We start from the raw sequence: 557468 nt of genomic DNA on the forward strand, positions 1-557468 counted from the left end.
AAAATAAGTATGTTTCAAATTACATGTAGAAAAATTCAACTTTAAGACATGTTTATATTATAGCGTTTTGCAGGGTTATAGTACGTTTATATATAACCAGATTTAACAAACCCACTGGGTTTCAAATGTCAACTCCATTGCTTATATTTCAAATAAATCCTTATAAAGAAGGTTAACGCCGCAAAAGGCTATAATATAAACATGGACTTAACATTCCCTATGAAGATTTATTTGAAATACATATAAGCAATGGAATTGACATTTGAAACCCAGTGGGTTTATTAAATATTAAAAATCGTACTTAAAACTTCGTTTACATACATATAACTACATATATTTATTTAATTTTTTCATCCGGTGGATTTTAATTATCAAATTCATTGGATATACGTATAAATTCTCATAACCCGGCAAGTTCTAATGTAAACATGGTGTAATATTCGAAAAATTGGTTGAATTGTTTGAAACGGAAGATTTAAAATCCTAACATTTAATATGTATATTTTGAACAGGAATATTTAAATTGTGTATATTGATCTGTTATATCAGAATTACGTATTATCAGGGAATATGACGACCATGGCGATATTCTTCTTTCTTTTAATGTTGGTGCTAATCGAAACCACCAATACATTTTAATATGGGTAGCAACTGTTACGGAATATATCTTTCAAAATATTTTGTTCGTACTGAAAATAGTTATTATTTTCTCAGAGATTTCTCCCGCAATTCTGGAGGTTTCCAAATGACCCCCAATTTCATCCATGATTTTATAAAATGTATCCATTTCCAATTTGTCATAAGCTTCCTATTATTTAGATTGAAAGGATCCTCCGTATGTCGTAGAATTATCTTTTTTATGCGTAAAGAAATGTATCTCAGCTTATCTTTTTATTTGCCATGAAATATATTCCAAAATTCTTTTCTTAAAAAAATTGATTTTCATTGATATTTTTGTTTAAAATATGAAAATTCTATTATATCGGTAGATGATTTTCGATAATTACCGACATAAAAATCGGTAGAATTTGTATACAGAATAGCACTTACCGACAAATATCGTTAACTATCGACATTTGTCGTTAATTCCATCGGTAGAGAGTTACAGAATCGCACTACTGATTTGGCAAACAAGAAGTTTGGCGGATAAGATTTAATTTAACAATCGAAGATGGTTTACGAAAATTGTTTGATTATCCACATTGTTACAAAAATAATTCTCTTTCCATATCATAAATTAACGGCTGGCCGTCCACATAGTGTTCCTCCTACTCAATGGATGCGCCGCTTTTTGCGGGGATTTGATACCTTAGAAATAAAACAATCATCACAAACTACAAAATAAATTATTTTACAAAATAAGTCGTTTTCCATAATTTATTTATGGGTCTATCTTGTATTGCCACTAAACTTGAGTTGCGTTGTCAGTTGTCTGCGCGACTGAGACGAAATGTTGTACCATTAATGTCAACTCAACTGGGTGGTCGATAAACATGTTATCGATCAGTGTTTTTTCAAACTTGTGACCTCTATTCTCCAAAAAAAAAAAAACATTTTTAAAATAATTGCGCTTTGGATAACTCTTTTGTGTATTCTGGACAATATTTTAATATTTTGGCTGAGTTTTCGAGCAAATTTGGAAAACAACCCAAGATTGGAATATAACCTGCCCATTGAATCTTCGGATCGTCAAGTTTTATTTGCTGTCCCAAAAAATGATAAGTTCGGTGGAATTATTTTTTGATGATGAAGAAAATGTACAGGTCATTGCATCTATTAGAAGAAATTTGAGGGACAAGTCGAATCCATTGGAATTGCCATCTGCACTGTAAGCTGATGATCATGTGGAAAGATCTGTATAATCAGTAAATTATTTCAAAATAAGCCTTAAATATTTTCGATTGCCAAAGGATGCCGCAGTTTACGTTGTGGAAACGTTAAAGGATGACTTCAAAGTAAGTTACAGATCAACAGCAATACCCCCACTTTTAAAAGTGTGCGCAGCGTTGCGATTCTTGGAGGAGGGAAGTTTCCAAAAGTCCCATGGCAATGATTTCAACAATTGCATGGCTCAATCTACATTGTCGAAAGTATGGAAGGAAGTTTCGAAGTTGATAGAGGAGGAAAAAAGGCAAAATAAAAACCATTTTTATTCAAAAACGAAAATCCCTGGTGTAGTTGGCTATATAGATGGAGGATGTTCGTCATTTGTACTTAAACTGAACCTACTGTATTTGTCACCAAATTCATTTGCAAATGATTTGCTGCTGTCCGCTCCAAAGGCGATAAATTCTCTTATTGTGATGGACCACCACCAGTGTCGATGAAGTTTATTTTATTTTGAGGCATTTTCTTTTTCAACTTTGCTTTAAAGTGAATCCAGACTCTGCCACTCTTCATACGTTCGTGTTGGAGGTTCATGGCTGTTTAAACTGTCCGAAATGGACCTCCACGCTTCATCCGCTGTGGCTTTGGTTTCACCAAAACTCCCGAACTCCTCGGGCTAAGATTGGATTTTCACTCAGTTTATCAATTAATATTTTTTTAATATTAATAATAAAACTGCTGCTTTGTCGTTATTTTCACCATATTGATACACAAAATTAATTAATGATGCAAAGAATCAATAATTGTTAATAAAATGTTTATATTTCCTTCTATTTTACTTCTTGTTTCTTCGAAAATGTTCACTGCAACTGAAAACTTGCGGTTGCTAAAAAACAGCCGCTTCGTCAACTGAGATTCGCAACTTCAGTTGAGAGTTGCCATACGTGGATCAATTTTGACAACTGGAAACGCCACTCAACGATAATTGTTATCGAAGATCGACCCCTTAGTTATCTCTTCTCTTTTTTATCTTGTAATTATTTTAAAAACCAAATATTTGTTTATGTTTTTGCCAAGAATTTCATAGTCCGCCACAAAACATTCGAATTTAAATCAGCTGATCAAACTTGCAAATTCTTACAAAGAAAATTTTGCTTGCAAAACCTTGTAAGTTCTCAGTAACAAAAGTCTCCAAAACTCTCCAAATTCGGTCTCTTTTAATTTACAAGTTTGTTATCGAACAGCATTTTGTAAAAGTTTGTGAAATTTTCTTGGTCAAAAACGTAAACATTTTTGGTTTGTTCCAGAACTGCAAGAATCTACTAACTTTTACTTTTTTTCCGATAACATAAAGGAAAAAATGCTATCGTAGTAAAAAATATTAGCTTCTTGCAGGTTCTGGAACAGAGCATTTGATTTGTTTACATCATGGCAGAATTACCAAGGTAGATGCATCAGCCAACAACTACAACAAAACAACCAATTCAGTACTGTGAAATATCAAAAATCTTTTCTTAGTCTTATGCCAGACTATGAAAATTTTCATGTATGTACGTGGAAATGAGTTTATAGGCATGAGGTGTGAAGGGGGTGAAACTCTGTACACAAGGTTCTGTAATCTGAAATTATTCTTTGTGTTTAAATTCGTAACTCTCTAACCAATGCAAACCCAGCAAGAAGTTTGCCTCCAAAGAGGCAGTTAAATCATATGTACAAGTGATTTGGAAGTGCATCAAATTATGCATTTTCACTCATGATTTTTACAAGAGCGTGACTACTGAAAGATGCACTCCATTGCACTGTATTTTAACTGACCCTTTGGCACTGCATTTTAACTGAGTCCTGGCATTGCATTTTAACTGACCCTTTGGCAATGCATTGTAACTAACCCTTTGGCGGTAGAATAGGATGCAGTCCAAAGCACGTGTTTTGATAGATTCTGCGGAATGTGTGCAAGCCATTACAAAATATCCCCCAGAACAAATAAAATGCATTTATTATTTGTGTAAAACAAAAATATTAAGAACTTTATTACATTAACACATATTATGAAAATTCTCCATTGAATTCAATCGCAACCGTGCGTCTTTACTCCGCTCTCCATTTAATCCAAGCTGAACTGTTCTTACTTCATCTGCTAAATGGGTTTGATATTGTCTTCCCATCACCAGTAAAGATTTCGGCATGTACTCCAACAGCACTCCATTGGAAAATTTTCTTACCGAAAAAGTGTTCGCAAATTAAATATTTTTTATTTTATATTAAAAAATTTTTAACACGCATATCTCTTTTTGGAAAAATGTATGCCGCTGCCTGTAGAGATGTACAAACTGATTTATGTCCTTGTAGGGATCTCTAACAACTGCTAATAAAATGTAGCGAAAGGAGTGCCTTTTTCACGACGCCGTTTGGACTGCATCCGGATGCTGTTAAATTGTGAGGAATTGGAGTGCCTTTTTCACGACTCCGTTTGGACTGCATCCGGATGTTGTTAAAATGTGACAAGTGAATGTGATTCTTTGGATTGCATCCAAATGCAGTTAAAATGTGAGGAATGGAGTGCCTTTTTCATGACTCCGTTTGAACTGCATCAAAACATGCCGTAAAAGAACTAGTCCACATTGCACTACTTCCAATTTATTTTGCTGGGAAGCAATAAAAATCTCAACATTTTCATATGATTTCATATATGTGTGTGGATGCCAATGAAAATTTAAAGAAGAATAACAATGTTCTAACAATGTTCTAATGAACATATTCATAGTCTGGCATAAGACAAAAATAAAGCGATTCACATCATTTTTTCAAAATGAAAAATTCATTAGGCTGGTATTAAAAAAAGCATTATTACAAAATCCAAGGCACATTTATATAAGGTAGAAGTGACAATCAGCTGTATTTTTACTTTTTTTTTTTTTGTAAATTTGAATCAATCATTTATCATCATTTTAGATGATTTTCAAAATGTATTTATGTTTTTCCTGAGAAAATTTTTAGAACGACCCCAGTATTCAATATTTTCTTTGACACTAAATTTTCAATAACAACAATGTTGTTTTTGTACATTTGTTAGCTGTTGTAATTCATGCATTTAATTTATATAATTTTTCATTTAAAGTTTTTTTTATTTTTGTGTTTTCAATTGGTGTGTCTTTTTACTTAATAAATGTTGCTGAAACAGTTTTTTCAGCAACTTTTCCTTTATACAATTGTCAAAATTTGAAACATTTGTAATAATTATTACAAATTATTGAGTACACGGACAGGCATAATTACAACAAATTTTTTGACATCTCGCAGTACATCAGCTGGGCTGATGCGGGTACCTTGTATGAATAATAGGTGTGTCTTTTTACTTAACCGGCTTTTACACAAGCCATCAATGTCAAATGACATGTCACTTCTTTTTTTCCGTTCGACATTCTATATTACTATGTTTACATTTAGGAAATCCACTCGATTTCATCTGTCAATTCCTTTGTGTATACGTCAAATGAAAACTCATCTGAAATCGATTGGATTTCATTTGACATTTGAGCAATGGAATTGACAGTTGAAATCGAGTGGACTTCGTAAATGTAAACATAGTGTATGTTTGTCAAAATTGACGTCTTCCATACAACTTTACATTTTTGTGTTCACACCTGCGAATGTTATTTTCATATGACATAACCTACAAATATAAATAACAGCAGTTTTGTTGTTGTTTGCATTTATTGTTGAGTTGCAAATTTGGGTAAATTTAAATTTTGGCGGAAGAAAAATGAGTTTATCAATCGCTGATAAACGAATACATAGATGTATCCACTATAGAAAATAAATTGAAAAGGTACGAATCTTTGTGGAGTCATTTCCAAGACTGCTTCTTTCGACCAATCCATCTTAAAATAACATCATATAACTATTTATTTACTTTATTGAATATTGAAGAAGTTCTTCGTGGAAGGTGGGTACCTTTTACCAATGAAACGAAGATGCTTCGAGTTTTTAAAATAAACTTTATTTACTTTGACTTCACTTGTTCTACAAATGGAAACCAATTTAGCTGCCACAGATGTTTATAACAAATATGCACGAGACTAGATGTTGGTTCAAGTGTAGATTGCAAAGTGATTTCTCCTCTGCAATCGTCTGTTCTTTTATAGGCAAATTGTTCATTAGAATTTACATGATTGTATAAAATAGTAGTTTTTCATAATACTTAAACTTAGTTGTAACATAAGAGTAGGATAATTTCACATACTTATTCTACAGGGTGATACTTAAATATTTACAAGACATTTAGTCGTTAAGTTCAAAATATAATATGTACAGGGTAGTATGAGAATTCAAAAACTTACAACTAACATGAAATTTGAATGAAATGAAATAAAAAGGTGATAATTCATAAAATAAAAATGTTGTGTTGCTTCAGTCTCCCCCTCTGATGCTGAAATCGTCCCGATAAGGCATCAGAAATATTGGGTTTTGGAATTTGCTAAAGACTCCCCCTAGAGTAAAACTGCATCAATGAATAGCAATGGCATGAAGATGGCATCTAAGTAGTCGTCTTGCTCCTTTTTGCTAATCTTTACAGGCGGTCCAAACAATCGTGATGTGTTTCCTGGCGTTGTTTCATCAGGCGGAATCGCTCCTCGGAAAATGCTCTGTATAGAATGCGGAGAGTAGTCGTTGGTTTTATCTGCCAATGGTCTTCGTACTGCTTTTGTGGGTACTGCCTCATTACAAATTATCGGTAGTGGTGGTGGATTAAAATCAGGTAGAAACTGTGGTGTAGCCGGTAATGGTGATACCTTGTGTTTACTTTCCACATATTCGATGAAACTATTCATGCTCTTCATGACCTTGTTGGTTGGTGACTTTTCATGACCTACCATATCCAATGAGAATATGCTCATCTCCAAAGGATTGGTAAAGTCAAACTTCTTATTGGGGTAATCGGCGAAATACCAGAGACGCTGTGCCATGTTCAGAACGATACCGGTTTGCTCCATGAAATCTGTACCAATTAATGTTCGGTTTCTAGTTGCGTTAGGTAAACAAACAAACCGTATCTTCTTGTTGCGGCCTCCGATGATTATGTTACAGATGGTGGATTTCACAACACATGCTGTAACTGTGCCATCCGCTAAACACACATTTGCACACACATCTTCAAATACACAGCCGTTCTCTTCCAGAATATTTTTCAAATTTAGGCTAGCAACGCTTACTTTCGCTCCACTATCAAACACTGCTTCACCCAACAAACCAAAAATCTCTACATGTGTTGTTGGTAGAGTGCGGCCAATGATCGTTGTCGAGATCGAATTGAATGCCAGGTACTGTGGGCTGTTTGTGTTGTTGTTGCTACATGTAGAGCAGTTCGACCTGTAAACACCAGGCGCGCCACAACCATAGCAAGCAATTGTTGGTTTTTGTATGTGTGGTTGTTGTTGCTGTGCGTTGTGTTGACTTTCCTCGTTTTGTTGCTTCAGTTTTCTGCATTCTTCCACAGTGTGATTTGTGTACTTACAGAAACTGCAACGCTTTGAGTTTGATTTGATCTTCTGCCTGTCTTCTTGTGTGTGTGTGTCTGGTTCTATTTGGTTTTCATCCCTCGTTCTCTTTTTCTTCGAACAAACATCAGCGCTATGTCCATGTGCGCGACAAAATGAACAACGCACATTGGACTTTGTTTGTGTTGTTGTTGTTGTTGCGCCGTCAATCTCAGCTAGTGCGTGTTCTGCTTCTCGGCATGCGGAGAGTAATTCTTCAAACGTTGTAACGTTCTCTCGTCGCACACGCTCTCTTATTTTCGTCTGCAGAAGGCCAAATATTATGTTCAGCTGAATTTCTTCGGTAACTGTTGACTTTAGCTGGGAGAACAGCAAACGTTTCTTGCAAACAAAGCTGTCGGTTGGTTCTTGCCTTTGTTGTTTTTGCTCGTAGATTTTTGCGAATATGCGCCAGTCCGGCATGGGAGGGGAAAATGTTGTTTTTATTAAGGCTTTTGCGTTGTCGAAGGTGCTGACAGTACTTTTAACGCCAATCCACCAATTCGCTGCGTAGCCTTCTAGCAATAGCTGCAAGCCTGTTAATGCGTCAGCATCGGAGATGTGTTCGATGTCTTTGTACACACTGATTGCGGTTAGGAACTCCTCAACTGCAGCTGGGTCTCTTTGTCCATGGAAGCGCGCAGTGCAATGAGAAAACGAGCTTTTCTGGACGTTGTTACTCATTACCTGGAGGAGCTTCTGGAATTGAGCCTCCGTAAATTGTGCCATATCGTCTTCTCTCTCAACGATGCTCGTCGCTGTTGAATGATGTGTTGTTATTGGGTTCTTCTGTGTGGTCGTGTTTCGGCCACGAGTTGGGCGTCAATGAAGAAGTTCTTCGTGGAAGGTGGGTACCTTTTACCAATGAAACGAAGATGCTTCGAGTTTTTAAAATAAACTTTATTTACTTTGACTTCACTTGTTCTACAAATGGAAACCAATTTAGCTGCCACAGATGTTTATAACAAATATGCACGAGACTAGATGTTGGTTCAAGTGTAGATTGCAAAGTGATTTCTCCTCTGCAATCGTCTGTTCTTTTATAGGCAAATTGTTCATTAGAATTTACATGATTGTATAAAATAGTAGTTTTTCATAATACTTAAACTTAGTTGTAACATAAGAGTAGGATAATTTCACATACTTATTCTACAGGGTGATACTTAAATATTTACAAGACATTTAGTCGTTAAGTTCAAAATATAATATGTACAGGGTAGTATGAGAATTCAAAAACTTACAACTAACATGAAATTTGAATGAAATGAAATAAAAAGGTGATAATTCATAAAATAAAAATGTTGTGTTGCTTCAATATCTAAATATGCATATTCATATTCTTTATCCATTTTAGCTCTGTTCCAGAACTAAAAAGTTTTTACAATTTTTACTACTTTTACACATTTTGCGTTCCCGTACACAAAATTTATATGAAAATCGTTTACAAATTGTACAACTTATACGACTTTATAAAGTACGGGAACAGGCCATTTATTTTTTAATTGATTTTGTTTCTCAATTATTTATTTGCGTCTGCCAACGGCTGCCAACAAAAACAGCTGATAAATTTATGTTTACATACAAAAATGACAAATCAAATAGAGCGCTCCCTAAATTAAAAAATTTACATATGAGTTGCCAAATGATTTTGATAGATGAAATTTTCATCGTAGTCACACTGTGTGCACAACATTCGCAGGTAGCAAATTTGCATGTCATTCGACATTGATGGCTTGTGTAAATGCCGCTTTACTAAATGTTGCTGAAACATTTTTTCAGCAACTTTTCCTTTATACAACTGTCAAAATCTGCAACATTAGTAATAATTGACCTGTTCCCGTACTTTATAAAGTGGTAAAAGTTGTAAAAGTCGTAAACGATTTTCATATAAATTTTGTGTACGGGAACGCAAAATGTGTAAAAGTGGTAAAAATTGTAAAAACTTTTTAGTTCTGGAAAAGAGCTAATTATTACTAATTGGTACTTTACACGGTATGTTTTTTACATATGAGTTGTCACTTCTGACATACAAAATGTATATGCAAAGTGACAACTCATATGTAAAAAACATATCGTGTAAAGTACCCATAATTATCACGTAAAAAGACACTGCTATTGTGCCATGGTTTATAGCTTATTTAGACTAGCCATAAATCCTAAACTGGATTTAATAATTCCAGTACAAATATCTTTGCATTTAGATATACCTTTGGAGGATTTAAATTGCAGTCAGCTGATTTTTATTCATAGCACAATTACCAAGGTAGATACATCAGCCCATCTGATCGAATATGAAACGGCAAAAAAAGTTGTTGTAAATTGAATTCGTCTCATAGTAAATTACAAATTTATTTTTTAATATTGAAAATGTTAGCACATTATGCTACTTATGCTAACTAATGAGCAAATAATGAATTATTTTATCGTTTAGACATCGTAAATATTAGTCTTGGTTGATTAAAATCAACTTTCTATATCACAGCAAATTTAATTTTTTTTCGCTTTGTTTAAACATTTTTATATTTTAAATTTTTTTTTGTTGTAGCAATTCACCCATGCATCTACCTTGTTTCTTTTGCAGCTTGCATCTTTTTGTATTTTCTAGCAACATGTTGCAAAAAACAGAGTTGTATACGAGAATTTATGCCGGATTTAAAACAAATCCACTCAATACGAGAGTTTATTTTTGTATGGGAAATCTGGTAGATTATCGCCGGATTTAGCAAATAAATCCTGATAATGCTCTAAATCCAGCTAATGAGGTCATATCTAAATGGCCTATTACATCGAACAGCTGATAAAAAGTCAGCTGGCCGCACTTGCAAATTTTTACGGGACAAATTTTCCCAGCAAAAATTTTTAAGTTCTCAGTCACAAAATCTCTCTCTCTCAACACGCTCTCTTTTATTGAACAATTTTGTTATCGAATAACATCCAGTAAACAAATTGTACGAATTTATACAAATTTTTGGGTTATCGTACATATCTATTATGATGCAATTAATAAGGTAAACCTGTAACTACAACAACAAGACTATTTTGATTGAAAATCTTTCAGGCAGTCAAAATTTTTGTCTACTTCTGTATACGATTAATCCACAACAAAGATGTCAATATTATAAGATAGGAAAAGTCAATTGTGAAAAATTAACTGTAGAGTGAGTTAACCTCTGTTGCTACGATATCATAGCAACATTCTGTTAAACGAAAACTGTTATTCATTGGAATATTGACAAGAAAAACATTAAAACTCAAGTTTGGCGGCATTCACTTCTGATTTTTTTATTAAATAAACAATAAAAAAAGTAAAGAAATAAATTTCAGCCACAAAACACAACGTTAATGTTTTCTGCCGCGAGAAATGGGAATCAAAAACGATTGGCATTGCTGTTATCAATTCCAGTGAGTTGTGTAGCCATCTGTAACCAAAATGTGGAACTATTAGCATATGTTTTTGGAAAATGCATTTGTTCGAGTCTTTATTGCTATACGTCTTTGATCCACAATAAGAATTGGATGAAATAAGCTGCACTTAAGGTAGAAACAAAATCGGCTTGCTTTCCAAGTGTTAAATTATAAAGGAATGCCAGAGCCCCTTTGCAATTCCGCCGGCGTTCCCCATATAATTTGACATTTGGAAAGCAAGCAAAGCAAGGAACGAGCTGATCCTGTTTCTACCTTTACTGTTCTATCTTATGTACTGCACAATGGTCTAGACTTTTGACCTCCAATACATTTCATTTCATTAATTTTTTAAATTCACTTCAGCTGTTTTAATATTAAATTTCAGAACTAGCTGCAGTAATACGATTTCTCCCAAGGTCTATATAAGGTTGGCCAATAAGCCCAACTCAATGTCTGTTCTAGTACCTGCAAAAATCTACACATTTTTACTACGATAACAATTTTTTCTTTATGTTATCGAAAAAATAGTAAAAATTTGTATATTTTTGCAGTACTGGAAAATACCAATTATTTTGTGATGAAATACAAAGAAACTGAAATCACAATAATTTAAAAATCTTTTATGTTTATTGTCAAAAGTCGTCTAACTGACCGACCTTGTGTTGGCCTTGATTTCACCCAAAAATGAAAACGTTCACTTGTGGTTGATTGACCACTTTCACTATCTCGCCCTATTATACGTGAACAGGGAGGAGCAAAAAAAAAGTTTATTACGTTTGATTTTGAAAATTAAAATATTAAATAATACATGTACCTACATGTTTTATTGTGCCATATTTTAATTTAAAAAAGACAAAGTTTTCGCCTTTAATTTTTGCATTTCCCTGTTTATTTACAATGGGGCGAGAGAGCGAATGTGAGAAATCTCCCGTTAGTGAATATTTATAATTTGGATGAATAAAAGAAACACATTGACATATCATATTTATATTCACCGATACCACAAAGAAGTTTCGCATTCATTTCGAATAAGTACACAAATACAGTTTTTTTAATATAAAATATGTATATAAAAATAATTGTGAAAATTGTTATAGCCTGTTTCACTAAGACGATTCAATTTTAAATTCGTTCGAATTTCTATCAAACCCTTGTTGTTGTAGGAAATATTTGTTGGATTAAAAATAAAACAATTCAAATATTTTTCAAAAAAAAAAAAAAAAAAAAACAACAGAACAGTAGTTCGAACGAATGTGAATGTGTATGTGTATTCGAATCGTCATTGTGAAAGGCCTGGGTACATAAACTGCGTTGCCTGCTTGCCCTGCTTTGGCCCGGTCCACACTAAAGCCGTTTCATTAAAAATTTTCATAAAACTAGTCGTTCTTAGATCGAGTTCCTCACTACAACAATTTCATGATATTACTCTACTATAGAACTCGATCTAGGGACGCATACTTTCATCAATTTTTTTCAATGAAATCGCTCTAGTGTGGACCGGGACTTTCCAGCTTCATTTCAAAAATAAAAGAATAAAGAAGCCCAAGCCAATTTCGAACTACGTTACCCTTTTCTTTATTCTTTTATTTTTGTTATGTCAGAAATGAAGCCGGAAAGCAAAGAAAACAGGCGTGGCAGCTTATGTACAAATCAAACGAAGCGTAAAGTATAGTACACATTGACAAGCAAATCTGACAGTCATCGAGGTGTATTTGGTGAATATCAAACCCTAACTGAAAAATGTCTTTTGTAATCTCTAAATAATACCGTATATATTGTATTTCAAACGTTTTTAGCTAAATAAAAGTTTTTATTTGTCGGAAAATCGTCCAAAAAGTACGTTGACTGTCAGTTTTGAATGATAGTGTGTACTCCCCTTAATGTAATTCGAACAGAAAATTCCAAAAACAAAGCTATTAAAAAAAAGACTATTCGACATTGTATTGCCTTAAAATTTTGCCAATTCCTTATTATTATATTTATTATTTATGATTTTTTTTGGTAATTCTATATTCATTCATATTTCCAAAGATAAATCTGGTCGAAATTGTAAATTTCTATGAACTATAAATGTTTTTAATTATTGTTAAATTATTTTATTATTGAAGCATTACTACATTAGTGAACAAAATTTTAGACATTTATTTTATTTTTTATTGTATATTGTTCTAGCTAAGTTTTTTTAATGACAAAATATTATTTTTTTTATACTAAAATAAATAAAATCTTATGAATTTGAAATTAATTTTGATCATCAAAACTTTTTAATAATGAAAATTGCCTACAAAATGGATGTAAGGCTACGTTTACATTAGAATTTATTATTATTGTTATCATAATTTATGTATTTTGCTTTATTTGATGTAATGTGGGGCTAGTGTAAATGTACTCTAAGCAGAGATTAAAGCGGGGTACACACGATCAGTTTTGACTGTCGATTTTTCGAAAATATCGATAAATGTCAAACTGTCCAGCAACCACAAAATATTTTGTGGTTGCCTGAAGACTGACAAAAATTAGCGGCCACACTGGCAAGCAACCGATTATTTGAGCAAAACTGATCGTGTGTACCCCACTTAACATTTGCTCTGTTATCGAAAAAAATGGTACAAATTAGTAGATTCTTGCAGTTCTGGAACAGACCAATTAAATAGCATTCATTATACTATGTTTACATTTACGAAATCCACTCGATTTCAACTGTCAATTCCATTGCTCGAATGTCAAATGAAATCCAATCTTTTTTAGATAATTTTTCATTTGACGTATACACAAAGGAATTGACAGATAAAATCGAGTGGATTTCGTAAATGTAAACATAATATTAGATTACGTTTATACTAATGGTTGATAGGTATTAAGGGGTGTTTACACTAGCCATCAATGTCATATGACATGCAATTTTCCATCGTTATACAGTCGCCAATGTGTGCAATATTGGGGATTTCCTTTACGCCATTTACTTTTTCCGTCCACACCAGCAAAAATGCAGTGAAATTACGTCTCCACATTGTCTGTGTGGGCAGATATGGAATGTTTTTATTTCGGGTCATATGACATTGATGGCTAGTGTAAACACCCCTTTAGCTTTGTTCCTTTACATTAAAGTTTCTTAAAGTTTAACATTTTTAACTCGGAAAGCGTTCCTTAGACCCAAAGAAATAGTAAAACTTGAAACAAAATTTAAGAGAGAGCATGCCAAAATGGCTTTCTCTTTTACTACTTTCTGCTCCTGCTCGACAAATTTTGTGGTGTAAAAAGTGGAAAATCTGTCAAACTGCTGATTTGACATTTATTTGACAATTAAGGCAAAAGAAAATAAAGCGCACTGTCAAATACTAGGTTTACATTTACGAAATCCACTCGATTTCAACTGTCGATTCCATTGGTTAAACGTCAAATGAAATCATATGGATTTCCGGTGAGTTTTCATTTGACGTATGCCCAAAGAAATTGACAGTTGAAATCGAGTGGATTTCGTAAATGTAAACGTAGTAAAAGCAAAATAAAAAGAAATAAAATAATCATAAATAATAAAAAAATTAAACCAGTGAAATAAAAAATAAAAAACAGTGAATTTTATTTTCTTTGTAGTTATTTTTTAAGCAGCCAAGTACGTTTTTTTTACATTGCTGCCAGATCTACTATTTTTCCGTTCCTTTACATCTGTGCAAAACTTGTTACGTGAGAGCAATTTTGACAGTTCTCTCATTTGCCACTTTTACTATTAAAAAGTAATGGAACAAAGCTACTTTCATACATTTTTCATCGAAACAAATCTAGATAGTCCCTTATTATGATAATAGTACATTTACATGTACGAAATCGAGTCGATTTCAACTGTCAATTCCTTTGTGTATACGTCAAATGAAATCTCATCTGAAATTAATTTAATTTCATTTGACGTTTAAGCAATGGAATTGACAGTTGAAATAGAGTGGATTTCGTAAATGTAAACCAAGCATAATAGTCCCATTATCTAACTCTAAAGCTACACGCTGAAACTTTCCCATTATTTTGGCGTTTATAGATCGAGTTCCATACTAAAGTGATTTTATGAAATTTCTGTATTGGGAAACTCCACCTAAGAACGCCAAAATAATGGGAAAGTTTCGTATGAAAGTTTCAGCGTTTGGCTTTAGAGTAATCAATACCAGAAAAACGGAAAAGTTTCCATCTATTTGACAGCTCTTCACATCACATGGAAATTGAAAGTTTTAAACTTTATTTATGTAAATTTATATTTCCCTTTTTGTTCCTTGATTGTAGTGATCGGTATAAATGATAATGACATACACACACATACAAGACTGTGAAACATGAAAATGTATTTTTACTTTTTGATTATATTTTTGTATCAAAATTATATTTATAAATAAGTACATGTTTTAAACATACAAACATATGACTAATAACAATAACACCACAAAATAATAAAAAAAAACTTAAACTTAGGGGTCGATTATGGATAGCAACTCAACTCCATTTGCGTTGCCGACAATTAATGTAATAATAGAAATTTCCATTTCTGCATTGAAATTCATACTTTTTACAATTAAAGTATTAGCTTGAGGTTTAAAGAAGTAGTAGTAACTTTATTGTTATATTTGGAACCGTGTTTTGTTTTATAAAATAAATTAAATTATTTTAATTGTATGATTTTCTCTTCTGGCAACGCAAGTCTTATGTCACACGGTGAAACTTGCACAAAAAACTTTCCCATTTTATAGGCGTTCTTAGAAATTTCATAACGCATAATTACATGCAATTTATTTCATCGTATGGCAGGGGGCCAACTACATTTGAGTTGCTATCCATAAAACAAATCTTGTAAACTTCTACAATGAATGTGTAATAATAACAATAATAAAAAATTCGTATATAGGAATATGTAAATTATTAAAAAGTTAACACAATGTTAAATTACCTAACTATTGTTTAGGTGTATACATGAATATTTCTAAACCTATGCAATCATAAACATATTATATACTTACATATGTAAACTTAATAATATTTTATGCATAACTTTTCATTATTATTATATACATAAAAAAACTATTAATTTAACCATTTTCATTCATAATATATAACATTAAGAAAATGGTAAATACGAATTTTTTTAATAGAAAATATTATTACTAGATTAATAATACTTTAACAACGTACATACATATATACAATATACGAAATATGAAAACGATTAATAAAGACAATATTTATTATTTACAATGGTTTACAAAAATGTGTTTTGATTTAAACTTGGTTTAGACTATGCACTTATGATGATTAAGTGCACTATCTCGATTTATTTGACATATATTGTATGAAAATGACAACTTAAATCGACTGGATTTGCTAAACCAGGGTCCTAATTACGTGATTCGATTCGATCGAGAATTTGCTCGCGAATAAGTTTTCGACACGATAAAAAAACGGCATGACAAAAAACTTGAACGAAAACGTTCAAGCAATGTTATCGATTTGTTCGATAGTAACCGTTAATCTATCAGGTAATCTTCAGGGAATATTATGAAGGTAGGCGCCAAAAATGTGTTTATTTTAAAACAAAAACTAAAAACCAAAATTATGAATGAAAAAATGTAAATATTTGTGGAATTTGTTGAATAATACATTGAATAATAATTTCGGAATGAAGTAGTGCTAAGAAAATTATCTATATTTACAAAACCTTTTTGACATTGTTGTAACAGATTGCTAATACATCCACCTTAATAGTTCTCTCTCAAAATAAATGAGAGAGAATTTGGTTTTTTTTTGCTTAGTTCCGGTTCATGAAATTAGGCGTTCTTGAATAGAATTCCCCACTACAGCAATTTTATGATTAGGCGTTCTTGAATAGAATTCCCCACTACAGCAATTTTATGATTTTACTTTACAATGGAAGTCGATCTAGAGACGCATAATTTCATGCAATTTTTTCAATGAAATCACTCTAGTGTGGACCGTGACTTAGCCTCTCTGAGAGAGTCTTTCCTTTGACGGTGTTTAGACATTCAAACTGGAAAGAAAATTTTTCTTCTCAATTTCTTTTAAAATTTTCTTGTTGTTTAGACACGGAAATCATGTTTGTGTCAATTTTATAATCTTTCTTATTCTTCTTCACACTCATTTTCTCATTGCGCCGTTCAAAAACAAAGCCAAGGCAAAATTGTAATGAAAAGTAAAAATGGACGTGAGTGATAAAGAATTAATTATTAAAGGAACCCTTGAATTGCATTTTAATTTTGATATTTCCACTTATTTCGAATTGTTTTTGCTTAAAAAATAGTTTTTTCTCCAAAAGGTTTATTTCAATTGTCATCGCTGTTGTTTGTTTCTCGACAGAGAAAATAAAATGAAAGAAAATGCAAAAACAAATCTGCAGCCAACTTCAGGTTGTATACGAAGAAAAACGAAACAAAACAGAATTTGCCAGTACAGAAGTGTGTGTACCACCTCTTATTCCTCTCTACTCCCTCGCCCATAAACTCAATTTTCTTTCCCATCAACTTTCCCTGTATAAACAGGGACTTCAAATAGGTTGTAATTGAAGTCACCCATGACAACAAAATTAGAGTAACGATCAAATATGTCCATATGTAGATCTTCGAAAACATCAATTGAACCAGTTGGTAGATACACAACACCTACAATGAACGAAGTATTATTTCCAAATATCTCAATAAAGTCCGTGTTTAGACACACAAATTTCTCGGGAAAGTAAATTCAGTTTTTAGGCAATAGGGCATGGTACAATAATTCATAGGTAGGCCAGGTATGAGAATCGCCAAAAAATACAACCCTGTCGCTATGGCTTAAAACGTCAAAATTGTTTTGATGAATGATAACGAAAGAGTATACAAAGAAGAAGAAGAACGAAATGTTGCAATGAAAACAAAACAGAGTTGAATTTTTTGATCAATAATAAATATCAACTCTACATGTCAACACGGTTTTGACAGATTAAGCCATAACAAAAAAAAAATTGTAATCAGCTGTTAGCTGTGGCCTACCTAAGAATTATTGTACCATGCAATAGGGGGTAGGAAAGAGTATTGAGGAGCTCTTTCCTCTCCGCTGTCTCCCAAAAAACTCAATTTACTTTCCCGAGAAATTTGTGTGTCTAAACACAGACAAATAACGACTCGCAAGTTCCATACTGAGTTCCCCTGAAAACCACCTTATACTTTAAATGCTTTGCAATGTATAAACAGACACCGCCACCTCTACGAGAAGGACACCGCCACCTCTACGAGATTATAATTGGGAATTGATAGAGAACTAGAGAACATCTGTGGTTTAAACCATGTTTCAGTAGGCCTATTCTGTAACTTTTATCGATTAAAAAGTTGTTAAAATTTCTTTTGTTTTTGTAACAAGTACAAAACAAACAAATGAAATTGTTGTAAAATAAACAATGAGTAAAGTTGTTAAAAATTTACTGAATATGGGGGCAGAAATTCCAATTATAGTCGTGTTCCTTTACGTGCCAGAGGATACCAGTTTTTACCCGCAAAGTGTTTCCTTACTTAAAAAAGCATACAATTTATATGATCGCAGCTCACCACTTTTACCATTTTTTGCCACTGTTACCATTTTTCAAAGTAAAGGAACAGACCATCCCCCCTATTCAGTAACTTTTTAACAACTTTACTCATTGTTTATTTTACAACAATTTCATTTGTTTGTTTTGTAGTTGTTACAAAAACAAAAGAAATTTTAACAACTTTTTAATCGATAAAAATTACAGAATAGGCCTACATATGTCTAGGCCGGAATCATTAAAAGTCTTTTAAAATTCTTCCAATTTCATGTTAGAGTTAGACGGACATAGACTTTGGTCATTTATATGGCCAATATTCAGATTTCTGGAAAAAGTCGATGTTAATCTTTTTATTATTTGATTATCAGTGCCTACAGGACCAAGATTTAGGTTATGAGTCATCATTTTCACAAACATAAATCACCGAACAATTGAAAACAGGAAGAAGAAGAGTTTGCAAGTGCTTGCAATTACTTTTTACTTGCGAAGTTGTCGAACAGGCCTTTTATGTTAGTAAATCAGAGTTGTATTTGCAGACAGGGTGTAAAGGCGAGAACAGAATCAATCGTCGCTTGCTTCCCCAAATGTCAAATTATAAAGGAATGCCAGAGCCTCTTAAAGGCGAACGTAGGCGGATTTGCAAAGAGGCTCTGGCATTCCTTTATAATTTGACATTTGGGAAGCAAGTAAAGCAAGCGACGATTGATTCTGTTCTGGTCTTAAGACTCTTTCTGTTAAAGCCTGGGTACATAAGCTGCCTCGCCTGGTTGCCTTGCTTGCTTCTGATAAAAGAATAAAAAAGAAAAGGGCAACCTAGTTCGAAATTATCTCGGCCTTCTTTATTCTTTTATATTTCTTATGTCAAAAATGAAGCAGGAAAGCAAGGCAGACCTTAAGAAAGTTAACATTTCAAAAATGGTTAAAATTGTAAAAACTTTTTAGAGGTAGTTTACACTATCTATCAATGTCATATGACACGAAATAAAAGCATTCCATATCTACCCACGGAGGCAATGTGGAGACGTAATTTTATTATATTTTTGTTGGGGTGGACGCACATAATAAATGGCGTAAGGAAAATCTCCAATATTCTACATATTAGTGAATATTTAACGATGGAAAATTTCATGTCATATGACATTTACATATAGTGTAAACTACCCCTTAGTTCTGGAACATAGCCCAAATGATTATCGTGAATGATACAATTTCATGCACAATTAGTGAATGACGTATGTAACGCAGAGAGCCGAATATCATATGTTTATTTTGTAAGTGCAACCTTAATAAATGACGTGCCTTTCTTCAATCGGTCATTGTTTTTTTGCGAATTGAAAAGAAAAACAAAACAAAAATTAAATTTAATTAAATTTAAAAAATTAAAATTAAAAAAAGTCGCGAAAGTGCGAACATCAAAGAGGAATCTTAACCTTCTTACTTCCCATCCAAACAAATTCAAGCAACAGAGAAAATGAATGATGTAAAAAATTTACTACTACTACTATTTGAATTACTGCGGAAAAACAAGTAAAGTAAATTAAAAGAGGTGTAAAATATAACAAAAAAGAAGTACCACCGAGAACAAACTTATCAACAATAAAGAAGACCGCAACCGAAAGAGGTCTCATTATTGCAATCAATTTGCAACGTCAAATAGTTGGTTGATAAGCAAGACAAAAAGAATAATCAGAAGACACACAATTAAATTTCATGTCGGATGTCTGCATAAGTCCAAGTAGGTGGTGGTTACAATTGATTTGATAACTTTTAATTGCATTCTACTGTTGTTCTTTTACAGCAAATCAGAGAGACAACATGAAAAACTCCAACAGTTTTGATTATCAAAGCTCAAATATTGCTCACCTGCTAAATGATCGTATGCTATCTGCTGCTTTTGGGAGTCAAGTGCGAAGACGTTTACATGCCTCACCACCTTTTATACAACGCCTTGAGCAAGAGGGTATTCTAAAGGGTCATGAAGGTTGCGTCAACTGTTTAGAATGGAGTAGTGATGGTCGCATATTGGCCTCTGGTTCAGATGATTTTCAATTGATTCTATGGAATCCTTTTAAACAGATGAAACTACGTAGCATCCACACCAAACATTTTGGCAATATGTTTTCGGTTAAATTTCTACCCAAATCAAATGATAGTTTAATAGCAACAGCAGCAGCAGATAAAACAATAAAATTATTTGATATTAATTCACTGTTACCGGAGGAGTCTTTGTATAAATGTCATTGTCACGGTTCAAGAGTTAAACGATTGGCCACCGCACCAGATTCTCCTTATATATTTTGGTAAGTGGTAGAAAAAAAGAAATGGAGTGAGGCGCACAACATATATTAATTTTTGATTTCTGTTTTTAGGTCTGCTGGTGAAGATGGTTGTGTTTTACAATTGGATCATCGTGAAAAACATGTTTGCCGCTCGGCTAGCAATAGTGTTAGCCTGATAAATCTAACCGCCTACATTGATCCAAATGCTGAGGCAAAATGTATAGCAGTCAATCCCATACGTACGGAGTACATTGCTGTGGGAGCGAATGATCCATATGCTCGCATATATGATAGACGTATGCTGAAGACTTTTTCATCGGCTTTAAATGGTAATTTGAGGATAACATTTAAATTTTCCATAGGAAAATGTTCATCGGATGGACTTTTCTATAGGAAAATTTTCAAAGGATGAACTTTTCCACAGGAAAGTTTTCATCGGGTGATCTTTTCTATGGGAAAATGTTCATCGGATGAACTTTTCTATAATAAATATGTTCATCGGATGAACTTTTCTATAGGAACATGTTCATCCGATGAACTTTTCTATAGGAACATGTTCATCCGATGAACTTTTCTATAGGAACATGTTCATCCGATGAACTTTTCTATAGGAAAATGTTCATCGGATGAATTTTTCTATGGGAAAATGCTCATCGGATGAATTTTTCTATCGGAAAATGTTTATCGGATGAACTTTTCTATAGGAAAATGTTCATCGGATGAACTTTTCGTTGGAAAATGTTCATCGGATGAACTTTTCTGTATTAAAATGTTCATCGGATGAATTGTTTTATAGAAAATGTTCATCGGATGATATTTTCTATGAGAAAATGTTCATCGGTGGAAAATGTTCATAGGATGAACTTTTCCATAGGAAAATGTTCATCGGATGAACTTTTCCATAGGAAAATGTTCATCGGATGAACTTTTCCATAGGAAAATGTTCATCGGATGAACTTTTCCATAGGAAAATGTTCATCGGATGAACTTCTCCATATGAAAATGTTCATCGAATGAACTTTTCTGTAGGAAAATGTTCATCGGATGAACTTTTCTATAGGAAAATGTTCATCGGATGAGCTTTTCTATAGGAAAATTTTCATCGGTTGAACTTTTCTATAGGAAAATTTTCATCGGATGAACTTTTCTATGAGAAAATGTTCTTCTAATGAACTTTTCTATGGGAAAATGTTCATCGGATGAGCTTTTCTCTAAGAAAATATTCATCGGATGAACTTTTCTATAGGAAAATTTTCATCGGATGAACTTTTCTATGAGAAAATGTTCTTCTAATGAACTTTTCTATGGGAAAATGTTCATCGGATGGACTTTTCTATAGAAAAATGTTCATCGGATGAACTTTTCTATAGGAAAATGTTCATCGGATGAACTTTTCTTTGGGAAAATGTTCATCGGATGAACTTTTCTTTGGGAAAATGTTCATCGGATGAACTTTTCTATAGGAAAATGTTCATCGGATGAACTTTTCTTTGGGAAAATGTTCATCGGATGAGCTTTTCTATAGGAAAATATTCATCGGATGAGCTTTTCTATAGGAAAATATTCATCGGATGAACCTTTCTATGAGAAAATGTTCTTCTAATGAACTTTTCTATGGGTAAAAGATTATCGGATGAGCTTTTCTATAGGAAAATATTCATCGGATGAACTTTTCTATTGGAAAATTTTCATCGGATGAACTTTTCTATGAGAAAATTTTCATCGGATGAACTTTTCTATGAGAAAATGTTCTTCTAATGAACTTTTCTATGGGAAAATGTTCATCGGATGGACTTTTCTATAGAAAAATGTTCATCGGATGAACTTTTCTATAGGAAAATGTTCATCGGATGAGCTTTTCTATAGGAAAATATTCATCGGATGAACTTTTCTATAGGAAAATTTTCATCGGATGAACTTTTCTATGAGAAAATGTTCTTCTAATGAACTTTTCTATGGGAAAATGTTCATCGGATGAACTTTTCTATAGGAAAATGTTCATCGGATGAACTTTTCTTTGGGAAAATGTTCATCGGATGAGCTTTTCTATAGGAAAATATTCATCGGATGAGCTTTTCTATAGGAAAATATTCATCGGATGAACCTTTCTATGAGAAAATGTTCTTCTAATGAACTTGTCTATGGGTAAAAGATCATCGGATGAGCTTTTCTATAGGAAAATATTCATCGGATGAACTTTTCTATTGGAAAATTTTCATCGGATGAACTTTTCTATGAGAAAATGTTCTTCTAATGAACTTTTCTATGGGAAAATGTTCATCGGATGGACTTTTCTATAGAAAAATGTTCATCGGATGAACTTTTCTATAGGAAAATGTTCATCGGATGAGCTTTTCTATAGGAAAATATTCATCGGATGAACTTTTCTATAGGAAAATTTTCATCGGATGAACTTTTCTATGAGAAAATGTTCTTCTAATGAACTTTTCTATGGGTAAAATTTCATCGGATCAACCTTGTGGCTTCTAATTCATTGTATTTTTTCTTCTTTTTATTTCCTTTCTAGATGCCCTTGAAACTGGTGACATTCCCAAAGAATGCGTCACCTATTATTGTCCCGGTCACATAAGTAAAAATAATAGCAAACGCATTGAACACGAATCCCGGGCCATAACATATCTGACATTTAATGCCACCGGTACTGAGCTGCTAGTCAATATGGGAGCTGAACACATTTATATTTATGATCTGTATAATGCTGAACAACCAGTATTTTTAAATCTACCCGATTTTAAAACCCCCAATCCAACAGGAACGGAAACAGATGCCACAGATCCTAAGAGCGGAGGGGAAAAGGACCAATCAGCGACAAGTCATCACAGTCGCCGCAAATTGCCCGAACAAATTGAGGAATATAAAAAGATGGGCAATGAATTTTTGGAAAATGAAAAATATTATTTGGCCATACGCACCTATTCGGATGCCATACGTTTGTCTTCATTCGCCTCGCCGGTTTTGTATTTGAATCGAGCCACGGCGTATATGCGACGTCAATGGTTTGGTGATATCTATGCGGCTTTGAGAGATTGCCACACAGCCTTGCGTTTAGATCCGTACTATGTCAAGGCCCATTTTCGTTTAGCCCGATCATTGTTGGAATTGGGACGTCCGCAAGATGCCGATGAGTGCCTAAAGGAATTGATACGACGCTTCCCCAGCTATGCCAATAATCATGGGGTATTAATGTTGAATAAGGACATTAAGGAAAATCGTCAAACCACTCCCTCACATCAACAGCAGCAACAACAGTCGCCGGTAGCTGATCTCTTGGCACGAGGAGAAATGTCTGATGAGGAATACTATTGGCGTTGCAAAGCCAAAGACTATAAGGAACGTTTTGTGGGCCATTGCAATACCACCACCGATATCAAGGAGGCCAACTATTTTGGTTATGATGGCCAATACATTGTGGCAGGGTCTGATGATGGAAACTTTTTCATATGGGAAAGGAAATCGGGTAATATCCACAGTATCTATAAAGCGGACAGTGCCATTGTCAATTGTGTTTTACCTCACCCCGAACTGTGTCTTATGGCCACCTCAGGAATTGATCATGACATCAAGATATGGACACCCATGAAGGATGATGAGAAACCGAATTATGTTGATCCCCAGGGGCGTTGTGTGGAGGAGAATCAAATGAAAATGAAAACCGATCCATTTGCAATTAATAATCGTACAGCATTTTGTTGGAATGGATAATGTTGGAATATTTGTTCCATTTAGTTTTGGAATTCGGTTTTTGTTCATTTTTCTTCGAGGGTAGCTGTTGATTTGTTAATTTCTTCTTTTGTTTTGTTTTAATTTTGAATTTACGTGAAATGAATTTCATCTGCGTTAGTGCAATCACATGGCGTTACAGTCAACAGCGGCAGCACCAGCTCATATTCCACATTGTCCTTACCCAGTACAGATTCTGTTTTTGTTTTCATTTTGGAAATGACATCCCTCGTGCGTTTGTGCAATCACCTGGCGTAGCAACCAACAACCAGCACCAACACCTCCTTCTCCTCCTCCGCCTTTACCTACCAGTGATGTGAAGTCTTAGCATTTCTTTATGAGAATTTAAATACAAAATCTGACACTCTATATGAGATATTAATTTAATAAGAAGTGGTATTAGAGTAACTACTATATCTGTATGTTAAACATAAACGAAATATTCGAATATTTTATTATGATTATAATTTTTTTTGAAATAAATGTTATATTCTGTTATAAAATGTCGAGCAAGAATTATTTTTATGAACAAAGGTGGTCTTTACTGTATTAACATCGTACACGAGGGCGTATACATATTGCCCCAATATGTATACGCCCATACTTGACGAAGACAATAAAGTTTATCTTTTCGTTTTGAATATATAATCAAATTGTACAACAATAACACCATGCATTATAACAGTTGCCAAAATTACAAAAGCCAACTTTTTCGTCAAATCAAACATACCATAAATGTTGAACGAAAACCTATGGACCGATAATTTGAGTAGAAATCGTAGGATCTGAAAGAAAAAACAAGACAAAAAATTTCTTATAGAAAAGTTCCTCCAATATAAAAAATTATAATCATATAGGAAAGTTCATCCAGATGAATTTTTCTATAAGAAAGGTCATGTCCGACGGATGTTTCTATGCTGACAGTCGTTTCCGGTGAACTTTTCTATAGGAAAAGTCATCTCCGATGAACTTTTTCTATAGGAAAAGTCATCTGCGATGAACTTTTCTTTGGGAAAAGTCATCTTCGATGAACTTTTCTATAGGAAAAGTCATCTTCGATGAACTTTTGTATAGGAAAAGTCATCTCCGATGAACTTTTCTATAGTAAAATTCTTCTCCGATGAACTCTTCTATGGGAAAAGTCATCTCCGATGAACTTTTCTATAAAAAAAGTCATCTCCGATGAACTTTTCTATGGGAAAAGTCATCTCCGATGAACTTTTCTATGGGAAAAGTCATCTCCGATGAACTTTTCTATGGGAAAAGTCATCTCCGATGAACTTTTCTATGGGAAAAGTCATCTCCGATGAACTTTTCTATGGGAAAAGTCATCTCCGATGAACTTTTCTATGGGAAAAGTCATCTCCGATGAACTTTTCTATGGGAAAAGTCATCTCCGATGAACTTTTCTATGGGAAAAATCATCTCCGATGAACTTTTCTATAGGAAAAGTCATCTCCGATGAACTGTTCTATAGGAAAAGTCATTTTCGATGAACTGTTCTATAGGAAAAGTCATCTTCGATGAACTGTTCTATAGGAAAAGTCATCTTCTATGAACTTTTCTATAGGAAAAGTCATCTTCGATGAACTTTTCTATAGGAAAAGTCATCTTCGATTAACTTTTCTATAGGAAAAGTCATCTTCGATGAACTTTTCTATAGGAAAAGTCATCTTCGATGAACTTTTCTATAGGAAAAGTCATCTTCGATGAACTTTTCTATAGGAAAAGTCATCTTCGATGAACTTTTCTATAGGAAAAGTCATCTTCGATGAACTTTTCTATAGGAAAAGTCATCTTCGATGAACTTTTCTATAGGAAAAGTCATCTTCGATGAACTTTTCTATAGGAAAAGTCATCTCCGATGAACTTTTCTATAGGAAAAGTCATCTCCGATGAACTTTTCTATAGGAAAAGTCATCTCCGATGAACTTTTCTATAGGAAAAGTCATCTCCGATGAACTTTTCTATAGGAAAAGTCATCTCCGATGAACTTTTCTATAGGAAAAGTCATCCCCGATGAACTTTTCTATAGGAAAAGTCATCTCCGACGAACTTTTCTATGGGAAAAGTCATCTCCGATGAACTTTTCTATAGGAAAAGTCAACTCCGATGAACTTTTCTATAGGAAAAGTCATCTCCGATGAACTTTTCTATAGGAAAAGTCATCTCCGATGAACTTTTCTATAGGAAAAGTCATCTCCGATGAACTTTTCTATAGGAAAAGTCATCCCCGATGAACTTTTCTATAGGAAAAGTCATCTCCGACGAACTTTTCTATGGGAAAAGTCATCTTCGATGAACTTTTCTATAGGAAAAGTCATCTCCGATGAACTTTTCTATAGGAAAAGTCATCTCCGATGAACTTTTCTATAGGAAAAGTCAACTCCGATGAACTTTTCTATAGGAAAAGTCATCTCCGATGAACTTTTCTATAGGAAAAGTCATCTCCGATGAACTTTTCTATAGGAAAAGTCATCTCCGATGAACTTTTCTATAGGAAAAGTCATCTCCGATGAACTTTTCTATAGGAAAAGTCATCCCCGATGAACTTTTCTATAGGAAAAGTCATCCCCGATGAACTTTTCTATAGGAAAAGTCATCTCCGACGAACTTTTCTATGGGAAAAGTCATCTCCGATGACTTTTCTATGGGAAAAGTCATCTCCGATGACTTTTCTATAGGAAAAGTCATCTCCGATGAACTTTTCTATAGGAAAAGTCATCTCCGACGAACTTTTCTATGGGAAAAGTCATCTCCGATGAACTTTTCTATAGGAAAAGTCATCTCCGATGAACTTTTCTATAGGAAAAGTCATCTCCGATGAACTTTTCTATAGGAAAAGTCATCTCCGATGAACTTTTCTATAGGAAAAGTCATCTCCGATGAACTTTTCTATAGGAAAAGTCATCTCCGATGAACTTTTCTATAGGAAAAGTCATCTCCGATGAACTTTTCTATAGGAAAAGTCATCTCCGATGAACTTTTCTATAGGAAAAGTCATCTCCGATGAACTTTTCTATAGGAAAAGTCATCTCCGATGAACTTTTCTATAGGAAAAGTCATCTCCGATGAACTTTTCTATAGGAAAAGTCATCTCCGATGAACTTTTCTATAGGAAAAGTCATCCCCGATGAACTTTTCTATAGGAAAAGTCATCTCCGATGAACTTTTCTATAGGAAAAGTCATCCCCGATGAACTTTTCTATAGGAAAAGTCATCTCCGATGAACTTTTCTATGGGAAAAGTCATCTCCGATGAACTTTTCTATAGGAAAAGTCATCCCCGATGAACTTTTCTATAGGAAAAGTCATCTCCGACGAACTTTTCTATGGGAAAAGTCATCTCCGATGAACTTTTCTATAGGAAAAGTCATCTCCGATGAACTTTTCTATAGGAAAAGTCATCTCCGATGAACTTTTCTATAGGAAAAGTCATCTCCGATGAACTTTTCTATAGTCATCTCCGATGAATTTTCTATAGGAAAATTCATCTTCGATTAACTTTTCTATAGGAAAAGTTATCCTCGATGAACATTTCTATAGGAAAAGTCACCTCCGATGAACTTTTCTATAGGTAAAGTCATCTTCGATGAACTTTTCTATAGGAAAAGTCATCTTCGATGAACTTTTCTACAGGAAAAGTCATCTTCGATGAACTTTTCTACAGGAAAAGTCATCTTCGATGAACTTTTCTATAAGAAAAGTCACCTCCGATGAACTTTTCTATAGGAAAAGTCTTCTTCGATGAACTTTTCTATAGGCAAAGTCATCTTCGATGAACTTTTCTATAGGAAAAGTCATCTTCGATGAACTTTTCTATAAGAAAAGTCATCTACGATGAACATTTCTATAAAAAAAGTCATCTACGATGAACTTTTCTATAAGAAAAGACATCTACGATGAACTTTTCTATAAGAAAAGTCATCTCCGATGCACTTTTTGATAGGAAAAGTCTTCTCCGATGAACTTTTCTATAAGAAAAGTCATCTCCGATGAACTTTTCTACAGGAAAAGTCATCTCCGACGAACTTTTCTATGGGAAAAGTCATCTCCGATGAACTTTTCTATAGGAAAAGTCATCTCCGATGAACTTTTCTATAGGAAAAGTCATCTCCGATGAACTTTTCTACAGGAAAAGTCATCTTCGATGAACTTTTCTACAGGAAAAGTCATCTTCGATGAACTTTTCTATAAGAAAAGTCACCTCCGATGAACTTTTCTATAGGAAAAGTCTTCTTCGATGAACTTTTCTATAGGAAAAGTCATCTTCGATGAACTTTTCTATAAGAAAAGTCATCTACGATGAACATTTCTATAAAAAAAGTCATCTACGATGAACTTTTCTATAAGAAAAGACATCTACGATGAACTTTTCTATAAGAAAAGTCATCTCCGATGCACTTTTTGATAGGAAAAGTCTTCTCCGATGAACTTTTCTATAAGAAAAGTCATCTCCGATGAACTTTTCTACAGGAAAAGTCATCTCCGATGAACTTTTCTACAGGAAAAGTCATCTCCGATGAACTTTTCTACAGGAAAAGTCATCTCCGATGAACTTTTCTATAAAAAAGTCATCTTCGATGAAGTTTTCTATAGGAAAAGTCATCTTCGATGAACTTTTCTATAGGAAAAGTCATCTTCGATGAACTTTTCTATAGGAAAAGTCATCTTCGATGAACTTTTCTATAGGAAAAGTCATCTTCGATGAACTTTTCTATAGGAAAAGTCATCTTCGATGAACTTTTCTATAGGAAAAGTCATCTTCGATGAACTTTTCTATAGGAAAAGTCATCTTCGATGAACTTTTCTATAGGAAAAGTCATCTTCGATGAACTTTTCTATAGGAAAAGTCATCTCCGATGAACTTTTCTATAGGAAAAGTCATCTGCGATGAACGTTTCTATAGGAAAAGTCATCTCCGATGAACTTTTCTATAGGAAAAGTCATCACCGATGAATTTTTCTATAGGAAGAGTCATCTCCGATGAATTTTTCTATAGGAAAAGTCATCACCGATGAACTTTTCTATAGGAAAAGTCATCACCGATGAATTTTTCTATAGGAAAAGTCATCTCCGATGAACTTTTCTATAGGAAAAGTCATCTTCGATGAACTTTTCTATAGGAAAAGTCATCTTCGATTAACTTTTCTATAGGAAAAGTCATCTTCGATTAACTTTTCTATAGGAAAAGTCATCTTCGATTAACTTTTCTATAGGAAAAGTCATCTTCGATGAACTTTTCTATAGGAAAAGTCATCTTCGATTAACTTTTCTATAGGAAAAGTCATCTTCGATGAACTTTTCTATAGTAAAAGTCATCTTCGATGAACTTTTCTATAGGAAAAGTCATATTCGATTAACTTTTCTATAGGAAAAGTCATATTCGATTAACTTTTCTATAGAAAAAGTCATCTTCGATGAACTTTTCTATAGGAAAAGTCATCACCGATGATCTTTTCTATAGGAAAAGTCATCACCGATGATCTTTTCTATAGGAAAAGTCATCACCGATGAACTTTTCTATAGCAAAAATCATCTCCGATGAACTTTTCTATAGGAAAAGTCATCTCCGATGAACTTTTCTATAGGAAAAGTCATCTCCGAGGAACTTTTCTGTAGGAAAAGTCATCTCCGAGGAACTTTTCTGTAGGAAAAGTCATCTCCGATGAACTTTTCTGTAGGAAAAGTCATCTCCATGAACTTTTCTATAGGAAAAGTCATCTCCGATGAACTTTTCTATAGGAAAAGTAATCTCCGATGAACTTTTCTGTAGGAAAAGTCATCTGCGATGAACTTTTCTATAGGAAAAGTCATCTGCGATGAACTTTTCTATAGGAAAAGTCATCACCGATGAACTTTTCTATAGGAAAAGTCATCTTCGATGAACTTTTCTATAGGAAAAGTCATCTTCGATGAACTTTTCTATAGGAAAAGTCATCTCCAATGAACGTTTCTATAGGAAAAGTCATCTTCGATGAACTTTTCTATAGGAAAAGTCATCTCCGATGAACTTTTCTATGGGAAAAGTCATCTCCGATGAACTTTTCTATGGGAAAAGTCATCTCCGATGAACTTTTCTATGGGAAAAGTCATCTCCGATGAACTTTTCTATGGGAAAAGTCATCTCCGATGAACTTTTCTATGGGAAAAGTCATCTCCGATGAACTTTTCTATGGGAAAAGTCATCTCCGATGAACTTTTCTATGGGAAAAGTCATCTCCGATGAACTTTTCTATGGGAAAAGTCATCTCCGATGAACTTTTCTATGGGAAAAGTCATCTCCATGAACTTTTCTATAGGAAAAGTCATCTCCGATGAACTTTTCTATAGGAAAAGTAATCTCCGATGAACTTTTCTATAGGAAAAGTCATCTGCGATGAACTTTTCTATAGGAAAAGTCATCTGCGATGAACTTTTCTATAGGAAAAGTCATCACCGATGAACTTTTCTATAGGAAAAGTCATCACCGATGAACTTTTCTATAGGAAAAGTCATCTTCGATGAACTTTTCTATAGGAAAAGTCATCTTCGATGAACTTTTCTATAGGAAAAGTCATCTCCAATGAACGTTTCTATAGGAAAAGTCATCTTCGATGAACTTTTCTATAGGAAAAGTCATCTCCGATGAACTTTTCTATGGGAAAAGTCATCTCCGATGAACTTTTCTATGGGAAAAGTCATCTCCGATGAACTTTTCTATGGGAAAAGTCATCTCCGATGAACTTTTCTATGGGAAATGTCATCTCCGATGAACTTTTCTATAGGAAAAGTCAACTCCGATGAACCTTTCTACAGGAAAAGTCATGTCCGATGAACTTTTCTATAGGAAAAGTCATCACCGGTGAACTTTTCTATAGGAAAATTCATCTTCGATGAACTTTTCTATAGGAAAATTCATCTTCGATGAACTTTTCTGTAGGAAAAGTCATCTCCGATGAACTTTTCTATAAGAAAAGTCATCTCCGATGCATTTTTGATAGGAAAAGTAATCTCCGCTGAACTTTTCTATAAGAAAAGTCTTCTCCGATGAACTTTTCTATAAGAAAAGTCATCTCCGATGAACTTTTCTACAGGAAAAGTCATCTCCGATGAAATTTTCTATAGGAAAAGTCATCTCCGATGAACTTTTCTATAGGAAAAGTAATCTCCGCTGAACTTTTCTACAGGAAAAGTAATCTCCGATGAACTTTTCTAACGGAAAAGTCATCTCCGATGAACTTTTCTATAGGAAAAGTCATCTCCGATGAACTTTTCTATAGGAAAAGTCATCTCCGATGAACTTTTCTATAGGAAAAGTCAATTCCGATGAACTTTTCTATAGGAAAAGTCATCTCCGAGGAACTTTTCTGTAGGAAAAGTCATCTGCGATGAACTTTTCTATAGGAAAAGTCATTTTCGATGAAATTTTCTATTGGAAAAGTCATTTTCGATGAACTTTTCTGTAGGAAAAGTCATCTTCGATGAACTTTTCTATAGGAAAAGTCATCTTCGATGAACTTTTCTATAGGAAAAGTCATCTTCGATGAACTTTTCTATAGGAAAAGTCATCTTCGACGAACTTTTCTATAGGAAAAGTCATCTTCGATGAACTTTTCTATAGGAAAAGTCATCTGTGATGAACTTTTCTATAGGAAAAGTCATCTCCGATGAACTTTTCTATAGGAAAAGTCATCTCCGATGAACTTTTCTATAGGAAAAGTCATCTCCGATGAACTTTTCTATAGGAAAAGTCATCTCCGATGAACTTTTCTATAGGAAAAGTCAATTCCGATGAACTTTTCTATAGGAAAAGTCATCTCCGAGGAACTTTTCTGTAGGAAAAGTCATCTGCGATGAACTTTTCTATAGGAAAAGTCATCTGCGATGAACTTTTCTATAGGAAAAGTCATCTCCGATGAACTTTTCTATAGCATGTTATGTGTCCCTTAGATGCGGCCTAATGATGCCTTGATAGCGCCGGCCAACTCCGTCGACTCCCTTGGGGTGAGTCCCATCCCGACATCTGGCCCAGGAACATCAACAATAAACAACTGGAGAACAACATTGAACAATCTACTATCACCTACTGGACACCACCACAATCCATACTAACCACTGGCCCATGGACCAGCTTAGCCGCCCTCCCTACCTTGATCACCTTTGCCCTTCTTTCCCAGATGACCCCTAATCCCGCACACAGCCACACCACTTACCTCACCTTCATGTCCCCCTTCCAATCAATTTAGCACATCATGATTTCTAATTCCAAAAAATACATCAAGTCATTTTTATTCTAATTGATTCTAAAGCTAACGATTATGTCGGACTTAATAATTAAATATTTTGTTGATTATAATTTTGTATAAAATAAAATAATTTATGAATAAAAAAAAATAAAATTAGAAAAAAGTTTTCATTAACTAAAGTTTCTCTTTTGAAGATAGAAAAAACCAATATAGTGATTGTTTAACAAAAGGGGTATTTAAAACGAACGGTCTTTTGACCAAACAAAATGATCAGTTTAATGTTTCCTTTTTGTCCTTGGGACTAATACAAAACAAACATCCAATAAGGATAATCAAAATCAATCATTTCGATATCACGAGATCTAGGTTTCTGACATCTACCCACCCTAATGTCACTAAAAAAAAGAGCTCTTTTCTAATATCGGACATGTAATGGGCCTAATTATCAGGATTAATAATCTCGCTCACGAGAATGTTGACAACAGACATTTAAACTGGACTTAACAAGCAAACATTACTTGATAACCTAATTAAAACATCAATAATATCAATAAACAATAAATATGCTGAATAAAAAATATAATATACTAAACAAGCAGAATAAATAATTAAAGATATGTTATGTTAGATAAAAGTTTGAATAATAAATAAAAAAGTAAATGGTTTAATATTTTCTTTTAAGATTTTAACTGGGCAACGATTCATCCTTGGGGTCATATAATGACCACAATACGCTCATACGTCTCACAAAGTGGTATCCTCATTACTTCTCGACAACTACCTGTTTCGAGAACAAATTTCCACCATCAATTAGCTTAGTATATTTTTACGTCGTTTTATGACGATTTCAGACCACGGTGTTGGCAAGAAATGAATTGGAGACTTCAGGGTATAACAATTAATTTGGGTGTCTCGAATAAATTGATTAGGGTGCTGGGCTAGGATTCCACGAGCGGAGATTTAATTCTTAGTTTTGGGTTTTGCCCACAGATGGTATTAGGTAACACTTATTTTCAATGATGATTGGCAATACTGTGTTCCTACCTTATGTTCCAGAGTTAGTGACACTATCGACCACAAGATAACGTTATGTGCTCCAACCTGACACCGACCTGCCGAACCCACAAAAAAGGAAAAAATTAACTAATTTTAATTATCATATTTTTTTATATTTTTAGCACTTAACGCTCGTACCTTTTTTTTGTTTGTCGGTTTAGGTAAATTCACACGGCTCGAACACCACGTCACCACTCTATTCTATTAAATTTCTCCTCGTCACCTAATTATTTAAACATAATGTTAACACCTTTTCCTTTGATTTTCACGTACTGTCATTAAATTTTTACCTTTGATATATTAAAAATGTTCTAGATATCTTATTAAAAAACGTTCACTTTTATTGTTTAAAACGCTCTTAATTACACGGATAGGTTAATTTGCTCAACACCACTAAACAACTGAACCTTTTTCTGAAAATGCTCTCTTTTATAGGTTCGGTCGTAAAAATGGCTCCTTTCCATTACTCGACATCTTGCAAACCCACTAGATTTGTCCCTTTTCCTACCACCAGTCGTCCCCCTCTCAATTAATTAGCAAAAAAAACCTTTGCAACATTTGAGCCCTAATTTTCGCCGGACTTGTTTTAAGAGAGTGCCACCTTAGTTTGTGCACATTTTAGGCCGATAAAACCGTTTCCTAAAATTCTCAGTCATATTTGTTTTGGCAACACGGGTTCAACTAGCATTCAGAACACTGCCTAAAATTGGAGATTGTAAATTCTCCACTTGATCAAAATGTCAAAACCAGAGATAAACAACAAAAAGAAAAACACTGGCGGTATCGTTCCAATTTTTTTATTTTTTCTTCTATTATTAATTAATATTTGTTTTTTCTTTTCAGCCTTTGTTTTTTAGGTGCAGCCCCCAATGATGGACTACAGGAAACAATCAAGATCTCCCTCTGGGATGGCTAATATTTCCTTGGCTTATTTTGGCCATACCAGTGGTTCGATACTTGTGTTTTCTGTATTTCACATGTGGCGGCTTCGGCTTTTGTTTAATTTGGGCAACGGATTGAAGGCATGACAATCCAGTTGCCCTTAATTTTACTCCAAAGGGTGTATAACAAAAAAAATGGACACCCCAACGATAAAAACCAAAAACCCTCAACACACAAAATTTTTGGGAAAAAAAATTAACTCCCCCCAATACAAAAAAATAAAAAAAACAACAAAAATGTGAACACGGCAGGTCATGAAAGGCATTACAGTGGCCTGCCATCCCGGGAGTGTTCACTTTAGTTACCACTGGCTCCCCCAACTCTACCGAATAATGGGAGCTGGTGGAATCTCATGGTTCGTAGCCGCCATGCAGGCGAAAAAGGCTACACCCTAAGGCCCCTCCACGCAAAATTTTTTTCGCCCTCGGATTTGGGACTTTGTTCTGTGAGGCACCGCAACAAGCAAAAGTCATCTGCGATGAACTTTTCTATAGGAAAAGTCATCTGTGATGAACTTTTCTATAGGAAAAGTCATCTCCGATGAACTTTTCTATAGGAAAAGTCATCTCCGATGAACTTTTCTATAGGAAAAGTCATCTCCGATGAACTTTTCTATAGGAAAAGTCATCTCCGATGAACTTTTCTATAGGAAAAGTCAATTCCGATGAACTTTTCTATAGGAAAAGTCATCTCCGAGGAACTTTTCTGTAGGAAAAGTCATCTGCGATGAACTTTTCTATAGGAAAAGTCACCTGCGATGAACTTTTCTATAGGAAAAGTCATCTCCGATGAACTTTTCTACAGGAAAAGTCATCTCCGATGAACTTTTCTATAGGAAAAGTCATCTCCGATGAACTTTTCTATAGGAAAAGTCATCTCCGATGAACTTTTCTATAGGAAAAGTCATCTCCGATGAACTTTTCTATAGAAAAAGTCATCTCCGATGAACTTTTCTATAGGAAAAGTCATCTCCGATGAACTTTTCTATAGGAAAAGTCAATTCCGATGAACTTTTCTATAGGAAAAGTCATCTCCGAGGAACTTTTCTGTAGGAAAAGTCATCTGCGATGAACTTTTCTATAGGAAAAGTCATCTCCGATGAACTTTTCTATAGGAAAAGTCATCTCCGATGAACTTTTCTATAGGAAAAGTCATCTCCGATGAACTTTTCTATAGGAAAAGTCATCTCCGATGAACTTTTCTACAGGAAAAGTCATCTCCGATGAACTTTTCTACAGGAAAAGTCATCTCCGATGAACTTTTCTACAGGAAAAGTCATCTCCGATGAACTTTTCTACAGGAAAAGTCATCTCCGATGAACTTTTCTACAGGAAAAGTCATCTCCGATGAACTTTTCTATAGGAAAAGTCATCTCCGATGAAATTTTCTATGGGAAAAGTCATCTCCGATGAACTTTTCTATAGGAAATTCATATCCGAGAAACTTTTCTATAGGAATAGTCATCTCCGATGAACTTTTCTATAGGAAAAGACATCTCCGATGAAATTTTCTATGGGAAAAGTCATCTCCGATGAACTTTTCTATAGGAAAAGTCATCTCCGATGAACTTTTCTATAGGAAAAGTCATCTCCGATGAACTTTTCTATAGGAAAAGTCATCTGCGATAAACTTTTCTATAGGAAAAGTCATCTCCGATGAACTTTTCTATAGGAAAAGTCATCTCCGATGAACTTTTCTATAGGAAAAGTCATCTCCGAGGAACTTTTCTGTAGGAAAAGTCATCTGCGATGAACTTTTCTATAGGAAAAGTCATCTGCGATGAACTTTTCTATAGGAAAAGTCATCTCCGATGAACTTTTCTACAGGAAAAGTCATCTCCGATGAAATTTTCTACAGGAAAAGTCATCTCCGATGAACTTTTCTACAGGAAAAGTCATCTCCGATGAACTTTTCTACAGGAAAAGTCATCTCCGATGAACTTTTCTATAGGAAAAGACATCTCCTATGAAATTTTCTATGGGAAAAGTCATCTCCGATGAACTTTTCTATAGGAAAAGTCATATCCGAGAAACTTTTCTATAGGAATAGTCATCTCCGATTAATTTTTCTATAGGAAAAGTCATCACCGATGAATTTTTCTATAGGAAGAGTCATCTCCGATGAATTTTTCTATAGGAAAAGTCATCACCGATGAACTCTCTATAGGAAAAGTCATCTCCGATGAACTTTTCTATAGGAAAAGTCATCTTCGATGAACTTTTCTATAGAAAAAGTCATCTTCGATGAACTTTTCTATAGGAAAAGTCATATTCGATTAACTTTTCTATAGGAAAAGTCATCTTCGATTAACTTTTCTATAGAAAAAGTCATCTTCGATGAACTTTTCTATAGGAAAAGTCATCTTCGATGAACTTTTCTAGGAAAAGTCATCACCGATGAACTTTTCTATAGGAAAAGTCATCACCGATGAACTTTTCTATAGGAAAAGTCATCACCAATGAACTTTTCTATAGGAAAAGTCATCACCGATGATCTTTTCTATAGGAAAAGTCATCACCGATGATCTTTTCTATAGGAAAAGTCATCACCGATGAACTTTTCTATAGCAAAAATCATCTCCGATGAACTTTTCTATAGGAAAAGTCATCTCCGATGAACTTTTCTATAGGAAAAGTCATCTCCGAGGAACTTTTCTGTAGGAAAAGTCATCTCCGAGGAACTTTTCTGTAGGAAAAGTCATCTCCGATGAACTTTTCTGTAGGAAAAGTCATCTCCATGAACTTTTCTATAGGAAAAGTCATCTCCGATGAACTTTTCTATAGGAAAAGTAATCTCCGATGAACTTTTCTATAGGAAAAGTCATCTGCGATGAACTTTTCTATAGGAAAAGTCATCTGCGATGAACTTTTCTATAGGAAAAGTCATCACCGATGAACTTTTCTATAGGAAAAGTCATCTTCGATGAACTTTTCTATAGGAAAAGTCATCTTCGATGAACTTTTCTATAGGAAAAGTCATCTCCAATGAACGTTTCTATAGGAAAAGTCATCTTCGATGAACTTTTCTATAGGAAAAGTCATCTCCGATGAACTTTTCTATGGGAAAAGTCATCTCCGATGAACTTTTCTATGGGAAAAGTCATCTCCGATGAACTTTTCTATGGGAAAAGTCATCTCAGATGAACTTTTCTATGGGAAAAGTCATCTCCGATGAACTTTTCTATGGGAAATGTCATCTCCGATGAACTTTTCTATGGGAAATGTCATCTCCGATGAACTTTTCTATAGGAAAAGTCAACTCCGATGAACCTTTCTACAGGAAAAGTCATCTCCGATGAACTTTTCTATAGGAAAAGTCATCACCGGTGAACTTTTCTATACGAAAAGTCATCTTCGATGAATTTTTCTATAGGAAATTCATCTTCGATGAACTTTTCTATAGGAAAAGTCATCTCCGATGAACTTTTCTATAAGAAAAGTCATCTCCGATGAACTTTTCTATGGGAAAAGTCATCTCAGATGAACTTTTCTATGGGAAAAGTCATCTCCGATGAACTTTTCTATGGGAAATGTCATCTCCGATGAACTTTTCTATGGGAAATGTCATCTCCGATGAACTTTTCTATAGGAAAAGTCAACTCCGATGAACCTTTCTACAGGAAAAGTCATCTCCGATGAACTTTTCTATAGGAAAAGTCATCACCGGTGAACTTTTCTATACGAAAAGTCATCTTCGATGAATTTTTCTATAGGAAATTCATCTTCGATGAACTTTTCTACAGGAAAAGTCATCTCCGATGAAATTTTCTATAGGAAAAGTCATCTCCGATGAACTTTTCTATAGGAAAAGTAATCTCCGCTGAACTTTTCTACAGGAAAAGTCATCTCCGATGAACTTTTCTAAAGGAAAAGTCATCTCCGATGAACTTTTCTATAGGAAAAGTCATCTCCGATGAACTTTTCTATAGGAAAAGTCATCTTCGATGAACTTTTTTATAGGAAAAGTTATCTATCTCCGATGAACTTTTCTATAGGAAAAGTCATATCCGATGAACTTTTCTAAAGGAAAAGTCATCTCCGATGAACTTTTCTATAGCAAAAGTCATCTTCGATGAACTTTTCTATAGGAAAAGTCATCCCCGATGAACTTTTCTATAGGAAAAGTCATCTCCAATGAACTTTTCTATAGGAAAAGTCATCTCCGATGAACTTTTCTATACGAAAAGTCATCTCCGATGAACTTTTCTATAGGAAAAGTCATCTTCGATGAACTTTTCTATGGGAAAAGTCATCTCCGATGAACTTTTCTATGGGAAAAGTCATCTCCGATGAACTTTTCTATGGGAAAAGTCATCTCCGATGAACTTTTCTATGGGAAAAGTCATCTCCGATGAACTTTTCTATGGGAAAAGTCATCTCCGATGAACTTTTCTATGGGAAAAGTCATCTCCAAAGAACTTTTCTATAGGAAAAGTCATCTCCGATGAACTTTTCTATAGGAAAAGTCATCTCCGATGAACTTTTTTATAGGAAAAGTCATCTCCGATGAACTTTTCTATAGGAAAAGTCATCTCCGATGAACTTTTCTATAGGAAAAGTAATCTCCGATGAACTTTTCTATAGGAAAAGTCATCTCCGATGAACTTTTCTATAGGAAAAGTCATCTCCGATGAACTTTTCTATAGGAAAAGTCATCTCCGATGAACTTTTCTATAGGAAAAGTCATCTCCGATGAACTTTTCTATAGGAAAAGTCATCTCCGATGAACTTTTCTATAGGAAAAGTCATCTCCGATGAACTTTTCTATAGGAAAAGTCATCTCCGATGAACTTTTCTATAGGAAAAGTCATCTCCGATGAACTTTTCTATAGGAAAAGTCATCTCCGATGAACTTTTCTATAGGAAAAGTCATCTCCGATGAACTTTTCTATAGGAAAAGTCATCTCCGATGAACTTTTCTATAGGAAAAGTCATCTCCGATGAACTTTTCTATAGGAAAAGTCATCTCCGATGAACTTTTCTATAGGAAAAGTCATCTCCGATGAACTTTTCTATAGGAAAAGTCATCTCCGATGAACTTTTCTATAGGAAAAGTCATCTCCGATGAACTTTTCTATAGGAAAAGTCATCTCCGATGAACTTTTCTATAGGAAAAGTCATCTCCGATGAACTTTTCTATAGGAAAAGTCATCTCCGATGAACTTTTCTATAGGAAAAGTCATCTCCGATGAACTTTTCTATAGGAAAAGTCATCTCCGATGAACTTTTCTATAGGAAAAGTCATCTCCGATGAACTTTTCTATAGGAAAAGTCATCTCCGATGAACTTTTCTATAGGAAAAGTCATCTCCGATGAACTTTTCTATAGGAAAAGTCATCTCCGATGAACTTTTCTATAGGAAAAGTCATCTCCGATGAACTTTTCTATAGGAAAAGTCATCTCCGATGAACTTTTCTATAGGAAAAGTCATCTCCGATGAACTTTTCTATAGGAAAAGTCATCTCCGATGAACTTTTCTATAGGAAAAGTCATCTCCGATGAACTTTTCTATTTCGAAAAGTCATCTCCGATGAAATTTTCTATAGGAAAATGTTCATCGGATGAACTTTTCTATAAGATAATGTTCATCGAATGAACTTTTCTATAAGAAAATGTTCATCGGATGAACTTTTCTATAAGATAATGTTCATCGGATGAATTTTTCTATAGGAAAATGTTCATCGGTTGAACTTTTCTATATGAAAATGTTCATCAGATGAACTTTTCTATAGGAAAATGTTCATCGGATGAACTTTTTTTATAGGAAAATGTTCATCGGATGAACTTTTCTATAGGAAAATGTTCATCGGATGAAATTTTCTATAGGAAAGTGTTCATCGGATGAAATTTTCTATAGGAAAGTGTTCATCGGATGAACTATTCTATAAGAAAATGTTCAACGGATGAACTATTCTATAAGAAAATGTTCATCGGATGAACTTTTCTATAGGAAAATGTCCATCGGATGAACTTTTCTATAGGAAAATGTTCATCGGATGAAATTTTCTATAAGAAAATGTTCATCGGATGAACAATTCTATAAGAAAATGTTCATCGCATGAACTTTTCTATAGAAAAATGTTCATCGGATGAACTTTTCTATATGAAAAAGTTCATCGGATGAACTTTTCTATAGGAACATGTTCATCGGATGAACTTTTCTATAGGAAAATGTTCATCGGATGAACTGCACCATAGGAAAATGTTCTTCGGATGACTTTTTCCATAGGAAAAATGTTCATCGGCTGAACTTTTTTATAGTTCATCGGATGAACTTTTCAAAATAGTTTTTTTTTTGATTCGATTCTTCACTTACCTCTTTTGAATCCTTTTGGCAATCCCTTAAACTCTGAATTAATTCCGAACGTTTTGCACCAATCGCTTCACAGCAAATAATTGGCAAATAGATGTCAAAATAACGCAAAAAGGCCATGCAAATTGTAAAAATGGTTACAAAATTCTGAGAGGATAATTGTTGGGCCTCCAGGAAAATCATATAAAACAAAAACGTATTGGATATAAAGAAGTTCAACAGCAAAGCCATAAAATAAAACTGATAAAAATACATTACAGCTGGACAAATCTCATCTAGGGTGGATAGATTTCTAAAGATCTGAAACAATGCCCCTTGCTTCAGATGGCTATTGGTCAACAGCTTCTCCAACCTCCGCTTGAATTCATCCATTTTGTCAAGGATCTTCAACAACAGATAGAAGAATCCAAATAACTTTAATTGAAGCAAATATTGGACAATGATGTAATAGCTTAGCACGAATATATTCACAGGTGAGGTGTTTCGTCTCTTCACGTTATATTTGACGCTTAGCGCAATGATGAGAAAATGTGAAATGGAACAAATCGATTTTCCATAAAGCAAGGGTCGATGTCTCACGTTGTTTTTTGGGGATATTTCTAATTGTCTCAATTTATGGCATAGTTCGGAATGTTTGTCCTGAGAAAATTTCAGTTTATCAAATACGGTCATCATCACCAATAGACTTTGTATTTGAACATTTAGCCTATTTAGCAGTGGCAGCAATGGTTTCTCCACATACGCATCCATATATGTGTAGCCATAAATATTATAGATGGGTATACCACCAATCACCAGGATAGCCAGGACGAATTTGTAGATCTTATAAAGCACATGCTTTGTTATCCGGTGATTTTCGGAGGCTACAAAAAAATTCACATTGATACCAATGCACAAGTTCCAATATTCAAAATATTTTATTAAATTCATTGTTCTTAATTTGTTTTGGACGACTTCCATTCGGCGTTCGGTAATAGACTAATGGAATAGTTGCAAAATTACATTCATATTTTATTGAATGCATTCCATTGATAAATTGTGATAGTGATCTATAAGAGTTCATTGTCATATGGGTCATTAAATGGAAGAATTTAATCAGAGAGGGAAAATTCAAGGGAGATGATTATTGTTCCTATAAAAAATTTGACCAAAGATGAGCTTTACTACCGAAAAATCAGAACCTTTCCTAATGAAAGGTTCATTGAAGAAGAGTTTTTTCTCTTAGAAAAGTTATTTGGAGATGACTTTTCCAATAGAAAAGGTCATCGGTCGAAATTTTTTCCTATAGAAAAGTTCATCGAAGATGACTTTTTCTATAGAAAAGTTCATCGAATATGACTTTTTCTATAGAAAACGTCATCGGAGACGACTTTTCAAATAGAATAGGGCTTCGGAGATGACTTTTTCCATTGAAAATTTTTTCGGAGATGACTTTTCCATAGAAAAATTCTTCGGAGATGACTTTTCCTATAGAAAACGTCATCGGAGACGACTTTTCAAAAAGAATAGGGCTTCGGAGATGACTTTTTCAATTGAAAATTTTTTCGGAGATGACTTTTCAATAGAAAAATTCTTCGGAGATGACTTTTCCTATAGAAAAGTTCATCGGAGATGACTTTTCCTATAGAAAGGTTCATCGGAGATGACTTTTCCCATTGAAAACGTCATCGGATATGACTTTTCAAATAGAATAGGGCTTCGGAGATGACTTTTTCCATAGAAAATTTTTTCGGAGATGACTTTTCCATAGAAAACGTCATCGGAGACGACTTTTCAAATAGAATAGGGCTTCGGAGATGACTTTTTCCATTGAAAATTTTTTCGGAGATGACTTTTCCATAGAAAAATTCTTCGGAGATGACTTTTCCTATAAAAAAGTTTATCGGAGATGACTTTTCCCATAGAAAACGTCATCGGTTATGACTTTTCAAATAGAATAGGGCTTCGGAGATGACTTTTTCCATAGAAAATTTTTTCGGAGATGACTTTTCCATAGAAAAATTCTTCGGAGATGAATTTTCCCATAGAAATGTTCATATGAGATGACTTTTCCTATAGAAAAAGTTCATCGGAGATGACATTTCCTATAGAGAAAGTTCATCGGAGATGACTTTCCTATAGAAAAAGTTCATGACTATTTCCTATAGAAATGTTCATCGGTGAAGACTTTCCAATAGAAAAGTTCACCGGTGATCACTTTTCCTATAGAAAACTTCATCAGTGATCACTTTTCCTATAGAAAACTTCATCGGTGATGACTTTTTCTTTAGAACATTTTTTCGGAGATGACTTTTCCCGTAGAAAAGGAGATGACTTTTCCTATAGGAAGAGATGACTTTTCCTATAGAAAAGTTCATCGGAGATGACTTTTCCCGTAGAAAAGTTCATTGGAGATGACTTTTCCCGTAGAAAAGTTCATCGGAGATGACTTTTCCCATAGAAAAGTTCATCGGAGAAGGCTTTTCTCATAGAAAACGTCGTCGGAGGTGACTTTTCCTATAGAAAAAGTTCATCTAAGATGACTTTTCGCATAGAAAAGTTCATCTGAGATGACTTTTCCCATAGAAAACGTCATCGGAGAATGCTTTTCTCATGGGACCATCTCAGGGTCATCAAAGATGACATTTCCCAAAAAAAGGTCTTCCGTGATGACTTTTGCCATAAAAAAGGTCATCGGAGATAACTTTTCCCATAGAAAAGGTCATCCCAGATTACTTTTCCAATAGAAAAGGTCATCGGAGATGACTTTTCTTATAGAAAAATTTTTCGGAGTTGACTTTTCCTATAGAAAAAATTTTCGGATATCACTTTTTCTACAGAAAAAGTCATCGGAGATGACCTCTCCCATAAAAAAGTTCATCGGAGATGAATTTTCCCATACAAAAGGTCATCGGAGATGAATTTTCCCATAGACAAGGTCATCGGAGATGACGTTTCCCATAGAAAAGGTCATTTGAAATGACTTTTCCCATAGAAAAGGTCATCGGAGAAGACTTTTCCCATAGAAAAGGTCATCGGACATGACTTTTCCCATAGAAAAGGTCATCGGAGATGACTTTTCCCATAGAAAAGTTCAACGGAGATGACTTTCCTTTAGAAAAAGTTCATCTGAGATGACGTTTCCCATAGAAAAGGTCATTTGGAATGATTTTCCCATAGAAAAGGTCATCGGAGAAGACTTTTCCCATAGAAAAGTTCATCTGAGATGACTTTTCCCATAGAAAAAGTTCATCGGAGGTGACTTTTACCATAGAAAAGGTTTTCCGAGATGACTTTTCCCGTAGAACAGGTAAACGGAGAAAATTTTCATATAGAAAAGTTTATCGGAGATGACTTTTCATATAGAAAAGTTCATCGGAGATGACTTTTCCTATAGAAAAGTTCATCGGAGATGACTTTTCCTATGGAAAAGTTCATCGGAGATGACTTCCTATAGAAAAGTTCATCGGAGATGACTTTTCCTATAGAAAAGTTCATCGGAGATGACTTTTCGTATAGAAAAGTTCATCAGAAGGAGATGGCTTTTCCTGTAGAAAAGTTCATCGGAGATGACTTTTCGTATAGAAAAGTTCATCGGAGATGACTTTTCGTATAGAAAAGTTCATCGGAGATGACTTTTCGTATAGAAAAGTTCATCGGAGATGACTTTTCCTATAGAAAAGTACATCGGAGATAACTTTTCCCATAGAAAAGTTCATCGGAGATAACTTTTCCCATAGAAAAGTTCATCGGAGATGACTTTTCCCATAGAAAAGTTCATCGGAAATGACTTTCCCATAGAAAAGTTCATCGGAGAAGGCTTTTCAAATAGAAAAGGTTTTCCGAGATGACTTTTCCGTAGAACAGGTAATCGGAGATGACTTGTCGTATAGAAAAGTTCATCGGAGATGACTTTTCCCATAGAAAAGTTCATCGGAGATGACTTTTCCTATAGAAAAAGTTCATCGGAGATGACTTTTCCTATAGAAAAGTTCATCGGAGATGACTTTTCGTATAGAAAAGTTCATCGGAGATGACTTTTCGTATAGAAAAGTTCATCGGAGATGACTTTTCGTATAGAAAAGTTCATCGGAGATGACTTTTCGTATAGAAAAGTTCATCGGAGATGACTTTTCGTATAGAAAAGTTCATCGGAGATGACTTTTTGTATAGAAAAGTTCATCGGAGATGACTTTTCGTATAGAAAATTTCATCGGAGATGACTTTTCGTATAGAAAAGTTCATCGGAGATGACTTTTCCTATAGAAAATTTCATCGGAGATGACTTTTCCTATAGAAAAGTACATCGGAGATAACTTTTCCCATAGAAAAGTTCATCGGAGATGACTTTTCCCATAGAAAAGTTCATCGGAAATGACTTTCCCATAGAAAAGTTCATCGGAGAAGGCTTTTCAAATAGAAAAGGTTTTCCGAGATGACTTTTCCGTAGAACAGGTAATCGGAGATGACTTGTCGTATAGAAAAGTTCATCGGAGATGACTTGTCCCATAGAAAAGTTCATCGGAGATGACTTTTCCTATAGAAGAATTTCATCGGAGATGAATTTTCCTATAGAAAAAGTTCATCGGAGATGACTTTTCGTACAGAAAAGTTCATCGGAGATGACTTTTCCTATAGAAAAAGTACATCGGAGATGACTTTTCCTATAGAAAAAGTTCATCGGAGATGACTTTTCCTATAGAAAAAGTTCATCGGAGATGACTTTTCCTATAGAAAAAGTTCATCGGAGATGACTTTTCGTATAGAAAAGTTCATCGGAGATGACTTTTCGTATAGAAAAGTTCATCGGAGATGACTTTTCGTATAGAAAAGTTCATCGGAGATGACTTTTCGTATAGAAAAGTTCATCGGAGATGACTTTTCGTATAGAAAAGTTCATCGGAGATGACTTTTCGTATAGAAAATTTCATCGGAGATGACTTTTCGTATGGAAAAGTTCATGGGAGATGACTTTTCCTATAGAAAATTTCATCGGAGATGACTTTTCCTATAGAAAAGTACATCGGAGATAACTTTTCCCATAGAAAAGTTCATCGGAGATGACTTTTCCCATAGAAAAGTTCATCGGAAATGACTTTCCCATAGAAAAGTTCATCGGAGAAGGCTTTTCAAATAGAAAAGGTTTTCCGAGATGACTTTTCCGTAGAACAGGTAATCGGAGATGACTTGTCGTATAGAAAAGTTCATCGGAGATGACTTGTCCCATAGAAAAGTTCATCGGAGATGACTTTTCATATAGAAAAGTTCATCGGAGATGACTTTTCCTATAGAAGAATTTCATCGGAGATGAATTTTCCTACAGAAAAAGTTCATCGGAGATGACTTTTCGTACAGAAAAGTTCATCGGAGATGACTTTTCCTATAGAAAAAGTACATCGGAGATGACTTTTCCTATAGAAAAAGTTCATCGGAGATGACTTTTCGTATAGAAAAGTTTATCGGAGATGACTTTTCTTACAGAAAAAATGTTCGGAGATGTCTTTTCCTCTAGAAAAGTTCATCGGAGATAAGTTTTCCTATAGAAAAGTTCATCGGAGATGACTTTTCGTATAGAAAAGTTCATCGGAGATGACTTTTCGTATAGAAAAGTTCATCGGAGATGACTTTTCGTATAGAAAAGTTCATCGGAGATGACTTTTCGTATAGAAAAGTTCATCGGAGATGACTTTTCGTATAGAAAAGTTCATCGGAGATGAACTCATGGGAGTTGACTTTTCCTATAGAAAAGTTCATCGCAGATGACATTTCCTGTAGAAAAGTTCATCGGAGACGACTTTTCGTTTAGAAAAGTTCATCGGAGATGACTTTTCCTATAGAAAAGTTCATCGGAGATGACTTTTCCTATAGAAAAGTTCATCGGAGATGGCTTTTCCTATAGAAAAGTTCATCGGAGATGGCTTTTCCTATAGAAAAGTTCATCGGAGATGGCTTTTCCTATAGAAAAGTTCATCGGAGATGGCTTTTCCTATAGAAAAGTTCATCGGAGATGACTTTTCCTATAGAAAAGGCCATCGGAGATGACCTTTCCCATAGAAAAGGTTCATCGGAGATGACTTTTCCTATAGAAAAGTTCATTGGAGATGACTTTTCCTATAGAAAAAGTTCATCGGAGATGACTTTTCCTATAGAAAAGTTCTCGGAGATGAATTTTACCATAGAAAAAATTCATCGGAGATGACCTTTCCTATAGAAAAGTTCATCGGAGATGACTTTTCGTATAGAAAAGTTCATCGGGGATGAATTTTCGTATAGAATAGAATATTTTGTAGAAAAGTCCGTTGGAAATGTCTTTCCCTTTAGAAAAGTTCATCGGAGTTGATATTTCCGTTAGGGTATCTTCGTTTCACCTAATAAATATCTCAGACACTGTACGTTCCAGGTGTGTAAATGCTTCCACATGTCAATGTCAGTGCATTCCTTATCCGTTAATCTGTGAATAAACATTTATGGGAAAGGTTATTATAAAATACTCAGGAACAACAGTCAACCATAAGTTTATCATCGCTATAACTGCGCGGAAGTGAAAATGCTCTTTAAATTTGTGGTTTTCATAAATTTTCCAGTGATATGAAAAAGTTCCCAGTAAAAGTTATTTATGGAAAATTTCAAAACTATTTTCAATATTTTTACATAATACAAGGTCTCACAGCCCATTGGTATGACGAGTGCCAAGAAAGATTTCAACGTTCTACCCTCACCCGTGCAACAGTTTTTGTGGTTCACACTGTGGGATTGGGGGTTTTAATTCATATTTTAATTGAGTCTTTGATATTATTGGAAGTAATTGGAGATATCAACCCGTTGATGGGTGTTATTTTATCCTATAAATATGTCCAAGGTATTATGGTTGTGTGTACCGTTATACATATCTGGAGATATGATGGAATCTATACGAAATTGAAACAGTCTCTTTTGGAGTTGGAGAAGCAACCTTTAAATAACCTGCAGGGTTTTATGGAAATGGAAAGAAAATTCCGTCGTATTTATTATTTGAAATATGCAATACTCACATATCAGTATGCGCTCAATTTGTTGACGAGCTATGGCTACCTGCATAGTGATTATTTACTTTGGAATATTGCTTTTATGATAAGCTGTGCCAATGTTGTTATGCTGCCATATTTGGTGTTATATCAATATTTTCAAATGATATGGAAAATATGCCGCCTGTTTTATTTAATTGAGTCAGCAATAGCCTCCATGGCTCAGGAAGCTTTTGATGAAATACCACCAACACCAAAGCAGGGGAAAGTTTCCAATTTAATGAGACATCACAACAACTTGTGTCACTGTTTAATTCAATTACAAACAATTTTCAAATGGCAAATTCTAATTAGCCGTTCAAATATAATGTTGACAAATATTATGTTAGGCTATACTGTTTTCATCTATCTGGAATATATTCAACAATCTCTGTATATGATAAGTCTGCTCGGTGTGGTGTATGTTTTCAATACTTTGGATTTATTCGTAAATGATTATATTTGCGACATGACTTCGTATAGTTTTGATGATTTAACGTTGAGATTCAGAGACTTTATTTGTGTGGAACAGCTGAATAGGAATATCGGAAAAGAGGTAAGTGTTTCTCTATTTAATGACAATCGAAGCTCACTTTAGAAAATGTTATCTCGGTTAAAACTTTCTATGCAAAAATTCATATCCGATCAACTTTCCCTAATTAATAGAAAAAATCTCTAAAAAAGTAGTCTCAGACCAGATTTTCTCTTGAAAAGTCATCTCCGAGGAACTTTTCTACGAAAAAGAGACCTTCGATAACTTTACTTTGCGGAAAGTCGACACTGATGAACTTGTCTTTACGAAACATCATATTCAATGAACTTTTTAATAGGAAAAGTCATCTGCGAAAGGTAGGATGCCTCTAAGAAAAATCAATTACGACGAGCTTTTTACCGATTACCTTTTCTATGAGAAAAGTCACCACCAATAACCTTTATATGGGAAAAGTTATCCCGTTTAACTTACTATAGGAAAAGACATATTTGATTTTTTTTCTCCCATGAACTTTTCTATAGGAAAAGACATATCCGATGAACTTTTCTATTGGAAAAGTCTAAAGTAACTTTTCTATTGGAAAGCTCATCTCCGATGAACTTTTCTATTGGAAAAGTCATCTCCGATGAAATTTTCTATAAAAAAGTCATCTCCCATGAACTTTTCTATAAGAAAAGTCATCTCCGATGAACTTTTCTATAAGAAAAGTCAGATCCGATGAACTTTTCTATAAGAAAAGTCATCTCCGATGAACTTTTCTATAAGAAAATCATCTCCGATGAACTTTTCTATAAGAAAAGTCATCGTCCGATGAACTTTTCTACAAGAAAAGTCATCTCCGATGAACTTTTCTATAAGAAAAGTCATCTCCGATGAACTTTTCTATAAGAAAAGTCATCTCCGATGAACTTTTCTATAAGAAAAGTCATCTCCGATGAACTTTTCTATAAGAAAAGTCATCTCCGATGAACTTTTCTATAAGAAAAGTCATCTCCGATGAACTTTTCTATAAGAAAAGTCATCTCCGATGAACTTTTCTATAAGAAAAGTCATCTCCGATGAACTTTTCTATAGGAAAAGTCATCTCCGACGAACTTTTCTATAGGAAAAGTCATCTCCGACGAACTTTTCTATAGGAAAAGTCATCTCCGACGAACTTTTCTATAGGAAAAGTCATCTCCGACGAACTTTGCTATAGGAAAAGTCATCTCCGATGAACTTTTCTATAGGAAAAGTCATCTCCGATGAACTTTTCTATAGGAAAAGTCATCTCCGATGAACTTTTCTATAAGAAAAATCATCTCCGATGAACTTTTCTATACGAAAAGTCATCTCCGATGAACTCTTCTATAAGAATAGTCATCTCCGATGAACTTTTCTATAAGAAAAATCATCTCCGATGAACTCTTCTATAAGAATAGTCATCTCCGATGAACTTTTCTATAAAAAAAGTCATCTCCGATGAACATTTCTATAAGAAAAGTCATCTCCGATGAACATTTCTATAAGAAAAGTCATCTCCGATGAACTTTTTTATAGGAAAAATCATCTCCGATGAACTTTTCTATAAGAAAACTCATCTCCGATGAACTTTTCTATAAGAAAACTCATCTCTGATGAACTTTTCTATAGGAAAAGTCATCGTCCGATGAACTTTTCTATAGGAAAAAGTCATTTTCGATGAAATTTTCTATAAGAAAAGTCATCTACAATGAACATTTCTGTAAGAAAAGTCATCTCCGATGAACTTTTCTATAAGAAAAGTCATCTCCGATGAACTTTTCTATAAGAAAAGTCATCTCCGATGAACTGTTCTATAAGAAAAGTCATCTCCGATGAACTGTTCTATAAGAAAAGTCATTTCCGATGAACTTTTCTATAAGAAAAGTCATCTCCGATGAACACTTCTGTAAGAAAAGTCATCTCCGATGAAATTTTCTATAGAAATTTTCTTATAGAAAAGAAAAGTCATCTCCGATGAACTTTTCTATAAGAAAAGTCATCTCCTATGAACTGTTCTATAAGAAAAGTCATCTCCGATGAACTGTTCTATAAGAAAAGTCATCTCCGATGAACTGTTCTATAAGAAAAGTCATTTCCGATGAACTTTTCTATAAGAAAAGTCATCTCCGATGAACACTTCTGTAAGAAAAGTCATCTCCGATGAAATTTTCTATAGAAATTTTCTTATAGAAAAGAAAAGTCATCTCCGATGAACTTTTCTATAAGAAAAGTCATCTCCTATGAACTGTTCTATAAGAAAAGTCATCTCCGATGAACTGTTCTATAAGAAAAGTCATCTCCGATGAACTGTTCTATAAGAAAAGTCATCTCCGATGAACTGTTCTATAAGAAAAGTCATCTCCGATGAGCTTTTCTATAAGAAAAGTCATCTCCGATGTGCTTTTCTATAAGAAAAGTCATCTCCGATGAGCTTTTCTATAAGAAAAGTCATCGTCCGATGAACTTTTCTAAAAGAAAAGTCATCTCCGATGAACTTTTCTATAAGAAAAGTCATCTTCGATCAACTTTTCTATAAGAAAAGTCATCTCCGATGAACTTTTCTATAAGAAAAGTCATCGTCTGATGAACTTTTCTATAAGAAAAGTCATGAATTTTCTATAAGAAAAGTCATGTCCGATGAACTTTTCTATAAGAAAAGTCATCTCCGATAAACTTTTTTATAAGAAAAGTCATCTCCGATGAATTTTTCTATAAGAAAAGTCATCTCCGATGAACTTTTCTATAAGAAAAGTCATCTCCGATGAACTTTTCTATAAGAAAAGTCATCTCCGATGAACTTTTCTATAAGAAAAGTCATCTCCGATGAACTTTTCTATAAGAAAAGTCATCTCCGATGAACTTTTCTATAAGAAAAGTCATCTCCGATGAACTTTTCTATAAGAAAAGTCATCTCCGATGAACATTTCTATAAGAAAAGTCATCTCCGATGAAGAAAATTCTTCTCTGATGAACTTTTCTATAATAAAAGTCATCTACGATGAACTTTTCTATAAGAAGAGTTATCAACGATGAACTTTTCTATAAGAAAAGTCATCTCCGATGAACTTCTCTGATGAACTTTTCTATAAGAAAAGTCATCTCCGATGAACTTTTCTATAAGAAAAGTCATCTCCGATGAACTTTTCTATAAGAAAAGTCATATTCGATGAACTTTTCTATAAGAAAAGTCATCTCCGATGAACTTTTCTATAAGAAAAGTAATCTCCGATGAACTTTTCTATAAGAAAAGTCATCTCCGATGAACTTTTCTATAAGAAAAGTCATCTCCGATGAACTTTTCTATAAGAAAAGTCATCTCCGATGAACTTTTCTATAAGAAAAGTCATCTCCGATGAACTTTTCTATAAGAAAAGTCATCAACGAAAAACTTTTCTATAAGAAAAGTCATCTCCGATGAACTTTTCTGTGAGAAAAGTCATCTCCGATGAACTTTTCTATAGGAAAAGTCATCTCCGATGAACTCTTTTATAGGAAATGTCATCTCCGATGAACTTTTCTATGGGAGAAGTCATATCCGATGAACTTTTCTATAAGAAAAGTCATCTCCGATGAACTTTTCTATAAGAAAAGTCATCTCCGATGAACTTTTCTATAAGAAAAGTCATCTCCGATGAACTGTTCTATAAGAAAAGTCATCTCCGATGAACTGTTCTATAAGAAAAGTCATCTCCGATGAACTTTTCTATAAGAAAAGTCATCTCCGATGAACTTTTCTATAAGAAAAGTCATCTCCGATGAACTTTTCTATAAGAAAAGTCATCTCCGATGAACTTTTCTATAAGAAAAGTCATCTCCGATGATCTTTTCTATAAGAAAAGTCATCTCCGATGATCTTTTCTATAAGAAAAGTCATCTCCGATGAACTTTTCTATAAGAAAAGTCATCTCCGATGAACTGTTCTATAAGAAAAGTCATTTCCGATGAACTTTTCTATAAGAAAAGTCATCTCCGATGATCTTTTCTATAAGAAAAGTCATCTCCGATGAACTGTTCTATAAGAAAAGTCATCTCCGATGAACTTTTCTATAAGAAAAGTCATCTCCGATGAACTTTTCTATAAGAAAAGTCATCTCCGATGATCTTTTCTATAAGAAAAGTCATCTCCGATGAACTTTTCTATAAGAAAAGTCATCTCCGATGAACTGTTCTATAAGAAAAGTCATCTCCGATGAACTGTTCTATAAGAAAAGTCATTTCCGATGAACTTTTCTATAAGAAAAGTCATCTCCGATGAACTTTTCTATAAGAAAAGTCATCTCCGATGAACTGTTCTATAAGAAAAGTCATCTCCGATGAACTGTTCTATAAGAAAAGTCATCTCCGATGAACTTTTCTATAAGAAAAGTCATCTCCGATGAACTTTTCTATACGAGAAGTCATTTCCGATGAACTTTTCTATACGAGAAGTCATTTCCGATGAACTTTTCTATACGAAAAGTCATCTCCGATGAACTTTTCTATACGAGAAGTCATTTCCGATGAACTTTTCTATACGAAAAGTCATCTCCGATGAACTTTTCTATACGAAAAGTCATCTCCGATGAACTTTTCTATACGAAAAGTCATCTCCGATGAACTTTTTTATACGAAAAGTCATCTCCGATGAACTTTTTCATACGAAAAGTCATCTCCGATGAACTTTTCTATACGAGAAGTCATTTCCGATGAACCTTTCTATACGAAAAGTCATCTCCGATGAACTTTTTCATACGAAAAGTCATCTCCGATGAACTTTTTCATACGAAAAGTCATCTCCGATTAACTTTTCTATACGAAAAGTCATCTCCGATGAACTTTTCTATACGAGAAGTCATTTCCGATGAACTTTTCTATACGAGAAATCATTTCCGATGAACTTTTCTGTACGAAAAGTCATCTCCGATGAACTTTTCTATACGAGAAATCATTTCCGATGAACTTTTCTGTACGAGAAGTCATCTCCGATGAACTTTTCTATACGAAAAGTCATCTCCGATGAACTTTTCTATACGAAAAGTCATCTCCGATGAACTTTTTTATAAGAAAAGTCATCTCCGATGAACTTTTCTATAAGAAAAGTCATTTCCGATGAATTATTCTAAAAGGAAAGTCATCTGCGATGAACTTTTCTATAAGAAATGTCATCTCCGATCAACTTTTCTATAAGAAAAGTCATCTCCGATGAACTTTTCTATACGAGAAGTCATTTCCGATGAACTTTTCTATACGAGAAGTCATTTCCGATGAACTTTTCTATACGAAAAGTCATCTCCGATGAACTTTTCTATAAGAAAAGTCATCTCCGATGAACTTTTCTATAAGAAAAGTCATCTCCGATGAACTTTTCTATAAGAAAAGTCATCTACGAAAAACTTTTCTATAAGAAAAGTCATCTCCGATGAACTTTTCTGTGAGAAAAGTCATCTCCGATGACCTTTTCTATAGGAAAAGTCATCTCCGATGAACTCTTCTATAGGAAATGTCATCTCCGATGATCTTTTCTATGGGAGAAGTCATATCCGATGAACTTTTCTATAAGAAAAGTCATCTCCGATGAACTTTTCTATAAGAAAAGTCATCTCCGATGAACTTTTCTATAAGAAAAGTCATCTCCGATGAACTGTTCTATAAGAAAAGTCATCTCCGATGAACTTTTCTATAAGAAAAGTCATCTCCGATGATCTTTTCTATAAGAAAAGTCATCTCCGATGAACTTTTCTATAAGAAAAGTCATCTCCGATGAACTGTTCTATAAGAAAAGCCATCTCCGATGAACTGTTCTATAAGAAAAGTCATCTCCGATGAACTGTTCTATAAGAAAAGTCATTTCCGATGAACTTTTCTATAAGAAAAGTCATCTCCGATGAACACTTCTGTAAGAAAAGTCATCTCCGATGAAATTTTCTATAGAAATTTTCTTATAGAAAAGAAAAGTCATCTCCGATGAACTTTTCTATAAGAAAAGTCATCTCCGATGAACTTTTCTATAAGAAAAGTCATCTCCGATGAACTTTTCTATAAGAAAAGTCATCTCCGATGAACTTTTCTATACGAGAAGTCATTTCCGATGAACTTTTCTATACGAGAAGTCATTTCCGATGAACTTTTCTATACGAAAAGTCATCTCCGATGAACTTTTCTATACGAGAAGTCATTTCCGATGAACTTTTCTATACGAAAAGTCATCTCCGATGAACTTTTCTATACGAAAAGTCATCTCCGATGAACTTTTCTATACGAAAAGTCATCTCCGATGAACTTTTCTATACGAAAAGTCATCTCCGATGAACTTTTTTATACGAAAAGTCATCTCCGATGAACTTTTTCATACGAAAAGTCATCTCCGATGAACTTTTCTATACGAGAAGTGATTTCCGATGAACCTTTCTATACGAAAAGTCATCTCCGATGAACTTTTTCATACGAAAAGTCATCTCCGATGAACTTTTTCATACGAAAAGTCATCTCCGATTAACTTTTCTATAAGAAATGTCATCTCCGATCAACTTTTCTATAAGAAAAGCCATATCCGATGAACTTTTCTATACGAGAAATCATTTCCGATGAACTTTTCTGTACGAAAAGTCATCTCCGATGAACTTTTCTATACGAGAAGTCATTTCCGATGAACTTTTCTATAAGAAAAGTCATCTCCGATGAACTTTTCTATAAGAAAAGTCATCTCCGATGAACTTTTCTATAAGAAAAGTCATCTCCGATGAACTTTTCTAGAAGAAAAGTCATCTACGAAAAACTTTTCTAGAAGAAAAGTCATCTACGAAAAACTTTTCTATAAGAAAAGTCATCTCCGATGAACTTTTCTGTGAGAAAAGTCATCTCCGATGAACTTTTCTATAGGAAAAGTCATCTCCGATGAACTCTTCTATAGGAAATGTCATCTCCGATGAACTTTTCTATGGGAGAATTAATCTCTGAGAAAAGGTCATAGGATATGACTTCTCCCATAGAAAAGTTCATCGGAGATGACTTTTTGTATAGAAAAAGTAATCGGAGATGACTTTTCTATGGAAAAAATCATCTCCGAAGGTCTTTTTATTGGGAAAAGTCATCTCCAATGCCCTTTTCTTTAGGATAGGTCATCTCCAATTAACATCCCTGTTGAAAAGGTTATCTCTTATGACATTTTCTATCGGAAAAGTCATTTCCGATTAGCTATTCTATAGGAAAAGTCATCTCCTATGGTCTTCTCTATGGATAAACGTCATTTCCGATGACCTCTTCCATGGGAAAAATTTATCTTCGATGACCTTTTCTATGGGAAAAATCATCTCCGAAGACCTTTTTTATGGGTAAAGTCGTCTCCGCAGACCTTTTTATGGGAAAAATCATCTCCGAAGACCTTTTTTATGGGTAAAGTCGTCTCCGCAGACCTTTTTATGGGAAAAATCATCTCCGATGACCTTTTCTATGTGAGAAGTCATCTCCGATGACCTTTTCTATGGGAGAAGTCATCTCCTATGACCTTTTTATGGGACAAGTCATCTCCGATGACCTTTTCTGTGGGAAAGGTCATCTCCGATGACCTTTGGAAAAAGTAGTATTCGATGAAAATAAAGAAAGAAAAATAAAACTCCTATGACCTTTTCTATGAGAAAAGTCATCTTCAATGAACTTCCTTATGGAAAATGTTATCTCTGATGACCTTTTCTATAGAAAAAATTAATTTCCGATTACCTCTTCTATGGGAAAAATCATCTCTATAAAAAAAGTTATCTTCGAAGAACTTTTTTATTGGGAAAAGTTATATCCGATGAACTTTTCTGTGCAGAAAACTCATCTTCGATGAACTTTTCTATGGGGAAAAATCATATGCCATGAACTTTTCTATACCAAAAGTCATCTTCGGTGACTTTTTCTACGGGAAAAGTCATCTCCTATGAACTTTCCATAGGAAAAGTCAGTTTCGATGAACTTTTCTATAGAAATGGTCATATACGATGACCATTTCTATGTCAAAAGTCATCTCCGATTATCTTTTCTATAAGGAACGTCAACGTCGATGAGCTCTTAATTTCCGCTGAACTTTTCTACATGTATGTGTACACATACATACAATGTGTACTTATGCATTAATGTATGACATACATACATATGTTAGTCAATAGATTTCCATAAAGATACCGATTAGTTCATGTGCGAGTGTCACGTCCAAAAATATTTAGTTATAATTGAATGGTTAAAGAAGTCAATTCCGTTAACGGAAAGCCTATTAACGAATAAATGAGAAGACGTTTAATAAAAATTCTTAAAAATTATAGACAGTATCCGCAGTATCTCTTAATAGTTATGGGTGCAACATCGTATTGGTGGGACAAGGAAAAGAGCATATACCGGAGAAATATCATGTCCTGCACTGTGACTCTTGCCGTTAACATAATCGGTTTCTTTTGTTTGCTGCAATTTCTTATCGACTACTCGCATGTCTATGTGAATGCAGAAAAGCGTCATCGGTTAATTGTGGTCATGTCATCCTTTAAATACGTTCAGGGAGTTCTAGTTGTGAATACGGCTATCCACATATGGCGTATGGATAAAACCTATACTGGGCTTAAATGGCGAATGCAACAATTGGAAGAGGAAGGGCGAAAACATTTCTCAAAGTGTCAAGAAATTGAAAGAAAATATCAAAAATTGTTGTATTTGAAATATTTCATTATGACCTGCCTCTATGTGTCGCTGCTAATTACCAGCTATACCCAATTTCCCCAGGGACTAGATGTGTGGATAGCGTCGAAGATAGTGTTGCTCACAAATGTTCAATACCTGACATACATTATACTGTTTCAACATTTTCAAATTCTGCGGAAGGCATGTCGTCTATTCCATTACATCGATCGCCACACTTCGTTCACTGCCAAGGAAGTCATCACATTGTCAACGCCCTTTGCGGAAACATTGTTATGTTCCAAATTGTCTTGGCTTCGGGATTTCCATTCGAGAACAGCCTCTTGTTTGAGGAAATTACAAATTCTTCTAAAGTTCCAAGTTTGTATGTGTCGCTACAATGTCAATATCTACAACATTATTGCGGTCTATTACGCCTTTCTATTTTCGGAGTATATAAAAGATACCGTGGCTTTTCTCGGCTTAGTTATAACCACATTTTTCTTCAATCATTTGGATTTATATTTGAACAATAATATGACCGATATGACTTCGCAACACTTTGGAAGATTGAATATGAGCCTAAGACTATTCGATGGGCAGAGGATAACCATAGCACAACTTGACAGAGAGGTAAGTGAACAGCAAATCATTTTAATTTTTCATAGAAAAGGCCATCGGAGATGACTTTTTCCCATAGAAAAAGTCATCGAGAAGACCTCTCTGAAGCAAAGGTAATCGGAGATGACTTTTCCCTTAGAAATGGCCATCGGAGATAACGTTTCAAATAAAAAAGGTCGTCGGAATTACACGGAGGTAATAATTCCTATAGAGAAGGTAATCAGAGATTACTTTTCACAAAGAAAAGGTCGTCGGAGATAACTTTTCCCAAGAAAAGGCCAACAGAGATGACACTTCACATAGAAAAGGTCAACGGAGCTGATTTTCCCGTAGCAAAGGTCAATGGAGATAACTTTTGCCAAGAAAAGGTCAACGGAGATGACTTTTCCCATAGAAAAGGTCATCGGATATGACTTTTCCCACAGAAAAGGTCAACGGAGATGACTCTTCCCCATAAAAAAGGTCTTCGGAAATGATTTTTCCCATAGAAAAGGTCATCGGAGATGACTTTTCGTATAGAAAAGGTCATCGGAGATGACTTTTCGTATAGAAAAGGTCATCGGAGATGACTTTTCGTATAGAAAAGGTCATCGGAGATGACTTTTCGTATAGAAAAGGTCATCGGAGATGACTTTTCGTATAGAAAAGGTCATCGGAGATGACTTTTCGTATAGAAAAGGTCATCGGAGATGACTTTTCTTATAGAAAAGGTCAACGGAGAAGACATTTCTCATAGGAAAGGTCATCTCGGATATGACTTTTCCCAAGCATCGGACGATGACTTTTCCTATAGAAAAGTTCATCGGACGATGACTTTTCCTATAGAAAAGTTCATCGGACGATGACTTTTCCTATAGAAAAGTTCATCGGACGATGACTTTTCCTATAGAAAAGTTCATCGGACGATGACTTTTCCTATAGAAAAGTTCATCGGACGATGACTTTTCCTATAGAAAAGTTCTTCGGACGATGACTTTTCCTATAGAAAAGTTCATCGGACGATGACTTTTCCTATAGAAAAGTTCTTCGGACGATGACTTTTCCTATAGAAAAGTTCATCGGACGATGACTTTTCCTATAGAAAAGTTCATCGGACGATGACTTTTCCTATAGAAAAGTTCATCGGACGATGACTTTTCCTATAGAAAAGTTCATCGGACGATGACTTTTCCTATAGAAAAGTTCATCGGACGATGACTTTTCCTATAGAAAAGTTCATCGGACGATGACTTTTCCTATAGAAAAGTTCATCGGACGATGACTTTTCCTATAGAAAAGTTCATCGGACGATGACTTTTCCTATAGAAAAGTTCATCGGACGATGACTTTTCCTATAGAAAAGTTCATCGGACGATGACTTTTCCTATAGAAAAGTTCATCGGACGATGACTTTTCCTATAGAAAAGTTCATCGGACGATGACTTTTCCTATAGAAAAGTTCATCGGACGATGACTTTTCCTATAGAAAAGTTCATCGGACGATGACTTTTCCTATAGAAAAGTTCATCGGACGATGACTTTTCCTATAGAAAAGTTCATCGGACGATGACTTTTCCTATAGAAAAGTTCATCGGACGATGACTTTTCCTATAGAAAAGTTCATCGGACGATGACTTTTCCTATAGAAAAGTTCATCGGACGATGACTTTTCCTATAGAAAAAAATTCATCAGAGATTACTTTTCCTATAGAAATGTTCATCGGAGGTTAATTTTCCTATAGAAAAAAATTCATCAGAGATTACTTTTCCTATAGAAATGTTCATCGGAGGTTAATTTTCCTATATAAAAGTGCACCGGAGATGATTTTTCCTATAGAAATTTCACCGGAGATGACTTTTCTTATAGAAAAGTTCATCGGAGATGACTTTTCCTACAGAAAAGTTCATCGGAGATTACTTTTCCTATAGAAATTTCATCGGAGGTTAATTTTCCTATCTAAAAGTTCACCGGAGATGACTTTTCCTATAGAAAAGTTCATCGGAGATGACTTTTCCTGTAGAAAAGTTCATCGGAGATGACTTTTCCTATAAAAAAGTTCATCGGACGATGACTTTTCCTATAGAAAAGTTCATCAGAGATTAGTTTTCCTATAGAAGTGTTCATCGGAGGTTAATTTTTCTATATAAAAGTTCACCGGAGATGATTTTTCCTATAGAAATTTCACCGGAGATGACTTTTCCTATAGAAAAGTTAGTCGGACGATGACTTTTCCTAAGAAAAGTTCATCGGACGATGACTTTTCCTATAGAAAAAAATTCATCAGAGATTACTTTTCCTATAGAAGTGTTCATGGGAGGTTAATTTTCCTATATAAAAAAAAATCATCTCCGGTGATGATTTTTCCTATAGAAATTTCACCGGAGATTACTTTTCCTATAGAAAAGTTAATCGGACGATGACTTTTCCTAAGAAAAGTTCATCGGACCATGACTTTTCCTATAGAAAAGTTCATCGGACGATGAAATTTTTTAAATTTTCCTATAGAAAAGCTCAACGGACGATGACTTTTCTATAGGAAAAGTCATCTCCGATGAACTTTCTATAGGAAAAGTCATCTCCGATAAACTTTTCTATAGAAAAATTCATCGGACGATGGCTTTTCCTATAGAAAAATTCATTGGACGATGACTTTTCCTATAGAAAAGTTTATCGGAGATGACTTTTCCTATAGAAAGTTCATCGGAGATGACTTTTCCTATAGAAAAGTCATCGTGCGTTGAGCTTTTCTATAGGAAAATTTAAAAAATTTCATCGGACGATAATGTTTTTGGATATCTGTTATGAAACATCCCTTTCCTTAGTTAGACTATGTAGGGTGTTTTTGAACGCTTTTATATTTACACATGTCAAAGCTATTTGTCATCTATTGATGTGTAAACACGTATTGAAGATAAAGGCCATTCCTAGTTATTTTAGTGAATTGTCCTGAATCAAATTAGAAGTTATTGTTTGGAGTGAGAAGAAGGGAAATGTTGTGCGATAAGATAAAAAATTCCGTAAAAAATGCGAGTGGAAAATTTCAATATTTTTTACAATATTGGTTCATTGTGCAAGGTCTAACGGCATTTTGGTATGACCAGATCCATGAAAGATTTCAACGAAATACCTTATCGCGAGTAACCGTGTTCGGGGCTCACAGTATGGGACTGGTGATGTTGCTTTATGTTTTATACGATTATTTGGAATTATTTGAAAACATCAGAAATTTGAATCCTCTGCTGGTGATTATGTCCGGTTATAGATATATCCAAGGTATTATGGTCATGTACACCATAGGGCATATCTGGAGATATGATGGAGAGTTTTGTAAATTAATGCAAAGAATAATCCATTTGGAAAAAGAGTGCTGGAACTGGAAATTTGATGGTTTTAAAAGTACGGAAGTAAAGTGCAAACTCCATTGGCTTGTTTATTTGAAATTTTCCATACTCACTTACCTGTATGCGGCCACTATGGTCATGAGCTATGGCTCCTTTTCGTGTCAATGTAGTTTGTTGTGGTTCATTCCCTTTATGGTGTGCTTGGCCAATGTTCAAATCCTACCATATTTGGTATTGTATCAATATTTCCATGTGATGTGGAAAATATGCCGTTGTTTTTATCACATTGACGTGACCATCGTGTGTATGGCCCATAAATCCGGCCGGCCTAGTGAGACGATGCCGGGATTACATATCAAACTTTACGAGTTACTTCAAATGCACTCAAAGCTATGCCGGTTGCTAATAGAGGTACACCGAATCTTTAAATGGGAAATGATCGTCTGCCGTTCCAATATAATGATCAACAATGTAATATCGGTATATACGGCCTTTCTTTACCATGAGTATATAAAGCTGGGTACAACAGCTCTATTGGCTACTGTTGCAGTTACATATCTTTTCAATACTTTGGATTTATTTATCAACGATTATTTATGTGATATGACGACTTCGTATAGTTTTGAGGATTTAACCCTCAGTTTAATGGAGTTTAATTTTGCTGGAAGTATTAACGGGAATTTAGAAAAAGTGGTGAGTTTCTGTATATTGAATTTAATGAAGTGAAATAAACTTGAAATATGTCGTAGGAGATGATTTTTCCTATAGACAAGTTCATCGGAGATGAACTTTCCTTTATAAAAGATCATCGGAGATGAGCTATCCTATAGAAAAGTATACCCTAAACTTTTCCTATAAAAAAGTTGATCGGTGATGATTTTTCCAATAGAAAAGTTATTCCGAGATGATTTTTCCCATAGAATAGTTCAACGGAGATGACTTTTCCTATAGATAATATCATCGGAGACGAGTTTTTCCATAGAAAAAGTCATCGGAGATGAGTTTTTCCATAGAAAAGGTCATCGGAGATGAGTTTTTCCATAGTAAAGGTCATCGGAGATGAGTTTTTCAATAGAAAAAGTCATCGGAGATGAGTTTTTCCATAGAAAAAGTCATCAGAGATGAGTTTTTCCATAGAAAAAGTCATCGGAGATGAGTTTTTCCATAGAAAAAGTCATCGGAGATGAGTTTTTCCATAGAAAAAGTCATCGGAGATGAGTTTTTCCATAGAAAAAGTCATCGGAGATGAGTTTTTCCATAGAAAAAGTCATCGGAGATGAGTTTTTCCATAGAAAAAGTCATCGGAGATGAGTTTTTCCATAGAAAAAGTCATCGGAGATGACTTTTCCTATAGAAAAGTTCATCGGAGATGACTTTTCCTATAGAAAAGTTCATCGGAGATGACTTTTCCTATAGAAAAGTTCATCGGAGATGACTTTTCCTATAGAAAAGTTCATCGGAGATGATTTTCCTATAGAAAAGTTCATCGGAGATGACTTTTCCTATAGAAAAGTTCATCGGAGATGACTTTTCCTATAGAAAAGTTCATCGGAGATGACTTTTCCTATAGAAAAGTTCATCGGAGATGACTTTTCCTATAGAAAAGTTCATCGGAGATGACTTTTCCTATAGAAAAGTTCATCGGAGATGACTTTTCCTATAGAAAAGTTCATCGGAGATGACTTTTCCTATAGAAAAGTTCATCGGAGATGACTTTTCCTATAGAAAAGTTCATCGGAGATGACTTTTCCTATAGAAAAGTTCATCGGAGATGACTTTTCCTATAGAAAAGTTCATCGGAGATGACTTTTCCTATAGAAAAGTTCATCGGAGATGACTTTTCCTATAGAAAAGTTCATCGGAGATGACTTTTCCTATAGAAAAGATCATCGGAGATGACTTTTCCTATAGAAAAGATCATCGGAGATGACTTTTCCTATAGAAAAGTTCATCGGAGATGACTTTTCCTATAGAAAAGTTCATCGGAAATGACTTTTTCCATAGAAACGGCGATCGGAGATGACTTTTTCCAAAGAAAAGGTCATCGGAGTTGACTTTTTCCATAGAAAAGGTCATCGGAGAAGACGTTTCCCAAAGAAAAGGTCATCGGAGAAGACGTTTCCCATAGAAAAGTCCGATGACTTTTCCTATAGAAAAGTTCATCGGAGATGACTTTTGCTATAGAAAAGTTAATCGGAGATGACTTTTGCTATAGAAAAGTTAATCGGAGATGACTTTTGCTATAGAAAAGTTCATCGGAGATGACTTTTCCTATAGAAAAGTTCATCGGAGATGACTTTTCCTATAGAAAAGTTCATCGGAGATGACTTTTCCTATAGAAAAGTTCATCGGAGATGACTTTTCCTATAGAAAAGTTCATCGGAGATGACTTTTCCTATAGAAAAGTTCATCGGAGATGACTTTTCCTATAGAAAAGTTCATCGGAGATGACTTTTCCTATAGAAAAGTTCATCGGAGATGACTTTTCCTATAGAAAAGTTCATCGGAGATGACTTTTCCTATAGAAAAGTTCATCGGAGATGACTTTTCCTATAGAAAAGTTCATCGGAGATGACTTTTCCTATAGAAAAGTTCATCGGAGATGACTTTTTCCATAGAAAAGGTGATCGGAGATGACTTTTTCCATAGAAAAGGTGATCGGAGATGACTTTTTCCATAGAAAAGGTGATCGGAGTTGACTTTTTCCATAGAAAAGGTGATCGGAGATGACTTTTTCCATAGAAAAGGTGATCGGTGATGACTTTTTCCATAGAAAAGGTGATCGGTGATGACTTATTCCATAGAAAAGGTGCTCGGAGTTGACTTTTTCCATAGAAAAGGTCATCGGAGATGACTTTTTCCATAGAAAAGGTGATCGGAGATGACTTTTTCCATAGAAAAGGTCATCGGAGATGACTTTTTCCATAGAAAAGGTGATCGGAGATGACTTTTTCCATAGAAAAGGTAATCGGAGATGACTTTTTCCATAGAAAAGGTCATCGGAAAAAGTCATCTCCGATGACCTTTTCTATGGAAAAAGTCATCTCCGATCACCTTTTCTATGGAGATGACTGTTCCTATAAAAAAAATCATGGGAGACAACTTTTCCTAAAGAAAAGTTCAACGGAGCTGACTTTTTCCATAGAAAACTTTTCTTATACAGAAAAGTTCGTTGGACGATGACTTTTCTTATATATAGAAAAGTTCATCGGACGATGACTTTTCTTATATAGAGAAGTTCATGGGATATGATTTTTCCTTAAGAAAAGTTCACCTTTGATATCTTCTCTTACAGAAAATTTCATCGGAGATCACTTTTCCTAGAAAAAAGTTTATCGGTGATAAGTTTTCCTATTTAAACGTTCACCGGATATGACTTTTTCATCGAAAATTATTTTTGCTATTTGCTGTATAGAAAATATTCTGAACATCACGTATTTTTCAAAAGATGTCGTATATGTAATCGACTCTGCAGTACATGTACTCCAGTGTTGTTGACTTCACTCAAGACACCTTGAAGCTCACCTAGTCTACTCTAGATGTCATTGGTGGTAATATACTGTACGGTAGATGGCTCTGGAAGTCATATGATGTACCTTCTGTAAAGTTGATGTACTCTGTTGGTATTGATTTCTCAAGAGATGCCTTGAAGCTCCCCTAGTCTACTCTAAATGTCCTCTAATGGTAATCTACTGGATGGTAAATGGCTCCAGAAGTCATATGCTGTACAGAAGATCTTCTGAACATCATTTACTTTTCAGAAGAAGTCCTAGATGTAGTTTGTCTGCAATAGATGTACTCTGCTGTTATTGACTTCACTCAAGATGGCCTGAGGCTCACCTAGTCTACTCGAGATGATTCTGGTGGTAATATACTGTACGGTAGATGCCTCTGGAAGCCATTTGCTGTACAGAAAATCTTCTGAACATCATTAATTTTTCAGAAGATGTCGTATATGCAATCGACTCTGCAGTAGATGTACTCTGGTGTTGTTGACTTCACTCAAGACACCGTGAAGCTCACCTAGTCTACTCAATATGTCATTGGTGGTAATCTATTGTACGGTAGATGGCTCTAGAAGTCATATGCTGTATCTTCTGTACAGTTGATGTACTCTGGTGGTATTGACTTCTCACGAGATGCCCTGGAGCGCACCTAGCCAACTCTAGATGCCTCTAATGGTAATCTACTGGCCGGTAAATGGCTCCAGAAGTCATATCCTGTACAGAAGATCTTCTGAACATCATTTATCTTTCAGAAGAAGTTCTAGATATGGTTTGCCCTGCAATAGATATACTCTGATGTATATTTTTGCTATAGAAAAGTTAATCGGAGATGAATTTTCTTTCAGAAGAGTTTATCGGAGATGACAAAAGTTCAAACAATTTCTGTAAAATGGCGTGAACGATAACTCTCGAAGGGATCAATCGATTTGGTCCAATATTTGCACTTCTTATTATTCTTTCGAGATATAAGGACTATATTGGTCCACTCCTTCGGGTACCTCCCGAACAAAATTCCGATAAAGTGAAGTTTAAGAGATCCTCTCGGATCGTTTTGTTTTTTTTTCAGCAGGTTGTCCTAGCGGCTCCCATTACTCGCGCAGGGAGATTCTGATTGGTCCAATCTTTGCACATCGTATGATTTCATCTAGTCGTGCATCAGGTTAGAATATGGACTGTATTGGTCTCCACCTTCGGGTACCTACAACACAAAATTTGAGAAAAGTGTACTCCAACTTAATTGGGTAGTACGTAAGATAACCCTCGAAGGGAGAAACCGATATCGTTCAAACGAATTATGTCCGACTATTGGCTACATAGCACCCTTCTTTCGGGTACCTCCCACACAAAGTTTGGAAAGAGTGCAGTCTAAGGACTCGTCTGGTTGTTTTTAAATTTTTGGTAATATCATCTGTATGCGGCCCTAGTTAAGAACGTAATTTTTTTGGGTAAATCCATAATTCTTAAGAAATTAGTCCAAAAACTCAAAAACCCCTATTGATGTCAGAAGTTTTGTGTTTAATTCTTTTTTTTAGGTCCGAGGTTGAGGGTATATCTCAGTGTGCCCAGCTGACTGGTACTTTCATACCTGTTTTTCCATTAGAAAAGTTCATCGGAGATGAGTTACATGATGTTCCGTTTACAAAACGATTTTAGTGGTGGCACTTGAGTGGTACTGCAATGAACACTACTTGTGGACCAAGGTTCATTTTAGTGAATACAATGCATGAACCATCACTCTGCTCCCCGTATAAACCTATTTTTACAGTTTTAATGGAAATCCTTAAGACTTGTTTGTATTACGGATCGTTATTGCAGTTTTATGAAAAATTTAAATGAAAAATATTCAATTAAAAAAAAAAGTATTTCAAATTTTCATAGAACCAGAATTGAACTTTCATTCATTATTTTCATTATTTCAAAACGACCAAAACTATACATTTTTTTCATAAATTTATAAAATTATTATTTTGTTTTTCTTTTCATTTCAGTGCGAGGAATTTGCCATTTATATTTGTAATCGTAAGCTAAATTTACAACTTGCTGGCGCCTTGAATATGGATCGGAAATCTTGGTTTTCTATGATGTCCCGATTGGTTATGTATTCGTTAATTTTGATACAAAGTCACATGAATTTAGATCGATTGAAATAAAGTTATTGTTGTATATGATCATTCTTTCTTATAGAATAGGATATAGGTTCCATTTGCGAAACAGAGTGGGAGAAAATGCACGGAATCATAAGCTTATTTACACCCACCCACCAACCTAGAACTCTCCGTTATAAGACGACATCCACCCAACCTCATCTATCCGTCCATGTCACGTAATTGGACAACAAACAATTATTGCAAATTATTTGAAAAGAAAAAAACCAACAAAGTTTGGCAAAAGTTTTTCCGTAATTTTATATAATCGCTTAATAACATAACCTTAACTGTAATAGCCCACGGATAGACAATTATAAAATTGAGGAGCAAGTCAAAATGGGCGACTATAAAAGCCTAAACATTTCATTATTAGTCATTCGAGTTTTTTTAATCAAACTTACGGTTTAACTCTTTTTCGGAAAATGTTGTTGCGTTTCTTATCCCGTACAAACCCGCTGGAAGACTACTACTTTTATGTGCCGAAAATATGCCTGCAATTGATGGGATTTTGGCCGGGAGCATCAAGAACTCCGCGCATACGTTTTTGGGCCACATTTAATTTTGTCCTTCTGCTGGTGGGTGTTGTAACGGAATTACATGCTGGCTTTTCCTGCTTAAGTTATGATTTGGAAAAGGCATTGGATACCCTTTGTCCAGCCGGCACATCGGCGGTAACTGTATTGAAAATGATTTTGATTTCATATTATCATGCCGATTTACAATTGGTCTTGAAGAAAATGCATGAAATGCTTTACGCTTACGATGAGAAAGAAGCGAATCATAAGTTGGTGCATCATCGTATTATACGCAATTCTTCGGTAATGGCAGCACGAGTAAATTTTGCCCCTTTCCTAGCGGGATTTATAACGTGTACGGCATATAATTTAAAACCTTTGGTATTGGCATGGATATTTTGGTCGAAGGGCAAGGAGTTGGTGTGGTTGACACCGTTCAATATGACGTAAGTGGGGGGAACTTTTTTTCATTTACTTTTCAAAAACCCCGGGAGATTATCTGCCTACCCTAGATATCCTTGGTGGTAATCTATTGTACGGTAGATGGCTTAGGAAATCATATGCTATACAGAAAATTTTCTGAGCATCAATTACTTTTCAGAAGAAGTCCCAAATGTAGTTTGCTCTCCAATAGATATACTCTGGTGTTATTGATTTCACTCGAGATGGCCTGAAGCTCACCTAGTCTACTCTAGATGATTCTGGGGGTAATATACAGTACAATAGATGGCTTCGGAAGCCATGTGCTATACAGAAAATCTTCTGAATATCACTTATTTTTCAGAAGATGTATATGCTATCGACTCTGCAGTAAATGTTCTCTGGTGTTATTGAATTCACTCAAGACACCTTGAAGCTCATCTAGTCTACTCTAGATGCCTCTAATGGTAATCCAATGCGCGGTAGATGGCTCTGGAAGTCGTATGCTGTCCAGAAGATATTCTGAACATCATTTAATTTTGAGAATATTTCCTAGATGTAGATTACTCAGCAGTGTTATTGACTTCACTCAAGACACCTTGAAGCTCACCTTGTCTGCTCTAGTTTCCTTGGTGGTAATCTATTGAACGGTAGATGGCTCTGGAAGTCATATGCTGTCCAGAAGATCTTCTGAACATCATTTAATTTTGAGAATATTTCCTAGATGTAGATTACTCAGCAATAGATGTACTTAGGTGTTATTGACTTCACTAAAGACACCTTGAAGCTAACCTAGTCTTCTCTAGATGTCCTTGGTGGTAATCTATTGGACGGTAGATGGTTCTGGAAGTCGTATGTTGTACGGAAGATCATCTGAACATCAATTACTTTTCAGAAGATTTCCTAGATGTAGTATACTCAGCAATAGATTTACTCTGGTGTTATTGACTTCACTCAAGACACCTTAAAGCTAACCTAGTCTACTCTAGATGTCCTTGGTGGTAATCTACTATACGGTAGATGGCTCTGATAGTCATATGCTGTACAGAAGATCTATTGAACATCACTTACTTTTCAGAAGATGTCCTAGATGTAGTTTGTTCATCAATAGATGTACTCCGGTGTTATTGACTACACTCAAGACACCTTGAAGCTCACCTAGTCTACTATAAATGTCCTTTAATGGTAATCTACTGGATGGTAAATGGCTCCAGAAGTCACTTGCTGTACAGAAGATCATCTGAACATCATTTACTTTTCAGAAGATGTCCTAAATGTAGTTTACTCAGCAATAGATTTACTCTGGTGTTATTGATTTCAATCAAGACATCTTGAAGCTTACCTAGTCTACTCTAGATGTCATTGGTGGTAATATAATTTACGGTAGATGGCTCTGGATGTCATATGCTGTACAGAAAATCTTCTGAACATCATTTACTTTTCGGAAAGTGTCCTAGATGTAGTTTGTTAAGCAATAGACTCTGGTGTTTTTGACTGCACTCAGGCCACCTTGAAACTCATCTAGCCTACTCTAGATGTCCTTGGTGGTAATCTATTGGACGGTAAGTTGTTCCAGAAGTCATATCCTGTACAGAAGATCTTTTGAACATAAAGTCATCTGCTGTCCAGAAGATCTTCTGAACATCATTTACGTTTCGGAAGGTGTCCTAGGTGTAGTTTGTTAAGCAATAGATTTACTCTGGTGTTATTGACTGCACTCAAGACACCTTGAAGCTCACCTCGTCTACTCTAGATGTCCTTGGTGGTAATCTACTGGACGGTAGATGGTTCTGGAAGTCGTATGCTGTACAGAAGATCATCTGAACATCAATTACTTTTCAGAAGATGTCCTAGATGTAGTTTACTCAGCAATAGATTTACTCTGGTGTTATTAACTTCACTCAAGATGGTCTGAAGCTCACTTAGTCTACTCTAGATAATTCTAGTGGTAATATAATGTACGGTAGATGGCTCCGGAAGCCATTTGCTGTACATAAAACCTTTCAAAAGATGTCGTATATGTAATCGACTCTGCAGTACATGTACTCCGGTCTTGTTCACTTCACTCAAGACATCTTCAAGATCACCTAGTCTACTATAGATGTCATTGGTGGTAATCTACTGTACGGTAGATGGCTCTGGAAGTCATATGCTGTACCTTCTGTACATTTGATGTCTCTGGTGGTGCTAACTTCTCACGAGGTGCCCTGGAGCTCACCTAGCCAACTCTAGATGCCTCTAATGGTAATCTACTGGATGATAAATGGCTCCAGAAGTCATATGCTGTACAGAATATCTTCTGAACATCATTTACTTTCCAGAAGAAGTCCTAGATGTAGTATGCTCTACAATAGATATACTGTGATGTTATTGACTTCACTCAAGATGGCCTGAAGCTCACCTAGTCTACTCTAGATGATTCTGATGGTAATCTACTGTACGGTAGATGGCTCACCTAGTCTACTCTAGATGTCATTGGTGGTAATCTACTGTACGGTAGATGGCTCTGGAAGTCATATGCTGTATCTTCTGTACAGTTGATGTACTCTGGTGGTATTGATTTCTCACGAGATGCCCTGGAGCGCACCTAGCCAACTCTAGATGCCTCTAATGGTAATCTACTGGCCGGTAAATGGCTCCAGAAGTCATATGCTGTACAAAAGATCTTCTGAATATCATTTACTTTTCAGAAGAAGTTCTAGATGTAGTTTGCTCTGCAATAGATTTACTCTAATGTTCTTGACTTCACTCAAGATGGCCTGAAGCTCACTTAGTCTACTCTAGATAATTCTAGTGGTAATATACTGTACGGTACATGGCTCCGGAAGCCATTTGCTGTACAGAAAATCTTCTGAACATAACTTATTTTCCAGAAGATGTCGTATATGCAATCGACTCTGCAGTAGATGTACTCTGGTGCTTTTGACTTCACTCAAGACACCTTGAAGCTCACCTAGTCTACTCTAGATGTCATTGGTGGTAATCTACTGTACGGTAGATGACTCTGGAAGTCATATGCTGTTCCTTCTGTACAGATGATGTACTCTGGTGGTATTGATTTCTCACGAGATGCCCTGGAGTTCACCTAGCCTACTCTAGATGCCTCTAATGGTAATCTACTGGATGGTAAATGGCTCCAGAAGTCATATGCTGTACAGAATATCTTCTGAACATCATTTACTTTCCAGAAGAAGTCCTAGATATAGTTTGCTCTGCAATAGATATACTCTGATGTTATTGACTTCACTCAAGATGGTCTGAAGCTCACCTAGTCTACTCTAGATAATTCTGGTGGTAATATACTGTACGGTAGATGGCTCCGGAAGCAATTTGCTGTACAGAAAATCTTCTGAACTTCACTTATTTTTCAGAAGATGTCGTATATGTAATCGACTCTGCAGTAGATGTACTCTGGTGTTGTTGACTTCACTCAAGACACCTTGAAGCTCACCTAGTCTAGTCTAGATGCCAATGGTGGTATTCTACTGTACGGTAGATGGCTCTGGAAGTCATATGCTGTACCTTCTGTACAGTTGATGTACTCTGGTGGTACTGACTTCTCACGAGATGCCCTGAAGCTCACCTAGCCTACTCTAGATGCCTCTAATGGTAATCTACTGGACGGTAAATGGCTCCAGAAGTCATATGCTGTCCAGAAGATCTTCTGAACATAATTTACTTTCCAGAAGAAGTCCTAGATGTAGTATGCTCTACAATAGATATACTCTGATGTTATTGAGTTCACTCAAGATGGCCTGAAGCTCGCCTAGTCTACTCTAGATGATTCAGGTGATAATAAACCGTACGGTAGATGGCTCCAAAAGCTATTTGTTGTATAGAAAATCTTCTGAACATCATTAATTTTTCAGAAGGTGTCGTATATGTAATCGACTCTGCAATAGATGTACTCTGGTGTTGTTGACTTCTCACAAAGTGCTCTGAAGCTTACCTGGTCAACTGTAGATACCTCTAATGGTAGATGGCTCTGGAAGTCGTATGATGTACAGAAGATCTTCTGAACATCAATTATTTTTCAGAAGATGTCCTAGAAGTAGTCTTTTCAGCAATATATGTACTCTGATGTTATTGACTTGACTCACGAGATGCCCTGAAGCTTACCTGCTTAGTCTTCTCCAGATGTCTCTTGTGGTAATCTACTGTACGGTAGATGGCTCTGGATGACATAAGCTGTAGAGGAGAATTTCTGAACATGATTTACTTTTCAGAAAATGTTCTAGATTTAATGTAATCTGTAGTAGATGTAGGCTGATGTTATATAATTCACCCTAGATTCCTTGAAGCTAAGATCATGGACTCTACATGTACTTTGGAGTTATTGACTTCTCAAATTATGCCTGAAGCTAGCCTAAGCTACTCTAGATGTCTCCGATGGTAATCTATTGTACAGTATATGCCTCTGGAATTCGTTTAATGTGCAGAAGATCTTCTGAACATCATTTACTTTTTAGAAAATGTCCTAGCTGTAATTTATTCTACAGTAGATGAACTCCGGAGTTATTGACTTTTCACAAGATATCCTAAAGCTCACCTAGTCTACACCAGATGTCTCTATGGTAACATACAGTAAAGTATATGCCTCTGGAAGGCATTTGTTTTATAGAAAATTTTGTAAAAATATTTACATAATTTACACAAGATCCTCTGCGGGCCATCTATTTTACAAAAGAAGTCTTACATTTAAAATTAATTAAAATTAATTATATATTCTGTACCGAATAGCCTCTAGATGATTTGGTGAAGGTTTTAATAAATTATGTTGCCAAAAACTATCTTCTTTCACATTTCCATACAATACTTAATGGCAAATAATTTCTTCCCTTCTTTTATTCTCCCCTGTATAGCATGCCCAAATTTCTGCTCGAGGGTCCCCTATATCCATTGGCCTATATTTTTACCGCCTATACTGGTTATGTAACAATCTTTACTTTTGGCGGCTCGGATGCCTTATATTTTGAGTATTGCGCGCACATTGCAACTTTGCTGAAAATGTTACAAGCCGATGTCAAATTATTGTTTCGAAAATTTGAAGACAAATTAACTTTGAATACCGCAGAAGCCGCCTATGTTGAAGAGCAATTGATTTTAATTATAAAACGTCATAATATCATTATTGAAATGACTGATTTCTTTTGTAAGCGCTACAGTATCATCACATTGGCTCATTTTGTATCGGCCAGTATGGTAATTGGAGCAAGTATTTTTGAAATGTTAACGGTAAGTGTTGGAAAATTTCGAAGAGAATGAGAAAAATTGAGTTCTTTGATTATTTTTTAGTATAACGGTTTTGGTCGTTTCATTTATTTGGGTTATACTGTGGCAGCCCTCTCACAATTGGCTGTCTATTGCTATGGTGGAACCTTGGTGGCTGAGAATGTAAGAGAGACAGAAGTTTTCTTTTTGTTTTCATCATTATTCTTCTCACATTTTCCCTGTTCTTTTCTCAGAGTATTTATTTAGCCACGGTGATCTTCAAATGCAATTGGTACATTTGTAATCCGAGATTGCGTCGTATTGTTCTCATGATTATTATCCGATCTCAGAAATCCTTGAGTATGTCGGTACCGTTCTTTTCACCCTCAATGAGCACTTTTGCCTCGGTAAGTATTGATTTAAACTGTGTTCATCTTTGTTCATACAAAGGGAAAACAAACTAGCACGAAGCATTTTTCTCCCTTTTTTTCTACTCTCTTTTCAGATTTTACAAACTTCGGGATCGATAATAGCCTTGGCATCATCATTTCGTTGAAATGTTAGGGAGAATTTTCCTCAAAATAAATAATATAGTTTTGACCAATAACTTCACCATAACGGCACGAAAGTAGTTCGGAAAAGTAGTATTGTTATTTTAACACAGAAAAATTCTATGCACCTTGTTTACGTAGCAATCACGGTATTGTTGTAATAAATGTACCACCAAGTGTCTTGAGGTGAGCATTTTTATTTGTAGAGAAGAGAGAAATTAGATAAACAGGGATCTTTTTTCACTTACATAAATAAGAATAAAGGGAGAATTTTTCTCATAGCTCAGGAAAAATAATTGAAAAATTTACATATTTCTAAGGTCATATAGACCTATGTGGTAATCTACTCTACAGCAGATGTCTCTGGATGTCATTTTCGGTACTGAGACCCCCAGAAGAGGAGGAATTTCTAGAGACCTCAAAAGGCCACAAGGCGTGGATTTTCTAAAGAAATTTCTAGAGACATCAAAAGGCCACAAGGCGTGGATTTTCTAAAGAAATTTCTAGAGACATCAAAAGGCCACAAGGCGTGGATTTTCTAAAGAAATTTCTAGAGACATCAAAAGGCCACAAGGCGTGGATTTTCTAAAGAAATTTCTAGAGACATCAAAAGGCCACAAGGCGTGGATTTTCTAAAGAAATTTCTAGAGACATCAAAAGGCCACAAGGCGTGGATTTTCTAAAGAAATTTCTAGAGACATCAAAAGGCCACAAGGCGTGGATTTTCTAAAGAAATTTCTAGAGACATCAAAAGGCCACAAGGCGTGGATTTTCTAAAGAAATTTCTAGAGACATCAAAAGGCCACAAGGCGTGGATTTTCTAAAGAAATTTCTAGAGACATCAAAAGGCCACAAGGCGTGGATTTTCTAAAGAAATTTCTAGAGACCTCAAAAGGCCACAAGGCGTGGATTTTCTAATGAAATTTCTAGAGACCTCAAAAGGCCACAAGGCGTGGATTTTCTAATGAAATTTCTAGAGACCTCAAAAGGCCACAAGGCGTGGATTTTCTAATGAAATTTCTAGAGACCTCAAAAGGCCACAAGGCGTGGATTTTCTAGTGAAATTTCTAAAGACCTCAAAAGGCCACAAGGCGTGGATTTTCTAATGAAATTTGTAGAGACCTTAAAAGGCCACAAGGTGTGGATTTTCTAAAGAAATTTTTAGAGATCTTAAAAGGCCACAAGGTGTGGATTTTCTAAAGAAATTTCTAGAGACATCAAAAGGCCACAAGGCGTGGATTTTCTAAAGAAATTTCTAGAGACATCAAAAGGCCACAAGGCGTGGATTTTCTAAAGAAATTTCTAGAGACATCAAAAGGCCACAAGGCGTGGATTTTCTAAAGAAATTTCTAGAGACATCAAAAGGCCACAAGGCGTGGATTTTCTAAAGAAATTTTTAGAGACATCAAAAGGCCACAAGGCGTGGATTTTCTAAAGAAATTTTTAGAGACATCAAAAGGCCACAAGGCGTGGATTTTCTAAAGAAATTTTTAGAGACATCAAAAGGCCACAAGGCGTGGATTTTCTAAAGAAATTTTTAGAGACATCAAAAGGCCACAAGGCGTGGATTTTCTAAAGAAATTTTTAGAGACATCAAAAGGCCACAAGGCGTGGATTTTCTAAAGAAATTTCCAGATATCTCTAGAAAAGGAAATCTCCGCAGGGTATATATTGTTTAGTCACTGTCCCTGGAGATCATTTACTCGTACTTTATAGCAGATATTTCTGGAAGCCATTTGCTGTACCGAAGAGTTCACTTAAGTAGAATAGATTAAATTATTGGCGATATATATTTTTTTATTTCTGTCGATCTAGAATAATGTGACTTTGTATCAAAATTATGGAATACATGAACAAACTGGACACCATTGAAAACCAAGATTTTCGATTCATATTTAGGACACCAGCAAACTTCAGATTCAGTTTACAATTACAAATATAAATGGCAAATTCTTCGCACTGAAAAGAAAACAAAAAGAAGAATAAAATATTTTCAAAGTAGAGTAGATTAGATTCCTGAGAAAAAGAGAATCTTACCTTCTTTCCCAAATTCCAATTCAAATTTCGCACAGTATTGAATTCCCTCAGACTCGAACTCAAATCTTCAAAACTATTCGCAGTCATTTCACACAAACAGTCATTGATATACAAATCCAAAGTATTGAAAAAATATGTTAGAACAATGACAGCTAAGAGGATGACAGCTTCATGCACATATTTGCTGACGAGGAATATGGAATAGACTGCCATTATATTTAATATTATTATATTGGAACGACAGAAAAGCATTTGCCATTTGAAGATTTGTTGTAATTCAATTAAAAATCCACATAAGTTTGAGTGGAGGTTCAACAACTCGCCTAGATTTGTGGATAGTTTATGCATTTCGAGAGGATATTTTACAGCTTCCATGGCAATAGAGCGTACTGTGGCTTCAGTGTAATAAAAATATTGACATATCATCCAAATTGTTTGAAAATATTGATACATTACCAAATCTGGGGTAGCATTTTCAGATTGGCATAGCACAGTATTAGGAGAAGTTTCAAAAAGTAGAGGTAGTGGTCAGGTGATGAATGTTCGGCATCGGTTGCCAACAGGAGAGCCACATATAAGCAGGACAATATTGCAATCTTCACTAAATGCAAATGACGTAATTTACCCGGTATTCTATAGTTGCCAAATAATCTCTGACATCTTTCGTTTTCCAATTTCAAAATATTTGCTTTCAACCTGTTATACCTCTCATCACTTCTCCAAACGTGCATTACGGTAAACACGACAATAATGCCTTGAACATATTTCGAACATGACATAATAATTATTAAAGGATTCAATAATTCCATATATTCAAATAATTCCAAAGAATCGATTAAAACTCGAAACAACAGAACCAATCCTCCAGCGTGAACCAACAAAACTGTCAAACGGCTTAGGGCATTCCGTTGAAAAGTACAGAGGTTATCGTCACACCAATATGCCGTAAGTCCTTGTATTATGTACAAATATTGAAAATAATTTTGGAATTTTCGTTGAAAAAGTTTCACTGAATATTTCATATCAAGAGAATTTATAGTCAAACGTAAATGTGAATAACATTTTCACTTCTAAGGACTTGAAATTCCACCCACCACAATAATTAAATTAAGTGTCAACTAGAATGTCCCTTGTCAGATTAAATGATAAAAATAGAATTGAACGGTGAATCGATACTCGTAAACACTACATAAGGCATAAGCCTACAGCTTCAGGTTCATCGGATGAACTTTTCTGTAGGAAAAGGTTCATCGGATGAACTTTTCTGTAGGAAAAGGTTCATCGGATGAACTTTTCTATAGGAAAAGGTTCATCGGATGAACTTTTCTATAGGAAAAGGTTCATATGATGAACACTTCTACAAGAAAAGGTTTATCGGATGAATTTTTCTATAGGAAAAAGTTCATCGGATGAATTTTTCTGTAGGAAAAGGTTCATCGGATGAATTTTTCTGTAGGAAAAGGTTCATCGGATGAATTTTTCTGTAGGAAAAGGTTCATCGGATGAATTTTTCTGTAGGAAAAGGTTCATCGGATGAATTTTTCTGTTGGAAAAGGTTCATCGGATGAATTTTTCTGTAGGAAATGGTTCATCGGATTAACTTTTCTATAGGAAAAGTTTCATCGGATGAACTTTTCTATAGGACAAGGTTCATCGGATGAATTTTCTATAGGAAAAGGTTAATTGGATGAACTTTTCTATAGGAAAATGTTCATAGGATGAATTCTTTTATAGGAAAAGATTAATCGGATCAAATTTTCTATAGGAAAAGGTTTATCGGATGAACTTTTCTATAGAACAAGGTTCATCGGATAAACTTTTCTACAGGAAAAGGTTCCTCGGATGAACTTTTCTATAGGAAAAGGTTCATCGGATGATTTTTTCTATAGGAAAAGGTTCATCGGATGAAATTTTCTATAGGAAAAGGTTCATCGGATGAACTTTTCTATAGGAACATGTTCCTCGGATGAACTTTTATATAGGAAAATGTGCATGGGATGAACTCATCTATAGGAAAAAGTTCATCGGAAGAACTTTTCTATAGGAAAAGGTTAATCGGATTAACTTTTCTATAGGAAAAGGTTCATGGGATGAATTCTTTTATAGGAAAAGATTACTCGGATGTACTTTTCTATAGGAAAAGGTTCATCTGATGAACTTTTCTATAGGAAACGCTTCATTGGATGAACTTTTATATAGGAAAAGGTTCATCGGATTAAATTTTCTACTGGAAAAGGTTCATCGGATGAACTTTTCTATAGGAAAAAGTTCACCGGATGAATTTTTCTATAGAAAAATGTTCATTGGATGAATTTTCCTATAGGAAACGCTTCATTGGATGAACTTTTCTATAGGAAAAGGTTCATCGGATGAACATTTCAATAGGAACAATAGGACAAGGTTCATCGGATGAACTTTTCTATGGGAAACGGTTCATTGAATGAACTTTTTTATAGGAAAAGGTTCATATGATTAACTCTTCTATAGGAAAAGGTTCTTCGGATGAACTTTTCTATAGGAAAATGTTCATCGGATGAACTTTTCTATTGGAAAAGGTTCATATGATGAACACTTCTATGAGAAAAGGTTCATCGGATGAATTTTTCCATAGGAAAATGTTCATCGGATGAACTTTTCTATAGGAAAATGTTCATCGAATGAACTTTTCTATAGGAAAATGTTCATCGGATGAACTTTTCTTTAGGAAAATGTTCATCGGATAAACTTTTCTATAGGAAAATGTTCATCGGATGAACGTTTCTATAGGAAAAGTTACATCGGATGAACTTTTCCATAGGGAAAGGTTCATCGGATTAACTTTTCTATAGGAAAAGGTTCATCGGATGAAATTTTGTATAGGAAAAGGTTCATCGGATGAACTTTTCTATAGGAAAAGGTTCCTATGATGAACACTTCAATGAGAAAAGGTCCATCGGCTGAATTTCTCTATAGGAAAAGGTTCATCGGATGAACTTTTCCATACGAGAAGGTTTATCGGATGAACTTTTCCATAGGAAAATTTTTATCGGATGAATTTTTCTATAGAAAAAGGTTCATCGGATGAACTTTTCTATTGGAAAAGGTTCATATGATGAACACTTCTATGAGAAAAGGTTCATCGGATGAATTTTTCCATAGGGAAAGGTTCATCGGATTAACTTTTCTATAGGAAAAGGTTCATCGGATGAAATTTTGTATAGGAAAAGGTTCATCGAATGAACTTTTCTAAAGGAAAATGTTCATCGGATGAACTTTTCTATAGGAAAATGTTCATCGGATAAACTTTTCTATAGGAAAATGTTCATCGGATGAACTTTTCTTTAGGAAAAGTTACATCGGATGAACTTTTCCATAGGGAAAGGTTCATCGGATTAACTTTTCTATAGGAAAAGGTTCATCGGATGAAATTTTGTATAGGAAAAGGTTCATCGGAAGAACTTTTCTATAGGAAAAGGTTCCTATGATGAACACTTCAATGAGAAAAGGTCCATCGGCTGAATTTCTCTATAGGAAAAGGTTCACCGGATTAAGCTTTTTATAGGAAAATGTTCATCGGATGAACTTTTCTATAGGAGAAAATTCTTGGGATGAATTTTTGTGTGGGACAAAAATTATCGGATAAACTTTTCTACGGGAAAAGGTTCATCAGATAGAAAATTGATTATCGGGTGAACCTTTTTATAGAAAATTTGTCATCGGATGAACTTTTCTGTATGAAAAGGTTCATGGGATGAATTTTTCTATCGGAAAAAAATTCATCGGATGAACTTTTCTACGGGAAAAGGTTCATCAGATAGGAACATGTTCATCGGATTAACTTTTCTATAGAAAAATTTTCATCGGATGAACTTTCTGTAGGAACAAATGAATGAATGAATGAATGAACTTTTTTTACGTGAAATGGTTCATCAGATAGGAAAATGTTCATCGGATGATTTTTTTTATGGGAAAAGGTTCTTGGATGAAGTTTTCTATAGGAAAATATTCATCGGATGAACTTTTTTAATAGGAAAAGGTTATTGGTTCAATTTTTCTATAGAAAAAGGGCACGGTGCTCTTGAAGCAAATTTAAATGGAAGTTGCTTGCACCTGGGAAGTTTTTGCAGAATCTGAAACTACAATGTTCATAGATGAGAAAAATCAAAAAAACAAAAAATCGCCGGAGCGCTTTTTAAATAAATAGCGAGATAAGTTGACATTTTTAGGGGTTGTTCAGGTTTTTGCGATTTTGCTTGGAAACCGCAAGTCCTATCAAAATGGGAATAAATAAAATGTTGTAGCTATCAAAATTCTCTGAGAGAGTGACCTTCATGATATTTTCGTAGGTTTTACCGTTTTTATACCCTCAGCATTTATGCCAACGAGGGTATATACACTTTCATACGGGCAAAATGTGCCTCATCGAAATAATGGTTTTAGACCCCAAGTATGTTTGGACGATATCCGTTTCAGACAATTTGGAGTCGATTGAGCAATGTCCGTCTGTCCGTCTGTCTGCCTGGCTGGCTGGCTGGTGCGCACGATAACTCTCGAACGGATGAACCGATTCGGTTCAAATTTTGGCTTTCGTAATTTTTTGCCCAAACTTAGTTTAAGTTCGAAGATGGGCTATATCGGTCCACTCCTTCCGGTACCTCCCACACAAAATTTCGGAAAAGTTCTGTTTAGGGCCATCTCTCGAATCGCTCTGATTTTTGTTTTAGCAACTTGTATTCACTGTCCTCCATACGACGGTACAAGTTTCATTAGGGGCAAGCCCATACTTCCTGAGAAAATAGCATGAAAGTTGCAAAAAAACCCCTATGACACCGTGTGAGGTGGTTGGAGCGCAAGATAACTCTAGAACGGATCTGCCGATTCGGTCCAAAATTTGGCCTTAGTAATATTTTGTCCAAACATAGTTTAGGTTTGAAGATAAGCCATATCGGTCCACTCCTTCAGGTACCTCCCCCACTAAAGTTCAAAAATATTCGGAAAATTTGTTCATACGGTAACCCTTGAAGAGAGTGGCCGAATTGGTCCATACTTTACACATCCTAATATATCAACTAAATATAGATCAGGTTCAAATATGGACTATATATGTCCACTCCATCCGGTACCTCCCACACAAAATTTCGGATAAGTTCACTTTAAGACCTGATATCCTATCACTTTGATTTTTGTTGAAACAACTTGCATTCGCTGCCTCAATTACGATGGTAAACGTTTTTTCAGGGGCAAGTCCATACTTCTTGAGCAAACATCCCGATGGGTGTAAAAACCCCCTATGGCGCCATATGTAGTGGCTGGAGATCCACTTAGTGGTCAATGTAAATCTATTCCTTTTAGTATCTCCTCCGCAAAACTTTTCATCTCTAATCCTAATGAACATTTTTGTCGGTTCAAATTTCCAAATTTTTTAAAACCCCTAAGTACATACATACGTGTTTTGGGAAAAGATTGTTTCAACATATACAGGCTGAGGGTATATCTCTGTCGGCAAAGCCGACTGATACTTTTTTACTTGTTGATGAACTTTTCTATACGAAAAGTCATCTCCGATGAACTTTTCTATACGAGAAATCATCTCCGATGAACTTTTCTATAGGAAAAGTCATCTCCGATAAAAATTTCTATCCGAAAAGTCATCTCCGATGAACCTTTCTATACGAAAAGTCATCTCCGATGATTTTTTCTATACGAAAAGTCTTCTCCGATGAACTTTTCTATACGAAAAGTCATCTCCTATGAACTCTTCTATAGGGGAAGTCATCTTCGTATAGAAAGTCATCTCCTATGAACTCTTCTATAGGAGAAGTCATCTACGATGAAATTTTAAATAGGGGAAGTCATTACCGGTGTACTCTTCTATTGGAAAAGTCATCTCTGATGAACTTTCCTAGAAGAAAAGTCATTTCCGATGAACTTTTCTATAGGATGAACTTTTCTATCCGATGAATTTACCAATGGAAAACATTTTTTAAATTTATTTCTTAATTTAAGTTTGCCTTTATTTTGACACTTCCATATTCCGCTTGTATTAATATGGTGGTATATAAAACTGTTTGGGTGATTATAGAAAAAAGCGTGGCTATGTTAATTGGAACCATGCCGAAAATATTGATAGCTCTTCCATTTAAGCCACAACACAAAGCCACCTTTTCAATCTGCAAACAAGAGAAGATTTTTTATATTTTGCTCATAATACCCTTAAAAGTTAGCTTACCTCTTGCTCCTCCTCCTTCCTAAACTGAGTAGTGTTGTATTTATAAAGAATTGCCTGAGATTCCTTCATGGTGGCCATTACCCATTCACAAATCATGAAATACAAATACATGTGGATGATGATGCAGATATAGAAACTATCGCCAAACAGATAATCATAACTGTGAGATGTTCGTCCAGGTACCAGAATTAGCATTAACACCACATAACCCACCATTGAGTTGGAGATAATCAGGCACAGGAGTATGCACAGCATTGTGGGACTGTAGATCTCGTTTAACTGCAGCAGCTTGTAATGTAGCTGAGAGTAAATCAAACTCATCTTTGGATCCCGGTAATTCGCCAGCAGCTGGTGATTGATTTGGGATAGACATTCGCGCAGGTAACACAACAGAATGGCATGTTGCAGCATGAACAAATGCTGGACGCCAATCATACCCAGCAGAGGATACAACTCTATGGCCTTGAGGTATTGTCTGCTAAATACCTGCCTGTAAATATCCACAATAACGCTGCCAATGTGAACAAATGCCACTGCACCACTCAAATACAACCACTTACGATGCTCGGTGTTTTTGGGTAAATCTCGCAGACGATCAAAATAGGAACATTGTATATCCATTATGGCCTCAAGCCAGCGGCTCAGTTTCTTATCCCTTTGGACTCGCTCCAGGGTATATACAAAAATAATTATTATTCTCATGACCAGATTTAAGAAATTGGCATATTTGGTTACTGGATTTTTCACAAACAACTGGGACTGTTGACTGGTATAGAACACTGTGTATGGCATCCACAGGACAAAGAATATATTGCCGACAACAACATAGAGTTTAACCATGAAATGTACAGGAATCAGTTGCCTACTTTCGAAATCGATTCTCAACAATGTTGATGTCACATAAATACTCAAATAAATTAAAAATTTCATTAGCAAGCGATTCCAGTTCATTCTAACTGCACTCTTTGCGTTACTATCACTAACGACGGCATTGTTATGTTATGGACGGACACATTAAGGGTGAACTGAGTTGTAATTAAATATTGATACAAAGGATTAGTGATAAAAATCAGGTGAATCAATCAACAGAAGAAATTACTTAGCAGAGACACAGTGAGGGATGTTGAACCAGGAAGTAAAACAGAAAGGGCATTTCCGATCATTTTTTCTATGAGAAAAGAACATTTTTCGATAAATTCGCAATATACTTTTTTCGATGATCGATAAATTTCTGATAGGAAACTGTTTGATTATCGATAAATTTCTGATAGGAAATTTTTCAATTATCGATATAATTTCTGATAGGAAATTTTTCGATTATCGATAAATTACTGAACGGACATATTTCGATTATCGATAAATTTCTGATAGGACATTTTTCGATAGTCGATCAATTTCTGATAGGAGATTTTTCGATTATCGATAAATTTCTGATAGGAAATTTTTCGACTATCAATAAATTTCTGATAGGAAATTTTTCGATTATCGATAAATTTCTGATAGGAAATTTTTCGATTATCGATAAATTTCTGATAGGACATTTTTTGATTATCGATAAATTTGTGATAGGAAATTTTCAATAAATTTTTTACAGGACATTTTTCGTTTGTCGATAAATTTCTGAGTGGAAATTTTTCGATTGTCGATAAATTTCTGAGTGGAAATTTTTCGATTATCGATAAATTTCTGATAGGAAATTTTTCGATTATCGATAAATTTCTGATAGGAAATTTTTCGATTATCGATAAATTTCTGATAGGAAATTTTTCGATTATCGATAAATTTCTGATAGGAAATTTTTCGATTATCGATAAATTTCTAATAGGAAATTTTTCGATTATCGATAAATTTCTGATAGGAAATTTTTCGATTATCGATAAATTTCTGATAGGAAATTTTTCGACTATCGATAAATTTCTGATAAGAAATTTATCGATTATCGATAAATTTCTGATAGGAATTTTTCGATTATAGATAAATTTCTAATAGGAAATTTTTCGATTATCGATAAATTTCTGATAGGAAATTTTTCGATAATCGATAAATTTCTGATAGGAAATTTTTCGATTATCGATAAATTTCTGATAGGACATTTTTCGATAGTCGATCAATTTCTGATAGGAGATTTTTCGATTATCGATAAATTTCTGATAGGAAATTTTTCGACTATCAATAAATTTCTGATAGGAAATTTTTCGATTATCGATAAATTTCTGATAGGACATTTTTCGATTATCGATAAATTTCTAATAGGACATTTTTCGATTATCGATAAATTTGTGATAGGAAATTTTCAATAAATTTTTTACAGGACATTTTTCGTTTTTCGATAAATTTCTGAGTGGAAATTTTTCGATTATCGATAAATTTCTGATAGGAAATTTTTCGATTATCGATAAATTTCTAAATTTTTCGATTATCGATAAATTTCTGATAGGAAATTTTTCGACTATCGATAAATTTCTGATAGGAAATTTTTCGATTATCGATAAATTTCTGATAAGAAATTTTTCGATTATCGATAAATTTCTGATAGGAATTTTTCGATTATCGATAAATTTCTGATAGGAAATTTTCCGATTATCGATAAATTTCTGATAGGAAATTTTTCGATTATCGATAAATTTCTGATAGGAAATTTTTCGATTATCGATAAATTTCTGATAGGAAATTCGATAAATTTCTGATAGGAAATTTTTCGATTATCGATAAATTTCTGATTGGAAATTTTTCGATTATCGATAAATTTCTGATAGGAAATTCGATAAATTTCTGATTGGAAATTTTTCGATTATCGATAAATTTCTGAAAAGTTCATCGGAGATGACTTTTCCTATAGTAAAGTTCATCGGAGATGACTTTTCCTGTAGAAAAGTTCACCGGGGATGACTTTTCCTATAGAATAGTTTATCGGAGATGACTTTTCCTATAGAAAAGTTCATCGGAGATGACTTTTCCTATAGAAAAGTTCATCGGAGATGACTTTTCCTATAGAAAAGTTCATCGGAGATGACTTTTCCTATAGAAAAGTTCATCGGAGATGACTTTTCCTATAGAAAAGTTCATCGGAGATGAGTTTTCCTATAGAAAAGTTCATCGGAGATGAGTTTTCCTATAGAAAAGTTCATCGGAGATAGGTTTTCCTATAGAAAAGTTCATCGGAGATGAGTTTTCCTTTAGAAAATTTCATCGGAGGTGAATTTTCCTATAGAAAAGTTCATCAGAGGTGACTTTTTCTATGGAAAAGTTCATCACAGATGATTTTTCCTATGGAAAAGTTCAGCACAGATGACTTTTCCTATGGAAAAGTTCAACACAGATGACTTTTCCTATGGAAAAGTTCATCACAGATGATTTTTCCTATGGAAAAGTTCAGCACAGATGACTTTTCCTATGGAAAAGTTCATCACAGATGACTTTTCCTATGGAAAAGTTCATCACAGATGACTTTTCCTATGGAAAAGTTCATCACAGATGACTTTTCCTATGGAAAAGTTCATCACAGATGACTTTTCCTATGGAAAAGTTCATCACAGATGACTTTTCCTATAGAAAAGTTCATAGGAGATGACTCTTCCTATAGAAAAGTTCATCGGAGATGACTTTTCCTATAGAAAAGTTCATCGGAGATGACTTTTCCTATAGAAAAGTTCATCGGAGATGACTCTTCCTATAGAAAAGTTCATCGGAGATGACTTTTCCTATAGAAAAGTTCATCGGAGATGAGTTTTCCTATAGAAAAGTTCATCGGAGATGAGTTTTCCTACAGAAAAGTTCATCGGAGTTGACTTTTCCTATAGAAAAGTTCATCGGAGATGACTCTTCCTATAGAAAAGTTCATCGGAGATGACTTTTCCTATAGAAAAGTTCATCGGAGATGACTTTTCCTATAGAAAAGTTCATCGGAGATGACATTCCTATAGAAAAGTTCATCGGAGATGACTTTTCCTATAGAAAAGTTCATCGGAGATGACTTTTCCTATAGAAAAGTTCATCGGAGATGACTTTTCCTATAGAAAAGTTCATCGGAGATGACTTTTCCTATAGAAAAGTTCATCGGAGATGACTTTTCCTATAGAAAAGTTCATCGGAGATGACTTTTCCTATAGAAAAGTTTATCGGAGATGACTTTTCCTATAGAAAAGTTTATCGGAGATGACTTTTCCTATAGAAAAGTTTATCGGAGATGACTTTTCCTATAGAAAAGTTCATCGGAGATGACTTTTCCTATAGAACAGTTTATCGGAGATGATTTTTCCTATAGAACAGTTTATCGGAGATGACTTTTCCTATAGAACAGTTTATCGGAGATGACTTTTCCTATAGAACAGTTCATCGGAGAAGACTTTTCCTATAGAAAAGTTCATCGGAGATGACTTTTCCTATAGAAAAGTTCATCGGAGATGACTTTTCCTATAGAAAAGTTCATCGGAGATGACTTTTCCTATAGAAAAGTTCATCGGAGATGACTTTTCCTATAGAAAAGTTCATCGGAGATGACTTTTCCTATAGAAAAGTTCATCGGAGATGACTTTTCCTATAGAAAAGTTCATCGGAGATGACTTTTCCTATAGAAAAGTTCATCGGAGATGACTTTTCCTATAGAAAAGTTCATCGGAGATGACTTTTCCTATAGAAAATTTCATCGGAGATGACTTTTCCTATAAAAAAGTTCATCGGAGACGACTTTTCCTATAGAAAAGTTTTCTGTAGGAAAATATCGGATGAACTTTTCTATGGGAAAGAAATAAACTTTTTTTAATATATTTATTGAATGAACTTTTCTATAGGAAAAGGCTCATCAGATGAACTTTACTATAGGAAAATGTTCATCGGATGAACTTTTCTATTTCGTATTTCATATTCGATGACCTTTTCTTTAGAAATAATCAACTGCGATGACCTATTCTGTAGGATAGGTTACCTTCGATAACTTATTCTATGGGAAAAGTGATCTCCGATAAGCTTTTCTTTGGTTAAAGACTTCTTCAATGAACTGTTTTATAGGAGAAGTGATCTACGATGAAATTCTGTGTGGGAAAAATAACATATTCGAAAACATTTTCTTTGGGAAATTTCTTCTCCAATAACCTTTACTTTGGCAAAAGTCATATCCGATAACCGTTTGTCTAAGAAAAGTCATCTCCGATGTCCTATTGTATGGCAAAAGTCATCTTCAATGAAATTTTCTATTGAAATGTAATTTTCGATGAAAAATTTTAAATTTATTTCTTAATTTAAGTTTGCCTTTATTTTGAAACTTCCATATTCCGCTTGTATTAATATGATGGCATATAGGACTGTTTGGGCGATTATGGAAAATAGTGTGGCTAAATTAATTGGAACCATGCCTAAAATGTTGATATCTCGTCCAGTTAAACAACAACTCAAAGTCAACTTTTCTAACTGCAAAGGAGAGAAAAAAAATTATTTTATTTAGAATTCCGTTAGAAGATTGCTTACCTCTTGCTCCTCCTCCTTCCTAAGCTGAGTAGTGTTGTATTTATAAAGAATCGCCTGAGATTCCTTCATGGTGGCCATTACCCATTCACAAATCATGAAATAAAAATACATGTGGACGAGGATGCAGAGATAGAAACTATCACCAAACAGATAATCATAATTGTGCAGTTTTGGTCCTGATAACAGGATCCGCATTAACACCACAAAGCCCACGATTGAGTTGGAGATAATCAGGCACAAAAGTATACACAGCACTGTGGGACCATAGATTTCATTTAGCTGCAGTAATTTGCTGCGTAGCTGAGAGTAAATTAAACTCATCTTTGGATCCTGATAATTCGCCAGCAGCTGATAATTGATTTGGGATAGGCATTCACGCAGATAACACAGCAGAATGGCATGTTGCAGCATAAACAAATGCTGGAACGCAATCATGCCCAGCAGAGGATACAACTCAATTGCCTTAAGGAATTGGTTGATAAATGCCAGTTTGTAAATATCCACAGCAACGCTGCCAATGTGAACAAATGCCACTGCACCACTCAAATACAACCATTTCCGATGTCCGGTGTTCTTGGGTAAATCACGCAGACGATCAAAATAGGAACATTGTATATCCATTATGGCCTCAAGCCAGCGGCTCAGTTTCTTATCCCTTTGAATCCGCTCCAGGGTATGAACAAAAATTATTACTAAGCGCATGACGAGATTTAAGAAGTTGGCATATCTGGCCACTGGATTTTTCACAAACAACTGGGACTGTTGACTGGTATAGAACACCGTATATGGCATCCATGTCCCAAAGGATAAATTGCCGACAACAACATAGAATTTAAGAAATAAATTTGCAGGAATAAGTTGCCTTCTTTCGAAATCGATTCTCAATAATGTTGAACCCAAATAAATGCTCAAATAAATTACAAATTTCATTAGCAAGCGATTCCAGTTCATTCTAACTGCACTCTTTGCGTTACTATCACTAACGACGGCATTGTTATGTTATGGACGGACACATTAAGGGTGAACTGAGTTGTAATTAAATATTCATAAAAAGGATTAGTGATAACAATCAGGTGAATCAATCAACAGAAGAAATTACTTAGCAGAGACACAGTGGGGGATGTTGAACCAAGAAGTAAAACAGGAAGGGCATTTCCGATCATTTTTTCTATGAGAAAAAAGACATTTTTCAATATCGATAAATTTCTGATAGGAAATTTTTCGATTATCGATAAATTTCTGATAGGAAATTTTTCGATTATCGATAAATTTCTGATGGGAAATTTTTCGATTATCGATAAATTTTTCATCGGAAATTTTTCGATTATCGATAAATTTCTGATAGGAAATTTTTCGATTATCCATCAATTTCGTTAAATTTGTGATAGGAAATTTTTCGATTATCGTTAAATTTCTGATATGAAATTTTTTGATTATCGATAAATTTCTGATAGGACATTTTTCGATTATAGATAAATTTCTGATAGGATCTTTTTCGATTACCGATAAATTTCTGATAGGAAAGTTTTCGGTAAATTTCTGATAGGAAATTTTTTTATTATCGATACATTTCTGATAGGAAATTTTTCGATTATCGATAAATTTCTGATATGGAATTTTTCTATAATCGATACATTTCTTGATTTTCGATAAACTTCTGATAGGAAATATTTTGATTATCGATAAATTTCTGATAGGAAATATTTCGATTATTGGTAAATTTTCGATAGGAAATTTTGCGATTATCGATAAATTTCTGATAGGAAATTTTTCGATTATCGATAAATTTCTGATAGGAAATTTTTCGATTATCGATAAATTTCTGATAGGAAATTTTTCGATTATCGGTAAATTTCTGATAGGAAAATTTTCGATTATCGATAAATTTCTGATAGGAAATTTTTCGATTATCGATAAATTTCTGACAGGAAATTTTTCGATTATCGATAAATTTCTGATAGGAAATTTTCCGACTATCGATAAATTTCTGATAGGAAATTTTTCGATTATTGATAAATTTCTGATAGGAAATATTGCGATTATCGATAAATTTCTGATAGGAAATTTTTCGACTATCGATAAATTTCTGATAGGAAAATGTTTGATTATCGATAAATTTCTGATAGGAAATTTTTCAATTATCGATAAATTTCTGATATGAAATTTTTCGATTATCGATAAATTTGTGATATGAAAATTTTCGAATATCGATAAATTTCTGATAGGTAATTTTTCGATCATCGATACATTTCTGATAGGAATTTTTTCGATTATCGATAAATTTCTGATAGGAAATTTTTCGATTATCGATAAATTTCTGATAGGAAATTTTTCGATTATCAATAAATTTCTGATAGGAAATTTTTCGATTATCGATAAATTTCTGATAGGAAATTTTTCGATTATCTATAAATTTCTGATTGGAAATTTTTCGATTATCGATAAATTTCTGATAGGAAATTTTTCGATTATCGATAAATTTCTGATAGGAAATTTTTCGATTATCGATAAATTTCAGATATGATATTTTTCGATTATCGATAAATTTCTGATCGGAAATTTTTTGATTATCGATAAATTTCTGATAGGAAATTTTTCGATTATCGATAAATTTCTGATAGCAAATTTTTCGATTATCGATAAATTTCTGATAGCAAATTTTTCGATTATGGATAAATTTCTGATAGGAAATTTTTCGATTATCGATAAATTTCTAATAGGAAATTTTTCGATTATCGATAAATTTCTGATGGGAAATTTTTCGATTATCGATAAATTTCTGATAGGAAATTTTCCGATTATCGATAAATTTCTGATAGGAAATTTTTCGATTATCGATAAATTTCTGATGGGAAATTTTTCGATTATCGATAAATTTCTGATAGGAAATTTTTCTTTTATCGATAAATTTCTGATAGGACATTTTTCGATTATCGATAAGTTTCTGATAGGAAAATTTTCGATTATCGTTTAATTTCTGATAGGAAATTTTTCGAGTATCGATTAATTTCTGATAGGAAGTTTTTCGATTATCGATAAATTTCTGATAGGAAATTTTTCGATTATCGATAAAATTCTACACTCGCGTCTAGTGTCATCTTCTACCCCAACAGGAATAAATTAAAAAAAAAAATCTTTCCGTTAATGACCATGAGTTTTGATTGACCATCACAAAAATCACAGTTTGCCCATTAATATCTATTCGGTCTTTTCGAAGTTTAGTTTCACACAATGCTTCGTGCGGCACGTTGCCTAACGGTCTTGGTTTACTTGTATTCTCTGCTTTTAGGTGTTGTAGCCTTTACCTATGACGTTGATACGGGATATGTGTGCAAGAAAACGACCTTAACCATCTATTGCCTGTTCATAAATCTTCTAACGCTGGCAGGAGTTGTCGCCTTTGCCCGAAACATGGAAATAAAAATACAGAAGTCAGGACAACCAGATTTACACTACAAATTATTAGTGACCATGACCATAATACGTATCACTGGAGTCTTAATGGTCTTGGCTGTCAATTGGTTGCTCCGTAATGATTTCGTAAATAATCTCAATTTGCTGCGCGAATTTCGTGAACGTTATTTGCGAACGACTCGGAATCATGAGAAACATTTGGATTTTTTTAATCAACAAATCGTTTTGAAATTTTTAATTGGTGGTTTATCGGAAACGGTGATGTTTTTTGGTACAATGCAAATTATGCATCAAATTTTTGAGGTCAACAATCCGGTGATTTTGACAATTTTGGGTCTAATGTCGACTGTCTTGAATTTAATGTCCTCCCACTATTTCTTCATTGCGCTTAATGTGCAAATTCTGTTTCGAATTATGATTGATGAATTGAAGGGTCTGCTGAGGACAATGGAAGAACTCTTTCGCCGGCACTACCGCAACGATATTGGCCAAGGGCTCTTCAGTATTCTGTGCTGTCAATTATCCGATGATTTGGACAATTTGGCCCGCAACCATTCGGAGTTGCAGTTACTGGGCGACAAAATCAATCGTATGTTCTACATCCAGGGTTGCTGTGTCTTTTTGGTTTTGTATTTGAACAACATTTGTATTTTCTACATTGCCTATATGCTGGCCCAGCACGTTGAACTGGGTCCACATTTCAATCAAACGGTTTTATATGTTCTACCATTGGCTGTTTTGCTTTACTATGCCGATTCGTTTATGCTGATCTATTTGATCTTGCGTTATTTCGATACCATCACAAAACCCAGTGAATTGTTGAAAGATTGCCAAGCATGGCTGCCAATATTGGACAAAAGGTTGGAGGAGAGTGTAAGCAGATGTGTGATGCATACTTTTAGGCAGTGTTGTAGCATTCATAGGTTTGTTCTTTTTTACAGGTTCAACTATTCTCGATCAAAATGGCTGCATTCCCAATAAGTCGTCAAATGTTGCATCTCTTCGATGTTACCCGGCCCATGGTTTTCGCAACAATTACTTCCACCCTAACAAATGCCATTGTCCTAATGCAATATGATTATAAATATAGTAAAATAAAAATAAAAAATTAGTAATTTTTCCTTACAGGAAGAATATTCTCCTTAAATTTCCTTAGCAGCGGATGGGTATTTTCCATAGGAAGAGGTTCGTTGGATGAATTTTCCATAGAAAAATATTCATCGATTGAACTTTTTTATCGGCAAATGTTTACCGAATAAATTTTTCTATAGGAAAATGATCATTGGATGAACTATAGGAAAAGGTTCATCGGATGAACTTTTCTATAGGATGAACTTATTTATAAGAAAAGGTTCATCGGATGAATTTTTCAGTAGGAAAAGCTTCGTCGGATGAACTTTTCTATAGGAAAATGGTCATCGGATGAACTTTTATATAGGAAAATGTTCATAGGATGAACTTTTCTATGGGAAAATGTTCATCGGATGAACTTTTCTATAGGAAAAGGTTCATCGGATGAAATGTTCTATCGGAAAGGTTTCATCGGATGAACTTTTTTTATAGGATAATGTTCATCGGATGGACTTTTTTATGGGAAAAGCTTTATCGAATGAACTTTTCTATAGAAAAAGTTTCATCGGGTGAACTTTTCTTTTGGAAAAGGTTCATCGGATGAACTTTTCTAGAGAAAACGTTCATCGGATGAGCTTTTCTATAGGAAAATATTCATCGGATGAGCTCTTCTATAGGAAAAGGTTTATCGAATGAAATTTTCTATAGAAAAAGTTTCATCGGATGAACTCTTCTATAGAAAAAGGTTTATCGGATGAACTTTTCTATAGGAAAATGTTCATCGGATGAGCTTTTCTATAGGAAAAGGTTCATCGGATGAACTTTTTCTATAGGAAAAGGTTCATCGGATGAACTTTTTTATGGAAAAGGTTCATCGGATGAACTTTTCTATAGAAAAGGTTCATCGGATGAACTTTTCTATAGGAAAATGGTCATCGGATGAACTTTTCTATAGGAAAATGGTCATCGGATGAAATTTTCTATAGGAAAATGGTCATCGGATGAAATTTTCTATAGGAAAATGGTCATCGGATGAACTTTGCTATAGGAAAAGGTTCATCGGATGAACTTTTCTATAGAAAAATGTTCATCGGAAAACTTTTCTATAGGAAAAGGTTCATCGGATGAACTTTTCTATAGGAAAAGGTTCATCGGATGAACTTTTCAATAGGAAAAGGTTCATCGGATGAACTTTTCAATAGGAAAAGGTTCATCGGATGAACTTTTCAATAGGAAAAGGTTCATAGATGAAATGTTTTATAGGAAAGGGTTCATCGGATGAACTTTTTATAGGATAAGGTTCACCCGGACTTTGCTATAGGAAAAGGTTCATCGGATGAACGTTTCTATAGGAAAAGGTTCATCGGATCAAATTCTATAAGAAAAGGTTCATCGGATAAACTTTTTCTTTAGGAAAAGGTTCATCAGATGAAATGTTTTATAGGAAAGGGTTCATCGGATGAACTATTTTATAGGATAAGGTTCATCGGATGATTTTTTTATAGGAAAATGTTAATAGGATGAACTGTTCTATAGGAAAGAAGTCACCGAATGAAAATGTTCATCGGATGAATTTTCTATACGAAAATGAACATTTCTTTAGAAAAAGGGTCATCAGATGAATTTTGCTTTAGGAAAATGTTGAAGGGATGAAACCTTCTATAAGAATAGGGTCATCAAATGAACTTTTTAGTAGTAAAAGTTTCATCGCATGAACTTTTCTGTTGGCAAATTTTCGTTGGATGAATTTTTCTATAGGAAACATTCAGTGGATTAACTTTTCTAAAGGATTGTTCTCGTCGGATAGACTTTTCTGTAGGAAAGGGTTCGTCGGATGAAATTTTCTATAGGAGAATGTTCATCGGATGAACCTTTCTATGGAAAAATGTTTATCGGGTGAATTTTCTATAGGAAAATGTTCATCGGATGAACTTTTTTGTAGGAAAAGGTTCATCGGATGAACCGTTCTATGGCAAAATGTTCATCGGATGAACTTTTCTATAGGAGAATGTTCACCGAATGAATCTTTCTAAAGCAAAATATTCATCAAATGAAGTTCTCTATAGGAAAATATTCATCGGATTAACTTGTCTATAGGAAGCGGTTCGTTGGATGAATTTTCCATAGAAAAATATTCATCGATTGTACTTTTTTCATCGGATGAAATTTTCTATAGGAAAAAGTTCATCGAGTGAACTTTTCTATAGGAAAAGGGTCATCGGCTGAACTTTTTTACAGGAAAAGGTTCATCTGTTGAACTTTTCTATAGGAAAAGGTTCATCGAATGAACTTTTCTGTAGGAAAAGGTTCATCGGATGAACTCTGCTATAGAAATAGGTTCATCGGATGAACTTTTCTATAGGCAAATTTTCATCGGATGAACTTTTCTCTAGGAAAAGGTTCATCGGATGATCTCTTCTATAGGGAAAGGTTCATCTGATGATCTTTTCTATAGGGAAAGGTTCATCGGATAAACGTTTCTATAGGAAACGGTTCATCGGATGAACTTTTCTATAGGAAAAGGTTCATCGGATGAACTTTTCTGTAGGAAAAGGTTCATCGGATGAAATTTTCTATAGGAAAAGGTTCATCGGATGAACTTTTCTATATGAAAAAATTCATCGGATGAACTTTTCTATAGGAAAAGGTTCATCGGATGAACTCTTCTATAGAAAAAGGTTTATCGGATGAACTTTTCTATAGGAAACTGTTCATCGGAAGAAATTTTCTATAGGGAAAGGTTCATCGGATGAACTTTTGTATAGGAAAAGGTTCATCGGATGAACTTTTCTAAAGGAAAATGTTCATCGGATGAACTTTTCTATAGGAAAGGGTTCATCGGATGAACTTTTCTATAGGAAAATGTTCATCGGATGAACTTTCCTATAGGAAAATGTTCATCGGATCAACTTGTCTATAGGAAGAGGTTCGTTGGATGAATTTTCCATAGAAAAATATTTATCGATTGAACTTTTTTATCGGCAAATGTTTACCGAATAAATTTTTCTATAGGAAAATGATCATCCGATAAACTTTTCTTTACGAAAATATTCATCGGATGAACCTTTCTATAGCAAAATGCTTATCGGATGAACTTTTCTATAGAAAAAGTTTCATCGGATGAATTTTTCTGTAAGAAAAGGTTCATCGGCTGAACTTTGCTATTGGAAAAGGTTCATCGGATGAACTTTTCTATAGGAAAAGGTTCAGCGGATGAACTTTTCTATAGACAAATTTTCATCGGGTGAACTTTTCTATAGGAAAAGATTCATCGGATGAACCTTTCTATGGCAAAATGTTTATCGGATGAACTTTTCTGTAGGAAAAGGTTCATCGGATGAACTTTTCTATAGGAAAATGTTCATCGGATGAACTTTTCTATAGGAAAATGTTCATCGGTTGAACTTTTTCTATAGGATAAGGTTCATCGGATGAACTTTTCTATAGCAAAATGTTCATCGGGTGAACTTTTCTATAGCAAAAGGTTCATCGGATGAAGTTTTCTATAGCAAAAGGTTCATCGGATGAACTTTTCGTTAGGAAAAGTTTCATCGGATGCAATTTTCTATAGGAAAAGGTTCATCGGATGAACTTTTCTTTAGGAAAAGGTTCATCGGATGAACTTTTCCATAGGAAAAGGGTCAGCGGATGAAAATTTCTATTGGAAAAGGGTCAGCGGATGAAATTTTCTACTGGAAAAGTTTCATCGGATGCAATTTTCTATAGGAAAAGGTTCATCGGATGAACTTTTCTATAGCAAAAGGTTCATCGGATGAACTTTTCTTTAGGAAAAGGTTTATCGGATGAACTTTTCTATAGGAAAATTGTCATCGGTTGAACTTTTCTATTGGAAAAGCTTCATCGGATGAACTTTTCTTTAGGAATAGGTTCATCAGATTAACTTTTTTGTAGGAAATGGTTCATAAGATGAACTTCTCTAAAAAAATGGTTCATCATCCGATGAACTTTTGGCAAATTTTCATCGGATGAATTTTTCTGTCGGAAAATTGTCATCGGTTGAACTTTTCTATTGGAAAATGTTCATCGATTGAACTTTCCTTAGGAAAATGTTGAACGGATGAACTTTTCTATAGGAAAATATTTATCAGACCTTTCTATAGAAAAAGTCTATCGGAATAACTTTTTTGTTTTTCAAAATAGTCTGGCTTAATCCCATTGTTGTTGTTTTATTATTTTAAAACAACTAATTTTTTAGTGGAAAAAGGTTGGCATTGTTCGCCAATTTGACGACACATAGCAGTGGGAAAAGGTTTGGTGTGTTTCGCAAACACTTTCGTCGGAGTTGTGTTAGGCTGCCAAAGAAAAACTTCTCATTGAAGTTTTTTCTTTGTTCACCTTTATACTTCGAGCTGACGATTGATGTTTGGGTATAAAAAGTTTCTCGTTGAAGAAGTTATTGAAAAATAACTTCGGTGGAGAATATCCACAAACAAGAAACAAGGGAACTGATGAGATCCAGTGGCGTGGATCGAAACTAGACTTCCTTGTCTTACCCCTTGGCGAACAATGCCAACCTTTTTCCACTAATAAATTAGTTGTTTTAAAATAATAAAACAACAACAATGGGATTAAGCCAGACTATTTTGAAAAACAAAATTGTATTAGCTATCCCAATAAAAAACGACGCCATCAATGTTCGGAATAACTTTTTCATAGGTATAAGTCTGTCGAATGGACTTTGTCATAGGAAAAAGTCTATTGAATGAACTTTTAATAAGAAAAAATAATCGGAGATGACTTTTCCGATAGAACATTTCAATAGACATAGCTTGTTTTATAGAAAAGTTAATCGGAAATGGCATTTCCAACAATAAAATGTCATCGGATATGATTTTTCCCATAGAAGTGTTCGTCGGAGATGACTCTTCATATGGAAAATTTCGACTGAGATTTTTTCTTGTGCAATTTTCAAATTTTTTATAGAGAAGTTCATTGGATTTGACTTTTCCCGTAGAAGGTTAATCGAAGACTAATTTTTTTACAGAATCTAAAGGTTATTATTTCGATATTAGTGAAATAACCATGACGTCATGGTGTCGACGCATTCCATGAGCATGCAGTTTGTCTAAAGACAGATAACCACTGCCATGTGATATCGGTTTGAATATCAGAAATTACTGTCATTAGGCTGGAGGTTAATTGAAAAGATTATTTTCCACTACTGCCATCGGAGTTTGAAATCTGTTGGAAAGACATATGAGCCATTCATTAAGAGATGTTGGGGTGATTTCTTCTTTAAACGAACTTTGGCCTATATTGAATAAAAAATCGGATGATCTGTTGTCTCTAAGAAAAATCATCTTATGGGCCTTTTCTTAAGAAAAATCATCGAATGGACAATTGCCCTTTGGAAAATTAATTTCATGTTCCAATTTGCTCTGCAATGGCCCATATTTTTTTGTTATAATTAAAACAAAAAATCCCAACAACGGATTTCAAGGCTGTCTGTCGCTATAGTCTCCAAATTAAAGAAGTAAACAATCAAGTTAAACTCCGCAAAACCATGAGACGCTCCACCCGTTGGATGTTGGCCTTCTTCTATTGGAGTTCGCAAATATTTGCCATCGTGCCATTCGGTTATGATTCCGAAAAGAGGGAAATCTATACTTCACTCTCACTGACCTTGTATTGCATTGTCGCTAATGTCGGAATGTTTGCCCTGATACCGTTCCTGTGGGATGTCCAAATGAATCCGCAAAACATGTATGAGAAGGACTTGCATGTAATTATCACAGCCATAACATCACTGGTGGAGATTTTGGCTGTTCTGATCACAGTGATACTCATATGGCTGCAGCGCCAGGAGTTTATGGAGGTAGTAAGGAAATTTCTGAACCTACGTAGATTCATCTTGGAGAAGTGGATTCTTAATGAAAAACAAAAAACCAAGTATGAAAATGCCATTCGATTGAAATTCTACTGGAGTTTATTGGCCCACGTTTGCATTATTTTCGGCTACACCGATTTCTTTCAACAACAATTCCACATGAATGGATTCTTGGTGGTGCTGCTCGCAATCGTTTTTAACCTCTACTTGGGAATCCTGCTAACCAATAGTTATGTTTTCCTTGCAACTGTTAATATGTCGCTGGAACTTCTTAACGGGGAACTGAAGAAGGTTCTGGAATGTTCGGATTTGTTGTCACGTTTTGAGTATTTGAAGCAGATTCATGCTGTCGACTTTGAACGTCAGTGCACTAAACTAGCCAATGAACTGGACAACTTAGCCGCAGTCCAATATCAAATGATTCAGATTTTGAATCGCATTATTCGCATCTTTGGCGTACAAACTGTCAGCGATATCCTAGTGGTATATCTTAGCAACATAGGAGTCTTTTATATATCCTATATGATCCTGCAGCATTCCTATATGAGGGAAATGTATGGCACAGCTGTCATATACACATCGATTTCCCTATTTGTCTACTACATGGATTTGAAATTGTTTATATTTCAAATATTCCGAGTGGAAGAGCTCTTTGCGGAAACGGAAGAGATGTTGAGGCTTCGTGATATGTTCGAGTCGAATTTGAGTGAACGTTTGGAGAATAGTGTGAGTATACTTTGTAAATATTTAAGAAAATAAACATAGCCATAAATGAACATGTTATCAACTGATCAGAAAATTTATCGATAATCGAAAAAATTACTATAAATTTTCTAACGATAATCGAAAAATTTACCTATAGAAATTTTATCGGTAATCGAAAAATTCCCTATAGAAATCTTATCAATAATCGAAAAATTTACCTATAGAAATTTTATCGATAATCGAAAGAATTTACTACAGAAATTTTATCGATAAGCGAAAAAATTTACTATAGAACTTGTATCGATAATCGAAAAAATTTACTATAGAAATTTTATCGATAATCGAAAAAATTTACTATAGAAATTTTATCGATAATCGAAAAAATTTACTATAGAAATTTTATCGATAATCGAAAAAATTTACTCTAGAAATTTTATCGATAATCGAAAAAATGTACTATAGAAATTTTATCGATAATCGAAAAAATGTACTATAGAAATTTTATCGATAATCGAAAAAATGTACTATAGAAATTTTATCGATAATCGAAAAAATGTACTATAGAAATTTTATCGATAATCGAAAAAATTTACTATAGAAATTTTATCGATAATCGAAAAAATTTACTATAGAAATTTTATCGATAATCGAAAAAATTTACTATAGAAATTTTATAGATAATCGAAAAAATTTACTATAGAAATTTTATCGATAATCGAAAAAATGTACTCTAGAAATTTTATCGATAATCGAAAAAATTTACTATAGAAATTTTATCGATAATCGAAAAAATGTACTATAGAAATTTTATCGATAATCGAAAAAATTTACTATAGAAATTTTATCGATAATCGAAAAAAATTACTATAGAAATTTTATAGATAATCGAAAAAATTTACTATAGAAATTTTATCGATAATCGACAAAATTTACTATAGAAATTTTATCGATAATCGAAAAAATGTACTATAGAAATTTTATCGATAATCGAAAAAATTTACTATAGAAATTTTATCGATAATCGAAAAAAATTACTATAGAAATTTTATAGATAATCGAAAAAATTTACTATAGAAATTTTATCGATAATCGACAAAATTTACTATAGAAATTTTATCGATAATCGACAAAATTTACTATAGAAATTTTATCGATAATCGACAAAATTTACTATAGAAATTTTATCGATAATAGAAAAAATTTACTTTAGAAATTTTATCGATAATCGAAAAATTTACTATAGAAATTTTTAACGATAATCGAAAAAATTTACTATAGAAATTTTATCGATAATCGAAAAAATTTTCTATAGAAATTTAGTCGATAATCGAAAAATTTTCTATAGAAATTTGGTCGATAATTGAAAAAAATTGCTATAGAAATTTGGTGGATAATCGAAAAATTCCCCTAGAAATTTGGTCGATAATCGAAAAATTTCCTATGGAAAGTTGATCGATAATCGTAAAATTTGCTGTAGAAATTTGGTCCATAATCGAAAAAATTTTGTCGATAATCGAAAAATTTCCCATAGAAATTTTTGTCCATAATCGAAAAAATTGCTATAGAAATTTGATCGATAATCGATAAAATTTAGTATAAATATTTTATCGATAATCGGAAAAATTTACTATAGAAATTTGATCGATAATCAAAAATTTGGTATAATAATTTGGTCGATAATCGAAAAATTTCCCATAGAAATTTGGCCGATAATCGGAAAATTTTATATGGAAATTTGATCGATAATCAAAAAAATTGCCATAGAAATTTGGTCGATAATCGAAATTTTGTCGATAATCAAAAAAATTGCTATAGAAATTTGATCGATAATCGAAAAATTTGCTATAGAAATTTGGTCGATAATCTAAAAATTTCCAATAGAAATTTGGTCGATAATCGAAAAATTTCCCCTAGAAATTTGGTCGATAATCGCAAAATTTCCTATGGAAAATTGATCGATAATCGAAAAAATTGCTATAGAAATTTGGTCGATAATCGAAAATTTTCCCATAGAAATTTTGTCTATAATCGTACAATTTCCCATAGAAATTTGGTCGATAATCGAAATATTTCCTATTGAAATTTTGTCGATAATCAAAAAATTGTTATTGAAATTTGACTTCATTTTAATTTGATTATGATTTAATCGAAAAATTTGCTATAGAAATCTGGTCGATAATTGAAAAAATTTCCTATTGAAATTTGGTCGATAATCCAAAAATTTGCTATAGAAATTTGGTCGATAATCGAAAAATTTCCTATTGAAATTTGGTCGATAATCGAAAAAATTGCTATAGAAATTTGATCGATAATCGAAAAATTTGCTATAGAAATTTGGTCGATAATCGAAAAATTTCCCATAGAAATTTGGTCGATAATCGAAAAATTTCCTATTGAAATTTGGTCGATAATCGAAAAAATTGCTATAGAAATTTGATCGATAATCGAAAAATTTGCTATAGAAATTTGGTCGATAATCGAAAAATTTCCCATAGAAATTTGGTCGATAATCGAAAAAATTGCTATAGAAATTTGGTCGATAATCGAAAAATTTCCTATAGAAATTTTGTCGATAATCGAAAAAATTGCTATAGAAATTTTATCGATAATCGAAAAATTTCCCATAGAAATTTGGTCGATAATCGAAAATTTTTTTATAGAAATTTTGTCGATAATCGAAAAATTTCCCACAGAAATTTGGTCGATAATCGAAAAGAAATTGCTATTCCTATAGAAAGTTGATAATCGTAAAATTTGCTATAGAAATTTGGTCGATAATTGAAAAATTTCCCATAGAAATTTGGTCGATAATCGAAAAAATTGCTATAGAAATTTGGTCGATAATCGAAAAATTTCCTATAGAAATTTTGTCGATAATCGAAAAAATTGCTATAGAAATTTGATCGATAATCGAAAAATTTGCTATAGAAATTTGGTCGATAATCGAAAAATTTCCCATAGAAATTTGGTCGATAATCGAAAAATTTCCTATTGAAATTTGGTCGATAATCGAAAAAATTGCTATAGAAATTTGATCGATAATCGAAAAATTTGCTATAGAAATTTGGTCGATAATCGAAAAATTTCCCATAGAAATTTGGTCGATAATCGAAAAAATTGCTATAGAAATTTGGTCGATAATCGAAAAATTTCCTATAGAAATTTTGTCGATAATCGAAAAAATTGCTATAGAAATTTTATCGATAATCGAAAAATTTCCCATAGAAATTTGGTCGATAATCGAAAATTTTTTTATAGAAATTTTGTCGATAATCGAAAAATTTCCCACAGAAATTTGGTCGATAATCGAAAAGAAATTGCTATTCCTATAGAAAGTTGATAATCGTAAAATTTGCTATAGAAATTTGGTCGATAATTGAAAAATTTCCCATAGAAATTTGGTCGATAATCGAAAAAATTGCTATAGAAATTTGGTCGATAATCGAAAAATTTCCTATAGAAATTTTGTCGATAATCGAAAAAATTGCTATAGAAATTTTATCGATAATCGAAAAATTTCCCATAGAAATTTGGTCGATAATCGAAAATTTTTTTATAGAAATTTTGTCGATAATCGAAAAATTTCCCACAGAAATTTGGTCGATAATCGAAAAGAAATTGCTATTCCTATAGAAAGTTGATAATCGTAAAATTTGCTATAGAAATTTGGTCGATAATTGAAAAATTTCCCATAGAAATTTGGTCAATAATCGAAAATTTTTCCATAGAAATTGTTTCGATAATCGAAAAATTTCCTATAGAAAGTTGATCGATAATCGTAAAATTTGCTATAGAAATTTGGTCGATAATCGAAAAAATTCCCATAGAAATTTGGTCGAAAACCGAAAAATTTCCTCTAGAAATTTGGTCGATAATCGAAAAAAATTTTATAGAAATTTTATCGATTGTAGAAAAAATTTACTGTAGAAATTTTATCGATTATCGAAAAAATTTACATATTATTGATAATCGAAAAAAATCTCATAAAATGTTGCTTATGAAAATTATCGATTAAGATTAAAAATATTTACTTATCCTGCGCATTGGTAATTAGGAGACGATTGTAAAGTGTGTGATAAAACCACCCCATTCCCCATAAGAAAAACAACTCAATTCTATTTCCATGTTATTTTTCACTATGTCTTGAATTAGTTCCGTTCAGTCAATAGAAGTCGTCATGCGACGGTCTACGGATTACATGGTTATTGTGGCATTGTTTGTCGCACAAATGTTGGGTGTTATATCTTTCTGCTACAATCATCGTACGGGGGAAGTGTACACATCAACTTGGCTAACTGTATACAGTGTCATCATAAGTATGGTTATGTTTGGAGCATTACCAATACTGCGGCATATCAACGTCAACGTAAAATATTTATCTGCCAAAATCCATTTCTTAATATTTCTAATACAAATAGTGGCCGTCTTGGTCACGATCTTCTTCAATTGGACAAAACGCTGTGAATTTATGCGGACGCTAAGAGAAGTGACAAGAGTGGAAATGGAATTTAAGAAAAGATGGCCTCTTAGCGAGAAAGTGGAAAGAAGATTTGAAAAAACGATACGTTCGAAATTCACCTGGGGATGTGCTTCTAGCTTGGCCATAATGATGGGATCGTTGGAATTCTTTAAGCATCAATTTAATTTGGAAAACATCTGGGTAATATTGGCTTTGGGTGTCATCACTAATGTCATCAATTTGGTCATGACATCATATTTCTTTTATATTCTCCACATAAATACTTTCCTGGCGGCCCTTAATGAGGAGTTGTTGTTGATACTGAGGAAATCTGAGAACTTGGCCTATCTTCAGAGATTGGGACAAGCTCATGCAGGATTTTTCATAACTCAATGCTGTCAAATTGCCGATGATGTGGATGAATTGGCTAAATTTCAGTTGGTGTTTCGCCAATTAGCCAAACGCATCAACACCATGTATGACGTCCAGGGGGCCTTTGTCCTACTGACCATATATTTGAATAACATATCGGTGATTTACGCTTTTTATACCTGGTCAAGTATTGAAGAGGAAGTTTACAGTAAATGGATAATGGTCTGGATGCCATTTGCCTTGTTCTTGTATTTTGTGGATGTGAGGATATTTTTATTTTCAATGTTGGCCTATGAAGATTTAGTCGGTGATACCTCAAGAATGCTGAAGGAATATCAAACGTGTTTCAATAATCTGGATATTCGATTGGAAGAAAGTGTAAGTAGAAGAAAAGAGATAATATTACAATTATAAAAAAGTGAATTTGTGGATGAATAATATATGAAGTTTTCGAACAAAGTTAAGCGGGTGAAACTTTTCCGACAGCAAAGATAATCGGATAAACTACATTTTTCGAAATTTTTCGATTATCGATAAATTTCTTATAAAAATTTTTCGATTATTAATAAAATTTCTATAGGAAATTTTTCTTTTATCGATAAAATTTCTAAAGGAAATTTTTCGATTATCGATAAAATTTCTATAGGAAATTTTTCGATAAAATTTCTATAGGAAAATTTTCGATTATCGATAAAATTTCTGTAGGAAAATTTTGGATTATCGATAAAATTTCTATAGGAAATTTTTCGATTATCGATAAAATTTCTATAGGAAATTTTTCGATTATCGATAAAATTTCTATAGGAAATTTTTCGATTATCGATAAAATTTCTATAGGAAATTTTTCGATTATCGATAAAATTTCTATAGGAAATTTTTCGATTATCGATAAAATTTCTATAGGAAATTTTTCGATTATCGATAAAATTTCTATAGGAAATTTTTCGATTATCGATAAAATTTCTATAGGAAATTTTTCGATTATCGATAAAATTTCTATAGGAAATTTTTCGATTATCGACAAATTTCTTATAGGAAATTTTTCGATTATCGATACATTTCTTATAGGAAATTTTTCGATTATCGATACATTTCTGTTAGGAAATTTTTCGATTATCGACAAATTTCTTATAGGAAATTTTTCGATTATCGACAAATGTCTTATAGGAAATTTTTCGATTATCGACAAATGTCTTATAGGAAATTTTTCGATTATCGAATACATTTCTGTTAGGAAATTTTTCGATTATCGACAAATTTCTTCTAGGAAATTTTTCGATTATCGACAAATTTCTTATAGGAAATTTTTCGATTATCGATACATTTCTGTTAGGAAGTTTTTCGATTATCGACAAATTTCTTATAGGAAATTTTTCGATTATCGGCAAATGTCTTATAGGAAATTTTTCGATTATCGATACATTTCTGTTAGGAAATTTTTCGATTATCGATACATTTCTGTTAGGAAATTTTTCCACTATCGACAAATTTCTTATAGGAAATTTTTCGATTATCGACAAATTTCTTATAGGAAATTTTTCGATTATCGACAAATTTCTTATAGGAAATTTTTCGATTATCGACAAATTTCTTATAGGAAATTTTTCGATTATCGACAAATTTCTTATAGGAAATTTTTCGATTATCGACAAATTTCTTATAGGAAATTTTTCGATTATCGACAAATTTCTTATAGGAAATTTTTCGATTATCGATACATTTCTGTTAGGAAATTTTTCGATTATCGACAAATTTCTTATAGGAAATTTTTCGATTATCGGCAAATGTCTTATAGGAAATTTTTCGATTATCGATACATTTCTGTTAGGAAATTTTTCGATTATCGACAAATGTCTTATAGGAAATTTTTCGATTATCGATACATTTCTGTTAGGAAATTTTTCGATTATCGACAAATTTCTTATAGGAAATTTTTCGATTATCGGCAAATGTCTTATAGGAAATTTTTCGATTATCGACAAATTTCTTACAGGAAATTTTTCGATTATCGATACATTTCTGTTAGGAAATTTTTCGATTATCGATACATTTCTGTTAGGAAATTTTTCGATTATCGACAAATTTCTTACAGGAAATTTTTCGATTATCGATACATTTCTGTTAGGAAATTTTTCGATTATCGATACATTTCTGTTAGGAAATTTTTCGATTATCGACAAATTTCTTATAGGAAATTTTTCGATTATCGGCAAATGTCTTATAGGAAATTTTTCGATTATCGATACATTTCTGTTAGGAAATTTTTCGATTATCGACAAATGTCTTATAGGAAATTTTTCGATTATCGACAAATTTCTTATAGGAAATTTTTCGATTATCGACAAATTTCTTATAGGAAATTTTTCGATTATCGCTAAAAATTTCAATAGAAAATTTTTGCGCTTATCGCTAAAATTTCAATAGAAAATTTTTGCGATTATCGCTAAAATTTCAATAGAAAAGTTTTGCGATTATCGCTAAAATTTCAATAAAAAACTTTTGCGTTTATCGTTAAAAATTTTAATAGAAAATTTTTGCGCTTATCGCTAAAAATGTCAATAGAAAATTTTTGTGATTATCGCTAAAATTTCAATAGAAAATTTTTGCGATTATCGCTAAACTTTCAATAGAAAATGTTTGCGATTATCGCTACAATTTCAATAGAAAATTTTTGCGATTATCGCTAAAATTTCAATAGAAAATGTTTGCGATTATCGCTAAAATTTCAATAGAAACATTTTTAAAGGATTTTTTTTCTTGATTTCTTTTGGGAAATTTAAATCAAACAATTTCTAATAGATAAATAACCGAAAAAGTTTTTTTTCTTTCTGTCGGGGTTAATTAAGGAAAATATGATTTCTATCCTGACGAAGTGCATAAACAAAATTACTACTTCGATGGCCCATAATAAGTTGATGAAATCTTCATTTGCCTTTTTGGGTAATTAAGTATTGATTGCGTAATCGAACCTAATTACCTCACCAGAAAAAAAATTCAAACCAATGACCGTTTTATTCAGTCCATAAGTAACTTCTATAGGAAACGTCATGCGTCGGTCTACGCATTGGATGATTACGGTCGTATTGGTAACCGCTCAACTCTTGGGTACCTTATCTTTCTGCTACAATCATCGCACGGGTGAAATTTACATTGCACCCTGGCTCACCTACTACACGGCCCTGATAAGTGTGGCTATGTTTGGAGTTTTGCCGATGCTGCAGCACATCACCGTCAACACCAAATATTTCCATGCCAAAATTAATTTTTTAATATTTTTAATACGCCTGACGGCAGTCCTGGTCTCCGTGATCTTCAATTGGACCAAGCGTGGAGAATATATTAAATCGCTGAGAGATTTATATCGATTAAAAATTGAATTTTTGAAGAGATGGCCCTTGAGCACGAGATTGGAGGAGAAATTTGAAAATGCAATACGTTCAAAATTTTGTTGGGGCATTACTTCCAGCATGGCCGCAATACTGGGATCTTTTGAATTTTTCAAACAACAGCTGAATGTGAATAATGTCGGGATCATCGTGACGTTGGGTCTAATGGCAAATGTCATCAATTTGGTGTTGACAAGTTATTTCTGTTGCATTCTACGTATCAATACTTTGTTGGCTGCCATTAATGAGGAGCTAGCCGGAATACTTGAGAAATCTAAACAGCTGGCAAATCTCCGGAAATTGGGCTTTATCCATGCTGGCTTTTTCATAACACAATGCTGTCAATTTTCCGATGATGTTGAGGAGCTGGCCAGATTTCAGTTGCGATTTTGTAAATTAGCCATGCATATCAATGACATGTACGATGTCCAGGGTGCTTGTGTCCTGCTTACCGTGTACTTGAACAGTACATCGGTGTTTTATGCCATTTATGTTTCCTCGAATAGCCATTTTCGATTATAAAGTCCTGTTTACCATTTTCGATTATAAAGATGTTCTGGCAGAGTGTGGCAGACTTTTAAAGGAACAACAAACTTGCCTAACCAATTTGGATGAGCGCTTGGACGAGAGTGTAAGTAGTCGATTAAAAAAGAAATTTCACAAGAGGTTAAGGGGGGATGATTTACATTAAGTGGACGACACACCATCAAGATAAAATGAAAGCTTTGTTCGACGGTCAGTGTGACCATTATTAATTTTTGTTAGCCAAGAACTGTTTCCATAAAGTAGCTGTCAATTGACTTGAAAGTGTGCATCCACCCCATTTTTATATTAACTTTAAAGAAATACCAACATTAGTCACCGATAAAAATCACACACCGAACTGCAGCCAACTTCGCGTTGTTTCTAAAATAACAACAAACGACTACTCAGTTGCTAATCGCCGCGAACCACGAAGCCTTCCAGTATTTGCATTCTTAGATTTTGTTTTTATATTTCCCAGTTGTTGGGAGTATTGCCATTCAATTATGATTTCGAAGCGGGTGAAATGTATACTTCTCTCCCCCTAACCATCTACTCTGCTCTAATAAACACTCTTAAGTTTGCCGTTATACCGCTACTCCTGCGTTTGAATTTCGATTTTCGAACAGTGAGTAAAATCGATTTACATTTACGAATAACCTCAGTTCTATTTCTTCTACGCCCCGTGGCCATATTCGCGACAGTAATTTTTAATTGGATTAAACGGCAGACATTTTTGCAGACCCTAAGGGAGGCGGAAGAGTTACGCAGCAAGTTTTACTCCACCTGGCCTCTAAGTGCAGCAGTGAAAGAGAAATTCGAAAGCGACTTGAGAAGGAAATTTTTATGGAGTTCATTGATAAATTTGTTTATTGATAAATTTGTTAGAAAAATTTTCGATAATCGATAAATTTCTTTAGAATATTTTTTGATGATCGATAAATTTCTTTAGAATATTTTTGATAATCGATAAATGTTATTTAAGAAAGTTTGTGGATAATCGATAAATGTTATTTAAGAAAATTTGTGGATAATCTTTAATTTTTATGGAAAATTATTATATAAAAATTGTTATATAAAATTCCTTTTTTTGAAAACTTATTGATTAGCGATTTTTTTCTTTTAGACAATTTTTCGATATTTTAATATATTTTTTAGATAAACGATAATTTTTTTAGAAAACTTTTCGTTAAGCAATACATTTTTGTAGAAAACTTTTCGATAATTCGATTAAATTCTTTAGTCAATTTTTCTATATTCGATAAATTTCCTTTGAGAATTTTTCGATAATCGATACAATTTTGTTTAGAAAATTTTTTAATAATAATTAAATTTTTTCAATAATCAATACATATTTTTAGAAAATTAGTCGATAATCCATAAAGTTTTTTTTTAAAAAATTGTTCGATAATCGATCAACTTTTTTAGAAAAATTTCCACTAGTACTACGATAGTCGATATATTTTTTAGAAAATGATCCGCTAATCTATCAATGTTTATTAGAAAAAGTGATACATTTTTTAAAACATTTTTTGATAAACTGATTTTTACAATTTTTTATAATATTTTTCTATTATTGACAAATTTTTTTAAATAAATTTTTAATAATCGATTTTTTTTCAAAAATTTTCGATAAACAACAACTTTCTTTAGAATATTTTGTGATAATCGATAATTTTGTTTTAAAATATTTTTTGATAATTGATATTTTCGATAACCTAAATTTTTTTAAGAATATATTTTACTAGCAAAATGTCCGCTACTTCGTATGCGGAAAATGAATAATATACAAATAAACAATATTTAATATATTGAACATTGAAAATTTTGATGTACTAATACCTATTTGGAGTGAGATTTAATTTCATTTAAGTACTTTTCGTACACGTTTTGTTCGAATTTAAAAACGACCTCTACATTTCAACAGCGGCCTACATTTTAAATCCCACTCAATGTTTTATTAGAAAGGTATGCCTATTTTGAAAATTGTATCCACATTTTCCAACCGAATTTTGAAACTTGTGATATCAAAATGTAGAAAACCTTTATTTAAAAGATGTTATCCTATATAACAGTTAATTTTTGAGACATTTTATTTTAGGCCTTTTATTCTCAGGATGAAAAAAAGCTTCTTGTAAAACGTTAGCCGCATAGATCTACCTCTTCAAATGAACTTACTATAACGTTCAGAATAGACAACAAAAATAAAAACAATTTTCATGAAAAGATACGTTTGACTTTTTGATTTCTGTACATTATTTAGAACCAATTCGGTTAACATAAAATAACAGCACACCGTTCAGTACAATTTTTAAAATCCAGGACCTTAGCTCAAATGTTACAGTTTTAGCTCTACTTTTTCACCCAATGCAAATGGTATTACCTGTAGAAACCATTCATACATTTAAAGGCGGATTTTAATAAACATTCTAATTCAATCTCAACAGTGATCCTCATAACAAATTTCATTTATCGATTCACTCAATACCAGTGCTCCAATATTTAGTATTATTTAATACTTCTAGTACACTTATTGTACGATCAACTCTAACAACTTGAACAAATAAAACGGAATTCCACTTCAATTCCTTAGCCCAATACCAAATGTATTGCAACTTTGTACTTTTCACACACTAATTATAAATTTCCAGCTTCATTGCTACACCCAACGTCAAATGTAATACCATTTATTACATTTAGTATTTCTCAATAAATCAGCCAGCCTCAGCCTAACTTCAGAATTTGTATGCATTTAAAAAAAAATCTTATCTAAACACCAACACAAACCCTCATACAACAATTCGAAATTCCACCTATATCCCTTATATCCAAAACTATATTCCAACCGTGATTTTGTTTTTTTGTTATACATAAGTACGAAAATTTCCAAAACTCCCTCTCCATCTCCACTGTAAACGCCAACTGCTATACTAATACCGAATTTCACAATTTCAGCACCGAATTACACAATAACAATTTGAATTATATTCTGTGTAATTTTCGTACACTGATTGTACGTGTATCCACAACCACATCCACATCTCGACCCTACACACCAACAGCGGCTATAATACCAAATTTCCGAATTCCACCTCTATTCACAATACCATTAATACTTTTCGTAAGAAATAATAATAATCAATAACTATCTCCAACAGTAATTTATTCAGGATTCCACCTCCATCCGTTCACCAAAATCTAAATTGTACCAAATTTAGTACCATTTTGTACTATTCGTAACCATAAGTACGAACATTCAAAACTATCTCAGTCCTACACTTTAACAGTAATCTTAATTTCAAATTCCAGTAATTTCGAATTTCAGGATTCCAGATCACTCCGTTCACCCAAATCCATATTGTACCAAATTTTGTATTTTTCGTAACCATAAGTACGCTAATCTAAATTACAAATTTCAGGTTTTCAGCTCTATCCGTTCACCCAAATCAAAATTGTACCAATTTAGTTCCATATAGTACTTCTCGTACACATAAGTACGAACTTCCAAAACCATTTCCTTATAATAACACCACTTTCCAAACTTGATGCCCATACTAAATTTCAAGATTGTAGCTATAACCGTTCAAAATATACAATTGGTAAAAAATTTAGTAATTTTTAGTTTTTATAGGTCGAGTTTTCAAAATTACATAAGTACATCTTTCTAACCCTCTATCAGTGACCTTTGTTCCAAATTTCAGAATTCTAGCTCTTCCCGTTTGCCTAATACAAAGGGTATCATATTTAGTACCTTTTAGTAGTTTTCGTACCCTTCTAGGTCGTATTTCCAAAAACCCAGCCTTATCTCACTCCTACACAACAACATCAACCCATACCCAAAACTTCAAGATTCTAGCTTCAGCCGTTTCGTCTAGGCTATGATATGTCTGTCACTCACTCACAAAGCTATTTTATACATATAGATATTTTATTTTTTAGGTACCAAATTTAGTACCACTTAGAACTGTCCGTACCCAAAATTACGAACATCCAAAACATCAATCCTACACTCCAACAGTAATCTTAATTCGAAATTTCAGGAATCCAGCTCTATCCATTCACCCAAATCCAAATTGTACCAAATTTAGTACCATTTAGTACTTTCCGTACCCATAAGTACGAATTTCGAAAACTAACCCCATATCGCAATCCTATACTCCGTCAGTAATCTTAATTTTAAATTTCAGGTTTCTAGCTCTATCCGTTCACCCAAATCCAAGTTGTACTAAATTTAGTACCATCTAGTACTTTTCGTACACATATGAATTTCCAAAACAACCCCCATATCTCAATCATATACTCCGTCAGTAATCTTAATTCCAAATTTCAGGTTTAAAGCTCTATACTTTCACTCACATCCAAATTGTACTAAATTTAGTACCATTTAGTACTTTTCGTACACATGAGTACGAATTTCACAAACCATTTCCTTTTATAAACACCACTTCCCAACCTTCATTTCCATACCAAATTCCAAGTTTCTAGCTAAATCCGTTTAAAATATACAATTGGTACTAAATTTAGTACTTTTAGTACACTTAGAGGAAGAATTTCCAAAAACTCTTTGGTACATCTTTCTAACTCTCCATCAGTTACCCTCATTCCAAATTTCAGAATTCTAGCTCTTCCCGTTTGCCTAATACAAAGGGTACCATATTTAGTACCTTTTAGTAATTTTCGTACCATTCTAGGTCGAATTTCAAAAAACCCAGCCTTATCTCACCCCTACACACCAACAGCAACCCACAGTCAAAATTGCAGCTTTCTAGCTTCAGCAGTTTTGTCTGGTCGATGATATGTCAGTCACTCACTCACTCACTCACTCACTAAGCTCTTTTATATATATAGAAGATATATATTTCTATATATATTTTTTTGTAGTCGATACATTTTTATACCCTACACCGCACAGTGGTAAGGGGTATTATGTCTTTGTGCATTTTTATGTAACATACAAAAGGAAACGAAATAGACCCATAGTTCCTTTTGGGGATATACATAGAATCACTTTCTGAGTCGATTTATGCATGTCCGTCCGTCTTTCCGTCTGTCCATGTATTTTTGTTCGCAACGTACAGGTCGCATTTTTTGTCCGATTCAGCTGAAAATTGGGGACTAGAACTTTTTTAGCCATAGGAAGAACGCTATTGCTTTTGGTGAAAATCGGTTCAGATTTGGATATAGCTCCCATATACATATATTTTCGACCGATTTGACGTATTTGCTGCACCAAACACGCTATATACGCCCAATTTTGGTGAAGTTTGGAATGTGTGACTGAATTCGGTCTAAAAATAAATGTGGCAAATTACATCGAAATCGGTTCAGATTTTGATATAGCTCCCATATATATGGTCGCCCGATTTCACGTATTTGCTGCACCAAACACGCTATATACGTCCAATTTAGATGAAATTTTGAATGCGTGACTGAATTCGGTCTACAAATAAGTGTGCCAAATTATATAGAAATCGGTTCAGATTTGGATATAGCTCCCATATATATTTCCGGTCGATTTCACGTATTTTCTGTACCAAACACGCTATATATTTCCGATTTCGATGAAATTTGGAATGTGTGACTGAATTCAGTCTAGAAATAAATGTGCCAAATTATATCGAAATATGTTCAGATTTGGATATAGCACCCATATATATTTTCGGCCGATTTCGCGTATTTGCTGCTCCAAACACGTTATATAAGTCCGACTGAATTCGGTCTGGAAATAAATGTGCCAAATTATATCACAATCGGTTTAGATCTGGATATAGCTCCGATTTATATTTTATATATTCACAGTGGTGTAGGGTATCATATAGTCGGCCCCGCCCGACTTTGATCCTTTCCTTACTGGTTTTAGAATAGTTTTTGATAGCCGATAAATGGTTTTAAGAATAATTTTGGACACATGATGCATTTTTCCATAATCTAAAATTTTTCAGAATATTTTTTATACCCTCAGCCGTTAGGCTAGAAAGGGTATCGAAATAATGGTTTTAGACCCCAAGTATGTTTGGACGAAATGTGTTTCAGACAATTTGGAGTTGATTAAGCAAAGTCCGTCCATCTGTCTGTCTGTCTAGCTGGTGCGCACGATAACTCTCGAACGGCTGAAACGATTCGGTTCAAATTTTGGCTTTCGTACTTCTCCTGTACTTCTCCCCAATATTTAAAAAATGTCACTAAAATTTTAGGACGATATCATTTGAATGGGGCGACCAATTTGGTCCAAACTTTGGATCTCCTAATATTTTATCAAAATTTAGTTTAACTTCTAAAATGGCCCATATCGGTCCTCCTTAAGGGTACCTGCCCTACAAAAGTTCAACATTTGTGTCTTAGTGCAGTTAATTCCTATTCCACATTTTTGTCGGCAAGTTCAAATGTCCAAAAAGGGCCACAAAATTCTGAAGACACCTTAAATACATTCGATCTGTCCGGAGGTGAAAGTTTCGCTTCACATTGGCTGAGGGTATGTATCTGTCGGCAAAGCCGACTGACACTTTTTTACTTGTTAGAATATTTTTCGATAATATTTCTGATAAAACAATTTTTCAGAACAATATTCAAAATCCACAAATATTTTGGAAATGCTTTCGAGAATAGATAATTTATTTTTGTTTGAAAGTTGTTCGATTACACTGTGCAACAAAATGGAGGTAAAAGTCTGGGGCACGGAAAATTCCTATTGGGGTAGAAAGCCGTACATAGAGCGACATTTTTGCAGAACATTTCGAAGCTGAAAAACGTCATCCTGTGGTACTTTTATAGCGGCTCTTAAAATAAAGAACGAAAATGACATTGAAGGAAGCGACTTAGAAGGTCGAAGTGCTCTGCGAAAATAATCCTCATTTGATTTGACTGAAGACATGTCATCTCAAAAATAAGCTAAAGCAAGAGTGAACAAAGATATAACGCTAATTCCTGATGGCTTACAGGGTCTCTAGCAAAAACTTCATCACGCCATAACGCGGAAGTTCGACTCAAGGCGGATCTGTCCTTCGGGGTTCTTAATATACTCATCCAGGGCTTTCATCTCCAAAAGGAATTATCGATCAATCATTGCAGGAATTTGTTTGATAATCGAAAAAAAATTTTATTAGAAAATTATTCGATAATCGATAAATTTCTATAAAATATTTTTTGATAAATAAATTTTTGCAAATTTGTTTAAAAAAATTTTTTTTAATAATTTACGATTTTTTTAGAAAATTTTTCGATAATCGACAATTTTTTTCGTAATAATATATCAATTTTTATTAGACAATTTTTCGATAACCGATAAAAATTTGTTTTTTTTTTTAATATTTCTCTGATTGATAATTGTTTTTTTTTCGAAAATATTTCGGTAATGGACTATTTTGTTTAGAAACCTTTTCGATAATTCCTTAGAATTCGTTGCGATAATCTGTAAAGGTTTTTACAATTTTTTCCAATAATCTACAATTTTTTTTAGAATATTTTTTTATATATATTTCCATAATTTTGTTAGAAAACATTCCTTTCTATGGCCAATGATTTTTTAGATAATTTTTCGATAACCGATTATATATTTTTTTGGCTTACATGTCGGATCGGTCTGAAATGGTCACAGTAGATAGCCCATGGCAGCCTCGAGGTTCATATCTCGGGAGGTATGAAATTCCCCCCGGAATGCTATGTATCGTTGTATTCAGGGTGCGCATAAACAACCTAAAGGTTTAAAGTACGCAATTTTGGAAATGTGAAGACCCATATCTCGGGAAGTATGGACTTCCCCCCGGAAAACTATATATTGTTGGGATCAGGGTCCCAAGGGCTATCTATGCCAAAATTTTAAGACCGTTCCGAGATGTGTCCCTAAACCTAACCTGTTCCTATTTTTTTGATTAATAAAAAATGTTTGCAATTTTTTTTGATAATTATAGATAATCTTTATTATTCAGAAAATTTTTTGATATATTATTCGATATATTTTTTTAGAATCATTGTTGAAAATGGTTTGGTAATCAAAGAAGTTTTTTTTAATAAATTTGTCGATAATATATCAACTTAAAAAAAATCCACTAGTAGTTCGATAATCGATTCATTTGTTAGAAAATGTTTCGATAATCTATCAATAGAAAATATTTCGATAATCAATAAATTTCTTTAAAATATTTTTTGATGAATAAATTTTTTTCAAATTTGTTTTATAACATTTTTTAATAATTTACAGAAAATTTTTTAGAACTGTTTTCGACGTTCGAAAAATTTTTTAGAACATTTTTCCATACACGAACATTTTTTTAGACAATTTCCCACTAGTAGTCCTATAATTAATTATTTATTTAGAAAAATTTCCGATAGTCTATTAATTTTTGGGTGACGTAGGGGATGAATGATACCAAGCAACGGTCTTGACCGGCTTTAACATGGCAAAGCCCAGGATTTATCTTGGTCCCTCTTTCATCTCAAGTGGACACTGACCTCCCCGTGGTGTCACCTGGGGAACTGCCTTTAACACCCGTTAAAGGTTGGGTTTGGGTTAAAAACTTGGGTTTGGGCGTCGGGTTAGTAACCCTCCCCTAGAAAAAACATCCTACTATGAAAAAACGAAAGAAAAGAAAAACAAACCCCTCTAAAGTTGACGAACCCCGCAAACGTTTTAAGGACCATGATCTGCGAATCTGCACCTGGAATGTTCGCACTCTCTATAGAGAAGGTGCAGTCTTCGCATTGGCAGACGTACTTGAAGAGTACAAGGCCGATATTACTGCCATACAGGAAATACGATGGATTGGGAAAGGCGTCACAACAACACTGTATTATAGCTGCCATGGCGAAAAGCATGAGTTTGGTTGCGGATTTGTAGTTGGTCGGAGGTTAAAACATCTGGTCTCTAGCTCCACCCCAGTGAATGAAAGACTTGCTGCAATTCGAATAAAAGCTAAATTCTTCAACATCAGCTTTATTTGCGCTCATGCTCCCACTGAAGAAAAGGACGAACAGACCAAAGATATATTTTACGAGCGCTTAGAAGAAACATATGACCGTTGCCCTGCCCATGACATTAAAATCATTCTAGGCGATTTTAATGCCAAAATTGGAAAGGAGAATATCTTTGGTCCAACAGTCGGGAAATTCAGCCTCCACAGTGAAACATCTGACAATGGTATGAGGCTGATAGACTTTGCAGCTGCAAAAAACATGGTAGTTAGCAGTACCAGATTTAATCATCTCGATATTCATAAGGGCACCTGGCTGTCTCCAGATCAAAGAACAAGTAATCAAATTGATCATGTTGTAATAGATGGAAGACATTCATCCAGCGTGTTGGATGTACGATCGTTCCGAGGCGCAAACATTGATTCGGACCACTACCTTGTTGCAGCAAAGGTACGTACCCGTCTAAACGTTGCAAATAAAGCACGAACAGACTCAACGCGGAAGTTGGACATCGATAGGCTGCAAACACAACAGATAGCCACAGCATATTCCACTCAACTAGCCCAATTGCTTAACGCGAGCACTCCTTGTCCCGATAACATAACAACACAATGGCAAAATATTGACCACTCCATGCAAACAGCCGCAAAATCCATACTTGGATTCCTGAGACCTCCACAAAGGAATTCATGGTATGACCAGGAGTGTCGTGCTGCTACCGAAGAGAAAAATGCGGCATATAGAGCTACTTTGCAATCAGTAGCAACGCGTAGCGCGCGAGAGAGATATCGGGAGAAAAGGAGAGAAGAGAAACGGCTTTTCCGCAAGAAAAAGAGAGAAATGGAAAAGCGGGAGTGTGAAAAAATCGAGATGTACAGGAGACAGAATGAAGTCCGAAAATTCTACCAAAGAGTGATACATCAAACAGATGGCTTTGGTACAGGCACATCCTCCTGTAGAGACCAGCAAGGTAATCTGGTAACAGATACAGATAGCGTGCTCAGCATATGGAAGGAACATTTCTCCAATCTGCTGGTATCCAATAGTAGTGAAGACGATGATACCACAGATCCAATCCCAGAAGATGGTATAGAATGTATACCGCCCGGCCAAGATGAGGTAAAAACAGCAATCAACCGGCTGAAGAATAATAAAGCAGCAGGAGCCGATGGCTTACCAGCCGAGCTGTTTAAAACCGGAGGCGACGCGCTGATAAGGTGTATGCATCAGCTAGTTAGCACCATCTGGCAGGAAGAACGCGTACCCGACGATTGGAACCTGAGCATCCTATGTCCCGTCCACTATAGGGGCATAAGTCTTCTCCCTATTGCCTATAAGATAGAGTCAGGGATATTGTGCGCACGACTAAAGCCTATGGTCAACGAGATAATTGGACCATACCAATGCGGCTTTAGACCTGGCAAGTCCACCATTGACCAGATATTTACCTTGCGGCAAATCCTAGAGAAGACCCAAGAGATGCAGATCGACATATTTCACCTTTTTGTCGATTATAAAGCAGCATTCGACAGTCCCCTCCGATCAAAGGTATTCCACGCAATGTCTGAATTTGGTATCCCCGCAAAGCTCATCCGGCTTTGTAAGATGACTTTAACTGATACTAGGTCCTCAGTTAAAATTGGAAAGAACCTCACCGAAGAATTTTGTACCAAAAGAGGTTTCAGACAAGGAGACAGCCTTTCGTGTGACCTATTCAACATTTTGCTGGAAAAGGTAATACGAGATGCAAATGTCAAAAGAAATGGCACAATTTACACCAATAGCCACATGTTACTTGCCTATGCTGATGACATAGACATCATGGGACGATCAGTAAAGGAAGTAACTGATACCTTTAGGAAGGTCGAAGCAGAATCTGCGAAAGTGGGTCTGGCGGTAAACGGCGAAAAGACCAAATTGATGGTGTCGACGCGCAAAGCGTCCATAGAGCTCGGACCAACTGTGGAAGTTGGTACCTACAATTTTGAGGTAGTTAAAGACTTCGTCTACCTCGGCACTGCCATAAACACAACAAACAACATCAGTTGTGAAATAAGAAGAAGAATTGTATTGGCCAACAGATGCTACTATGGTCTAAATAAGCAATTTAAAAACAAAGCCACATCTCGTCAAACAAAAATAACACTATACAAAACGCTGATACTACCCGTGCTAATGCATGGCTCCGAAGCATGGGTACTTGCGCAAGCAGATAAGGCAGTGCTTGGTGTGTTTGAGAGGAAAATTCTTCGAAAGATCTACGGGCCGATTTGCGTTGCGGTGAATATCGACGTCGTATGAACCACGAGCTATATAAGCTATACAAAGACATGAATATAGTTAAACGTATCGAGATGCAACGATTGCGTTGGCTAGGCCATATCATGAGAATGAGCGATGATGAACCCGCTAAAAAGGCGTATGAATACATGCCACATGGCGGTGCACGCAGAATCGGCAGGCCTAAGCTTCGATGGAGCAAACAAGTGGATGAAGAAATGGAAAGGCGCGGTATTCCAAAAAGTCAAGCGAAAAACAGAGAGGAATGGAGATCTTTTCTTAGTTCGGTCTATGGAACAAATGTTCTGTAATGGGCCAACTAAGTAAGTAAGTAGGTATTAATTTTTACAAGAAAATTTTTCTATAATCGATAAATTTTTTAGAAAAATTTTCCATAGTCGAAAATTTTTTGGAAAATTTCCCACTAGTAGTCCGATTATTACTTATTTCTTTAGAAAAATTTCCGATAGTCTATCAGTTTTTAAGTACAGTACACATTGTCAGTTTTGAATATCGATATTTCGCAATTATCGATAACTGTCAAACCGTCCAGCAACCACAAAACATTTTGCGGTTGCATGATGAATGACAAAAATGAACGGTCACACTAGCAAGCAACAACAAAGCTGTCATTCAAAACTGACAATGTGTACCCAGCTTAAAACCCTTCCGATAAAACAAGTTTCTATTTGAAAACGAAAAAAATTTTCTATTGCAAATTCTACCGACATTTGAAAAAATTTTTCTTTAGAAATTTTATCGATATTCGACAAAATTTTCAATTGAAATTTTATCGATAACGAAAAACCCTTTCTATTAAAAATGAATGCTACTGTAAGGAACCACAGAATTGTTCTTGCGCATGTCCTTGTGATTTGAGTATCCGTTGAACACCCTCATGTATTAAATTGCTATATTGTTTTAAATTGCCAAATTAATCATTGATGATAGTCATCGCACGGGTAGCCAAATGCAATGACTTACTAATAAAAGCTATCTTAGTTGTATTTCGCAAGCCATGAAGCATTCAACATTGTGGATTCTCAAATTCTGTTATTATGCTTCGCAAGCACTGGGAGTTTTGTCATTCAATTACGATTATCGTACAGGTGAAATTTACACCTCTCCGTGCCTAACCGGCTACTGTGCTCTTATAAATATTCTCAAGATTGCCGTTATACCACTCGTACTACGTTTGGATTTCAATCTTCATACCGTAAATGTAACCGATTTGCATTTTCGTATATCGTCAATACTTGCTTTTCTCCGGCCATTAACAATATTCCTAACATTGGTCTTTAACTGGATAAAGCGTCACAGTTTCATGCAAACGTTAAGGGATTTTGAACAGCTACGAAGGAATTTTTACATTAAATGGCCTCTACGTCCTGGTGCGAAACAAAAATTCGAAAGTGATTTCAAATCGAAATTCGTATGGAGTACATTGACTTCAATTTTCATGACAATGGGAGCTTATGAGTATTTCAAAATTCTATTTAAAGAGGATTGTCTTTGGGTGTACCTACCGTTTGGCCTCTTCGTTCAGATATTCAATGTATCCCTGTTCCATTATTATTTCTTACTGTTGGTCATCAATACAATGCAGTTGTCCGTCAAAGAGGAGGTGAAGACGATTTTACAAGAAACCTGTCAAAATTTTGTCGATCCACGTTTGAAGCTTTTAATACCCGAGAAATGTAATGATGTCGACCAATTGGCCAGAGTCCATTACGCTCTACAGCATTTAGTAAAGCGTATCAATGGTATATACGATATGTTGGTGGCATGCATTTTGTTATCCTTCTATTTGAACAATGTGGGCATGATCTATATGGCCTATATGTCGTGGTATCATCGCTATATACAGGATGCCTATAGTGACTGGTGTAAGGCCTTCATGAACATTGGATTAATTTGCTATCATATCGATTTAAAGAATTTGTTGAACTGCATGTTCGGTGTCCAGGATAATTTTGCAGAGATTGGAACATTAATAAGGGCTTGGGAATATAATTCGCAGAATTCGGATCAGAAATTAGAGGAGACTGTAAGTACAATAAATATTTAAACAACATTTATTATCGATAAAATTTTCTATATAAATTTTAGCGATAATCGCAAAAATTTTCTATTGAAATTTAGCGATAATCGCAAAAATTTTCTATTGAAATTTTAGTGATAATCGCAAAAATTTTCTATTGAAATTTTAGCGATAATCGCAAAAATTTTCTATTGAAATTTTAGCGATAATCGCAAAAATTTTCTATTGAAATTTTAGCGATAATCGCAAAAATTTTCTATTGAAATTTTAGCGATAATCGCAAAAATTTTCTATTGAAATTTTAGCGATAATCGCAAAAATTTTCTATTGAAATTTTAGCGATAATCGCAAAAATTTTCTATTGAAATTTTAGCGATAATCGCAAAAATTTTCTATTGAAATTTTAGCGATAATCGCAAAAATTTTCTATTGAAATTTTAGCGATAATCGCAAAAATTTTCTATTGAAATTTTAGCGATAATCGCAAAAATTTTCTATTGAAATTTTAGCGATAATCGCAAAAATTTTCTATTGAAATTTTAGCGATAATCGCAAAAATTTTCTATTGAAATTTTAGCGATAATCGCAAAAATTTTCTATTGAAATTTTAGCGATAATCGCAAAAATTTTCTATTGAAATTTTAGCGATAATCGCAAAAATTTTCTATTGAAATTTTAGCGATAATCGCAAAAATTTTCTATTGAAATTTTAGCGATAATCGCAAAAATTTTCTATTGAAATTTTAGCGATAATCGCAAAAATTTTCTATTGAAATTTTAGCGATAATCGCAAAAATTTTCTATTGAAATTTTAGCGATAATCGCAAAAATTTTCTATTGAAATTTTAGCGATAATCGCAAAAATTTTCTATTGAAATTTTAGCGATAATCGCAAAAATTTTCTATTGAAATTTTAGCGATAATCGCAAAAATTTTCTATTGAAATTTTAGCGATAATCGCAAAAATTTTCTATTGAAATTTTAGCGATAATCGCAAAAATTTTCTATTGAAATTTTAGCGATAATCGCAAAAATTTTCTATTGAAATTTTAGCGATAATCGCAAAAATTTTCTATTGAAATTTTAGCGATAATCGCAAAAATTTTCTATTGAAATTTTAGCGATATTCGCAAAAATTTTCTATTGAAATTTTAGCAATAATCGCAAAAATTTTCTATTGAAATTTTAGCGATAATCGCAAAAATTTTCTATTGAAATTTTAGCGATAATCGCAAAAATTTTCTATTGAAATTTTAGCGATAATCGCAAAAATTTTCTATTGAAATTTTAGCGATAATCGCAAAAATTTTCTATTGAAATTTTAGCGATATTCGCAAAAATTTTCTATTGAAATTTTAGCAATAATCGCAAAAATTTTCTATTGAAATTTTAGCGATAATCGCAAAAATTTTCTATTGAAATTTTAGCATGAATCGCAAGAATTTTCTATTGAAATTTTAGCGATAATCGGGAAAATTTCTTATTGAAATTTTAGCGATAATCGCAAAAATTTCCTATTGAAATTTTAGCGATAATCGCAAAAATGTTCTACTGAAATTTTAGCGATAATCGCAAAAATGTTCTACTGAAATTTTAGCGATAATCGGAAAAATTTTCTATTGAAATTTTAGCGATAATCGAAAAATTTTTCTATTGAAATTTTAGCGATAATCGGAAAATTTTTCTATTGAAATTTTAGCGATAATCGCAAAAATTTTCTATTGAAATTTTAGCGGTAATCGCAAAAAATTTTCTATTGAAATTTTAGCGTTAATCGCAAAAATTTTCGATTGAAATTTTAGCGATAATCGCAAAAATTTTCGATTGAAATTTTAGCGATAATCGCAAAAATTTTCTATTGAAATTTTAGCATGAATCGCAAGAATTTTCTATTGAAATTTTAGCGATAATCGGAAAAATTTCCTATTGAAATTTTAGCGATAATCGGAAAAATTTCCTATTGAAATTTTAGCGATAATCGCAAAAATTTTCTATTGAAATTTTAGCGATAATCGCAAAAATTTTCTATTGAAATTTTAGCGATAATCGCAAAAATTTTCTATTGAAATTTTTTGCGATTATCGTTATAAAATATCAATAGAAAATTTTTGCGATTATCGTTATAAAATTTCAACAGCAAATTTTTGCGATTATGCTTAAAATTTCAATAGAAAGTTTTTGCGATTATCGCTAAAATTTCAATAGAAGATTTTTGCGATTATCGCTAATATTTCAATAGAAGATTTTTGCGATTTAAATTTTCTTGGGAAATTCTATCGACCATTTATGAAAACCAGCTTGGTGTAAATGCGACATTAGTCAGCTGATCTACTTAACAGATGATCAATATAAGGGTAGTTCACACTCAAGGAATCTTTGTTAACTAATAACCATGGTACAATAATACAGGTAGCATTATCAAGCCAGCTGATGGTAACATAATGTGTCAATTGCATTGAATTGATGTCAAATTTTGACATCTTATGTTACCAACAATTGCTGATGCGGCTACCTGTGTATTTGTACCATGCTAATAACATTCCCAAAGTACATCAATAAGGTTGAGTTTTCCATACTTCCCATAACCAAAAGTTGGATGTAGTTTTTTTTCAAGTGACTCAATAATTATTTCCCATAAAAAATATGAATTACAATTCGCACACTATTCAATTAATTGATTATTTTCGAAATATATTACTTCACATTTATTACAAAGACATACCGCGTTAGCTTTGCATTCTAAAATTTATAGCTGATATTTATCTCAGAAATTGATGTACCTTTAAGGGATGATGCTCCACGAAGGGGTATCAGTTTAACTTTGCAACCGCCATGAAACGTTCAACAATTTGGGCTCTCAATTTCTGTTATTTTGCCTCCCAAATATATGGAATTCTACCATTCCACTACAATTATTGGACAGGAGAAGTTTATACCAGCAAGCTGCTTACCATCTACAGTGCCGTAATAGATATTGGCATGTTGGCTGTAATACCTCTGGTGCTACGCCTAGACTTTGATTTTGAAACTGTAAATGCATCCGAACTGCACATACGAGTTCTATCGCTGATGTATGTCCTTAATATTTCCATTATTGGGATAACAATTATATTAAATTGGTGGAAGCGACAAGAATTTATTCAGACCCTAAGAGATTTTGAGTGTATGCGGCAGAACTTCCTGGGCAAATTGCCTCTAAGCTCTGGTGTGCAGGAGAAGTTTGAAAACGATTTAAGGGCGAAAATGTTATGGGGTTTTATATCGAGTATTTTTCTATTGCTAGGTTGCGAGGAATATTTCACAACCTTACTTAAATGGAAAAATATTTGGGCCTACCTGGGAATGGGTCTATTCCTGCACATAACTAACATTTCCCTCTTTCACTATTATTTTTTACTCTTGAACATTAACGCCATCCAAATGGCCATCAATGAGGAATTGGAAACCATTCTACAACAATCAACTGGTTGCATCTCCTTGGCCGGGAATCGTAAGCAAATGTCCGATAAGTGTGCCAATGATTTGGATTTTTTAGCTGGCATCCAGTATACACTGCAGCAAATCGTGAAGCGTATCAATTGCATGTATGATCTGCATGCGGCCTGTGTTATATTGACAGTCTATACGGATAATATCGTTGTATTTTATATGTCCTATATGAATTGGTATCATCCCTATGTCCAGGAGGAATTCAGCTATTGCACACAAATAATTGTATTCTTGGGATACATATTCTACTATGCTGAGTTGAAGAGCTGTACAATTTGTATGTTGCACGTCGTGGAATATGCGGAGAATACGAGATTTTTATTAAAACAGTCAGAAGACGGTACAACAGGATGGTTCAATCGGAGACTAGAAGAAAGTGTAAGTAAGAAGCGAACTAAAATTTGGAGAAATCATTGTGTGTGAAATACCCTAATAGTGATAACCTGTCAAATAAGCGGAGTTGATCAGCTGAACATCAGTTGTATTTTAAGGATTTTTAATTTTATCGATATCGAAAAAATTTCCTATTGAAATTTTATCGAAAATCGAAAAAAAATTCTATAGAAATGTTATCGATAATCGAAAAAAATTACTACAGAAATTTTATCGATAATCGAAAAAATTTACTATAGAAATTTTATCGATAAGCGAAAAAATTTACTATAGAAATTTTATCGATAATCGAAAAAATTTACTACAGAAATTTTATCGATAATCGAAAAAATTTACTATAGAAATTTTATCGATAATCGAAAAAATTTACTATAGAAATTTTATCGATAATCGAAAAACTTTACTATAGAAATTTGATCGATAATCGAAAAAATTTACTATAGAAATTTGATCGATAATCGAAAAAATTTACTATTCTAATTTTATCGATAATCGAAAAAATTCCTATCGATAATGGAAAAAATTTCCTATTGAAATTTTATCGATAATCGAAAAAATTTCCTATTGAAATTTTATCGATAGTCCAAAATATCCTATAGGAATTTTATCTATAATCGCAAAAAATTTCTATTGAAATTTTAACGATAATCGAAAAAAATTTCCTATTGAAATTTTATCGATAATCGAATAAATTTCCTATAGAAATTATAGCGATAATCGACGAAATTTGTACTGAAATTTTATCGATATCGAAAAAGTTTCGTATTGAAATTTTATTGATAATCGAAAAAATTTCATAGTGAAATTTTATCAATAATAGAAAAAATTATCTATTGAAATTTTATTGATAATCAAAAATTTTCTGTTTTCATATTTAAAATTTTGTACTGAAATCTTATCGATATCAAAAAAGTTTCCTATTGAAATTTTATCGATAATCGAAAAAATTTCCTACTAAAATTATATCGATATTCGAAAAAATTTCCTATTAAAATTTTATCGATAATCGAAAAAATTTCCTATCGAAATTTTATCGATAATCGAAAAAATTTCCAATTGAAATGTTATCTATAGTCGAAAAAATTTCCTACTGAAGTTTTAGCGATAATCAAAAAAATTTCGTATTGAAATTTTACCGTATTGAAATTTTATCGATATCGAAAAAATTTTCTATTGAAATTTTATCGATAATGGAAACATTTTCCTAATGAAATTTCATCGATAATCGAAAAAATTTATTATTGAAATTTTATAGATAATCGAAAAAATTTCCTATTGAAATTTTATCGATAATCGAAAAAATTTTCTATTGAAATTTCCTATTTAAATTTTATTGATATTGAAAAAAATTGTCTACTGAAATTTTATCGATATCGAAAAAATTTTCTATTGAAATTTTATCGATATCGAAACAATTTTCTATTGAAATTTTATCGAAGATCGAAAAAAATTCCTATTGAAATTTTATCTATAATCGAAAAAATTTCCTATTGAAATTTTAAAAAATTTCTATAGGAAATTTTATCGATAATCGAAAAAATTTCCTATAGAAATTTTATCGATAATCGAAAAAATTTCCTATAGAAATTTTATCGATAATCGAAAAAATTTCCTATAGAAATTTTATCGATAATCGAAAAAATTTCCTATAGAAATTTTATCGATAATCGAAAAAATTTCCTATAGAAATTTTATCGATAATCGAAAAAATTTCCTATAGAAATTTTATCGATAATCGAAAAAATTTCCTATAGAAATTTTATCGATAATCGAAAAAATTTCCTATAGAAATTTTATCGATAATCGAAAAAATTTCCTATAGAAATTTTATCGATAATCGAAAAAATTTCCTATAGAAATTTTATCGATAATCGAAAAAATTTCCTATAGAAATTTTATCGATAATCGAAAAAATTTCCTATAGAAATTTTATCGATAATCGAAAAAATTTCCTATAGAAATTTTATCGATAATCGAAAAAATTTCCTATAGAAATTTTATCGATAATCGAAAAAATTTCCTATAGAAATTTTATCGATAATCGAAAAAATTTCCTATAGAAATTTTATCGATAATCGAAAAAATTTCCTATAGAAATTTTATCGATAATCGAAAAAATTTCCTATAGAAATTTTATCGATAATCGAAAAAATTTCCTACTGAAGTTTTAGCGATAATCAAAAAATATTCGTATTGAAATTTTACCGATAATCGAAAAAATTTCCTATTGAAATTTTATCGATATCGAACAAATTTTCTATTGAAATTTTATCGATAATCGAAAAATTTTTAATTGAAATTTTATCGATAATCGAAAAAATTTTCTATTGAAATTTTATGGATAATCGAAAAAATTTCCTATTGAAATTTTATCGATAACCGAAAAAAATTCCTATGCAAATTTTATCGAAAATGGAAAAAATTCCTATTAAATTTTATCGACATCGAAAAAATTTTCTATTGAAATTTTGTCGATATCGAAAAAATGTGCTATTGAAATTTTATCGATAATCGAAAAAATTACCTATTGAACTTTTATCGATAATAGAAAAAATTCCTATTAAAATTTTATCGATAATCGAAAAAACTTCATATTGAAATTTTATCGATATCGAAAAAATTTTCTATAGAAATTTTATCGATATCGAAAAAATTTTCTATGGAAATTTTATCAATATCGATAAAATTTTATATTGAAACTTTAAGGATAAGTTTTCTCTTGAATTTTTTATAAACAAAATAATTTTCTTTGAAAATTTTGCCTATTAGGCGAAGGTCATTTTTTATTAATTTTTTAATTAATTTCTCGTTAGAGACGAGCTTACTGACCAAGATGCTTTTTGAAAAAGGAAAGCCGACGATACGAACCCACACAATCACCACTGTGTGACATGCATGTTTCGCCTTTGGTTTAGGAAGGCTCCTCAGACACATCGACTGTGGGGCGGCTTCGCTATCCTCTGACTTATTTCCTCTTTCAAATGCAAGTTGTTTTTTTTACAAAGTTGAATTTTTTGTTCAAATCTTTGTATGGCTTTCATGACAAACGCTTAGCGTAGCCTTTGAAAGTTATGAGTTTGGTTCTGAACACTAACACGCCGTGACAACACTTTTTTCCATGTGTTTTTCAAGGACGTGGGTTCGAACCCCAGCCTGGCTCAAGCTGATTTTTATTTTTATTTGAAAATTTTGCCTATTAGGCGAAGGTCATTTTTTATTATTTTTTTAATTAATTTCTCGTTAGAGACTCATAACTTACATAGTCGATACGTCCGAAGATTTGCTTTACCACCAATGAAACCAGGTAACGTAATTTGGTGACTATGTGGGTTCGAGTCCTTGGCTTTCCTTTTTCACTTGCAAATAATTTCAGATCATCAATCTTAACTCTAAACGAGAAAATTAACAAAAAAAAAATTATTTTCTGTCGAAATTTTATTTTTTATTTATTTACGACAAAAAATTTCTATTGAAATTTTTCTATAAAAAATTAAATAGAAATGTTTTCTATAATCGATTAAATTTCATTAGAAAAATTTTCGATAATCGATGATATTCAATAGCAAATTTTGCGATGATAAATAAATTTAGAAATTTTTTCGATTATCAATAAATTTATCATGTCATCTCCTGTACACTTTAGGTCATGTAAATATACATACATACATACATACATACATATGAATGAATGTGTGTGTATTCAATCTAGATCTGTTCTATCGCGGGTACATCAATATTACCCCCAAATGAAATTAATAATTAAATAATGAGAGAAATATTTGAACTTCCAACGAATTCGAATTGTGAAAACTTGTTCAGTTGTCTACTTCGGGTCACAGTGTTAAGGTAATGCAACGCTCAACACGTTGGGCTATTGCAATTAGTTATTACACCTCCCTGGCGTTGGGGGTGGTAACATTTTGTACCAATCATAAGACTGGTGAATTTTACACAGCCCCATGGATGACGGTGTATAGCGCGGTGCTGAGTGCCAGCATGTTCTACGTATTACCAATCATTCAAGGCATGAATTTTAATCCGACCATATCAACGGGTCATGACTTACATATTCGAATCGGTGGGCTCATATATCTATCACGAATTGCTGTTATACTCCTCTCGGTGGTTATAAATTGGAGCAAACGACGTCAATATGTTGCCATATTGAGGGAATTTCAACAGTTCCACAAATCCTGCTGCCAGCGATGGTCGTCCTATGAAAAGCTTAAACAAAAAACAGAAAATGCCATTAAATGGAAATTTCTTTGGGGATTTTTGGCAAATGTGGGACTTTTTGCGGCGTCCTGGAATTTCATAGAGGTCCATTTTAAATTGAAAAATCCGTTTGAAATTTGTTTGGTGGATTTGCTGTGTTTGATACTGAATCTGATAATGTTCCACTACTACTGCTGTATGGTCAATATAAATTTCCTTCTAGCTTCCGTGCAGGAAGAATTGAAAAGAATTTTGGAGTTGACCAACAATTTAAGTAATCTACACAAAATGGGTTACATTGCTGAGGAACAATATTCCAGACAATGCTGCCATCTTGCCGATCAATTAGATGAGCTGATGCTGGCCCAACTGAAGATACAACAATTTGGAAATCGCATAAACGATATGTATCAACTCCAGGGTGCCTGTTGCCTGACCAATATGTACATGAACAACGTCACCATGTTATATATGATTTACATGCTGGCACAGCATGAATATGTTGTTCGAAGTTATGGCCGCTGGTCAGTCATAGTAATTTGGATCACTTTGGTTTTCTATCACATCGATTTGAAGCTGTTCCTTCAAAGTATGTGGGATTTTGTGGATTTTTATAAATCTTTTGGAGAGCTGCTTAAGGAACGTCAGACTTGTTATGTCTTGCCGAATCAACGATTAGAGGAGAGTGTGAGTACAAAAACAAATATCATTAGGAAAGAAAGGAATATTTCTATTTCTATATTTTCTCTAAGAAAAATCATATCCGATGAACTATTCTGTAGGTCAAAAAGTCATCTACGATGAACTACGATAAGACAAATGAACGGTCAATCCGATGAGACAAATGAACGGTCAATCTGTCGAGATTCATTTTCGAAGATTATTTCTATGGAAAAATCAATCTCCAATTAAATTTTCTAAAGGAAAAGTCATCTTCGTTGTTTGTGGTATTCTGAGGAAGGTACCGGAAGAAGTTATCCGATATAGTCCATATTCCAACTTTATATTTGTTTGGGAGAAATATTATCATGTGCAAAGTTTGGACCAAATAGCTTACTCCTTTTGACATTTTAGCGAAAAATTTAGAACTTTTGCTGGAGAGGTACCCAAAAGAGTGAGGTGGAAAGATTGCATAAATAGAAGACCGCCTAAAAGGGATTTCCATATGTAGAATACCTTCTAATGGTGTCGAAGGCCTACTAAAGGGGTCTTCTATAAGTAGAAGACCTTATCACGCGGTCTTCTTAAGTAGAAGACCTTCTAACGGAGTCTTCTGTATGCAGAAGACCCCCCTGAAAGGATTTCTATAATAACAAGTCCTTCTAGAATATCCTTCTATATGTAGAAAACCTTCTAAAGGCGTAAAAGACCTTCCAAATGGAACTTCCACAAGTAAAAAACATTCCAAAAAGTTGCTCTATAAGTACAAGACCTCTGGAAGAGTTCTTCTATATGTAAAATATCTCCTAAAGGGGTCTTCTGTAAAGAGAAGTCCCATAAAGGTGTAGAAGATTTCCTAAAGGAGTCTTTTATAAACAGAAGACCTCCTGAAGGGGTCTTCTATAAGTATAAGACCTCATAAAAAAGCTATTATAAGTAGAAGATATCCTGAAGAGGGTTTCTATAAGTAGAAGGCCTCCTAAAGGGGTCTTCTATATGTATTGTTCGTTAGTTTAATTGTTGGCAACTAAATTTATTTTTATATTTTCAATATTGAATATACACATAAAATGCAAAGGTGACTTGTTACAAATAGATATTGAATACAGTGTTTAAGTAAGTATCTAATCCAGTATACAACATCTTCCCCTTCAAGTATGTTATAAATCAATAAATAATGAATTGAAAATTATAAATGAAATAAGTATTAATAATGTATTAAAATAATGAAATAATGTTATTAGGTTCTCTTCCGAATCCATCTGGAGTTTCGCCGTGAAGTTGTACCATCGTCAGTTTGAATAATATATGATCTTGGAGATGAAAGGACTTCAATGATAACAGCTTCTACCCAACCGTTCTTCTCATGATACCACACCTTCTCTCCCTCAGTAAAATTGGATTTATATCTTGCATGTCTGTTATAGTATCTTCGGGATGTAGCTTGCTTCCTTTCAAATTTTTCTGACACGTTGGGTATAATTTTAGGATGGAAAAGCTCAGTTTTCGCGGCACTAACGATCGCGTTTTTCTGCTCATGAGCAACTCAGTTGGTGAAGCATTCACATCTTTCAAAGGAGTATTTCTATACTCTAACAGTGCTAACCAACCATCCTCATTACAGCTAGATGTTTTCTTTAGTAGGTTTTTTGCTATTCCTTGCTTGAGGGTAATGTGGACTTGTTGTGGTAAGCTTAATTCCAATATTTGAACAGAATTCACGAAATTCGTATGAGTTAAAAGGCATGTTATCTGAAACAATTTCTAAAGGTATTCCATGAAGTGAAAAACACGTTTTCAGATGCTTTATACATTCTGCAGCTCGTTTTGATTTTATTGGAATAATGTCTAAAAATCTTGAATAATAATCCGATACCACCAAATAATAATAATCTTGCTAAAAGCTAAGAGAGGAACTTTATGACATATCATTGGTTCTTTTACTTCCGAGCCATGATTTGTTTGACATGCCTTACACAGTTTTATCATATTTTCAATATCTTTATTCAGTTGTGGCCAATATATAATTGTTCTCGCCCCCTTTTTTCGTTTTTTCAATGCCTAAATGAGATGAATGTAACTGAGCAAGTATGTTTTTCCATTCTTCTTGAGGTATTATTAATCTGTCGTTGAAAAATAGTATTTCGTCATTCAGAAAAATTTCATCTTTAATTTTGCTATAACATCTTAAGTCATCTGATAAATTTTCATTACTTTTGGGCCATTCGTTAATCACATAGTTTTTAAGCTCAATCAGATGCGAATCTTCTGCCGTTGCTCGACGAATTTTTTCAAGGCGATCATCCGTTACATTTACTGTATGAACAAATTCGTTAAGATCTTCAATTTCAGGTGTTTTATCATCTACATCAAAATATCGTGAAAGTAAATTCGCTACATAAAGATATTTCCCAGGAACATGTGTGAATTGCAAATTATACTTTAATAACGCCAATTTCATTCTTTGAAGTCGGGGCGATGGTATTTTACAAAATTCTTTCTTCATAATTTCAATTAGAGGTTTGTGATCTGTTCTAATCGTAACAGAATGCCCATATATGTAATAATGAAATTTGCGACATGCAAAGACAACTGCCAAGAATTCCTTTTCTATTTCCGCGTAATTGCATTCCGTCTCTGTAAGACTTCGAGAGGCAAACGAAACTGGTTTTCCATTTTGCATCAAGCAACATCCAATTCCAAATTTAGAAGCATCTGTTTCTATAGTAATTTCCTTTGTTTCAACAAAAATTTGTAATGTTGGAGCATTAGCAATTAACAATTTTATTTTTTGCAAACAATCATCGTGAGGTTTTTGCCACTCGAATATTACATCCATCTTCAGTAAATCACGCAATGGTTTTGAAATATCACCTAGCTGTGGAACATAGTCACATATATAATTAATCATACCCAATAATTTTTGTAAATCTTTTTTAGTCTTCGGTCATGTTATTTTCAAAATGGCCTGTATTCTCCCAGGATCACATCGGAGGCCATCACCAGATATAATTTTTCCCAAATATTTTACCTCTGATACTTTATATTGAATTTTATTAACATTAAATTTTATGTTCGCCTCTCGTGCGCGCTGCAACACTTGCTCCAAAATTTTGTCATGTTCCTCAGGTGTATCTGCAGCTATTAAAATGTCATCTATGAAAACCACCACATTTGGAATGTCTTCAAAAATTCGTTCATTATATTGCTGAAAAACTTCTGGACCAATTTTTATACCATATGGCATACGCTTAAACCTGTAACATCCAAAAGGTGTATTGATCGTGCACAACTCACTGGCCGTGGGACTCAGAGCAATTTGCCAAAACCCTTCTTTAAGATTCAAAACAGTGAAATATTTCTTGTTTGCAATTCTAGCCGCTATTGATTCAAAAGATTTTCAAGCAAAATATCTCTGTTTAAATACTGAGGATCGTAAAAAGTTGTGGGTATGGGACGTATGATTCGAGATAATATTGTGATCGGAACAAATTGTAATAAACTCAGAAAGAAGTTGCTTGAAACGAATGACCTGACGCTTGAGAAAACCATAGAAATAGCCCGAGCTTCCGAAATTGTGAATAAACATGCAAGTGACATGGAGAAGAAGAATCCGTACCCGAATGTGGAAATAGTTAAGAAACAGCATACTGATGAAAGCGGACGCACAAAAAGGGAATCTCAAGGAAGATTCAATGAAGCAGGCAAGATAGGATGTAAATTTTGTAAAAGATTTCATGAATACAGGAAATGTCCTGCTTTTGGTAAAAAGTGTAACAATTGTGGCCGTTTAAATCATTTTAGCACAGCTTGCTATTCTCAGAAAGTGCGAGAAATCAAGGAAAATTACATGGTAAGAGAAAATGATGAATTGTTTCTTCATAACGTGGACAATGGTATTAAGAGAGTAAGATGGTACGAAATGCTTATAAATTTCAAGTTAGACACTGGTGCGGATGTTAACGTTCTCCCACTACGATATTTGAAGTATATTAAAAATATCAAGATGGAATGTAGTGGATTTGGTGCAGATTTGGATTTTAAAGGAATCTGTACATGCGTTGTCACGTGTCGGAATGATATCACAGTTCTTAGATTTCATGTTATTGATACTCCATTTGAGCCTTTATTGGGTTTAGAAGCTTGTGAAAAATTCAATCTAATCCAAAAAGTTCATTGTTTAAAGGATAACCATAAGGAACATTTTATAAAAAACAATGCAGATGTTTTTGAAGGGCTAGGATGCTTTGTTGAAGATCTAGAGATAAAAGTGAAACCAGATTCCATTCCAGTTGTTAAGCCTGCTCGAAAAATTCCATTATCGTTGATGAATCGTGTTAAAGAGAAATTCAATAACATGGTTCAAAGGGGAGTGATTGAACGAGTGGATGGTCCGACTTTGAGAGCTTCAAATTTAGTTATCGTAGAAAAGAAGAATGCCCAACTTCGTTTGTGCATTGATCCTCAGGATTTATATATATATATATATATCTATATATATAAAAGAGCTTAGTGAGTGAGTGACTGAGTTACTGAGTGACTGACATATCATCGCCCAGAAGAAACCGCTGAAGCAAGAAAGCTGAAATTTTGACTGTGGGTTGCTGTCGGTGTGTAGGGGTGAGATAAGGCTGGGTTTTTAGAAATTCGACCTAGAAGGGTACGAAAAGTACTAAAAGGTACTAAATATGGTACCCTTTGTATTATGCAAACGGGAAGAGCTAGAATTCTGAAATTTGGAATAAGGGTAACTGATGAAGATTTAGAAAGATGTACCAAAGGGTTTTTGGAAATTCGACTTATAAGTGTACTAAAAGTTACTAAATTTGGTACCAATTGTATATTTTGAGCGGATATAGCTACAATGTTCATATTTGGTATGGACATCAAGGTTGGGAAGTGGTATTGATATAAGGAAATTATTTTTGAAGTTCGTACTTTTGTGTACGAGTAGTACTAAATGGTTCTAAATTTGGTACAATTTGGATTTGGGTGAACGGATAGAGCTGAAAACCTGAAATTTGGAATTTAGATTACCGTTGAAGCGTACGATTGAGATATGGGTGTACTTTTGGAAATTCATACTTATGTGTACGAAAAGTACTAAATGGTACCAAATTTGGTACAATTTGGATTTAGATAGACATGGAAACCTGAAATTTGGAATTAAGATTACTGATGGAGTGAAGGATTGAGGTAGTTTTGGAAATTCTTACTTATGGGTACGAAAAGTAGTAAACGGTACTAAATTTGGTACAAATTGGATTTGGGTGAACGGATAGAGCTGGAATCCTGAAATTTGGAATTTAATTACTTTTGGAGTGTAGGATTGAGGTAGTTTTGGAAATTCATACTTATGGGAACGGAAAGTACTAAATGTACTAAATTTGGTACAATTTATATTTGGGTGAACGGATAGAGTTGGAATCCTGAAATTTGGAAATAAGATTACTTACGGAGTGTAGGATTGAGGTAGTTTTGGAAATTCATACTTATGTGAACGAAAAGTACTAAATGGTACCAAATTTGGTACAATTTGGATTTAGATAGACATGGAAACCTGAAATTTCGAATTAAGGTTACTGATGGAGTGTAGGATTGAGGTAGTTTAGGAAATTCATACTTATGGGAACGGAAAGTACTAAATGTACTAAATTTGGTACAATTTATATTTGGGAGAACGGATAGAGTTGGAATCCTGAAATTTGGAGTTATGTTTACTGTTGTAGTATAGCAATGAGGTAGTTTTGGAAATTCTTACTTATGGGTACGAAAAGTAGTAAACGGTACTAAATTTGGTACAAATTGGATTTGGGTGAACGGATAGAGCTGGAATCCTGAAATTTGGAATTTAATTACTTTTGGAGTGTAGGATTGAGGTAGTTTTGGAAATTCATACTTATGGGAACGGAAAGTACTAAATGTACTAAATTTGGTACAATTTATATTTGGGTGAACGGATAGAGTTGGAATCCTGAAATTTGGAAATAAGATTACTTACGGAGTGTAGGATTGAGGTAGTTTTGGAAATTCATACTTATGTGAACGAAAAGTACTAAATGGTACCAAATTTGGTACAATTTGGATTTAGATAGACATGGAAACCTGAAATTTCGAATTAAGGTTACTGATGGAGTGTAGGATTGAGGTAGTTTAGGAAATTCATACTTATGGGAACGGAAAGTACTAAATGTACTAAATTTGGTACAATTTATATTTGGGAGAACGGATAGAGTTGGAATCCTGAAATTTGGAGTTATGTTTACTGTTGTAGTATAGCAATGAGGTAGTTTTGGAAATTCTTACTTATGGGTACGAAAAGTAGTAAACGGTACTAAATTTGGTACAAATTGGATTTGGGTGAACGGATAGAGCTGGAATCCTGAAATTTGGAATTTAATTACTTTTGGAGTGTAGGATTGAGGTAGTTTTGGAAATTCATACTTATGGGAACGGAAAGTACTAAATGTACTAAATTTGGTACAATTTATATTTGGGAGAACGGATAGAGTTGGAATCCTGAAATTTGGAGTTATGTTTACTGTTGTAGTATAGCAATGAGGTAGTTTTGGAAATTCGTACTTATGTGTACGAAAAGTACCAAATTTGGTACAATTTGGATTTGGTTACAGAGATAGTGATACAATGATAAAATTTGGAATTAAAATTTCTGTTGCAGTATAGGATTGAGGTAGTTTAGTCAATTCGTACTTATTTGTACGAAAAGTACTAAAAGGTACTAAATTTGATACAATTTGGATTTGTGAGAACTGATAGAACAGGAAACCTGAAATTTGGAACAATGATTACTGTTGGAGTATAAGAATGAGGTTTAGGAAAATCGTACCTATGTGTATTAAAGCTACTAAATGGGACCAAATGTGGTACAATTTGGATTTGGGTGAACGAACAGAGTTGGAGTTCTAAAATTTGGAATTAAGATCACTGTTGGAGTGTCATATTGAAATATGGAGGAAGTTTTGGAAATTCATATTGGGGTGTAGGAAATGGTACTAAATTTGGTACAATTTGGATGTGGGTGAACGGATAGAGCTAGAATCCTGAAATTGGGAATTAAGATTACTGTTGGAGCGAAGGATTGAGATATGAAAAAAGTTTTGGAATCGTACCTTTCTGAACTAGATGGTACATGGTACTAAATTTGGTACATTTTGGAGTTGGGTGAACGAATAGCGCTGGAATCATGAAATTAAGACCTAAAATTACACTTGAAGTGTAGGATAGAGATATGGATGTAGTTTTGGAAACTAATCTTTTGTGTACGAAAAATAATAAATGGTAGTAAATGTGGGTACAATTTCAATTTGGATGAAAGAATAGAGCTCGGATCCCGAAATTTGGAATTAAGATTACTTTTGCGGTGTAGGATAGAGATATGGAGGAGGTTTTGGAAATTCGTACTTATGTTTACTAAATTTGGTACATTTTGGATGTAGAGCTGGAATCCTGAAATTTGGAATTAAGTGTGGGATTAATATATGGAGGTAGTTTCGGAAATTCGTACTTATGTGTATGAAAAGCTATATGTGGAACCAAATTTGGAACCGTTTGGTATTTGCTAAACTAAGGAACTGGAATTTTGAATTTTAGTATTAGTGTTGGTGTGTAGAATGGAGATAAGAAAGAAATTTCGGAAATTAGTGCTTATGTAAGCATACTAAATGTTGCTAACTTTGATGTTGTGTTAAGGAATAGAATTGGGATTCGAAAATTTGGTATTAAAGTCGCTGTTGGTGCGTAGGGATGTGGTTGTGGAATTAAGTTCCATAAGTATACGAAAAGTACTAAATCGTAATCAATTTGTTATTGGATGTACGGATAGAGCTGGAGTGTAGCGTTGGTATATGGAGGTGGTTTGGGAAATATGTATGTACCATAAATATACGAGCACTACTAAATCGTTCTAAATTTGGTATTTGGTGTACGGATAGCGCTGGAATTTTAAAATTTGGTATTAGAGTCCCTTTTCGTATGTGGGGTTTTAATATCGAGAAGGTAGAGGTGTATGGTTGAGGTTTTGGAAATACAATAAGTACCAAAGGAGTTGAGCTGGAACTTTGGGATAGCAGTTGGTGTATAGAGTGGAGATAAGGAGGAGGTTTTGTAAATTCGTACTTATGAGTACTAAATGGTACCAAATTTGGTACAGTTTGGATTTGTGAGAAAGAGCTGGAATCCTGAAATTTGGACTTAAGTAAATTACTGAATGGTACAGAATTTGGTATAGTTTGTTATTGTGTAATGAGGATGAAATGGAATTTTGAAATCTTAGGAGGAGATTTTGGAAATTCGTACGTATGTATATGAAAATTGTATCTGGGGAAACAGATAGAGCTGGAAGTGAGAATCCCGGTTGGTATATAGCGTTGATACCATTTTGGTATTGCGTGTGAGAATAAAACTGAAATTATGTAATTTGGAATTATAATATTAGTGTACTAAAAGTTCCAAAGGTTTTTATCCCTTAATTGAAATACCTTAATTGAATTGACAGCTGTTGATGTTTTGTGGTGAGGTATACCTTTTTTTTGGAAATTCAGACTAAAGGGGTACGAATAGTACTTAAATGAAATCAAGTATCAACTAACAACAAAATTTTCATACCTCACCATTTCCATATGAAATATTGTTTATTCCTTTCCGCATACGAAGTAGCGGGCATTTTGCTAGTATATATATATATATATATATAATTGTTCCACAAACATCCCAGACGGGACAGGGGAGACTTCTCTCATATCAATGAGTGCACCCCGATTCATATTAGCTCAATGATATGGGACCTACTGTTTATAGCCGAGTCCGAACGGCGTGTCTTACGACACCACTTTATAGAGAAGTTTTACATGGCTGAAATACTCACGAAATGTCGCCTACATTACTGATTTAAACGGCCACAATTGTTACACTTTTTACCAAAAGCAGGACATTTCCTGTATTCATGAAATCTTTTACAAAATTTACATCCTATCTTGCCTGCTTTTATTGAATCTTCCTTGAAATTTCCTTTTTGTGCGTCCGCTTTCATCAGTATGCTGTTTCTTAACTATTTCCACATTCGGGTACGGATTCTTCTTCTCCATGTCACTTGCATGTTTATTCACCATTTTGGAAGCTCGGGCTATTTCTATGGTTTTCTCAAGCGTCAGGTCATTCGTTTCAAGCAACTTCTTTCTGAGTTTATTACAATTTGTTCCGATCACAATATTATCTCCAATCATACGTCCACTATCCAAATACCCACGACTTTTTACGAGCCTTCGAAGGTCCATTAAGTAAGAGTCAAAGGGTTCGCCATCATTTTGCTTTCTTGAATTGAACTTAAATGCTTCATAAACTTAATTTGTTTTTGGTGTGCAATAATCCTGAATGGCTGCTACGACATTTGTATATGTTTTTCGTTGTTCTTCCGTCAGCGTTAAAGTATTGTATACCTCAATTGCATTTGAACCACATGTACTCAAAAATACACCAATTTTTTGCGATTCGCTTCTTGCATCAAGATCAATTGCAATTGCATAAATATCATAATTTTGCTTGAATATTCGCCAATTTTCCGAAATATTTCCTTCAAATGGTAATGCTTCTGGTCTGCGAATATCTAACGCATTACATTTGTTTCCTGCAGTTGCCATTTCAAATTTTTCGCTGCTTTCGCTATCTTCAGATTCAATGCAATTTTTAGTTTTAGAAGTGCTCCTTGTTAAAACCATTTATCCGGCTGCGCCATGTATTGTTCGTTAGTTTAATTGTTGACAACTAAATTTATTTTTATATTTTCAATATTGAATGTACACATAAAATGCAAAGGTGACTTGTTACAAATAGATATTGAATACAGTGTTTAAGTAGGTATCAAATCCAGTATACAACACTATACATAGAAGACCTTCTAAAAGGGTATTCTATAAGTAGAAGCCTTCTTAAAGGTTTCTTTCGTAAGGAGGTCTTCTATGAGTAGAAGTCTTTCTGAAGGTGTTTTCTATGAATATAAGACCTCATAACAAGTCTTTTATAAGAAGGACATCTCCTAAGGGCCCTCTATATTTAGAAGACCTCCAGAATGGTTCCCCTATAAGTAGAAGATCTACTAGAATGTATTCTACAAGTAGAAGACCTTCTCACGCGGTCTTCTTAAGTAGAATGTCTTCTAGCGGGGTCCTCTATATACTGTAGACCGTCCTAAAAAATCTTCTGTATTTGAAAGTCCTCCTAGAAGAATCTTTTATAAGTAGAATACCTTCTAAAGGCGTAAAAGGCCTTCCAAATGGAACATCTACAAATAAAAGACCTTCTAAAAAGTTGTTCTATAAGTAGAGGACCCCCTGAAGTATCCTTCTATAAGTAAAACAAGTCTTAATGGGGTCGTCTGTAAGGAGAAGTCCCGTAAAGATGTAGAAGATTTCCTAAACTTCTTAAAGGTATGTTTTGTAAAGAGGTATTCTGTAAGTAGAAGCCCTTCTGAAGGGGTTTTCTATGAATATAAGACCTCATAACAAGGCTTTTATAAGCAGGATATCACCTAAGAGCCCTCTATAATTAGAAGACCTCCAGAAGGGTTCCTCTATAAGCAGAAGAACTACTAGAATGTATTATACAAGTAGAAGACCTTCAAAAAGGATCTTCTTTATGTAGAATATCTTCTAAAGGTGTATAAGTCCTCCTAAAATGGTTTTGTAAGCATATCTTATATAGGTAGAAGACCTCCCGAAAGAGTCTTCTTTAATCAGAAAACCTTATATAGAGGACGTTTATAAGTTGAAGATCTCCTAAAGGGGTCTTCTATAAGTAGGAAACTTAATAAAGAGGTCTTGTATAGGTAGAAGACCTCCTAAAGGGGTCTTCGATGAGTAGAACGCCTCTTAAAAGAGTTCTGTAAGGAAACGATCTCCTAAAGGTATAGTAGACTGCCTAGGTTATTTTAGGTTAGATTTAAGGATGTGCGGCCATAATTCATCATAGCCGCCTCACTCGGTGACCATAGATCCATTGGGTTCATCCTGAAATTAGAAAGAAATAAAGAAATAAAGAAATAAAGACGAAGATAGCCTGAAAAATACAGATTGAAATGAAAGAAAAAATTTAAGTTTGTAGAAAACCCATTAAAAACGATACTCTCAATTTTGTATGGGTATGGCACAGTTTTCCCAAAGCCATTTGCACGACTTTGAGAAACGGACAAGGGTTGCAGGATCTGCTGATGAGACTTCGGTGAGAGTAGAGAATTCGTAGTCACCCAATAGTCTCAGTCTAGTGTATCTAAGCACTGGACAGCGACATAGCAGATGCTCAATCGTCCCTAACTCTCCCTCATCCTCACAAAGCCTACAGTAGTCAATGCCGGTACCGTCTCACTTGCAAGTTCTTGACCTGTCGCGACTGTGTCCAGTAATTACCCCTATCACGATTCTGATCTCGGACTTACTAAGCAAAAGTAGTGATGACGTTCTGCGTGTCGATATAACTGGCCATATAAGTTTAGCCACCCGACACATCGGTTCCTCATGCCAAGCTCGACCGGATATATACGAGTAGAACTTTACGAGCTCACCAATGAAATGACACATCGGCGGCCTCACACACCATTCAGCCTGAGTACTTTCAGATTTAGAGCCTGTGCGGGCCAATTCATCAGCGATTTCATTACCCACAATATTGCAGTGTCCGGGTACCCAGCAAAAGACAACTGAGTTTTGAATGTTGCCAAGTATACGTCTACACTTGTGAACAATTTCTGATTTTATTGTGCAGGATTTAAGAGCTTTTAGCGCAGCCTGGCTGTCAACAAACAGGACTACTCGCCTATCCGCACCAACTAAACCATCACGGATCAGTTCAAGGGCCTTCACTATTGCAAAAATTTCCGCTTGAAAAACGCTACAATTGTTATTCAATTTATATGAAAGTCGAATACCAGGTTCCTCACAATATATACCTGATCCGGTGCCCTATTCCATTTTTTAGCCGTCAGTGTATATGGCCAATCTATCCGAAAAGGGTACACCATGCGTCCATTCATCTCTCTCTGGTAGGTAGATTTACGCCGTATTAAAGTTTAAAACTGGCGTGATGTAGTCGCTAACTTTAGAGCCGATCTGTAGACCCGTCGCTTGTAAGATGCTTGAGTGTCCTACTTGTGAAGCTCGCCATGCCAGAATTTCGTTTAGTCTTATGGCACTCCGAGAGGCCTGCAATTTAACCACCACATCCAGAGGATGAAGGTTTAGGATCGCGTTAAGGGCCGCTTGTGGCGTACTTCTTACAGCTCCGGTGATTAGCAGAGAAGCCGTCCGCTGCACACTTCCCACCTTAGTTAGGTATGTCGTCTTTTCGAGTGCTTTCCACCAGACCAGACATCCATATGTTAAAATGGGACAAACCACCGTAGCGTACAGCCAGTATATAATATGTGGTTTGAGTCCCCAGCTTTTGCCGATCGAGTTCTTGCATGAGTACAACGCAATTAGTCCGTTTTTAGCTCGTTCCTCAGTATTTCTTTTCCATCGCAATTTTTGGTCCAGAACAACACCTAGGTACTTGGCTTCCAGAGAGAGACTCAACTGCACCCCATCCAAGACAGGTAGAGAGAAATTGTCTATTTTCCTTTTCCTGGTGAAGAGGACAAGTTCCGTTTTTGTCGGATTTACGCCTAAACCGTTGCGATGCGCCCACTTTGAGAGCTTGAGTAAGGCCCCTTGCAGTAATTCAGACAGCGTTGATGGAAACTTTCCACTGATGACAATAACAACGTCATCAGCGTAGGCGACAATTTTCGTCCTGACCATTTCAAATTCTCTGAGAATCTCGTTTATCACCAGAAGCCATATCAGTGGTGACAGCACGCCTCCTTGGGGTGTGCCCCTGTTGACAGACTTTCTGATCACACTCCCTCCTAATTGTGAATTTATGATCCTGCTCTCCAGCATCCTGTCAATCCATTGAATTAGGATGGAGGAGTAGACTGCCTAACTGGGCCTTCTATAATAAGAAGACCTCTTAAAGATACCTTCTATAGGTAGAACAATTCGTAAGTAGAAGACCTCCAGAAGTTCTATAAAAGTAGACGACCTATTAAGGAAGTCTTCGTAAGTTAAAGACTTCTTAAATGATACTTCTATAACGAAGAGTCTTCATAAAGATATCCTCTTTAAGAAGAATACCTCCTAAAGGGGTCTTCTATAAGTAGGAGACTTCATAAAGTAGTCTGGTATAAGTAGGAGGCTTCATAAAGAGGTCTTGTATAAGTAGAAGACCCAATGAAGGCGTATTCTACATATAAGCTGAACACCTCCTAAAGGGGTCTTCTGTAATGAGAAGACCTTACAAAAAATCTTTTATAAGTAGAAGAACTCCTGATGGGGTCTACTATAAGTAGAAGACCTCCTGAAGGGGTCTTCTATAAGTAGGAGACTTTATAATGAGGATTTGTATAAGTAGAAGACCTAATGAAGGGATCTTCTATAAGTAGAAGGTCTCCTAAAGGCTTCTGTACGCAGAAGACTTCCTAAAGGGGTCTTCTTAATAGAGATTTCTATAAGTAGAAGACCTCCCGAAGGAATTTCCAAAAAGAAGAGAATCTCATAAAGAGGTATTTTATAAGTAGAAGACCTCCTAAATGATACATCTATAAGGAGAAGACTTTATATGAGGGTATTCTTTAAGTAGAAGACCTCTTAAAGGGGTTTCCTGTAAAGAGATTACTTCCTAAAGGGATATAAGATTTCTGAAAAGGGGTATTCTGTAATTAGAAAACCTCTTCTGTAAGGGGAATACTTCCTAAAGTTGTAGGAGATTTCCGAAGAAAATCGAACAAATTTCCTATTGAAATTTATCGAAAATCGAAAAAATTTCCTACTGAAATTTTATCGATAATCGAAAAAATTTCCTATTGAAATTTTATCGATAATCAAAAAAATTTCCTACTGAAATTTTATCGATAATCGAAAAAATTTCCTATTGAAATTTTATCGATAATCGAAAAAATTTCCTATTGAAATTTTATCGATAATCGAAAAAAATTCCTATTGAAATTTTATCGATAATTGAAAAAATTTCCTATTGAAATTTTATCGATAATCGAAAAAAATTCCTATTGAAATTTTATCGATAATCGAAAAAATTTCCTATTGAAATTTTATCGATAATCGAAAAAATTTCCTATTGAAATTTTATCGATAATCGAAAAAATTTCCTATTGAAATTTTAATCGAAAAAATGTCCTATTGAAATTTTATCGATAATCGAAAAAATGTACTATTGAAATTTTATCGATAATCGAAAAAATGTCCTATTGAAATTTTATCGATAATCGAAAAAATGTCCTATTGAAATTTTATCGATAATCGAAAAAATTTCCTATTGAAATTTTACCGATAATCGAAAAAATTTCCTATTGAAATTTTATCGATAATCAAAAAAGTTTCCCACAGAAATCGTATCGGTAATCGACAAACTTTCCTATTGAAATTTTATCGATAATCGAAAAAATTTCCTATTGAAATTTTATCGATAATCAAAAAAATTTCCTATTGAAATTTTATCGACAATCGAAAAATTTCCTATTTAAATTTTATCGATAATCGAAAAAATTTTATATTGAAATTTTATCGATATATCAAAAAAATTTTCTATTGAAATTTGATCGATATATCAAAAAATTTTTCTATTGAAATTTTATCGATATCGAAAAAATTTTCTACTGAAATTTTACAGATATCGAAAAAATTTCCTATTGAAATTTTATCCATATTAAAAAAATTTTCTAATGAAATTTAATCGATAATCCGAAAATTGGCTACAGAAATTTTATCGATAATCGAAACAGAAATTTTATCGATAATCGAAAAAATTTTTTATTGAAATTTTATCGATAATCGAAAAAATTTCTTATTGAAATTTTATCGATAATCGAAAAAATTTCGTATTGAAATTTTATCGATAATCAAAAAAAATTCCTATTGAAATTTTATCGATAATCGAAAAAATTTCCTATTGAAATGTTATCGATAGTCGAAAAAATTTCCTATTGAAATTTTTATCGATAATAGAAAAAATTTCCTATTGAAATTTGATCGATAATCAAAAAAAAATCCTATTGAAATTTTATCGATAATCGAAAAATTTCCTATTTAAATTTTATCGATAATCGAAAAAAATTTATATTGAAATTTTATCGATAATCGAAAAAATTTCCTATTTAAATTTATCGATAATCGAAAAAAATTTATATTGAAATTTTATCGATAATCGAAAAAATTTCCTTTGAAATTTTATCGATAATCGAAAAAAATCCTATTTAAATTTCATCGATAATCGAAAAATGTCCTATTGAAATTTTATCGATAATCGAAAAAATGTCCTATTGAAATTTTATCGATAATAGAAAAAATGTCCTATTGAAATTTTATCGATAATAGAAAAAAATTTCCTATTGACATTTTTCTATAAAAAATTAAATAGAATTTTCGAAAAAATTTCAATCGAAAATTTAGAAAATTTTTCGATTATCAATAAATGTATCATGTCATCTCCTGTACACGTTAGGTCATGTAAATGTACATACATACAAACATACATACATATATATGAATGTGTGTATTCAATCTAGATCTGTTCTATCGCGGGTACATCAATATTACCCTCAAATGAAATTAATAATTAAACAATGATAGAAATATTTGAACTTCCAACGAATTCGAATTGTGAACACTTGGTCAGTTGTCTACTTCGGGTCACAGTGTTAAGGTAATGCAACGCTCAACACGTTGGGCTATGGCAATTAGCTATTACACCTCCCTGGCGTTGGGGGTGGTAACATTTTGTACCAATCATAAGACTGGTGAATTTTACACAGCCCCATGGATGACGGTGTATAGTGCGGTGCTGAGTGCCAGCATGTTCTACGTACTACCAATCATTCTACGCATGGATTTCAATCCGACCATATCAACGGGTCATGATTTACATATTCGAATCGTTGGACTTATATATCTATCACGAATTGCTGTTATACTCCTCTCGGTGGTTATAAATTGGAGCAAACGACATCAATATGTTGCCATGTTGAGGGAATTTCAACAGTTCCACAAATCCTGCTGCCAGCGATGGTCGTCCAATGAAAAGCTTAAACAAAAAACAGAAAATACCATTAAACGGAAATTTTTTTGGGGATTTTTGGCAAATTTTGGACTTTTTACGGCTTCCTGGCATTTCATAGAGGTCCATTTTAAATTGAAAAATCCGTTTGAAACTTGTTTGGTGGATTTGCTGTGTTTGATACTGAATCTGATAATGTTCCACTACTACTGCTGTATGGTCAATATCAATTTCCTCCTAGCTTTCGTGCAGGAAGAATTGAAACGAATTTTGGAGTTGACCAACAATTTAAGTAATCTACACAAATTGGGTTACATTGCTGAGGAACAATATTCCAGACAATGCTGCCGTCTTGAGGATCAATTAGACGAGCTGATGCTGGCCCAACTGAAGATACAACAATTGGGAAATCGCATAAACGATATGTATCAACTCCAGGGTGCCTGTTGCCTGGCCAATATGTACATGAACAACGTCACCATGTTATATATGATTTACATGCTGGCACAGCATGAATTTATTGTTCAAAGTTATGGCCGCTGGACAGTCATAGGAATTTGGATCACTTTGGTTTTCTATCACATAGATTTAAAGCTGTTCCTTCAAAGTATGTGGGATTTTGTGGATTTTTATAAATCTTTTGGAGAGCTGCTTAAGGAACGTCAGACTTGTTATGTCTTGCCGAATCAACGATTAGAGGAGAGTGTGAGTACAAAAACAAATATCATTAGGAAAGAAAGGAATATTTCTATTTCTATATTTTCTCTAAGAAAAATCATATGCGATGAACTTTTCTGTAGGAAAAGTCATCCACGATGAACTACGATAAGATAAATGAACGGTCAATCTGTCGAGATTAATTTTTGAAGAAAATTTCTATGGCAAAATTAATCTTCAATTAACTTTTCTAAAGGAAAAGTCATCTTCGTTGTTTGTGGTATTCTGAGGAAGGTACCGGAAGAAGTCATCCGATATAGTCCACATTCGAACTTCATTTTTGTTTGGGAGAAATATTGTGCAAAGTTTGGACCAAATAGCATACTCCTTTCGCCATTTTAGCAAAAAATGTAGAACTTTTGCTGGAGAGGTATCCAAAAGAGTGGGGTGGAAAGATTGCATCAAATTCATTGTTTCGTTTGAGCGTTATCATGCCCATCAGTCATTCAGCCAGATAAAACTAAATCGAGGGCCAAAAACCGTTATTTCGCTGAGTTACATTTTTCATCGCACAGGCTGAGGGGTATGAAAATACCTTAAGAGTAGGCCTTCGAATATATCCTATATAACAAACCTCCCGAAGAAGTCTTTTGTAAGAAGACCTCCTGAAGGAGTCTTCTATAAGAAGAAGAACTCCCAAAATGGGGATTCGTCTATATCTGCTGTTAATGTGCAAAACACTAACCTTCTACGGCACACTAATATACCAACCAAAGCGCCTGGTACTGCTGTTACAGCGGCCACTCAATTCAATAACACCACCGGCCAAACCTTTTACTGAGACTCCCAACAGGAACAAAAAACAACACACTATGCGGCTCCCAACAGGAACAACAACAACGCGCTCTTTGGCAAATTCTCACAATTTATTTCCCAGCTGGGATAAAAAACACTTTTGATTTTAAGTTGGAGTTTATGTTTATCTTGTTTTTATTTCAATTCTCCACAATTTCTTTTAGTTATTCAATAACAATTATAGGTTCACAAAGTTTTGTTTATATTTATTTTCATTTTAGCTAGCCCTTTGCCTATGATTTCACTTTAGCAATTTTAGTTTTACAATAACAGATTTTCTGTTTCTAATGCTGGCCCTTTGCCTTTGCTTATTGTTTCACTTCACTTGTTACTTCTACTTTGTCTCTGAATACTTAGAATGCAAAAAGTAAACAAAAAACCGCTGTCCCTTTGGACGATCAAAAGTCTCCACTAGTGGAGAGTTTGTTTTGATTTGAGAGCGAGAGAAAGATAATAACAACTTGTGCTAGTGATGGCACAATTAAACGTTCACGTACGCAGTGATGACGGTGATGGGTAATTAGCGTAGGTTTACACAATGGATTATTTAATGTGATAACATTAATACTGTTTAGATTAATATTTTATCAATTGATATTAAAATGTATTTCAAACTAAAACTGCGTACGTGAACATCTGCAAAACCTCCTAAAAGCGTAGAAGACCTCCTAAAGGGGTTTTCTATAAATAGAAGACCGCCTATAAGTTTCTGCTATAACTAGAAGGGACTTCCATATGTAGAATACCTTCCAATGGTGTCGAAGGCCGGGGTTCTTCATATGTAGAAGACCCCCCTGAAAGGACTTCTATAATAAGAAGTCCTTCTTGAAGATCCTTCTATATGTAGAAAAGAAGTCTTCTATGAGTAGAAGACTTCCAAAAAGAGCCTTCTATGAGTAGAAGACCTATTGGAGGGATTTTCTATAAACAGAAGACCTCATAACGAGGTCTTCTACTTAACGAAGATAGGAGATTTCTGAAAGGAAACGTCTTCTAAAGTGGTCTCTTCTGTAAGGAGAATACTTTCTAACGGTGTAGGAGTTTTCCGAATGAGGTAAACCTCCATGGATTTTTTAAATAATATTTTTTGACCTCGTGGATTTTTTAAATAATGTTTTAGGATCCTGTGGATTTTTTAAATAATATTTTTTGACCCCTTGGATTTTTTAAATAATATTTTTTGACCCCGTGGATTTTTTAAATAATATTTTTGACCCCGTGGATTTTTTAAATAATAGTTTTTGACCTCGTGGATTTTTTAAATAACATTTTTACCCCGTGGATTTTTTAAATAACATTTTACCCCGTGGATTTTTCAAATAATATTTTTTGACCCCGTGGATTTTTTAAATAATATTTTTTGACCTCGTGGATTTTTTAAATAACATTTTTACCCCGTGGATTTTTTAAATAACATTTTACCCCTTGGATTTTTCAAATAATATTTTTTGACCCCGTGGATTTTTTAAATAATATTTTTTGACCCTGTGGATTTTTTTAAATAATATTTTTTGATCCCGTGGATTTTTTAAATAATACTTTTTGACCCCGTGGATTTTTTAAATAATATTTTTTGACCCTGTGGATTTTTTTAAATAATATCTTTTGACTCCGTGCATTTTTTAAATAATATTTTTTGACTTCGTGGATTTTTTAAATAATATTTTTTGACCCTGTGGATTTTTTAAATAATTTTTTTTGACCCCGTGGATTTTTTAAATAATATTTTTTGACCCCGTGGATTTTTTAAATAATATTTTTTGACCCCGTGAATTTTTTAAATAATATTTTTTTGACCCCGTGAGTTTTTAAATAACATTTTTACCCCGTGGATTTTTTAAATAATATTTTTTGACCCTGTGGATTTTTTAAATAATATTTTTTAACCCCGTGGATTTTTTAAATAAAATTTTTTGACCCCGTGGATTTTTTAAATAATACTTTTGACCCCGTGGATTTTTTAAATAATATTTTTTGACCCCGTGGATTTTTTAAAAAATATTTTTTGACCTCGTAGATTTTTTAAATAATATTTTTTGACCCCGTGGATTTTTTAAATAATATTTTTTGACCCCGTGGATTTTTTAAATAATATTTTTTGACCCCGTGGATTTTTTAAATAATATTTTAGGACCCCGTGGATTTTTTAAATAAAATTTTTTGACCCCTTGGATTTTTTAAATAATTATTTTTTTTTGTCTCGTGGATTTTTTAAATAATATTTTTTGACTCCGTGCATTTTTTAAATAATATTTTTGACTCCGTGGATTTTTTTAAATAATATTTTTTGACCCCGTGGATTTTTTAAATAATATTTTTTGACCCCGTGGATTTTTTAAATAATATTTTAGGACCCGTGGATTTTTTAAATAATATTTTTTGACTCCGTGCATTTTTTAAATAATATTTTTGACTCCGTGGATTTTTTAAATAATATTTTTTGACCCCGTGGATTTTTTAAATAATATTTTTTGACCCCGTGGATTTTTTAAATAATATTTTTTGACCCCGTGGATTTTTTAAATAATATTTTAGGACCCCGTGGATTTTTTAAATAAAATTTTTTGACCCCTTGGATTTTTTAAATAATTATTTTTTTTTGTCTCGTGGATTTTTTAAATAATATTTTTTGACTCCGTGCATTTTTTAAATAATATTTTTGACTCCGTGGATTTTTTAAATAATATTTTTTGACCCCGTGGATTTTTTAAATAATATTTTTTGACCCCGTGGATTTTTTAAATAATATTTTAGGACCCGTGGATTTTTTAAATAATATTTTTTGACTCCGTGCATTTTTTAAATAATATTTTTGACTCCGTGGATTTTTTAAATAACACTTTTTGACCCCGTGGATTTTTGAAATTATATTTTTTGACCCCGTGGATTTTTTAAATAATATTTTTGACTCCGTGGATTTTTTAAATAATATTTTTTGACCCCGTGGATTTTTAAATAATATTTTTGACCCCGTGGATTTTTTAAATAATATTTTTTGACTCCGTGCATTTTTTAAATAATATTTTTGACTCCGTGGATTTTTTAAATAACACTTTTTGACCCCGTGGATTTTTTAAATACTACTTTTTGACCTCGTGGATTTTTTAAATAATATTTTTTGATCCCGTGCATTTTTTAAATAATATTTGTTGACCCCGTGGATTTTTTAAATATTAGTTTTCGACCCCGTGGATTTTTTAAATAATATTTTTTGACCCCGTGGATTTTTTATATAATATTTTCTGACCCCGTGGATTTTTTAAATAATATTTTTTGACCCCGTGGATTTTTTAAATAATATTCTAGGACCCGTGGATTTTTTAAATAATATTTTTTGTCCCCGTGGACTTTTTAAATAATATTTTTTTAACCTGTGAATTTTTTAAATAATATTTCTTGACCCCGTGGATTTTTTAAATAAAATTGTTTGACCTCGTGGATTTTTTAAATAACATTTTTTGACCCCGTGGATTTTTTAAATACAATTTTTTGACCCCTTTTTTGACCTGCCCCAAACCCCCATTTTCGTCACTATTTCCGCCACCATTTCCTCCCATTACTTTTGCTTCGATAGAGACTCGCCCCCTCGTCCCAGGAGATTAACATGTATAAATTTTACAATTTCTACACTTTGCATTCAATTAAAATGTAATTATATTAATTTTCTATAGCTGCATGCTGATTGAGGTTATGGTGAATGCAGAACATAACCTCAAATGTGTGTTTAGTCGTTGTCGGCGTGTATTAGCTATAATGACGGATACTATTACGCGTAGCCTAATATGGCTTTGTTATTATAGCTCAAAGTGTTTGGGCATCTTGGCATTTTCTTATGATGCTTCTACAGCCCGCTTCTATACCTCTACGTTTGTAACGGGGTATTGTGCCCTAATGGGTTTACTGGTGATTGGATTTCTACCCCTTATTGTGTACAGTGATATGCATCGGCGCGATATTTCCATCGAAAATTTACACGAACAAATTTGGTATGCAATATATTTTATACGCATCACTGTTATTTGCATAACCGTGACCTTTAATTGGTCTCAGCGTGAAAAGTTCGTGGCAACCTTTAATGAGTTCCTCGAATTGCGAGAATATTTCCTCCGCAAATGGCCAACATTAAATCTAAGGCTTCAGCATAACTATGAACGAACCATACAGTGGAAATTTTTCTGGGGTTTTTTGTCGAATTTATGTTTTGCCCTGGAACACTATGCCGTTTGGCAAGCTCGGCCTTTCACGGCTCTAATTGTTATGTCAGTCTTGAATTTGGTTGTGGAAATAATTATGACCCATTACTATATTGCCCTGGCGAATATCAATATTTTGCTGATGGCCATTAACAAGGAGCTGGCGAGAATCACAAAGTCCAGCGAGTACTTGGCACAGATGTATAGTACGAATGAAATTGGTAGCGGATTTCTGATGATACAATGCTGCCAGCTATCCGATGAGGTAGATGAATTGTCATGGTTTCAACACAAACTGCAGAAATTGGTGAGGCGCATAAACAAATTGTTCGACATACAAGTTATTTCGATCCTACTCACGTTTTATTTGAACAACATTGCCGTCTATTATTTTATATATGTGTGGTTCGAAGAGGACGAGGTTTGGAGGGTCTATAGTAGCTGGTCCATGTATTTGGTACCTATGGTTTTATTCTGTTATTACATGAATGTTCAAATAAGTAGAACCAATATCCTACAAGTGGAGGAACATTTCATGGAAACTGGCAGGATTTTGTTGGAAAGAGAACCATGTTGGCCCCTGCTGGATTACAGGTTGGAGGAGAGTGTGAGTATTATATAGAATATTTATTTATTTGTGAAATATCTTCGTGGATGATAGGGTTATTATACCCTAAGGCTTTATGCTACACGTGTACCTAGTCGAAATAATGATTTAAGACCCCTAGGATCTGGTGTGACTTTAGCCCAGTTCAAGTAACTCTGAAAGGGAGTAACCGATTTGGTCCATACTTTATACATCGTACAATTTCTTCCAGACAGATATAAGGTTCGACGGGGGGTGTTCTTTAAGCAAAAGACCTCTTAAAAGGGTCTTCTGTAAATGGAATACCTGCTAAAGTGTTCCTAAATAGGTCTTCTTTAAGTAGGAAACCTTCTAAAGAGCACTTCCTTAGGTAGAAGACCTTCAAAAAGGGGAGTTATATAAGTACAATACCTCCTAAGAGGGTCTTCAATATCTAAAGGTTATTCTATAAGTATCAGGCTTTCCAAAGAACTCTCCTACAAGTAAAAGACCTCCTAAGAAACCCGTTATATGTTGAAGACCTTCTAAAGGTGTTTGCTACAAGTAGTAAATCTCCTAAGAGGGTCTTACGTATGTAGAAGATTTCCTTAAGCGATCTTCTAAAAGGGTATTCTGTTCTCTATACATAAAAGACCCCTTAAAGAGGTCTTTTATAAGTTCCATCTCCTCCTGAACAGGTCTTCTTTAAGTATAAAACCTCCTGAAGGTGTCTTCTTTAAGAAGCATACCTGCTAAAAGGGTCTTCTATAAGTAGTAGACCTCCTAAAGGGGTAGGAGGCCTTCTAAATACCACTTCCTTAAGTAGAAGATCTCCTAAAGGAGTCATCTTCAAGTAAGAAACGTAAACCTATATGGAGAACACCTCCTAAAGAGTTCTTTCCGTATGTAGTAAGGATTTTGGTTTTTTTAAAACACATAGATTTTTTAAAGCATATTTTTCGAGCAGATGGATTTTTTAAAGAAATTTTTCTAGCACAAGGACTTTTTAAACAATATTTTTCATTTTTCAAACCCGTGGATTTTTTAAAGAATATTTTTTACCCCGTGGACTTTTAAAATTATATTTTTTGACCCCGTGGATTTTTAAATAATATTTTTTGATCCCGTGGATTTTTTAAATAATATTTTTTTAACCCGTGGATTTTTTTAAATAATATTTTTTGACCCCGTGGATTTTTAATTAAAATTTTTTGACCCCGTTAATTTTTAAATAATATTTCTGGACACAGTGAATTTTTTAAACAATATTTTCCAAACCCGTGGATTTTTTAAATAATATTTTTTGAGCCCGTCGATGTTTTAAATAATATTTTTCAAACCCGTGGATTTTTTAAACAATATTTTTCAAACCCGTGGATTGTTTAAATAATATTTTCTGACCCCGTGGACTTTTTAAATAATATTTTTTGACTCCGTGGATTTTTTAAATAATATTTTTTTGAACCCGTGGATTTTTTAAATAATATTTTTCAAACCCGTGGATTTTTTAAATAATATTTTTTGACCCCGTGGATTTTTTAAATAATATTTTTTGACCCCGTAGATTTTTTTAATAATATTTTTTGACCCCGTGGATTTTTTAAATAACATTTGTTGACCCCGTGGATTTTTTAAATAATATTTTTTGACCCCGTGGATTTTTTAAATAATATTTTTTGACCCCGTGGATTTTTTAAATAATATTTTTTGACCCCGTGGACTATTTAAATAATATTTTTGTGACCTGGTGGGTTTTTTAAATAATATTTTTTGACCCCGTGGATTTTTTAAATAATATTTTTTGACCACGTGGATTTTTTGAATAATATTTTTTGATCCCGTGGATTTTTTAAATAATATTTTTTGATCCCGTGGATTTTTTAAATAATGTTTTTTGACCCCGTCGATTTTTTAAATAATATTTTTTGACCCGTGGATTTTTTAAACAATATTTTATGACCCCGTAGATTTTTTAAATAATATTTTATGACCCCGTGGATTTTGTAAATAATATTTTTTGACCACGACGAATTTTAAATAATATTTTTCTGACCCAGTGGATTTTCTAAATAATATATTTTTAACTTGTGGATTTTTTAAATAATTTTTTTGACCCCTTGGATTTTTTAAATAATAGTTTTTGACCCCTTTTTTAAATAATATTTTTTTGACTCCGTGGATTTTTTAAATAATATTTTTTGATCCCGTGGATTTTTTAAATTATATTTTTTGACCCCGTGGATTTTTTAAATAATATTTTTCAAACCCGTGGATTTTTTAAATAATATTTGTTGACCCTGTGGTTTTTTAAATAATATTTTTTGACCCCGTGGATTTTTTAAATAATATTTTTTGACTCCGTGGATTTTTTAAATAATATTTTTTGATCCCGTGGATTTTTTAAATTATATTTCTTGACCCCGTGGATTTTTTAAATAATATTTTTTGAGCCCGTCGATGTTTTAAATAATATTTTTCAAACCCGTGGATTTTTTAAACAATATTTTTCAAACCCGTGGATTTTTTAAATAATATTTGTTGACCCTGTGGTTTTTTAAATAATATTTTTTGACCCCGTGGATTTTTTAAATAATATTTTTTGACCCTGTGGATTTTTTTAAATAACATTTTTCGACGCCGTGGATTTTTTAAATAATATTTTTTGACCCCGTGGATTTTTTAAAATAATATTTTTTGACCCCGTTGATTTTTTAAATAATATTTTTTGTGAACCGGTAGATTTTTTAAATAATATTTTTTGACCACATGGATTTTGTAAATAATATTTTTTGACCCTGTGGATTTTTTAAATAATATTTTTTTGACCCCGTAGATTTTTTAAATAATATTTTTTGACCCCTGTGGATTTTTTAAATAATATTTTTTGACCCCGTGGATTTTTTAAATAATATTTTTTGACCCCGTCGAATTTTAAATATTTTTTGACCCCGTCGAATTTTAAATATTTTTTGACCCCGTCGAATTTTAAATATTTTTTGACCCCATGGATTTTTTAAATAATATTTTTCAAACCCGTGGATTTTTTAAATAATATTTTTCAAACCCGTGGATTTTTGAAATAATATTTTTTGACCCCGTGGATTAAAAAAAAAAAACATTTTTAAAGAGGTCTTCTATAAGTAGATAAGGCTCGGTTCTTTCCTTCTTTCAGGCTGTCCTCGCCACCACTTTGATGGAAAAGTCAATATTTCCTAAGATAGTGGCCCAAAGGCTCTAACCAATCTTGTTGGCATCAACTAAAATAACTGATGAGTGTGAGGTGGCATCTGCTGGCCGGATGTTGTATCGTTGTGGGTCAATCCGGTGTGGTAGAACACGCTGCAGTGATTGTATTTGTATCGCTTTTCTGTGTTGGAAGCAGCACAGCCTGGAATGCCTGCTCCGGATTGTTTTTGCTCCGTGTTGAGACGGAGGAAAACCTAGGACCAATATGGATGTGCTCGGTTTGTCACATTCGCATACACTACACAGCAACAAATACAACAGATGCCGAAAGTGGTTGGATCTCAGGCGTTGCTATGGACTCGTCCATGTGAGGAGGCACTATTTTATTGGTCCAACATTAGAATGTTAGTGATCTTAGCAGCCGCTGTGCAGTTATGCAGATTGGTTTGCATAAGGCGAAGTGGTTATTGCCTTTAACCCCTTGGTGGTGCGAGACGGAAGATCAGACCAACACATATCCTTAAGTATTCTTGTCCTCTAAAGGCAAGATCACTGTTCTCCAATGTGTGACTGACCAATTTCCACGTGTTGGTCTGGTGGTTGGTGGTTTGTTTCCGTTTGTTTGGCTGGGTGGGTGGTATACATGATGTCAGCATACCCTTCTGCAGGATATCTGCTTCATAGGTACAGTCGCCAGCTGACACCTTTCCCAAGGTTGCCTATATTCGTAGCGTGGAAGTCCAAGGGTAAAGATACATGGCTCTAATTCCCTGTAAAGAGCGACTCTACCCCATTGAGTATGCTTGGGAGGCGCTCCTTCGCCAAAAGAACACAATGTCTGGCTGGCGATCTGCGATTAGCAATAATCGCTAATTTTCCATGCTATGCTCTGCTTTATTCTTTTGTTAACAGTGGAATGATATCTTGAGGTTACCATGTGGTTTTGTTTAACTTGTTGAGTTGCATTGAAGACCCCTTTAGGAGGTATTTTATTTATAAGACACCACTTAGGGAGTCTTTTACTTATAAAAGACCTCTTTAGATGTTCTTCTATTTATAGGCAACACCTTTAGAAGGTCTTCTATTTACAGAAACCCCATTTAGGAGGACTTCTACTTATAGAAGACCCTTTTCGGAGGCCTTCTATTTATAGGATACCTTTTTCAGATATCTTCTACTTACAGAAATTCCCTTTAGAAGGTTTTCTACTTAAAGGGGACACTTTTAGGAAGTCTTACATTTATAGGAGAACCCTTTAGAAAGTCTTCCATTTTTAGGAGACCCCTTTCGGAGGTCTTCTATTTATGGAAGACCGTTTTAGAAAGCCTTCCAATTACACTGTGCAACATTTTTAAGGTGATCTTGTGCAAACAATTCGAACTGAGGATTTTTTGGAAGTACAGACCCAAACGACAAGAAACCCTAGTTGGGTTTTGTTGTGTCAGATCCAGCTCGGATTTTATGGCCCCATCTAAACATGGTTAAATATTGAGTTTTTAAAGAAATTCGGGGCTATATCTCTGAAACCAATGCGAATCTTCTTCTGACCTCTGAAGCAAATTTCTAGATAAGGACAAGAATAATATATTTGGAGAAATAATGAACTCGAAAAACTACATTTATTGCCTCAAATTTCAAAATATATGCAAAAATTCCACAATTTTTATACATTTCGCACTGTATCTCCAAAACCGTTATTTTTTTCTGAATATTTTCTTTTGGAAAAATATTCCCTGGAATATAATACACAACTCTTCAGAACATGTCATTGTTGTAAAATGCCTCTGTGCCGTTGTTTTCAGCACATTTTTCAACAACGATTTAATAAAAATGTCAATGATGTAGAGAAATTCGAAATGCGGTGAAAAACTGTTGGTGTGAACTGTGTTTGAAATACGTGTTGTAAAAGATATGATGCAACATACCGCTGAAACAACATGAAGTAAGCATTTTAGAGTTTCAGATAGTTCTAAAGAATTGTTGAGAACTTTATTTTGAAGATTTTTGCAAAAGGTTACTTTGTTCAACTCCCAATAGTTTAGCCGATACTGACCAGATTTTCAGCAATTATGTAAAATTGTCTATATTTTATAGATTTTGATGACCTAGGTGGAGTTTTTCTTATATGGTCTGAGATAAGTTCTACTAGTTTAGGGCTACAATATTGCCGAAGACAGCAAGGCCAAATTCCTATTCGTTTCTGAGATAAATGCCTGATTAATGCAAAAAAGTGTAGATTTAGCCCGGTTTAGATGAGGCCATAAAATCCGAACTGGATCTGACAGGACAAAACCCTACTAGGGTTTTTGTAGTCTAAATATGTACTTTCAAAAAATGCATACTAGAAGTTGTTTGCATTTTCAGTGTTGCATAATGTTATATTAGACCGTTTTAGGAGGTCTTCTGTTTATAAGGAAGTCTTTTACTTACAGAAGACCCCTTTGGAAGGATTTCCGCTTATAAGAGACCTTTTGAGGAAGTCTTCTATTTACAGAAAACCAAGGAGGTATTCTATTTAAAGGAAACATTTTTATTTGTAGCAGAAACTTTCTATTTATGGAAGACCCCTTTAGAGAGCTTTCTATTTAAAGAAGAACATTTTAGAAGGTCTTCTGTTTATAACAGACCGCTTGAGAAAATGTTCTACTTACAGAAGACCCCTTTGGAAGGTTTACAATTTAAAGCAGAACCCTTTAAGGTTTTTTTATTGAAAGAATCACTTTTTAGGAGATCCTCTTTTTTAGGAGATCCTTTTTTGAAGGTCTTCTATCGATGGGATATCCTTTTAGGAAGTCTTCTAATTATATGACACCACTTAAGAAGGTCTTCTACACATAGAAGACCCCTTTAGGAAGCTTTTTACTTATAGAATATGCCTTTAGGAGGTCTTCTACTTATAGAAGACCACTTTTGGAGGTTGTTTACTTATAAAAGACCTGTCTAGGAGGTCTTCTTCTTCTTCGGGAAATCTTCTATTTATAGGAGAACCTTTTATGAGGTTATGAGATCTTCTGCTTATAGAAGACCCCTTTTGGAGGTTTTTTACTTATAAAAGACCTGTCTAGGAGGTCTTCTTCTTCTTCTTCCGGAAATCTTCTATTTATATGAGACCCCTTTATGAGGTCTTCTTTTTATAGAAGTCCCCCACAGGAGTTTTCTTCTTACAAAAGGCCACTTTAGGAGGTCTTCCACTTATAGAGGATCCCTACTTATAGAAAATTCTTTCAAAAAGCTTTCTGCTTATAGAAGATCTCCTTAGGAGTAAACCTTTAGGAGGTCTTCTACTTATAGATGTCTTCTGCTTATAGAAGTCAGCTTTACGAGGTTTCTACATATAGAAGACCTCTTAAGGAAGTCTTTTACTTAAAAAATACAACTTCGGAATATCTTTTATTTATAGAAGACCGATTTAGGAGGTCTTCTACATACAGAAGACCCCTTCAGAAGATGTTCTACTTATGGAAGATCCTTTTGGGAGGTCTTCGTCTTATAGAAGACACCGTTAGGATTTCTTCTACTTTAGAAGACCCTTCTAGGAGGTCTTCTTCTTATAGGTGACTGCTTTAAGAGGCCTTCTACCGTTTTAGAAGATCTTCTTCTTATAGAATACCCCTGTACGAGGTCTTTTACTTATAGAAGACCTTTTTAGGAGGTGTTCTACTTATTGAAGACCCCATTAGAAGGTCTTCTACTTAGAGATGACTCTTCTGGGAGGACTGTTTTTTATAGAAGACACCGTTTTTTTACTTATAGAACACACGGATTTTTTCTACTTATAGAAAACCATTTTATGGTGTGTTCTACTTATAGAAGACACCTTTAGGATGCCTTCTACTTATAGAAATGACCCTTACGGCGCTTTCTACCTATAGAAGACCAATTTAGAAGGTCATTTTATAGAGAACCCCTTTACGAGTTCTCTATAAAGAGTCCTTAAGAAGTGAAGAGTCCTACTTAAAGAAGTGACCTTTAGGTTTTCTTCTACTTATAGAAGACCTATGTAGGAGGTATTCTTATAGAAGATCCCTTTAGGAGATTTTCTACTTATAGAAGGCCGATTTAGGAGGTCTTTACTTATAGAAGTCCCCTTTAGGAATTATTCTACTTATTGGAGACCCCATTACGAGGTCTTCTACTTATAGAATACATTTTCAGGAAGTCTTCTACTTATTGAAGACCCCTTTGGGATGTCTATAGAAAATCTCTTTAGGATGTCTTCTACTTATAGAAGACCGATTTATTAGGTCTTCTACTTACAGAGGACCCCTTTATTAGGTCTTTTACTTATGAAATACCTTTTTAGAAGTTCTTGTTTTTATATAAGACCACTTTATGAGGTTTTTTACTTATAGAAGACCCTTCTGGGAGGTGTTCTTCTTAAAGAAGACACCGTTACGATTTCTTCTACTTAAAAATACCTTCTATGAGGTCTTCGTTTTATAGAAGACCCCTTTAAGAGGCCCTCTACTTATAGAATACCCCTTTAAGAGGGCTTCTGCTTATACAGGACCTTTTTAAGAGGCCTTCTACTTATAGAATACATTTTCAGGAAGTCTTCTACTTACTGAAGACCCCTTTGGGATGTCTATAGAAAGTCTCTTTAAGACGTCTTCTACTTATAGAAGACCGATTTATTAGGCCTTCTACTTACAGAGGACCCCTTTATTAGGTCTTCTACTTATAGAATACCTCTTTAGAAGTTCTTGTTTTTATAGAAGACCCCTTTATGAAGTTTTTTACTTATAGAAGATCTTTCTGTTAGGTGTTCTTCTTAAAGAAGACACCGTTAGGATTTCTTCTACTTAAAAATATCTTCTATGAGGTCTTCGTCTTATAGAAGACCCCTTCAAGAGGCCTTCTACTTATAAAATACATTTTCAGGAAGTCTTCTACTTATTGAAGACCCCTTTGGGATGTTTATAGAAAATCTCTTTAGGACGTCTTCTACTTATAGAAGACCGATTTATTAGGTCTTCTACATACAGAGGACCCCTTTTATTAGGTCTTCTACTTATAGGATACCTCTTTAGAAGTTTTTGTTTTTATAGAAGACCCTGTAATATGCCCTCGAATGTGACTGGGTAACCAAATACTAGATGGAAAGTGTATCATTTTCATTTTCTTTTATCGCCTGGCTTAGTCGTGGGTACATTCGAGCATATACAAAAAAATAACATCGAATCACACAAAGCATCATTGTTGCTGCTGAGTAACAACCGTAGTATTCGCTGTGGATGGTAGGGTACCTATAGATGGAGCAGGATACCCTTATGCCCTCCCATGGACTCCTAACGAGTCCCCATTATGGGCCTCAGAAATTTGAGAACCCCCAAAGATAATGTTGACTGAATGCCCTAACCTTTTTACAACCCTCCCTTAAATAACTTCTCAGTACATGTTTTTATATTCAATTACAATTCAAAAATCCATTTAGGTTTATTGATATAGACTCAACGGCTATATAAACATAGAAAACTTATGGTCTAATTTAATTTAGATTTATATTCAATACAGCCCCTTTGGGGATTAGTGTAAAAAAAATAAGATATAAATGTACAAGATTGAACAATTAGGAACCTAATGTTCATTCCAATTTTGCGTGCCACTCTGCACCTTAATTTCGCTATGTATGAATCTGGACCTAATGACCTAATGAGCTCAGTAGATAATTGGTTATGCCGCAGTTTCGGCGGTTTATATTTTCTTAAAGAAAATAAAACTGGGATCAACACTAACAAATCGAATAAAAATTAATAACTTGTGGTAAATTAGATGATTTATAGAAAAAAATGTTCGTATAGCTATGAGTATGCACCTAAACATTCGAAGTTCACTCAAAGCAATACACCTACCGATATATGGCGACCCATATATAAGTATATGGATGCATGGAGTGGTAGATCAAACGCTAAGTTCATAAGTGAGTAACACTTAAGGTGATATATACGGATACTGCTTAAATTCAAATATGGAATGCAATAAAAATTTATATAAAATAAGAAAGTAAAAAAAAGTATATAAATATCTTATATAGGTTCGCTCACGTGCGACCCTGAGGTCATAGGAAAATAAACGCAATTGCAAATAAACAGGGTTCAAAGAATTGCTATCTTTTATTCAATTCGGAAATTCATCGGTTAAACGAGAGACAAGTCAGAACCCAGAATTTTTCCAATACGGAGCCAATACAGAATCTGAAGTTAGGATTTCGAACCGACTAGCTGACCATAATTACCGCTGACGTCAGAATCCCAAATTGTATCATCGTACCGAATTGTTAAAATAGATTTCGAATATTTTCTGTTCTTGTTAAATCGTTAATTTATTTGTTAATGTGGGATTAAGTTAAAAAAATAAATCTAAGGATAGGAAGTTTCATCCGATCGAATGACTAACTGGATTTAGACTTAAGGATCTAAACATGAATGTGTTCAAGATTCGGTTCTTTGATTTTGACGTAACATATGGTCAGGTTTCGATTCGAAACTACAGTATTACTCACGATAACGATCGGTCTGAAATCGGTACCAGATTTGACGCAAAATTTGGACTTGATACCAATTAAAAGAAAAAGGATCAATGAAATCCATTGAACTACTCGGTTTGAATTCAAATCTGAATTGAAATCTGTCCAGTATTTGTTTTCGAGCCTCCAAAAAAAAAGTCGTTATAAAGTTCGTTTGAATTTGAATTCAGTATGAAATGAAAATCCAATAAAATTTATTATGATGTTCGATTCATATCGAATTAAACACGCCACAAATAGCGAGATCTCAGTAAAATCCAATTTGAATTCGATACGAAGTATGAATTGGTGTTGTATTGAATTCAATTTGAATATCTTAATGAAATTCAAATTGAACTCGATACAAAATATGAATTGAAATTAATGTTGAATTTAATTGAGTATCTCAATGGAATTAAAATGAAATGATAATGAAAATGGAAATTTAATTCGATACGAAATATGAATTTGAGTTGTATTGAATTCAATTTGAATATCTTAAAGAAATTCAAATTGAACTCGATACAAGATATGAATTGAAATTAATGTTGAATTCAATTTGAGTATCTCAATGAAATTCAATTTGAATTCGATACAAAATATGAATTGGAAATAGTTTCGAATTCATATCAAAATCCAATAAAATGTTCCATTCATATCGCATTCAAACTTGGCACAAAAAGCGAATTCCAATCGGTTACAAATCGAATTTTAAATTCCAATAAAAATCCAATTCCAATTCGATATAAAATTTGGTACGGAATATGGATTGAAATTGGTATTGAATTCATTTAGAAATAACGATTATATTTCAATACCGAAATTTGTTTGAGTTCCATATCAAGTCTGGTTCCAAAATCCCAATCCAATTTTGTTATCGCGAAATTCTATTTATGTTTTTCTCTTTTTTTTTTTTGCAAAAGGGAAGAGCACATGGGTATGAAGCTTGAACCCGAATCTAACCGAATGAAAAAAAGGTTATATTGACACGTGCATATTGAATCCCGTTATGGAAAGCACTGGAAACTGAACTCAGGGCTCGCACGTGATAGAAAATAATATAAATTATACGAAATTTAGTTTTGAAGTCTATAATAGGTTTCAGGAATCTTTTCCGGGTACTTGCGGCTATATTCGGCTGACCGTCGAATGATGTATTAAAAAAACTGGTCCCATTTCTATCCCTGTCTGTAACGGGGAAGAAATGGGCACCCTCGAATTGAAAATATTCACGGTGTGAATGTCACGACTGTACCGGCTGGTATATACGTACTTACATCAGAATCCTGCGCAAGGCAACTTTAATGTTTAATCTTGTTCCACCAGATTATACTTGCAGTTTATGGGATTTGACTGAGACTGTAGTGTGACTGGAGTGTTGGTGACGATGACAGGAATCCGGTAAGGTATGTTGGTTTGAGACAGCACGGGATGGTTGGTACTGTTGAAGCGTTGACGGATTGACTCTTTGAAGGCAGCCTCTGTTGTTGCCGACGTAAATCTTCTCAGAATATTTTATGTTAAGTTGGCCAGTTGTTCGCTGGTTTATGATGACGAGCTTTCTGACAAACACAAAATTGCAGAATGGGGAAGTATTTATATGAAACTTCGGGCTCCAAAAGCACAAAATTGCAAACGGTGGTGCCTTTGTTAACGACAGTTCGGCATTTGGGTGCAGTGTAAGTTAGTTTTCCGGAATAAAAGAAGTGGGCATTAATGGCTGACAAGTCGGTGTGGAAAAATTTTGTGGTTTTGGTTCTTCTCTAACGCTGTTAACCTCGTGGTGGTACAGCCCCTCGGGTAACGGTACTTCGGCTTTGTGCCGTGAGTTTCTTTTTGCAAATGCTGAAAATTTGCAAAATGTTTCTTAAAAATGTGTTTGTCACAAACAACACGCAATAAATTTACTCACATTATTAATAATGGCTTTCCCACTCCAATTGGAATATCCAATTGTAATATTTCCCTGCACTGCTATGTGAATTTGCCGTTTGTTGGAATGTTCTGGCATTCCATGTACCACACAATTAATCTTTTCCTGTTTCGTCTTAGCACTTCAACCGTCGTTTAAAAATGATTTGCAACAAATTATGTCGTATATTGGCAAACCTGTCTTTGCCTCTTTTCTTTCGAACTCAGGCCTGCCAACCGGCAGAATACATATTACACGAAAGAACAGCTGATCGCAAACAACTCTGTAATTAGGGTGTTGCTCGATACGTGCCGCAAAAACTTTCATCATTTGTTATGAAAGTTTCATTGAGTGAAAAAAAAATATTATCGGCTGACATAACAAACCCGAACATGTTGTCGGAGGCCTGCCGAAGTCAACTGATTCGGGAAGTCAACCGATATTATGCTCGTGGGGAAGAACTACGACCCTGAGATTTAAGCAAAAGAAATCACAAAACCCACATAACACGAATGTAAAAGCCGGGCGTCTATTTTGTAGGTACCATATGTTGCAAGTCTTTGGAATGATAGACCCCTATTTTCCTACCCTGTAGGTCTTCGATTTCGTAAAGTGAGGTCCCTACCTTCTGAACAACTCTGCACTTGACAAATTTCTGACATAATTTGGAATTAAGATGGCGCGAAGCGTCACTCAAGACGAAATTCCTCCTAAGTATTTCCTGTCCGGGTTTGAAGCTAACTTCACGTGCTCGAGTGTTGTACCGTGCCGCGGATTTTTCATAAGAATCGTGAATTTTCTGTTTAATCGTGTCTCGGACTATATTTAAAACGTCGTGTTTCGGAAGTATATCAACAGTGCCGTCCTCTAAAACCCCTAGTTTCTGTGCCAAATCGTATTCACTCGCGTGTTTTATCATATGTGTGCCGAAAAGAGAAAAATATGGTGTAAATCCGGTTGTGGTGTGTAATGTGGATCTTAGTGAACATTCGATTGCGGATAAACATCGATCCCAATCCTTCTGATCCTCCGAAACATACGATCGAATCGCCGCGATAATAGTCCGATTGACCCTCTCGGACGCATTCGCTTGTGGCGCGTGGACCGCGTTTCGAATCTGTTTACAACCATATTTATCTAAAACTGAAGTGAATTCTGCGGATATAAATTGCTTTCCGTTATCGGAATGGACTACCTGGGGCACGCCAAACTTGTGAAAAACCTCGGACTGTAAAAATTTCACAACATTTTTCGAATTGGCTTTGGCCATCGGTTTTAAAAGGACAAATTTAGTCAAATGATCTAAAACAATCAAAATAAAAGCGTTGCCTAAACGGGATCTCGGAAACGGTCCGATAAAATCAATAAAAATTTTCTGCCATGGTCGGTCAGTGATGGTTTCCTTGCCCATTTTCGATCGCAATATTATATTTGGGGCCTTCGTCTGCTTACAAACAGTGCAATGGTTGATAAAATCCCGGATTTGTTTTGCCATATTTGGCCAAAAGAAATATTGTCGAAGTGCCGCGATTGTACGACCCATACCACAATGACTTGAAGACGTGTGTGTGTTCGCAATGAGTGTCTCGGTTAATCCGATTGGAACCCATAGTTTCCAGATAAAATTTTCGTGAATTGGTGTGCCGTCAGAAGGAAGTGTCTTTTTGTAAACGAAATTGTCAGAGACTTTTAAATCGGGAAGACTATCTTGATTTTCAAGAACCGTCGCGATCAATTGTAGATACTCTTCGCTTTTAAAATCGGATGAATTCAAGTCAATCAAAGGCTCTGTGTCATTAAACATATTGATCTCGTCCAAATGAACACGGGATAAAGTATCGGCGACTACATTTTGTGACCCTTTTCGGTGCTGGATGTCAAAGTTGAAAGCTTGCAACTTCAAGCTCCATCTTGCCAACCGTCCGCTGAGATCCTTCTGTCCCATCAGCCATTTCAACGCGCTGTGATCCGTCACGACAGTGAATGGCATCATTTCAATAAACGGGCGAAATTTCTTGATCGCGCTAATGACTGCCAAACACTCCCGCTCCGTCACACTATAATTCTGTTCAGCTTTGGAAAGCTGCGCAGAATGAAAGGCGATGGGACGTTCCAGACCTGCAGCATCCAGTTGGTACAAGACTGCACCTAATCCCAAATTTGAGGCGTCACATTGGACATAAAAGCGTTTGTCGAAAACAGGATGATGTAGCACTGGGCTAGTAGTCAAAGCTACTTTCAGTTTATTAAAAGCCTCGATTGCATGAACATCAAACGAAAATGATTTACCCTTCTTCAAGGTTTTGGTTAGCGGTGCTGTTATCTCAGCGTAGTTTTGAATAAATCTACGGAACCATGAGGCCATACCTAGAAACCGACGGACTTCCCGAGTTGTCTTTGGAATGGGTATATCAGTGATGGAATTGATCTTGGATGGATCCGGCTTAAGCTTCCCCTCGCCAACTATGTAGCCTAAGTACCTCAGCTCCTTACGGCAGAATTTCGACTTCTTCAGATTGATAGTTAAATTTGCCCGAGACAGCATCTCGCCTACCTTCCGCAGCAACTCAATGTGCGATTCAAAGTCTGGGGAAACAACTAATAAGTCGTCCAGGTATACGAAGACTTTGTTCCGCAGGTCCGGTGAGATCACACTATCCATCAACCGACATAACCGTTGGGCTGCATTGCACAACCCGAACGGCATGACGGTAAATTGATAGTGTGGTCTCCCCGGCACTGTAAACGCAGTCTTCGGACGGCTGTCGACTGCAAGGGGCACCTGCCAAAAAGCGTCTTTGAGGTCTATACTGGATATGAAATAGGTGTCTTGAAGACGACCAAGTAAGGCATCAATAAAAGGAAGAGGATACGCATCTTTAACCGTGACTTCGTTCAACTTACGTGCGTCTAAGCACAACCTGTTCTTTTCACCACGACGTACCAAGGTAACTGGAGAATTCCATGGAGAATTACTGGGCTCGATAACCCCCAAGCTCAACATACGATCTAATTCCTGATAGATTAATGACTCTACAGCTGGAGACACCGGATAGTGGCGCTGTTTAATTGGGACTGCATTCCCCGTATCTATAACATGCTCTTCTAAATGTGTTTTTCCGAGACCATATTTCTCGAAGTCCTTAAAAGTTTCTTTAGCCTTTTCAAGCAAGGCTATTTGATCATCAGATAGAGAGTGCATGTCAGAATCATTAACCACAGAAGTAATCTCAATGCTGCTTATGAGTTTGGGTGCTACGTTGAATTCCTTCCAAAAATCAACGCCACAGTACATGGAATTCTCCAGACCCGGAATGAGATAGATATCCATTGTCTTCGTCTGGTTATCAAAAGTAAGTTGAACGGTTACTTTACCTGCGCAGGGAACACGCTGACCACTGGCAGTACCAACACTGCACTTATAAACCGGAATAATTTTCAATTTCAATTTATCAATCAGAGATATACAATCTTTGCCTAAGCAGGTGACGGTAGCTCCGCTATCGAATAAGGCTAACACTGATACACCATTCACCAAAACTTCTCGAAAAGGACGAGGGTCTTTTGATTTAAAGTCAGAAAAGGTGCAAGAAGAAACTGAATTTCTCTTAAGGCGTCTCAATTTATAACGTTCACGAGCTTTAAGGATTCGTTTGGAAACAAAAACATCAGATTTACAAGAAATTTCAGAGTTGAAAATACGCTCCCTAGTCTTCAGATAATTCGCCATGCGAATATGAAAAGGCAAAGTAAAATCAGGTTTGGTTTTGACTAAGTCATTGGAAAGTCTGGGTATTACTCTACATGGATCAGAAAGAAATGGATCTGTAGAAGTGGAAACATCAGTAGAGGCTAGTCAATCCACAGTCTGAGTAGCTATGGATTCTGATTTAGAAGGATTAGAAGGACGACTAACTTGTTTGCATTGGTTGCATTGTGGAGTAGTAACCCCTGGTGATCCACAGCGGAAACAAAATACTGACCGATGAGAACTAGTACAATTCTTAAAAACGTGGCCATTGCTACCGCAATTCCAACAGCGTGAATTCTCATTTTTGGAAACACTATTTGCCTTTGGCCGAAGCCTCAGCTCTTCAACATCATGTGTTAAATCATCAAAATCAGAATCATTAATTTCATTTATCATTCGAGGGGGTTGTCCTGTCCTAAATCTCAGTGATGATTCCCTTTCCAGAAATTCCTCAGCTTTCCTAACTTCATTTCGGAATTGTTCCACCGAATAAAAAGTGCCACTAAATGTTAAATGGGCAAGTTTGGGTTTCAATCCAGCTTTGAGGATGTCTATAACTTCAAAATCTTTCAAAGGTTCCCTTAATTGAGTACGCAGATTATTTATAGCGTCTATATATTGTGTAGCAGACTCATCCCTACCCTGCTTCCTGTCCATAATCTGCCTCATTACATCAAGATTTGATTGAAAACGCTGGAATTCCCTAACTATACACAGCTTTAACATCTCCCAGTTCAAATTTGGATATTGACGGATCAGACCCCAGTACCACTGACAAGGACGGCCTTCCAGTAAATGATGAAATTCATCAACCAATTCTTGTTCTGGGCAGCCATAACTATTTCGAAGCCTTTCTACTCGAAAGATGAAATCTTCGACATTTGGTGTCTTTGGGGTGGCATCAAACTTAATGCCCCACTTACTGAGATATGGATACCTGGGCCTGCTAAAATCTTCCCTATTTCGATTTGGAACTTCCTGGTTTCTACTACCCGATCCTGCATGTCTGGTATCGGTTTGTAGTGGTGGCAAATCATGAGGCCAATCAATGCTTTGAGAATGTGGTTCTTGTCTGTTAATAGGATTAACTGGAGGAACAGAAGATTGAGAAAAAGCAGCTTGAACTGCAGCAGCAACCGCTTTTTGCATTTCCTTTTTCATGGTTTCAACCATTGATGATTGGGTGGCCTCTAAGGCGGACTGAACTACCTCAAGGACTCCTGTGCTACTAAGCCTATCAACCTGATCTTCATTATTGCCACGAATAGTCAAAGGGCTAAAAGAAGGTCTAGGAATTGTGCTTGGTTGCTCATTTACTTGCGAAAGAGTAGGTGGGCTTGCAAATTCGTTTGGTGTAGGCGGATCATTGCCATCAGCGCTAGCTGGGATACCTGATCCGGTACCTGGTTCTGTTCCAGCAGCTTCTCCTACTGCTTGGCTTGTCGACCTGGTAATAACGCCGTAAGTTTTTGGCTTAGCACCTGTAGCAGGCTGCATGATGTCAAAATCGAAAAGAAATCTTCCAAAAAAAAAACAATAAAATTTCCGAAAAAATGTTATTGTACTAACCAGTCCGACAAGAAATCCCAATAAAAAGTTCAAAATCCAAAAATGTCTTCTCTAATGATCAACAGGTTATCCAAAAATGTAGGTATGATACCATAAATTCAACAAAATTCCAAAAATATATTAATAGCCGAGATAGCAAAATCCAATATTGAAATTCTCATACGCAACAAAACGCAACCAGAATGCTGAATGGTTACAACAGGTCAGGTATTCCGAAAAGAATAGAATCAAGAATCGATAAGTCTTGCAAAGTTTCTCAAAACCAGAACAAATGCTCAGAAATTCTGTAAAACAGAATAAATCGAGGCAATGAATTATTTTTCTCTAGGCTGTGATAGATCAGTATAAATGTTTGTAAGTCCGGGTAAAATTAAGTCGAATAATATTCGAAAAGAAAGGTCTTGGCTGGTAAATGGAAAATAGAATATAGAACTTCGATAGGCTCTTCAGTTCTCTTCGTCTACTCCTATTGTTCTATGGAGTAGACTGTTCAAACGTAGGAGTGGTTGTTGTCGGTTAGAATTTCCTCAAAGAGTTTCTCGAGGTCTCTTCAGTGTATCTTTAGTTAAGCATAGAACGGCTTTCTAAAGATACACAGAGAAATCGACAACCAGACAACAATCAGTCCTACGGAAAATGCTCCAACTCAAGGTTGAGCGCTGCCGTCCGAAGGCTCTCCAGACTAACCGCCCCTATAACCTTAAGGTACTTCAGTTGACCTCGAGTCGCGATGAAGACCAGTCTTTCAGGTACAGTTAGTCCAGTTCTGTGTACACCCTGTGTGTACGTGAAAACAAACAAAAATATATTACTACTTAAAGCTTATATATTTTAAAATTAAGAACTAACGATCGGTAGTCTGAGCCTATCAGACCCCTCCTGCTGTCTTAGAAAAAAACACAAAAAAAAACAAATGTCTTATGGGCGACGACCCTTAAACGATGGTAATTTAGTAGTAGGAAATTTGAACTAAATCTCGAACGCCTAATGCCTAAACGTGCCAACAATCACAACCACTACCGATAATTTTAATCTCAATAATTTCCAGGAAAATTTCCAAATAAATGTATGTCAAAATTTGTCTACCAAGTGCAAAGATGTCCAGTAGAAGGTATTCCCCATACGAAAATAAAATCCGATCAACAATAATCAAAAGATTGTATACAGTTCAAATTGTATTGACTATGATATCCATACATAAAGCGAGGGTGTTAAGAAAAGGTTAGGTTCAGTCAACAGGAAAAAAAACCACAACGAGATAAAACTGTGCAGCTCAGCACAAAAAAATATTCCAGGAAGTTCTGTTTAAAGTGAAACGAGACAGAAAACATTTGTAATACCACAAATTCATAGATCGACCATACATACGTCAATATGAATGACTATGCATTACTTATGCTTCTAGTAGCAACTATAGATACTAACTTTCCACTATTTTGTTGCAAATATTGAATATTGTAATCGAACAATCATTCAAGACAAACAAAATAGTTCACTTGAAGATGGCATTAAGTGACTATGTCCTTATAAAGCACGAACCGCAGCTAACTAACGTTGAATTAGATCAACATCTAATGTCTCGAATACGATACCATATATCTTCAGTTCTAACAGATTGCCCCACGTTGGGCGCCATTGTAATATGCCCTCGAATGTGACTGGGTAACCAAATACTAGATGGAAAGTGTATCATTTTCATTTTCTTTTATCGCCTGGCTTAGTCGTGGGTACATTCGAGCATATACAAAAAAATAACATCGAATCACACAAAGCATCATTGTTGCTGCTGAGTAACAACCGTAGTATTCGCTGTGGATGGTAGGGTACCTATAGATGGAGCAGGATACCCTTATGCCCTCCCATGGACTCCTAACGAGTCCCCATTATGGGCCTCAGAAATTTGAGAACCCCCAAAGATAATGTTGACTGAATGCCCTAACCTTTTTACAACCCTCCCTTAAATAACTTCTCAGTACATGTTTTTATATTCAATTACAATTCAAAAATCCATTTAGGTTTATTGATATAGACTCAACGGCTATATAAACATAGAAAACTTATGGTCTAATTTAATTTAGATTTATATTCAATACAGCCCCTTTGGGGATTAGTGTAAAAAAAATAAGATATAAATGTACAAGATTGAACAATTAGGAACCTAATGTTCATTCCAATTTTGCGTGCCACTCTGCACCTTAATTTCGCTATGTATGAATCTGGACCTAATGACCTAATGAGCTCAGTAGATAATTGGTTATGCCGCAGTTTCGGCGGTTTATATTTTCTTAAAGAAAATAAAACTGGGATCAACACTAACAAATCGAATAAAAATTAATAACTTGTGGTAAATTAGATGATTTATAGAAAAAAATGTTCGTATAGCTATGAGTATGCACCTAAACATTCGAAGTTCACTCAAAGCAATACACCTACCGATATATGGCGACCCATATATAAGTATATGGATGCATGGAGTGGTAGATCAAACGCTAAGTTCATAAGTGAGTAACACTTAAGGTGATATATACGGATACTGCTTAAATTCAAATATGGAATGCAATAAAAATTTATATAAAATAAGAAAGTAAAAAAAAGTATATAAATATCTTATATAGGTTCGCTCACGTGCGACCCTGAGGTCATAGGAAAATAAACGCAATTGCAAATAAACAGGGTTCAAAGAATTGCTATCTTTTATTCAATTCGGAAATTCATCGGTTAAACGAGAGACAAGTCAGAACCCAGAATTTTTCCAATACGGAGCCAATACAGAATCTGAAGTTAGGATTTCGAACCGACTAGCTGACCATAATTACCGCTGACGTCAGAATCCCAAATTGTATCATCGTACCGAATTGTTAAAATAGATTTCGAATATTTTCTGTTCTTGTTAAATCGTTAATTTATTTGTTAATGTGGGATTAAGTTAAAAAAATAAATCTAAGGATAGGAAGTTTCATCCGATCGAATGACTAACTGGATTTAGACTTAAGGATCTAAACATGAATGTGTTCAAGATTCGGTTCTTTGATTTTGACGTAACATATGGTCAGGTTTCGATTCGAAACTACAGTATTACTCACGATAACGATCGGTCTGAAATCGGTACCAGATTTGACGCAAAATTTGGACTTGATACCAATTAAAAGAAAAAGGATCAATGAAATCCATTGAACTACTCGGTTTGAATTCAAATCTGAATTGAAATCTGTCCAGTATTTGTTTTCGAGCCTCCAAAAAAAAAGTCGTTATAAAGTTCGTTTGAATTTGAATTCAGTATGAAATGAAAATCCAATAAAATTTATTATGATGTTCGATTCATATCGAATTAAACACGCCACAAATAGCGAGATCTCAGTAAAATCCAATTTGAATTCGATACGAAGTATGAATTGGTGTTGTATTGAATTCAATTTGAATATCTTAATGAAATTCAAATTGAACTCGATACAAAATATGAATTGAAATTAATGTTGAATTTAATTGAGTATCTCAATGGAATTAAAATGAAATGATAATGAAAATGGAAATTTAATTCGATACGAAATATGAATTTGAGTTGTATTGAATTCAATTTGAATATCTTAAAGAAATTCAAATTGAACTCGATACAAGATATGAATTGAAATTAATGTTGAATTCAATTTGAGTATCTCAATGAAATTCAATTTGAATTCGATACAAAATATGAATTGGAAATAGTTTCGAATTCATATCAAAATCCAATAAAATGTTCCATTCATATCGCATTCAAACTTGGCACAAAAAGCGAATTCCAATCGGTTACAAATCGAATTTTAAATTCCAATAAAAATCCAATTCCAATTCGATATAAAATTTGGTACGGAATATGGATTGAAATTGGTATTGAATTCATTTAGAAATAACGATTATATTTCAATACCGAAATTTGTTTGAGTTCCATATCAAGTCTGGTTCCAAAATCCCAATCCAATTTTGTTATCGCGAAATTCTATTTATGTTTTTCTCTTTTTTTTTTTTGCAAAAGGGAAGAGCACATGGGTATGAAGCTTGAACCCGAATCTAACCGAATGAAAAAAAGGTTATATTGACACGTGCATATTGAATCCCGTTATGGAAAGCACTGGAAACTGAACTCAGGGCTCGCACGTGATAGAAAATAATATAAATTATACGAAATTTAGTTTTGAAGTCTATAATAGGTTTCAGGAATCTTTTCCGGGTACTTGCGGCTATATTCGGCTGACCGTCGAATGATGTATTAAAAAAACTGGTCCCATTTCTATCCCTATCTGTAACGGGGAAGAAATGGGCACCCTCGAATTGAAAATATTCACGGTGTGAATGTCACGACTGTACCGGCTGGTATATACGTACTTACATCAGAATCCTGCGCAAGGCAACTTTAATGTTTAATCTTGTTCCACCAGATTATACTTGCAGTTTATGGGATTTGACTGAGACTGTAGTGTGACTGGAGTGTTGGTGACGATGACAGGAATCCGGTAAGGTATGTTGGTTTGAGACAGCACGGGATGGTTGGTACTGTTGAAGCGTTGACGGATTGACTCTTTGAAGGCAGCCTCTGTTGTTGCCGACGTAAATCTTCTCAGAATATTTTATGTTAAGTTGGCCAGTTGTTCGCTGGTTTATGATGACGAGCTTTCTGACAAACACAAAATTGCAGAATGGGGAAGTATTTATATGAAACTTCGGGCTCCAAAAGCACAAAATTGCAAACGGTGGTGCCTTTGTTAACGACAGTTCGGCATTTGGGTGCAGTGTAAGTTAGTTTTCCGGAATAAAAGAAGTGGGCATTAATGGCTGACAAGTCGGTGTGGAAAAATTTTGTGGTTTTGGTTCTTCTCTAACGCTGTTAACCTCGTGGTGGTACAGCCCCTCGGGTAACGGTACTTCGGCTTTGTGCCGTGAGTTTCTTTTTGCAAATGCTGAAAATTTGCAAAATGTTTCTTAAAAATGTGTTTGTCACAAACAACACGCAATAAATTTACTCACATTATTAATAATGGCTTTCCCACTCCAATTGGAATATCCAATTGTAATATTTCCCTGCACTGCTATGTGAATTTGCCGTTTGTTGGAATGTTCTGGCATTCCATGTACCACACAATTAATCTTTTCCTGTTTCGTCTTAGCACTTCAACCGTCGTTTAAAAATGATTTGCAACAAATTATGTCGTATATTGGCAAACCTGTCTTTGCCTCTTTTCTTTCGAACTCAGGCCTGCCAACCGGCAGAATACATATTACACGAAAGAACAGCTGATCGCAAACAACTCTGTAATTAGGGTGTTGCTCGATACGTGCCGCAAAAACTTTCATCATTTGTTATGAAAGTTTCATTGAGTGAAAAAAAAAATATTATCGGCTGACATAACAACCCCTTTATGAGGTTTTTTACTTATAGAAGATTTCATTAGGACATCTTCTACTTTAGGAGGTCTTCTACTCGTACTTATAAAATACCCTTTTAAGAGGTCTTCTTTTTATAGAAGACACTCTTAGGATGTCTTTTACTTTTTGGGAGGTCTTCTATTTATATTACTTCACTTAGGGAGTCTTCTACTTATAGAAGACTCTTTTAGGAAATCTCATAGGTATGTTTTCTATAGAATACCCCTTATAGAAGACACCTTAAAAGTTATTTTATTTATAGGATACCCCTTCCGGAGTTATTTTTATAGAAACCCCTTTAGGACGGCTTCTACTTATAGAATAACCCTTTTTATGGTCTTACCGTGGTGCAATGGTATGCACACCCGCCTTGCACACATAAGGTCGTGGGTTCGATTCCCCGGCCAGGCAACATCAAAACACTTTTCAACGGTGGCAAAATACCCCTCAGTAATGTTGGCGACATTTCCTGAGTATTTCAGCCATGTAAAACTTCTCTACAAAAGTGGTGTCTTAGACACGCCGTTCGGACTCGGCGATAAACTGTAGGTCCCATATCATTGAGCTAATATGAATCGGGGTGCACTCACTGATATGAGAGAAGTCTCCCTTGTCCATTATGGGATGTTTGTGGAACAATTATATTATATATATGGTCTTCTATTTATGGGGAAAGATGTCCCCCAGGCCTTTTATTTATAGGAACGTCCCTTTAGATGTCTACTATTTATAGGTTACCTTTTTAAGAAGTCTTCTACTTGCAGAAGAGCCTTTTAGGAGGTTTTTTTACTTACAAAATACCCCATAGGTGACCTATACCTTATAAATGATCCCTTTAGGATGTTTTTTTTAAACATATGGTCACTTTACGAATTCTTATACTAACTGAATGCCACTATAGGAGATCTTCTGCTTATAGAAGACTCCTGGGGAAGGTGTTCTGCTTATGAAAGCCGACTATAGGATCTTCTTCTTCTTCTGGTCGTCTGGTTTTAGGAAAACAAATTAAGAAGAGATTAATCCGTATTCATTTGCTTTCTCTCACCGTTATTCATGAGTTTTCCATACCGAGGAACAATCTGAAGAAGTGCATCGATCGGTGTTGTAGGTCTTTCTTTTATCTCACGCTTTTGGATGGTGACGACTTTATCTTCTGAATAAAATTTCCGAATTTTTCTGCCTCAAAAGGTCGACGAACAGTAGTATTTCATTTACAGAGGACTCCTAAGGATATATTTTACTTATAGGAGAAACCTTTCGGAGGTCTGCTACATACAAAAGGGTCTTATATGTATATGTATGTGGAAGACGTCCTAAAGGGGTATTTTATGAAAAAGACTTCCGAAAAAAGGTCTTCTATACGTAGAAGGTCCTCCATAGTGGTATTCTAAAGGTAGAAGGATTCGTAAGGGGGTCTTCCTAGGGTTCTATTATAAGTATAAGACCCTTCAAAAGGGTTTTCTATATACAAAAGACTTCTATAAAGGTTTTCTACAAGTAGAAGGTACTCTATGGTGGTATTGTGTAAGTAGAAGGATTCGTAAAGGGGTCTTCCATATGTAGAAGACCTTTAAAGGGGTCTTCTTTAAGTATCACGGTGCTCTTGAATCAACTTTAAATGAAAGAAGCTTTAAAAGAAGAAGTTTTTGCGGATTCTGAAACTACAATGTTTTTGGTGAGAAAAATCAAAAAAAAAAAATCGCCGGAGGGCTTTTTAAATAAATCGCGGTCAATGTTCACATTTTTAGGCTTTCTTAGGTTTTCATGATTTTGCTGGGAAGCCGCAAGCTCTATCAAAATTGAACTAAAGAAAATTTTGTAGCAGCGAAAATTTTCCACAAGATTGTCCTGTATCGCAGACTTACTGAATTCCACTATAGGAGATCTTCTACTTATAGAAGATTCTTGTGGAAGGTGTTCTGATTATGAAAGCCGACTATAGGATGTCTTTTATTTATAGAGAACCCCTATTAGAAGTCTTTTGGTTTTAGGAAATCAAATTAAGAAGAAATTAATGCGTATTCATTTGCTTTCTCGCACCGTTATGGATGAGTTTTCCATACCGAGGAACAATCAGAAGAATTTCATCAATCAGTGTTGTAGGTCTTTCTTTCTTTTATCACACGCTTTTGGATGGTGGCGACTTTATCTTCTAAATAAAATTTCCGAATTTTCCTGCCTCAAAAGGTTGATAAACAGTCCTCCCGGATCCACAATGGTCGGTGCGTCATCAGTTTGGTATTTTCCGCTGAAGTCGGGGTCAATTTACCAACGTCAGCAGTCGTGGTTATTCTAGACACCACTTCACAATTAGATAAACTTTCGTCTCCCTCTCCTCCCTGAACTATAGTCATTTCGAAGGTATACTGGATCATTATGAAATGAATTTCAGTGTATTCAAATCAGTGTTCGATAAAAAACTCTATGGTATCGTACCGTATCGTTATGTACTGTACCAAGGTGGATAGGTACACAACGATAATGTACCGCTCCGGTACAGTATCATTAAAAAATATTTTAGTGATACTGTACCGAAGCACAACGAAATTCTTACTGTACCGACTGGGGTACACTACGATTTTTATTGTACCGACCGCAGTCTACGATTTTCCTTGTGCTCCGGTACGGTACGCTAAAAAAGTTTTTAGTGGTTGTGCACCGGTACGTTACACAAAAATATTTTTTAGCGATACCGTACCTGGAGCGGTACGTTATTTTAGTGTACTGTTTCTTGTCGAACACTGATTAACATTGCTGCCATTAAAGGTATTTTGTTGTGTTGCATTTTTCGTAGTGTGTTTGAGGGTGTTCCATCGGGACTAACTTGACAACTAAGGTGGTCCCCTGGCACCCCATCATTAAGGGATTTCTGATAAGAAGGAGATCGCTACATAAATAACCTCTGGTTCGGTCACAATTACCTCCATTTAGTGTTGTTAGGATATTGACGTAACTGTTATCCGTGGCTGGTATATTCGCTTTATGCAGCTCAGCCTTCAGTATAATTCTGCGTCATTCTGTCTTGTGATGCATGGTGCAATTTTTTATGTGTTCGCTTTAAAATTCCAATTAAAAATATGACATCAAAATCAATTAATCGTTGCAAAAACGAAGTGTCATTAATTAATTACTCTGCCTGACATGCAGGAAGGCTACCAGCAGCAGCGACCTTCCACAATTTATTTACCCGTCAGTATCTTTGCAAAAGTCCTAATGAGACATTTAACCCGCTGGATATTGGCGTTTACCTATTACGTTTCACAGCTCCTGGGCATATTGGCATTCGGTTATGACGCAAAAACCGGAAGGGTCTATACCTCACGCCTTTTGAGTGTCTACTGTGCCATTATGAATGCCGTTGTGTGTGGAATTTTACCTCTACTCTTTGTGAAACTCAATTTGAGCCCCTGGAATTTTCTGCAATTAGATTTCACCTTTAAAATTCGAATTCTCGTTTCCTGTATACGAATGATGGCGATTTTGCTAACAATTATTTTAAATTGGACCAAACGAGAGCAGTTTATGAGGACCCTCAATCAATTGCAAGATATGCGCGAAGAATTCCACAGGCAGTGGCCGCTAAGTAGCAAAATGGAATATCGTTTTGAGAGGGCAATTGTGGCGAAATTCGCCATTGGTCTCTTTGCAAATGTGTCCATTGGCATGGAGAGTTCCGTCGTCAGCCACCTCAACTATGAATGGGCCAACAAATGGATTACTTTGATGGATTTCTTGGCCATCATACTGAGTGTTGTAATGACCCATTACTATAACACCATAAGTAATGCCAGTGTCATGCAATTGGTAATCAATGTAGAGCTAAAGGAGATTTTACTTAAAACAGAAATGCTAAGCTATTGCAGAGGACGTGGCATAATAAAGCCACAACTTTTCAAGCTGCAAAGTTATAAACTGGCAAAATTATTGGATGAGTTGAGTGTGGCCCAATATGAAGTCGGGAAGATGGTAGCCAGGATTAATGCCATGTACGACATCCAAGGAGTTTGTGTACTGGCAACAATTTTCTTGAATAACATTGTATGTTTGTACATTGCTTATTTAATAACCGGTCGGATGAGTGGCGTGACGGTCCAGGGTGCATGGACGAATTTGTTTGTAATTTCCACCTTTGTTAGTATTTATGTGGATCTGCTAATATTTCGTATTGGTCTCTTTAAGCCAATGGATTATGTCATGGAAACGAACGATCTTTTGAGAGATGATAAACGAATGTATTTGTCGGTGGACGAGAGGCTGGAGGAGAGTGTAAGTAGACATAAAGTATTTCATTTACAGAGGACTCCTAAGGATATATTTTACTTATAGGAGAAGCCTTTCGGAGGCCTGCTACATACAAAAGGGTCTTATATATGTATGTGGAAAATGTCCTAAAGGGGTATTTTATGAAAAAGACTTCCGAAAAAAGGTCTTCTATACGTAGAAGGCACTCTATAGTGGTATTCTCAAAGTAGAAGGATTCGTTAGGGGGTCTTCCTAGGTTTCTATTATAAGTATAAGATCCTTAAAAAGGGTCTTCTATATTCAAAAGACTTCCTATAAAGCTTTTCTATAAGTAGAAGGTACTCTTTGGTGGTATTCTGTAAGTAGAAGGAGTAGCAGTCAATCCTCTAGAGAATTTTCCCAGCTACAAAATTTTCTTTAGCCCCATTTCGATTTCGCGAAAACCTAAAATAAACCTAAAAATGTGAACATTGACCGTGATTTATTTAAAAATCCCTCCATCGATTTTTTCTTGTTTTTGGTATTTTCTCATCTATTCCCAGGTGTATAAGGTTTTTACTTAAAGTTAGTTAAGGCGCACCGTACATGGCATTGTTTTATAAGGAGGCGATACAGTCAGTTCATTGTGCCAGTTTGAGCACCATGTATAAGTCTTTCTAGAGGGGTCTTCTACATGCAGAAGGCCCCCTAAAATGACTTAAATAAGTAGAAGGCCCTCTAAACGAATATTGTACACACAGTAGTTTTTCTAAAGGGGTCTTTCATGTGCAGAAGATCTTCATAACGGGCCTTCTTTCCGAAAAGGTCTATAGAAGCATCCTTTCTTTTCGAAAAGGTCTATAGAAGCACCCTTTCTTTCCGAAAGGGTTTATAGAAGCACCCTTTTCTTTCGGAAAAGGTTTATAGAAGCACCCTTTTCTTTCGGAAAAGGTTTATAGAAGCACCCTTTTCTTTCGGAAAAGGTTTATAGAAGCACCCTTTTCTTTCGGAAAGGGTCTATAGTAGCACCCTTTCTTTCAGAAAGGGTCCATAGAAGCACCGTTTTTTTTCGGAAAAAGTCTATAGAAGCACCCTTTCATTCAGAAATGGTGTATATAAGCACCCTTTCATTCAGAAATGGTGTATATAAGCACCCTTTCATTCAGAAATGGTGTATAGGAGCACCCTTTTTTTCGGAAAGGGTCTATAGAAGTACCCTTTCTTTCGGAAAGGGTCTATAGAAGCACCCTTTCTTTCGGAAAGGGTCTATAGAAGCACCCTTTCTTTCGGAAAGGGTCTATAGAAGCACCCTTTCTTTCGGAAAGGGTCTATAGAAGCACCCTTTCTTTCGGAAAGGGTCTATAGAAACACCCATTCTTTCGGAAAGGGTCTATAGAAGCACCCTTTCTTTCGGAAAGGTTCTATAGAAGCTCACTTTCTATCCGAAAGGGTCTATAGAAGGACCCTTTCTTTCCGAAAGGGTCTATAGAAGCACCCTTTCTTTCGGAACGGGTCTATAGAAGCAACGTTTCTTTCAGAAAGGATCTATAGAAGCACCCTTTCCTTCGGAAAAGGTCTATAGAATCACCCTTCCTTTCATAAAGGGTTTATAGAAGTACCCTTTCATTCGGAAAGGGTGTATAGAAGCACCCTTTCATTCGGAAAGGGTCTATAGAGGCACTCTTTCTTTCGGAAAGGGTCTATAGAAGAACCCTTTCTTTCGCAAAGGGTCTATAGAAGCACCCTTTCTTTCGGAAAGGGTCTATAGAAGCACCCTTTCTTTCGGAAAGGGTCTATAGAAGCACCCTTTCTTTCGGAAAGGGTCTATAGAAGCACCCTTTCTTTCGGAAAGGGTCTATAGAAGCACCCTTTCTTTCGGAAAGGGTCTATAGAAGCACCCTTTCTTTCGGAAAGGGTCTATAGAAGCACCCTTTCTTTCGGAAAGGGTCTATAGAAGCACCCTCTCTTTCCTAAAGGGTTTATAGAAGCACCCTTTCTTTCGGAAAGGGTCTATAGAAGCACCCTTTCTTTCGGAAAGGGTCTATAGAAGCACCCTTTCTTTCGGAAAGGGTCTATAGAAGCACCCTTTCTTTCCGAAAGGGTCTATAGAAGCACCCTTTCTTTCGGAAAGGGTCTATAGAAGCACCCTCTCTTTCCTAAAGGGTCTATAGAAACATCCTTTCTTTCCGAAAGGGTCTATAGAAGCATCCTTTCTTTTCGAAAGGGTCTATAGAAGCACCCTTTCTTTCAGAAAGGGTCTATAGAAGCACCCATTCTTTTCGAAAGGGTCTATAGAAGCACCCATTCTTTTCGAAAGGGTCTATAGAAGCACCCATTCTTTTCGAAAGGGTCTATAGAAGCACCCATTCTTTTCGAAAGGGTCTATAGGAGCACCCTTTCTCTACGAAAGGGTCTATAGAAGCACCCTTTCTTTACGAAAGGGTCTATAGAAGCACCCTTTCTTTACGAAAGGGTCTATAGAAACACCCTTTCTTTACGAAAGGGTCTATAGAAGCACCCTTTCTATACGAAAGGGTCTATAGAAGCACCCTTTCTTTACGAAAGGGTCTATAGAAGCACCCTTTCTTTCGGAAAGGGTCTATAGAGGCACCGTTTCTTTCGGAAAGGGTCTATAGAAGCACCTTTTCTTTCCGAAAGGGTCTATAGAAGCACCATACTTTCAGAAAGGATCTATAGAAGCCCCCGTTCTTTCCGAAAGGGTCTATAGAAGCGCCCTTTCTTTCCGAAAGGGTCTATAGAAGCCCCCGTTCTTTCCGAAAGGGTCTATAGAAGCACCCTTTCTTTCGCAAAGGATCTTTAGAAGAACCCTTTCTTTCCGAAAGGGTCTATAGAAGCACTCTTTCTTTCCAAAAGTGTCTATAGAAGCACCATTTCTTTCGCAAAGGATCTTTAGAAGCACCCTTTCTTTCTGAAAGGGTCTATAGTAGCACCGTTTCTTTCCGAAAGGGTCTATAGAAGCACCCTTTCTTTCCGAAAGAGTCTGTAGAAGCACCCTTTTTTCCGAAAGGGTCTATAGAAGCACCCGTTTTTCCGAAAGGGTCTATAGAAGCACCGTTTCTTTCCGAAAGGGTCTATAGAAGCACCCTTTCTTTCCGAAAGAGTCTATAGAAGCACCCTTTTTTCCGAAAGGGTCTATAGAAGCACCCGTTTTTCCGAAAGGGTCTATAGAAGCACCCTTTCTTTCCGAAAAGGTCTATAGAAGCACCCTTTCTTTCCGAAAGGGTCTATAGAAGCAGCCTTTCTTTCCGAAAGGGTCTATAGAAGCAGCCTTTCTTTCCGAAAGGGTCTATAGAAGCACCCTTTCTTTCCGAAAGGGTCTATAGAAGCACCCTTTCTTTCCGAAAGGGTCTATAGAAGCACCCTTTCTTTCCGAAAGGGTCTATAGAAGCACCCTTTCTTTCCGAAAGGGTCTATAGAAGCACCCTTTCTTTCCGAAAGGGTCTATAGAAGCACCCTTTCTTTCCGAAAGGGTCTATAGAAGCACCCTTTCTTTCCGAAAGGGTCTATAGAAGCACCCTTTCTTTCCGAAAGGGTCTATAGAAGCACCCTTTCTTTCCGAAAGGGTCTATAGAAGCACCCTTTCTTTCCGAAAGGGTCTATAGAAGCACCCTTTCTTTCCGAAAGGGTCTATAGAAGCACCCTTTCTTTCCGAAAGGGTCTATAGAAGCACCCTTTCTTTCCGAAAGGGTCTATAGAAGCACCCTTTCTTTCCGAAAGGGTCTATAGAAGCACCCTTTCTTTCCGAAAGGGTCTATAGAAGCACCCTTTCTTTCCGAAAGGGTCTATAGAAGCACCCTTTCTTTCCGAAAGGGTCTATAGAAGCACCCTTTCTTTCCGAAAGGGTCTATAGAAGCACCCTTTCTTTCCGAAAGGGTCTATAGAAGCACCCTTTCTTTCTGAAAGGTCTATAGAAGCACCCTTTCTTTCCGAAAGGGTCTGTAGAAGCACCCTTTCTTTCCGAAAGGGTCTATAGAAGCACCCCATCCTTCCGAAAAAGTCTATAGAAGCACCCTTTCTTTCTGAAAGTGTCTAAAGAAGCACCGTTTCTTTCTGAAAGTGTCTAAAGAAGCACCGTTTCTTTCTGAAAGTGTCTATAGAAGCACACCTTTCTTCCGAAAAGGTCTATAGAAGCACCCTTTCTTTCCGAAAGGGTCTATAGAAGCACCCTTTCTTACCGAAAGGGTCTATAGAATCACCCTTTCTTTCCGAAAGGGTCTATAGAATCACCCTTTCTTTCCGAAAGGGTCTATAGAAGCACCCTTTCTTTCCGAAAGGGTCTATGGAAGCACACTTTCTTTCCGAAAGTGTCCGAAATTGTCTATAGAAACACCATTTCTTTCCGAAAGGGCCTATAGAAGCACCCTTTCTTTCCGAAAGGGCCTATAGAAGCCCCCTTTCTTTCCGAAAGGGTCTATAGAAGCACCCTTTCTTTCCGAAAGGGTCTATTGAAGCAGCCTTTCTTTCGGAAAAGGTCTATAGAAGCATCCTTTCTTTCGGAAAGGGTCTATAGAAGCAGCCTTTCTTTCGGAAATGGTCTATAGAAGCACCCTTTCATTCAGAAAGGGTCTATAGAAGCAGCCTTTCTTTCGGAAATGGTCTATAGAAGCACCCTTTCATTCAGAAAGGGTCTATAGAAGCACAGTTTCTTTCCGAAAGGGTCTATAGAAGCACCCTATCTTTCCGAAAGGGTCTATAGAAGCACCCTTTCTTTCCGAAAGGGTCTATAGAAGCACCCTTTCTTTCTGAAAGGTCTATAGAAGCACCCTTCCTTTCCGAAAGGGTCTGTAGAAGCACCCTTTCTTTCCGAAAGGGTCTATAGAAGCACCCCATCCTTCCGAAAAAGTCTATAGAAGCACCCTTTCTTTCTGAAAGTGTCTAAAGAAGCACCGTTTCTTTCTGAAAGTGTCTATAGAAGCACACCTTTCTTCCGAAAAGGTCTATAGAAGCACCCTTTCTTTCCGAAAGCGTCTATAGAAGCACCCTTTCTTACCGAAAGGGTCTATAGAATCACCCTTTCTTTCCGAAAGGGTCTATAGAATCACCCTTTCTTTTCGAAAGGGTCTATAGAAGCACCCTTTCTTTCGGAAAGGGTCTATAGAAGCACCCTTTCATTCAGAAAGGGTCTATAGAAGCACCCTTACTTTCAGAAAGGGTCTATAGAAGCACACTTTCTTTCCGGAACGGTCTGTAGAAGCACCCTTTCTTTCGGAAAGGGTCTATAGAAGCACTCTTTCTTTCTGAAAGGGTTTATAGAAGCACCCTTTCTTTTGGAAAAGGTCTATAGAAGCACCCTTTCTTTCGGAAAGGGTCTATAGAAGCACCCTTTCTTTCGGAAAGGTCTATAGAAGCACCCTTTCTTTCTGAAAGTGTCTATAGAAGCACCCTTTCTTTCTGAAAGGGTCTATAGAAGCACCCTTTCTTTCGGAAAGGGTCTATAGAAGCACCCTTTCTTTCGGAAATTGTCTATAGAAGCACCCTTTCATTCAGAAAGGGACTATAGATACTCCATTTCTTTTCGAAATGGTCTATAGAAACACCCTTTCTTTCCGGAAGGGTCAGTAGAAGCAACCTTTCTTTCCGAAAGGGTTTGTGAAAGCATCCTTTCTTTCCGAAAGGTTCTATAGAAGCACCCTTTCTTTCTTCTGTAAATAGAAGACCACCTAAAGACGTATTGTATAAATAGACGACCTCCTAAAATAAGTAGAAGACCTCCGAATGGGGTCTGCTATAGGTAGAATACCTCATAAAGGGATCTTCTGTAATTAGAAGACATCCTAGAGGGGTCTTTTATAAGAAGAAGACCTGCTTAAATTTTCATCGAAGATAGGACCTTGTGATTCTTTTAGCAACGAAATAATTTTGCGCCTGGGTAAGTCCATGCTTCCTGACATAATGGTCCAAATGCTCTAAAAAATCCTACGGTGACAGCTAAAATAACTATCGAACGAAATGGCTTCCAAAATTACATCCATTTCCACGAGGGACTATGCCGGCCATTTCTCCAGAATCTCCGTAATCGTTTAACACTTTAGAGCTTTCGAGCCAGCTTAAGACCGCTCCTCGGATCGTGTTAAAATTTTAATTTTGGGTAGTCATTGTGGTCATGTTTTTGGTGGTGTAGACTGTGTTGATTTAGACCGTCAGTGGAATAAGTAAGGTCTACTATTTATGAAGCCTAACCTTAATTTAACTTAACCTTATAAATAGGCCTTGGTGCAGCATCTTGCAAATGAATGTTGAATTTGCTTAACTTATGGTTCTGACAATCCTTTTAAAATATTGCACTTAAATTAACCTCTCCCCCTCTTCTTTTATTTTTCTTTGCAGTTCAAAAATTTCTCCCTACAGTTGGCCAAATTTCCCATTGAAATGAAACTGGTGGGTCTGTTTAAATTTAATCGGGCCATGGTTTTCTCCATATTTGGGTCAACAATATCGAATGCCATAGTTTTAATCCAATATGACTACAAAAATAATTATAATGAATGAAATGTGTTTTTTCACTTTTACTAATAAAGAAATTTTAAAAATTGAAAAAGTGGTTCCTCCATACGAACGCTCCTTTAAAAGGAAGCAGGAAGTTGCACTCCTTTGATTGCCTTAAAAGCTTAGCCAAGGAGATTAGAATGTACACAGATTGCCAAACAACATTGCCTTTAGCATAGCCAAATTTAAATTGCTATCATTAGCCGTGGATGGAAAAAAAGAACATGTCAGGTAAGGGCTTGGTTCTAATTGGCCATTGGAGGTAAATTCCGCTACTGTGTTGGCACGCATTCCATATTTTTGCATTTTAAATTTTATTTCTGTTGTACCTTTGCATGTCATCTTTTTGCTATTTTATACATTCGTTCATCCATCCATAATAATACGAAATTATTTTCAATTTATTTGCCATCTCACCTTAAACGAAGCTGATTGATAATGTAGAGAAGAAAAAGAAAAAAGGGCACACCTAAGATTTCGAAAAAATAGTTCACAAAGAAATTAAAAAGAAAGTAGGTCAAGGATTGAACATGGATTTCACTTAGTGGAAAAAATGGCTGAGTGATGGTAGGCAGAACCGAACCTTAAGGTGGTCTTCTACCCTTTTAACAGCTCTTCTACATATACATATAAGACCCAGTTAGAAGGTTTGCTATATATGGAAGACCAAGTAGGAGATCTTGTACTTACAGAACAGAAGGTCCTTTAAAAAGTCTTCTACTTATCGTTTTAATAGGTTCTTCTACTTTTAAAAGATCCCTTTTATGGGTATTTTAGTTATAGAAGACCCCTTAAGACGTCTTCAGTTGATGAAATCCCTTGAGAAGACCGCTTCAGGAGATTTTCTACAGACAGGAGACCTCCTCCGGAGGTCTTCTACTAACAGAAGACCTCTTTGAGATATCTTCTACTCATAGAAAGCTCCTTTAGCATTTCTTCTTTAGAAGGATTTCTAATCGCAGAAGATCTCTTTAGTAGGTCTTCTACTGACAGAAGACCTCTTAAGAAAATCTTCTGCTGTATAAGATATGATAACTCCTACTGACAGAAGATCTCTTTAGGAGATGTTCTACCGACAAAATACCTCTTTAGGAGGTCTTCTACTGACAGGAGACCTCTAAACGATGTCTCCTGTGAACAGAAGACCTTTTTAAGAAATCTTCTACTGACAGAAGACCTCTTTAAGAGATCTTCTACTGGTATAAAATCTCTTTAGGAGTCTTCAACTGACAGGAAATCCTTTTCGAAGGTCTTCAACTGACAGGAGATGTCTAGAAGGTTTTCTTCTAACAGAAGAGCTCCTTAGGACGTCTTCTACTAATATAGAACCTCTTTGGGAGGTCTTCTTCTACTGACAGTAGGCCACTTTATGAGTTCTTCTGCTGTAAGAAGATTTCTTTGGGAGATCCTCTACTGACAGAAAATCCTTTTGCGGGGTCTTCAACTGACAGGAGACCTCTTTGGAATATTTTCTTCTGACAGAAGACCTTTTTAGGAGATCTTTTACTGACAGAAGACTTCTTTGATATACGTTGTAGTGGTACGTATTATTTAACGATACATGATTTAATGTGAACTACCTTAATACCGATCACCTGTAGTATTTTAAGAAGATCAGCTGATTAACAGCTGTAGTTTTAAGGATTGTTTTTGTTATGATTAAGAATATATTAAGTAAACGCAATCTAGGATTAAGTACCGTTATGTTTAGTATATAAGGACGATGATTTTGAAAATAAAGTCAGAAGTTACACAGAGCCTAAACTGGCTTTAACACTTCTAGTAAAATCAAATGGAGCTCTTTTATTTGAGCTGAAAAGCAAATTGCACTGGCAACCAGTTGTGCCTGCAAAACCTTAAAAACCTATAGAGCCAAGTGGCGTTTTTAAGCGCCGGCACCCAATTAGGCAGGTCTTTTTCATAATTGGAAAGTACATATTTTAATGCCTACCCAACAACAACAGGTTGCTGGTTAACCCTACACATATCTTTTACTAAGTGGAGACGTCTTTAGGATGTCTTCAACTAAGAGAATACCATTTAGGCGATTCTCTGCTTACAGAGAACACTTAGGAAGGTCTCCTACTAAACGAAGACCTCTTTAGGAGGCCTCCTACTAACAGAAGGTTTTCTACTGACATAGACCTCTTTAGGAAGACTTCTGCTGATGGAAAACCTTTTTATGATATCTTCTACTGACAGCAGACCTCTTTAGGAGATCTTCTTCTCCTTCTTCTTCCACTGACAGAAGACCTCTGTAGAAGATTTTCTTCGGATAGGAGACCTGATAGGAGGCCTTCCACTGACAGAAGACCTCTTTAGAATGTCTTCTACTGACAAAAGTCTTTTTAGAAGGTCTTCTACTGACAGAAGACCTCTTCAAGATGTCTTCTACTGGCAGAAGACCTCTTGAGAAGGTCTTCTACTGACAAAATACCTCTTTAGAAGATTTTCTTCTGATATAAGACCACTTAGGAAGTCTTCCACTGAAAGAAGACTTTTTAGAAGGTCTTCTACTGACGGAATATTTGTTTAGGAGGTCTTCTCTTGACACAAGACCTCTTTAAGAGGTCTCCTACTGGCAAAAGACCTCTTTGGAAGGTCTTCTACTGACAGAATACCTCTTTAAAAGATTTTCTTCTGATATGAGACCTCTTAGGAGGTCTTCCACTGACAGAAGACCTCTTTAGAAGGTATTCTACTGACAGAAGACTTTTTAGAAGGTCTTCTGCTGACAGAAGATTTGTTTAGGAGGTCTTCCCTTGACATAAGACATCTTTAAGAGGTCTACTGGCAGAAGACTTCTTTAGAAGGTCTTCTACAGACAGGATACCTTTTTAGAGGATTTTCTTCTGATAGGAGACCTTTTAGGAGGTCTCCCTCTGACAGAAGACCTCTTTAGAAGGTCTTCTACTGAAAGAAGACTTTCTAGGATGTATTCTTGACAGAAGACCTCTTTAAGAGGTCTTCTACTGACAGGATACCTCTTTAGAAGATTTTCATCTGATAGGAGACCTCTTAGGAGGTCTTGCACTGACAGAAGACCTCTTTAGAAGATCTTCTACTGATAGAAGTCCTCTATTAGAGGTCTTCTTCTAACGGAAGACCCCCTTTTAGTAGGTCTTCTACCAAAAGGAGACCTCTTTAAGAGGTCTTCTACTGACAGAAAATCTTTTTGGAAGGTCTTCAACTGACTGGAGATCTCTTTAGAAGATTTTCTTCTGACAGGCGACCACTTTGAGATATCTTCTACTAACAGAAGAACTCTGTAGTATGCCTTCATCTTCATCTAACGGAATACCTCTTAAGGAGGTCTTCTACTGACAGAAGACCTCTTTAGAAGGGTTTCTACTCTTAGAACACCTTTTTAGAAGGTCTTCTACTGACAGAAGATTTGTTTAGGAGGTCTTCTCTTGACAGAAGACCTCTTTAAGAGGTCTTCTACTGACAGGATACCTCTTTAGAAGATTTTCTTCTGATATGAGACCTCTTAGGAGGTCTTCCACTGACAGAAGACCTCTTTAGAAGGTCTTCTACTGATAGAAGACTTTTTAGAAGGTCTTCTACTAACAGAAGATTTGTTTATGAGGTCTTCTCTTGACAGAAGACTTCTTTAAGATGTCTCCACTGGCAAAAGACCTCTTTAGAAGTTCTTCTACTGACAGAATATCTCTTTAGAAGATTTTCTTCTGATATGAGACCTCTTAGGAGGTCTTCCACTGACAGAAGACCTCTTTAGAGGGTCTTCTACTGACAGAAGAATTTCTAGAAGGTCTTCTACTGACAGAAGAATTGTTTAGGAGGTCTTCTCTTGACAGAAGACCTCTTTATGAGGTCTCCTACTGGAGAAAGACCTCTTTAGAAGGTCTTCTACTGACAGAATAGCTCTTTAGAAGATTTTCTTCTGATATGAGACCTCTTAGGAGGTCTTCCCTGACAAAAGACCTCTTTGGAAGGTCTTCTACTGACAGAAGACTTTTTAGAAGGTCGTGTACTGACAAAAGATTTGTTTAGGAGGTCTTCTCTTGACGGAAGACCTATTTAAGAGGTCTTCTACTGTCAGAAGACCTCTTTAGGAGGTCTGATACAGACAGGATACCACTTTAGAAGATTTTCTTCTGATAGGAGACCTCTTTAGAAGGTCTTCTAATGACAGAAGACTTTTTAGAAGGTCTTCTACAGAAGACCTCTGTAGTATGTCTTCATCTTCATCTAACGGAAAACCTCTTAAGGAGGTCTTCTACTGACAGAATACCTCTTTAGAAGGGTTTCTGCTCACAGAGCACGTTTTTAGAAGGTCTTCTGCTGACAGAAGATTTGTTTAGGGGGTCTTCTCTTGACAGAAGACCTCTTTACAAGATTTTCTTCTTTAAGAGGCCTTCTACTGGCAGAAGATCTCTTTAGAAGGTCTGATACAGACAGGATACCACTTTAGAAGATTTTCTTCTGATAGGAGACCTCTTAGGAGGTCTTCAAATGACAGAAGACCTCGTTAGAAGGTCTTCTACTGACAGAAGACTTTTTAGAAGGTTTCTACAGAAGACCTCTGTAGTATGTCTTCATCTTCATCTAACGGAAAACCTCTTAAGGAGGTCTTCTACTGACAGAAGACCTCTTTAGAAGGGCTTCTGCTCACAGAACACCTTTTTAGAAGGTCTTCTGCTGGCAGAAGATTTGTTTACAAGATTTTCTTCTGATAGGTAACCTCTTAGGAGGTCTTCCACTGACAGAAGACCTCTTTAAAGGGTCTTCTACTGACATAAGACTTTTTAGAAGGTCTTCTGCTAACAGAAGATTTGTTTAGGAGGTCTTCTCTTGACAGAAGACCTCTTTACAAGAGTTTCTTCTGATAGGTAACCTCTTACTAGGTCTTCCACTGACAGAAGACCTCTTTAGAAGGTCTTCTACTGACAGAAGTCTTTTTAGAAGGTCTTCTACTGACAGAAGATTTGTTTAGGAGGTCTTCTCTTGACAGAAGACCTCTTTAAAAGGTCTCCTACTGACAAAAGACCTCTTTAGAAGGTCTTCTACTGACAGAATACCTCTTTAGAAGATTTTCTTCTGATATGAGACCTCTTAGGAGGTCTTCCACTGACAGAAGACCTCTTTAGAAGGTCTTCTGCTGACAGAAGACTTTTTAGAAGGTCTTCTACTGACAGAAGATTTGTTTATGAGGTCTTCTCTTGACAGAAGACCTCTTTAAGAGGTCTCCTACTGGTAAAAGACCTCTTTAGAAGATTTTCATCTGATAGGAGACCTCTTAGGAGGTCTGCCACTGACAGAAGACCTCTTTAGAAGGTCTTCTACTGACACAAGACTTTTTAGAAGGTCTTCTACTGGCAAAATATTTGTTTAGGAGGTCTTCTCTTGACGGAAGACCTCTTTAAGAGGTTTCCTACCGGCAAAAGACCTCTTTGGAAGGTCTTCTACTGACAGAATACCTCTTTAAAAGATTTTGTTCTGATATGAGACCTATTAGGAGGTCTTCCACTGACAGAAGACCTCTTTAGAAGGTCTTCTACTGACAGAAGACTTTTTAGAAGGTCTTGTACTGACAGAAGATTTGTTTAGGAGGTCTTCTTTTGACAGAAGACCTCTTTAAGAGGTCTTCTACTGACAGAATACCTCTCTAAAAGATTTTCTTCTGATATGAGACCTCTTAGGAGGTCTGCCACTGACAGAAGACCTCTTTAGAAGGTCTTCTACTGACACAAGACTTTTTAGAAGATCTTCTACTGGCAAAATATTTGTTTAGGAGGTCTTCTCTTGACGGAAGACCTCTTTAAGAGGTTTCCTACTGGCAAAAGATCTCTTTGGAAGGTCTTCTACTGACAGAATACCTCTTTAAAAGATTTTCTTCTGATATGAGACCTATTAGGAGGTCTTCCACTGAAAGAAGACCTCTTTAGAAGGTCTTCTACTGACAGTATACCTCTCTAGAAGATTTTCATCTGATAGGAGACCTCTTAGGAGGTCTTCCACTGACAGAAGACCTCTTTAGAAGGTCTTCTACTGACAGAAGACTTTTTAGAAGTTCTTCTACTGACAGAAGATTTGTTTAGGAGGTCTTCCCTTGACAGAAGACCTCTTCAAGAGGTCTTCTACTGGCAGAATACCTCTTTTGGAAGGTCTTCTACAGACAGGATACCCTTTTTGGAGGATTTTCTTCTGATAGGAGGCCTCTTAGGAAGTCTTCCACTGACAGAAGACCTCTTTAGAAGGTCTTCTACTGACAGAAGACTTTTTAGGATGTATTCTTGACAGAAGACCTTTTTAAGAGGTCTTCTACTGACAGGATACCTCTTTAGAAGATTTTCATCTGATAGGAGACCTCTTAGGAGGTCCTCTACTGACAGAAGACTTTTAAGAAGGTCTTCTACTGACAGACGACTTTTTGGAAGGTCTTCTACTGACAGAAGATTTGTTTAGGAGGTCTTCTCTTGACAGAAGACCTCTTTGAGGTATCTTCTACTAACATAAGACCTCTTTAGGAGATCTTCTACTGATAGAAGTCCTCTATTAGAGGTCTTCTTCTAACGGAAGACCCCTTTTAGTAGGTCTTCTACCGACAGGAGGCCTCTTTAGAAGGTCTTCTACTGACAGAAGACTTTTTAGGATGTATTCTTGACAGAAGACCTCTTTAAAAGGTCTTCTACTGACAGGATACCTCTATAGAAGATTTTCTTCTGATAGGAGACCTTTTAGGAGGTCTTCCACTGACAGAAGACCTCTTTAGAAGGTCTTCTACTGACATAAGAATTTTTAGGATGTATTCTGCTGCAAAAGACCTCTTTAGGAGGTCTTCTAGTGACAGTTTTCTACTAACTGAATATATCTTTCTGGCAGAAGACTTTTTAGGAGGTCTTCTACTAACGAAAGACCTCTTCCGCTAACAAAAGGCACCTGTGTGAGATTTACTACTAATAGAAGACATCTTTAGGAGGTGTTCTAGCGACAGAATACTTTTTTTGAGGTTAACTACTAACAGAAGACCCTTGTAACAGGTATTGCAATAACAGAAGACATTTTTAGGAGTTGTTCTACTAACAAAAGACGCCTTTAAAAGGCCTTTCGCTAACTTAATTCCTCTATAGGAAGTTTCGGCTAACATGATACGTCGTTTGGAGGCCTTTCACTAACAGAATACAAATTTAGGAGGTATTCTGCTAAGGGGAGACCTCTTTAAGAGGGCTTCAATTGACCAAAGATCTCTTTAGGAGGCGTTTAACAACAGTATGAAGGCCTGGGTACATAACCTGCCTCGCCTGCCTGCCTTGCTTGCTTCTGATAAGAGAATAAAAAAACGCTGTAAAAACAAAAGGGCAGCCCAGTTCGAAATTTGCTCGGCCTCCTTTATTCTTTTATTTTTGTTATGTCAGAAATGAAGCAGGAAAGCAAGGCAAGCAGGCGAGGCAGCTTATGTACCCAGGCCTTAAGGTCTTACTCTCTTTAGGCAGAAGACCTCTCCAGAGGTCTTTCACTAACAAAAGCCTTTTTAGGAAGCTTTCTTCCAACATAAGACCTCTTTAAGAGGTATTATACTGACAAAAGGCCCTTTTCTTAACAGAAGACCCCTTTAGGAGGCCTTCTATTGACAGAAGACACTATGTGAAGTTCTTTCAGTTATATAAGACTCCTTTAAGAGGTTATTTTCCAGGAACCTTTTACTTAAAGAAGATCCCTTTAGGGAACTTATACTTTTATGGAAGACTCTTTTAAATGAATTTTTATTTATAGAAAATCCCCTTTAGAAAGCCTTCTAAGAAACCATTTTAGAAGCTCCTCCTTAGGCGGACTTCTACTTATATTAGACCCTATTAGGGGTGTTTCCGCTAATAGAAACCCCCCTTTAAGAGGGTCTTATATTTATAAAACACATTTTTAAAAGATCTCATGTTAATAAATCACCCCTTTAGAAGGTTTTCTACCCTTTTCGGAAATATTCTACTGACAAGATATTCTTTAAAAAGTTTCTTTTTCCTAACAGGATTCCCTTTTTATTAGCTCTTGTACTTATAGAAGACTCTTTAGAATGTCTTCTACCAATAAAATACCCCTTTACTTACATATAGAAGACCCAGTTAGGAGGCCTTCTCCCTATAAAAGTCTGACTTTTCACTTACTAAAAATTTTCTCTAATTTGACTTTTTGATTTTTTATAGAAGAGATGATCGAAGAGAAGTGAAATGAAATTTCTCTTAATTTTGACTCAAACGTTTTTTAAATATTTTCAATGTTATGATCTTCAATGTCCCCAATACGTGAAGAAGTTTCATCGTAACGCGCCAGTTAACATCTTTGTCACAGCTGTAGGCACGTCGTTATGCTTGAATAATTCTACAAAGAAATGCATCAATGTTCCACTGAAGACAATTCAAAAAACAGTTGCTGTTGAGAAGTTGCTGCATTCGGTTCATATTAAAGAAAAAAATGTCTTACGACAGCCTCATGTATCCCGCATATACACCTGGTCTTGGTTCTAGGCCACGTTTACAGTCAATACATCCATTTCGCCAATTAATATCGGCGGGATCACATCACAATGGAGCATGGACGGGTGGAGGAGGGGGTTCAGGACATTCGGGTTATGGGTAAGTTAAAGATAAACTAAATTTAAAATGTAAAAAGCAATCATTTCCGTTTTTTTCCATAGCCCCGAACCTCCGGAATATGATTATCATTCTGGGCCTCCGGCTCCCAGTGGCGGTAGTTACTCATATCACTCCACAGCTGGTACGGGTTATGGTATGCCACCACCCGCACCACATCCCCCCCATCCACATCCTCACCCTCATCCCCCCGTACATCCACCCACGGGTGACACAGGTTATGACTATGGTGGTGGTGGCGGCAAAAAGAAGGTCGCCGGTGGTGGTGGTAAAAAATCGAAAAGTGGTTCCTCCACCATAACAGCCTTGACATTGTTGTCGTTTTTCTTCTTTGTAAATCTTTTGCAAGGTTGCATCAAGGAACACATGGACTCAATGAGTCCCACGGTCATGGTTATGACCCCAGATATTCGGCGCAGTAGCCTAAATAAAATGGGAGATATGAATTCAAGGGAACAACACTCCGGTTCGCCGGGTGTTGTGGCGTCGGTTGGTGCTAATTTGGTAATGCAACCGGCCGACATGTTGGCATCGGCAGCCTTGAATTCGGCCACCGTTATGGAAGCAATGAAACCCTATGTAAACTTACAATCACCCTACAGTGGTGGTGTTAAACCCTCAGATATATTAACTTCGCAACCACATCAACAGCTACCACCAGCAGCACCAATTGTAAATCAATATCAGGCGCAAAATATAGAGCCTCCACCACCAGTGAGCTATGCCAGACCTCCTTTTTATGATCAACATCAACCGGATGTCTATGAACCAAGGCCTAGTTATGGTCCGGCGCCCCAAGCTCCTCAATATGGATCACAGCCACAAGCAAGTTTTCCTTCCAGGCCTACAAATAATGAACCACCACCCTATCAGCAACAGCAACCACCCATTTATATGGGTACTCCCATGGATCAGCCACATCAAGGCTATAAAAATGGCAACACAGATTATCATTCTCCATCGGTCTCATCTGCACCGCCACCATTATATTCCACACCCCGCAATCCTTTCTATGATCAACCAAATCCTTCTCATCTAAATTCCTACAAAGGTGTCTATGTGGCCTCACAACAACAACATCCCTCCGATAATGGTTATCACAAATATCCCGGTCCGAATTCATCTCCAAAATATCCACAAAAATATCAAGAGGAAGAGGCATTGCCCGCATCACCAGGTGATTCATATTATCACCATCCAGGTGCCGTTCCATGGTCTTCATCACAATCTTCGCCATCGGTTGTATCCGGTCCCATACGTCGTGCAACAATTGTCTCAATCTCTCCAACCATCAAATGGGTTTCAGTTCCCTCCAATGTCGATGATCACACAGATTTTGAACAGAAGCCGGAAGAGGAGGCAGCGGAAATAAGGCACAGCAGCCGTTACGATGAACTTTCTTTTAACGATAAACCTTGAAAATGTAGCGGAATTATTTTGAAATAGAAAATAAAAATTGGTTTGTGGAAAATGGGAAATGTTTCGTTTTTAAGAAGACCTCCTGAAGGTGTTTCACTCACTACAAGACCTACAAAAAGGCTCTTCTATCAGTAGAAGACCTCCTGACGGGGGGTTTTTTTTATCAGTAGAAGACATCCTAATGTGGTCTCATAAAATTAGAAAAACTTCTAAAGGTGTCTACTATCAGTAGAAGACCTTCTAAAGACCTTCTAAACTACACCTTCGAATATCAGTAGAAGACCTCTTAAAGGACTCAGTAGAAGACCTTCTGAAGGGTCTACTGTCAGTAGAAAACTTTTAAAGGGGTCTTCTATCAGTAGAAGATATTCAAAAGGGGTCCAGTATCAAAAGAAGACCTCCTGAAGGTGTTTTCTATCACTACAAGACCTAAAAAAAGGGTCTTCTATCAGTAGAAAACCTCCTGACGGGGTTTTTTTTATCAGTATAAGACATCCTAAAGTGGTTTCCTATCATTAGAAAACCTCATAAAGGGATCTTCTACAGTACAAGGCTATTCTCCGGAAAGTGGTTTCTATAAGTAGAAGACTTTCCAAAGGGGTCTCCTATCATCCTCCTATCAGAACAAGACCTTCTAAAGGCATCTCCTATCAGTGGAAGTAGAAGACCTCCTGAAAGGGTTTTCTATCAGTAGGATACCTCTTAAAAGGTCTCCTGTCATTATAGCCCTCTCGAAGGGCTCTTCTTTCAATACAAGACCTCCTAAAGGGGTCTTATATCAGTAGAAGACCTCCTGACGGTTTTTTTTTATCAGTAGAAGACATCCTAAAGTGGTCTCCTATCATTAGAAAACCTCCTGAAGGGTTCTTCAACAGTAGAGGACTATGCTATCAGTAGAAGGCCTCCGGAATGTGTTTTCTTTAAGTAGAAGACTTTCCAAAGGGTTCTCCTATCAGAACAAGACCTTCTAAAGGCACCTTCTATCAGTGGAAGACCTTCTAAAAGGGTTTCTTATCAGTAGAAGACCTCCTGAAAGAGTTTTCTATCATTAGGAGACCTCTTAAAAGGTCTCCTGTCATTATACGTCATCTCAAAGGTATCTTCTATCAGTAAAAGACCACCTGACGGGGTATTTTTTATACCCCTTTACTTACATATAGAAGACTTCTCCTTATCACCTACTAAAAATTGTCTCTAATCTGACAGTGGAAGACCATAGGGTTCTCCTATCATCCTCCTATCAGAACTAGACCTTCTAAAGGCATCTTCTATCAGTGGTAGACCTTCTAAAAGGGTTTCTTATCAGTAGAAGACCTCCTGAAAAGGTTTTCTTTAGGTAGAAGACCTCTTAAAAGTTCTCCTGTCATTATACGACCTCTCGAAAGGATCTTCTATCAGTAGAAGACCTCCTGGCGGGTTTTTTATCAGTAGAAGACATCCTAAAGTGGTGTCCTATCATTAGAAAACCTCCTGAAGGAATCTTCTACAGCACAGGACTATCCTATCAGTAGAAGGTCTCCGTAAATAAGCAGAAGACCTTCTAAAGGGGTCTCCTATCATTCGAAAAGCTCTTGAAGGCATCTTTTATCAGAACAAGACCTGCTAAAGGGATCTTGTATCAGTGGGAGACCTTCTAAAAGGGCATCTTATCAGTAGAATACCTCTTGTAAGGGTTTTCTCTAAGTAGAAGATCTCCTAAAAGGTCTCCTGTCTTTAGCAGACCTCCCGAATGGATCTTCTGTCAGTGCAAGACCTCCTAACTGGGTCACCTATCAGTAGAATACCTTCTTTAGTGGGTTTCTTACAATAAAAGACCTGTTAATCGGGTCTGCTATCATATCAGTGGAAGACCAAATGGGTCTGCTATCATCCTCCTATCAGAACAAGACCTTCTAATAGCACCTTCTTTTAGTGGAAGACTTTCTAAAAGGGTCCTGAAAGGATTTTCTATCAGTAGAAGACCTCTTTAAAGGTCTCCTGTCATTATACGTCCTCTCGAAGGGATCTTCTGTCAGTACAAGACCTCCTAAAGGGGTCTCCTATCAGTAGAAGTCCTCCTAACGGGGTTTTTTATCAGTAGAAGACATCCTAAATTGGTCTCCTATCATTAGAAAACCTCCTGAAGGGATATTCTACAGTAGAAGACTATGCTATCAGTAGAAGGCCTCCGCAAATAAGCAGAAGACCTTCTAAAGGGGTCTCCCATCATTCGAAAAGCTCTTGGAGGCATCTTTTATCAGAACAGGACCTGCTAAAGGGATCTTGTATCAGTGGGAGACCTTCTAAAAGGTTATCTTATCAGTATAAACCTCTTGTAAGGGTTTTCTGTCAGTAGAAGATCTCCTAAAAGGGCTCCAACTTTAGCAGACCTACCGAAGGGATCTTCTGCCAGTACAAGACCTCCTAAAGGGGTCACCTATCAGTAGAATACCTTCTTTAGTGGGTTTCTTTCAATAAAAGACCTGTTAATCGGGTCTCCTATCATAAGAAGATCTTCTAAAGGGGTATCCCATCAGTGGAAAATCAAAGGGGTCTCCTATCATCCTCCTATCAGAACAAGACCTTCTAAAGGCATCTTCTATCAGTGGAAGACCTTCTAAATGGGTTTCTTATCAGTAGAAGTCTCCCTGAAAGGATTTTCTATCAGTAGAAGACCTCTTAAATGGTCTCCTGTCATTATACGACCTATCGAAGGATTCTAAAAGGGTATCTTATCAGTAGAAGACGTCTTGTAAGGGTTTCTGGGTTCTGGTTTCTCCTAAAAGGTCTCCTATCTTTAGCAGACCTCCTGAAGGGGTCTTCTGTCAGTACAAGACCTCCTAAAGGGGTCTCCTATTAGTAGAAGACCTCCTGACGGGTTTTTTTTTTATCAGTAGAAGACATCCTTAAGTGGTCTCCTATCATTAGAAAAGCTCCTGAAGGATCTTCTACAGTAGAGGACTATGCTATCAGTAGAAGGCCTCCGCAAATAAGCAGAAGACCTTCCAAAGGGGTCTCCCATCATTCGAAAAGCTCTTGAAGGCATCTTTTATCAGAACAAGACCTGCTAAAGGAATCTTGTATCAGTGGGAGACCTTCTAAAAGGGTATCTTATCAGTAGAAGACCTCTTGTATGGGTTTTCTGTAAGTAGAAGATCTCCTAAAAGGTCTGGTATCTTTAGCAGACATCCCAAAGGGATCTTCTGCCACTACAAGACCTCCTAATTTAGGAGGTCACCTATCAGTGGGTTTAGTGGGTTTCTTTCAATAAAAGACCTGTTATTCGGGTCTCCTTTCATAAGAAGATCTTCTAAAGGGGTCTCCTATCAGTGGAAGACCTCCTGAAGGGGTGTTTTATCAGTAGCAGACCACTTAAAGGGATCTTCTTTCAATAGAAAACCTCCTAAAATGGTCTTCTATCAGTAGAAAACTTCCAAAAGGGGTACTCTCAAAGGATACCTCTTAAAGGGGTCTTTTTTTAGTAGAGAACATCCTACATCAGTAAAACAAAACCTCCTGAAGTGGTATTTTATGAGAAAAGATCACCAGTATGGGTTCTCTAAAGAGTTTTCTATCATTAAAGTTTTTTTCAAATGCGTTCTTTCTGAAAGAAGACCTCCTTAAAGCTCTTCTTTTGGTAAAAAGCCTCCTAAGGGGGTCTTCTATCAGTTGAAGACTTTATGAAGATGTTTCCTATTGGTAGAAGTCATCCTGAAGAGACCTTCTCTTTCTTCCAGAAGTGGTCTTATATCAGAAGGAGACTTCTTTAAGGGACCTCTTATCAGAAGAAGACCTTTTGAAATCCACTTATATCCCCAGAAGACCTCCTAGAAGAGTCTTCTATCATCAGAAGACCTCCTATAGATGTCTTAAATCAGTAGAAGACCTACAAAACATGTATTTTAGTAGAGGACCCGTTAAGGAGTAGTAGTAGAGGACCCCCTAAGTCATCAATAAAAAGGAGGCTTCCCTAGGTTTAGGTATTAGGACGCGCGACTGCAATTAATGCAGTCGCTCTACTCGGAGACCAAAGGTTCATTGTGTTCATCCTGTAAGTGGAAAAGAAAAGATAGAAATAAAAAGGTCTGTTAAAAGTAGATTTTTTCATAAGCTTAGAGACGCTGGCAGTTCCTTCTCCATAGCCATTTGAGGCTACTTGAGAAAAGAACAATCACTGATGGGTCCACGGTAGATAGGTCTGAGGCAGAAGAGAACTCATAGTAGCCGAAGAGTCTGTGTCTAGTGTTGTTTAACATTGGGCAATGACATAGTAGGTGCGCAATCGTTTCAGCCTCCTCCTCAATTCTGATCTCAGCCTTGTTAAGGAATAGCAGGGAAGAAGTTCTACGACTCGATATAACCGGCCAGATAAGCCTCGAGATCCTACATCCGGGCTCGTTCTGCCATTTGCGAGCAGATAGATCTCTGTAGAAGTTGTCCAGTTTATTGGTGCAGTGACACAGAGGTGGATGCACAGTTTCCTCAATTTCAATATTTGGAGACTGCGATCCTGCACGTGCCAGCTCATCGGCAATTTTATTTCCAATTATGTCACAGTGTCCCGGTACCCAGCAGAAAGTGATTTTATTCCTCAACCTTCCTAACAATCATCTACACGTGTTCACAATCTTGGACTTGATAGAGCAGGATTTGAGTGGCTGGAGTGCCGCCTGGCTATCCACAAAAACCACTATCGGTCTCTCATAACCACGCAAGTTGATCTGTATCAGTTCTAGGGCCTTTACAATGACTAATACCTCCGCTTGGAAGACGCTACAGAACTGGTTTAACATATAAGACCGGCTTACATCGAGCTCCTCGCAGAAGAGTGCGGCTCCTGTGCCCTCTTCCATTTTGGATCCATCTGTATAGATGGCCAAGCTTTGTGGAAGTGGTCTTCCATGAGTCCGGTCACTCCTAGTTGGAATCAAGATCCTAGCCGTTTTGAAATTCATTTATTGGTGAGAGGTAATCACTTATCTCCATGGAGTCTAGGCAGCCTCCTTTATGAGGTATAGAAGCGTGTCCAGAACGCGACTCACTCCAGCACTTCATCTCTTTGAGCCTAAAAGCGCTTTTGGCTGCGATGTTTTCAGCTAGAATATTTAGTGGCTTAATATCCAGCATTGCGTTTAGCGCAGCTAGCGGTGTGCTTTTGACGGCGCCGGTGATGAGGATTGATGCTGCGTGTTGTACTTTACCCATCTTTGACTGGTTTGACTTCGTACAAAACGCATGCCACCATGCAAGACATCCATATGTTAAGACGGGACAGACCACAGTTTTATGCATCCAATGTATAACCTGAGGTCTTAACCCCCCAACTCTTACATATTGAATTCTTACAGGAGTAAAGTGTGATCAAACCTTTCTTTGCGCGCTCCTCAATGTTCCTAGTCCATCGTAGTTGATGGTCAAGGACTACACCAAGATATTTTGCTTCCGTTGAAAGACATAATTCTATACCATCCAAAACCGGTAGTGGGAATCTTTCGATTTTCGTCCTTCTTATAGAATGTACGAGGTCAGTTTTTGTAGGATTAATGCTAAGTCCATTGAGCTTGGCCCATCTGTATAGTCTACAGAGAGCGCCCTGCATAAGCTTTGACAATGTTGGGACAAATTTCCCGCTTATAAGGATGTGTACATCGTCGGCATAGGCCACGATCTTAGTTCCCAAGTTTTCGAAATCCTTCAGTATCTCATTTATTACTAAGAGCCAAAGTAGCGGTGAAAGTACTCCCCCCTGAGGTGTGCCCCTAGTAACCGATATCCTAATGGAACTCTCTTCCAATCTTGAGTTAATGATCCTGCTTTAAAGCATCTCATCGATCCACCCAATCAGGGTAGAGGAGACACCCAAGTTTTCCAAGACATTGTGAATTTATTCGAGCTTTACGTTGTTAAACGCTCCTTCAATATCGAGGAAGGCAGCTAGTGTGAAGTTCGATGCCTCCATATTCTTGTCGATGTACGCCACATCACAGTCACCTCCCTCCATAAAACCGGAATATACGACAGTAATAGACACGCACTGAAAATTTCCTTCAGGATAGGTATCACCATCGGTGAGTTTTTGCAGCAGCACCGGATATACACCATCTGGTCCCGGAGATTTGAAGGGCTGAAAAGTACTTATCGCCCATGATATGCTGGCAGCCTTCCTACATATTTATGTTTCCAACTTAATGATAGGTTTAAGGATGCGCAGCCCTCTATTAGAATAGGTGACTGCTTCACTCGGAGACCGTTGGTCCCTTGTGTTCATCCTGTGTAGGCTATTTAAAGATGATGTTTTAATAATGATGGAGGTGTATTGTTGAGATGATTAAAGATGAAAGAGATGATAGAGTGTTGATGCAGCTTGATGAGATGAGGATGATAGAAGAGAGATGATGGTGAGTGTGGGAGATGTAGAGATTGACGACAAGGAGTTATCTGGAAAAGAGTCTGATTATTAAGGTTTGTTAAAGAACTTTGCCAAGCCATGCTAGATGTCTGGCAAACTTAAGTAGGACGATGGGATCTATGTTAGACAGGAAGGTTAGAGTGTCTATCTCATATCTGCCTAGTGTACGGTATCTCCTTGTTTGCAACATGGGACACCTACAAAGCAGATGTTCGACATTCTCTATCTCCACCGCATCTTCACATAGTCTGCAGTAGTCAATGCCACTGTAGTCCCATTTTGAAGTTAGGGACCTCACTCTGCAGCAGAATGAGGCAGAGACATTTTTTGGAGCTCCCTTGTACTCTCAATGAGCGTAAATTTGTTGTTGCTCGCAACGTGTTAGCATCTACGCAGTTTGTGAGCGATAACCAATTTAAGCTCACATAGAGCACATTGGCTCTCTTGTGAGTCACAATGCCTTCCACTGCTCTGCAGTGACCTGTTATAAGTCCCACCGCGATTTCCATCCCTAACTTATCAAGTGAGAGTAGGGAAACCGTTCTTCGACGAGAAACCACAGGCCAGATTGCCTTGGATACCCTACAACCAGGTTCCAATAGCCATCTTTGATGTGCTTTCTCATTGAAGATCTCCCGAAGTTTGCCGATGTAGTGGCACATCGGTGGCCGGACGGTTTCATCAACTGATAAGTCGATAGACCTAGAGCCACCTCGAGCCAGTTCATCTGCTACCTCGTTTCCCATGATGTTGCTGTGACCCGGAACCCAACATAGCTTTACGATATCGTGTATATCCTGCAGAGCTCTCCTACAATCAAGAATAGCTCTTGAATTTATGGTCCATGACATGAGAGCCTTGAGGGCCGCTTGACTATCGACATATATAGTCACCGGTCCTGTAAGACTGCATTCAAGCCCTTTCACCAATTCTGCTGCTTTCCTGATAGCAAGAATCTCCGCCTGAAAAACACTACAATTATCGTCAGGCTTATATGAGTTTTTAATTGGTGGAATCTCGCAGTAGACGCCAGCGCCAGTACCTTCTTCCATCTTGGACCCGTCTGTGTAAATTGCCAGACCGTCCAGAAAAGATACGCACTCAGCCCATGCGTCTCTACTTGGGAAAATAACAGTTAAGGAGTCAAACTTTAATGAGGTAGGCATATAATCGCTTACGCAACCATTGTCACCTAACTCAAGTCGACTATCAATTAGTTTTAGGACATTCGAGTGTCCAAAGTGTGAACCACGCCAACACCCTGACTCCCGGGGTCTAAAAGAAGTTCTCGCCGCCTGAAACTGGATTAGGATGTCCAGAGATTGGAGATCCAGGATGACGTTTCAAGCAGCTTGAGGAGTGCTTTTAATCGATCCGGTAATCAGCAGTGACGCGGTTCTTTGTACACTTGATAATTTGGAAAGTAACGCTTTGTTCCCAAGAGCTTGCCACCAGACCAGTCCACCATAGGTAAGTATGGGCAGGACCACGGTTACATACAGCCAGTGTATGATCTGTGGTCTCAATCCCCAGCTTTTCCCAATGGAGTTTTTACAGGAATAGAGTGCCATGAGTCCTTTCTTCGTTCGCTCCTCTTCATTTCTTTTCCATGACAAGCGATGGTCCAGAATAGTGCCGAGGTATTTAGCTTCCGTAGAAAGTTCCAGGGCCACCCCGTCCAGGACTGGAGGCTCGAAATTGGGAATTTTGCGTTTCTTAGTGCATAGTACAAGCTCTGTTTTTCCGGGTTTACTCCCAGACCGTTGTTCTGGGCCCAGTTTGCAAGTTGTACTAAGGCTCTTTGTATGAGCTCAGACAGGGTTGGCAGGAATTTGCCACTTATCAGCACAACCACATCATCAGCATAAGCAACCACCTTGATCTTCAGCCGGTCGTAGCACACAAGTATTTCATTTATTACCAGAAGCCATAGCAGGGGTGAGGCCACTCCTCCCTGCGGAGTGGCTCTGTTAACAGATTTCCTCACGGAACTCTCTCCTTTGCATGGGTTGATGATTCGGCTCTTCAGCATCTCATCAATCCATTATACAAGGATGGAGGAAATGCCTGTGTTGCTGAGAGCATTGTGGATTGATTCAAGCTTCACGTTATTGAAAGCCCCTCTATATCGAGGAAGGCCGCCAGCGTGAAGCCTAATGTTTTTAAGAGAAAGACTAATTGGTCTGTAGTCTGTTGGTAGAGTATGACTTGGCTTCCCCGCTTTGGGAATGTAGGTCACCTTAACCTCCTGCCACAGACCAGGTATGTACGATAACAATAAACAAGCCTTGAACATTTCTACCAGGATTGATAGCGCCGACTCAGCCACATTCTGTACCATTGTCGGTATTATACCATCCGGTCCCGGTGATTTATAAGGCTGGAAACTGTTGATCGCCCACCGAATTCTTGTGTGATTAGTTATTCTGTCAATCAGCTGTTCATCCTCGACAGTTCGGACTCGACTGAGACTTGCTGTTGGCAAGGCTCCGTCGAAGTCAACACAACCGGGAAAATGAACCCCTGATAGCAGATGAAATGTTAAAAAATCCCTCGTACTTAAAAAGTTTCCCGAATAAGCGTCTAATATTTTCTCTAGAAACAAATTTAGACCTCATGTCGGAGGTATTAAAAGTTTATGTTTTCTATGGAGGAATACAACCCTCAAGGTCTTATATCGCTGATATTGCTTATAGAAAAATTTCAGACCATAAGCTCTGAAAAATTTGTATCTAAAACAAGTTAAAAAGCGTTAAGTTCGGCCGGGCCGAACTTTCTATAGCCTCCACCATGAAATACTCTGGAATAATTAGTTTTCTTTCTGTTGCGAATGTACCTATGCCACAATTTAAGGTGGAGAAGTTACTTGACCACAAGAAACCCTCAATGCCAATTTTTAGCTTATTCGGCCAGAAAATGTAGCTAAAACCGTTAAAATACCTGAAATCAAGCGGTATAAGAAAACGTGGACCTCTATCCATCCATCAAATATGTCAGTTTTTGTCTGATAATAAGTCTGATCATTTTGTCTATAGAAAAAAATCCGACCACAGTTTTGAAAATAAAAAATCAGATGTCTTATAATTGTTTCTGTAGGAAAATTTAGAACGAAAACCATTGGAATAATGTCAGATATGTATGTATGTGGGTACGGGAACTTTTTTAGAAAAAAAAAAAACATACCTAAAATTGTAAACTTATTTCTTTAGGTCTGGGGTTAATTTTTTTTTCAATTTTTTCATCACCTATAAAATTTTGTGACAAGGTCAGTACCAACTGTCATGTGTGTTTTGTTTTTCAAACATGTGTAGTTTGTATGTGCGTATACACTTATGGATATAATAACTTATTTTTATATAAGTTTCTGCCTGGTCACATATTGAATCTGATTAACCTTCTTTCTAAACAAGTCATCATAAATTTGTCAACAAACGTATGTAAGTACCTGCGAATATAATTAACTTTTATATATTAATATGTAAGTCAAGGTCACTTCCAAGAAGAAGAAAAACACATCCCCAACAACAAGAAGAACAACAACCCTTTAGATAACCATCTGCCAAAAGAAAAACGAGGTGACAAAGTTAACCTCTGTATTTTTTCAGTGTTTTATTGGTCTCCTATTTAAGTGTGTAAACGCATGAAAACCTATACTCCCCCAAAAATTACTACAATTACTTTATTTGTAGTTTGCCAAAATTTCAATTCATTACAAAGCAATTGTTGTTGTTTTATTTTGTTGTGTTTGGTGTTTTTTCATGAAGGTACTGACCGCATTTATGGCGAATTGTAAATTAATTCATTTGCTCAATAATAAAAATAAAATGTGTGATAAGAGAGGTTTAGGGGTCTAGGGATTGGCAGGGGAGAGCAAATTGTTATTGTTGACTGGCAAAGAAACAAAACAAAGAAAGTAAATTTGGCACAATTTCTTTCATAGCATCTCATACCTGTGTCTAACACCTCGATTCACCTACTTCTGACCGCAAGCCATACCCTAAAATAGAACCAAAATAGAGGAAAATTGTTTGTTTTGTTTCGTTCATGTTGTGACGACGTGTTTTCACTTTGTGTAGGTTCAGTAGGCTTCCAGGGACGTCACAAGAATTTATTTTGTTGTTTAACATAAGTGAGAGGGATGAAACGGTCCAACGTTGGTTCTAAGCAGAAGACTGCTTGAAAGGGTTTCTATTAGTAGAAGACCTCAGGGAACATCTTAAGTGGGTGGATGACCTACTTAAGAAATCTTCTATTAGTAAGAAATTACCTTCTAAAGAGTACTCTATATGTAGAAAGCCTTCTAAATAGCTGTTATATAAGCATAATACCTTCTAGAGGGGTATACCATGCGAGGAATCTTCTATATATCTCCTAAAGGGGTCCTCTATACCTATAATACCTCCTTAAGTGATGTTCTATTAGTTACAGATTTCATCATGGGGTCTTTTAGAAGTAGAAGACCTCCTAAACGTTACCAACTCAAAGGTGTATTTTATAAGTAGAAGACTTCCTTCCTTAAGAAGAAGATCTTCTAAAGTGGTCTTTTATAAGAAAAATGTCTTTTAAACGGGTTTTCTGTAAGTATAAGACCTCCTTTTCTATAAGTAAAAGATGCTCTAAAATTGCGTTTTATAAGTAAACAGCCCCCTAAAAGGCTATTTTATAAGAAGGAGACCTCATGAAAAGGTTCTCCTAAAGGAAACTTATACCGGTAAATTACCTTCTAAAAACGAGTAATACAGGTAGAAAACTTCCTAAAGGAGACATATTCAGGTAGAAAGTCTCCTTGTGTTGTCTTATTCAGGCAAAAGAATTGTTCTAAAAGTCGAAGACCTTTTAAAGGGGGTCCTCTTTTGTAGAAGACATCATGAACGAGTCTTCTATATGTGCAGCACCTCCTAAAGCATTCTCCAGTAAGTAGAATAACACTTAATGGGATCTTCTATTGGTAGGTGATTTCCAAGAGAGGTTTATATAAACAAAAATACCTCCGAATAATGGCTTCGAAAAGTAGAAGGCCTTTTAAAAGAATCATTGTAAGTAGAATACTTCCTAAAGGGATGTTCTACAGGTAAAATGCCTCCAAGCTAGAAGTCCTCTACAGCTAGAAATCCTCCATAAGGGCTCTTCTATAAGTAGAAGATTTCATAAAGGAGTCTTCTATTAGTACATTTTTTCATAAATGGGTCTTCTAGAAGTAGAAGATTTCCAAAAGGGATCATCTTTAAAGTAAAAGTCCTCCCAAGGGGTCTTCTACAAGTCGAGAACTTTCCAAATATGATCTTCTATAGTAGAAGACTTTCAAAGCAAAACGTTTATAGTAGAAAACAGCCTAAAAAGATATTCTATAAGTAGAAACCCCATTAAGAATGTCCTGTATAAGGATATAAATTTGTCTATGGTGCCTATCTGAGTACAATATCTACTAAAGGGTTTTTCTGTAAGTAAAAATACCATATAAAAAGGACTTCGATAAGTAGAAGGCCTCGTTAAAGCTTCTCCTATATAAAACACCTCCTAAAGTTGCCTTTTACAGGTAGAATACTTCCTAAAAGAGACTTATACAGGTAGAAAGCCTCCTAAAGGATACACATACAGGTAGGAAACCTCATTAAGTTGGGTAAAAGAATTGTTCTATAAGCCGAAGACCTCCTAACGAGTTCGCTATGGTAGAAGACTTTCTAAAGGGGTTCTCTTTGGTATAAGTAAAAATACCTCCGAAAAATGGCATCGATAAACTTCTTTAAAAGTAGAAGACTTCCTAAAACACCTCCTAAAGATGCCTTCTACAGGTAGAATACTTTCTAAAGAAGACTTATACAGGTAGAAAGCCTCCTAAAGGATACACATACAGGTAGAAAACCTCATTAAGGTGGGTAAAAGAATTGTTCTATAAGTCGAAGACCTCATAACGAGTTCGCTATGGTAGAAGACCTCCTAAAGGGATCCTCTTTGGTATAAGTAAAAATACCTCCGAAAATGGCACCGATAAGCTTCTTTAAAAGTAGAAGACTTCCTAAAGGTGTGTTCTATAGGTAAAAGGCCTCTAAATGGGGGTCTTCTATAGCCGAAACTACTCATATAGGATTCTTCTATAAGAAGAAGATCTCCAAAGGGGATATTCCATAAGACGAGACCCTCTTAAGGGGCCTGTTAAAGTAAAAGTCCTCCTAAAGAGGTCTTCTATTAGTCGAAGACTTTCTAAATAGGGTATTCTATAGTAGAAGACTTTCTATACAATACTTCTATAGTAGAAGACCGCCTAAAAGGATCTTCTCTAAGTTCAAACCCTTTAAAAAGCCCGGTATAAATATAAAGCTGCATATGGTAAAAATAATATCTAAAAAGACTTCGGAAAGTAGAAGGCCTCGTTAAAGCTTCTTCTTTATAAAACACCTCCTAAAGTTACCTTCTACAGGTAGAATACTTCCTAAAGGAGACTTATACAGGTAAAATACTTCCTAAAAAGACTAATACAGATAGAACGCCTCCTAAAGGATACACATACAGGTAGAAAACCACATTAAGGTGGGTAAAAGAATTGTTCTATAAGTCGAAGACCTCCGAACGACTTCGCTATGACAGAAGACCTCCTAAAGGGATCCTTTTTGGTATACGTAAAAATACCTCCGAAAAATGGCATCGATAAGCTTCTTTAAAAGTAAAAGACTTCCTAAAGGGGCGTTCTACAGGTAAAGGGCATCCAAAGGGAGTCTTTCACGGCTAGAAGTCTTCCTAAAGCGTTCTTCTATAAGTACAAGATCAAGATCTCCGAAAGGGATCTTCTATAAGACGAGAACCTCTTAAAGGGCCTTTTAAAGAAGAAGTCTTGCCAAAGGGATCTTCTATTAAACGAAGACCTCATTAAAGGGTCTTCTACAGTATGGGGCTTCTCCTAAAAGGTTCTCTATAAGTTTAAGGCTCCTAATTGTACTTCTCTAAGTAAAAGGCCTCCTAAAGTAAGTATAATACCTCCTTTTCTACAAGTAAAAGATCCTCTAAAGTTGTGTTCTATAAGCAAACAGCCCCCTAAAAGATTATTTTATAAGAAGAAGACCTCATGAAGAGGTCGTTTAAATAAGAAATCCTCCCAAAGGGGACTTACATATATAAGGAGATGGCCTCATAAAGGGGACTTCCGTATGTAGAACACTTTCTAAAGACGATCTTTTATAGTATAATACTTTCTAAAAGAGTCTCTTATACGTACACAAATCCTTAAAAAAACCTGTATAAAGCCGCCTAAAGGTGCATACCTAAGTGCAATATTTGTATAAAGTTAAAGAAAAAACTACCTCCTAAAAAGAAAGGCCTCGTTAAAGCTTCTCCTATTAATAAGACCTTGCCTTCCACAGGTAGAAGATCTCCTAAAGGAAACTTATACAGGTAGATTACCATACAAACTAGAATAATACAGTTAGAAAACTTTCTAAAGAAAACATGTTCAGGTAGAAAATCTTCTTATGGTGTCTTATTCCGAAAAAAGAACTGTTCTAAAAGTCGAAGGCCATCTGAAGGGGGCCCTCTATTGTAAAAGAAATTGTGAACGAGTCTCCTATATGTGCAGTACCTCCTTAAGCGTTCTTCTATAAGTAGAATACCACGTAATGGGACCTTCTGTTGGTAGATGATTTCCAAGTAAAAATACCTTCGATAAGTAGAAGCTTCTTTAAAAGTAGAAGACTTCCTAAAGGAAGTTCTACCGGTAAAAAGCCTCCAAATGGGGGTCTTCTACAGCTGGAACTACTCCTAAAGGATTCTTCTATAAGTAGATCTCCAAAGGGGATATTCTATAATACGAGACCCTCTTAAGTGGCCTTTTAAAGTAAAAGTCCTACCAAAGGGGTCTTCTATTAGTCGAAGACTTTCTAGTCGAAGGATCTTCTATAGTAGAAGACTTTATAAACAATACTTCTATAATAGAAGACCGCCTAAAAGGATCTTCTATAAGTAGAAGCCCCATTAAAAGGCCCGGTTTAAGTATAAAGCTGACTAAGGAGCATATCTGAGTACAATATGTACTTAAGGGTTCTTCTAGAAGTAAAAATACCACCTAGAAAGGACTTCGATAAGTAGAAGGCCTCGTTAAAGCTTCTCCTATATAAAACACCTCCTAAAGTTGCCTTCTACATGTAGAATACTTCCTAAAGGAGACTTATACAGGTATAAAGCCTCTTAAACGATACATATACAGGTAGAAAACACAATTAAGGTGTGTAAAAGAATTGTTCTATAAGTCGAAGACTACCTTCTAAACTAGAATAATACAGTTAGAAAACTTTCTAAAGGAAACATGTTCAGGTAGAAAATCTTTTTATGGTGTCTTATTCAGGCAAAAGAATTGTTTAAAAGTCGAAGGCCATCTAAAGAAATTGTGAACGATATGTGCAGCACCTCCTTAAGCGTTCTTCTGTAAGTAGAATACCACTTAATGGGACCTTCTATTGGTAGATGATTTCCAAGAGAGGTTTATATAAGTAAAAATACCTTCGATAAGTAGAAGTTTCTTTAAAAGTAGAAGACTTCCTAAAGAGAGTTCTACAGGTAAAAGGCCTCCAAGTGGGGGTCTTCTACAGCTGGAACTACTTCTATAAGTAGAAGATCTCCAAAGGGGATATTCTATAAGACGAAACCCTCTTGAGGGGCCTTTTTAAGTAAAAGTGTACCAAAGGGGTCTTTCTAAAGATGATCTTCTATATTAGCGGAATTTCTAAACAATACTTCTATAGTAGAAGACCGCCTAAAAGGATCTTCTATAAGTAGAAACCCCATTAAAAAAGTCCGGTATAAGTATAAAGCTGCCTAAGGAGCATATCTGAGTACAATATTTACTAAGGGGTTCTTCTATAAGTAAAAATGCCATCTAAAAAGGAATTCGATAAGCAGAAGGCCTCGTTAAAGCTTCTCCTATATAAAAAACCACCTAAAGTTGTCTTCTACAGGTAGAATACTTCCTAAAGGAGACTTATACAGGTAAAATACTTCTTAAAAAAGACTAATACAGGTAGAAAGCCTCCTAAAGGAGACATATACAGGTAGAAAACCTTGTTAAGGTGGTTAAAAGAATTGTTCTATAAGTCGAAGACCTCCTAACGAATTGGCTATGGTAGGAGACCTCCTAAAGTGGACCTCTTTGGTATAAATAAAAAAGGTATCGATAAGCTTTTTTAAAAGTAGAAGACTTCCTAAAGGGGTGTTCTACAGGTAAAAGTCATCCAAAGGGAGTCTTCAAAAGCTAGAAATCTTCCTAAAGGGTTCTTCTATAAGTGCAAGGTCAAGATCTCCAAAGGGGATCTTCTATAAGACGAAATCCTTTTAAGGGGCCTTTTAAAGAAAAAGTCTTTCCAAAGGGGTCTTTTACAGGAGAAGCCCCCCCCTAAAAAGGTTCTCTATAAGTTTAAGGCTCCTTAGTGTACTTCACTAAGTAAAAGACCTCCTAAAGGGTTCTACTATAAGCATACTAAATTTTTTATAAGTAAAGATACTTTCAAAAATGGACTTAGATAAGTAGAAGGCAAAAACTTTCACTTATAAGAATTTTATGATCTCCTAAAGGGATCTTCTACAAGTCGAAGACCTCGCAAAGTGGTCTTATATAATTACATGACCTCTAAAACGTGTTTCTACAGGTACAAGGACTACTTATACAGGAGCCTGCTTTAAGTACAAAGACCTCATAAAGGGATCGTTTAAAGAAGAAGTCTTCCCAAAGGTGCCTTTTATAAGAAGAAAACCTCATAAAGAGGTCTTCTATAAGTACAAGGCTTTCTAAAGGGGATCGTTTAATGGTGGAAGTCCACCTTAAAGGATCTTCTATAAGCATAGGACTCTCTATATAGGATATTCTATAGTAGAAGACTTCCTAAACGAGTCTTCTATAAGAAGATCGCCTAAAAGGACTCCTAAAAAACCTGCTATAAGTAAAATATCTCATAAACGGGTACTCTCTAAGTAGAAAATCTCTTAAGCGGATCATATATAAGACGAAGACCCCCAAAAGAAGTCTTCTATATAGAAAACTTACAAAATTGGTCTTACATAAGTAGAGGACCTCATAAAGTGTTCTTAAAGGATATTCTAAAAGGATATTCTGCAACTCGAAGACCTCCTATAGGCGCCTTTTACAAGTAGAAGAATTCTAAAGCTAGAAGGTCTACTAAAGGAGCATGCTATAAGTTACAAATGGGTCTTCTACAGGTAGAAAGCCTACTTAAGGAGCCTGCTATAAGTACAATGTCTCACAAAAGGGTCTTCTACAAGTAGAAGATATCCTAAAGGGACCTTCTCTAAGTCGAAGGCCTCCCGAATGGCTCTCCTATTAGTAGAAGGTCTCCAAAATGAATCATCTATAAGTCGAAGAACTCCTAGAAGACATTCTAAAGGGAAATTCTTTAATTAGAATACCTCCTAAAGTGGTCTAAGTACAAGACTTCACACAGGGGTCTAACAGGAGTAAAATATTTTCTACAGGGATCTTCTGTAAGTAGACGGTCTATTAAGCAATCTTCTATATGTAGGACTTTTATTAGTAGAAGACCCTATGAGGGTTTTTCTATATACGTAGAAAATCTTCTAGAGAGATCTTTTTACCCTCATCCTTTAGGCTAACTAGAGTATAATCACTTTAATACTACCAAAAATGTGCCTCATCGAAATAATGGTTTTAGACCCAAAGTATGTTTGGACGAAATTCGTTTCAGACAATTTGAAGTCAATTTAGCCCAGTCCGTCCATCCGCCTGTCTGGCTGGCTGACAGGCAGGTGCGCACGATAACTCTCAAACGGATCAACCGATTCGAACCGATTTGGTCCAAACTTTAGATCCCTTAATATTTTGTCTAAACTTAGTTTAAGTTCGAAAATTAGCCATATCGAGCCACTTCTTAGGCTACCTCCCTAACAAAAGTTATTTTTTTTTGTTTAAGTGCAGTTTAAGGTCTGTTCGTGGATCCTTAGGAAATTTTAAACGATGGTACTCTTTGTGGTCCTGTTTAAAACGATATTATGTTAGGTTTCGTGATCAAGTCCATGCTTCCTGACATTGTAGCTGAAAAGCTCTAAATTATACGGTGACCAACTGAAATGGCTGGTGGGCGCGATATGAAAAAAAAGAAATTACTGTCAAAATAAGATTTACTGCAGAAATAGACTATGTCGACCCTTTGCTCCGTGTACCTTCTACGCGACACTTTTGAGTCTTAGTCTAAATATATACAATACAATCCAAGTCTTATAAAAGTAGAACTCCTCTTAAAGGGGTCTTATATAAATAGAAGTCCTCCTAAATGGGTCTTCTATAAGTAGAAGGCCTTGTAAACGGGTCTTCTGTAAGCAGAATACCTCCTAAATAATTCATATATAAATGGAACGCGCTCTAAAGGGGTCTTATAGCAGTAGAATATCTCATAAAGCGGTCTTCTATATGTTGAAGACCTTTTTTGAAGGGTCTTCTATAAGTAGAAGACCTCCTATAGTGGTCTCCGATCAGTAGAAAATCTTCTTAAGGTGTCTTCTCTAGGAAGAAGACTTCTTAAAGGGACCTTATATAAGTAGAATATATCCTAACGACATATCCTATAAGTACACGGCCTCCTGTAGTGCGATTCTCAAACTATTTTTTTGAGTTACCGACAAAAATCGGTAAATTTTAAATGCTTATAATTTAAGTAATTAACGATATTTTTCGGTAAGTTAGCGACCAATAAAAAGTAGTCGTAAAATTATACCGATATCAAGAGTTCTTTTAACTTTTACTTTATTTTTTAGTCATAATTTTGCGTTTTAATTGTACCGATTTGTGTCGGTAACTCAAAAAATGGGTTAGAGAATTGCACTACTGAAGTGATCTGTTGTAGAAAGTAGGTTTCTATAAGTAAAAGACCTCCTAAAGGAGTCTTCTATGAGTAGAAACCTTCGTAAAGCGATATTTTATAAGTAGAAGTCCTTCTATAAGAAGGATGCCTTGTAATATGGTCTTGGTGGTCTTATAAAGGTAGAAGTCCTCCTAAACGGGTCTTCCATATGTCGATCCATATGTCGATCTTTTAAAGAAGAATACCTCCTAAATAATTCTTATATAAATGGAACCCCCTCATAAAGGGGTCTTCTATATATCGAAGACCTTATTTGAAGGGTCTTCTATAAGTAGAAGGCCTTCTAAAGGGGTATTCTATAGGGAGAATATCTCATAAAGAATTCTTGTGCAAATAGAAGGGGTCTTGTAGAAGTAGAATATCTCACAAAGTGGTCTTCTATAAGTAGATGACCTCCTAAAAGGGATATTCTACAAGTAGAATAATTTTCTAAGGGGTCTTATGTAGGTAGAAGTCCTTTTAAAGAGGTTTCTATAAGTCAAATAACGTTTTTAAAGTGTCGAGATCAAGCGATTGTGATCCGGCTGTCTTAGGTGTGGATGCCTTGGCACCTACAGCTGTAACTGCTACAAGTGCAGAAAATTCAATCCGAAATATAGTTGACGAACCGGCAATTCCAAAGGACAACGCTTTAGCCATAACTGGTGTAAATCAGTCCATGGCTGACAGGACCGTAGTTTTGGGCGGGGACGACCTACACGGAAATCTCAAAGTTATCGCAGACAGTCTTGAGAGACAGAGTAGGGAACTTCTTGACCAACTGGAGAGACTTGTTCCGACCCTCACTGACGACGAACTGGACGTTACGGTGACCCCAGCTGAGTCAACTAGGAGGTCTGATGATGACATGTCCACTGACGGTGATGTGGTCGAAGAGGTTGTGGACCTAGGTTCGCAATCCCTAACAAATCTGATCTCACCCGCCGATACTAAGCTTCGGAGGCAGATTGCCACTGAGTCAATGGATGTTGATGGAGAATCTAAAGAGGATCCATCAACAGCCACTGACTCTAAGTCGATGCCTAACGATGAGGAATCAACGGAAACTCCAAAAATAGCCACTGACCCTAAGTCCCCGGCCTGCGTTGGGGAATCCAAGGAGACTTCATCGACGGACACCAACTTAAACGCAATATCCGCCAAAGAGGCTGCAGGTACGAGACACTATAAACGTGTGATCTCGTATCTGCGCAAGTTCGTGGGAAGGGACGCAAACTCGCATTCAAGGAGGGAGATTACTTTCATCAAGAGTAATCTAAAGTACGTTAGGAAGTTCGAAAGAACTTATCCTAACGCACCCAGGTGTGAACTCTTGGTGGACAAAATCTTCCTCCCAGACCCTGTCGCTGCTTCAGCCAAAGACTCAAAAGATACTGCGGTGACAAGCAAAACAGTGGAGGTGAAGCCTGCTGATTCTGGCAGTAAGGTGGAACCTAAAGCTGTGCCGAAGCCGAACCCGGATCAGAAAGTACTGGAAAAGGATAAGGGGCATAAGCCGGCACCAAAAGACCTCTCACAAACGCTGTTCCACTCTGCTGGGTACCAGGACACTGTGACATTATGGAAAACGAGAAGGCAGATGAACTGGCAAGACATGGATCCCAATCAAAAAGTCTAGCAATCACTGATTCAATCCAGCCACCCATATGTCACCTTTTTCGGAGAGTGTAGACGTTCTTTGAAGAACGAGCCAAGGAACTATGGCATAATGAATCAAGGTGCAACGTGTCAAGGGCCATTTGGCCGACTCTATCAAAAAACAGAACAACTTCACTCTTAAATTTGAGCAAATCAGAAATCAGGGTATTGACGGGAGTCATTACCGGTCATTGCAACATCCGAGCTTTTATAGGCAAATGGCAGGATGATGGCGTGGATTATTAACAGGCTCTGTGAAGATGAGGAGGAAACGGAGACTATTGAGCATATTTTATGTCGCTGCCCGATGTTAACTCGAAAGCGATATAGATTAACAGGAGTATGCTTTTCTCCAAGTTTAACCTTCTATTCAAACATAGAACCAACAATCATCAATAACATCATCAAAAATTTGAATTGGCTGAGACGCCGCAACCCATAAGCGGAACTAGTTCTCTGACAGTTTTCTAACCATCACCAAATAAAACCATCCTCCTTTCTTTAGTACATTTTCATCTTTAATAAACCATTTATTATTACTTTCCCAACCCCACCCTCTTTTTTTCTTTATTTTTTCTCTAGTTTCTCTTCTTTTGTCTTTTCAGGTACTTCTGAACTTCTTTTTCTGATTTATGTATGATGACAATGGATCGAAAGGTCTCCGAGTGGCGTAGTCAATATATAATGGTTACACATCCCCAAACCTAACCTAACCTAAAGGGGTATTATGTAGAAGAGCTCCTTGGTGGTTTTATTTGGATTGATTTTCTTCTCCTTATTCTTTTGTTATTTTTTTTTGACACTAACTTGTCGTCGCGTCACACACTTATTTCGCTGCTATGTGGGAAATTGTTTTTTGACAACTTGACTTGAGTATTTAAGCACTTGATTGAATGTTAGGCTTCTCTACGAATTATCCTTGACCTGATTTTAGAAGTTATGTTTGCTTTTTTACCAGAGTTTCATTATTGGCACAACTACGCAGTGTAATGCGTGGGGAATGATGATGGTTTTTGCTGTTGGTGAAGGAAACAATGGTAGTTATGTAGGTGTTTGTATGATTGCAGGGTATTCTTCTTGTGGCTGCTTAGAGGAAGCCACGTGAAAGCTGTCATTAACATTTAATGGTCATTTAAATAGTTTGGGTTTTTGTTTCTTTACGGGTAAAATATTGTCTAGAGTCTGAATGAAGATGGACTCACTTAAAAATTTCTTAAAGATTGTGAGACTATAGTTTCATCTTCAAAACATTCTAATGACGTCCTCATATTCAAGAAGTAAGTGGCGAGGGTCTTTGCTAAATTTAGTCTTGCCATGAACCTTAGTATGTGATATTTATTCATGAAAATATGGTCCTTCAAGTATACTGTCAACCCTTTCTAAAAAGGGTTGACCTAAGGAAGCAATTTTTTGATTTTTTGATTGATCACAATTCCCATTTTGTTGACATGAGATATTTTTTCTTTCATAAAAAGATACCTCAGTAAATTCCATTAAAATCGTTGACCACAATCCAACCCTTCATATTTTCATTTCTTTAAAATTTTCCAAAAGTAATAACCGCTGCCATGCCACAACTTCTTACAATCAACACTCACTCAGTGGACTCAAGACCACGCACTTTATTCATGCACAATACAACATTCCATTTTTGGCGCTGACCACTCGCACACACACACTCCGACACACACACGTGTGCAAACATGCTCCTTTATAAGGGAAAAAAATCCCAGTTGCTAACAACGGGATATAGAGGTGGAATAAAATGATGGCGGCGGCGACAACAACGACAATGCTAACGAAAAAGAACACCTAACAAACTTTTCATGTCCAAGGCGAATTTATGTCAACCGGAAGTAGGTTTACTGACCCACGATACCAATGAAAACACACACGCACACATATACAAAGCAACGTGAATACGAGTGCACACCAATACAAGCAAATAAAATACGCAGATGAAACGACAAGAATAAGCGCTACAGACAGTCAAGCTATAGGAAAACTTCTTTTATTTAGCCAGGCTGAATTGAAGTTTTCCTAACGAAAAACTCTATTCAGCCAGGCTGAATAGAAGTTTTCCTAACGAAAAACTTTACTCAGTCAGGCTGAATTGAAGTTTTCCTAACGAAAAACTCTATTCAGCCAGGCTGAATTGAAGTTTTCCTAACGAAAAACTCTATTCAGCCAGGCTGAATTGAAGTTTTCCTAACGAAAAACTCTATTCAGCCAGGCTGAATTGAAGTTTTCCTAACGAAAAACTCTATTCAGCCAGGCTGAATTGAAGTTTTCCTAACGAAAAACTCTATTCAGCCAGGCTGAATTGAAGTTTTCCTAACGAAAAACTCTATTCAGCCAGGCTGAATTGAAGTTTTCCTAACGAAAAACTCTATTCAGCCAGGCTGAATTGAAGTTTTCCTAACGAAAAACTCTATTCAGCCAGGCTGAATTGAAGTTTTCCTAACGAAAAACTCTATTCAGCCAGGCTGAATTGAAGTTTTCCTAACGAAAAACTCTATTCAGCCAGGCTGAATTGAAGTTTTCCTAACGAAAAACTCTATTCAGCCAGGCTGAATTGAAGTTTTCCTAACGAAAAACTCTATTCAGCCAGGCTGAATTGAAATTTTCCTAACGAAAAACTCTATTCAGCCAGGCTGAATTGAAGTTTTCCTAACGAAAAACTCTGTTCAGCCAGGCTGAATAGAAGTTTTCCTAACGAAAAACTTTACTCAGCCAGGCTGAATTGAAGTTTTCCTAACGAAAAACTCTATTCAGCCAGGCTGAATTGAAGTTTTCCTAACGAAAAACTCTGAAGTTTTCCTAACGAAAAACTCTATTCAGCCAGGCTGAATTGAAGTTTTCCTAACGAAAAACTCTATTCAGCCAGGCTGAATTGAAGTTTTCCTAACGAAAAACTCTATTCAGCCAGGCTGAATTGAAGTTTTCCTAACGAAAAACTCTATTCAGCCAGGCTGAATTGAAGTTTTCCTAACGAAAAACTCTATTCAGCCAGGCTGAATAGAAGTTTTCCTAACGAAAAACTCTATTCAGCCAGGCTGAATAGAAGTTTTCCTAACGAAAAACTCTATTCAGCCAGGCTGAATAGAAGTTTTCCTAACGAAAAACTCTATTCAGCCAGGCTGAATAGAAGTTTTCCTAACGAAAAACTCTATTCAGCCAGGCTGAATTGAAGTTTTCCTAACGAAAAACTCTATTCAGCCAGGCTGAATTGAAGTTTTCCTAACGAAAAACTCTATTCAGCCAGGCTGAATTGAAGTTTTCCTAACGAAAAACTCTATTCAGCCAGGCTGAATTGAAGTTTTCCTAACGAAAAACTCTATTCAGCCAGGCTGAATTGAAGTTTTCCTAACGAAAAACTCTATTCAGCCAGGCTGAATTGAAGTTTTCCTAACGAAAAACTCTATTCAGCCAGGCTGAATTGAAGTTTTCCTAACGAAAAACTCTATTCAGCCAGGCTGAATTGAAGTTTTCCTAACGAAAAACTCTATTCAGCCAGGCTGAATTGAAGTTTTCCTAACGAAAAACTCTATTCAGCCAGGCTGAATTGAAGTTTTCCTAGCGAAAAACTCTATTCAGCCAGGCTGAATTGAAGTTTTCCTAACGAAAAACTCTATTCAGCCAGGCTGAATTGAAGTTTTCCTAACGAAAAACTCTATTCAGCCAGGCTGAATTGAAGTTTTCCTAACGAAAAACTCTATTCAGCCAGGCTGAATTGAAGTTTTCCTAACGAAAAACTCTATTCAGCCAGGCTGAATTGAAGTTTTCCTAACGAATAGCCAGGCTGAATAGAAGTTTTCCTAACGAAAAACTCTATTCAGCCAGGCTGAATAGAAGTTTTCCTAACGAAAAACTCTATTCAGCCAGGCTGAATAGAAGTTTTCCTAAAGAAAAACTCTATTCAGCCAGGCTGAATAGAAGTTTTCCTAACGAAAAACTCTATTCAGCCAGGCTGAATAGAAGTTTTCCTAACGAAAAACTCTATTCAGCCAGGCTGAATAGAAGTTTTCCTAACGAAAAACTCTATTCAGCCAGGCTGAATAGAAGTTTTCCTAACGAAAAACTCTATTCAGCCAGGCTGAATAGAAGTTTTCCTAACGAAAAACTCTATTCAGCCAGGCTGAATAGAAGTTTTCCTAACGAAAAACTCTATTCAGCCAGGCTGAATTGAGTTTTACCTATCGGAAACTCTATTCAGCCAGGCTGAATTGAGTTTTACCTATCGGAAACTCTATTCAGCCAGGCTGAATTGAAGTTTTACCTATCGGAAACTCTATTCAGCCAGGCTGAATTGAGTTTTACCTATCGGAAAATCTATTCAGCCAGGCTGAATTGAGTTTTACCTATCGGAAACTCTATTCAGCCAGGCTGAATTGAGTTTTACCTATCGGAAACTCTATTCAGCCAGGCTGAATTGAGTTTTACCTATCGAAAACTCTATTCAGCCAGGCTGAATTGAGTTTTACCTATCGAAAACTCTATTCAGCCAGGCTGAATTGAAGTTTTACCTATCGAAAACTCTATTCAGCCAGGCTGAATTGAACTTTTTCTTATCGACTTTATAGACATATTCTTGGCAAAGAGTTTTTCAGTTCTCTTCAGTCGTGCTACCAAATGTCACCATTGAACTAAAACTACCGCTACCAACGTTTCACCTCCAAACAGGAGCATGTTCTGCGAGAATATGCAAAATAGTAGAATGCCTATATGTGTGTATGTAGGGCTATGTGTATATGTGTGTAGAAGAAGTATATTAAAGCGACAACCGTTAACTGAAGTTTCATCGAAGTGTTTTTCATGCATTAGTATTGGTATTGGTGTGACCAATTGTGGCCACTTTTGGCTTGGTTGCTTAAAATTTGTGTTAGCAGTGTAGTCAATTTCTATTTCTTACCTTTTGGTCGCTGTGATTTGATTTCTTTTGTTTTGTTTTTCCAACTTCTTTTTGGGCTTTTCCATTTTGTTTCGTTGATTTTGACCACCACTTTAAGAATACAAAGAAAATTCAAATTTTCCAGTTTCTTAATGGACGGCATATGCAGCGGTTGAGTGCTTGGATACGGGTTTTGTGCAAAAAAAAAGCTTTTGCGGAGAGAGTTCTTTTTTTTTGGTGTGAAGAAAAAATATGTAAAATAATTTAGTCAATGAAATAAAATGAAATATTTAATAAAAATTTAAAAATCAAAGTGTTAAAATATCGAATATAATTGGAAAATATTGAAATAAATGTTGTTAAATTTTTTTTTTAATAATAAAATATGATTTTCAATGAAGTGAAAATGAAAATATTCAAATAAATTGTGCAATTAAAAAAAAATTCAAAATAATAGAAATACAAAAAAGTTTCCTAATTTATGGGAAATTTAAGAAATTTTGTAAATTGTAATTTTTAAAGAGTGTTTGCGAATATGCATTGCAACGGTCAATACACCCTCGGTTAGATTCATTTACATTCGTATGCATGTAAGTGTCTTCATTTGCATTTCCTACTGCAAGTTATACACTCAAAGAAATAACGCCTGCTAATGGATATATTATAAGGTTCGTCATATAATTTATTGGAAAAAAGTGATATTTTAAATATAAAATTTAATAAAAATTACGCTAATGACAAACTTTAATGTTACCAAAGATGCTCAACAAAGGATTTAAAGTTTTTTAGAAATCAGAAACTCTCAGTAGTCAGATTTAATGGACAGTAACATTTTGAAGTGATTAATTGAAACTGAATAAAAGGTATTCAATAATAGGTGTGTACGATAACTTCGCAAGTGAAAAGTACTTGCAAGCACTCAGCAAGTTCTCAGTAACCTCTCTCCACCAATTTTACTCTCTCGAAGCAAAAAAATTGCAGATTGTTATCGAACAGCAATTTGCAAAAAACTTGCAAGAAGTCAGCTGATTTGACAAACAAGAAGAAGTTGGCGGAAAAAAATTAAATTTAACAATTAAAGGTGTCTACCATTTTTTTTTATTTTCCATTTTTATACCCTCAGCCTTTAGGCTAAGGAGGGTATTTACACTGCCTCGTCGAAATAATGGTTTTAGACCCCAAGTATGTTTGTATGATATCCGTTTCAGACAATTTTGAGTCGATCTAGCAATGTCCGTCCATCGGTCTGGCTGGCTGGTGCGCACGATAACTCTCAAACGGATCAATCGATTCGGTTCAAATTTTGGGTATCGAAATATTTTGTCCAGATTTGATTTAAGTTCGAAGATGGGCCATATCGGTCCACTCCTTCAGGTACCTCCCCCACAAAAGTTCAAAAATGTTCGGAAAAATTGTCCGCACGATAACTCGTGAAGGGAGTAACCGAATTAGTCCATACTTTGCACATCGTGACATTTCTACCAGACATAGATGAGGTTCCAATATGGACCCTATTGGTCCACTCTTTCGGATACCTCCCACACAAAAATTTGCTTAAGTGCTGTTAAAGGCCTGCTCTCGAATCGCTTTGATTTTTGTTGCAGCCACTTGTATTCACTACCCCCATTACGACGATATAATTTTTTTCAGGAGCAAGTCCATACTTCCTCAGAAATCAACCATATAATACCATGTGTCGTAGTTGGAGCGCACGATAACTCTCGAACGGATCAACATATTTGGTTCAAATTTTGGGTCTTTCAATATTTTGTACAAACTTAGTTTAAGTTCGAAGATAGACCATATCGGTCCACCGCTTCCGGTACCTCCTCCACAAAGGTTCAAAATGTTTCGTCAAGATTGTGGGCATGATAACTCTAGGAGGGAGTAACCGAATTGAGTCAAACTTTGCTATTGGTAATATTACTTTCAGGCATATATCGGGTTCTAATATGGACTATATCGGTCCACTCATTTGGGTACCTCCTACACAAAATTTGAAAAAAAGTATAGTTTAACAACTTCTCTCTGATCTTATTAATTTGTGCTGCAGCAGGTTGGACTTGCGACCCCTGTTACGACGTTGTATTTTTTTTCGTGGGCAAGTCCATCTTCCTGAGATAATGACCCAAAAAGGTCCAGAAAATCCTACCGGCACCACCTAAACTGGCTAATGTGTAAAATAACCCTTTAAGAGATAAATCGATTTAGCTCAAACTTTGTAAATTGAAAAGTAAAATTGTAATATATTTAAATTCAGAAAATTAAGTACAACATTTTTAATTATATATGGTCTGTTCCAGAACTGCAATAATCTACTAATTTTTAATATTTTTTCCGATAACATAAAGAAAAAAACGTTATCGTAGTAAAAAATAGTAGCTTCTTGCAGGTTCTGGAACAGAGCAAAAGTCTGTAAGGAAAATATCCATAGACTAATAAAGAAAAAAATTATTTCCTACAGATTTGTATTAGGTCCGAATATATACTACATCGGATCACTCCTACGGGTACACCCTACCCAAAGTTTGGAAAAAATGCACTCGTCTTGGATCATTCTGAATTTCCATCCTGGAAAATTTTCCCAACAGCTAAAAAACTTACAGAAGTATTGTGTTAGCTTTTTTTCTTCGGGTACGTGGCTGAGGGTATGTATATCTCTGTCGGCTCTGCTGACTGATACTTTCTTACTTGTTTATTTTCCATTTCCTTCAGGTACCTTCCCCACAAAAGTTCAGAAATGTTCGAAAAAATTGTGCGCACGATAACTCTTGATTTGGTCCTAATATATCCACCAGATATAGATCAGGTTCAAATATGGACTATATTTGTCTACTCCTTCTGGTACCTCCCACACAAAATTTCGGATAAGTTCACTTTAAAACCTGCTCTCGAATCACTTTGATTTTTGTTGAAGCAACTTGCATTCACTGCCTCAATTACGACGGCAAAAGTTTTTTCAGGGGCAAGTCCATATTTCTTGAGAAAACAGCCCGAAAGGTGTAAAAAAAAACCCCTATGGCACCATTTGTAGTGGCTGGAGGGCACGATAACACTCAAACTGATCAACCGATTTGGTCCAAAATTTAGCCTTCGTCATATTTTGTCATAGTTTCAGTTCGAAGATAGGCAATACCGGTTCACAACTTCCGATACTTTCCCCGAATATTTAAAAAAATGCCACTTAAATGATATCCACGATATCTCTTGAACAAATTTGGTCAGAACTTTGGATCTCCTAATATTTTGTCCAAATTTAGTTAACTTCTAAATTTGTGCCTAAGTGCAGTTTAAGGTCTGTTCGAAGATCCTGTGGAAATGTATACCGATGCTGTTCGTTGTGGTCCTGTTTACAGCAATATTATGTTTCCAGTGGACAAATCCATGCTTCCTGGCATACTGGTATATGATGACCCACTGAAATTACTATTGGTGCAATATCCAACGAAAAGATATGACTCCCAAAATAAGATCCACTTCCATAATGGACCAAGTCGATCCATTCCTTTAAGTACCTCCTCTGCAACACTTTTGAACTTTAGTCCCAATCCACATTTTCCTCGGCAAGTTCAAATGTCCAAAAAATGCCACAAAATACTAAAAATACCCAAATACATTCGATCTGACCGTAGATGAATGTTTCAATTCACATAGGCTGAGGATATATCTGTATCGGCAAAGCCGACTGATACTTTTTTACTTGTTAAATAGTTATACCTTCTTCAGATGTAATTCGAATTATTTTAATTGTAATTCGAGAATTCTATTTTTAATACGTAACATTACATTTGCAATTCGAGAATTCTATTTGTAATTGGAATTATTGCACTTGTAATTCGAATTATTCCATTTGTTATTCGAATTATTCCATTTGTTATTTTTCTCTTTCGAGGCGAGCTGATTCATCAGAAGGTTTTTGTAAATGAAAAAGAATGTCAGAGAAATTGTCATCACAAACCTAGTGGATTACAAATGGAATAATTCGAATTACAAATGGAATAATTCGGATTTCAAATGGAATAATTCGATTTAAAAGTGGAATAATTCGAATTACAAATGGAATTCCCGAATTACAAATTAAATGTTACGAATTACAAGTAAAATGTTTCGAATTACATCTGAAAAAGTTGTAGAACATATGGAAAACTCAAATTCACTCATATTTAATGCAAAATATGAAAAAAACTCAAATTTTTAATTTGGCCTTGAATTCCTCTGCAACTGCTAGACCGAATGTTTTTAATATATCGGAAAGCTGATTATGATATCTGTCGAACAAATTATGAATATATCTTTATCAGTTCAAAATTTACAGAGTTTTGATCAGGAAAACCAGTAAGCAAAGGATCAAAGTCGGGCGGTGCCGGCTATATAATACCCTACACCACTGGAAATATGCAAAATATATATGGTAGCTAAATCCAAATCGGAACAGATTTCGATATAATTTTTCACATTTGTTTGTAGACCAAACTCCGTTACATAGTCCAAATTTCATGAAAATTGGACATATATAGCGTGTTTTGTGCATCAAATACCTCAAATCTACCTAATATATATATGGGAGCTATATCCAAATCTGAACCGATTTCTATATAATTTGGCACACTTATTTCTAGACTAAATACCGTCGCACATTCCAAATTTCATTGAAATCAGACATACATATGTATATAGCGTGTTTCGTGCACGAAGGTATATATGGGGGCTATATCCAAATCTGAACCGATTTTTACCAAAATAAATAGCGTTCGTCCTTTGGCCAAAAAAACTATCTTCCCCAATTTTCATGCGAATCGGACAATAAATGCGACCTGTACTTTGTTTACAAAAATACATGGACAGACGGACAGACAGACGGACATGCGTAAATCGACTCAGAAAGTGATTCCATGTATATCCCTAAAAGGAACTATGGGTCTATCTCGTTTCCTTTTGCATGTTACAAACTAATGCACAAAGACATAATACCCCTTACCACAAGGTGATGTAGGGTATAACTAGGGTAAACTATCCACCTAGCCCACTACCATACATACATGCATTAGTATGTATGTCTGTATAACATCGGAACCTCAAGATATCTTCTGCTGTCATTTGAAATCTTTAATATGTGTTCTGTAGTCCATAGAAGACCTCAAGACGTCTTCTGTGGTCAATAAACCATTTCAAGAGATTTTCTGTAGTCCATAGAAGACCTCAAGAGATTTTCTGCTGTCTATAGACGACTTCAAGAGGCCGTCTGTTGTCCATAGAAGACTCCAAGAGGTCTTCTGCTGTCTATAGAAGACTTTAAGAGGCGACAAGAATTCTTCTATAGTACGTGAAAGACTTCAAGAGGTCTTCTGTGGTCCATACGAGACCTAAAGAGGTCTTCTGCGGTCCATACTAGAACTCAAGATGACTTTTTTGCCTAAAAGGACTTCAGGAGACCTTCATCTGCCTATATAAGACAACAAGAGATTTCTGTCTATAGAAGATTTCAGGAGGTTTTCTGTACTCCATAGAAGACTTCAAGGGGTCTTCTGCACACGATAGAAGACTTCAAGAAATTTTATGTTGTCTATAGAAGAGGACAAAAACTCTTCTGTACTAGATGGAAGACTTCAATAGTTCCTCTGTGGACCATAGAACACCTAAAAAAGGTCTTCTATGATCCACACTGGCAAGAGACATTTTTGTCTAAAATGTCTTTAGAAGGCCTTCTTCTGTCACAAAATACCTAAAGAGGACTTCTGTTTTATTTAGAATATTTCAAGAAGTCTTCTGTAGTTCTGTTGTCTATAGAAGACGTAAAGTAGTTTTCTGTAGTACATGGGTGACTTCATGAGGACTTTCTGTGGTCCATATAAAACCTAAAGAGGTCTTCTGTAGTACGTGGAAGACTTTAAGAAGTCTTATGTGGTTCCGAGAAGGCCTAAAGGGGTCTTCTGTGGTCCATACAAGAACACAAGAGGCCCTTTTTGCCTAAAAGACTTCAGGAGGCCTTCTTCTGCCTACAGAAGACTTTAAGAGATATTCTACTTTATTTAAAAGAAGACAAGAAGTCTTATGTAGTCCAAAGAAGACCTGAGGAGGTCTTCTGTAGTCCATACAAGACCTCTAAAGAGGTCTTTTTCAAGGGGTCTTCTGTAGTCCATAGAAGTTTTCAAAAGATTTTCTATTGTGTATAGAAGACGTCTTTTGTTGTCCATAGAAGACCTCAAGAGGCCCTTTTTACCTAAAAAGACCTCAAGAGATCCTCTGCTGTCTACAGAAGACTTCAATAGATCTTCTGCTGTCTGTAGAAGACTTCAAGAGGTCTTCTGCAGCCCATAGAAGAAGTAAAGAAGTCCTCTGTAGTACGTGGGAGACTTCAAGAGGTCTTCTGTGGTCCATACTAGAACTCAAAAGGCATTTTTTTGCCAAAAAAGACTTCAGGAGGCCTTCTTATGCCTACATAAGACCTCAAGAGGTCTTCAGCTGTCTACAGAAGACTTCAAGAGTTCTTCTGCAGTCCATAGAAGACGTTACGAAGACCTCTGTAGTACATGGAAGACATCAAGAGGACTTCTGTGGTCCGATCTGCCTACAGAAGAAGAAGTCTTTTCTAGTATATGGAAGACTTCAGGAGGTCTTCTGTGGTCCATAGACGATCTAAAGAGGCCTTTTAGCTTAAAACGACTTCAGGATGCCTGTAGTACATGGAAGACTTCAAGACGTCTTTTGTTGTCCATAGAAGACCTCAAGAGACCTCTGCTGTCTACAGAAGACTTCAATAGATCTTCTGCTGTCTATAGAACACTTCAAGAGGTCTTGTGCACCCCATAGAAGACGTAAAGAAGTCCTCTGTAGTACATGGAAGACCTAAAGAGGTCTTATGTGGTCCATAATAGACCTGAAGAGGCCTTTTCGCCTTCAAAGTCTACTGGAGGACTTATTCTACCTACCGAAGACCTAAGGAGAACTTCTGCTTTATTTTGAAGATTTCAAGAGGTCGTCTGTAGTCCATAGAAGAACTGAAGAGATTTTCTGTTGTCAATAGAAGACTTAAAGAGATCCTTCGTAGTCCTTAGAAGATTTACAGAGGTCTTTTGTTGTTCATAGTACCCTCAAGAGGCATTCGTTTGCGTAAAGAAGACTTCACGAAGCGTTCATCTTCTTACAGAAGACCTAAAAAGATCTTCTGCTGTCTATAGAAGATTTCAAGATGTCTTCCGTAGTCTATAGAAGACCTCAAGAGATTTTCTGTTATCTATTGAAGTCTTTAAAAGGTCTTCTGTAGTCCATAGTAGATCTTAGGGGGTCTCCTTTTGTCTATAGAAGACTTAAAGCTTTCTTATTTTGCCAACACAAGATTATAGAGAACCTTGTTCTGCCTACAGAAGACCCCATGACATTTTATTTTGTCTATAGAAGACCTCAAGAGATTTTGTGTAGTCCACTGGATACTTGAGGAGATCTTCTGCAGTCCATAGAAGACCGTAAATTGTTCTTCTGTGGTCAATAGTACAGCTCAAGAGGTCATCTGTTGTCTATAGACGACTCCAAATTGTCTTCTGTAGTCCGTAGAAGACCTGAAGAGATCTTAGAAGCCTGCAAGAGGTCTTTTGTAGTCCACAGAAGACCTCAAGTGATCCTCTGTGGTCCATAGATGATTCCGAAATATTTTCTGTGGTCTATAGTGGACAACTACGAATTCCTTGGGAAATTTCCTAAAAGTGCCCTCCAAGCATGGATTGGGCCACGAAAATGAAAATATGTAGCTGTTAATAGAACGGACTACCTTTAAAATTTAAAAACGGTCCTAGGACATCTAGGTATGTATCGGAAAGATGTTGTCCTACCTTCATGTAGCACCTTAGAAACAAATTTTATGATGTGCAAAATTTCGGACAAATCGGATACTCAATTCTTGCTTATGAGTCAATTTAACTCGTGCCGACATGGTTTTTAGAGAGATTTCCAAAAATTTCCCAGGTGTAAGCAATTTTTATTTAAAGTTAGTTAAGGCACACCGTACATGATTGTTTTATAAGGAGGCGATACAGTCAGTACATTGTCTGAATTTAAAATTCTATATCTCAAAAATAGTAAAACCCACGAAATTATCATAAAGGTCAATCTTGTAGAGAAGCTGAGGGTATGAGTCCTGGAATTTGCAAAATTTAGTATGGTATGCCCACCCGACCTCCGCACTGAATACCCGGGCTCCATTACCAGGCCAGTCAGTCAACACAGGTGGTAAAAAATATCCATCTGCATACTGAAAGCTACATTTCTTGAGTTTTTTTTTCGTCGGGTAAAACTTCTCTCGTCGGACTCGGCGATAAAAAGTTGTTTGTGACTTGTAGTACATTCATTGATATGAAAGAAGTCTCTTCTTCTGGGATATTTGTGGTAGCATATAGATGTACTTTAATAAAACCATTAAGGATCCTATCTCGATATTACTATTCAAACCATTTCGATTCCTGGGAACGTACATAATTGTTATTACTTCACTACCTCAATATGCTACGACGACTCAGTGTGTCGTCATGAAGCAGCAAATGGTTAATGTTACTTGCAAGTGGTTGTTGGTTATATGCAAATTAACTTTGAGTGATGAATTACGTAGACGCGACACTTGCCAAGGATTTTACTATAGCCTTATGTTTTCTGCTGGCACTTGCTCTCTCCCCTTCCCGCTCCCTTTTATTTTATTTTACTTTAGACTCTGAAAAAGAAAATAGAAACAATTCCTGAAACTTCAACAGTCTAACAAAATTAGTAGAAAAAAAAAACAAAAACATTTCGAAAAAAAACTAGGCTAAACTATCCTGCTGGCCCACTACCATACATACATGCATTAGTATGTATGTTTGTAAAACATCAGTTGCCTTAACTGAACCACACACTTTCCTTCCAAACACCTTAAATGCAAAATGCTGTGGTGTTGTGCTGTGTTAAAATCGAAGTTCTCTGTGTCAGCGACTTTGTGTTGGTGTTGCTGCAAGAAATCAACTTCATGGTAGCAGAATTTATGACCATTTGTTGGTTGTTGGCTTGGTTGGTTAAAAACTTCTTGTGGCTTTTCCCATACATTCACTTCCTTCGTTATGCTTTTCTTCATTGTTTCTCAGCCCTTAACCATCTGCTCCTAACATTTCTATAGTTTTATTGACCCTTTTGTCTTGTTGCTGCTGCTACTGTCGCTGTTGTTCTTTTCTTTTTTGCAATTGCAGACACTGTCCTTTCTTTTTTTGTTCGCGAATTTTTAAGGCAAAAGCCAAGGAAATCCAATCACCTTAGCCACCAGACAACTAGAAAGTGCAGTTGAGTGTGTATGTGTTAGTTTAGTTATATGGGTGTTAGTTTCTCCTTGGCATGGCGTCAATGGCATTTCACTTGATTGTCTAGCAGTGGTTAGTTATTCGTGTTTTGTTATTGTTTTTTTTTTTGCAGAACATTTTTAAATGCTACGAAGGAGATGCAGTTAAAGTCGTCTAATAAAATTTAAATGACAAAAATTTAATGACAACTGTGGGGAGAAATGCTAATATTGGCATTTTTGAAGAGATAATTGGGTATAATTTTAGAGACGTTGGAAGGAGTTATTTTAATGACGAGCCTAAAAGTATGCTACAATGGTTTTGGTTAAAATGTTTTATAATGGAATGTTCTAATTTTACCACAATTTGTTAGTTTGTTAATTGAAAGTCCACAATAATTAATATTTAAGATTAATAAAAAATATCCTTTAATTTAACGTTCTTTTTTTAATTGACAACATAAATGTAGGTCTTTAAACTTTTATAGTCCGTGGCTATTTAAAGTTATATTTTTGCCTAAAACTTTGCAACACGCTCTTTATTAAAAAACAACACACGCATGCAATTCAATAAATCACAGGATTTAGAACTAAATTAAAATGTAAATTGTTTACATGGAAGAAATTAAGTTTTCACGAACAGAAAACATGTGTAGAAGCATGTGAACGTCTAATTTATGGTGCCTTAAATATTCTCGCTAGACTTAAATTCTATATGTATACACTCGCTGTCTACATCAATATCGTTTTAATCCGTAGATTATTTCCAAGTTGGGCCGGTGAGTTGACCTGACCCTGGTGAACTGGAAAATTATTTGCAAAGGAACAAATATTTGATATGACAATAAGAAATAAAGTTAACCAAGGAATGCCACAAGGGGGGGGGGGGGTGCCTTACGACCTCTTTTGTGCTTTAAACTATAAAAACAGTATTATGAACCTTAACCGAATACGGGATTTGAACTAGTATGTTATGGAACCAATTTTATAATACTTTTGAGGGAAGGAATCTAAATTTGCTTTGCGAATGCATCGAAACGGCTCTAAAAAGCTTTTAACCGGGCCAAACCAAGAGGTCCAAACAACAACCAGAAGAAGAAATACTAGGAGAAGAACAGTTGAACATATCCAGCAACCAGTTTCACCATCTAATACCACGTGGGAGTAATTCTAGATCAAGGACATGGCTAACAAAGCCATGCCATGGTCAATCTGTAGAAGGCCTATGAACTCAAAATGGGGCTTCAATCCTAGGATGAGACACTGGATATACAGCTGCATAATTATACCGATCCGAAAAATCCAAAGAACGTCTTGCATACGGATAAGTGTGGCGATGAGAACTACATAGACCAGGGCATTAGAAACAATTTCGTTCGTTCGTCCTATAGAAATGCAGGCAAGGTATGAAGTGGCCATAACAGCTGTAAGACTTAAAGCAATGGACGAGAAATTCACCATGTAACAGACACATTGGCTTCGTTCACGTTAAATCTCCTTCCAAACATGCCTACTCGTGACGATAGTGCCCATATTCATGATTCACTGATGTCATCATTGACATCACATACCATTTTCATCAGGCTCGCATTCTCCTTTCGTTTAGTGGACTCTTAATATCTTCATCAGAAGGACCAAAACTGTCCATTTCTTAGCCCACCAACCTTATTTTTAAGAAAAATATAAAGATGGAGATAAATCTGAGTGAACCGAAGTGCTTGTTGCACGGTGGCGCCCTTCTTGACAGGGGATTTCATCAACAAATGAACTTTTGAGGTCATCTAGTGAGTACAGAAGACCTCGTAAAGTCTTAAGATCTTCCAAGGACACAAAATGAACCCCTGAGGTCCTTCAAGTAGTAGTAGTAGTAGTGACTTCTGGCTTAACTTTACTTTACCCTTAAGGCTCGGATAACGCTGAAATTTTTGTTATAGATAGATCTTGTCTTCCTGATTACGGCAACATATATTTTTCGGCTGGGACGTACCCGGTTATCCGGTTATTTGATCCGTAAATTTGAATTAAAAACCCACCGTATAACCAGTTATTTTGAACAGATATACTTGACATGGGTATCATATGAAAGCTTATGAAAATGCCTATCGAATGGTATACGGGTTTATACCCTTCATTTAACCGGTTCGACAGATATATCCAAAAAACCGGTTATTTTATAAAAAAAATTAAAAACATTAAAAATAACCGATTATGAAGTACATCACATAGTTTGTAGCCTGCACTGTAACCTTTCCAACTCGATACTATTCGCAGCGGTACCATATATGGAGCCTGAGATATTGGTCTTCAACTATTTACATTATTCTTTCTATAAAAATCTAAATTTTTACAATAGAATGTCATGTTAATGTAATGGAATAAAATTAATTTAGTAAAACTTTGGATCGCGTAGCCGGTTTTTGGACATACCCCAGGGGTGGAAATCTTAAGCCCCGGCCGAAGGCCGGCAGTCAAGAAAAACTTTAAAATATAGGAAAAACTTGGATGTAGGAAAACTTTGGATCGCGTAGCCGGTTTTTGGACATACCCCAGGGGTGAAAATCTTAAGGCCCGGCCGAAGGCCGGCAGTCTAGAAAAACTTTAAAATATAGGAAAAACTTGGATGTAGGAAAATTTTGGATCGCGTAGCTGGTTTTTGGACATACCCCAGAGGTGAAAATCCTAAGCCCCGGCCGAAGGCCGTCAGTCTTGAAAAACTTTAAAATATAGGAAAAACTTGGATGTAGGAAAACTTTGGATTGCGTAGCCGGTTTTTGGACATACCCCAGGGATGAAAATCTTAAGCCCCGGCCGAAGGCCGGCAGTCTAGAAAAACTTTAAAATACAGGAAAAACTTGGTTATTTTTAACGATTTAACATTTTTATAAAATAAAAAATTAAAACGGTTTTTTGGATATATCTGTCGAACTGGTTACATGACGGGTATAAACCCGTACACCATTCGATAGGCATTTTCATAAGCTTTCATATGATACCCATATCAAGTAAATCGGTTCAAAATAACCGGTTCTGCGGGTGGGTTTTTTATTCAAACTTACGGATCAAATAACCGGATAACCGGGTACGTCCCAGCCGAAAAATATATATTGCCGTAATCAGGAAGACAAGATCTATCGAAAAATTTTTTTTCAAAAAAATCCGAGGTTTCAGGGTAAAGTAAAGTTGTTCCTGACTTCTTTATTGGTAAATATATTCATCGTGCTTACATTTCAGTTATTCAAATCAAGGTATATACATACACACGGTGCTCTTGAAACAATTTTAAATGGAAGGTGCTTACACCTCGGAAGTTTTTGCGGATTCTGAAACTACAATATTTATAGATGAGAAAAATCAAAAAACAAAAAAAATCGCCGGAGCGCTTTTTAAATAAATCGCGATTTAAGTTGAAATTTTAAGGGGTTGTTTGGGTTTTCACGATTTTGCTTAGAAACCGCAAGTCCTATCAAAATGTGACTAACGAAAATGTTGTAGCTATGAAAATTCTCTACAGGATTGATCTGTATGGTATTCTCGTCGGTTTTACCGTTTTTGAGATATAGAAGTTGAAAATGGTACAATTCAAATTCAATTCAGTTCTGTATCGCCCCCTTATAAAACAATGTCATGACTGCAAATTTCCAAATTAAACTTATATATCTAAAAAAATATTACAACTTAGGATAAGTTACTTATGCCAGTCTTGTTGAGAATTTTCACAGCTATAAGATTTTCTCAGGTCCCATGCCGATAAGACTTACCGTATTCAAGCAAAATCGCGAAACCATAACAAAAACATCTAAAAATGTAAACTGAGCTTCTTTATCTCAAAAATGGTACAGGCTGGGAACAAATGTTATACTTCCATTCTCTAGAGAATTTTCACAGCTACAACATTTTCTTTAGCTCCATTCCGATTGGACTTGCGGTTTCCACGCAAAATCGAGAAAACCTAAAAAACACCTAAAAATGTGAATTTTGACCGCGATTTATTTAATAATCCCTACAGCGATTTTTTCTTGTTTTTGGATTTTTCTCATCTATGAACACTGCTGTTTCAGAATTTACAAAAACTTTCCCTGTGTAAGCGGTTTTCATCAAAAGTTAGTTAAGGCGCACCCTTCATGACATTGTTTTATAAGGGGGCGATACAGTCTGTGCATTGTCCCAATTTGAACTTCTATATCTCAAAAATGGTAAGAACTACGAAGATACCGTAAAGGTCGATCTTGTAGGGAATTTTTATAGCTACAACATTTTCTTTAGTCCGATTTTGATAGGACTTGCGGTTTCTAAGCAAAATCGTGAAAACCTAAACAATCCCTAAAAATGTCAACTTAAATCGCGATTTATTTTAAAAGCGCTCCGGCGATTTTTTTTGTTTTTTGATTTTTTTCATCTATGAACATTGTAGTTTCAGAATCCGCAAAAACTTCCAAGGTGTAAGCACCTTCCATTTAAAATTGTTTCAAGAGCACCGTGTACATATTTCAATTAAAGAAGAATTAGAAAATTTACGACAATGTTAAAGTACGTCTGTCGTACATTGCAAAAAATACATATCATTAATTAAATTCATTCATTAATAGTTGCCGGTATTTATGACTCAATTTCAGGTAGTTTACTAATTTATTCCAATCTCCTTCTTCTTGGCCGTCAAGTATCATAATAATCTCTCCATCGTCCAGTTCAGGCATTTGGAATATCATCTGTCTAAATTCTCTCAGTATTGGACATATTCCTAGAAAATGTTGAAATGTTTCCACTTGGTTAAGGTTACCGAGTTGGCATTCCCTGTTTGAGGATTCAAACTTGTTGTATCCTAAGGGGATCATTCCGCTGCGGGCTTTGAAAATCCATGAAATTTTATCATTTGAGTATGATTCATTTAAGTATAGATATGACCTGTCTGGATTCAGATCTTTATAAATTCGCAGGCTCTGACTATTGTCTTTATTTAATAATCGTTGATTACGTAATCGCATTTTCATATTTTGTATTATATTCATACAAAAAACGTTCCAATTGCCCAAGGACATTAGTTTGAGGAATTTGTTGGTTGAGAGTTTCAGATATTACGACTAATTCTTTTGTCCAGAAAACCTTTTTCGCCATTACAAGTTCTGATTATTGTTTGGGGAGCCTTTTATCCGGGTATTGAAACATAATTCTTCCAAGATAGTTCAAATGTGATCCCAGAGAATATAGGTGAGTATCTTCGACACCGGTTTCCAGCATTACTATGTAATTTGGGGTAAAGCTAGGCACTTTGAAAAGTCGCTTCATAAAATATATTTGGAGTGTATTAATTTCTTCAAAGTAAGAAAATCCCCAAACTTCTGCAGCATATGTCTGTATTGATCTGCAGACCGCCAGAAAAAGTTTCCATTTGGAATTCATACTGATATCTTCTCTTCCAATAAACTGACTTCATGTGCCATTAATAGCATTTTTTGCTTCGTTGCATCTTTGTTTAACGTGTTTGTTGAATTTCATTTTTGGTGTAAAAGTAACTCCTAAGTATTTAAATTCATTGGCAATTTTTATTTCCATACCCTTATAGGTCCATTTTTCATGCTTGCTCACTTTCCCACCGTTTCTGAAAACCATTATTTCAGACTTGGAAAGGTTTACTACCAAGCTCCAAAGATTGCAATATTCTTCCAACTTATTGATCATTTTCTGCAGATTTTGGATGTTGTCAGCTAGAAAAACAATATCATCAGCATAGAGAAGAAGCCTGATGTTAATATTATCCACGTAGAGGCCACCCTCAACGAATTCATGTAGATCATTAACATATAATGCGAATAACAAGGGTGAAAGAAGGCACCCTTGTTTGACACCATTGGTTGTTTTAAAATATTCAGATAGTTCATTTCCATTCCAGACCGCTGACTGAGTATCCTTGTAGATTTCTTCTATTATTCTTATCATTTTATGTGATACTCCAATTTCATATAATTTATAAAAGAGGGCTTGTCTCGAAATATTGTCGAAGGCTGCATTAAAATCTATAAAGAATGCATACACCTTTTTCTTATCTGCAAGTTTAAGCTGTACTATCGACGCAAGGTTATATATATATATTGTCAATCGTAGAGTATTTCTTGCGAAAACCGGCTTGATATTCCATTAGAATATCATGTTGTTCTACCCACGTGTATAATCTTTCATTTATCAGCCCCATAAATAACTTCGCTGCGCAATTCATGAATGATATGCCCCTATAATTTGCCGGTTCATTTAAGTCACCTTTTTTGTGTATTGGGAAAATAATAGTTTTTGTGAATATGGGATCTATTTTTCCACTTGAGTATATGCCATTATACACATTTAGAAGCTGGTTGTGGAATTCATCTGTGCCATTTAAATAGAACTCGTATGGTATCCTGACCTCGCCAGGAGCTTTATTACTTTTAACATTAGCCATTATGTTCCTTAAATCACACATAGTAAAAGGTCGATCTAAGTCGTAATCTTCTTTATAAGGATGAGCATAATAAATAAGAGTGCTTTCTTCTGATGTATTGAGTAAATTCTCATAATAACGTCTAAATGCTTCTGGAGAGATTTCCGATCCTATGAGGTTACTTTCATTTCGTATTCTTTGGCAATTTTCCACCATTCTCTGGAGCTCCTAATGCCACTGAGATCACTCGCCATCTTTTTGTAATATTCCAATTTTCTTGTAGATTTCATAAAGATTTGTATTCTTTTTGAGCAGTTAAATAACGCCTTTTATATTCATTATTTTGGGTTCTCCTATAAAGGTTTAGCAGATTGAAACATTCTGTTCTTGCTTTGTTGCAGTCAGCATTATACCATTTGTGTTTCGGCTCGAACGATTGAGTTTGTGTGTATGTTTTTGAAGACGATTTCTTTATTATTTCACATAAATTGCTAAGACAAATTTGATCTCCTACTATGTTACGTAGATTTGTATTTATCATTTGCTGATATCTGTTATTGTTCTCCTCTTTCCACAGTAGCTTTGGTAATAATACAATTCTTTTCTCAGATCTTGCATTAGTCTTAATATTTATCTTCAGCACAATGGGTAAATGATCTGACCATACTTTATTTTCCACTTTGAACTCCTCAACAATTCCTAAGATATCCTTTGAAACAGCGCATACGTCATTTAGTGACTCTCCTAAAGTTGTTATACATGTAATGTTGCCTTCCCTATCGCCCTTTGTTATTCCATTGAGTACAAGCATGTTAAAATCATCACATAGTTGCAGGAAATTAATGCCTTTTTGATTTACAACTTTATCTTTCGATCTTCGTTGGTCATAACCTGAATAGAAAGACGGCAGGATATCTTTTTATGTATTTTGTGGATTAGAGAAAAACTCCTAAAATCTTCTATAGACAACACAAGATCTCTTGAAGTTTTCCGCAGGCAGTAGAAAATCGTCAACAGAAGAACTCTTGAGGTCTACCACAGACCACTGAAGACCCCTTACGGACTTCTAGGGACTACAAAAGACCTCCTAAAGTCTTGAGATAATTTATAGACAATAGAATTTCTCTTGAATTCCCCTATGAACTACGGAAGATCTCTTGAGTCTTCTGTAGACAACATAAGGTATGGTGGGGTCTTCTATGAACCACAGAGGGGCCGTTATAAACTTTTATATACAACAGAAGATCTCTTGAGGTCTACTATGAACCAGAGAAGACCTCTTGAAGTCTTCTATAGACAACAGGAAACACATTGCGTCATCCTATGCACTATAGAAGATCTCTGGGGTATTTTATGGACTACGAAAGTCATCTTGGGTGCCACCGTCCTGCAATGGTATGCACACCCGCCTTGCACGCTAAAGGTCTGCGGTTCGATTCAAATTCACATCAAATTTTCAACGGTGGAAAAATACCCCTCAGTAATGTTGGCGACATTTCCTGAGTATTTAAGCCATGAAAAACTTCTCTACATGTGGTGTCTTAAGACACGCCGTTCGGACTCGGCAATAAAAAGTAGGTCCCATATCATTGAGCCAATATGAATCGGGGTGCACTCATTGATATGAGAGAAGTCGCCCTCGTCCCTTCAGGGATGTTTGTGGAACAATTATAAATTCATCTTGATGTCTAATGTGGACTACAGAAACCATCATGGGGTCTTCTATAGACAAAAGAAGATCTCTTGAGGTCTACAATGGACAACAGAAGACTGCTTGAAGTTTTCAGAAGTTCTCTTAAAGACTCAGAAGTTCTCTTAAATCTTCTATGGACTACAGAAGACCTCTTAAAGACTTCAATAGATAACACAATATTTCTGGAGTATTCTGATATAGATAGTAAAATATCTCTTGAGGTCTACTATGAACCAGAGAAGACATCTTGAAGTCTTCTATAGACAAGAGAAGACCTCTTGTGTTCTACTATGTACCTCAGAAAACCTCGTGGTACCTTCTTTAGACAAACGAAAATTTTTTGGGGTCTTCTATTAATCATAGAAGAACTTTGATGTCCTTTATAGACAATAGAAGATCTATTGGGTTCTTATATAGGAACGCAGAAGATCTTTTGCTTTCTTCTATGGACTACAGAAAACCTCTTGACTTCTTCTATAGACAACACAAGATCTATAGTAGGCAGAAGGAAACTGTAATCTTCTATGGAGTCTAGAAGATCTTTTGAGATCTTGTATAGATTACAGAGGATATGTTGAAATCTTCTATGAAGTACAGAAGACCTTTAGAACTACGGAAGATATCTTGAGGTCTTATATAGACAACAGAAAATCTCCTGAGGTTTTCTGTGGACTACACACGATCTCTTGGGGGTTCTGTATCAGAAGAAGTCTTCATGAAATTTTATATAGGTTAAAAACTTTGGATTTAGGAACTTCAGTCCTTGACATTTAAGCTCAGCACCAATGTAAGAGTCCTCCTGGCTGAGCTGAAGTCTTAAGCACTTTTAAAAATGTCAGCAGGTAACTGTTGCTGCGTCATGCTATCAATTACTATGCTTAGAGAAGGTCTGTCGAATTGTCCCCTCCTTGATTGAACATATTTGACACGGAAGATTGATTTCCGCAAGTCGTGACACTAGATTGTCAGAAGTAGTTGCCGAGTCGTATCGAGGATTCTATATTACCTCAGCTATGATTAAATATGTGCCAAATATTGATTTTGGATCCTAAATAGGTTTCGACGAAATCCGTTTCAGACCTTTTGGAGTCGATTTAGCGCTGCTAGTGTATCCGGCTGGCTGGTGCATACGAAAAGTCTCGAACGGATTAGTTGATTTGGTACAAACGTTGGATCTGAATATAGGTTCACTACATCCTTACCTACAAAAGTACAAAATTAATGCGGACGGTAACTCTGGAAGGGAGAAACCGATTTGGTTTAAACTTTGCACATTGTAATATTTCTTTGAGGCATAGATCAGTTTCGAATAAAGGCCATATTCGAACCTGATCCACGCCTCGATCGATCCATTCCCTAAAAATTCCCTAAAAATTGTTCTCAAAAGTGCAGTTCAAGTACGTCTCGCATCGTTTTGAAACAAAAAAAAACTGGAGCCAGCTGTCCTCGCGGCTTTTATTACGTCGGTACAATGTTTTTTCGTGGCAGGTCCATACTTTTTGAGATAATGGCCCAAAAGCTCTAATAATAATGCCAGCACCAACCATAGGAACGATAAGTGATGAATTGAGCATCCGATTTGACAGAAAATTTGAAACGTACATTTTCAAGTTTCAAAAATGACAACTCCACCCGGTAACTTCCTCACGTAAGTTGAGGAAGGATCATTTTGAAAATTCACTCAAGCTGATCGTTGTTGTCCTTCCTACATAATGGCCTGGAAGCTTTAAACTACCCTAAGGTGATGAACTAAAATGGCTGGTGGCAAGGATACCTATCGAAAGGAGTGACACCCAAATTAAAATCGAGTTCCAAGGTGGCCTCGACCCATTCCTTCAGGTATATCCTCCATATAAGTTCAACAGTTTTGCGTTTTAATCCTATTTAAAGCCACTTCTCGGATCGTGTGGAAATTTAGATAGCGATTAACAGTATAATTTGTGTCAAGGAGAAGCCACAACGTCCCGAAATATGGGGCCCAAAATGTCACAATATTTGTATTAATATTTTCATTTTTATTTATTTGAAAATTTTGCCAATTAGGGCGAAGATCATTTTATAGCCTCAGCATTTATGCTAACGAGGGTATATACACTTTCATACGTGCATCGAAATAATGGTTTTAGACAACAAGTATGTTTGGATGAAATCCGTTTCAGACAATTTGGAGTTGATTTAGTCATGTCCGTCCGTCTGTTTGGCTGGCTGGTGCGCACGATAACTCTCGAACGGATGAACCGATTCGGTTCAAATTTTGGCTTTCGTAATATTTTGCCCAAACTTAGTTTAAGTTCGAAGATGGGCTATATCGGTCCACTCCTTTCGGTACCTCCCCTACAAAAGTTCGAAAATGTTCGGAAAATTTGTGTGCACAATAACTCTTGAAGGGAGCAACCGATTTGGCCCACACTTTGTACATCGTGAAAGTTCTACCAGACTTAGATGAAGTTTAAATATGGACTCATTCGGTCCACTCCTTCGGGTACATCCCACACAAAATTTCGGAAAAGTTCAGTTTAGGACCTGCTCTCGAATCGCAACTTATATTCGCTGTCCCCCATACGACAGTAAAAGTTTCATAAGGGGCAAGTCCATACTTCCTGAGAAAATAGCCTGAAAGGTGCAAAAAAACCCTATGACACCGTGTGTAGTGGTTGGAGCGCAAGATAAATCTCGAACTGATCTGCCGAATCGGTCCAAAATTTGACCTTCGTAATATTTTGTCCAAACATAGTTTAAGTTCGAAGATAAACTATGTCGGTCCACTCCTTCAGGTACCTCCCTCACAAAAATTCAAAAATCTTCGGAAAAATATGCGCACGGTAACTCTTGAAGGGCGTGACTGATATAATCCATACTCTGTACATCCTAATATATCTACCAGATATATATCAGCTTCGAATATGGACTATATTTGTGCACTCCTTTGGGTACCTCCCACACAAAATTCGGATAAGTTCACTTAAGACCTGCTCTCGAATCACTTTGATTTTTGTTGAAGCGATTTGCATTCGCTAACTCCATTATGACGGTAAAAGTTTTTTCAGGAGCAGGTCCATATTTCTTGGGAAAACAACCCGAAATGTGTAAAAAGCCCTATGTCACCATATGTGGCTCTCGAACTGTTCTACCGATTTGGTGCAACATTTGGACTTCGTCATATTTTATCCAAACTTAGTTTCATGGGACAATACCGGTCCCCAACTTCCGGTACTTCTCCCCAATATTTAAAAAATGTCACTAAAATGTTAGGACAATATCACTTGAATGGTGCAACCAATTTGGTCCAAACTTTGGATCTCCTAATATTTTGTCAACATTTAGTTTAACTTCTAAAATGGCCCATATCGGTCCTCCCTAAGGGTACCTCCCCCACAAAAGTTCAACATTTGTGTTAATTCCTAATCCACATATTTGTCGGCAAGTTCAAATGTTGAAAAAGGGCCACACAATTCTGAAGAGACGCTAAATACATTCTATCTGTCCTTAGATGAAAGTTTCAATTCACATTGGCTGAGGGTATACCTCTGTCGGCAAAGCCGACTGACACTATTTTACTTGTTTCTCTGTTTTTTATACCCTCAGCCTTTAGGCTAAAGAGGGTATTTACACTTTGATACGACCAAATATGTGCCTCATCGAAATAATGGTTTTAGACCCCAAGTATGTTTGTACGATATCCGTTTCAGACAATTTTGAGTTGATCTAGCAATGTCCGTCCGTCTGTCTGTCCGTCTGTCTGGCTGGTGCGCACGATAACTCTCGAACGGTTCAATCGATTCGGTTCAAATTTTGGGTATCGAAATATTTTGTCCAGATTTGATTTAAGTTCGAAGATGGGCCATATAGGTCCACTTCTTCAGGTACCTCCCCCACAAATGTTCAAAAATTGACGCAAATCTTGTGCGCACGATAACTCTCGAAGGGAGTAACCGACTTGGTCCATACTTTGCACATAGTGAAATTTCTACCAAATTTAGATGAGGTTCCAATATGGACTCCATCGGTTCACGCCTTCGGGTACCTCCCACACAAAATTTTGGAAAAGTTCAGTTTAGGGCCTGCTCTCGAATCGTTTTGGTTTTTGATGTAACCTCTTGTATTCACGGCCCTCCATACGACGGTACAAGTTCCATCAGGGGCAAGCCCATACTTCTTGACAAAATAACCTGAAATGTGCAAAAAAACCCAATTGCACCGTGTGTAGTTGTTGGAGCGCAGCATAACTCTCCGACGGATCTGCCGATTCAGTTCAACATTTGGCCTTCGCAATATTTTGTGCAAACTTAGTTTAAGTTCGAATATAAGCCATATCGGTCCACTCCTTCAGGTACCTCCCGCACAAATGTTCAAAAATTGTAGCAAAACTTGTGCGCACTATAACTCTCGAAGGGAGTAACCGACTTGGTCCATACTTTGCACATAGTGAAATTTCTCCCACACTTAGATGAGGTTCCAATATAGACTCCATCTGTCCACGCTGGAACAGTTCAGTTTAGGACCTGCTCTTGAATTGTATTGTTTTTTGATGTGGCCACTTGTATTCACAGCCCTCCATACGACGGTACAAGTTTCATCAGGGGCAAGTCCATACTTCCTGAGAAAATGTCCGGAAAGGTGCAAAAAGCCCCTATGACACCTTGTGTAGTGGTTGGAGCGCAAGATAACTCTCCAACGGATCTGTCGATTTGGTCCAAAATTTGGCCTGCGTAATATTTTATCAAAACGTATTTTAAATTTGAAGATGGACTATATCGGTCCACTCCTTCAAAAACCCCTATGTCACTATATGTGGCGGTCGGATAGCACGATAACTCTCGAGCTGTTCAACCGATTTGGTCCATATTTTAAAATGTCCCATATCGGTCCTCCCTAAGGGTACCTCACCCACAAAAGTTCAACATGTGTGTCTTAGTGCAGTTCATTCCTAATCCAGATTTTTATCGGCATGTTCAATTGTCCAAAAAAGGCCACAAAATTCTGAAGAGATCTTAAATACATTCGATCTGTCCCTAGGTTAAAGTTTCACTTGACATTGGCTGAGGGTATATATCTGTCGGCAAAGCCGACTGATACTTTTTTACTTGTTTATATTTTGGATTGTATATAATTCTTTAACATTGTTATTGGACTGACTGACCTTCTTTCAAAGTTCCACATCCAAAAGTCCATGAAAATAGGCTAAAGTTGAAAATTTTATATTTAAAATAATTTTGTTGATGACCTTAAACTTATTGCTTATATAGTTTTAACATTGAAAATTATTGCTTACACATAAGCACGTACAATATTACCCTTTCGCCACCTTCCTACCCATTTGCCAAACAATAGAAAATATAACACCACTTAAATGTGCAGTAACTTCTTGACAAATTTCCAATTATAAAGCGTGACTAGATAGTCAACAATTTTATTTCCCCAAAACAAACACACACACAAAACACCGCCAAACTATGCAAAAATATTACTTTGCAAACACCTCCCCAAAAGTATGCTATAATATTCTTTTGATTTGTTTACATTCAATTTCGATTGCCTTATTATAAGCAGAATAGTCAAAACAAAAGAAGAACAACACAACAAGACGTGAATAAATGGTGAATGAAGGCATCATTGATAAAAAAGAAACAATGGAAATGCTATAACGATGATGAGTGACTGAGAATGACTGCCTCAATGACTTGACTTAGTTTCAACAGCAGCAATAACAACACAAAAGCTTCACACTTGCAATAACTGAAAAATCGCGTGTGTTTGGCAAATAACAACAGGTTGCAGTCAACTAATTCGAATAGCAGCAGCTAGCTGGGCTAACTAACACGCCTGACTGACGTTTATTGTAACGTTTGCTGGCAAGGCGAAAATGGCGAAATTGCCGCAAAAAGAAAAAACGACTACAAAGAGAGTCGCACTCTCTCACTTTTGCCACTTGAATTGCATTTGTAAAGAAGTTAGTTTAAAACTTCAACAGTAACAACAACAACAGCAACAAATTTCTTTAAAACCGTTCAGTTCTGCTAAAAGCAAGACGCCTTGGCTGTTGCACTGAACAGTTGCCATTTAGCCGTTTGCCACTTGAAAACTTTTTATATTCGCGCTCGTTACAATCATAACTTAGAAGAAAATCTAAAAATATTTTCGGAAAAAAGGACAACCTTTTTTGTGAATGCCAAACACACACAAATTGCCAAAAGGCTTGCATGTGCAAGATATAGGCCTAACCGAGTGGAAAGCATTGCAGCCAAAATGTGGAAGAGTTATAATCGCTGATGTTTTTGTTGTTTGTTTCGCAGGTATAACACAAAAATGTCGTTGTCGTTGCTGATAAAAATTTAACGAAAATATTTTGCATAAAATATAAAAATAAAAAAATGAGAAAATTAAGTGCAATCCATAAAAATCATGAAATCTTAAAATTTATCAAAAGTTTTTTTTCCGTTGTTCTTTCGCTGATTTGGTGGTAAAAAAGCTGGTGAAGTGATTTATCAATTTATAGCCTACAAGTAGAGTAGCGTGTGGTTTTGTATGCAGAAAATATGAAAATAGGATAAAATATAAATAAATTATAAAATAAGGTTTTTTTTTATGGAGCAAGTCATGTGATATTGAATACTATTTGCATCCAGTCAATACTTAAACAAACTAGGATGACCTTATCAGAGGAAGTTATTCATCAACTTTTGGGTAAGTGAGTTTTAAATTTAAAGTAAAAATAGCCAAAGTTAAGTCGCGAACATCTCTCCCTGTCTGAAATCTCTTTTGGTAGTGAACTGTTCGGAGCAGGGGTGCCAAGTTGGTGGTTTTCCCGCTACTTGTGGTGATTTTTGACGTACAAAAACCGCTGTTTTAGCAGGAATGTCAACTGTTTTAAGGTAAAAATCGCTACAGACCTATTGTGCGTATGTGGCTGTAGAGATTTTTACCTCGGAACAGTTGGCATCCCTGGTTCGGAGAGGTTATTTCCTATTTTAACTGAGGACTGGGTATACGTTAATGTCATCGTGGAAGCCGAATAAGCTTTGCAGTCGAAGGCGGCTTTCAGGCCCATTAAGGTCATTTAAGGAAAGTAATAGACCTCTTGATGTCTCCAACACTCAATAGAAAACCGTTTGAGGACTTCTATAGACAGCTGAAGACCTCCGAGTGTTTCAATACACAATTAAAGGCCTCTTCAGGTCTTATAGAGACCATAGAAAACCTCTTGAGGTCTTCTTTAGACAACTGAAGGCTTTTTGAGGTCTTCTGTAGATAACTAAAGTCTCTTTAAGGTCTTCTTGAGGTAATATAGACGACAGAAGACCCTTTGAGGTCTTCTAGACAAATAAAGACCTCTGGATACTTTAGACAACCAAAGGTGGTTTGATGTCTACTTTAGACAAAAGAAGACATTGAGGCTTCATGAGGTCTTCTATAGACAGCAGAAGATCCCTTAAGACCTTCTGTAGACAACAGAAGACCTCTTGAGGTGTTCTAGACAACAAAATATCTCTTGATTCTTTAGACAACTGAAGGCGTCTTGATGTCTACTATAGACAAAAGAAGACTTTGAGTCTTCTATAGACAGCAGAAGATCTCTTGAGATCTTCTATATACAATAAAATACCTCTTGAAGTTTTCTATAGACAATAGAAAACTTTTTGAAACCGCTTAAGGTTTCCTTAAGAACACAATAGACCTCTTGAAGGTAACTGAGGTACTCCGAAGTCTTCTATATACAATTGAATGCACATTAAGTTCTTCTATAGACAATAATTGACCTCTTAAGATCTCCTATAGACAACCGCTCTTCTTCAGATAATAGGAGGTCTTTTAAGACAACAGTAAACGTCTATAAGATCTCTTGAGGTGTTCTATAGACACCTGAAGCCTTTTTGAGGTCTTCTGTAGAAAATAGCAGATCTTTTGAGGTTTGGAACCCTTTTGAGATTTCCTGTATACAACTGAAGGCTACTTTAGGTATTCTATAGACAACAGAAGATATCTTAAGACCTCTTATACACAGATGATGGCATCTCGAGGTTTGCTGTAAACAACTGAAGGCTTCTTGGGGTCTTCTATAGACCATTGAAGGCTTTTTGAGTTCTTCTATTGACAAGTGAATATCTCTTGAGGTCAATAGAACTTTTTGAAGTCTCCTACTGACAAGTGAATACCCGCTGAAGACTTCTGTAGGTAAGTGAGAACCTCTGAGGTCTTCTATAAACAATTTAAGACCTCTTAAGGTCTTATATAGGCCATAGAAAATCTCCTGAGATCATATAAACACAACAGAAGACCTCTTAAGGTCTGATGACCTCTTAAGGTCTTCTATGTAGGCAACTGCAGACCTCTTGAGGTCAAAATAAGACCTCTTAGAGTCTCCTACAGACAATATAAGACCTCGATCTTCTACAATTTAAGACCCCTTGAGGCCTTCTATAGAGAATTGAGGACCTCTTGAGGTTTTCTATAGGCAATATAATCTTTTGGAGGTCCCTTAGAGACACAAGACCTATTGAAGGCCTTCCATAGACAAGTGAAAGCGTCTTTAGGTCTTCTATAGACAACTGAAGCCTTCTCGAAGTCTACTATAGGCAAATGTAGACCTGTTGAAGTCTTTTATAGACTCAAGACCCATTGAGGTCATTAGCAGAGAAGGAAAAAGATTTCTTAAGTTCTTCCGTAGCAACAGGTCGTCTTGTGGTCTACTATAGACAACTTAAGATCTCTGGAGGTTTTTTTGTTGTTGACCTGGAGGTCTTCTATAGACAACAGAAACCTGTCGAGGTCCTCAATAGATAACTAATAGCTTCTAAAGGTCTTCCAACAACAGAAGACCTCTGCATGCCTTCTATAGAGAATAGAAACACTTTTGTGACCTCTCAAGGTCTTCCAAAAAATGGAAACGATAGACCTCTTGAGGACTTGTATAGGCATCTGAGGTCCTTTAAAACTTTCTACACAGAATAGGAAACCTATTGAGGTCTGATGGGGTCTTCGATAGGCCACTGAAGGCCTCTTGAGGTGTGTTATAGGCAACAGAAAATTTCTTAAGTTCACCCACAGCCAACTGAGATATTTTAAGGTCTTATAAAGACAGCGATAGATCTCTTAAGGTCTTGCATACACATAAGCCCTTCTTGAGGTCTTCTAAACATAATATAATATCTCCTGAGGTCTGAGAGGCTTTCTATAGACCACTGAAAATCTCTTGTGGTCTGCTATAGACAACAGAAGGTCTCTTAAGATCTACCACAGGCAACTAAAGACCTCTTGAGACATCATAATATTTTCTAAAGGCAGCACTGGACCTCTTGAAGTCTTCAAACGCAATAGAAGACCACTTCTGCTACACACACCTAAAGCTATCTTGAGGTCTTCTCTAGGCAATAGAAGACCTCTTGAGGACTTCTATAGGCAACTGAGGGTCTCTAAAGTCTTCTATACAAAATTAAAGACCTCTTGAAGTATTCTGTAGACTATAGAAGACCTCTCGGCTCATCTCCGCAATCCATGTGATGAACAGAGTGACCATAGATTTTGTGGAACTCCCTGTTTCAATCAACGGGACATTGTTGAATACCAAACGTTTCAAACTTTGACGGAGCATAATCAGCTCGATGTCCTCGACAAGTGTGGAGTGCTTAATCGTATCAAAGACTTTTGACAAGTCGGGGGCCACCAACACTGTTCTATTGCACGGCTTGTTCTATTGATATATGTGGAGATGGTGCAGCGTTCTTGTATTGATGTGCTGCTCACGGAAGTTAAGCCTCAAGAGCCTTTGGTACGGACGACAAAAGCAAAATCGGCCTATATGACTCACATTTGCTGGAATATTTGCCTGGCTTCAGTATCGAGTCCACATAGCCCATTTTCGACACTTCGTTCACAATGTGGGTGACTAACGAGAGGTTGAGAATTTTACTAAGGTACTCAACTCCTGGGTCATCCAAATATTTCAGAACTCCCATGGAGATACCGCTCCCTCCTCCCTTTGCCTTTGAAAAATATTTACAAACAAGTACTTCACAGTCCTTAGTGGGTTAATTTTATGACCACAATAGCAGTCGCAATTTTTGTAACTTCATAACCAAAAACATACACAATTACGCGTGTTTGCTTTATTGATTTTCGCGTAAAAATTTTTAGATTCATTTGTTTTTGTGTTTTTCTTTGGTCAATGTTTTTTGTTGTTGTTGTGTGACCTCGTTCAAGATCAGATATCCAATTTGGGTTACATGTTTTTTGTGCAAAGACGCCCAATTAACAATGTCAACGATAAGGTGAGTTATGGCAATTTGATTTGATATTTAAATTTGGACGGTGCTCTTGAATCAAATTTAAATGGAAGGTGCTTACACCTGGGAAGTTTTTGCGGATTCTGAAACTACAATGTTCATACATGAGAAAAATCAAAAAACAAAAAAAATCGCCGGAGCGCTTTTTGAATAAATCGCGATTCAAATTGACATTTTTAGGGGTTGTTTAGGTTTTTGCGATTTTGCTTAGAAACCGCAAGTCTTATCAAAATGGGAATAAAAAAATGTTGTAGCTATCAAAATTCTCTACAAGATTGACCTTAATTATATTTTCGTCGGTTTTACAACTTTTGAGACATAGAAGTTGAAATTGGGACAATTCAAATTCAATTCTGTATCGTCTCCTTATAAAACAATGTCATGACAGCAATTTCCCAACATAAACTTATATATCTAAAAAAAATGGTACAACCTAGGAAAAATCACATAAACCATTCTTGTAGAGAATTTTCACAGCTATAAGATTCTCTCAGGCCCCATGCCGATAAAACTTGCCGTATTCAAGCAAAATCGCGAAACCCTAACAAAAAAACCTACAAATGTAAACGAAGCTTCTTTATCTCAAAAATGGTACAGCCTGAGAACAAATCAGTCCGTCAGTCCTGTAGAGAATTTTCACAGCTACAACATTATCTTTCGCTCCATTTCGATTGGACTTGCGGTTTCCAAGCAAAATCAACAAAAATCAAAGTGATTCGGAAGCAGGTCTTAAATTGAACTTATTTGTATGATAGGTACCCGAAGGAGTTGACAAATAAAGTCCATATTCGAACCTGATCTATATCTGGTAGATATATTTGGATGTGTAAATTATGAACCAAATCGGTCACTCCCTTCAAGAGTTATCGTGCGCACAATTTTTCCGAACATTTTTGAACTTTTGTAGGGAAGGTGCCCGAAGGAGTGGACCGATATGGCTTATCTTCGAACTTAAACTATGTTTGGACAAAATATTTCGAAGACCAAATTTTGGACCGAATCGGCATATCCGTTCGAGAGTTATCTTGCTCACCAACCGCTACCCACGGTGTCATAGGGGTTTTTTTGCACATTTCATGCTATTTTCTCAGGAAGTATGTACTTGCCCCTGATAAAACTTGTACCGCCGTATTGGGGGCAGTGAATACAAGATGTTGCAACAAAAATCAAAGCGATTCAAGAGCAGGTCCTAAACTGAATTTATCAGAAATTTTGTGTGGGAGGTACCTGAAACGGTGAACCAATTGAGTCCATATTGGAACCTCATATAAGTCTGGTAAAAGTTTCACGATGTGCAAAGTATGGATCAAATCGGTTCCTCCCTTCAAGAGTTATGGTGCGCACAAATTTTCCGAACATTTTCGAACTTTTGTGGGGGAGGTACCCGAAGGAGTGGACCGATATAGCCCTTCTTCGAACTTAAACTAAGTTTGAACAAAATATTACGAAAGCCAAATTTTGGACCTAATCGGTTGATCCGTTCGAGAGTTATCGTGCGCTCCAGCCAGACAGACAGACGGACGGACGAATATGTCTAATCAACTCCAAATTGTCTGAAACGGCTTTCTTCCAAACATACTTGGGGTCTAAAACGATTATTTCGATGAGGCACATTTTGCCCGTATGAATGCTGAGGGTATAAAAATGTACGACATATCAAGAGTTCTCTGTGGAGTATATCTCGAAAACCAATTAGAAAATTGTTTTACTGCCTTAATCAAAATTTTGTATTCCATTTTATATTCTCTTCAGTATCATCACGACACTTCTCTGGTCACGACACTAGGTTCTCTGGTCGATGTGTCTGGTATCCAAGTATGGATTTTGGGCATGGAGTGGGCACTGACTTTCGGACAGTACCACAGTTCGCCAGATAACCATGCTGCCATCTGTCTAACAAATGACGTCACCTGGCAACCCGTCTATCCTCTTGTGTTAAATCATCTCCCTACTATTGTATCCATCTGCAGACTTTTATCAATCATGGGAAAGTCAATTGCCCCAGTTTCAGAGTGTTCACTAATTACCACTTCAGAGAACTGTCCAACCCTTCTGATGTTCTGGTAGTAGAAAGGACGTTCTGGGCAGGAGCACTCCTGCAAGCGCACATTATATACCTGCTGGTCGAATACTCGATTTCCCAATTTCGATCCAATTTCCCAGCAAAAACGGCGAATATAACAAATGAGTGTGATGAGCTTCGGGGAGCCAACCCCAGTGACCCCCGAGACAGGGTGCTGGCATTGTAAGTTAACAGATGAGCATAAGCGGAGCAAGTGCAATATTGAAACCGGAATAAGTGAATTGTGGGCAACGGTTAAGTCACTCTCGAACCCTGGAAAGAAGGAAGATAGGATACCGGTAAAGTTTGGCGACGTCACAATGATTGATCCGAAGAGATGCGCAAGTTATTTTAATCGATAGTTTGTCGAGCATAACGTGGGTAATAAGACTAAAAGAAGAGTATTACGTCACATTAGATATCTTCCTGTCAAGGAGGAACAACCACAGTCGTAATGAATGATGTTGCAAATGACATTAGGAACGTTAAATCATAATAAGCATTGGACGCTGACGGCATCTCCATGAGGAGTGGAAGATTCTTCCGGTACGCCAACACAATGACATGCTCTCGTTACAGCATTTGCTCGGGCATTACCGTGAAAGTCATCCCAATCACCGTGTGGTAGATACAACTGCCCTGCCAAACCTACTCAACTCCAGTAGCTTTGTGCTTAAAACCATATTCCTAGACCTTGGAATAGAGCTATAGCCGGATAAAGCAGTAAAACGAACATACACCCATATCATATGCTGTTAAAATAACAACAAAACGCCCAATGTTTTAGCACAACTAAGATCCGGACGTTGCGGCCGCCGTTCTGCGTCCGAATTAACAGCGCAATAAGAGGCATCTTTTCAACTGCCCAGCTAACCCACTCACCTGTCCGACGATTCTTTGTGGAGACAGGCAGTCCAATTTGGACACAGAAGAACCACAGAATCACATAACTGAAACTTATAAGGAGAAACATATTTGCGTTTCTAAAGCAAGAACCAAAACTCGACGGTTTACATTTTAAGGTTTATCCTTTTCGAATGCTAAAGGCAGCTTCCAAGATGACACCATGGTGAGGTAAGTGTTCCCCGAAGGTGAAAGACGGACCACTATAAAACAGGAACTTTGCTGGACCATTCTTTGGTTTATTGATTTGAAAATAGCCATATTCCCTTTTTTAATTTAACTCTACTCTACATTTGCACCCAAAACTTTACCATGACTCACTCACATATTTTGCAACCTGCAAAAATCCCAAAAATCGGATTTCGTCATAAATTATTTTAATTTAATTTGAAATATTTTTTTTTGTGGGGGTTGGCCATGCTTCCGAATGTAATTAAAATCACATTCGTTTTTTGGCATTTACTGCGCTGTGTAAAGAGGTGAATGTACGAAAAATTGCATGATTGGGATTTCCCAACACAAACAAAGAATTAAAACTCAAAATCAAGTGATTGTGGTTATGGAATTCCAAAACGTTCATAAATCATTTTTAATGAGGCCAATTTTCCACAATTGCAATTTATTTGTTAGAAAATATTTTCATTGTTCAAATTAAATAATTTTATTGCAAATAAATACTTCAAATCAAGATACTGAGGCGGAAGAAATTTTTAAGGAAAATGAAATAATTTCTGATGCGCTGCGGATTTTTTTAAAAGAGAAGCTTTTTTCAGAACCTTCCGGAAATTGTTGCCGAAAAAAATTATACATTCATATGTTTCCGCAAATATTTCCATAGGGACAAGGGAGACTTCTCTCATATCAGTGAATGCAACCCGATTCATATCAGCTCCATGATATGACGAGTTCGAACGAAGTGTCTAATGACCCGACGTATAGAGAAGTTGTAAATGGCTTTTATACTTAAGAAATGTCGGCAACATTACATTGAGGGGCCATCGTTGAAAATGTGATATTGCTGGCCTAGCAGTCGAACACTGGCATACAGTATGTGGTGGCGCCCAACCGAATAAGCTGGCGATTAATATTTGCCAAGTGAAACATTCTCAGGGTGTATTTTTATTGGTAAAACATTATTTTCCTACAGAAAATATTTCTGCAGAGCCTAAAAGCTACTTCTCTTCAAAAGAAAACTTTTTCGCAGCAATTGGGAAATTTTAAATTATTAAATTTCCTTAGCATTTTGAATCTCCCTTCGCCCTTTTGTCCTCTAGAAATTTAAATATCAACTCAAATTGCCATAACTCACCTTATCGTTGACATTGTTAATTGGGTGCCTTTGCACAAAAAACATGTAACCCAAATTGGATATCAGATCTTGAACGAGGTCACACAACAACAACAACAACACAAAATATTGAGCAAAGAAAAACACAAAAAACCAAAGGAATCTAAAAATATTTACGCGAAAATCAATAAAGCAAACACGCGTAATTGTGTATGTTTGCGGTTATGAAGTTACAAAAATTGCGACAGCTATTGTGGTCATTGAATTAACCCATTAAGAACTGTAAGGTACGTGTTTGTAAATTCTTTTCCAAAGCAAAAGGATGAGGTAGCATTATCTCCATGGGAATTCTGAAACATTTGGATGACCCAGGAGTTTAGTACTTTAGTAAAGTTCTCAACCTATCGTTAGTCACCCACATGATGACCGAAGTGTCGAAAATGGGCTAAGTGGACCCGATAGTGAAGCCAGGCAAATATGCCAGCAACTGTGAGTCATATAGGCCGATTTTGATTTTGTCGTCCGTACCATAGGCTCTTGAGGCTTAACTCCTTCTCAGTGTCAGAAAAAGCTATCCAGTTAACGATCATCAGCATGAGTTCCATGAGCAGCACAGCAATACAAGAACGCTGCACCATCTCCACATATATCAATAGAACAAGCCGTGCAATAGAACAGTCTTTGATACGGTTAAGCACTCCACACTTGTTGAGGACATCGAGCTGATTATGCTCCGATAAAGTATGGAACGTTTGGTAATCAACAATGTCCCGTAGATTGAAACAGGGAGTTCCACAAAATCTATGGCCACTCTGTTCATCACGTGGATTGCGGAGATGACCCACTCTGTTCATCACATAGATTGCGGATATGAGCCGAGAGGTCTTCTATAGTCTACAGAATACTTCAAGAGGTCTTAAATTGTGTATGGAAGACTTTAAAGATCCTCAGTTGCCTATAGAAGTCCTCAAGAGGTCTATTATTGCCTAGAGAAGACCTCAAGAAGGCTTCAGGTGTGGGTAGAAGAAGTGGTCTCCTATTGTGTTTGAAGACCTCAAGAGGTCTACTGCTGCCTTTAGAAGATATTAAGAGGTCTCCAGTTGTCTGTGGTAGATTTTAAGAGACCTTCTGTTATCTATAGCAGGCCACAAGAGGTTTTCAGTAGCCTATAGAAAACCTCACTGCTGCCTTGAGAAGATATTATGATGTCTCAAGAGGTCTTTACTTATCTTTGACAGATGTTAAGAGACCTTCTGTTGTCTATAGTGGACCACAAGAGATTTTCAGTGGCCTATAGAAAATATCATCAGACCTCCGGAGATATTCTATTATGTTTAGAACACCTCAAAAGTCTTCATATGTCTGTAGAAGTCTTCAAGATATTTTCTATTTTCTATAGAAGACCTCTAGAAGGCTTGAAGTGTATAGAAGACCTCAAGAGATCTATCGCTGTCTTTAGAAAACCTTAAAATGCCTCAGTTGTCTGTGGGAGACTTTAACAGGTCTTCTGTTGTCTATAAAAGACAAACAAGAGGTCTTCAGTGGCCTATAGAAGACCTCTAGAAGGCTTGAGGTGTATAGAAGACCTCAAGAAATCTATCGCTGTCTTTAGAAAACCTTAAAATGCCTCAGTTGTCTGTGGGAGACTTTAACAGGTCTTCTGTTGACTATAAAAGACAAACAAGAGGTCTTCAGTGGCCTAAAGAAGACCTCTAGAAGGCTTGAGGTGTATAGAAGATCTCAAGAGATCTATCGCTGTCTTTAGAAAACCTTAAAATGCCTCAGTTGTCTGTGGGAGACTTTAACAGGTCTTCTGTTGTCTATAACAGACAAACAAGAGGTCTTCAGTGGCCTACAGAAGACCTCTAGAAGGCTTGAGGTGTATAGAAGACCTTAAAATGCCTCAGTTGTCTGTGGGAGACTTTAACAGGTCTTCTGTTGCCTATAACAGACCTCAAGACCTGTTGCCTATAACAGACCTCAGACCTTCAGTGGCCTATAGAAGACCCCATCAAACCTCAACAGGTCTCCTATTATGCATAGAAGAATTTAAAGGACTTCAGATACCAATAGAAGTCCTCAAGAGGTCTTTTGTTTTCATTTTTTGAAAGACCTTGAGAGGTCACAAAAGTGTTTCAATTCTCTATAGAAGACATGCAGAGGTCTTTTGTTGTTGGAAGACCTCTAGAAGCTTTTAGTTCTCTATTGAGGATCCTCCAGATATCTTAAGTACAAAAAACCTCCAGATATCTTAAGTTGTCCATAGTAGACCACAAGACGAACTGTTGCTATGGAAGAACTTAAGAAATGTTTTTTCTTCTCTGCTAATGAGCTTAGTGGGTCTTGTGTCTATAAAAGACTTCAACAGGTCTACATTTGCCTATAGTAGACTTCGAGAAGGCTTCAGTTGGCTATAGAAGACCTAATGATGCTTTCAGTTGTCTATGAAAGACCTTTCTTGTCTACTAATGACCTCAATAGGCCTTGTGTCTCTAAAGGACCTCCAAAAGATTGTATTGCCTATAGAAAACCTCATGAGGTCCTCAATTCTCTATAGAAGGCCTCAAGGGTCTTAAACTGTAGAAGACCGAGGTCTTATATTGTCTGTAGGAGACCCTAAGAGGTCTTATTTTGACCTCAAAAGGTCTGCAGTTACCTACATAGAAGACTTTAAGAGGTCATCAGACCTCAAGAGGTCTTCTATTGTGTTTATAAGATCTCAGTAAATTTTCTATGGCCTATATAAGACCTTAAGAGGTCTTCAATTGTTTATAGAAGACCTCAGAGGTTCTCAGTTGTCTACAGAAGTTCTCAGCAGGTATTCACTTGTCAGTAGGAGACCTCAAAAAGTTCTATTGACCTTAAGAGATATTCACTTGTCAGTAGAGTAACTCAAAAAGCCTTCAATGGTCTATAGAAGAACCCAAGAAGCCTTCAGTTGTTTGCAGAAAACCTCGAGAGGCCTTCATCTGTGTATAGGAGACCTTAAGATGTCTTCTGTTGTCTATAGAAGACCTAAACTAGCCTTCAGTTGTCTATAGGAAACCTCAAAGGTCTTCAGTTCTCTACAGAAATCCTGAAAAGGGTTTCAAACCTCAAGAAATCTTCTATTTTCTACAGAAGACCTCAAACAGGCTTCAGGTGTCTATAGAACATCTCAAGAGATCTTATAGACGTTTACTGTTGTCTTAAAAGACCTCCTATTATCTGAAGAAGAGCGGTTGTCTATAGGAGATCTTAAGAGGTCTACTTTTGCCTATAGAAGACCTTAATATGCCTTCAATTGTTTATAGAAGACCTCGGAGTACCTCAGTTACCTTCAAGAGGTTTATTGTGTTCTTAAGAAAACCTGAAGAGGTTTCAAAAAGTTTTATATTGCCTATAGAACACTTCAAGAGGTATTCTATTGTCTATAGAATATCTCTTCTGCTGTCTATAGAAGACCTCAGGAGGTCTCAAGGTCTTCTTTTGTCTATTGTAAACATCAAGATGTCTTCAGTTGTCTAAAGAATCAAACTATATTTTTTGTCTAGAACACCTCATGGGGTCTTCTGTTGTCTACAGAATGTCTCAAGAGATCTTCTGCTGTCTATAGGAGACCTCATGAAGCCTCAATGTCTTCTTTTGTCTAAAGTATATATCAAGCCCCCTTCGGTTGTCTAAAGGATCAAGAGGTCTTTATTTGTCTAGAAGACGTCAAGAGGTCTACTATCGTCTATATTACCTCAAGAAGACCTTAGGAGACATTAGTTATCTACAGAAGACCTCAAGAAGCCTTCAATTGTATATAGAAGACCTCAAAGGAATTTTGCTATCTATAGAAAACCTCAAGAAGCCTTCAGTTGTCTAAAGAAGACCTTAAGAGGTTTTCTATGGTCTCTATTAGACCTCAAGAGGCCTTCAATTGTGTATTGAAACACTCGGAGTTCTTCAGTTGTCTATAGAAGTCCTCAAACGGTCTTCTATTGAGTGAGACTTGGAGACTTCAAGAGGTCTATTGCTTTCTTTAAATGACCTTAATGGGCCTCAGAAGGGTTTTTATTGTCTATAGAAGGCTTCAAACGGTCTTCTGTTGTCTATAGAAAACTGAAAGAAGCATTCAGTTGCTTTTCAGAAGACCTCAAGAAGACTTCCGCTCAAGAGATATTTAATTGTGTATAGACGACCTCAAGAGACGCCTCAGGAAATCCCCAAATGTATATAGAAGACCTCTAGAGGCCTACAGTTTTCCATAGAAGACTTCAAGAGGTCCTCAGTTGTCTATAGAAGACCTCAATAGGTCTTTAATTTTCTATGGAATACTTCAACAGGTTCTCGGGAGGTCTACAGTTGTCTGAAGAAGACCTTTAGGGATATTCAATTGTCTCAAGAGGTCTACTGTTATCTTTGAGATACCTCAATCTGTCTTCAATTTTCTATAGAAGACTTCAAGATGTCCTTGGGATGCCTACAGTTGTCTATAGAAGACCTCAGGAGGTCTGCTCTTTTCTTTCGAATACCTCAAGTGGTCTTCTATTATCCATAGACGCTCTAGAGATCCTCTGTTGTCTATAGAAACAATAAAAGGTACTCAATTGTCTATAGTAGACCTCAAGAGGCCTTCAGTTTTTTTTATAGAAGACCTCAATAGGTCTTCAATTTTCTATAGAAGATCCTCAGGAGGTCTATAATTGTTTAAAGAAATTTAGTCGTATAAAGAAGACCTCACCGCGTCTTCTACTTTTTATAGAAGCTTCAAGAGATCATCAATTATCTATAGAAGACATCTAGCGGTCTTCAGTTGTTTCTAGAAGGCATTAAGAGGTCCTCAGTTGCTTTTAGAAGGTTCAAGTGGTCTTCAGTTGTCTTTAGAAGACCTCAAGAAGTCATCAAGAAGGCTTTCGCTCAATAGATATTTAATTGTCTACAGAAGACCTCAAGAAAGGTCTTCAGTTGTTTCTAGATGGTTTCAAGAGGTCTTAAATTTTCTATAGAAGGTTTCAAGAGGTCCTCATTTGTCTATAGAAGACCTCAAGAGGTCCTAATTTTTCCATAGAAGATCTTAATAGGTCTTCAATTTTCTATGGAATACTTCAACAGGTTCTCTGAAGGTCTACAACTGTCTGAAGAAGACCTTAAGAGATATTTAATTGTCTCAAGAGGTCTTCTGTTATCTTTGGGATACCTCAATCGGACTTCAATTTTCTATAGAAAACTTCAAGAAGTCCTTGGGATGCCTGCAGTTGTCTGTAGAAGACCTCAGAAGGTCTGCTCTTTTCTATCGAAGAGATCCTCAGTTGTCTATAGAAGAAATAAGAGGTACTCAATTGTCTAAAGTAGACCTCAAGAAGTCTTAAGCTTTTTATAGAAGACCTGAATAGGTCTTCAATTTTCTATAGAAGATCCTCAGGAGGTTTAGAGTTGTTTAAAGAGTTGTTGTTTCTAGAAGGCCTATAGAGGTCCTCAGTTGCTTTTGGAAGGTTCAAGTGGTCCGCAGTTGTCTTTAGAGGAGTTCAAGAGGTCCTCAATTGTCTTCAGAAGACCACAAGGGGTCCTTCATAGACTATAGAAGACCTCTAAAGATCCTAAGTTGTCAATAGACCTCAATCGGGCTTAAATTTTCTTTAGAAGACTTCAAGAGGTAGATGTATACAGTTGTCTATAGAAGAACTCAGGAGGTCTGCCCTTTTCTTTCGAAGACCTCAAGTGGTTTTCTATTATCTATAGGCGCTCTAGAGATCCTCAGTTGTCTATAGAAGAAATAAGAGGTACTCAATTGTCTATAGTAGACCTCAAGAGGTCTTCAGCTTTTTATAGAAGACCTCAGCAGGTCTTAAATTTTCTATAGAAGCACCTCAGGAGGTCGTTATTTGTTTAATGATATTTAGTCGTATAAAGAAGACCTCACGAGGTCTTCTACTTTCTATAGAAGCTTCAAGAGATCCTCAATTGTCCATAGAAGACATGTAGAGGCCTTCATTTTTCTATAGAAGTGTTTTAGAGGTCTTCAGTTGTCTTTAGAAGACCTCAAGAGGTCTTCAATTATCTTTAAACGACCTCAACAGGTTCCCAATTGTCTTCAGAAGACCACAATTGTCTTCAGAAGACCGTAATAGACTATAGAAGACCTCAAAAGAACCTAAGTTGTCAATAGAATTCAATCGGTCTTCAATTTTCTATAGAAGACTTCAAGAGGTCCTTGGAATGTCTACACTTGTCTATAGAACAACTCAGGAGGTCTGTTGTTTTCTTAAGAAGATCTCAAGTAGTCTTCTATTGTCTATATACGCCTCGAGAGATCATCAATTGTCTATAGAAAAACTGAAGGGTCCTCAATTGTCTATAGTAGACCTCTTCTTTAGAAGATCCTCAGGAGGTCTATAGTTGTTTGAAGAAATTTAGTGGTATAAAGAAGACCTCACGGGGTCTTCTACTTTCTATAGAAGCTTCAAGAGATCCTCAATTATCTATAGAAGACATTTAGAGATCTTCAGTTTTTTCTAGAAGGCCTAAAGAGGTCCTCATTTGCTTTTAGAAGGTTCAAGAGGTCCTCAGTTGTCTTTAGAAGACCTCAAGAGGTTTTCAATTGTCTTTAGAGGACCTCAAGAGGTCCTCAATTGTCTTCAGAAGACCACAAGGGGTCCGTAATAGGCTATAGAAGACTTCAAAAGATCCTAAGTTGTCAATAGACCTCAATCGGTCTTAAATTTTCTATAGAAGACTTCAAAAGTCCTTGTGATGTCTACAGTTGTCTATAGAAGACCTCAAGAGGACCTCAATTGTCTTTAGAAGACCTCAAGAGATCCTCAATTGTCTATAGAAGACATCTAGAGGTCTTCAGTTGTTTCTAGAAGGAATAAGGAGGTCCTCAGTTGCTTTTATAGGATTCAAGTGGTCCTCAGTTGTCTGTAGAAGACTTCAAGAGGTCCTCAATTGTCTTTAGATGAACTCAAGAGGTTCTCAATTGTGTTCAGACATTAGACTATAGAAGACCTCAAAAGATCCTAAGTTGTCAATAGACCTCAATCGGTCTTAAATTTTCTATAGAAGACTTCAAAGGTCCTTGGGATGTCTGCAGTTTTCTAAAGAAGACCTCAAGTGGTCTTCTATTGTCTATAGACCCCTCGAGAGATCATCAGTTGTCTATAGAAGAAATAAAAGGTACTCAATCGTCTATAGACCCTCAATTTTCTACAGAAGAACCTTAGGAGGTCTATAGTTGTTTAAAGATATTTAGTCGTATAAAAAAGACCTCACCAGGTCTTCTATTTTCTATAGAAGCTTCAGGAGATCCTCATTTGTCTATAGAAGACATCTAGAGACCTTTAATTTTTTATAGAAGTCGATTAGAGGTCTTCAGTTGTTTCTAGAAGGCCTAAGGAGGTACTAAGTTGCTTTTAGAAGGTTCAAGTGGTCCACAGTTGTCTTTAGAGGAGCTCAAGAGGTCCTCAATTGTCTTCAGAAGACCACAATTGGTCCTTAATAGACTATAGAAAACCTCTAAAGATCCTAAGTTGTCAATAGACCTCAATCGGTCTTAAATTTTCTATAGAAGACTTCAAAGGTCCTTGGGATGTCTGCAGTTGTCTAAAGAAGACCTCAGGAGGTCTGTCGTTTTCTAAAGAAGACATCAAGTGGTCTTCTATTGTCTATAGACCCCTCGAGAGATCATCAGTTGTCTATAGAAGAAACAAAAGGTACTCAATCGTCTAAAGTAGACCCTCAATTTTCTACAGAAGAACCTTAGCAGGTCTATAGTTGTTTAAAGATATTTAGTCGTATAAAAAAGACCTCACCAGGTCTTCTATTTTCTATAGAAGCTTCAGGAGATCCTCATTTGTCTATAGAAGACATCTAGAGACCTTTAATTTTTTATAGAAGTCGATTAGAGGTCTTCAGTTGTTTCTAGAAGGCCTAAGGAGATACTCAGTTGCTTTTAGAAGGTTCAAGTGGTCCATAGTTGTCTTTAGAGGAGCTCAAGAGGTCCTCAATTGTCTTCAGAAGACTACAATTGGTCCTTAATAGACTATAGAAAACCTCTAAAGATCCTAAGTTGTCAATAGACCTCAATCGGTCTTAATTTTTTTATAGAAGACTTCAAGAGGTCCTTGGATGTCTACAGTTGTCTATAAAAGACCTAAAGAGGTCTGCTCTTTTCTTTCGAAGACATCAAGTGGTCTTCTATTATCTATATACACTCTAGAGATCCTCAGATGTCTAGAAGCAATAAAAGGTACTCAATTGTCTATATTAGACCTCAAGTGGTCTTCAGCTTTTTATAGAAGACCTCAATAGGTCTTCAATTTTCTATAAAAGATCCTCAGGAGGTCTATAGTTGTTTAAAGATATTTTGTCGTATAAGGAAGACCTCACTAGGTCTTCTTTTTTCAATAGAAGCTTCAAGAGATCCTCAATTGTCTATAGAAGACATATAGAGGTCCTCAGTTGTTTCTAGAAGGCCTAAAGAGGTCCTCAATTGTCTTTAGAGGACCTCAATTGTCTTCAGAAGACCACAAGGTCTGCTGTTTTCTGAAGAAGACCCTAAGTGGTCTTCTATTGTCTGTAGACGCCTCGAGAGTTCATCAGTTGTCTAGAGAATAACTAAAGGGTCTCAATTGTCTATAGAAGACTTCAAGAGGTCTTCAGTTTTCTAAAGAAAGCCTCAATATGTCTTCAATTTTCTATAGAAGATTCCAAGTGATCCTCAGGAGGTCTATATTTGTCTAAAAAAGCCGTCAAAAGATATTTAATCTTATAAAGAAGACCTCACCAAGTCTTCTATTTTCTATAAAAGTCTCAGAGATTTTGACCTCTAGAAACCTTCAATTTTCTTAGAAGACTTCTAGAGGTCTTCTTTTGCTATAGAAGGTCTTAAGGTGTCCTCAGTTGTCTATAGACGACTTAAGAGGTCTACAATTGTCTATAGAAGACCTCAAGACGTCATCAATTGGCTATTAAAGAGCTCAAGAGGCTCTCAATTGCATAAAGAAGACCACGAAGGGGATCTCAATTGACTATCCCATAATTGGGATAGAAATATCTTCCTTCTTAATGGGTTAATACTACCGTCTATACAAAAAAGCCTTTGTCGCGAAAAATTATTGTTTTGTGCCAATTTCTTTATTTTCTTTAATGCAGACCGGCAGGTAGCTTTTTATGAGTCTTTCAATAAAATGTAGGTTAAGTATTTAAATACTAGAACAAAGCCACTTCTCTCCCTTCAAATACCCCAGTTGGTGGCCCGGAACATAGAACCGGCAAATTATTAGAATTGTTATGGAAATTCATAAAAAAAAATCCGCTCCACAAACACCCACACAAACAGGTGGCGAATAGCTGTGTTTGTTTGTTTTTGTTTTAATGGAAAATCAAAACAAACCTCAAGAAAGCCCCCCCAAAACAAAATTACGAACATGGTAATAGAAAAACCATAAGTATAAAAAATAGAAAAAAAACTTCTTTAACCGGAAGTTGTTTTTCGTTTCTTCCGCAAACGTTTGTTACAACCATTGCTGGTGAGCAGTGAGTTTTGGTGTTGGCGTCACAATCTGTGAATGTGAATAACACCCTAATACACTGAAATAATAGTTGTTGTTTTGAGCCTTATATTGTTTTTCTTCCTGTCATTATGAGGGGGCTGTGTCACGTCTGTGTGTCAGCCTGTAAAGTGTGAGTTGGGCATAGCACGTGCATGCAGTTGTAGTTGTAATTTGTTGGTTGTTATTTTGAAAACAAAAATTGTTGCTTTGTTGTTTATGGGACGCCATAATATTGACGATGTATAGGAAGAAGTCGACAACAGTGGCTCAAAGTCGGTTTACAAAAGTTCAAAGTCCAAATATTTTGCATTTAAATATGCAAATTGTCCTTGTTCTACTGTCTGCCTCTCGACGGAAGTTCGTAAACATTAAAGCTGCGTGTGTGTGGTTAAACATTTTTGGAATTCCCCCACCATTCGTGTCGCAAATGTTATTTGATGTTGTGCTATGCGAAGAATATGTTGCACTTCAAATCCGCTTCCGGTTAAGTTTTTCTGTGTGGTGTTGAAGTTTCATAGCCAGGCAGTGCAGACAGATATTTACAAAGAAATTAAGATATTGATATATGGGAAATATCATTATCTTGAATTACATAGCTTGAGTTTTTTTTTAGATTGGAAGGAATTCGTTATAGGAAGATATTGAAACCAAAACTATCTCGGAATTTAAAAAGTGATTGTTTAATTTTTCTATGCCAGAAGAGACAGGGGAAGCTTCTTTCACAACAAAAAGTACTCTCGGTCATTACACTAACGAGGGTGTATACCCTTTGATTTTTTCAAGGGTCTGATGACCAACAGGCGTGGATTTTTAAAGACAATTTTTTCAAGGGTCTGATGACCAACAGGCGTGGATTTTTAAAGACAATTTTTTCAAGGGTCTGATGACCAACAGGCGTGGATTTTTAAAGACAATTTTTTCAAGGGTCTGATGACCAACAGGCGTGGATTTTTAAAGACAATTTTTTCAAGGGTCTGATGACCAACAGGCGTGGATTTTTAAAGACAATTTTTTCAAGGGTCTGATGACCAACAGGCGTGGATTTTTAAAGACAATTTTTTCAAGGGTCTGATGACCAACAGGCGTGGATTTTTAAAGACAATTTTTTCAAGGGTCTGATGACCAACAGGCGTGGATTTTTAAAGACAATTTTTTCAAGGGTCTGATGACCAACAGGCGTGGATTTTTAAAGACAATTTTTTCAAGGGTCTGATGACCAACAGGCGTGGATTTTTAAAGACAATTTTTTCAAGGGTCTGATGACCAACAGGCGTGGATTTTTAAAGACAATTTTTTCAAGGGTCTGATGACCAACAGGCGTGGATTTTTAAAGACAATTTATTCAAGGGTCACGTGACAATTTTTTCAAGGGTCACATGACCAACAGCCGTGGATTTTTAAAGACAGTTTTTTTTCAAGGGTCACATGACCAACAGCCGTGGATTTTTAAAGACAGTTTTTTCAAGGGTCACATGACCAACAGCCGTGGATTTTTAAAAACAGTTTTTTCAAGTGTCACATGACCAACAGCCGTGGATTTTTAAAGACAGTTTTTTTCAAGGGTCACATGACCAACAGCCGTGGATTTTTAAAGACAGTTTTTTCAAGGGTCACATGACCAACAGCCGTGGATTTTTAAAGACAGTTTTTTTCAAGGGTCACATGACCAACAGCCGTGGATTTTTAAAGACAGTTTTTTCAAGGGTCACATGACCAACAGCCGTGGATTTTTAAAGACAGTTTTTTCAAGGGTCACATGACCAACAGGCGTGGATTTTGAAATACTGTTTTTTCAAGGGTCACATGGCTTGATGTTATCTTGGCGAAGATTTTACCTGTGTTACTGTTATCATAAAACTAAAATGATTATCTGATATTGAAATAAAACTTTACTCTTGGGGGTTTTCTTATATTCTGTTGTTATGTATTATTATTTCCAGTACCTGCGAATATTTTAGATTTTAAATCTTTTCTCCAATAGTATAGCTTTCGTAAAATTCCACATTTTGCTTATTAAATTCAAATCTCATCAACGAAGAAATTAATTAACAGCTTTAAACAAAATGATTTCATGGTTTTATGCTTTCTTTGTTGTGTAAAGTTAATGTTTTCAATATCAAACAAAAGTAAAAGTTGTAAAAAAACAACAACACCTTCAATAACTTAAATGCAAAAGCGTAAAACACAAAACGTTTAATGGTTTTATAACTTCTTGTTAACAGACTGTAGCAACAACAATTACAATTTCACTTTAAAAAGTATTTTTAGGAAAAACAAATGGAGTAAAAACACAAAAAGATTGGGTTAAAATTGTTAAGTTCGGCCGGACCGAATATTTTATACTCTACACCATAAAATATATATATTCTGAACTGAAATGGAATAATTAGTTTCTTTACAGTCCACAATTTTAGGCGGATGCCCAAATGCCTAAATTAGGTCAGAAAATGTACCTGAAGCGCGGGTTGTATGCGAAATAAATTTGAATATAAATATTTAATTTTTTTAATTAATTAAATTAAGCTCGATTCCAACGATAAATTAATAAAAACCAAGTAAAAAAGTATCAGTCGGCTTTGCCGACAGAGATATACCCTCAGCCCTGTGCGGATTGAAATACTTTTTTTCCAAAAAACGTATGTATTTAGGGGGGTTTTCAAAATGTTGGTCGTATGCACGGACAAAAGTATAGATAGGTTTATAGCTCTCAAATTTGCGCGGATATCTATAGATAGGGCTTTTTTATCACACTAGCATGCGAAAAACACAATATATCTATATTCGGTAATATATTCGGTTCGAGCCCTCCAGCCACTACATATCGTCGGTGTCATGCTTAAGTGTTTCTCAAGAAGTATGGACTTGCCCCTGAAAAACGTTTACTGCCGTAATTGAGGTAGCGAATGCACTTTGCTTCAACAAAAATTAAAGTGATTTGAGAGCAGGTCTTAAAGTGAATTCATCCAGAATTTAGTGTAGGAGGTACCCGAAGAAGTGAACAAATATAGTCCATATTCGTACCTGATCTATTTCTGGTAGATATATTAGGATATGTAAAGTATGGACCAAATTGGTCACGAATTATCGTGCGAACAATTTTTCCGAACATTGTTGAAGGAGTGAACCTATATGGCTTCTCTTCGAACTTAAACTAAGTTTGCACAAAATATTACGAAGGCCACATTTTTGACGAAATCGGCAGGTCCGTTCGAGGGTTATCTTGCGCTCCAACCACTACACACGGTGTCATAGGGTTTTTTTTTGCACCTTTCAGGCTATTTTCCCAGGAAGTATGGACTTGCTCCTGATGAAACTTGAACCGTCGTATGATGGGCAGTGAATACAACTTGATACAACAAAAATCAAAGCGATTCGAGAGCAGGTCCTAAACTGAACGTTTCCATTTGAAAATGGATTATGAAAGAATTTGCAACATTTCCCATATACAGTTTCATACTGGCAAAATGTACCTCATCGAAATAATGGTTTTAGACCCCAAGTATGTTTGGACGAAATGTGTTTCAGACAATTTAGGGTTGATTTAGCAATGTCCGTCCGTCTGTCTATCTGTCTGGATGGAGCGCGTGATAACTCTCGAACGGATCAACCGATTCGGCCCAAAATTTGGCTTTCGTTGTATTTTGTCCAAGCTTAGTTTAAGTTCAAAGATGGGTTATATTGGTCCACTTCTTCCGATACCTCCCCCACAAAAAATTCGGAAATGTTCGGAAAATTTGTGCGCACGATAATTCTTGAAGGAAGTAACCGATTTGGTCCATACTATGCGCATCGTGAAATACCTACCAGACTTAGATGAGGTTCCAATATGGACTCAATCCGTCCCCTCCTTCGGGTACCTCCCACACAAAATTTCGCAAAAGTTCACTTTAAGACTTGATCTCGAATCACTTTGATTTTTGTTGAAGTATGAATGCATAATTACAACAGTAAAAGCTTTTTCAGGCAAGTCCATACTTCTTGAGAAAACAGCCCGAAAGTTGTGAAAAACCCCTATGGCACCATATGTAGTGGCTGGAGAGCTGGAACCGAATACTACGTTCGTCCAAACTTTGGATATTATTCGGATTATTATTCGAAGGTGGTGCTTATAGGTCCCCTCCTTCCGGTACCTCCCCAACAAAAGTTCTAAAATGGTACGCGCGATTTCTCATAGACGTAGCAACCGATGGATCTCTGAATATTGTCGAAACTTAGTTTATGTTTAAATTTGGGCCCTATCTGTCCAATCCTTGTGGTAACACTCACACAAATGTTCAACATTTTTGTATGGTTAAGGGTCAGTTCGAGGATCCTTTGTACATTTTTACCGAAGGATTTCCTAGTGGCCCTGTTTACAGCGATAATTTTCGTTCAACCTGTATGAAAGTCGTAATTAATAAAGTATCGCTATTCCCGTTTCCATCTTGAAGCGATCGGTATATACCTTTAAGGTGAGGAGTTGTGGGTCCAGGCCTCTCTGTGGGGTATTTTTTGTACATTAAACTCGTCGAAGTGTAGCTGTGCAACGAGCTACGTCAAATCTCATTGAGCATTGAATGCCATACTGAACGTCCAGTCCATGGATATTCTTGTACAGTATCAAACATCACGATCTGCCTTGAGGCTTAAGCGTTGTTCCTTAAATGTGTGGCGTTGTTCATATCTTGGACATGCTAGTGTTCTACAGCGGATATGTAGTCAGATTGGACTAAGAGACAGGGGAGATGAGACTGACTACATCTCACCAAGCCTGGACTTTGACATAGCTGAGGTAATAATCCCCGACAGAAGAGAATGGGAACAAGGGAGACCACTTCCCCATAGCCTAGCAATCTTCACCGATGGGTCGAAGATGGAAGAAAGCACGGGATCTGGGGTGTTTTGTGAAGAACTAAATATCAGGAACTCGTATAAGCTTAATGACAATTGTAGTGTTTTTCAGGCAGAAGTTTTTTGCTGTTTGGAAAGCCTTGGAGCTACTAGTGGGACTGACGGACCTTGTAGATAAGATAGTCACTGTTTACATGGACAGCCAGGCTGCTCTAAAAGCGTTAAGGTCATACACTATTAAATCTAGGACTGTTCAAAGTTGTAGGTCTGTCTTAAAAACATCGTAAAAACATGTAACATGTAAGTTGTTAAGCTGTGCTGGGTTCCAGGGCATTGCAATGTTAAGGGAAACGATATAGTTGATGAATTAGCAAGACGAGGCTCCCAATCCTCGAACTTCAGGGTAGAGAATTGTGTCAAACCACCGCTGTGCTTTTTCCTTGACAAGCTCAGTAAGCTCTACGCAGAGAAAAACGTTAAAGTTTGGCATGAAGTACCTGGTTGTAAGGTATCTATGTAAATCTGGTCGGTAATCTCAGGGCGTATAACTGTGTCCCTCCTCTCACTGTGCAAGTCAGAAATCAGAATCGCTGTAGGGGTCATAACTGACATGCAAGTGGGATGACAATAACATTGAGTATTGTAGGTTATGTGAGGATGAAGAGGAGACGGAGACAATCGAGCACCTCCTTTGTCGGTGTCCAAGCCTTTCGACCGAAAGACATAGGCTTTTTGGTGCATTTGTGATTGAATCCCTCACTTACTTTTCCTCCATCGATCCTACAACCTTGTTTACATACTGCAGAAGCCTTAAATGGCTATGGGGCCGGTCAATATAGATTAGAAATAGTCTAGGAAATCTCTTCAATCAATCTATAATCTTATTACTTCCATCTCATATCTCTCTGCTATATTTACTCTCTTTCTATTCCTTCCCTGTCTCTCCACTTTCCATCCTCTCCACTTCTTGCTATCTAAATATAACTTACCTTCATTTCCTTAACGCCAACTGTAATGCAATAGCTCAGAAGTCATCAATCATCATCAGGACAACAACTCACTCAAATCCTTACATCCATAACCATATCTGCAACCAACCATAACTGCAATCACATCCATAACCGCATCTACAACACATCCAACATACAACCATCACCATCTACATATCTACAGCCATCAAATTTCAATATATTCAGGATGATCACGATGGACCTTGAGGTCTCCGAGTGGAGTAGCTGCCATCACAGCAGCTGCACATCCTAAACCAGGGACGCGCTTCTTTAGTATTAATGGAAATATAATATTTGCAAAGACAGTATAGTGAGGGCACCCACTGAGTTGTTTTTGCATTTGCTTCTCTCTCTCTCTCTCTCTCGCACGTACAGTGTATGTATACATAAACAAACGATGAACATCATGTGGTTGTTGCTTTTTTCACCCATGCATACACGCATGCTTTAGTATTGATCGAAATGTTATGGGCGACGCTGTCGTAAACCTACCTTACCCGACCAGAGTTCTAGAGTTATCAATTACACATGATTCCGGATATCTGGAATTTGGCCCGAGTTATTTCGATTCTGAAGCCGGAAAATCTACTATCAATGGATAATCTTACCGCCCGAAGTGCGCTTCCATCTTGCTACCCAACAACATGGTTTCAATAGCTTTGTAGGACATAAAGGCTACGATTGTGTATTGCCTAGATAAGCGGCGATCGCCAGAAAGGACCATTGTGACAACTCTTGATACGATACGTTCGATCATTCCACCCTTCCAAATGATGTTACTCGTTGGCTTTGTAATTACCTTAAATGTAGGTATCCAATCTGTCGTGTCATCCGAGCCATCACACTGTAATTGAAGATCCATATCTCCGATATTTGCGTGAGGACTTGAGGTGCTATTGTGAAGATATCAAAGACGCCATTTCGTCAGACGTCAACCGATTGTCGATATTGAACTGCATGAAAACTGTGCCTCAACAGGTTGTTATCGAAACCATAAGCGTTTATAGATACAATAAAGTCCTAAATCAAAATCCTCTTGCAATTTCGGACAGTGAGAGGCAACTTTTCAGGCAGTTTTCCTCATTTGTTCAATGGCCTAGCAAACCCAACTAATCTACGCCACCCATATATTTGTGGCGGAAACCAATTGAGGTGGCGCAGTTTTTGCCTCCCACAGTTAAGTGCATGTTTTCACTGCAGATAATATATGTGGTCTCTATCACAAACACCTAAAACTATACACTTGAAACGTCTAAAACTTATTTCTACCTTCGATGACCCAACAAGATGACTGGTCAATTAATTTTTTAATGTATACCTAACGCGGAAGCATCCTATAAGGAGCTCACATTGTGTTATTAGGTTTAGGTTTAAGGATGCGCAGCCATCTAGTAGTATAGGTGACTGCTTCACTCGGAGGCCATTGGTCCATTGTGTTCATCCTGTGTAGGTTATTGATGAAGTTTTAAAGATGTGAGGATGTTGATGCGGTATGGTGAGATGAGGATGATGGGATAGAGATGACGAGATGATGGTGAAGTATAGAAGATGATGAGTTGATGTTGTTGTAACAGTTTTTTTTATTATGTTTGTATGTTCGTTCTTCTGTTCAATCTGGCTCTGTGTCTATCTCCAGTTCCAGATGGGTAGGTTTGGCGGGGCAGTTGAAAAGATGTTGTGTGTCGTGCGGGCCCATGCCGCATACTGGGCAGATGTCTTGCACAGCGCGATCGATTTCCGCCCAATAAGAATTTAGGCGACTGCAATATCCCGAGCGTAGTTGAGCCAAAACTACTCTGGTTTGTCGTGGCAGCTGACGCTCCTCAGCTGCGATAGGTGGAGGATGTACTCCGAGTACTTTATTCACACTATAATTGCTTAAGGCCTTGGCGTTCGTGTGAATGTTATTCAAACCTGCTTGATATGCTTGTTGATCTAGGGGTTCTCTCCAGTATCGTTGGACCTTTCCCTCTAGAGCATGGATATCCTTCCTGATCTGCCTGAATGTGTCGGGCCTACCCACAAAATAGTGATTGGGGTGGCTCACACGGTAACATCCAAGCAGGTACTGCAACGAAAGCATCTCATTCCGTTGCTTAACTGGACGAATCTTTGCCTCCTCATGTAGATGGTCCACTGAAGATTTGAGGATGCACCCTCTTGCTCTTCTCAGGGTGGCATTCTGGCAAGTTTAAATCTTTTTCCAATTCGTATCACATAATCTCGGGGACCAAACTGGAGCCGTATAGCTTACCACAGACCGACCTATTGCGTTATATGTGGTCAACAGCGTTTCTTTATCTGCACCCCAAGTGCTGCCGGCCTGGGACTTGACGACCTTGTTCCTACTTTTCAGCTTGTCGCAGATAGCTGTGGTGTGTGCGCACGACGTGAATGTAGTGTCGAATGTGACCCCTAAAATTTTAGGGCAGTTTGTGGTCGGAATATTGGTACCGTCGACCACGACATTCAACTCAAGTCCAAACTGCGCTGTCCATGTGGTGAACAGAGTGGCTGTAGATTTTGTGGCGGAAATCTGCATATTCCTCGAATGGAAAATGGTGGTAAGATCGGTTAAATAGTTGTTCAGTCTCTCACAGATGTCATCAGGATAGGTACCCGACGCCAGGATCGTGCAATCATCCGCATACGTTACGATCTCGATGCCGTCTGGAGGGGCGGAATAGAGGAGAGGTAAAGGTTAAACAGTTCCGGAGATATCACCCCACCTTGGGGGACTCCCTGTTTCACTCTACGGGGTTTGGACTTCTTATTCCTGAATTCCACGTACGACTGGCGTCCACACATATAGTTGACTATCCAACGTTTCAAGCTTGGCAGGAGGGTTGTCTGATCAATGTCCTCAAACAGCGTGGAGTGCCTGACTGTATCAAAGGCTTTTGATAAGTCAAGCGCCACCATCACTGTTCTATCGCACGGTCGTCTCTGGTTGAGTCCTTGACAGATATATGTGGTAATGGCGTGCAGCGCTGTTGTCGTGCTGTGCTGCTTACAGAATCTATGCTGATGATCGGCAACTTGATAGCTATTTCTGATACTGGGGAGGAGTAAAGGCCTGGGTACATAAGCTGCCTTGCCTGGTTGCCTTGCTTTTCTGCTTCATTTCTGACATAATACAAATAAAAGAATAAAGGAGGCCGAGCAAATTTCGAACTGGGTTGCCCTTTTCTTTTTTATTCTTTTATCAGAAGCAAGCAAGGTAGCCAGGCGAGGCAGCTTATGTACGCAGGCCTTAAGGGCCTGGGTACAAAAGCTGCCTCGCCTGGTTGCCTTGCTTTCCTGCTTCATTTCTGACATAACATAAAATAAAAGAATAAAGAAGGCCGAGCCAATTTCGAACTAGGTTGCCCTTTTCTTCTTTATTCTTTAATTTTTTTTATATCAGAAATGAAGCAGGAAAGCAAGGCAACCAGGCGAGGCAGCTTATGTATCCAGGCCTTAAGACCTCAAGTGTCTTTGCTACGGGCGACAAAAGCGAAATCGGGCTGTACGATTCACTTTTGCTGGCATCCTTGCCTGTCTTCCGGGAGCCAGACTTCGGGAACAACGAGGTTGGCTAGCGACAAGTTGAGAACTTTAGTGAGATACTCCAATCCCGGCTCATCCAGCTGCTTCAGCATTATCATGGAGATTCCATCAGGGCCCAACGCTTTGGATGATTTAGCGTTTCTGATGGCATTGAATTTTCATCCTCAGCAGGAAGAGATCTGATGCGACGTAGTACTCTTCTCTTCGCCCTGTCATTCTCGGGGTGCTCGACAAACTGTCGATTGAAATTACTTGCGCACCTCTTCGGGTCAGTCAACGTAACGTCGCCGAACGTGACTGAGGTCCTATCTTCCTTTCTTCCAGGGTTCGAGGGTGACTTAACCGTTGCCCACAATTCACCTATACCGGCTCCAATGTTGCAGCTCTTCAGATGATTTAACCATTTGTTCCGCTTATGCTCGCCAACCAGCCTGTTAACTTCCAGAGTCAGCTCCCTTACTCTGGGGTCATTGGGGTTGGCACGACGAAGCTCATCACGCTCATTTGCTGCCTCTGCAGGAAAGTTTGGTCTTAATTCGGGTATTCGATCAGCAGGGATATGGCGAGCGGCTGCAGCAGTGATAAGCTACCCGAACATCAGAAGGATTGGGCAATTCTCTGAAGCGGAGATTGGTGAACTCTCTGAAACTCGGCGGGGTTCAGAGGTGATGAAGTCGGTTGGTCTGCTTATGGAGACAATTATGGGGATATGGTCTGATCCAAGGGAAATGGCGGGTTGCCAGGTAACGTCATTTGTCAGACCAGGTGACACGATTGTTATGCCTGGCGAACTGTGACGCTCTCCTCTAATTCTCATTGACCGTGCAAAACGTAGAGCTATCAATCTGCTCTGCCAGCGCTGTACCTCTCTGGTCGTTTCCAAGGGCCGAATGCCACATCTCATGATGCGCATTAAAGTCCCCCAGGACCAGTCGATTATGACCTACCAAGAGCGGGCTAAAAAAAAAAAAAAAAAAACATTGTTCCACAACATCCCATACGGGACAAGGGAGACTTCTCTCATATCAATGAGTGCACCCCGATTCATATTTAGCTCAATGATATGGGACCTACTGTTTATCGCCGAGTCCGAACGGCGTGTCTTAAGACACCACTTATGGAGAAGTTTTTCAAGGCTGAAATACTCATGAAATGTCGCCAACATTACTGAGGGGTATTTTGCCACCGTTGAAAAATGTTTGATGTTGCTTGGCCGGGGAATCGAACCCCCGACCTTCTGTGTGCAAGGCGGGCGTGCATACCATTGCACCACGGTGGCACCCAAGAGCGGGCTAATGTCAGGCCTATAATCTGAGATACAGCTATTTCTCGGCGGGATGTATTCGTTCAGCAACTCTATCTCGGTAGTTTCACACCTGACTGCTACCCCCATACATTCCATGTACGGGTCATTAGAGCCAGGCTCAAGCGAGGTAGGTCTGTATTGGACAGACTGGTGCAATAGGAAAGCTAATCCCCCACCTCCACTACTGGCGCGATATTTCCTTAGCACATTGTAACCATCACAATGTTCTAAGCTGTGGTTGTCGTTCAGCTTGGTTTCTTGCACCACCGCGACCTTGATGCTCTTCCGACTCATGAAATCTACTATTTCCTCGATCTTACCTCGGAGTCCATTGCAATTAAATTGCATTCTCTGGGATTGGGACAACAACGGCTGTTAAAGGCTGCTTGTGCTGTTGTTGTCGAGGGGACTGCGGAGGAGTTTCGTAGTCAGACGACGATGGAGTTTCGTAATCCGACGACGACTCACTGGGGACTGTGTTCACGCAGCATGCAGCAACATAGTCCCTGTCGTAGTCACTCACGTGGAAAAGTCCAGAGCAACCCCTTAGATGCACCCACTCCTAACATCTATTGCATCTCACCGAAGGTTGGATGTGGGTGAAGATGCGGATGTGACAAACTGAGCACAGATATATTGGTCCTGGGTTTTCCTCCGTCCCGGCACGGACCAAAAGAATTCGGAGCAGGCATACTGGAATATGCTGCTCCCAACACAGAAAAACGAAACAAATACAAACATTTGTACACTGAGACACCTACAAAGCAGATGTTCGACAGTCTCTATCTCCTCCGCATCTTCACATAGTCTGCAGTAGTCAATGCCACTGTCGTCCCATTTTGAAGTTAGAGATTTCACTCTACAGTGACCTGTTATAAGTCCCACTGCGATTTTCATCCCTAACTTATAGCCATCATTGATGTGCCCCCTCATTGAAGATCTCCTAAAGTTTGCCGATGTAGTAGCACATGATAAGTCGATAGACCTAGAGCCACCTCGAGCTAGTTCATCTGCTACCTCGTTTCCCATAATATTGCTGTGACCCGAAACCCAATATAGCTTTACGATATCGTGTATATCCTGCAGAGCTTTCCTGCAATAAAGAATAGCTCTTGAATTCATGGCCCATAACTTGAGAGCATTGAGGGCCGCTTGACTATCGACATATATAGTCACCGGTCCTGAAAGACTGCCTTCAAGCCCTTTCACCAATTTAGCTGCTTTCCTGATAGCAAGAATCTCTGCCTGAAAAAACACTACAATTATCGTTGAGCTTGTATGAGTTTTTAATTAGTGGATTCTCACAGTAGACGCCAGCGACATTACCTTCTTCCATCTTAGACCCTTCTGTATATATTATATAGTGTCGAAAGTGTGAACCACGCCAACACCCTGACTCCCGGAGTCTAAAATCAGTTCTCGCCGCCTGAAACTGGATTAGGATATCCAAAGGTTGGAAATCCAGGATGACGTTTAAAGCAGTTTGAGAAGTGCTCTTAATCGATCCGGTAATCAGCAGCGACGCGGTTCTTTGTACACTTGATAATTTGTAGAGTAACGCTTTGTTCCCAAGAGCTTGACACCAGACCAGTCCACAACATTGTGTTATTGTGTGAGTGCATGTTTAACTGGGAGAACACGTGCGTAGTTTTGTGCCACAATGATCCAAAGCATCTATCGGGAAAAGGGACAAATGTACCCTTAAACGAGAGAGAGAGAGAGAGAGAGAGAGAGAGTGTGTCTTTCTCCACGCACACAATTCAAATAACTGAAAAATCATGCACTCACACGATAAAAGCTGGCTAAAGTATGCAACAAAAATATGGTGCTGATACTTGATCTAAAACATGCTAATATGCCTAAAAATATGCACCTCACATTTTGATTAGTGCTGGATTTATTGAGAAAAATAATTTAATAATGAATTCTTCCCCCTACTTTCAGATATTCAACCCCCAACCACGCCATTGCAGTTAACCACAAGAATTAAAGCCATTGAACTGTGAAATTAAATTTACTTGGAAATGCATTGCAAGTCATAACTTAGGAGGCCTACATAATCAACTCCAAGGAATTCTGGTTACAAAAAAACACACAACAACAACTCCAGCTAACTTCCCAAACAAATGCATTCCACAAATTTCTAAGGCAACTTCCACAGGCCGAAAGGAAGCGAAGCTAGCATATTAGCCAAGTTAGGCAGCAGACTGGACATGCAATGACCTAAGGAAAACAAAAACAAACCAAAAAAAAAAAAAACAACAACTTGCAAAGTGAAATTAGGACAACTACGAATAAGACGCTAAAAAGGAAAATACAAAAAAAAAATTCTCACAACTTGACCACCATGAAGGACTTTGGCTTGTTGAGCCTACGAACGGGTATTATTAGTATGCATTGAACTTTGGTAACCTCAACAACACTAGACGGTGGTTTTGTGAAGAAATTAGAGCTAAAGCGAACAAAAAAGCTTTGAGGCCAAAGAGAGTGGAAAGAGAGAGAGAGAGAAAGATTACAACTTTTTAGACAAACAAAAGAAAACCTTGGAAATCGATAATGGTAAACATTGCCGCCCATGTGTTTAGAAGACAAATACCGGCCGTCAGCAGCAGCAACAAAAGCCACAATAGCAACAACAACAACACCAACGACTACATTGCTAGTTTCGAATGAAATATTTGACACCATTCAAGGAAATTGTGGAACCAAAAATATTTACCAAATATTTGCCTTAGGAATATGTAGCCAAGGTGGGTTTGGAGATTATTTTTTTTAATTTCAAAAATAATTTTTTTTTTCATTGCAGCTCCTCCTTCCCTTAGCTGTTGTAGCAGTACCCACCAGGTCCATGCATAAACTTCCCATATCCACAGCTAACCGAATAGCTTAATATGAACCCATCATCTTCATCATCATTCTCCTCACCACAACCTTTGTTCAATAATAACTCCAGACCACCATCGCACAGTAGTTCTACGGGTTCAAAGCGTGAAACACCTTCCATAATACCTTTGGACTATAACTATCAAGTCATGCCACCATCATCGTTGAGGCCTCAGACGGGACGTTTTACCGCCGGCCACATTCCATCACGTTCTTCCACGCGACAAAGTAGCAATCCCGAGGTTGATGTGGATACCGAAATTGAGGCGGGGTTTAATTCCTTGTTTGGTGATCCTATACCCCCGCCGCCACCTGATGATTTTTTGTCCAGTGGTTTGGTTTCGCCGGCCTTTTTGCGGCCCACTTCGGTGGAATTGACCTCAGATGAGGATCAACTACTGCTGGAAGCAAATTTGCCTCAGCGCCTTTTTCCCCAGGTACCCTATACCAGCCTTAGGGGTAGGAGGTTTTCAAATATTTCCACCCCTTCACCCAGAAATTTTGAGGTTTTACCCTCAGCCATACCACGGCTGAAACCTCCTGATATACAAATTTTGCCCAACTCTAGTGGCGAGTCTTCCTCGGGTAAACAAAATTCTCCGAATTATATGCTACTGACACCCAGTGAAATGTTGAGAAGCTCCAGTGGTTATGAGCCAGCCACAGGTGGCCAGGATGTCATGGAACTTAAGGAGACCTATACCATAAGTGATAATCGTTCCCTAAGGGAGTATAGTGAGGCAACCACCACCAGGAAATCCACCAGCGGCTCAAGGGAGGAGGTGCAGCAGCAGCAGGATATACACTCTTTAAGGTAAGGGTTGTGAACTTCCCAAGGTCCTCTTGATTTGGTAAGATTTTTTTCTCTCCATCACAGCTCTCCCAAAGACGTTGAGATGCCCCGCCAGTTCTCCAATGAATCCTATTCCAGTGGAGAATGGTTTCGCCAGGCAAGCCTTGAGTATCCGGAATTCAATAAAATGCCCACCCTTAGGCCCAGCTCGAAAAATGTCATGTCCATTAAGCGTGATGAAATGCCTCTCAGTTCACCCGTGGCAGCCATGATCAATGATTCGAATGGTTCGAGTAGTGGTGCCGAGGAAAGGCTTATGTCAAGTACCCAAGTTTTGGCCGAGCCCACGGTATCCCTGGACGGCTTAAGGCCTCCAGATAGGCCACCCAGCCCCTCACCATCTTGCCTGAGATCTCTGGAAGAATCACCCTCTCTAGTACTGACACCCCGAGAATACATTAAACAGAGGCGAAAAAGTGTATTTGGCTCACAGCTCAGTGAGAGCCTGGATGATGAGGAGTTGCCACTGTCTCTCATGGGAGAAATTGTAGATGATGAGGGTTCACCTTTGCCACCATTACCGCCGCCACCCATACCGCCGCAACCACAACTCCTGGCCCAGGATTTGGTGGAGCCTCAGACACCGCTACAGAGAGAGCGATCACCTGTGATATTGAAAGACTCCATAACCACGGGAGGAGATTATAGGTAAGCTCAGCGAACTCTCTCTCTCTCTCTCTCTTCCTCTCTATAAATCTGTTTCCTTCTTCTAGGGTTGAACAATCCCGCCTACACAAAAAGACCTCCTTTACCATACTCAATGAGAAATCGCTACCGTCTTCCCAAGCCCAAAGTCCTCGCTATCAGAGGACCAGAGAGCTCAGCTCTCCCTCCTTGATACCCTCCAGATCTTCAACACACGCGCCACCACCCCTTCGGTCTCACATGCAGCGCAAGTCACTATCCTCCACCCAGCTTAAGCTGCCTCAGCTAATGCCACCCCTGGCGGAGATGTCTGTGGAGGATTCTCCACGACCCTCAGTGCAATTTGACATGAGCGGTAGATATAGTCCCAGTAAACTGCCAACCCAAAAGGGTATTTTACATCAACGAGAAGCGCAGAATAAAGCATCGAAAGCACCCACAGGCAAGAGCCGCCCCTCCTCCCAACAACCCGAAACTCTGGACCAAATTTCCAAAACCAAAGCCCACATGAAAAGCATGGAAGCTTTGCCCATGATCACCGATCCCTATCGCACCTCAATACCAAGACTGAATCGTTCTGCCCTAGATTTAAGACCAGAAAAGGCTGTATTTCCTCCGGGAGCCCTGCCAAGGCCCATTAAACCCAACCCAAATCCCACACGTAAACAAAAGGGCCTACTCAAGGTCCTCAATCATGAAGAGATTCTGGCTCGCATACCCTCCAAATCAAATTGGGCCAGCATGGAAGATTTGTCTATGGAAACAGGGAAGGGAAAGCCCCTACTCTCTCCCCTGCATGATGGCAAGACGAGAAGGCGTTCAAGTTCTACCTCGCCCTCAAGGCGTAGTTCAACACAAACCACCTCGGATAGAAGGAGTTCGAATCTCAGTTCGGTAACCACTTCCGATTTTAGTTTTAGACGTCCATCACTAAGTGGACCAGGTGGCGACAAACCCAAAGCCTCTTCCACACCCCAAACCCCCAAGAGAAGAAAATCCGTCTTTCAATTGCCAAGCCCGGGGGCGAGAAGAAAATCTTCCTCCAGCTCTAGTGTGGCCATAACCACCACGGGTAGGCCCTTGCGCACAAAGATTGCCAAACCCACACCCCTATCGCCCATTATTGGTACACCCAACAAGGACAGCAGTTCGGCCCAAAGTCCCAGCCATGGAATGCGTCCACCAGCACCACCGGCGCCAGCTTCGGATAGTTTATCGGATACAAATTCTCGTCGGGATTCATTGTCAAAAATCCCCATAAGAAGTCAAACAAATTCCAGGGCAAGTTCTAGGTTGGAGATGCATGAATCAAGGGCGGGATCAAGAATAGGATCAAGGGCGGGGTCACCCATGAAGGAGGATGGCGAGGGAATGCCTGGAATGATGCCTGGCAGTCGTTCAGGTTCTAGGGCATCACAGTATGGTGGCGCCCAACCTGGTTCCCGCGTAACTTCCAGGACCCACTCAAGGGCAGAGGACAGGCAAGACATCCGCATGGATTCAAGAGCCCACTCAAGAGCAGAGGAAAGTCCAGACACGAGAATGGATTCAAGATCCCATTCCAGAGCAGAAGAAAGACTAGACTCCAGAATCGATTCCCGAAGCCATTCAAGAGCCGAAGAAAGTCTGGAATACAGAATGGCCTCAAGATCCCACTCCAGAGCCGAAGACAGAGTAGATTCCAGAATGGATTCACGAACGCATTCAAGAGCCGAGGAAAGATCGCACTCCAGGGGTGAATCTAGAACTGCATCTCGAGCAGGCGAAAGGCTGCAATCAAGGATGGAATCTAGAACAGGCTCCCGTGCCGGATCAAGATCAACATCAAGAGCAGGATCAAGAGTAGGATCCAGGGCTTATTCCAGGGCAGGTTCACGCGCACCATCTCGGGCAGAATTACGTTCACATTCACGCTCCGGCTCACGGGCCGCCTCACGCAATGAATCTAGGGCCGGCTCACGTTCCACCTCAAGGGCTTCAACCCGACCCATATCCTTACCCGGATCTCGGCCACAGTCACGCATGGAATTGGCCAAGGAAATTGCCAATTCACGGTCTAATTCGCGACTAAGTATGCACTCGGTGGCCAGAGGTGGCAGTACCTCTCCTGAGGGACGGAGGAAATCTCCCAGCAAATCTCCGGCAAGTGGACGAAGAAAATCCATATCCATAAGCCCCAAACGTTCCACATCAAGACAATCGGCAGCTCGACGAAGTTCCATTAGTCCACGAAGTGGCAAATCAAAAAGCCGTTCGCGCAGTCGTAGTAAATCACGGGCAAGTCCTGATCGCAATTCTCGTTCCCGCATACCAGTTAGCCATAAAGATGATCGTTCGCAGTCCAGGGGACAGTCTGTGGCCCGCAAACCACCACTGCCAAAAACGGATATACGCAGAACGTCTTCGACGAAAGCGAAAGCCAGCGCTAAACAGCAGACAAGTGCCAAAAAGACACCCTCAATGGGGCGTAGAGCAGAAGCCTCAGCTCGCCCGACTCCTTCAGCTGCGAGAAAACAAGGAGAGGCCAGGAAAAAAGAAACTTCTCAAATTAAAAAACCTGCCAGTAAACCCGGCATTCCCAAAAGAGAACCCTCCAATTTGTCCAAGAAACCTGCTGCAGGCACAACTCAACCCAAGAAAAGAGAACCATCCTCACTGAACTTAAAAAAGAAAGCTGGGGATTCCAAAACTCCCACTCCCGGGACCAAAAAAGGCGAAACAAATGGCAAGAAACTGACAGGTACACAAGCCGCCGCAGCAGCTGCAGCTTCAACTAAAACTGAAACGTCTTCCTCATCAACGGCGGGTAAGCCCTCCAAAAGTGATATGACCTCAACATTTGTGGTCCAAAAGAATGGAGAACCCAGTACAGCAACTGCCACAGCCACAGCAGCCGTGGCTGCAGCTGATGTGGCAACGCTGTCCGCTTTGAAACGCCAACCCTCAAATATGTCTTTGATGCGTGTAAGTTCCAAAATAAGTCTACTCGGTAAGAAACGTTCCGATAGTAATCTGAGCAGGAAAAACCTAGACTTGGTTGTTCCCGAAAAGCCTGGTGGCAAGGGCACGGATAAGCGAGGTAAGTAAAGCCCAAAGATACGGAAATTCTTCTTAAAATAAATAAATCCCTGACATTTCTTGCAGCCCCATCGCCCACCAAACAGCTGGTGGATGAAACAGGGGCTCCACTACCGGCTGCTGCCATACTTGAAAAATCACAAAAAACTCTGGAGAATATCCAAAAAACCGTCACCGAGGCCACAGAGGAAATTCAAAAGACCATCCACGAGAATCTCAGTGATTTGAAGAGCTTTGAACAAGATATGGGCCTGACGTCGGATAGTGGAGCCTCACCCACGCCCAGCATTACAACAGTGGTGGAAAAGAAACCTGCAGGTGCCAAGGCAACTGGAGAATCTGTATCACGTTTGGGTACAGCAGAAGATCCCAATGCCCCAGGCGGAGGAGGAGGAGGACAAAAATCACCAATGCCTCCCACGCAACCCATAGAAGCTTCAGTTTCCGTACTAAATGCTGATGGTTCACAGATGACACCCACCACAATGTCGGGCGGTGGTGTTGGCAGTGCTGACTCGTCTTCACACCATGCTGATATTTCTACAGCCTCTACAGCGGCAGCTGCCACAGCAGCAGGAACATCGGAAAGGGTTAGTGAACGAAGTGCTATTTCTGTAATGCCAGAAGTTGAATGTGAAAGTGCAAATTTGCAGAGTTACGATGTGATTTCTGGTGAGGCGGATGCCAAACTGATGTCCTCCGCCATGGATGCGGGTGCCATGAAAAAGCCAACAAGTGATGGTGGTGCTGACAGTGCAGCGGATGATGACTTTGAAACGCAAGCCAAGCGAAGATCTCCAGATGGCCAGGGTGGTTCCCATGGTGGCAGTGGAAAGGGGTAAGTGCTAGGATTTAAGATAAAAGAATAATGTAGGGTAATTTTGGAATTTAGTAAGCCCTACCAGAAGAAAAATTCTGGTAAGCCAATTTTCCGCAATTCCATGAAGAAGAATTCTATAACCGAACCAATTGTCAATCGATTTAAAAGAAATGCTGGTATTTTGGAATCTTTGAAAGGCATCAAATTGGGCGCCATCATATTATGAAACCCTATAACGTGGCAAGTCTTCTTTAGACATCGAAGATCTCTTCAGGTCATCTATATAAAACAAATGACCCCTTGAGGTGTTCTATAGGCAACAGAAGACTTTTTGAGATTTTTTTAAGGAAACAGAAGACCTCTTGTCTATAGAAGACTTCAAGGGGTCTTCAGTTGTCTATAGAAGGTTTCCTGATGTCTTCTATAGACAATCGAAGACCTATTGTGATCTTCTACAGATAACAGCCATCAGAATACCTCTTAATACCTTCTATAGGAAAGATAATACCTCCTAAACACAACTTAAAGTTTTCGATTGACAGTCACTTGAGGTCACAAAAGACGTCTTGAGATCATCTGTAGGCAACGAAAGACCTCTGTAGACCTTTTGAGGCCTTTTATAGACAACAGAAGACCTCTTGTGGTCTACTTTATACAACAGGATGCATCCTGAGGTCTTTTATAGACAACATAAACCTTTTGAGGTCTTCTGTTGTCTATAGAAGACATCAGGAAGCCTCCTATAGACAACTGAAGACCCCTTGAAGTCTTCTATAGACAATCGAAGTCTTCTTCAGGTCTGGTGTAGACAACAGAGGATCTCTTGAAATCTTCCGTAGACAAAGAAGACCTTTTGAGGCCTTAAATTCATATATGGACATCAGAAAACGTTTTGAAGTTTTCTATAGACGAAAGGTAACTTCTTGAAGTATTCTATAGACAACTGAAGACATCTTATTCAATCGGAGACCTCGTCAGGTCATCACAACAGAAGACATCTTGAGATCTTTTAAAGGCAACATCTCTACAAAGGCAACAGAAGACTTCCTCAGGTCATATATGTACAAGAGAAGACCTCTTGAAAACTGTTGTAGATAATAGAGGACCTCTTTAAATCTTCTATGGACCTCAGAAAATGTTTTAAAGTCTGCTATAGACAACTGAGGACCTCTTGCAGTATTCTATAGAAAATCTAAGACCTCTTTAGGTCATCTATATACAATAGAAGACCTCTTGAGGTGGTCTGAAGGCAAAAGAAGACTTCTTGAGGTACATTATAAGCCACAGAAGGCCTCTTACGGCCTTTTAAAGGCAACAGAGGGCCTCTATAGACAATTTCTGGTGAAAATATTTGCAATACGAAGACTTCGCCAGGTCATCTATATGCAAGAGAAGACCTCTTGAAATCTGGTGTAGATAATAAAGGACCTCTTGAAATTTTCTATGGACCTCAGAAAATGTTTTGAAATCTTCTATAGACAACAACACAGAAGGCCTCTTAAGGCCTTTTAAAGGCAACAGAGGGCCTCTTGAAAATATTTGCAATACGAAGACTTCACCAGGTCATCTACATGCAAGAGAAGACCTCTTGAAATCTGGTGTAGATAATAGAGGACCTGTTGAAATCTTCTATGGACCTCAGAAAATGTTTTGAAATCTTCTATAGACAACTGAGGACCTCTTGAAGTATTCTACAAAAAAATCGAAAACCTCTTCAGGTCATCTATATACATGAGAAGACCTCTTGAAATCTGGTATAGATAATAGGGGACCTCTTGAAATCATCTATGGACCTCAGAAAATGTTTTGAAGTCTTCTATAGACAACTGAGGACCTCTTGAAGTATTCTATAAAGAATCAAAGACCTGTTCAGGTCATCGGTATACAAGAGAAGACATGTTCAGGTCATCAGTATACAAGAGAAGACATCTTGAGGTGTTCTGTAGATAATAGAAGACTTCTTGAAGTCTATTATAAGCTACAGAAGGCCTCTTAAGGCCATAACTGGAACAAAATTAAGTCTTCTATAGCAAATTTCTGGTGAAAATATTTACAATAGTGGCATGCACAAACGACTTAAATATTCTGTGAAATCTGACCCCAAGAATGTGGTGGGGATAAATCTACCATCGACGTGGCTATTCAGCGGTACCTTCACCTCAGTGTGACCGCATATTCCTCACGCGGATGAAGGCTATCAAAGTAAGTAATCGTTTAAATTGGCATTTAGCCGTCGTCAAGATCCTACAATCATCCGCATACATAACGATCTCTATGCCGTGTTGTGGGGGTAGAATGTAAGAAACTTAAACAGTTAAGTAGATATCACTTCGCCTTGGGCAACTCCCTATTTCACTTTTCGAATATTTGACTCTTTTTTCCTGAATTTCACAATTGATTGTTATCCAATGGTTCGTTAGCGGTGTGCCACCAACAATGTTTTTTTTTGCACGGACAGTTCTCGTTAAGTTGTCGACTGATATGTGTAGAGATGCCGTGAAGTGCTCTTGTTGTTGCACTGTGTTCCTTGCGATATTCATGCTGATTATCGCCAACTATATGGCAATTTCTTACTTTGGGGAGGAGTAAAACCTCAAGGGTCTTTATTACGGGTTACAAAAGATGTGCGTACGATTCACCATTGTTGGAATTCTGGCCTGGATTTAGTAGGTTAGGTTAGGTTAGGTTAGAGGATGTGCAGCCACTAAATGTGACTGCGCCACTCGGAGACCTTATGGTCCATTGTGATCATCCTTTAGAAAAGGTGGAGAGAAATAAAAATAGATAAGAGAGATAGAATTGAATTAATAGGATGGATAGATAAATAGGAATAAGAAGTATTAAAAGAGCTAGGAAACAGATAAGAAGACGAGGTAGGCAGAATAATCGAAAAGACAAAGACGTTACGCGTTTAGGTTGCGCTGTCCCAGCCACTTTAGATTCTTAACGATGTTGCAGATTACAGTAGGTTCCACAGTTGAGTAGAAGGTTAGAGACGGCGGAAAACGAACACCCACTAGTCTGTGTCGTCTACGAGCCAGAGCTGGACAACGACACAGGAGGTGTTCGATCGACTCCGACTCCTCCTCGTCCTCACAGAGTCTGCAGTAGTCATTAACATCCCTATCCCATTTAATGGTAAAGGCCCTGACATAGCAGTGTCCAGTGATGACTCCCGTCGTTACCTTCACTTCCGCTTTGCTCAGGTTCAACAACGAATTCGTTCTTTTGGCTGACAGAGACGGCCATATGGATCTTGCCACAATGCACCTAGGTTCATTGCGCCACAATTCACTGGCTCTTTCGTCAGAGAACGCTTCGACTTTTTGGAAAAAGTGACAGATGGGTGGTTTGATAGAGTCAGTGATAGCTAGATCAGCGGACTGTGATCCTCGTCTAGCTAATTCATCTGCTTTTTCATTACCCTGGTAGTCACGATGTCCAGGTACCCAACATAGCCGAAAGCCGTTAGTTAGCGCATCCAGAGCTGCTCTACACTTGAGGACGACGTCGGATTTGATGTTACAGGATTTGATGGCTTTAAGAGCCGCTTGACTATCCACATAGATAGTCACCGGTTCAAAGATTTCTGCATCCAGATCTTTAATCAATTCCGCCGCCTTCCAAATCGCGAAGATTTCAGCCTGGAACACACTACAGTTGCTGTCTAGCCTGTATGTGCGTTCAAGTGATAGACTTTCACAGTAGACACCGGCACCAGTACCTTCCTCCATCTTGGAGCCGTCTGTATATATAGCCAGACCGCCCAGAGGGGGGTTACTGCGGTTCCAGTCGTCTCTACTAGGTATAATGACTTCTATATCGTCAAATCTTAAGACTGGTGATATATAGTCACTTATTTTGCCACAATGGTTCACAAAAATACCTGATTCATTCAGGATACACCCATGCCCATAGGTACGACCACGCCAAAGACCCTGTTCATGAAGCCGCAGGGCACTCCTGGTTGCCTGACACTTAATGCTGATACTCAATGGTCTTAAGTTCAGCATTGCGTTCAGTGCCCTTATCGAGCTTAGTGGATGTTGACTTTTGAAACAATGAGTGCCACCAAACGAGAGAACCATAGGATAGGATGGGTCTAACCACTGTATTATACAGCCAGTGTATAATCGAAGGAGTTAGTCCCCAGCTTTTCCCAATGGAGTTCTTACATGAATAAAGTGCAATCATTCCCTTCTTCGCCCGCTCCTCAGCATTCCTATCCCATCGCAATTGACAGTCAAGGATTGTGCCAAGGTACTTTGCTTCGGGGGAGAGTTGGAGCTGCACCCCATCCAGTGTTGGTGGAACAAAGGCGCCGAGCTTACGCTTCCTTGTGAACATTACCAGTTCCGTCTTCGTTGGGTTAACCCCAAGGCCATTAGCCTTGGCCCAGCGTGATAGAGTTGATAGTGCTCCTTGCATAAGCTCCGAAATGGTTGACGGAAATTTACCGGAAATCAGCAGTACCACGTCATCGGCATAAGCAACAACTTTGATACCTTGATTGTCCAGCTCCATCAAAATATTGTTTATAACAAGGAGCCACAGTAATGGCGAGAGCACACCTCCTTGAGGGGTGCCTCTAGTCACTGTTTTCCTTATTTTTATCTCCCCAATGCTAGAATTTATAATCCTGCTTTGAAGCATATTATTAATCCAGCACGTTAGGGGTTCAGGTGCATTAACTTTCTTCAGTGAGAGATTAATGGACTCAAGTTTTACATTGTTAAAAGCTCCTTCTATGTCTAGAAAGGCAGCCAAGGTAAAGTTTGAGTCTTCCATGTTTTTCTCAATGAAGCCGACCACCTCATGCAAGGCAGACTCAACAGATTTACCTTTAACATAGGCGTGCTGTGAGTTGCTTATAGAGACGGTGTCTACCTGACTCCTTATCTCCAGGTCGATCAGTCTTTCGAGTGTCTTAAGGAGAAAGGATGATAAGCTTATGGGTCTGTAGTCTTTAGGTGCAGAGTGACTAGGTTTTCCCGCTTTGGGAATGTAAGTTACCTTTACCTCCTTCCACAGCCCCGGTATAAAAGAGAAAGTCAAGCACGCCCTAAAAATCTCCTCCAGGATTTGGTATAAGGTCGGTGATGCAAATTGTAGCATCGCCGGCGTTATGCCATCCGGCCCAGGAGACTTATAAGGCTTAAAAGTGCTGACCGCCCACTTAATTCTACTTCTGTTGACCACCCTGTCAATGAGTACCAAATCCAAAGGCTCCTGAACTCGGAAGTCGTCACGCTCGTTGTTGACAGTATCCTCATCCTTGCAGCCTGGGAAGTGGGTCTCCGCAAGGAGATCAAGAGTCTCAGTGGCGGAGTCTGTCCACGCACCATCTTGTTTCTTGATACTTCCAATGGATTTGGGGTCCTTGGAGAGTAGTCGTCGAAACCTAGCTGCGTCGTTAACTCCTTCTACCGACTCACAGAAGTTAACCCAAGATGTTTTCTTTGCCCGCTTGATTTCACTCTTATATTTATTGAAACTCACTTTATAGGAGTCCCAATCAATATCGAGTTTAGTCTCATGCGCCCTGTTATACAGTCGTCTAGTGTTTTTCCTAAGTTCGCCAAGCTCCTTGCTCCACCACACCGGTTGAGATTTCCTCCCAGGATATGTTAGTGGACAGGACTCCTTATGGCAACGAAGAAGAACATCAGTGAGATTTTTAACGGTTCCATTGAGGTCATCAACTGTTTCCGTACTAATATTAGGAGTTAGTTGCGAGTTCGTTAGTTCCGTATATTTGTCCCAGTTTGTCCTTCGTGGGTTCCTATAAGGAATTTGGCGACCTCTGTCCAGAGAGACATCAAAGAATATCTGCATATGGTCCGAAAAGGAACATTCTTTAGATACCCTCCAATTCCTCAGGACAGAGTCATCTAAATTAGAAAGGGTTAGGTCAATGACCTCTTCCCTGTTCCTAATTTTAAACGTTGGATCACTACCCCTATTACATATCCGTAAATTATAAGATAAAATAAAATCGAATATGGACTCACCCCTCTTGTTGGTGTCCTTGCTGCCCCACTGGAAATGGTGAGCGTTTGCGTCGCAACCCAGGATTACGTTACAGGTACCCATCATCTCGTCAAGCAGACGTCGGACACACTGGTTGGGTGGGTCTGGGGCCTCAAAAGGCATATATATAGATGACAGCAGCGTGGCCTTGCTTCCTCCATGCTCCATCCTGACCGTGCATATGTCACCGTTACTGTAATTAGATAAAAAGATTAGATTTAAACTCTTTTTACCTACTATACAAGTCCTTACCTTGTCCCCCTCGGACGCGGCAAAGACGTCGAAGTTGGCATTGTTTAGTCCAGAAACCTTATTTTTATAGATATAAGGCTCCTGGACTAAGACAATGTCTACTTCAGAGTTCGTGAGGGACAAGAGCAGTTCAGCGGCAGCGGCCTTGCAATGGTGCAGATTAATCTGCAGTATGCGCAGCCTTTGCCGCTTCCCTGCCCTTACTGTTTTTCGCGAGGTGGGCTCAATCGAAACCGAACCCATCCTGAACCGAAATTCAGCTTTCCCTCACGTTCTCTTAAGTATAACTCCCCAGGGGGGTCGACCGCCACTCTGGCCACTAAGCCTCCCAACTCGCTACAGGGGACTAGACTAATAACAGTCCAGCCTGTTGTAACAAGGTTGGGATTCTGCAACCTCAGCATTCTCAGCAGGATTTCCTTGCTTACCGTAGGTGGGGGAATCCACGCTGAGAGTACCTTTCTAGACGGGATGTCCGATAGGGAGACCGCCGCCAGATCAGCTCCTTCCCACAGAGCACCAAGACCACTCACTGTCTGAACGAGAAAGTCTCGCGACCTCTCATTCATGCAGTTTATGACCTTGACACCCTTACGCAAGAAGGCGCTGCCAAGCTGACGGTCTTCCGGATCTTCCGGTCCAGAAACTATCGCAGCCCGAAGACCAGTTTCAAATAGCAACCAGTGACTGTCGCTGATTTTTCCATTTGGATCAGCTCTGTCGATGATTGCTATTTGCAGGCCATCGTCTGTCACAGCAGTTGGTCTACCGTATGGCTTATTGCGCCTTTGACCGCGTACCTTGGATTTAACTTTTCCAGAAGAGGCGGAGGCCTTCTCCGTGCTCAGTTGCTTCTCTTTGGTCACACGCCCAGCGGCCGCTGCATACGAGGTTGATGGTTCGATCAGCTGAGAAGTCATCGTCTTCTTGGCTGAAGGCTGCGGACCCTCAGAGGAGCGCACACGCTTCACAGATTTACTCTGCGAGGCGCTGTTCTCCCCACCCGAAGACGATATTTCCTTAGCTGATCCAGCCCTCTCCCTGTTGAGACCAGCATCTTCGATTGCGTCACCCTTGCCTTTTGGAGCAGAATCGGGCTTTGAGGCAGAGTCCTTTACCGCTCGATCACCACTAGGGGTGACTGTTGGCTTAGGGGTGCTCTCAATAGCCTTTTTCTTTACCTCTCGGTTCGGGATAGGCTTCGAAGAAGAAGATTTTGGCGCAGCACATTTACTGGAGGTAGCAGGCTTTGCCTTCTCTACTACGTCTTCCGGGAGGAAGATCCTCTCCACCGGGAATTCGCGATGAAATTCACGAGGGTACATTCTTTCGAACTTCCTCATAAACTTCAACTTGCCCTTGATGAGGTGGACCTCCCTCTCCGAATGCAAGTTTGCATCTTTCCCTACAAACCTGCGGAGATAGGATACGGCACGCTTGTAGTGTCTCGCATCCGATGCTTTGCGGGCCGAGGCAAACTTTGAGCAGCTGTCCGCTTTCGGGTCATCTACCGATTCCCCGTCGTCGGACATCATTTCCGTCGCCTCCTGCCTTTCAAGCTTTTTGTCGGCATGTGCCGACACAGGACCAGTCGGAATACGACTTGCCTCCGGTTGAGTCACCAGGCTCATACCCCCTTCGTCAGGGCTGCAACGATCTACCCGTGTAGACTTGGCCGGGATCACCGTGGTGTCCAGCTCGTCGTCAGTCAGAGTAAGATTGTGCAGCAGTTCCTCCGGGAGCATGTCCTCAGTGGTTTCTTCCGGCACAAGCCTTTCCAGCTGGTCGAGGAGTTCCCTACTCTGTCTCTCTAAACTGTCATCGATAGTTTTTTTGAGATACGTCTTAGGGTCGTCCCCGCCCACACTTGCAGTCCTGTCTGCCTTGGACTGGCTTTCACCAGCCCTGGTCAAATCATGATCCTTACGAGAAACCGAGTCGTCAACTTTGGGGTTAGAAACTGATGCACTTGTAGCAGGTACAGCTGTAGGTGCCAAGGCATCCACACCTAAAACAGCCGGATCACAATCATTTGATCTCGACGACACATGGCTTGTGGTCACACCAACACTTGCCGCCGGTACTGGGTTATTAACTCCCTGCACCGTAACTTTAGTCCTTCTTTTTCTTCTACCCATGTTAGTTAATTATTTAAGGGGACTACCCCGATCCAGTTTTTGGTCCACGGGGGGTCCAAAGACCCCCAGAGTCCCCACAATGTGCGGAAACGGCCCCGTCTTGGTTGCCCTAGGACGATTTCGTTTTCGCACATTGCAGTGACCCCCTTCCCATCCGCCACCCGGGAAGACGCGCCTGGTAGGAGAACGGCAAACTCCCCCAGGAATTTAGTAACGGGACCATCCTCCCCTTTTTCCAGATAGGTTGAGGCTCAATCAGCGGTTCCAAGGGTCTTTGTTACGGTTCAAGTATCTTTGTTACTTCTGAAGCGATGAAACGATGCAGATGGCCATAAACAGGTTCAGTGAGATGTTCAGGGTTCAATCAGCGATATTAGCATTACAATGGAGATTCTGCCTTTGCCCAACGCTTTGGATGATTTAACGTTTCAGGTGGCGTTTGCAACATCGTAATCGTTAACTGTTGTAGTGCCTTCTCGCCTAGAAGATATCTTTGCTTTATGCTTTTCTGTACGCCATGTCAGTCTCGGAGAGCTCAAGGAGTTGTCGTTTAAGATAACTTACACATCTCTTCGGATCTGTCAACGTGACATTGTGACTGAAATAATAAACAATTTAACCATTGTCCAGAGGTTACTACTTTTAGCTCCAATCTTGCAATATTTCAGATGGTCCGACTCCATAATTAGGATGGGTTCACCAAGTTCATCACGTTCATGTGCTGATGGGAAATTTGCTCTTACTTCGGGTAAGATTGGTTGTTGAGCTTACATGGTGGCTATAACCTTCATAGTCTCAATTAGTTTATTTAATATATCGTTTTGAAAACCACGCCACTCGTGTAATGAAATCATACCGATGAATTGAGAAAACTCAGATCTCCTAGACCTAATTCAGTTATCAAAGCGAGATTATAAAGGAACAGATGTCCTAGAGCATTAAATCTTCGTTACTTCGTTGGGCAGGAACAGAGGAGATGCTCAACAATTTTCTTCTCTTCTTCGTTTCCGCAGCTGTGGAAGTGGTCGTAATGAGGTAGATTTAGGCATTTTGCATGGTTACCAAGAGCCCAGTGACCGATTAACATTGCATTGCCAGGTTTCGTCGAATTTGGCTAACCAAGAACATTGTGCGTTTTATGTTCAGTGTAGCCTGTAGATTTTTGTATTTGACATGTTTATCTCTTGTCCCATCTGATGTCTGCTTGTGACAGATACTAGTTGAAGCTACTCCTTTAACTATTCCCATTGGTGTTGCAACTGACGCATTTTTGAGTTCGAGCTGGGAGGATGATCCTGATCCTCTGGCTATTTTGCCTGCTTCTTCCTTACCCACAAATCTCTTATCACCTGAAGAACTATCCATGTAAGGACTACTCTAAACGGTCGCCCCTACTCAGCGTGTCCTTCTTTACATTCTTACACAAACTTTGATGTGACACTTGACTTGATGTGTGTTGCTGTAGAACTATAACACCGGCTTCCTTTATGTTCAGTATCTCCGCAGGAAAAACACAGCAGTTCTCAGATAGCTTTGTGGATGTAGCTATGTTTTCTTCTTCCGAGAGGACACACGAGCCGACTCCACAATTCATCTTAAAGTATTCGTCACAAGTTTCCTGAAATCGTGTTCTTCTATTCAAGGGGTTGAACGATTAGTAGATATTGAAGTTCTCTCCTGACGTGCTCTTTACCCCGCCTGTGATACTTTCATCATTTATTTTTATACCCTCCACCCCACTATGGAGGGTATAATTAAATTTGTCATTCCGATTATAACACATCGAAATATTCATCGGAGACCCTATAAAGTATGTATATTCTTCATCAGGGTAAAATTCTAAGTCGATATAACCATGTCCGTCTGTACGACCTTCGGTCCCTCTGTTGAAATCAAGATAGAGCTCGCATTTTTTAAGATAGAGATTTGTAATTTGGTATAGAAGTTTCTATTACTCCTAGGATGTTTGGTATTGCAAATGGGCTATATCGGTTCACTTTTTGATATAGCCGCCATAGAACGTTACCACCCGATTTTCGGTAGTTTGAAGGTTTTAGCCTCATTATCACACCGAAATGGCTGAAATTTGGTACTTAGTCTTCGTTGGGGCTACAGGTCGACGCCTTCATATAGTTGTATAAGTATAAGTTCGGCCCGGCCGAACTCAAAATAGTAGGTTTCAGCTTCCACAGTTCGTCCGAATTCTGTGGACGCATTGTCCGTCGATATCACACGGGTTTTTCGGTTTTGCCTCAAGTTAAATATCTGGTGAATTTGACAGTTCCAAACCCACATTGATATAGCTCAATTCATTCATTGATCATGAGTTTTAGTGGTTCACACAATATTCCGGACACATACCACGATAATGTTATCAAATAGTCTTACCTCACCTCTTATGGACGGGAAGTATTATGCTCATCTTCCAATCATCAGGTATGTATTCTTCCAATCTTGAACAACTCGGTTAGTAAACTCTCGGCTCCTACGGCCTTAATATTCCTTAGTCCGTTTATTGTTATCTTTACCTCATCCTAACGCACAGTATACACTCAATACCATCTTCTGGAATTTGATCTGTGGTATAGTTCTGATCTTATTTGTGCTTTTGAAAATACTTATTTTAGAACACTTCATAAGACTCCCATTAAAAGATCTGCTATACAATTGAAATTTTTAAAGCAAATTTTATCAAGATTTTGCATACAAAAAATGAAGTCATCTCATTTTTTTGATTTCAGCGAAATCAACATCGAAATCACAGTACTCATGATTAGACAGCGGAATCCTATGCAAATGCATATATGGTTAGGATATACAAGGATATGTTGTCTTAAAATCCCTCCTAAATGGCTGAAATGTGGTATTAAGTCTTTGTTAGGGGTATGAAACTTTACACCTGAAATTTGTTCGCATGGGTGCACGTCTTCATATAGCCCCCATAGAACGGTACCTCCCGATTTACGATATTTTGAAGGTAGTGGCCTCAACATCACACTTAAATGGCTGACATTTCGTATAAAGTCTTCGTTGGGAGTATAAAACTTTCCACCTAAAATTTCTAAGTAGAGGTCCATGTCTTCATATAGCCCCCATAGAACGGTACCTCCCGATTTTCGGTATTTTGAAAGATGTAGCCTCAATATCCCACCGAAATGATTGAAATTTGGTATTTAGTCTTCGTTGGGGGTATAAAACTTGCCACCTGAAATTTCTCGATATGAGTCCACGTCTTCATATAGCCCCGATAGATCGGTACCTCCGGATTTCTGGTATGTTGAAGGTTGTGGCCTCAATATCCCTCCGAAATGGTTGAAATTTGGTATTAAGTCTTCCTTTGGGGGTATAAAACTTTCAACCTGAAATTTGTCGGTATAGGTCCATGTCTTCATATAGCCCCGATAGATCGGTACCTCCGGATTTCTGGCATTTTGAAGGTTGTGGCCTCAATATCCCTCCGAAATGGCTGAAATTTGGTATTAAGTCTTCCTTGGGGGTATAAAACTTCCCTCCTGAAATTTGCCGGTATAGGTCCACGTCTTCATATAGCCCCCATAGTATGATACTTCCCGATTTCCGGTATTTTGAAGGTTGTGGCCTCAATATCCCGCAAAAAGCTGCAATTTATTATTAAGTCTTCCTTGGGGGTAAACAACTTTCCACCTAAAACGTATCGATTTAGGTTCAGGCCTTCCTATAGCTCCCATAGAACGATACATCCTGATTTTTCGGTATTTTAAAGGTTGAGGCTGTGGGTATACATTTCTCTATTTTATTGACTTGTCTGAAAAGAATTTTAAACAGAAAAATTTTACATACAAACAGTTTTGTACCTAATATTGAAATATTTGTTGCATAAGAAACAAGTAAAAAAGTATCAGTCGGCTTTGCCGACAGAGATATACCCTCAGCCTGTGCAAATTGAAACACTTTTTTTACAAAAAACTTATGTATTAGGGGGTTTCAAAATGTTGGTCGCATGAACCGACAAAAATGTTGATTAGGATTAAAGTTCAAAATTTTTGCGTAAAAGGTACTTGAAGGAATGGACCGACATAGACCATGGGTGCCATTGGGGGTTTTTACACCCTTCGGACTGTTTTCTCAAGAAGTATGGACTTGCCCCCGAAACAACTTTTACCATCGTAATTGAGGCAGCGAATGTAAGTTGCTTCAACAAAAATCAAAGTGATTCAATAGCAGGTCTTAAAGTGAACTTATCCAAAATTTTGTGTGGGTGGTACGGGATGGAGTGGACAAATATAGTCCATATTCGAACCTGATCTATATCTGGTAGATATTATGAGAATGTGTAAAGTATGGACCAAATCGGTCACTCCCATCAAGAGTTATCGTGCGCACAATTTTTCCGAATTTTTTGAACTAAACTAAGTTTGGAAACAATATTACAAAGGCCAAATTTTGGCCGGAATAGGCATATCCGTTCGAGAATTATCTTGCACTTCCACCCATAAACATGGTGTCATAAGGTTTGTTTTTCAACTTTTCAGGAAGTATGGATTTGCCCGTGAGGAAACATGTACCTTCGTATAGGGGACAGTGAATACAAGATGTTACAACAAAAACTAAGGCGATTCGAGAGCAGGTCCTAAACTGAACTTTTCCGAAATTTTGTGTGGGAGGTACTCGAAGGAGTTTACCGATTGAGTCCATATTGGAACCTCATCTAAGTCTGGTAGAAATTTTATAGTGTGCAAAGTATGGACCAAACCGGTTACTCCCTTCAAGAGTTATCGTCCTCACAAATTTTCCGAACATTTTCGAACTTTTGTGGGGGAGGTACCGGAAGGAGTGGACCGATATAATCCATCTTTGAACCTGAACTAAGTTTGGACAAAATATTACGAAAGCCAAATTTTGGATCGGCAGATCCGTTCGAGAGTTATCTTGCGCTCCAACCACTACACGCGGTGTCATAGGTAACATTCAGGCTATTTTCTCAGGAAGTATGGACTTGCCCCTAATGAAACTTTACAGCGTCGTATAGAGGACAGCCAATACCACTTGCGTAAACAAAAATCAAAACGATTCGACAGCAGGTCCTAAACTGAACTTTACCAAAATTTTGTGTGGGAGGTACCCGAAGGCGTGGACCGATGGAGTCCATATTGGAACCTCATCTAAGTTTGGTAGAAATTTCACTATGTGCAAAGTATGGACCAAGTTGGTTACTCCCTTCGAAAGTTATCGTTCGCACAAGTTTTGAGACAATTTTGTGTGGGAGGTACTTGAAAGAGTGGACCTATATGGCCCATCTTCGAACTTAAATCGAATCTGGACAAAATATTTCGATACCCAAAATTTGAACCGAATCGATTGATCCGTTCGAGAGTTATCGTGCGCACCAGCCAGACAGACCGACAGACAGACAGACGGACGGACATTGCTAGATCTACTCAAAATTGTCTGAAACGGATATCGTACAAACATACTTGGGGTCTAAAACCATTATTTCGATGAGGCACATTTTTGGTCGTAACAAAGTGTAAATACCCTCTTTAGCCTAAAGGCTGAGGGTATAAATATGTAAAATGCATAAATTTTGCATATGCAAACATTTATGCATTTTGCATAATTTGCATATGTCATATGTTTCGATTGCAATTTAATCAGAAGCCAAAAAAACACCCAGTCCCAAAATTTGACATTAATCGGTTGCATAAAATTCCGCTGTCTACCCATGATATACAACCAGGTTTTTGCTTGAAAAAGTACCAAAAGTTGCAACACTTTTCACGTAGCACAATAAACAAGGTGGATGATATATTACTGAGACAAAAAAAAAACAAGTAAGAAAGTATCAGTCAGCTGAGCCGACAGAGATATACCCTCAGCCACGTACCCGAAGAAAAAAAGTTAACACAATACTTCTGTAGGTTTTTTAGCTGTTGGGAAAATTTTCCAGGATGGAAACGGCCGCAAAAAACAACATGTTGCAACAAAATTCAGAATGATCCAAGACGAGTGCATTTTTTCCAAACTTTGGGTAGGGTGTACCCATAGGAGTGATCCGATGTAGTACATATTCGGACCTAATACAAATCTGTAGGAAATATTTTTTTCTTTATTAGTCTATGGATATTTTCCTTACAGACTATATAATTAAATATGTTGTACTTAATTTTCTGAATTTAAATATATTACAATTTTTCTTTTCAATTTACAAAGTTTGAGCTAAATCGATTTCTCTCTTAAAGGGTTATTTTACACATTAGCCAGATTAGGTGGTGCCGGTAGGATTTATGGATCGACTTTCCCACGAAAAAAAAATTACAACGTCGTAACAGGGGCCGCAATTGCAACCTGCTGCGACACAAATTAATAAGATCAGAGAGGAGTTGTTAAACTATACTTTTTCCAAATTTTGTGTGGGAGGTACTCAAATGAGTGGACCGATATAGTCCATATTAAAACTCGATCTATGCCTGAAAGTAATATTACCAATAGCAAAGTTTGGCTCAATTCGGTTATTCCCTCCTAGAGTTATCATGCCCACAATCTTGGCGAAAAATTTTGAACCTTTGTGGGGGAGGTACCGGAAGGAGTGGACCGATATGGTCTATCTGCGAATTTAAGCTAAGTTTAGACAAAATATTGAAAGACCCAAAATTTGAACGAAATATGTTGATCCGTTCGAGAGTTATCGTGCACTCCAACTACGACACATGGTATTATATGGGTTGTTTGCAGTTTTCCTGCTGATTTCTGAGGATATATGGACTTGCTCCTGAAAAAATTATATCGTCGTAATGGGGGTAGGGAATACAAGTGGCCGCAACAAAAATCAAAGAGATTCGAGAGCAGGCCTTAAACTGCACTTAGGCAAAATTTTGTGTGGGAGGTACCCGAAAGAGAAAACCAATAGGGTCCATATTGGAACCTCATCTATGTCTGGTAGAAATGTCACGATGTGCAAAGTATGGACTAATTCGGTTACTCCCTTCAAGAGTTATCGTGCGGACAATTTTTCCGAACATTTTTGAACTTTTGTGGGGGAGGTACCTGAAGGAGTGGACCTGTATGGCCCATCTTCGAACTTAAATCGAATCTGGACAAAATATTTCGATAGCCAAAATTTGAACCGAATCGATTGATCCGTTCGAGAGTTATCGTGCGCACCAGCCAGCCAGCCAGACAGACAGACGGACAGACAGACAGACGGACGGACATTGCTAGATTTTCTCAAAATTGTCTGAAACGGATATCGTACAAACATACTTGGGGTCTAAAACCATTATTTCGATGAGGCACATTTTTGGTCGTATCAAAGTGTAAATACCCTCTTTAGCCTAAAGGCTGAGGGTATAAAAATTGCGTCATTTGAATAGGACACCCCCTAAAAACTTGGGTATACATAAAGATTGTAGTAGAATATCGACGCACATTCGCTCTATATTAAAAACTAAATAATTTCAGTAATATTCAGTAAATGTATATCCCTCCAGATTAAGGATACACCCCTATATCCTGCTTTGGCAAGGAATCGCACAATTTCCTTTCATAATCACGTGTAATGCTTAACAATGCTTGCACTATTCCTTTAATAAGTTTATTTTTGGAAGCGTACTGTCTGTCAGAGTCGTAGATTTTACACAGAGGTCTTTCCTATACATTTTAGAGAATATTTACCACTACAAAATATGGCGGTCCCTTCAGGATATCCGAATTTCTTGTGAGAAATGCTAGTATTCGCTGCTCGAAGTGTTTAAAATGGACCAATATCGTGATGAAATTACCACTCCGGACATCCGAAAATGCTTTCCACTACTGGAAAAGATTTTTTTAGAATTCCTTTGTAAAATATCGTACGCATTTAAGGTGAAAGGAATTGACGCCAAAGTCCTTCATAATTAGTAAAGAGTTCCAACACGATAAAAGCACCTTCATCGCTACAGAAACAATAAAGAAAGTTATCTTCCATTCAATGAACGCAAAAAAATAGATATATAGTTATGCAATTGTTTACTCGATGAGGAGAGTCCTTAATAATTATGAAGGACTTTGGCGTCAATTCCTTTCACCTTAAATGCGTACGATATTTTACAAAGGATTTCTAAAAAAATCTTTTCCAGTAGTGGAAAGCATTTTCGGATGTCCGGAGTGGTAATTTCATCACGATATTGGTCCATTTTAAACACTTCGAGCAGCGAATACTAGCATTTCTCAGAAGAAATTCGGATATCCTGAAGGGACCGCCATATTTTGTAGTTGTAAATATTCTCTAAAATGTATAGGAAAGACCTCTGTGTAAAATCTACGACTCTGACAGACAGTACGCTTCCAAAAATAAACTTATTAAAGGAATAGTGCAAGCATTGTTAAGCATTACACGTGATTATGAAAGGAAATTGTGCGATTCCTTGCCAAAGCAGGATATAGGGGTGTATCCTTAATCTGGAGGGATATACTTTTACTGAATATTACTGAAATTATTTAGTTTTTAATATAGAGCGAATGTGCGTCGATATTCTACTACAATCTTTATGTATACCCAAGTTTTTAGGGGGTGTCCTATTCAAATGACGCAATTTTTTTACATGAATTTTTGACTTTATTTTCCTTTCGTCGTATAATTCTTATATAAATCAGATATGAATACAAATAAATGACTAAGTTTACTCCAAACACTTAAAACTAAATATAAAAAATCTTCAACACTTCATATTTTGCATAATTCCGGAAAAAATTAAGGTTGGAAAAAAATTTGTAGGGTGTCCTATTCAAGTGACGGGCAGTGTATATATTCTTTAAGCAAAAATCCATGAACAAAATGTTTCCCAATCTACATTTTTTATACTCTTAGCCTTTAGTCAAAATACTCGTAAACCTCATCGAAATAATCGTTTTAACGCCAAAGTATGTTTGGAAAAAATCTGTTTCAGAAAACTTGAAGTCGACTTAGCTATGTTCGTCCGTCTTGGTGGAGGACACGATGATTCTCGAACAGATCTGTCCAGAATTTGGCCTTCGTTTTATTTTGTCCAAATTTTGATCAACTTCGAAGATGGACCATATCAATCCATTCTTTCGGTAACCTTCCACAGAGTATTTCACAAATGTTCAGAGATGTGCAGTTTAAGACCTCTCTCGACAATAAATAAGTGGATAAGTGTAAGCTGAAGGCCTAAGTAGTCATGGCTTTACTTCCTTTTTGCTAATAATTTAGTTATAAGTACAAATATCATTTAAATAAATAAATAAAAAGACCTCTCTGGAAACGCTTTCCTTTTTTGCAACAAGTGTTCTCGGAGCCACTATTACTACAGTACAAGTTTTTCAGGGGCAAGTCCATACTTTCAGAGAAAATGGCCCGAAAGCTGTAAAGAACACCTACGGCCGTCATGTGTAGTGACTGGTGCGCACGACAACTTTCGAACCTTATACTGCGGTACATCTTTCAAAAACCATCAAAATAGTTGTTAAATGCAGTTTAAGGTCTGTTCGAGGATCCTTAGAAATGTATACTGAAGGTATTCCTTGTGTTTAGAACGGTATTGTGTTTTTCGTGGGAAAGTCCATATTTCCTGAAAAAAAAACTGAAAAATATTCTGTGACGAACTGAAATGACAGGTGGGAGCAAAATCTTTTCAAAGGAATGACTTCCAAAATAAAATCTACTTCCAAAATAAAATCTACTTCCAAAATGAACTATTTCGGTCCGGTTCATTTCTTTAGGTACCTTCTCCGCAACACTTGTGATCAATGATATAATCCACATTTTGTCGCCAAGTTCATACGTCCGAAAATGGCTACACAATTCTGAAAATCTCCTAATACATAGCTTTGGGTTAAAGGATTTTGGTTGTGTGGCCCCTATTCGATCTGTCCGTAGATGAAAACTGTCCGCAAAGCCGACTGATTCTTGTTGAGATTTTGACGAAGAAGAGAATCTGTTTCCGATCAGTTTTTTTTATTTCGTTTGTCGTCACAAAGTCCTTTGTCAAAGCAGAAAAAAGGAACATTTCTACAAATGTGCATACATAATTCCCAAAATACAATTCATAGAGTAACACTATGCAACACTGAAAATGCAAAAAAACTTCTAGTATGAATTTTTTGAAAATACATATTTAGACTACAAAAACCCTAGTAGGGTTTTGTCCTGTCAGATCCAGTTCGGATTTTAAGACCTCATCTAAACCGGGCTAAATCTACACGTTTTTGCATTTCATTGCATCAGGCCTTTATCTCAGAAACGAATAGGAATTTGGCCTTGCTGTCTTTAGCAATATTGTAGCCCTGTACTAGTAGAACTTATCTTCTGAAAAACCCACATAAGAAAAACTCCATCTACGACATCAAAATCTATAAAATATAGAAAATTTTACATAACTGCTGAAATTCTGGTCAGTATGGGCTTAACTATTGGGAGTTGAACCAAGTAACCTTTTGCAAAAATCTTCCAAATAAAGTTCTCAACAACTCTTTAGAAGAATCTGAAACTCTAAAATGCTTACTTGATGTTGTTTCATATCTTTTACAACACGTATTTCAAACACAGTTCACACCAACAGTTTATTCTCGCATTTCGGATTTCACTACATTATTGATATTTATACCCTACACCACTATGTGGGGAGGGTATTATAAGTTGGTTTTGGCCAAAAAGTTTGTAACGCATCGAAATAATGGTCGTAGACCCATACTTATATATATCAAAATGAATGTCTCGACGAGCTGAGTCGATCTAGCTGTGTGTATCCGTCCGTCTGTCCGTCCGTCCGTCCGTCTGTCCGTCTGTCCATCTAAACCTTGTAATCACGCTACAGGTCGCAATTTTGATCGGATCGTCACTAAATTTTGGGTGTTGATGGGGGTCCCAGAGGGGAAGAAGCCTATTGATTTTGGTGATGGTCGGATAATATTTAGGGGTCGGAATGGGCAAAAAACTTTTTGGGTTAAAAGACAACTTTTTTTTGCAAAGCGAGAATCTCAGCTTCTGTAAGGGGTATACCAAAAGCAAAACCTGACAATGAAAGTAGAAAATATCACCTTTCTAACGATGTAAAGTAGGTTCCTGTAGGTGATCAATTTTGATGATGGTCGGATAATATTTAGGGGTCGGAATGAGCAAAAACTTTATTTGGAGAAAAAGTCAATATATATAAAATATCACCTTTACAACAATGTAAAGTAGGTTGTCGTAGGTGGTCTAACAACGAAGATATCGCAATAGTCGCTAATAAAACCCAACTTCTCATTTTTGCGATTTTAATAATAATGACGGATATTACACCTTTGGTTGGGGACCTTCTAAAATCAAAGCCTGACTAAGAAAGTAGAAAATCCCATCTTTGAAATTATGCAAAGTAGGTTTGCGTAGGTAGTCAAATAATAGAGATATCGCAATAGTCGTTAATGCATCCCTTTTTTCCACTTTTTCTGCAATCACACTACAGGTCGGAATTTTGATCGGATCATCACGAAATTTTTTTTGGTTCAGTTCGCCTTAAGTCATTTGCTTTAAGGGCCAGATAGGTGAAAACTTTCGTATCTCCATAAAAGAAATGTTTTCGAGTGAAAAGATTATTCACAGAGGTAGTGGTGTAGGGTATCACATAGTCGGCCCCGTATCGACTATAGCCTTTTCTCACTTGTTTTATTAAATCGTCGTTGAAAATTTTACTGAAAACAACAGCATAGAGGCATTTTACAACAATGACATGTTCTGAAGAGTTGTGTATTACATTCCAGGGAATATTTTTCCTAAAAGAAAATATTCAGAAAAAATTAACGGTTGTGGAGATACGGTGCGAAATGTATAAAAATTGTGGAATTTTGGCATATATTTTGAAATTTGAGGCAATAAATGCGTTTTTTCGAGTTCATTATTTCTCCAAATTTTTTATTCTTGTCCTTATCTACAAATTTTCTTCAGAGGTCAGAAGAAGATTCGCATTGGTTTCAGAGATATAGCGCCGAATTTCTTTAAAAACTCAATATTTAACCATTTTTAGATGGGGCCATAAAATCCGAGCTGGATCTCGCACAACAAAACCCAACTAAGGTTTCTTGTCGTTTGAGTCTGTACTTTCAAAAAATCATCAGCTCGAATTGTTTGCACAAGATCACATTAAAAATGTTGCACAGTGTAATCGACAGAAAAAAATCCCTGAAGTTGAAATTCAATGTAATTTCGAAATATTGGAAATAATATGCAATAAATAAAATATAAATATTGACCTCAAGCTCATTAATCTTGGTTTTATTAACATTCGAAAGGTAGAACAAAACATAAAAGTACGACAGAAAAATCCTTTTTTGTACAATAGACATATCTCCGTCAACGCAGCTGACTGATACTTCCTTACTTGTTATTAAACATGTTTATAATTGGAATTGGCATCTGTAGCAGCAATCACCTGCTGCTCACCGTACGCTTAACAAAGTGTAACGATTTGCTTTTGATTAACGTGTTTCATTAGTGGTTAGTGGACGGACGTGCATGTGAAGACACACACACGCACGCCTAATCACACGATTCAAAATCATCCAAGCATGTGAATAATTGCGTGACATTGCCTCCAACTTATTTATAATTTGCTTTAACGGAGATTAGCAAATCATTGGCACATTTCTGGCTCAAGACAAAAACTAATAAATCTTTTGGCAAACAGATTGGAAATGACATCCAAACATTGCAAAAAGTCTGTAATGAAAATGTATTCAAAATTTACAAAGCCGTTAATGAGTCTGCTAATAAACATTTGCCGGCAATCGGTTTTTAACAGTTGTTGTTGTTGTCATGGTAGCAATGTAAACAATTTTAAAAGAGTTATGTTAACAACATAGTCTGTTAAGTTATTTATTAGGGTGGATGTTGAATTGTAAGTATATGAAAAGATTATTAAATAACAATATTATTATCATCGCTATTAAATAATCTACACATATGAAAGAACTGCGTGATTGACTTACTGATCAACGCCCAGAAGAAACCGCAGAGGAAAAGACCTGAAATTTGGAATGAAAGAAGAAACCGCTGAGGAAAAGACCTGAAATTTGAAATGAAAGTTACTGTTGGTGTATAGGGGTGAGATAAGACAGAGTTTTTGAAAATTCGCAATGGAAGGCTACGAAAAGTACCCCAAGGTACTGAAAAATGTACCCTTTGTATAAATCAAACTGGTTCAGCTAGAATTGAGTGCTGATTGAGTGTAAGATAGATGTATTAAGGTTTTAGAAATTTCGAACAACAAGGCTATTTAGAGGAAACTTCACCCGGGCAGTTTCCTCTAAATAGCCTTATTGTTCGAAATTTCTAAAACCTTAATACTTGGTAAACACGCTTTACCTGGGGAAGGGGAGCAAGCGCACCCCTTCAGATCTTTGAATATCAGACCGTGGTCGTCAAGAATTAATCTATATAAGTTCAGGCATCATTTGCTGGTTCGCGTTCTCCCCTTGGCATTGAAGATCAGCTCCATAGGTCGACTTCTCCTATGTTCAGTACTTAACACTGAATTTATTACTAAGTTTATATGATCGTCAGATGTGCAATTACATATAGTACACACCAACTCCCGTTCCTTCCTCCATCTTCTATCCATCGGTGAAGATAGCTAAACTGTCCTGGATCCACTCATTTGTATACCCTCAGCATTTATGCTAACGAGGGTATATACACTTTCATACGGGCAAAATGTGCCTCATCGCAATAATGGTTTTAGACCCCAAGTATGTTTGGACGAAATGTGTTTCAGACAATTTGGAGTCGATTTAGCCATGTCCGTCCGTCTGTCTGGCTGGCTGGAGCGCACGATAACTCTCGAACGGGTCAAACGATTCGATCCAAAATTTGGCTATCGTAATATTTTGTCCAAACTTAGTTTAAGTTCGAAGATGGGTTATAGCGGTCCACTCCTTCCGGTACCTCCCCCACAAAAGTTCGAAAATGTTCGGAAAATTTGTACGTACGACAACTTTTGCAGGAAGTAACCTATTTGGTCCATACTTTGCAAATTGTAAAATGTCTACAAGACTTAGATGAGGTTCCAATATGGACTCAGTCGGTCCACTCCTTCGGGTAGCTCCCACACAAAATTTTGGAAAAGTTCAGTTTAGGGCCATCTCTCGAATCGCTTTGATTTTTGTTTTAGCAACTTGTATTTACTTCCCCCTATATGACGGTACAAGTTTCATTAGGGGCAAGTCTATACTTCCTGAGAAAATAGCATGAAAGTTGCAAAAAAACCCTAAGGCACCGTGTGAGGTGGTTGGAGTGCAAGATAACTCTAGAACGGACCTGCCGATTCGGTCCAACAATTGGCCTTAGTAATATTTTGTCCAAACATAGTTTAAGTTCGAAGATAAGCCATATCGGTCCACTCCTTCAGGTACCTCCCCCACAAAAGTTCAAAAATGTTCGGAAAAATTGTTCGTGCGGTAACTCTTGAAGGAAGTGGCCGAATTGGTCCATACTTTACACATCCTAATGTATCTACCAGGTATGGATCAGGTTCAAATATGGACTATATTTGTCCACTCCATCCGGTACCTCCCACACAAAATTTCGGATAAGTTCACTTTAAGACCTGATATCGAATCACTTTGATTTTTGTTGAAGCAACTTGCATTCGCTGCCTCAATTACTATGGTAAAAGTTTTTTTTTAGGGGCAAGTCCATACTTCTTGTGCAAACAGCCCGAAAGGTGTAAAAACCCAATAGGCACCATATGTAGTGGCTGGGGATCCACTTCCATATCGGCCAGTGTCGACCCATTCCTTTTAGTATCTCCTACGCAAAACTTTTGATCTTTAATCCTAATCAACATCAACGCCCAAAATTTTTAAAACCCCCTAAATACATACGTTTTTTGGAAAAAATGTCTTCAATATACAGAGGCTGAGGGTATATCTCTGTCGACAAAGCCTGACTGATACTTTTTTAATTGTTCTTTTTTTTCGGAATTATCATTTTGTCGTTTTCACCTCCTTTGTTGCAGAATGCTTGCATGTTCAAGCCGTAAGCATACCCACACATCCGAAGGCCCTATACATTTATCATGACACCGAGGTGAAAGTTGGCGGATTTAAATCAGCGTTTTTCTCCCATCCCGTGTACCTAACTCCCTGTAGTAGAAAGCCCATCCATGTGTGAGATATCAAGTGAATGAGAATTATTTGTCGAAAGTGAAATTACACCGAAATACAATTCTCCCTTATTCTGCATTTTATTGCAATGAGGGTGGGTTTTTCTGCCTCGGTTTCTCTGTAATAAATCCATAAGATGTAGGTTGGAAATTGATGAACGTATGTGTAATGTGTGACATCTACGGCAGCATCCGGCAAAAAGGGACACACGTGCCCTTAATGAGAGTAACAACAAAACCACCACAATTTAGTCTTCACTTAGAAGTCAATGAAGGAAGTTGTGTCGTCGCTTTTTTCCAATGATTTTTAATTTCAGCAATGCAATAACCCACACGATGTTTGTGGAGAGGGCGAAATTTACGCTCTCGATGTCGTATGCGTGTGACCCTATATACTTCATTTGTATTGGTGCCGATACCTGATCTACGGTTCGAAGGTTTGTGGCTTGAGATGGGCATGCGAATAAATGATTAGTGTAGTGCGCTTCTTGTCTGCTTTGAGGCAGAGATCTTCAAACCTTTCCATTGGGTGGCACTATTGCAGGAAGTCCCTGAAGGAAATTGGTGATATTGGCCAAGTAGCTGTTAATTTAGACCTCGACTGAATCTATGACAACTCCAGTAGATAGTATGAAACAATCGTCCATATACGTGATGAGTTTTATGCCTTCTAGAAGATCAAGGAATTTGAAGGAAGATGGAAGTTGAAGAGTTGGGACAAGATGATACAGCCTTGTGGAATACCCATTTTTATACCCTCCACCATAATAGCTGGGTTCCTTTACTTACCTGAGGTTACCATTTTTACCAATAATTACCATTTTTAACCTGCAAAGCGTTCATTAACCCCAAAAAGTGGTAAAACTGGAAGCAATTTTTAAGAGAGTGAGAGAGAAGAGAGAGCAAAACTGCCTTTCTCTTCTACCACAGGCTACAAACAAAACAAGACAAATTTCTTCAGGTAAAAAATGATAGAACTGATTTTTCGACATTTGTTTGACGATTATTTGACAATGAAGAAAAAAATTAACAAAAAAGAAGAAAAAGCGAACGCTGACTAAACAAAATCAAAAACTGTGAAATATGTAAAAGAAAAAAAATATTTTTTATGTTTCTTTTTGACATTGCTGCCAGATCTACCATTTTTTCGTTTCTTTACTTTGTTCATGAGAGTGCAATTTTGAGCATTTTTGACAGTTTTCTCTTTGGCCATTTTTACTATTAACCAGTAAGTAAAGGATCAAAGTCGGGCGGAGCCGACTATATGATACCCTACACCACTGTGAATATGTAAAATATAAATCGGAGCTATATCCAGATCTTAACCGATTTCGATATAATTTGGCACATTTATTTCTAGACCGAATTCAGTCAGACATTCCAAATTTCATCAAAATCGGACGTATATAGCGTGTTTGGTACAGCAAATACGTGAAATCGGCCGAAAATATATATGGGAGCTATATCCAAACCTGAACCGATTTCGATATAATTTGGCACATTTATTTCTAGACCAAACTCAGTCACACATTCCAAATTTCATCGAAATCGGACATACATAGCGTGTTTGGTGCAGCAAATACGCGAAATCGGCCGAAAATATATATGGGAACTATATCCAAATCTGAACCGATTTCGATATAATTTGGCACATTTATTTCTAGACCGAATTCAGTGACACTTTCCAAATTTCATCAAAATCGGACGTATATAGCGTGTTTGGTGCAGCAAATACGTGAAATCGACCGAAAATATATATGGGAGCTATATCCAAATCTGAACCGATTTTCACCAAAAGCAATAGCGTTCTTCCTATGGTTAAAAAAAATCTAGTCCTTAATTTTCAGCTGAATCGGACAAAAAATGCGACGTGTACGTTGCGAACAAAAATACATGGACAGACGGACGGACGGATGGACGGACGGACGGACATGCATAAATCGACTCAGAAAATGATTATGTGTATATCCCCAAAAGGAACTATGGGTCTATTTCGTTTCCTTTTGTGTATTACATACAAATGCACAAAGACATAATACCCCTTACCACAGTGTGGTGTAGGGTATAACAAGTAAAGGAACAAAGCTAATATGGAGGGTATAATTAAATTTGTCATTCCATTTGTAACACATCGAAATATTCATCGGAGACCCTATAAAGTATATATATTCTTGATCAGGGTAAAATTCTAAGTCGATATAATTATGTCCGTCTGGCCGTCCGTCCGTCTGTTGAAATCAAGATACAGCTCGCAATTTTTAAGATAGAGCTTTGTAATTTGGTTTAGAAGTTTCTATTACTCCTAGGATGTTTGGTATTGCAAATGGGCTATATCGGTCCATGTTTTGATATAGCCCCCATAGAACGGTACCACCCGATTTTCGGTATTTTTACGGTTTAGCAGAAATTTGGTACTTAGTCTTCGTTGGGGGTATAAAACTTTCCCCCAGAAATTTTCTGGTACAGGTCCACGCCTTAATATAGCCCTCATAGAACAGTACCTCCTGATTTTCGGTATTCTGAAGGTTGTGGCGACAATAATCCATCGAAATGACTGAAATTTGGTATTAAGTCTTCGTTGTGGGTATAAAACTGTCCCCTAGAAATTTGTCCCCACTCCTTAATATAGCGCCCATAGAACGGTACCTCCCGATTTTAGGAAATTTTGAATGTTGTGGCCACAATAATCCACCGAAATGACTGAAATTTGGTAGTTGGTCTACATTTGGGGTATAAAACTTTCCCCTGGAATTTTTTCGGTATAGGTCCACACCTTCATATAGCCCCCATAGAACGGTACCTCCCGATTTTCGGTATTTTGAAGGTTGTGGCGACAATAATCCATCGAAGTGACTGCAATTTGGTAGTTAGTCTTCGGTTGGGGTATAAATTTTTCCCCAGAATTTTGTCGGTATAGGCCCAAGCCTTCATATAGCCCCCATAGAACAGTACCTCCCGATTTTTGGTATTTTGAAATTTGTGGCGACAATAATCCATCGAAATGACTGAAATTTGGTATTTAGTCGTCGTTGTGGTAAAAAAACTTTCCCCTGGAATTTTTTCGGTATAGGTCCACTCCTTCATATAGCCCCCATTGAACAGTACCTTCCGATTTTCGGTATTTTGAATGTTGTGGCGACAATAATCCATCGAAGTGACTGCAATTTGGTATTTAGTCTTCGTTGGGGGTATACAGCTTTCCCCCGGAAATGTACCGGTATAGGTCCATGCCTTCATATAGCCCCCATAGAACGGTACCTCCCGATGTTCGGTATTTTAAAGGTTGTGGCGTCAATATTCCTCCGAAATTGCTAAAATTTGGTATTTAGTCTTCGCTGGGGATATAAAATTTTCCCCCAGATTTTTTTCGGTATAGGTCCGCGCCTTCTTATAGCCCCCATAGAACGGTACCTCCTGATTTTCGGTATTTTGAAGGTTGTGGCCTCTATATTCCTCCGAAATGGCTAAAATTTGGTCTTTAGTCTTCGCTGGTGGTAAAAAACTTTCCCCTGGAATTTTTTAAGGTAACCCCCATAGAACGGTACCTCCCGATTTTCGGTGATTTTGAAGGTTTTGGTCTCAATATAACACCGAAATGGCTGAAATTTGGTATTTAGTCTTCGTTGGGGTATCAAACTTTCCCCCAGAAATTTGCTGGTACAGGTCCACACCTTAATATAGCCCCCATAGAACGGTACCTCCCGATTTTCGGCATTTTGAAGGTTGGACCTCAATATTCCTCCGAAATGACTGAACTTTGTTAGTTAGTCTTCGTTGGACGTGCAAAACTTTCCACCTGATATTTGTGGATATAGGTCCACGCCTTCATATTGCCCCCATAGAAACTTACATGCCAATTTTCGGTATTTTGAAGGTTGTGGCTTCAGTATTACTCAGAATTGGCTGAATTTTGGTAAACAGTATTCATTTGGGGTGTAAAACTTTCCCCAGAATTTTGTCGGTATAGTCCACGCCTTCATATAGCGCCTATAGAACGGTACCTCACGAATTTAGGTATTTTGAAAGTTGGCCACATTTTTAACCGAAATTGCTGGAATTTGGTATTTAGTCTTCTTCATAAACGAAAGGAAACGAATTGTACAGTTTTACTTCAATACAAATCGTGGTAGAGGGTATAATAATACACCTAGGAAGTTTTTGCGGATTCTGAAACTACAACGTTCATAGATGAGAAAAATCAAGAAACAAAAAAAATCGACGGAGCGCTTTTTAAATAAATCGCGATTCAAGTTGAGATTTTTAGGGGTTTTTTAGGTTTTCACGATTTTTCTTGGAAACCGCAAGATCTACCGAAATGGGACTAATCCAAATGATGTAGCTTTGAAAGTTCTTTACAAGATTGACATTCATGATAATTTCATAGGTTTTATCGTTATTGAGATATAGAAGTCCAAAGTGGGACAATGCATTGACTGTATCGCTACCTTATAAAACAAGATCATACATGGTGCGCCTTAACTAACTTTAAGTGAAAACCGCTTACACCTGGAAAGTTTTGGAGGATTTTGAAACAACAATGTTCATAGGTGAGAAAAATCCAAAAACAAGAAAAAATCGCTGAAGAGATTTTTAAATAAATCGCGTCAAAATTCACATTTTCAGGTTCATTTTAGGTTTTTGTTAGGTTTTCACGATTGTCTTGAAAACTATAAGTCTTATCGAAATGGAAGTAGAGAGAATATTTTAGCTATGAAAATTCTCTACAAGATTGGCTTTCGTAATTTTTTCCTAGGTTGTACCATTTTTGAGATATATAAGTTTATGTTGGGAAATAACAGTCATGACATTTTTTATAAGGAGGCGATATAGTCAATGCATTGGCCCAATTTGAATTTCTATATTTCAATAACGGTAAAATCTACGAAATTATTATAAAGGCCAATCACGTAGAGAATTTTTATAGCTACAAAATTTGCATTAGTCCCATTTCGATAGGACTTGGGGTTTCCAAGCAAAATCGTGAAAACCTAAAAAAACCCCTAAAAATGTCAACTTGAATCGCGATTTAATTAAAAAGCGCTCCGGCGATTTTTTTTTTCTCATCTATGAACATTGTAGTTTCAGAATCCGCAAAATCTTCCCAGGTGTAAGCACCTTCCATTTAAAGTTGCTTCAAGAGCACCGTGTCAGTTGATGGCCGCAGGGTGTATCTAGAGCTTTCGCGTCATTATCTCAATAAATATGGAATTGCACATGAAAAAAGTTATATCGTTGTAATCAGGATCACAAGGACTAGTGTTAGTAAAAATTTTCGAAGGAATCCTCGAACAGCGCTTAAACTGCACTTAATTGGAAGTTTTTGAACTTTTGTGGGAGTCAAGTTCATTACCAGGATATTGGTTTGGTTTTAGGACGCGCAGCTACCGTTGTTGGCAGCTACTTCACTCGGAGACCTTGAGGTCCATTGTGATCATCCTTAAATTTAGCTGTATGTTGTGGTTGTTTGTTTAAAGTTGAGTGTGGTGTTGATGAGTTGTGATGAAAAATATGCTGTTGTGTGTGATGACTGGTATATTCTGTGTTGATGTGCGGTGGTTGGTCTATTGCAGATTAGTTGTTATGGAGTGGTGTGGTGTGATGGATGTGATGAGTAATGGATATGGGTGTGTGTCTGCTGGGGTTGTGGTAGATGCTGGACTGAGGTTGTTTGATGTGAAGAAAAAGATGTACTGTGGATGTGGGTGTGTGGCTGATGAGGCCATGGTTCAGAGAAGAGCCGGTTATTATCCCCTGTGTGAAGAAGAATAAAAGGAAAAGATTAATTAGTTTTGTTTACCAGCCATGCAAGATTTTTGGCAAATTGGAAAAAGTAGATAGGGTCTATATCGGAGAAGAAAGTCAGAGTATTTATCTCATATCTACCGAAGAATCGATGTCTCCTCGTGAGTAGCGAGGGGCACCTACATCTACTATGTTCGACCGTCTCTGTTTCTTCTGGGTCTTGACATAGCCTACAATAGTCTACACTATTGTTGTCCCATCTAGAAGTTAGGGACCTGACCATGTTATGACCGGTAATGAGTCCTACAGTGGTCTTTATCCCTAACTTATTTAGTGAAAAGAGAGAATTGGTTCTATATTGAGAGTAGCTAGGCCAGATTGCCTTGGATACCTTACAGCCAGGTTCCCTTTGGCATCTTTGCCCTGCCTTCTCAAGAAAGAAGCCGCGAAGTTTTCGGATGTAGTAGCAATTTGGACTGAGAGCCACCCCTTGCTAGTTCATCCGCCTCTTCGTTTCCCTCTATATCACTGTGTCCTGGAACCCAGCAAAGACCAACGATATCACGTACTTCAAGCAGAGCGTTTTTGCAGTCGAGGATAGCTTTTGAATTTATGGTCCACGACTTGAGGGCCGCTTGACTATCGACAAAAATAGTCACCGGTTCTATAAGGCTGCTCCCAAGTTCTTTGACCACCTCCACTGCTTTCCTTATTGCAAAAATTTCCGCCTGAAAAACGGTGCAATTCTCATTGAGTTTGAAGGATTGCTTAATTGGTGGGTTTTCGCAGACGACACCGGCACCTGTGCCATCCTCCATCTTGGAGCCGTCTGTGTAGATGGCCAGACCGCCAAGAGGAGGGCTACCACTAGACCAGGCATCCCTGCTTGGGATTTTGACGTTGATTTGGTTAAAGTTGAGTACAGTGGGTATAAAATCACTGATGTGATCGGATCCACCAAACTCAAGTAAATCGGTGAAGGGGGAGAGGGCCTTTGCATGTCCAAAACGTGAACACTGCCACATACCTGCCTCTCTAAGCCTGAAGGCCGTCCTCGCCGCCTGAAAGTGGATAGTGATGTCCAGAGGTTGGAGATCAAGTATCACATTCAGGGCGGCTTGAGGTGTGCTTCTAATGGCACCAGAGATTAGCAGAGATGCGGCTCTATGAACACTAGACAATTTGGACAGAAGTGCACTGTTCCCGAGTGCATGCCACCAGACAAGCCCACCATAGGTAAGAATGGGGAGAACCACGGTATGATCTTTGATCTGAGCCTGAAAGCCGTCCTCGCCGACTGAAAGTGGATAGTGATGTCCAGAGGTTGGAGATCAAATATCACATTCAGGGCGGCTTGAGGTGTGCTTCTAATGGCACCAGAGATTAGCAGAGATGCGGCTCTTTGAACACTAGATAATTTGGACTGAAGTGCACTGTTCCCGAGTGCATGCCACCAGACAAGCCCACCATAGGTAAGAATGGGGAGAACCACGGTATGATCTTTGGTCTGAGACCCCAACTTTTACCAATGGAGTTCTTGCAGGAATAGAGTGCCATAAAACCCCTCTTAACCCTCTCCTCAGTATTCCTTTTCCAATTTAAACGTTGGTCCAGGATAACACCGAGGTATTTGGCTTCCGGTGAAAGTTTTAGGGCAACACCGTCCAGCTTTGGTAGCGGGAATTTTGCGCTTCTTCGTGTAGAGCACGAGCTCAGTCTTTGTTGGATTTACACCAAGTCCATTGGTGCGAGCCCAGCGAGACAGCTGCACTAAAGCACGCAGCATAAGGTCTGATATGGTCGGCAAGAATTTGCCGCTTATGAGGATAACAATACAGGATATTCTTTCCTAGCTAATTATTCCAAGGCCGTTCACTTGGCTGTGGACCGATGTATCCTATTTTCGCAGTTTTTTTTTACATTTAAAAGAAAAGAAATCGATTACTACCTGCGGAACTTATCGACATTTTAGTAACTATCGCTGAATAGCCCTTAAAGTGCACCTAATTGAAAATGGTTAAATTTTTGTGGAGAGATACCCGAAGAAGTGAATCTAGAAATTATCAAGTTCGAAGCTTGATGTAAGTTTTGAAGAAATATTGCGATGTACAATGTTTAGACGTAATCGGGTTTTCTATCCGAAAGTTATGGTGCTCAGCAGTCATTTTTGTTGGTGACCACAGAGTTTTTTAGAGCTTTTGCGTCATTATCTCCGGATGTAGGCCCACGAACAAACTTAAACCAGTGTAATCAGGATCACAAGCACTAGCTTCAGGAAAAAATTCAAAACAATCCTCGAACGTTATATTGTTGTAATCAGGATCATAAGGTAAAGATTTCAAAACTATCCTCAAACAGCCTTTAAACAGCACTTTACAGAAAATTGTTGAACTTTTGTTTGGGAGCAAGCTGTTAAGCTTTAAATCCTTTAAAACTGTTCATCACAACACTACCTCTTATGTGGTATCCACTGTAAGCAACAACCAATCTCAGTTTAACAAGCATTTGAATGTTCGCAAATGTATTTTTTTTTCTGATTACAATTGCATGAGTTGGCAATTCGTTTGCAATTCATTCACAAAACAAATTGAACAACACACACACATATACACTTTTATAAGATTTCCTACAATGTTAGCAAACACAAATTTTAAAACGATATACATTTGCATAGGCTACCATGCACCGGTGTGTACCGACGATGTGCAAATGAATGGCCATTTAAAATTTGTAAAAAAGTTAAGTGCCCGGACAGGGTAAAGGTCAATTTATGATTTACAATAGAAAAATAGAAGTCAATTTATGAACATAGCTTAGTGGGTACGGTACAGAATATTGTTCGCAGCTTTAAATTGAACAAACTTTTAAACCCTTTTATAGCTTAAAAGGTTAATGTGTTTTTTTGTTAAAGTCGTACCTATATACAAATTTCATTTGCCACAACAGACATAACCGAAGGAACAAGGAAGACTTCTCACAGATTAATATGTTTACTACACCAGAATTTTAACAAGTAAAAAAGTGTCAGTCGGCTTTGCCGACAGAGGTATACTCTCAGCCTATGATTTTTGGAGCAGTATGCCAGGAAGCATGAAATTGTCCACGAAAAATATAATATGGCTGTAAACAGGCACGGTGCTGTTGAAGCAAATTTAAATCGAAGGTGCTTACACCTCGAAAGTTTTTGCGGATTCTGAAATTACAATGTTCATAGAAGAGAAAAATCAAAAAACTAAAAAAATCGCCGGAGCGCTTTTTAAATAATTTGCGATTCAAGTTGGCATTTTTAAGGGTTGTTTAGGTTTTCACGATTTTGTTTGGAAACCGCAGATCCTATTGAAGTCGGACTAAAAAAGGCGTTGTAGCCAAGAAAATTCTCTACAAGATTGACCTTTCTGCTGTTTTCGTAGGTTTTACCGTTATTGAGATATATAAGTTCAAATTGGGTCAATACATTGACTCTATCGCTTCCTTATAAAACAATGTCATACATGGTGCGCCTTAACTAACTTTAAGTGAAAACCTCATACACCTGGGAAGTTTTTGCTGATTTTGAAACAGCAATGTTCATAGGTGAGAAAAATCCAAAAACAAGAAAAAATCGTTGGGGAGATTTTTAAATAAATCGCGATCACAATTCACATTTTTAGGTTTTCGCTATTTTGCTTGGAAACCGCAAGTCCTATCGAAATGAGGGTAAAAAAAGTGTTGTACCAGTCAAAATTTCCTACAAGATTGGCTGATTAATATTTTCCTAAGTTTTACCATTTTTGAGTTATAGGGGTTCAGATCAGACTTTCCGATTTTTTTCTTAGGTCTTCAGGATTTAGCTTAAAAACTGGAAATCCTATCAAAATGGGAATAAAGAAAATATTGTAGCAGAAAATTCTCTACAAGATGTAATTTTTGTAATTGTAATAGTAATTTTTTCCTAGGCTGTACCATTTTTGACATACATATATAAGTTTAATATGAGAATTTGCCGTCATTACATTGTTTTAAAAGGAGGCGATACAGTCAATACATTGTCCCAATTTGAACTTATATATCTCAATAACGGTAAAATCTACGAAAATATCAGAAAGGTCAATCTTGTAGAGAATTTTCTTGGCTACAATGCCTTTTTTAGTCCGATTTCAATAGAATCTGCGGTTTCCAAGCAAAATCGTTAAAACCTAAACAACCCTTAAAAATTTCATCTTGAATAGCGATTTATTTAAAAAGCGCTCCGGCGATTTTTTTTTAACTTTTTTGAATTTTCTCATCTATGAACATTGTAGTTTCCGCACAAACTTTCGAGGTGTAAGCACCTTCCATTTGCTTCAAGAGCCCCGTGCAGGACCACAACAAACAGCATCGGTATTAATTTCCAAAGGATCTTCGAACAGACCCTAAACTGCATACATACACAAATGTTGAACTTTTGTGGGGGAAGAACACTAAGGAGAATTATGGGTTTTTATACCCTCCACTGTATGGAGGGTATAATTAAATTTGTCATTCCGTTTGTAACCCATCGAAATATACGTCGGAGACCCTTTAAAGTATATATATTATTGATCAGCATAAAATTCTATGTCGTCCGTCCGCACGGTGCTCTTGAAACAATTTTAAATGAAAGGTGCTTACACCTTGGAAGTTTTTGCGGATTCTGAAACTACTATGTTCACAGATGAGAAAAATCAAAAAAACAAAAAAAAATCGCCGGAGCGCTTTTTAAATAAATCGCGATTTAAGTTGACATTTTTAGGGGTTGTTTAGGTTTTCACGATTTTTCTTAGAAACCGCAATACTATCAAAATGGGACTAAAAAATTGTTGTAGCTATGAAAATTCTCTACAAGAATAACCTTTATTGTATTCTCGTCGGTTTCACCGTTTTTGAGATATAGAAGTTCAAATTGGGACAATTCAAATTCAATTCAATTCTGTATCGCCCCCTTATAAAACAATGTCATGACTGCAAATTCCCAACTTAAACTTATATATCCAAAAAAATGGTACAGCTTAGGACAAGTTACTTAAGCCAGTCTTGTAGAGAATTTTCACAGCTTTAAGATGTTCTCAGGTCCCATATCGATAAGACTTACCGTATTCAAGCAAAATCGCGAAACCCTAAGAAAAAAACCTAAAAATGTAAACTGAGCTTCTTTATCTCAAAAATGGTACAGGCTAGGAACAAATGATAAAGGTCAATCCTCTAGAGAATTTTCAAAGCTGCAACATTTTCTTTAGCTTCATTTCGATTGGACTTGCGGTTCGCAAGCAAAATCGTGAAAACCTAAAAAACACCTAAAAAAGTGAAATTTGAACGCGATTTATTTAAAAATCCCTACAGCGATTTTTTCTTGATTTTGGATTTTTCTCATCTATGAACTTTGCTGTTTCAGAAATCGCAAAAACTTCCCCTTTGTAAGCGGTTTTCATCAAAAGTTAGTTAAGGCGCACCCTTCATGACATTGTTTTATAAGGGGGCGATACAGTCAATGCATTGTCCCAATTTGAACTTCTTTATCTCAAAAGTGGTAAAACCTACGAAAATATCATAAAGGTCGATCTTGTAGAGAATTTTCATAGCTACAACATTTTCTTTAGCCCTATTTTGATAGGACTTGCGGTTTCTAAGCAAAATTGTGAAAACCTAATCAACCCCTAAAAATGTCAACTTAAATCGCGATTTATTTAAAAAGCGCTCCGGCGATTTTTTTTTTTTTGATTTTTCTCATCTATGAACATTGTAGTTTCAGTATCCGCAAAAACTTCCGAGGTGTAAGCACCTTCCATTTAAAATTGTTTCAAGAGCACCGTGTCCGTCTGTCTGTCTGTTGAAATCAAGATACAGCTCGCAGTTTTAAAGATAGAGAGTGAAAATTTGGTACAGAAGTTTTTATTACTTGCAGGATGGTTGGTATTTAAAATGGGATATATCGGTCCACGTTTTGATATAGACCCCATAGAACGGTACCTCCCGATTTTCGGTAGTTTTAAGGTTTTAGCTTCATTATCCTACCAAAATGGCTGAAATTTGGTATGTAGTCTTCTTTAGGGGTATACAACTTTCCCCCAGAATTTTGTCGGTATCGGTCCACACCTTCATATAGCCCCCATAGAACGGTACCTCCCGATTTTCGGTATTTTTAAGGTTTTAGCTTCATTATCCTACCAAAATAGCTGAAATTTGGTACGTAGTCTTCTTAAGGGGTATAAAACTTTTCCCCAAAATTTTGTCGGTATCGGTCCACACCTTCATATAGCCCCCATAGAACGGTACCTCCCGATTTTCGGTATTTTGAAGGTTTTAGCTTCATTATCCTACCAAAATGGCTGAAATTTGGTACGTAGTCTTCTTTAGGGGTATAAAACTTTCCCCCAGAATTTTGTCGGTCTCGGTCCACACGTTCATATAGCCCCCATAGAACGGTACCTCCCGATTTTCGGTATTTTGATAGTTTTAGCTGCATTAACCTATCAAAATGGCTGAATTTTGGTACGTAGTCTTCTTTAGGGGTATAAAACTTTCCCCCAGAATTTTGTCGGTATCGGTCCACACCTTCATATAGCCCCCATAGAACGGTAACTCCCGATTTTCGGTATTTTGAAGGTTTTAGCTTCATTATCACACCGAAATGGCTGAAATTTGGTACTTAGTCTACGTTGGTGGTATAAAACTTTCCCCCAGAACTTTGTCGGTATCGGTCCATGCCTTCATATAGCTCCCATAGCACGGTACCTCCCGATTTTCAGTAGTTTTACGGTTTTAGCTTCATTATCCTACCAAAATGGCTGAAATTTGGTATGTAGTCTTCTTTAGGGGTATAAAACTCTCCCCCAGAATTTTGTCGGTATCGGTCCACACCTTCATATAGCCCCCATAGAACGGTAACTCCCGATTTTCGGTATTTTGAAGGTTTTAGCTTCATTATCACACCGCAATGGCTGAAATTCGTTTCTTCCAAAAGTTATAAAATATTCCAGAAGACTATTCCTCAGTATAGGTCCACGTCTTCCTATACATCTCCATAGGAGCGTACTTCTTGATTTCCGGTATTTTTTAAGTTTAGCCACATGCTCTTACCGAAATATAGGAAATTTGGTATTTAGTCTTCTTTGAGCCTAAAAACTTTCCGTCAGAAATTTGTCGGTATAGATCGACGTTTTGAAATAGCCCCCATAGAATGGTGCCTCACATTGTTTTACCGAAATTGCTGAAATTTAGTATTAAGTCTTCTTCATACACGAAAGGGAACGAATTATTCCATTTTACTTCAATACAACTTGTGGTGGAGGGTATAACAAGTTCGGCCCGGCCGAACTTAACGCCGTTCTTACTTCCTTTCGGGCTGTTTCCTCAAGAATGCAAGATGCTTCAACATAAATCAAAGTGTTTTGAGACTAGGTGAACTTATCCGAAATTTTTTGTGGTTTGTACCCGAAGGAGTGGACAAATATAGTCCATATTCGAACCTGATTTATATCTAGTAGATAAATTAGGACATGTAAAGTATGGACCAAATCGGTCACTCGCTTCAAGAGTTATCGTGCGCATAATTTTTCCGAACATTTTTGAACTTTTGTGGGGGAGGAGGCACCTGAAGGAGTGGACCGATATGGCATATCTTCGAAATTAAACAAAGTTTGCACAAAATATTACGAAGGCCAAATTTTGAACCGAATCGGCAGATCCGTTCGAGAGCTATCTTGCGCTCCAACCACTACACACGGTGTCAGAGGGTTTTTTTTTGCATTTTTCAGGCTATTTTCTCAGGAAGTATTGATTTGCCCCTGATGAAATTTATACCGTTGTATGAGGGGCAGTGAATACAAGTTGGTGCAACAAAAATCAAAGCGATTCGAGAGCAGGTCCTAAACAGAACTTATCCGAAATTTTGTGTGGGAGGTACCCATAGGAGTGGACCGATTGAGTCTATCGGTAGATCCGTTCGAGAGTTATCTTGCGCTCAACCACTACACACGGTGTCATAGGGTTTTTTTGTAACTTTCAGGCTATTTTCTCAGGAAGTATGGACTTGCCCTTAATGAAACTTACAGCGTCGTATAAAGGACAGCGAATACAACTTGCGTAAACAAAAATCAAAGAGATTCGAGACCAGCTCCCAAACCGAACTTTTCCGAAATTTTGTGTGGGAGGTACCCGAAGGAGTGGACCCATTGAGTCCATATTGGAACCTCATCTAAGTTTGGTATACATTACACGATGTGCAAAGTATGGACCAAATCGGTTATTCCCTACAAGAGTTATCGTGCGCACAAGTTTTGCGACAATTTTTGAACATTTGTGGGGGAGGTACCTGAAGGAGTGGACCTATATGTCCCATCTTCGAACTTAAATCGAATCTGGACAAAATATTTCGATACCCAAAATTTGAACCGAATCGATTGATCCGTTCGAGAGTTATCGTGCGCACCAGCCAGACAGACAGACAGACGGACGGACATTGCTAGATCTACTCAAAATTGTCTGAAACGGATATCGTACAAACATACTTGGCGTCTAAAACCATTATTTCGATGAGGTACATTTTTGGTCGTATCAAAGTGTAAATACCCTCTTTAGCCTAAAGGCTGAGGGTATAAACATTTGATAGAAGTGGTCTGTAATCGTGTATGAAAGACTATTTTCTTGCCCGAGCCCATTGATATGAACACCACGAGTCTTCACCGGTAAGAGATCTCTCGTGACGTGGATTTGTATCGCTTGAACTGTAATGATCAAATGTCGCCCATATTGACTCATGCATATCGTGAATTGAATTCGAATGGCGTCGAATTGCAAGTCCATAGTAGACAGTGAGCTTGTCACTTCTTACTTTTTACTAAACTTCGAAGGCGGGACCCCATACGCTTTTGGATGTATCCTTCTTTATGACTTCTACCTCGCCATATGGATTAGAATTTAATAGAATTCATTTCAGGGAATTCCCAACAGGTAGCCATTGTGAGGTACATTAAAATTATGCAAAAAGAAGTGGTATAATAAACCAATAAAGTACGCTTAAACACACAAACCACTACGGGTTCTCCATTTTGAAAGGTCATATATCAGCCAATTTTGCTCCGATCGACTTGAAATTTTTAGCGGCACACTCTATACTACCTGTACTTCAAAATAAGCCATATTTTTTTCGATTTTTTGAAATTCACAAGTAGGGATAACCCCTTAAGAGAACAGAAGAAAATATATGATATGATCTTGCCTAAGGCTTAAACTCAATCATGCGGTATAGAAGGTGCATATTCTAAGCATTGTATCTGTATCCTATACTGTGGCAATTTTTTTTTTCTTCCACGTCTTTACAAAAAAAGTTTGGATGACTTTGTGCAGTAGTGACGTAGCTATTGCCTACCACAACGTCTTAGAGTAGTGCTTCATAATTATTTCCCTCTTCTGTTTGAAGAAAATGGTTACCCGTGGCATTCCAAAACGGCCTTTAAGTAACCATCTAACTTCTGCTATTCGACAATGACACAAAAATGCCTTACAAAAAATCCATCTAATATGCAAATATGTATCTACTCAATATTCGACAAAAGCAATTTGTAAAACATGGTAACTTGTACAAGATAGCCAAGCAATAAAAACCCCCCTTCACCTCTTCAACTTTATCAAAACCACAGAACAACAGCAATAACAAACAAAAACCTGCCATTACAAATTTTCCCTTGATTGACCAGACAATCAAACTACCACTCATAATAAGGCGTCAATAGGACAGACACACTAACTTCCAAAGCAAAGACCCCCCAAGACTCATAATAAAGAGTCAATAAGACTTTTTCACACACACGAACACACTTTACACCCGCTCCCCATGAAAAAAAAAATAGGAGAACTCTCAATTCGAAGCAAAAACCCCCAAAACTAATAAAAGGAGTCAATAAGACTTTTTCACACACACACCGGCAGCTCCACACTTTATACCCCCTCCCCCATAGAAAAACTAAGTAAACTCTTATTGACACATCTTACAATAAGTCCATCGAGTAACTCACACTGCGAACAAAACCCAATGTCAGGCCTGGGAAAAACCACCCATTTTCAAGTGCTTGTTATAAAGAGTGACCTCTAAATCCCACTCTCTCAGTGCCGGTGGTTTAAACTTTCTTCTTCATTGTTATTGTAGTTTAATAACAACAACTGGAACAACAAGAAACAACAAAACCCATTACTGTTGCCATTATAATAATTTGCATAACATCAACATGTAATATTTTCTGAGCATTGGGGTATTTTTGTTGTTGTTATTCGACTAGCTTCTTCTGCTTGAATTTATTGACGAGTGGCCATAATCAAAAACCATTCCACATGCCACCCTTTCTACGAGGCGCCTGCTTTGGTGTTTCACTTTTTTTCTGATGGTTTGATATGGACTTGGGGACAGTGGGTGAATAAGCGAAAAATGTTAGGTAGACCAAAATTACATCAGAAGTCTGGAAGACTTTGCGAGGACAATATGGTTCTCAATAAGAAGACCAGGTGGTCTTCTATAACAGAACATGGTGGTTTTCTATAAGAGGAAGGGTTATAGACGACCATTAGGTCTTCCTATAGAAGACTACCAGGGCTTCTTATAGAATCCCAATATAACTTCTTATAGAAGACCACCAGGTCTTCTAAAAGAAGACCACCAGGTCTTCTAAAAGAAGACCACCAGGTCTTCTATCAGAAGACCACAAGTAGATCCTCTTATAGATGACCACCAGGTTTTCTTACAGCAGACCACCAGGTCTTCTAACAGAAGACCACAGGTAGGTCTTCTAACAGAAGACCACAAGTAGGTCTTCTTATAAAGGCCACCAGGTCTTCTTATAGAAGTCCACCAGGTCTTCTTATAGAAGACCACCAGGTCTTCTTATAGACGACCACAAGGTCTTCTTATAGAAGACCACAAAGTATTCTTATAGAAGACCACAAGGTATTCTTATAGAAGACCACAAGGTCTTCTTATAGAAGACCACAAAGTATTCTTATAGAAGACCACAAGTTCTTCTTATAGAAGACCACAAGGTATTCTTATAGAAGACCACAAGGTCTTCTTATAGAAGACCACAAGGTCTTCTTATAGAAGACCACAAAGTATTCTTATAGAAGACCACAAGGTATTCTTATAGAAGACCACAAAGTCTTCTTATAGAAGACCACAAAGTCTTCTTATAGAAGACCACAAGGTCTTCTTATAGAAGACCACAAGGTCTTCTTATAGAAGACCACAAGGTCTTCTTATAGAAGACAACTAGGTCTTCTCATACCATCAGGACCAACAGGTCTTCTTTTAGAAAAGCAGCAGGTCTTCATATAAAGGACCGGGTCTGCTTATAGAATATTATAGAAGACCACAAAGTCTTCGTATAGAAGACCACAAGGTCTTCGTATAGAAGACCACTAGGTCTTCTTATAGAAGACTACCAGGTCTTCTTATAGAAGACCACAAAGTCTTCTTATAGAAGACCACAAGGTCTTCTTCTAAAAGACCACAAAGCCTTCTTATAGAAGACCACAAGGTCTTCTTGTAGAAGACCACAAATTCTTCTTATAGAAGACCACAAAGTCTTCGTATAAAAGACCATCAGGTCTTCTTATTGAAACCCACCAGGTTTTCTTATAGAAGACCACCAGGTCTTCTTAGAGAACAACACCAGGTCTTCTTATAGAAAATCACAAGGTCTTCGTATATAAAACCACATGGTCTTCATAGAGAACACCACAAGGTCATCTTATAGAAGACCACAAAGTCTTCTTATAGAAGACCACAAGGTCTTCATATAGAGGACCAAAAGGTCTTCGTATAGAAGACCACAAGGTCTTCGTATAGAAGGCCACAAGGTCTTCGTATAGAAGACTACAAGGTCTTCTTATAGAAGACCACAAGGTCTTCTTATAGAAGGCCACAAGGTCTTCGTATAGAAGACCACAAGGTCTTCTTATAGAAGGCCACAAGGTCTTCGTATAGAAGACCACAAGGTCTTCGTATAGAAGACCACAAGGTCTTCGTATAGAAGACCACAAGATCTTCGTATAGAAGACCACAAGGTCTTCGTATAGAATACCACAAGGTCTTCGTATAGAAGACCACAAGGTCTTCTTATAGAAGACCACAAAGTCTTCGTATAGAAGACCACAAGGTCTTCGTATAGAAGACCACAAGGTCTTCGTATAGAAGACCACAAGGTCTTCTTATAGAAGACCACAAAGTCTTCGTATAGAATACCACAAGGTCTTCGTATAGAAGACCACAAGGTCTTCGTATAGAAGACCACAAGATCTTCGTATAGAAGACCACAAGGTCTTCGTATAGAATACCACAAGGTCTTCGTATAGAAGACCACAAGGTCTTCTTATAGAAGACCACAAAGTCTTCGTATAGAAGACCACAAGGTCTTCGTATAGAAGACCACAAGGTCTTCGTATAGAAGACCACAACGTCTTCGTATAGAAGAAAACAAGGTCTTCGTATAGAAGACCACAAAGTCTTCTTATAGAAAACCACCATTTCTTCTTATAGAAGACCACAAGGTCTTTGTAGAGAAGACCACCAGGTCTTCGTATAGAAGACCACAAGGTCTTCATATAGAATACCACAAGGTCTTCTTATAGAATACCACAAGGTCTTCTTATAGAATACCACAAGGTCTTCTTATAGAATACCACAAGGTCTTCTTATAGAAGACCACAAGGTCTTCTTATAGAAGACCACAAGGTCTTCTTATAGAAAATCACAAGGTCTTCTTATAGAAGACCACAAAGTCTTCTTATAGAAGACCACAAGGTCTTCTTATAGAAGACCACAAGGTCTTCTTATAGAAGACCACAAGGTCTTCTTATAGAAGACCACAAGGTCTTCTTATAGAAGACTACAAGGTCTTCTTATAGAAGACCACAAGGTCTTCTTAAAGAAGACCACAAGGTCTTCTTAAAGAAGACCACAAGGTCTTCGTATAGAAGGCCACAAGGTCTTCGTGTAGAAGACCACAAGTTTTCTTATAGAAGACCACAAGGTCTTCGTATAGAAGACCACAAAGTCTTCTTATAGAAGACAACAAAGTCTTCTTATAGAAGACCACGAAGTCTTTTTATAGAAGACCACCTGGTCTTCGTATAGAAGACCACAAGGTCTTCGTATAGAAGACTACAAGGTCTTCGTATAGAAGACCACAAGGTCTTCGTATAGAAGACCACAAGGTCTTCGTACAGAAGACCACAAGGTCTTCGTATAGAAGACCACAAGGTCTTCGTATAGAAGGCCACAAGGTCTTCGTATAGAAGACCACAAGGTCTTCGTATAGAAGACGACAAGGTCTTCGTATAGAAGACCACAAGGTCTTCATATAGAAGACCACAAGGTCTTCGTATAGAAGACCACAAGGTCTTCGTATAGAAGACCACAAGGTCTTCGTATAGAAGACCACAAGGTCTTCCTGTAGAAGACCACAAAGTCTTCTTATAGAAGACCAAAAGTCTTCTTATAGAAAACCACAAGGTCTTCTTATAGAAGACCACAAGGTCTTCGTATAGAAGACCACAAGGCCTTCGTATAGACCCCAAGGTCTTCGTATAGAAGACCACAAGGTCTTCCTGTAGAAGACCACAAAGTCTTCTTATAGAAGACCAAAAGTCTTCTTATAGAAAACCACAAGGTCTTCTTATAGAAGACCACAAGGTCTTCTTATAGAAGACCACAAGGTCTTCTTTTAGAAGACCACAAGGTCTTCTTATAGAAGACCACAAGGTCTTCTTATAGAAGACCACAAGGTCTTCTTATAGAAGACCACAATGGCTTCTTATAGAAGACCACAATGGCTTCTTATAGAAGACCACAATGGCTTCTTATAGAAGACCACAAGGTCTTCGTATAGAAGACCACAAGGTCTTCGTATAGAAGACCACAAGGTCTTCGTATAGAAGACCACAAGGTCTTCGTATAGAAGACCACAAGGTCTTCGTATAGAAGACCACAAGGTCTTCTTATAGAAGACCACAAGGTCTTCTTATAGAAGACCACAAGGTCTTCTTATAGAAGACCACAAGGTCTTCTTATAGAAGACCACAAGGTCTTCGTATAGAAGACCACAAGGTCTTCTTATAGAAGACCACAAGGTCTTCTTATAGAAGACCACAAGGTCTTCTTATAGAAGACCACAAGGTCTTCGTATAGAAGACCACAAGGTCTTCGTATAGAAGACGACAAGGTCTTCGTATAGAAGACCACAAGGTCTTCATATAGAAGACCACAAGGTCTTCGTATAGAAGACCACAAGGTCTTCGTATAGAAGACCACAAGGTCTTCGTATAGAAGACCACAAGGTCTTCTTATAGAAGACCACAAGGTCTTCATATAGAAGACCACAAGGTCTTCGTATAGAAGACCACAACGTCTTCTTATAGAACACCACCAGGTCTTCTTATAGAAGACCATCAGGTCTTCTTATAGAAGACAACCAGAGCTTCTTATAGAAAACCATAAGGTCTTCTTTTAGAAGACCACCAGATTTTAGTTCCTTTTTTCTCCCACTGTGTTTTGTAGTGCAAAGGCGTTGATTGCATTACTGGTAGCGACCACCTCTTTTAGGACATCCGCTTTATTGTGTGTCGCGGCCTTCGTGTTCCATGCAAAAATGTGTGTTGGAGAGTGGCGAGGGTTGGTTAGGGGGATTTATAAATGCAAATATTGCTGGCATACGAAGAATGTTTTGCTTTTGAAGTTACTTCCTTTTTCCTTTCGGTTTGGGAAATTCTAAAATAAGAGGGATGGGCGATAATATTGTAGGAAAATAATATTGTGAAACTTATTATAGGCCATTGAATATACTGACGGGGACAATAACTTGCTTATCCGTCCTGAGATTCCTTTGTATATGTACATATGTTGCCACAGACATCCCAGGAGGGACAAGGGAGACCTCTGGCATAACAATTAATTCACCCCCTTTCACATTAGCTTTATCATATGGAACGTAATTTTTATCGTCAAGTCCCATTGGCAGGTCTTACGACACCACTTGTAGAGAAGTTGTTCATGGCTGAAATACTCAGGAAATTTTTCCAAAATTACGTGGAGACGTCCTTAGTAGCCCTAAACAAACAAACTATTATTTACTTTCTTGAAATTAAAAAAATGTGTAAAAACTATTAATTTAGAAATTGGTACCTATGGTCGTATAAGTATTAACAACACTCATATGTCACGGTGTACCAATGGTACACGGTACACCGTGACATATGAGTGGTGTCAATACTTATACGACCATAGGTACCATTTTCTAAAACCCACTTTATTACCCATTTTTGAAGACAATTCAAACATTTTTTTTTAATTTTCCGAAAATATTTAATATTTTATTTTCCCCAAAATTATTTAACCCACCCCTCACTACAAAGTTTTACTACACACAACAACTTCCTTAGCCCGCCCTACGCCTGTCACCTATTTGTTTTCCATTGATTTGTAGGAAACCACAAACCCTCCTTCCTCACTGTAACGACTGATGGAGTAAATGGAAAAAATATTGGTTCAATGTTTTCGTGTCGTTGTTTCGAACAGTGAAATGTGGTTTTCCAACAAACTTTATATGATTGAGACCCGTACTCAAACATTAACAGTCACAGACTGGACATCACGTGAAACGGCACTTAATTTCTTTTGGTGCCACAACGGAATTTCCAATAGTAAAAAAAATTCCCCGTAACGTAAAATGGAAAAGTTTGGTCAAAACAATTTGACCAAGTAAACAACAAGGAAAAAAATTGTGAAATAATTTCAAAGTGTATGAAAAAAAAAACGAATAACTCAAATATAATCTCCAAAACGAAATCTATTGAATAGGCTTTAATGTCCACACGGAATTGTGTTTTCTTTTTTTTTTTTTTGGAAAATACTTAGAAAACCGTTTCTAACTCCAATTATTTTTTAAGGCAATTAAATGAAAGTACACAAAAGTTTCATGTCAGTCCAGAATACAACCACAAATGCTGTTCCAATTTTGTTATTTTAATACCAAACTTCAAAGTTTAAACTAAGTTTAAGTAAATATTTGTGTGTGTGTGTCTTCAAGGAACTGCCTACTAGGCCTCTAATCCATTAAAACTATTTGCAATAAAAATCGAAAAAAATAAACACCAAGAACAAGACCAGTAACAACGACCACTTAACATGCTCTTCAAGAAAGGAAAACGCAAAAATTCAGTGATTTTTCACATTGACTTGCCACCGGATATTAAGGCAGCGGAGAAATATTTTTACAGGTAATAAAAAAAACCAACGTCAAAAAATAAGTAAAATTAAGTGTAAAGTTTTTCCAAATAAAAGTAAAAAAAATGTGAAATTATTGTTAAATTAAATTCATCCACCGTTGCGTATGATTGACGACGCTATTAATACGTAAGTTGAACCACAGACCACAGTCGTCAATATAGAATCTAAAGTTAAATAACAGTGCAAATAAAAGTGCAAATAATATATTTCCGACGGGACAAGGGAAGACGTCCAACTCTAATATTACGATTCGATTTTAACAAGAATAATTTAACTGAGAATCGATTTTGACAATACCCTACTACAAGTAAAAAAGAATTGGTCGCCTAAGCTGACAGCAATTCCGGTCTGAAAGTGTAGCTAAAAACTGAATTCGGATGATACCGTTATATGGGAGCCATGCGAAAACGTGGACCGATGTAGCCCATCTTCAAACTTGACCACCAACAGAAAAAAACAAAATACCCCTCTTTCCAACATTTCACCGCCCTATCTCAATTTTTGTGGACGCCAGAGTGATTACCGGAGAGACGGACGGATATGTATAAATAACCAAAAGGTTAAACTCACAAAAAATTGCGTAACTCATTTACCTTCAAGCTAGTTTAAGTTCGAAGATAGGTTATATCGGTCCACTCCTTCAGGTACCTCCCCCACATAAGTTCGGAAATGTTCAGAAAATTTGTGCGCACGATAACTTTTGAACGGAGTAAATGAATTGGTCTATACTTTGCACATCTTTAAATTAAATTTCTACCAGACTTGTTGAGGTTCCAATATGGACTCAATCGGTCCAGTCCTTCGGGTACCTCCCACACAAAATTTTGGATAAATTCACTTTAAGACCCGCTTCAGATCACTTTGATTTTTGTTGAAGCAATTTGCATTCGCTGCCTCAATTACGGCAGTAAAAGTTTTTTCAGGGGCAAGTCCATACTTCTTGAGAAAACAGCCCGAAAGCAGTAAAAAATCCCTATGGCACCATATATAGTGGCTGGAGGGCTCGAACCCAATACTGCATTCGTCCACACTTTGGATATTGTAATATATCTTCGAATATTAGATGAAATTCGAAGGTGTTGCTTATAGGTCCACTACTTCCGGTACCTCCCCCACAAAAGTTCGAAAATATTCGCTAAAATGGTACGCGCGATTTCTCATAGACGTAGCAGCCGACTGGGTCCAAACTTTGGATTTCTAAATATTGTCGAAACTTAGTTTATGTTAAAATTTGGGCTATAACTGTCCAATCCTTGAGGTACCACTCACACAAATGTTCAACATTTTTGTGTGGTTCGAGGATCCTTTGGACATTTTCACCGAAGGTTTTCCTAGTGGCCTTGTTTACAGCGATATTATGTTTTTCGTAGGTTATCGATATTCCCGCAAATTTTTGAGCTTTAATCCAATCCATACTTTTGTCGGTGCTGTAACGACACCTATGGCTCCGTTTGTTGAGGCAGCTCGCGGTGGCCAGGGCACGTCCCAGAAATTTATTGATTCCAGTGACGGAGAGTAAGAAAAGGATGTTTTGGGTGTTGGGAGTAGTTTTGGTTTTTCATTGGTTATGAAACAAGATGCTCGGGGCTGTGTCCGGGAGTTTAACCTACAGATGCGCTACCCAGGACGGTCGCCTCTATGTCGTCTATCCTCGGAGCCAGCAACTTGAGACCTAGAACAGTTCTCGTGGCGGTGGTCACCCTTTGGGCTGCCGATGCGGGATCTGGGGCGGTTCTCGGACGGAGCACTGAGCCGGGTGGCGGTGGGAAGCCGGAAGGGTAGTTACGATTGGCCTGTGAAAACTCAATCGCCTAACGCCAGGCTTCCACGGTCCGCTCGGGGATATGTGGGTGGCCTGTGAAACTCACTCACACGAAGGCACATGGACGCTTGTGGTGGCAGGAGTGGAGTTCGAGACCTGGGAGGTGAGACCTTGAACGGTTCTCGGACCAGGGCGTCACACGACGCTGGAGTGACTATGGACAGCCTTTCTTAAGGAAAGTCGCGATTGGCCTGTGGAAACTCAATCGCCTCTAAAGTGGCGATGGGCTGCCTTTCATGAGGGAAGTAGCGATTGGCCTGTGGAAACTCAATCGCCTGGCGCCGGGCTTTCTCGGTTCGATCGTAGATGTGTGGACGGTTTGGGAAATTCACACACACATCGATACTTTGACACTTGGCTTTGTTCACTCTACTCACCTCAGGATTTTTTTCTTAATAGCTGTGTACTTTGATACGGGCACTGGGTTACTCTGCGTACACTTGCTAATTTTCACTTTCACTGACTGTCCCCGCTGTCAGCTTGCCGCGTCCTTTTATAGGGTCCTTGACTACCGTCGGCGCCGACTTCAAAACCTATCCCTTTACATGTTGTTATTGGTTGTTTACGAACAACGCGGTACAACTCCTGGGCTCCCTTTTGTTGTTGGTTGTTTACATCAGCCAACATTAGATTTTCTAAGGTCCCTTATTATATTGTTTATGAACTCCACCGTGTGCCGGTGTGGCTGGTTGTTTACGAACTCCTCCGTGCCCTATTCCCTTGCATTTTGTTGCTAATTAGAGTGGTTGTTTACTTGATGATCTTGTTTGTTGTGCTGACGATCGTTGGTGTAAACAAGAACGAGTGCAAATTAATAATTCAGAGAAAATAAACACGTTCATGTTCGCATGTACTCACAAATATGTAATTCAACGAAATAAAAGGATAACAAGGAAAAGGTAAAATTCAATTATATACAATTCATTAGGTGATATAATAATATGATAAAATACGGTTAGAAAGGAAAGCAATTCAAAGATTAACAAAAACAATATATAACAATACCAGCACTTCACTGGCCAAGGATAAAAATATGTGTGCCCGGAAACAAGAGTCGACTTCCGGCGACTCAAGGTATATCTCTGTCGGCAAAGCCGACTGATACTTTTCAAAAATATAATGTTTTTTTGTTTTGTTCAATATTTATTTGTGAAAAAAGAAGATATGTCCGTTTCAATTCGAAAATGAAACCCAGATTTTCTCTTCTTTTACCGTTATAAAAAAAATAAAAGGAAGTGACTCAAACGAACTAAAGCCATTGTCGTTGTCCATGGATCCCAACACCATATAGTTTTGCATCAGAGCACTTGAATATTTTTCTGGTCAACTTTTGTAGCACAGTGCCATTTATCGACATTTTTCGAAAAGTTTGCAATTTCTCAAAGCCAAAACTGCCTGAAGGAGCGTTCCAATACTTTCGCGATGTATCAGAGAGTTCTTAATTACTGTCTTGGCTAAAGTTTTTGTCCTGGTTTTCGATCGAAAATCTCAATGGTTTGACTGTTATATGCCAAAATGTCCATAAACGTGGATAAAAAACTTAATGTAAAAATCGGGAGGCTCGATTTTTATCGTAGACCTATGGTCTAGTGGACATTTTGCTCAGTTCAATCCCAGAAATAAAAAACGCGAAGGACCCATGCGCCTTAACTAATATTAAACGTAAGGTGCTTACACCTTGGAAGTTTTTGCGGATTCTGAAACTCCAATGTTCATAGATGGGAAAAATCAAAAAACAAAAAAAAAATCGCTTGAGCGATTTTGAAATAAATCGCGTTTTAAGAGGCTTTCTAATGTTTTCACGGTTTTACTTGGAAACCGCAAGTCCTAACGTAATGGCGCTAAGGAATATGTTGTAGCAGTGAAAATTCTCTACAAGATTGACCTCCATGATATTTTCGTAGGTTTTACCATTTTTGAGATATAGAAGTTCAAATTGGGACAATGCACAGACTGTATCGCCTCCTTATAAAACAATGGCATGTACGGTGCGCCTTAACTAAGTTTATATGAACATCGCATTCACCTGGGAAGTTTTTGCGGATTCTGAAACAGCAATGTTCATAGATGAGAAAAATCCAAAAACAAGAAAAATTCTCTGGAAGTATTTTTTAATAAAACGCGGTAAAAGTTCACTTTTTTAAGGTTTTTTAAGCTTTCAGGAATTTGCATGGAACTCGCAAGCCCAGTTGACATGGGACTAAAGGAAATGTTGTAGAGCATTTTCACTGCTACAACATTTTCTTTAGTCCTATTTCGATAGGAAACGCAAAATCCCGAAAACCTAAAATAAACCTAAAAAATGTGACCTTTGACCTCGATTTATTGCAAAATCCCTTTGTCATTTTTATAGCCTCAGCATTTATGCTAACGTGGGTATATACACTTTCATACGAGCAAAATGTGGCTCCTCGAAATAATGGTTTTAGACCCCACGTATGTTTGACCGAAATCCGTTTAAGGCAATTTGGAGTTGATTTAGCCATGTACGTCCGTCTGCCTGGCTGGCTGGAACGCACAATAACTCTCGAACGGATTAATCGATTCGGTCCAAAATTTGGCTTTTGTAATATTTTGTCCAAACTTAGTTTAAGTTCGAAGATGGATTATATCGGTCCACTCCTTCTGGTACCTCCCTCACACAAGTTCGGAAATGTTCGGAAAATTTGTGCGTACGATAGCTCTTGAAGGGAGTAACCGATCAAGTCCATACTTTGCACATCGTGAAATTTCTACCAGACTTAGATAAGGTTCCAATATAGACCCAATAGACTCGGGTACATCCCACACAAAATTTCGGAAAAGTTCAGTTTAGGACCTGCTCTCGAATCGCTTTGAATTTTGTTGTAATAACTTGTATTCTCTGCCCCCCATACGACGGTACAAGTTTCATCAAGGGCAAGCCCATACTTCCTGACAAAATAGCCAGAAAGTTGAAAAAAAAACTCCTATGGCACCGTGTGTTGGAGCGCAAGATAACTCTCGAACGGATATGCCGATTCGGTCCAAAATTTTGCCTTCGTAATATTTTGTCCAAGCATAGCTTAAGTTCGAAGATATGTCATATCGGTCCACTGCTTCAGGTACCTCCCCACAAAAGTTCAAAAATGTTCGGAAAAATTGTGCCCTTGATAACTCTTGAAGGGAGTGAGCGATTTGGTCCATATTTTACACATCCCAATCTATCTACCAGGTATAGATCAGGTTGGAATATGGACTATATTTGGCCATTCCTTCGGGTGCCTCCCACACAAAATTTCGGATAAGTTAACTTTAAGACCTGCTCTCGAATCACTTTGATTTTTGTTGAAGCAACTTGCATTCACTGACCCCCTTTACGATGGTACAAGTTTTTTCGAGGGCAAGCCCATACTTCCTGACAAAACAGCCTGAAAGTTGTAAAAATCCCTATGGCACCATGTGTAGTGGCTGGAGTGCACTATAGCATTCGAACTGGTAAACAGATTTGGTCCGAAATTTGGCCTTTGTCATATTTTGTCCAAACTTAGTTTCAGTTCGAAGATGAGCAATACCGACCCACAACTTCCGGTACTTCCCACCAATATTTTAAAAATTTCACTAAAATGGTATGCACGATATCTCTTGAACGGGGCAACCAATTTGGTCCAAACTTTGGATCTTCTAATATTTTGTCTAAATTTAGTTTATATCGGCCCGTATCGGTCCTCTCTTCAGGGTAACTCCACCACAAAAGTTCAACATTTGTGTCTAAGTGCAGTTCAGGTCTGTTCGAATATCCTTTGCAAATATATACCGATGCTGTTCGTTTTGGCCCTGTTTACAGCGATATTATGTTTTCGTGGACAAGTCCATGATTCCATGATCAACCGATTCAAACCAAATTTTGAATTTGAATTTTTTCGTAATATTTTGTCCACACTTAGTTTAAGTCCGAAGCTGGGTCATATCGGTCCTCTCCCTCGTGTACCTCCCCACAAAAGTTAAAAATTTGTCTGTAAAATGGTAAAAAAACGATAACTCTTGAATGGAGCAATTGATTTGGTCAAAACCTTGTCCATCGTATTAGTCCTTCCACTCCTTCTGGTACCTCCCACACAAACTTCGGATAAAATGAATTTTAAGAGCGCCTCTCGGAGCGGGTTACATATTTTTAGTAGGTTGTCCTTGCGGTTCCCTTTACAACGGTATAATTTTTTCTTGCGCAAGTCCACACTTCTTGAGATATTAGCCTAAATGCTGCAAAAAAACCCCGACAGCACTAACCAAAATGGCAAATCGGCAAGATAATTCTCTCTGATTGGCGCAGACTTTGCACTTCGTATTATTTCATCCAGTCATGTATCAGATTGAAATATGGACCACTCCTTCGGGTACCTTCCACACAAAATTTGGAAAAAAGTGCTCCTCTCGCATAGTTTTAATTTTTTTTCAGTAGATTATTTTAGCGTGCTCATTTACAACGGTAAAATTTATTCCGGAGTAAGTCAATACTTCCTGAGATAATGGGCCAAAAGCTTCAAAACCCTGCCTGCACATACTAAAATGACAAGATTGTGCAGGATAAATCTAAAACTTTTTCAAAAATGTCTACCAAACTTAGATTAACGTAATTCAATATTTCGAGTCCTCTATGAAGAAGTTTGGTTACTAATAATGTTTGGTATATATCAATAATTTGGTATAGCCTCACATTACGGTACCTACAGATTTTAAAGCAAACTCATAATATACGGGTTTTTATATACGGATTGGTTTTTTTATCAGTGGCTGAGGGTATACCTCCGACTGATACTTTCTTACTTGTTTTTTCTCTCATCTATGACCATTGTAGATTCAGAATCTACAAAAACTTCACAGGTATAAGCACCTTCCACTTTAAGTTAGTTAATGCGCACCGTGCTGTTTTTACACACTTATTATAAATAACAAGTAAGCAAAGGTTATAGTCGGACGGGGCCGACCATGTGATACCCTACACCACAACCTGTAGGAATTAGCTATGTGCAACCGCCTTGCACGCTGAATGTCCGGGTTCGATTCCCATCAAATTGTCAACGGTGGCAAAATACCCCTTAGTAATGTTAGCGATGTTTCCTGAGTATTTCAGCCATGAAAAACGTCTCTACAAGTGGCAACTTAGGACACGCCGTTCGGACTCGGCGATAAAAACTAGGTCAAATATCAATAAATTAATATGAATCCATTGATATAAGAAAAGCCTCCCTTGTCCTTACTGGGATGTTTGTGGAAAATATATAAATTATACATTTGTAAAAAATATTCGAAAATTGGAAAATTCACATTGATTAGCCCCTCATGTTCAATTACACACCAAAGAAGATAGTAGAAGTCAGCTGCGCTAACGGTGATATACCTTTAAAAATATATTTATTTTGTAACACGAGTTTGTTTCAAAATACGTGGAATCTGTAGGTATCGTAATATGGGGCTATACCAAATGAATTTTTGTAAGCTAAATTCTAAGTTTTGGAAATATTTGAGAATTATTTTTTCAGATTTGTAATTTTAGTTGGAGCCGGCAGGGGTGTTTGAAACTTCTGGACTATTATCTCAGGAAGTATGACTTACCCCGGGGAAGGGACGAGAATACGGACCGTAAAAAGAACCTTCTTCAAAAAAAAAAAAGAAAATAATAATCAAATAGATCCGATACGGGTCCTCAAACTGCACTTTTCCCAAATTTTGTGTGGGAGGTACTCGAAGGACGGACCGATATAGTCCATATTCCGACCTGACACATGACTGGATGAAATAATACGATGTGTAAAGTTTCGACCAATCAGAAAATCCCCTTGAGAGTTAACTTGCGGATTTGCAGCGCAAGTACAATTTTCTGAAAAAAAAATCAAAACTATTCTAGAGGACTCTTAAATTTCGCTTTTCCGAATATAGTCTCATCCGATATAGTCTCATCCGATACCTGGAAGGAATAATAATATATGGAAAGTTTGGAGCAAATCGATTGCTCACTTCGCCAGTTATCGTTCACACAATTTTTCTAAAACAATTTTGAACTTTTTTGGGGGAGGTGTGGACCGACATAGCCTACATTCGAACTTAAACAAAGTTTAGTCAAAATGTTACGTTGTATAAAATTTGTTTCTAATCGGTAAATCCATTCGAGAGTTATCGTAAACATTAAGAGAGACAGATGAACGGACAGCGCTAAATAGACTCCAAATTGTCTGAAACAAATTTCGTCCAAATATACTTGGGGTCTAAAACCAATATTGCGATGAGACATATCGTTGGTCGTATTTTGTTTGTATCCCCTTTACCCTAAATCCTGAGGTATAAAATAGGTGGCGAGGCGACCCCATGTTGCAATATTTGTATAAAAATCCAATTTGACAACTGAACTGAAAATTTCTCTGTCATGATAGAGACAATTTGTAGCATGGGAGGAAATTTTGGTTCTCTACACAAAACACATTATATATCAGGCAGTAGGTGCGTTATCTAGCAGACACATTATTGCAATTTGCATCAGGGGAATGATCAGTAGTTATTTTTCCATATGTAGGCTACTTTGCCGGTATATGCCCTCCAGGAATGAAAATATGGACCAAAAATAAAATTTGTATATTTTTCATACAAAAGTGATGACCTAAGTCAACCGCTAAATAATATCAGATAATCATGCAAAATTATAGGCATTTTCTTCAACCTAAACTCTTACTTCGTGCAAAATTTCGTGACTATTGAGCTAAAATTGCGACCTCTAGCGGGTATATGATTACACTACAAACAAAAAACTGGATATATTAGGCTGTAACTCTGTTATCTGATCACGTACATCAACATAATTGACATCAATTGAAAGGTCAAGAGATAGTCTTCCAAATATAACTCACGAGTTGGGAAGGTGTCTTTCAGGAACAAAAATATAAGCTGTTTATTAAAAATTTTCACAATTTTCACACAAAAGTTATGGTCCATTTAACCCTCTAAATATTATCTGATCGCCATCTCAAATTGCAAGCTTCCTCTTTGTCATATACTCTTACCTTACTTAAAATTTCGAGGCGATCGGACTATTATTGCGACCTACAGAGCAGCTGAGAAATCGGATAAAATTTATGTTTTTGGTCCATTTAACCCGCTAAATATTTCACGATCATCACCAATTAAAATAGCGATCTATTCTGATGTGAAACCGACCTCCATACCAAATTTCGTGACGATCGGTCCATAATTGCGGCCTGGAGTTTGATTACAATTTATAATGGACAGACGGACACACGGACGGACGGACGGACGGACGGACACACATCTCAAAATCGCTTTATCTCGCCGACATATGAAGTTTGGTATACCACATTGGGGGTCTCCGACGAATATTTCGCGGTGTTACATGAATTTTTCCCAAAACAAACTTATAATACCCTTTCCACATAGTGGTGTAGGGTATACTAATCAATGCAAAATGGACGTTTAAGTAGTATTGACTAGAAAATTTGAATTTGAGACCATAGTGACATTGAGACCAATGACATTGTTTTGAACTTCTATATCTCATAAATGGTAAAACCTAGGAAAAAGTTTATGAACCGGTTTATAGGTAGAGAATTTTCACAGCTACAACATTTGCTTTAATCCCATCTCAATAGGACTTGCGGTTTCCAAGCAAAATCGTTAAAACCTAAAAAAAACTATGACCGCGATTTATTTAAAAAGCGCTCCGGTGATTTGTTTTGTTTTATGATTTCTTTCATCTATGAACATTGTAGTTTCAGAATCGGCAAAAACTTCCCAGGTGTAAACTCCTCTCATTTATAGATGGTTCAAGAACACCGTGATGTTTCACGCTTGTTCCATCTGATTTCTTATTACGATAAGTTTGTGGTAGTTGAAGATATCCCTTTTAGCTATTCGCATTGGTGTTGCAACTGACACCTTCGGGCGTTCATTAGAAGAGGATCATGTTTTTTCGTTAGCGAAAAGTTCCTTATGACCTCCAGTTCTAGTCAGAGCATTCATTCACGAGCTTTGATGTGTGACTGTGTTTGATTTTAATGCGAGTAGAGCCGAAGGACTTTCATCAAAAATTCCAATTGAGTTTGATGTGTCATGATGAAGAAGTACAAGCTTCCTTTATGACCAGTAACTCAGACAGAACAAGTAAAAAAGCATAAGACGGCTCTGCGGACAGTCAATATCGAATTGAATAAAGGCTGCGCAACCGAAATATTTTCCCCAAAAATTACACTGTGCGACAAAAAAATGACAAGTAAACTGAGTAGATTATGAAAGTAAATAGGTGGGGCATGTTCCGCCCATTTATACTTTTTTTCGAAATATTCGAGTCAATATATCTTGGAATCCTTGCATTCAAGGTATATAGTGCCTTTGACAACTTTACAGAGGAGAATGTGTGGAATATTTCTATTGAAACTTTTAATACCCATGCGGTTCACCAAAGGGGTCTTTTTGGTCCTTTTTTCGAAAATCTTTCAAAAACTCCTTTGAAATGTTATCAAATCCAAATATTCTACAAAAATATTTGTCACAAAATTTTACTATAGGTTTCAGAATACCCCAAATCTGTAATTCTTATCTAATTGCCAGAAATATCTAAAAATGAAAAACGAATTTTTGGATTAAAGTCGGACTTTATCTGAGTTTATTCAAAATTGTCCCTCAAAACATAATTTTAGAAAGATGACGTCAAAGACAAAAGTATTCTTCATCAAATTTCACTATGGGTCACCAAAGAAATGAAATGTCTATTTATAATACCTTTTATGAAAATATCAGTATCAATTTTGCTGAAAAAAAAACATGAAAATATTTCCCAATTTTTTGATGAAATTTTTTTCCTTCTTTTTTCGAGTTGATACATGAAAGTAATATAAAACTTGGTTTTAGTTGAAAAGTGTCAAAAGGAGAAAAATTCTGCACAAAATTTCACTATGAGTTTCAGAATAAAGCTAAAGCTATCTAGGTATAATGTTTTCTTAAGAAAATTAGATTACAAATTTATACATTTTAGGATGAAATCATTTGTTTTAATTTTGTATTGTTAATTTTACATAATTCCATAGTGGATCAAAATCTAACAAAATCTTTCACTTTTTGGGAATATTGTTAAAGAAGGAAATGTTCCAAATCAAATTTCACTATGAGTCTCTGAATAAAAGAAATCTGTAACCATAACATATAACATTCTTAGCAGCCCTTGTTTTTGATATAGGGTTTAGGGCCATATTTTACAAATTTTATTCAGATTGTCGTTGTGTTTGGACACTATAAATATCTTATTGATGGTTTTTCGTTATAAATTCATACAGAAGATGTTGTGAGCTCCATTTAAACATCCTTCGAAATATTTGTGATGAATATATATTTGAAAAATATAGAAAACCCAGATCGGACTTCGCAAAACTGTGTATTTTTAGTACCTTTAACTTAAATTACGTAATTAGGATAAGCCATTGGTTGCTTATATTGTATGTGAAAATACGTGAGAAGTTAACGGCCATGGTCCAGTAAAGATATTGGTGTCATAAGGGCTCTAACGTAGGGCTCTAATCATAGCAGTAACTCCATTTTTGATGACATTTAGGGAATTAACCCTAGAAATTGATTAATATTCTTAAGAAAATAGTATACCTAGATATATGGTTTATTCTGAAACTCATAGTGACATTTTGTGTAGAATTTTTCTCCTTTTGACACTTTTCACCTAAAACCAAGTTTTATATTACTTTCATGTATCAACTCGAAAAAAGAAGGAAAAAAATTTCATCAAAAAATTGGGAAATATTTTCATGTTTTTTTCAGCAAAATTGATACAGATATTTTCATGATATCTTATTATATAAAAGAGCTTAGTGATAAGTGAGTGAGTGAGTGAGTGAGTGACAGATCATCGCCCAGACGAAACCGCTGAAGCTAGAAAGCTGAAATTTTGACTGTGGGTTGGTGTCGGTGTGTAGGGGTGAGATAAGGCTGGGTTTTTGGAAATTCGACCTAGAAGGGTACGAAAAGTACTAAAAGGTACTAAATATGGTACCCTTTGTATTACGCAAACGGGAAGAGCTAGAATTCTGAAATTTGGAATGAGGGTAACTGATGGAGATTTAGAAAGATGTACCAAAGGGTTTTTGGAAATTCGACTTATAAGTGTACGAAAAGTTACTAAATTTGGTACCAATTGTATATTTTGAGCGGATATAGCTACAATGTTCATATTTGGTATGGAAATCAAGGTTGGGAAGTGGTGTTGATATAAGGAAATTATTTTTGAAGTTCGTACTTATGTGTACGAGTAGTACTAAATGGTACTAAATTTGGTACAATTTGAATTTGGTTGAACGGATAGAGCTGAAAACCTGAAATTTGGAATTTAGATTACCGTTGAAGCGTACGATTGAGATATGGGTGTACTTTTGGAAATTCATGCTTATGTGTACGAAAAGTACTAAATGGTACCTAATTTGGTACAATTCGGATTTATAAAGACATAGAAACCTGAAATTTGGAATTAAGATTACTGATGGAGTGAAGGATTGAGGTAGTTTTGGAAATTCTTACTTATGGGTACGAAAAGTAGTAAACGGTACTAAATTTGGTACAAATTGGATTTGGGTGAACGGATAGAGCTGGAATCCTGAAATTTGGAATTTAATTACTTTTGGAGTGTATGATTGAGTTAGTCTTGGAAATTTATACTTATGGGTACGGAAAGTACTAAATGGTACTAAATTTGGTACAATTTAAATTTAGTTGAACGGATAGAGTTGGAATCCTGAAATTTTGAATTAAGGTTACTGATGGAGTGTAGGATTAAGGTAGTTTTGGAAATTCATACTTATGGGAACGGAAAGTACTAAATGTACTAAATTTGGTACAATTTATATTTGGGTGAACGGATAGAGTTGGAATCCTGAAATTTGGAAATAAGATTACTTATGGAGTGTAGGATTGAGGTAGTTTTGGAAATTCATACTTATGTGTACGAAAATTACTAAATGGTACCAAATTTGGTACAATTTGGATTTAGATAGACATGGAAACCTGAAATTGCGAATTAAGGTTACTGATGGAGTGTAGGATTGAGGTAGTTTTGGAAATTCATACTTATGGGAACGGAAAGTACTAAATGTACTAAATTTGGTACAATTTATATTTGGGTGAACGGATAGAGCTGGAATCCAGAAATTTGGGATTAAATTACTTTTGGAGTGTAGGATTGAGTTAGTCTTAGAAATTTATACTTATGCGTACGGAAAGTACTAAATGGTACTAAATTTGGTACAATTTAAATTTAGTTCAACGGATAGAGTTGGAATCCTGAAATTTCGAATAAAGGTTACTGTTGAGGTGTAGGATAGAGGAAGTTTTGGAAATTCGTACTTATGGGAACGGAAAGTACTAAATTTGGTACAATTTATATTTGGGTGAACGGATAGAGTTGGAATCCTGAAATTTCGAATAAAGGTTACTGTTGAGGTGTAGGATAGAGGAAGTTTTGGAAATTCGTACTTATGGGTACCAAAAGTACTAAATTTGGTACAATTTGGATGTGAGTGAACGCATAGAGATGGAATGCTGAAATTTGGAATTAAAACTACTTTTAAAGTGTAGGATTGAGGTAATTCTGAAATTCGTACTTATAAGTACGGAAAATACTAAATTTGGTATAAATTACATTTGTATGGAGAGATAGCGCTGGAATCCGGAAATGATAATAAATAATAAATAATAAATAATAAATAATAAATAATAAATAATAAATAATAAATAATAAATAATAAATAATAAATAATAAATAATAAATAATAAATAATAAATAATAAGTAATAAATAATAAATAATAAATAATAAATAATAAATAATAAATAATAAATAATAAATAATAAATAATAAATAATAAATAATAAATAATAAATAATAAATAATAAATAATAAATAATAAATAATAAATAATAAATAATAAATAATAAATAATAAATAATAAATAATAAATAATAAATAATAAATAATAAATAATAAATAATAAATAATAAATAATAAATAATAAATAATAAATAATAAATAATAAATAATAAATAATAAATAATAAATAATAAATAATAAATAATAAATAATAAATAATAAATAATAAATAATTAATAATAAATAATAAATAATAAATAATAAATAATAAATAATAAATAATAAATAATAAATAATAAATAATAAATAATAAATAATAAATAATAAATAATAAATAATAAATAATAAATAATAAATAATAAATAATAAATAATAAATAATAAATAATAAATAATAAATAATAAATAATAAATAATAAATAATAAATAATAAATAATAAATAATAAATAATAAATAATAAATAATAAATAATAAATAATAAATAATAAATAATAAATAATAAATAATAAATAATAAATAATAAATAATAAATAATAAATAATAAATAATAAATAATAAATAATAAATAATAAATAATAAATAATAAATAATAAATAATAAATAATAAATAATAAATAATAAATAATAAATAATAAATAATAAATAATAAATAATAAATAATAAATAATAAATAATAAATAATAAATAATAAATAATAAATAATAAATAATAAATAATAAATAATAAATAATAAATAATAAATAATAAATAATAAATAATAAATAATAAATAATAAATAATAAATAATAAATAATAAATAATAAATAATAAATAATAAATAATAAATAATAAATAATAAATAATAAATAATAAATAATAAATAATAAATAATAAATAATAAATAATAAATAATAAATAATAAATAATAAATAATAAATAATAAATAATAAATAATAAATAATAAATAATAAATAATAAATAATAAATAATAAATAATAAATAATAAATAATAAATAATAAATAATAAATAATAAATAATAAATAATAAATAATAAATAATAAATAATAAATAATAAATAATAAATAATAAATAATAAATAATAAATAATAAATAATAAATAATAAATAATAAATAATAAATAATAAATAATAAATAATAAATAATAAATAATAAATAATAAATAATAAATAATAAATAATAAATAATAAATAATAAATAATAAATAATAAATAATAAATAATAAATAATAAATAATAAATAATAAATAATAAATAATAAATAATAAATAATAAATAATAAATAATAAATAATAAATAATAAATAATAAATAATAAATAATAAATAATAAATAATAAATAATAAATAATAAATAATAAATAATAAATAATAAATAATAAATAATAAATAATAAATAATAAATAATAAATAATAAATAATAAATAATAAATAATAAATAATAAATAATAAATAATAAATAATAAATAATAAATAATAAATAATAAATAATAAATAATAAATAATAAATAATAAATAATAAATAATAAATAATAAATAATAAATAATAAATAATAAATAATAAATAATAAATAATAAATAATAAATAATAAATAATAAATAATAAATAATAAATAATAAATAATAAATAATAAATAATAAATAATAAATAATAAATAATAAATAATAAATAATAAATAATAAATAATAAATAATCTATATATATAAAAGAGCTTAGTGAGTGACTGAGTTACTGAGTGACTGACATATCATCGCACAGACGAAACCGCTGAAGCTAGAAAGCTGAAATTTTGACTGTGGGTTGTTGTCGGTGTGTAGGGGTGAGATAAGGCTGGGTTTTTGGAAATTCTACCTAAAAGGGTACGAAAAGTACTAAAAGGTACTAAATATGGTACCCTTTGTATTATGCAAACGGGAAGAGCTAGAATTCTGAAATTTGGAATGAGAGTAACTGATGGAGAGTTAGAAAGAAGTACAAAAAGGTTTTTGGAAATTCGACCTATAAGTGTACGAAAAGTTACTAAATTTGGTACCAATTGTATATTTTGAGCGGATATAGCTACAATCTTCATATTTGGTATGGGAATCAAGGTTGGGAAGTGGTGTTGATATAAGGAAATGATTTTGGAAGTTCGTACTTATGTGTACGAGTAGTACTAAATGGTACTAAATTTGGTACAATTAGGATTTGGGCGAACGGATAGAGCTGAAAACCTGAAATTTGGAATTTAGATTACCATTGAAGTGTGCGATTGAGATATGGGGGTAGTTTTGGAAATTCGTACTTATGTGTACGTAAAGTACTAAATGGTACCAAATTTGGTACAATTTGGAATTAGATAGACATTTGGAATTAAGATTACTGACGGAGGGAAGGATTGAGGTAGCTTTGGAAATTCTTACTTATGGGTACGAAAAATAGTAAACGGTACTTAATTTTGTACAAATTGGATTTGGGTGAACGGATAGAGCTGGAATCCTGAAATTTGGAATTTAATTAAATTTGGAGTGTAGGATTGACTTAGTCTTGGAAATTCGTTCTTATGGGTACGGAAAGTACTAAATATGGTACAATTTAAATTTAGGTGAACGGATAGAAGGTAGTTTCGGAAATTCATACTTATGGGTACGGAAAGTACTAAATGGTACTAACTTTGGTACATTTTGGATTTGGGTGAACAGATAGAGCTGAAACCTGAAATTTATAATTAAGGTTAGTTATGGAGTGTAGCATTGAGGTAGTTTTGGAAATTCGTACTTATGGGTACGGAAAGTACTAAATGGTACTAAATTTGGTACAATTTATATTTGGGTGAACGAATAGAGCTGGAATCCTGAAATTTCGAGTTAAGGTTACTGTTGGAGTGTGGGATTGAGGAAGTTTTGGAAATTCGTACTTATGGGTACGAAAAGTAATAAATGGTACTAAATCTAAATTTGGTACAATTTAGATTTGGGTGGACGGAGAGAGGTGGAATCCTGAAATTCGCAATTACTGTTGGAGATAGTTATTGAAATTCGTACTTTCATACGAAAAGTATTAATGGTATTACGAATAGAGGTGGAATTCGGATATTTGGTATTATAGCCGCTGTTGGTGTGTAGGGTTGAGAAATGGATGTGGTTGTGGATATAAGTACAATAAGTGTACGAAAATTACTAAGGGTAGTTTTCACTATGACATAGAATTTTGTCCAAATTGTTATTGTTTAAAGGGGGAGAGCTGAAATTGTGAAATTCGGTATTAGTATAGCAGTTGACGTTTAGAGTGGAGATAGAGAGGAAGTTTTGGAAATTCGTACTAATGTATACGAAAAATACTAAATCGCTGTTGGGATATAGTTTTGGATAAAAGGAAGTAATTTTAAAATAAAATGTCTCAAAAATTAACTGTTATATAGGGTAGCATCTTCTGAGTAATGGTTTTCTACATTTTGATATCTAAAATTCCAAAATTCGGTTGGAAATGAGGATAACATTTTCAAAATCCTCATACCGTTCTAATAAAACATGGACTGGAATTTAAAATGTAGGCCGCTGTTGAAGTGTACAGGTTTTTTTTTGAAATTCGAACAAAACGTGTACGAGCAGTACTTGAAAGAAATTAAATATCAATTCAAATAGGTATTAGTACATCAAAATTTTCAGTGTTCTCCATATTAAATATTGTTTATTTGTATATTATTCCTTTTCCGCTTACGAAGTAGCGGGCATTTTGCTAGTCTATTATAAATAGACATTTCATTTCTTTGGTGTCCCATAGTGAAATTTGACTTTGACGTCATCTTTCTAAAATTATGTTTTGAGGGACAATTTTGAATAAACTCAGATGAAGTCCGACTTTAACCCTAAAACGTGTTTTTCATTTTTAGAGCTTCCTGGCGATTAGATATAATTTACAGATTTGGGGTATTCTGGGACCTATACTAGAATTTTATGACGAATAATTTTGTAGAACATTTGGATTTGATAAGCTAACATTTTAATGGAGTTTTCGAAAGATTTTCGAAAAAAGGACCAAAAAGTCCGCTTTGGTGATCCGCATGAGGGTTAAAATTTTTAACAGAATTATTGCCCACATCCTCCTCCGTAAAGTTGTCAAAGACAGTATATACCTAAAATGCAGGGTTTCCAAGATATCTTAACTGGAATATTTCGAAAAGAAAATAATAATTGGGCGGAACTTGCCCCGCCTACTTTGGTTACTTTCCGATGTAAACTTTAAAAACGCCGATACACGTGTCTCATATTTTTAGCTCTACTTTCATAATCTACTCGTTTTTTTCCCATCATTTTGAAAAAAAAATAATTTAATTTTGTTGCACAGTGTGTTATTTATTAGGAGATTTTCAGATTTTGTAACCCTCTTTCGCCGTATGAACTTGCCGACAAAAATATATTTCGACTTAAGATCAAAAATGTTGCGGAGGAAGTACCATCGGTATAGTCCATTTTGGAAATGGACCTCATTTTGGGAGTCATTTCTTTTCGATAGATTGCGAGCCCTCCAGTTATTTCACATATTCACCTCTATGTCAGGAAACATGAACATGCCAACGAAAAACATAATATCGCTAAAATAGGACCACATGGAGTAACATCGGTAGACATCTCCAAAGGATTTTCGAACAGACCCTAAACTGCACTTAGACCAAAATATTGAATTTTTGTGGGTGAGGTACCGGAAGAATTGGACCACTATAGTCCATATTCGAACCTGATCAATGTAGAAATATTACAATGTGCAAAGCATGGACTAAAAAGGTTACTGCCTCCGAGAGTTATCATGCGCACCATTTTAGCGAAAAAATTTTAACTTTTGTTGTTGTTGTCGTAACAGTGTTTATTATAGTGTGTTCGTTCTTCTGCTCAATCTGGCTCTGGAATGTGGCTGTTTCGATGGGATGTAACCACAGATCCACTGGAGTGAGATTAGTAGGTTTGAAAAGGTGCAGTGTGTTGTGGGGCCCCATGCCGCATGCTGGGCAGATGTTTGGCGACTGTAATATCCCAAGCGTTGTTGAGCCAAAACTACTCTGGTTTTTCGTGGCACCTGACGCTCTTCAGCTGCGATAGATGGGGGATGTACTACGAGCACTCTATTCACACTATATGTAGTTGCGTATGGCCTTAGCAACTACATCCGTGAATGTTATTCAAACCTGTTTGATATGCTTGTTTATCTAGGGGTTCTCTTCTGTATCGTTGGACTTCCCTTTCTAGAACGTGAAGATCCTTCATAATGTGCCAGGGCCTATCCACCAGATGGTGATTGGGATGGCTCTCACGATAACACTCGAGCAAGTACTACAAAAGCATGAAGTACACAATCGACAACCTGTTGACGTCCGATAGAATGCCGTCTTATATGCCTTCACGATAGCACCTGAAGTCCACCGCAACACATTATGTTGTCTGACTAACATCATCCTGGTAAAGTGGGTGATCTTCGCAGGAAATTTGGACACAATCCGTTGCAACTCTGGGATGTTTGCAAATGTCTCCATTTGTGCCGTTGAGGAAGAATGTACAGACTAGAGCTGCATAGTTACAGACTGAGCGACCGATGGAGTTGTACGTCGCTACCAATTTTTCCTTATCGCATCCCTAGGAGGTAGCAGCTAATGGACTTTGAGGACATCATTCCTAGCTTTTATTTTCTCGTTTATATAGGAGAAGAGAAGCGGATTATCGATGAATATATCGACTTTTAGGATTGCTCTTCGTGTCCAGGAAGTCAAAAGTGTCACGGATGACTTTTTAGAGAATAAAACAAGATTGCGCTTCCTGAAAAAATTATCGACGGTGCACAGTGCGAACTATGGGAACTTTAGTGGAACTTTACTCAAAAATTAATGTACATAGAACTAATAAGATTCTTGTTGAATTCTATTGCTAAGTCTCCCATGACTAATGCCTCATATTCAGTTTTGCGAATTACCCCGCGAATCAACTATAAATGCACTTAAAAGTTGCACTTTTGTTTTACAATATTTATTATACCCTCAGCATTTATGCTAACGAGGGTATATCCCCAAGTATGTTTGGACGAAATGTTTTTAGACAATTTGGAGTTGATTTAGCCATGACCGTCCTTCTGTCTGCCTTGCTTGCTGGAGCGCACGATAACTCTCGAACCGATTCGGTCCAATATAATATTTTGTCCAAACTTAGTTTAAGTTCGAAGATGGGTTATATAGATCCACTCCTTCCGGTACCTCCCCCACAAAAGTTCGAAAATGTTCGGAAAATTTGTACGCACGATAACTCTTGAAGGGATTAACCGATTAAGTCCATACTTTGCACATGGTGAAACTTCTACCAGGCATAGTCGAGGTTTCAATATGGACTCAATCGGTCCACTCCTTCGGAAACCTCCCACACAAATTTTCGGATATGTTCAGTTTAGGACCTGCACTCGAATCGCTTCGATTGTAACATCTTGTATTCACTGCCCCCCATACGACGGTAAAAACTTTTTCAGGGGCAAGTCCATATTTCCTGAGAAAAAAGCCTGAAACTTGCAAAAAAACCCCTACGTCACCGTCTGTAGAGGTTGAAGCGCAAGATAACTTTCGAACGGATATGCCGATTCGGTCCAAAATGTGGCCTTCGTAATATTTTGTCCAAACATAGTTCAAGTTCGAAGTTAAGTCATATCGCTCCACCCCCTCAGGTGCCACCCCCAAAAAAGTTCAAAAATGTTCGGAAAAATTGTATGCACGATACCTCTGGAAGTAAGTGACCGATTTGATCCACACTTTACACATCCTAATATATCTACCAGGTATAAATCAGGTTCGAATATGGACTACATTTGTCCACTTCTTCAGGTACCGACCACACAAAATTTAAGGGAGTAACCGATTTGGTCCATACTTTGCACGTCAAGAAATTTCTACCAGACTTAGATGAGGTTCCAATATAGACTCAATCGGTCCACTCCTTCGGGTATCTCTCTCACAAAATTTGGTAAAAGTTCAGTTAGGACCAGCTCGCAAATCGCTTTGATTTTTGTTGTGACAACTTGTATTCGCTGCCCTCCATACGACAGTACAAGTTTCATCAGGGGCAAGTCGATACTTCCTGAGAAAATAGCCTGAAAGGTGCAAAAAGCCCCTATGACACCGTGTAAGGTGGTTGGAGCGCAAGATAACTCTCGAACGGATCTGCCGATTCTTTCCAAAATTTGACCTTCTTAATAGTTTGTCCAAACATAGTTTAAATTCGAAGATAGACCATATCGGTCCACTCCTTCAGGTAGCTCCTCCACAAATGTTCAAAAATGTTCGGAAAAATTGTGCGCACGATAACCGATTTCGTCCATACTTTGCACATCCTAATATATCTTCCAGATATAAATCAGGTTTGAATATGGACTCCTTCTGGTACCTCTCACACAAAATTTCGGATAAGTTCACTTTAAGACCTGCTCTCGAATCACTTTGATTTTTGTTGAAGCTATTTGCATTCACTACCTCCGTTACGACGGTAAAAGTTTTTTCAGGGGCAAGTCCATATTTCTTGGGAAATCAGCCCGAAAGGTGTAAAAAACCCCCTTAGTCACCATATGTGGCGGTCGGAGAGCACGATAACTCTCGAACTCTATTCAAAAGATTTGGTCTTCGTCATATTATATCCAACCTTAGTTTCATGGGGCAATACCGGTCCACAACTTCCGGTACTTCTCCCCAATATTTTTGGGAAACTTTGGATCTCCTAATATTTTGTCAAAATTATGTTTAACTTCTTAAATGGCCCATATTGGTCCTCCCTAAGGGTACCTCCCCCACAAAAGTTCAACATTTGTGTCTTAGTGCAGTTAATTCCTAATCCACAGTTTTGTCGGCAAGTTCAAATGTCCGAAAATGGCCACAAAATTCTGAAGAGACCTTAAATACATTCGATCTGTCCGTAGGTGAAAGTTTCACTTCACATTGGCTGAGGGTATAATTTTCAACGGTGGAAAAATACCCAGCAGTAATATTGGCGACATTTCCTGAGTATTTCAGCCATGTAAAACTTCTCTACAAGTGGTGTCTTAAGACACGTCGTTCGGACTCGGCGATAACCAGTTGGTCCCATATCATTCAGCTAATATGAATCGGTGTACACTCATTGATATGAGAGAAGTCTCCCTTGTCCCGTCTGTGATGTTTGTGGAGCAATTATTATTATTATTGAGGGACTTCTACAAGATAAAGATCGAACAAAATGTGTAAAGAACATGACTTGCGGCACATCCATTTTAATCTTTTGAACTTAAGGCCTCGGAATTCGACGAATTTTTGCCTACCATTAAGCTGACATCATTGGGAAGCGTGGAATTCAGACATGGTAAGTGCTGCCACAGTGGTCCATTCACAATCTTGGTCGTTATCTCGGCTTCCTGCAACCATGTTGATGGGTAGCACGATGAAAGTGCTCTTTTTAGGGATGGGAACAATAAGAATTCTAAAGCGTTTTCTGCTGGTGCAAGTACAGAAATCGGGCGTTAAGATTCTACATTGGGAACCGATTTTTCGGTCTTCAGAATCGGAATAACTCGAGCTACCTTTCATATATCCCGCATCAATAACTATGTAATTGATAAAATCAGCACACTGGACAGGTAACCCAAAGCCTGTTGCACCAATACTCTTCAGCATGAGCATTGCGATGCCATCTGGGGCAAGGGTTTTGGATGGTTTAGATTAGAAGATAGCTGTCTCAACTTCATTGAATGTGAAGGAGATTGGATGCAGATTGTCCTTTAATGTTCCTGCATCTTCGGAACGCCAACTCACACGATCCTGTTCTGCGAAGATGGATGTTCAATTGATGTCAAGGCTATACAACACACTTTTGGCATTGGAACACTGGACACGGTGCGCCTTAACTAACTTTAAATGAAAGGGGCTTACACCTGGGAAGTTTTTGCGGATTCTGTAACTACAATGTTCATAGATGAGAAAAATCAAATAACGAAAAAAATCGCCGGAGGGATTTTAAAATAAATTGCGGTCAAAATCACATATTTAGGTTTATTTTAGATTTTTAGGATTTTGCTTAGAAACGGCAAGTCCTATCGAAATAGGTCTAAACAAATGTTGTAGAGGATTTTCACTCCTACAACATTTTATTTAGACATATTTCGGAACGACTTGCCGCTTCCAAGCAATCCTATAAAAATGTGACCTTTGACCGCGATTTATTTAAAAATCCGTCCAGCGATTTTTTCTTGTTTTTGGATTTTTCACATCTATGAAATTGCTGTGTCAGAATCCGTAAAAACTTTCAAGATGTAAGCGGTTTTCATTTAAAATTAGTTAAGGTGCACCCTTCATGACATTTTTTTAGAAGGAGGCGATGTAGTCAGTAGTGGATTGTCAAAATTTGAACTTCTATATCTTACAGATGGTAAACCCTAGGAAAAAGTCATAATAATCAATCTTGTAGAGAATTTTCACTGCTACAACATTTTCTCTAATCCCATTTCGATAGGGCTTGCTTTTTCCGAGCAAAATCGTGAAAACATAATAAAGCCCTAAAAATTTGAACTTTAACCGCGATTTATTTGAAAATCCCTCCGGCGATTTTTTTTTCGTTTTTTGATTTTTCTCATCTATGAACATTGTAGTTTCAGAATCTGCGAAAACTTCCCAGGTGTAAGCACCTTTCATTTAAAATTAGTTAAGGCGCACCGTGTGGATGTTATTGAGGGTGATAGCATGGAGATTTTTTATTTATTTTGGAACCAGATAAGCTATTTATTGCAGATCAAAGCTGCTTCGAATTAATATTGCACTTGTTAAAGTGTTCCAACCAATTTCAACGCTCAGCTGCTCAATTCGCTCGTCAGATGGGCTTTGGGCACGCTTACACCTCTCCAGACTTGTTTTGTGCATCATCCTGTCAGGTAGACAGATGAACGGACGGCCATGGATATATTGACTTGACATATTTTCTCAAATGGATTTGGTTTACGTGGCGACAGGTTTACCAGTTGTTCTTTTCGGTATCCTCTCGATAGTGTCATATTCTTGGCCTTTGCGTTCCCACATTATGAGGAGTGATATGTTTCAGCAAACTAAGAGGTTCATTCTAGTAAACTGTTGTGTTTGCAGCTTCTCAACATTAAGTTGTTCAAATCGACATTTACTCCTCGGATCAATTGGATAACTACGCAAAAAGCCTTGTGTATTTCCAGCTGTTTGAATCTGATTCTGTTAACAATCGAATTTTTTTGTCAGATCGCAATCAAACCAATACTGAATGCCCGAGAGTTGGGTCAAAATATTCCCTTTCCCATTTCTACATTAAATAGCTTACGGCAATTTTAATCTCATGATCGTATGTTCCTTAGGACACTCGTAAACTATATCTTTGGACTGTTCTTCTAGGTCTTTAATTGGAACATGGATGGAGATAAACCTCAGCTTTTTCTGGTCTTTAAAACAAGTCTTCACATAAAAAACACATGTCATCACATAGGAGACCACAGGTCTTCACATATAAGACCAGAAATACCACAGGTCGTCACTTAGAACGCCACAGCTATCCACATAAGATCCCTGACCTTCGTATAGAAGAATACATGTTTTCGTATAAAAGAACAAAGGCCTTCATATAGCGGACCACAAGTCTTCCCGTAGAATTCCACAGGTCTTCCTATAGAAGCCAAAAATACCTCAGGTCATTTAATAGAAGACCACATAACTTCTTATAGAAAACCAGAAAGAAGACCAAAAAATCTAAATGTAAACCCTCCACGTTTTTAATGTTGCCTCCAAAACCTGTCATCATTTCATGGGAATGAGAAGCAAGAAATGCCAGTCGTTACAATGACACATGTCAAAATCTATAGGAAGCTTTTTCTTTGTTTTTTTTTTTCACTTCCACCAACTTCAAAAACTATCGTAAAGTGAGAAGCATTTCGCACACAGTGACAGCTGACCTTGGAAAGAGTTTGTGGTTTTCGACACAACAACAAACAGAAAAGCCTAAAACTTCGTCGACAATTTACAAAAACTAAAAAACAAAAAACTACCCACCCAAGTAGTAAAAATCTCTCACACACATTTTATAGGCCCCCCCACCAGTCAGCAAGTCCTCCATCCAGGCTATAAAATTTTAAAGTCAGCCAACAATAGTCAGCAGTTTAAGGTAAAATAGTTTTGGCCAATGTCTTGTGATTTTGGCAACAAACAAAAGCGATTCGAACGTAGTTTAAACGTAATGTGGTTTAAATTTGTTGTAAATTTTCCTACTCCACTTTGGCACTGCGTGTTAGCCGCCGCATTGCTGTGAATGTTGGCGAGTGAGTGATGTATTGAAGTTGGGCAAGTGAATGTTTTTTTTTTCTTTAATTTTTATCCATGTTTGTATTCGTGTGTGTGTGCTGGTATGTTAATGTTAAAACAAATGAAACTTTGGCCACAAAGCGAGTGAGTGATTTTAGTTTGTTTGCTAGCATTTTCTTTAAGGGTTATTGCTTGCCAATGAAGCAAGAAATGGGCTTGTTTAGTTTTTTTTTTTTCAGATAAAGGGTGTCATTTGAGGGAGTGTGGAATATTTTAAAGGAAAACAGCATGAATACGCCACGAGTAACACAAACTCTTAGTTGAGGAAATAATAGTAATCAGTCACAACACTGTAAAGGAAAAATGAAATCTTTAGAAGGACCCTCTTTTTCAGAAAAGGTCTCTAGAAGGACGCTTTCTTTCAGAAAAGGGCCTACAGAGGACCCTCTGTTTCAGAAAGAGTCTTTGGAAGAACAGTTTCTTTCAGAAAGGGTCTATAGAAGCACTCTTTCTTCCAGAAAGTGTCTATAAAAGGAACCTTTCTTTCAGAAAGGGTCTACAGAAGCACCCTTTCTTTTAGAAAGGGTCTACAGAAGCACCCTTTCTTTTAGAAAGGGTCTATAGAAGGACCCTTTTTCAGAAAGGGTCTATAGAAGCACCCTTTCTTTCAGAAAAGGTCTATAGAAGCACCTTTTATTTCAGAAAGGGTCTATAGAAGCACCCTTTATTTCAGAAAGGGTCTATAGAAGCACCCTTTATTTGATAAAGGGTCTATAGAAGCACCCTATATTTGATAAAGGGTCTATAGAAGCACCCTTTCTTTCAGAAAGGGTCTATAGAAGTAACCTTTTTCAGAAAGCGTCGACAGAAGCACCCTTTCTTTAAGAAAGGGTCTACAGAAGCACCCTTTCTTTAAGAAAGGGTCTACAGAAGCATCCTTTCATTCAGAAAGGGTCTACAGAAGCACCCTTTCTTTCAGCAAGGGTCTATAGAAGTACCCTTTCCTTTAGCAAGGGTCTATAGAAGCATACTTTATTTCAGAAAGGGTCTATAGAAGCATACTTTATTTCAGAAAGGGTCTATAGAAGCACCCTTTATTTCAGAAAGGGTCTATAGAAGCACCCTTTATTTCAGAAAGGGTCTATAGAAGCACCTTTTATTTCAGAAAGGGTCTATAGAAGCACCCTTTATTTCAGAAAGGGTCTATAGAAGCACCCTTTATTTGATAAAGGGTCTATAGAAGCACCCTTTATTTGATAAAGGGTCTATAGAAGCACCCTTTATTTGAGAAAGGGTCTATAGAAGCACCCTTTATTTGAGAAAGGGTCTATGAAGCACCCTTTCTTTGAGAAAGGGTCTATAGAAGCACCCTTTCTCTAAGAAAGGGTCTATAGAAGCACCCTTTCTCTAAGAAAGGGTCTATTGAAGCACCCTTTATTTCAGATAGGGTCTATAGAAGCACCCTTTCTTTTAGAAAGGAACTATAGAAGGACCCTTTCTTTTAGAAAGGGTCTATAGAAGTACCATTTTTTCAGAAAGGGTTTGTAGAAGCACACTTTCTTTCAGAAAAGGTCTATAGAAGCCCCTTTTTTGAGAAAGGCTCTATAGAAGCACCCTTTCGTAAAGACAGGGACTATAGAACCCTCTTTTTGAGAAAGGGTCTATAGAAGCACCCTTTCTCTAAGAAAGGCTCTACAGAAGCACCATTTCTTTCAGAAAGGGACTATAGAAGCCTCCTTTTTTGAGAAAAGGTCTATAGAAACACCCTTTCTCTAAGAAAGGGTCTATAGAAGCACCCCTTCTTTCAGAAAGGGTCTATTAAAGGACCCTTTTTTCAGAAAGCGCCGATAGAAGCACCCTTTCTTTGAGAAAGGGTCTATAGAAGCACCCTTTTTCAGGTAGGGTCTATAGAAACACCATTTCTTTCAGAAAGGGTCTATAAAAGCACACTTTCTTTCAGAAAGTGTCTATAAAAGGACCCTTTCTTTCAGAAAGTGTCTATAAAAGGACCCTTTCTTTCAGAAGTCGACTATAGAAGCCCCCTTTTTTGAGAAAGGGTCTATAGAAGCTCCCTTTCTCTAAGAAAGGGTCTATAGAAGCTCCCTTTCTCTAAGAAAGGGTCTATAGAAGCTCCCTTTCTCTAAGAAAGGGTCTATAGAAGCACCCTTTCTTTTAGAAAGGGTCTATAGAAGCACCCTTTCTTTTAGAATGGGTCTATAGAAGCAACCTTTCTTTGAGAAAGGGTCTATAGAAGCACCCTTTCTTTGAGAAAGGGTCAATAGAAGCACCCTTTCCTTTTAAAAGAGTCAATAGAAGCACCCTTTCTTTCACAAAGAGTCAATAGAAGCACCCTTTCTTTAAGAAAGGGTCCATAGAAGCACCCTTTCTTTAAGAAAGGGTCCATAGAAGCACCCTTTCTTTAAGAAAGGGTCCATAGAAGCACCCTTTCTTTAAGAAAGGGTCCATAGAAGCACCCTTTCTTTAAGAAAGGGTCCATAGAAGCACCCTTTCTTTAAGAAAGGGTCCATAGAAGCACCCTTTCCTTTAAAAAGAATCAATAGAAGCACCCTTTCCTTTAAAAAGAGTCAATAGAGGCACCCTTTCTTTCACAAAGAGTCAGTAGAAGCACCCTTTCTTTAAGAAAGGGTCCATAGAAGCACCCTATCTTTGAGAAAGGGTCTATAGAAGCACCCCTTATTTCAGATAGGGTCTATAGAAACACCATTCCTTTCAGAAAGCGTCTATAGAAGCACCCTTTCTTTGAGAAAGGGTTTATAGGAGCACCCTTTTTCAGTAAGGATTTATGAAAGCTCCCTTTGTTTTAGAAAGGGTCTATACAAGCACCCTTTCTTTCAGACAGGGTCAATAGAAGCACCCTTTCTTTTGGAAAGGGTCTATAGAAGCACCCTTTTTTCAGCTAGGGTCTATAGAAACACCATTTCTTTCAGAAAGGGTCTTTAGAAGCACCCTTTTTTCAGGAAGGGTCTGTGGAAGCACCCTTTGTTTTAGAAAGGGTCTATAGAAGCACTCTTTCTTTGAGAAGGGGTCTACAGAAGCAGCCTAACTTTCAAAAAGGTCTTTAGAAGCACCTTTTCTTTCAGAAAGGGTCTATAGAGGCACTCTTTCTTTGAGAAAGGGTCTATTGAAACACTCTTTTTTGAGAAAGGGTCTATAAAAAGGGTTTTCCTTTGAGAAATGGCCTATAGAAAAGGTCTTTCTCAAAGAAAAGGTCTTTAAAAGTACTGTTTTTGAAGGAAAGGGTGCTTTTCTGAAAGAAATTTGTTATGGTACATGGTTGCGGATAATTTATGACATCACTTATACGCATTGCTGAACTATTTAGTTTAGAACTTCGTTTCCTTGAGAAGTCAATATTAATTTATAATTTATATTTCCATCACACCCATTTGAGACCCATCTAAACCTTTGTCCTTTTAAATTAATTTCTTGTTTTGAATGTTGTTTTCTTCTACATGCTGTCTTTCTTGCTGCAAACACTTGGGTTAAATTAATACAGGCAAACATTTAAAAAGAAATTGCGTTTTTGGTCGTTGGCTTGACAAGTCATGCTGAGTGTGGTTGGGGTTTTCTTTTTGTTAAATTAAAGATGATGAACTTTTTTTTTGTTAATTTTCTACCTCAACAAAGGAATTTGAACTTAAGAAAATAACTCACCTCGGAAACATCCTATCGGAAACATCTAAAAGAACGTGTACCTACCATAATTAACCTTAAAAACGAAGTGTGTGTTTTTTGTAAATTAATTTTGCCAAATCATGAGACATTGAAAGTGTGCTGCGAATTTCATGTTTTGTGTTTTTTTTTATTCCTTCTCAAGACATTTTATGGGGTAATTTAAAAGGTTCTTGACATTTCTAATCAGTGTGAGTGAGTGTGTGTGCGTGTGAGTCTGTGTTATGTTTTTGTGTTTTATGCGTTCATGGCCTAAACGGAAAGTGATGTCGTTGTTGTTGTTTTTGTATAGAAAAAAAGTTAACAACATTACAAATCATGCAAATCCATTCATTCATTGGCTTGTCAACCAGCAAAAAAACAGCTCCAGTCACTGTCAAATTTAGTCAACACTTGTGGGTTACTCGCTTTAACGTGGCCCGTTTAGTACAACAAAGACACTTGAAGAACGTGGTTTCGGCCGAAGAAAGAAACAAATTTCGTGTGCGAAGAAAGATTTGTTTAAAAAATGTGTGAAATAAAAAGAATTGCAAGAAATTGAATCAAAGTGAAGTGTTGTACCAAAGACTATTTATGTGTTTAACTTGGCTATATTGCTATACTACTTCAAAGGAAAATATACTGAAAACTCAAAGAGCGTATGAATAATAAGCGTAATGGTGTAGTGGATACGCTACATAGTATTGATTTTGAAATTATTTAAATTGGGAGTAAATTTAACAAAAGAACGTGGAAAAGAAACAAAATAAAACACCTTACATGCCTTTGTCGATTTTATCTGACATTTCCTGTAACGTTTTCTGCATGGTGAGAAATATTTTTGAGGAATTTAAAAATTAACACAGGGGTGCCAACTGTTCTGGGGTAAAAATCGCTATATATCACATACGTACCATAGGTCTGTAGCGATTTTTACCTCAAACCAGTTGAAATCCCCGCTAAAACAGTGGTTTTTATATGTAAAAAATCGCTACATGTGATGATGAAAACTAACACATTGGCATCCCTGAATTAACAAGTTATACTCAGTTGAAAATCTAAACGTATACGTATTGTTGTAAATTATACGCCATAAATACTAAGATAGAATATAGAACCAATATGCGTATACGTATTGACACAACTTATACGCCCAAAAACACATCGTCACTAATATTACTCACAGGTTATGAAATCGAGCTTCTTGTGTGATCTCCTAGCAGTTTTACGAAGAATAGTCCATTATACCGGTTGAGATTTTGTCCATGGTAGGTGATTGTATAAATGAAGCCCTCATGTCTCAGAAAAATCTTGGTTATCGCATCCACGGCTGCCTCGTCATTCTCAAATATCTGCAGGCAATGATTGCTGTCCAGTTCCTCTATATTTAAACCTTCGAATCATTAGCTGCTTTAAGAGGAATAGGAGGTCTGTAATACCAGCTGAGTTTTTTTTTTTTTTTTTGCACGGTAGATGAGTGAACTGGAAGATTCTTTATATCTTGGAAATATTTTGGTTATCTCAACTACAGCTGTCTCAATGTCCTCAATTGTCTGCGGTCCATTGCATTGCCTAATTTCGTTGTCATCTGACTGAGGATCTAAATCACCCGTTTAAATATGCTACTATCAGAGAAACAAAGAAAGAAAAAGAAGCACTCTTTAAGAAAGGGGCTGCAGAAACACCACATCTTTTAAAAAAGGTCAAAAGAAGCACTATATCTTTTAGAAAGGGTCTATAGAAGCACCCTATATTTTACAAAAGGTCTATAGAAGCACCCTATCCTTTAGAAAGGGTCTATAGAAGGACTCTATCTTTTAGAAAGGGTCTATAGAAGCACCCTATATTTTAGAAAGGGTCTATAGAAGAAAAGACCTATAGAAGCTTCCTATATTTTAGAATGGGTCTATAGAAGCACCCAATATTTTAGATAAGGGATATAGAAGCACTCTGTCTTTTAGAAAGGGTCTATAGAAACTCCCTTTGTTTCAGGAGGTGTCTATAGAAGCACCCTACCTTTTACAAAAGGTCTATAGAAGCACCCTATCCTTTAGAAAGGGTCTATAGAAGCTTCCTATATTTTAGAATGGGTCTATAGAAGCACCCTATTTTTTAGAAATGGTCTATAGGAGCTATCTATCTTTAAGAAAAGGTCTATAGAAGCACCCAATATTTTGGAAAGGATCTATAGAAACAGTCTATCTTTTAGAAAGGGTCTATAGAAGCACCCTATACTTTTTTTTTGGCGGGAAAAAAATCATCGAAAGACTCTGGCTACCTGCTTTCGCCAGGTGTGCGAGACTTTAACACGCTAAAATAACCCCCTTACTCTGCTCCTCTGTGCCTGCGGTACCGCCGTATAAGCATTTCGTCGCAGGGGGGAATGTTCTAAAGAACGCTGCTATGTATTATTCGACTTCGAATCCCATCTTGTCGGCGTAGTTCCAATATGATTGTCTTCACGTATTCAGAGACATATTCCCAATTGTCAAGAGACACCATCATTATTTCAATTATATTTTCAACATGTGCTTCACTGTTAACTTGCCGCTCTAAATTTGCCCTCGCTACAATAAACCGCGGACACAAAAAGAAAACATGATAATGGTCTTCTATTTGCTCCACACAGCAAGGACGATTAGGGGAGCGGTCCAGGCCAAAACGATATAAATAGGACCTGAAGCATCCATGTTCGGAAAGAAATTGGCTTAGATAAAAATTTAGATAACCATGCCGCCTGTTTAACCAACAGTCCACATTCCGTATTAGTGAATACGTCCATCTACCTTTTGTAGATGCTGACCACCTGTTTTGCCACTCGATAATGCTCCGTCTTCTTGCGACGTCGGGATCGATGTCGGTTTCCCGAGACCTCCGAGCCAATCTTTGCATAGTACGTGGCGTACATCATGGATTGTGCCCATATTGATGCTGCGTAGAGAATTATATTTTTGACAACTCCTGCAAGAATTTTCTACTTAACTATCTTGGTCCCCTTGTGTTTGGCATAATACGGCACAGCGCTTTACAAGTGTTTCCGGCGTTTGCCTTTATGTAGTCTAAATGGTCTTTAAAAGACAGGCGATTGTCTATTATAACGCCGAGGTATATCAGACTTTCCGATTTTGTTATTGTGCATTCTCCAATTTGAATATTTATTCTTTCCACCACTCTACGACTTGTAATTAAGACTGCTTCCGTTGTTTGATCGGCTAATGCCAGGCCTTGAGAGAACAGCCATGATCTGACCAACTGTATGCTGGCCTCTGTTACTGTTCTTGCTTCTTCGGTTGTTTTTGCAACAATAACCAGCGCGATATGATCCGCAAACCCAATGATACTAGCTTTCTGTGGAAGTTTTAACCGTAAAACGCCATCATATATCACGTTCCATAGAAGCGGTCCAAAGACGGATCCTTGTGGTACTCCTCCTGTTATTTGGTATTCCTTTGTACCTTCTTCAGTTTCATATATCAGGATTCTGTTGCGGAAGTAGTCCTGGATTATGGCAACAAGATATGCCGGGACATTTAACAGTCGCAGAGCCTTTAAAATATTCTCCCAATTAGCTGAGTTTAATGCATTTTTAACATCTAGTGGTCGTACCACACAATATTCTTTCGTCCCTTTTTTCCAGCTTTGACCATGAATTGCTGCCTTTGCGATGTCGATCATTCGTAGATCTCCTTTTTCTAAAGCCAAATTGACATTCCGATAAGCCTTCTGCACGTTCAATGCACCCTTCCAGTCTATCGCGGATAATGCTCTCAAGGAGTTTTCCGCATGTATCGACGATGGGTTTTCCAGAGGCTTGCCATTTTTAGGCAGTAGCACTAACCTTTGCCTTTTCCATATTGATGGAAAGGATCCAAATTCCAAGCATGTGTTAAATAACTTAAGCAACTGTCCACCACAGAACTTCACAATCTCTTTTAGGACGTAATTGGGAGAGATTTCAGCGTTCCACCAATATACTGGGGCTTTGCCTACTCCTCGTTTTCTCTTTTTCATGGAGGCGTTGCATGCCTGTGTTGTCTGAAGTATTAGCTTTTTAGCCATGTTTTCCGGAGTTCCCTGCAGTTCTGTGCCTTCCATACATAGGGCGAATATTTCTTTATTTAGAGTCTCTCTTCCAGCCAGTTACTTCTGGTGTTCGAACCGTTGATGTTGCTGTTGCAGCATCGTTATGCTTAATGATTATGGCGCTATGATCACTATAAGTGAACATGTCACTGATTTGCCAGTTAAACTGGTCATAGATGTTTGTACTGGCAAAGGCGATACTGATTATAGAACTTCCACCATTTCGATTGAATGTTGGAGTGCTGCCCGAGTATAAAAGTTCCACGTCTAGTTGTGCAAATGATTCTAATAATATTCGACCCCTTTCGTTTGTTCTTGGGCAGCCCCATTCTGTCGCCCAAGCATTCTGTCGCCCAAGCTATAAAAATTGAACTTCTGAATGAAGCATAATTTACTAGATTGGTAATAATGCGTTTGTACTCCTCAATATCATATCTTGGCGGTAGGTAACAGCTGTAAACTGTTAAACCAGCGACAGTAGCTCGAACAAATCCAAGTTCAGAATTCAGGACATTCTGCATTGGTTTGTTTATGGACCACACCGTGGATGTGCCAGATGTATCACAATACCAGTTTGATGAACTAATGTTCTGGTAGGGCTCGCTGATAATTGCTAGATCCACCTCTAGTTCTCGAACTGTTTGTTTTAACTGATCTTGAGCAGCTTCGCAATGATTTAAATTCAATTGTATCACTTCCATATTGATCCTCTAAGTTGGCGTAGAGCTTCCTTATATCTCGGACACACAGTGAATTGGCATTCGGGTTTTTACATCTAGCTGCCGTATGTCCAAAGTCTAGACATTTATAGCACCTTGTTGGTATTAACTTTTCACGTACTCGACAGTCCGCCCATCCAATCCGTGCTATTATATTCTGTAAAAAAATATTAGCAAACGGCGTGCTTAGGAAAACAGTAGCCGTTTGTGTACCTCTGTAGGCTTTTCTTAAAGATTTTATTGCACTTCTTTAAACTCGTCCGAAATGTCGATAATAGCTTGGTTAATATCCTCTTTAGTAGACACGCCATCTATATCTTTAATTTCCAGATGTACTTCGTGGGTTACAGCACGTACTTCGGCGGCTGGGCCTAGCACGTTTTCAATTTCCTTCCTGAATTCACTTGTGTTCTCGTGTGCCGGTTTATTTAGCTCCAGCAATAATTCACCCTTTTCTGTCTTCCTAATTGTTTTTACATGTTTACCTAGGACAGCCAGCTTTGCTTCACCTTTCACTTTTTTCAGAATATCTGTATATGAGGAGTCACCACATGTTTTGATTATTAAAGCATCTGGTTTATTGGGTTTCCTTCTCCTTCTAGACCTTGGTGGAACCTTCGTCCAAACCTTTGTCTTGTGTTCGGTATCGGATCTTCCCGCAGATTCATTGGTCACCTCTTCCGCCGTTTTTACAGTTTGTTGCTGTGTGGACACAGTTTCTTTCTTCTTCTTTGTCCTATTTTCTTTAGGGCTTTGAGTATTGGGGCCTCTTTTCAACGCAGGCGTTTTTGGGGTTCCTTGTTGTTGAGGTTTTAGCCATACTTCTGTTTGAGTCTCCTTATTCTTTAGCAGACCCATTTGACGTATCCCGGCTTCTTTATCAAAGTCGTCATCCACTTTTAAATACATTGCCTGTATCTCACGCATCATTGATTGTATATCTTTGTGAATATTGTTTTTAGATTTAACGAATTCATCTAACTGTGATATCTTTCTTCCAAGCCTCCTTAGATTTTCACTTCCAGGATTTTTATTTTTGGGTTCTTCCTCAGCTAGATTGTTACTAGATATCGCCTTTACAATCACGAACTTCTTCCATGTGGCGAATCTACACTTCCCATATTTTGTACTCGTAGACCCGAGCATCTTTCCAGTGGGGTTTCTTCAACTCCTATATTTGTTCTCTTGTTTTATGTGTTTTCTTCGTTCATGTTTAGGTTTCGTGGTCCCAACTCAAAGCCGCTATCTGCGCTAGCAAAATGTGCAGTCACGTTAATATCCCATGGGTCCCTATTTCTAGGTCCATGCGAGGGTTGACGGGAGACCCTTATGAGATCTCCCGTTCAGAGCCAGATCCGTGTTAATCGGGAATATGCATCCGAACCTACACTGCCAACTTAATGACATTGTAGGTTCTACACTATATTTTAGAAAGATCTATAGAAGCACCCTATCCTTTAGAAATGGTCTATAGAAGACCCCTATCTTTAAGAAAGGGTCTATAGAAGCACCCTATATTTTAGAAAGGATCTATAAAAGCACTCTGTCTTTTAGAACGGGTCTATAGAAGCACTCTATATTTTAGAATGGATCTATAAAAGCACTTTAGAACGGGTCTATAGAAGCACCCTTTCTTTAAGAAAGGGTCTATAGAAACTCCCTTTATTTCAGAAGGTGTCTATAGAAGCACCCTATCTTTTACAAAAGGTCTATAGAAGCACCCTCTCCTTTAAAAAGGGTCTATATAAGCACCCCTTTCCTTTAGAAAGGGTCTATAGAAGCCCCCTGTATTTAAGAAAGGGTCTTTAGAAGTCCCCTATATATAAGAAAAGGTCTATAGAAGCACCCTATAATTTAGAAACGGTCTATAGAAGCAATCTTTTAGAAAGGGTATGTAGGAGCACCCTATATTTTAGAAAGGATCTATAAAAGCACTCTGTCGTTTAGAACGGGTCTATAGAAGCACCCTTTCTTTTAGAAAGGGTCTATAGAAACTCCCTTTATTTCAGAAGGCGTCTATAGAAGCCCACTATCTTTAAGAAAAAGTCTATAGAAGCAACCTATATTTTAAAAAGGGTCTATAAAAGCACTCTGTCTTTTAGAAAGGGTCTATAGAAGCACACTATATTTTAGGAAGGGTCTGTAGAAGCCCCTTTATTTCAGAAGGCGTCTATAAATGCAACATATTTTTTAGAAAGTATTCTGAAACACCCTGTATTTTCGAAAAGGTCTAAAGATGTAACCTTTCATTCAGAAAGGATCTATAGAAGCACTCTTTCTATCAGAAACGGTCTAAAGAAGCTCCCTTTATTTCAGAAGATGTCTATAGAAGCACCATTTATTTCAGATAGTATCTATACAAGCACGTTTTCTTCCAAAAAAGGACATGCTAAACATTGTACCACGATGACAACCATTTTATTATCCTAGGATAATCTTTATGTGAATAGACTCTAAATTTATTTCCACAGAATTTTCAAAATTTTTATAAATAAAAAATACTTTATTTCTTTAAGCTAAGCTGTAACCCGACAATAGCAAAAATACAAACCTTTTCCACAAATACATTTATAAATGTATGAATATGTTAAGAGAAAAGTATGAATGTATTGGTGAAAGTGGTTTGTAACTTTGCTATTGTCTTGCCAATACTGTCTGTGTGTAAATGCCTAGGTAATATTGCGACCCGATATTAAATTTGGTATGGTGCATGGCTGCGTATGACTTACGACAACACTTATACGTATGGGTGAATTATTAAATTTTTTCCATACGACTTTGGAGTAAAAATTGTTTTCTTCACTGAAAGGTTGGAGGGGTTTAAAGTATGCCCAGATTTCCGATGAGAAATCCTTAGTGGTCCTCTATGAGAAATCCTTAATGGTCCTCTATGAGAAATCCTTGGTGGCCCTATATGAGAAATTCTTGTGATCTTCTATAAGCACACCATGTGGTCGATGTAAATTTTTTTTCTTAAAATTGAAATGAAAATTTTATCAAAATTTTCCAAAAAAATCATTTTCCATCTCTCCTGAACATTTTTATTTTTTAAAATACCAAGTTGAGGAAGTAGGGCATCGATATATAGACTCTGAATTTATTTCTACAGAATTTGGAACATTTTATAAGCAAATCAGGGTCGCCCATCTCTATACTGAGGGTTGTTGTTTATTCACCTATGCATAAACCCTTGCTTTAGTTTGATGGAATTCTCTTGGGCGACGCTGCGCTAAATATTGCGACCCGATAATAAATTTGTTATGGTACATGACTGCGTATGACTTACGACAGCATTTATACGCATTGGTGAACTCTTTAACATTTCCACAGAGGCAAAATTGTTTTCAAGGGAAGACACGCTCAATTCATATTTCCAACGAAAGGGTGGAAGGGTTAAACGTGTTCCCAGATTTTCTATGAGAAAGACTTAGGGTCTTCGATAAGAATGAGAAATCGTTGTGATCTTTTATTGGAGACCTTGCGATCTTCTATTAGAAGAGCATGTGGTAGTTGTTCTAAATGTTTCAATAATCGCATTTAAACTTTTACCCAACTACGGATGTATCAATAAATTCATTTTTTATCTCTCCTAAAAATTTTTATTTTTTAAGACAAAAAGACGCTGCATTCATTTCCACAGAATGTTCAAAATTTAATAAGCCATAAATACGTCCTTCCTTCAATCGAAGTAATGCGAAACGATAATAAATTTGTTACAGTACATGGCTGCGTATGACTTACGACAACACTTATACTTACTGGTGAACTATTTAATTTTTCCATTGGACTGTGTTTCAAAATTGTTTTCTTGGGAAGAAACATTGGGGTCTTCGATAAGAAGAGAAATCCTTGTAATCTTCTATAGGAGACCTTCTGATCTTCTAAAGAAAGAATATGTGGTCTTCGTGTTTTTTCTCACAAAAATACATTAAGTCTTTCTATGAGAAAACTTTGTGGGATTCAATGAAAGTGTTCTATATGGGAAAACCAGCCTTGTAAGTCTTCTAAGAGAAGTTATTGTAGTCTCCTAAAAGAAGCTTTTATGGCCTTCTGTGGGAAAAACATGTGGTCTTCTGTTTTCAATAAAAGTATATTGTGTTCGCCTATGAGAACATCATTGGAGCCCTTTTTTATACCCTACACCACTATGTGGGGAGGGTATTATAAGTTGGTTTTGCCCAAAAAGTTTGTAACGCATCGAAATAATGGTCGTAGACCCATACTTATATATACCAAAATGAATGTCTCGCCGAGCTGAGTCGATCTGGCTATGTGTGTCCGTCCGTCAGTCCGTCCGTCCGTCCGTCTGTCCGTCTGTCCATCTAAACCTTGTAATCACGCTACAGGTCGCAATTTTAATCGGATCCTCGCCAAATTTTGGGTGTTGATGAGGGTCCCGGAGGGGAAGAAGCCTATTGATTTTGGTGATGATCGGACAATATTTAGGGGTCGGAAAGGGCAAAAAACTTAGGTGGATAAAAAGACAACGTTTTCTTCCAAAGCGAATATCTCAGCTTCTATATGGGGTATACCAAAAGCAAGACCTGACAACGAAAGTAGAAAATATCACCTTTCTAATGATGTAAAGCTGGTGCTCGTAGGTGATCAAACAACGAAGATATCACAATAGTAGCAAATAAAACCCAAATTTTCATTTTTGCGATTTTAATTATAATGACGAATATCACAGCTTTGGCTGGAAACTTTCCAAAAGCAAAGCCTGACTATGAAAGTAGAAGATCCCGTCTTTACAACGATGCAAACTAGGTCGGCGTAGGTAACCGAATAACGGAGATATCGCAATAGGCGGTAATACATCCCATTTTTCTATTTTTTTGGAAATCACGCTACAGGTCGCAATTTTGATCGGATCGTCACGAAAATTTGAGGGTTAATGGGGGTCTCACAGATGAAGAAGCCTATTGATCTTGGTGATGGTCGGATAATATTTAGGGGTCGGAATGGGCAAACACTTATTTGGAGAAAAGTCAACATTTTATTTCAAAGCCAATATCTCTGTTTCTTTAAGAGGTATATCAAAAGCAAAACCTGGCAAGGGAAGTAGAAAATGTCACCTTTACAACGATGTAAAGTAGGTTGTCGTAGGTGGTCAAATAGCAGAGATATGGCAATAGTCGATAATGCATCCCATTTTCCGATTTTTTTGTAATCACGCTACAGGTCGCAATTTTGATCGGATCGTCACGAAATTTCGGGGGTTAATGGGGGTCCCAAAGAGAAAGAAGCCTATTGATTTTGATGATTGTCGGATTATATTCAGGGGTCGGAATGGGCAAACACTTATTTGGAGAAAGGTCAACGTTTTATTTCAAAGCCAATATCTCTGTTTCTTTAAGAGGCATATCAAAAGCAAAACCTGACAAGGAAAGTAGAAAATATCACCTTTACAACGATGTAAATAAGATTGTCGTAGGTGGTCAAATAGCAGAGATATGGCAATAGTCGATAGTGCATCGCATTTTCCGATTTTTTTTGTAATTACGCCACAGGTCCCAATTTTGATCGGATCGTCACGAAATTTTAGGGGTTAATGAGGGTCCCACAGAGGAAGAAGCCTACTGATTTTAATGATGGTCGGATAATATTCAGGGGTCGGAATGGGCAAAAACTTATTTGGAGAAAAGGTCTACGTTTTATTTCAAAGCCAATATCTCTGTTTCTTTAAGAGGTATATCAAAAGCAATTTGTTTGTAATCACGCTACAGGTCGCAATTTTTATCGGATCGTCACGAATTTTTTGGGAGTTGATGCGGGTCCCACAGAGGAAGAAGCCTATTGATTTTGGTGATAGTCGGATAATATTTAGGGGTTGGAATGGGGAAAAACTCATTTGGAGACAAATTCAAAGTTTTATTCTTTGTGAATATATTGGCTTCTAGTAGGTGTATTCCAACGACAAAGCCTGTCAATGGAATAAGAAAATATTACCTTTACATTGGTGTAAAGCAGGTTGGCGAAGGTGGTCAAACAAGGGAGATACCACAATAGTCGGTAATGCATCTAATTCTTCCAGTTTTTGCAATGAAGCTACAGGTCGTAATTTTGATCGGATGGTCACAAAATTTTGGTTGCTTATGGGGGTCCCAGAGAGAAAGAGGCATATTATTTTTGGTAGTAGTCGGTTTATATTCCCTAAAAGAAATGTTTACCAGTGAAAAGCTTATGTGGTGTAGGGTATCACATGGTCGGCCCCGTTCCGACTATAGCCTTTGCTCACTTGTTGTAATGTAACTCCGGTGGTAACCTATGAATTGACCACAGACTTCCATTAGAAATTCTTGCGGCCTTTTATTAGAAAAATGTGCTGTTCATTTTTATAGACTTTGAATTTATTTCCACAGAACTTTCAAAATTTTCTAGGACGCTGATTTTGTAAGCCTTAAATTCTTTAAATAATGCTTTTCGATAATAACTTTAGGTGGCGCATGGTTGCGTATGATATATGACAACACTTATACGCACTGATGAACTATTCTATATTCTATGCGAAGATCGTGAAATCCTCCCATTATGATACATGATATCATGAGAACATGATCCATGAGAAGATCGTGTGGCGTTCTATGAAGTGCCTTTGTGGTCCTCCGTTAAAAGGCCTTGATGTACTATATGAGAAAACCTTGTGGCCTTTATAAGAATACTTTGAGGTCATTTGTGAGAAGATCTTATGGCCTTCTATGGGAGACTATGAGGCCATCTACGAGAAAAGTTTTTAATCTTTTATAGGAAGACGTTGTGGACTTCTACCTGCAGAACTTGTGGTCTTTTATGAAAAATCCGTTTGGTTTTCTATAAGCAGATGATGTGGTCTTCTTTATGAATACAATGTTGTGTTCTTAGGGAAGACCCTAGTGTGTTTTATTAAAACTTATGTTCGTCTGTAAGAAGACCATGTGATGTTCCATGAGTAGACCTTGTAGTCTTGTAGCTTTTGCAAACTTCTATGAGGATACCTTGTTGCCATAACTTAGAATACCATGTGGTATTTCTAAGAGACTCAGTTCACTCCAATTGGAAAACCATGAGGTCTTCTGTAGAATACCATGAGAAAGGGTCGTTGCCTTGCTCGTATTTATAGACTCTGAATTTATTTCGACAGAATTTTCAATATTTTTTAAATCTCTGATTTGTTAAGCCAATGCTATTTTTAATACTGCGGTTTAATAATAAATTTATTGTGGGGCATGGTTGCGTATAAGTTACGACAACACTTATACGGATTGGTGAACCATTTCATTTCTCTGTAACAATTCGTACCAACAGTATTTTCTTGTGAAAATAAATGGAATTTCTAGGTAAAGGGTATTCTGGTCTTCCATGCATCTTATGGTCTTCTTTAAGAAGATCACTTGATCTTATATGAAAAGCCCTTTGGACCTTCAATTTGAATATCTTGTGATCGTTTTCGAGAACAATTGTTGGTCTTCTATAATGACATCTAACGTGTGATCCTCTATTAGAAGACACTGAGGTTTAACGACATTTTCTGTGAGGCAACTCTGTTGGCTTCATTAAGAGGACCATTAGAAGGTGTTACTGTGTTGTAAGCTTTGTGTAAGGGGACCTTCGGACTTCTAGTGTGTTATTGGTCTTCGATAAGAAAATCTTGTGGTCCTCAATAAGCAAACCTTCTGGTCTTCTATGGGAAGAGCTTGCGGTCTTCTGTAAGGATATCATGTGACCTTTTACTAGAAGAATTTGTGTTCTTTTGTGAACTTCTTCCAGAAGACCTTGTAGTCTTCTACGAGGAGACTTTGTAGTCTTCTATGTGAAAATTTTCTGGTCTTCTATATGAAAAAGGATCTTTTAGTCTTCAATTAGAAGTCCTAGGGGTTCTTAAAATAAAGATACTGTAGTCTTCTATGAGAAGAGTTTGAGGTCTTTGGTATCAGAGCCTTCAATGAGGCGACATTTTAGTCTTCTAGAGACCTTGTGGACTTCTTTACCAAAACATGTTTATGAGAAAACCTCAAACTTTTCTCATAGAATACCTTGTGTTCTTTAATGAGAAAAGTTTGAGGTCTTCCATCTTTGGTCTTTATGGTCTCCTATGAAAAGACCTTTCGGTCTTCTATGAGAAGAATTTGTGGTCTCCTGATTGTGATAAGAATGGCCTTCGTCTTTAATAATGAGATTTTCTTGTCTTCTGGTAGAAGATCTAATGATTTTAACGAGAATGACCTGCAGAGCTCTAATTTTTGTAAGCCAAAACACCTTTTTTCTTTTAGCGGAGAATGGCTGCGTATGACTTATGACAACAGTTATACGCATTGGTGAACTATTTATTCTATGTATACAAATTTGTGTGTTTGTGGTCTTTGATAAGAAAAAAATTGTGGTCATCGATAATAAAATCTTGTGGTCTTCTATAAGCAAACCGTCTGGTCTTCTATGGGAAGAGTTTGCGGTCTTCTGTAAGGACATCATGTGACCTTCTACTAGAAGAGCTTGTGCTCATTCATGAGAATATTTTTTGTGAAGTTCTGCGAGAAGACCTTGTAGTCTTGTATGAGACAATTTTTTGGTCTTCAATTAGAAGTCCTTGGGGATTGTAGTCTTCTAGATACCTTGTGGACTTCTTCGCAAAAGCCTGTTTATGATAAAACCTCAAACGCCAAAACTCTAGGACTGATCGTTCGAATATCCTTTGGAAATGTATACCGATGCTCTTCGTTTTGTTCCAGTTTACAGCGATATTATGTTTTCCGTGGACAAGTCCATGCTTCCTGACATACGGGTCCAAAGTGAAATGACTAGTGGACGCGATATCTATCGAAAAGATATGACTCCCAAAATGAGATCCACTCCCATAATGGAATACGTCGGTCCATTTCTTTAAGTACCTCCTCCGCAACACTTTTGGACTTTAATCTTAATCCACATTTTGTACGCCCATAATTTTGAAAACCCCCTAAATACATGATTTGGGAAAAAAGTGTTTCAATTTATATTGGCTGAGGATATATCTCTGTCGGAAAAGCCGACTGATACTTTTTTACTTGTTTTTTTATGTATATACGTATATGTGTAGATTCTGATTTTTTCAACAGAATTTTCAAACACTTTAGACCTCTGATTTTGTAATTGTAAGCCAAAATAATTTGTATATTATTGTCGAATAGTAATTTTGTTATGGTACATGGATGCGTATGACTTATGACAGCACTTATACGCATTGGTGCATTACTTAATTTCTCTTTTAAACTTCGTTGCAAAATTCGTTCCTTGGAAAGCCAAAAGCAATTTCTAATACCACATTTTCATGTTGTTCCCCGAAATTGTAATTCTTTACTTTGAGGTATTTTGTAAATCGTGAGCTATGAATAATATGAAATAAGACCCAATAACCTTCACATCATTAACATCAATAATATTGTATTTATGTTTGTGTCCTTGACATTTTGTTTGTAACCATGAAATACATAACTACCGTTTACTTGTTTCTCTGGCAGCATTTATCAATCGTTTCGTTTCCTGTCCAATATCAATAAAAACTTATTTTTCGATACTATATTATTAGAGCATAAAATATTTTATTGCTTTTGTGTTTATGTTTATCGCAAATATTGAATATTATTCCAAACAATACAACAACATACAAATATTACTGCTCTTGCTTTTTTATGTGTATTTTGGGGATATTTGAAGGAAATTATAACAACAACACCGAATTTGTTTACTAAATTGAATTGATTCAACTATCATAACTTAAAAATTTATATTGAAAAATTATGTCTAGTGTAGCTCCACGTGCAGTGATTTTGCAGCTCATCAACCATATCCGAATTATTTTTGGAACAACTCTAGTTTAGTAAAAACTCTCCGATTTTTTTGAAAATTTTTCCAGAGTTAGACATTGTTGCGCTGATCATGCGAAAGTATAATTTTCTTGGGGGACGGAAAGCTTATGGAAATACCTATCCAAAAAGTGGTCATATGATTGGGTTATTTTCAGGTGGTCAGGTGATATGACCCAAAAACTGATTTTTGGATCCGGTGCTTCTATAGAAGCACCCTTTATTTTAGAAAGGATCTATAGAATCACTCTATATTTTAGAAAGGGTCTATAGAAGCACCCTATCCTTTAGAAAGGGTCTAAAGAAGCACTCTATCTGTTAGAAAGGGTCTATAGAAGGCCCCTATATTTTAGAAAGGGACTATAGAAGCACCCTTTCTTTGTGGAAGATTCTATAGAAGCACCCTTTCCTCACAAAAGGTTCTATAGAAGCACACTTTCTTTGAAGCTCCCTTTATTTCAGAAGGTGTCTATAGAAGCACCCTATCCTTTAGAAAGGGTCTATAGAAGCACTCTATCTCTTAGAATGGGTCTATAGAAGCACCCTATTTTTTAGAAAGGGTCTATAAGAGCGTATTATCTTTTAGATAGATAGATAGTCTATAGAAGCCTCCTATCTTTAACAAAAGGTCTATAGAAGAACCCTATATTTCAGAGAGGGTCTAGAGAAGCACCCTATATTTCAGAAGGCGTCTATAGAAGCACCATATTTTAAAAAGGGTCTATAAAAGCACTCTGTCTTTTAGTAAGGGTCTGTAGAGGCGCCCATTTATTTCAGAAGGCGTCTATAAAATCAACATATTTTTTAGAAAGTGTTACTGAAGCTACCTTTTCTAAAATACGAAAAGGTATAAAGAAGTAACCTTTCATTCAGAAAGGATCTATAGAAGCATTCTTTCCTTCAGAAAGGGTCTACAGAAGCTCCCTTTATTTCAGAAAGTATCTTTAGAAGCACGTTTTCTTTCAGAAAGGACATGCTAAACATTGTACCACGGTGACAACCATTTTATTATCCTAGGATAATCTTTATGTGTATAGACTCTAAATTTATTTGCACAGAATTTTTAAATTTTTTATAAACAAAAATTCCTTTATTTCTTTAAGCTAAGCTATCAATATTGCGACCCGATATTAAATTTGATATGGTGCATGGCTGCGTATGACTTACGACAGCACTTATACGTATTTATGAATTATTCAATTTTTTCCATAGGACTTTGGAGCAAAATTGTTTTCTTCACTGAAAGGTTGGAGGTTTAAAGTATGCCCAGATTTCCGATGAGAAATCCTTAGTGGTCCTCTATGGGAAATCCTTGGTGGTCCTCTATGAGAAATCCTTGGTGGCCCTATATGAGAAATCCTTGGTGGCCCTATATGAGAAATCCTTGTGATCTTCTATAAGCAGACCATGTGGCCGATGTAAGTTTTTTTTTAAAATTTTTTTTTTTTAAAAAAAATACCAAGTTGAGGAAGTAGGGCATCGATATATAGACTCTGAATTTATTTCTACAAAATTTGCAACATTTTATAAGCAAAAATTCTGTCTTTCTTTAAGCGTAGCTCTAAATCAGGGTCGCCCATCTCTATACTGAGGGTTGTTGTTTATTCACCTATGCATAAACCCTTGCTTTAGTTTGATGGAATTCTCTTGGGCGACGCTGCTCTAAATATTGCGACCCGATAATAAATTTGTTATGGTACATGACTGCGTATGACTAACGACAGCACTTATACGCATTGGTGAACTCTTTAACATTTCCACAGAGGCAAAATTGTTTTCATGGGAAGACACGCTCAATTCATATTTCCAACGAAAGGGTGGAAGAGAAAGACTTAGGGTCTTCGATAAGAATGAGAAATCGTTGTGATCTTTTATTGGAGACCTTGCGATCTTCTATTAGAAGAGCATGTGGTAGTTGTTCTAAATGTTTCAATAATCGCATTTAAACTTTTACCCAACTACGGATGTATCAATAAATTAATTTTTTATCTCTCCTAAAAATTTTTATTTTTTAAGACAAAACGACACTGCATTTATTTCCTTCAGTTCATCTATAAAGACGACCTTCAGTTCATCTATAAAGACGACCTTCAGTTCATCTATAAAGACGACCTTCAGTTCGTCTATAAAGACGACCTTCAGTTCATCTATAAAGACGATCTTCAGTTCGTCTATAAAGACAAACTTCAGTTCGTCTATAAAGACGACCTTCAGTTCGTCTATAAATACGACCTTCAGTTCGTCTATAAAGACGACCTTCAGTTCGTCTATAAAGACGACCTTCAGTTCGTCTATAAAGACGACCGTCAGTTCGTCTATAAAGACGACCGTCAGTTCGTCTATAAAGACGACCTTCAGTTCGTCTATAAAGACGATTTTCAGTTCGTCTATAAAGACGACCTTCAGTTCGTCTATAAAGACGACCTTCAGTTCGTCTAGAAAGACGACCTTCAGTTAGTCTATAAACACTACCTTCAGTTCGTCTATAAAGACGACCTTCAGTTCGTCTATTAAGACGACATTCAGTTCGTCTATTAAGACGACATTCAGTTCGCCTAAAAAAACGACCTTCAGTTCGTCTATAAAGACGTGCTTCAGTTCGTCTATAAAGACGAGCTTCAGTTCGTATATAAAGACGACCTTCAGTTCGTCTATAAAGACGACCTTCAGTTCGTCTATAAAGACGACCTTCAGTTCGTCTATAAAGACGAACTTCAATTCGTCTATAAAGACGATCTTCAGTTCGTCTATAAAGACGATTTTCAGTTCGTCTATAAAGACGACCTTCCGTGCGTCTATAAAGACGACCTTCAGTGCGTCTATAAAGACGACCTTCAGTGCGTCTATAAAGACGACCTTCAGTTCGTCTATAAAAACGACATTCGGTTCGTCTATAAAGACGACCTTCAGCTCGTCTATAAAGACGACCTTCAGCTCGTCTATAAAGACGACCTTCAGCTCGTCTATGAATACGACCTTCAGTTCGTCTATGAAGATGACCTGCAACTCGTCTATGAAGACGAACTTCAGTTCCTTTATGAAGACGACCTTCAGTTCGTCTATGAAGATGACCTGCAACTCGTCTATGAAGACGACCTTCAGTTCGTCTATAAAGACTACCTTCAGTTCATCTATAAAGACGACCTACATTTCGTCTATAAAGACGACCTTCAGTTCATATATAAAGACGACCTTCAGCTCGTCTATAAAGACGACCTTCAGTTCGTCTATAAAGACGACCTTCAGTTCGTCTATAAAGACGACATTCAGTTCGCCTAAAGAAACGACCTTCAGTTCGTCTATAAAGACGACCTTCAGTTCGTCTATAAAGACGACCTTCAGTTCGCCTATAAAGACGACCTTCAGTTCGTCTATAAAGACGACCTTCAGTTCGTCTATAAAGACGACGTTCAGTTCGTCTATAAAGACGACCTTCAGTTCGTCTATAAAGACGACCTTCAGTTCGTCTATAAAGACGACCTTCAGTTCGTCTATAAAGACGATCTTCAGTTCGTCTATAAAGACGACCTTCAGTTCGTCTATAAAGACGACCTTCAGTTCGTCTATAAAGACGACCTTCAGTTCGTCTACAAACACTACCTACAGTTCATCTATAAAGACGGTTCGTCTATAAAGACGAACTACAGTTCGTCTATAAAAACGACCTTCAGTTCGTCTATAAAGACGACCTTCAGTTCGTCTATAAAGACGACCTTCAGTTCGTCTATAAAGACGAGCTTCAGTTCGTCTATAAAGACGAGCTTCAGTTCGTCTATAAAGACGAGCTTCACTACGTCTAAAAAGACGACCTTCAGTTCGCCTATAAAGACGACCTTCAGACAAACTTCAGTTCGTCTATAAAGACGACCTTCAGTTCGTCTATAAAGACGACCTTCAGTTCGTCTATAAAGACGACCTTCAGTTCGTCTATAAAGACGACCTTCAGACAAACTTCAGTTCGTCTATAAAGACGACCTTCAGACAAACTTCAGTTCGTCTATAAAGACGATCTTCAGACAAACTTCAGTTCGTCTATAAAGACGACCTTCAGACAAACTTCAGTTCGTCTATAAAGACGACCTTCAGACAAACTTCAGTTCGTCTATAAAGACGATCTTCACTTCATCTATAAAGACGACCTTCAGTTCGTCCATAAAGACGACCTTCAGATCGTCTATAAAGACGAACTTCAGTTCGTCTATAAAGACGATCTTCAGTCTGTCTATAAAGACGACCTTCAGTTCGTCTATAAAGACGACCTTCATTTCGTCTATAAAGACGACCTTCAGTTCGTCTCTAAAGACGACCTTCAGTTCGTCTATAAAGACGACCTTCAGTTCGTCTATAAAGACGACCTTCAGTTCGTCTTTAAAGACGAACTTCAGTTCGTCTATAAAGACGACCTTCAGTTCGTCTATAAAGACGACCTTTAGTTCGTCTATAAAAACGACCTTCATTTCGTCTATAAAAACGACCTTCGGCTCATCTATAAAGACGACCTTCAGTTTGTCAATAAAGACGACTCTCAGTTCGTCTATAAAGACGACCTTCAGCTCGTCTATAAAGACGACATTCCGTTCGTCTATAAAGACAACCTTCCGTTCGTCTATAAAGACGACCATCAGTTCGTCTATAAAGACCACCTTCAGTTCGTCTATAAAGACGACCTTCAGTTCGTCTATAGAGACGATCTTCAGTTCGTCTATAAAGACGACCTTCAGTTCATCTATAAAGACGACCATCGGTTCGTTTATAAAGACGACCTTCAGTTAGTCTATAAAGACGACCTTCAGTTCGTCTATAAAGACGACCTTCAGTTCGTCTATAAAGACGACCTTCAGTTCGTCTATAAAGACGACCTTTAGTTCGTCTATAAAGACGACCTCCAGTTCGTCTATAAAGACGACCTTCAGTTCGTCTATAAAGACGACCTTCAGTTCGTCTATAAAGACGACCTTCAGTTCGTCTATGAAGATGACCTGTAACTCGTCTATGAAGACGACCTTCAGTTCGTCTATGAAGACGAACTTCAGTTCGTTTATGAAGACGACCTTCAGTTCGTCTATGAAGACGATCTTCAGTTCGTCTATAAAGACGACCTTCAGTTCGTCTATGAAGACCATCTTCAGTTCGTCTATAAAGACCATCTTCAGTTCGTCTATAAAGACTCTCTTCAGTTCCTCTCTAAAGATTCCCTTCAGCTCGTCTATAAAGAATACCTTCAGCTCGTCTATACAGAATACATTCAGCTCGCTTATAAAGACTCCGCCAACTCGTCTATAAAGACTTCCTTCAGCTCGTCTATAATGACTCCCTTAAGATCATTTAAAAATGACTTCCTTTGGGTCTGATATAAATATTCCTTTCAGTTGATCTATAAAGACGACTACAAAAACCGTTCCAAACCCTTCAAAGTGAATACAGATAAATGAACGTATACGTGTTGACATACGTCATACGCAGCCTTGCCTTCGTCAGTGAACTACAAACGATATTTTTGCTTGTATGTTAGAAGAAAGGTCCTAAAAATGTCACTATCAACGGAGAATACTGTATTCTATTCTTCTATAAAGACTACCTTCTGTTCTTCTGCAAATACTCCCTTCATCTCGTCTACAAATACTGCCTTCTGCTTGTTTATAAAGACTCGTCTATAAAATCTGCTTAAGCTCGCGTATAAAAACCTCCTTAAGCTCGTCTATAAAGACTCCCTTCAGCTGGTATATAAAGACTCCCCTGTTGTCATCTATACATTCTGGTCGTCTATGAGACTCCCTTTTATTCGTTTATACAGACTCCCATCAGCTCGCCAATAAAAACTCCCTTCAGCTCATCGTAAAGACCTTTCCGTTCATCGATAAAAACTTCTTTCTGTTCGCCAATAAAGACTGCCTTCAGCTCGTCTCTAAGGACTTACATCAGCTCGTCTATAAAGACTCCCTTCAGCTCGTCTATAAACTCTCGCATCAGCTCGTCTATAATGATAGATCATTTAAAAATTTTGCCGAACAAAGCATTCAAAACTAATTTAGATATTTGTTCGTATACGTGTTGTCATACGCGCACCATTATCTTCTGTCTTCTTTTACGTTCGTCTACAAAGTCTCCTTTAGCACGTCTATTAAGAATCCCTTTTACTCGTCTATAAAGACTGTCTTCAGCTTCTCTATGAAAACTCCCTTCCGCTCATCTATAAAGATTCCTTTCAGTTCGAATAAAAAGACTCCCTTCAGCTCTCTATAAAGACTCCCTTTAGCTCGTGTTTACAGTGTCCTTTAGCTACCTTATAAAGACAGACTTTAGCTTGGCTATCAAGAATCCCTTCAGCTCGTCTTCAAAGTTTTCCTTCAGCTTTTTACCACACTTTTTGTACTTGTTTCCTCGAAACAAGTTGATGACTCGAGTTATTTTCTTGATATCGTTAAAGAGCACCTCCCTAGCGTATAAGTAGCGACAGCACTTATACGCAACCGTATACAAAGAAATGCAATATACCCCATAATGACAATGAAACGTTGTAATTTTGAAACAAACAAAAAAACTCCACAAATTACCATCAAAGAAAATCCCAACAAGAATGACAAGACCACTAGCCTTGTCCATTTACTTAGGAGACACACATGTCGTCTCCTATATATGGCCTTCTTTAGTAATGCAATATACAGCTGCAGATTATTATCATGACAAACAATTCTCCGTGGAAGTTGTGCATAACTTCCGTTCGCTTGTTTGTTGGAAATCTACAGAAAATAATATGTTCGTCCATGTGTCTTTGTGTGGGTATTTCCGTTTCCTTTTTTGCCTTCAGTAGCAAACACAGAGTTGTCGTCACATATGCCAAACCAAAAGACCACCACCATTTATATGAAAATGTTTTATTATGACGTTTTTCCGTTACTCAATACGGGAGTTTTTGTTCTTTGGATTTCTGATTGCCATGCATTTTCTGTTAAAATTTTATTTATTTTTTTTGTTGTTGTATATTGGCATTGTCCTTTTGCCATTAGAATTGAAAGTCGAGCGAGCCATGATGTGATGGTTGTTTTATTGGCATTATTCATGGTTTATTACTTTTCTAGTGTGAGGAATTGCAATCAAAAATTGACCTTTGACTTTCACTATTTTGAATGGAATGTCTTGCTTCAAGTGGAAAAAGTGCATGAAATTTCAAATTTCAAGAAGGTCAGTATTTATGAGATTTATGTAAATGTTAGATATCAAATTGGGGGGGGGGTCTATTGAAAAATTTTATAGAAGAGAAGTCTTTGCAGAAACCATTACAAGGCAAGGTAAAATAGGTTCGGAACAGTTAAGGAAATACATTTTATAACAATTACATTCGAGTCATTATGTAAGACGCGATTTAAGAATAAGTGTGACCATTGCGTATGATTGATGTCACCACTTATACGCACCCATTAACCTAACTTATTTTCTTTCTATTTCTAATTAAACACCAACTTCTCCAGCAAAATTGAAGGTGTATTCTTTTAAAAAAGTACGTCATTCACAATTTCATGTCATATTTTTCTTTGAAAATTTTAACACTTCTCAGTGGCTCCAGTATACACCCTCGTCATAATATCCTGTTTTAATTATCGCATGCGAACAGTTCTTTATTGTGTTCTGATTTAATCTTCAAATGTAAATCACATTTTTTGTGATTTGTTTATAACCGTATTCTAGGCATTTTAGAAAAATAAATGCAAATGTTGGCCACCTTGCTGGTATAACTTTAAACAAAGTTTTATTCAAATGTCTTCAGATCTCTGATTTGCATTGCAAATAAATCACACACACAATTTTGAGAATGACATGCCATAATATTTCATGTGGTTTATTATAAAACGAATTAAATATTAAAAATTACTTGAGAATTCCCAACAATGGTTTAACAGGCCAGACATTATCAAATTTTTTTAAAGGTGTTTAAATGCCTTAGGTAGAACTCTGCGATATAATTGAGTTAAACATATACATGCACTTATTAACATCAGCCAAATCTATGTTGTTCGTTCGAGGTTTTATTTTATTACATTTTAAGTCAAGTTTAAGAGCACATAAATGCCTAAAATTCTGATATTTTCCATTAGGTTCATTGCGGCGTATAGGTACCGTCACTGCTCATACACACCCACGCCACAAAGGCAATGAAAATCTTCGATTTGATTGGAATTTTAGAAGGCTATAAAAACACAACTTCTCTCTTAGAATTCTTTCGAATTTTTGGCCTTTTAAAAATCCAAACTTAGGTTGGTTGGTCTTTTGAAAAATATTTTTTTAAAAATCCACCTTTGTGAACTTTCAAAAATATTTTTTAAAAATCACGCTTATGGTGGCCTTTTGAAAAATATTTTTTAAAGAACCACGTTTAATTTGGTTAGTCTTTTGAAAAATATTTTTTAAAAAACCACGCTTAATTTGGTTGGTCTTTTGAAAAATATTTTTAAAAATCCACGCTTAGGTTGTTCTGCCTTTTGGAAAATATTATTTTTAATAATCCACGCATAGGATGGTTGGTCTTTGAAAAATATATTTTTTTTTTAAATCCACATTGGTTGGTTGGTATTTTGAAAAATATTTTTTAAAACTCCGCGATTTTTTAAAAATCCACGTTTTGAAAAATATTTTTTAAAAATCCACGTTTTGAAAAATATTTTTTAAAAATCCACGTTTTGAAAAATATTTTTTAAAAATCCACGTTTTGAAAAATATTTTTTAAAAATCCACGTTTTGAAAAATATTTTTTAAAAATCCACGTTTTGAAAAATATTTTTTAAAAATCCACGTTTTGAAAAATATTTTTTAAAAATCCACGTTTTGAAAAATATTTTTTAAAAATCCACGTTTTGAAAAATATTTTTTAAAAATCCACGTTTTGAAAAATATTTTTTAAAAATCCACGCTTTTAAGGGTCTTTTGAAAAATATTTTTTAAAAATCCACGCTTATGGTGGCTCTTTTGAAAAATATTTTTTAAAAATCCACGCTTTTAAGGGACTTTTGAAAAATATTTTTTAAAACACCACGCTTATGGTGGGTCTTTTGAAAAATATTTTTTAAAAATCCACGCTTATGGTGGCTCTTTTGAAAAATATTTTTTAAAAATCCACGCTTATGGTGGGTCTTTTGAAAAATATTTTTTAAAAATCCACGCTTATGGTGGGTCTTTTGAAAAATATTTTTTAAAAATCCACGCTTATGGTGGCTCTTTTGAAAAATATTTTTTAAAAATCCACGCTTATAGTGGGTCTTGTGAAAAACATTTTTTAAAAATCCACGCTTACGGTGGGTCTTTTGAAAAATATATTTTAAAAATCCACGCTTATGGTGGGTCTTTTGAAAAATATTTTTTAAAAATCCACGCTTTGGTTGTTTCGTCTTTTGAAAAATATTTTTTAAAAATCCACGCTTTTGAGGGTCTTTTGAAAAATATTTTTTAAAAATCCACGCTTTTGAGGGTCTTTTGAAAAATATTTTTTAGAAATCCACGCTCTTGAGGGTCTTTTGAAAAATATTTTTTAAAAATCCACGCTTTTGAGGGTCTTTTGAAAAATATTTTTTAAAAATCCACGCTTATGGTGGCTCTTTTGAAAAATACTTTTTAAAAATCCACGCTTTTGAGGGTCTTTTGAAAAATATTTTTTAAAAATCCACGCTTATGGTGGCTCTTTTGAAAAATACTTTTTAAAAATCCACGCTTATGGTGACTCTTTTGAAAAATATTTTTTAAAAATCCACGCTTTTGAGGGTCTTCTGAAAAATATTTTTTAAAAATCCACGCTTTTGAGGGTCTTCTGAAAAATATTTTTTAAAAATCCACGCTTTTGAGGGTCTTTTGAAAAATATTTTTTAAAAATCCACGCTTTTGAGGGTCTTTTGAAAAATATTTTTTAAAAATCCACGCTTTTGAGGGTCTTTTGAAAAATATTTTTTTAAAAATCCACGCTTATGGTGGGTCTTTTGAAAAATATTTTTTAAAAATCCACGCTTATGGTGGGTCTTTTGAAAAATATATTTTAAAAATCCACGCTTATTGTGGGTCTTTTGAAAAATATTTTTTAAAAATCCACGCTTATGGTGGGTCTTTTGAAAAATATATTTTAAAAATCCACGCTTATGGTGGGTCTTTTGAAAAATATATTTTAAAAATCCACGCTTATGGTGAGTCTTTTGAAAAATATTTTTTAAAAATCCACGCTTATGGTGGGTCTTTTGAAAAATATATTTTAAAAATCCACGCTTATGGTGGGTCTTTTGAAAAATATTTTTTAAAAATCCACGCTTATGGTGGGTCTTTTGAAAAATATTTTTTAAAAATCCACGCTTATGGTGGGTCTTTTGAAAAATATTTTTTAAAAATCCACGCTTATGGTGGGTCTTTTGAAAAATATTTTTTTAAAAATCCACGCTTATAGTGGGTCTTGTGAAAAATATTTTTTAAAAATCCACGCTTATGGTGGGTCTTTTGAAAAATATTTTTTAAAACACCACGCTTATGGTGGGTCTTTTGAAAAATATTTTTTAAAAACCCACGCTTATGGTGGGTCTTTTGAAAAATATTTTTTAAAAATCCACGCTTATGGTGGGTCTTTTGAAAAATATTTTTTAAAAATCCACGCTTATGGTGGGTCTTTTGAAAAATATTTTTTAAAAATCCACGCTTATGGTGGCTCTTTTGAAAAATATTTTTTAAAAATCCACGCTTATAGTGGGTCTTGTGAAAAACATTTTTTAAAAATCCACGCTTACGGTGGGTCTTTTGAAAAATATATTTTAAAAATCCACGCTTATGGTGGGTCTTTTGAAAAATATTTTTTAAAAATCCACGCTTTTGAGGGTCTTTTGAAAAATATTTTTTAGAAATCCACGCTCTTGAGGGTCTTTTGAAAAATATTTTTTAGAAATCCACGCTCTTGAGGGTCTTTTGAAAAATATTTTTTAAAAATCCACGCTTTTGAGGGTCTTTTGAAAAATATTTTTTAAAAATCCACGCTTATGGTGGCTCTTTTGAAAAATACTTTTTAAAAATCCACGCTTATGGTGGCTCTTTTGAAAAATATTTTTTAAAAATCCACGCTTATGGTGACTCTTTTGAAAAATATTTTTTAAAAATCCACGCTTTTGAGGGTCTTCTGAAAAATATTTTTTAAAAATCCACGCTTTTGAGGGTCTTTTGAAAAATATTTTTTAAAAATCCACGCTTTTGAGGGTCTTTTGAAAAATATTTTTTAAAAATCCACGCTTTTGAGGGTCTTTTGAAAAATATTTTTTAAAAATCCACGCTTTTGAGGGTCTTTTGAAAAATATTTTTTAAAAATCCACGCTTGCGATGGCCTTTTGAAAAATATTTTTTAAAAATCCACGCTTGCGATGGCCTTTTGAAAAATATTTTTTAAAAATCCACGCTTGCGATGGCCTTTTGAAAAATATTTTTTAAAAATCCACGCTTGCGATGGCCTTTTGAAAAATATTTTTTAAAAATCCACGCTTGCGATGGCCTTTTGAAAAATATTTTTTAAAAATCCACGCTTGCGATGGCCTTTTGAAAAATATTTTTTAAAAATCCACGCTTGCGATGGCCTTTTGAAAAATATTTTTTAAAAATCCACGCTTGCGATGGCCTTTTGAAAAATATTTTTTAAAAATCCACGCTTGCGATGGCCTTTTGAAAAATATTTTTTAAATATTTTTTAAAAATCCACGCTTTTGAGGGTCTTTTGAAAAATATTTTTTATAACTCCGCGATTAGCTTGGTTGGTCTATTGAAAAATATTTTTTAAAAATCCACGCTTTGGTTGGTGGGCCATTTGAAAAATGGTTTTTTAAAAATCCACGCTTTTGAGGGTCTTTTGAAAATTATTTTTTTAAAAATCCAGGCTTATAGTGGGCTTTTGAAAAATATTTCTTGGTCTTTTGAAAAATATTTTTTAAAAATCCACGCTTTTGAGGGTCTTTTGAAAAATATTTTTTAAAAATCCACGCTTTTGAGGGTCTTTTGAAAAATATTTTTTAAAAATCCACGCTTTTGAGGGTCTTTTGAAAAATATTTTTTAAAAATCCACGCTTGCGATGGCCTTTTGAAAAATATTTTTTAAAAATCCACGCTTGCGATGGCCTTTTGAAAAATATTTTTTAAAAATCCACGCTTGCGATGGCCTTTTGAAAAATATTTTTTAAAAATCCACGCTTGCGATGGCCTTTTGAAAAATATTTTTTAAAAATCCACGCTTGCGATGGCCTTTTGAAAAATATTTTTTAAAAATCCACGCTTGCGATGGCCTTTTGAAAAATATTTTTTAAAAATCCACGCTTGCGATGGCCTTTTGAAAAATATTTTTTAAAAATCCACGCTTGCGATGGCCTTTTGAAAAATATTTTTTAAAAATCCACGCTTGCGATGGCCTTTTGAAAAATATTTTTTAAAAATCCACGCTTGCGATGGCCTTTTGAAAAATATTTTTTAAAAATCCACGCTTGCGATGGCCTTTTGAAAAATATTTTTTAAAAATCCACGCTTGCGATGGCCTTTTGAAAAATATTTTTTAAAAATCCACGCTTGCGATGGCCTTTTGAAAAATATTTTTTAAAAATCCACGCTTGCGATGGCCTTTTGAAAAATATTTTTTAAAAATCCACGCTTATGGTGGAAAAATATTTTTTAAAAATCCACGCTTATGGTGGAAAAATATTTTTTAAAAATCCACGCTTATGGTGGAAAAATATTTTTTAAAAATCCACGCTTATGGTGGGTTTTTTGAAAAATATTTTTTAAAAATCCACGCTTATGGTGGGTTTTTTGAAAAATATTTTTTAAAAATCCACGCTTATGGTGGGTTTTTTGAAAAATATTTTTTAAAAATCCACGCTTATGGTGGGTTTTTTGAAAAATATTTTTTAAAAATCCACGCTTATGGTGGGTCTTTTGAAAAATATTTTTTAAAAATCCACGCTTGCGATGGCCTTTTGAAAAATATTTTTTAAAAATCCACGCCTGCGATGGCCTTTTGAAAAATATTTTTTAAAAATCCACGCTTGCGATGGCCTTTTGAAAAATATTTTTTAAAAATCCACGCTTATTGTGGCCTTTTGAAAAATATTTTTTAAAAATCCACGCTTATTGTGGCCTTTTGAAAAATATTTTTTAAAAATCCACGCTTATGGTGGATCTTTTGAAAAATATTTTTTAAAAATCCACGCTTATGGTGGGTCTTTTGAAAAATATTTTTTAAAAATCCACGCTTATGGTGGGTCTTTTGAAAAATATTTTTTAAAAATCCACGCTTATTGTGGCCTTTTGAAAAATATTTTTTAAAAATCCACGCTTATTGTGGCCTTTTGAAAAATATTTTTTAAAAATCCACGCTTATGGTGGATCTTTTGAAAAATATTTTTTAAAAATCCACGCTTATGGTGGGTCTTTTGAAAAATATTGTTTAAAAATCCACGCTTATGGTGTGTCTTTTGAAAAATATTGTTTAAAAATCCACGCTTATGGTGTGTCTTTTGAAAAATATTTTTTAAAACACCACGCTTATGGTGGGTCTTTTGAAAAATATTTTTTTAAAAATCCACGCTTGCGATGGCCTTTTGTAAAATATTTTTTAAAAATCCACGCTTGCGATGGCCTTTTGTAAAATATTTTTTTAAATCCACGCTTGCGATGGCCTTTTGAAAAATATTTTTTAAAAATCCACGCTTATGGTGGGTCTTTTGAAAAATATTTTTTAAAAATCCATGCTTGCGATGGCCTTTTGAAAAATATTTTTTAAAAATCCATGCTTGCGATGGCCTTTTGAAAAATATTTTTAAAAAATCCACGCTTGCGATGGCCTTTTGAAAAATATTTTTTAAAAATCCACGCTTGCGATGGCCTTTTGAAAAATATTTTTTAAAAATCCACGCTTGCGATGGCCTTTTGAAAAATATTTTTTAAAAATCCACGCTTGCGATGGCCTTTTAAAAAATACAAAGTCTCCGGTCATAGACAAACTTCAAAAGATTGCCTGTTCATTGAGGACCAGTTATGAAGTTTTCTGTCCAGAGAGCACCTGCAAACAATTATGGAAAACCTTTAATATGTTCTTTGTACGAAGAAGACCTTTAATAGCTAAATTTTCCATTATGGACCTATAAAAGGTCTACCCCCATAAAAAGTCATATAGTATGTTCTGTCCATAGAAGAACTTTATTAGGCGTTCTATATAAAGAAGGCCTTCTATCATTGAGAGACCTTCATATAAGACCATTGATTAAGACTTCTGTGCACAGAAGACCTTGAATAGGTCATTTGGTAGATCTTCAAGAGGTTCTTTTGTTACTTTACGTTTTCAAAAAGTTTTTAAATGACTTAATCAGCAAATAGACGTGGATTTGTTAAAAATACTTAAAAAAATTATTTATGTCATACTTGGCGTATAAGTATTGTCAACACTTATACGCCCACTACGTCTGGGGAATTTAATATTTTTACGTTATTCAAGAGTGAAGAATTTAAAAACCTTATGAAGTTGTTCTGTTCTTAAAGACCTTTAAATATTTTCTGTCCTTAGACGATCCAACAACTGTCCAGTTTTTCTTGTGTGGATCTTCTCATACACTCCCTCTCTGTCTCTCTTTCTCTCGCTCCATCAAAACATTATGTATTTTCGGCCAAAATTCAGCAAAATTGTGGTTAGAGATCATTATGACCCATAAGTTCATACCAACCAACATCTGAGATAAGAGATTCTAATTAACTAACTTTAATTGGCCAATTTAATAAGCTGTGACACATTTTATTGAACATTAGCCTTCAATACTGAATAGCACTTCAAGTTGTCATCAATATGTTCGGACGTTTACCAATTTGGTGGTTTCATTTCATTACCTTCGCTTGTATCTTTTCAACAACCTGCATTTTGCGCCTCGATTTAGAAAAACGACAACTAAAAAGACCTGGCCGTTTTTTAACAATATTTTTCTATCTACCGCCTGTTATATTTTTATATAATGTACCATTCGCAATCCGAGATGCTCTGTTCCAGAATCAGTTGTATACTGGGAATATTGTTGCCATTTATGTGAATTGGATTACAATTTTCTGTCGTTTCATTTTATATTTTGTTTTCCTCGTTACCCTTTATCCACGACAGAAAAAATTGGCTGCATGGCTGGAGAAAGTGCTAAAATTACAGGTGGAATATTTCGATTGTTATGCGGATGTGCCAAAAGATACACGACATCGCAAATGGTTGTATTTCAATAGCCTATTGGCGTGCGTTCATTATGGGTTGGAATCGCACGCTGGCGGTCATAATTATGGGAATCGTAAGAAAATTGGGCACAATGATTGGGCACAGTCCACAATATATATCATGACAATTATTCAACATTTTTGTATGCTGCAGCATGCCACACTTCTGTGCTATCTAAAGGAGTGCTTCTCCGTGGTCAGGCATCAGTTGGAAACCAAGGATACGAATTCTCAAATAAGTGGCATCTACGCTCAATTACGTGCTTTGCACAAGGAGTTGAATGGTATTTATGGTGTATTAATTTTGTTAATACTTCTTTGTGCATTCCTCACCAATTCCATGCTGGGCTATATTCTGCTAATGTATCTGAATCTACCGAGCTACGAGATTGATCATTACCTATATATGTTTGGTACGGGTATGTATTTCTGGCTTCTTCTACATTCATATACCTATGTCATGTTGTGTGACAGTGTGGAGTGCTCAATAAAGGATATTGATTTGATACTTTATGAATACACAACGGATGTTGGTGAACCACAAGGGGTATGACGAGGCATTTTCCTCTTTGGGAAATATATTCTTAAAGATATTTTCTTTTGTTCTTTTCTCCACAGATCGAAATGATTGTTTTCAATCGATGTCTATACGAGTCGGGTACCAACATCTGTGATCTAATCGATATCAATCGCAGCTTTTTATTTTCTGTTCTTTCCCTAACAGTTCTGTATGTTATAACCTTAATACAGTGTGATTATGTTAATTTGATTTGAAATAAAAAATAATAAAAAATTAAAAAAACAGAAAAAGACAACTTTAAAGTTCTTTAGCGGATGTATTTCCTCTCTAAGATCTTCCAAAAATATTTGAAAGTTATTCATTAGTCAGACAAATATTCTTTTGAAAGATAGGCAAAATATATTTTATGGACAAAAGAGAAGGAGAGACCTTTAAGAAGATCTCAGTCCAAAGAAATCGTTTAAAATGTCCTTTACGTATTGAAGACCTTATGAAGGTCTGTCTATATCTGCAAAATCTTCAAAGCGTTTCCATCAAAGGGTCTTTTGTTCAGCCTAATCCTCAGACATATGATGGTTATCCGAATATTACTAAGATTCTTAAAAGCTGGAAAATTATAATTCAACAAATTTCTTGGAAATCTTTATATATTTACCCAGTCGACTTTCTGCCAATGTGTCGTTTCAATGAATTGATTATTTACCAATCCATTCAAAAGGTTGGGTGCGTATGGGTGCTGACAATATTCATACGCCCAATAGTCTTCTAAAAAATATTCTTTAAAAATCCACGCCTATTGCCTGGTTGGGCCATTTAAAAAATATTCTAAAAAAATCCACGCCTATTGCCTGGTTGGGCCATTTAAAAAATATTCTAAAAAAATCCACGCATATTGCCTGGTTGGGCCATTTAAAAAATATTCTTTAAAAATCCACGCCTATTGCCTGGTTGGGCCATTTAAAAAATATTCCAGTAAAAATAACATAATTTATTTGGTTGAATATTGGGCGTATGAGTATTGTCAGCACCCATACGCACATATTACATATACAGGAAAGTGATCTGGTTTGATCAACCGAATTTCCAAGTAATTCGTAGAATTATACTTTCACAGTCTTTAAAAAAACAGTAATATTAAAATACCAGGCTGAACAGAAGACCTTTTGAAGGTCTCCATTGGATAAATAGAGTGTGAAGAGTTTCCAGAGACAGTAGACTTTCACAAGATCTTCAATAGGCAAAGGACATTTTAAAGGATTTCTATGGAAGGGGAAGTTTTTAAAGGTCTCCTCTACTCTTTTGTCCATAGAAGGTCTTTCGCCCATAGATAAAACTTATATTTCAATAGAAGAGCTGTCTGTCTCTCTGAAGAATACCTGTAAAATGTTTATGTCTACAGGTTTTCTATATATGGAAGACATTAAAGGAGCAATCCATCCCTTAAAGTACCACAAAAGTGTCTTTTTGTGTTTTTTTAGTATTATTTATTTCAAATCAAATTAACATAGTCACACTGTATTAAGGTTATAACATACAGAACTGTTAGGGAAAAAATAGCAAATAAAAAGCTGCGATTGATATCGATTAGATAACAGATGTTGGTACCGGATTTGTATAGACATCGATTGAAAACAATCATTTCTATCTGTGAAAAGGAAATATCTATAAGTACACATTTCCCAAAGAAGTTTGTTCTTCACTTGAAAAATATTTTTGTAAAAATCCACGCTTAGGTTTGCTGTTCTTTTGAAAAATATTTTTTAAAAATCCATGCTTAGATTGGTTGTTCTTATTATTTTTTTAAAATTCCACGCTAGGGTTGGTTGGCCTCTTGAATAATATTTGTATTCGTCATTTTAAAAAATCTACGCTTGTGGTGGCCCTTTGAAAGATATTTTTAAATATCCCCGTTTATGTTGGCCTTTTTAAAAATCCCCGCTTATCTTTTGAAAAATTATTTTTTAAAAAATCCTCGCTTATGGTGGCCTTCTGATAAAGTAGCTAAAGTAGTTACATTGGTCGTATGAGTTACGTCATAACTAATGCGCACCCAGGTTACCTTTAAATCGTTTATAAAATTCCCTTCTCTTTATTTTTATATTCTTTGTTTCGTCTACAAAGATTATTTTAAAATTATTAATGATTATTAAAATTGACTTCGTTATTCGGTCCTTCATCACTTTCAGCTCCTCTTAAAAGTCGTTCACTCTCAGATTGCTTTGAAGTACGACCTTAAACTAGTTTATTAAGACAACCTTCATCAGTTCGTCTATAAAGACACCCTTCCACTCGTCTATAGAGACGACCTTTCCACTCGTCTACAAAGACACCTTTCCACTCGTCTATAGAGACGACCTTCAACTTCGCCTATAAAAGCAATGAACTTGTATGCCATATTGCAATTGCCTTATTAATTGATCAACTAATTAGGCAAAAAAATGATACCAATCTATGTCAATATTACTAAAAACGTTTAAATAAACGAGCTTAGTAGCCAAGTCAGTTGCTCATTAACATGTTGCAATGTTGGTGGTTTCAAGCAGCTTACGTTTGGACTTAAAGCGACGTCAAGTCATAACACCACGACTTTGGTTATAAATATATAACTACGTACCAATTGTTGCCGCTTCTTTTTTGATACCATTTTGCCTCGAAGAAACCTTTGCCAAATCTCATTTATATCTAACGAATCCAGTTATAATTTATGCCAATAACACCACAGCGCGCTGTGGTAAGAAGTATGTTATTCGTCATTTTTGCTGGGACAACGTATCGAAGGAATAAGCATTTGGAAACATGGCTAGAGACCATGTTGCAGATACAAGTAGACTATTTTGATAAGTTGCCAGGAGAAGTTCCCAAAGATGTGACACATTGTAAATGGTTATATTCCACCCGTGCCATATCAGTGATCCATTATACATTCGAATCACTCAATTTCGGTGAAAATAATTTGGAAGCAGAAGAAGTTGACGTTACATATTATCTGGTTTTCTTTTTGATGAGTATACAGCACACGATCATGTTAATTCATGCTGCATTGTTGTGTCATTTACGTGAATGTTTCGCAATTTTAAATTCTCTGTTATGTGAGGCCAATATTGATCAGCGAATGGCAGGGATCTACAATCAATTACGTTGGATGTATGGCGAATTGAATGAAATGTTTGGTCCCACCATGCTGTGTGTAATTTTGTGTCTACTTCTCTCCAATTCAATGGTGGGATATATTTCATTGGTGTTGTTGTTGGTGATGCCCGATCCGTCCGTATCGTTATCTTTTTGGTAGTGTATTTTATGGTTTCTTATTGATTCATTTGTATGTTTATTTTATGCTTTGCCATAATGTCGGGGCAACCATCAAGGAGATGGACATAATTCTCTATGAATATACAACGAATGACAACAAAGAAATTGAAAGAGAGCTAAGCTACAATGTACCGTATTGTGGAAGGTTTTTGTAAATAAAATTCATTTTGTTCCTTCTTAATTTTGCAGTTAGATCTCTTGGTCTTTAGTCGTTGCCTGCATGACCCCTTAGTTAAGTTTTGCGGCATAATCAGTATCAATTGGAATTCATTGTTTTGTATTTTGGCCCAAACACTTTCCTATATTATAACCTTAATGCAATTGGACTATGTGAATCTTATTTAAAGAAAAATTAAATAAAAATTAAAAATATGGTGCAGGGTACGTATACGTTTCGACGATACTTATACGCCAAGGACACCCCCTTCATAAACTTTTCAAAAGGCCACCACAAGCTTGGATTTAAAAATTCAAAAGGCCAACATAAGCGGGGGGTTTTAAAACATTTTAAAAAAGTAAAATTTAAAAATTTATTTTTAAAAAATCCACGCTAAACCCAACATAAGGGTGGATATTTAAAAAATATTTTACAATAGACCCACCATAAGCATGGATTTTTAAAAAATATTTGTCAAAAGTCCAGCCATCATAAGCGTGGATTTTTAAAAAATATTTTTCAAAAGGCCAACCAAAATAAGAGTGGATTTTTAAATAAAATATTTTTTTCTAAAGACTCACCATAAACGTGGATTTAAAAAATATATTGTTCAAAAGGCCATTCCAAGGGTAAATTCTATTAATATTTTTTCAAAAAACTCAACATAAGCGCGGATTTTTGACAAATATTTTTCAAAAGACAACCCTAAATAAGCGTGGATTTTTAAAAATATTTTTTCAAAAGGCCACCCTAAACAAGCGTGGATTTAAAAAATATTTTTCGAAACGTAACCCAAAATAAGCGTGGATTTTTAAAAAATATTTTTTCAAAAGTCCAGCCACCATAAGCGTGGATTTTTAAAAAAAAATTTCAAAAGTCCAGCCACCATAAGCGTGGATTTTTAAAAAACAATTTCAAAAGTCCAGCCACCATAAGCGTGGATTTTTAAAAAATAATTTTCAAAAGACCACCCAAAATAAGCGTGGATTTTTAAAAAATATTTTTCAAAAGACCACCCAAAATAAGCGTGGATTTTTAAAAAATATTTTTCAAAAGACCACCCAAAATAAGCGTGGATTTTTAAAAAATATTTTTCAAAAGACCACCCAAAATAAGCGTGGATTTTTAAAAAATATTTTTCAAAAGACCACCCAAAATAAGCGTGGATTTTTAAAAAATATTTTTCAAAAGACCACCCAAAATAAGCGTGGATTTTTAAAAAATATTTTTCAAAAGACCACCCAAAATAAGCGTGGATTTTTAAAAAATATTTTTCAAAAGACCACCCAAAATAAGCGTGGATTTTTAAAAAATATTTTTCAAAAGACCACCCAAAATAAGCGTGGATTTTTAAAAAATATTTTTCAAAAGACCACCCAAAATAAGCGTGGATTTTTAAAAAATATTTTTCAAAAAGCCACCCAAAATAAGCGTGGATTTTTAAAAATTATTTTTCAAAAAGCCACCCAAAATAAGCGTGGATTTTTAAAAATTATTTTTCAAAAGACCACCCAAAATAAGCGTGGATTTTTAAAAAATATTTTTCAAAAGTCCAGCCACCATAAGCGTGGATTTTTAAAAAATATTTTTCAAAAGGCCACACAAAACAAGCGTGGATTTTTAAAAAATATTTTTCAAAAGGCCACCCAAAATAAGCGAGGATTTTTAAAAAATATTTTTCAAAATTTCAACCAAAATAAGAGTGGATTTTTAAAAAATATTTTTCAAAATTTCAACCAAAATAAGAGTGGATTTTTAAAAAATATTTTTCAAAATTTCAACCAAAATAAGAGTGGATTTTTAAAAAATATTTTTCAAAAGTCCAGCCACCATAAGCGTGGATTTTTAAAAAATATTTTTCAAAAGTCCAGCCACCATAAGCGTGGATTTTTAAAAAATATTTTTCAAAAGACCACCCAAAATAAGCGTGGATTTTTAAAAAATAATTTTCAAAAGACCACCCAAAATAAGCGTGGATTTTTAAAAAATATTTTTCAAAAGGCCATACCAGGCGTGAATTTTAAAAAATATTTTTCAAAAGGCCATACCAGGCGTGAATTTTAAAAAATATTTTTCAAAAGTCCAGCCACCATAAGCGTGGATTTTTAAAAAATATTTTTCAAAAGCCCACCCAAAATAAGCGTGGATTTTTAAAAAATAATTTTCAAAAGACCACCCAAAATAAGCGTGGATTTTTAAAAAATATTTTTCAAAAGACCACCCAAAATAAGCGAGGATTTTTAAAAAAATATTTTTCAAATGGTAACCCAAAATAAGCGTGGATTTTTAAAAAATATTTTTCAAAAGACCACCCAAAATAAGCGTGGATTTTTAAAAAATATTTTTCAAAAGACCACCCAAAATAAGCGAGGATTTTTAAAAAAATATTTTTCAAAAGCTAACCCAAAATAAGCGTGGATTTTTAAAAAATATTTTTCAAAAGACCACCCAAAATAAGCGAGGATTTTTAAAAAAATATTTTTCAAAAGCTAACCCAAAATAAGCGTGGATTTTTAAAAAATATTTTTCAAAAGACCACCCAAAATAAGCGAGGATTTTTAAAAAAATATTTTTCAAATGGTAACCCAAAATAAGGGTGGATTTTTAAAAAATATTTTTCAAAAGCTAACCCAAAATAAGCGCGTATTTTTAAAAAATATTTTTCAAAAGACCACCCAAAATAAGCGTGGATTTTTAAAAATTATTTTTCAAAAAGCCACCCAAAATAAGCGTGGATTTTTAAAAAATATTTTTCAAAAGGCTATTCCTACCGTGGATTTTTAAAAAATATTTTTCAAAAGGCTATTCCTACCGTAGATTTTTAATATATTAATCAAAAGGTCATTCCCAGCGTTGATTTTTAAAAATATTTTTCAAATGGTCATTCCAAGCGAGTATTTTTAAGAAATAAAAAATTTTTTAAAAAACATTTTCAAAAAGCCAAAAGAAGTGCAATAATTTATTTATGGTTATAGTGGGCGTATGACAATTGTCAGCACGTATACGCACACATTCAGCTAGACAAATTTCTTTAAATAATTCTGCAGTGATTTCGATTTCAAATTTCTTAAAGGAACATAAATATTCCTACTTTATATTAAATTAACATAATCCACTTGTATAAGAGTTATAATATATGAAATGGTTTGAGCCAATATACAAAACAAGGAGCTCCAATTTAGATTTATTCCTGCAATTCGGACATTAGGTGTGTACAGGCATCGGCTCATAATTAACATCTCCAACTACAAAGAGAAAGGTAAATTTCATTACTAAAAAAATAATTTGTTAATTATTTAACTGACCTCTCGTTCGTGATTATTCTCAGCATTCAAACCAATCTCAGTGCTATATTCATAAAGTGTCAAATCAATGTCTCTCACTTTCGCTTCCACCTTGTGACATATTGTAAAATAGGTATATAAATGCACAAGCACCAACACATAATAGAGGCTACCAAATTGATAGATATAACTTTGGACATGAAATCCGGGTAGTGCCAGGTACAAAAGGGTTATATAGCCAACCATAGAGTTGGATATCAAGAGGCATAAAATTACCAACAATATTATTGGACCATAAAGTCCATTCAATTCCTCCTTCATTGAAAGCAGCTGCCAATAGATTTTACTTATGTTGGTTTTTAGTGATCCCACCAAGAGTTGCTGATTTATCACCGAAAACTTCTCACCTAACCAACACAGAAGAGCACCATGATACAGCATATGAAAATGCTGCAGCACAATCATAACATAAAAGGGATATGACACCCATTGATCATATCGAACTTCTTCAATGTCTGGGGAGAAAATATCAAACGAGGCTGCCAACATATGGCTCGTGGTCAATAGACAATTCACGTATAACCACAACCATAGTGAATCACTTTTATGCTTGACATCTTGCGGTGCAACATCAAAATAATCCGCTTCAATTTTAAACATTTTCTCCACCCATTGGAGTAGCTGTTTATCACGGCGATTCCAAGTCCAGGCATATGTATAATATAAGATTGCTCTCACCACAATGACGGCATAGTTGGCATATATTGCCACTGGATTAGTGGCATATAATTGGTCCCGGGACATGGCCAATAGTACACCATAGGGCAAGGTTAAAAGCATCCAAATTGTTGGCATCCACATAAAAAATCTTACAACTCGATTTACTCTTTTCACTTGGCGTTTTTCCAGATTTACCCAACATGCACTAGTAAAGTTGATAAAGTTACCAATGACCAGTATCGTATAGAACAGAAGGCGCTTACAACGTTCGAACATTTTGCTGGAGGATACGGAACACACTAAAAAAACAAGTTGTCATATTGTGTTATACGTGGTTCAATTAACGCTGCTTATTATGTTTAGCTTAAGAGCTAATCTAATAAGTATTTCACCCCATTAACCTCCGTAGAAAGTATATTCTTTTGTTGTCACATTCCTGAAGACTATAACCAATACTTATTACTTTACAGATATCATCTAATTATTTTTTGGAAATAGTATTGAAACATAAAATAGATAATAATAAATAACATAAAGGTATTGTAGGCGTATGAGTAGGGGTGTTATGTATACGTACCTCTGACAGCTGCTCTCAATGAAAATCCCAGTTTGCAATGGCCTTTCGAAAAATATTTTATCAAAATCCACGCTTGCGATGGCTTTTTGAAAAATATTTCTTAAAAGTCCAAGCTTGCGATGGCCTTCTGAAAAATATTTTTTTTAAAAATCCAGGCTTATTGTGGCCTTTTGAAAAATATTTTTTTAAAAATCCACGGTTATGGTGGCCTTTTGAAAAATATTTTTTTTAAGAATCCACGCTTGGGATTGCCTTTTAAAACATCCACGCTTGGAAAGGCCTTCTGAGAAATATTGATTTAAAAATCCACGCTTGGGATGGCCTTTTGGAATTTTTTTTTTAATCCAAGCTTGGGATGGCCTTTTGGATTTTTTTTTTTAAATCCACGCTTGGAATGGACTTTTGAAAAATAGTTTTTAAAAATCCACGCTTGTTATGGCCTTTGGAAAAATATTTTTTAAAAATCTACGCTAGGGATGGCCTTTTGAAAAATATTTTTTTTTTTAATCCACGCTTGGGGTGGCCTTTTGAAAAATATTTTTTTAAATCCACGCTTGCGATGGCCTTTTGAACAATATTTTTTAAAAATCCAGGCTTGCGATGGTTTTTTCAAAAATATTTTTTTAAAAATCCACGCTTGCGATGGCCTTTTGAAAAATATTTTTTAAAAACCCACGCTTGCGATGGCCTTTTGAAAAATATTTTTTAAAAACCTACGCTTGCGATGGCCTTTTGAAAAATATTTTTTAAAAACCCACGCTTGCGATGGCCTTTTGAAAAATATTTTTTAAAAACCCACGCTTGCGATGGCCTTTTGAAAAATATTTTTTAAAAACCCACGCTTGCGATGGCCTTTTGAAAAATATTTTTTAAAAACCCACGCTTGCGATGGCCTTTTGAAAAATATTTTTTAAAAACCCACGCTTGCGATAGCCTTTTGAAAAATATTTTTTAAAAACCCACGCTTGCGATAGCCTTTTGAAAAATATTTTTTAAAAATCCACGCTTGCGATGGCCTTTTGAAAAATATTTTTTAAAAATCCACGCTTGCGATGGCCTTTTGAAAAATATTTTTTAAAAATCCACGCTTGCGATGGCCTTTTGAAAAATATTTTTTAAAAATCCACGCTTGCGATGGCCTTTTGAAAAATATTTTTTAAAAATCCACGGTTATGGTGGCCTTTTAAAAAATATTTTTTAAAAATCCACGCTTATGGTGGGTCTTTTGAAAAATATTTTTTAAAAATCCACGCTTGCGATGGCCTTTTGAAAAATATTTTTTAAAAATCCACGCTTATGGTGGGTCTTTTGAAAAATATTTTTTAAAAATCCACGCTTGCGATGGCCTTTTGAAAAATATTTTTTAAAAATCCACGCTTGCGATGGCCTTTTGAAAAATATTTTTTAAAAATCCACGCTTGCGATGACCTTTTGAAAAATATTTTTTAAAAATCCACGCATGCGATGGCCTTTTGAAAAATATTTTTTAAAAATCCACTCTAGCGATGGCCTTTTTGAAAAATAAAAGGACTTTTAGAGGTTTTCTGGTCATGGTAGTAACATTTATGTCACTAGAAAGCCTTTAAAAGTCTCCGATCATAGACAAACTTCAAAAGATTGCCTGTTCATTAAGGACCAGTTATGAAGATTTCTGTCCAGAGATCACCTGCAAAAATTCATAGGAAACCTTTAATATGTTCTCTATACGAAGAAGACTTTTAACAGCTACATTTTCCATTATGGACCTATAAAAGGTCTACCCCCATAAAAGGTCGTAAAGTATCTTCTGTCCATAGAAGAACTTTATTAGGCGTTCTATATAAAGAAGGCCTTCTATCATTGAGAGACCTTCATATAAGACCATTGATTAAGACTTCTGTGCACAGAAGACCTTGAATAGGTCATTTGGTAGATCTTCAAGAGGTTCTTTTGTTACTTTACGTTTTCAAAAAGTTTTTAAATGACTTAATCAGCAAATAGACGTGGATTTGTTAAAAATATTTAAAAAAAATTATTTATGTCATACTTGGCGTATAAGTATTGTCAACACTTATACGCCCACTACGTCTGGGGAATTTAATATTTTTACGTTATTCAAGAGTGAAGAATTTAAAAACCTTATGAAGTTGTTCTGTTCTTAAAGACCTTTAAATATTTTCTGTCCTTAGACGATCCAACAACTGTCCAGTTTTTCTTGTGCGGATCTTCTCATACACTCCCCCTCTGTCTCTCTTTCTCTCGCTCCATCAAAACATTATATATTTTCGGCCTAAATTCAGAAAAATTATGGTTAGAGGTCATTATGAGCCATAAGTTCATACAAACTAACATCTGAGATAAGAGATTCTAATTAATTAATTGGCCAATTTAATAAGCTGTGACATATTTTGTTGAACATTACCCTTCAATACTGAATAGCACTTCAAGTTGTCATCAGTATGTTCGAACGTTTACCAATTTGGTGGTTTTATTTCATTACCTTCGCTTGTATCTTTTCAACAACCTGCATTTTGCGCCTCGATTTAGAAAAACGACAACTAAAAAGACCTGGCCGTTTGTTAACAATATTTTTCTATCTACCGGTTGTTACATTTTTCTTTAATATACCATTCGCAATCCGAGATGCTCTGTTCCAGAATCAGTTGTATTCTGGGAATATTGTTGCCATTTATGTGAATTGGATTACAATTTTCTGTCGTATACTTTTGTATTTTGTTTATGTCGTTACCCTTTATCCACGACAGAAGAAAGTGGCTGCATGGCTGGAGAAAGTGCTAAAATTACAGGTTAAATATTTCGATTGTTATGCGGATGTGCCAAAAGATACACGGCATCGCAAATGGTTGTATTTCAATAGCCTATTGGCGTGCGTTCATTATGGGTTGGAATCGTACTCTACCGGTCATAATTATGCGAATCGTCATATCGTCAATGATTGGGCACAGGCCACAATAAATCTCATGGTAAATATTCAACATTTTTACATGCTGCAGCATGCCGCACTTCTGTGCTACCTAAAGGAGTGCTTCACCGTGATCAAGCATCAGTTGGAAACCAAGGAAACGAATTCTCAAATAAGTGGCATCTACGCTCAATTACGTGCTTTGCACAAGGAGTTGAATGGTATTTATGGTGTATTAATTTTGTTAATGCTTCTTTGTGCCTTCCTCACCAATTCCATGCTGGGCTATATTCTGCTAATGTATCTGAATCTACCGAGCTACGAGATTGATCGTTACCTATATATGTTTGGTACGGGTATGTATTTCTGGCTTCTTCTACATTCATATACCTATGTCATGTTGTGTGACAGTGTGGAGTGCTCCATAAAGGATATCGATTTGATACTTTATGAATACACAACGGATGTGGGTGAACCACAAGAGGTATGACGAGGCATTTTCCTCTTTGGGAAATATATACTTAAAGATATTTTCTTTTGTTCTTTTCTCCACAGATCGAAATGATTGTTTTCAATCGATGTCTATACAAGTCGGGTACCAACATCTGTGATCTAATCGATATCAATCGCAGCTTTTTATTTGTAATTCTTTCCCAAACAGTTCTTTATATTATAACCTTAATACAGTGTGATTATGTTAATTTGATTTGAAATAAAAAAAAAATAAAAAATTATAAAAACAGAAAAAGACAATTTTAAAGTTCTTTAGCGGATGGATTTCCCCTTTAAGATATCTTTTATGGGCAAAAGTGGAGAGAGAGCTTTAAGAAGATATCAGTCCATAGAAATCGTTTAAAATATCTTTTGCGTATTGAAGACCTTATGAAGGTATGTCTATATCTGCAAAATCTTCAAAGGGTCTTTTGTTCGGCCTGGTCCTCAGACATATGAGTGTTATCCGAATATTACTAAGATTCTTAAAAGCTAAAAAATTATAATTCTAAAACTTTCTTCGAAATCTTTATGTTCACCTAGTTGACTTTTTGCCAATTTGTCAATTCAATGAACTGATTATTTACCAATCCATTCAAAAGATTGGGTGCGTATGAGTGCTGACAATATTCATACGCCCAATAGTCTTCTGAAAAATATTCTTAAAAAATCCACGCCTATTGCCTGGTTGGGCCATTTAAAAATATTCTTAAAAAATCCACGCCTATTGCCTGGTTGGGCCATTTAAAAATATTCTTAAAAAATCCACGCCTATTGCCTGGTTGGGCCATTTAAAAATATTCTTAAAAAATCCACGCCTATTGCCTGGTTGGGCCATTTAAAAATATTCTTAAAAAATCCACGCCTATTGCCTGGTTGGGCCATTTAAAAAATATTCTTAAAAAATACACGCCTATTGCCTGGTTGGGCCATTTAAAAAATATTCTTAAAAAATCCACGCCTATTGCCTGGTTGGGCCATTTAAAAAATATTCTTAAAAAATCCACGCCTATTGCCTGGTTGGGCCATTTAAAAAATATTCTTAAAAAATCCACGCCTATTGCCTGGTTGGGCCATTTAAAAAATATTCTTAAAAAATCCACGCCTATTGCCTGGTTGGGCCATTTAAAAAATATTCTTTAAAAATCCACGGCTATTGCCTGGTTGGGCCATTTAAAAAATATTCTTTAAAAATCCACGCCTTATGTCTGGTTGGGCCATTTAAAAAATATTCTTTAAAAATCCACGCCTTATGTCTGGTTGGGCCATTTAAAAAATATTCTTTAAAAATCCACGCCTTATGTCTGTTTGGGCCATTTAAAAAATATTCTTTAAAAATCCACGCCTTATGTCTGGTTGGGCCATTTAAAAAATAATCTTTAAAAATCCACGCCTTATGTCTGGTTGGGCCATTTAATAAATATTCTTAAAAAATCCACGCCTATTGCCTGGTTGGGCCATTTAAAAAATATTCTTTAAAAATCCACGCCTTATGTCTGGTTGGGCCATTTAAAAAATATTCTTTAAAAATCCACGCCTTATGTCTGGTTGGGCCATTTAAAAAATATTCTTTAAAAATCCACGCCTTATGTCTGGTTGGGCCATTTAAAAAATATTCTTTAAAAATCCACGCCTTATGTCTGGTTGGGCCATTTAAAAAATATTCTTTAAAAATCCACGCCTTATGTCTGGTTGGGCCATTTAAAAAATATTCTTTAAAAATCCACGCCTTATGTCTGGTTGGGCCATTTAAAAAATATTCTTTAAAAATCCACGCCTTATGTCTGGTTGGGCCATTTAAAAAATATTCTTTAAAAATCCACGCCTTATGTCTGGTTGGGCCATTTAAAAAATATTCTTTAAAAATCCACGCCTTATGTCTGGTTGGGCCATTTAAAAAATATTCTTTAAAAATCCACGCCTTATGTCTGGTTGGGCCATTTAAAAAATATTCTTTAAAAATCCACGCCTTATGTCTGGTTGGGCCATTTAAAAAAATATTCTTTAAAAATCCACGCCTTATGTCTGGTTGGGCCATTTAAAAAATATTCTTTAAAAATCCACGCCTTATGTCTGGTTGGGCCATTTAAAAAATATTCTTTAAAAATTCACGCCTTATGTCTGGTTGGGCCATTTAAAAAATATTCTTTAAAAATCCACGCCTTATGTCTGGTTGGGCCATTTAAAAAATATTCTTTAAAAATCCACGCCTTATGTCTGGTTGGGCCATTTAAAAAATATTCTTTAAAAATCCACGCCTTATGTCTGGTTGGGCCATTTAAAAAATATTCTTTAAAAATCCACGCCTTATGTCTGGTTGGGCCATTTAAAAAATATTCTTTAAAAATCCACGCCTTATGTCTGGTTGGGCCATTTAAAAAATATTCTTTAAAAATCCACGCCTTATGTCTGGTTGGGCCATTTAAAAAATATTCTTTAAAAATCCACGCCTTATGTCTGGTTGGGCCATTTAAAAAATATTCTTTAAAAATCCACGCCTTATGTCTGGTTGGGCCATTTAAAAAATATTCTTTAAAAATCCAAGCCTTATGTCTGGTTGGGCCATTTAAAAAATATTCTTTAAAAATCCACGCCTTATGTCTGGTTGGGCCATTTAAAAAATATTCTTTAAAAATCCACGCCTTATGTATGGTTGGGCCATTTAAAAAATATTCTTTAAAAATCCACGCCTTATGTCTGGTTGGGCCATTTAAAAAATATTCTTTAAAAATCCACGCCTTATGTCTGGTTGGGCCATTTAAAAAATATTCTTTAAAAATCCACGCCTTATGTCTGGTTGGGCCATTTAAAAAATATTCTTTAAAAATCCACGCCTTATGTCTGGTTGGGCCATTTAAAAAATATTCTTTAAAAATCCACGCCTTATGTCTGGTTGGGCCATTTAAAAAATATTCTTTAAAAATCCACGCCTTATGTCTGGTTGGGCCATTTAAAAAATATTCTTTAAAAATCCACGCCTTATGTCTGGTTGGGCCATTTAAAAAATATTCTTTAAAAATCCACGCCTTATGTCTGGTTGGGCCATTTAAAAAATATTCTTTAAAAATCCACGCCTTATGTCTGGTTGGGCCATTTAAAAAATATTCTTTAAAAATCCACGCCTTATGTCTGGTTGGGCCATTTAAAAAATATTCTTTAAAAATCCACGCCTTATGTCTGGTTGGGCCATTTAAAAAATATTCTTTAAAAATCCACGCCTTATGTCTGGTTGGGCCATTTAAAAAATATTCTTTAAAAATCCACGCCTTATGTCTGGTTGGGCCATTTAAAAAATATTCTTTAAAAATCCACGCCTTATGTCTGGTTGGGCCATTTAAAAAATATTCTTTAAAAATCCACGCCTTATGTCTGGTTGGGCCATTTAAAAAATATTCTTTAAAAATCCACGCCTTATGTCTGGTTGGGCCATTTAAAAAATATTCTTTAAAAATCCACGCCTTATGTCTGGTTGGGCCATTTAAAAAATATTCTTTAAAAATCCACGCCTTATGTCTGGTTGGGCCATTTAAAAAATATTCTTTAAAAATCCACGCCTTATGTCTGGTTGGGCCATTTAAAAAATATTCTTTAAAAATCCACGCCTTATGTCTGGTTGGGCCATTTAAAAAATATTCTTTAAAAATCCACGCCTTATGTCTGGTTGGGCCATTTAAAAAATATTCTTTAAAAATCCACGCCTTATGTCTGGTTGGGCCATTTAAAAAATATTCTTTAAAAATCCACGCCTTATGTCTGGTTGGGCCATTTAAGAAATATCCCAGTAAAAATAGTATAATTTAGTTGGTTGAATATTGGGCGTATGAGTATTGTCAGCACCCATACGCAACATATTACATATACCGCAATGTGATCTGGTTTGGTCAAACGAATTTCCAAGAAATTCGTAGAATTATACTTTCACAGCCGTTAACAGAAGACATTTTGAAGGTCTCTATTGGATAAATATAGTGTGAAGAGTTTCCAGAGACAGAAGACCTTCACAAGATCTTCAATACACAAAGGACATTTTAAAGGATTTCTATGAAATGAGAAGTTTTTAAAGGTCTCCTCTACTCTTTTGTCCATAGAAGGTCTTTCGCCCATAGATAAAGCTTATATTTCAATAGATGAGCTATCTGTCTGTCTGAAGAATACCTGTAAAATGTTTACGTCTAAAGGTTTTCTGAAGACCTTAAAGGAGCAATCCATCCCTTCAAGAACCACAAAAGTGTCTTTTTGTGTTTTTTGTTAGTATTACTTATTTCAAATCAAATTAACATAGTCACACTGTATTAAGGTTATAATATAAAGAACTGTTTGGGAAAGAGTAACAAATAAAAAGCTGCGATTGATATCGATTAGATCACAGATGTTGGTACCCGACTTGTATAGACATCGATTGAAAACAATCATTTCGATCTGTGGAGAAAAGAAAAGAACACAAGAAAATATCTTTAAGTATATATTTCCCAAAGAGGAAAATGCCTCGTCATACCTCTTGTGGTTCAGCCGCATCCGTTGTGTATTCATAAAGTATCAAATCAATATCCTTTATAGAGCGCTCCACACTGTCACACAACATGACATAGATATACGAATGTAGAAGAATCCAAAAATACATACCATGACCAAACATATATGGGTAAAAATCAATCTCGTAGCTAGGTAGATTGAGATACATTAGCAGAATATAGCCCAGCATGGAATTGATGAGAAAGGAGCAAAGAAGTATAAACAAAATTAACACACCATAAATGCCATTCAGCTCCTTATGCAGGCCACGTAATTGAGCGTAGATACCACTTATTTGAAGATTTATATTCATGGTTTCCAACTGATGCCTGACCACAGGGAAGCACTCCTTTAGATAGCACTGAAGTGCGGCATGCTGCAGCATGTAAAAATGTTGAATATTTATCATGAGAAATATAGTGTCTTGCGCCCAATCTTTGAATTCATCAGTATGCGCTTCATTGTCACCGACAAAATACGATTCCACCGCATAATGGATGCACGCCAATAGGCTATTGAAATACAATCATTTGCGATGTCGTATATCCTTTGGCACATCAGCATAACAATCAAAATATTCAACCTACAATCTCAGCACTTTCTCCAGCCATTCAGCCAATCTTTTGTGCCGTAACGCAATATATAAAAAACAAAAGGAAACGACAGAAAATTGTGTCAATCCCACGGCAGCGGGTTCTTTCGTACCGGATTGACCCGGAACAACACAAAACCAATGTTCCGGCCAGCGGCTGCCACCTCAGTGTGTACATGTTCGTATTTGTTTCGTTTTTCTGTGTTGGGAGCAGCATATCCCGGAATGCCTGCTCCGAATTCTATTGGTCGGAGCCGGGACGGAAGAAAACCCAGGACCAATATATCTGTGCTCAGTTTGTCACATTCGCATCTTCACCCACATCCAACCTTCGGTGAGATGCAATAGATGTCAGGAGTGGGTGCATCTAAGGGGTTGCTCTGGACTCGTCCACGTGAGGGACTACGACAGGGACTATGTTGATGCATGCTGTGTGAACACAGTTCCCAGTGAGTCGTCGTCGGATTACGAAACTCCCCCGCAGTCCCATCGACAACAACCGCACACGCAGCCTTTAACACCAGCCGTTGTTGTCCCAATCCCCGAAAATGCAGCCTTTTTGCAATTGAATTGCAATGGACTCCGAGGTAAGATCGAGGAGATAGTAGATTTTATGAGTCGGAAGAACATCAAGGTCGCGGCGGTGCAGGAAACCAAGCTGAACAACAACCACAGCTTAGAGCATTGTGATGGTTACAATGTTCTGAGGAAAGATCGCACCAGAAGTGGAGGTGGGGGATTGGCTTTCCTATTGCACCAGTCTGTCCAATACAGACCTATCTCGCTTGAGCCTGTCTCTAATGACCCATACATGGAATGTATGGGGGTAGCAGTCAGGTGTGGAGCTGCCGAGATAGAGTTGCTGAATGTATACATCCCGCCGAGAAATAGCTGTATCCCTGATTATAGGCCTGATATTAGCCCGCTTTTGCAAGGTCATAATCGTCTGGTCCTGGGGGATATTAATGCGCATCATGAGATGTGGCATTCGGCCCTCGGAAACGACCAGAGAGGTACAGCGCTGGCTGAGCAGATTGATAGCTCTACGTTTTGCACGGTCAATGAGGACGCCCCTACCAGAATTAGAGGAGAGTGTCACAGTTCGCCTGACATAACCATCGTGTCACCTGGTCTGACAAATGACGTTACCTGGCAACCCGTCATTTCCCTTGGATCAGACCGTCTCCCCATAATTGTCTCCATTAGCAGACCACCCGACTTCATCACCTCTGAACGCCGCACGTTCGTCAATCATAAAAAAGCTGATTGGCCGAGTTTCAGAGAGTTCACCAATCACCGCTTCAGAGAACTGCCCAATCCTTCTGATGTTCGGGTAGCGGAAAGGACGTTCCGGGACATCATCACTGCTGCAGCCGCTCGCCATATCCCTGATGGTCGAATAGCCGAAGTAAGACCAAATTTCCCAGCAGAGGCGACGGGATTAGCAAACGAGCGTGATGAGCTTCGTCGTATCAACCCCAATGACCCCAGAGTCAGGGAGCTGACACTGGAAGTTAACAGGCTGGTCGGCGAGCATAAGCGGAACAAATAGTTAAATTATCTGAAGAGCTGCAACATTGGAGCCGGTATAGGTGAATTGTGGGCAACGGTTAAGTCACTCTCGAACCCTGGAAGAAGGGAAGATAGGACCTCAGTCACGTTTGGCGACGTTACGTTGACTGACCCGAAGAGGTACGCAAGTAATTTCAATCGACAGTTTGTCGAGCATCCCGAGAGTGACAGGGCGAAGAGAAGAGTATTACGTCGCATCAGATCTCTTCCTGCCGAGGATGAACCACCACAATTTACAATGGATGATGTTGCCAATGCCATCAGGAAGGCTAAATCATCCAAAGAGTTGGGCCCTAATGGAATCTCCATGGTAATGCTGAAGCAGGTGGATGAGCCGGGAGTGGAGTATCTCACTAAAGTTCTCTTGTCGCTATCCACCCTCATTGTTCCCGAAGTCTGGAAAATGGGCAAGGTGGTCCCACTACGGAAGCCCGGCAAGGATGCCAGCAAAAGTGAATCGTACAGGCCGATTTCGTTTTTGTCGCCCGTAGCAAAGACCCTTGAGGCCTTAGTCCTCCCCAGCATCAGAAATAGCTATCAAGTTGCCGATCATCAACATGGATTCCGTAAGCAGCACAGCACGACAACAGCGCTGCACGCCATTACCACATATATCTGTCAAGGACTCAACCAGAGACGGCCGTGCGATAGAACAGTGATGGTGGCTCTTGACTTATCAAAAGCCTTTGATACAGTCAGGCACTCCACGCTGTTTGAGGACATTGAGCAGACAACCCTCCGGCCAAGCTTGAAACGGTGGATAGTCAACTATATGTGTGGACGCCAGTCGTACGTGGAATTCAGGAATAAGAAGTCCAAACCCCGTAGAGTGAAACAGGGAGTTCCCCAAGGTGGGGTGATATCTCCGGAACTGTTTAACCTCTACCTCTCCTGTATTCCACCCCCTCCAAACGGCATTGAGATCGTGACGTATGCGGATGATTGCACGATCTTGGCGTCGGGTACCTATCCTGATGACATCTGTGAGAGACTGAACAACTATTTAACTGATCTTACCACCTTTTTCCATTCGAGGAATATGCAGATTTCCCCCACAAAATCTACAGCCACTCTGTTCACAACATGGACAGCGCAGTTTGGACGTGAGTTGAATATCGTGGTCGACGGTAGCAGAATTCCGACCACAAACTGCCCTAAAATTTTAGGGGTCACATTCGACACTACATTCACGTCGTGCGCACACGCCACAGCTATATGCGACAAGTTGAAAAGTAGGAACAAGGTCCTCAAGTCCCTGGCCGGCAGCACTTGGGGTGCAGATAAAGAAACCTTGTTGACCACATATAACGCGATAGGTCGGTCTGTGGTAAGCTATGCGGCTCCAGTCTGGTCCCCGAGATTGTGTGATTCGAACTGGAAAAAGATTCAAACTTGCCAGAATGCCGCCCTGAGAACAGCGACAGGGTGCCTCCTCTAATCTTCAGTGGACCATCTACATGAGGAGGCAAAAATTCTTCCTGTAAAGCAACACAATGAGATGCTTTCGTTGCAGTACCTGCTTGGATGTTATCGTGTGAGCCATCCCAATCACCATCTTGTGGGTAGGCCCGGCCCATTCACGGAGATCAGGAAGGATATCCATGCTCTAGAGGGAGAGGTCCAACGATACAGGAGAGAACCCCTAGATCAACAAGCATATCAAGCAGGATTGAATAGCATTCACACGGACGCAGTTGCCAAGGCCTTAAGCAATCATAGTGAGAATAAAGTACTCGGAGTACATCCTCTGCCACGACAAACTAGAGTAGTTTTGGCTCAACTACGCTCGGGATATTGCAGTCGCCTAAATTCTTATTGGGCGGAAATCGATCGCGCCGTGCAAGACATCTGCCCAGTATGCGGCATGGGCCCGCATGATACACAACACCTTTTTAACTGCCCCGCCAAACCTACCTATCTAACTCCAGTGGATCTGTGGCTACATCCCATCGAAGCAGCCACTTTTCTGGAACTGGAGATAGACCAAAGCCAGATTGAACAGAGGAACGAACAAATAAACATAACAAAAACTCTGTTACAACAACAACAACAACAGAAAATTGTAAACCAATACACATAAATGGCAACAATATTCCCAGAATACAAATGATTCTGCAGCAGAACATCTCGGATTGCAAATGGTATATTAATCATAAAAATAACAGGCGGAAGATAGAAAAGTTTTCTTAAATAACGGCCAGGTCTTTTAAGTTGACGTTTTTCCAAATCGAGGCGAAATATACAGGTTGATGTAAAAATACATACGAAGGTTATGAAATTAAACCACCAAATAGGTAACCGTTTGAACATATTGATGACAGCTTGATGTGCAACTCAGTATTGAGAGGTTATGTTCCACAAAATGTGTCACAGCTCATTAAATTGGCCAATTAGTTAATTAAAATCTCTAATCTCAGATGACAGTTTGTTTTAACTTCTGTGTCATAATAACCTCAATGACCACAATTTAGCTGAATTTAGGCCGGAATTACATAATGATTGATGTATGGGAAAGAGAGAGAGAGAGAGAGAGTGTGTGTGTATAAGAAGCTTTGCCCAAGAAAAGAAGAGAAGGGAAACCCATATTTTCCACCTTCTACAGCGGACTTTTTTGGGGGGTCTATGGACAGAGACATTTAAAGGTATTTTAAGGACGGAAAATACCCATAAAGACCTTCAAATTCTGCACTCTTGAATAACGTAAACATGCTTCAATCGCCAGACGTAGTGGACGTATAAGTGTTGACAATACTCATACGCCCATTATTCGTGTAAATGTTTTTTTCCTTAGAAAGGCGGATTAAAACAGAATACAATCAAATACTTTGCTCACAGTACACAAAGGGAGCAATTAAGGGAGCAATTTAAATTATTTCTATTTCTCTTTATTCCATATTACAAAGGAAAGAAGTCCTGTCGCCATTTGTCTCAAGGATCGTGGAAATCTTAACCACTGTTTACAATATCTCAGACCGCGCCTACTGCCAGGTTGGATTCCCTAAAAAATATTCTATAAAAATCCACGTTTATTGTCTGAATTGGCCATTTTAAAAATATTCTTTAAATATGGACGCCTATTGTCTGGTGGGTCCTTTTAAAAAATATTCTTTAAAAATCCGCTGGTATTTCCTAGTTGGGCCATTTAAAAAATATGCTTTAAAAATCCACGCCTATTGGCTGGTTGGGCCATTTAAAAATATTCTTTAAAGTTCCACTTATGGCTTAAATTCTCCGTGTGAAAAATATTCTTTGATATTTCGATAAAATGTTAGGGTTTGTATGAGTGATGACAGCATTCATACGCCCGTTACTCTCTAAGCTCTTTAACGAATTAAATACCTTTTTTTAGGATTACTATGAACAGAGAAGAAGGCTATTTAGAGAACTTCTATGCAGGGAATATCTATTGAAGTTTTTCTTTGGACTGTATACCTGGTTATGGGATTTCTTTCTAAGAAGATCTTCAAAGTACTAAAGACCCTTTTTAGGTCATCTATAAACAGAAGATAGTTTTTAGGTTTTCTATGGTCGGAGAAACGTTTATGGGTCGGTTATGGAATGAAGACTTTTTAGTTCGTCTAAGGAGAAAAGAATTGTTTAGGTCTTGCAAGGTCGGAGAACCATTAAAGGCCTATCAAGGGCAGCAGAACTTCATAAGTTTTTCAATGGACTGAAGACCTATATAAGGTATGCTATGCACTGATAACCTTTAAAAAGTCTCCTATAGATAGAATACGTTTTAGGTCGTCTGAAGACGGAGGCCATTTTGGGACAGACGACCTTCATAAGAAAAAAGTGTCCTAAGGGACCTGAGGAATTTTTTTCTATACGAAAAAAAAAACTCCTCAGAGCACTGAGGAAATTTTTTATACGAAAAAAACCACCTCAGGGAACTGAGGATTTTTTCTATAGAAAAAAGGTGTCATCAGGGACCTGATGAACTTTTTTCTATAGAAAAAAGGTGTCATCAGGGACCTGATGAACTTTTTTTCTATAGAAAAAAGGTGTCATCAGGGACCTGATGAACTTTTTTCTATAGAAAAAAGGTGTCATCAGGGACCTGATGAACTTTTTTCTATAGAAAAAAGGTGTCATCAGGGACCTGATGAACTTTTTTCTATAGAAAAAAGGTGTCATCAGGGACCTGATGAACTTTTTTTCTATAGAAAAAAGGTGTCATCAGGGACCTGATGAACTTTTTTCTATAGAAAAAAGGTGTCATCAGGGACCTGATGAACTTTTTTCTATAGAAAAAAGGTGTCATCAGGGACCTGATGAACTTTTTTCTATAGAAAAAAGGTGTCATCAGAGACCTGATGAACTTTTTTCTATAGAAAAAAGGTGTCATCAGGGACCTGATGAACTTTTTTCTATAGAAAAAAGGTGTCATCAGGGACCTGATGAACTTTTTTCTATAGAAAAAAGGTGTCATCAGGGACCTGATGAACTTTTTTCTATAGAAAAAAGGTGTCATCATGGACCTGATGAACTTTTTTCTATAGAAAAAAGGTGTCATCAGGGACCTGATGAACTTTTTTCTATAGAAAAAAGGTGTCATCAGGGACCTGATGAACTTTTTTCTATAGAAAAAAGGTGTCATCAGGGACCTGATGAACTTTTTTCTATAGAAAAAAGGTGTCATCAGGGACCTGATGAACTTTTTTCTATAGAAAAAAGGTGTCATCAGGGACCTGATGAACTTTTTTCTATAGAAAAAAGGTGTCATCAGGGACCTGATGAACTTTTTTCTATAGAAAAAAGGTGTCATCAGGGACCTGATGAACTTTTTTCTATAGAAAAAAGGTGTCATCAGGGACCTGATTAAATTTTTTCTGAGCACAAATGTCTTGATTTAAAAAAAAATAAAGGAATGTTAAGGGCAGAAGTTCTTCATTTGGTCTTAAGTGGACAGAAGACCTTTACAATATCTTCCCGAACTGAGAAAATTTTGAAGATCTTCTGTAAAAAAACACTTAAGAAAATTCTTCTACTTACTGAGAACCTTTTAAAGTCCCTATGGACAGAAAACTTTTTCACGTCTGTGGACAGAAGCCATTAACGGACAAAATACCTTCAGTAGATATTCTATGTACAAAGACCTTCTTTGAAAAAAATACGTTGAAAAGGCATTATAAATAAAGCTAGAAGGAAGTACTAATTTAACAGAAAACCTTTTAAAGTTGTTCTATGGACTGAGTACATTTTTAATGTCTCCACTAAACAGAAGACTTTTTCAGGTCGTCTATGGACAGAGGCCGTTTGAGGACAGAAAGCATTTCAAAGTACTTCTATGGACTGAGAATGGTATAAAGTTCTCCTATAGATACAAGACATTACAAAGGTCTTCCATGGACAAAAGTCTCCTAAGACGTGAGCCATTTCTATATACAAAAGACTTTTTTAAATGTCGTCTATAGACAAAAGATTAGGTAGGTATTTTAACGTTTAAAGGTATTTAAGGAGGAAAAGGAAAGAATAGAAAAACATGTTTTTTGCACCTTTCACGGAAGACTTGTTTAGATTGTCTAAGAAGCTAAAAACTTTTAAATGTTGTTTAATGGCAGAAGTCCTCCATATGGTCTTAAATTTCTACACTCTTCTTGAATTAATTGAAAAATGTTCCATTCGACAGACTGAATGGGCGTATAAGTATTGACGCTATGTTTACAGTATGCCATAAATATTAGCATTTTGAAAATTATTCTTGAAAAGTCGCATTTATAACATATGCTCTCTAGAGTTGGGTAATCTAGTTCCTAGTTCCTTGTACTAGTTCCAAAACGTATGAGTAACATCATAAAATATAACGTGTGATAGTAAGTATACGCAGTGTGTTCAAAGAAAAAATGTGGGCCATTGGAACTGCAAAGTGAACTAGATAGTTCCAAATAATTCCTTTGGCACAACTCTAATGCTCTCCCTAAAAATATTCCTGGATAATTGAATCGAAATTTAGGGAACGTATAAGTGTTGACAATATTCATACGCCCATTATGCCATTAAAAAAATTTATTTATGTCGATTGTTTGAGTGGAGTATTCCCCCATTGGCTCAACTTCATTTATTACCCTCAATTACAGAGAGTAATGTTTTTCAAAACGAACTGACAGTGTTGCAAAATTTTTCTGATCGCTACCAATATGAAGTTGAGCCAATGGGGGAATACTCCACTCAAACAATCGACAATGAGATTGAACTTCAACAATAAACAAAACAAACAAAAAACAGCCTAGGCACGGGCGAATTGGAGCTTTGTTAAAAACAAAAAAACAAAATTCCAATAAACAACCTCACAGGCAACTGTGTTGGTGTTCTTTTCAACTCACAGAATTCGAAGAATTCTTAGTTGATACGTGCTGACATGTTGCAAAATATTTTGATTTTGGTGTTTCTTTGGAAAAGCCGAAAAGTGAGTGTGATTCTCATTCATATGAGAATACTAGACACTTAAAGAGTTCGGTTTTTCGCTAAAAAAGGCATCATTTCAAAAACTGAGAAGCCAATTGATAATTCCCTTCGCCGGGATGAAATCATGATATTGGTAGCGATCAGAAAAATTTTGCAACACTGTCAGTTCGTTTTGAAAAACATTACTCTCTGTAATTGAGGGTAATAAATGAAGTTGAGCCAATGGGGGAATACTCCACTCAAACAATCGACAATGAGATTGAACTTCAACAATAAACAAAACAAACAAAATTTATTTATTATAAACAATATTTCTTGTTTTATGACATCCAATCAAATATTACATTACGAATCAATGATCAATTACGATGAATCTATACAGCAGAGACCACAACCATAAAATGCAGAGAACTGCTTTCGCTATTTGTCTCCGGGTTCGATAGCATCCTAAAGGTTGCCCACAATGTCTTAGAATCTTTACCAATATAACAGAGTAAGGCCTCATCTCAAATATGTTTCCCTGCAGCTGTAATAAAACCATATTTTTTTGTTTTAAATCTAATATTAGGGTACGTATAAGGTTTGACAATACGCCCAATAACCCATCTTTTTTTGAAAATTGTTCTTTAAAAATCTACGCTCAGAGCATGGCACAATTACCCAGGTAGTGGCATCGTAAAATTTTGAATATGTTATGCCAAAACTTTCTTTATGTTATTGGGGAAATTACAACAAAAATAATTTTTTTATAAAGGGATTTGACTTTTCATATCCGATCAGCGGGTGTGATACCACTACCTGGTAGTTCTGCCATGGCTCGGAGCATGGAAAGGCCTTCTGAAAATTATTTTTTAAATGTGGCATTTATGAAATGTACTCTTCTTTAAAAACAAAATATTCTTTAATTACACTGTGCAACATTTTCAAGGTAATTGTGTGCAAGCAACTTCTAAGGCGGATTTTATGAAAGTACAGACCCCGTCGACAAAAACCATATTTGGATTTTGTGTTGTAAGATCGGGTTTAGATTTTATGGCCTCGTCTAAACATGGCTAAATATTGACTTTTACAGCAAATCGAGGCAATATCTCTGAAACCAATTCGAATTTTTTTAAACCTCCGAAGCAAACTTGTAGATAAGAGATTGACGAAATGTTTGAAGAAATAATCAACTCGAAAAACTGCAAAATGCATGATATATGTGAAAAATTCATTATTTTTTTATATTTCGAGCAATATCTCCAAAACTGTTACATTATTCGTTGACTTATCTTTGGAAAAATTAGCCGCTGGAATGTTATTCATAAGTCTTCAGAACATTCCATTCTTGTAAAATGCCTCTATCAAGCTGTGTCTCGCATATTTTGCCTCATCGAAATAATGGTTTTAGACCCCAAGTATGTTTGAACGAAATGTGCTTTAGACAATTTGGAGTCGATTGAACGATGTCCGTCCGTCTGTCTGTCTGGAGCGCACGATAACTCTCGAACGGATCAACCGATTCGCTCCAAAATTTGACTTTCGTAATATTTTGTCCAAACGTAGTTTAAGTTCGAAGATGGGTTGGGGATGTTCTAGCAACTTGTATTTACTACCCCCCATATAATGGTATAAGTTTCATCAGGGGCAAGTCCATACTTCCTGAGAAAATAGTCTGTAAGTTACAAAAAACCCCTATGACACCGTGTGTAGTGGATGGAGCGCAAGATAACCCTCGAACGGATCTGCCGATTCGGTCCACAATTTGGTCTTCGTAATATTTTGTGCAAAATTGGTTTAAGTCATAATAAGCCATATCAGTCCACTCCTTCAGGTACATCCCCCACAAAAGTTTAAAAATGTTCGGAAAAATTGTGGGCGCCATAATTCTTGAAGGGAGTGGCCGCATTTGTCTATACTTTACACATCCTAATATATCTACCAGACATAGATCAATTTGAATAGAGACTTTATTTGTCCACTCATTCGGGTACCTCCAACACATAATTTCGGATAAGTTCACTTTAAGAACTGCTCTCGAATTACTTTGATTTTTGTTGAAGCAACTTGCATTCGCTGCATCCTTTACGTCGATAAATGTTTTTTTCATGGCAAATCCATACTTCTTGAGAAAACAGCCCGAAAGGTGTTAAAACCCCTAGCCATTTGTAGTGGCTGGAGATAACACTCGAACTGATCAACCGATTTGGTCCAAAATTTGGTCTTCTTCATATTTTGTCCAAATTTAGTTTCAGTTCTAAGATATTGCCCGGTATTGCCCGGTCCACAACATCCGGTAGTTTCAATTCGAAGATGGGCAATACCTCTCCACAAATTCCGGTACTTCCCCCAGTACTTAAAAAACAATGTCCCTAAAATGGTATGCACGATATCTGTTGAACGGGCCAGCCAGTTTGGTCCAAACTTGGGATCTCCTTATATTTAGTCCAAATTTAGTTTAACTTCTAAGTTGAAAGGCAAGTTGAAATGTCCAAAAGGGGCCACAAAATTCTGAAAATACCCTAAATACATTCGACCTGTCCATAGATGAAAGTTTCAATTCACATAGGCTGAGGGTATATCTCTGTCGGCAAAGTCGACTGATACCTTTTTACTTGTTCCATCTACCGACTGTTATTTACAAAACACTGTACAACATAATTGAACTTTTTTTTTAAATTAGAAGAAACCCTGCACAGATTATGAAAGAGGACCGAAAAAAAGAAGACACGTGTATCGGCGTTTTGAAAGTTTACGTCGGAAAGTAACCTAAATAGGCGTGGCAAGTTTCGCCCATTTCTACAGGTTTTGAAATATTCGACATCAGATTCCTTGGAATCCTTGCATTTTAGGTATAAAGTGTCTTTGGCAATACTACTGACAACAATGCGGGGTATCTTTTTATGAAAAAAATTAACCCTCATGCAAGTCACTAAAGGGGTCTTTTTGGTCCCTTTTTTCAAAAACGTCTAAAAAGTCCTTTAAAATGAGATCGTATGAAATCAGAATATTCCACAAAATTATTTTTCATAAAATTTTACTATAGGTCCCCGAATACACCAAAACTCTAACTCGTACCTAAACGCCAGGAATCTGACAAAAGTAAAATCACGTTTTAGGGTTAATGTTGTACTTTATCTGAGTTTATTAAGTTTTGTCCCACAAAACTTCATCTTGGATAGAAGACGTCAAAGACAAAAATATTCTCCATCAAATTTCAATATAAGTCGCCAAATAAATGAAATATGTATTTGCAATATATATTAAGAAAATATATACATCAAATTTGCCAACAAAACAACCAAATATTCTTTGAATAAATTTGTTTTGTTCTTTTTTCGAGTTGCTGCATGAAAGTAACATGAAATTTAGTTTTAGACGAAAGTTGTTAAAAGAAGAAATATTCTACACAAAATTTCACTATAAGTCCCAGAACAAACCAGATATCTAAGTAAAATATTTTGTTAAGAAAATTACTTTACAATATTCGATAGTATAGGTAGACATTTTTTGTTAAACTTTTAGACTCTTAATTAAAATTTATTCCATACTGAGTCAAAATCTTCTCAAATATTTCACTTTTTGGGGATTGTGTCAAAAGAAGAAATGTTCCAAATCAAATTTTATTATGAGTCTTTGAACAAAAGAAATTTGTAGCTATAATATTTAACATCTCCAGAAGCTTTCGCTTTTTATATATGATTTAGGGCCATATTCTACCGTTTTTATTCACATTTTCGTTATCTGCGGTCACAAAGTATAATTTATTGATGTTTCTTTGATAATAAATTCTTTCAGAGGATTATGTGTGTTCGATCCAAACTATTTTTGATATATCTATGGTGAATACATGTATATATAGGGAAAATATTGATAACCCAGATCGGACTTTGAAAAATTACGTATTTTAGTACTATAAACTAAAATAACGTAATCAGGATAAGTCATAGGTTCCTAATATTGTATGTGAAAATGCGGGGATAGTCTACGGCTATTGTCCAGTGAATATATCCAACATACGAGCCCTAACATCCATGATTTTGGCATGGTCCTAAATACTATAATGGTGGCAGCTACTCTTGCTCTGACAAAATTGACTGAATTAACCCTTGAAATCGAAGTAACTAGCCATATCCTAACTAAATTTGTTATGATCATTCATGATACACACATGTATGTCAGTTTTCTAAACAAAAAATACAACTTTTTAGTCCTGTAACGAATTAGTTCTCTGATCAACTGCACGGGTGTGTATGAGTGCTGACAATATTCATACGCCCACTATTCACCTAAACAAATTATAATAGTTTTACTGGGCGCGTCTGAGTGCAGTATTGATTGATTGGACTTCTGAAAAATATTCTTTAAAAATCCACGACTATTGCCTGGTTGGATTATTTGAAAAATATTCCTTAGAATTCCACGACTATTGCCTGGTTGGGTCATTTCAAAAATATTCTTAAAAAATCCCAGTACGACCTAAATAATTTTTTAATGTTTTATTTAAAAATCTGCGCCTCTAAAAATTATTCTTTCAAATTCACATTTATGAAAATTTAAAATATATTTTTTGCCAACGAATGTGAGAGTTCTTGTGAGTGATATATTATTATAATTTTATTAAATTTCATATCAAATTAACATAATCCATTTGAATTATGGTAATAATAGTTAGAACCGTTTGTGCTAAAATACAAAATAAAGAACTGAGATTGATGTCAATGTAGCCGCAAATATTGGTTCCCGATTTATGCAGACAACGACTGAAGACAAGCATTTCAAGCTGCAAAGATATTAAAGTGAATGAATCTTTTGAACGTTTTTAAAATGTAAAGGAATTCCAAAACAAACCTCTTTGTCATCATCTGGTGACGTATATCCAAATAATATTAAATCCAGCTCCTTTCTCGTGTCCTCTACCTTACCGCACACCACAAAGTACGAATACCAATGCAGTATTAACCAAAAATACAAACCATTACCAAATAAATAGAGATAATCATTTGTATTTAGGCTAGGCAATGCCAGACGCATCAATGCAATATAGCCCACCATGGAGTTGGATAGCAACATACATATAAGAATACACATCATTGTAGGACTAAAAATTGTATTCAATTCCTCATACAGGCGGCATAATTGTTCATAAGTCCAACATAGCTTCGAATTGAGTTCTTCAGCTTTCACCTGTTCATTGATTACGGAGAAGGCTTCACGTAAATAGCACAGAATTGCCGAATGTTGGAGCATATAAAAATGCTGGATAATCACCATTGTATTCAGGGGGTATTGAGCGAATTCATGCATTGTTGGATCTTTTGGATTATTGCCAACCAACAGACTTTCCAATGTAAAATGTATACAAACCACAATGCTATTAAAATATAACCATTTCCGATGTGATTTTGTTCTAGGCACTTCCTCATAATAATCAAAATACTCCACTTGCAGCTCTAACACTGCCTCCAAGCATTTGGCCAATTTCCTATTGCGGTCATAGAGTTTAAAAATATACACGCAATATAGCAGGTATCTGCATATTATGGTGGTCCAATTGATGTATATGGCCACCGGATTTCCGACAAAAAGACTGTCTTGCTGAAGAATTTCCTTGATAGCCATGGGTAAAAACAACAGAACCAAAAATGATCCCAAATAAATAATAAATTGCAGCCATAGTTGCAAACGTTTTAACCTTCGTTTCTCTAAATCCACATAGAGGACAGAGGTACAGGAGAATATACAAATGATGGCCATGAATTTGACAAACCAATAAGGCCAACGTTCCAACATGTTGGCCATTTCAAATGAGACTAAATGGTGCTGACATGAAATCCTCCCACCAAATTAATAGCTAATTAATTATTGGCTTAATTAAATAACACATCAAATTATGTGAAGGCCTTTGACCTCATCACTTTGCAATTGAAAACTACAACAGTTGAAATAACATACATATCTGTACACCTGAATTAAATTGAATTAAACTTATGTATATCGGAAACTTGATAATGAATTTCAAATTCTCCATTTATTCCTAATACTGAACTGAGGCTCTGTAGTGCTATTCTCTAACACATTTTTTGAGTTACCGACAAAAATCGGTAAAATTGAAATGCTTATAATTTCAATAATATTCGGTAAGTTAGCGACCAATAAAACGTAATGGTAAAGTTCTAACGACAGTAACAGTAACTGGGCGTATTAGTATTGTCAACACTTATACGTACCCTAAAATTGGATTCATTTATCAGATATATCTATAAAGCAGAGTACATGCCATAAATTCGAAGTTTAACTATTAATTTTCAAAAGGTCAATCCCGGCCCTAAGCCTAGATGTTTGAAGAATAATTTTCCAAAAAATGTTTACGGCATAGTGGGCGTATCAGTATTGTCACCACTTATACGCACGCTACTATAAGATTTAAAACAAACAAGTAAAAAAAGTATCAGTCGGTTTTGCCGACGGAGATATACCCTCACCCAATGTGAAGCGAAACTTTTACCTCCGGACAGATCGAATGTATTTAAGGTCTCTTCAGAATTTTGTGGCCCTTTTTGGACATTTGAACTTGCCGACAAAAATATGGATTAGGATTATAGTTCAAAAAGAATGGACGGATGTAGTCCATTATGGAATGGTGGATCTCATTTTTGTATAGGTATGGCACCCACTAGTCATTTCAGTTGGTCATCGTATAACTTTTCTCAAGAAGTATGCAACTTGCTCTTGAAAAAACATTTATCGTCGTAATTGAGGCAGCGACTGCAAGTTGCTTCAACAAAAATCAATGTGATTCGAGAGCAGGCCTTGCAGAGAACTTATCCGAAATTTTGTGTGGGAGGTTCCCGAACGGTTGGACAAATATAGTCCATATTCGAAACTGATCTATATCTGCTAGATATATTAGGATGTGTAAAGTATGGACCAAATCGGTCACTCCCTTCAAGAGTTATCGTTCGCACAATTTTTTGCACATTTTTGAACTTTTGTGGGGGGAGGTACCTGAAGCAGTGGACCGATATGGCTTATTTTCGAACTTAAACCAAGGGATTTTCATGGCCCGATTAGAGGAAAACTTTACGTTTTATTGAAAAAAAAAATCATTAAAAAATGCTTAAAAAGCCTCAAAAAATCATTTTCATAAAAAAATGTTAAGTTTTCACGCAAAAAATGTTCGGTGCTAAGGGGGTAAGGGCATAATTGTTGTTGTTGTAATAGTGTTTATTATTATGTATGTATGTTCGTTCTTCTGTTCAATCTGGCTCTGGGTCTATCTCCAGTTCCAGGAATGTGGCTGCTTCGATGGGATGTAACCTTAGATCCACTAGAGTTAGATGAGTAGGTTTGCCTGGGCAGTTGAAAAGGTGTTTTGTGTCGTGCGGGCCCATGCCGCATACTGGTCAGATGTCTTGCACGCCGCGGTCGATTTACGCCCAATAAGAATTTAGGCGACCGCAATATCCCGAGCGTAGTTTAGCCAAAACTACTCTAGTTTGTTGTGACAACTGACGCTCCTCAGCTGTGATAGATGGGGGATGTATTTCGAGGACTTTATTCACACTATATTTGCTTATGGCCTTAGCAACTGCATCCGTGTGAATTTTATCTAAACCTGCTAGATATGCCTGTTGATCTAGGGGTTCTCTCCTATATTGTTGGACCTCCCTCTCTAGAGCATGAATATCCTTCCTGATATGCCTGAATATGTCGGGCCTAGGCAGGATGGCTCACACGGTTAAATCCAAGCAGGTACTGCAACGAAAGCATCTCATTGTGTTGCTTTACTGGAAGAATCTTTGCCTCCTCATGTAGATGGTCCACTGAAGATTTGAGGAGGCACCCTGTTGCTGTTCTCAGGGCGGCATTCTGGCAAGTTTGAATCTTGAATAATCCCGGGGACCAAACTGGCGCCGCATAGCTCACCACAGGTTTCTTTATCTGCACCCCAAGTACTGCCGGCTAGGGACTTGAGGACTTTGTTCCTACTCTTCAGTTTGTCGCAGATAGCTGTGGCGTGCGCGCACGACGTAAAAGTAGTGTCGAATGTGACCCCTCAAATTTTGGGACAGTTTGTGGTCGGAATTCTGCTACCGTCGACCACGACATTCAATTCTCTTCCAAACTGCGCTGTCCATGTGGTGAACAGAGTGGCTGTTGATTTTGTGGCGGAAATCTGCATATTCCTCGAATGGAAAAAGGTGGTAAGATCGGTTAAATAGTTGTTCAGTCTCTCACAGATGTCATCAGGATAGGTACCCGACGCCAGGATCGTGCAATCATCCGTATACGTTACGATCTCGATGCCGTCTGGAGGGGGCGGAATACAGGAGAGGTAGAGGTTAAACAGTTCCGGAGATATCACCCCACCTTGGGGAACTCCCTGTTTCACTCTACGGGGTTTGGACTTCTTGTTCCTGAATTCCACGTATGACTGGCGTCCACACATATAATTGACTATCAAACGCTTCAAGCTTGGCCGGAGGGTTGTCTGCTCAATGTCCTCAAACAGAGTGGAGTGCCTGACTGTAACAAAGGCTTTTGGTAAGTCAAGCGCCACCATCACTGTTCTATCGCACGGCCGGCTCTGGTTGAGTCCTTGACAAATATGTGTGGTAATGGCGTGCAGATTTTTAATGCCAAAATTGGAAAGGAGAATATCTTTGGCCCAACAGTCGGGAAATTCAGTCTCCACAGTGAAACATCTGACAATGGTATGAGGCTGATAGACTTTGCAGCTGCAAAAAACATGGTAGTTAGCAGTACCAGATTTAATCATCTCGATATTCATAAGGGCACCTGGCTGTCTCCAGATCAGAAAACAAGAAACCAAATTGATCATGTTGTGATAGATGGAAGACATTCATCGAGCGTGTTGGATGTACGATCGTTCCGAGGCGCAAACATTGATTCGGACCACTACCTTGTTGCAGCAAAGGTACGCACCCGCTTAAACGTAGCAAACAAAGTACGAACAGACACAACACGAAAGTTAGACATCGGTAAGCTGCAATCACAACAGATAGCCACAGCATATTCCACTCAACTATCCCAATTGCTTAATCAAAGCACTCCTCATCCCGATAACATATCAGCGCAATGGCAAAGCATTGCCCACTCCATGCATACAGCCGCAAAATCCATACTTGGATACCAGAGACCTCCACCAAGGAATCCATGGTATGATGAGGAGTGTCGTGCTGCCACCGAAGAGAAAAATGCAGCATATAAGGCTACTTTACAATCCGTAGCAACGCGTAGCGCACGAGAGAGATACAGGGAGAAAAGGAGAGAGGAGAAACGTCTTTTCCGCAGGAAAAAGAGAGAGATGGAAAAGCGGGAGTGTGAAAAAATCGAGATGTACAGGAGCCAGAATGAAGTCCGAAAGTTCTACCAAAGAGTCAAGCATCAAACTGATGGCTTTGGTACAGGCACATCCTCCTGTAGAGACCAGCAAGGTAATTTGGTAACTGATACAGATAGTGTACTCAGGATATGGAAAGAACATTTTTCAAATCTGCTGGTATCCAATAGCAGCGAAGACGACGAAGATACCACAGTCCCAATCCCAGAAGATGGTATTGAATGTATACCGCCCAGCCAAGATGAGGTAAAGACAGCAATAAATCGGTTGAAGAATAATAAGGCAGCAGGGGCCGATGGCTTACCAGCCGAGCTGTTCAAAACCGGAGGCGACACGCTGATAAGGTGTATTCATCAGCTAGTTAGCACCATCTGGCAGGAAGAACGAGTACCCGACGATTGGAACCTGAGTATCCTGTGCCCCGTCCACAAGAAGGGAGATAAGACTGTATGCTCTAACTATAGGGGCATAAGTCTACTCCCTATTGCCTACAAGATCGTGTCAGGGATATTGTGCGAACGACTAAAGCCTATGGTCAACGAGATAATTGGACCATACCAATGCGGCTTTAGACCTGGCAAGTCCACCATTGACCAGATATTTACCCTGCGGCAAATCCTGGAGAAGACCCAAGAGATGCAGATCGACACCTACCACCTTTTTGTCGATTATAAAGCAGCCTTCGACAGCCCGCTGCGTTCAAAGGTATTCCAAGCCATGTCTGAATTTGGTATTCCCGCAAAGCTCATCCGGCTTTGTAAAATGACTTTAACTGACACGAGGTCCTCAGTAAAAATAGGAAAGAACCTCTCCGAAGAGTTTGGTACCAAAAGAGGTTTCAGACAAGGAGACAGCTAGAAAAGGTTATACGAGAGGCAAACGTCAAAAGAAGTGGCACAATCTACACCAATAGTCACATGTTACTTGCTTATACTGATGATATAGACATCATGGGCCGATCAGTAAAAGAAGTAACTGATACCTTTATAAAGGTCGAAGGAGAATCTGCTAAAGTGGGTCTGGCGGTAAACGGTGAGAAGACCAAGTTGATGGTGTCGACGCGCAATACGTCCATTGAGCTCGGACCGACTGTGGAAGTTGGTACCTACAATTTTGAGGTAGTAAAAGACTTCGTCTACCTCGGCACCTCCGTAAACACAACAAACGACATCAGTTGTGAAATAAAAAGAAGAATTGTATTGGCCAACAGATGCTACTTTGGTTTAAGTAAGCAGTTTAAAAACAAAGCCACATCTCGTCAAACAAAAATAACGCTCTACAAAACACTGATACTACCCGTGCTGATGTATGGCTCCGAAGCCTGGGTACTTGCGCAAGCAGACATGGCAGTGCTTGGTGTGTTTGAGAGAAAAATTCTTCGGACCAATCTGCGTTGACGGTGAATATCGACGTCGCATGAACCACGAGCTGTATCTGCTATACAACGACATCAATATTGTTAAACGTATCGAGATGCAGCGATTGCGTTGGCTAGGCCATATCATAAGAATGAGCGATGATGAACCCGCTAAAAAGGCGTATGAATACATGCCACATGGCGGGGCACGCAGAATTGGCAGGCCAAGGAATAGATGGCGCAAACAAGTGGATGATGAGATGAAAAGGCGCGGTATTCCAGAGTGCAAAGCAACAAATAGAGAGGAATGGAGATCTCTTCTTAGTTCGGCCTATAGAACAAATGTTCTGTAATGGGCCACCTAAGTAAGTAAGTAAGTAATGGCGTGCAGAGCTGTTGTCGTGCTGTGCTGCTTACGGAATCCATGCTGATGATCGGCAACTTGATAGCTATTTCTGACACTGGGGAGGACTAAGGCCTCAAGGGTCTTTGCTACGGGCGACAAAAGCGAAATCAGCCTGTATGATTCACTTTTGCTGGCATCCTTGCCGGGCTTCCGTAGTGGGACCACCCTGCCCATTTTCCAGACTTCGGGAACAATGAGGGTGGAAAGCGATAAGTTGAGAACTTTAGTGAGATACATTAACATGGAGATTCCATCAGGGCCCAACACTTTGGATGATTTAGCGTTCCTGATGGCATTGGCAACATCATCCATTGTAAACTGTGGTGGTTCCTTCTCGGCAGGAAGAGATCTGATGCGACGTAATACTCTTCTCTTCGCCCTGTCACTCTCGGGGTACTCGACAAACTGTCGATTGAAATAACTTGCGCACCTCTTCGGGTCAGTCAACGTAACGTCGCCTAACGTGACTGAGGTCCTATCTTCCCTTCTTCCAGGTTTCGAGAGTGACTTAACCGTTGCTCTCAATTCACCTATACCGACTCCAATCTTGCAACTCTTCAGATGATTTAAGGCTGGTCGGCGTGCATTAGCGGAACAATGCACGCCGACCAGCCTTTTAACTTTCAGTGTCAGTGTCCCTGACTCTGGGGTCATTGGGGTTGGTTCGACGAAGCTCATCACGCTCATTTGCTAATCCCGTCGCCTCTGCTGGGAAGTTTGTTCTTACTTCGGGTATTCCACCAGCAGGGATATTGCGAGCGGCTGCAGCAGTGATGATGTCTCGGAACGTCCTTTCCCCTACCCGAACATCAGAATGATTGGGCAGTTCACTGAAGCGGTGATTGGTGAACTCTCTGAAACCCGACCAATAAGGGAATAATGGGCGTATGTGTATTGTCAACACTTATACGTACCCTAAATTTTGATTCAATTATCAAGGACTTTTGAAGAATAACTTTCAATCCGTGCCCGAAGCGTTGATTTATAAACTATAATTTTCAAAACTTATTTATGGCATACGGGCCTATAAGTATTGTCAACACTTATACGCACTCTAAGTCTGCGTTACATTTCAAAAGTAGATAAATTGAAGACCTTATTAAGGAGTTCTGTCCTTAAAACACCTTTAAAGATTTTCTGTTCTTAGACGACCCAAAACAAGTCTTCCATGGAAGGTGGAAAATATGTTCTTCTATTCTTCTTCTTTCTCTTGTATCCCATCCTAATAAAAAAAACACTGTTGAACTATTTGCTTCTACTTAGAAGACACCAAGAGCCAAATGTACAAATTATTCTGGATCTGTTCGGGTTATTGAGAAAAGGGAAAACCTGAAGTCGTGCTTATACTGCAAACCCCACACATCTTCATAACAGACCTTACTCTATAGAAAGCGTACGGGAATACTGCCCCTCCTATATCACTATTCGGCTTTCTACTGTGCTGATTTTAATAGACACCACATCCTTTGGAGCTACGATGAACGATGATGAAATCAGGGAGCGGCCAAAATCCCATGTTTCCTCTACCTATTGTTCGATGCCAACTACCCTGGCAGCTTTCACTGGATGGAATCGTGATGCCAATGCGGACCTACATAACCTCTGGAGATACACCAATACACCTCTGGAGATACACCACCACTATAAATGATCAGAATCTCATGGTTTCCACCTATTGTTCGAAGCCAACGACCCTGGCAGCTAGCACTCGGTGGATTGGTGATCCCTTGATGGTTGCCTCTGGAGATACACCAACGGATGACGAAGCCGGCTAAAGGCTCGATTAATGGGTAGAATCTCATGGTTTCCACCTATTGTTCGAAGCCAACGACCCTGGTAGCTAGCACTTGATGGAATTGTGATGCCAATTCGGACCTATATACCTATCTACTATACCTACTTTAAAGCCGCCCCAAAGCCAGCATCGTTCGAAAATCGTAAACATTGGCATTTCTCTGCCTTTTACAAAAGCTGGTCCAAATTCATTGCTAAAATAGACGGGGGACATTCGATTTATACCACCTGAGTTTGAAGTGATTTCGAACGGCATTTCCCTGCCTTCTGCATAAGTTGACTGGCTCAAATTCATTGCTAAAATAGACGGGGGACATTCGATTTATACCACCTGAGTTCGAAGTGATTTCGAACGATTCTCTAGAGTAGTTATGGGCACCAGCAAAAATGTCATCCAAAGGAGGTTCCGCAAACATAAAAATTCCTTGCTGGTATGATGTCTGCGGTAGACTTCATGAATAATTCCGCGCCAACTAAAGTCCAGCAATCGCAGCTGAGCTTAAAAAATTGGTAGGCTCTGCGTGAAATGTCCATCAACTTCAATGGCAACAGCAACTTCATTGCTGGCCATACGGGCAACCCACCCAAAACCGGCAGTTTACACACCGTTCGCTTGAAAAATCAACTCAGAACTAAAGGTCCTGCGAACCCATACAACTTGAAATACATCGTTCTTCATCCTTTCACTGTATCGAAAACTGATCCATCACAGCCAAAAATGAGAAATACCACTACAGCTGGTGTTGATTGGATTTATCCAGAGGCGCCCGAGCAGGGACCAGAGAGAATATAACCGCCTAGTAGGATTTTCGAGGCAAGGTGTGTAAAGCTGAGAATGCCAGCCACCTGGGCAAACTCTTCAATGAAATCGAACCTCATTGCTGCAACCTATCCAAAACCGGCAATTGACAAACCGTCCACTCGGAAAATCAAATCAAAATTAAAGGTCCTACGAAGTCATACAACTTCAAATGCATCGTTCTTCGTGCTTTTGCCGTATCGGAAATTGAGATATCAATTTCAAAAAAATTGGCATTACAGTTGGTGCTGGTTGCATTTATGCAGTGGCGCTCGAGCAGGGAACAGAGAGAATATAACCACCTAGTAGGATTTTCGAGGCAAAGGCTGTAGAGCTCATAATGCCAGCCCACCTGGATCTACTATACTCTTCGAAGAGAGGACTTGATGATCTATCTTGAGGAGTTCGACCGCACCAACTCTGGAAATGTCGACGACGATTTCTGCAGTTTGTAGCGGAAGACCTATCCTATCTTGAAGAGTTCGACCGCACCATCGGACGCGGAGAAACATGACTCAGAACTCCTCGAGAAGATTCTTGAGCAACACAAAACGCCTAGAGGCAAACTTTCTGACACAGCTCAAGACACTTCTCCTCTCCTGGTGGAATATAACCGCCTAATAGGTGAAAGTGTTATATCCGCTTCCATGAAAAGGCTGTAGAGCTGAAAATTCCAGCCACCTGGACCTACTGTACTCTTCGAAGAGCGGACTCAATGGCCTATATTGAGAAGTTCGAACGCTTCACCTCGCGAAATGTCAATGATTTGCTCTGTTTATAGCGATAGAACATAACCCGGATTGCCTCAGAAGGATTCTTTAGTTGCAGAAGCAACACAAAAGGCCATCGACAAGCCTGAAGGCAAAATGTCTGACACCACTCAAGACACTTCTCATCTCGGTGACTGGAGCCAGCACACATTCTCCCGAGAACCATCGTTCGGAAACGATCAGCCTGATTAAACGCTGCCCGGCCAAGTGTTGTTGCCGCTACACAGCCTTCCATATGGTCCAAAGCGGACGCGACCACTGGTATTGCTAGGAGGTCTTCAATATAAAGAAGACTACCTTAGGTGTTCTTCTATGTAGAGAAGAATCCTTTAGGACTTTATTGTAGAAAAAATCCACTTAGAAGGTCTTCAATTTAAGGAGGTATATTTTAAATAATCTTCTAGGTGGAGAAGACCCCTTATGGAGTTCTTTCTTGTACAGAAGATCCCTTTAGAAGGTCCATAATGTAGAGAAGACTTCCTTAGGTGGTCTGCTATGTAGAGCAGACGCTTTTAGGAGGACCTCTATGTAGGGAAGACCCCCTTATGAGGTCTTCTATGTATAGAAGACCCCCTTAGGAGGCATTCAACGTAGAGAAGACCCAATTGGATTGTCCTCTATATAGAAAAGACGGTTTTAGAAGATTTTTTATGTAGAGAAGACCTGCTTAGGAGGTATTTTATGTAGAAAAAATCCCCTTAGAAGGTCATCTGTGTACAGAAGACCTCTTTAAGATGTCTTCTATGTGGAGTAGATCCCTTTAAGAGGTATTCTATGTAGAAAAGATCCCTTTATTAGGACGCAAACACTGGTATTGCCGATAGGGATATCATAGCATTAACAGACCAGGTACGGAAAGGGAACATCAGTTATGATGGAATCAGCGCAACCCTTAAGTTCATTAAATAGCTGAGTACCCGGATGCCTGAAGTTTGAGGGGAAATGCATTGGCTTCAAAAAGTGTTCCGTGAATACCTCCGCAGTCTCCCTTTACAGTCGCTTTATTTTGAGGAACTAGAGGACGAGATACGGAGGCATTGGCTTCAAAAAAGTTTCCGTGATTACTTCCTCAGGCCATTTTTACAGTCGCTTTATTTTGAGAAACTAGAGGATAAAATACGAAAGTGAAAGTAACGAGCGCCCTTTAACGCGTATACCCTGAGCATGCACGATTTTATGCGACACAGCACATACACTGAGGTACAGAAAGTTGAAAGGATTTTCCGAAACGCTTTACCACAATACTTGCGATATATAAGGTGTCGAGATTTTCATACGGTCAGAGATCTACTTGAAATGGCGGAGGATTTAGAGAGCCCACCTTCAAGATCGGATATCGTTCTTGAACAACTTCGACTAATAGATCCGGACGATTCACCGGTATTTACCAATCCGGGCGTTGTGGTCACAAAGGACTCTTTGCGTCACGCTGCAGGATTCCACAGGTGCTGGATTGCGGCTGTAGAGAAGTGCCACAACCGGATCCGCAATAACCGAGGGCAATCGAATACGATAGAAGTTTAATCCAGGTCTACATATTCTGTTTCAACTGCAAAGTGATGACGTTATGGACGCATTTGTGGATGTCAAGGGCGCATTTAAATTCTTTCCTTAGGATAGTCGTGCTCGCTAAGTTGTATGAGATCAGGTGTCAGGAGTTTGTTCTCTGGTCTATTGGTCTGTGGGATTCAAAGAAATATATTCTTTAAAAATCCACATCTCTTGGTCTAATGTGCCTTAAAGTTATTTTTATGTAGAGAAGATCCCCTTTAGGACTTTTCCTACGTAGGGAGGACCCGCGAAGACGGATTTTTTACGTAAAGAGGACCAATGTAGTCGATCTTTTATGTAAAGAAGGTCCATTCTATGTAGAGAAGATCCCTTTATCAGGTTTCCTATGAAGAGAGAAGACCTCTTTAGGATGTCTGCTATGAATCCATGATGCCCTAACTTAGGGATAACAATCTTCCAAAAAACTGTAGTCAGTGCAATCCAATAAAGAAAACCTTTATCTCACCTTCCAACTATCCATTCTTTCATTTCTTTTGCAGATCCGGTAGTCAGGAGTATCTCGAAAAACCCGAACACGAAGACGACGATACACCCCGAGGCTGTTGCCGTTGTTGTGCGAAATTTTGTATGCCATGTCGTCGCTCACGTTGTTCCCGTTGTTGTCAACGTAAACGCAAGAATAAACATGATGAAGCCACTCAACCAGTTCTGTCGGCTACAAGCAGTGCCACCACAACCAATTTACAGTTAGTCGATGAAAAGGATACGACAGCTAAGAAGACTTCATGTTGGCAAAAATTGAATTGTTGTAGAAGTTGTTGCGGTAAAAAGTCCAAAGATAAGGAATTGGAAAGGAAACCAACAACAGCACCAGCACCGCCACCTATACGGTCTGTGGGACCACCCAAACAAAGTCGTTGTGGCCTGTGTTTGAGTAAAATTTTCTGTTGTCGTTCGGTGAATAAAATCGATCCAAAGACTGGTGATGAAACGGAGGTAAAGAAATGCTGTTTCTGTATACCGTGTCGTAAGAAACGTCAAGCGTCTGCTGCTGGTTCAATGGCTGGGTCCACGGTTGCATGGCAAGATCCTGAAGCTGGTATAACACCAACCGATGCTGCCGTCTTAGAGGGTCAAGATGTGTCAGAGAAACAGTGAGTGTACAGGGGATTTGAGGAAATGGGTGATATAAAATATTTGAATCTTTCTCTTGCAGGGGTTGTTGCAAACGTTTTTGCAACTTCTTGCTGTGCTGTCGCAAGAAAAAGGTAGCCGCTTCGGAAAGCCGCCGGCAAAGTATTAGAGCTCCACCACCTGAGGTAAGTTTGGGAAACATGTGACTTCCCTTTCTAAAATGTTTACATATTTTTTGTTCTTTGTCTTCTAGGATACTCGCCGTAAATTACATGTGGACCTAGTCGAATATACATCCAAAATGAAGGGAGCCATACCCGTTCTACCTCTTTGTTTGGCATGGTTTTGTGCCATATGCAATATTGTGATACCAGGATTGGGTAAGTCGTTTGAATTTGGGAGGAGTTATGCCCGGAAAACCCAGGGCCCTGTCGGTGGTTCATTACATGCCACTTTAGGAGGTATTATATGTAGAGAAGATCGCTTTAGTAGGACTTATATGTAGGAAAGACCCCCTTAGAAGGTCTTCTATGTAGAGAAGACCCACTCAGGAGGTCTTCTATGTAGAGAAGACCCCTTTAGGAGGACTTATATGTAGGGAAGACCCCATTATAAAGTTTTCTATGTAGAGAAGAACCCCTTATGAGGTATTCTATATAGAGAAGACCCCCTTAGAAGGTCTTCTATGTAGAGAAGACCCCCTTCGGAGGTCTTCTATGTAGAGAAGACCCCCTTAGGAGGTCTTCTATGTAGAGAAGACCCCCTTAGGAGATCTTCTATGTAGAGAAGACCCCCTTAGGAGATCTTCTATGTAGAGAAGATCCCCTTAGGAGGTCTTCTATGTAGAGAAGATCCCCTTCTATGTAGAGAAGACCCCTTAGGAGGTCTTCTATGTAGAAAAGACCCCCTTAGGAGGTCTTCTATGTAGAGAAGATCTCCTTCGGATGTCTCCTATGTAGAGAAGACCCCCTTAGGAGGTCTTCTATGTAGAGAAGACCCCCTTAGGACGTCTTCTATGTAGAGAAGACCCCCTTAGGAGGTCTTCTATGTAGAGAAGACCCTCTTAGGAGGTCTTCTATGTAGGAATCAGGTGGATCAGAGTAAAGGGGTTATTTTAGCGTGTTAAAGTCTCGCACACCTGGTGACGTCAGGTAGCCAGAGTCTTTCGATGATTTTTCCCCGTCCAAAAAAAAAAATGTACAGAAGAGCCCCTCAGAAGTCTTCTATGTAGGGAAGACCCCCTTAGGAGGTCTTCTATGTAGAGAAGACACCCTCAGGATATCTTCTATGTAAAGAAGAGGCCCTTAGAGGTCTTCTAGGTAGAGTAGATCACCTTAGGAGGTCTTCTATGTAGAGTAGACAACCTTAGGAGGTCTTCTATGTAGAGAAGACCCCCTTAGGAGGTCTTCTATGTAGAGAAGACCCCTTTTAGGATGTCTTCTATGTAGAGAAGACCCCTTTTAGGATGTCTTCTATGTAGAGAAGACCCCTTTAGGAGGTCTTCAATAGAGAAGACCCCCTTATGAGGTCTTCTATGTAGGAAAGACCCCCTTAGGAGGTCTTCTATGTAGAGAAGACTCCCTTAGGAGGTCTTCTATGTAGAGAAGACTCCCTTAGGGGGTCTTCCATGTAGAGAAGACTCCCTTAGGAGGTCTTCTATGTAGAGAAGACTCCCTTAGGGGGTCTTCTATGTAGAGAAGACTCCCATAGGGGGTCTTCTATGTAGAGAGGTCTTCTATAGAGAAGACCCCCTTGGAGGTCTTCTATGTAGAGAAGACTCCCTTAGGGGGTCTATGTATGAGAAAACCCCCTTAGGAGGCCTTCTATGTAGAGAAGACTCCCTTAGGAGGTCTTCTATGTAGAGAAGACTCCCTTAGGGGGTCTTCCATGTAGAGAAGACTCCCTTAGGAGGTCTTCTATGTAGAGAAGACTCCCTTAGGGGGTCTTCTATGTAGAGAAGACTCCCATAGGGGGTCTTCTATGTAGAGAGGTCTTCTATGTAGAGAAGACCCCCTTAGGATGTCTTTTATGTAGAGAAGACTCCCTTAGGAGGTCTTCTATGTAGAGAAGACCCCCTTAGGAGGTCTTCTATGTAGAGAAGACCCTCATAGGAGGTCCTCTATGTAGAGAATGCCCCCTTAGGAGGTATTCTATGTAGAGAAAACCCCCTTAGGAAGTCTTCTATGTAGAGAAGACCCCCTTGGAGGTCTTCTATGTAGAGAAGACCCCACCTTAGGAGGTCTTCTATGTAGAGAAGATCCCCTTAGGAGGTTTCTGTGTAGAGAAGATCCCCTTAGGAGGTCTTCTATGTAGAGAAGACCCCCTTAGGAGGTCTTTTATGTAGAGAAGACTCCCTTAGGAGGTCTTCTATGTAGAGAATACTCCCTTAGGAGGTCTTCTATGTAGAGAAGACCCTCATAGGAGGTCCTCTATGTAGAGAATGCCCGAGGTCCTCTATGTAGAGAATGCCCCCTTAGGAGGTCTTCTATGTAGAGAAGACCCCCTTAGGAAGTCTTCTATGTAGAGAAGACCCCCTTAGGAGGTATTCTGTGTAGAGAAGAGCCCCTTAGGAGGTCTTCTATGTAGGGAAGACTCCCTAGGAGATCTTTTATGTAGAGAAGACCCCCTTAGGAGGTCGTATATATGTAGAGAAGACACCCTTAGGAGGTTTTCTATGTAGACAATACCCCCTTAGGAGGTCTTCTATGTAGAGAATACCCCCTTAGGAGGTCTTCTATGTAGAGAAGACTCCCTAGGAGGTCTTCTATGTAGAGAAGACTCCCTTAGGAGGTGTTCTATGTAGAGATGACCCCCTTAGAAGGTCTTCTATGTAGAGAAGACTCCCTTAGGAGGTGTTCTATGTAGAGAAGACCCCCTTAGGAGGTCTTCTATGTAGAGAAGACCCCCTTAGGAGGTCTTCTATGTAGAGAAGACCCCCATTGAAGGTCTTCTATGGAGGGAAGACCCCTTAAGAGGTCTTCTATGTAGAGAAGACCCCCTTAGGAGGGCTTCTATGTAGAGAAGAACCCCTTAGGAGGTCTTCTACGTTGAGAAGACCCCCTTAGGTGGTCTTCTACGTTGAGAAGACCCCCTGAGGAGGTCTTCTATGTAGAGAAGACCCCCTTAGGAGGTCTTTTATGTATAGAGGACCCTTTTAGAAGGTTTTTATGCAGATAAGACCCCCTTAGGAGGTCTTCTATGTAGAGAAGACCCCCTTAGGAGGTCTTCTATGTAGAGAAGACCCCCTTAGGAGGTCTTCTATGTAGAGAAGACCACCTTAGGAGGTCTTCTATGTAGAGAAGACCACCTTAGGAGGTCTTCTATGTAGAGAAGACCCCCTTAGGAGGTCTTCTATATAGAGAAGACCACCTTAGGAAGTCTTCTATATAAAGAGAGTCCCTTAGCAAGTCTTCTAAATATAGAAGACCCCCTCAGGAGGTCTTTTACGTAGATAATACCCCCATAGAAGGCCTCCTATGTAGAGAACCCCCCCTTTGGAAGTATTACATGTAAAGAAGAGGGTAGAGAAGATCCCCTTTGGGTAGAGAAGAACCCCTTTAGTGTAGAGAAGACCCACTTAGGAGGTCGTTTATGTAGAGAAGACTCCCTTAGGAGGTCTTCTAGGTTGATAAGACATCATTAGGGGGTCTTCTTTGTAGAGAAGATCCCTAAAGAAGGTCTTCTATGTAGAGAAGTCCACCTTAGGAGTTCTTCTATATAAAGAATATCTCCTTAGAAAGCCTTTTATATATAGGGGGACCTTTTGGAAGGTAGGGTAGATCCCTTTAGAAGGTTGTCTATGTGTAGAAAACAGCCTTAACAGGGCTTCTATGTAGAGAAGGCCCCTTAGGAGGGCTTCTTTGTAGAGAAGAGTCCCTTAGGAAGTCTTCTAAGTATAGAAGACCCCCTCAGGAGGTCTTCTACGTAGATAATACCCCCATAGAAGGCCTCCTATGTAGAGAACCCCCCCTTTGGAAGTATTACATGTAGACAAGAAGAAGAAGGAGAGAAAAGGGTAGAGAAGATCCCCTTTGGGTAGAGAAGAACCCCTTTAGTGTAGAGAAGACTCCTTAGGAGGTCTTATATGTAGAGAATACCCCTTAATAAGGTCTTCTATCTAGGGGGACCCCTTTAGTAGAACTTTTATCTGAAGGAGAATCCTTTAGGTTGTCCTTCATGTACAGAAGGTTTTCTTAGGAGAAATTCTTTTATCACTTATGTCTTTGTTTTAATTCCAGGAACATTACTATCCGGCTTCTTTTGCGTGTGTGTTGGCATACCACGTTTTTCCCACTATGACAGCGCCAAGGCTCGTTTGGGATCCTTGATCATCAACATTATTGTGGGGATGGCCCAACTGTTTTGTGTTCTCTTTTGTTTTGTTGGCTGGGGCTGGAGTATATGGTGGGGTACCATTATGCTGAAATGTGCAAGTAAGTTAATAGGCGAAAGGATATTTAAAATAATCCTGAAAAACTTTTCAAAACTTTTTATTTATTTATTTTTTTAATAAATATTAATTTTTCTCCCCTTCCAGAGAAACTAAGCAAAATCCGTAAAGTGGAACGTCTTGAAATGGAGGAGGAGAAAAGACAAGCAGCTGCAGCTGCTGCCACCGCAGCAGCGGCTGCAGAAGGAACTAAAACATAAGTGATGCTAAGCAACTAATGAAACTTCCCTATAACAAGTGAATACTTGGAACTTCCAATCTACAAAAATGTATACAAAAAAAAAAAACAAAAAACAAAAAATAAATTACTTCCAAAGCATGGAAAATAAGAGGTTATGTTGTTAAAAACTAACCTCACCTTCCATACAAACAAATACTACACATTGAAAGTCTACCACATAAATGAAAACTAATAAAAAATAACTTCCAATGAAACAACAACAAATATTGACCTTTAAAAAGCAAGAATACAAACTATGTCTACCAACATGAATTCCAAAATAATAAAAAAATGGAACTATGAAAAACATGTTTTCCTTAATTTAAGAAAAAATTTTGAAAAATAATTTATTCCAAAAAAATTATTAAAAATTACGACAATTTCCTTTGAAAGCAATGACCATTATTTTATATAAAATTTAAGTAGTGTAAATTTAGATAATAAATTAGAAAAAAAATAATAATATTTTGTACATAAAAACAATAATAAAAAATGATTAATACAATTTTATTACATATCAAGTTAAGAAAGTAAATATTAGAAATTCAAAAAGTGCACTTATTTTTAAGCTTAAAGCAATACAAAAACACATTTGAATTGAATTCTAAATAAAATCTAAAAATAGTAATTTTTACCTTTTTTATTTGTAAATACCATTGTATTCTAACATCCAATAAAAAAGTGAATACAAATCTATAGAAATATTGTAATTAATTATTGATATAAATAAAAACTCTTAAAAATAACAAAACTATGGTGTTTGTTTCAATTCACAAGATAAAATTATAAGCACAATAGGATCAGTCAGCTATTCCAACATCCAATTGAACAAGACTTAGTTTGAGCTTTAAACTATTCAGGAAGCATTAGTTCGAGCCTCAATATATTCTCTAAGAATTAGTTTGAACCTAAAACTATTCTATAAAAATTCGTTTGAACCTCAAACTAATCTCTAAGAACTAAAATAAAAATAAAATTAGTTTGAGCCCCAAACAATTTTATAAAAATTAATTAGGGTCTACCTATTCTATAAGAATAAATTTGAGCATCAACAACACTGTAAGAATAAGTTTGAACCTCAAACTATTCTATAAGAATTAGTTTGAGCCTCAAACTATTCTATAAGAATTAGTTTGAGCCTCAAACTATTCTATAAGAATTAGTTTGAGCCTCAAACTATTCTATAAGAATTAGTTTGAGCCTCAAACTATTCTATAAGAAGAAGTTTGAGCCTCCAACTATTCTATAAGAAGTAGTTTGAGCCTCCAACTATTCTATAAGAAGTAGTTTGAGCCTCCAACTATTCTATAAGAAGTAGTTTGAGCCTCCAACTATTCTATAAGAAGTAGTTTGAGCCTCCAACTATTCTATAAGAAGTAGTTTGAGCCTCCAACTATTCTATAAGAAGTAGTTTGAGCCTCAAACTATTCTATAAGAAGTAGTTTGAGCCTCAAACTATTCTATAAGAAGTAGTTTGAGCCTCAAACCAAAAAATTAGTTTGAAGCTCGAACTGTTAATTTGAACATCAATTTATTCTAAAAGAATTAGTTTGACTCTCAAGCTATTCTATAAGCATTAGTTTGAGCCTCAAACTACTCTATAAGAATTATTCTGAGCCTCAAACTATTCTATAAGAATTAGTTTGTGCCTCAAACTATTCTATAAAAATTAGTTTGCGCCTCAAACTATTCTATAAGAATGAGTTTGAGCCTAAAACTATTGAGCCTCAAACTATTCTATAAGAATTAGTTTGAGCCTCAAACTCTTTTATAAGAATTAGTGTGAGCCTCAAACTCTTCTATAAGAATTAGTGTGAGCCTCAAACTCTTCTATAAGAATTAGTTTGAGCCCCAAACTATCCCATAAGATTTAGTTTGAGCCTCAAACTCTTCTACAAGAATTAGTTTGAGCCTCAAACTATTCTATAAGAAGTAGTGTGAGCCTCAAACTCTTCTATAAGAATTAGTTTGAGCCCCAAACTATCCCATAAGATTTAGTTTGAGCCTCAAACTCTTCTATAAGAATTAGTTTGAGCCCCAAACTATCCCATAAGATTTAGTTTGAGCCTCAAACTCTTCTACAAGAATTAGTTTGAGCCTCAAACTCTTCTATAAGAATTAGTGTGAGCCTCAAACTCTTCTATAAGAATTAGTTTGAGCCCCAAACTATCCCATAAGATTTAGTTTGAGCCTCAAACTCTTCTACAAGAATTAGTTTGAGCCTCAAACTATTCTATAAGAAGTAGTTTGAGCCTCAAACCATTCTAAAAAAATTAGTTTGAAGCTCGAACTGTTAGTTTGAACATCAATTTATTCTATAAGAATTAGTTTGTGCCTCAAACTATTCTATAAAAATTAGTTTGCGCCTCAAACTATTCTATAAGAATGAGTTTGAGCCTTAAACTATTCTATAAGCAATAGTTTGAGCCTCAAACTACTCTATAAGAATTATTCTGAGCCTCAAACTATTCTATAAGAATTAGTTTGTGCCTCAAACTATTCTATAAAAATTAGTTTGCGCCTCAAACTATTCTATAAGAATGAGTTTGAGCCTAAAACTATTCTATAACAATGAGTTTGAGCCTAAAACTATTCTATAAGAATTAGTTTGAGCCTCAAACTATTCTATAAGAATTATGGGTCTATCTTGTATTGCCACTAAACTTGAGTTGCGTTGTCAGTTGTCTGCGCGACTGAGACGAAATGTTGTACCATTAATGTCAACTCAACTGGGTGGTCGATAAACATGTTATCGATCAGTGTTTTTTTCAAACTAGTGACCTCTATTCGCAAAAAAAAAAAACATTTTAAAAATAATTGCGCTCTGGATAACTCTTTTGTGTATTCTGCACAATATTTTAATATTTTGGCTGAGCTTTCGAGCAAATTTGGAAAACAACCCAAGATTGGAATATAACCTGTCCATTGAATCTTCGGATCGTCAAGTTTTATTGGCTGTCCCAAAACTAATAAGTTCGGTGGCATTATTTTTTGATGATGAAGATGTAGTGGGCTTGTGATGTGTTTCCTGTTTGCTTGTGTATTGGTAGTACTAATACATTAACGCCATTGGTAGGTACCCAGCAAACCAATCGTACCGATATCGTAACGAAATCGGAACAAATTTCGGACGTTACGTCCGATATCTGATCCGAAATCGTAACGATATCTTAACGAATGTTGTATGAAGTGGTTGACATAATTTCGGAACGAAATGTCGGAGCGAAATCGGATCGATTTCGGTCAGAATTCGCAACGAAATCGGAAGAAAATCCTTGGGAAATTCGGAATTCGAATTTTTTCCTCCGAATTTTCGTACAGATTTCTGAACGATTTCGGAATAATGTCGTATGAAAATCTGAGGTACCTTCCGAACTTTCGTAAAGATTTCTGAACCATTTTGGAATAATTTCGTATAATTATCGAAGGAAAAAATTTTTCTCTGATGCATATTTTTTATTGATAAATTTACTTTGTTATGTTTTTATTGGAAGATTATAATTTCAAAGATATCTAATGATTTTCACTGTTGTTATTATTTTGTAATGCAATGTAAACTTTGTGTACGAATATGTCGAGTCTATCAGCACTAGCTTGAATTGTTATATGCTGCATTTATATTTAAAATATTTAAAAAATGTATATGCGAATTTTATAACCAACCATTTTGTTTTTCGTCAACAATTAGATAATTGAGTCTATTTTCGATTGAAAATAGATCTGTTCTTGTCTGTGGCAGACATTTTTCTTATCTCATTGAGAGCGTATTTGTAAGGAGAAGTATATACTAGCACCTAATTGGAATGAAACCGAGATTAGAAAAGGGACTCCGGCGGTAGCCATTATGCCCATTTTTGTTCGTTAGTCAACCAGTACGCATCATTTCCTTGTCATTGTGGAAGAAAATTATTGATCTAAGTACACAAGTTTTTGAAGTCAGTTTTTGCACTCATAACCTTTGCAACACATAACATTCTTAAGAAGTGCAAGTGGAAGTAAATGCATTGGATGCCTTCTTTGGTATTTTAAGAATCACAGTGATTCACTTTCTGCACTCGGAAATATTGTGTTAAACAAACTTTTTGAATTGACCACCGAAGGCAATATCAATAGTTATTTTTTTTCCTCATCGCTGGCTTTGCTGTACTTTGGTTTTCATTTGGATTGTCTGTTTGGATGAAATCGTGTCGACTGCATTTATTTACATGCACATCAATATGTGATTTTGGGTAAGGTGAATTGCTATTCTCTTAGGTGATGTGATTCTCATAGAATTATTTTACTTCTGTCTCCTCCATCAGGTTTGTACAATTACTCCCAAAAATTCATTTAAACCAGAGCTGAGCAAAATCGAGAGAGAGGCAAATTTAAGAGAGAATTAATATTTAATTTTTCTTGATGTTTCATTACTTATTTCAACATTTTTTAAACATTAATGTTGTCTAAAATCGTCCACAATGCAAATTATTAAAAAATATATATAAAATATTGCATAAACTTTTAATTGTTTATGGTTCACAAAAATCTAAGAGTACGTTTTCAAAATTTGCCTGTGTGCTAGCACACAGGCGTGCTCACCCCTAATTTAAACACTGAAAAGGAAGAAGGGGAGAATTGGCATAATCAGTTGTGTCGAGATTCTCAGATCGTTGGCTGGTGTACGGTTAATTTGTGACCAAATTTCTAATCTGAGGTCTTTTATTCTGCAGCTTTGCCTTAAACTTGAGGTTATAATCATCAAATGCTGCGTCTTTGACAGAGGGACGGGAAAAGGTGCCGCTTAAACTAATTAAAATTTCTAAGTTGTCAATTTTGTGGAGTCAGATTTCATGCAAATCTAATGTTTTAATACGTAACAACAACCAGAAGAACGTATGTGTGTGCATGTGTGTTTTTGAGAGAAGAAGAAGAACGCTGAATTATTAAAAATTACCCATAAGAAAGGAAAATTATATTCACAAATTTGAAGTGTATACATCCCAGGTTGAAGGAATCAATTAAGGAAACATCAGAAAGGTCTGAAATAATATAATACGTGTTATAACCAGAACCGCATATTGTTCCATTATATTTTTTTTATAAAAAGAGAAGAAACCCAAAATTATTGAAACAGCATCATATACCGGCGACTGTGGATGGAAGGCCTTTCATCGGGGGAGCCAATGTCAAGTAAGTTTGTGTCAAGTGATCTATTGCTGTGTATTCTCTTTATTTCACTAATTGTTGTGAGACAATCGATTTAGTTTGTGGCCGCATACAGCAACAACAATTTTTGATGATATTTTTTTGTTGCTCTGTCATTGTTAGAAGCGGTACCGTTATTCTCTTACTAAAATCGATTGTGTCAAAACAAATTGAATAATTGTGGTTTAATTGGAAAACACGTAAATTAGTTTATATAAATTTTGGATAAAAAAATATGGTTATCCTTTCCTTTTCCAGGAAATAGAGTATCCATTTTCTTTCTGAATACTAATAATTCAGCACTTTCAGTAGTACCAACGTTATCAGAATTTCTTGTATGTGCTAAAATAGTTGGCATCACTTGTTTAGAGCCGAAGAGCATTCAGATTAAAACTGTTATACATTTTGTTAGGTATTTTTTTTTTGTTTGCAGAGGAATGGACACCTAGATTCTCTCAAACTAACTGTGTTTCTATTTTGATTCTTCACGAGCTATTTTCTATTACCATTTCATCTCTCTCTGCTATTTATTTTTGTCTAATTGTTCAGTGATCATATTCACGTTGGGGTTATTGACCTCAATGGCAAATCAGATGTTACAGTTTGGTTGTCTTTGATAATTTACAATTCGAATTTATACACACATACATTCTATTGGATTTTCAATTCGTTACGATTGAATTATTATAGGATATGATCATAGTTATTTTTTATTATTTTTGGCATGTTATTTATACTTTATAATTTATGTTAATAATTTATCGTTAGTCATCTTGCTATGTTATATTATGTTATTCGCTGAATCTTATATAAATGTGTTGGGCTTTCTAGCCATGAACTGAATACTTTTCTTTGTTTGACTTCGTAAGGCACCAGGGTTAGTAGGAGAGGGGGGTAGATGGTATGGGTTATCACCGGCTAGGATAGGGATAGGTGATAACATGGATGGGAGGGCAATTGATAGGCGCAACAACACCTGCGCTAATCCACTATGGTTAGTATAAGATCAAACCAATCTTTCTTTTTCTTTACTCTATATTTTCTTTTCGTGCATGCTCCTGCAGAACTATTAAAATTCTTCGTGTAGCTTAACTCCCATAGACTGTGGCAAGACCCCACCCCCGCTGACGAGCAATAAGGTCGCGGACATAGAGCATGCTTTCGCCGTAAACGTTTATGCTAGGAGTAACGACGTGTCCCTCGGTACACTCAGAACATTTCTCTTTGGTTATATGCTACAAAGAAAATGTACAGGACATTGCATCTATTAGAAGAAATTTGAGGGACAAGTCGAATCCATTGGAATTGCCAAACGATGCCGTAGTTTACGTTGTGGAAACGTTAAAGGATGACTTCAAAGTAAGTTGCAGATCAACAGCAATGCCCCACTTTTAAAAGTGTGCGCGGCGTTGCGATTCTTTGAGGACGGAAGTTTCCAAAAGTCCCATGGCAATGATTTCAACAATTGCATGGCTCAATCTACATTGTCGAGATTATTGAAGGAAGTTGTCCCACTTGATAGAGGACAAATTGTGCCAAAATAAGCACATTATGGGTCCAAAGGAGGATGTTCGTCATTTGTACTTAAACTGAACCTACTGTATTTGTCTCCAAATTCATTTGCAAAAGATTTGCTGCTGTCCGCTCCAAAGGCGATAAATTCAGTTATTGTGATGGACCACAACCAGTGTCGTTGAAGTTTATTTTATTTTGAGGCATTTTCTTTTTCAACTTTGCTCTAAAGTGAATCCAGACTCTCCCACTCTTCAGGTGTTCGTGTTGGAGGTTCATGGCTGTGGCTTTGGTTTCACCAAAACTCCCGAACTCCTCGGGCTAAGTTTGGATTTTCACTCAATTTATCAATTAATATTTCGAACTGTTGCTTTGTCGTTATTTTCACCATATTGATACACAAAATTAATTAATGATGCAAAGAATCAATAATTGTTAACAAAATGTTTATTTTTCCTTCTATTTTACTTCTTGTTTCTTCGAAAATGTTCACTGCAACTGAAAATTGGTGGTTGCTGAAAAACAGCCGTTTCGTCAACTGAGATTCGCAACTTCAGTTGAGAGTTGCCATACGTGGATCAATTTTGACAACTGGAAACGCCGCTCAACGATAATTGTTATCGATGATCGACCCCTTAGTTTGAGCCTCAAACTATTCTATAAGAATTTGTTTGAGCCTCAAACTCTTCTATAAGAATTAGTTTGAGCCCCAAACTATCCCATAAGATTTAGTTTGAGCCTCAAACTCTTCTACAAGAATTAGTTTGAGCCTCAAACTATTCTATAAGAAGTAGTTTGAGCCTCAAACCATTCCAAAAAAATTAGTTTGAAGCTCGAACTGTTAGTTTGAACATCAATTTATTCTATAAGAATTAGTTTGTGCCTCAAACTATTCTATAAAAATTAGTTTGCGCCTCAAACTATTCTATAAGAATGAGTTTGAGCCTAAAACTATTCTATAAGAATGAGTTTGAGCCTAAAACTATTCTATAAGAATTAGTTTGAGCCTCAAACTATTTTATAAGAATTAGTTTGAGCCTCAAACTATTCTATAAGAATTAGTTTGAGCCTCAAACTATTCTATAAGAATTAGTTTGAGCCTCAAACTATTCTATAAGAATTAGTTTGAGCCTCAAACTCTTCTACAAGAATTAGTTTGAGCCTCAAAATATTCTATAAGAATTAGTTTCAGCATCAAGCTATTCTTTAGGAATTAACTTGAGCACCAAACTATTCTTCAAGAAACGTTTTTCTTTGTCATCATCGGGTGCTTTCAAACATTTTTTAGAAATCCCCACATTTCCACCTCATGACCGCTTGCTTCAATAAAACACAATAAAAATATATTTTTAATGTTGATAAATATATATTTTTCTCTGGATTTTTATTTCATTTGTTTTGTTTTAAATATTTGATAAATTTAGTTGTAATTTTATATTTCATCTGATTTGTTGTTGTTGGTTTTAATTAAATACGAAAAATTATTAATTTTAAATTTGTTATGGGTTTTATAAATTTATATCATAGCTAATAAACGCTAAATTAGTTGGTTTTTTTCTTTTTTACTTTGAAGTTTTAGATTTCGCATGTTGTTCTCTACCATTCCACGGAGTTTGAAGTTTGAAAAAATATACAAAAAATAACAGCAGAAGGAAGGAACGGAAGGAGAAAACGAATTAAAATAGAAAATAATTCAAATAATTTATACACAAATTACACAAAGCTTAAACTAAGAAAAACAAAAAAAAATAATATTTACTAATAAACTTAAAAGAGCACTAAAACCCTTAATTATAAAATTTAAATTAAATAAAAATAAATTAAGTGTTTTTTACAAATAAAATATTTTTTTTAATTTTAATTACAGTTTAATTGTAATTGGATCACACTTATAAAAAAACTATAGTTTTTTCCGTTAATTAATTTTGTTTGTTTTTATTTTTGTTTATTTTTTTAGTTGTTGTTGTAGTCATATAATAAAAAATTATACACAAAGCAGTAAAATAACTTAAATTTCTAATACAAAAAATAATTATAAAATAAAAATTAAATTTTTCAGGTTTAGTTTTTTTTCCAATACAGTTTCTTTTTCGATTTTGTTTTTTTTTGGTGAGAAGCCTTAAAAAAGTGTAAAATGAAATAATTTACAATAAAAAATATTCTGTTTTAGTTGACTAAAGTAGCAAAACACATGGGGTTGTTTTTTAAAAAACAAAACAAAAATAAAACATAAATATTTTCTTCTTTTTAAGTGAGCTGAGTATCATTTAAATTGATTTTTTATGTCTCAAAAAGGATTTTGGACTTTTGTGGCGAGGGTAAGTTTTGGGTTTTGTTGGGAATTTGCAAAGCGGAAATCAACGAGTCTAGGGAAAGCGGTACTGAAAAATGGCACAAAAATAAATCAAAACCAAAATTATAATGGGGGGTTTTTAAAGGGCAAATACAGGGGGTTTGTAAGACAATTGTGAAAAAGTTTGAACCTCAAACGGTTTTTAAGAAATGGTTTAAACCTCAAGCTCTTCTTTAGGAAATAGTTTGAACCTCAAACTATTCTCTATGAAATAGTTCGAACCTCAAACCGCACTTTAAGAAATACTCTGAACCTCAACTATTCTCTAAGAACCAGTTCGAACTTCAAACTATTCTCTATGAAATATTTTAAACCTCAAACTATTCTACCAGAACTTGTTTGAAACTTAAACTATTCTCTAGGAACTAGTTTGAACCTCAAACTATTCTCAAACTACAATGTGGACTCTCAAGCTATTCTCTAAGAATAAGCTCGACCTTCAAACTATTCTTAAAGAATAATTTGGACCCTCATATTTGAACCTAAAACTATTCTATATGAATAAGTTTGAACATATTTGTATATGTTTAACCCTCAAACAAATCTATTTGAATAAGTTTGACCCTCAAAATATTCTCTAAGGGTCAAACATAACCCTCAAACTATTCTTTAAGAATAAGTTTGACCCTCAAAATATTCTCTAAGAATATGTTTGACCCTCAAACTATTCTCTAAGAACAAGTTTGATCCCTAAACGATTCTACAGGAGAAAGTTTGACCCTCAAACTATTCTCTAAGAATAAGTTTGAACCTAAAACTATTCTATATAAGAAAGTTCGACACTCAGACTATTTTTTAAGAATAAGTTTGAACATATTTGAATATGTTTAACCCTCAAACTATTCTATATGAATAAGTTTAACCCTCAAACTATTCTCTAAGAATAAGTTTGACCCTCAAAATATTCTCTGAGAATAAATTTGACTCTCAAACTATTTTATAAGAATAAGTTTGACCCTCAAGCAATTCTATTTGAATAAGTTCAAACAAAACAATTCTTCAACAGTAAGTTTGACTCTCAAACTATTGTCTATGAATAAGTTTGTCCTTCAAACTATCCTGTAGATATAAATTTGACCCTCAAACTATTTTATATGAATAAGTTTGAACCTTAAACACTTCTATTTCAATAAGTTTGATCCCCAAACATAACTCCAAGACTATGTTTGACTCTCAAACTATTGTCTAAGAATAAGTTTGTCCATCAAATTATCCTCTAAGAATAAGAATAAGTATTTTGAGCCTCAAACTATTCTATAAGAATTAGTTGGAGCCTCAACTATCCTATAAGAATTAGTTTGAGCCTCAAACTATTCTATAAGAATTAGTTTGAGCCTCGAACTATTCTATAAGAATTAGTTTGAGCCTCAAACTATTCTATAAGAATTAGTTTGAGCCTCAGACTATTCTATAAGAATTAGTTTGAGCCTCAGACTATTCTATAAGAATTAGTTTGAGCCTCAAACTATTATATAAGAAGTAGTTTGAGCCTCCAACTATTCTATAAGAAGTAGTTTGAGCCTCAAACTATTCTATAAGAAGTAGTTTGAGCCTCAAACTATTCTATAAGAAGTAGTTTGAGACTCAAGCTATTCTAAAAAAATTAGTTTGAAGCTCGAACTGTTAGTTTGAACGTCAATTTATTCTAAAAGAATTAGTTTGACTCTCAAGCTATTCTATAAGCATTAGTTTGAGCTTCAAACTATTCTATAAGTATTAGTTTGAGCCTCAAACTATTCTATAAGAACTAGTTTGAGCCTAAAACTTTCTATAAGAATGAGTTTGAGCCTCAAACTATTCTATAAGAAGTAGTTTGAGCCTCAAGATATTCTATAAGAAGTAGTTTGAGCCCAAAACTATTCTATAAGAATTAGTTTGAGCCTCAAACTATTCTATAAGAATTAGTTTTTGCCTCAAACTATTCTGCAAGAATTAGTTTATGCCTCAAACTATTCTATAAGAATTAGTTTGAGCCTCAAACTATTCTATAAGAATGAGTTTGAGCCTCAAACTATTCTAAAAAAACTAGTTTGAAGCTCGAACTGTAGTTTGAACGACAATTTATTTTAAAAGAATTAGTTGAGCCTCACACTATTCTATAAGAATTAGTTTGAGCCTCAAACTATTCTATAAGAATTAGTTTGAGCCTCAAACTATTCTATAAGAATTAGTTTGAGCCTCAAACTATTCTATAAGAATTAGTTTGAGCCTCAAACTATTCTATATAAATTAGTTTGAGCCTCAAACTATTCTATAAGAATTAGTTTGAGCCTCGAACTATACTATAAGAATTAGTTTGGGCCTCAAACTACTCTATAAGAATTAGTTTGAGCCTCAAACTATTCTATATGAATTAGTTTGAGCCTCGAACTATTCTATAAGAATTATGGATGGAGCAATAAACTGCATACTTTTAGGTCGGAAAGTGTTCTAAAAGAATAATTTTGCATTTGAAACTGTTCTAAACGATCAGTATGAGCCTCAAACTGCTGCAAAAAAAAATAAAATTGGGCCTGAGACTATTCTAAGAAATGAGTTTCATCTGCAAACTGTTCTAAAAGAATTAATTAGGACCTGAAACAGTTCTATAATATGCGTTTAAACCACAAACTGTTATAAAAGAATTAATGTGGGCCTAAAACAGTTCTAATAGATGAGTTTTATCCACAAACTGTTATAAAAGAATTAATGTGGTCCTAAAACTGTTCTAATAGATAATATTGAGTAGCAAACTGTTCTAAAATAATTACTTTGGGCTAGAAACTGTTCTAAAAGCTATCATTGAGCGTCAAACTGTTCTAAAGTCTATATTTGAGTGTCAAACTGTTCTAAAAAAAAACAAACTTGGTATTTATACTTTTCTAAACGATGAGTGTGAGCCACAAACTGTTATAACAACAATAAATTTGATCCTAAAACTGTTCTAAAAGATTAGTTTGAGCCGCTAACTTTTCTGAACGAAGTAATTTGAAGCCGAAACAGTTCTATAAAACAAGTTTGAACATTAAAATCTTCTATACATTTTTAGTTTGGCTTTAAAAGAGTCTTTGCCTTACAAAATCGGTATTTGCTCTTCAAAATTGCTTGAAACTTTGCTGTAATAACTTGTCATTGAATCTGTCTTTATATGTATATATCTTTTTATATATATGTTCATACATATAATCCTATATGTATGTAAGGATAATCTTTCGATTAAATTATAGTCATTTTCTTATAAAACTAACGGACGTTTGGTTTTGAAATAGATTTTCTTTCTTTCTGTTTTTTTTTTTTCTGTTTAAATTCTTAATTTTCAATTAGTTTTTCTCTTTTTTGAAATACAATTTAGAGTTATGTTTTCTGGGAGTTTCTTTCGCTTTCGTTTTAAACATTTTTACCGAAAAATAGCACATTTCTTTTTTGTTTTCTTGTTTGTATTAGAGATATAGATTCCGAAATATGTTTTGTATGCAGGTGTTTGGTTGTATTCTTTTTCCTTCTCTTGAAGATTTATGAGTTACAATTTTGTAATATTTGCAATTTCTTCCGCCTTTTTTTGGTTCTATTGACTACATGTTTTTTTGCTTTAAGTATGAATTAAATTTTTTGTTGAGTTCCTATTTTGAAAAACAAAAAAAATCTTTTGGATTTTCCTGTAACTAGTAACTGGTCTATTGGGGGGCGTTTTTGAATTTAAGATTTGTTTTGCATGTATGTTTGTATATGTAGATAAGTAGATATATATACTATTATATATATTTAAATTTATAAAATATATAAAGCTAAACACACACACATCTATATAGAGAATTTGTTTTAGTTAAGTTGTTGTTGTTTGTTGCACGCTTTAGTTTGTTGTTTTGTTTGTTTCTTAGTTTTAAGAAGTTCGTTTTGGTTGTTCTTAGTTCAAAGTCCCTTTTATTTATGCCGTGGTTGCTGAACTTGGGGTACTTTTTTTGTTATATAATGTCTGTTGGGTTTTTTAAAGGTTGTTTCACACAGTCATGGAAGTCTCTTGAATTCCGTTATAAAGTTTTCTTTAAGGTTTTTGTTTTTGCATGTTAAAGCTCTTTAAGATATAACACATTTTTCATTGTTGCCACTAATGTTGACCTGTTCCAAATTGCGGGCAATTTCATGATCGTCTTCGATGCTGGAAGAAAAGAAATCGTAATTATACATTTTGTATAACAATTTAGACTTAATGAAAATAACTTACGCTTGTTCTTCGTTGTGTAAACATTGCACCAATTCATTACGCTTGTCGACAACATCAACCAATTTGTCCAGCAACAAACGTTCTTTCTCCCTCTGCGCCTCGGTTTTACGCCAGTCCTCTATTGATTGGGCTGCCCGCAATTCTTCCTTGAGGAGATTATATTTATGTTCCAATTCACATTCTTTTTCACTAAAAATTAAAAAAGGCCAGAAAAATTTTATCATTTTGAAAGGAAATTTTAAACTCTATACTTACTGTAAATTCAACTGCATTTGTCGCCGTATTAAAGCATTCTTCTTATTGACCAATGTAAACCACTGTGATAGGAGTTGTTCTTCGGTTTCCTCGGTAACTACAGGTAATGTATAACAGTTAATATACATATTTTCAAAAAGGTTTAATTAAAAAATGGTTAAATATCTACATAAGGCGAGTGAAGGCTCTATTATAACAGTTTCAATATGAGAAAATCTGAATTCGAGGCTCAACCAACTGTTTCGAACAGTTTGATGTTTAGAGACATTCTTTAGGAACATTTGAAAAGTAAATAATTTTAAAACGTTTTAAACATTTTTGCTCTGTTCCAGAACCCGCAAGTACGAATCTACTAGTTTTGAATATTTGTAACAAATTTGTAAAGGAAAAAATTGCCAACATTTCAAAAATAGTAGACTCTGTCCAAGGGATAGGTAAGTCGACTTTCGGTTAATCGATTAATCGACTTTTTGCAGTCAAAAATTTAAAAATCGTAGTCGACTTTTGTCTGGAGGGAAAATCGCATAATCGATTATCTTGTGATCGATTTTCGAGTTTGCCCATAGATTGTGGACTTGACGGTTTTACACTTTTGGCGGTTTTACAGTTTCAAAAGAAAACTCGAAAATCGACGAATAGTCGATTATAATAGATTTTCTGTGGTCACGAAAAAGTCGAGTTTTAAGACAACTGAAAGAATCGCAAGACCGAAAAGTCGCATTTTTAGTTTTAGACCAAAATCGAAAAGTCGAAAAATCGATTATTGCGTTCCATTACCTATCCCTACTCTGTCCTGGATCATAGGATTAGATGTTGGAACAGTTTTTATTATAACAGTTTGTCTTTTAAACAAGTTATTTAACTACAAGTTTAATTAAAAAATTAAAAAATTATTCAAATTGGAACTAAATATTAAACACAATTCGAAACAGTTTCATACCGAACTGGTTCCATTAGAACAGTTTCAACATGAATCTGTTTCATATAAAACAGTTTCAGTATGAAACTGCATTTAATAGAACATTTTCACTATAAAACTGCTTCTTATAGAACAGTTTCAGCATGAAACTGCTTCTTGTAGAACAGTTTCAGTATGAAACTGCTTCTTATACAACATTTTCAGTATGACTATACTTCTTATACAACAGTTTCTGGATGAAACTGCTTCTTATAGAACAGTTTCATTATGAAACTGCTTCTTATACAACAGTTTCAATATGAAACTGTTTCTTATAGAACATTTACAGTATGAAACTACTTCTTATAGAACAGTTTCAGGATGAAACTGCTTCTTATAGAACAGTTTCAGTATGAAACTGCTTCTTGTACAACATTTACAGTATGACTATACTTCTTATACAACAGTTTCTGGATGAAACTGCTTCTTATAGAACAGTTTCATTATGAAACTGCTTCTTATAGAACAGTTTCATTATGAAACTGCTTCTTATAGAACAGTTTCATTATGAAACTGCTTCTTAAAGAACAGTTTCAGTATGAAAATGCTTCTTATACAACATTTTCAGTATGAAACTTCTTCTTCTTATAGAACAGTTTCAGTATGAAACTGCTTCTTGTACAACATTTTCAGTATGAAACTTCCTCTTATAGAACAGTTTCAGGAAACTGCTTCCTGTAGAACAGTTTCACCATGAAAATGCTTCATATAGAACAGTTTCCCTATGAAACTGCTTCCTATATTCAGTACGAATCTGCTTCCTATAGAACAGTTTCACTATGAAACTGCTCCCTATAGAACAGTTTCACTATGAAACTGCTTCCTTTAGAACAGTTTCACTATGAAACTGCCTGCTATATAACAGTTTCGATATGAAACTGCTTCCTATAGAACAGCTTCACTATGAAACTCCTTCTTATAGAACAGTTTCAGTATGAAACTGCTTTCTATAGAACAATTCAGTATAAAACTGCTACTTATAAAACAGTTTCACTATGAAACTACTTCCTAAAGAACAGTTTCAGTACGAATCTGCTTCCTATAGAACAGTTTCAGTACGAATCTGCTTCCTATAGAACAGTTTCATTATGAAACTGCTTCCTATAGAACAGTTTCAGTATGAAACTGCTTCTTATACAACATTTTTAGTATGAAACTGCTTCTTATGCAACATTTTCAGTATGAAACTTCTTCTTATAGAACAGTTTCTGGATGAAACTGCTTCTTATAGAACAGTTTCAGTATGAAACTGCTTCTTATAGAACAGTTTCAGTATGAAACTGCTTCTTATAGAACAGTTTCAGTATGAAACTGCTTCTTATAGAACAGTTTCAGTATGAAACTGCTTCTTATAGAACAGTTTCAGTATGAAACTGCTTCTTATAGAACAGTTTCAGTATGAAACTGCTTCTTATAGAACAGTTTCAGTATGAAACTGCTTCTTATAGAACAGTTTCAGTATGAAACTGCTTCTTATACAACATTTTTAGTATGAAACTACTTCTTATGCATCATTTTCAGTATGAAACTTCTTCTTATAGAACAGTTTCTGGATGAAACTGCTTCTTATAGAACAGTTTCAGCATGAAAGTGCTTCTTATAGAACAGTTTTAGTGTGAACTGCTTCTTATAGAACAGTTTCAGTATGAAAATGCTTCTTATACAACATTTTCAGTATGACACTTCTTCTTATAGAACAGTTTCTGGATGAAACTGCTTCTTATAGAACATTTTCAGTATGAAACTTCTTCTTATAGAACAGTTTCTGGATGAAACTGCTTCTTATAGAACAGTTTGAGTATGAAACTGCTTCTTATAGAACAGTTTCAGCATGAAACTGCTTCTTATAGAAAAGTTTCAGTATGAACAGCTTCTTATAGAACAGTTTCAGTATGAAAATGCTTCGTATACAACATTTTCAGTATGACACTTCTTCTTATAGAACAGTTTCTGGATGAAACTGCTTCTTATAGAACAGTTTCAGTATGAAACTGCTTCTTATAGAACAGTTTCAGCATAAAACTGCTTCCTATAGAACAATTTCAGTATAGAACAGTTTCACTATGAACCTGCTTCCTACAGAACAGTTTCACTATGAAACTGCTTCCTATAGAACAGTTTCACCATGAAACTGCTTCCAATAGAACAGTTTCAGTATGAAAGTGCTTCCTATAGAACAGTTTCATTATGAAACTGTTTCTATTAAAACAGTTTCGATATGAAGCTGTTTCTATTAGAACAGTTTCAATATAAACCTGCTTCCTATAGAACAGTTTCACTATTAAACTGCTTCCTATATAACAGTTTCACTATGAAACTGCTTTCTATAGAACAGTTTCACCATGAAACTGCTTCCTTTAGAACAGTTTCAGTATGAAACTGCTTCCTATAGAACAGTTTCACTATGAAACTGCTTCCTATAGAACATTTTCACTATTAAACTGCTTCCTATAGAACAGTTTCACTATGAAACTACCTCCTATAGAACAGTTTCACTATGAAAATGCTTCCTGTAGAACAGATTCAGTATGAAACTGATTTTTATAGAACAGTTTTAATATGAAACTACGTCCTATATAACAGTTTCAGTATGAAACTGCTTCCTATAGAACAGTTTCACTATTAAACTGCTTCCTATATAACAGTTTCACTATGAAACTGCTTTCTATAGAACAGTTTCACCATGAAACTGCTTCCTTTAGAACAGTTTCACTATGAAACTGCTTCCTATAGACAGTTTCAGTATGACTGCTTCCTATAGAGCAGTTTCACTATGAAACTGCTTCCTATAGAACAGTTTCAGTACGAATCTGCTTCCTATAGAACAGTTCAGTATAAAACTGCGCCTTATAAAACAGTTTCAGTACGAATCTGCTTCCTATAGAACAGTTCAGTATAAAACTGCTCCTTATAAAACAATTTCAGTATGAAACTGCTTCCTATAGAACAGTTTCACTATGAATCTGCTTCCTATAGAACAGTTTCAGTACGAATCTGCTTCCTATAGAACAGTTTCAGTACGAATATGCTTCCTATAGAACAGTTTCACCATGAAACTGCTTCCTGTAGAACATTTTCACTATGAAACTGCTTCCTATAGAACAGTTTCACTATGAAACTGCTTCCTGTAGAACAGTTTCACCATGAAAATGCTTCATATAGAACAGTTTCCCTATGAAACTGCTTCCTATATTCAGTACGAATCTGCTTCCTATAGAACAGTTTCACTATGAAACTGCTTCCTATAGAACAGTTTCACTATGAAACTGCTTCCTTTAGAACAGTTTCACTATGAAACTGCCTGCTATATAACAGTTTCGATATGAAACTGCTTCCTATAGAACAGCTTCACTATGAAACTCCTTCTTATAGAACAGTTTCAGTATGAAACTGCTTTCTATAGATCAATTTCAGTATGAAACTGCTTCATATAGAACAGTTTCACTATGAAACTGCTTCCTATAGAACAGCTTCACTATGAAACTCCTTCTTATAGAACAGTTTCACTATGAAACAGCTTCCTATAGATCAATTTCAGTATGAAACTGCTTCCTATAGAACAGTTTCAGTATGAAACTGCTTCTATTAAAACAGTTTCGATATGAAACTGCTTCTATTAGAACAGCTTCAATATAATCTTGCTTCTATTAGAACAGCTTCAGTATGAAACTATTTTATCGAACAGTTTCAGTATGAAAATGCCTCCTTTAAAACATTTTTTTTGTATAACAGTTTTGAACCATACTTATACTTCTTTATAACATTTCGAGTTTCATAATTTTTCTTTTATTACCGTTAAGATATGAAACATGCTCTTATTGGAAAATGTTTACCTCTAAAATGAATTCTAATTCCAAAATATTTAATTTTAGATATTTAAGTGTTATAATGGAGCCTTCAAACCACTTTCTTTTAAAATCAGATTATGGTGAATTACGTGTTTGGAACTGAGAATAATATTTCAACATTGGTAATAAAGAAACGTATTAACACAATAACAACAACTAAAGCTTGTTAAGGCATGGATTAACACAAACACAAAAATTGTAACAAAATTAGGTTGGTATGGATGGCGTGGTCAGTAGTTCTTCAACTCCCAGCGCTGTATAGGATTTTGTTTGGAAGAACAAAGACGACGACGACGATTAAAAACACATAGAATTAAATTGGTAACAATGACAGCTCCGAGGAGTTTGTTTTGGTTGTTGATTAATGACATATTTTTTTGGTTATGGACGAGAGAAACACATAACATAAACGTAAGGTGGGCGAGTAGTAATGGATTGAATGAATGGCGGCTACTGAGGCGGCGAGCAGCAATTAAAAGCTGATACAGATGATAATGTTACAAATGGCTGGTAAAGCTTGAACGTGGCTTGAAATGCTAAACGGTTTTCTAGTAATGCTACAGAAGCGGTTTTTGAGGTTGCCATGATTTACGCAGCAGCAATCGAAACAAACTAAGTTCTGAGAAAAATGGGAAACACATTTACCACCAGCACTTTTACTTCTACTTCGTGATCTTCTTTGAGAGGTAGAACGTCTTCTATGACGTCTTTGTACAAATGGATATTGATGTTGTTGTTGTTGCTGTTGCTCTTCTTCATCGCTACAGATTTTAAAATTATCACAAGAGGAATGATTGGATGAAGCTGAGGATAATAGACAATAGGGTTGTGTTGTGGAGGTAATAGTAGCTGCAGCATTTTCTCTAAAACCCGTTGTTGATGTTGTTGTTGTTTGGTTGGTTGATGGCGGCTGGTGATGTGAGCGATGATGATCGTGCTGAGGATGTGGATGTGAAGACTGATGATGATGTTGCTGCTGCTGATAATCAAAATCATGAGTACGTGGTATTTGCATTTCCGCAACACAACAAGAACGCGACCTTTGCCGTGGTATATGAGGATGTTGATGGCGTTTGCGTACACGCCTTACAACTTTAGTTTCAGCCGAAAAGGGCCTCAGAAGGCTAGCTTTGAGACTAGCAACACCACCACCAATGTCACCACCTCCACCACCACCAGCATGACGACCATCAAAGACACCACCACTGCCATCATCATTGCTTGAATGTGAAGATGAGCTATCCGATGAACATGATTCTGAACTACCCGAGGGAGTTAGGGACAATTCACCATTTTCTATGTCTAACAACTTAATGCGTATGGTTTCACCACCACCAATGCTATTGCGTATTAATCTAAAGAAGGTATTTTCCTTATTTCTACTATTATTACTTGGCTTTCCGCTCATGACGGCCCGCAGCTTCTTTTCCAAGCTGTTGGCCTTTTGATCCACGGCCACCTGTTCTCGTTCCAGGGCTTCCAGTTCGGATTGGATGAATGCCAACTTTTCGGGCTATAAAAAGAAGGAGGAGAAGAATTAAAATCATATTCCAGAAAATTTGGCAGGAGGGTAGGAAGGTGCTTACCATATTCTCACTCTTTGGTGTTAAACGATCCATAACATTGTTAAAGGATTGCAGGGTTGTCGTGCCACTACCACTACCACCATTGTTTAAACTTAATCTATGACTAGGACTTAATTTACTATTTGTTGTTGTTGTGGTTGTTGTTGTATTACTACTGCTATCATTATCACGTGGTGGTGTTATACGCTTTGTAGGCGATAACGGTGCTTTGGGCGAAGTTGACTGTTGATGCTGCTGCTGCTGTTGTGTGTTGGCATCTGCAAACTCATCCAAATCCAGAGTATTACTAATGGGTGATATTGTACGTTCGGAGGTGAAATTGTAACGTTTATTTTTCGTAGGTGATGTGGGACTCTCTAGACTGCTGTGATTGGAGGATGCCTTGCCGCGAGTTTCGAGTATTATGCGTCGTGCCTCCTCTCTTAAACGTTGTTGACGTTCCTCCTATAGGGGAAAACAGGGAAAATATGAGAATTAAAATATCGCATTTTATAGGGTCATCAAGAATAAATATTGGGTTCTTCAGTTCAGTCGTTTCATGGGCATTTCAAGGACTCAGATTTTATATACACATTCACGATGAAACTGCTTCTTATAGAACAGGGAATTAGGGAGCTTTTTATACAACAGTTTCAATATGAAACTGCTTCTTTCAGAACAGTTTCAGTATGAACAGTTTCTTTATGCTTCTTATAGAACAGTTTCATTTTTAAACTGCTCCGTATAGAACAGTTTCACTTTGAGATTTCTTCTATTACAACAGTTTCGGTACTTATAGAGCAGTTTCACCATTAAACTACTTCTTATAGAGCAGTTTCACCATGAAACTGCTTCTTATAGAAAAGTTTCACTATGAAACTGCTTCTTTTAGAACAGTTTCACTATGAAACTGCTTCTTTTAGAACAGTTTCACTATGAAACTGCTTCTTATAGAACAGTTTCACTATGAAACTGCATCTTATAGAACAGTTTCACTATGAAACTGCTTCTTATGGAACAGTTTCACTATGAAACTGCTTCTTATGGAACAGTTTCACTATGAAACTGCTTCTTTTAGAACAGTTTCACTATGAAACTGCTTCTTATAGAACAGTTTCACTATGAAGCTGCTTCTTATAAAACAGTTTCACTATGAAACTGCTTCTTATAGAACAGTTTCACTATGAAACTGCTTCTTATAGAACAGTTTCACTATGAAACTGATTTTAATAGAACAGTTTCACTATGAAACTGCTTCTTATGGAACAGTTTCACTATGAAACTGCTTCTTATGGAACAGTTTCACTATGAAACTGCTTCTGTTAGAACAGTTTCACTATGAAACTGCTTCTTATAGAACAGTTTCACTATGAAACTGCTTCTTATGGAACAGTTTCACTATGAAACTGCTTCTTATGGAACAGTTTCACTATGAAACTGCTTCTTTTAGAACAGTTTCACTATGAAACTGCTTCTTTTAGAACAGTTTCACTATGAAACTGGTTCTTTTAGAACAGTTTCACTATGAAACTGCTTCTTATAGAACAGTTTCACTATGAAACTGATTTTAATAGAACAGTTTCACTATGAAACTGCTTCTTATGGAACAGTTTCACTATGAAACTGCTTCTTATAGAAAAGTTTCACTCTGAAACTGCTTCTTATAGAAAAGTTTCACTCTGAAAATGCTTCTTATGAAACAGTTTCACTATGAAACTGCTTCTTTTAGAACAGTTTCACTATGAAACTGCTTCTTATACAACAGTTTCACTATGAAACTGATTTTAATAGAACAGTTTCACGATGAAACTGCTTCTTATAGAACATTTTCACGATGAAACTGCTTCTTCTAGAGCAGTTTCACGATGAAATTGCTTCTTCTAGAACAGTTTCACGATGAAACTGCTTCTTATAGAACAGTTTCACGATGAAACTGCTTCTTCTAGAACAGTTTCACGATGAAACTGGTTCTTTTAGAAAAGTTTCACTATGAAACTGCTTCTTATAGAACAGTTTCACTATGAAGCTGCTTCTTATAGAACAGTTTCACTATGAAACTGCTTCTTATAGAACAGTTTCACTATGAAACTGCTTCTTATAGAACAGTTTCACTATGAAACTGCTTCTTGTAGAACAGTTTGACTATGAAGCTGCTTCTTATAGAACAGTTTCACGATGAAACTGCTTCTTATAGAACAGTTTCACTATGAAACTGCTTCTTATAGAACAGTTTCACTATGAAACTGCTTCTTATAGAACAGTTTCACTATGAAACTGCTTCTTATAGAACATTTTCACTATGAAACTGCTTCACTATGAAACAGCTTCTTATAGGACAGTTCCACTATGAAACTGCTTCTTATAGAACAGTTTCAGTATGAAACTGATTCTTATAGAACAGTTTCAGTATGAAACTGATTCTTATAGAACAGTTTTAGTATGAAACTGCTTCTTATAGAACAGTTTCACTATGAAACTGCTTCTTATAGAACCGTTTCACTATGAAACTGCTTCTTATAGAATAGTTTCACTATGAAACTGCTTCTTATTAAACAGTTTCACTATGAAACTGCTTCTTATAGAACAGTTCTAGTATGAAACTGCTTCTTATAGAACAGTTTCACTATGAAACTGCTTCTCATAGAACCGTTTCACTATGAAACTGCTTATTATAGAACAGTTTCAGTATGAAACTGATTCTTATAGAACAGTTTTAGTATAAAACTGCTTCACTATGAAACAGCTTCTTATAGGACAGTTCCACTATGAAACTGCTTCTTATAGAACAGTTTCAGTATGAAACTGATTCTTATAGAACAGTTTCAGTATGAAACTGATTCTTATAGAACAGTTTTAGTATGAAACTGATTCTTATAGAACAGTTTTAGTATGAAACTGCTTCTTATAGAACAGTTTCAGTATGAAACTGCTTCTTATAGAACAGTTTCAGTATGAAACTGCTTCTTATAGAACAGTTTCACTATGAAACTGCTTCTTATAGAACAGTTTCACTATGAAACTGCTTCTTATAGAACCGTTTCACTATGAAACTGCTTCTTATAGAATAGTTTCACTATGAAACTGCTTCTTATTAAACAGTTTCACTATGAAACTGCTTCTTATAGAACAGTTCTAGTATGAAACTGCTTCTTATAGAACAGTTTCACTATGAAACTGCTTCTCATAGAACAGTTTCACTATGAAACTGCTTCTTATAGAACAGTTTCACTATGAAACTTTTTCTTATAGAACAGTTTCACTATGAAACTTTTTCTTATAGAACAGTTTCACTATGAAACTGCTTCTTATAGAACAGTTTCACTATGAAACTGATTTTAATAGAACAGTTTCACTATGAAACTGCTTCTTATGGAACAGTTTCACTATGAAACTGCTTCTTATGGAACAGTTTCACTATGAAACTGCTTCTGTTAGAACAGTTTCACTATGAAACTGCTTCTTATAGAACAGTTTCACTATGAAACTGCTTCTTATGGAACAGTTTCACTATGAAACTGCTTCTTATGGAACAGTTTCACTATGAAACTGCTTCTTTTAGAACAGTTTCACTATGAAACTGCTTCTTTTAGAACAGTTTCACTATGAAACTGGTTCTTTTAGAACAGTTTCACTATGAAACTGCTTCTTATAGAACAGTTTCACTATGAAACTGATTTTAATAGAACAGTTTCACTATGAAACTGCTTCTTATGGAACAGTTTCACTATGAAACTGCTTCTTATAGAAAAGTTTCACTCTGAAACTGCTTCTTATAGAAAAGTTTCACTCTGAAAATGCTTCTTATGAAACAGTTTCACTATGAAACTGCTTCTTTTAGAACAGTTTCACTATGAAACTGCTTCTTATACAACAGTTTCACTATGAAACTGATTTTAATAGAACAGTTTCACGATGAAACTGCTTCTTATAGAACATTTTCACGATGAAACTGCTTCTTCTAGAGCAGTTTCACGATGAAATTGCTTCTTCTAGAACAGTTTCACGATGAAACTGCTTCTTATAGAACAGTTTCACGATGAAACTGCTTCTTCTAGAACAGTTTCACGATGAAACTGGTTCTTTTAGAAAAGTTTCACTATGAAACTGCTTCTTATAGAACAGTTTCACTATGAAGCTGCTTCTTATAGAACAGTTTCACTATGAAACTGCTTCTTATAGAACAGTTTCACTATGAAACTGCTTCTTATAGAACAGTTTCACTATGAAACTGCTTCTTGTAGAACAGTTTGACTATGAAGCTGCTTCTTATAGAACAGTTTCACGATGAAACTGCTTCTTATAGAACAGTTTCACTATGAAACTGCTTCTTATAGAACAGTTTCACTATGAAACTGCTTCTTATAGAACAGTTTCACTATGAAACTGCTTCTTATAGAACATTTTCACTATGAAACTGCTTCACTATGAAACAGCTTCTTATAGGACAGTTCCACTATGAAACTGCTTCTTATAGAACAGTTTCAGTATGAAACTGATTCTTATAGAACAGTTTCAGTATGAAACTGATTCTTATAGAACAGTTTTAGTATGAAACTGCTTCTTATAGAACAGTTTCACTATGAAACTGCTTCTTATAGAACCGTTTCACTATGAAACTGCTTCTTATAGAATAGTTTCACTATGAAACTGCTTCTTATTAAACAGTTTCACTATGAAACTGCTTCTTATAGAACAGTTCTAGTATGAAACTGCTTCTTATAGAACAGTTTCACTATGAAACTGCTTCTCATAGAACCGTTTCACTATGAAACTGCTTATTATAGAACAGTTTCAGTATGAAACTGATTCTTATAGAACAGTTTTAGTATAAAACTGCTTCACTATGAAACAGCTTCTTATAGGACAGTTCCACTATGAAACTGCTTCTTATAGAACAGTTTCAGTATGAAACTGATTCTTATAGAACAGTTTCAGTATGAAACTGATTCTTATAGAACAGTTTTAGTATGAAACTGATTCTTATAGAACAGTTTTAGTATGAAACTGCTTCTTATAGAACAGTTTCAGTATGAAACTGCTTCTTATAGAACAGTTTCAGTATGAAACTGCTTCTTATAGAACAGTTTCACTATGAAACTGCTTCTTATAGAACAGTTTCACTATGAAACTGCTTCTTATAGAACCGTTTCACTATGAAACTGCTTCTTATAGAATAGTTTCACTATGAAACTGCTTCTTATTAAACAGTTTCACTATGAAACTGCTTCTTATAGAACAGTTCTAGTATGAAACTGCTTCTTATAGAACAGTTTCACTATGAAACTGCTTCTCATAGAACAGTTTCACTATGAAACTGCTTCTTATAGAACAGTTTCACTATGAAACTTTTTCTTATAGAACAGTTTCACTATGAAACTTTTTCTTATAGAACAGTTTCACTATGAAACTGCTTCTTATAGAACAGTTTCACTATGAAACTGCTTCTTATAGAACAGCTTCACTATGAAACTGCTTATTTTAGAACAGTTTCACTATGAAACTGCTTCTTATAGAACAGCTTCACTATGAAACTGCTTCTTATAGAACAGCTTCACTATGAAACTGCTTCTTATAGAACAGTTCCAGTATGAAACTGCTTCTTATAGAACAGCTTCACTATGAAACTGCTTATTTTAGAACAGTTTCACTATGAAACTGCTTCTTATAGAACAGCTTCACTATGAAACTGCTTCTTATAGAACAGCTTCACTATGAAACTGCTTCTTATAGAACAGTTCCAGTATGAAACTGCTTCTTATAGAACAGTTTCACTATGAAACTGCTTCTTATAGAACAGTTTCAGTATGAAACTGCTTCTTATAGAACAGTTTCACTATGAAACTGCTTCTTATAGAACAGTTTCACTATGAAACTGCTTCTTATAGAACCGTTTCACTATGAAACTGCTTCTTATAGAATAGTTTCACTATGAAACTGCTTCTTATTAAACAGTTTCACTATGAAACTGCTTCTTATAGAACAGTTCTAGTATGAAACTGCTTCTTATAGAACAGTTTCACTATGAAACTGCTTCTCATAGAACAGTTTCACTATGAAACTGCTTCTTATAGAACAGTTTCACTATGAAACTTTTTCTTATAGAACAGTTTCACTATGAAACTTTTTCTTATAGAACAGTTTCACTATGAAACTGCTTCTTATAGAACAGTTTCACTATGAAACTGCTTCTTATAGAACCGTTTCACTATGAAACTGCTTCTTATAGAATAGTTTCACTATGAAACTGCTTCTTATAGAACAGTTTTACTATGAAACTGCTTCTTATAGAACAGTTTCACTATGAAACTGCTTCTTATAGAACAGTTCCAGTATGAAACTGCTTCTTATAGAACAGCTTCACTATGAAACTGCTTATTTTAGAACAGTTTCACTATGAAACTGCTTCTTATAGAACAGCTTCACTATGAAACTGCTTCTTATAGAACAGCTTCACTATGAAACTGCTTCTTATAGAACAGTTCCAGTATGAAACTGCTTCTTATAGAACAGTTTCACTATGAAACTGCTTCTTATAGAACAGTTTCACTATGAAACTGCTTCTTATAGAAAAGTTTCACTATGAAACTGCTTCTTATAGAACAGTTTCACGATGAAACTGCTTCTTATAGAACAGCTTCACTATGAAACTGTTTTTAAAAGAGCATTTTCACTATGAATCTGCTTCTTATAGAACAGTTCCACTCTGAATCTGCTTCTTCTAGACCAGTTTCACGATGAAACTGCTTCTTCTAGAACAGCTTCACTATGAAACTGCTTATTTTAGAACAGTTTCACTATGAAACTGCTTCTTATAGAACAGCTTCACTATGAAACTGCTTCTTATAGAACAGCTTCACTATGAAACTGCTTCTTATAGAACAGTTCCAGTATGAAACTGCTTCTTATAGAACAGTTTCACTATGAAACTGCTTCTTCTAGAGCAGTTTCACGATGAAAATGCTTCTTCTAGAACAGTTTCACGATGAAACTGCTTCTTCTAGAACAGTTTCACGATAAAACTGGTTCTTTTAGAAAAGTTTCACTATGAAACTGCTTCTTATAGAACAGTTTCACTATGAAGCTGCTTCTTATAGAACAGTTTCACAATGAAACTGGTTCTTATAGAACAGTTTCACTATGAAGCTACTTCTTATAGAACAGTTTCACTATGAAACCGCTTCTTATAGCACAGTTTCACTATGAAACTGCTTCTTCTAGACCAGTTTAACCATGAAACTGCTTCTTCTAGAACAGTTTCAAGAAGAAACTGCTTCTTATAGAACAGTTTCACGATGAAACTGCTTCTTATAGAACAGTTTCACGATGAAACTGCTTCATATAGAACAGTTTCACGATGAAACTGCTTCTTATAGAACAAATTCACTATGAAACTGCTTCTTATAGAACAGTTTCACTATGAAGCTGCTTCTTATAGAACAGTTTCACTATGAAGCTGCTTCTTATAGAACAGTTTCACTATGAAACTACTTCTTCTAGAACAGTTTCACTATGAAACCGCTTTTTATAGCACAGTTTCACAATGAAACAACTTCTTATAGAACAGATTCACTATGAAACTGATTCTAATAGAACAGTTTCAATACGAAACTGCTTCTAATAGAACAGTTTCACTCTGAAACTGCATCTTTTAGAACAGTTTCACTATGAAACAGCCTCTTATAGAACAGTTTCACTATGAAACAGCTTCCATTAGAACAGTTTCACTATGAAACTGCTTCTTTTAGAACAGTTTCACTATGAAACAGCCTCTTATAGAACAGTTTCACTATGAAACAGCTTCTATTAGAACAGTTTCACTATGAAACTGCATCTTTTAGAACAGTTTCACTATGAAACTGCTTCTTATAGAACAGCTTCACTATGAAATTGCTTATTATAGAACAGTTCCAGTATGAAACTGCTTCTTATAGAACAGTTTCACTATGAAGCTGCTTCTTATAGAACAGCTTCAGTATGAAACTGCTTCTTCTAGAACAGTTTCACTATGAAACTGCTTCTTAAGAAACTGTTTAATTCTGAAATTTCTTCTTAAAGAACTGTTTCGATATGAAACTCAAAGTATCGTTGAATTCTCAAACTTTTTAAATCCTTTAAATTTTTCTGGTTATTCATTTCTCTTTCTCAATACATACATCAGATAAAATTCGCAATTGTTTGTTTAGGACACTTTCTTTACAAGGATAACGCTGTTTTGCATAGCTAAACTTAACGAAGGCTTTCACAAAAGTTTTTCTTTAGTGAAAAAGTAACAATATTTACAAGTTAAACTTGAAACAAAAGCTTTCATTTACAAGCTTTAATTTAACAAAAAAATCAACTGAAGCTTTAAAAGAACTCAACAAAGCCTTGAGGTTTAATAAGAACAAAAACTTTAAAATTAAATTATTTTCAAAATAACTTAAAATAAAAATGCCAGTGAATGAAATGATAAAGCTTCCTTCTTCTTCTTCTTCTTCCGATTACTTACATCATTTGCGAGTCTTTCGTTTTGAGAAATTCGCAATTTCTCCATCATTTGGCGGGCTTTTTCACTTTGCTCTTTATGACGTGATAAAATTTTCTACAAACAAAAACAAAAAAGCATAATAAACAAAGCCAAACAAAACAAAGAATATAAAAAAATAAATGCAAGAAAAAAAGCTTTTTACAAAGCAAAAACTCCAAAAAAGGAACAAAAGCTCAAAAAACTCCGATGATGAAAATTAAATTTTCTTTTTCTTACATTTGTGGTGTTTGGATCCAATGGTGTGGGACTAATGATGCTCGCATCCTTTAATTGTGCATTTTGGGAGATATTCTCCTGATTCGATGAGTTACTGACTTCATCACCCAGATGATGTGACGCATCATCCACCAGCGAACCATTGCCCTCAATCAATGGCGATGTGGTGTTCGCAGTCGGTGTTGACGCCGACACATTCAAATTTGAATGCTGTGAAGCATTTATCGTGTTCTTATCTTTGGTCGGTGACAACAGCACCTTCCCCAATATACTCTTCGAACCGGTTAGTATTAAATTCTTAACATCTTTCTTGGCCGTTGGCGAGAGCTGTGATGATTTGTTACTGTCCAACCCGAAGATGTCATCATCCAAAGAGTTTTGATGTAAAAGTTGTGCTTTCAAGTGCGATAAATTCAAAAGGTTCTGTGATGATAAATTGTCTGATTTGTAATTGCCAATGACATAACTGGACTCATCGGATGTGGGACCTGGAATAGCGTGGGGGAGGCAGAAGAAGAAAATTGTTAATTAATTAGTTACGTTTGTTTGTTTGTCTGCTCGCTCCTCTTCAATCAATTTCATACCAATTTGTTCAATTTGCAGCTGTTTGCCGGTAAAGTGGGCACGCAATTGATGTAAATACGTCATAACGGCCAATTTATCAGGCACCGCCAATAAACTCATATCACGTGGCTCAATGACGCGTGGTATACCCAAGGATTCGGCAGCATCGAAGGCAATACGACAATTGCCCACCACATCGTGTGGCGTCAGCTTGGACATGTCACTGCAAAGGGGTGGATGAGAGAAAGAACACATTAGAGAGTATCCATGTTATCCAAAAGAGGTAAAATATTATCCACGATATACGGATAAAGTAAACATAAGATTCACCTTTTATCTGGATAAAGTAAATATTGTATCCACGTTATCCGGATAGGGTAAAACAGCACTCATGTTATCCGGATAAGGCAAAAATGGTATGCACGTTATTCGGATAAGTTAAACATAGTATCCACGTTATCCGGATAAAGTAAATATGGTACCTACGTTATTCGGATAAAGTAAATATGGTATTCACGTTATCCGAATAAGGTAAAAAGAGTAACCACGTTATCCGGATAAGATAAAAATAGTATCCACGTTATCCGGATAAGGTAAAAATCGTATCCACGTTATCCGGATAAAGTAAAAATAGTATCCACGATATTCGGATAGTAAAAATAGTATCCACGTTATCCGGATAAGATAAAAATAATATCCATTTATCCGGATAAGGTAAAAATAGTATCCACGTTACCCGGATAAGATAAAAATAGTATCCACGTTATTCGGATCGGGTAAAAATAGCATCCACTTTATCCGGATAAGGTAAAAACAGTATCCACTTTATCCGCATAAGATAAAAATTGTATCCACGTTATTCGGATCAGGTAAAACCCACTTTATCCGGATAAGGTAAAAATAGTTTCCACGTTATCCGGATAAAGAAAAATTGTTACCACCATATTCGGATCAGGTAAAAGTAGTATCCACGTTATTCGGATAAGATACAAATAGTATCCACTTTATCCGAATAAGGTAAAAACAGTATCCACTTTATCCGGATAAGGTAAAAACAGTATCCACTTTATCCGGATAAGGTAAAAATAGTTTCCACGTAATCCGGATAAAGTAAAAATATTATCCTCGTTATCCTAGTAAAGTAAAAAAATTATCCTCGTTATCCTAGTAGAGTAAAAATAGTATCTACGTTATCCAGATAAGGTAAAAATAGTATCCACGTTATCCGGATAATGTAAAAATAGTATCCACGTTATCCGGATAAGGAAAAATATTATCCACATTATCCGGATAAAGTCAAAATAGTATCCACGTTATCCGGATAAGGAAAACATATTATCCACATTATCCGGATAAAATAAAAATAGTATCCACGTTACCCAGATAAGATAAAAATAGTATCCACGTTATTCGGATCAGGAAAAAATAGCATACACTTTATCCGGATAAGGTAAAAACAGTATCCACTTTATCCGCATAAGATAAAAATAGTATCCACGTTATTCGGATAAAGTAAAAATTGTATCCACCATATTCGGATCAGGTAAAAGTAGTATCCACGTTATTCGGATAAGATACAAATAGTATCCACTTTATCCGGATAAGGTAAAAACAGTATCCACTTTATCCTTATAAGGGAAAAATAGTTTCCACGTTATCCGGATAAATTAAAAATATTATCCTCGTTATCCTAGTAAAGTAAAAATAGTATCTACGTTATCCATATAAGGTAAAAATATTATCCACGTTGTCCGGATAAGGTAAAAATAGTATCCACGTTATCCGGATAATGTAAAAATAGTATCCACGTTATCCGGATAAGGTAAAAATAGTATACTCTTTATCCGGATAAGAAAAAAAAATATTATCCACATTATCCGGATAAGGTCAAAATAGTATCCACGTTATCCGGATAAGGAAAAAATATTATCCACATTATCCGGATAAGGTAAAAATAGTATCCACGTTATTCGGATTAGGTACAAACAAATTCCACGCTATCCGGATAAAGTAAAATAGTATCCACGTTATCCGGCGAAGGTAAAAATAGTAACCACTTTATCCGGATAAGGTTATAATAGTGTTCACATTATCTGGATAAAGTATAAATAGTATAAAACTTCATCCGGATAATATAAAAATAGTATTCATGTTATTCGGATCAGGCAAAAATCGTATCCACTTTATCCGGATAAGGTACAATAGTATCCACATTTTTCGGATAAGGAATAAACTGTATCCACTTTATCCGGATAAGGTCAAAATAGTATCCACGTTATCCGGATAAAGTAAAAATAGTATCCACGTTATCCGGATAAGGTAAAAGTAGTATCCACGTTATTCGGATTAGGTAAAAATAGCATCCACTTTATCCGGATAAGGTAAAAACAGTATCCGCTTTATCCGGATAAGGTAAAAATAGTTTCCACGTTGTTCGGATGAGATAAAAATAGCATCCACGTTATCCGGATAAGGTAAAAATAATATCGAAGTTATAAGGATAAGGTAAAAATAGTATCGACGTTATCCGGATAAGGTAAAAATAGCATCCACTTTATCCGGATAAGGTAAAAATAATATCGAAGTTATAAGGATAAGGTAAAATTAGTATCGACGTTATCCGGATAAGGTAAAAATAGTATCCCCGTTATCCGGATAAGGTAAAAATACTATACTCGTTATCCGGATAAGGAAAAATATTATCCACATTATCCGGATAAAGTCAAAATAGTATCCACGTTATCCGGATAAGGAAAAAATATTATCCACATTATCCGGATAAAATAAAAATAGTATCCACGTTACCCAGATAAGATAAAAAATAGTATCCACGTTATTCGGATCAGGTAAAAATAGCATACACTTTATCCGGATAAGGTAAAAACAGTATCCACTTTATCCGCATAAGATAAAAATAATATCCACGTTATTCGGATAAAGTAAAAATTGTATCCACCATATTCGGATCAGGTAAAAGTAGTATCCACGTTATTCGGATAAGATACAAATAGTATCCACTTTATCCGGATAAGGTAAAAACAGTATCCACTTTATCCTTATAAGGTAAAAATAGTTTCCACGTTATCCGGATAAATTAAAAATATTATCCTCGTTATCCTAGTAAAGTAAAAATAGTATCTACGTTATCCGGATAAGGTAAAAATAGTATACTCGTTATCCGGATAAGGAAAAAATATTATCCACATTATCCGGATGAGATCAAAATAGTATCCACGTTATCCGGATAAGGTAAAAATATTATCCACGTTGTCCGGATAAGGTAAAAATAGTATCCACGTTATCCGGATAATGTAAAAATAGTATCCACGTTATCCGGATAAGGTAAAAATAGTATACTCGTTATCCGGATAAGGAAAAAATATTATCCACATTATCCGGATGAGATCAAAATAGTATCCACGTTATCCGGATAAGGAAAAAATATTATCCACATTATCCGGATAAGGTAAAAATAGTATCCACGTTATTCGGATTAGGTACAAACAAATTCCACGCTATCCGGATAAAGTAAAATAGTATCCACGTTATCCGGCGAAGGTATAAATAGTAACCACTTTATCCGGATAAGGTTATAATAGTGTTCACCTTATCTGGATAAAGTATAATAGTATAAAACTTTATCCGGATAATATAAAAATAGTATTCATGTTATTCGGATCAGGCAAAAATCGTATCCATGTTATCCGGATAAGGTAAAAATAGTATACTCGTTATAAGGAAAAATAGTATACTCGGATAAGGAAAAAATATTATCCACATTATCCGGATAAGGTCAAAATAGTATCCACGTTATCCGGATAAGGAAAAATATTATCCACATTATCCGGATAAGGTAAAAATAGTATCCACGTTATTCGGATTAGGTACAAACAAATTCCACGCTATCCGGATAAAGTAAAATAGTATCCACGTTATCCGGCGAAGTTAAAAATAGTAACCACTTTATCCGGATAAGGTAAAAATAGTGTTCACCTTATCTGGATAAAGTATAAATAGTATAAAACTTAATCCGGATAATATAAAAATAGTATTCATGTTATTCGGATCAGGCAAAAATCGTATCCACTTTATCGGGATAAGGTAAAATAGTATCCACATTTTTCGGATAAGGAATAAACTGTATCCACTTTATCCGGATAAGGTAAAAATAGTATCCACGTTATCCGGATAAGGTAAAAATAGTATACTCGTTATCCGGATAAGGAAAAAATATTATCCACATTAACCGGATAAGGTCAAAATAGTATCCACGTTATCCGGATAAGGAAAAATATTATCCACATTATCCGGATCAGGTAAAAATAGTATCCACGTTATCCGGATAAGATAAAAATATAATCTATTTTATCCGGATAAGGTAAAAATAGTATCCACTTTATCCGGATAAGGTAAAAATAGTATCCACGTTATCCGGACAAAGTAAAAATAGTATCCACCATATTCGGATCAGGTAAAAGTAGTATCTTATCCGGATAACGATAAGATAAAAGTAGTATCCATTTTATCCAGAAAAGGTAAAAATAATATCCAAGTTATCCGGATAAGATAAAAATAGTATCCACGTTATCCGGATAAGGAAAAAAATATCCACATTATCCGGATAAGGTAAAAATAGTATCCACGTTATTCGGATTAGGTACAAACAAAATCCACGCTATCCGGATAAACTCAAAGTATCCACGTTATCCGGTGAAGGTAAAAATAGTAACCACTTTATCCGGATAAGGTAATAATAGTGTTCACCTTATCTGGATAAAGTATAAATAGTATCAACTTTATCCGGATAAGATAAAAATAGTATTCATGTTATCCGGATAAGGTATAAATAGTATCCACTTTATCCGGATAAGGTAAAATAGTATCCATATTTTTCGGATAAGGTATAAATAGTATCCACGTTATCCGGATAAGAAAAAAATAGTATCCACGTTATCCGGATAAAGTAAAAATAGTAGCCACGATATTCGGATCAGGTAAAAATAGTATCCACGTTATCCGGATAAGATAAAAATAGAATCTATTTTATCCGGATAAGGTAAAAATAGTATCCACGTTATCCGGATAAAATAAAAATAATATCCACGTTATCCGGATAAGGTAAAAGTAGTATCCACGTTATTCGGATTAGGTAAAAATAGCATCCACTTTATCCGGATAAGGTAAAAACAGTACCCACTTTATCCGGATAAGGTAAAAACAGTATCCGCTTTATCCGGATAAGGTAAAAATAGTTTCCACGTTGTTCGGATGAGATAAAAATAGCATCCACGTTATCCGGATAAGGTAAAAATAATATCGAAGTTATAAGGATAAGGTAAAAATAGTATCGACGTTATCCGGATAAGGTAAAAATAGCATCCACGTTATCCGGATAAGGTAAAAATAATATCGAAGTTATAAGGATAAGGTAAAAATAGTATCGACGTTATCCGGATAAGGTAAAAATAGTATCCACGTTATCCAGATAAGGTAAAAATAATATACTCGTAATCCGGATAAGGAAAAATATTATCCACATTATCCGGATAAAGTCAAAATATTATCCACGTTATCCGGATAAGGAAAAAATATTATCCACATTATCCGGATAAAATAAAAATAGTATCCACGTTACCCAGATAAGATAAAAAATAGTATCCACGTTATTCGGATCAGGTAAAAATAGCATACACTTTATCCGGATAAGGTAAAAACAGTATCCACTTTATCCGCATAAGATAAAAATAGTATCCACGTTATTCGGATAAAGTAAAAATTGTATCCACCATATTCGGATCAGGTAAAAGTAGTATCCACGTTATTCGGATAAGATACAAACAGTATCCACTTTATCCTTATAAGGTAAAAATAGTTTCCACGTTATCCGGATAAATTAAAAATATTATCCTCGTTATCCTAGTAAAGTAAAAATAGTATCTACGTTATCCAAATAAGGTAAAAATATTATCCACGTTATCCGGATAAGGTAAAAATAGTATCCACGTTATCCGGATAATGTAAAAGTAGTATCCACGTTATCCGGATAAGGTAAAAATAGTATACTCGTTATCCGGATAAGGAAAAAATATTATCCACATTATCCGGCTAAGGTCAAAATAGTATCCACGTTATCCGGATAAGGAAAAATATTATCCACATTATCCGGATAAGGTAAAAATAGTATCCACGTTATTCGGATTAGGTACAAACAAATTCCACGCTATCCGGATAAAGTAAAATAGTATCCACGTTATCCGGCGAAGGTAAAAATAGTAACCACTTTATCCGGATAAGGTTATAATAGTGTTCACCTTATCTGGATAAAGTATAAATAGTATAAAACTTTATCCGGATAATATAAAAATAGTATTCATGTTATTCGGATCAGGCAAAAATCGTATCCACTTTATCCGGATAAGGTAAAATAGTATCCACATTTTTCGGATAAGGAATAAACTGTATCCACTTTATCCGGATAAGGTAAAAATAGTATCCACGTTATCCGGATAAAGTAAAAATAGTAGCCACGATATTCGGATCAGGTAAAAATAGTATCCACGTTATCCGGATAAGATAAAAATATAATCTATTTTATCCGGATAAGGTAAAAATAGTATCCACTTTATCCGGATAAGGTAAAAGTAATATCCACGTTATCCGGATAAGGTAAAAATAGTATTCACATTATCCGGATGAGGTAGAATAGTATCCACGTTATTCGGATTAGGTAGAAACAAAATCCACGAAGTCCGGATAAAGTAAAATAGTATCCACGTTATCCGGATAAGGTAAAACTAGTATCGAAGTTATCCGGAAAAGGTAAGAATATTATCCACGTTATCCGGATAAGGTAAAAATAATATCCACTTTATCCGGATCAGGTAAAAATAGTATCCACGGTATCCGGATAAGGAAAAACGTTATCCGAAGAACGTTAGAAGATTATCCGTGTTATCCGCATAACCTTAGAACATTTACCACGTTATCCGCATAACGTTAAAACATTATCCATATTATACGCATAACAATAAAACGTAATCCACGTTATTCGGGTAACCTTACAACTATATCCACGTTATCCGTACATCGTTAAAACTCTATCCACGTTATGCGGGTAACGATAAAACTTTATCATCCTTAACCGCGTAACCTTAGAACATTATCCAAGTTAAAACTCCGGATAATGTTAAAGCATTATCCACGTTATCCGAATAACATTAAAAAATTATCCATGTTATCCAATTAAGTTTAAAACATTATCCATCTTAAACATTATCAAGTCTATCCGAACAACATAAAAACATTATATACTTTATCCGGATAACGTAAAGGCATTATCCAAGTTATTCAGACAGCATATAAAGCTTATCCACGTTATGTGGATAACTTAAATCTATATTTTCTTTTTCTACTTACATTAATGACGGCTCAAAATGATGTATGATAGCACAAAAGGCCATGCCATTACGCCAACTGGTGGTGAGATTGGTGACCTTAACATTTGGATATTCTTTGGTAACTTCTTTGCACCATTCCAATAGATCCTGACCGGGGGTATTTTCCTTGAGTACAATTTTCTCCACCGGCTTAAGAGAATTATTTTGAGTGGCAACACCACCATTGCTGCTGCTGTTGCTGTGAACTGAAAGGTGGCCATTGGTGGTGTTGGCAGAGGTTTTGGTGGTAGTATTTTGCACACTAGCACCGGTGTTATTCAAGGAGGTGTTGTTATTGGTGCTGCTGGTGGTGGAGGTATTGTTGGTCGTTGCATTACCGGCTGCAGGTGGTGTGGGTTCTATTGATTCATAGGATTTCTTTAAATTCAAAGGCTGTAATTCGGGACGTTTATGATTTTCGCTTTTAAATGATGCTGAGGATATATCCAATTCATTAAGTTTTGCCGAGAAATTATCCTTGCTGTCATTGCTGCTGCTGATTTCTTTCTGCTCTTGAGAACCTTGAGAAGCCGGAGATGAGGTTTTAGCTGTCTCACCTTCTGTAGCGGTAATTGTGCTGTCTGAGATTTTCGTTGATTCAGCAATTCTATGGCTATCAAAGGATAATTCCAGGGTATTATTGGAATCTTCTTTCAAGGATTGTTGCTTGTCTTTGGTTTCTTCGGCCTCCTTGGTGGATGAGGATTCTTGTTTTGTTGCTTCTCCTTCTTGAGCATCTTGACTCGATGTTGAGAATTTCAAACCTTTGCGGGCTGGTTTAATGGGCTCTTCCGTAGCCTTCTCACCTGTCGTCGTTTTCTTTTGATCGAACACCTTGCTGATGGGTGTTGAGGTTACCATACGCATAAATCGGTTTGGTTCTTTCTTCGTTGATTTTTCATCGGCAATTTCCGTTTCATTGCCACTAGGAACTTGATCTCTTGATGACGACGTTGTTGTGGTAGGCAGTGGTGCAGCACTTGCAGCAGCTGGTGCCTGGCTAGCACTGGGCGTCTTTAATGAGTCCTCCGTAAAATCACCACCATCACCTGCCGGTGGCGGTGTAAAGGGGGGCTGTTTGTCTGATTCAAATTCAAAATTTAAATTATTAACTTCGGCCAATGGAGTTGGATCTTCGGACAAAGAAGGTACTACACGCACACAAACAGAACACAACATTTACGGTTTGGATAGTTGGGGTCGGGAAGGACAATATATATGGGAGGAAATTTAATTCCGGCAGGGTTATTTTATGTTTATTTGAGTATAACAGTTATAACAGTTTCCAACATTTATACACATGATTTTTATTACAAAGAATACAACAAAGAACACAAATGAGTCGGGACATACACACAGTAGTATGAGGATTATTTTTTTGATAGATGTGTGTGTATGTTTGTTGTTGTTTTTGATGTTGTAAATATGAAAGGCCAAATTGTTTGTTTTTGTTATTGAATTTTGTTTGGTTGTTGTTTTTTTGTTTCATTTGCGGAGTAAAAGAAGAAAAAAGAAGTAGAATAATTGTACAATAAAAACAAATTAATAAAGAAATCGATAACATATTACATTATTGTTGTTGTTGCAATTATATTGAATGATTGATGCAATGGAATGGATAGAATGTATGAATGCATGATTGATTGAATGATTCTCCAGAGATAAACGGAAATGTATGACAACAAAACAGGGAACTAGTGATGAATGGGACTACATATAATTGAGACTACGAGAGACTAAACTAAATTTAAGAGGGCGGCAATATAAATAACTAAATTGTGTCTAGGAATTGGGGAAAGAGGTTTAGAATATTAGTGAGGAGAGGTCGCCAGGTCTACAAAATATTTGCACGAAATATTAGCAACGTCATCCGGATAAAATAAAAATATGATCCACCTTATAGGATAAGGTGGATAACGTTTGAAAAATTAAAAAATATTATCCACGTTATCCGGGGGAGGTAAAAATAGTATCCAAGTCATCCGGATAAGATTAACATATTATCCACGTCATCCGAACAATGAAAAAGTATTATCCACGTTATCCGGATAAGTTACAAATATTATCCACGTTACCCGGATAAGATAAAAGTATTATCAACGTTACCCGGATAAGGTAAAAACATTATCCACGTTATCCGGACAAGGTACAAACATTATCCACGTTGTCCGGACAAGGTACAAATATTATCCACGTTATCTGGATAAGATAAAAGTATTATCCACTTTATCCAGTTAAGGTAAAAACATTATCCGCGTTATCCGGACAGGTTAAAGTCATCCGGATTAGATAAAAATATTATCCACGTTATTCGAATAAGATAAAAATAGTATCCACGTTATCCGGATAAAATAAAAACATTATCCACATTGTATGTATAATGAAAATATTGTCCAAGTCATCAGGATAGGATAAAAATATTATCCACGTTATCTGAATAATGAAAAAATTTTCCAAGTCATCCGGATAAAATAAAAATATTATTCACCATATCCGGAAAAGATAAAAAAACATTATCCACACTGTCTGAAAAATGAAAAAAAATGTATCCAAGTCATCCGGATAAAATAAAAATATTAACCACGTTATCCGAGTAAGATAAAAATATTATCCACGTTATCCGGACACGGAACAAATAATACCCACGTTATCCGAATAAGATAAACGTATTATCCACGTTATCAGGATAAGGTAAAAACATTACCCACGTTATCCGGATTAAATAAAAATATTTTCCACGTTATCCGGATAAGATAAAAATAGTATCCACGTTATCCGGATAAAATAAAAACATTATCCACGTTGTATGTATAATGAAAATATTGTCCAAGTCATCAGGATAAGATAAAAATATTATCCACGTTATCCGGATTAGATAAAAACATTATCCACGTTATCCGGACAAGGTACAAATATTATCCACGTTATCCGGACACGGAACAAATAATACCCACGTTATCCGAATAAGATAAACGCATTATCCACGTTATCAGCATAAGGTAAAAACATTACCCACGTTATCCGGATTAAATAAAAATATTTTCCACGTTATCCGGATAAGATAAAAATAGTATCCACGTTATCCGGATAAAATAAAAACATTATCCACGTTGTATGTATAATGAAAATATTGTCCAAGTCATCCGGATAGGATAAAAAATGATCCATGTTATCTGAATAATGAAAAAAATTATCCAAGTCATCCGGATAAGATGAAAATATTATTCACCATATCCGGATAAGAAAAAACGTTATCCACACTGTCTGAATAACGAAAAAAATGTATCCAAGTCGTCCGGATAAGAAAAAAATATTATCCACGTCATCCGGTTAAGATAAAAATATTATCCACGTTATCCGGATAAGGTAAAATAATTATCCGCGTTATCCGAATAATATAAAAATATCATCCACGTTCTCCGGACGCGGTACAAATATTATCCACGTTACCCGGATAAGATGAAAGTATTATCCACGTTATCCGGATTAGATAAAAACATTATCCACGTTATCCGGACAAGGTACAAATATTATCCACGTTATCTGGATAAGATAAAAGTATTATACACTTTATCCAGATAAGGTAAAAACATTATCCGCGTTATCCGGACAGGGTAAAGTCATCCGGATTACATAAAAATATTATCCACGTTATTCGAATAAGATAAAAATAGTATCCACGTTATCCGGATAAAATAAAAACATTATCCACATTATATGTATAATGAAAATATTGTCCAAGTCATCAGGATAAGATAAAAATATTATCCACGTTATCTGAATAATGAAAAAATTATCCAAGTCATCAGGATAAGATAAAAATATTATCCACGTTATCTGAATAATGAAAAAATTATCCAAGTCATCCGGATAAGATAAAAATATTATTCACCATATCCGGATAAGAAATAAAACATTATCCACACTGTCTGAATAATGAAAAAAATGTATCCAAGTCATCCGGATAAGATAAAAATATTATCCACGTTATCCGAATAAGATAAAAATATTATCCAAGTTATCCGGATAAGACAAAAGTGTTATCCACGTTATCCGAACAAGGTAAAATATTATCCACGTTATCCGGATACGGCACAAAATTATCCACGTATCCGGATAAGATAAAAGTATTATCCACGTTATCATGATAAGGTAAAACCATTAACGTGGGTAAATAAAAATATTAAAAAATATTAAATTAAATAAAAATATTTTCCACGTTATCCGGTTAACATAAAAGTATTATCCACGTTATCCGGATAAAATAAAAACATTATTCACGTTATCCGGATAAGGTACAAATATTATCCACGTTATCCGGATAAGATAAAAGTATTATCCACGTTATCCGGATAAGGCAAAAACATTATCCACGTTATCCGGACAGGGTAGTCATCCGGATTAGATAAAAATATTATCCACGTTATTCGAATAAGGTAAAAATAGTATCCACGTTATCCGGATAAAGTAAAAACATTATCCACGTTGTCTGTATAATGAAAATATTGCCCAAGTCATCCGGATAAGATAAAAATATTATCCACGTTATCTGAATAACAAAAAGAGTAATCCAAGTCATCCGGATAAGATAAAAAATGATCCACGTTATCTGAATAATGAAACAAATTATCCAAGTCATCCGGATAAGATAAAAATATTATCCACCATATCCGGATAAGATAAAAAATATTATCCACACTGTCTGAATAATGAAAAAATGTATCCAATTCGTCCGGATAAAATAAAAATATTATCCACGTCATCCGGTTAAGATAAAAATATTATCCACATTATCCGGATAAGGTAAAATCATTATCCGCGTTATCCGAATAAGATAAAAATATTATCCACGTTATCCGGACGAGGTACAAATATTATCCACATTACCCGGATAAGATTGAAGTATTATCTACGTTATCGGGATAAGGTAAAAACATTACCCACGTTATCCGGATTAGATAAAAAGATTATCCACGTTATCCGAATAACATAAAATTATTATACACGTTATCCGGATTAAACAAAAACATTATTCAGGTAAAAATATTATCCACGTGATCCGGATAAGATAAAAGTATTATCCACGTTATCAGGATAAGGTAAAAATAGTACCCACGTTATCCGGATAAGGTAAAAATAGTATTCTCGTTATCCGGATAAGGTAAAATAGTATCCATGTTATTCGGATAAGGTAAAAACATTATCCGCGTTATCCGGACAGGGTAAAGTCATTTGGATTATATACAAATATTATCCACCTTATCCGGATAAAATAAAAACATTATTCACGTTATCCGGATAAGGTAAAAATATTATCCACGTTATCCGGATAAGATAAAAGTATTATCCACGTTATCCGGATAAGGCAAAAACATTATCCACGTTATCCGGATAAGGTAAAAATATTATCCACTTTATCCAGGTAAGGTAAAAACATTATCCGTGTTATCCGGACAGGGTAAAGTCATCCACGTTATTCGAATAAGATAGAAATAGTATCCACGTTATCCGGATAAGGTAAAAACAAAAAAGAAAAAATTATCGACGTCATTCGGAAGAGGTAAATATGGTATCCAAGTCATCCGAATAAGGTGAAAATATTATCCATGTTCCAAATGAAAAAAATATTATCCACCTTATGCCGATAAGTTAAAACATTATCCGCATTTTCTGAATAATGACAAAATTTATCCACGTCATTCGGATAAGACGTGTGAGTCCTTTTCATTGTGTTCTGTTAGCGAACCACATTGCTACCGCATAGCTTACTACAAATCGGCTAGGGACAGGATGACCATGTATCTATTTGTCATCTTGTCGCTGAAAACTACGCCATTGGAAGAAGATTTAAACATTTAAACGAATATAATCCTGAGGATCTTGGGGTGGTATGCGGTCACAAAACCGTATGTTCTTTCTAGACTACCTACTTCTTAGCTTGTCGGGTGGATAACTTAAACATTTTATTGAATATAACCCCGAAAATCTTGTTGTAATTAGTGGTCGGAAGGTAGAATTTTGCGTCTTTCTAGGATTCGAGAGTGGCCATGTACTTATTACTCAGCTGTTCGCCGAAACCTAGGTATGGGCGGACTATTTAAAATGCTATCGAATGTAACCCCGAGGATCTTGGAGTAGTTAGAGATTATAAAGTCGTATCTTCCTTCTTTCTTCCTTCTACCTACTTCTCAGCTTATCGCTTAAACGTAGCAAACATGGTATAGAATGTTAGCCGTATCTTCTTTCTTTGGTCCAAGAGAGTGACTTAACTGCTGCCTTCAGTTTACATGCGCAGGCTCCATTGTTCCAACATGTCTCGGAAAATCGCAGCTACTGACCGAACATCTTAAGGATTTGACAGGATTTTTTGAGGAAGTGATTGGTAAATTTTTTGATATTTGACCTTCTGATAGTTGATAAAAGTCATAGACGATAGAGTATGGACCCTATAGTAGGAAGATGGTCTGACCCATTGTCAGGATTGGGCACTTCTCCGAGGAGGCGATTGGATTTTTTTTTTTTTTTGAAATTTGTCCTTCTGATATTTGATAAAAGTCGAGCGATTTTTTGATAGTCTGGCCCAATAGAAATGTTGGGTTTGGGCACTTCTCTGAGTAGGCGATTGATAACTTTTTTGAAATTTGTCTTCCTATGGTTCACTAGTTCATCTATGGTTGGTTCACTAGGTCACCAAAGGTGAACGAGCTCATCTGTGATTATATAATTTACTTCAGTTCACTAAGGGTTTATTAATTCACCAAGGGTCCACCACTTTACTAAAGGTTCACTAGTTCTCCAAAGGTTTACGAGCTCACCTATGGTTAACTAATTCAGCAAAATTTTACGAGTTCGCCTATGGCTCACTGGAGCTTTGGCCACTAGCTCACATATGATTCACCATGGTTCTCCAGTTCACCTACGATTCTCTGGTTTTGCAGAGGTTCTCTAGTTTATCTATGGTTCACTAGGTCACATCTGGGCCCTTTTCTTTCTTTGAAATTTGACATTCTAATTGACTTTCTCTTCACAGCTTCTCTGCTGTATAAAATAGCTCTTCCCTTCCAAGACACAATTTCGTTTCTAATCTAAAAAATTCTAATAAATATTTCTAAATATATATAAACTAAATATTTATATATCTATGTATGTATAAGGATATCTATGAAATGTTGATTAACAAAAACTACAAAAACTTGGAAACAATGATGATTGGTTGATTGGTTACATGATGTGAGTTAAACAAAAATTACAAAAACAAAACAAGCATTCCAACTACAACTTACCACTCAATGGCGTTGGTAAATCCATGCAACCATTTAGGCTGGTGGTCATTTGTTCCAGTTGTTGGGTAAAATCAAACAAATGATCTGAAATATCCGCTGAATTTTCTAAATCGGGAATATCTTCCAAATCATCCAGTGGGGCCACATCACAGTTATTGTTCACCGACATTAAAGAGACAACACTTTGCATGTCTTCATCCCTAAAAAAATAAAGAAAGAGGAGGAGAAGTGGCATAAATGAAAAGAAAAGTTTTATTAAAGTTTCGTTGAACTACTTACGTGGCTTTACCCTCCCTTAGGAACACACAACTGATGGTTAATTCCAATTCGGCTGAGGTTACTTTACGTGACACCGGTTTAAGGCTTAGCGTAAAACTTTGTTGGGTCGATTCGATACTGGCATATTTGCGCATATTTATATTGGCATTGGCCAGGACACGTTTTTTACCCAAAGGAGTTATCTGCAATGAAAAAGAAACAGAAAAAGAAGTTGAGGAGTGGAACAAAAACATTTTATTAAAATTTAATTTTATATTTAGAAGCCACTGTCTGCAGCATAAGAAACAAATCTTTCCTTCAAACCTCTTTTAGCCAATCCAGTTTCCATTCTCTTGCAATAAATTAAAAGACTGGAAATGAATGCTTTCATTTTCATTGAGGAAAATAAATTATATTAAATTTTGTACTGAACGTGCCAAGTGTTTGGTGCTCGTGGGATATGGATGTGGTGTGGGTGTCAGTCAGGTGCAAATGTTTCTTCACAAAACGTTTGCTCACGACGACCCAGAGATGTGTTGGAAAAACTAAAAAACGTTTAAATGGCTTTTATATGCAAATCATGTCTCACCACCAAACAGCCAAGCCAAGTGTTTTTGGTTTGATCATTGGTGAGATGAAAAATTAACACTAAACTGAAAATTGATTGAAAATGCAAAAAAAAATTGAAAGGAAACTAAACATGATTTTTCCAACGATCATATACGAAAAAATGCAGCTGGTGACACGAAATCCTCAGAAAAAAATTCCTGAGAACCTCAGGACTATTTTTTTCTATAGAAAACAATTCCTGAGAACCTCAGGACTATTTTTTTTCTATAGAAAAAAATTCCTGAGAACCTCAGCACTATTTTTTTTTATAGAAAAAAATTCCTGAGAACCTCAGGACTATTTTTTTCTATAGAAAAAAATCCTGAGAACCTCAGGACTATTTTTTTCCATAGATAAAAATCCTGGGAACCTCAGGACTATTCCTGAGAACCTCAGGACTATTTTTTTCTATAGAAAAAAATTCCTGAGAACCTCAGGACTATTTTTTTCTATAGAAAAAAAAAATCCTGAGAAACTCAGGACTATTTTTTTCTATAGAAAAAAAAATCCTGAGAAACTCAGGACTATTTTTTTCTATAGAAAAAAATTCCTGAGTACCTCAGGACTATTTTTTCTATAGAAAAAAATTCCTGAGAACCTCAGGACTATTTTTTCTATAGAAAAAAAATCCTGTGAACCTCAGGACTATTTTTTTCTATAGAAAAAAGTTCCTGAGAACCACAGGACTATTTTTTCTATAGAAAAAATTCCTGAGAACCTCAGGACTATTTTTTATTCTATAGAAAAAATTGCTGGGAACCTCAGGACTATTTTTTTTTTATAGAAAAAAATTCCTGAGAACCTCAGGACTATTTTTTTCTATAGAAAAAATATCTGAGAACTTCTGCATTATTTTTTCTATAGAAAACATTTCCTGAGAACCTCAGGACAATTTTTTTCTATAGAAAAAAATTCCTGAGAACATCAGGACTATTTTTTTCTATAGAAAAAAATTCCTGAGAACCTCAGGACTATTTTGTTCTATAGAAAAAAATTCCTGAGAACATCAGGACTATTTTTTTATAGAAAAAAATTTCTGAGAACCTCAGGACTATTGTTTTCTATAGAAAAAAATTCCTGAGAACCTCAGGACTATTTTTTTCTATAGGAAAAAAAATTTGAGAACCTCAGGACTATTTTTTTCTATAGAAAAAAATTCCTGAGAAACTCAGGACTATTTTTTCTATAGAAAAAAATTCCTGAGAATCTCAGGACTATTTTTTCTATAGAAAAAATTCCTGAGATCCCCAGGACTATTTTTTCTATAGAAAAAAATTCCTGAGAACCTCAGGACTATTTTTTTTTCTATAAAAAAAAATTCCTGAGAACGTCAGGACTATTTTTTTCTATAGAAAAAAATTCCTGAGAACCTCAGGACTATTTTTTTCTATAGAAAAAAATTCCTGAGAACCTCAGGACTATTTTTCTCTATAGAAAAAAATTCCTGAGAACCTCAGGACTATTTTTTTTCTATAGAAAAAAAATCCTGAGAACCTCAAGACTATTTTTTTTCTATAGAAAAAAATTCCTGGGAACCTCAGGACTATTTTTTTCTATAGAAAAAAATTCCTGGGAACCTCAGGACTATTTTTTTCTATAGAAAAAAATCCTGGGAACCTCAGGACTATTTTTTTTTCTATAGAAAAAATTCCTGGGAACCTCAGGAACCTCAAATCATGTCTCACCACCAAACAGCCAAGCCAAGTGTTTTTGGTTTGATCATTGGTGAGATGAAAAATTAACACTAAACTGAAAATTGATTGAAAATGCAAAAAAAAATTGAAAGGAAACTAAACATGATTTTTCCAACGATCATATACGAAAAAATGCAGCTGGTGACACGAAATCCTCAGAAAAAAATTCCTGAGAACCTCAGGACTATTTTTTTCTATAGAAAACAATTCCTGAGAACCTCAGGACTATTTTTTTTCTATAGAAAAAAATTCCTGAGAACCTCAGGACTATTTTTTTCTATAGAAAAAAATCCTGAGTACCTCAGGACTATTTTTTTCCATAGAAAAAAATCCTGGGAACCTCAGGACTATTCCTGAGAACCTCAGGACTATTTTTTTCTATAGAAAAAAATTCCTGAGAACCTCAGGACTATTTTTTTCTATAGAAAAAAAAAATCCTGAGAAACTCAGGACTATTTTTTTCTATAGAAAAAAAAATCCTGAGAAACTCAGGACTATTTTTTTCTATAGAAAAAATTCCTGAGAACCTCAGGACTATTTTTTCTATAGAAAAAAAATCCTGTGAACCTCAGGACTATTTTTTTCTATAGAAAAAAGTTCCTGAGAACCACAGGACTATTTTTTCTATAGAAAAAATTCCTGAGAACCTCAGGACTATTTTTTATTCTATAGAAAAAATTGCTGGGAACCTCAGGACTATTTTTTTTTTTATAGAAAAAAATTCCTGAGAACCTCAGGACTATTTTTTTCTATAGAAAAAATATCTGAGAACTTCTGCATTATTTTTTCTATAGAAAACATTTCCTGAGAACCTCAGGACAATTTTTTTCTATAGAAAAAAATTCCTGAGAACATCAGGACTATTTTTTTCTATAGAAAAAAATTCCTGAGAACCTCAGGACTATTTTGTTCTATAGAAAAAAATTCCTGAGAACATCAGGACTATTTTTTTATAGAAAAAAATTTCTGAGAACCTCAGGACTATTGTTTTCCATAGAAAAAAATTCCTGAGAACCTCAGGACTATTTTTTTCTATAGGAAAAAAAATTTGAGAACCTCAGGACTATTTTTTTCTATAGAAAAAAATTCCTGAGAAACTCAGGACTATTTTTTCTATAGAAAAAAATTCCTGAGAATCTCAGGACTATTTTTTCTATAGAAAAAATTCCTGAGATCCCCAGGACTATTTTTTCTATAGAAAAAAATTCCTGAGAACCTCAGGACTATTTTTTTTTCTATAAAAAAAAATTCCTGAGAACGTCAGGACTATTTTTTTCTATAGAAAAAAATTCCTGAGAACCTCAGGACTATTTTTTTCTATAGAAAAAAATTCCTGAGAACCTCAGGACTATTTTTCTCTATAGAAAAAAATTCCTGAGAACCTCAGGACTATTTTTTTTCTATAGAAAAAAAATCCTGAGAACCTCAAGACTATTTTTTTTCTATAGAAAAAAATTCCTGGGAACCTCAGGACTATTTTTTTCTATAGAAAAAAATTCCTGGGAACCTCAGGACTATTTTTTTCTATAGAAAAAAATCCTGGGAACCTCAGGACTATTTTTTTTTCTATAGAAAAAATTCCTGGGAACCTCAGGATTTTTTTTTCTATAGAAAAAAATTCCTGAGAACCTCAGGACTATTTTTTCTATAGAAAAAATTCCTGTGAACCTCAGGACTATTTTTTTCTATGGAAAAAAATTCCTGAGAACCTCAGGACTATTTTTTTCTATAGAAAAAAATTCCTGAGAACCTCAGCAATATTGTTTTCTATAGAAAAAAATTCCTGAGAATGCCAGGATTATTTGTGGCTATAGAAAAAAATTCCTGAGAACCTCAGGACTATTTTTTTCTATAGAAAAAAATTTCTGAGAACCTCTGGACTATTTTTTTCCTGAGAACCTCTGTACTATTTTTTTCTATAGAAAAAATTCCTAAGAACCTCAGGACTATTTTTTTCTATAGAAAAAATTCCTGGGAACCTCAGGACTATTTTTTTCTACAGAAAAAAATTACTGAGAGCATAGAAAAAATAGTCCTGAGGTTCTCAAGAATTTTTTTCTATAGAAAAACATTACTGAGAACCTCAGGACTATTTTTTTCTATAGAAAAAAATTCCTGAGAACCTCAGGACTATTTTTTCTATAGAAAAAAATTCCTGAGAGCCTCAGGATTATTTTTTCTATAGAAAACAATTCCTGAGAACCTCAGGACCATTTTTTTCTATAGAAAAAAAATTCCTGAGAACCTCAGGTCTATTTTTTGCTATAGAGAAAAATTCGTGAGAAGCTCAGCACTATTTTTTTCTATAGAAAAAAAAATCCTGAGAACCTCAGGACTATTTTTTGCTATAAAGAAAAATTCCTGAGAACTTCAGGACAATTCTTTGCTATAGAGAAAAATTCCTGAGAACCTCACGATTAGTTCTTCTATAGAAAAAAAATCCTGAAAACCTTAGGATTATTTTTTTCTATAGAAAAAAATCCTGGGAACCTCAGGACTATTTTTTTCTATAGAAAAAAATTCCTGAGAACCTCAGGACTATTTTTTCCTATAGAAAAAAATTCCTGAGTACCTCAGGACTATTTTTTTCCATAGAAAAAAATTCCTGAGAACCTCAGGACTATTTTTTTCTATAGAAAAAAATTCCTGAGAACCTCAGGACTATTTTTTTCTATAGAAATATTCCTGAGAACCTCAGGACTATTTTTTTCTATAGAAAAAAATTCCTGAGAACCTCAGGACTATTTTTTTCTATAGAAAAAAATTCCTGAGAACCTCAGGACTATTTTTTTCTATAGAAATATTCCTGAGAACCTCAGGACTATTTTTTTCTATAGAAAAAAATTCCTGAGAACCTCAGGACTATTTTTTTCTATAGAAAAAAATTCCTGAGAACCTCAGGACTATTTTTTTCTATAGAAAAAAATTCCTGAGAACCTCAGGACTATTTTTTTCTATAGAAAAAAATTCCTGAGAACCTCAGGACTATTTTTTTCTATAGAAAAAAATTCCTGAGAACCTCGGGACTATTTTTTTCTATAGAAAAAAATTCCTGAGAACCTCGGGACTATTTTTTTCTATAGAAAAAAATTCCTAAGAACCTCAGGACTATTTTTTTCTATAGAAAAAAATTCCTGAGAACCTCAGGACTATTTTCTTCTATAGAAAAAAATTCCTGATATTCTCAGGACTATTTTTTTCTATAGAAAAAAATTCCTGAGAACCTCAGGACTATTTTTTTCTATACAAAAAAATTCCTGAGAACCCCAGGACTATTTTTTTCTATAGAAAAAAATTCCTGAAAACCTCAGGATTATTTTTTTTCTGTAGAAACGAATCCTGAGAACCTCAGGATTATTTTTTTCTATAGGACAAAATTACTGAGAACCTCAGGACTATTTTTTCCTATAAAAAAAAAAAAACCCTGAGAACCTCAGGACTATTTTTTTCTATAGAAAAAAATTCCTGAGAACTTCAGGACTATGTTTTGCCATAGAAAAAAATTACTGAGAACATCAGGATTATTTTTTCTATAGAAAAAAATTACGGAGAACCTCAGGATTATTCTTTTCTATAGAAAAAAATTCCTGAGAACCTCAGGACTATTTTTTTCTATAGAAAAAATTCCTGAGAACCTCAGGACTATTTTTTTCTATAGAAAAAAATTTCTGAGATTCTCAGGACTATTTTTCTATAGAAAAAAGTCACCAAATGTGACTTTCATTTCTGAAAATATTTCTTTTTAAACATCGTTGAAATTTTTTAGATTTTCTTCAACACTTTTAATGACAAACTCAATGATTTTGTTTAGTTGTGCGATTGAATTTCATTTATCAAATGGAAGCGATGCGGTTTCAATGTACTTTCCCCCAACTCTTACCCCGCACCACCCTCTAAGGGAATAAGCTAAGCAGCCAGTGTGACCACAAAAACCACCAACATATAAAATTTATAATGGGTTCTAACACGAGAACTTTTCTATGGTACCCCCGCTCTTACCCTTTACCCCCCTTCCCAAATTTCACTAAGCCTCATTTTCATTACCTTATTTATTTTATTGTTGTTGTTTTCGTCAACATTTAAGGACGAAATTGAATACCTTCTCTGGGCTATCAGCGAACGAACGAGCTAACAAACAAACAAACAACAATAATAATAACCAACCACGCATTATGGCGGCCTTGATGGAGCCAAGTTGTTATCGATGTGTGAGTATGAGTCGTTGTAAAAACCACAATAACAACAACAACAATTTTGTTATTGAATTATATTGTAAATATTGTAATGTGTTTACTTTTTTTTGGATCTGTTTCTTTCCTTCCACTTGAACTTGGCTCAGCGCAATTTTCTTTCCCAAGATTTCTGCGAATTAATTCCCGTTGCTGTAGTTTTTTTATTCGCGGAATTTTATAATTTGTGGAAGTCCATTACCCGTTTTTTGTATTCAATGAAGACAGTTCATTTTAATTGAATTACCCCCAAAACATTATTTGTCGTTAGCTTGCCTAGACACAGTCAGACACTGCACCACCACAGCCAGACAGACAGACAGACGATGATGGTGTAAACCATAAATTTGACGCCTACATTTATTAATTTTGGCATGTCCGCTCACTTTTCCTTTTTTCATTTAATTTATATTGAAATTGAAGCACAGGATGCACAGTGGTTTAAAATGGTTGAACTGGTGCTAGTGAATCATTTGTGAAATAGTGCAGCACTTGATAGCTAGTGAACCATTCCTGAGAACCCCAGAACTATTTTTTCTATAGAAAAAAATCCTGAGAACCTCAGGACTACTTTTTCTATAGAAAAAATTCCTGCGAACATCAGAACTATTTTTTTTCATAAATAAAATTCCTGAGAACCTCAGGAATATTTTTTCTATAGAAAAAAATTCCTGAGAACCTCAGCACTATTTTTTTTTCTATAAAAAAAAATCCTGAGAACAGTCCTGAGATTCTCAGGAATTTTTTTCTATAGAAAAAAAATAGTGCTGAGGTTCTCAGGATTTTTTTTATAGAAAAAATAGTCCTGAGGTTCTCAGGAATTTTATTTATGGAAAAAACAAAAATAGTTCTGATGTTCGCAGGAATTTTTTCGCCAAGGCCGCCACTATTTTTTTCTATAGAAAAAAACGTTCTGAGGTTCTCAGGAATATTTTCTATAGAAAAAACGTCCTGAGGTTCTCAGGAATATTTTCTATAGAAAAAAAATAGTCCTGAGGTTCTCAGGAATTTTTTTCTATAGAACAAAATAGTCCTGAGGTTCTCAGGAATTTTTTTCTATAGAACAAAATAGTCCTGAGGTTCTCAGGATTTTTTTTTCTATAGAAAAAAATAGTCCTGAGGTTCTCAGGAATTTTTTTCTATAGAAAAAAATAGTCCTGAGGTTCTCAGGAATTTTTTTCTATAGAAAAAATAGTCCTGAGGTTCTCAGGAATTTTTTTCTATAGAAAAAAATAGTCCTGAGGTTCTCAGGAATTTTTTTCTATAGAAAAAAATAGTCCTGAGGTTCTCAGGAATTTTTTTGTATAGAAGAAAATAGTCCTGAGGTTGTCAGGAATTTTTTTTCTGTAGAAAAAAATAGTCCTGTGGTTGTCAGGAATTTTTTTCTATAGAAAAAAATAGTCCTGAGGTTCTCAGGAATTTTTTTCTATAGAAAAAAAATAGTCCTGAGGTTCTCAGGAATTTTTTTCTATAGAAAAAAAATAGTCCTGAGGTTCTCAGGAATTTTTTTCTATAGAAAAAAAATAGTCCTGAGGTTCTCAGGAATTTTTTTCTATAGAAAAAAAATAGTCCTGAGGTTCTCAGGAATTTTTTTCTATAGAAAAAAAATAGTCCTGAGGTTCTCAGGAATTTTTTTCTACAGAAAAAAATAGTCCTGAGGTTCTCATGAATTTTTTTCTATAGAAAAAAATAGTCCTGAGGTTCTCAGGAATTTTTTTCTATAGAAAAAAATAGTCCTGAGGTTCTCAGGAATTTTTTTCTATAGAAAAAATAGTCCTGACGTTCTCAGGAATTTTTTTCTATAGAAAAAAATAGTCCTGAGGTTCTCAGGAATTTTTTTCTATAGAAAAAAATAGTCCTGATGTCCTCAGGAATTTTTTTCTATAGCAAAAAATAGTCCTGAGGTTCTCAGGAATTTTTTTCTATAGAAAAAAATAGTCCTGAGGTTCTCAGGAATTTTTTTCTATAGAAAAAAATAGTCCTGAGGTTCTCAGGAATTTTTTTCTATAGAAAAAAATAGTCCTGAGGTTCTCAGGAATTTTTTTCTATAGAAAAAAATAGTCCTGAGGTTCTCAGGAATTTTTTTCTATAGAAAAAAAATAGTCCTGAGGTTCTCAGGAATTTTTTTCTATAGAAAAAAAATAGTCCTGAGGTTCTCAGGAATTTTTTTCTATAGAAAAAAAAATAGTCCTGAGGTTCTCAGGAATTTTTTTCTATAGAAAAAAAATAGTCCTGAGGTTCTCATGAATTTTTTTCTATAGAAAAAAATAGTCCTGAGGTTCTCAGGAATTTTTTTCTATAGAAAAAAATAGTCCTGAGGTTCTCAGGAATTTTTTTCTATAGAAAAAAATAGTCCTGAGGTTCTCAGGAATTTTTTTCTATAGAAAAAAAAACGTCCTGAGGTTCCTGAGTTTCTCAGGAATTTTTTTCTATAGAACAAAATAGTCCTGAGGTTCTCAGGATTTTTTCTATAGAAAAAATAGTCCTGAGGTTCTCAGGAATTTTTTTCTATAGAAAAAAAAAATAGTCCTGATTTTCCCAGGAATGTTATTCTATACAAAAAATAGTCCTGAGGTTCTCAGGAATTTTTTTTTCTATAGAAAAAAATAGTCCTGAGGTTTTCAGGAATTTTTTCTATAGAAAAAAATAGTCCTGAGGCTCTCATGAATTTTTTTTCTATAGAAAAAAATAGTGCTGAGGCTCTCAGGAAGTTTTGCAATAGAACAAAATAGTGCCGAGGTTCTCAGGAATTTTTTTCTATAGAAAAAAACGTCCTGAGGTTCTCAGGAATTTTTTTGTATAGAAAAATATAGTCCTGAGGTTCTCAGGAATTTTTTTGTATAGAAAAAAACGTCCTGAGGTTCTCAGGAATTTTTTTCTATAGGAAAAAATAGTCCTGACGTTCTCAGGATTTTTTTCCATAGAAAATATAGACCTATGGTTCTCAGGAATTTTTTTCTATAGAAAAAAAGTAGTCCTGAGGTTCTCAGGAATTTTTTTCTATAGAAAAAAAAATAGTCCTGAGCTTCTCAGGATTTTTTTTTTTTTCTATAGAAAAAAATAGTCCTGAGATTTTCAGGAATTTTTTTCTATAGAAAAAAATAGTCCTGCGGTTCTTAGGAATTTTTTTCTATAGAAAAAAAACGTCCTGAGGTTCTCAGGAATTTTTTTTTATAGAAAAAAACGTCCTGATGTTCTCAGGAATTTTTTTCTATAGAAAAAAACGTCCTGAGTTTCTCAGGAATTTTTTTCTATAGAAAAAAAAACGTCCTGAGGTTCATAGGAATTTTTTTTCTATAGAAAAAACGTCCTGAGGTTCTCAGGAATTTTTTCTTTCTATAGAAAAAAACGTCCTGAGGTTCTCAGGAATTTTTTTCTATAGAAAAAAAAAACGTCCTGAGGTTCTCAGGAATTTTTTTCTATAGAAAAAAAAAAACGTCCTGAGGTTCTCAGGATTTTTTTCTATAGAAAAAAAAACCTCCTGAGGTTCTCAGGAATTTTTTTCTATAGAAAAAAATAGTCCTGAGGTTCTCAGGATTTTTTTTGTATAGAAAAAAATAGTCCTGAGGTTCTCAGGAATTTTTTTGTATAGAAAAAAATAGTCCTGAGGTTCTCAGGAATTTTTTTGTATAGAAAAAAACGTCCTGAGGTTCTCAAGAATTTTTTTGTATAGAAAAAAATAGTCCTGAGGTTCTCAGGAATTTTTTTCTATAGAAAAAAATAGTCCTGACGTTCTCAGGAATTTTTTTCTATAGAAAAAAAGTAGTCCTGAGATTCTCAGGAATTTTTTTCTATAGAAAAAAAATAGTCCTGAGGTTCTCAGGATTTTTTTTCTATAGAAAAAAATAGTCCTGAGGTTCTTAGAAATTTTTTTCTATAGAAAAAAAAACGTCCTGAGTTTCTCAGGAATTTTTTTCTATAGAAAAAAAACGTCCTGAGGTTCTCAGGAATTTTTTTCTATAGAAAAAAACGTCCTGAGGTTCTCAGGAATTTTTTTCTATAGAAAAAAACGTCCAGAGGTTCTCAGGATTTTTTTTCTATAGAAAAAAACGTCCTGAGATTTTCTGGAATTTTTTTTCTAAGCTTCTCAGGAATTTTTTTCTATAGAAATAAATAGTCCTGAGGTTCTCAGAAATTTTTTTCTATAGAGAAAATATTACTGAAGTTCTCAGGAATTTTTGTCTATAGAAAAAAATAGTGCTGAGGTTCTCAGGATTTTTTTATAGAAAAAATAGTGCTGAGGTTCTCAGGAATTTTTGTCTATAGAAAACAATAGTGCTGAGGTCTCAGGAATTTTTGTCTATAGAAAACAATAGTGCTGAGGTCTCAGGAATTTTTTTCTATAGAAAAAAATAGTCCTGAGGTTCTCAGGAATTTTTTTCTATAGAAAACAATAGTCCTGAGGTTCTCAGGAATTTTTTTCTATAGACGAAAATAGTCCTTAATTTTTTTCTATAGAAAAAAACGTCCTGATGTTCTCATGAATTTTTTTCTGTGGAAAAAAACGTCCTGAGATTCTCAGGAATTTTTTTCTATAGAAAAAACATCCTGAGGTTCTCAGGCATTTTTTTTTTCTATAGAAAAAAACGTCCTGAATTTTTTTTATAGAAAAAAACGTCCTGAGGTTCTCAGGAATTTTTTTCTATAGAAAAAAACGTCCTGAGATTTTCAGGAATTTTTTTCCTGAGCTTCTCAGGAATTTTTTTTTTATAGAAAGAAATAGTCCTGAGGTTCTCAGGAACTTTTTTCCTATAGACAAAAATAGTCCTGAGGTTCTATGAATTTTTTCTATAGAAAACAAATAGTCCTGAGGTTCTCAGGATTTTTTTCTATAGAAAAATTAGTCTTGAGGTTCCCAGGAATCTTATTCTATAGAAAAATATTACTGAAGTTCTCAGAAATTTGATTCTATAGAAAAAATAGTCATGAGGTGGTTCACAGGATTTTTTTTCTATAGAAAAAAATAGATCTGAGGCCTCAGACATTTTTTTCTATAGAAAAAATAGTCCTGAGGTTCTCAGAATTTTTTTTCTATAGAAAAAAATAGTCCTAAGGTTCTCAGATTTTTTTCTATAGAAAAAATAGTCCTGAGGTTCTCAGGAATTTTTTTCTATAGAAAAAATAGTCCTGCGTTTCTCAGGAATTTTTGTCTATAGAAAAAAACGTCATCGGAGATGACCTTTTCAATGGGAAAAGTGATCTCCCATCAACATTTCTATGGGAAATTTTACGTCTATTTATAAAAAAAAACTGTTAAAAAACTGTTTTAATTTCTAACTTACATCTTCTATAACAAATGTCCAATCCTTATCCTCCAATTCATGGGTCCGCGGATCTTTGAACAGTGTAACGGTAATGGCATGATTATCGGGAACAGGCCATGTGACATTGCCGACCAGCGGATTCATCATATCGGGTTCCCAGGGCAGTGGGGCTGAGGCAACACGACGTGAGCGTCTGGTCCAGACAACGGAAAGATTTGACGGCCGCCTGGAAGAAAATTAAAAATAAAATTAGAATTTCAAATTCAAACTTAAACAAAATGTCCTTTAAAGGTTTTTAAATGTTTAAAAAATATTTTGTTGACAAAGTTTATTTTTCAAATTGCGCCCGTTTTGCATATCCCGCCCTCAGGGTTCTTTGCTATTTAAATATTATGTTGTTGTTTAACTATTCAAACATTTCCCTTTATTCCGGCGATTTTCTTCTAACCACCCACCCACCTACCAACCTGCAACCCAACTCCCCCTTAGAACGACATGATTTTGCAATTTGTATTCACATTCGTTGTTTTTGTTGTCGTTTAGCAATGCCAAAACTAGGTCATCACTTCATAATAGAGGGCGAAATAAAACGAAAGAAAGAAGAAGCAGAATCAGAAAAAAAACATAGAAACAAATTCAAATGCTGCCATTCGGAAAACACTACAGAAAAATATACAATTTCATTTCATATGTGATTTTTCACAATTGCAATCCGATGAAGGTGGTGATAGGTGAGGTGGTACGCATTTGTAACCACAGCTCTCTTAAAAAAACCAAATAAGGCACCACCTACATAAAAATGTCTATGGAAAGGGTGAGATGTTGAAAAGGATTTTCACATGTGAAAACCACAAACGTTGGTGAATGCTACCAAAAAGGCTCTGAGGTGGAAGTTAGGTATGACATAAAGGATCTACGCCTCTGGCAGGGAACATGAAAAAAAAAAACAGAAAGACACTAAATGTGTAATGCAGTGACATCATTTTTAGCAAATATTATTGTTGTTGTACTTGCTTGCCTTAGGAGGAACTATGTTCGGTTGTCATCTTTAAAACAAAGCTGCTCTTTCACAAAACAACCACTTTCATTTTTCATTGAATTCATAGCAAAAAAAAAACAACAAGAAAAAACATTACAAAAAGACTTTATCTCCACTTAAATGGATAGTGGAAAGAATGATGATGCCTCGTCATCATTACCGGCAGCAGCAGTAACATCATCATCTTCATCATCACTATTTAATGCAGTCTTTTGTTCTAAAACAAAATGCATTTATCTCAAGTTGTTCTTTTTTTTTCTTCTTCTTTGGCACAACTCTACAGAGAAAATGGCCAGATGGTATGGGGAGGCTTCATGGTCCAGATAATGAAATTGAAAAGAAAAAGATATACTTAAGAGGGCGGCATGCACGTATTATATTATGGTGTTCTACTTTATAAGAAAAACAAAAAACACGACTAGGACAGCATAAGAATATGGCATGAATTTTTGAACGTTAACAATCTTCCCCACGACTAAATTCTAAAGCGAAACAACTTTTCCTGATGAAAAGTTGTTCGATAACAACTTTTCTCATAGAAAAGTTGTTCGATAACAACATTTTTTATAGAAAAGTTGTCCGATAACAAATTTTCTTAAAGAAAAGTGTTTCGATAACAACTTTTCTCATAGAAAAGTTGATCGATAATATCTTTTCTTATAGAAAAGTTGATCGATAACAACCTTTCTCATATAAAAGTTGTTCGATAAAAACTTTTCTCATAGAAAAGTTGTTCGATAACTATTTTTCTCATAGAAAAGTTGGTCGATAACTACTTTTCTCATAGAAAAGTTGTTCGATAACAACTTTTCTATTTCTATTTCATGTTTTCTATTGTTATCTCATAGAAAAGTTGTTCGATAACAACTTTTCTAATTGAAAGGTAGTTCGATAACAACTTTTCTTATGGAAAAGTTGTTCGATAACAACTTTTCTCATAGAAAAATTGTTCGATAACAACTTTTCTCATAGAAAAATTGTTCGATAACAACTTTTCTCATAGAAAAATTGTTCGATAACAACATTTCTTATAGAAAGGTGTTCGATAACAATTTTTCTTAAAGAAGCGTTGTTCGATAACAACTTTTCTCATAGAAAAGTTGTTCAATAACAACTTTTCTCATAGAAAAGTGGTTCGATAACAACTTTTCTAATTGAAAGGTACTTCGATAACGACTTTTCTCATAGAAAAGTTCTTCGATAACAACTTTTCTTATGGAAAAGTTGTTCGATAACACCTTTTCTCATTGAAAAATTGTTCGATAACAAAATTTCTTATAGAAAAGATGTTCGATAACAATTTTTCTTAACGAAACGTTGTTCGATAGCAACTTTTCTCATAGAAAAGTTTTTCGATAGCAACTTTTCTCATAGAAAAGTTTTTCGATAACAACTTTTCTTAAAGAAAAGTGTTTCGATAACGACTTTTCTCATAGAAAAGTTGTTCGATAACAACTTTTCTTATGGAAAAGTTGTTCGATAACACCTTTTCTCATTGAAAAATTGTTCGATAACAACATTTCTTATAGAAAAGATGTTCGATAACAATTTTTCTTAAAGAAACGTTGTTCGATAGCAACTTTTCTCATAGAAAAGTTTTTCGATAACAACTTTTCTTAAAGAAAAGTGTTTCGATAACAACTTTTCTCATAGAAAAGTGGTTCGATAACAACTTTTCTAATTGAAAGGTAGTTCGATAACAACTTTTCTCATTGAAAAATTGTTCGATAACAACATTTCTTATAGAAAAGATGTTCGACAACAACTTTTCTATTTCTATTTCAAGTTTTCTATTGTTATCTCATAGAAAAGTTGTTCGATAACAACTTTTCTCATAGAAAAGTGGCTCGATAACAACTTTTCTAATTGAAAGGTAGTTCGATAACGACTTTTCTCATAGAAAAGTTGTTCGATAACAACTTTTCTTTTGGAAAAGTTGTTCGATAACACATTTTCTCATTGAAAAATTGTTCGATAACAACATTTCTTATAGAAAAGATGTTCGATAACAATTTTTCTTAAAGAAACGTTGTTCGATAGCAACTTTTCTCATAGAAAAGTTTTTCGATAACAACTTTTCTTAAAGAAAAGTGTTTCGATAACAACTTTTCTCATAGAAAAGTGGTTCGATAACAACTTTTCTAATTGAAAGGTAGTTCGATAACAACTTTTCTCATAGAAAAGTTGTTTGATAACAACTTTTCTTATATAAAAGTTGTTCGATAACAACATTTCTTATGGAAAGGTTGTTCGATAAAAACTTTTCTTATGGAAAAGTTGTTCGATGACAATAGAAAACTTGAAATAGAAAATGATAAGATTTTCGATAACAACTTTTCCTATAGAAAAGTTGTTCGATAACAATAGAAAACATGAAATAGAAAAAGGAAAGTTGTTCGATAACAACTTTTCTCATAGAAAAGTATTTCGATAACAACTTTTCCTTTAGACAGATTGTTCGATAATAACTTTTACCATAGAGAAGTTATTCGATAAAAATTTTAATATAGAAAGTTGTTCGATAACAACTTTTCCCTATCGAAAAAGTTTTTCGATAACATTTTTTTCTACAGAAAAGCTGTTCGATAACAACTTCTCTTATCGAAAAGTTGTTCGATAAAAACCTTTCTTATAGAAAAGTTGTTCCATAACAACTTTTCCTATAGCAAAGTTGTTCGATAACAACTTTTCTTATAGAAAAATTGTTCAATAACAACTTTTCTTATAGAAAAATTGTTCGATAAAAGCTTTTCTTATAAATAAAGTGTTCGATAAAAAACTTTTCTTATTGAAAAGATGTTCGATAAAAACTTTTCTTATTAAAATGTTGGTCGATAACAACTTTTCTTATAGCAAAGTTGTTCGATAACAACTTTTCTTATAGAAAAGTTGTTCGATAACAACTTCTCTTATAGAAAAGTTGTTCGATAAAAACCTTTCTTATAGAAAAGTTGTTCCATAACAACTTTTCCTATAGCAAAGTTGTTCGATAACAACTTTTCTTGTAGAAAAATTGTTCAATAACAACATTTCTTATAGAAAAATTGTTCGATAAAAGCTTTTCTTATAGATAAAATGTTCGATAAAAAACTTTTCTTATTGAAAAGATGTTCGATAAAAAGTTTTCTTATTGAAATGTTGGTCGATAACAACTTTGCTTATAGAAAAGTTGTTCGATAACAACTTTTCTTATAGAAGATTTGTTCGATAGAAACGTTTCTTGTTATCGAACAATAGAAAACTTGAAATAGAAAAAGAAACGTTATTCGATAACAACTTTTACCATAGAGAAGTTGTTCGATAACAACTTTTCTTATAGAAAAATTGTTCGATAAAAACTTTTCTTATAGATAAAATGTTCCATAAAAACTTTTCTTATTGAAAAGATGTTCGATAAAAACTTTTCTTTCGATAACAACTATTCTATAGAAAATTGTTCGATAACAACTTTTCCCTATCAAAAAAGTTTTTCGATAAAATTTTTTGCTACAGAAAAGTTGTTCGATAACAACTTCTCTTATAGAAAAGTTGTAAAGTTGTTTGATAAAAACTTTTCCTACAGAATAATTGTTCGATAACAAGTTTTCCCATAGCAAAGTTGTTCGATAACAACTCTTTTTACAGAACATTTGTTCGATAACTACTTTTTCTGTACAAAATTTGTTCGATAACTACTTTTTCTATAGAAAAGTTGTTCGATAACAACATTTCTTATAGAAAAGTTGTTCGATAACAACATTTCTTATAGAAAAGTTGTTCGATAACAACATTTCTTATAGAAAAGTTTTTCGATAACACCTTTTTTATAGAAAAGTTATTCGATAACAATAGAAAAGTAGGAATATAAATAAAAAAAGTTGTTCGATAACAAAATTTCCTGTAAAAAAGTTGTTCGATAACAACTATTCCTTTAGAAATGTTGTGCGATAACAACTTCTCCTTAAGCAAAGTTGCTCGATAACAACTTTTACTGCAGAATAGTTATTCGATAACAACTTTCGTATAAAAAAAATGGTTCGCCAACAAATTTTGCTACAGGATAGATTGTCGATAGCACCCCTTTCTATACAAAAGGCGGTCAAAAACAACTTTTTTCTATAGAAAATTTGATGACAATCTCTTATTTGTCAATCACTGGTGATGACCCGGGTACTGAATCTGCTCTTATTTCAATTTAGTGCTTTATTGAGAGCACGATTTGTTTAAAACAAATACTTTATCGATAAACTAAAAATAATCCACTATTTACTCTTTCCTCCCCACAAACTTCCCCATAGCCATTGTTTTCTGCTTTTCATGGAAAAACATTACATTCCCTGTTTTTGCCATATCAGCATCCAGTTGATGATGGCGAGCGAAGAAGAAGTGGAAGAAGCATGGCACTACTTGCTGGCTTCTCAATTATTCTTGTTGTTGTTGTTCATCGAAGAAGTACTGACATTTTATCGTGTTTAAAGAACATTGACGTATTTAGGGCCTGTGAAGCATGGTGTTCGGATATCGATGCGACAAGTACAAACAAACATACACACATAGTTATTTTGTATTAAAGTTTGTCTTGTGTTGTTTTAGTAACAACTTCCTGTTTTTATGTGTGTGCCCTCTTATGGCCCGCATAAAATATTTTTTTTTTATTCTTTACTCCACCCACCCCCTATCCACCTCATTATAAACACGCTTTGGTTCACCATCTTCTTCTACTTCTCGTATCTTGGATTGCGATATTCAAGTTGCTTAGTCATAAATCTAAAAATAATGGAGATTAATTTTATATTTGTTAGATATTGGAAGATTCACAATTTATTAGTTTTATTTTTATTTTATGGAAATTACAAAAAAATCGATGGTTTAAATACTGAATAAGGGGATTGTTTCCTATTTGTTGTTACAGAAAAACTTTTCTAAAGTAATAGTTGCAGTCGAACAACTTTTCTGTAGAAAAAGAAGTTATCCAAAACTTTTCTTATCGAACAACTTTTGTATAGAAAAGTTTGTTATCGATCAACTTTTCTATAGGAAAGGCTGTTATCGAACAATTTTTCTATGGAAAAAGTTGTTATCGAACAATTTTTCTATAGAAAAGTTTGTTATCGAACAACATTTCCATAGAAAAGGATCTTATCGACCAACCATTTTATAAAAAAGATTGTTATCGAACAACTTATCTATAAAAACGATTGTTATCGAGCAACTTTTCTATAGAAAAGATTGTTATCGAACAACTCTTTTATAAAAACGATTGTTATCGAACAACTTTTCTGTCGAAAATGTTGTTACTGAACAAACTTCTGTAGAACATTTTGTTATCGACACGATTTCTGTAGAAAAAGTTGATCCATAGAAAAGGTTGTTATCGACAAAATTGAGCTATCGACCACCTTTTCCATAGAAAAGGTTGTTATCGACCACCTTTTCTATAGAAAATGCTGTTATCGACCATCTTTTCTAGGTTGTTATCGACCACCTTTTCTATAGAAAAGGTTGTTATCGACCACCTTTTCTATAGAAAAGGTTGTTATCAACCACATTTTCCGTAGAAAAGGTTGTTATCGACCACGTTTTCAATAGAAAAGGTTGTTATCGACCACCTTTTCTATAGAAAAGTTTGTTATCGACCACCTTTTCTGTAGAAAAAGATGTTATCGACCACTTTTTCTATAGAAAAGGTTGTTATCGACCACCTTTTCTATAGAAAAGGTTGCTATCGACAATATTTTCTATAGAAAAGATTGTTTTCGACCACCCTTTCTATAGAAAATGTGATTTTCGACCACCTTTTCCATAGAAAAGGTTGTTATCGACCACCTTTTCTATAAAAAAGTTTGTTATCGACTACCTTTTCTATAGAAAAGGTTATTATCGACCATATTTTCAATAGAAAAGTTTGTTATCGACCACCTTTTCTGTAGAAAAATACGTTATCGACCACTTTTTCTATAGAAAAGGTTGTTATCGACCACTTTTTCTATAGAAAAGGTTGTTATCGACCACCTTTTCTATAGAAAAGGTTGCTATCGACCACCTTTTCTATAGAAAAGTTTGTTATCGACCACCTTTTCCGTAGAAAAGGTTGTTATCGACCACCTTTTCCGTAGAAAAGGTTGTTATCGACCACCTTTTCTATAGAAAAAGGTTGTTATCGACCACGTTTTTAATAGGAAAGGTTGTTATCGAGCACCTTTTCTATAGAAATGGCTGTTATCGAGCACCTTTTCTATAGAAAAGGTTGTTATCGACCATCTTTTCAATAGAAAAGTTTGTTATCGACTACCTTTTCTATGTAAAAGGTTGTTATCGACCATCTTTTCAATAAAAAAGTTTGTTATCGACTACCTTTTCTATAGAAAAGGTTGTTTTCGACCACTTTTTTTATGGAAAATGTTGTTTTCGACCACCTTTTCTATAGAAAAGGTTGTTATCGACCACCTTTTCTATAGAAAAGGTTGTTATCGACCACCTTTTCTATAGAAAAGGTTGTTATCGACCACCTTTTCTATAGAAAAGGTTGTTATGGACCACCTTTTCTATAGAAAAGGTTGTTATCGACCACCTTTTCTATATAAAAGGTTGTTATCGACCACCTTTTCTATAGAAAAGGTTGTTTTCGACCACCTTTTCTATAGCAAAGGTTGTTATCGACTACCTTTTCTATAGAAAAGGTTGTTATCGACCACTGTTTCTATAGAAAATGTTGTTATCGACCACCTTTTCTATAGAAAAGATTGTCATCGACCAGCTTTTCTATAGAAAAGGTTGTTTTCGACCACCTTTTCTATAGAAAAGTTTGTTTTCGACCACCTTTTCTACAGAAAAGGTTGTTTTCGACAACCCTTTCTATAGAAAAGGTTGTTATTGACCACCTCTCCTATAGAAAAGGTTTTTATCGACCACCTTTTCTATAGAAAAGGTTGTTATCGACCACCTTTTCTATAAAAAAGGTTGTTATCGACCACCTTTTCTATAGAAAAGGTTGCTATCGACCACCTTTTCTATAGAAAAGGTTGCTATCGACCACCTTTTCCGTAGAAAAGGTTGTTATCGACCATCTTTTCTATAGTAAAGGTTGTTGTCGACCACCTTTTCCGTAGAAAAGGTTGTTATCGACCACCTTTTCTATAGAAAAGGTTGTTATCGACCACCTTTTCCGTAGAAATGTTTGTTATCGACCACGTTTTCAATAGAAAAGGTTGTTATCGACCACGTTTTCAATAGAAAAGGTTGTTATTGACCATCTCTTTTTTATAGAAATGGCTGTTATCGACCGCATTTTCTATAGAAAAGGTTGTTATCGACCAACATTTCTATAAAAAGGCTGTTATCGGTTACCTTTTCAATAGAAAAAGTTGTTATCGACCCCCTTTTCCATAGAAAATGATGTTATCGACCACCTTTTCTATAGAAAAGGTTGTTATCAACCACCTTTTCCGTAGAAAAGGTTGTTATCGACCACTTTTTCTATAGAAAAGATTGTTATCGACCACCTTTTCTATAGAAAAGGTTGTTATCGACCACCTTTTCTATAGAAAAGGTTGTTATCGACCACCTTTTCTATAGAAAAGGTTGTTATCGACCACCTTTTCTATAGAAAAGGTTGTTATCGACCACCTTTTCTATAGAAAAGGTTGTTATCGACCACCTTTTCCATAGAAAAGGTTGTTTTCGACCACTTTTTCCAAAGAAAAGGTTGTTATCGACCAACATTTCTAAAAAAGGCTGTTATCGGTTACCTTTTCAATAGAAAAGGTTGTTATCGACCACGTTTTCAATAGAAAAGGTTGTTATCGACCACGTTTTCAATAGAAAAGGTTGTTATTGACCACCTTTTCAATAGAAATGGCTGTTATCGACCGCATTTTCTATAGAAAAGGTTGTTATCGACCATCATTTCTATAGAAAAGGTTGTTATCGACCACCTTTTCTATAGAAAAGGTTGTTATCGACCACGTTTTCTATAGAAAAGGTTGTTATCGACCACCTTTTCTATAGAAAAGGTTGCTATCGACCACCTTTTCCGTAGAAAAGGTTGTTATCGACCACGTTTTCAATAGAAAAGGTTGTTATCGACCACGTTTTCAATAGAAAAGGTTGTTATTGACCATCTCTTTTTTATAGAAATGGCTGTTATCGACCGCATTTTCTATAGAAAAGGTTGTTATCGACCACCCTTTTTATAGAAAAGGTTGTTACCGACCATCTTTTCTATAGAAAAGCCGTTGAAAAGGTTGTTATCGACCACCTTTTCAATAGAAAAGGTTGTTATCGACCACCTTTTCCATAGAAATAATTGTTATCGACCACCTTTTCTATAGAAAAAGTTGTTATCAACCACCTTTTCCGTAGAAAAGGTTGTTATCGACCACTTTTTCTATAGAAAAGGTTGTTATCGACCACCTTTTCTATAGAAAAGGTTGTTATCGACCACCTTTTCTGTAGAAAAGGTTGTTATCGACCACCTTTTCTGTAGAAAAGGTTGTTATCGACCACCTTTTCTGTAGAAAAAGATGTTATCGACCACCTTTTCTATAGAAAAGGTTGTTATCAACCACCTTTTCCGTATAAAAGATTGTTATCGACCAACTTTTCTATAGAAAAGGTTGTTATCAACCAACTTTTGTATAGAAAAGGTTGTTATCGACCACCTTTTCTATAGAAAAGGTTGTTATCGACCACCTTTTCTATAGAAAAGGTTGTTATCGACCACCTTTTCTATAGAAAAGGTTGTTATCGACCACCTTTTCTATAGAAAAGGTTGTTATCGACCACCTTTTCTATAGAAAAGGTTGTTATCGACCACCTTTTCTATAGAAAAGGTTGTTATCGACCACCTTTTCTATAGAAAAGGTTGTTATCGACCACCTTTTCTATAGAAAAGGTTGTTATCGACCACCTTTTCTATAGAAAAGGTTGTTATCGACCAACTTTTCTATAGAAAAGGTTGTTATCGACCAACTTTTCTATAGAAAAGGTTGTTATCGACCAACTTTTCTATAGAAAAGGTTGTTATCGACCACCTTTTCTATAGAAAAGGTTGTTATCGACCACCTTTTCTATAGAAAAGGTTGTTATCGGTTACCTTTTCAAAAGAAAAGGTTGTTATCGACCACCTTTTCCATGGAAAAAGATGTTATCGACCACCTTTTCCGTAGACAAGTTTGTTATCGACCACCTTTTCTATAGAAAAGGTTGTTATCGACCAACATTTCTATAAAAAAGGCTGTTATCGTTAACCTTTTCAATAGAAAAGGTTGTTGTCGACCACCTTTTTCGTAGAAAAGTTTGTTATCGACCACCTTTTCCGTAGAAAAGTTTGTTATCGACCACCATTTCTATAAAAAGGGTTGTTATCGGTTACCTTTTCTATAGAAAAGGTTGTTATCGGTTACCTTTTCTATAGAAAAGGTTGTTATCGACCACCTTTTCCGTAGAAATGTTTGTTATCGACCACGTTTTCAATAGAAAAGGTTGTTATCGACCACGTTTTCAATAGAAAAGGTTGTTATTGACCATCTCTTTTTTATAGAAATGGCTGTTATCGACCGCATTTTCTATAGAAAAGGTTGTTATCGACCAACATTTCTATAAAAAGGCTGTTATCGGTTACCTTTTCAATAGAAAAAGTTGTTATCGACCCCCTTTTCCATAGAAAATGATGTTATCGACCACCTTTTCTATAGAAAAGGTTGTTATCAACCACCTTTTCCGTAGAAAAGGTTGTTATCGACCACTTTTTCTATAGAAAAGATTGTTATCGACCACCTTTTCTATAGAAAAGGTTGTTATCGACCACCTTTTCTATAGAAAAGGTTGTTATCGACCACCTTTTCTATAGAAAAGGTTGTTATCGACCACCTTTTCTATAGAAAAGGTTGTTATCGACCACCTTTTCTATAGAAAAGGTTGTTATCGACCACCTTTTCCATAGAAAAGGTTGTTTTCGACCACTTTTTCCAAAGAAAAGGTTGTTATCGACCAACATTTCTAAAAAAGGCTGTTATCGGTTACCTTTTCAATAGAAAAGGTTGTTATCGACCACGTTTTCAATAGAAAAGGTTGTTATCGACCACGTTTTCAATAGAAAAGGTTGTTATTGACCACCTTTTCAATAGAAATGGCTGTTATCGACCGCATTTTCTATAGAAAAGGTTGTTATCGACCATCATTTCTATAGAAAAGGTTGTTATCGACCACCTTTTCTATAGAAAAGGTTGTTATCGACCACGTTTTCTATAGAAAAGGTTGTTATCGACCACCTTTTCTATAGAAAAGGTTGCTATCGACCACCTTTTCCGTAGAAAAGGTTGTTATCGACCACGTTTTCAATAGAAAAGGTTGTTATCGACCACGTTTTCAATAGAAAAGGTTGTTATTGACCATCTCTTTTTTATAGAAATGGCTGTTATCGACCGCATTTTCTATAGAAAAGGTTGTTATCGACCACCCTTTTTATAGAAAAGGTTGTTACCGACCATCTTTTCTATAGAAAAGCCGTTGAAAAGGTTGTTATCGACCACCTTTTCAATAGAAAAGGTTGTTATCGACCACCTTTTCCATAGAAATAATTGTTATCGACCACCTTTTCTATAGAAAAAGTTGTTATCAACCACCTTTTCCGTAGAAAAGGTTGTTATCGACCACTTTTTCTATAGAAAAGGTTGTTATCGACCACCTTTTCTATAGAAAAGGTTGTTATCGACCACCTTTTCTGTAGAAAAGGTTGTTATCGACCACCTTTTCTGTAGAAAAGGTTGTTATCGACCACCTTTTCTGTAGAAAAAGATGTTATCGACCACCTTTTCTATAGAAAAGGTTGTTATCAACCACCTTTTCCGTATAAAAGATTGTTATCGACCAACTTTTCTATAGAAAAGGTTGTTATCAACCAACTTTTGTATAGAAAAGGTTGTTATCGACCACCTTTTCTATAGAAAAGGTTGTTATCGACCACCTTTTCTATAGAAAAGGTTGTTATCGACCACCTTTTCTATAGAAAAGGTTGTTATCGACCACCTTTTCTATAGAAAAGGTTGTTATCGACCACCTTTTCTATAGAAAAGGTTGTTATCGACCACCTTTTCTATAGAAAAGGTTGTTATCGACCACCTTTTCTATAGAAAAGGTTGTTATCGACCACCTTTTCTATAGAAAAGGTTGTTATCGACCAACTTTTCTATAGAAAAGGTTGTTATCGACCAACTTTTCTATAGAAAAGGTTGTTATCGACCACCTTTTCTATAGAAAAGGTTGTTATCGACCACCTTTTCTATAGAAAAGGTTGTTATCGGTTACCTTTTCAAAAGAAAAGGTTGTTATCGACCACCTTTTCCATGGAAAAAGATGTTATCGACCACCTTTTCCGTAGACAAGTTTGTTATCGACCACCTTTTCTATAGAAAAGGTTGTTATCGACCAACATTTCTATAAAAAAGGCTGTTATCGTTAACCTTTTCAATAGAAAAGGTTGTTGTCGACCACCTTTTTCGTAGAAAAGTTTGTTATCGACCACCTTTTCCGTAGAAAAGTTTGTTATCGACCACCATTTCTATAAAAAGGGTTGTTATCGGTTACCTTTTCAATAGAAAAGGTTGTTATCGACCACCATTTCTATAGAAACGATTGCAAGCGACCACCTTTTCCATAGAAAAGGTTCTATTTGACCACCTTTCCCATAAAAAGGTTGTTATCGAACAACTTTTCTATAGAAATGCTTTTTTCGAACAATTTTTTATAGAAAATGTTGTTATCGACAACGATTTCTATGGCAAAGGTTATTGTCGAGCACCTGTTTTTATAGAACATTTTATTATCGTTTTTATTTTCTATAGAGAAGTTTGTCAACGGTCGAATATTGTAAGAAAAAAAAAAAATACTTTAATTCTTTGTAGACATCCACAACCGTTGAAACAAACACAGGCTGGCTGTATGGTATACCCAACGTCTGGTTGTAAATTTTTAATTATACTTTGCGCACTGTTTTATGACCAATTTTTCTGAACTAATGGGGAGAAATGAAAAATTTATGTGCCTTGTTTTTTGTTGTATAAAAACTACTTTAGTTTCGATAATTGTGCATAAATCTTTCAACGCTACAAGCTAATAAGGCAAAAGTTTTTGTTTACAAAAAATAAAAATACACACACACATATAAACGCCAGACGCGCTAGAGTCAAGAGTGGGGAGAAGTCGACAGAGGTGCCGCCATCAAAGTGCTGTTATTTTGTTCAATGTAAAGTTGTTGTTTTTATTCCAATTGAAATGTTTAATTAAAGCGAAATGAGTGTGCAATTTTAATTATCGAATGTTTTCAAATAAAAATACTCAAAGAATTGTTTTCAAATATAAAGTGTTTAGATCAAGCAGCTTAGCATACTTAGATATTCAGATATTATTATTGTTAGGAAAATCTTCAAATCTAGATTTTTGTTTTTCTTTATCTTTCTTCACATTTCCCCACTTTGGTATCTTTTTTGTTTACCCACATAGAGTTTTCATATCTAAGCTTTCTTATCTTCCAAAGCAAACCAGCGATAAGAATGGAAGTTCCCCCTCTTCCGCCAATTAAATATCTATTTCGTTATAAAACCTTATCAAGCTTCTTCTGGCTGATAATACTGACGCAATCAACTTCTAAGATTTTAAACCTAAAAAAAGTCACTCAAACGATACCTCTACTAAGTAGTTTACCTTTGCGACATATGCTTGAATTTCCATTTCAAATCAATAACAATTTGGATTCTCTCAACACATTGGTGGGGGAGAGAGAGAGGTAATCAAAACTCAAACACAAATTGTGACTACAACGTCTTCGACGTCATCATCATTCATCTGCTGGCAATGATTTATTGATTTCTAAACACCCGCCTTCCTCACCTTGCCTAGGATGATGATATCCCCTTGTGCAGTATGTCGGTTCTACTTTTCCTAACAATCACTCCCTTGTTTTCTTATTGGCCACCCTCAAATTTGTGGCATGTCTTTAATTTGTACAAAATGCTCTTCATGTGTCGTTCGTCGTTTTGCTGCAATTGACAGCCATAATGATAACCATAACTTGGGATTTTTCTATACAAATCCGGTTGGTCGATGATGATCACCAACCAACCAACAAACTAACCAGCAAGCAATTCAAAGGGAAGACATATGCCTACTCTTCTAAGGCATTTTAGCCCGAGCTGCAATATGTTCTTGATTCTCGATACGAATCTAAATAAATAATAATGAATGACAGACACATGGAGGACATGCTAAGGAAACGGTTAGTGACTGCATTGACAGGGAACTACTTCTGCTGTGATAGGGTTGTTGGTCGGATGGCTGGTTTGGTTTGGTTGCATAGTTGTTTGCTACGACTGTCTTCCAATTCAAGGGAAGAATTGAGGACAAACACGGAACTATGTTTTTTTTTGTTTTGTGCATGACAGAAGCTCAATAGTTTATTGGACATAAATATAAATCATGAGCAGTGATTTTAAAAGGAAATGAAGGAAACGGCACGTACACGGGACTTGGTAGCCTAGATTGGGGATAGGGTGGCGTGGATGATAATCTATCGTAGGGAAATTTATTCTTTTTCTTAAACTAAAATGAGGAATCATAAAGAAAATATTTATTAAAGCCGGTTCGATAAGCTACCTTTCTCGGTAGAAAAGATTTTGTTTATTTTTATAACAGACTTTTCTAAAGAAAATTTAGCCGATAACAGACTTTTCTAAAGAAAAGTTGACCGATAACAGACTTTTCTAAAGAAAAGATGACCGATAACAGACTTTTCTAAAGATAAGATGACCGATAACAGACTTTTCTAAAGAAAAGTTGATCGATAGCTTACTTTTCTAAAGAAAAGATGACCGATAACAGACTTTTCTAAAGAAAAGTTGATCGATAACTTACTTTTCTAAAGAAAAGTTGATCGATAGCTTACTTTTCTAAGAAAAGATGACCGATAACAGACTTTTCTAAAGAAAGGTTGATCGATAACTTACTTTTCTAAAGAAAAGATGACCGATAACAGACTTTTCTAAAGAAAAGTTGATCGATAACAGACTTTTCTAAAGAAAAGTTGATCGATAACTTACTTTTCTAAAGAAAAGATGACCGATAACAGACTTTTCTAAAGAAAAGATGACCGATAACAGACTTTTCTAAAGAAAAGTTGATCGATAGCTTACTTTTCTAAAGAAAAGATGACCGATAACAGACTTTTCTAAAGAAAGGTTGATCGATAACTTACTTTTCTAAAGAAAAGATGACCGATAACAGACTTTTCTAAAGAAAAGTTGATCGATAACAGACTTTTCTAAAGAAAAGTTGATCGATAACTTACTTTTCTAAAGAAAAGATGACCGATAACAGACTTTTCTAAAGAAAAGATGACCGATAACAAACTTTTCTAAAGAAAAATTGGCCGATAGAAGACCTTTTTACAGAAAATTGTATCGATAACACAGTTTTCCAAAAAAATAGTTGATCAACAATATAATTTTCTAACGAAAATTTGACCGATAACATACTTTTCTAAATAAAAGACGATCGATAACAGACTCTTCTAACGAAAAGTTGATCGATAACAGACTTTTCTTAAGAAAATTTAATCGATAACAAACTTTTCTAAAGACACGTAGACCTAAAATATAATTTTCTAAAGAAAATTTGATCGATAAAATACTTTTCTAAAGAATAATCGAATAATCGATAATAGAATTTTCTAAGGTAAAGTTAGTCGATAACCGACTTTTTTATAAAGATAAATTGCTTGATAACGCAATTTTTTTTAAAGTTGATCGATAACAGATTTTTCTAGATAGAAGTTGATCGATAACAGACTAATCGAAAAAACTTGATCCATAACTCTATTTTCTTGACGATAACAGACTTTTCTGAAGTAAAGTTAATCGCTAATAGACTTTTCTACAGAAATGTTTATCGATTAAAGGCTTTTCTAAAGAAAATTTGCTCGATAACAGACTTTTCTAAAGAAAAAATTAATCGATAAGTCATTACTAAAGAAAAGTTAACCGAAAACAGATTTTTCTAAAGAAAAGTCAAAAGATAACATACTTTTCAAAAAAAAAAATGCTCGATAACAGACTCTTCTAAATCGATAACAGAATTTTCAAAGGAAAGCTCGATCGATAACAGACTTTTTAAAAAAAAAAAAACTTAATCGATTAGCGACTTTTCTACAGAAATGTTTATCAATTAAGGACTTTTCTAAAAATAAATTGATCGATAAGTCTTTTCCAAAGAAAAGTTAATTGATAAAAGGCATTTCTAAGGAAAAGTTGATCGATAACAGTTTTTTTCTAAAGAATAGTTGATCGATAACAGAATTTTCAAAGGAAAACTCGATCGATAATAGGCATTTTTTTAAAAAAACTTAATCGATAATCGACTTTTCTACAGAAATGTTTATCGATTAAGGACTTTTCTAAAAAAAAGTGATCGATAAGTCTTTTCCAAAGAAAAGTTAATTGATAAGTGGTATTTCTAAGGAAAAGTTGATCGATAAAAGATATTTCTAAAGAAAAGTTCACAGATAACAGACTTTTTCTAACAAAAAGTTGATCGATAACAGAATTTTGAAAAGAAAAGTGGATCGATAATTAGCTTTTCATAAGAAAAATTAATTGAAAACACTTTTTTTCTAAAGAAAATTTGGTCAATAACAAACTTTTATAAAAAAAATTGGTCGATAACGAACTTTTCTAAAGAAAAGTTGGTCGATAACTAATTTTTGGAAATAAAGGCTGGTCAAAAACAGACTTTTCTAAAGAAATGTTGATCGCTAACAGACTTTCTAAAGAAAAGTTGACAATAAAATACCTTTTTTAAAGAAAAGTTGATCGATAACAAAGTTGGTCGATAACCAATTTTTCGAAAAAAAAGTTGGTCGATAACAGATTTTTCTAAATAAAAATTGATCAATAATAGACTTTTCTAAAGAAAAGTTTAACGATAACAGACTTTACTCAAGACAATTTAGTCGATAACAAACGTTTATAAAGAAAAATTGATCGACAATAGACTTTTCTAAAGCAGTACACAATGTCAGTTTTGAATGACAGCTTTGCTTAATAATCGGTGTGGCCGTTCGTTTTTGTTATTTGCCAGGCTACCACAAAATATTTTGTCAAAAGTGACAATGTGTAGTGCACTTAATGAAAAAGTTTGTTGATGACAGATTTTTCAAAAAAAAAAAAATTGATCGATAACTGACTATTCTAAAGAAAAAGTGATCGATACTGACTTTTCCGAAGAAAAGTTGGTCGATAACATACTTTTCTAAAGAAAACTTGAAGATAACATAATTTTTTAAAGAAAAGTTGATCGATAACAGCCTTTTCTAAAGAAAATTTGATCAATAACAATTTTTTCTATAGAAAAGTTGTCCGATCAAAACGTTTTCTATAGAAAAGTTGTCCGATAACAACTTTTTATATAAAAAATTTGTCCGATAATAACTGTTTCTATAGCAAAGCTACCCGATAACAAAATTTTCTATAAAAAAATGCCTGATAACAACTTTTTCTTTAGAAAAGTTGACCGATAACAACCTTTTCTATAGAAAAGTTGCCCGATAACAAGTTTTTCTATGGAAAAGTTGTCCGATAACAAGTTTTTCTATAGAAAAGTTGTCCGATAACAACTTTTTCTATAGAAAAATATTCCGATAAGAACTTTTTCTATAGGAAAGTTGCCCGATAACAACTTTTTGTATAGAAAAGTTGTCCGATAACAACTTTTTGTATAGAAAAGTTGTCCGATTACAACTTTTTGTATAGAAAAGTTGTCCGATAACAACTTTTTCTATAGAAAAGTTGTCCGATAACAACTTTTTCTATAGAAAAGTTGTCCGATAACAACTTTTTCTATAGAAAAGTTGTCCGATAACAACTTTTTCTATAGAAATGTGGTCCGATAACAACTTTTTCTATAGAAAAGTTGTCCGATAACAACTTTTTCTATAGAAAAGTTGTCCGATAACAACTTTTTCTATAGAAAAGTTGTCCGATAACAACTTTTTCTATAGAAAAGTTGTCCGATAACAACTTTTTCTATAGAAAAGTTGTCCGATAACAACTTTTTCTATAGAAATGTGGTCCGATAGCAACTTTTTCTATAGAAAAGTTGTCCGATAATAACTGTTTTAAAAGAAAAGTTGTCCATTAACAACATTTTCTATAGAAATGTGGTCCGATAACATTTGTCAAATGGAAAAGCGGTCCGATAAAAACTTTTTCTATAGAAAAGTTGTCCGATAACAACTTTTTGTATAGAAAAGTTGTCCGATAACCACTTTTTCTATTAAAAAGTTGTCCGATAAAAACTTTTTCTATAGAAAAGTTGTCCGATAAAAACTTTTTCTATAGAAAAGTTGTCCGATAACAACTTTTTCTATAGAAAAGTTGTCCGATAACAACTTTTTCTATAGAAAAGTTGTCCGATAACAACTTTTTCTATAGAAAAGTTGTCCGATAACAACTTTTTCTATAGAAAAGTTGTCCGATAACAACTTTTTCTATAGAAAAGTTGTCCGATAATAACTGTTTTAAAAGAAAAGTTGTCCATTAACAACATTTTCTATAGAAATGTGGTCCGATAACATTTGTCAAATGGAAAAGCGGTCCGATAAAAACTTTTTCTATAGAAAAGTTGTCCGATAACAACTTTTTGTATAGAAAAGTTGTCCGATAACCACTTTTTCTATTAAAAAGTTGTCCGATAAAAACTTTTTCTATAGAAAAGTTGTCCGATAACAACTTTTTCTATAGAAAAGTTGTCCGATAACAACTTTTTCTATAGAAAAGTTGTCCGATAACAACTTTTTCTATAGAAAAGTTGTCCGATAACAACTTTTTGTATAGAAAAGTTGTCCGATAACCACTTTTTCTATTAAAAAGTTGTCCGATAAAAACTTTTTCTATAGAAAATTTGTCCGATAGCAACTATTTCTATAGAAAAGTTGCGCGATAACAACGTTTTTTGTAGAAAAGTTGTCCGATAACAACTTTTTTTATAGAAAAGTTGTCCGATAACAAATTTTTCTATAGAAAAGCTGTCCGATAACAACTTTTTCTATAGAAAAGTTTTCCGATAACAACCTTTTCAATAGAAAAGTTGTGTGATAACAAAATTATCCGATAGCCACCTATTCTATAGAAAAGTTGTTCAATAACTAATCTTTCTATTGAAAAGTTATTCGTTAACAACAAAAGATGTCCTATAACAACTTTTTCCATAGAAAAGCTGTCCGATAACAACTATTTCTATAGTAAAGTTGTCCGATAACAACTATTTCTATAGAAAAGTTGTCCGATAACAACTTTTTCTATAGAAAAGTTGTCCGATAACAACTTTTTCTATAGAAAAGTTGTCCGATAACAACTTTTTCTATAGAAAAGTTGTCCGATAACAACTTTTTCTACAGAAAAGTTGTCCGATAACAACTTTTTCAATAGAAAAGTTGTGCGATAACAAATTTTTCTATGGAAAAGTTTTCCAATAACAACTTTTTCTATAGAAAATTTGCATGATAACAAATTTTTCTATAGAAAAGTTGTCCGATAACAACTTTTTCTATAGAAAAGTTGTCCGATAACAACTTTTTCTATAGAAAAGTTGTCCGATAACAACTTTTTTTTATAGAATAGTTGTCCGATAACAGTTTCCCCTATAGAAAATTTTACCGATAACAACCTTTTCAATAGAAAAGTTGTGCAATAACAAAATTTTTAGATACCAACTTTTTCTATAATAAAGTTGTCCGATAACAACTTTTTCTATAGAAAAGTTGTCCGCTAACAACTTTTTGTATAGAAAAGTTGTCCGATAACAACTTTTTGTATAGAAAAGTTGTCCGATAACAACTTTTTGTATAGAAAAGTTGTCCGATAACAACTTTTTCTATAGAAAGGTTGTCCGATAACAACTTTTTCTATAGAAAAGTTGTCCGATAACAACTTTTTCTATAGAAAAGTTGTCCGATAACAACTTTTTCTATAGAAAAGTTGTCCGATAACAACTTTTTCTATAGAAAAGTTGTCCGATAACAACTTTTTCTACAGAAAATTTGTCCGACAACAACTTTTTCTATAGATAAGTTGTCCGATAACAACTTTTTCTATAGAAAAGTTGTTTGATAACAACTTTTTCTATAGCAAACGTTGTCCGATAATAACTTTTTCTATAAAAAAACAACGTTTTCTATAGAAGAGTTGTTCGATAACAACTTTTTCTATAGAAATGTTGTCCGATAACAACGTTTCCTGTAGAAACGTTATTCGTTAACAAGAAAAGTTGATCGATTAAAATTTTTTCCATAGAAAAGTCATCCGAAAACAATTTTTTCTATAGAAAAGTTGTTCGACAACAACTTTTTTCTATAGAAAAATTGTCCGATAACAACCTTTTCTGTAGAAAAATTGTCGATAACAACTTTTTCTGTAGAAAAATTGTCAGATAACAATTTTTTTCTATAGAAAAGTTGTCCGATAACAACTTTTTCTATAGAAAAGTTGTCCGATAACAACGTTTTCTATAGAGAAGTTGTGCGATAACAACTTTTTCTATAGAAAATTTGTCCGATAACAATTTTTTCTATAGAAAAGTTGTGCGATAACAACTTTTTTTATAGAATAGTTGTCCGATAACACCATTTTTATACAGAAAAGTTGTCCGATAACAATTTAAAAAAAATGTTCGATGACATTTTTTAATTAAATGATTATGGATAAATGTTTCCATGCCAAAAAAAAATATTTTGTTCCTGCTTCCCCTTCTCTTTTTCTCTTATGTTGTTCTTGCTGCTGAAACATGTTTACCATGTGTGGTCTTTTAAAATTATCACATAAAAATTGTTTGCGTTATTTGATATTTATTTTTATTATTAGAGATGGGGAGAGACAAATTGACAAGATGAAAATATTTGGCAAATAGCTTCATTCCAATCAGCAAATTGATTTCTTTTCTGTGACATGTGCTCCAACATTTGCAATAACACGTGTCAATTTGATTATAGGAAGAAACTACGCATTTTTTGTAAAATATTAGAAAAATATAATAACAACAACAAATACATATATTTGTTTTTCTTTGTAACAAAGCAATAAAAAAAATGTGATTTGCGTTGTAAAAATGTTTTGCATTATTTTGAGAAATATAAATAGCTTGTTAAGATGTGGGGTTGTTGTTGTTGTCGGCCGATTGTTGGTGGGGTGTGTTTGATTGTGTGGCCTATAATGGCCCCAAAGATGATTACAGAAGCTCAACACACTCATTGAGATGTACTCAAATCTACTACTGCACACCTCTTTGGCAATCATGAGGTGGATTCATGGCACGGTGGCATTCGACATCAAAGTTGGGAATTGTGCTGAAATGCAAAGTGGTGTAACTTATATTTTTGCTAACAAAAGTTTGGTAAAAAAAATTTTCCTTTCTTCCTTCCTTTCCCCAAAACAAATTAAAGGGGTCATTCAACTTGTTATTGTTTTTGTATATTTTTTAGTGCCTTTTATGGGTTTTGCTTGGCTAACTCCGGGGGCCTCTTGCCACAACAATTACCACTGCCGAATGTTTCATATTTGCCGCGCTCACAATAATAATTAATCACATTTCTTTTTTTATTATTGTATTTCAAATAAGCAAAACCGAAATGAAAACATGTGGTTGTTGTTTGTTGTTGTTTTTTTTTTTCATGTTATGATGAACAAAAGAAAACAAAAACTCAAAACGAAGTAGAAAAACCACCAGGGGGGCATAGAAACATTATTTTCAAATTCAAAACATTAGTTCAGACAAACAAATTCATTTACGGGAGGCTATTTAGGGGGTCCCATTCATAAGGCAGGAGGAATTTAAACAATTGTTTTTCTATAGAAAACATTTTCTTCGAAAGAAATCTTCTCAATGAACAGACTTGACACACCCAAAAGTTAACAAACACCTCTGCTACCATCAGAGATTTGTCTTCCAAAATTCCTAAAAGAAGCTTAACCCTGAGTATCAAATTTTATCTAAGCAGCTTTACCATTCGAGTATTCAGTCTATTGCCAATAATCAGCAATTTTGTCAATATTGTCAACATTAAAGGTCGGGTCACTAAACTGTTTTGAGATTATAAAAAAGTTTAGTGACCCACAAAAAGGGCAAAAAACTTTTCAAAGGTTGAACAAATTCACATCACAATTCACCTGAGGCAAGGGGGCCCCCATCACGATGATGATGATGATGTGCCTTTCATGTAAACCATTATTAACGCCTCTTCATTTATTTCATTGGCCCTTTCTGTGGTGATTTTCGAAATGAGATCACTCGACCAAAACGACATTCATAATTCTTTTGTCAGTTCTACTAAAAAAAGTTGTTGACCAAATATTCTTGACATTGACATTTGTTATAAATCAAAACATTTTAATAACATTGCTCTACCGCTCTAGAAGAACTTGGCAATGTAAATAACTTGTGGAGGCAGGCAGCAGTACCACCACTCATCAGCCAATAACCTCCTCCTCTCCTCATATTTATTAAATGTCAAGTTCCCCCCCACCACTCAAAAAAATTCTCTTTGACAAATAACAACAACAAATTGAACAAATATTTAAAATAGAAATTTTGACAAAGATTATTGTTTGACATTCAGTGGTTCGGATTCGAAAATGTAAACAACTTATGACTACTGAAAAAGTCACACGATCACCAGCTACTAAATTTATTTGGTATTTTGTTATCGGACGGCAAAAAAAAAAAAAAAAAACGAGGGATAATTGGGAAATATTTTCGTAGGAAAATATTAAACATATTTCTCTACAAAAATTTGTCTGTTCCAGAACTGCAAGAATCTACTAATTTTTACTATTTTTTACTATTTTTTTCCGATAACATAAAGGACAAAATGTTATCGTAGTAAGGTTCTGGAACAGACCAAATATTTTTCTAGAAAATACTTTTTATAGAAAAGTTGCTTGGTAACAACTTTTTCTAGAAAAAAAAATCTATAACAGATTTTTGACTAGGTAAATTGCTAGATAACAACTGTTCCCAACAGAAATGCTGATCGATAAAAATCTTTTTTTGAGGAAAAGTTGATCGATAATAATTTTTTGTAAAAAAAAGTTGATCGATAACAAATTTTGGTATAGAAAAAATTAACGATAATAAACTTTTCTAAACTAAAGTTGCTCAATAACAACTTAGTCTGATCGATAACAAGTTTTCCTAAAATAAGGTTGATCGATAACATTTTTTTCTATAGAAAGTCTGATCAATAACAATTTTTATAAGAAATTTGTTCGATAAAAAAAATTTTCCCAATTTTTTTTTCTTGATAACAATTTTTTATAGAAAAAAACTTATCGATAACAATTTTTTTAAATAGGAAATGCTATCGATAACAACTTTTTCTAGATAAAAACTGATCGATAACAACACTTTCATAGTAAAAATTGAACGATAACAAAAAAATGTACAGAAACACTGATCGATAACAACTTCTACCAAGAGAAATGCGATCGATAACAAGTTATCCTAATAGAATGCTGATCGATAAAATTTTTTCCTAAAGAAAACACGCTCGTTACCAAGTTTTCTATACAAAACCTAATCGATAACAACTTTTTCTATATGAAACATGATCGATAACAATTTTCTTTGACGACAAATGGATCGATAACAACTTCTTCTTTATAACTATTTATCCAAATAGAACGTTGATCGATAACCACTTTTTTCTAGAGAAAAACTGATCGATAACAACAGTTTTAACATAAAAATTGATCGATAACAAGAAAATTTACAAAAAAAACTGATCGACAACTATTGTTTCTAAAAGAACGTAGATCGATAACAACTTTTTCTAGACAAAAACTGATCAAGAACAACATTTTCAAAGTAAAAATTGATCAATAACAAGAAAATGTACAGAAACACTGATCGATAACAAATTCTATCAAGAGAAATGTGATCGATAACAATTTATCCTAATAGAATGCTGATCAATAACATTTTTTCCTACAGAAAACCACTTTTTTCTAGAGAAAAACTGATCGATAACAACAGTTTCAACATAAAAATTGATCGATAACAAGAAAATTTACAGAAAAACTGATCGATAACTATTGTTTCTAAAAGAAATTTGATCGATAACAACTTTTTTAGAAAAAAACTGATCGATAACAACATTTTCAAAATAAAAATTAATCGATAACAATTTATCCCAAAAGAAAGTTGATCGATAACAAAATTTTCTATAGAAAATATGTTCGATTACAATTGCTCCTAAACAAAAGTTGATCGATATCAATTAATTATGTAGGGAAACTGACCGATAACAAAAATTGTTATAGGAAATATTTCCTAAAGGAAACTTCTTTGATACCATTCTTTTCTACACAAGAACTGATCGATAACATTTTCAAAATAAAACTTGGTCGATAACAAAAATATGTACATAAACACTGATCGTTAACAACTTCTACCAATAGAAATGCGATCGATAACAACTTATCCTAATAGAAGTGTTGATCGATAACATTTTTTCCTAAAGAAAACATGCTCCTTACCAAGTCTTCTATACAAAACCTAATCGATAACAACTTTTTCTATATGAAACATGATCGATAACAATTTTCTTTGACGACAAATGGATCGATAACAACTTCTTCTTTATAACAATTTATCCAAATAGAATGTTGATCGATGACAATTGTTTCTAAAAGAAAGTTGATCGATAACCACTTTTTTCTAGAGAAAAACTGATCGATAACAACAGTTTCAACATAAAAAATTGATCGATAACAAGAAAATTGACAGAAAAACTGATCGGCAACCTTTTATCAATAACTATTGTTTCTAAAAGAAAGTTGATTGATAACAACTTTTTCTAGAAAAAAAACTGATCGATAACAATATTTTCAAAATAAAAATTAATCGATAACAATTTATCCTAAAAGAAAGTTGACAACATTTTTTATAGAAAATATGTTCGATTACAATTGCTCCTAAACAAAAGTTGATCGATATCAATTAATTATGTAGAGAAACTGACCGATAACAAAAATTTTTATAGGAAATTTTTCCTAGAGGAAACTTCTTTGATACCATTTTTTTCTAGACAAAAACTGATCGACAACAACATTTTCAAAGTAAAAATTGATCGATAACAAAAATATGTACAGAAGCACTGATCGATAACAACTTCTACAAAGAGAAATGCGATCGATAACAAGTTATCCTAATAAAATGTTGATCGATAACAAATTTTTCCTAAATAAAACTTACTCGGTACCAAGTTTTCTATACAAAACCTAATCGATAACAACTTTTTCTATATGAACTATAATCGATAACTATTTTCTTTGATGAAAGATTTATCGATAACAACTTTTTCTTTATAAAGTTTTATCATTTCCCAAGAAAAGCTCTTATATAGTAAAAATTTGTGGGAAAAGTTAATCGATAATACCTTGATCTTGATCGGTAACACCTTAACCTAGAAAAAAAATATATCGATAAAAAGTATTTTAAACAAACGGCGGTTAAGTAACAACAGTTTCCATAGAAAAGTTAATTGATAACTACTTTTGGTATTAAAAAATTTATCGATAATAACTTTTTCTATCAAATAGTTGATCGATAACGAATATTTTTATTGTTAAGTTAATCGATAACAACCTTTTCTATAGAAAATTTATTTGATAACAACTTTATTTATAAAAAAGTGGTTCGACCACAAGCTTTTTTATAGAAAAGGTGTTCGATAACTACGTTTTCTAAAGAAAAATTGTTCGATAACAATATTTTCTATAGAAAAGGTGTTCGATAACAAGAATTTCTATAGAAAAGTTGTTCGATAACTAGCTCTAATACAGAAAAGTTTGGGGATAACAAACGTTGCTATAAGAAAATTGTTCGAAGCCTGTAGAAAAGTTGTTCGATAACAATCTTTTCTATAGAAAGATTATTCGATAACAAGCGTTTCTATAGAAAAGTTGTTCGATAACACCATTTTCTACAGAAAAGTTGTTCGATAACAACATTTTCTGTGGAGAAGTTATCCGATAACAGTTTTTTCTAGAGAAAATTTGTTCGATAACAACTTTTTCTATAGAAAAATTTATCGTAACAACTTTTCTATATAAACGTTGTTTGATAACCACCTTTTCTGTGGAAAAGTTGTTCGATAACAAAATTTTCTGAAGAAAACTTGTCCGATAACAACCTTTTCTATAGAAAAGTTGTCCGATAACAACTTTTTCTATAGAAAAGTTGTCCGATAACAACTATTTCTATAGAAAAGTTGTCCGATAACGAGTTTTTCTATAGAAAAGTTGTCCGATAACAACTTTTTCTATAGAAAAGTTGTCCGATAACAACTTTTTCTATAGAAAAGTTGTCCGATAACAACTTTTTCTATAGAAAAGTTGTCCGATAACAACTTTTTCTATAGAAAAGTTGTCCGATAACAACTTTTTCTATAGAAAAGTTGTCCGATAACAATTTTTTCTATAGAAAAGTTGTCCGATAACAACTATTTCTATAGAAAAGATGTCCGATAACAACTTTTTCTATAAAAAAGTTATCCCATAACAACTTTTTCTATAGAAAAGTTGTCCGATAACAACTTTCTCTATAGAAAAGTTGTTCGATAGCAAATTTTTCTATAGAAAAGTCGTTCGATAACAACATTTTCTATAGAAAAGTGTTCCGATAACAACTTTTTCTATAAAAAAGTTGTCCGATAACAACTTCTTCTATAAAAAAGTTGTCCGATAACAACTTTTTCTATAGAAAAGTTGTCCGATAACAACCTTTTCTACAGAAAAGCTGTACGATAACAACATTTTCTGTGGAGAAGTTATCCGATAACAGTTTTTTCTAGAGAAAATTTGTTCGATAACAACTTTTCTATATAAAAGTTGTTTGATAACCACCTTTTCTGTGGAAAAGTTGTTCGATAACAAAATTTTCTGAAGAAAAGTTGTCCGATAACAACCTTTTCTATAGAAAAGTTGTCCGATAACAACTTTTTCTATAGAAAAGTTGTCCGATAACAACTTTTTCTATAGAAAAGTTGTCCGATAACAACTATTTCTATAGAAAAGTTGTCCGATAACGACTTTTTCTATAGAAAAGTTGTCCGATAACAACTTTTTCTATAGAAAAGTTGTCCGATAACAACTTTTTCTATAGAAAAGTTGTCCGATAACAACTTTTTCTATAGAAAAGTTGTCCGATAACAATTTTTTCTATAGAAAAGTTGTCCGATAACAACTTTCTCTATAGAAAAGTTGTTCGATAGCAAATTTTTCTATAGAAAAGTCGTTCGATAACAACTTTTTCTATAGAAAAGTGTTCCGATAACAGCTGTTTCTATAAAAAAGTTGTCCGATAACAACCTTTTCTATAGAAAAGTTGTTCGATAGCAAATTTTTCTATAGAAAAGTCGTTCGATAACAACATTTTCTATAGAAAAGTGTTCCGATAACAACTTTTTCTATAAAAAAGTTGTCCGATAACAACTTCTTCTATAAAAAAGTTGTCCGATAACAACTGTTTCTATAGAAAAGTTGTCCGATAACAGCTTTTTCTATAGAAAAGTTGTCCGACAACAACCTTTTCTACAGAAAAGTTGTCCGATAACAATATTTGCTATAGAAAATTTGTACGATAACAACTGGTTTCATAGACATGTTTTTAAATTCACACCTCGTACATGTCATAATTTATGTTAACAAAGCAATGTCACTGTGATGCTGTCATCTGTGCCTTTAATAGATCACCAACAGCACCAGGCAATACGTTATCGACTCAATTCGGAAACAAAATTTATGATGAATGGAATCACAACTTCCCCAGTCGGCGGCGACGGACGGGTAACGCTAAATAAATATTTTCACATTCAACGATTAGAATTGACAATGGCAAACCAAACAAAACAATGATGACAACAGAAGAATATTGTGTGTGTGTGTGTGTGCGAGTGATATGTGTGAAAAAACCAACATCAACAACAATAATTCTCAAATAATTATTAAATTGTATCAACAACCAAACGACGAAACTACGTTCAAAACACTCCAAAGTAAAATGATGTCATTAAATACTGAAGCGAGTGATCAATTTGAAACAGACAGCCGGCAGCTTCAGTGCAACAAATCAGCTAATGTGTTGTTGTGTCTGCTGTAGTGGTTGTTGTTGTTGTCGAGAAGAATTATTATAACATTATTTTTAATCGTATTGTGGTGATGTTGTTGCTGTTATTGTTGCCTATTGAGGAGAACAACTATTGTTATTGATGATGTTAATGTTTTGGCGCATTTGTTGTTGTTGTTGCTGCGGCTTTAACGGAATGAATTATGGGATTTCGTTGTTTTTTTTTTGGGATTGGGAATAAGGTAATTAAATAAATGTGCGCAACATGCTACGCAAAAATTGTAAAATAGAGGGTATGCTCTAATGAACAGGTGTTTTCAATATTGTTTAATTTTTTTTTCAATTTAGCCATTTTATTAAATTATTATTGGAAAGCCGATCGGTGAGAAAGTTTTCGGTAAACAAAAAAACATTAAATGTCTGTTAACAGAAAAGTTGTTCGATAGCAATATTTTCTTAGAAAGGTAGTTCGATAACAACATTTTCTATAGAAAAGTTGTTGGTTTAAAACATTTTCTGTAGAAAAGTTGTTGCATAACAACATTTTCCATAGAAAAGTTGTTCAATAACAAGATTTTCTATAGAAAAGTTGTTCGATAACAACATTTTCTATACAAAAGTTGTTCGATAACAACATTTTCTATACAAAAGTTGTTCGATAACAAAAATTTCTATAGAAAATTTATTCGACAACAAAAATTTCCATAGAAAAGTTGTTCGATAACAAAATTTTCTATAGAAAAGTTATTCGATAACAACATTTTCTATACAAAAGTTGTTCGATAACAACATTTTCTATTGAAAAGATGTTCGATAACAACATTTTCTATAGAAAAGTTTGTTCGATAAAAAGATTTTTTATAGAAAAGTTGTACGATAACAACATTTTCTATAGAAAAAGTTGTTCGATAACATTTTCCATAGAACTGTTGTTCGATAACAACCTTTTCTATAGAAAAGTTTTTCGATAACAAAACTTTCCATTGAAAAAATGTTCGATAACAAATTTCTCTTAGAAAAGATGTTCGATAACAACATTTCTCTTAGAAAAGTTGTTCGATAACAACATTTTCTACAGAAAAGTTGTTCGATAACAGCTTGTACTAAAGAAAAGTTGTTCATAAAAAACTTTTTCTATAGAAACGTTGTTCGATAACAACATTTTCCATAGAAAAGTTGTCTGATATCAACATTTTCTATAGAAAAGTTGTTCGATAACAACCTCTTCTATAGAAAGATTGTTCGATAACAACTGTTTCTATAGAAAATTTGTTCCATAACTAAATTTTCTATCAAAAAGTTGTTCGATAACTATATTTTCTATCGAAAAGTTTTTCGATTACAACATTTTCTTTAGAAAAGTTGTTCGACATCAACATAACATTTGTTTCTATAGAAGAGTTGTTCGATAACAACTTTTCCTATAGCAAAGTTGTTCGACAACAACATTTTCTATAAAAACGCTTTTCGATAACAACATTTTCTATACAAAAATTGTTCGATAACACCATTTCCTATAGAAAAGTTGTCCGATAACATCATTATCTATAGAAAAGTTGTTCGATAACAACATTTTCTATAGAAAGATTGTTCGATAACAACTGTTTCTATAAAAAACAGTTGTTCGATAACAATACTTTCTATTGAAAAGTTGTTCGATAACAACATTTTCTACAAAAAACAGTTGTTCGATAACAATACTTTCTATAGAAAAGTTGTTCGGTAACAACATTTTCTATAGAAAAGTTTTTCGATGACAACATTTTCTACAGAAAAGTTGTTCAAAAACAACATTTTCTATTGAAAAGTTGTTCGATAACAACACTTACTATAGAAAATAGTTCGATAACAACATTTACTATAGAAAAGTTTTTCAATAACAACATTTTCTATTGAAAAGTTGTTCGATAAAACATTTTCTATAGAAAAGTTGTTGGCGAACAACATTTTCCATAGAAAAGTTTTTCGATAACAACATTTTCTACAGAAAAGTTGTTCAAAAACAACATTTTCTATTGAAAAGTTGTTCGATAACAACATTTTCTATCGAAAAGTTGTTCGATAACAACATTTTCTATAGAAAAGATTTTCGATAACAATATTTTCTATAGAAATGTTGTTCGATAACAACATTTTCTATTAAAAAGTTGTTCGATAACAACACTTTCTATTGAAATGTTGTTCGATAACAACACTTCCTATAGAAATGTTGTTCGTTAACAACATTTTCTATTTAAAAATTTTTCGATAACAACATTCTACAAAAAAGTTGTTCGATAAAATTTTTTATAGAAAAGTTGTTCGACAACAAAATTTTCTATAGAAAAGTTGTTCGATATTAACATTTGCTATAGAAAAGTTGTTCAATAAGAACATTTTCTATAGAAAAGTAGTTCGATAACAACATTTTCTATAGAAAGTTGTTCGATAACAACATTTTTATAGAAAGTTGTTCGATAACATTTTTATAAAAAGTTGTTCGACAACAACATTTTCTATAAAAACGTTTTTCGATAACAACATTTTCTATACAAAAATTGTTCGATAACACCATTTCCTATAGAAAAGTTGTTCGATAACATTTTTTACAGAAAAGTTGTTCGACAACTACATTTTCTGTAAAAACGCTTTTCGATAACAACATTTTCTATAGAAAAATTGTTCGATAACACCATTACCTATAGAAAAGTTGTTCGATAACAACATTTTTTATAGAAAAGTTGCTCGATAACAAAATTTTCTATAGAAAAGTATTTCGATAACAACATTTTCTATAGAAAGTTGTTCGATAACAACATTTTATATAGAAAAGTTTTTCGATAATAATATTTTCTGTAGAGACGTTGTTCGATAAAAATGTTTTCTATAGAAAAGTTTTCGATAACAAGATTTTCAATAGAAAACTTGTTCGATAACAAAATTTTCTATAGAAAAGTTGATCGATAACAAAATTTTCTATAGAAAAGTTGCTCGATAACAATATTTTGTACAGAAAAGTTGTCCGATAAGAAAATTACTATAGAAAAGTTGTTCGATAACAACATTTTCTATAGAAAAGTTGTTCGATAACAACATTTTCTATAGAAAAGTTGTTCGATAACAACATTCTCTATAGAAAAGTTATTCGATAACAAAATTTCCTATAGAAATGTTATTCGATAACAAAATTTCCTATAGAAATGTTGTTCGATAACAAAATTTTCTATAGAAAAGTTTTCGATAACAACATTTTCTTCAGAAAAGTTGTTCGATAGCAAAATTTTCTATATAAAAGTTTTTCGATAACAATATTCCTTATACAAAAGTTGTTTGATAACATCTTTTGCTAAAGAAAAGTTGCTCGATAACAACTTTTTCTATAAATAAGTTGTTCGATAACAACATTTTCTATGAAAAAGTTGTTCGATAACAACACTTCCCATTGAAAAGTTGTTCGATAACAACACTTCCCATTGAAAAGTTGTTCGATAACAACATTTTCTATAGATAAGTTGTTCGATAACAATATTTTCTATAGAAAAGTTGTTGATAACTACATTTTCTATAGAAAAGTTGTTCGATAAAAACACTTTCTGAAGGAAATTTGTTCGGTAACGACATTTTATGTAGAACAGATGTTCGATAACAAAATTTTTTATAGAAAAATCTTTCGATATAAACATTCTCTTTAGAAAAGTTCTTCTATATCAACATTTCCTATAGAAAAGTTGTTCGATAACACATTATTAGTCGATAACGTTTCCTATAATAACATTTTTTTTCTTTAAAATAATCGATTCCTCCATAGAAATTTTATTAAAGGCTCTATAAAATTATTCACAAGTTAATGGCGGATGATAACGGAAGCAAGAATACAATTTACCACACTTTTAGAAACTAAGCGATTACAGAGTCCCTGACAACAACAACAAAAGTTGTTGACATTATGTAAACAAGTTAGGCAAGAAAATTCTACAGACAGACAACCATGGCAAATGAAGTTTTTCATTTACAATTTACACGAAACTTCTGCAAAGGAAATAAAGACCGAATGTCTAGCAGGAGACAGAGAGCACGAGGGAGGGTAGGACAGCTGATAACTCCATAACAGTAAAGTCATTGCTATCACATGTCCTTCCCCCATGACCCCTATAAATAAACATATCAAAGTAAAAAAAATAACAAAGTGGAAACGCTTTAGACAAGAGTCGGGTCACCACCAAAACAACCCTTAAAAAAATTGCCAAGGCAAACAAACGACTTTAAAAAAGAAACAAAACGAAACAAACAATCAGGAAAATGGTCATTATACTGGTTGTAGGTTGTACTGCTACTCCTCCTCCTCCTTGCCTTTTCATCACACCCACATTTCTAAAGTCTTGGCAAATGTGGGTGTCCTGTTTTTTGATGGCTCTGCAAAGCCATCTATGATTAAATGAAAATGCTGGTGTTTTTAAGTCAACAACAAGGATATGTCAATTAAGGAGCGGTTAGGTTATGTCGTTGTTTCCTAACATTTTGAAGACAAACACATTTTTTTTGTAGGAGAGGTAGTAAAGAATTTATGTAAATTATCTAAAAACATAAATCAGCAAAGGCCGAAAGAAGGCATAAAAGGATAATGTATTAAATGGAATTGATCCTTTTCAAAATTCCAAAAGATATCCTTGAAGAAATGTCAAAGTCAGTGGAATTTTAATTTAGGCATTAATCGCAGTGATTTAAACGGAAGCCATAAAAAATAAAAAACACTTTTTAACAACCAATTTTCTAAAAGAAATTATTGTTATCGAAGAAGATTTCTATAGAAAAAAGTTGTTATCGAACAACTTTTAATAGAAAATGTTGCAATCGAAGAACTCTTCCATAGAAAGTGTTGTTATCGAACAACATTTCTATATAAAATGTTATCGAACAAATTTTGTTCGATAACGTTGTTATCGACCAGCATTTCTAAAGTTATCGAACAACTTTTCTACAACAATTCTCCACAAAAAAAGTTATAATCGAAAAACTTTTCTGTAGGAAATGATGTTATCGAAAAATATTTCTAGAAGAAACGTTGTTATCAAGCAACATTTCAATAGAAAATATTGTTATCGAAAATAGTTCTTTAGAAAATGTTGTTATCGAACAACATTTCTATAGGAAATGTTGTTATCGAACAACTTTTCTATAGAAAATGTTGCTAACGAACAACTTTTCTATAGAAAATGTTGGTATCGAACAACTTTTCTATAGAAAATGTTACCGAACAACCTTTCTATAGAAAATGTAGTTATTGATCAAAATTTCTAAAGAAAATTTTGCTATCGAACAACGTTTTTATAGAAAATGATGTTATCGATCAACTTTTTTATAGAAAATGTTGTTATCGAACAACATTTCTATAGGAAATGTTGTTATTGAACAACTTTTCTATTGAAAATATTGTTATCGAACAACTTTTCTACCGGAAAAAGTATTTATCGAATATTTTTTCTATAGAAAATGTTGTTATCGAACAACTCTTTAATAGAATATATTGCTACCGAACTACTTTTCCGTAGAAAGCGTTGTTATCGAACAATTGTTCTATAGACAATGTTGTTATCGAACTATTTTTCTATAGAAAATGTTGTTATCGAACAACTTTTCTATAGAAAATGTTGTTATCGAACAACTTTTCTATAGAAAATGTTGTTATCGAACAACTTTTCTATAGAAAATGTCTAAAGAAAATGTTGCTATCGAACAACGTTCTTATAGAAAATTATTTTATCGATCAGCTTTTCTATAGATAACGTTGTTATCGAACAACTTTTTATAGAAAATTTTATTATCGGACAACTTTCCTTTAGAAAATGTTATTATCGAACAACTTTTCTAAAAAAAATGTTATTATCGAACAACTTTTCCGTGGAAAACGTTGTTATAGAACACTTTTCTATGGAAAATGTTGTTATCGAACATCTTTTCTGTAGAAAATGTTATTATCGAACAACTTTTTCCGTAGAAAACGTTGTTATAGAACACTTTTCTATGGAAAATGTTGTTATCGAACAATTTTTCTGTACAAAATGTTGTTATCGAAAAACTTTTCTATAGAAAATGTTGTTATCGAACAACTTTTCTATAGCAAATATTGTTATCGAACAACTTTTCTATAGAAAATTTTGTTATTGAACAACTTTTCTATAGAAAATGTTGTTATCGAACAACTTTTCTATTAAAAATGTTATTATCGAACAACTTTTATATAAAAAATTTTTACATCTTTGTGTTTATTTCAGCTTTAGTCCATATTTTGTTGTATTCAAGTATTTGAATAACAACAAAATGTTTTACAGTGGATATGAAATTGATTAGTTGCGGGCGGAGGGTAGGGAATACTATAGTTTCAGTTGTCACCAAACAACTTCATCAGTTCCCTTTTCCGCCGACTCTGTATCGATAAACAGGTCAATAAGCCCATCCAGCAAATTAAACAAAATGAGAAATTTGCTATATGGCCCTAAAACTGATTACCCTACAATTTGAGTCGAACTAAAGAATTTCATATCCACCACTGTTTTTATGTCGTCTTTGCTTTGCAAAGAATACGAACATAGGAGTGTTGCTTTTTTTTTATCGAACAACTCTTCTATAGAATATATTGGTACCGAACTACTTTTCCGTAGAAAGTGTTGTTATCGAACAATTGTTCTATAGACAATGTTGTTATCGAACAATTTTTCTATAGAAAATGTTGTTATCGAACAACTTTTCTATAGAAAATGTTGTTATCGAACAACTTTTCTATAGAAAATGTTGTTATCGAACAACTTTTCTATAGAAAATGTTGTTATCGAACAACTTTTCTATAGAAAATGTTGTTATCGAACAACTTTTCTATAGAAAATGTTGTTATCGAAATACTTTTGTATAGAAAATGTTGTTATCGACTTTTCTATAGAAAATGTAGTTATCGAACAACTTTTCTATAGAAAATGTTGTTATCGAACAACTTTTCTATAGAAAATGTTGTTATCGAAATACTTTTGTATAGAAAATGTTGTTATCGAACAACTTTTCTATAGAAAATGTTGTTATCGAACAACTTTTCTATAGAAAATGTTGTTATCGAACAACTTTTCTATAGAAAATTTAGTTATCGAACAAGTTTTCTATAGAAAATGTTGTTTTCGAACAAATGTGTTGTTATCGAACACATTTTCTATAGGAAATGTTGTTATCGAACAACTTTTCTATAGAAAATGTTGTTATCGAACAACTTTTCTATAGAAAATTGAGTTATCGAACAATTTTTCTATAAAAATGTTGTTATCGAACAACTTTTCTATAGAAAATGTTGTTATCGAATAACCTTTCTATAGAAAACGTTATCGAACAACTTTTCTATAAAAAAATTTGTTATCGAACAACTTTTCTTTAAAAAAATGTGTTATCGAACAATTTTTCTATGGAAAATGTTGTTATCGAATAACTTTTCTTTAGAAAATTTTGTTATCGAATAATTTTTCTATAGAAAATGTTGTTATCGAACAACTTTTCTATAGAAAATGTTGTTATCGAACAACTTTTCTATAAAAAATTTTGTTATCGAACAACTTTTCTTTAGAAAATGTTGTTATCGAACAACTTTTCTATAGAAAATATTGTTATCGAACAACTTTTCTGTAGAAAATGTTGTTGTGGAACAACTTTTCTATAGAAAATGTTGTTATCGAACAGCATTTCTATAGAAAATGTTGTTATCGAACAACTTTTCTATAGAAAATGTTGTTATCGAACAACTTTTCTATAGAAAATGTTGTTATCGAACAACTTTTCTATAGAATAAGTTATCATCGAACAACTTTTCTACAGAAAAATTTGTTATCGAACAACTTTTTCAATGAAGAAAATGTCATAGAAGATCTATTCTGGGAAATTTCCAATAAGTTAAACAATTTTTGTAGGAAAGCCAATCATGTTCATTTTGCCCAAAATAGTAAAACAATTACAAACCACTTGTTCATTCTAAAAAAACAAATGAAATTAAAAAAAAAATATCAAAAAATTTGCTAGCAATACCGGCGCTTATGGCAACATTTCCAATGTTTTATTTGTTATTTTTGGTGAGTAGACTGACTTTCCGGTTTTTATGTTCGTTCACATTGTACACAGAATTGAATTGAACATAATGGGTAAAAAAAAGAAAAAAAAAAAAACAAAAACATCGTTGCTATTTTTTATAAAATTTATTTCTAGTTTCAATGATTCATATCAATTGTTTTGATATGGTCTGGTGCTGGCTGGTTGGTTGGTTTGTTAGCCGCTCTCTAACCATGTTCCCAATACAAAAGGTTTGTTTTGAGTGGTTTTTGTTGTTTTAATTTAATGATGAACTAATAGTGTTGCCTCTAGCTGAGGCATATCAAACGACCCCAAAAAAAAAAAAATTATAAAAAGAAAATAATGCCACCAATTGTTATAATCGGAACAGTGTGTTGGGCTTATCGTATTAGATGAAGGAGGCCAGGGTGAAGGGGTGTCCCAAAAAATGACGTATTACTTGTGTCATAATGTTGATGACTGTGTCATTGTGACGATGCCGATGGGTTAATCAAACATCAAAAACTATAGGTCCTATTGTTGACTTTACTAATTAAATAAAATGAATCGGGTTGAGCACAAAACGAAACAGATTTGTTAATGAGAAATGATAATGAAACATGTTGTGGGATTACTTTTCTATAGGAATGATTGTTATCGGACATATTTTGTTTAGAAAATGTTGTTATCGAAAAGCTTTTTATAGAAGAGGTTGGTATAGAACATATTTCATATGAAAATGTTTGTAACGAAAATTATTTCTACAGAAGACAACAACAATTCTATAAAAAATTTATTTTATTTTATAAAAAATGTTCTTTTCTACCTAAAATGTTGTTATCGAACAACCGTTCTACAAAAAATTGTGTTATCAATGAACTTTTACATATAGAAAATATGGTAATCGTTCCATTTTTCTATAGAAAAAGTTATTATCGACTAACTTTTCTATAAAAAATTGTTATCGACCAACCTTTCTGTAGAAAAATTTTTTATCGACCAACTTTTTCATAGAAAAAGTTGATCTATAACAACTTTTCTATAGAAAATGTTGTTATCGAACAACTTTTAGTCGTGTTCCTTAACGTGGAAAAGGATGTTATCGAAGAAAGGTTGTTATCGAACAACTTTTCTATAGAAAAGGTTGTTATCGAACAACTTTTCTAAAGGAAAGGTTGTTATCGAAAAATTTTTCTATGGAGTAGGTAGTTATCGAACAACTTTTCTATAGAAAAGTTTGTTATCGAACAATTTTTCTATACAAAAGGTTGTTATCGAACAACTTTTCTATAGCAAAGGTTGTTATCGAACAACTTTTCTATAGAAAAGGTTGTTATCGAACAACTTTTCTATAGAAAAGGTTGTTATCGAACAACTTTCCTATAGAAAAGGTTGTTATGGAACCACTTTTCTATAGGAAATGGTGTTATCGAACAATTTTTCTATAGAAAATATTGTTATCGAATAACTTTTCTATAGAAAAGGTTGTTATCGAATAACTTTTCTATAGAAAAGGTTGTTATCGAATAACTATTCTATAGAAAAGGTTGTTATCGAATAACTTTTCTATAGAAAAGTTTGTTATCGCATAACTTTTCTATAGAAAAGTTTGTTATCGAATAACATTTCTATAGCAAATGTTGATATCGAAAAACTTTTCTATAGAAAATGTTGTAATCGAGCAACTTTTTTATAGAAAATGCTGTTATCGAACAACTTTTCTTCAAAAAATTTTGTTATCGTACAACTTTTCTATAGAAAAAGTTGTTATCGACCAACTTTTCTATAGAAAAGGTTGTTATCGACCAACTTTTCTATAGAAAAAGTTGTTATCGACCAACTATTCTATAGAAAAAGTTGTTATCGACCAACTTTTCTATAGAAAAAATTGTTATCGACCAACTTTTCTATAGAAAAAGCTGTTATCGACCAACTTTTGTACATAAAATGTAGTTCCCGACCAAATTGTGCAAAGAAAATGTTGATATCGAGCAACGTTTCTATAAAAAAGTTGTTATCGAACAACTTTTTTATAGAAAAAGATGTTATCGACCAACTTTTCTTTTGAAAATGTTGTTATCGACCAACTTTTGTATAGAAAATTTTATTATCGACCAACTTTTCTATAGAAATTTGCTGTCGACCAACTTTTCTATAGAAAAAGTTGTTATCGACCAACTTTTCTATAAAAAATTTAGTTATCGAACAATTTTAACAGTTCCCCTTAGCTTTCGACCCATCTCCAGTGATTTGCTGCTAACATTTTCCAACTTCCTCCCATTTCCTCATCACTCTACCTTTTTTTGATGTAATTCTACTTACACATATTTTGTAATCAAACATTTCACCCTCATTACTATTTTAGATCTGCTGCTGCTACCCACAGCCTAACCATAAATATTTACCCAAAGTCTCGCCAATCTATATTCCGTTTGTCTGGCTCTCGCCGTATATTCATGTGCCTGACTGACGGCCTGATAGTAGCCTGGTTGGTGCCATTTATTGCTTGTCAATTCTGGCAGAATGTGATTTAGGTGGGTCGTCGCCGTTGTCGTTTTCGTCGATGATGTTGTCGTCATGTTAATGCCCGTATTTGCGATAAATATGTGCGTGTTTTTCCGCGCGCACACCAAAACCTATTTGCATTTAATGCCATTTTTTAAAGCTATGGAATTTATTACAAATCGAAAATCTAGAAGAATTTTCTGGTGAATGAAATAAAACTGTAAAACAAATTTCAATATTTCTTAGGGGGAGTTGGAATGCTGTTGGTGGGTGCTCAACATGAATTGTTTTGATATCTTCCATAAATTTCCATTTAATGGAAAACATGTGCCCAACTGACTTTCCTTCATGCAGCTACAATAAATTGTAACCATCTCTCTGATTTTTCATTGAAACCGAAGCATTATTGTTCCTTCTAATGATTTCTTAGGCCTTTGGATAATTGTGGGCCATACAACAAAGTGAAAAAAGTTCTCTACAAATGAAGGGTACTTGAGGATATGACCGGCTGGCCGTCCGTACATGTTTGTATAGGTCAATCGAAGGCACAGCAGACCACAAATGATTCAACAGCGCCATGTACTTTGGCGTAAAATGTCTATTTCATTTGGCCATTTTAAATCGATAAAAAATAAAACACTACTATTTAATTTCTTCCTCTTCATCTTCTTCACAACTTGACGTCAAATAGTCGCCTTTGCCTGGTCTGCATATAGTTGAACTTCCATTTTTTGTAAAAGAGTGCCGTGATTTGTTTCTTATTTTAAATTGAATGCCAAATTTGATTGGAATGCACTCTCGTTAGAATATTTTGTGTTGCTTTGCTTTTTCGTATGCGTTTTGCTCTCTTATCGTTTTCTAATGAATCATTGTTTGGCAATGTTTTTTTTTCTTGCGGTTGAGGTTGATTTTGAAGGTTTTTATTTTTGTAACCCAAAGAAAATGTTGTTATCGAACACTTTTTCTATACAAAATATTGTTATCGAATAACTTGTCTATAGAAAATATTGTTATCGAATAACTTTTTTATAGCAAATGTTATTATCGGATAACTTTTCTATAGAAAATGTTGTTATCGAAAAACTTTTCTACAGAAAAGTTTTTATCGGACAACTTCTCTGTACAAAATGTTGTTATCGACCAATAGATAATGGTGTTATCGACCAACTTTTCTATAAAAAATGGCGTTATCAAAAAAGTTTTCTATTTAAAATGATGTTATCGAAAAGTTTTTTACTGATAATGTTGTTATCGAAGAACTTTTCTATCGAAAATGCTGTTATCAGACGACTTTTCTATAGAAAATGTTGTTATCGGAGAACTTTTCTTTAGAAAGAGTTGTTATCGGACTACTTTTCTATAAAAAAACATGTTATCGGACAACTTTTCTATAAAAAATGTTGTTATGAACCAATCTTTCTATATAAAATGGTGTTATCGACCAACTTTTCTATAAAAAATGGTGTTATCGAAAAAGTTTTCTATTGAAAATGATGTTATCGAAAAATTGTTTACTGATTATGTTGTTATCGAACAACTTTTCTATAGAAAATGCTGTTATCGATCATCTTTTCTATAAAAAATGTTGTTATCGAACAACTTTTCTATAGAAAAGGTTGTTATCGGACATGCTTTTATAGAAAAATTTGTTATCGGAAAAGTTTTCTTTTCTGTATCAACTTTTCTGTATCAAAAAGTGTTATTGGACAATTTTTCCATAGAAAAAGTTGTTATCCAACAACTTTTCTATAGAAAAGGTTATCGAACAACTTTTCTATAAAAAATTTTGTTATCGAACACCTTTTTTATAAAAAATTTTGTTATCGAACAACTTTTCCAAAGAAAAAGTTGTCATCGACCAACTTTTTTATAGAAAAAGTTGTTATCGACCAACTATTCTATAGAAAAAGTTGCTATCGACAAGTTTTCTATAGAAAAGGTTGTTATCGGATAAGTTTTCTATACAAAAAGTTGTTATCGGACAACTTTTCTGTTGATTTATTGGACAATTTTTTCCATTGAAAAAGTTGTTATCGAACAACTTTTCTATAGAAAAGATTGTTATCGCACAACTTTTCTATAAAAAATGTTGTTACCGAACACCTTTTCTATAAAAAATGTTGTTATCGAACAACTTTTCTATAGAAAAAGTTGTTATCGACCAACTTTTTTATATAATAAGTTATCGACCAACTTTTCTATAGAAAAAGTTGTTATCGACAAGATTTCTATAGAAAAGGTTGTTATCGAACAAGCTTTTATAGAAAAAATGTTGTTATCGAACACCTTTTCTATAAAACATGTTGTTATCGAACAACTTTTCTATAGAAAAAGTGGTTATCGACCAACTTTTTTATAACTTTTCTAAAAAAAAAGTTGTCTTCGGTCAACTTTTCTGTATCAAAATGTTTTATTGTACAATTTTTCCATTGAAAAAGTTGTTATCCAACAACTTTTCTATAGAAAAGGTTGTTATCGAACTACTTTTCTATAAAATATTTTGTTATCGAACTCCTTTCCTATAAAAAATTTTGTTATCGAACTCCTTTTCTATAAAAAATGTTGTTATCGAACCACTTTTCTATAGAAAAAGTTGTTATCGGACAACTTTTTTGTATCAATATGTGTTATCGAACAACTTTTCTATAGAAAAGGTTGTTATCGAACAACTTTTCTATAGAAAAGGTTGTTATCGAACAACTTTTCTATAGAAAAGGTTGTTATCGAACAACTTTTCTATAAAAAAATTTTGTTATCGAACACCTTTTCTATAAAAAAATTTTGTTATCGAACAACTTTTATAGAAAAAGTTGTTATCGGACGAGTTTTCTATAGAAAATTGTATTATCGACCAACGTTTGTTTAAAAAATGTTGTTGTCGACCAACTTTTCTATAAAAAAAGTTGTTATCGACCAATTTTTCTATAGAAAAAGTTGTTATGGACCAATTTTTCTATAGAAAAAGTTGTTATAGACCAATTTTTCTATAGAAAAAGATGTTATCGACTAATTTTTCTATAGAAAAAGTTGTTATCGAAAAAGGTTTCTATAGAAAAAATTGTAATCGACCAATTTTTCTATAGAAAAAGTTGTTATCGACCAACTTTTCTATAGAAAATTTTGTTATCGACCAACTTTTCTATAGAAAATTTTGTTATTGACCAACGTTTCTTTATAAAATATTGTTATCGACCAACTTTTCTTTCGAAATAGTTGTTATCGAACAACTTTTCTATAGAAGATGTTGTTATCGACCAATTTTTATATAGAAAAAGTTGTTATCGACCAACTTTTCTATAGAAAAAGTTGCTATCGACCAACCTTTCTATAGAAAAAGTTGTTATCGACCAACTTTTCTATAGAAAAAGTTGTTATCGACCAACTTTTCTATAGAAAAAGTTGTTATCGACCAACTTTTCTATAGAAAAAGTTGTTATCGACCAATTTTTCTATAGAAAATTTTGTTATCGACCAAGTTTTCTGTAGAAAATGTTGTTATCGACCAACGTTTCTTTAAAAAATGTTGTCATCGACCAACTTTTCTATAGAAAAACTTGCTATCGAAATACTTTTTAATTAGAAAAGAAAATCGCGAAAGATTTCTATTAAGCCAACCTATTTGTGAAGCATTTTCCCTACCCATTTTCTTTTCCATCCAATCCCCATACATAAAACTCATGTCACAGGTTGCCAATTAAAGTGTATCAAAGCTGAGATTATCTTGCAGTTATTTTGAATTGTAAATTTTCTGCTATTCATATCGGTATCATCATCGTCGTCATTCATTATTATTTCAATGATGATTTTTTTGCGCTATTTGACTTACATTTCCATTTAACGGGGTTATTATGAAGAATGTGTTAACAAAATGCCACAAACAATAGGTGGTGCAACAGAGCAGCAACAACAACAGCAACCGTCATACAATACAATGGCAACAAAACACTAATAAATTTTATATGTGCTACCGCCGAGCACAGAGCGACAGACCGACCCCTTTGTCGCTTCGATGCGTTTAAATATTCCATTAGATGTGGTCGATATATCCATCAGATATTGATTGTAACGATTGCAAGAGATGGGGTTATTGTTTCCGATAGATGAAAAAAATCTATGCCAACAACTTTAAACTGTTATTTGTTGATGATGCAATAATCGAGCAGAAGACAACACGAAAGAAATAAAAAAGAGTGTCAAGTTGTAATAGAAAATAACGTTTAGGCTGTCATTTAAGACAGATGTTTTGTTAATTGTAGAGACATAGTGTCTAGGATGTCTTACAACAACATTTTCTATAGTAAAAATGTTCGATAGTAACAATTTTCTATAGAAAAGTTTTTCGATAACAAAATTTTCTATAGTAAAGTTGTGCGATAACCAAATATTCTATAGAAAAAAATTTCGATAATAATGTTTTTTAAAGAAAAGTGGTTCGATAACAAAATTTTTCGGCAGAAATACAGGTTCCCTTCTTCACTTAAAATCAAAACCTACAATCATGGCTATACATGACCTCCACCTGCTGCTGACTGTTGTTTGTCTGAATTTGAACATTCACGTTTAAACAATTAGCTTTGTAATAATTAACTATAAACAACAAAAACAACAATAATATTTTTTTAATTATACTAGATATGCGGCTAAAGTCTCAAAAAATGGTAGACAGCCGTTAACAAAAAAAAAACTTAGCAAAAATACCAAAAATAAAGGAAATACTCACCATTTGGCTGTTGTTTCGAGGTGGAGTTCGTGATATGAAGCGGTAAATTGGAATTTGGCGGCGCGTTTATTAACACGCTGCAAACGCTTCCATACACTACCCATGGCGGGCATGATGGCGGCTCAAAGAAGTTTTACTGTTGGTTTTTTTCTTCTTTTTTGGGGAGGAGGGTGGTAATTCCAAACTTTCAAATTTGAAGTTGATTTCCGGCTTGAAGTTTGCTTTACAAAATGAAGTTAACTTTTCACTTTTCTTTCTTTCAAATTGGCATAGATTTTTGTTGGCTTTCTGTGTAAACGAACTTATGCGTTTTTGTGGGAACTTTTTTATTTAGAACGAACTTCACTTCAATGTGATTTCAAATATTTTAACATTTTTATTTTTCAAATTTCCATTTGTGCGCTTTTTCAATTTTTTAATTATTTCTTTCACTTCATTTTCTTTTTTCTTCTAAAATTTTTCTTTTTTTTATTTTTCAAAGATCAACCATTTTGTTGCTTTCTTTCTTCAACAGCACCTTTATCTCCCGTTTAACTTTCTGCAAAGAAATAAAAAAAGAAAAATACTTTTATTTAAATGCTTGTTTCAATATTTGTTTATTATCATTTCAATGTTTATTTAAATTTTTTGTTGTTGTATAAAATTACTTTTTATTTTCTTGCTTTGTATTTTCGTTTTTTTACGATAACCAACGAACGAACAACGTTCATAAACAAGGTCAGAGTTTAATGGAAGAGGATAGCTGGTAATGGAGGCAACAAAACCCATTATTACAACAACAACAAAAACGTGTTATAATTATAAAAAAATACAAAGACATTTCTAAAAAAATTTTGATTGTAGGAATGCAAATCGATACAAATATTTCTTATAGAAAAGTTGCACTAACAACATTTTCTATAGAAAAGTTGTTCGATAACAATATTTTCTACAGAAAAGTTGTTCGATAACAACATTTTCTATAGAAAAGTTGTTCGATAACAACATTTTCTATTGAAAAGTTGTTCGATAACAACATTTTCTATAGAAAAGTTGTTCGATAACAACATTTTCTATAGAAAAGTTGTTCGATACCATCATTTTCTACAGGAAAGATCTTCGATAACAACATTTTCTATAGAAAAGTCATTCGATAACAACATTTTCTATAGAAAAGTTGTTCGATAACAAAATTTTCTATAGAAAAGTTGTTCGATAACAACATTTTCTATAGAAAAGTTGTTCGATAACAACATTTTTTATAGAAAAGTTTTTCGATAACAACACTTTCTATAGAGAAGTTGTTCGATAACAACATTTTCTATAGAAAAGTTGTTCGATAACAACATTTTCTATTGAAGAGTTGTTCGATAACAACATTTTTTATAGAAAAGTTGTTCGATAACAACATTTTCTATAGAAAAGTTGTTCGATAACAAAATTTTCTGTAGAAAAGTTGTTCGATAACAACATTTTCTATAGAAAAGTTGTTCGATAACAACATTTTCTATAGAAAAGTTGTTCGATAACAACATTTTCTATAGAAAAGTTGTTCGATAACAACATTTTCTATAGAAAAGTTGTTCGATAACAACATTTTCTATAGAAAAGTTGTTCGATAACAACATTTTCTATAGAAAAGTTGGTCGATAACAACATTTTCTATAGAAAAGTTGGTCGATAACAACATTTTCTATAGAAAAGTTGGTCGATAACAACATTTTCTATAGAAAAGTTGTTCGATAACAACATTTTCTATAGAAAAGTTGGTCGATAACAACATTTTCTATGGAAAATTTGTTCGATAACAACATTTTCTATAGAAAATTTGTTCGATAACAACATTTTCTATAGAAAATTTGTTCGATAACAACATTTTCTATAGAAAAGTTGTTCGATAAAAACATTTCCTATAGAAATGTTGTTCGATAAAAACAATTCCTATAGAAAGGTTGATCGATAAAAAAAATTTCTATGGGAAAGTTGTTCGATAATAACATTTTCTGTAGAAAATTTTTTCGATAACAACTTTTTCTGTAGAAAATTGTCCGATAACAACTTTTCCTGTAGAAAATTGTATAATAACAACTTTCTCAATAGAAACGTCGTCCGATAACGAGGTTTTCTATAGAAAAATTATTCGATAGCAACATTTTTCACAAATTGTACGATAAAAATGTCTTTCAATACCAACACTTTCTACAGAAAATTGTTCGATAAATATAGTTTATATAGAAATGTTGTTCGATAGCAGCTACTTTTCAACTTTTCTAAAGAAAAGTTCGTTATCGACCAACTTTTCCATAGAAAAGTTCGTTATCGACCAACTTTTCTAAAGAAAAGTTCGTTATGGACCAACTTTTCTATAGAAAAGTTCGTTATAGACCACATTTTTTTATAGAAAAGTTTGTTATCGACCAACTTTTCTATAGAAAAGTTTGTTATCGACCAACTTTTCCATAGAAAAGTTTGTTATAGACCCACTTTTCTATAGAAAATTTCGTTATCGACCAACTTAGTTCGTTATCGACAAACTTTTCTAAAGAAAAGTTCGTTATGGACCAACTTTTCTATAGAAAAGTTCGTTATCGACCACATTTTTTTATAGAAAAGTTTGTTATCGACCAGCTTTTCTATAGAAAAGTTTGTTATCGACCAACTTTTCTATAGAAAAGTTTGTTATCGACCAACTTTTCTATAGTAAAGTTCGTTATCGACCAACTTTTCTGTAGAAAAGTTTGTTATCGACCAATTTTTCTATAGAAAAGTTTGTTATCGACCAACATTTCAATAGAAAAGTTCGTTATCGACCAACTTTTCTATAGAAAAGATTGTTATCGTTCATCCCTTCTTGAGGAAAGTTAGTTATCGAACAACGTTTCTATAGAAAAATTTGTTGCCGACCATCTTTTCTTTAGAAGAAATTGTTATCGATCACACTTTGTAGAGAAAATGTTGTTACCGACCAACTTTTCTATAGAAAAGTTTGTTATTGACTACATTTGCTATAGAAAAGTTTTTTATCGACCAACGTTTCTATAGAAAAGTTCGTTATCGACCACACTTTCTAGAGAAAATTTTGTTACAGACCTACTTTTCAATAGAAAATTTTGTTATCGTCTACAATTTGCTATAGAAAAGTTTTTTATCGACCAACTTTTCTATAGAAAAGATCGTTATCGACAAACTTTTCAATAGAAAAGATCGTTATCGACAAACTTTTCAATAGAAAAGTTCGTTATCGACCAACTTTTCAATAGAAAAGTTCGTTATCGACCAACTTTTCTATAGAAAATTTCGCTATCGACCATCTTTTCTATAGAAAAGTTCGTTATCGCCCAACTTTTCTATAGAAAAGTTCGTTATCGACCAACATTTCTATAGAAAAGCTCGTTATCGACCAACTTTTCTATAGAAAAGTTCGTTATCGACCAACTTTTCTATAGAAAAGTTTGTTATCGAGCAACTTTTCTATAGAAAAGTTTGTTATCGAGCAACTTTTCTATAGAAAAGTTAGTTTTCGACCAACTTTTCTATAGAAAAGTTAGTTATCGACCAACTTTTCTATAGAAAAGTTAGTTATCGACCAACTTTTCTATAGAAAAGTTAGTTATCGACCAACTTTTCTAAAGAAAAGTTCGTTATCGACCAACTTTTCTATAGAAAAGTTTGTTATCGACCATCTTTTCTATAGAAAAGTTCGTTATGGACCATCTTTTCTATAGAAAAGTTTGTTATCGACCAATGTTTCTATAGAAAATTTCGCTATCGACCTTCTTTTCTATAGAAAATTGCGTTATCGCCCAACTTTTCTATAAAAAAGTTTGTTATCGACCAACTTTTCTATAGAAAAGTTTGTTATCGACCAACTTTTCTATAGAAAAGTTTGTTATCGACCAACTTTTCTATAGAAAAGTTTGTTATCGACCAACTTTTCTATAGAAAAGGTGGTTATCGACCAACTTTTCTATAGAAAAGTTCGTTATCAACCAACTTTTCTACAGAAAAGTTCATTATCGACCAATTTTCTCTAAGATGAGAAGACTTTACACTCCAGAGTCCCTGATAGCACCAAGCATACCTTGAAACCAATCACAACAACATCATATTTCAAGTAAAGATGTTTTTTGGTACGTGTTGTTGTTATCAAAACAAAAAACTAGATACTTGTCATCGAACCTTTGCGGAAGGCAATTTTGCATGGAGCATGTGTTGGAAGAATAATCTCTTTATAAAGTTGTTGTTCCCCTTTTAAGGGTAATCCCTGAGTTTGTGGCAAAAGTAAAATAATTGTTGTTGTTAATAACTCAAACCCACCTGTCGTCATTTACTTTTAAAGGTATGCAGGATGGCAGGCAGGTTGTTCTTATATCCATTTAACCTGTGCCCACTTTTCTGTCATTCTGTCAAAAGGCAAAAAAAAACAGAAAACGAAAAAGTAGCAACAACAACATTATCATCATTGCAAAGTAACCACCACAGCATCTACCGAGAAATATAAAAAGGTAAACCGAAAAAATTGTTTGCAAATTTTAATAGTTTAATAACAACAAAAACCGGCTATGGTTTTGAAAAACTGAACGAGGTAAGGGAGGAGACATATAAATGATTGGGAAATGATTGCAAAATATGTTTATAAAGGATCTATATTCGGGAGAGGCGGATTTAAGAGATCATTGTGTCTAAAGCACAAATGAACACACTAGGAGCATTTGTTAGCAAAAGAAAAGGCGCTAGCCCTTCTTGTTCATCTCAGGTCTGAAGTGGGTTTCAGCGATTCCAATTTTGAATGACAGCTTTACGCAAATATTGTCTGTGACCAATCATCTTCCTTTTTTTAGTCAGTGGTCCTCGAATAGTGAGAAAACGATAAAGACGCATAGCATTTGTGTTTGAAGTTATATTCTAAGCTAAGGGATTATTAGTTAGATTCTGGTTTAAGAATCGAAAATCCCTTTGGTATAAGGATTTGTATTCTTCGATTTCATTTTCAACATTTCAACTTCCTTGCTAATCCTCAGGTGGAAAAGTGTTCCTTATTGTCTTAAGAATAATCATATGCAAAACTAAGCCACTTTGTGCCCGAACCTTATCATACCAAATCCTCCTATTATTTTGCCAAAAAAAAAGCCTTCATCACAGTTCATATGCATGTTTGACGCTACAACAACAAGAATAACACATAATTACAAACATATTTCACATTCAATTCCAGTTTGTCGACATCTCAAGTCTGGAGCCGGGTAATAAACACACATACTATGCAGCCGAGAGCTGGCAATATGACAGCAGCAGTCATCAACACACAGCATCTCTGGGATCTCTGGGGGCAATCAAATATCTTGTGCAGTAGGAGACACAAACACTAGACAACAACAGCAGCAAAATTAAACATACAAACAAACATGGCATTTTAAATAATTTTTGCAATTTTTGTTTTTGTTTATTTTTGTTTTCATTTTTTGGGTATCCACAACGAGAAAATAATTTCACCTTGAAAAGCAATCTCCTGTATAACTTTTTTTGTTTGGTTTCGGGCAGGCACAGAAGAAAAAGGTAGGTACCTATCATCTGTATAAAACATGCATGTGTTTGCCTGTTTAACATTGTTTTGTTTGTCATTTTGGTCACGGCATGCAGCATTAGTCAGTCATAAGCGATTTGAAACATGTGTTGCCCGCCCTCTGTCATTGTTTCTTTTGTTGTTGATGTTGTAATTACCCGTGCTTCATTACTTTGTTGGTGTTGTTGCTGTTGTTACCATTTTGGCCACCTAATCTTGAACATATGTTTCCAAAAGATAAAGGAAACCAACCATCACATTCCATCTTGAAAATATGTATAAATAAATCCTCGGTGGTGATTAGTTAACCCAACTTGCGAGGGAGATAGATAGATGCTGTGTCAAGCAATTTGTCAATGCCACAAAGAGAGGTAACATCTGATCAAAACATAAACATCGTTTTGACGACTACCTTTCGTTTGTAATTATCAATGAGACAGGCATTTTTTAGATTGGTGGGAGAGAGAGGGAGATCAAGGAGATAGAGACTTAATTTAGCATGAGAAGGATTCAATCATAATGAAAACATAAACAATGTTTTATTTTCTCCTTTTTGATGATTATTATTCTTCTCACAGAACAGAGAGTTTCGTAGTTCCTTTGTGAGTGAGTAATGAGTCAAAGTGATGTCAGGGATTGCCAGGGATGGATGTTTATAGTTGTAAACATTTCAATAATAATGCCGAGAGGTCCAAAATTCTTTTTTTTTTGTTTTTGTTTTTTTTTTTTTGGAGATTGGTAATGTGCCATCTATGTCAGCTTTCGGAACACAACAACAACAAGTTGATATATAATAATAATAACAATAATAATAATAATAATAATAATAATAATAATAATAATAATAATAATAATAATAATAACACCACCAACAACAACACCAACAACAACAACAACAATAATAACAATAATAATAAGAATGGGATGGGAAAGGTATGGGAAAATGCTTTACGCATCTGGCGACGTCGTCACGGTCGTCGTATGCCGGACTCAAAAGTATACCGGCTAAAAACCCACCTCCTTCCTCCCCGGGGGCTCGTTCCACCCTGGAACCGCTTGCGCATTATGTATTGCCTGCGTCCAGGCTTCGCTTTTGTTTTCAGGGGTTCATATCCAAGTCTAATTTCTTGGTGCGGAGAACATATTCCGCATATTTTGCTACTGCTTTCCAGTTTGCTTCTGTTTCCATCATTTTTATTGCAATGTTTCCACTTGCAACGTTACCAATCTCCGTTTCTAGTAGTTGACGTTGTTCTCTCCAGCGATTACACTTGAAGAAAGTGTGTTGCGCATCATCAACCACCTCCTCTTCATAGATGCAGTACGGTGTACTGCATTTCCCCATACGATGTAGGTTCTTCCGGAAATATCCGTGGCCAGTTGACATCTGCGTTACGTAGTAGTTGACTTCACCGTGGTTTTTGCTATACCAGCTTCGTACGTTTGCGACTAGCTTGTGTGTCCATTTACCACTCCTTTCGTTTTGCCATCGTAGTTGCCACATTTCTAACGTTTCTTCTCGAGCAGCTCTCGCGTACTCAGTTTGTGGTCCACTTTGCTGTTTGACAATAGAAATCTTATGGCGTTCCATTGCCTGCAGATCGAAGGGGGATCATTCCAGCAACAGCAAGTATAGTTCCTGCAGATACTGTGCGGTAGGCGGATGTTACCCTTAGCGCAGCTGTTCTTTGTACCGACAGCAATTTACTCGCCCTGACTTGAGTTGTAAAGGCCTGCGTACATAAGCTGCTCTGCCTGATTGCCTTGCTTTCCTGCTTCATTTTTGACATAATAAAAATAAAAGAATAAAGAAGGCCGAGGAAATTTCGAACTGGGTTGCCCTTTTCTTTTTTATTCTTTTATCAGAAGTAAGCAAGGTAAGTAGGCAAGGCAGCTTATGTACGCAGGCCTTTAGAGCCGGAGCCCAAATTTCCGACCCGTACAATAGTATGCTGGTGCTCGCCTCCATGAGGATTTTCCTCCTGCTGGGTAGGGGACCACCAATATTAGCCATCAAACTACTCAACTGTGAGGGTATTTTCGCAGCTTTTGTGGTTGCATACTCAATCTGTTTTGAATATGTTAACTTCGAGTCTAATCGCATGCCCAAATAGTTTACAGATTGCTTTGTGGGGATGAGTTGTTGACTATGTCGCCTATATTCATCTCAATTTCGGTTGGGATATGTCGCCCGGTAAGAAGTAGCAGTTCCGTTTTTTTGCATAGCTAGTTGAAGACCATGCTCATCCAACCATCTTTTCGTGCGTATCATGGTTTGACGCAGTTTACTTTCAGCCTCGTTTATACTCCAGGCTTTGATTACTGCAGCGATGTCATCTGCGGATCCCACAAGATAGGTATCGTGTGGCATTTCAATCTTTAGTATTTCATCGTAGGTTGCGTTCCACAAGTCAGGTCCCAGTATAGACCCTTGGGCTGCTCCCGACGTGACTTGCATGCGTTTGGCAACTTGTTTGGTATCGTACAATAGAGTTCTATTTCTCAGATAATCTCCGATTATATGGAGTAAATACTTTGGAAAATTAAATATTTTATGCAGCGTTTCCATTACGTCATCCCATCGGAGGCTGTTAAGCGCGTTTTTCACATCAAGCGTGGGCCGGGAGTAGTGATTTCCGCCCTGAGCACACCTTCTACCGTATCTATCACGTCTTTGAGAGCTCCTATCGTGGACTTGCCGGGACGAAAGCCATACTGTCTTCTCGAGAGACCGCCTGCAGCTGGAATGGCTTCATTTAGTCTGGGTTTGATTAACCTCCCCAGCTGTGTCGAGCATACAGAGTGATCGGTACGAAGATGGTTATGTATATTCGCCTTTTCCTTTACTCAATAGAACTAGTTTTTGTGTGTTTCCATGACTCTGGGAAGATACCTTCCATTAAACATCTGTTGTACATTTTGAGTAGCCAATTCGGTCGGTTTTTTGCTATAGCTTTAATAGCTTCAGATGGAATGCCGTCTGGCCCGGGCGCTTTCTTTGGTTTGAGGCTCTGCGAAGCTGGTTGTAGTTAATTTAATGTGAAAAACGGTATGTTTGTGGGAGATTCTGGTTCAGTTGGAACATCTCTGGTGGTATGTCTTGGAAATAACGTGTTTACGATGTTATCCATTACCTCCCCGTCCATTTGATCAACCTTGTTTTTCGACCCGAGCTTTTGCATGACGATTTTGTAGCCGAGCCCCCATGGATCTCTGTTTACATCCACTCTTAGTTCTTCCCATTTATTCTTCTTGCTTCTCTCGATGGAGTTCTGCAGCCGTTTTTTAGCGTCTTTGTATGCGTCGCGTTAGGTATGTGCTCGCCTTTTCGTCTAGCTCTTGTATATTTCCTTCTCACCTTGAGACAATTTCGCCTGGACTCATCGATCGTGCCTTTTCGGTCGGGTCCTTTGCAGTCCCATTGCATATGGCCCGATTCGAAACATCTATAGCATCACTTCACTTCTTGTTTGTATTTTATTTGGGCGTAACCCAACCCAATAAATATGCTGCGTTTATCGATGAGTCTGTTTGCATCTGTTACAGATAAAGATACAAAAGCTCTCTTGTTCTCGCGCGTTGGTAGCCGTTAGTCGCACTTTAATGTCTTCTAGTGGGATAATCGTCGCTTTATTTATAGCATCCATAACCTCCTTTTCTGTCGTGAGCGCGTCGAGATTTTGAATTTCGATAGTGGCCATCGTCTTCATGTTTTTCACTACGGCTTCTTTCTTTAGTGACCCTACAATTGTCTCGCGAAACTGCTCTTTGTTTCCTCCTTTCCCCATTATAAGGAGTACGGAGCCAGTCTTTGTCTTGCGAACGGATTGGACTGCCACGTCAGTGCTCTCTGGGTTCACCCTTTCCCTAAGAGTTCTTAATACATCTGCGTAGTTGTGGCCGTCTCGAGGTTTTATGATGAGGGCATCTGGCCTCTCCTTTGGTCTTCTCGCACGCGGCTTCCTCCTTCTGCCTGCAGTTTTCCATAATAATAATGATAATAATAATAATAGTAATAATACTAATAAAAATAATACTAATAATAAAAATAATAATAACAATAATAATAAATAATAAAATAATGAGAAAATGTTATGCCAGGGATGGATGTTTGTAATTTTCAATATTAAATTCATAAAATAATGCCAAGAGTCGTAAAATTGATTGATTTATGAGAGATTTTCGTCCATTTAGGGGGATTAATAGGTTCATGTACAGCCAGAGGTGGAAGTTTATAATTGTCAATAAAATAATTTGTAAACCAATGAAGAGGGGCAAAAAAATTATTTAACGGAAAGTTTTGCGAGGAAAAAATGGGATTATGTTTATGAAGAGACGTGTTGGTCCCCTTGTGTTTATTATTCTTCTCACATTTCATTGTTGATTTGTGAGGGAGTTTGGTTCCGTTGTGAGTGGGTAATGGGTAAAGGTTCAGCCAGGTCTGGATATTTATAATTATCAATAAAAAATTATAAAAAAAATATGTAAATAATAAAATAACGAGAAAATGTGAATCCAGGGATGGATATTTTTAATTGTCAATTTAATAACATGTAAAATAATGCAGAAAGGCTCAGAAAAATTGGTTTTATGGGAGTGTTTAGCACGTTGTGGTGGAATAATGGGTTAATGGTACAGCCATAGTTGGAAATTTATAATTATAAATAATAATTTACAATGTTTATAGTGGGCTCCCTATCGATATGTTTACGAAATATTTATAGGTGAATATTTGTAATCGGTGATTCGAAGGTTGGAATGTCAAATTAAGATTTAACAAAATAGGTACTTTGCCCCACATATTGTTTTGTTTCAATATACAGTGAATCACAGTCAAAAGTATCCACTTCAATTTCTTTCATTAAAACTGCGATTGCTAAGAATTGGTTAATAATAGCGATTTTATTCTTTTTTTATATTTTTACATTAGGGTCTCAACTTAAATATAATAAAATAAAATTAACGAAAATCAGGTAAATTTAGATAAAAAATAAAAATGGTTAAACAACATCGATTTCTACCTCACAGTGAAAAGTATGCGCTCTAAAAGTTCCATGAAACAAAAAGGATTTTTAGGGTTTCAGCCCTTGGTATGACATCCTTTGTTATCCTTTATAGGTTTTAACCTTTTTGGCAAAGATTTAACTAAATTTTCGGTGCAAGATATCTGCATTTTTTCCCGATTCTCCTTGCAAGGCATTTTTCAGGGTTCCTATACTGTAGATGTGATGGCTTCTTATATTTGTCTCCAAAATACTCCATTAATTGCCCATAGGATTCAAATCCGTGGATCTGGCAGGTGGTTTGAATCACTTTTGGACAGTTATATGGCATCAATTCTCGAAAAAAGTGTGATTTGTGCTTGGGGTCATATCTTGATAAAATTGGAATGTTGTCCCAAATCCCATATTTTCAGCGCCTAATTTCAAATTATCCTTCAGAATGATTAAATAATATATCTTATTCTTATTTCCTTCGATAAAAACACGATTCCCTACACCGGAAGCACTTATACAACCCCATGCTTTACGGTTGGAATTGTGTGTTTAGGGCCCAAGGCCGTCTTTGCTATATTATTTAAACATTCTCAAGGATAATTTGAAATGTAGCGCTGAAAAAATGGGATTTGGGACAACATTTCAATTTTATCAAGATATGACCCCAAGCACACAAATCACATACGCACAACCATGAAATTGTAATTGCTGCTGGACCACTGTAAAGTGTTCTATATGAACGTTAGTCGTATCATTTTAGCTACAGTAGAAGTTGTGGAGAGTATCCCAACAAATATAAGAAGCTTTATCCGTTTATTTCGGAGAATAAACAGTGAAAAATACTCGCAACAAATTCAAGGAAGGCTTAAGATACCCAAAAACAAGGCTATTTAAGGGCACTGGCATGGACAACTATTACCAGGTATTTTCAAAACAGAGCAGAAAGAACGGATTCCAGTTCTGGTATTGGAGTAAAGAACAACTCCTGGATGTCGCTGAAACTGACAGTAGCTCAGGGGAGAAACAAAACCTAGCAGTGTACGAATGCCTAGAATAATTGGGTCTCACCAGCTTGAGCAGATGTTAAGGCCTGGGTACATAAGCCGCTTCGCCTGATTGCCTTGCTTTCTTGCTTCATTTCAGACATAACAATAATAAAAGAATAAAGAAGGCCGAGCAAATTTCGAACTGGGTTGCACTTTTCTTTTTTATTCATTTATTAGAAGCAAGCAGGCGAGGCAGCTTATGTACCTAGGCCTTTAGGTTGAGAGCATCTGTACCTGCGAATAGATATGGAAGTATTGTTGAGAGGGATTTTTGACTGCAAGTTTGGCAGCACATCCGGACATCAAGCAAACACATTCACGCGATTTCTATAAGAATAGTGAATAGTCTGCGATTGACAAATCCATGTTCGATGTAGGCGAGAATGTTTTAAAACTACTTCCTAGCTGACTTCCCAAGAACAAGAGGCGTCACTTTATTCATATTTGAATGACATGTTGAACTAGATTGTGAATCGTTCGTTCGTTGATCTTTCGGTTGGCGTTCAGTGAGCCATTGAACTATAATGAACTATATTGACTGATCTAGTTCATACGCTCTTTTCTATGAATCGTTCAATTGAACTATTTCGTTCATGAATTATACAACTCTACCGATAATGGTATTTATTAATCAAGCATTTTTTAACCCACTTATCAGTACTTGTATCAAGCTGTACCACTTCGAAGTTGGCGGGAGTACCACCCACTTTGATATTACCTAGAAAGCAATACTTTGTGAATGTGGGAACTTGGACCTTCTTAGTGGCGCCAACACTTTTTACTTAATATGGTCCTTAATTGATGATACATCTTCATTAGTGTTGGGGATCGTTGATGGTTGTAACTGATCCCATTCACTGAAATATAAGATCGTGCATTACGGGGTCGTTTTCCCAATAATTTTCATTTGATGGTATACTTTTCTTTTCTGTCTTTGCACATTTCTTCGTATTCGAGGCGGAATTTTTGAAAATATCTACAGAAGACTTTTTCAGTAATTTTTTCTATTAAGGCGATATAACAAAATATATTAATGTATTTACCTTCCTCGATCTCTTCCTTCCAATACCTAACGTTGGAGTAATATGGAACCTTTGTCTCCATTGGGCAAAAAAAAATCTATTACGAAATGTGTTGACAAATTCGATATAGAAATATTACCATTATCTTAATCAACTATACTCCTCCCCAATAATTTTCATTTGAAGGCATACTTTTCTTTTCTGTCTTTGCACATTTCTTCGTATTCGAGGCGGAATTTTTGAAAATACATATCTACAGAAGATTTTTCAATATATCCAAATTTCTATTAAGGGGATATAACAAAATATATTAATGTATTTACCTTCCTCGATCTCTTCCTTCCAATACCTAACGTTGGAGTAGTAGGGAATCTTTGTCTCCATTGGGGAAAAAATTATATTACGAAATGTGTTGACAAATTCGATATAGAAATATTACCATTATCTTAATCAACTATATTCCTGACAAATAATTTCCATTTGAAGGCATACTTTTCTTTTCTGTCTTTGCACATTTCTTCGTATTCGAGGCGGAATTTTTGAAAATATCTACAGAAGATTTTTCAATAAATCCAAATTTCTATTAAGGGGATATAATATATTAATGTATTTACCTTCCTTCCAATTCTTACAATTTCCTAACGTTGGAGTAGTATGGAATCTTTGTCTCCATTGGGCAAAAAAAAATTCTATTACGAAATGTGTTGACAAATTCGATATAGAAATATTACCATTATCTTGCAAATAATCAACTATGTATATTCCTCAGAGATTTATGAAGGCAAGGGTTGTTTACTGCTGGGCCTTTATATGTAATGTTTTGAAGAAATGAAATAGCATTGTTAAGAATAGTTATTTTATCTTGTATATTAGTCCCAATTTACATTAGGCGAGTTTACTTGCGGCAATTGTCAGTTTGTGGGTGAGAGAGGGTGTTGAGAGGCAAAGGGTTACCATATACCTCACCTCTCTCTCCATCAAACTTACAATTGCCGCAAGTAAACTCGCCTAATGTAAATTGGGACTTATAACTTGCTTCGTTTGCAAACAAATCCAGGGATGGATGTTTGTAATTGTCAATATTATAAAATATAATAATAATAATTGATCCACAAACATCACAGGAGTGACAAGGGAGACTTCTCTGATATCAATGAGTGCACCCCGATTCATATTAGCTCAATGATATGGGACCTACTGTTTATCGCCGAGTCCGAACGGCGTGTCTAACACACCACTTGTAAGAGAAGTTCTACAAAGCTGAAATACTCAGGAAATGTCGCCAACATTAGTGAGGGGTATTTTGCCACCATTGAAAAATGTTTGATGTTGCCTGGCCGGGGAATCTAACCCACGACCTTCAGCGTGCAAGGCGGGTGTGCATACCATTGCACCACGGTGGCGTTTGTTTGGGTTAATTCTTTTAGGCATATTTGGATACATTCACTTTATCTCCCCAATATGTCTTAGCTTCGGCTGGATCTCCACATTGTTTGGGTGCTTCTCGAGTAACCGACTGCAAGCGCAGGCTACTCTTCGATATTCCCTTTTATTATTTTTCTCTCTAGTTTTCTTTCCGCTCGAGCGAGGGTATGAAAGTTCCAATATCCCGTCCTCTATACTCCTCATATGTCTTAGCTTCGCTTTCCCCTAATTTCTTCCCTGTTATATTGGCTGGGCCGAACTCGAGTAACCATCCCATTTTAGGCCATAGGCCCATTTTATTAATACTTTTCTCTCACTGCTCGAGGGTGTTTCTTTAGTCTACCTACATGTGCATAAACTGCCGCCTACTTTTCTGATATTATTTTTAACACTCATAACGTTAGATTTGAAAAGAAATTTCAGGGTTTAATTTCTTTTCAAAACTAAGTTCTTTGTAGATAAATTGTGTAATTTTTTTGTGTTTTCGCACAAATCTCAAATACGTAAGAATATTTACATTAAATGTATGTATGTATGTCATTTCAAGTGTATGTAAATTCTTGTGGAAAAATATTTTATTTCGGTTTTCAATGGCAAATGCGTGCCTACGTACGTCTTCTTTGCCTTCTTTGCGTACCTGATAAAATGTGACTTTTATTTGTATAGCTTTCTAATTAATATTCCGTGAAGGTTTTGTGTAAACTGTAATGGCAAAAGTTTAACGTCATTTGGCCGTTATGCTTGAGCAATGTTAATGGCAAGAGGAAGGAAGTAAAAGAAACCATTGAACGTAATTTTTTAAGACATACACAAATTTAGTCTATGAAGACAATGACCCTGTAGCAAGGGGGATGTATTAAAATTGTTTTCATAAAAAAATCTTTACCCAGATCTCCAGATAATAAATCTGAGTATAAGCAAAGGGTTACCATATGCCTCACCTCTCTTTCCATCAAACTGACAATTGCCGCAAGGAAAATTGCCTAATATAAATATGGACTTATCGTTCTCTGTCTATTCAACAGATGTTCATATATGACTGACAAAAAATGGACGGCAATTTTTTTCTCATAATCTATAAATAGAAAACCTCCTTCAGCGTTTCCATGGACAGATGGACTTCAAAAGTTTTCAAGGGGGCAAAAGATTCTATAGGAAGAGGAGGAACTCAAAGACTCCCGTGAACTTCTAAAAGTCTTATATGGGCGGAAGACCTTCTGAAGGTAACTTATAGACTAAATGCCCTCTTAAGGTCGTCTGTGGACTGAAGACATTGTAAAGCTCTTCTATGGACTGAAAACATTCTAAAAGTCATATATTAGGAGAAGACCTTCTAAAGGTATTCTATTGGCGGAAGACCTTCTAAAAGTCTTCTATGCGAGAAAATCCTCCTATAGGTCTTTTATGAAATGAAGACTTCCCCAAGGTCTTCTAGAAATGTTGTACTGTTGGAAAATTTGTTAATAAGCGCGGAAGCAGTAGCGACTCCAAAGGCAAAGCTAAAGATTACAGAGGTTAGGTGATTCCATGAGTCACACTTTTCTGATTTTAGATTGGAATAAACCTGGTTATTTTGGACATCTCTGGATTTGCTGACGTTTTGATGAACATAGACATGAAGTGGTGATGATTGGCTTGAAAAACTGCCTTGACGGCCTAGCTTAACTTTGTAGTCAATAGCGGATTGGCGCCCAATGAGCGCCTTTTGTACAGTAGTTAGGGCTATCAATTGTGTTCAAGTGATCGGCCTTGTTCTCTACCATTGTCTGATGCGGAATCCATCTAAAAATCATGTCCTTCTATGACTCAGAGAGACCTTTGATAATGCAACTCCACATTCATGCCGAAGACTCTCCCAGCGGTATGGTGATGTTTTGATGAAGATACACATGGATGCTGGCGCCCAACCAACACCCCTTGCACCGTAGTGAGGTACCAACTGTGTTCAAGTGATTTGCGTTGTTCATCATAGTTTTTGTCGATGATTAAAATGGTTACCTGCCCTTAAGGTCTAGTCTCACGGTTTTCTCAGCACCGGTCTAGGTTGAGGCGCCAAAAAACACCCATCCATGATACCAATATCAATTTTGTTCAAGTGATTGAGATTGTTCACGACTTTGATCTGATGCAGAGACCATCTGAAACTCATGTCCTTGGGCGCTGGCGCCAAACAAATACCCCTTGCACCGTAGTGAAGGTTCACAACTCTTTTGAAAGACATAGGCATGAGGTTTTCTCAGATACTGTATACTGGCGCCCAAACAGAGCTCCTTGCACCATAGTGAGGTATCAATTCTGATCAAGTGATTGGGGTTGTCCACCACCTTGGTCTGATGCCGAGTCCAACTGAAACTTTTATCATTCTTGGCTTATACTGCCCTTTGATAATGCAACTACATATATTCAAGCCGAAGACTCTATCACAATTTCCTATGGAAAGGTAATTAGGAAGCATTCTTTTTTTTTTGGAAGCATCGTTTGCTTTGGAAATGGTCTTGGGAAGCATCGTTTCCGTTCTAAAGTGTCTTAGGAAGCACCCTTCACTTTGGAAATGGTCTTAGGAAGCATCCTTTACTTTGAAAATGGTTTCGAGAAACAAAGGAAATGGTCTTTCCATTGGAAATGGTTTCGGGAAGCTTTCTTTCCTTTGCAAAGGGTCTTAAGAAGCACCCTTTCCAAAGGAATGGGTCTTAGGAAGCATCCATCCCTTTGTAAAGGATATTAAGAAGCACTCATTCCTTTGGAAAGGTTCTTAGAAGGCATCCTTTCTTTTAAAAAGACTCTTAGGAAGCATCCTTTCCTATAGAAAGGGGTTAAAGAAGCACATTTCCTTTGAAAGGGTCTAGGAAGCATCTTTTGCTTTTGGAAAGGCTCTTAAGAAGAACCCTTTGCTTTGGAAAGCGTTTTAGGAAGCATAATTTTCTTTGGAAAGCGTATTAGGAACCTTCCTTTCCTTTCGAAATGGTTTTAAAAAGTGTCCTTTCCTTTAGAAATGGTTTAAGGAAGCTTTTTTTCCTTTGCAAAGGGTCTGAAGAAGCACCCTTTCCAAAGGAATGGGTCTTAGGAAGCATCCATCCCTTTGTAAAGGATATTAAGAAGCACTCATTACTTTGCAAAGGTTCTTAGAAGGCATTCTTTCTTTTAGAAAGGCACTTAGGAAGCATCCTTTCCTATGGAAAGGGGTTTAAGAAGCACGTTTCCTTTGAAAGGGTCTAGGAGGCATCTTTTGCTTTTGGAAAGGCTCTTAAGAAGCACCCTTTACTGTGAAAAGCGTCTTAGGAAACATCATTTTCTTTGGAAAGCGTCATAGGAAGCATCCTTAAGAAACGTCCTTTCCTTTGGAAATGGTTTCGGGAAGCTTTCTTTCCTTTGCAAACGGTCTTAAGAATCACCCCTTCCTTTGGAGAGGGTCTTAGGAAGCATCCATTCCTTTGGAAAGGATCTTAAGAAGCACTCATTTCTTTGGAAATATTCTTACAAGTCATCATTTCTTTTAGAAAGGCTCTTAGGAAGCATCCTTTCCTATGGAAAGGGGTTTAAGAAGCACGTTTTCTTTGAAAGGGTCTACGAAGCATCTTTTGCTTTTGGAAAGGCTCTTAGGTAGCATAATTTTCCTTGGAAGATATGTTAGAAATCATCTGTTTCTTTGAAAAGGGTCTTAGGAAGCACCTCTTCATTGGTAGGGGTCTTAAGAGGCACCTTTTGCATTGGAAAGGATCATAAGAAGTAACCGTAAATATAGAATGGCTCTTAAAAGGAAGAAGCACCATTTCCTTTGAATTTGGATTGTCCACCACCCTGATGGCGGAAGCCCATCTAACGAACCGGTCTTTCTATGGCTCAGACAGCCATTTGTTAATGCAACTCCACATTCAAGCCGAAGACTCTCCCCGGATTGGGTACAACCACAGTTACCACGATATTCCCACAAGGGTCCGATACAAACAATTAGCCTAGGTCCGAGAACCTGGCCCCACCATTAAGCCTCCGGTACAGTTTCGTAACCAGACAACTGCAACCAGTTGGACACGATGCATCGTTTCGAAACCAGACAGCTACAACAACGAGGCCGCACCGGTGTCGACCGTTGGACGGAGACATGTAGTCGATGATTTTACATGATTCTCGCCTTGACGGCTCTAACGAACTTGCCTAGAACATTCTTAGATGGTGTTATCTGTCCACGGGTCCTCCAAGTCTATTCCGCAGGTACTAATTCGAAAATCCACTGTATGGACTTCACTTGCCTCTTGGTAAGGGGTTGGGGACTACTACTGCCTTACACTTCCGCTGTTTTAAGGGTCACAGCGCACGATTAAAAATGCAACTCTACACCAAGCCAAGCTCTACCACATTAACTTTTTCGCTATAGAAGAATGCAACACTTGCTCTGTTCCAGAACCTGCAAGAAGCTACTATTTTTTACTACGATAACATTTTTTCCTTTATGTTATCGGAAAAAATAGTACAAATTAGTAGATTCTGCAGTTCTGGAACAGACCAAATATAGTTTAAATTGTAAAACATCATCGACCCTCAACTGAAACGTTTTCCAAAAAATTAAGACCCTTTTATGTATTGCCCCCTAGTAAACTATATATCGTTTTGACCAGCATAACTAGGGCTACATATGACAAAAATCTCAATTCGATCCGAGGATTGCCGCTAAATCAGACTCATGTTACAGTAAGTGGTTCCAGTCACAATTTCACGGGTCAAATAATGGTAAAGCGGGTTTTGTCCTAAACGAAATCTACAGTCTACCGCTATCACCACAAAAATATTTACCTTTGGCAAAAAAATGTTCAATTAAATCGAACGATTTTTGCTATAGTTAGCCCTTTGATTAAAACAATTGTAGAGTGGCCAGGTGACTATATCAATGAAATGACATGGTGTAAATGTAGCTGTAATTTATTCACCAAGGCGCCAATGTTTGACATTTTGTCAACAAAATAAACATTTGCAAACTGAACACAAGGTGTGGGGCATATAAATTCTTCCTCCCCTTGGAAATAACACTCTCCCATTTCCCTTCATTAGAATTAACCTTCTCTGAAGAGGGGAATAAAGTGGATAATTTGTCATTGATTATAGTGACACTTAGAACATTGGAGACGTGCAATATCTTAATAATAACAACAAAAACGGAACAAGTGTCGTTTAGGGGCACCTCTGGGATCGGTCCGAAATTTTTACCATAGGTAGCCCTTGGGACCCTGAATACAACGATATATAATTTTCCGGGGGGAAGTCCATACTTCCCGAGATATGGGTCTTGACATTTCGGAAATTTCGTACTTTCACACCTTTAGGTTGTTTAGGGGCACCTATCGGATCGGGCTGAAATTTTTACAGTAGATAGCCCTAGGCATCCTGAATACAACGATATATAATTTTCCGGGGGAAGTCCATACTTCCCGAGATATGGGTCTTGACTTTTTTACTTTTATCACCATTATTTTTAAAACCTATGCAATATGGGACTCGTTTTAAAGCTCACGAAGATTACTTTCCAATGCCGCCTTTTCTTTCTCCTATGGACCGGGCCAAAAGTGGGCTACGCGATCAAAACTCTCTTTTAAATTGAAAGTGTTCTTAAGTAGCCGGCCTTCGGCCGGGGATTTAAGACTTTCTCCTATGGACAGGGTCAAAAGTGGGCTACGCGATCAAAACTCTTTTTTAAATTGAAAGTGTTCTTAAGTAGCCGGCCTTCGGCCGGGGATTTAAGACTTTCTCCTATGGACAGGGTCAAAAGTGGGCTACGCGATCAAAACTCTCTTTTAAATTGAAAGTGTTCTTAAGTAGCCGGCCTTCGGCCGGGGATTTAAGACTTTCTCCTATGGACAGGGTCAAAAGTGGGCTACGCGATCAAAACTCTCTTTTAAATTGAAAGTGTTCTTAAGTAGCCGGCCTTCGGCCGGGGATTTAAGACTTTCTCCTATGGACAGAGTCAAAAGTGGGCTACGCGATCAAAACGCGTGCATAAAAGTACTCTACATAAGCTTTAAAACGATGCCCATATTGCCCAAGTTAGAATTGTAAAATGTCAAGACCCATATCTCGGGAAGTATGGACTTCCCCCCGGAAAATTATATATCGTTGTATTCAGGATGCCTAGGGCTATCTACTATAAAAATTTCAGCCCGATCCGAGAGGTGCCCCTAAACAACCTAAAGGTGTGAAAGTACGAAATTTTCGAAATGTCAAGACCCATATCTCGGGAAGTATGGACTTCCCCCCGGAAAATTATATATCGTTGTATTCAGGATGCCAAGGGCTATCTACGGTAAAAATTTCAGCCCGATCCGAGAGGTGCCCCTAAACGACATTTAAGCCACAAAAACATTGAACATTATTTTTGTAAACACAACCTTCAAATTTTTGCTAGATTTGTTTTTTTTTTTTTTTTTGTCTGTTTGTAATGCAAATGTTGGGGCATTTGCAAAAACACCGAGTAAACAACCACCCATTCTCTTTCATATTCAGAAAAAAACAACAAAATAAAAAAAATTATCTTCTCCCTTGACAAATAATGGTATGGTGTTGTTGCTTTCGGGTATCATCATCATCGTTCGTCGTCATCGGCCAGCGCCATGTGTATTCTAAAAAAGTTCTTTGATATTAAAAACAATAAAAACAAAGGCGACGAAAAATACTACAACCGATGACAACCTTGAGTAAAAGTAAGTAGTTATACTAATTTTTTTCTTTTGCTTCAATTTTGTTGTTGGGTTTGTTATACAAAAAACAAGTATTTTTTTATATTACAATTTAATTTCATTTTTAATTGTTTCTTAAGGTTCCACACAACACATTCTAAAGAACAAAAATTATGTCAAACATTTTAATATTCTAGTCACACTTGAAAAGAAAATAAACACAACGCATAAAAATAAATCCAGGGTAAATTTTTCATTTAGAATGACTTTCTATTTCTTTCTTAGTTGCTGCTTGGTTTTTTAAGACATTATTTTTTTCCACTAAGCTTGCCTTGCCTCATAAAAACTACCCACCACCCCCTTTTTGACATTTGGGGTTTGTTTGAAAGCAAAGCTGCAGAACGATGACGAATGTTTTTTGTCTTTGTGTTGTTGGTTTGTTTCTTGTTCTGCTGGACTACGCAGACGACGGTTTTTTTGCCAGACTTAATAATGACGTCACTTTTTTTCGTTTATAAAACTCTAGTTGCACTAAAAAGATGTCACTTATTATTCATATTTTTTATAACATTTTCCCAAAGTAAGATTTTTTCCATTGTATTTAATATATTTTTTCAACATTTTTTTCCTTAATTCTTGTTGCTCTTCCTCCTCTTTATTATGTTACTAAACTTCTTTTTGCAAATTTGTTTGCTTACATTTAATACAGGTTAGAACGAGATAGAAATGCACAGTAGTTAGTACCGCTCACTCACACACACGAACACTAATACAACAAACAATCGCCGTTTTGTTGTTGTTTTTACCGTCGCCGCGAGACGAAGAACACCGCTCAAAATAACAGACGTCTTATTAAATTCAAAATATCAAACAAACTGACTGATACTGTTAAAAAAATGTTGTGTGGACACAGGCCCACCAAAAACAGCTGATTTCGATTTGTCATTTGAATTCGCTGTGAGGTAGACAAATTTCAAACTGTAGAGAAACAGGTAGATGCATCTCGAAAAAGAAAAACAAAAAACTTCGTGGTGTACACTTACATTTTTAATATTTTTTGTGTTTTGTATGAAAATTGAATTTACAAAAATTTATTTTGGCAGTTAAAGTTCGAACAGCTGATATTCTCTGTAATGTCAGAGAAAAATAACTACGTTAACAACATTTTCTCGGAAAATGTTTTGTATGTATCTACCTGAATTGACATTCCGTCACGGCGAAAACAATTTTTTCACCTCTGTTTACGAATTTTGACATTTCAAATCTTTGTTTTCTTTTGTTTACTCTCCCCACCTCGGTTGCCACAGTTGGTAGAATATTACCATGGTACAATAAGAAAGGTAGATGCATCGGCGAATTGCTACAATTTTCGCCAAATGGTCTCTTGTTGTCTCTTTTTATCGCTTGTGTTTGCCTATAAAGTGTAGACATGCTATCTCTTACTTACCGAATCATATGGTTTTTTGTTTTGATTTTTCATGGCGAATTCCTAGTTTTTTGACGTTTTAGATTCGATCAGCTGGGCTGAGGCATCTACCTTTCTAATTGTACCATGAATATTACCAAATTTGGTAACTTTTTATAGGGTTGGTAACTTGGTAACATCGTTTTTGGTTTGGTAACTTTTTTATGCCATGTTCATACCAGCATTTGAATAACGTCGTTCGTTCTCATAATTACGTACACGAATTAACCCGTTCATACGACATGGTACATCATTCATAGCAACATGATTAATATTTTCATAGTTTTTGTTTACTGATTTTAATGAAAGTTTCAGCCAAAATACGAGTAAAGTTAATTGATATGAACTGAAAAAAATATTTGTCCTTCTTTCAGAAACCTATTTAATATTAAATAGTATTATTTTCATTCATCTTTTCTATTTATTTCTCACAATATTGGTGTTTTCAGCACATTTTTTAATTTTTCTATTTTCAAAATTATCGAGAGAGAGAGAGAGACTTGCCAAAATAACTTTTGGTATACAGACTTTCTGGCAGGCATTTGATTTTTGTTTCTAAATTTGTACGCGAATTTAAAACGAGGGACAAGAAATGCAGCTGTAGTAAAAGAGAAGAGAAAATTTTCTATGATTTGAATGTATACTAGTCGTTAAACCGTTTACTTTTCATTCACGTTTTGCAGTTTTTCTAAAAATATTTGGGTTTTTAATACATTTTTAAATTTTATATTTTTTCTGTCATAATTAATTTATTTCGATAAATTCTCTCATTTGTTAGAGATGAGACATATTTTATCGTCGTTCTGAGAGTAATTTAAATTGAATAATGTACACAAATCGTTGTTCGTTCTCAATATTTTGTATGGGAAATGAAGTAATTACATCGTAATTTGGGGTCGAACAACGAATCGAGAGCGAAACACCGTCAGTCTGAACAAGGCATTAAAAACTATAAATGCTCTGTTCCAGTACCTGCAAAAAGCTACTATTTTTTACTACGATAAAATTTTTTCCTTTATGTTATCGAAAAAAAAATGGTAAAAATGAGTACTGAACGCATGTAAATGTGCGTCAAATTGGTCAACGGCGAGTTATACAAATATCATAGTAAGGGTATTTTTTTCACATCGTTATGCACCTATTCTATCTGTTTTTTTACAAGATATTTCCTATCATCCGGCTAAAACCTTAAGAATAGTTAAAATAGTAAAATTATACAATTTCCTGTAGGAAAATTTTATACCCCTAACGAAGAGAAACTACCAAAATGTAAGCCATGTCGGTTCGATAGTTATTAAAATCCTGCAAAATATGTACCGAAAGTCGGGCGGTATCCATGGTAGAACAAATATAAGGTAAAGTAAATACTACAACAAATACAACTCAAGAACAACCACATTGAAATTTGTTTTTATACCCTCAGCCTTTAGGCTAAAGGGGGTATTTACACTTTCATACGGCCAAAAATGTGCCTCATCGGAATAATGGTTTTAGACCCCAAGTATGTTTGTACGATATCCGTTTCAGACAATTTTGAGTCGATCTAGCAATGTCCGTCCGTCTGTCTGTCTGGCTGGGTGGTGCGCACGATAACTCTCGAACGGATCAATCGATTCGGTTCAAATTTTGCGTATCGAAATATTTTGTCCAGATTTGATTTAAGTTCGAAGATGGGCCATACCGGTCCACTCCTTCAGGTACCTCCCCCACAAAAGTTCAAAAATGTTCGGAAAAATTGTCCGCACGATAACTCTTGAAGGGAGTAACCGAATTAGTCCATACTTTGCACATCGTGACATTTCTACCAGACATAGATGAGGTTCCAATATGGACCCTATTGGTTCACTCTTTCGGGTACCTCCCACACAAAATTTTGCTTAAGTGCAGTTTAAGGCCTGCTCTCGAATCGCTTTGATTTTTGTTGCAGTCACTTGTATTCACTACCCGCATTACGACGATATAATTTTTTCAGGAGCAAGTCCATATATCCTCAGAAATCAGCACGAAAACTGCAAATAACCCATATAATACCATATGTCGTAGTTGGAGTGCACGATAACTCTCGAACGGATCAACATATTTGGTTAAAATTTTGGGTCTTTCAATATTTTGTCCAAACTTAGTTTAAATTCGAAGATAGACCATATGGGTCCACTCCTTCCGGTACCTCCCCCACAAAGGTTCACAATTTTTCGCCAATATTGTGGGCATGATAACTCTAGGAGGGAATAACCGAATTGAGCCAAACTTTGCTATTGGTAATATTACTTTCAGGCATAGATCGAGTTCTAATATGGACTATATCGGTCCACTCATTTGAGTACCTCCCACACAAAATTTGGAAAAAGTATAGTTTAACAACTCCTCTCTGATCTTATTAATTTGTGACGCAGCAGGTTGCACTTGCGGCCCCTGTAACGACGTTGTAATTTTTTTTCGTGGGAAAGTCCATACTTCCTGAGATAATGACCCAAAAAGGTCCAGAAAATCCTACCGGCACCACCTAAACTGGCTAATGTGTAAAATACCCCTTTAAGAGAGAAATCGATTTTGCTCAAACTTTGTAAATTGAAAAGTAAAATTGTAATATATTTAAATTCAGAAATTTAAGTACAACATATTTAATTATATAGTCTGTAAGGAAAATATCCATAGACTAATAAAGAAAAAAAAATATTTCCTACAGATTTGCATTAGGTCCGAATATGTACTACATCGGATCACTCCTATGGGTACACCCTACCCAAAGTTTGCAAAAATGCACTCGTCGCGGATCATTCTGAATTTTGTTGCAACATGTAGTTTTTTGCGGCCCTTTCCATCCTGGAAAATTTTCCCACCAGCTAAAAAACCTACAGAAGTATTGTGTTAACTTTTTTTCTTCGGGTACGTGGCTAAGGGTATATCTCTGTCGGCTCAGCTGACTGATACTATCTTACTTGTTGTTTGTAAACCTTAGTGTCAACGTACATGTAAAAAAAAAACAAGGAAATGTCTATAAATTATTGGAATTTAAAAAAACTAATAATTTTTCACATTTGATTGAATATTTTGAAAAACATGAATGAAAACTCGTTAGATTTTCAATTTGAATGTTTCCATATCATTCCACTAAATGCATAATTTCTCGCAGAAAGTAGAATACTTGCAAAAATGTTTCGGGCCGCTGGTAATTCATTGAAAAAAGAGAAGCTGTTTCAATCGTTTGCTTTTGAAAACAAAAAAGCACATGTTTATTAGGGCTTTATTCTTTTCAAGTTTAACAAAATACCACACATATTAAAAAATATTGTACCGCCTCTATAAGCGGTGTTTTAGTGTGCGGCATGTCGTTCGGACCTGTAACATATTTTCCAGTAATAAAGATATATAGTCATTGTAATAAAAATGTTACCCATTTTCCCGCAAAATTGTTGGCTCATTTCAACCGCTAAATATTATCTGATCATCATGTTAAGGCAGGCCGTACCATGTGCCGGCCGCAATAGTGGACCAATCGTCACGAATTGTACGGACGTCGGGCTCCCACCAAAACAAAAACGATTAGTTTTTGGGGGTGATCATGTAATTCATGCATTTACCTTATATAAATATGCCTTGATCTAGAATATATACATTTTACAGGGCTTCCGATGCATATTTCGATGTGTAGCAAACGAAATGGCAAACTTAATTTGTTGGTAACTTTTTGGTAACATTTTCGGAAAATTTTGGTAGACAATTTTTTTACCCAGTGGCAACCGTGCTCCCCACCGATTCCATTTTTTATTGTCACTCTCCCCGATTCCTAAGTCCCAATTTACATTAGGCGAGTTTACTTGCGGCAATTGTCAGTTTGTAGGTGAGAGAGGGTGCTGAGAGGCAAAGGGTTACCATATGCCTCACCTCTCTCTCCTACAAAATGACAATTGCCGCAAGTAAACTCGCCCAATGTAAATTGGGACTAAGTTTTACTCTCTTTATTCTCACTCTCCCACCGATTCCGTGCCAACACTGTTTTACTGTTTGTCTGTATTACCGACTTCAAAATATCAAAATAAACTGATACTGTTATGAGAAAATATTGTTACAAAAGATGTGGTTGTCAAAAGTTTTTATTTTCCATCCCTAACGCCAGTAGTGCGATTCCGTAACTCCTTAACGACAGAATTAACGACGAATGTCGGTAGTTAACGATAATTTTCGGTAAGTGCTATTCTGTATACCAATTTTAACAATTTTTGTCGGTAAATTTTGTCGTTAATTACCGAAAATTATTGTTAAGTTAACAACCAAAAAAAAGTTGTTGTTAAGTCTTAACGACAGTACATTATTGCAATATTTTGTTGATTTCTTTAAAAACGGCGTTTTTATATGATCATATGTTATGTTAATGAGGAGTGTACACAAGGTAAATTCTTCCGTATTGAGAAAAATCTTCTTAAAGCGTTTACATAAGGGTTAACTATGTATGATAACATGGGTCAGCTTCGCCACTGTTGTGCTTTCATCAGCGCCGATTTTATTGAAACTGCATAAAGATCATAAAAGTTCTCTTTGATCTTCGATTAACTCATAAATTTCCTTTAGACCACCTTCATGTAGCATCAATTAAATCGGCGCTGGCGAAGGCGCAACAGTGGCGAAGCTGCCCCATGCTATCCTACATATGAAGACTACGCTAACCTTTGTTTTACTTACTAAAGAGGAACAACGTTAGCTAATGCTTCAAAAGAACTCAAGTGTGGTACTGCTATGTAAGACCTATACCAATGTCCGTAACACTATCTTTCTAGGAGGCTTTCATTGGCTTTAATTTAGCATTGAGGCCAACACGTGAATAGTATTACTATAACCTACTTTGTTCTGTGATAATCTTATAGATTTTAACTCAGCATCACTAACAATCAGAATGCTAAAAATGGCGTATAAGCATGGATTTTCGAACTTTTCATACTCTCCGCTATGAGAAATTTCATTTAATGTGGGCGTGAATTGAATATGTGAATATATGTATAAACTAAAATGACGGTAACGTGGATCCACGATCACTGAAGGGGCTTAAGTCATGTCAAATATCAAAGCTGAATTTTCATACAGAGCGCCACAACCCAAAATATGATCCCAACTTTTAATTAAAAAAATACAACTGCGCTTTTAAAAAAGATTAATGATGGTTTTATCACTTTTATTACTTTTAAATCACACACACAATAAAAACATCTTAAGAAATCCTTCTTTACTGGCATCCGTATTCATCCAAAAGACACACATTTGAGCCAAATTCCTTCAAAAATCTGAATTGTTTCCTTCTTAAACCCTTTATGTTTTGTACTCGCGACGAAATAATGTTTTCAGCTTCAAAATATATTTTAATTAATATTAAAATATAATATTTGACATTTCCTTCCTATCGATTTTCGTCGGTATGAGTTAACGATTTCTACAATCGTTAACATAAAGTTACAGAATAGCACATTCGTTAACTCAACCGAATATTTTCGTTAACTACCGATGTCGGTTCGTTATTAAAAAAAGTTACAGAATCGCACTACAGGAATAAGTGATACTTTTGTT

General features: G+C 35.8%; 11 protein-coding genes and 1 long non-coding RNA gene across 27 annotated transcripts; 7 read left to right on the forward strand and 5 right to left on the reverse strand.

Annotated features, from left to right (window-relative positions):
• The first annotated feature begins 19566 nt into the window (after nucleotides 1-19566).
• adp (WD and tetratricopeptide repeats 1) lies at nucleotides 19567-24838 on the forward strand. Its single transcript, XM_073988968.1, has 4 exons — nucleotides 19567-20050; nucleotides 20114-20615; nucleotides 20685-20923; nucleotides 23122-24838. Exons 1-4 carry the CDS (start codon nucleotides 20026-20028, stop codon nucleotides 24315-24317), a joined length of 1962 nt encoding a protein of 653 aa, XP_073845069.1. The 5' UTR covers nucleotides 19567-20025; the 3' UTR covers nucleotides 24318-24838.
• A 7734-nt stretch (nucleotides 24839-32572) lies between these two features.
• LOC141405779 (uncharacterized) lies at nucleotides 32573-34145 on the reverse strand. The gene is made up of 3 exons (XR_012413265.1): nucleotides 33909-34145; nucleotides 33757-33841; nucleotides 32573-33674 (listed from the first exon to the last, which is right to left on the reverse strand). It is a non-coding gene; the product is annotated as an uncharacterized lncRNA (long non-coding RNA).
• A 14201-nt stretch (nucleotides 34146-48346) lies between these two features.
• Nucleotides 48347-73512, forward strand: Or10a (Odorant receptor 10a). Of its 2 annotated transcripts, none has more exons than XM_073988828.1 (6): nucleotides 48347-48450; nucleotides 66452-67571; nucleotides 72408-72780; nucleotides 72841-72939; nucleotides 73011-73163; nucleotides 73262-73512. In XM_073988828.1, exons 2-6 carry the CDS (start codon nucleotides 67033-67035, stop codon nucleotides 73310-73312), a joined length of 1215 nt encoding a protein of 404 aa, XP_073844929.1. In that variant the 5' UTR covers nucleotides 48347-48450; nucleotides 66452-67032; the 3' UTR covers nucleotides 73313-73512. The 2 variants fall into 2 exon arrangements, with proteins under 2 accessions (XP_073844929.1, XP_073844930.1); XM_073988829.1 differs by lacking the exon at nucleotides 48347-48450 and adding an exon at nucleotides 57316-57648.
• Nucleotides 73513-81319: 7807 nt separating this feature from the next.
• On the reverse strand, nucleotides 81320-219114 carry LOC141386847 (uncharacterized). The gene is made up of 3 exons (XM_073955753.1): nucleotides 219051-219114; nucleotides 81553-82331; nucleotides 81320-81493 (listed from the first exon to the last, which is right to left on the reverse strand). The coding sequence occupies exons 2-3, from the start codon at nucleotides 82252-82254 to the stop codon at nucleotides 81320-81322; spliced, it is 876 nt and encodes a 291-aa protein (XP_073811854.1). The 5' UTR covers nucleotides 82255-82331; nucleotides 219051-219114.
• On the reverse strand, nucleotides 86785-87966 carry LOC141406049 (putative gustatory receptor 22a). The gene is made up of 2 exons (XM_073991061.1): nucleotides 87016-87966; nucleotides 86785-86958 (listed from the first exon to the last, which is right to left on the reverse strand). Exons 1-2 carry the CDS (start codon nucleotides 87964-87966, stop codon nucleotides 86785-86787), a joined length of 1125 nt encoding a protein of 374 aa, XP_073847162.1.
• Nucleotides 90247-91541, forward strand: LOC141386848 (putative gustatory receptor 36a). Its single transcript, XM_073955754.1, has 2 exons — nucleotides 90247-91302; nucleotides 91371-91541. Exons 1-2 carry the CDS (start codon nucleotides 90247-90249, stop codon nucleotides 91539-91541), a joined length of 1227 nt encoding a protein of 408 aa, XP_073811855.1.
• LOC141386849 (putative gustatory receptor 36b) lies at nucleotides 105932-106792 on the forward strand. The gene has a single exon (XM_073955755.1). It carries the CDS (start codon nucleotides 105932-105934, stop codon nucleotides 106790-106792), a length of 861 nt encoding a protein of 286 aa, XP_073811856.1.
• On the forward strand, nucleotides 118998-120047 carry LOC141386850 (putative gustatory receptor 36c). Its single transcript, XM_073955756.1, has one exon. The coding sequence runs from the start codon at nucleotides 118998-119000 to the stop codon at nucleotides 120045-120047; it is 1050 nt and encodes a 349-aa protein (XP_073811857.1).
• On the forward strand, nucleotides 176625-184214 carry LOC141406054 (putative gustatory receptor 36a). Its single transcript, XM_073991066.1, has 2 exons — nucleotides 176625-177749; nucleotides 184053-184214. The coding sequence occupies exons 1-2, from the start codon at nucleotides 176625-176627 to the stop codon at nucleotides 184212-184214; spliced, it is 1287 nt and encodes a 428-aa protein (XP_073847167.1).
• Nucleotides 219115-219172: 58 nt separating the features above from the next.
• Nucleotides 219173-431082, forward strand: stum (mechanosensory transduction mediator stumble). 8 transcript variants are annotated; one of them, XM_073989280.1, is made up of 13 exons: nucleotides 219173-219697; nucleotides 248456-249839; nucleotides 273114-273919; nucleotides 273976-274866; nucleotides 274930-275553; nucleotides 275619-278629; nucleotides 278695-279218; nucleotides 279282-279466; nucleotides 425067-425681; nucleotides 425744-425846; nucleotides 425915-426041; nucleotides 429900-430094; nucleotides 430199-431082. In XM_073989280.1, exons 4-13 carry the CDS (start codon nucleotides 274061-274063, stop codon nucleotides 430309-430311), a joined length of 6303 nt encoding a protein of 2100 aa, XP_073845381.1. In that variant the 5' UTR covers nucleotides 219173-219697; nucleotides 248456-249839; nucleotides 273114-273919; nucleotides 273976-274060; the 3' UTR covers nucleotides 430312-431082. The 8 variants fall into 8 exon arrangements, with proteins under 8 accessions (XP_073845381.1, XP_073845382.1, XP_073845383.1 ...); XM_073989278.1 differs by lacking the exons at nucleotides 219173-219697; nucleotides 248456-249839 and adding exons at nucleotides 242466-242716; nucleotides 242893-243107; XM_073989279.1 differs by lacking the exons at nucleotides 219173-219697; nucleotides 248456-249839 and adding exons at nucleotides 242498-242585; nucleotides 242717-243107.
• A 12325-nt stretch (nucleotides 431083-443407) lies between these two features.
• Nucleotides 443408-551387, reverse strand: Ehbp1 (Eps15 homology domain containing protein-binding protein 1). Of its 8 annotated transcripts, none has more exons than XM_073992560.1 (14): nucleotides 551146-551387; nucleotides 529754-530291; nucleotides 486306-486513; nucleotides 474513-474694; nucleotides 474234-474433; nucleotides 466931-468032; nucleotides 459535-459737; nucleotides 458951-459438; nucleotides 458696-458788; nucleotides 450229-450672; nucleotides 450035-450155; nucleotides 443837-443933; nucleotides 443582-443770; nucleotides 443408-443515 (listed from the first exon to the last, which is right to left on the reverse strand). In XM_073992560.1, exons 2-14 carry the CDS (start codon nucleotides 529864-529866, stop codon nucleotides 443434-443436), a joined length of 3522 nt encoding a protein of 1173 aa, XP_073848661.1. In that variant the 5' UTR covers nucleotides 529867-530291; nucleotides 551146-551387; the 3' UTR covers nucleotides 443408-443433. The 8 variants fall into 8 exon arrangements, with proteins under 8 accessions (XP_073848661.1, XP_073848656.1, XP_073848659.1 ...); XM_073992555.1 differs by having other exon boundaries at nucleotides 449288-450155; nucleotides 551146-551352; XM_073992558.1 differs by having other exon boundaries at nucleotides 466931-468101; nucleotides 551146-551352.
• LOC141386852 (uncharacterized) lies at nucleotides 536395-537753 on the reverse strand. Its single transcript, XM_073955757.1, has 3 exons — nucleotides 537534-537753; nucleotides 537199-537389; nucleotides 536395-536889 (listed from the first exon to the last, which is right to left on the reverse strand). The coding sequence occupies exons 1-3, from the start codon at nucleotides 537751-537753 to the stop codon at nucleotides 536395-536397; spliced, it is 906 nt and encodes a 301-aa protein (XP_073811858.1).
• Nucleotides 551388-557468: the final 6081 nt, after the last annotated feature.

The sequence above is a fragment of the Musca autumnalis genome, unplaced genomic scaffold, assembly GCF_047663935.1.
Source record: "Musca autumnalis isolate F117 unplaced genomic scaffold, ASM4766393v1 scaffold_5, whole genome shotgun sequence".
NCBI lineage: Eukaryota > Metazoa > Arthropoda > Insecta > Diptera > Muscidae > Musca > Musca autumnalis.

Coding starts and splice junctions, on each gene's coding strand:
- LOC141386848 (XM_073955754.1), top strand. CDS start 90,247: ATGCTTCGTGCGGCACGTTGCCTAACGGTCTTGGTTTACTTGTATTCT. Junction 91,303..91,370: donor ACAAAAGGTTGGAGGAGAGT/GTAAGCAGATGT, acceptor TCTTTTTTACAG/GTTCAACTATTCTCGATCAA.
- LOC141386852 (XM_073955757.1), bottom strand. CDS start 537,753: ATGCAAGTCACGTCGGGAGCAGCCCAAGGGTCTATACTGGGACCTGAC. Junction 537,390..537,533: donor AAGATGGTTGGATGAGCATG/GTCTTCAACTAG, acceptor GCATGCGATTAG/ACTCGAAGTTAACATATTCA. Junction 536,890..537,198: donor CTCCGGCTCTAAAGGCCTGC/GTACATAAGCTG, acceptor TTCGATCTGCAG/GCAATGGAACGCCATAAGAT.
- LOC141386847 (XM_073955753.1), bottom strand. CDS start 82,254: ATGAGAATAATAATTATTTTTGTATATACCCTGGAGCGAGTCCAAAGG. Junction 81,494..81,552: donor GGAAGGAGGAGGAGCAAGAG/GTAAGCTAACTT, acceptor TCTTGTTTGCAG/ATTGAAAAGGTGGCTTTGTG.
- LOC141406049 (XM_073991061.1), bottom strand. CDS start 87,966: ATGAACTGGAATCGCTTGCTAATGAAATTTGTAATTTATTTGAGCATT. Junction 86,959..87,015: donor GGAAGGAGGAGGAGCAAGAG/GTAAGCAATCTT, acceptor TCTCCTTTGCAG/TTAGAAAAGTTGACTTTGAG.
- LOC141386849 (XM_073955755.1), top strand. CDS start 105,932: ATGCGTCGGTCTACGCATTGGATGATTACGGTCGTATTGGTAACCGCT.
- adp (XM_073988968.1), top strand. CDS start 20,026: ATGTCGGATGTCTGCATAAGTCCAA. Junction 20,051..20,113: donor GGATGTCTGCATAAGTCCAA/GTAGGTGGTGGT, acceptor GTTCTTTTACAG/CAAATCAGAGAGACAACATG. Junction 20,924..23,121: donor TTTTTCATCGGCTTTAAATG/GTAATTTGAGGA, acceptor TTTCCTTTCTAG/ATGCCCTTGAAACTGGTGAC.
- Ehbp1 (XM_073992554.1), bottom strand. CDS start 529,866: ATGCCCGCCATGGGTAGTGTATGGAAGCGTTTGCAGCGTGTTAATAAA. Junction 474,434..474,512: donor CTAAGGGAGGGTAAAGCCAC/GTAAGTAGTTCA, acceptor TTATTTTTTTAG/GGATGAAGACATGCAAAGTG. Junction 468,102..474,233: donor TTTACCAACGCCATTGAGTG/GTAAGTTGTAGT, acceptor GTGTGCGTGTAG/TACCTTCTTTGTCCGAAGAT.
- LOC141406054 (XM_073991066.1), top strand. CDS start 176,625: ATGCAGGAAGGCTACCAGCAGCAGCGACCTTCCACAATTTATTTACCC. Junction 177,750..184,052: donor ACGAGAGGCTGGAGGAGAGT/GTAAGTAGACAT, acceptor TTTTCTTTGCAG/TTCAAAAATTTCTCCCTACA.
- LOC141386850 (XM_073955756.1), top strand. CDS start 118,998: ATGAAGCATTCAACATTGTGGATTCTCAAATTCTGTTATTATGCTTCG.
- stum (XM_073989280.1), top strand. CDS start 274,061: ATGAACCCATCATCTTCATCATCATTCTCCTCACCACAACCTTTGTTC. Junction 274,867..274,929: donor CAGGATATACACTCTTTAAG/GTAAGGGTTGTG, acceptor TCTCCATCACAG/CTCTCCCAAAGACGTTGAGA. Junction 275,554..275,618: donor ACCACGGGAGGAGATTATAG/GTAAGCTCAGCG, acceptor TCCTTCTTCTAG/GGTTGAACAATCCCGCCTAC.
- Or10a (XM_073988828.1), top strand. CDS start 67,033: ATGTTGTTGCGTTTCTTATCCCGTACAAACCCGCTGGAAGACTACTAC. Junction 72,781..72,840: donor GTATTTTTGAAATGTTAACG/GTAAGTGTTGGA, acceptor ATTATTTTTTAG/TATAACGGTTTTGGTCGTTT. Junction 72,940..73,010: donor GAACCTTGGTGGCTGAGAAT/GTAAGAGAGACA, acceptor TTCTTTTCTCAG/AGTATTTATTTAGCCACGGT.